At 37.7% G+C, this 574,733-nt stretch overlaps 4 protein-coding genes and 3 pseudogenes across 11 annotated transcripts; 4 read left to right on the top strand and 3 right to left on the bottom strand.

The window, feature by feature from the left end:
- The first annotated feature begins 159,539 nt into the window (after window positions 1–159,539).
- On the top strand, window positions 159,540–251,524 carry KIF2A (kinesin family member 2A). 4 transcript variants are annotated; one of them, XM_043978709.1, is made up of 21 exons: window positions 159,540–159,705; window positions 198,149–198,243; window positions 199,010–199,129; window positions 202,644–202,698; window positions 204,867–204,932; window positions 205,668–205,768; window positions 221,014–221,109; window positions 224,091–224,145; window positions 225,779–225,941; window positions 228,104–228,194; window positions 228,345–228,408; window positions 229,145–229,236; window positions 229,461–229,603; window positions 233,590–233,794; window positions 237,570–237,680; window positions 239,605–239,672; window positions 242,195–242,308; window positions 243,585–243,735; window positions 245,237–245,338; window positions 249,082–249,217; window positions 250,440–251,523. In XM_043978709.1, the coding sequence occupies exons 1-21, from the start codon at window positions 159,642–159,644 to the stop codon at window positions 250,523–250,525; spliced, it is 2,178 nt and encodes a 725-aa protein (XP_043834644.1). In that variant the 5' UTR covers window positions 159,540–159,641; the 3' UTR covers window positions 250,526–251,523. The 4 variants fall into 4 exon arrangements, with proteins under 4 accessions (XP_043834644.1, XP_043834643.1, XP_043834646.1 ...); XM_043978708.1 differs by having other exon boundaries at window positions 204,867–204,989; XM_043978711.1 differs by lacking the exon at window positions 242,195–242,308 and having other exon boundaries at window positions 250,440–251,524.
- LOC122736468 lies at window positions 206,338–206,722 on the bottom strand (annotated as a pseudogene).
- A 2,130-nt stretch (window positions 251,525–253,654) lies between the features above and the next one.
- Window positions 253,655–289,613, bottom strand: DIMT1 (DIM1 rRNA methyltransferase and ribosome maturation factor). Of its 5 annotated transcripts, none has more exons than XM_043978716.1 (12): window positions 289,500–289,613; window positions 271,808–271,881; window positions 267,977–268,063; window positions 265,252–265,313; window positions 265,049–265,142; window positions 264,915–264,964; window positions 260,722–260,845; window positions 260,493–260,585; window positions 259,680–259,744; window positions 257,991–258,054; window positions 257,138–257,244; window positions 253,655–254,580 (listed from the first exon to the last, which is right to left on the bottom strand). In XM_043978716.1, the coding sequence occupies exons 2-12, from the start codon at window positions 271,874–271,876 to the stop codon at window positions 254,538–254,540; spliced, it is 858 nt and encodes a 285-aa protein (XP_043834651.1). In that variant the 5' UTR covers window positions 271,877–271,881; window positions 289,500–289,613; the 3' UTR covers window positions 253,655–254,537. The 5 variants fall into 5 exon arrangements, with proteins under 5 accessions (XP_043834651.1, XP_043834650.1, XP_043834647.1 ...); XM_043978715.1 differs by lacking the exon at window positions 289,500–289,613 and adding an exon at window positions 274,608–274,737; XM_043978712.1 differs by lacking the exon at window positions 289,500–289,613 and adding an exon at window positions 274,615–274,715.
- Window positions 289,614–290,181: 568 nt separating this feature from the next.
- On the top strand, window positions 290,182–496,032 carry IPO11 (importin 11). The gene is given in 31 exon segments (XM_043978159.1): window positions 290,182–290,319; window positions 303,216–303,359; window positions 306,666–306,766; window positions 310,493–310,565; window positions 311,922–312,125; window positions 322,688–322,820; window positions 325,751–325,809; window positions 329,882–329,930; window positions 332,624–332,694; window positions 339,713–339,905; window positions 341,641–341,793; window positions 344,314–344,357; window positions 346,813–346,903; window positions 351,214–351,261; window positions 351,733–351,838; window positions 353,227–353,353; window positions 357,559–357,592; window positions 358,082–358,122; window positions 360,061–360,177; window positions 361,371–361,484; window positions 378,215–378,330; window positions 386,019–386,095; window positions 392,989–393,068; window positions 393,999–394,079; window positions 402,320–402,415; window positions 405,671–405,784; window positions 427,301–427,422; window positions 458,517–458,612; window positions 465,836–465,920; window positions 494,557–494,637; window positions 494,639–496,032. Coding segments are annotated over 30 exon segments (2,928 nt in total). The 5' UTR covers window positions 290,182–290,319; window positions 303,216–303,221; the 3' UTR covers window positions 494,723–496,032.
- LOC122736128 lies at window positions 412,112–432,041 on the bottom strand (annotated as a pseudogene).
- On the top strand, window positions 445,323–448,076 carry LRRC70 (leucine rich repeat containing 70). The gene is given in 5 exon segments (XM_043979531.1): window positions 445,323–445,355; window positions 445,980–446,602; window positions 446,754–446,904; window positions 446,907–446,962; window positions 446,964–448,076. Coding segments are annotated over 5 exon segments (1,827 nt in total). The 3' UTR covers window positions 447,928–448,076.
- A 39,137-nt stretch (window positions 496,033–535,169) lies between the features above and the next one.
- Window positions 535,170–536,874, top strand: LOC122749651 (annotated as a pseudogene).
- The last annotated feature ends 37,859 nt before the right edge of the window (window positions 536,875–574,733 follow it).

Here is a 574,733-nt window from a genome sequence, read left to right as displayed (position 1 = left end):
AGAGATGCATTATGAACTCAATAGTGGGTTCAGTTGGAGACTGCCCCAAACCATCATTTCCACCAACTGGTCAAGCTGTGTGAAAGTCCCCTTCTAAAAATGTATTTCATCCCTTTGGGTTAAGACATTACCATTTCCAGAAGTTTTCTAATAATACTCACATGGCTTGGAAGTGGTAACACATTAATCCACTAACACCTTAGTTTGCATAAATCTTACATCCAAAGTCTGAATTCTGGGAAATGTAGTCTTGCTGTTGCCTAGAAGGCTCTGGTTCATGGGAAATAGGAATTAATGTAACCTGGGCTTCCAACCAAATCTGGGATGTTTATGTGTTGTGTGATATCTATGGAAGGAGAAGTCTTTGGAAATCAATCTCTCTCTCTCTCTCTCTCTCTCTCTCTCTCTCTCTCTCTCTCTCCCAAGAAAGGCTGCCACCAATACCACTCTTCACAAAGGTACACAATATCCCTCCATTTTCTCTCCACCAACTGGGAGTCAATTTTCCTTCTATATTCAGCATGCAGCACGCAAAACACCCCAAGTTTGGTTAAAAGCCCAGGTTACATTCATAATGTGAAATCATAGGCAGACATTCTCAAAAATGTCACCAAATTCTGCAATATGGTTCTTACTAGGAAAAATTTCAATTGGCCTTGGTGGACTGACCCCTAAACCCTCTAGCTTCCTGGAATAGGGCAAGGAATGATGAAAAGTAACTATTTACTAGACAGGATAGGCCTCTTCACTAGGAGCCTTCTATCTCTTATGCCTACCTAGAGCTAGCACCAAGCAATCATATGAGATCATAGGCATCGGCATTATGCAAAGACATGACTTTCGCCATAACCTAATAGTCTACAGTATCTAACTCCACTCACTTCCTTACTCCTCGCTCACTCCTCATTCACTTATAATCTGGCTTCTGCCCATACCACTCTACTGAAATTGGTTAGTCCAAGGTTACCAGTGACCGCCTAATGACCAAATTCATTGACTTATTCTCTTTTCTTTTTCTCTATTTTTTTTTGCAGGGCAATGACGGTTAAGTGACTTGCCCAAGGTCACACAGATAGTTAAGTGTCAAGTGTCTGAGGCTGGATTTGAGCTCAGTTCCTCCTGAATCCAAGGCCAGTGCTTTATCCACTGCACCACCTAGCTGCCCCCATTGACTTATTCTCAATCCTCATCCTTTTTGGCCTTTTTGAACTCTAAACATTGTTGACTCCCTCGCATTCTAAATACTCTCTAGTCGTAGGCTTCCATGATGCTGATTTCTGCTGGTTCTCCTCCTACTATTCTGACCAATTCTTTTCTGTCTCCTATGTGGCTTCCTCTTCATTGCTCAACTCTCTTAAATGTGGGTGTCCTCCCAAGAATCTATCCTTAGCCCTCTTTTCTCACTACTCCTTAGTGGTCTCATCTATTCCCACAGTTTTGACTAATATCTATATTCTGATAGAAATATCTCTAAACTCTAGTTGTCTGTTTCTAAATGGTCTCATATGTCCTGCTAACACCTCAAACTCAGCATATCTAAAAGTAAATTCATCATCATGCCTCCAGAACTTTATAGTCTCAATTTTCCTATTTATGTGGGCCCTGCCATTTCCCCAATGACCCAGAGTCCTCTGATACCTCCCAGTCATCCTTTCCCTTTCTCTTTCCTTCAACTCCATAGCCTGCTAGTTTCCAAGTCCTGTTGGTGTTATGCCCAAAATAAGTCTTGCCTCCATCCCTGATTATCCATTTCTATAGCCATCATCCCAGTTCAATTCTCATTTCTTTTCTCTTGGATGATTATGGTAGTCACCTAACTGGTTTCTCTGCATCCAACCTTTCCATCTTCCACTCCCTCTTCACACCACAGTCAGAGAAATCTTCCCAATACATAACTGTGATGTCACTTCCCTATTCAAAAACCTTCAGTGGTAGGGGCGGCTAGGTGGTGCAGTGGATAGAGCACTGGCCCTGGAGTCAGGAGTACCTGAGTTCAAATCCGGCCTCAGACACTTAACACTTACTACCTGTGTGACCGTGGGCAAGTCACTTAACCCCAATTGCCTCACTAAAAAAAAAAAAAAACCTTTAGTGGTTTCCCCATTGACTACAGAATAAAATGCAGACTCCTAGACTAGCATTCAAGGTTCTGCATAATCGAGATCCAATCCACTTTTCATGCACTCAGCTTTAGTGCTTGTAGCTCCAGCTAAACAGGACAATTGGCTATACTTTAATCTTCTTTGGCCCCTCCACCACTCTGCTTTTTTTTTTTTTAATATGACATTCCCTACATCTGAAAGGAATACTCAACCCCAGAGTGACACTCAGTCAGAGTGACTGTATCAGTATTGGGAAAAGGTCAGGCCCACTAAAGAAGAAGGTTTTCTTCACTATTTATGGGCCCAGACATGAGTCCTTTCACTACTTTTGTTATACACAGTGTAGTAAATTTGTCCTGTGTTCCATTCTGTGTTTGCCTGGTGCTTGCAAAGGCACTGAAGATACCTAGACAAGAAGTTCCTAGGGTTGGTTCCTAGGGTAGGTAGGGTAAGAAGCCTCCAAGATTGAAGTCTGGTCTGTGGCAGGAGGGCCCTGGGAAATATATACCAACAAGTTCTGGGGAAAAGGCACAACAAACTCTTAAGTTTATTCGCATTGCTTACATTTTCTCCATCACTTTGCTAAGTGTAGACAATCAACAAAGCAATGAATCAAGCCCTGACTTATAGTGTATGTGGATTCCCAAAATGTAAATTCCCAAAGTGAAAATTGAACACTCGGTTCCAATTCAAGCTGGCTATAGCACAATCCCTGTCAGGGTGACTAAATCTGCTTTAGGATACAAAGAGAACAATAGCTTTCTTATAGATATTGGAGGAAGGAATAAATTGTTCTTGGGATGGACATCAGACAGAGCCCAGGACTTAGCTTGTCATGTTCTAGGAGGAGGGAAGCTGGTGTCTCTGAAGAATCTGGGAAGTCATAGTATCATATATTTGGAGTGAGAAGAGACTTTTGAGGTCATCTGGTCCAGCCCTTTCATTTTACAAATAAGGAAAGTGAGGCCCAGGGTATAAGTGAGACCCAAGGACCCAGAAGTAATAAGTAGCAGAACTAGGATCAGAACCCAGGTCATCTGGCTCCAAAGCCAAGGCTTTCTTCATTGTATTATCCTGCCTCATGTATACCAATCTTGAGAGAACAGATAGGATTTCAGATGCTCTAAAATAACTTCCTAGTGTTTTCTGAACATTTTAATTATGGTGATGGTTTCTCCTCTCTCAATTCATATTAGGTCTTCCCCAAAACCCACAAAAGACTTTTATTAACCTTGTACCCAGAGAAGATGGCCCCTGAAAGTATTCTCTAGTGTTAAAGGAAGCCTGCCAGACTCCATCTGGGGAGGAGGTGGGAAGGAAGTGGCAAAGGGAGGCCCAGACACCCAGAGACAGAAGGAGCCCAGCAGGATTCTTGAATAGTAATATCCCATGCTGGAAGCTGCTTCTTTAAAAATAATGTATTCTGTTTCTAGAAAACATACTTATTTCCAGTCTAAAGGCCAGGCTGGCTGCCATTTTCCACACCCCACCCCCACCACCCCCAAGTATTTCTGACAGCTACTCATTAACTAACAATGCATGATGTAAAGACTTAAAAGTAAAACAGAAATGGGCAATCATCAGTGCTGTAGAGTTAAGAGTCGGTGTTGGATGTCAATAAGTATAAATTTCCTCCACTTCCTGCAAAGAATTTTCCTTTTCATAGGAGAACTTTGGAGTGAGGCACCTGGGTGCTGGCGGGGATGAGGATGCAATGTCTACTGGCTAAGGAATTAGCTGGAGATAGTTGGGCTGTCCAAGGTCCAAGCTGTGATTTTCCTCTTTTCTATTCAATTGCAGAAATGACATTCATGTACTCCAAGAACCATCACCATTGCTTATTACTGTTAATTTCTATATCTTGCTAAAAAGGCCTTTTTTGCTCTCTCTCAATGAACACACTGATATAGATAGTGCTTCCTTAGATTTGAGTAGCAGAAGATATTTTCAGGAGAGAACACAACAGCCCTGCTATTAAATGGTTTGTCAGTGAAATCAAGAAACCCTGGCACTGATTTCACTATGTTTTCTTCACCCTCATTTTCTCCACTCCTTCTAGTCTCCATTTATCTAAAAAAAATCTTCTTCCTGTTTGTCCTTCTTTCTCAAAGAGTACCATGACATCAAGAGGTGTCTTGATTTGCAGTGAATTGTATTTAAGAGAGGCAGAACTGTGTAGAACCATCAGACTCACTCTCTCCTCCAGTCATCTGAGTCCAGTGGCAAGACATAGGTGAGGGCGACTGGAGTTGGCCTCAGATGCAGTGGGAAGACCTTGGTCTTTTTCCTAATCTGAAAGAAGAGGGAAGATCTCTAATAACTGTCAAGTACTGCCATAACTCACCTGCCTACAAACTGTGCTAATGAGAGGGAAAGCCTCAGATTTACATGTTTCAGGTACACCCTGAATCAGCCAACACTAAGTCCACCACACACTCCCTAGAGGCTGATTCTTGTAATGTGAGCTAAGAAGACCAGGTCATACCTCTCTCTGTCTTACTTCTACTACCCTTACACCAAGGAGACAAACAAGGCTCCCACCAAGAAAGACTCCTCTTTCAGAATACAGACAAATGAACCCACTGAATTCCAGACTCTTCAGAAACAACCCCTCCAGTGAGTCCCTACAAATAAGAATAAGCAAGGGTAGAAGTTCAAGGTCACTATGAGTATAGGAGATCTGTTAGTTCCATCTTACTCAACTATATAGTTATCTATTTGTGCCCCACCTGTGATAGAGCCTTCTGAGCTCCTATTGGTCCAATCAGCCATAGTCAGACACACTGTACATCGCCCCCAATGTAGTGATGTCATTTTTGGTCCTCTTCAAGTAGGAATGACAACAACCAACTAGTTGTCACCTAAGTGGTGTTTACTCTACCTTCCTAAGAGCCAAAAATGCACGTTTCAATGTCAGCAGGAGCTCTGACAGTATCTTAAATAAATCTGCCTTTATTTCCTTGTGAAGGAAAAGCATCTCAGACTCTATACCTACACACTATCTTCCCAGCATCTCATTCTCTATCCTATGAAGTCAGTTTAGAGGTGTGAATATTCCAGCTTCTTGTGCCTGTGAAAAAGTTCAGAGACTTGGTTTCTGGGTAATTAATCATTTTATCAATTATGCTAGTAGATAATCAATAAAAGCAGTCAGTGGCACTCTCAAATACCAAAGACCCTTTATGGAACCTACTCAATGCTTGTATGCCCTTGGAAGAGTGGGTGTTCCTAAGAGTAACAATCAACAATGATTGGTTAACAAGTAATGAAAGAATGAATATTATAATGAGAGTGGACTTATTATAATGAGGGTCTGAGAGACTTGATTAATCGCTTAGTCTTGGACAGAGACTTGTCTTTTATCTAGACTCACCCACCCACACCCACACCCACCTAAGGGAATCTAGACAAAAGGGGGTCCATCTCTATTCAGACTTGACTGACTAAAACACAATGGACCAGATTTCACTAGACTAGAATCTTTTTGTAAGGTTTTTCTAGTTGGGTAGGACAATAACTCCACCTAGATAATAAGACCATCTAGGTGGGGTAAATGTTTGGGCAAGGTCAGAGATCTCCCCAATAATTTGTTATTTACTAATCATTTTTCTCATAGGAGGAGGTGAGGAGTTATGTTCCCCTCTACTTGAGCCTGACACTAAAAAATAGCTATCCTGCTCCTCTGGCCAGTTCACTCGGCTACAACCCCTCTCATTAAGGAGGTAAATGTGGTTTAAAGAGAGCATCACAGGTCCTTCACTCTATTTCTATGGCACCACTGTCTAACACTCCCTGCCATGCTGTGCCTCAAACAAGATTCTCCCTACCATTAACAATCAGATGAACATCTGGCACTTCTCCTACCTCTCCAGTCACAGATAGTAACAAAGTCCTGTCCTAAACATTTGCATAGCCCATCTTGTCAATTAAAGTTGACTGAACCCCTAGTGTGTATATAACTTCATACCAGGCAATAATAATCAATCAAAAAGCATTTATTAAGTACTTGCCATGTGCTAGAATCTGGGGATAAAAATACTAAAGTGAGATTGTTCCTTACCTCAAGGATTTTACTTGGAGATTGGGAAAGGGAATAGGGAAGGGGGCAAATCAAGATAAAAATAAAGATATATTCTATAGGGGCAGCTAGGTGGTGCAGTGGATAGAGCACCGGCCCTGGAGTCAGGAGTACCTGAGTTCAAATCCCGCCTCAGACACTTAACACTTACTAGCTGTGTGACCCTGGGCAAGTCACTTAACCCCAATTGCCTATCTAAAAAAAAAAAAAGATATATTCTATAGATATAGGTATATGGATATAATAGATATGTGCAATTATGTATGTATTACATAAATCAAGACATATACAAAATAAAATATGCAGTGATTGGGAGGGAAACTAAATAATTGAAAGAGTCTGGAAAAGCCTCTTTAAGAAGATAGTATCAGGGCAGCTCAGTGGCGCAGTGGATAAAGCACTGGCCCTGGAGTCAGGAGTACCTGAGTTCAAATCCAGCCTCAGACACAACACTTACTAGCTGTGTGACCCTGGGCAAGTCACTTAACCCCAATTGCCGAAGAAGAAGAAGAAGAAGAAGAAGAAGAAGAAGAAGAAGAAGAAGAAGAAGAAGGAGAAGGAGAAGGAGAAGGAGAAGGAGAAGGAGGAGAAGGAGAAGAAGGAGAAGAAGAATATTGAAGGGAACTAGTCATTCCAGAAGTCAGAGATGAAGAGGAAGAGCAGACCAGGTACAGAGGACAGCTTATGCTAAGGCAAGGAGATGGATGAGAGAATGTTGTATACTAGAAACCAAAAATAGGCAAGCTTGGCTAAAGTATGGAGTACATGAAGAGGAATGATTTATAATTAGCCCAGAAACATAGACTTGAGCCAGATTGTGATGGGCTTTAAACGGGGCACAAAGGAGTTTGTATTTTTTTTCCCTAAAGGCAATGTGGAGCCACCTTACAAGCTTTTCGAGCAGAGGGTTAACCTGGTCAGATGTATATTTTAGAAATACCATTTTGGAAGCTCTGTGGAAGACAGATTACAGAGAAGAGAGACTGGGTACTAGGACTGGGTACTAGTACAAGGATACTAATTGAAGTTTATTGCAATTGTCCAGTAAAAGGTAGGGAAGGCCTGAACTAGGATAGTCATAGTATGAGTAAAGTAGAGGATGGATTCAAGAGATGTGGAAGATGTAGAACTGTTAAGATTTGATAACTAATTGGGACTGGGGTGAAGGAAGAATTGTGTGTGACTCCTAGGCTGTGAACATGAGTTCTACACAAACAGGAAAGTTAGGAAGAGGGGAAATATAATGAATCTGTTTCAGAGACATTGAGTTTGAAAAGCCTATGGGACATCCAGGTGAAAATGTCCAATGGGACATTGATTAGCAATGTAGAATTGGAGCTCAGGGGAGAAAGAAACATTGGATATATCACTCTTGGAGTCGTATGCATGAAGACAGTAGTAGGAGCTGATGAGGTCCCAAGACAGAGTGTAGAGAAAGAAGAGGAAAGGGCCCAGATCAGAGCCCTGGAGTACACCAATTGGGGGAGGGGAGGAAGGAAGGAAAATACAGTTGATGATGATTCAAAGGAATCCACAGTAACAGCCCTTCTCTATTCTTTTTTTTTTTTTAGCCCTTCTCTATTCTTGAATGCAGTGGAAGCTATTATAGACCCTTTGACCCTGGTGGGCATGGAGAATGGAGGCAAATTTCTGTCTGTCAGATACCACTAATCATGAGCTGAAGTTCCTGTAGGATGACCTGAAAAGACCAGATAATAGCTTTGTCTTACTCCTATTACCTTCATACTGAGCAAACAAACAAGACTCCCAATAGGGAGTCTTACAGAATGCATCATCCCCCCTATTCAATAAACTCCAATGGCTCCCCATTTCCTCTAGGATCAAATAGAAAACCTTCTGTTTGGCCCTTCATAATCCAGCCCCTTTCTACCTTTCCAGTCTTCTAACACCTTATTCCCCTACATGTATTCTGTGATCTGATGACACTAGCCTTCTTGCTGTTCCTTGTCCATGACACTCTATATCTCCATTTTCATTGGCTACACCCCCATTCCAAGAAAACTGTTTCCTCCTTACCACCTGCCTCCCTTCAAGTCTTAGCTAAAATCATACTTTCTACAAGAAATCTTTCCCAGTCCTTCATGCTTTCTCACTGAGACTACCCCAAGTTTACCTTGTATATATCTTGTTCCTATGTTGTTATTTACATGTTGTCTCCCCCAGTAGACTGTGAGGTCCTTGAGAGCAGGCCTTGGTCATCCCTGGGTAGAGAGAAGGGTTGACTTTCTTTGTATACCCAGTGCTTACTATAGTACTTAGCACATAGTAGGCACTTAATAAATGCTAGTTGACTGACTAGGGCAGCTAGGTGGATGGAGAGACAGAGACAGAGAGACAGAGGACAGAGACAAAGAGACAGAGGAGAGTGACAGAGACAGAGAGCCACTGAAGGGTTTTTTTGTTTGTTTTTGGTGAGGCTGTTGGGGTTAAGTGACTTGCCCAGGGTCACACAGCTAGTAAGTGTTAAGTGTCTGAGGCCAAATTTGAACTCAGGTCCTCCTGAATCCAGGTCCAGTGCTCTATCCACTGCGCCACCTAGCTGCCCCCCACTGAAGGGTTTTGAACAGAGGAATAACATCATCAGATTCATGCATGGAAACCTGACCATTGTGTATACCAGTATATTTTAACATCCTGAACTCCAAACAACCAACTTTCAAAGGAACTTTTGGAATACAACCCAATTGCAAAATTAAGCATCATCTATATTTGAAGTAACTAAGTAATTGATATATATCCTCTCTTAGAATCAGGTTAACTTGGGTTCAAGCCCTGGATAAGAAGTCATCTAACTTCACAGTGTTCCAGGCAAGTTGGAGAACATTTGCCCAGTTGACTGGAACTATCTATACTTATGAAATTACAGGTACAGACCTTTGCAAAAAAAAAGAAAAAGAAAGTTTATTTACAAAACTTTTTTTTCTGAAGATAAAAGATACTAGGAATAGCTAGGTAGTACAGTGGATCGAATTCTCTTCAGTCACAGCTACCATACTCAGTTAAAAAAAGATGGGCAGAGGGCTCCCAGATGAAGACTAAGTCTTTCATTTTTGACCCCTATGTCTTAGAAGAAGGGGGCAGATCAGTCTTCACTTACAGATAATGCCTAGGATTCTGAAAATCTTACACTTTCTGAAGATCCTCTCTAGTTCAGATGCAAATTACTTTGAGCCAGAATAAAAGGTAGTCTGAGGAGGCAAAGTCTTTGTTCTCTAACCACCTAGCCTGAATTTTGTCTTTATTATGTATATCTGTCAGCAGCAAACCCTACTTTGGTGCCCTATTTTGCTCAGTGAAAATTTCAGTCTCTTTACATAAATGTGTGTTACTATATCTTCAAGAAGCCATGATTTTGTCACCCTGGGTATGTAGCTCACAACCCATCCACACCATAACCAACAATAGTCTTGAATTGCCACTGTGAACAGTCTGACAATGTCAGATAGAGAATTGGCCCTGGAGCCAGAAAAACCTGAGTTCAAATCTGGCCTCAGATATTAACTAGCTGTGTGGCCCTAGACAAATTATTTTTAGGGCAGCTGGATGGAGTAGTGGATATAACATCAGGCCTGGAGTCAGGAAGACTCATCTTCATCAGTTCAAATCTGGCCTCAGATACTTACTAGTTGTTTGACCCTGGGCAAGTCACTCAACCTTATTTGCCTCGGTTTCCCCATCTGTCAAATGAATTGTATGTACAAGGAAATGGCAAACCACTCCAGTATGATCTCTGCCAAGAAAATCCCGAAAAGTAGGATACAATTGAACAATAACAATTATATTTCAATACCATTACCAAAACAGATATGAAACTACTAAACAACAACAAAGTACTTAGTGAGGCTAGTGCTTGAATGACAAATAGGCAGTCTGTCACAAGGCTTATACTTAAAACCTTTCTGAGTTGGTAGAACCTGCCAGAGTTTTCATTCTTTCATTCATTTCATGAGGCCCTAGGGAGATTGACACACTATGATAAGTCACCAGATTAGAACTTTAATGGAATGAGTTATTTTTATATCATCATAGTATCCTTTCATTTGCAACTCTCATACACTTAGCTACTCCTTCTTCTCCCTTCAAATTTCAGACCTACTTTTATTTTTTTATTCACAGACCAAAAGCATGCTGAATTAAAACAAAGTAAATACAATCAAAAAATGGAAGCAAATACAATTTAATACTGACTCTCAATGGTCTTGATCTGCCAATTGTAATAGTTATGTGAAAAAGGGAAAGTGTTGAGTAGATGTTAAAAATATACTTGAATGGTGCCTTTCTTGTGTCTGAAAATTGTATTTTAAGGCATTTGATTTCATTATTTCCAATCAAGTAGGATCACAAATTGGAATTATTAGAAAGTGGCATATTCCCAAGCTTCCAGGAATCAAGAAATCAAGCAGGGGTTAATAACAATTCAATCTATCTTCCCTGTCCTTCCTATTCCTTGGAATTATTGTTCTATGGGAATTTGTGCATTTGAATATAGAGTAGTGGGGTAATCAATTTCTTAGTCTCGTGTAGATGAGAGGAGGAGAGCAATTCAGGTTCAGCTACCAGGAATGAAGGACAGAGGTCAGCACTTGCACCCTTCCTTCCACTACTGAGCGTTCAGGAGCATGGTTGGACCTAGAATCACAGAATGACAAAACTACAAAATTGTAGAGTTGGAAAGGATGTCAGCTATCATCTAGTAAAACCTCGACCTTAACAGGAATCCCTACTAAAACCTATGCAACAAGTGGTCACCCAGTCTCACCTTGAAGTCTTCCAGTGTAGGCAACTAAAGCACTACATTCCACTTTGAGACAGCTCTGATTGTTAGGAAGTTTTTCCTGACATCAAGCCTAAACATGCTTTTGAATGTGCTTGCTCCAACCCAAGTATCCAGAAAGTTCAAGGAAGTTCTTGCCAAGGTAGAAGCAGTCAGGCAAAATTACAAACTTCTCTTGGGAGTTTTTTATTGTTGTTAGCACAGCAGCTAAAGTGTCAGGCCTGGAGTCAGAAGACTCATCTTCCTGAGTTCAAAATCTGGCTTCAGACATTTATTAGCTGTGTGACCCTGGGTAAATTGCTCAACCCTGTTTGCCTCAGTTTCCTCAACTATAAACTGAGCTCGAGAAGGAAATGAAAAACCACTCCACTATCTTTGCCATGAAAACCCCCAAAATGGGGTCACAAAGAGTCAGACACAACTGAAAATGATTAAACAACAACAAAGGGAGAGAAGCCAACCAGCAGCTGAAAATCAGTGGAGAAGTAGCAAATGCCTGTAACAAAGAGGCAGCAGATGGCAGCTCATTGGAAAAAGCAGCCCAGCAGATGACACCAGTAGTTCCATAAGGAAGTATCAAGTGGCAGTTTGGAGGCAGAGAGATATTCCAATGGAGACACAACTCTAGAAATGATAATCATCCAGACTATAAGTATTCCCTCTCCTACCGGTGGCATGGAAATCTGTGGGAAGATATGTCCTCATAGGTATAGGAGGGGATAGGATTTTTCTTTATTTACTTTGCATTCTAATTCAATGCACTTTACTTTTTTTTTCATGTCATATGTTTTATTCTTACTTGATGAGGGGGATTTGTTGGAAAAGGGGTTTGTAATAGTTGACATTATATAGAACTTTAAGATTTATAATGAGCTTTACATAGACTATCTCAGGATGGACAATTACCACTTGAGCACTATGGACTTGGAAATAACCAACATATTAGAGGAGCCCTGAGTGCTTCTTAAAATTTTTTCTGTTTGACTCCAATTTATTACTAAACAGGGAGGGGCTAAGTAGACAGATGTTTCAACCTTCTTCAGTTCACCTTTTCCCTTCACTAAGAAATACATACACTCACTACCAGCCCAGTTTTGAACAGATTCAAAATTTCAGCACTTGAGCCAAGTCAGAATCAGCTTCTGGTCTTGCCCTATAGATCTCTTTGTAGTCATGATGGAGGAAGGTTGGGGAGATGATATAGAAACTATTGTCTGCTGCTTCTTTACAAATAAAACAACAGAAATGATGGCTACCTGAAGGTTTGACAAGAATGCTTCTTCCTGACTGCCAGCTATGACTTGTGTACTACTATACAAAAGAGAGATTGAAGCATGAATAGTGTATTTTGGAAGCCCAAACTTCAACTATTGCTTCTTTTTGGTAGTGACTCCCACATCTGTGTCTCCAGTCATGATTTCTCTTCTGAGCTGGAGACTTATGTTTACAACTATCTACAGGACATTTCTATCTGGAGTCTCAAGATCACTTCAAACTCAATATTTTTCAAATTGAGTTTATTATCTTTCCTTCCAAAAGATGCTTCTTTATTCTGACTTTTCTGTTTCTATCAGTTAGCACCATTCTCTATCTTCCGTATCTGAAATCTCATTTTTATTTTTGATTCTTCCTCATATCTCATGTGGAATCAGTCACCATCTTGTTCCTTCTCCCTCTGCAATATTTCTCACATCTGTCCCCTCCTCTCTACTCCCATTGCCTTCATTTGCTGCCCATCTGGCCTATTGCAAAGGCCTCTTAATAAGCCTTTCCACCTCTTCATCTTCCTACTCCATTTCATCTTTCATTCTCCTGCCAGAATATTCTTAGATCTACCACTCTTCTGCTCAAAACCCTATAATGGCTTTCTGTTGGCATACTCCAAAAAGGAGTTTGCACTTGATTCAATGACAGCCATTCAAAGCTCACATTAAACACTCCCCATAATCTGGCACCATACTACTTTCCAGATTTATCTCACATTTCTCCCTTCTATTCCCCTCCCTTTCTCTATACTTGAGCCAAACAAATCATCATCCTCCATAAGTGTTCAGCACTTTCCTTCCCCTTGCCTTTGCTCATTCTGTTCACTCTGCCTGGAATATGCTTCCCTTTTCTGTCTTTTAAATTTTTACCCAGGGGCAGCTAGGTGGCACAGTGAATAGAGCACTGGCCCTGGATTCAAGAGAACCTGAATTCAAATCCATTCCCAGACACTTGACACTTACTAGCTGTATGACCCTGGGCAAGTCACTTAACCCCCATTGCCCCACAAAAAAAAAAAAATTACCCATCCTTTAAAGCCCTACTGAAATGCCACATAGTTCATGAAGTCTTTTCTGATCTCTTCAGTTAATACTGACCTTTCCTACTTCTGGCTTTTCATAGCACATCTCTCTCTTATACACTGATCACACATTATTTTGTATCATTGTTTTTTTGTTTTGTTTTGTTTTTTGTGCAGTAACCCTTTCTTAGAACTAAAATCCTTGAGGTTAGGAACCATGTTTTATCTAAACTTTGTGTCTCCCCTGGCCGCCTTGCGCAATGTTCTGCACACAAGAAGTGCTTAATAAATGTTGTTGTCTTTTTAATTAAATTTTTTGAACTCTTCATCTTCTGCAAAGGATGTTAACATACAGGCTATACTTATCTATCCACGCAGTGGTCTGTTTAATTAAGTTCATCATAAGCACTATAAGGGAGGGTGAATATGAGAGCATCCACAGATATTCCCTGACTGTTTCTGGTTAACCATAGGGGAGCTCAGAGGCCAGCTTCTTGCTATGTATGACATGGCTAAAGAACTGACAATTTGAGATAACAAAGAGTCCTCTAACTGCTAAGCCAGAGGACCTGATGACTCATGGTATATTCAAATGGAATCAACCTGCCCCTCTTCTCTCTTCCTTTCCAGCTGGCATAACCCCATTCAATCCAAAAAATAGTTCCTAGCTCTTTGAAGGCTGGGAAGACAGCTCTTTGGGACACTAAATTACATTTCTCAAGGTGACCATGCAGCTAATCCCTATAGACTTCTTGTGCCTGAAGATCTGTATCCAAAGGACAGTACAAATAGAAACCCCAGTGAAATGAAGTTCCTTATTGCCTTTGAGTACACAAAACAACTAACTCCACCAATTCAGTTATTTGCACCAAATATTCTCCCATTATAAGGAAGAGCAGTTTGTAAGAAAATGAAGAATTTGAAATGACCATAGTAATTTAGGGTTTGATGAACCCAAAGATCCAAACTTTGGGGAAAATAACTTACTATTTGACAAAAACTGCTGGGAAAACATCTTATACCATATACCAAGATAAGATCAAAATGGGTACATAAAGGGTCATACCATAAACAAATTAGGAGAGCAAGGAATAGTTTATTTGTCAGATCTATAGAAAATGGAAGAATTTATGACCAAACAAGAGATAGAAAGCATTACAAAATATAAAATGGATAATTTTGTTAATATTAAATCAAAATGGTTTTCCACAAACAAAACTAATGCAAGCAAGATTAAAAGGAAAGCAGAAAATTGGGAACTAATTTTTACAGCTAATATCTCTGATAAAGGCCTCATTTCTCAAATATACAAAGAACTGTGTAAAATTTATAGGAAAACTGGCCATTACCCAATTGATAAATAGTCAAAGGATATGAACAGGCAGTTTTCAAACGCACAAAAAAACAACCAAAGTTATATACAGTCATATGAAAAAAATGCTCTAAATCACTACTGATTAGAGAAATGCAAATTATAACAATTCTGAGAGACCACCTCACACCTATCAGATTGGATAATATGACAAAAAAGGAAAATTATAAATGTTGGAGGGGATCTATGAAAATGGGGACACTAATGCATTGTTGGTAGAGTTGTTGATTCAACCATTCTGAAAAGTAATTTGGAACTGTGCCCAAAGGACAAACAAATTGTGCATACCCTTTGATCCTGTAATACTACTACTAGGTCTGTATCCCAAAGAGATTTTTTTTTTAAAGGGAAAAAGGCATTTTTGTACAAAAATATATTTATAGAAGCTCTTTTTGTAGGAGCAAAGAACTGGAAATTATGGGGATACCCATCGATTGGAGAATGGCTAAACAAGTTCAGGTATATGATTATAATGTAATACTATTATGCTATAAGAAATGACAAGCAGGATGATTTCAGAAAAACCTGGAAAGACTTAAATGAACTGATGCAAAGTGAAGTGAGCAAAACCAGAACACTATACACAGTAACAGTAATATTGAATGGTGATCAACTGTGAATGACAGCTATTCTCAGATATACAATGATCCAAGACAATTCCAAAGGACTCATGATGAAAAATGCTGTCCACATCCAGAGAAAGAACTGATGGAACCTGAATGTAGATCAAAGCATCCTATTTTTCACTTTTTTGTTTGCGTGCGTGTTTTTTTCTTTTGATCTGTTTCTTTTTTCACAACATGACCAATATGGAAATATGTTTTACATAATTGTACATATATAACCTATCAAATTACTTACTGTCTCAGGGAGGAGGGGGGTGAGGGGAAAAGGGAAAAAAACAGAATTCAAAAACAATTTTTTGGGGGCAGCTAGGTGGCGCAGTGGATAAAGCACCAGCCCTGGATTCAGGAGTACCTGAGTTCAAATCTGGCCTCAGACACTTGACACTTACTAGCTGTGTGACCCTGGGCAAGTCACTTAACCCCCATTGCCCCACCAAAAAAAAAATTTTAATGATTTATCTTTACATGTGTGAGAAAATAAAGTGTTTAGGAATGCCCAAAGGCCCCAGCTCCAGAGGATTGATTTGGATTGATTGGATTGACTCACTCTGCTGATTAACTCACTTGAAGTTGACTTGATTGAAACCACACCTACCTGAGACGCTGGTTCTCAGAGGGTGTAAACTCAGAGGGTATAAACCTCAGCATGGGACCACCCTCAAGTCCAATGGATTTGGGTGATGCTAGCCAGTTAGCTTGAAGCAGTGTGGAAGGACTGCCTCTCCTGGGGATGCAGAGGGAGCTTCCACTCACAGTTGCTCTCATGAATAGACTCGTGGAAGAGGACTTGAGGAAGAACCTTGCCAGGCTGGAACTCTAGGCTAGATAGGCCTTTTCTTTTCTTTTCTTTTCTTTTCTTTTTTTTTTGGTGGGGCAATTGGGGTTAAGTGACTTGCCCAGGGTCACACAGCTAGTAAGTGTTAAGTGTCTGAGGCCGGATTTGAACTCAGGTACTCCTGACTCCAGGGCCGGTGCTCTATCCACTGCGCCATCTAGCTGCCCCAAGATAGGCCTTTTCTTAACTATCTGACCCAGGTGTTCTCTTTTTACTATACTTTAATAAATGCTTAATGCCCAAAACTGGTGCTAAAGCTTCTAATTTATAAGTAGCAAATGTATTAGAAATCCTAGCTAATTTTCCCTACATTTGGGACAGGAATAAGGCAAACACATTTAATTTTAAATGTCATGCATGTAATAGAGAAAAAATAAAATACTATAAAAAGGGGGGGACAGCTAGGTAGCACAGTGGATAAAGCACCAGCCCTGGATTCAGGAGGACCTGAATTCAAATATGACCTCAGACACTTGACACTTACTAGCTGTGTAACCCTGGGCAAGTCACTTAACCAAGAAAGAAATGAAAGAAAGAAAGAAAGCTAGATGGCATAACAGATAAAGTACCTGGCCTAGAATCAGGAAAACCTGAGTTCAAATCCAGCCTCAGATATTTTCTAGCTGTGTGATCCTGGGCAAGTCACTTAATCCTGTTTGCCTCAGTTTCCTCATCTGTAAAATGAGCTGAAAAAGGAAATGGCAAACTATTCCAGTAGCTTTGACAAGAAAACTCCAAAAAGGGGTCAGGTAGAGTTGGACACAACTGAAAATGTCTGAACAAATTCTCATCAGCAAGGAGAGTGGAACCAGCATGTTCAGACTCTGCTAGTCATTATGAAGTAGAGAAGAGCTTCTGGGCTTGACTAATATAGAAGACTGTACTAGAAATGATGTAATGTTATAAACACCTCAATTTTCAAAGTCTCTCAAAGTGGGGGTGATTGCAAATATAAAGGATCCCTTGTGAGCCAAAAGAACATAAAATACTATCACACACACAAAACAGTTGAATGAGAAAAACAGCAATCACCAACCCATATTCCTCCTTTCCTATCCTCATAAACTCTGCAAGAGTAGACATTTACATTACATAATTCATGATAGAAACATGAAAGGGAAACAAGTGGGCCTTTGAAAGCTATTTTTCTTATAGTGGACTATATCTTTGTAGTCACATAATTGACTGACGAATAAAGAAAATGTAAGATTCTAATATTTATTGTTTATCAATTTTAGAAAGCATTTCACTCAATAAAGCAAAATGTAGCATCAAAGGCTGTATTCATACAAGGTGCCTCTCACACATATATCAAAATCATACAAGACCACATGACAGATGTGACCCCAGCTAAAATATTGTTCAATAATACAAAAGGTTTTCCCATTAAGTGAGATATTAAACATGAAAATGGGCAGCTAGGTGACACAGTGGATAGAATGCCAGGATTGGAGTCAGGAAGGTTCTTCTTCCTGAGTTCAAATCCCACTTCATATACTTACTAGCTGTGGGATTCTGGGTAAGTTTCTTAACTGCCTCAGTTTTCTCATCCATAAAGTGATCTGGAGAAGGAAATGACAAACCACTCCAGGATCTTTGCCAAGAATACCCCAAATGAGCTCACTAAGAGTTGGAGATGACTGAAAAAAATGACTGAACAACAACATGAAAATATGTTCTTAGATAAGATTCAAGTAAGAGAAGGGTTTCCTTTTGATGGTGAGGTGCTCCAAATGTTCCTATTATTAGATAATAATATCCAAGATTTAGATCTAGAAGGAATCTAACTATCCCTGAGGCAAGATTTGAAACCAGACTTTTCTAAGTACAGCTCCAGCACTTTATCCAGTTTGCCTTTATACTAATTGCAGTGAGCTCCATAACACTACAAATCCTCTTCCTTGAAATCAATGATGCAAGAAATCTCCTCAACAATACCAGGCCAGCTAGGTGGCGCTATGGTGCACAGAGCATTGGCCCTGGAGTCAGACTCATTTTACTGAATTCAAATCTGGTCTCATTCACTTACTAGCTGTGTGACCCTGGGCAAGTCACTTCACCCTGCTTGCCTCAGTTTTCTCATCTGTAAAACAAGCTGGAGAAGGAAATGGCAAACTACTCCAGTATCTTTGCCAAGAAAACCCCAAATGGGGTCACAGAGGGTTGGAGACAACTAGCCCAGCTGTCCCACTTAACTATTGTGTTCAGCATTAGGCAATTTTCTTGATCTTCCTGGCATTCGGTTTTCTCATCTATAAAATGAGGGGCTCAGACCAAATAGCCCACGTTTCCTTCTAGTTCTAGATCTATGATTCTATGAATTCACATTAGAAAACCCAAGTTGATTTTTTTTAAATTGCCAAGATCATAACGTACACCTTGAAAAGTGGCCTATCCAACTACGCTTAGCCTGCAAATGGATACCAATTTAAGTTCAGAATTTAGCAAGAGAAGGAAATTGGATTGGATCACATTTGGGAAAGCGCACAGTGCACAGTTCTAAAGTTTCCACTTCTGAAAAAGCCCATTTCTTTTTAACACCAATATCATTCCCACTGATGCTTAGGGTTATAAATCAAGAACCATCAGAATCCCAAACATAAAAATGTACATAAATGAAAAGGCAATGGAAAGGCATACAACGGAGATAGGCATGCTCCAGCATGTTACCAGTGGCAATTTTCTCACAAGAAGCAGACTAAAAGAAAAGACATTATCTAAACTATGTATGATAGAAAAAGAAGTAGTCTTGTCATGTATCAAGATTAAGAGGGGATGATTCTTAGGGGGAGGTCAAAAGGAAGGGACATGGGGGAATTTAGGTGATGGAAAAGGAAAAGGCATCAATAAGTTGTTTTTTTAAGAAACAAAATGAAACAGATGGATGATCCATATGTCACAATGCTGCCTCCTGAGATATTAAAAGAACCAAAGGAAGACCTCCAGTACATTGGGCAGATACTTAATGAAGAACTAAGGGGCTGGGAAGGAGGTGGAGAGGAAGAGAGAGGAAGGAAATAAGAAACAAGCAGTGGAGGCATTGTAATCTTCATCAATATAGTACCTACACTGATGAAATCATAAATCCATCCAGGTATCTATGTGTAAGTATGTGTGTGTATGCTGTGTAATATTTTAATCTGTTCTAATCATAATCAGAACAGATTAGAATTATAACATGATGATTAGAATTTGTATATACTTTGTGTATACAAATACATGCATAGATTTTATATGCAATAATATGATATATTTTTTCCTTCACTAAAATCCTACTCCAATGTCACATCATGACCTAGAGGTGACTCTGGGTTCTCAGCGGCTATGCCAGCAGGGCACAAGCTCTGGAAAGTCCTATCAAACTGGAAAGGCTTTGAGTAGGAGCCCAACAACAGACTCCATCTGCCCTCCAAGAACTAACCTAGTTAAGCTGAGGCTGGCATCATTAATTAAGGGTTGGCTAATGGAGGCTGAATTTTTCTGACCATAGCAACTCATCTACTCAAGTGTGGAAGAACCTGTGATCTGCCTCAGGTGAGGCTCAGGCAAGGAGAGGAGATGGTGTGCACATAAATTATATACATTACGCATGCATTATGGAACTATCTCTTCCAAATACTTGGAAATATGTGAGTCTTCTATAAATAATGGAGCAGTACAGAAAAATATTGAAGCTTATGGAAAGGTAATAGTCTATATGCAATAGAAACTAGAAGATAAATATTAATCGACCAATAAGCATTTATTAAGCACTATATTCCAGGTACTGTGCTAAGGGCTGAGAATACAAAATAGTCCCTGCCCTCAAGGAGCTTATATTCTAATAGAAAACATGTAAATGGTTATATACAGCATATAAATAACAAAGATTTTTTTAAAAACAACCTTAGAGGAGAAAGTCTTAGCAGCTGGAGGAACTGGGAGTTTTCCTGAAGAAGGAAAACTGCTGAGTCCTGAAGGAAGCCAGAGGTAGAGATGAAGAGGAAGAACTGACCAAGAACAGGGGTGGAGGGAGGTGGAGAAAGAAACAGCCAAGGCAAAGCATTTGCTTCCATGTCTGACTCATTCTTAAAACTTAGTCATCCTCATGGACTTGAGATGTGCCTGAAGAGATGACAGGACTCATCTCTTGCACTCTGAAGGAAACCAAGGAGTATAAGAATACAAGTAGGAGAGCAATACAAAGTTGTTTTGTTGTTGTTTGCTTTAAGGTCCCTGTCTGCCCTGGAAGAACTTACATTCTGCTGGGCAAGATATGACATATACACTGTTAGGCACAATACAAAGTAGAGAGTAAAAAAGCAAAAGCAAGATATAGACAAAGGGTTCTAGAAATATTTAAATAGGAAAAATTCCTCCACAATCACCCCACCCGACCCTGGCTGATGAGATCAAGAAAGGTTAAACAAAAGAGCTACCACCTGAACTGAATCTTTGATAAGTGTTCCTTGCATACTAGTCAATCCCCTCCCTGGCTGCCCCCACCCACCCACACATACACACAAAAATTGCGAAAACAAAGGAAACAAAAAAAATGTATTGCAACATTTTCCTAATGAAATTTGTCCCAAGGCTTTCCACAATTCAGCAGGAACATTTTAATGGCTGCTTGCACATCCTTGGGACTGTTTATAAGAGGAAGGGGAGGGGGACATATTTCATATCAAGTAATGATTGTATTTCCTTGTGAGACCTGAAAGATTCCTTCAGAGCTGTTCTAGTCCCTCAGGCAAATATGTATCCTGGCACTCTGGTACTAAGGTATTTACCAATGAGGAGATTGGGGCTCAGGTACACACACTGTACTTATATTGCTGCAAATGTTTTCCCAGTAAACAGGAATGAAGCCACCAAAAGGAGGGGTGCAAGTTTTGAATAAATACCCCTCAAACAGCAAAGGGCCCTTTGGGTAAACTTGCATCTTGGCATGCATATTCATTTTGAGAATATGTATTATTTAGCTTCAAACTTTTGAAAGTATCTTGCCATTAGAAGTTGACGTCAGATGCCTATTAAATTTGAGCATGGAAAAAACCCTAGATATCATCTAATCCAATGGCTTCATTTTACAGTTGAAGAAACTCACTTAAATTCAGGCAATTCTCTAAAACTACAAGCTGCAGAGAAGGTGGTGACCTCCATTGGTAGATGGAGTTTCCTCATTTAGTATCTCCCCGTATCAATGAAATTCCAGGTCCAGGCCATGTGTCTATATGTATTGGATACACAAAACCACCCTGTGAGGCTGTTGGTATTATTATTCTCTTCATTTTCAAGTTGAGGAGACAGAATCTGAGAAGAGTCAATCAACCAATAAACATTTATTAATCACCTACTATGTGCCAGGCCCTAAGTTAAGTGCTAGGGATACAAAAAGAGATAAAAGACAGTCCCTGTCCACTAGGATCTTATAATCTAATGAGAAGTGACTTGCCTAAAGTCATACAGTTAATAAGTGGCAAAACTATACTATTAAATGAAAAACTTGATACTCTAAGGCCAGTGCTCCCTCTGGAAAATCATTCCCCTTTTCAGGATCTAAACAGGGATTTCCAGGTCTCTAGCTGAGCTAGATACATGAGCAGAATAGCCTTGAGATCAGGCATATAGCCCTCAATGAGGCCCCTAGAAATGAAGTATACTGTCCAAGGTAACTTGGACAAACTAGTTACCAAATGGCTAGTCAGTGGCAGAGAAAGAACTAGAATCCAAGTCTCTTGACTCCCAGGCCTATTCTCTTACCACAATGCTCCAATCTGTCAAATTGGTCTGCCCAATAGCTCTTTCTTAGCCCATGAATTATTCACTGAAGAGACTGAATGGACCTTTTAGTCCTTGCTTCAGTCAATGCAAATGCATAGTTTAACATGGTCAGGGAATAAAGTGTTCCCTAATTGAAATAAGATGGATGCACTGGAATAAGGCAGTCCTCGTTTGTTTTTGTTTTTGTTTTTGTTTAGTCTATGCTAGAGCGTCCTGCATGGCCTCATGGAACAAGTGCCGGTCTTAGAGTCAAAAGAACCAAGTTTGAGTCTCAGCTCTGACATTTACCAACTGTGTACCTCTGGGTAACTCCTTCACCCACTCTGTGCCACAACTGGGAAATGGGAGTCATAACATTTGCCTCACCTGCCTCACAAGGCTGTTGGAAGAACAAAGCTTTTTCATTCTTTTTTTTTTTTTTTGCGGGGCCATGGGGGTTAAGTGACTTGCCCAGGGTCACATAGCTAGTAAGTGTAAAGTGTCTGAGGCCGGATTTGAACTCAGGTACTCCTAAATCCAGGGCCTGTGCTTTATCCACTGTGCCACCTAGCTGCCCCCAAAGCTTTTTCATTCTTAAAGAAATACTATTGGGATAGCTAGGTGGCACAGTAGATAAAGCACTGGCCCTGGATTCAGGAGGACCTCAGTTCAAATCCAGCTTGGGCAAGTCACTTAACCCTCATTGCTCTGCAAAAAAAAGAAAAAGAAAAGAAAAGAAATACTATTATTACCAAGAAATTCTCCATCCTTGATTCTATCTCCTCCCTTCTTCAGGAATTTTTCTCATCAATCATTTCCTTACTCTTTCTCACTCATCTTATGCTGATACTTACTTTTCCCCTATCTGCACCCCCCCAAAAAATCTACCCAACTTTGTCACCTATATGCCTCTTCCATTTTACTTCTGAATCCCTAGAAAAATTACTGACAATCATTTTCTCCACTTCTGGGCAAGTTATTTAACCTCTCAGTTTTCTTATCTGCAAAGTGAGGGCCAAAGGAAATAACATATGTAAGGTGTTTTGCAAACCTTAAAACACTATATAAAAGTTAGCTATTAACATTAGGTCCTATCAACACGTCCATATCAAACTCAACATGTCCAAAACTAAATTTATCTTCACCTTGAAACTTTTTTTCCTAAATTCCCTCTCTCTCTCTCTCTCTCTCTCTCTCTCTCTCTCTCTCTCTCTCTCTCTCTCTCTCTCTCTCTCTCTCTCTCTCTCTCTTTCACTGCAGCATCCTCCCATTTAACTAGACTGGAAACGTATTAGTCTCCTTTAATTGTTTCTCTTCCTTTACTCCCTGCATATTTGCATAGTTGCAGGTTCTGTTTGTTCTGCTTCCACAAAATCTCTTCCGTCTCTCCTCCTCTCTTCACATTGCCATGACCTCATTCAGCCCCTCTGGATTATTGCAGTAGGACCCTTATTGGACACCCTGCTTCCAGATTCTCCAGATTTGTAATCTGTCCTCTGCACAGCTGTCAAAAAGAATCTTCCTAAAACAAGGGTTTGGCCATGTTGTTCCCCTTCAGTTATATCCTATTACCTCTGGGATTAAAATGCAAACTCCTTAGTCTGGACCTTAATGTTACCCCTACTCTGATTCTACTCTGACATTTCAGTCTTAATTCACATTGTTCCTCTTTATTTCACTTTATTTCCCTTTCAAACAAACTACTGGCTTTTGCTCAATATATTGAATTGCCTTTTCATTTCCAGGCATTCACAAAAACTAGCCCTCTTCATGACTAATGCACACTCTCCTCACCACAGCCTTCCAGGACCCTTCTCTTCCTTTAAGACAAGATGCCACTTCCTCCAAGAAGCTTCCTGTGCTCCCTAACATCCACCCTTACCCCAGAATGAAAAGTGCTTTCTAATCCTTCTATTTTCCCAGGGCTAGATTTGTTCTTCGTTCCTATAACATTCAACTTTGTGTTGTACATATTGTATATAGGTATAATTAGAAAGAAAGAGACAGAGACAGAGAGATGAGGAGAAGAAAAAGGGGAGAATAGTAAGAGAGAGGGAGAGGGAGAGAGAGGGGGGAGAGAGAGAGAGAGAGAGAGAGAGAGAGAGAGAGAGAGAGAGAGAGAGAGAGAGAGAGAGAGATCCTCCAGACCTCTTCCCCTCCCCCATAGCAGGAATTTACTGGTAAATGTTTAACAGTTGGGTTCTCCAAAATAAAAAAAAAGGTAAATGCAACACACTTTTAAATATTTAATCTGCATTATTGACACTTTATTGAATCTAAATAATCAACAAAACAATAAATCAAGTCCTGATTTGTAATGATTGCCAATTTCTGAGATGTAACTGCACACACTGAAATTTTAACATTTTGTTAGTGCTGGCTCCAGCATTCTCTTTGACTGTTAGCCCCTTTAGGACAAGGACTGTGTCATTTTTTTAATCTTTTTTATCTCCTTTAAAACTAACCTAGAGGGGCAGCTAGGTGGTGCAGTGGATAAGCACCGGCCCTGGATTCAGGAGTACCTGAGTTCAAATCCGGCCTCAGACACTTAACACTTACTAGCTGTGTGACCCTGGGCAAGTCACTTAACCCCAATTGCCTCACCAAAAAAAAAAAAAAAACTAACCTAGAAGGTGCAGGCAGCTAGAGTTCTGGGCCAGGGTAAACTGTGTTCAAATCCAACCTCAGACACTTATTAGCTATTAGGTGACTAGCCTAGGCAAGTCACTTAACCTCTGTTTGCCTCAGTTTCCTCATCTATAAAATGGGAATAATAATAACATCTACCTCCCAGCATTGTCAGGAGGATCAAATGAGATAATTGTTATGGGGGAAAATGGGGTATAGGGTTTGGGTTAGGGGTTGGGGTTCTTAGGGATTCCTCTTTAAAGAAGTATACCCTCTTGCACACAAAAGCAGTCAGAATAAGATGGTAGTTTATTTAGGGGCAAGGGAAGGGAAGTGGGGGAAAGGGAAACCTTGAAAGAAATCCTTGGACTTCTCATGGGGAGAGAGGTATGGAACAAAGCATGTGGCTCTGAGGTACCAATCTCCTGCTTGAGGAGATTGGCAGGTACTTTTATAGAGGACTGATGGGGGGGGGGCAGTGACCATTTGACTGTGGAAAGTTCCTTTAGTGAGGGAGGACCATCCCCCACTGGTGGTGGCTGGAGGAGTTGGGTGAGGGGTGGCTGTAGATCTCTCAAGCCATCTCCTCCAGACATAAAGAAAGCAGGCACACCCAAAGTTATCTCCTCAGGGGTAAGGGAGACTAGAATGAAGGGTGAAGCTAGCTCAGTCTGACCTGGTTCCGCTTATCTCTCTAGGCGTATCTGTCCTCTGGTTTAGTTTCTCAAGGATAAGATTCCTTGGTGTGCCCCAGAGAACTTCTGGGGTACTTTGGGCCCCATGATATAATCATTGTAAAGAAGCTTAGCACAGTGTCTGGCACATAGAAAGCACCACATTAGTTATTATGTTGACTTCATTTTAACTGAATAATAAAAGGACTGAAGGGCTTAGATTGCTCTGTGGGAAATTCAAGTCTGAGCAGATAGATGGCATCTGACCTACCCTTGAACCAGAGTTGAAAAAAATGTCAAAACAAGGAATTGTCACCCCCCTTAATAACAGTGGTTACAGTATTGGGTAACTGAATGAAAGTCTCTGACAAGACAGCTTAGTCAAAGGATGGGTAACAATGACAGCAGGCCCAAATGGATGGGAAACAACTGGATCACTGGCATTTGTAGTAGTCAGAGCACTGCTAAGGAAAGACAAGATTCCCCAGGAAGGGATCTTAAATAAACCAAAGTAAAGCAACAGGCCCTAGAAAAGAGAATAGTAGGTCTCCTCCAACAGCAATAAATCATTTTCCAGTCAAAGCATGAGGGATTCTTGCTACGGCCAATGCTATCACTGTGGCTTGAGGTGCTTTTGCCAGGGTTACTACCACTGATGCTTTTGGGGCTGCTACTGCTGCTGTTTCTGCTAGTATTATTGTTTTGGTTGCTACTGTTGCTACTGTTGCTGATGTTGATATGTTGCCATGACTGTTGCTTCTGTAGCTTCTTCTACTGAAGCTGCTGGTGCTCCAGCTATTGTTGTGCAGTTTGGGGAGTAAAACTGGTCAGAAAAGTTTCTAGCTGATGTAGATTTCTACAAAATAAAAAGGACTGATGCAAACCAGGAGTCTGGGGATGGGGAGTCTGGAGAGACCCAACTCAAAACAATAGGTGCTGCTGCTATGGGGAGTGAGAGTGATGGGCTTGTAAGAATGATCTTATTGTCTCTGTGGAGGAAAGGTATATGTAAAACACAAATTCACTGGGAGGGCTACACATGGTCCACCTTGCAGTGATTAGAGAAAGGATGCCCAGAGTCTGAAACAACTCCGCTGTCAGCTTTGGTGGAGGTTGCAATTTCATACAGTTGAGAAGACAAAGACGCAACATAATCTAGTGCATGAATAAGCAGAAAGGTGGTCACAGATTCTAATGTCTAGCTGAAGCTTGACTGCTGGCTTGCATGATCATGAGCATACTGTCCCAGTTTCCCTACCTGCATAATAGGATTAATGATAACTATGCCTATATTAGCTGAACTTTGGCAAGGCTATCATCAGTGAATGGTTTTTGTTGTTGTTGTTTTGTTTTGTTTTTAATAGCAAGATGGTAATGATAATAATAACAATAACTTACATTTACACTGTATAAACTTTGAGGTTTGCAAAGGACTTTGTATGCATCATCTCACTTGAGCCTTCCTATACATGCTCCTGGTAGGTAGGTTTTACTAGAATCATTTCCACAGATGAGGAAATTAAAGCTCAAAGAGGTTGTCACTTGCTGTGGTCACTGAGCTAGTAAGTCCTGAAGATGAGATTCTAACCCCAGGTTTTCCTGACTTGTCCAGAGCACTTGCCCACTGTCCACTATGACACACTATGATGTGTGTGAAGTTGTTTGAGCCATTATAAGGAAAGGAATTCTATGAAAACAAACCAAACAAAGAGCATCCCCAACTATATGACAAAAAAAACAAAAAAATAACAAAAAACCACATTAGCCCATACACATACTCAAGTAGAAAAGCTTGCTGGTTATAAACAATTACTTGAATTTATATAAGGCTTTCCATACATCATCTTATCTGAACCTCCCCCACAACCCTGTTAGCAATTGTAGATATTGCAAGTATTAATTATCCCAGTTATTGTAAGTATCATTGTCCCCATATATGAGATCACCAAGTCTCAAACTTGTATGTGGTCATGGATAGCTCATAAATAGTAAAGTTAGACCTAGAACCTGGGGACCCTGACTCCAAGTCTAATGTGCTTTTTTCCCCTGCATTACTTGTCTCCTCCAGATTATAATGATTGGAATGACGCCACCTGCTGGAGACTTACTATAGAAGAGTTCCGCCCATGAAATGAAGGTCTTTGAGGGCAAGACCAGGAGTCTTTTCTTTGGCGTCAGGAAGTGACGTGGGCTAGTGGGAGGAGGAAGGCAGAGACTGGCGCTCAGTCTCGCACTCTTTCCTGAGGACTCTGGGGCAGAGCGGAGCTAGAAATGTGCTCTCCCTTTAATAAATAGGAATCTAGGCCTTTCTCTCTCTTTACCAAATTCTTATTCTCCTTAATAAATGCTTAAAAGTCTAACTCTTGCTAAAGCTTATAATTTATTGGCGACCACTCATTAGATATTTTAGACGGTTTAGCTAGAATTTTAGCCCTTAACAGATGGCTGACCACGAAGAGGAAAGCTAAACCTCAGTCTTCTGATCTTCTGGTTGGGTAAGAAATTTCCCCTACCCTCTCCCTTTAACTGCTAAGTACTGGCGTACTGGCTGCGTTTTCCCTTTAAATTTTTTCAAATGTACCTTTTAAACTCCCTAATTACCCTATTTTTTATTTTAGTCTGTTTAACCAGACAAATGGGGGATAAGATCATGTTAATGCTTTGTTTTTGTGGATTTTCTATTTTTATTTTTATTTTTGTTAAAAGAGCCAGCAACTTACTCACACAAGGAAATATCTCTCCCTCTCCCAACCATGCTTTTTCAGAGAAACCTGAAGAGATTCCTGCAGCTTTTCCCAGTTCTAACACTAATTGTTGCTTTAATTTTGCATGCCTGGAGGCAATGACCCACCCTCTAGAAGCTTTTAATCCCCTAGCACCTGGAGGCAAAGTGGGGGAAGAGGAATCCAGGCCTGAGTTCAAAATCAAGTCTGATTCAAATTGCTCTGGTCCCTCCCCTCCTCTCCAGACCCCACCCTCTACTCCTCCCATGGCCAAGCCCATTGCTTCCCCTGCCGGGGAAGTCCAGAGATCTGATGCACATGCTCAACTTTCTCTAACTACATTTGCTGCTTCAGGCTCAGCCCTTCCCCAGCCTGGCTGTGCTTCTGAGACAACCTTAGAAAACCCTTTAAATTCCACATATGCCCGTTTTGTTCATAATTTTGCTAACCTGCTTTTGTCTTTAATTAGTAATCTTATAAAGCATTTGTATGGTGAAAAGACTGACAGACAATATAGAGGGGTTAAAGAAGAAAAACTTAAGCTGAATAAGAATGACAATCATCAACATAGTTCAAGACTCCTCTTCTTTTGCCATGGAAGGGTATATATTTTACAGAAATGTAGAAGTAAGCAGCAAGGTATTGATATGAGTATTGGGGATTTTAGATATCGGAATCAAAAGTGTTCTGAATTCACTCAGAGTAATAGTATCAGTTCAGAGGTTACATAGGATTTCTATGCTATTACATATACATTTTGGAATTAATGGTATGGGTTTATTTTCATAGAGATTTTCATGCTTTTGAGATTGTGTTTTATACTTAGTTTTTAAAACAAGGAGAATATTTGTAAAAGCTTTTTATAGTCATGTGATCAAGTTTATATTTTGTAATACTCTTATTGATATTAAATTCATATTCATTTAGATTTCCTTAGTTTGAATTTCATTGTCTTTTATTGTTCCATGTGTATTTTCTTCTATTCATTTGTCTATCTAATTTTGAAACATTGCAAGATGGTTTTGATTTTATTATACAATGTTAATTCTAGGAGTATTGTGCTCCCATATTCTGAGTTGTTTTTGTTATTTTTTTTTTCTCTCAACTGATTATTTGATCAAACTCTTTAAAGCATTTCCCTGGCAAATTGGTTGCCATGGCAAGTGTAAAGAAGTATTACTTTTAATAAGCATATTCCAAAAAAAAAAAAGAGGGGAACATTTGTAAAAGTTTTCTTTTTTCAAAAAAAAGTTTTCTTTGAGATTCTGTTGTGCTTTAACTTGTATTTAAATATGTTCTGATTTTTCACAAAAGTAATTGTATACTAAGTAAAAAAAAGGGGTATTATTTGAAATTGTTGCATAATTATATATTGTGTTCTGAGTCAAGATGTATTCACATTTTTTGCAATCATTTATTATCCTCAATTTTTAAATCCATATGAGACTTGGATTATGGGAACTTATCATTTAAGACATTAATTGCCTTTATTCTGAGTTATCAGATGCCAGTTGGCCAAGATGCCATCCAATCACAAAATGAGGAATACATGTAAGAGCAGACACTGAACTGTCACATAAGGGTAGACATGCATGAAGTCAAGGTATGGCCGAGGGAACGGCTTTTGACAAATGTTGAGGTTGGATTCTCTTGGTTTAATATTTTATTTTATTTTTCCCTACAATATTGTACAGATGGCTGGAAGTATTCATCCCACCCATCTCACGTCTACACCTGGCTTCTATGCTCCCTCCTATATGCCTGATGCCATGGACCATCTCAATCCCATGCATCTGATTAAGTCTGACTCAGTTTCCTCCAATATGTTCGGTGGCATGGACATATATTCCATCCACCTATTTTAAGCCTGGCATACTGCATGGGCAGTATATATTGCTCAAGTGTGGGAATGCTCATATCCCATCATTTCTCTGTTCTTTTATGGTAACCCCCATAATTATCTCAGGTGTCATGATAAATAACAGTGTTGAATTTGGCCTTGACACCTGTTACCAATTATATTAGATTTTTTAATTTCTCATAGTGGCATGAGGATAATTAGGCAGATGATGCAAAAAATTGATGAAACAGATAAAAATTATTTTTAATAATTAATATTGCAGCAATTGTCTTCTCAATTACCCTCCATAGGGGGGACTATAGTAATATTATAATTTTAAAGAATGTTTCAATTTTTGTTTTATTATATGTTTCATGTGTAACAACCAAGATTCTGAATTCCCTTAGACATGTTTTTGAGAACTTTCATTGTTTGATTTGATTATTGACAAAGCTATTTTAAAGTTGTGTTAAGCTCAATTTTGTAGGAAATTTTCCTGGCTGATTACCAGCATCCACACATCAACCCCTGAAAAGATTTCCATTCCATGACTACACCTAGAGGACATCTAAGAAAAGACTTTCAGAGACTTTAAATGAACAGTTTTGTTTTGTTGTTTTTTTTTTTCTCTTTTCTCTTTCTGTTATAATATACACCATCTGTAACATATATTCTCTGCAGAGGCCCTCCCTTTGCAAGACCAATGTCAAAGCGTCGGTTCATGAGGACAAAAAAATCGCCCCTCTGGACAAAAATTTCCTCTCTTCCTTTTCTATATTGTTATTAACATATTGTTAGTTAGCATAGGTTATTATATTCTGTTATTTTTGACTGTTTCATCAAGGAAACGTACCGTTTCTTGAGGAAACAAAGCGGGGAACTGTAACGATTGGAATGACGCCACCTGCTGGAGACTTACTATAGAAGAGTTCCGCCCATGAAATGAAGGTCTTTGAGGGCAAGACCAGGAGTCTTTTCTTTGGCGTCAGGAAGTGACGTGGGCTAGTGGGAGGAGGAAGGCAGAGACTGGCGCTCAGTCTCGCGCTCTTTCCTGAGGACTCTGGGGGAAAGCGGAGCTAGAAATGTGCTCTCCCTTTAATAAATAGGAATCTAGGCCTTTCTCTCTCTTTACCAAATTCTTATTCTCCTTAATAAATGCTTAAAAGTCTAACTCTTGCTAAAGCTTATAATTTATTGGCGACCACTCATTAGATATTTTAGACAGTTTAGCTAGAATTTTAGCCCTTAACAAGATCAATCTTCTTAGCCACGAACACCACATGAGTCACCATCCCTTCCAGTTCAGTGCACAAGGAGGAGATAGGTGGGATTTTTGTTTTAGCCTTTATGTTTACCGTAATGATTGGAATGACGCCACCTGCTGGAGAGTTACTGTAGGAAAGCTCCATCATGAGGAGAAAGCGTCTGAGGGCAAGCCGTGGGGATTTTCCTTGGCGTCAGGAAGTGACGTTTGCTCGTGGGTACTGTCTATCAAAGCTACCAGCCAATTAGCTTGGAGCTGTGTGTGCGTGTGGACGGGATGTTCCCAGTTTCACAGGCGGCTTCTGAAAGGAAGGAGGAAACATTGGTCCTTTTTTGTTCCTGACCTCACCGTGGCAGGTCGGATGATGGGGTCTCTTAGAAAAAGTTAGATTTTTACCTTTCTCTCTGATCATTAGATCCTAATACGCTTTAATAAATACTTAAATACTCTTGCTAGAGCTTCTAATTTATTGGCTACTATTCATTAGATATTTTAGACAGACTAGCTAGAATTTTAGCCCCTTACATTACAAAGCTATTCTTGGCTTATTTTAATCACACCTGTAATTCGTGTGAAATATAACAAGTCATGGGATGATAACAATTACAATGCTTTATAATCTGTATCATGTTTTAAGGTTTATGGATTGTTTTTCTAACCTAGACTCTGGGACATGGGCAGGAAAGGTATTGTTATCCCCGCATTGTAAAGATGCGGAATCTATGTCACAGAGAGCTAGCATGACTTGCTCAGGGTTACATAGCCAATACTTGATGCCAAGATGCATATCCTCTTATTTCAAAACCTCTTCCCATAGCACCATATTACTTTTCCCAAATGGCAAGAACCCTAAACAAAAGCACCCCTTCCCCAAAAAAATTTAAGATAAATTTTCCCAAATATAATTTAATTAATATAATTCCCCAAATAGGAATGATTTTTAAATGCCTTCCTGCATCACAAGACTGGTAAGAATGACTAATTAAAGATCATAAAAGCACTCCAAACACCTAAAGTGCCTCATAAAACTTTATTATGAGCAGTGATACTAATAGTTAAACATATAATGCTGGCCATCAGGTAGGCATATTAAACAAGCCAGTGGGCTCTTTTCTTTCAGTCTCACTGCTGTTTAGCCATTCATGTGTTGAAAGCTCTTGATAAACATAAATTAGTAAATCCCTGAGACAAACTCTCTTGTAAGATAGGTCAGTATTATTTTCCATTGCTATGGCAACAGGTATTATGTAAATATTCATAATAGAATTCTGCAGATGAGAAATCACAAAGGTTAAGTGACTTGCCCAAAACCATAAGTCAAGTGGGTGGCAGAGGTAGCTAAGGTCCTGCTGCTTTTTAGCCTCTTGGTCCACTGGTTAAGACCACTAGAATCACTGGTATTTCTACAACTTGTGAAACTCAGGGAAATAGAAAATAGCAATGCAGTCCACATCTGGGATCAAAAATTATTATGATGGAGAGCCTTGATTTATATAACTATACTTTGCAAGCTAAAAGTAAAATTTAATTATTTAAATATGTATTGAGTGACTACTAGGCCCAAGCCACTGTGGGAAATACACAGATGAATAAAATAGGGTTCTTTGCTCTCAAGAGCTTATAATATTCCAGGGGCGATGAGACATACCCACAAATAACACTAATGCAAAGTCAAAGGTGATATACCAGAAAAGAGATAAAAGCATGGTTCTAAATTAGTTTAGAGAAGAGAGAGATAGCTTGTCTGGCTGGAATCACTATAAGGAAGGTGATGTTTAAAACTGGTCGGTAGAATGTTAACAAGATTGGGAGTAGAGATGGAGAATAGAAAAAAAACTTCCAGCAGTTCTTTCCAAAAGAAAAGAAGAGTATAATCAAAGAACATGGCAAGGAAGGCAAAAGGTACATTCAGGAAACATTGAGTAGTCCAGTTAGGCTAGAGGGTAGGACATATGCAATGTTCTCTTGATGGAATAAGGCCATGTTGGACTAGGAAGCAAAGACCAGGGGTGTGAGGGCCAAAATTAGATATACGGAGCATTATTTGGGTGACTCGCCTTAATATTGGGGTCCTGGAAATAATGAGGGATCTTTTAGGTTCACCCTCCCTTCTGAACTGCCCTTTTTAGATATTTCTCCCAGGCCAATAAGAAATTAGCCTTACAGTTTTAATTCACAGAAGGATCAGATTTTAATATTTGGGAATTAATTAAACAACAAAGGTGAAACTAATAAAAATCAAAGACAAGGAAATAGAAAAAAAAAGAAATACAGATAAATACTCTTAACTCTAAACTTAACCTATGCAATCCCCAGACCGTTTCCAATTCAGCTAGTTCAAAGGAATTTAGGATTTTCCATAATTAACTCACCAACACCTGGACAGTCTATAGCTGCCCGCACCACCGGGAAAAGCAGCTGCATGAGAAAGAGAATTCATGCCACCGGAAGGGAAGAAGTCCGAGAGACCAACCACTAGAGAGAGAGCGCGTTCTGGAAGAGACCTAGCATTCCAGAAGATCCTCCTCTTCCCTTCAGGGAGCATTCAATCTTTCCTCCCCCAAAAGGGGAGGTTCTTCAAAAACTGCCTATGGAGAGTTCTCCTTCTGACCTCAGTAGCATACGTAATTTCAGGGCGGGCCAGGTGTGGCCTCTCCCAAATGAGTCAGCTAAAAACTGCAATAATCATATTACCACAAATAATTTTTACCACAGGGATAAAGGCAAGATGGACAGCTAAGGCAAGACTCTATGTGGGAAAAGCTGGCTCATGTGAAAGTCCAGTAGAGGGACAGGATGGGAAAACCATTGGAATTTCAGGGAAGGAAACAGGATCAAGGAGTATGGGAAGAGCATATAAGGTCAAGTCCTGTTTCCCCACTTACTAGCAGCTCCTTCTAAATCTATAGAATGAGAAAGTTTATAGAAGTTTCCCAGCACTAAATCTCATGGTCTTATGACTAGTTCAATACCTTCATCATACAAAAGAGGGAAATGAGTGAAATGCAGTGGGGGTAAGTGATTTACCCAGGGTCACACAGTTACTAAGAAGCAAAGGTAGGGTTCAAACCCAGGTCCTCTGACTTGAAATCCAGTTCTCTTTCTACCATACTGCCTATATGGTGCCTTAAAATCTAATTTTAAATTCAACAGTGACATGGAGGGGAGGAACAAGGGTGGCATGGAATAAAGATCTAAGAGTTCTAGAAGCTACATGGCAGGTGGGCTCATGCAAATATCTCATGGATCTGAAAAAGGTAATATCTATATATTGTTCTTTGTCCCTGAGAGCCGGGTGCTAACAAAAGGACATGTGCAGGACTTTGGAGGAGTGAATCACTTCATCTCTGTTTGCCTCAGTTTCCTCACAAATAAAGGAATTGGACTCAAGGGTCTCAGAGATCTCTTCTAGTTGTAGATCTGTGATGCTATAGACAGGACCTCTGAGTTCATTGGCATTAAGAATATTTGTTATTTTGAATCATGTGTAACTTTTTGTGACCCCATTGGGATTTTCTTGGCAAAGATACTGGAGTGGTTTGCCATTTCCTTTTCCAGCTCATTTTAAAGATGAGGAAATTGAGGTAAACAGGGTTAAGTGACTTGGCCAGGGCCACACAGCTAGTAAGTGTCTAAGGTCAGATTTGAACTCAGGAAGAGTCTTCCTGATTCTAGGACCAGCACTCTGTGCACCATGGTGCCACCTAGCTGCCCCAGTAAAAAGAACTACAGACAAGGAAATTTCCTCTACTAAAGCAGATTGGCACCTGTCCAACGACTTACCTTCTTAGCCTCTAAGCAAGTTGCCTTGAGCCGTGAGAGGTAAGTTTACCCAAGGTCACACGGACAGCAAAGGACAGAAGCCAGTACTTGATTTCAGGTTTTCCTGATCCCCACGCCTGCTCTCTACCCATGACTCCATGCTCCCTCTCAGTAGGTAGGACTTGCCCCAGTCACTCTGATCATAATTCATGATAATACTAGTGGCTAAGCATTTATATAGGACCTACTATGTACTAGGCACTTTACAAATATCTCATTTGATCCTCCTAACAACTCTGGGAGGTAGGTACTTTTATTATGAGATGAGGAAACTGAGGAAGACAGAAGTTAAGTGACTTGCCTGAGGTCATACAACTAGTAAGTGTCCAAGGCCAGATTTGAGCTCAGGTCCTGCTCTAACTAGAGACCTGACCCTCTATCCAGTGCACCACCTACCTGTCTCCCTTACATCCAGCTCCCTGGTACCTGAGCATTTTAAGTTCTTGTAGATAGGGTGAACATTAGGTTTCCATTTTGGGGCAGATTTCTCCCAGGAGCAGATCCGGACCTAGTTCTTTAAGTTGACATAACACAATTTCTTCCCCTCCTCTGCCCCCATCATGGCAACCAGACACCCCACCTGTTTCCATCTGGAAAGCCCAGGGCAGCGGACATGCTGAAACAAGCTTAGCACCTACAACCAGAGTTTACAGAAGGCTGGAGTCTCTGGCAGGCCCTAGCAGCCCTGACAATGATGACAACAACAACAACCTTTCATTCCAAAAGGGTATTTATTTACCTATAAAAAATTATTCCCACAAAGAGTGTGTATATAAAAATCCAGACCCACACATGCTCCGGATTCGACTTGCCTTTGTCCCTGGTTGCTGAGAGGCCTCACAATGAGGACAGACACTCCTCCTGTCTCCAGTTGATACCAATTCCATTTTGTTTACTCCTTTTCTGACTTCAATCCCATTTGACAGTGAAACCAGAATCAAAGGGAACATTTACATAATGAAAAAGTGGAAGCCAGAGTCAAGTAGCAATGAATGAGGAAATCACACATTTCACCATTCTTTTTGTGTGGCTCAGCTTTTCCCTGGAGTGCCCTTGTAATTGTATCAAAGCACCGTTTATTATTTACAAATGCCTATTTTCTTCCTAGACCAGATTTTGCCTAAATGGGCTTTCAGAGCTGGTCTTACTGCACTGAAGGGTCAGTTGATGCTCCCATGTAATCTGCTACATGTCAAATTGCATTACATTATAAGCCCCAACTAACATGTGAGAAAACACTCACTTGGAAATTCAGAGCCCACAAAGCCTCTTAACCGAGCCTTCATCTTTTCAAGGACACATCAAAGAGAAAAAAAATCCAACACAATTGCTTCTGCCTTTACAGGTATGGTGGATCTCTTCTCTGAGACTCGAATATTTATATACATTGCACCTTGTGCTGTCTCACTAATTATAATTATGATTGCTTACTATGGTTTCCACAGTAACCGTTGTCACTGAAGTGCTTCATTGCCAACCTGATTTCTATCCTCCCGCTGATATCACAAATATTATGTGACACTTTAACTGAAAATATCTATAAATGGGCGTCTGAATGTGATGTTTTTCTTTAAAAGGGAAAGAAAACAATTATTAGCTTTCATCTTGGTAGTACATTTGAATCGTTAATTGCTTCAAACTTTTATTCAGAAAGACATGAGTCCCGAACCCACGGGTTCTGTGTTCCAATTCTGGTGTTCTGATGGATTCAGATAACCTTCTTATCTTTTTGGAGTTACTTGTTACTGCTTAGAGTAAGTCATATAGACAGGAACAATCCAATAATTCATTTAAAGCAACATAGCATAGTGGGAAGAACACTAGATTTGGCATCAAAGACCTGTACTCAAATCCCAATTCAGCCATTCACTACCTTCCTCATATGGTACAAGTCAGTGCACCCCTCTGGGCCTCATATCACGGTTATGTAAAATGAGGGAGTTGGATTAGATGTGAGAGGTCCCTTCCAGCATTAAATCTGATGAACCTATCATTTAAATCCTTTAAGTCTTAATTTCCTCATCTATGAAATGGGGATAGGAACCTACCTTACAAAGTTGTTTCCAGGAAAGAACTTTGTAAACAGTTAAGTATACTATGTAAATATGAGCTGTTCTCACTCTTAGGCCATACCAGGTCAAGCGTCTTTCAGCCACTTGAAGTTTCTCTTCCTACTGCAGACACTTGCTTCTTCTTTTACTCTCTGATAAACGTCAGCTGATATGCAATGAGTTGGGGGCCTTAGAGAAGATGGTGGAGATTTGGAAGGATAGCAGAGGATGGAAGGACCTAGTGTGCTGTGATCCATGGGGTCACAAAGAGTTGGATCCAAGTGAATGACTGAACAATAACACAAAGTAGCTTAAGCTATTGTGTTGCTCCCACCTTCCCATAGTCATTGATTAGAGTTACCTTGAACTTTTCATTCCTCACTAACAATAGGAAACATGTCATCCCTTTACCAGCACAACAGGACCTGGTGAGTAAGAGGAGTCACTCAGTTCTTTTCTGCCAGACCAGGATATGTATCAGGAGCACCTGGCCTTCTGCCCTCACTCTCCACTCCAACCAGGTCAGCCTCCTTGAAGTCAGAAACATGAGGGCTCAGGTTGGACAATACTCTGAGATCTGCCCTCAGCAGGAAGTATCTGCTACATCCAATACATGTCCCAGATTTTGCAAGGCCGTCCTAATTTCAAGAAAAAGATGAATGCATTTTATTAAGATTCTGCAAAAGTAATATCCTTTAACAATATACTGACAACAATGTAAATTCATATTAGCCCTATATTGCCAAAGGACACATTTCTCCTTTTCTGTTAACAATCAACAAACTTTGGGGTTTTTAATTGGGGGTTAGAGCAAATGTACTTTAGACTGTTAGTTTCCTAAAGGAAGGAATTATATTTGCCTTTCTTTGTGTCCCCAGTGCTTAACATAGTGCTTGGTATATATCAAGTGCTTATTGACTGTTAATTGTATTAGGAAATTTCTGTTGCATCAAAACCAAAATTTCAATATTTTTTAATTTAAAAATTTAAAGCATGGGGGCAGCTAGGTGGTGCAGTGGATAGAGCACTGGCCCTGGATTCAGGAGGACCTGAGTTCAAATCCAGCCTCAGACACTTAACACATACTAGCTGTGTGACCCTGGGCAAGTTGCTTAACCCCAACTGCCTCACCAAAAAAACAAAAAAATTTAAAACACCCAAAAAAAGACATACCCTTTATCAGTCCATGTGTCCAGTTTTTGGTTCAGAAAATATAACCATCACATATTTATGCATGTGTGTGTGTATATGTAGGCCGCTAAGTGACGCAGTAGATAGAGTACTGGGCCTAGAGTCATCTTCTCGAGTTCAAATCTGACCTTGACGCTTAGTAGCTGTATGACTCTAGGCAAATCACTTAACTCTGCTTCGATTTCCTCATCTGTAAAATGAGCTGAAGAAAGAAATGGCAAACCACTCCAGTATCTCTGACAAGAAAATGGGGTCACAGGTAGTCAGACACAACTGAACAATATGTGTGTGTATATGTATGCATGTGTGTATGCATGTGTATATGTACGCATGCCCATCTACAAGTATGTGTATGTATATGCACAAACCTGTACACACATATATATACACATCTGGATCAGAGTACCTTTGCTTTTAGCTACTGGCACCTTATGCCTGTTGTTCAGAATGATTTCCTAGATTCTCAGCCCTTATTGTCCCAATTGCTTTATCTTGGTCCCCTGAGCCTTTTTGCTTTCATCCCTTCTACCATCCCTTCTGACAAACTACCCAGATTTATAAGCACTACCCATCAGGCATTCTATGCATGGACCTACCTGGTCCTTCAGACTTTGCCTTCCTACTTTGAGGGGTAGAGCAATGTACTGAAAAATCACTGGACTTTGAGTCAGGAGACACCTACATTTAATTCCTTCCTCTGATGCTTGTTATTGTTTGTTCAGTGATTTTAGTCATGTCCATCTCTTCATGATCCCATTTGGGGATTTGCCATTTCCTTCTCCAGCTCATTTTACAGATGAGGAAACTGAGGCAAACATGGTTAATTGACTTGCCCAGAGTCACACAGTATGTGTCTGAGGTCAGATTTGAACTCAGGAAGATGAGTTTTCCAGACTCCAGTGGCACTCTATCTACTTTACCATCTAGCTGCTTCCTCTGAAGCTTACTAGTAGTGATTTTTTTTTTTGGCTGGGGGAAAATAGGGCAAAGATCACCAGTGGGGACCCAGTGATTTCATTGATACATGAAGGGCATAATGGTAGGGGGGTCAGGGGAATAGTGGAGTGTCCTCACTTCAAGTTCACCTGACTTCTTTGCAGTTTTGCTCAGGAGAGTTCATGAGCATACGCTAGAACAGTATGATAGAATTCAAAGTAATTTTCTTCCTCTAACTCAGATAAGAGAGGCTTCATGACATAGTGATTAATCAAGATTTGAGAAGTTTAGATCATGGTCCAATAAATATTTATTGGTTGATGATTCTCATGGCAATTGATTACATGCAATTTAACTAAAATATTTTGCTAATTTGAGCTACAATAAAATTTCATTCATTTACACTCTGATACCCCATTAATTCAGAATTTGTGATCATTTCAGGCAGAATATCGGCTACCGTTTCTTTTCTGAGTAACCTCTCTCTTCTAGACTCAACCAAATTTAAAATATTGAAATTATCTTAGCCTCATCCCTCACTTTTCTACTTTATATTCAATTACTCACCACATCCTATAGATTTTCTCTTAGAAATATCTCTTGTATCTATTCCTCTCCTCCCATTCCTATTCTCACTACCACCACACTAACAGGTTCCTATCATCTCACAACTGGATTGTTACAGCCAATTCCTACCTAACCTCCCTGACTTAAGATCCCACACACACACTGCAATCCACATTTCCTAATCCACGGAGTTATTGGGTGGACATCATTATCATCATAGCTAACATTTACATTGTACTTATTAAAATGCTGGACCCTATCCTAAGCACTTTACAATTTTTATCTCATTTATCCTCACAACAATCCTAGGAGGTAGGTGCTGTTATTATCCCCATTTTACAGATGAGGAAACTGAGTTAAACAGGTTAAATGACTTGCCCATGGTCACTCAGCTACTAAGTGCCTAAGGACAGGTTTGAACTCAGGTCTTCCTGACTCCAGGCCTAAGATTCTATCCACTATGCCATATAGCTCTAAGGTTCATTCCAGGTCTAGATCACAAAGTCAGAGACTCAAAGAATCAACCCATTGGAAGAAATATCAGAAACTATCTATTCCAAACCATACCTGATCAAGCATGTCCTCTGCAGAGTCACTGATGTGCAAATATCTAACTCCTCTTGAATAGCTTCAGCGAAGAGAAAAATTTCAACTCCAGAAGTAGCTCTTTCTACTCTTAGATAGCTCTAATTGTTAGAACATTTTTCCTTACATTAACCCTAAATCTTCCTCTCCATAATTTCTACCCATCATTCCTGGTTCTGCCATCTGGGGCCAAGCAGAGTAAGGCTAAACCCTCCTTTACATGACAGCCTTGAAATGCTTGAAGACAGTTATTAAACCTACCTCCACTCCTCTCCCAAGTCAGTCAATTAACAATCATTCTAGGGGTGCAGTGGATAGAGTGTCAGGAAGACCTGAGCTCAAATCCAGCCTCAGATACTAGCTGTATGACCCTGGGCAAGTCACTTAACCCTGTTTGCCTCAATTTCCTCATCTGTGAAATTAGCTGGAGAAGGAAATGGCAAACCACTCTAGTATCTATGCCAAGAAAACCCCAAATAGGGTCATGAAGAGTCAGACATGACTGAAACGACTGAACAACAACAAATATGTCAGGCACTGTGCTAAGCATTAGGAATCGTAACACAAATAAAGGCAAAAACAATCCCTGTCCTCAAAGAATTCACATTCTAATGGAGGAGGTGTGTAAATAGATACAGGTACTGGCTAGGTGGCGCAGTGGATAAAGCACCGGCCCTGGATTCAGGAGTTCCTGAGTTCAAATCCGGCCTCAAACACTTAACACTTACTAGCTGTGTGACCCTGGGCAAGTCACTTAACCCCATTGCCCCATAAAAAAAAAAATAGATACAGGTACATTCAAGACACATAGAGAATAAATGAAAGGTTGGCCTAAAAGAGAAGGTGCTAGCAGAAGCAAGAGGGACCAGAAAAGGTCTCCAGCAGAAGGTAAGATTCAAAAATGAGGAAGGAAGGGGCAGCTAGGTGGCCCAGTGGATAAAGCACTGGCCCTGGATTCAGGAGGTTCTGAGTTCAAATCTAGCCTCAGACACTTGATACTTACTAGCTCTGTGACCCTGTGCAAGTCACTTAACCTTCACTGAGAAAGAAAGAAAGAGAAAGGAAGGAAGGAAGAGAGAGAAAGAGAGAAAGAAATGAAAGTGAGGAAGGAGGGCCTTCTAGGCCTGGGAGATACCAGTGCAGAGGCATTGATATGAGTGCTAGAGTGTCCTGTTCAAGGAACAACAAATGGGTTAATGAAGCTAGATCATTGAGTTCATGTAGGAGAGTAAAGTGTAAGAAAATTGGAAGGGTAAAAAATACCAGGCTAAGCATTTCTCATGTCATTAGCTAATTTTCCTATTAGCCTGATTTTGAAGCCCTACACCTTCCCAGCTGCCCTTTCTTGGATTCTCTATTTGTCTGTGTCCTTTTTAAAATGTGACAGCAGAAACTGAACACAGAACACCATATGTGGTCTAACCACAGCAGAGTTCAGAGGAACTATCACATCTTATTATGGACACTATACTCAATGTAGCATAGGAAATTGGTGACTTTTTTATCTACCTTGTGATTTTGCTAATGCATCTTGATTCTACAGCCCAGTAAGATTCCCATAAACTATTGTCTAGTCATATCTACCTCATTTTTGTTGATTTTCTAAACAAAAACATAGACCTTTGCGTTTCTCCCCATTAAATTTGATCTTATTAAATTTGGCGCATTGTTTGAGCCTACTGAGATGCTTTTGGATCACAATATTGCCATACAATATGTTTGCTATCTCTACCAGATTCTTCATGTGCAAATTTTATAAACATATCTTCTATGGTTTTATCCAAGTCATTGTTAAAAATGAACTAAGGACAGATCTCTAGGGCACACCATTGTGGGATACAAAATTATCCAATCTGCAAGAAAAACCACCTAGGCAGAACTCTTAGCCAATAACCATTTATTAAAGGGACTGGACCTCTTCAATGAATGGGACCTCAGATCTTCCTAATGATCTGAGATGCCCTCTTTCCCCAGGACTTTACTTTTATATAACCAGACATTCAGAAGAGGCGAAGTAAAATACAGAGTCTCATTGGTTGATAGACCTTGCTTTTGGTCCTCCAGGAGGGCTAGAAAAGATACATTAACATGAATGGTCACAGGATTGGCCAGGCAAAGGTCATCTCCACTGACTAAGTGGTCATAAAATGGGCCTTCTCATGCTGGGCAAAAGGATGATCCAGAGATACAAAAAGTTGGGGGACTTTCCATATCATATCAAGATATCCACCCATGCTGGTGGATTATGTACTCATCCCCCAAAAGGATAGAGTTCCTCTAGTCAGCATTCTTGTGAACCTTGTAACAAGCAGTGAGCTTTATGACAGGTTAATAAACAGTAGCCCACATTTCTTTATCATATCCACATTAAATAAAAACTTTTTCAAATACTTGGCTGAAGTCTAAATATGTTATACCTACAGCCTTTCCCCTTATCTAAAAGTCTGCAATGGAAAGAAAGAAGGAGGAAGGAAGGAAGGAAGGAAGGAAGGAAGGAAGGAAGGAAGGAAGGAAGGAAGGAAGGAAGGAAGGAAGGAAGGAAGGAAGGAAGGAAGGGAGGAAGGGAACATGACATGACTTAATTCTACTTAAGCCATATAGGTCACTGACCTAAAGTTTGCAAGTTTCATTCTCTTTCCTATTTTGAAAATTGGAACAATATCTTCCCAGGTCCCATCTGGTATCACCTTTCCTTTTCTCTTTGACTGTTCAAAGATGAGTGACAGTGACTCGGCAATCACATCTACCAGTTCTTTCATCACCCTGAGTTGTAATTCATCCAAGCCTAGAGACTTGAATTCATTGAAGACAGCTGAGTGTTTTCTTACTATCTCCTGATTTATTTTGAATTTCCACTCCCTCTTAACTATTTTTGGTCCATCATCCCTTACTGGTCAAAACATTTTCTCTCCTTGTAGAGAAAACAGAATGTAAGATGGGAGCAGATAATGCCATTTGTTATCATTATTGCATCCAGCCTGGGTAACAGTCCTTTGCCTTATTGAACCTCCTCTTTCCCCAACAAAGATTTTTTTAAATATTTTTGTTGTCCTCAGCATTTATCACCAGCCTCAGCTTATCCTGAGCAGACCATACAACTTTTTGTATTCATCTTCAGCCCTCATTTCCATCATCTATATATGTCCTTCAAAAACATCATTTGGTTACTACACAGCCACAAAGGAATCACCATCATCATCACACAGTTATAACTGGACAAGATCAGAGTTAGTCCAACCTAATCACTCCACAAAAGAGGGAACTGAAGTGCAGAGAGGTAAGTGACAAGCCCAAGGCCACACAGGTAGCATATGGCAGAACCAGGATTCAGATCATTTAACTCCAAGCTCTCTCCACTGTATATTTAGCAGAATCATTTCTGCATGTGTCTTTAGAATTCCTATCCCTATTGAGACAACTTCCCTTAGAGAATGGGAAGCCATTAGATCCTACCTATCCTTTTTCTTGAATTTTTTTAAGTCTGCTCAACCCAAATGCACATACATCTCTGACCAACTTCCCTCTTCCCACATACCCATCATCACATCTTATCATTTTTGCCTTTGCAACAATCACTTATAGAAGTCTCCTCACTGCTCACACAATCACCTCCCTGGTGAAGACCCTCATCACTTAGAGACCCTTGATCATTGCCTCTTTTTATTTTTTTTTTTCTGGGTCAATGGGGGTTAAGTGACTTGCCCAGGATCACACAGCTAGTAAGTGTCAAGTGTCTGAGGCCAGATTTGAAATCAGGTCCTCCTGAATCCAGGGCCAGTGCTTTATCCACTGTGCCACCTAGCCTCCTGTGGAAATTTATTTTGATTCGGGGACCCTACCTTTGGGCTGAGATTGGAAAGCCTTAGGCTCTCAGGGTCTCTTTTGTGTGGGAGGGGCTGGTGCCCCTCCCCCTAGCTTCAGCTGAGCCAAAAAGCCCCATGGGCTGAAGGGGGGGGGGAAGCCCCCAGCTCCCTCCAACCTGAGCGGAGGTATCTGAGAGATGCTGGGCTCTGGTGTAGCCTGTGCTGAGGCAGGTGAAGCTGGAGCGCCGCCCCCCTCACCAGCCACAGCGCTGGCTGGCGGATTAGCTTGGTGTATGGGTGCAGGAAGCCCCGAGATTTGAGTGGAGAGAAGAAAAGGTATATATAGACCGGGGAGTTAGACAGCAAGGAGTTTGGTTCAGAAAAGGAGAGATGGGGCTGAGAAGGAACGGGGGCTGCTGATGGAGGGCGGAGAAGAGGTCAAGAGGCGGCTGGCGAGATTAGAAAGGTTGTAGCACAGGGCTACAAGGACGCAGGAGAAGACGAGAAGGACTAGGAGCAGGGAAAAGAGAGGCCGAAGGGCAGACTGACAGAGCAGATAGACAGTAGGTCAGTGAGAGAGAAACACAGGGGTTCAGCGGTGGCAGTAAGGAGAAGAGAAAAGTTAGAATCAGGGGATTTACAAAGTGAAAGGGGCTTGGAGTTAGAATAAAGGACCTGTGTGCCCTGAGGCGGGCGCGGCTAAGGCCCTTATTGTATTAAAAAGGTTACAGGCCTTATTACAAACCAGGGAAAGTGTAACGTGCCCTGAGGCTGGAGGCGGCTAAGGCCCTTATTGTATTAAAAAAAGTTCGAAGAGACGCAGTGGAAAGAGACTGCAGGAAAGCAGTCAGGTTGTGCATTTTATTTCCCTGTATTCTTAATTCGAAATAGTATCTCATAAATAAACTCTGTTTTGATTATTTAGTTAAGAGGCTTATTAATATTTTGCTTATCAATTTGGGAGTGGAGCAGTGTGGTAGAACTTTATAAACGGCCCATATTAAATTAAACACAGTCAGTTAGTCAACAGTCCCCAGATTAGTCCTCCAGTCAGCTTTAGCCCCCCAAATTAAGCCAGTCAGCAAAAATATTTTCACATTTTAATGGCAACCGCGGCAGGACTTACAGCCCAATTATAATTTTTCTAAACCTATAATTTTTCATATAAACTTATAATTTTCATAAATCCAATTATAAATAATTTTTCAGATTAATTTTTCTAGCTAATGATTATTATTTTTTTTACAATCCCCAATCATTGCCTCTTAACTGGTGAACCTGTCTCAAGTCTCTCCCACTCCAGTCCATCCTCCACTCAGCTGTCATCTTCCCAAAATGCAGGTCAGACCATGGCACCCTCTCCCTACTTATCAACTCCAGTGGTTCTCCTATTACCCCCAGGATGAAATGTAAAACCCCTGTTTAACATTTAAGCCATTTATAACCTGTACCCCCAACCTTCCCAGTCTTTTTACACCATATACCCTACTTGCTACATACTTTTCAATCCAGTGACATTGATCTCTTTGATATTCCTTGAACAAAACATCCCATCTACTTATTCCGGACTTTACTGACTATCCCTCATGCCTGAAATGCTCTTCCCTCCTCATCTTTACTTCCTAGCTTTCCTCAAATACCATTCCTTCTACAGGAAACTTTTCCTGATAGCCCTTAATACTACTGTCTTCCTTTTGAGACTACCCCCAATTTATCCTGTATAGACCTTGTTTGTTCCTAGTTGTTTGCATGTTTGTCTCTTCCGTGAGACTGTGAGCTCTTTGAGAGCAGGGATTGTCTTTTGTCTTTCTTTGCATCCCTGGTGCTTAGCACAGTGCCTGCCACATAATCTTTGCTTAATAAATATTTATTGACTAATTGACCTCCAGAATCCACCTTTCTCTTCTGAATTTCCTATGATTATTATTCGTGTTGAACAGACCAATCTGGTCGATTTTTTGTTGTTGTTTGTATGTTTGCTTTGTTGTTAGTTCCCCCACTCCATGACTTCCTTACCCTTTTAGCAACAAATTCTAAGTTCCTTCTTAGTGGTATCATTTGTCCCTATATAAATTACCAGAAGTGAATAGTAGTTACTAGGTCTAACAAGTCTTAGGAAAGAATTTGTTAGATCCCAGGTATCTACTAATGAGACAACAGTCCTGTCTTTGCTATTTATGTGAAGTAAACAATAGTTCCTGCAGTATCGGACAATAGGGAGTTACCAACTCTCTCTACTCATCTCTTCCTACTCTCCCCATTGTTGCAAGACTTAATGCTATCTACACATCTATCTCATCATCAATCCTTGAAGGGCAAGAAGCATCTTCAGTCAGTTCCCTCTCTACAGAAGAAGCCTGCTCCCTATCATTTCATTCCAAGAGTTAAGAGGTCTTTCTTTTTCATCCTCTTATCTTCCATCATATTCTTTCACCATCTATCTCTTTACATCATTTTAATTCTTTGTTGCCGCCTTGAAATTTGTCTTCCTTTTTTTTTTAAATGTTCAAGAAACATTTCATTTTTCCTGATAAAATGAAAAGTAGAAATGCATTCCTCCAGCCCTTTCACCTTCTCCTCTAAGACCAAATGGTTCTTAGTGCATGTGTACATGTCACTAGAACTTTTCCTTTAGAGACCCATTTACTTTTAAATAAACTAAAGGTAAACCACAAACATAACAGTCTCTCAGTAATTGCAAAATTCTTCTTAGCGTTTATATTTCTTGACACAAGATCTTCAGTCTTTTATCTTCCTTTAGGTAGTTCTCTTGGCTAAACCTTGTGGCAAACTGCCCATCTACCCAGGGCCTGTATTAAGGGCTCAGCCTGATTAAGAAGTATCAATCTAGGGAATGCAGGGAACTGAGAGGGTTGAGAGCAGGGAAAACGTGTGCTGGGGGTTTTGATATCAACCTGCTTTGATTTATTTCTACTATCCTGATTAAAGTTTGATACAGTATGTCCTGTAGGTAACCTTGAATGAAATGCAGTGAGTATGAGATGAAGGGGAGTTTTCCTAAGTAGGATGAAGACTAAGCTATTTATCTGATTGGTAGAAAAACCAACCCACATCCCTAGGCAGACACCTTTCCTCCAGATAGAACTATTAATCCACTCGGCTGAAATCAGCACATTTCTGCCTTTGGGAAACAGGCACAGGGAAATTAGTTGTTATCCCAGTGTAGCCGACTGGTATTGGGGGATATTACATGAGAGGTGGGGCTAAGCACTTGACCCAAGACCAGAGTATGGTCCCAGGTAACTTTCTAGCTCTCAGAACTTCTGGCTGTCACTCTCCCCTCTGCTCACCCCTTTTGTAGTTGATATAAGTTTCTCCTTTGTTGTAAGGGTATGGGTTAATGTTTATGCCAATCAGATAAATGACTGTCTCCATCCTACTAAGGAAAACTCCCCTTCATGCCATGCCCACTGCATTTCATTCAATGTCACCTATAGGACATACTGTATAAAACTTTAATCAAGATAGGAGAAATAAATCAACACAGTTTAATAGCAATATACCCAGCACCCCCCTTTCTGTTTCCTACAGCATTACACAACACTAAAACCCAGAAGTTCAATTTTCTTTTGCTGAGGAGGGAAAGGGGAAGAGTGGGAAAGACTTCTACCCAGAATTTTTCCACTTAAAAATCCACAGAATTGTATCAGCTTCTATTAATTCGGGGCAGGAACTTGAATGTTCTATTGGTCTCTCTCCCAAAGGCAGCAGAAATGATTCAAGAAGAGCCATACTAGGTGTGATTTAGCTTCCAGGTGCCTATCTATAGACTTCCCAATATCTAGCCCTATTAGGTGTATACATTTAACTATGTCTCTGTCCTTTTAATAGAAAGTAGTTCTGAGGTGGTTCCTCTCCCTCCTCCCTTTTCACCAAGGTACAGGATCTATCATAAGCCTTTCAAAGTACCTAGAAAGAGAAAAATATACTGCCTCAAACAGTATTCTATTTCCCCAATCATTTTCTTCACTTAAACTCAGTCCTTTTAAAAATCTTTTCACCTCAGCTTCTGTCCTCACTCTCATGCATGAAGCTTTGTACAGGCAAGCATGGCATTTAAAAAGGTTCAAGACATCATTTCTTGATAATTTAATAATTTTATTAATAATGCCAGCATTTTAATAAAAGGATGGTCATTTGGCCATATCAAAGAAAATCATGGAGGCTGGGCTCATAGCTTACATGTCCTTTTGGAAGAGCAGTGTTCAAAAGGATGGCAATCAACTCTGAGTGTCTAACAATTAATGAGAGGTAGACTTTACAAAGAAAAGTGGGCTTATTCCAATGACAGGCTGAAAGTGACATTGTGTCACCCTTGGACAGAGAGACTATCCCTATACCCAGACCATCCCAGACCTTGGGCTATTTAGACAAAAGGGTCTGTCTCCACCCAAGCTTGATTCAATGGAATTCACCTTGGATTAGAGATTCCTTGTAAAGTTGGGTGGCACCAGATAGAAGAGAAGGTTAGCTCAACGTTCAGAGATGGAGGTCTTGAAATGAGGATAGAGAAATGAAAGAACTCTGAATCTTCCCAAATTATTAGTTATTAATAATCATTTCTCTCTCAAGCTTGGTTACTCGACATGTAATCCTTGTTCCACTTACCATGGATAATTGAGAATTGGATAGATGTTAATGCTTTTGATTCCTATATTCAAGTTAGAACACCAAAGATTTAGTGAACACCTGCTATGTGTTAGGCAAAAGAGATATGGGGAGGGGGGTGGGATTCCTGACCTCAAAGTTACTAGAGAAGGAAAACACACAGAGAACTTTTAAAAACACACAACAGTTAATTATTAAAAATTGAATCATATGATACAGATTAAAGTGGTATTGTTGCTGGACCTTGCAGCTGTCTCTCAGGAAAAGAGAGGCTAACAGCAGAGGTAAATTCTGCTTACAAGGGATGTCAGCCCTGGATCCAGGATTGACCATCTGTTCTATTGTGAAGCAGTGTCTATATCAGATGAACTCCAAGAGGGCAAGAGAGGCATGGGAGAGAAATTGACACAGGTCTGCTTTAGACTATCCTATAGGCTAACAGTCCAAAGTCAGAAACTTTTCCTTCTGTGATAGATAGAGGCCACATCTTGGAGAGCTGAGCTCATCCTTTTAGCTGTACTTCAGTCTTGTGCTGTTTTATCATTGTTCTGCCTGTATTAAATATTGCCTCCCCAATACCAATTAATTCCTCACTCTATTTCCTTTTCATTATTCATCTCACTTGTGTGGTATCAACTCATCCCACCTCACCAGCAGACTTCTGGTTATTCAGAGGTCTGGTATTTCAGAGAAATAGACAAATGTGGGCTGAATTACTCAGGTATTTCATTGTGGAGACCTAGACCTGAACTGGGTTTGTTTTGTTGTTGTTGTTGTTGTTTGATTATTTATTTTGTTGTGGGGCAATGAGGGTTAAGTGATTTGCCCAGGGTCACACAACTAGTAAGTGTCAAATGTCCTCCTGAATCCAGGGCCAGTGCTTTATCCACCTGAACTGGGTTTTAAAAGATGAATTGGCATTTTTTTTAGGCAGAGATGAAAAGGGAAAGCATTCTGGACTAGAGGAAATATTAGAAAGAGGGAAATTCCCCACCTCTTAAGCTTGTTCTTGAACCAGTATGTGGTGGGATGCAAGACCCCAAAAAACTTAGAAACCTTAAACTTTAGCAGAAGTGAAAAACAATCCTTCAACTTTAGACACTGAAACCAAAGATTTCAGAAATAAAAAAAACAATCCCTGTTTGCCACCTCAGGAATGTGATGTTGCCAAGACCAGAGGTCATGCAGACCCCAGGATATTTAAAGACATTTCTATCTATGATGTAAACACCAATAAGCATATCAAGGGATACATGATATGCGAGGTCCGTACTTGCATATCAGCAAGATGTGTACATCACTTGGCCCCCGAAAAAAAGGTCAACTCTCTTTCCATTCAGAGAGATAGTCTCCATCATAACTTTCCTGGCCATGTATTCCTCTCTCCTAATAAATCTCTCTATTTCACAAGATTTGCTGTGAGCCTGCTAATTCTTTGGATGGTCCAGCCCTCCCTTGCCCTCCCCCTCCCCCCCAACCAGCTCCCATGTCAAATATATCTTAACTATATGAGATGTTCGAAATAAAAATACTTTAAGAGATTGTTGAAGAAGATCTGGTCTAATTTTTTTTCTTTTTTTTTTTTTTGGAGACTTGGTCTCTCTTTGTTGCTCAATCTGGAAATGAAGTGGTTCCTCACACATCCAATCCCAATGCTGATTAGCACAAGAGTTTTGACGGGTTCTCTTTCTAATCTGGGCCAGTTCACTGCTTGACAGCTTTATGCCAGCCCCTTTTTCCTCTGGGGGCTCATCATATTAATGCTAGACTTAATGTAGACAGCCGATTGACTTAGCCTACTCAGCTCTGAACTCCACAGCTGGAGTGATACGCCAGCTTCTGCTATCCTTAGGGCCAGAATTACTGGCATGTACTACAACCCCTGGCTCCTGGTCTACCTCTTAAAGGATATATCATTCCCCAAACTTAACTGGTACCATTTCGATTCTCTAAGATCAGCCTGAGCTGTTACAAGATAATGTGTTACAATTCGTTAGTTAAAGTTGTATTAACCACAAAAGAAGAAATGAGTAGGACCAAAACCCTCTCCTGAAAGTAAAGTTGCCTAAAACTTTAGAATGAGAGCCAAAAAGTTACTCGGTATTTCAATGATCTTGGACTTTAGATATGACTGAAATCAGCATATAACATAGTCATAAGAATAAATCTTTCCTTCAAAAGGCTTTTTTGGCATAAACAGAGCTGCTGTTTCATGAACAATTGGGCACCCAAATAATTGGAAAGATTTCTGAAGAGCAAATGAAGCAAATGAGATCATAGAAAGTGGGAAATATATGGAGGCAATTTTGAAGCTAAATGAACGTGTAAGATAATTAGTGAGAAATGAAAACTGATGAGTGTCCATTTGATTTGGATCAACAAGATTTGAAGGATTCTGGTTGTTACAGTCAATACTGGAGGCTTGCTCCTGTTTCTCTTCTACCAAAGCATATATCCCACCTAAATACACTTATTCAATGGAGATCCATGCACCATAGCACACCTATACTGTCCATGAGGTTTTCTTGGCAAGGATACTGGAGTTGTTTGCCAATTCCTTCTCCAGTAGATTAAGGCAAACATGATTAAGTGACTTGTCCAGGGACACACTACTAATATGTGCCTGAAGACAAATTTGAACTCAAGTCTTCCAGACTACAGGTCTAGTGCTCTATCCACTGAGCTACCTAGCTGCATCCAAGGCAAAGAGAGGGTAAGTGACATGCCTAGGGTCACATAGCTAAACATATGTCTGAGACTGTATTTGAACTCAGGTCTTCCTGACTCCAGGTCAATTGCTCTATCCACTTTCCCACTCTGAATATTCCTTCACAGAGGTGATAACACTCCCTAAAGAAAAAATAATCTTGACTTGTGATATGGAATTAGACTAATACTTCCAAATTCCTAGCAAGCAGTCTTGTGCTACTTTATAGTTAACATAACTATACTCTGTATATTTTTCAGATTATGAAAATAAAGTTACATTGAAAAATTTTTAAATTCTGTCTCTCTATTTATACATACACACAGATATGAATCAGTTGTTAAATATTTACCAATATACCCCAACCTAATAGTGTGATGTAGCAGCTAAAAAAACATACAAACCTCAGAGAAGTGTGTTATCTAGAACTACAGCCACACCACCCCGAACAGCTCTGTGATATATACACGATAACTATAATGCAAGGCAAAATGTGGTGAGAAATCCAGTCGGGGTACTATGAGAAATGAGGTAGAAAATATTTTTCGGTTGAGGGGATCATGGGAAGCATCATGTTGGGTGATGGCAGCTGATCTGGAGGAAGAAAGAGGTTGAGGAAAAAGGTTGAAGAAATAAAGGGGTCTTAAAAGGCTAAGTAAGATAGATGGGGAAGGGACTGAGGCAGCGGGGATGCCATTCCTCACAGTTTCAATGATTTGAACCCTCCCAGATTTTCTCTAGACACCATCTCTCCCTCCCGGTACCCACTTCAGTATTTACCTCTCCTGGTAGGAGCATTTTCATCTTCCTGTATCTCAATTTAAAATTTAAAAATAATAATAACATGAGGGAAATTATTTTTGAAATGAAATGAAAACTTCAGTAATTTGATTTGCAGGAAATGAAGAACAAAGTGTCACCAGCAGAGTGCTTTTAAATAAGTCATAATTAATTACGCATGCATCTATGTTTGGATGCTCAATTTATGACTAATTATGCAGAAAATGTAATTGCATGCTGAAGTATTCAATCATGCCTCCTCTTTTGCTCTCTCCCTTCCACACAACACTGTTTCTTGGATGGTAAGCGCCACCTGTTGAAACTGTCAAGAGGTTTGTCAAGCCCACATTCAAAAAGCTGTACAAGCCCCCAAAAGGAGCTATTCCTATTTGGAAATAAGCAGTTAAACTCTAAATTATTCTCTAATTTCTCCCACCACATTTCAATCAACATAGTTGGAATTCTTTGTTCCTTCGACTCCTCTTGGAATTCTTTTAATAAGAAATTATTCTAATTAATTCTCAGAACAGCCTAATATGTTAGATAACCCAGAGTATATCATATCATTTCATTCACCTATGGATTGTCAGCATATTTTTTTTTCTTTTTGGAAGTAACCTGGAGGGTTCATTTAATCCATTCCTCTGGCCTTGAAAGAGAACTACATTTGTTCTCCCAGACTTTCTAATCTCTCACCCCATCTTAAAATTCAATAAAGGGAATAGTAAGGAAGCAAAGAAAAGAAAACCAATTTTAAAACCTGCTGAATCCCCAGAATGAATCATGGGAATAAAAGCACCATGGGAGCATTTCCCTAGATGAGGAATTTTAGGAGGCAGGCAAGCAAAAAAAAAATGTTAATAGACCTTATAGTATTTGATTGGATAAGAATTACTCTGCTGCCTTTGCTAGTTCATAAAGAAAGTGGAATGACCACACAGCTTCTCCTTCTTCTTGGTGATCAGAGTTAGGAGGGTGAGTTAGATTGCAGATATGAATGATTGCTTCTCCCCCACCAAGCCTGGCAGAGGTATTGTAGCCATTGAGCACTGGTTATTTTCTACTCCACCCCTTCCAAGCCATATATATATATATATATATATATATATATATATGTATGTATCTATATATGTATGTATATGTGTATATATATGTATATATATGTATATGTGTATATATATATATAATCACTATGACAATGGTGAAACAGGGTTATGAAGATAATGCAGAGAGAAGTGCAAATTTTCCATGACAAGCTCATATTCAGTTTGCTATCAGGGCTACTAATTAATGGTACAGTGGAAAGATTGCTGGATTTGGAGTCAGAGGATCTTAGTTTAATATATTAATAATAGCTAGTATTTATGTAATACCTACTATGTGTCAAGCACTGTGCTAAGTACTTTAAAAACATTTCTGTTAATCCCTGGGAAGTAAGTACTACTATTATCCATTTTACTGATGAGGAAACTGAAGCAGAAGTTAAGTGACTTGCCCAAGGTCACCCAGCTAGTAAGTGTCTGAAGCCAGATTTGACCTCAGGTGTTTGTGATGCCAGGTCCTGTGCTCTACCCACTGCTACCACCTAACTACCTAATTTGAAATACACCCCATCTCCCTCCCCTCTGTATAATCTCAAGCAATTTACTGAATTCAAGTTACTCCTTTAATAATCATTTATAAAGCACCTACTACTTGCTGGTCACTATCCTAGGTGCCACTATACAGTGACAAAAGTTACATCATCAAAAAGCTTACATTCTATTGGGCGAAACAATATGGATGTTGAAAATTAAATTAAAATAAATATACAAGGTGTCCCAAAAATCTTAGTGAAGTTTTAAGCTTAAAGGGAGAGCAAAAGTAACTGGGTGAATCAGGCTAAGCTTCCCTTGAACTTAATTTAAAGGAAGCCAAGGATTGAGGGGGGGAGCAAAAGCTATACAAGAGAGTCTCTGTCTTCATGAACATCCAGTCTAGATCAAAAGATAGACTATATGTGTGACCTGAGCAGCAATACAAAGCAACATATGATATGTGCCAAATGAATGAAATAGAAGACAAGTTCTGATCGTTATGGGCTGAAATGGTTAAGGAGAGTAGATAGCAAAGGTGGACTTGAAAAAGGCCTTGAAGAATGGGTGTCATTCAGATCAGCAGAGAGAATTGAAGAGGAAACTTCTCGTGTGCTTTTCCTTATGGATTTCGGGAATATGGGCTGTAGTATTTGTTAATGTTATATATAAAAAGCAAATGCATCACTGGGTATGACTAACATCTTGGAACACATCTGGACAAACCTAAGATCACAATCATATTTTACAGAAATGCCTTGCAATTACCAGCCCTACATTTAGCCAGTTTCATATCAGAAAAAAATCACCTCATAACTCATCATTACCAGCAGTATTATTAAGCATCCATCTGTGAGAAGGGCTATTTTTTCAATGGAATTAGATAGACAAGGTCCCTGCCCAGTAGGGGGTTACAATCTGGAATAGATTTGTTTCCTTGAGATAAGCACATATAAATCAACATAGATAAGGATAAATATTTTTTTACTAATAAGCCTCGCTACCATAGAATCAGTCAACACACAGTTACTAAGAGCCTGCTATGTGCCAGGCACTGAAGGAAAAAAAGGAAATATTTATAATTAACACTGAACTGGACTGAATTAGTGGCCCAGAGCTCCAGTGGCTAAATGTTATTTCCATTCTTCTTCACCATCCCCTCTCCTAAACTTTCATTTTTCATTCTCACTTTGCAGTCATCATCAGTTTCCAGAGAGGAAGGCTGCAATCCAGACACACTAAAAATAGAATTCTTGCCTTGTGAAAGCCAGACTCAGATTTATGATAGTTTTAAAATGTGGTCCTTTATCTGTGAGTTTGAAATTCTACAAGAACTAGGCAAAGTCATACTTACCTGCTCTTCAGAACATGACACACCATAACCTATGGTGGGAAAATCTAAACTCTTCATCCTTAGCCTTACATTAGGCATAGCTATCATTTTCTTTTGTCCTGACAAGCATCCCTTTTCATAGGTTTTGAACTCAGTGAACAGAATCATTAAAGTCCTGGGAGTATTGCTAACCTTGCTAAGAAAAAAATCTATTTCTGTAAAAATTATCACTATAAATAATTGAATGAACTTGTATAAAAAGACTATTGAAATGGGGGATGAATTTTCCTCTCATGTTTGAATTCTAGAACGCAGTGTTATAACTAGCATGAAGAGAATAGGGCTTTGCCCCAAACTGTTGTTGTGGGGGAGAAAAGGTTACATAGTATTTCGTCCCCAGGGTAATCACTGTCTCCAATTTTATTGCAAGGTCCTCTGATGGTCTGTGCCAGGTGTAACCATCACCTCCAGGGTCCTGCTGTCATGGTGCCCTCACATAATCCAACCTCTAAAGTGCAAGGGCCAGACTACCCCTCTCCAGTATGCACCTCTATCCTCTGCACCACCATGGACATCCCCTATCCAACTGTTCTTGCCCCAAGTGAAAAGAAATTCCAGTAGCTACTCAAATACATTTGATCTGACCTGAGCTCAGACAGGTGAGAATGTCTGGCATGATGGATAAAGTATTCAGAAAGAAAGGGTTCGATTCTGAGTTACCCCAACCTCTCTGCTGCCTTTCAATCTCACATCTACAACCTCCTTTCATACATCTCAAACTGGATGTCCAGTAGACACCTTAAATTCAACATGTCCAAAACAGAACTCATTTCTCTTTTCCCCTAAGCCCTCACTTCCTCCCTTCCTGCCTTCCCTAATACTGTAGTGGATAATATCATCTTCCCAGTCCCTCAGGAAGCTAGGGGGCACAGTATAGATAGAGTGCTGGCCTTCAAGTCAGGAAGACCTGAGTTCAAATCCAACCTCAGATGCTTCCTAGCTATGTGACCCTAGGCAACTCACTTAATTCTGCCTCAGGTTCCTCATTTGTAAAATGGGGATGATAGTAGCATCTACCTCGAAGGGTTGTTTTAAGGATCAGATGAGATAATAATTGTAAAGTGCTTACCAAGGTGCCTGACACATCGTAAGTACTATATAAAAATGTTAATCATTATTATTATTATTATTATCCTAAACTCCTCACTATCTCTCACCCCTCATATCCAAAATATTGCCAAGGCCTGCCAGTTTCACCCTTACAGTATCTTTCTAATTTGCCGCCTTCTCTCCTCTGACACTACTATCACTCTAGTGCAAACTTTTGTCACTTCATGCCTGGGCTATTTTAATAGGTTGTTATTGGGTCTGCCTGCCTCAAGTCTCTCCCCACTGCAGTCATTCTCCATTCAGCCTCCAAAGTGATTTTCCTAAAGCATGAGTCCAACCCTGTCACTCAAGAAACTCCGTTGGCTCCAGGATCAAATACAAAATACTCTATTTGACATTCAAAGCTCTTCATAACCTAGCCCCCTCCCAATGTCAGCTGGAATTTGGGGTCAAATTGATTGTGAGTCGTCCCAAAAGAATTACAAGACTCGGTTTCCCAAGTTTTATTGCAATACTGTGGGTGTCCACAGGGAGATAACCAGAAGAGTGGAAAGGTATCTCTTGAATAGTGAAAGAAAAAACAGTTATATTTATAGTATGGATAAATTGATTATCAGTCTCATTATAATAATCTCCATCTTAGGGAGGTACAGGGGAGGACCTGTCCTCATTATAATATTCTCCACCTTTGAGAGGTACAGGGCGGGGCTTATCCTAATTTGGAGTTCCTAGGGGCTTAAGCCAATCCCCAAGGTGGGTACCTTTTTCCATGAAAGTGTGTTTTGGGGGATTTACACGTCATAAGGTGAATCTGGGGACAAATTTGGCCTTTTCTGCACATCTCTTTTTTTATTCCCACGCTTAGTTTTCAAAATATCTTCATTTATCAGTTTAAATTTCTATATCCTGTCAATTTTACATAGACCTGCCTCTTTACATTTTTGTTATGGATGGTGATTAATGTTAGTAAGAGAACCTAGGCCCTGACTTGTTTCCCAAATCTTAAGTTATCTATTAACTGGGGTCTGAATCCCTCTTAGAGCTCATATCTAAATTAGAGTTGGGTCCTAGATGTTTCTGCTAACCCCTTTTTTTGCCTCCTACATCAATCTCTCTTATTAGACTGTAAGCTTCTTGAAGGCAGCAAATATCTTTTTGCTTCCTTTTGTATCCCCAGGGCTTAGCATAGTGCCTGGCACATAGTAGTGTGGTAAAAAATTAGAGCACTCTCCACAGGCAGCCTTTGAAGGACCTCCCCTTTTGGGGAAGGAAAGATTGAACACTCCCTGAAGGAAGGGGGAGGGTTCTTCCGGAATGCTAGGCGTCTTCCAGGACTTGGCCTTTCATTCTTCTCTCCTTGTAGTGGTGGCTCCTGTTTGCTCTGTCTCTGATGGCTGCTGTTCTGGCGGCACAAGCAACTATAAACTTTCAGATTTGGTGAGTTAATTACAGAAAACCCTAAATTCCTTTGGACTAGCTTAATTGGAAACAGTCTGAGGTATCGAATAGGTTAAGTTTAGAGTTAAGAGCATTTCTCTGTATTTCTATTTTCCTATTTCTTTATCTTTGATTTTTATTAGTTTCACCTTTGTTGTCTAATTAATTCTCAAGTAATAAAATCTGATCCTTTTGTGAACTAAAGCTTAGAGGCTCCTTTCTTATTGGCCTGGGAGAAATATCTAAAAAGGGCAATTCAGAGGGGAGGGTAAATCTAAAAGGTCTCTCATATTTCTGGGACCCCAATATTAAGATGAGTCACCCAAATAACACTCCGTATATCAAATTTTGGCCCTCACACTAGGCACTTAAATATTGATTGATTGATTAGCTTCTGATCTACAATGACCTTATTTTTTTAATCTGTTGGACCAAATGGTCTCAAAGGTCTCTTTGAGTTCTAATCTTATGATTATATTTGAAAAAAGTTAAGAAAAGGTCTTTGCATTTAGTCTAAATTTTATGCTTATAGGACTCAATGGTCTTACCCTATTGGGGAATAAATCCCAACACTTTCTGTCCTCACTCAAGTTACTTTTCACATAAGGTAAGGTAAGGTAAAGTAAGGTAAGGTGAGGTGAGGTGAGGTGAGGTGAGGTAAGGTAAGGTAAGGACTTTTCTCATAAGGTAACAACTGAAACAGGTCAAGGTCCAAGTCTTAGTGTACATAGGTTGCTTATCAACTTACAGAATATACAGAATTACTAAGTCTTAGAAATACAAGGGGAGAGGAGTGGAAGTGGCAACCTATGCAGTCCCCAACATGGAAGAGGCTAGGGAGCCTGTTTCTAGAAAGGTGTAATGACATGTAATGGAAGTGCCTTGCTCCACAAATAGTAGCAGACATTCTGCAGTAAATTCTGGTCTGCTAACTATGTGATTGGTTATTAGCTGCATACCTGGAACTAGAGTATATTCAAAAGACACTGGTCAGTCAAGGACTTGCTCTTGGTCTGGCTTTTTCCTATGAGGGGTTGGGGGGAGGTTGGGGAGAAACAGGCAGAGACAAAAAAACAGAGACAAAGACAGGGACAGGGACAGAATATGATGTAAGGGGAGAGGCCTTGGGCCCTCCTCATTGAGGCTGACATGGGGTTCCTAAATAGAGGCCACTGTTCTTTACCCCTTTGCTTTTTATCTTCCCCACCATATTAGGTGAAGGAGATTAGATGTGTCTATGGCCCTGTACATTTCAAAAGGTCAGAAGACTAAGTCATCAGAATCTAGGAGCTAGAGTCCATGTTGTAATTTCCCAGAGACCAAATAGTGAAGAGAGATTCCAAATAACTTGTTTGACCTAGCACAGCAGCAGCAGCAGCCTCACAGATGCAGAGTATGACTTCTGGCAGCAGAGAAAAGAATCAGTTACAGCAGAACACAGCCTTGGAGAGGGAATCATTTCTTGCTTTTGGGGCGGAAAGAGAGAATTTCTCTCTTACTCCCCTACCACCTTCTGCCATGGATGCCCAACCTTGGATACTTACTAGCTGTATGACCCTGGGAAAGTCACTTAACCCTCTTTGCCTCAGTCTCCTCATCTGTCAAATGAGCTGGAGAAGAAAATAGCAAACCACTCCAGGATCTTTGCCAAAAGAACCCCAAATGGGGTCACAACAAGTTGGACATGGCTGAAATGACTCAACAACAACGAAAGACTTGTGACAGTGGCATAAAACATCCCCCCATAAATCTAGGACACATTATCCCATTAGCAAGTACATAGAGAGTCCAGGAAAACGTAGGCTCAAATTTAGAGAGCATATATAACAAAGGAGTAATTTACAGCTTCTGGGAGTTCTCTTCCTAAAGTCCTCAAAATATCCCCCTTAGCTAGGGCATAGCTTTTCTGCTGGTTCTTGGTAGAGACTTGAACTTGGTAGAGCCTTTCCTCATCTTCATGCTGCTATTACAGGCATTGCTGCTGGCTACTGTTGTCCCAGGAATGATGTTAGAATGCTATCGGGGAGGTGAGAAGTCCAAAATCTTCCGGAACCATTGAAGTTCTTCTAATCAAGGTGAGGAGGAAGGAGAGGAGGTTGGTGGTAGGGCAAGGTTGAAGCCAATGGTATATTTTTTCCCTCCAATAATTTCTCTTTCAAGGGGAAGCTTTCTGTCTTCTCAACCACTAGAAGTTCAAATGTCTAGGTTCCAGAGAACTACCTCTATATTTTATAGATAACTAATAGGACATGGACAGGTTTCACCAACCAATCAGAATAGACTTCCTTTCACACCATCACTCCAAGTCATCCAATGGTTTTCAAGGTATTTTCACACTTAATCTAAAGTCATTGATTGAGAAACGTTCTTGCTTTGTTAAGGTATTCAAGTGTAGCATTTCTTCACATACCTTAAATTGGGAGGGGTAATTAATCTGCTAATCCCATGACCATCCCTCCCTTACAAAAGAAAGAACAATAGAATTTTATTGTGGAAAGGAAGATCAGTAAGGGCAGGAGGAGAGAGAGGGCTAGGGGCAATGGGGAGGGACAAGAAGGTCTTGAGGGGGAAATATGACTTAAGTTTGATCCTTGAAGGGAGCTGAAGGTTCTGAGAGTGAGATGTAAAGAAGGAAATCATTCCAGGCAACACAAAGGCATGGAGGCAGAAGATGAACTGCTGTGTCCAGGGAATGGTAAATATTTCAGGCTGGAACAGAGAGTGCGTGAGCAAAGCAATGTGAAATTACACTGGAACGTTGGTTAAAGTGAGAGTGTGAAGAGCTTTTGAGGTCAAATAAGAGACTATTTTTTAAGAAACAAAGCATTTATTAAACATCTACTATATGACAGGCACTGTGCTAAACTCTTTACAATTTTCTCATTTGATTTTCAAAATAACCCTGAGAGGTAGGTGCCATTACTATCTCCATTTTCAGTTAAGGAAACTGATGCATTTAGAGGTTAAGTGACTTGTCCAGCGTCACTTAGCTAGTTAGTGTCTGAGGCCAGGTTTGAACTCCAGTCTTCCTAACTCCAGAACCAGCAATCTATCCACTGCACAACCTTGTTGTGTATGGAGACACTACATCTTCCTGAGTAGGGGAACAACATTTAACAAACCTATGTTTTCACTTTTAGGGAGTTTCCTGAGATACAGTGAGGTTAAAATACTTGCCTATGGTCACATAACTAGTATCAGAGGCAGGTTTTGAACCAAGATTTTTGTGACTTTAGCCATTAATTCAGGCTGCCTCGTCTCTCATTTGGTACCATAAGCAAATTAGTAAGCATCATCTTCTAAGGTATTAAATGATTGACTGGAAAAAACCTGCTTCATTATAGTGGCAAAAAAGCCAAATACTTTACAGAGCTAAACCTAATATTAAAAATTTTTATAAAGATCACTTTAAATTATTAAATACATATATTTTCTATGATCAAAGTTATTTACTAGAAAGATCCAAATTCAATTTGAAGGCAAAAAATTCTGCTTTTCTACATACCTATTTTCATGTCCTGATCAGAGGAATAAATTGGATTGTGTCTCGGGTAACTAAACTCTACTATCTGGTTCAGTTTTGATATGTTTTTAATTTGTCTTTGAACTTGTATTCTGTAGAGACTTCTGTAACTTCGTTAAAATATGGGCTTTATCAGACACAAGAAGAAACAAAATTTACAGTGATATTTCCTCTTTATTAACTCATCACACAACAGCACAGGGGGAGAAAATGGGTACCTCATGCTCCTAGATTTCCAAACTGGAAATGATCCAAGTAGTAGTGCCCATGGTCTTTTTATGACACTAAAAATAATTGAGATTCTCCAGAAAAGAACTTGGCTTCTTTATCTCCAAACCCCTTTGGTTTACGGGCTGAGTTATGTTCTGAGGAAAGTAATAATTCTCCCTCAAACTATACATTAGGAAAAACACAATTATCCTTTCCTTCTTTTTTTCTTTTGCTTCCTTGCTTACTCTACTCTTTTCTCTTCTTGTTCCAAACAGTATCTCTGGATATTGCTCATAAAGGAGTAGGACGAAGGGTACAGGGATGTGAAAAAGACCAAGATGTCAATTTCCCAGGAAAGTAGCAGGCCAATTAAATACAATCAGTGGTACCTGAGACAATTTCTGGCCATATATTACTTCGTTCTTGGGATTCTCAGAGAACATACCAATAGCACACATGCAAACCAAACAAGCCAATCCTTTTGTGCAAATGATTTGTAATGATAAAATATTTACATGTTTACACAAATCAATTGACCAAAATTGGACATTGCAACAATTTCTAAACATTATCTTATGAGTAATGGCTATTATCAGTGGACTTGCAGTCCACTGATAAGCCCAGATCCTTTTCAAACTGTTCTCTTAAATTTGTAAAGATTATTTGAGTCTAAGTGTAAATTTTCACATTTATACTCAACAAAAGGATCAAATCCACTGACAAGTTTTCAGTTCTCAATCCTGAGACTCACAAAATCTCAAAGTCATAAGGAACCTCAGAGTCCAAATCATTCCTGAGCAAGAATCCCCACTACAATATACAACATACCCAACATACCACATATCCCAGATTCTACTTGAGGACCTTCAACAAGGAACAAGCATTTCAGACCCTTTATTTGTTAGGTAGCACTACTTCACCTCAAATTTGCTGCCTTACAACTCTAACCCATTGTCCTATTTCTGCTTTCTGGGACCAAACAAAACAAGTCTAACCTCTCTTTAAATCAAAATGGACTGAGGGCAGCTAGGTAATGCAGTTGATAAAGCACCAGTCCTGGATTCAAGAGGACCTCAGTTCAAATCTGACCTCAGACACTTGACACTTACTAGCTGTGTGACCCTGGGCAAGTCAATTAACCCTCATTGCCCCACAATAAACAAAGAAACAGACAGACAGATAGATAGATAGATAGATAAAAAGATAAATGAACATATAAGTAAATAAATGAGTGAGTGAGCAGATAAATAAATAGACACATGAATAAATGAATGAAGGAAGGAATGAAGGAATGAATGAACAAATGAATAAAAATGGACTAACATTTTCCCCCTGAGTCTTCTCCCTCAATTCTCCCCATGTAACACAAACTTGAGGCCCTTCACCATCCTGATTGACCTCCTCTGGACACTTATCAATGACCTTTTTACAGTGTGGCACTGAGAATTGCATGAGATCCTCTCAATGTGGTCTGACCAAGGCAGAGCATAACTGGACTCTCAGCGGCCTGGTCCTAGTCACTATGTCTCTCTTAAAGCATCTTAAGATGGCATTAACCTTCTTGGCTGTCATGTAACACTTGCAGTCCACTGATAAGCCCAGATCCTTTTCAAACTGTTCTCTTAAATTTGTAAAGATTATTTGAGTCTAAGTGTAAATTTTCACATTTATACCTATTAAGCTTGGTACAGTAGAAAGCATACTGACTCTGGACTAAGAGGTTTGGGATTCATATTCCTTCTCTGACAACCATGGATGACTTAGTCAAATCCCTCAGTCTCCCTACATCTCAGCTTCCTTATATAAAAGTGAGTTTGAACTAGATGCCTCTGTGGTCCCCTTCAGTTCCAAATCTAGGAGATTTGGTCTTTGTCTTTTGGGGGAAGGGAAGGGAATAGGCATTTATATAGCACCTACTGTATGCCAAGAATTGTGCCAACTCTTTTTTTACAAATATTATCTCATTTGCTCCTCACAACTCTGTGAGATAGTTGTTATTAGACATCCATTTCACAGCTGAAGAAACTGAGGCAAACAGGGATTAAGTGACTTGCCCAGGATCACACTGCTAATAAGTGTCTAAGATCAGATTTTGATTCAGGTCTTCCCTACTCTGGGCCCAGCAATCTATCCATAGCACTACCAGCTGCCTTTTAATCCTTAACCTATCATCCAACAATTTAGTTATTTCTCCCAGCTTTATACCATCTACCAACTTAATAAACATGGAATCTATACCTTTATCCAAATCACTGCTAAAAAGGTTAAATAGCAGAAGACATCCCTGGGTCCTTGGGGAACTCTATAGAGACCCTCTTCCAAGATGACATTGACCCATTAATGATGCCTTGTTTCTGACTATTCAGCCAGCTCCAAAGTCACCCATGTGTATCAATGTCCAGCCCACATCTCTCCAGCTTTTCCACAAAAGTAGCATGAGAGACTTTTTTTTTCCCAAATGTTTTGCTAAAATCTAGGTAAACTATATTTACAGTTTATTGATCTGTCATAAAGTAACCCTGGTGGGAAGAGAGAAATAAAGCTAGTCTGGCACAATATTCTTATGTTCTCAATGAAGACACGATGACTCTTTTTGATCACTGCTTTCTTTTCTAGGTATTCACTTGAAGTCTAGAATTTTTCCAGGAATCTAGGGGAATTACTAGGTTATAATCTGGATACTCAACTCTCTTCCCTTTGTGGAAAACTGAACCAACATTTGCCCTTCTCCAATCCTAAAGTACCTCTCCTATTTTCTAAAATCTTTTAACAATACCTATTAGTGCTAAGCACTAATTAGTGCTAAGCACACATTGGTCACTTTGTCAGTGCCAGAATGAATGTGCAGCTATTAATCACTTACTAAGTATCAAACATTGTGATAAGTGCTAGATAATAATATTAATAACTGGTCATATTCATCATTGACTTATATAGAGTTAAAATGTTAAAGGCCACAACAAGGGGCCTTTTGTATTTTAAGTGCCAGGGTGACCTCAAAGTTAAGTCAAGACTCACTCCAGCCCAAGCTAAAAAGATCTATTTTGAAAGTGATACTACAACACAAGATGCAGGTGGCTCATTTGGTCATCAGAAGCAAATGGAGATATCATCAGAAGCCCTTACTTTTCAAAGTGATTGGTTTCTATACTAGGGCTAGCCAACACATCACAAGTGATCTCATCCCACCAGGGTGCCAGTGATGAAGTGCACTTTCAGATGTAGCTGAAGGCCTACACAAGATCAAGGGCCTTGAAGAAATATGTGTGTGCATATATACATATTCCCTCTAAAGTACTTCATTGACCTTAAAAATCAACATATTCAGCTCCTGTTCATTTGTTTACAGCCTAGGTCTGACAGTGGCTTTCTTTCTTGCCCCTCCCTTGAGAATTTTATTTATGCTGTGGTTTATTTTGGTGGCAACACCTTGTGATCAACTTTTATTGTTGTTGCTGAGTCATTTCAGTCATGTCCAACTCTTGGACTCATGTGACCCCATTTGGGGTTTTCTTGGTGAAGATAGGTCACCATTTCCTTGTCCAGCTCATTTTACAAATGAAGAGCTGAGGCAAACAGAGTTAACTGACTTCCCCAGGGTCTAGTAAGCTAGTAAGTGTCTGAGTTTGAATTTGAACTCAGGTCCTCTGGACTCTAGGCCCAGCATTAAATCCACTGCATCACCTAGATGTCCTGTATGAATCATTAGGATGCTTTAACCCTCCTGAAGTTTGATACCCCAACAATGGCAAATAACTGAAGATTCTGATAATCAAACAGATCTTATGCAATCCAACAAAAAAGAAGGAAATATTTGTATAATGGCAAGACCCCATGATTGAAGTATATTTATAAAATACAAACTACTTAAATATGTTTAAATAATTATTTCATAGAATTATAAATGTGCAACAACCACCACTAGGTGACAAATTGGATCAAGTGAACTATGACTTTATAAGTCCACAATAGCCTAATGAAGCAATTACTTTATCTACAACTGCAGCAAGTATGTCTGCAGTTCCATTTTATCTCTATGGGGACCTGAAGATCCTATAAGTACCCACAGAGGCAAACACAATTTGGGATACATTGGGAAGCTATAAGTTCCATGGAGTTAACATTCAACAGGAAGTCATGAACAATAATGAGGGAGGCGCATCATCTAGATGCAGTCTTCCTCTTCCTGTCTACCGCCTTGGAGTTTCTTACTATCAGATCATTGAGTAGGAAAGTGCAGAAGTCAATGGCTGCCGCTGGAAATAGGCTCACATACCACCAAACAAGCATCAGCTGACTTTGGGAATCATTGCCACATAGGGAGCAGGGAGTGGATGGAATTGGAACAAATTGGAAACCAGCTCTTGGGGTAAGACAGGGACCAGAGTTAAGAGAGAAAAGACCCCAAATCTGGAAACTAGAAACTGGAAAATACTGTCAATGATGCCATGAGGATTGCTTTTTTCTCATCATTCCTCCCCCACCCCCTTCCCTTGTTATAGTACCATAAAAAAAAGTTGCAATCCTAGATACACCTCCCTATTATTCCCCATTTGAAGGTCATTCTAGAATATCCTACTGTCATTCTCAAATAACTGGGAAGACAAGTAGAGACAGGCTTTTGTGGAGATGACTGAAAGCAGATGATTCCATTTCGGAATACTTAATCACTTTTTTTTTTTTTTGCGGAGCAATGGGGGTTAAGTGACTTGCCCAGGGTCACACAGCTAGTGTCAAGTGCCTGAGGCTGGATTTGAACTCAGGTACTCCTGAATCCAGGGCCAGTGCTTTATTCACTGCACCACCTAGCTGCCCCTACTTAATCACTTTTTGTCAATTTTTGCTCTGATCAATAAACTATGGAGCCATACTATATTGAGTATCTGAATCTTGTGAAATGGGGTAATCTCAGAGGTAATACAAAGCCACTGGAGTCACTTTTTTTGAGAGTAGACTTTAAGACAAATTTTTATTGGGGTCAGCTCAGGAGGACCTGAGTTCAAATCTGACCTCAGACACTTGATACTTACTAGCTGTGTGACCCTGGGCAAGTCACTTAACCCTCATTGCCACCCCCCAAAAAAATTAAATAAAATTTTATTGGACATGTTAAAGAATAGGACTGATGATATTCTCATTAAGAACTTTGGTGCAATAACTTTTAGAAGAGTCCATAAATGGGTAAAGGTCACAAAGGATCTGATGATATATAAGAGTATTCTGATAAATGTTTAACAACTGGCATTGGGGGGGGGGGAACCTGTATACATGATCCACTTTTATGTTTAATTTGCATTATTAATATTTATCCATCACTGTCTTAAGTCTACAAAAATAGTGAATCAAGTCTCAATTTGTAAGTTTGTCACTTTTCAAGGTATAAATGCACCCACTGAAAATGTAACAATTGGCTCTTAGGAACCAGTCTGAGTTCTGAGTATACCTTTGGTTATATACATAAAGAAATCAATAAGCTGTCCCAGCAAATCAGTCATCTAAATGATCTTAGACAAGCTCTAAGTAAACTTTAGCTAGCCATGGAATTTACTCTTCTAACTTTAGAAAAAATGGCACAAAATTAAGTTAGAAATAAACATTTTTATATTTATTATCTTCAGTTTCTCAAGTTGTCCTGGGAAAATTAAAAAATACAAACTTTATGTCTTACAGCCACTTATTCTTTTTATTTTTTTTTCACTTGGAGACCCACTTGCTTTATTCAGCTTATTTAATACACAACAACACAACCATGACCCCAAAGTGTGCAAAGTTAAAGCCTTCAGCCATGGCTGGGGATGGAGAAGGGGCTATGGGTTGGAGCAGCAAGGGAATGAGACTGAATGGGTTGTCTTCCCTCTCAGCAGTCTCTGCTCCCCATCGCCTCCAGGGAGGGCAGACTAAAGACCAAGTCCCTGTGGGCAGCTGGAGGGACCAGGGGAAGGGGGCAGAGACCTCCCTCTGGCTGGTGGGGTGAGGAGGGGGCATAGAGGAGCAAAGAAGTCTCTTTGGGATGGAGGCCCACCGTCTGAGGAAGTAGACTGCAGCTGGACAGAGGAGGGCCAAGGAGAGCACCATTCGCTGTGGTGCGAGGGGGATGGGAAGCATCCTACAGGACAAGAAGCTAGGAATGCTGGGGTAGGGGCCTTCCCTGGAGCCACCACCATCCCCACCTCAGAGACGGGGCCTCAGAACAGCCCACATTTAGAGAAAAGGAGCAGGGTGCAGCAAGAGAGACTAGATGTGTGACCCTGGGCAAGTCACTTAACCCCAATTGCCTCACACACACAAAAAATCTCCTAGAATCCTTGGGTGTTAACTTGATGTAGACTTTTGATTTTTAGCACAGGTCTCAATTATTCACAGCAATTGTTTAAAATCTTTTATTCTCACATCCAGGGAGCAGGTTAGGGATACCAAGGGCAAGGGAGGGCTCTAGACCCAACTGACCCTTGGATGCCCCTCAGTCCTAGACCTCAGGGAGGCCAAGTGCCTGACCAAGAAGTGTCTATTCAACTGTATGGACGTTATGCATTCTTCATCCATTTTTTTTCTTTGTAGATTGCTAGTCTACTTTCCCTTTGAATAACCATGAATCCTATGGAGAAGGTCCAGTAGTATTAGGTTTAACACAATCAATACAATGTCATCTACAAACAAAAGTATTGGGAGGATTTGATGACATATAAATCTCTTTTCCATTTGGACTCTTCACTAGGCATCCTTCATAACAGTAGCAAATATTTTTGGCTAGCATACATCTCCCTATTTTTTGCTTATTTTACATTAATGATCAGATGATATCAGAGCATAGTTATAACTATGGCTACATCTATCAAGGAATTTTGTTGGAAGGAAATATTTAAGGAATAATTTTGTTTTACGAGTTCATTTATTTTTTTTAATCAACATAATGCTACCTCATTTTCTACACTTTCCAATCAATTATGTGAATGTGAAGTTGTATTCTACTATAGGTAATTCTCTACAAAAATCTGCCTATTCTCTTCTCTCATTTTCATCAGATACTTTCAATATATTCACAGACAATTCTCATAAATACTGTATAAGCATAATAAAGTAGTTATCTAGATAGGTAGTGACTTTTTTTTTTTTGTGGGGCAATGGGGGTTAAATGACTTGCCCAGGGTCACACAGCTAGTAAGTGTCAACTGTCTGAGGCCGGATTTGAACTCAGGTACTCCTGAATCCAGGGCCGGTGTTTAATCCACTGCGCCACCTAGCCGCCCCTAGTGACCTTTTTTTTAAAGCAATAATTCCATTTATACTTTTTTGTCTGTTCTTTTCCATCTGTGATATCTGGAAAGTCAATCCCAAAATGCCTTCAAAATTATGCTGACTGAAGCATGGATTTCTTCTATGTAACTTAGTCTTTTAGTTCTATCTTTTAAGTGGCATTTCTACTTCCTTATATGAGATATTGGGTGGTAAAGTGTTAGAATCCATATTTGTTGGTTCCGTTGCCATTAATGAGGAGAATGTATTGCCATAGAAATGCTAGCAAATTTGTTCCATTTTGTATCTACCTATCCTCCTTCTACTATCATCTATAAATATTGTTCAGATGACCTAATTTAGTATTTTCTTATACCAGTCTCATTTTCCCCTTCACATCTATTGCTGTTTTGCAAAGTGATAGCTTCAGCTATCTGTATTTTATTATTTATTTATCTATTTATACATCTATTTATTTATTTATTCATTCATTCATTCATTTATTTGCAGGTGAGCTTCTACTCTAAATTGGTACTGCTCTTGGCTATTTGTTTCTCCATTTGCCAAGGAATTCAAACATTTCTGGGACATTTGGCCTTCTCATTGTGTCTGCTATTTTACATCCATTAAACTTATGGAAGAAATATTAATAGAGCTCTTCCCTTAAGACATCCTAAGTAAGCATTTTAAATGTTTAGGTTCTCACTTGATCCAAAGAATACCACAAAATTGTGCAACTAACAGGACTTAAGTACCTGAGTCCACTTCAAGAAAAAAACTAGGGTAAGGACTATCCCTTGTATTTTTATCCCCAGTACTTAGCACAGGCACATAATAAGTGCTTAACAGGGGCAGCCAGGTAGTGCAGTGGATAAAGCACAGGCCCTGGATTCAGGAATACCTGAGTTCAAATCCAGTTTCAGACACTTGACACTTACCAGCTGTGTGACTCTGGGCAAGTCACTTAACCCTCGTTGCCCTACAAAAAAAAAAGTGCTTAACAAAGACTTGGTGAATGATTAACAACTAACATTTCTTAAGCTCCTACTATGTGCCAGGCATTGTACCAAGAGCTGGGGATACAAAGAAAGTAAAGGGGGGAAAACAGTCCCTACTTTTACTTCAAGAAGCTCAAAATCTAAAGTATCTAAATAACTGGGTTTTTGTAGTATGGTAGAGAGAGACTGGTTTGGTGAGGTAAGACCTGGAATTGAAGTCTTGGCCCTAAAACTTAACCATATGTAGCACTGAATAACTTATTTACCTCTCTGAACCTGAGTTTGATTTTAGGGAAATTGTGGTATAGTAAAAAGAACACAAGATTAGCATCAGGAGATCTGGTTCTTTTCTATTCTTAACTGTACATAACCGGGTTTGGGATTAATTAAAATGTTTTTAAATTAATAACTACTTTAAAAAAAAACAATCTTGAAATCAGTGTGGAATAAGTGCAATAGAACTATGATAGGTATAATACATTCTGTTCTTCCCTTGCCATTCCCTTGCCTTTAACCAACTGCGGTATAATAGAATAAGAATTGAGTTTGGAAGGCTGCGTAGAGAAAATGAAATGATTAGTAATTATGTATATTTGCCACACAACACTTTATAAAGCATCCACTACTATTTCACTGTTTAAGAATACAGTTGTGAAACTTTCATTCTCTCATTGGGATTAAGTTGCAGTGTTAATCAAAGTTAAATCTATTAACTAATTAACACAAAGAGCTAAAGCACAGTAACATGTGAATCACTTCAATATCCAAGTTTTTTTCAAGAAAGGAAGGAAGGAGAGAAGGAAGGAAAAGAAGGAATGGAAGAAAGAAACAGAGAGAGAGAGAGACAGTTTTTATCCATTTCTCATTTTTCAGGATCAATGGGTCATTTAAATAGTTTGGGCTGGAACTGTTGTAATTAAATGTAATGTCCTTTCATTTTTATAAAAATAATGGGGTTTGTTCTGGTTTGGTTTGGTTTGTCTAAAGCAATGATTTCATCACCATGAGGAGCTCCTCAGTGAGGAAACTCCCCATATCAAAATAGAATGGCGGGGCAGCTAGTTGGCCCAGTGGATAGAGCACTGGCCCTGGATTCAGGAGGACCTGAGTTCAAATACGGCCTCAGACACTTTACACACTTACTAGCTGTGTGACCCTGGACAAGTCACTTAACCCCAATTGCCTTATAAAAAAAAAGACAAAAAAAAATAGAATGGCAACTGTTCTGCAATTTATAGTCAGAGAGTTGCCTAAGGAACTGAGAAGTTTACCCAGGGTCATACAGTGACACATAAGTATATGTCAGAAGTGGGATTAATACCCAGTTTGTCCTCAGTTCCAAAACTGGCTTTCTATCTGCTATGCTGCCCCTCCAAGAACAGTAGCAATAATGGCTAACATTCGTTGCCTTTATGTCTATGATAAAACCAACATTGTCAACTCCTTTATTCACCTCTTCAAGGAAAACCTGTGAGATACCCTTCCACTTAGTTGTAATTTCTCTATGTCTCCTGGCTCCATTCATAACAAGAATGTCAATATTTTAAATGCTTCAGCTCCCTATGAGTTTATCAGCTCATTAATCACTGGATTACCAGTTAAATTAATGTCTACAGATGATCTAAAACCTGTGTTTCTTTCTATTTTTCCTTGCTAGAAATATTTATTTTAACTCCTAAGACCAACATCTAGTGGGTAGGGGAGTTTGGAACAACTTTAAACACAGAACAAGGAAGTTCCAACATTAACATTCTTCTTGGATTTCTTTTAAGTAAGGTTTGCAATGAGGAAAATAAACTTTAAACAAGTCTAAAATAGAGCCAAAAATGAATTTCTGCACAGATACAATCAACAGTAGCATTTTTCTAATCCAAGTCAAACTTAAGAGATAAAGAGGATAGGGAGTGCCTATGAAGACAGCCTCCCTACCCCCCACCTCCTTACCAAAAGAAGTTAGAAAGTTGTTCTCCACCTCTAAGGAGTAAGTAGTCTATTTAAGATCAAGATACTCTTCATTCAAAGTGAAAATGAGATGAAAATGTCACTAGGAATGTTTTCCATTTACTATTTTACCAGTAGATGGACTGAGCCAGAGCCGGCAAAGGTCATGGCCCTTAGAAGTAACTTTGATGGTCATCTTCTTGAAGGTAAGACGTCCACATGGAGGGGAAAGTGAAAAGAAGAGGAAGCAGGATTTCTCCCCCTGGTTTCTTCTTTCTAGTTGTATGACCCTGGGTGGATAGGTCACAGCCTTTCAGTATACCCTTGTTACTATCTTCAGCCTAGAAACTTAAAAGCAGGTGTGGAAGCTAAAACCTTGTATTTAGCTACTTTGAATATTTATGGTGTTACAATTATATGTTATTCTCCTGATTCTGCCCATTTCATTCTTCATTGGCTTATAAAAGTCCTCAAAATTGTTCACTTTGGTGGAGGAAGTTACCTAACTGGGAGGTACTCACACCAATGAAATCACCGGTCTGGTCCAATAACATATGTGTATGGGTTTCTAAGAAATACATCAGATTTTCTCCATATAAACATCCAGCTCTCTTAGGTTGAGCTTAACCTTTCTTTTTTGCTATATTAATTCAGCATTTGTAGTCCATTCTATTCAAGTTTCATCAGAAATAAAAACCAAAATGCTATATGAGAAAAGAAATAGGAACAATAGTTAATCCCATTAAAGCAAAGTCAGAGAAAGATCAATTTGGAAATAAAGCACAATGCATACTAAAGCAGCAATGGATTACGCTCTTGAAAAATCCTAAGAGAATCCAAACTGCTATTTCTTTTGAGAATGAGTGATGTTGAAAGATTAATAACGTTTGGATAACATTAATTACAGTGATGTTATAAACTCTAGTATTCCAGTTGCCATAACAACCTGCTATATGTTGGTTCTCTAATGACATTTTGAACAAGTGTTGAAGTGAACTGCATCTTTTAGAACTTTGATTGCCATCACTCAGTGATTTTTAAATTGAATTGTTTTGCTCTTAAAGAGTCTGGATATGTCACCAAGTCTTCTGAAAAATTCACAAAATTATGGGGAGGGTAGTCAAACAAGCTCCTGTACAATTATAATGTGTTTATTCAGAGAAAGAAAATAGTTTTACATTTTTTTAAAAAGTGACAGGGTTGGTTTTTGTTTTTGTTGTGGGTTTTTTTTTTCTCCTGCATGGCAAAGAAACAAATGGTAGAAAAAAAATATTCATTGCTTCATATTCCTCATAAGTTTTGACTATCCCTCATTTTTGGACCAGCCTCCAACTCAGAAATTATTACTTAAAAATACAAAAACATTCTTCAATCAGTGGACTATCCTGTGGGTTTCCTTTTTCTCTCCACTCCCCTCTCATCTTCCACTTCTCTTTATGGTTGTGAGAAGGATGTGTGTGAGGGACATGGACTCCAGGCCATTTGACACATTGCTGCCAAATTACTTTTCCTTAAACCATAATTTCCCCTACTCAATTAATTCCAAGGCTCCCTATCACCTCTAGAATAAAATATAAATTTCTGTTTAGCTTTTAAAGCCCTCTCTTTCCACATTCATTGGACATGACTTCCCCTCCCTCCTGCAATTCAACCAAACCAGACAGACTTCTCTCTGTCCCTTACACACAAAACTCCCTCTCCTATCTCCACACCTTTGCACCGGCCATCCCACATGCCAAGAGTTTACTCCTTCTTTACCTCTATGTCATAGAGTCTCTCTCTTCCTTTAAAACTCAGCTCAAACACCATCTATTGTGTGAATTCTTTCCTTATCCCCCAACTGCTGGTGACTTCCCTCCCAAACTACCTTGTATTTAGCTACTTTGAATATTTATGGTGTTACAATTATATGTGATTCTCCTGATTCTGCCCATTTCATTCTTCGTTGGCTTATAAAAGTCCTCAAAATTGTTCACTTGGTATAATACTAATTTATAATAAATTATAATAATTCAAATTTTACAATATTACTTTAGCATGTCATTCTTCTGATTCTGCTTACTACACTCTGCATCAGTTCATACATCTTTCCATGTCTATGAAATCATCTAATTCATCATTTCTTACAACATAATAGTACTCCATTATGTTTATGCACCACAATTTCTTCAGCCATTCCCCAATTAAGCAACTTCTATTTATTGTTCCTAGAGCCAAATAGAACATGACTATTTTTTTTTCCACATGACAGCCCTTTATACGCTCAAAGACAGATCCCCCGTACACCCTGAGTCTCTTCTCTTAACTAAACTTCCCCACATTTTCTAACCAACCATCCTGTGACACAAACTCAATATTCTTTGCTGTTAGTTGCCCTCTTCTGAATATTCTCTTGTTCATCAAATTTGATGAGTATGCCATCTATGCCTATTTTTTGAGGTCCATAAGTTGACATTCAAGGACATCCATAATCTAACTTAATTTTTTCCTCCTATCTCCCACTATTTCCATATACAAACCTATGGTCCAAAAAACAGTACTCTTTGCTTTCTGATTATGACTTTCCCTTTTGTAACTCAGTGTCTTTACTTGTGCAATTACTTCTCCCTAGAATATCCTTCTCCTTTCCCATATGTACCTGTAGAAACCTTAACTATTCTTCAAGGTTCAACTTAAGAAGCCTTCAAGCTGCTTCAAGAAGCCTTTCCTGATCACCCCCATTTGAGATAATCTCTCCTCTGTACCTTTTGTTTTGTTTTGTTTTTTTGGTTTTTTAGTGAGGCAATTGGGGTTAAGTGACTTGCTCAGGGTCACACAACTAGTAAGTGTTAAGTGTCTGAGGCCAGATTTGACCTCAGGTACTCCTGACTCCAGGGCCGGTGCTCTATCCACTGTGCCACCTAGCTGCCCCCTCTGTACCTTTTGTATGGCACTTAATATTAGATGTATTGCAGGATTCAAATCCGGCCTCAGACACTTGACACTTACTAGCTGTGTGACCCTGGGCAAGTCACTTAACCCTCATTGCCCTGCCCTCCCCCCAAAATGTATTCCTGGATAATTTTGTTCTTGTATTCTTTGACTAGATTATAAGATCCTTGAGGGAGCTGTGGCATATTGGCAAGAACATTGGATTTGGATCTAAAAAAAAAAGAAAAAAATTTTTCATCTAAAAGACTCAGGTTTCAAACCCCAGCTCTTCTACCTGCTACGTCTTTTGGACCTGATTCTGGCCAATAAAAAGGAAATAATTGTCAAAGTAGAAGTGTCAGGAACTTTCAGAGTAAGAGCCCAAATGATGTCAGATACACACATGCGCGCGTGCACGCACACACACACACACACACACACATACACGTATACATAGATATCATCTGAGATGGCAAAATTTAGACACAAAGGAGTGAGATATATTTATATATGTGTATATACATACACATATAGAGAGAAATAGATCTATATTTATATGTGTGTATATATACATATATATCACTCAATTTTCACAGAGAAGATGATTAATCAGGTTGCAATCTGGTTTAAATGTATATAATAAGAGTGAGACAGGCATAGAGCATGAGCACTAGGCATGAGCAAAGGCACAGGAATGGGAAACCATCATTTGTTTAAGAGACAGAAAACACTCTTGTTTAACTGTAGCATCCATTTACATGAAGCAGCATGATGAGATAATCCTGGAAATAGGTTTGTGCAAGTGTGTATACACACACACACACACACACACACACACACTCCTTTCTTTGTGTCTAAATTTTGCCATCTCAGATGATCTCTCAAGTCTCTTTTGGCTCTAATCTCTACAGAGATCTGGTGCAATCTTTTCTTTTCTTTTCTTTTTTCATCTCACACAACACTTAGTTCATAGTAAGTGTTCAAAAAATGTTTGTTACATGACAGAATAAATAATCTGCATATTGGTTGATGTGGGTATATACCTTGTATGTTTAAACGGAAGAAAAAAATTTTTAAATAATATTAAGGAAGTCTTCACATTTTTCAAGAGTGAAATAACTAAGAAAATAAATCCTAGTCAAAGAACAAAACTGTGATGCATTGAAAGTAAGCTACAGAGGGACTTCATTAATTCTGCCTGGAACACCTTGCTGTTTTGTTCTACAAGGCATTTCCTATACCTCCTAGCTTCTAACCTAGATGGGTAAATGCTCCCTCTCTTTCTTCATGGAAACTCAAAGAATAAAATCTTGACTGTCTTCTGGCATTTTTCTATTTTACTAGTTTTTCAGTGTGTGTCTCCCTCTACTGTATTCACTTGTATATAGTCCAGATTTCACTTTTGCAACGATTTTTCAAGCATAAATCTTAAATATGCAGTGCTCAGCTTTGGAAACTACAGTGTGTTGCAACAGCCACCAGATGGCAGATTGCCTACTTTATTTGTACCTCTTAAGTGAGAAGTACCTCTTTCCCAAAACTCGTGTTTGTTTGTTTCTAAATGGAAAATTAGTATCTTCTGATACTTCCATATTTGCATTATATAGTCTACTAAAGGCAGTTTCCCAATTGTCCGTTTGTATTTTCTTTCTTTCCTGTATTATCCATTGCTTAATAAAAACAAACTTCATAGTAGCCTTGCTTAAAGGTCAGCACCTTTTCTTTGACTTAGTCTTGGAAAATTGCCTATAAAAGTACCTGCCAGTCTCCTGCTCGAAGAGACTGGTAACTTAGAGCCACGTGCTTTGTTCCATACCTTTCTCCCCATGAGAAGTCCAAAGATTTCTTTCATGGTTTCCCTCCCCTCTCCCCCTCCCTTCCCTTGCCCCTAAATAAACTACCATCTTATTCTAACTGCTTTTGTGTGCAAGAGGGTGTAATTCTTTAAAGAGGAATTCCTAAGAACCCCAGCCACTAACCCAAACCCTGTGCCCCATTTTCCACCATAACACCTCTCTGTTATTTTCTCTAGCACCAAATAAAAGACCATTTTAATATTAATTGGACTGTGTCCAAGAGTGTGATTCTTTACTGAGGAATACTTAAGGACCCTCACCACCTATTTCCTCCATGACAGTTCTGGGCCAAGTTGAATCTTCAAGGCAGCCTCTTGGAGATTTCATATTTGCTGCTTGAGGCATGTGCCCCTTAGAAGTACTTCTGGTTTAGCTGATAAATGAACCAGGGCTCCTTGGCAAAATTTGCCAAGTTTCCCTGAACAAAAGCTAGTTGAGGAAAAGTGTAGCTTCTGAATGAACAACAGTTTAATGTTTATCAGCATATATTTAATATATAATAAATTGATAGCCAATTTAGATAATAAGGAAATAAAAAACTTAGACCCAAATTGGGGCCTCTTATCTATACTAATTAAACCTCTGGTATACTGTAGGCCTTGTTAAAATCTTACAGCCTTCTCCCTTCTTCTTTCCTCTGGAGTCAAAGGTCAGAAGTTCCCTAATATACTCATTCCAGCATTCTGGGATTTAATCAGTCTCACAAGTCTAGACAAGCTTTGGTCTTACATGACCTCAACCTGAGCTATTTGGACTCCTAGACACTTGGAATAATAACTTACATTTGTGTAGCAGTTTTTTGGTTATCAAAGGCTTTTGAATACATTTTCCAATTTGATCTTCACAATACCCTAAGAGGCAGGCAGTGCAGAAAACATTATCTACATTTTACAGATGAAACTGAAAGTCAGAAAAGTTAAGGGATTTTCCTGAGGTCACACAAGTAGTCAGGAATAGATTCAGGGCTTGAACCCAGGGTTCTTCCATGACATAGACTTCAAGACTTCACAAAGCTCTGTTTAAAAACCCTATGTTTGCCCTCTAGGGATCAAAATCTTTAATTAAGTGTTTACCCTAACACCTTAGTTGACAAGGGAGCTGAAGCTTGTTTTCTGCTAGTCTTTGCAAAGTCCTGGAAAAATTACCTGAAGCTGGCTTCTCTGCCAGCTTCACCTTGCTCTTTTCTTTCAACTCAAAACAAAAAGAAAGGGAAGGGAATTTTGTAGCTTTTTCCCCCCAGTGTTCTTTGTGGTATAGTCTTCCCAATGAGAGAACAGTTACCTAAGTGACCAAGTGACCTTAGTGAGATTTTATTGTCTACTCTTCACCCTCAGGGGAAGGGTGTGAGTCCCTGCCTCTCTCATGAATACCTCCAACTCTTTTGAATTGGGTCACTTTCCTGAGGCTGACACTCCCACAATGGTTTGTTTTTTAAAAAAAAAAAATTTAATAAAATGTGAAAGTTTAGAGTTGCCTTATTTCTCACTACACATTGAAAAAGTCAAATATAGGGAAGCGAATAAATCATGGCACCGGTTATTAAATATGCAGAATCATATTTTCCCACGGTATTCCATTTTATTTGTTCTGAACACTCCCCGACCCCCCATCCCCCAATAAGTTACATTGCTTTAGGAAGGACTGGTTGGGTGAGCATTTAACCAGGAAACTAGGGAAATGGAAGGTCCATAAATAGTAGCATGAGGTCAAATAGGATGGATGACTCAGGGAATCCTGTGAGTCAGTCTGTGACTGAATGATCTTTTCTAATATACTAAAGCCATTGTTCAAGGTCACCTTCGAATTTAAATCCTATCAAATTGGAAGATACTCTATATTCAGAAGGACAGAAAGTCATTGCTAGGATGCACCTCAGAGGCCACATAATAGAGTCCTCGATCTGGAATCAGGAAGATGGGTTCAAATACTACCTTAGACACTTACTAGGTATATGACCCTGGGCACTTCTCTTAATCTCTCTGAGACCGAGTTTCCTTATGTGTTTTTTTTTATTTGTTTGTTTGTTTGTTTGGTGAGGCAGTTGGGGTGAAGTGACTCGACCAAGATCACACAGCTAATATCAAGTGTCTGAGGCCAGATTTGAACTCAGGTCTTCCTGAATCCAGGGCTGGTACCACTGTGCCACCTAGCTGCCCCTCCTTAAGTGTTTTATGAGGATGATAACATCCTTATTAACAACACTGGATTGTGATATGAGGATCAAATATTATTTAAGCTTGCTTTGCTAATGTTAAATATTATGTGTGTGTATATATGTATCAGTTGTGATGATAATGAAAACAGTGATGGTGATGATTGCTATAATGGGGAGAGTGGCCAGTAAGGGCTCCTTCCAGGTGAGTTATACAAAGCATGGGCAAATATTCCTTGCCCAGTTCCAATCCAACGAGTGGAACTTTGTTTCCAACCAATAGGATGAGGGATTGGGAAAGTGTGATGATGGAAAGTTTTCTAATTGGTTACTGAGGCAGAAGAACCAATGAATGATTCAGGAGGTATTGAGCAGGAATTGAGGCCAATTGACCTCTACACTATTTCTCACTCTCTCTTTTTTGGGTGGGATTACTGTATGTTGCAGAATAAAAAGGTCATCTGTGATGTGTTTGTAAATACATAGTACCTCTATTTTATTTGTTTTTATTGTTTCCTGATCTTAACTGAATGAGTCTCTCCAGAGGGGTGTGCCCATCTGACCATGTGAGTTCAGAGTTATCAGAGGTCCCACTACCAAATCAAATAAGAGTTGTAGCAGAATCCATCACAGGTGTTAGTAGCTACCAGAATGATAGTGACCAATGACATAGAAAAGTGCTTTCAGAGGTAATGTTGACTAGGGGATTGTGATGGAGAAAAGTGTCAGCTTTGGACTCTAGAAAGCACTAATCCTCATAGCCCAGTTGAGAATTACATCTAAAAGGAACTTCCTGAGGATTCTACAAAGGGAGAAAATTCTTTTCAGTAAGCAGGAACTATGAATGACCCTTTACCAACTATGAGTTATCCTTTGCCACATGTGTTTTCTCCACATGTACCTCACTACCCATGTTCTTTTCATTCAAGCCCACTATTCCAAGGGATCCTGTGTGTACAGGGGAAGAGTGTAGCCCCAGGTTGGGGAAAATGTTTCTGGAACTACTGCTTTTGCTACAACTTCTTGGTAAATCTCTTTTGGAAAAACTAATGGATAATTTTTTTAAATTTGAAAGTGGCTTAGCAGTCCTAAATCTTAAACTTTTTATAAATGATTACATAATTAATTGTTATTATTGAATATCATCAAAATAATCTGGTACTAGTCAATGGAATAGATTAGGTACACAATACACAGTAGTAAATTACTATAGTAATCTAGTGTTTGACAAATCCAAAGATTCAAGATGTTGGGACAAGAAATCACTATTTAACAAAAATTGCTGAGAAAACTGGAAAGCAATTTGGCAAAAACCAGGTATAGATAAACATCTCACATTGTAAACCAAGAAGAGTTCAAAATGGATACATAATTTAGACATAAAGGGTGATATAATAAGCAAATGAGGGGAACATGGAATATTGTATCTGTCAGATTTATGAACAAGGGAAGAATTTATGACCACATAAGATTTAGAGAGTATTATAGGATATAAAATTGATAATTTGGATTGCATCAAATTTAAAGGGTTTGCACAAATAGAAACAATGGAGCCAAGATTAGAAGTGAAGCAGGAAACTAAGGGAGGAAATTTATAACAAGCTTCTCTAATAAAGCCTTCATTTCTCAAACATATAGCAAAGTTGGGTAAAATTTATAAGAATGAGTTATTGGGCAGCTAGGTGACGCAGTGGATAAAGCATGGCCCTGGATTCAGGAGTACCTGAGTTCAAATCTGGCCTCAGACACTTGACACTTACTAGCTATGTGACCCTGGGCAAATCACTTAACCCTCATTGCCCTTCAAAAAAAAAATAAACAAACAAACAAAAAACAAACAAAAAGAATATGAATTATTCCCCAATTGATAAATGGTTAAAGGATATGAATAGATAGTTTTCAGAAGAAAAAAAATCAAAGCTATTTGTGGCCATATGAAAAAAAATTGCTCTAAATCTCTATTGATTAGAGAAAAACAAATTAACATAACTCTGAGTTATATCTCATATCTTTCAGATTAGCTAATATGACAGAAAAGAAAAATAAATTTAGGAGGGAATGTGGGGAAACTAGGACACTAATGCACCGTTGTGGAGTTGTCAATTAATATAACCATCCTGGAGAGCAATTTGGAACTATGCCCAAAGGGCTATAAAACTGTGCATATTGTTTGACCCAGAAATACCACTACTAGTCTATATCTCAAATTTATAGCAGCTCTTTTTGCGGTGGCAAAGGATTAGAAATTGAAGGGATGCTTATCAATTGGGGAATGGCTGAACAAGTTGGGGTATATGATTGTGATGGAATACTATTATGCTATAAGAAATGATGAGCATGATGCTTTCAGAAAAGCTGGGAAATTTTGCAGAAAATGATGCAAACCAGGAGAATATTGTACACAGTAACAGCAACATTTTATGATGATTAGCCATAAATGGCTTAGCTATTCTCAAAAATACAGCGATCCAAAATAATTCAGAAGGACATATGATGGAAAATGCTATCCACTTTCAGAGAAAGAACTGATGGAGTCTGAATGAAGAATGTTTTTGTTTTTACTTTATTGTTCTTGGGTTTTGGTTTGCATTTTCTTTTGCAATGTGGGTAACATGGAAATGTTTTGTATTGATGTATAGTCTGTTACAAATTGCTTGCCTTCTCAAGGAGGGGAGAGGGGAGAGTGGGAGAGAATTTGAAACTCAAAATTTTTAATAACAAATTCAAATTTTTTGTTTTCATCTAATTGAAAAAAATTAAAATTTTTAAAAACCTAATGGGATCCAACTGATTATATTTAATAATGAGGAACAGTTTGGTAAGAAAGCTAAAGTATTAGAAATTTCAGCCTTTCAGGATTACCTCTAGAAGGAAGGAGTAGTTAACTGTCCTCTATGAGTGCCAGAGTTAGAAGACTGAATACAAAGTAGATGTCACATTACTATTATTATCTAGTCTAACCCAAGGAACTTATATTCTACTAGAAAGATATCATGTACATGGATACCAAAACATTGAAATGAGGAAACACTAATGGCTGAAGGTTCAAGAAAGGCCTCTTGGTCATAGGCGTCACCTAAGCTGAGCCTTGAAAAAAAATGAGGAATTCTTAGAGGCATTGAAGAAGAGATCTCTATGATGGGATCATCACTATGGGTATCCAAAGGTGGGTAAAGATGTAAGTCATTGGAGTTGAGGAGGCTGATGAATGTGTTCAAGGGTTTATCAACAAGTATACTGAAATCCCTGAGGTGGGATTTGGGGATTCGAGTTAAGAAGAATTCTCACACATAGCTGTTGAGAGATAAAGCACACTCATAATACTCTCTTATTAGTGGAGCAAGCATTTAGTGCCCATTTTTGTTTTGAAAGTTGGTCGGAGTAGCTGCACTTTTGATGGTGGCAAAGAACTGGAAACAAAGTAGATGACCTGTGGAAGAGGGAAAAGTTAAACAGACTATGGCACATGAATATAATGGAATATTACTGTGCTATAAGAAATGATGAGGGTGGTAAATACAGAAAAGCATGAAAAGAGCTAAATGAACTGATGTAGTCAGTGAGTCAGTCAATAAGCATTTATAAAGTTCCTGCTAAGTGCCAGGACAGGTCCTAAGAGCAGAAGATTCCAATAAAATTAAAAAAAAAAAAACACAGTCTGGGGGCAGCTAGGAGGCCCAGTGGATAAAGCACTGGCCCTGGATTCAGGAGTATCTGAGTTCAAATCCGGCCTCAGATACTTGACACTTACTAGCTGTGTGACCCTGGGCAAGTCACTTAACCCTCATTGCCCCACCAAAACAAAACCAAAACAAAAAAAAACCACAGTACCACTCAGGTACTCCTGAATCCAGGGCCGGTGCTTTATCCGCTGCACCACCTAGCCACCCCTGGTTTCCACATTTTAACAAGATTTAAGGGGGTGGCTAGGTGGCACAGTGGATAAGCACCGGCCCTGGATTCAGGAGTACCTGAGTTCAAATCCGGCCTCAGACATTTGACACTTACTAGCTGTGTGACCCTGGGCAAGTCACTTAACCCCCATTGCCCTGCCAAAAACAAAACAAAACAAAACAAGATTTAAGGGACTAGATGATCTCTATGGTACTTTCCAGCTTTAAGTGTGGGAGAAATCATTCCAGTAACTTCTGGAGAAATCAGAGCATTAATAGCAGGAAAGGACCTATGCCCTTAGCTTCAGGGGACTAGATAAAGTAATTGAAAGTACTTGAAAGTGCTTCTCACTCCCAAATAGAAAAGTGACTAAATTATGAAAAGGGCTTCTCCTAATCTAGGCAGAGATCATTGTCCCATTCTATCAAGGGATAAGTGATTGACTAACTAATCAGATAACTATTTCAACCTAATTCATCAGTGGAAGAAATTCAATGATTAGCTGTTACATTTCCTACAAGATAACTAGCCCTTTTTGGCTTAGGCTTTTAATGCCTTAATTCTGGAATCATTCATATTTATCAAATTTGCTGAACATTTTGCCATAGCAAACTATGACCTAGGGGCCAAATCAGGACCACAGCCTGTTTTTTTGTTGTTGTTGTTGGTTTTTCTTCCTTCATTTTCCGAAGAGGACCAGTAACATAAAAGGTGATGTATTCATTTGTACAAATTGGATTTAAGTAACACAGAGTTGCACAAAGTCGTCAGCCTTACTCTCTCCTCCAGATTTATCAAAGTCCAGTGGAAAGACAAAAGTCAGGATGATTGGTGATTGCCCAGGATGCAGTGGATGACCTTGGAATCTTTGATGTCTGACCAAGCTCTAAGCACTCCACTTTGCCAGCTTGCAGCGACCTTCATGGCCATTGGAACAAATTGTTCTCATCCACCCATTCCCCTGGGAAAAAATCTTCATATGCTTGGAGTAGACATCCCCCTAATTCACCAATAGGTTTGAGACCTGTGGGTTACCCTCAACCTGGTTTAGCCTGTCTTCCAAGATAGTTTTACTGGGGTGTGGCCACTGCACATACTATACTGTCTTGGAGTCACAGGTGAGAGTTAGGTGAATCAGGTGGACACCAAAGGTTAATGAGCAGCCCTAAAAAGGAATTGGCAATCCCTCGCACCAGAGGTTCTAGTCCTCCCTGAACACCCCAAATGCCCCTGCTTTTGTACTGCCCAGTAAGATTGGTTTCACACACACACACACACACACACACACACCCTTTTCAGCTTCCTTTTGTGTGTTGTCTTCCCCCATCAGATTGTAAGATCCTTGAGGGCAGGGACTGTTGGGGTTTTTTTCATATTGTATCTCTAGCAGAACCTAGCACATGGTAAACACTCCATAAATAACAATTGACTGACTGATTTTACATTTTTAAATGTTTGAAAAACTCAAAAGAAGAATAAGATTTCATGATGTGAAAATTATATGAAATTCAAATTTCAGCATCCATAAAGTTTTATTGGAACATAGCTATGTTCATTCCTTTATGCTTTACATATGGCCGCTTTCCTGCTACAATGGCAGAGTTGAGTAATTGCTAGAGACTGTACGTGGTGCTCTCAGTATTTGCCCTGCTGCTGCTCAGAATCCTACAAAACACAGTGGTACTGTTAAAACTAGACAATGTTCTGAGTGCCAAGCATGTACGATGACATTTTATTTTTATTACCAGTGTATACACATAGTGTCAAAACAAGAAAAGATGAGGGAGAAAAACATTCTATTATGATTTTTTTTATCTCAGGGGTAAGATGAAAACTTTTCTCAAAAAGGAAAACCTTCCTTGACCACTATTATCATACACTAAATGACTTCAGAAATGGGCTTTTGCTGTAGTCTTCATAATGATTTGTTTGGTTTTTTGTGTTGGTTTTTTTGGTCGGGCAGTGGGGGTTAAGTGACTTGCCCAGGGTCACACGGCTAGTAAGTGTCAAGTGTCTGATGCTGGATTTGAACTCAGGTCCTCCTGAATCCAGGGCCAGTGCTTTAACCACTGCGCCATCTAGCTGCCCCTCTGACTTCATAATGATTTGTAATGAATTCAACCTAAAACTACAAGGCAAAGCAGCACTTAGAAAACTTATACTGTGATAAAGTCAATTTGATGACAACTAACATTTGAATCACCAGCAATGCCAAGCTGTTTTATACATTTCCTGTGCTAAGTAAGACTTCCATTCCCACACAAATTTGCAGATGATATCTTTTCCAAGCTCAGACTACAGTTCCAGCAACATTTCTTAGACCTCAATGCAAGTGCAAAAGAAATTTTCTTATTTCAAAATCTATTTAACTGTGCAATTTAAAAACTTTTCTCCTAACCTTCAACTGCAAAAGATTAATCTACAATATGACATGCTAAAAGGCAAATATCAGAAGAAGAATCTAATAAATAGAATTCTATAAATGCCTTCCAAGTGAAGAATATGCTCAATTAAAGTCATATAATTGTGTATTTGGTAGTACCTATCTTTGTGAAAAGACATTTTCAAAGATGAAATACATAAAATCTCACTATAGGTCAGCATTAACAAACAAACATTTATAATCAATTTTGATGATGAGGACCAGTAACTCTGAATTCCAATTAAACAAAATGATAACCCACCCAAAAAAAGATTTCCATTCTTCTCATTAGCATACCTGTATTAGAAGGGAAATGGCACTCAATTAATATTAATAATTTTGAATCTCACCAATAAAATAATTTGTAGACATTTGTCTTCTCCCTTATCATAAAAGCATCCACTTAATATCCTTAATTTTGTCTCTTGGCCAGTAAAGGCTAAAATATTTACTATCTGGCCCTTTACAGAAAAAGTTAACCAACCCCTGCCTTAACTAAAAAGTGTTGGGTTTTGGTTAGTGATAAGAGTTTGGGGCACTCTTCTAGGGAAATTTTGTTGTTGTTGTTGTTGTTTTATTCTTTTATATTTTTTTTTTTGCAGAGCAATAAGGGTTAAGTGACTTGCCCACGGTCACACAGCTAGTAAGTGTCAAGTGTCTGAGGCTGGATTTGAACTCAGGTCCTCCTGAATCCAGGGCCTGTGCTTTATTCACTGCACCACCTAGCTGTGTAGGGCAATTTTGGGAAGAAGAGAATGAGATGAGACAGAGCTTGTAGCATCACGGGTAGATAGCCATGAATGGATGGTTCTGCCTATCTCTTCTGTACTGTTTTGCCCATTATCCCATGGGACAATATCCAATGTTGTCACTTAAGTTACATAGCATAATCAAGTGCTGTTGTTAGTCAATATTGGTATCCACTATAAGAATCTGAATGAAATGATAGATATGGATGGAGTGAACCTCAAAGGAGAGGTTGCTGAGGAAGGATAGTCAAGAGAGTGGCAATCAGGAGCATGTAAAGCTAATAATGTAAGCCCTGAATTCCAGTCCTCCCAAAGCCCAAATCTGCTCTTGGGTTTAACTTCAGAACCTGAACTTTTCTCAATATTTTCCCCTGGAAACACGAATGTGAAGAGGCTACAAATAGAGAAATGAGACTGGCAATAAGGGAAGAAAGGAAGCTTGTTTTCTGCCTGCCTCCCACACATTATCTGAACATGTAGGCTGAAACAGCTTGTAATTAGAGCCCTGGTAGTAAATTATCCTTTAAATTAGAGTTGTTTTGCAAACCCATATGATATTTGCAAATGGAGAAAAAACTAACATATGCAAGAGAAGATTTCTTGGATATACATGAGCACAACTAGGTGTGAATATTTAGAAAAATATATAGAATTTAATAGCTGAGCTTACTTTTCAAAACCCTTTCCAATTTTAAGATGGCAAAGGCCTTTGTCCCATGCAGAGGTTTAGTTGAAGAGTATAACCAAAAATGTTTGAAAAAAGAAAGTATCCAGTGGATTTTTCATAGAGTTAGTACATGTCCATGATGAGAGAATGCACTCTATTTAGAGAACAATAGGGAGGGGTACACACTCCCTAAAAAGAGGAGCCAACACAGCTGCCCTTCCTGCAGTCCTAGTCAGGAAGCTAGTCTAGAAAGGGAGCCCAGACATGAGGGGAATGTGACTAGGCCCAGTTGTAATGAATGCCTCCCTCTGATGGTCTAAAAGAGGAATGGAGAGTTTCTGGAACTGAAAGTTAGAAAATATTCATCTCAAAATGGAAAAGGAGATGGTAGGGGAAGTTTTGAATTTCTATTTGTGGTCTTTAGCAATGATAAGATCTTTTGTCTTCTTAAATGAAAGAAAACATAAAAAAGCCCTTGGTTTAACTTTTATTTAATAAAAATGTGTCATTAATTTAAGAATCTTTTGGATTGGGGCACCTAGGTGGCACAGTGGATAGAGCACCGGCCCTGGAGTCAGGAGTACCTGAGTTCAAATCCGGCCTCAGACACTTAACACTTACTAGCTGTGTGACCCTGGGCAAGTCACTTAACCCCAATTGCCTCACTTTAAAAAAAAAGAAAAAGAATCTTTTGGATTAAAATAGGAAAGGACTTTTCTTTCTTTTACACTCTAGGCTGCAGCCTGGGCAGCTAGGTGGTACAGTGGACAGAGCACTGGGTCTGAAGTTGGGAGGACCCGAGTATAAATCTCACTTCATATACTTATTAGCTGTGTGACCCTGGGCAAGTCACTTAACCCCAATTGCCTAAACATCCAGGGCCATCTCCAGTTGTTCTGATATATATCTTGTCACTGGACCCAGATGTCTCTGGAGGAGAGAGTGAGGTTAGTGACCTTACACAGCCCTCCCTCACTTGAATCCAATTCACTTCAAGTCATGACATTACCTGGATGTCATGGTCCTCTTCAAGAATGCAGAACAAGCAACAAGGCTGCAGCCCATTTACACCTCCTGTTGACCTTTTTGTCATCTGTGGTTATTATTCTTCTAAGACTGTGGTGTTCCAGGATCAGCTGCTACAGAATATCAGCATTAAAAAGATATACTCCAGTTGAAGGTAATAGCTTGAAGGAATCATTGAAAATAAATGATGCTCAATTTCCCAAACAATGCAGTCCAATTCTTGGCCCAGATCATAGTCCATCTGCAGTATCTGGCTAATATACTCAAGGGGCTGCCTATCTAACTCCATGTCAAAAGCTGGACAATGTGCATTTGTCATCCACTTTCTGGAGGAAGGCATCCAGTTTATTAGGTGGGTCTTTTATGGGGGATTTATGGAAAGGCATGGATGAGAATCACATAGGATAAGAAGGGATAGATGGGTTATAATATGTACCAGTAGAGCGAGTACCCATACCAGTGACATTATAGGTCTGTGTAAGTATTGAAGTTTATAATAAATATTGAATGAATGTATGAATGACAAGTGTGAGGGCAGGTTGGGGGGGGGGGGGGAGAGGGAGGAAGAGAAGACCAGGATGCTTGCAACAAACATGAATCTGTAGAGCCAGAGAGATACCACAAGGACGTGACGTGGAGTCTCTATATAGTATACCCCCGTCATTGAACCTGCACACTCCACATGACTCCCAGTACTATCAAATGTACTAAAATTTCCAGGCTGAAGTTTCTGTTTTGCTGACAGAACTTAATATTGCCTTGGGAGTCCAGAAGGTGACGGGTCCAAGTGTGGGAAGGGAATGGAGATGACCAGAAAAAGAATGGACTTGCCCATCAGTGAACTGTTGTACGGACTGCTCCTGGGGGCAGCTAGATGGCGCAGTGGTTAAAGCACTGGCCCTGGATTCAGGACTACCTGAGTTCAAATCTGACCTCAGACGCTTGACACTTACTAGCTGTGTGACCCTGGGCAAGTCACTTAACCCCCATTGCCCTGCAAAAAACCAAAAACCAAAAAAAAAAAACCAGACTGCTCCTGAGGGTGACCAAAGAAATCAAGGCCCATAGTCTAGTGCAGGGCTTCTTAAACTTTTTCTACTCATGACACCTTTTCACCCAAGACATTTTTACATAACCCCAGGTATATACGTATATAAAATAGGTATATATAACCTTTAACTGTTGCCAAATTTTTCCCAACCCCCACATTCAGTTACACAACTCCATATGAGGTCAAGACCCACAGTTTAAGAAGCTTTGGTCTAGTGCTGTGATTTGGCCTAGTCATGTGTCCCAGATGGGATAATAGATAGAGTATTAGACTTAGAGTCAGGAAGATTTGAATACAAATCCTGCTTTGAACTTTTAATAATTGTGTGACCCTGGGCAACTCACTTCACATCTCTTAGGTTCAATTTATTCATATGTAAAATGAGGTTAATATAACATTTACTTCATGTGGTTATTGTGAGAACTGGATGAGATTATATATGGTTATATTATACACACACACACACATACACATACACATATATATATAAATATATATATATACACACACACATACATACATATATATGTATACACAACATGGGCAGCTAGGGGGTACAGTGGATAGAGTGCCAGTCATGGAATCAGAAAGACTCATCTTCCTAAGTTCAAATATGGCCTCAAACACTTACTAGCTGTATGAACCTGGGCAAGTCACTTAACCTTGTTTGTCTCAGTTTCCTCATCTGCAAAATGAGCTGGAGAAGGAAAATGGCAAACCATTCCACTATCTTTTCCAAGAAAATGCCAAATGGCTGAACAACAAAAACACACAGACATATATGTGTGTATGTATATATGCATGTATGTGTATATGTGTATAAAGAGTTCTTTGCAAACTTTAAAGTGTCACATAAATGTTAGGTATCATAATTACTCTTTGGTCTCCCTATAGGTTTGTATCCACTCTCTCCTATAGCCCTTGTGTACATTAATGAGAGAGTGTGTTCCAGGTTTATGTCTGGAATGTCAGGTTATATATAGTAATTATGTTTAAACAAATTTGTCATGTAAATTATTTATATAAATTGATATGTTTATGTTATTCATAAAACAGTTATTTAAGGATTTAAAATACTAAGTTATATGTATTAGAATATATCTAGGTATATCTAAATGTAATAATGTAGAAAATTTACATTATATATGTCATATATTTGTATATATTATACCTATGTTTGATATATGTACAAAATGTAATTATATATCACAAATGAAATGAAATTTTTTTTAGTGTCCAAGAATTTGATAGGTATTACTGCAAATTATACTTATCAATGCAGAGAGACATTTTAATGACTGATTTATTATATGCCCAGAGTACAGTCCTATGATACACAAAAACCAATGGACCCTGATCAACCATTTTCAGAAACCTCACATAGTCTTTAGTTACATCAGCAGGATGATACTATGAAGTTTTACAGAGGGTAGGAGAAGGTAAATATCTACACATCAAAGAACAGATAGCAGAAGGGGAGATCTACATCAGGTAAAATAATAAACTGATGAGCCAACATTAGGGGCTCTAACTGGAATTCATAGACTAACCATTAACACTAGAGCTATAACTAGTGACAGGAAATGTTCAGCATAAATAAAGAGGTAATAAAGATGAGCCAGAAATTCTTCTATCACTAATCAGTTAATCACTTGAGCTAAAATTTGATGTCTCAACTAAATTCTGCCAGCCCTAGCTAGTAATGTGGCTGGCTGTTTTAAGGAAATAGACTTCAAAAAAACAATATAGAAAAAAAATTTTTTCCACAGAACCAAATTAAGATGTTTCAAGGAAAACTGTGAGAGAGTCATTAGCCAAAGAGAGACCTCCAATATTATAGTCAGGACATATAAACCCAGTATCTAAGAGATTACTTACACAGTTATAAAGACTTAAACAGGAGCTCCCCTATAAGCTATCATTCTCTCCATTTTCCCTTATTTTAGATTTGATTATTTGCTCATTTGACTGTTTCATTTAGACCTCCCTTTCAGTTTTACCACCTATACTTACTCATCTCACATTTTGAACAGGCATCTAGAAGTGAAAGAGGGAAATTCCTGGAAATTTCTTGAAAAGGGCAGCTCTGAGGTCATGGAATGCTTGTAAAGGGCTCAGGGAAATTTGTAAATGCTACAGGGAAATTTATAAAGGAAAAGAAGTCATTAATAGAAACTTCCTCTTCATATGTCTGGGGGTTTTTTCGGGGGTTTTTTGTTTTTTGGGGGGTTTTTTTGGTGAGGTAATTGGGGTTAAGTGACTTGCCTAGGGTCACTTAGCCAGCAAGTGTCAAGTGTCTGAGGCTGGATTTGAACTCAGGTCCTCCTGACTCCAGGGCCAGTGCTCTATCCACTGTACCACCTAGCTGCCCCCTCTTCATATGTCTTTTTAAATTAATGATTTTGGGGGTAGAGGAAAGACATTAAACCCACAGGGCTCCTGATACAACCACCCCAAAAATAGCAATAAAAGAACCCTTGGGGCAGAAAAACACACAAAAATATGGGCTGATAGTTTTCTCCAGCTATAGATAGATTTCAGAGAGCCGTGCTGGGCCAAGAATAAAGTCTAACCCTGCAATCAGGCCAACACACCAGACACCTGCCAGAGGAATTTGCCCCAGTGCCTCTGAATCAGCCGCAGCACCAGCATCTTCTAGAACCTAGCATGCGGTCGGGCTGAATGGCTGGGGGGGGGGGGGGGTAAGTGTAGGGGCACCAGTGGACTGGGGGGAAGGATTTGACTATCCCACCCCAGCGGGCAACCAGGAAGAAATCCTGAGTGGCTGAAGGCCCAGGTGGGGGAGGGGAGCAGGGGAACAGTCTCATCAGAATCTGAGAACCACACCACAGAAAGCTTTGCTGGTTGGTTACTTAGTAAGTAGGCTTGAGGTTATCTCTGGACCTGAGAACAGGCCAGGTGAGATTAAAACCTGCCCTCCCTCAACCCAAAACACCTGGGACCCTCTGAAGCTGAGAACAGGAGTGGAGCAGAGAAGCAGCCCCACCCCACCCCACCCAGGGGAGAGTTTAAAATCATGAAAGCAAGAACAGGCAGGCTGAGAAGAAGCCCAACCATCCCGTGGGCCATGCTGTAGCTCGAACGGCGTGTCCTGGAAGCAGAGCCACACTTTAAGAAGGAGTTAAAAGCCAAGAAATAGTAAACCAGGATGAGTAGGCAGAGAAAGCAGAAGACCATCAAAAACTTCTCTGGGGGTAAGGTAGACCACAATACAACCTCAGAAGAAGAAGATAATAGGATCAAAGCTCCAACATCCAAAGCTTCCAAGTAAAATACGAACTGGTCTCAGGCCATGGAAGCTCTCAAAAGGGACTTTGAAGAGAAAGTAGGAAAAAATAGAAAGAAGATGTAGAGAAAAGGAGGAAAGAATGGAAAGGGAAATGAGAGTGATGCACAAGAGTCATGAGAAAAAAGTCAACAGTTTGAAAAGCCAAATGGAAAAGATTAAAAAACCGTCTGATGAAAATAATTGCCTAAAAATTAGAATTGAACAAATGGAAGCTAGTGACTTTATGAGAAACCAAGACACAGTAAAGCAAATCTAATTGAATGAAAAAATAGAGGGCAATGTGAAATATCTCCTTTGAAAAACAGCTGACCTAGAAAATAAATCTAGGAGAGATAATTTGAAAATCATTGAACTACCTGAAAACTATGACAAAAAAAAAAAAAGCTTAGACACCATCCTCCAAGAGATTGTGAGGGAAAATTGTCCTGATATTCTAGAAGCAGAAGCTAAAATAGAAATTGAAAGAATCCACTGATCACCTCCTGAAAGAGATCCCAAAAGGAAAACCTCTAGGAATATTATAGCCAAATTCCATAACTCCCAGGTGAAGGAGAAAATACTGCAAGCAACTAGAAAAAAGGAATTCAAATACTGTGGAGCTCCAATAAGGATAAAGCAATATCTAGCAGCTTCTATATTAAAGGACTGGAGGACATGGAATATGATATTCCACAGGGCAAAGGAACTGGGACTTCAGCCAAAAATCACGTACCCAGCAAAACTGAGTATAATCTTTCAGAGGCAAAAATGGGATTTCAATGAGAAAGAGGTCTTTCAAGCATTTGTGATGAAAAGACCTGAACTGAATAGAAAATTTGACTTTCAAATACAAGATCCTGGAGAAGCATAAAAAGGTAAACAGGAAAAAGACTTCATGAGGGATATTAAAAGATCATACTGTTTACATTCCTGCATGGGAAGATAATACTTTGAAATCATAAGAACTATCTCAGTAAGAAATTCACAGAAGACAGGTCTGAACTGAATATGAAGGGATGATATCTGTAAAGGATTTATGTTTTGTTCTTTGTGGGGCAACAGGGTGGGGTGTCTTATGTCTGGGGCTGGATTTGGGCTTGGGGCCTCTTGGGTCCAGGGCTGGTGCTTTGTCCACTATGCCACCTAACTAATACATGATAACATCATTAAAATAGGGTTGAGGTGTAGGAGGAATAAACTGGGGGAGGGAAAAGGGGAGAGATGGTCTGGGGAGAGGTAATTCACATGGAAGAAACAAGAAAAAACCTTATGGAGGGGAGGGGAAGAGGGGGGAAGGATTTGGGGAGTGATTGAACCTTAATATCATCAGAATTGGCTCAAAGAAGGACTAACATACATACTCAAGTAGGTATAGTAATATATTTTTGCCCTGGGGGGGGAGAGGGAAAAAGGGGGAGGGGGGAAGAAGGGAAAGAGGGAAAGGCAGATTGGGGGAGAGAGCAGTAAAAAGCAAAACACTTTCAAGGAAGGTGAAGATGTTCTGCATTACTGCACCAGTATGACATATTGAATTGCCTGATCTCATAGGGAGGGTTGAGGAGGGAGGGAGGAAGAAAAATTTAGAACACAGAATTAGCTCAGGGACCCTGATCTCATTGTAGTGGGCTTATGGAGGGAATAGCTTTCATACCCAATTGGGAGGAGCAATCTATTTAACCATGCAGGAAAATAGGAGGGGAAAAGGATAAGGAAGGAAGGGTGAAAAAAGGGAGTGCAGAGTGAGGGAGAGGATAGTCAGAAGTAAAACACCTCTGAGGAGGAATAGGTAAAAAGAAGATAGAGTAAATGTCATGGGAAGGGAGTGGGATGGAAGGAAATAGTTATGATGGTTGATTATAATGGCTGGGCTTTTGTGAAGAAAATTCTCTGTCAAGCTTAAGGTACTATATACAGGTTATGATGAACAGGATACTATCAGAAGAACCTGGAAAGATGTACATGAACTGAAGCAGAGTGAAATGTACTGTATACAAAATAACAGCAATAGTGGGAAAGCATGTGGTTATTTTCAGCAAGGCAATGATCCAATATAACCCTGAAAGACTTATGAAGATTGCAGCCCATCTGCAGAGAAAGAACTGATAGTATCTGAAAACAAATGGAAACACATTTTAAAATTTGTTTTCTTTTCATCTTTGACAATTCCTTAATCTGAAGTTTTGGGGTTTTTGACTGTTTTCTCTCACAACTAGCTAATATGGGAATTTTTCCATGACTACTCATGTATAACTTATTTTGAATTGCTTGAGTTCTTGTGGGTGGGGGGGTGTGAATGGAGGGGGGGGAAGAGAAGTTAAACATAAAGTTTTTTTTAAATTGATGTTAAAATTTTGTTTTTACATATATTTTGGAAAATAAAATTCTATTCAAAATAAAAAGGAACAAATAAACAAATTAATTAATTAATGATTTTTTTCTTGGATTGTTTAATTGGAAAACCATTTTATACCATGTTTATATATACATATACATATACATATACATATACATATACATACATCTATATATTGTAGTAGCAACCGGGTAGGCCTGAATCCAGTTAGGGATGCTTTGGCCCTGAGGGGGACACTATGACCATGGAGAAATATGGTTGATCAGCTTGTTGGGGTCAGTTAGACATTACTCTTTCCTTAGAGAAGCAAAGTAGTTAGTTAACCAGATAGTGGTTGGTCAAACAGATAATAAAGCAGCCACCCAGAAAGCTGGGCTTCTTGAATTTATAACATGAAGTTTGTTATTTGTGGGGGCTTTCTTCACAGCCAGCTCTGCCCCCACCATTTGACAATGATCAGTCCCTCTCATGTGACCCCACACCTTCTCAGACTCCTAGGCTACAACCTTCCTGAATCTATCTGCCTGCTTGGCTCTGTATAACTATTCAGACAGAAGGTTGGCCTGGCCATCCCACTCTGACTTATGGATCAGTACCCCTATGACAGGGATCCCTCATGTGTCATTACAGTGAACCTCCATGCCTTTGCCAGACCAAATGGTATTCCTGTAAAAGTTAGGTTCCAAACAGGGGTCATTGAAATTGACCCCTTGTCCAAAAGTGGGGAATGTTAAATGAATATATGGATCACCTGGATTTGATGAAAGTACCTTATAATCCAATAGTATTTTTTATGAAACCATGGGTTAATAGGAGCAAAATGTCCTTCAACTGAACTCCTAACCTGAACCCAGATAGCTAGCAGATAAAAGACCCTACCTAGTGACTGCTTTTCCCTCAGGATAGTAAGTTCCTATCTTATGGTAACATCTGGGCGTCCTCATCCTTGCCAACCCCTTTTTCGGAATCCTGTAGTCTTATCATGATATTTCTGTATTCCTTCCATACTTGTTATAACTGAAATTGTTAAACTGATTTTTGCTTCTGGGTTGATTTCTGTATTGTACTACTGAAATTGACAATGCCCTGTAATCAGTGGACTAAAACCATATATACCCTCAGAAATGGGGAGTCCCTCAAACTTCTCTCTTAGGAGGGAAGTCTCCACATGATCATGTTGTGTTATCTTTCTTCTTGGGACAAAATATTAAATTGATATCATGTTTTTTTCTGTCTGTCTCTGATCTGTTTTTTTTTTGTTAGGAGATATTATAAGATATTACACTTTCTCTGATCTGTTTATTAATTTTGTAGGAGAGATTAAAGATTATTTCTCTGATCTGTTTGTAGGAGACAGGCAGATACAAAAACTATATTTTAATATTCAACAATATAAACTTGCATAACTGCCCAGTTGAGAAACCTGCACATTTACATCCTATACCACCACTACACACACACACACACACACACACACACACACACACATTAAGACTGGCTATAAATGAATGGCTTCCACTACCCAGCTAGAGATTCAGACACTAAGTTAGCACCCTACAAATGGCAATGTTTGTTTTGCTTTTGATTTTCCCATGGAAGCAAAACCCTTTCAAAATCCAATTATTGGGGACAGCTAGGTGGTACAGTAGATAAAGCACCAGCCCTGGATTCAGGAGGGTCTGAGTTCAAATCCAGCCTCAGACACTTGATACTTATTAGCTGTGTGACCCTGGACAAGTCACTTAACCCTCACTGCCCTGCCAAAAAAAAAGTATAATTATTGCACTTTGAGTGATTATGGTATTATTGCTAGTATTTTAATAATCTAGTGGGCGCCAGTCTGCAGAAAATCAAGAAGATGACAAGAAGAATGGAAATTGGGGCCTCAATTGTATATTCAAGATGTTTAGCCACAAAAGGGTGGAGAAATTTGTAGCTATAACTAGTGGAGATGGGTGGATCAAGTGAGAGGATCTCCTTCAGTAGAAAAGGCAGTAGGGAAGTACTAGTAAATAAGGAAAGGCTGAAGATCAGTGAGAAAATAGAGGCACCCCTCAGTCACCCAAACATGTTGTCATTAGTGAAGGAAAATCTCAGTGAGAAAACTTCATTTAACAATATAGATCAGCAGCACCTACTGGCCTGGGGAATTCTCTGAGGCACTGAGAGATTAAATGATTTCCCCAGGGTTATATATGTACTGTGTGTCAAAGGCAGGACTTGAGCCCAAGTCCTCCAGCCTCCAGGTCTGGCTCTCTACTGACAAACAACCCTGCTTCTCATCTAATACAATTACATGGTAGAGAAGTCTGTGCATTTTGGAGCTCCAATTTACAGGTGAGGAAGCTGAGACTGAGGCATCAATTTCCCCAAGGTAAAAGAACTAGTAAGTATCAAAGTGTCAAAGGACTGAGTTCTAATCCAGATCTCTAATGAAGCACTTTTCACTATGTTGTTACATTGTCTCTCTGTGTATATTTCTATCCATCTTATAGACCTTGAAAAATCATGTTACTGTTTTACATGATAGAGATTCAGAGTTGTTGTGTCTTGGCTTTTGTAACCTATTGTTGTTCCCTGTTACTACTAATTTGGAAAACAACCCCCCAGTTACAATACTGTTCCCATGGGGGGGAAATGTAATCTTCTTGACAATAAATCTTATGATTTGAGTTTCTAGGACCACATCAAGGAGAAAACTTAGGACAATCTGTATAAGTTAGGAAGCCTGTAATTATAAAAAATAATTTCTTAAAATAGGAGGATAATAACATGTTTCCTTTCACAGGGCTTAGCCCCCAGCCATGGCAGCCTGGTGTCCCTAGATCTGTCTGTTTCCATGGGTCAGTGTCCACCTCCCATCTTAATTTCCTGCCATGTGCCAGATAGAGCATCAATGCTGCTTGACCCTAGTGAAAAATTTTTTTCCAGTTATGGCTCTGGAGAGAATAGGTGAATTTGGTCAAAGGATGGAACAGGTGGAAAGGGAATGCTATGTGATTAGGAGAAAAGACAGGAAAGGTAAATTTTAAATACCTTAGGGAGACCTTGAATGCTAGACAAAGCAAAATGAAGATTACCTGTTGAACTGGTAAAAAGAGAATCACTAAAGGTTTTTTCACTGAGTAATAACATGAACAAGTCTATGCAAAAGAATTATTATCAGTCAATAAGAATTTATTAGGGACAGTTAGGTAACATGGGGAATAGAGCACTAGCCCTGCAGTTGGAAGAACCTTATCTCATATACTTACTAGCTATGTAACCCTGGGCAAATCACTTAACCCTAATTGCCTTAAACATCCAGGGCCATCTCCAGTTGTCCTGAAATATCTCTTGCCACTGGACCCAGATGGCTCTGGGGGGGAGAGCAAGGTTGGTGACTTTGCACAGCCCTCCCTCACTTAAATCTGATTCACTGAAAGTCATGACATCACCTGAATGTCATGGTCCTCTTCAAGAATGAGGGACAAGCAGCAAGAACAAGAAGGATTTATTAAGTGACTACTGTGTGCCAGATATGCTAAGTGCAGATTTATATTCTCAAAATTGTACATCAATATATATGGTCTTTTCTTTTTCTTTTCTTTTCTTTTTTTTTGGGGGGGGGCAGGGCAATGAGGGTTAAGTGACTTGCCCAGGGTCACACAGCTAGTAAGTGTTAATTGTCTGAGGCCGGGTTTGAACTCAGGTCCTTCTGAATCCAGGGCCAGTGCTTTATCCACTGCACCACCTAGATGCCCCCTACATGATCTTTTCTTAAACACTTATTGTATACCAGGCACTTGGATAGACTATGAAGATACAAAGATAGAAATGAAACAACCTCTACCCTCCAGGAGCTTACATCCTACTAAGGATCATATATAAAACAAGGTCACCTTGATGGTGACCGAGGAAGGGGATTTCATTCTAGACAGTCACAAGGATTGAGAATAGAACATAAAGTGGTAGATCACCATGCCCTTTCCAATAATAACAGTAATATTGATTTCTTTTTCCCTGAAGAAAGATGAAAAGTGGTTAAGGGCAAAGAAGATGGCAAGATTCCCATGCTGATTAGGCCTTGGAGTTCTAGTGGATGACAGGATGAGATGAAACATGGCTTAAGCTTAGAATTTTGTCAAAGTCCCAAATAGCTCTAACCCCTTGCAAGTTCTCACCTCTATGCATAACTCCACTTGAACAATGTACTTTGGCCAAAACTAAAGACACAGGTTATATCTGATCACTAAATCACCTCAGCCACTTCTAAAATAGACCTTACTCCCAAGCCAACTGGTGTTCCAGTTATTTGGGAGATGATGAGACATTCATATGGCTTTTTAGTCTCAGGGGGCTCCCTCACAATCTGGTACAGGCTGGGCTTAATGGTATTCTGCAGTGGGCTCCAGAATACACTTTTCAGAGGTCAGAGGCTCTTTACATGAACAAGCTACCTGTAATGAGGCAGCAAAGTCCTGTAAAAGAATGAAGTAAAAGGCAGGGTAACTAGAAAAGGACCCTAATAAAGAGACACTGACTCAGAAAGAGAAGATAGTCACAAGGAAGGAGTAAAAGATTGTAAGAACCACAATTATACTGGAAGACTGAAGTTCTCTTATATCAATATGCAGTAGATAGGAAATGAATTGAAGATCATACTCCATTTACAGGCCTAGGGAGGGAAATGCTATTCATTTTTCCCCAGTTACTGCCATGAGTGACATTGGGTTAAATCTGTATAGGGCACAGGATATAATACTCTAAAACTTATATTCCTGAGAAAGTTCATGATATAACTTTGGGCCTTTCATGTGTGTGCATGCATGTATGCATGTATGAAGGTTTGCCTTATGTGTGTATGGTTGTATGTATGATCAATTTACCTTTTACTCAGTGAAGTGGAGTATAGAATGGAGAAGTATATGATTTTCCTGTTAATATTTGAATTAAAGATTAAGGCCGTTTCTCCTAAGTTGTTTTGTGACCATTAAAAAAAAAACTTTATTCTGTGTATAAATAATGCTTATTTCTTTTTTATTTCTGCATTAGTCATGTTGTGAAAGAAGAATCAGAACACAGGGGAAAAACCTTCAAAAAAGAAAAAAAAAACAACCAAAAAGTAGAAACAGTAAGGTTCAATCTGCATTCAGAATCCATAGTTCTTTTCTTTTTTTTCTTTTTTTTGGATGTGAAGAACATTTTCCATCTTGAGTTCTTTGGAATTGTCTTGGGTCATTGCACTCCTGAGAAGAGCCATGTCTATCACAGTTGATCATCACACAATGTTACTATCACTGTGTACAGTGTTCTCCTGGTTCTGCTCACTTCACTCAGCATCAGTCCACTTAAGTCTTTCCAGATTTTTCTGAAATTTTCTTGCTAGTCATTTCTTACAGCACAATAGTATTCCATTACATTCATATACCACAACTTGTTCAGATATTCCCCAATTGATGGGCATTCCCTTGATTTCCAATTCTTTGCCCTAATGCTGATATTAATGTAGTACTTTCAAGTTTATGAAACACTTTACAGATATTATCCCATTTGAGCCTCAAAATAACTCTATGGTAGCTGTTGTAGATATTTTTATCCCCATGTAATATTTTGGAAATTGAAGGTCATTGAGCCCATGGTTCTACAACTAGCAAGTTTCAGAGGTAACATTTAGCAGCCAGGTGGTATAGAGACTATAGTGCCAGGCCTGGAGTCAGGAAGACCTGAATTCAAATCAGGCCTCGGGTAATTCCGAGCTCTGTCACCCTGGGCAAATCACTTACTCCTGTCTGCCTCAGTTTCCTCATCTGTAAAATGAACTAGAAAAGGAAATGGCGAGCCACTACAGTATCTTTGCCAGAAAAACAAACAAAAAATGGGGACACAAAGAGTCAGACATGACTAAAACAACTGAACAATTTCCTGATTCGGTGTCGAGTTTTGAATAGTCTCTAGCAGAATATCTTCTATCTCAACATTAGTGAAAAGTAGGAAATGTTACAATTCATTCAAATTATAACATTCTCCTCTTTCATAAGGAAACATTCCTAATGAGCATTGTCATTAAAATGTATTAAAGCTAGGCAGCCCTTTCTCAAATCCAGCCACAGAGTTTCACACAGCATGGGCTCTATGGGTTTCTTAACCTGAGGTCTGTGGACTTGAGTTTTAAAAATATTTTGATTACTATATTGATTTCCTTTTTAATCCTATGTATTTTATTTTATCCACTTTAAGACATTCTTCTGTGAAGGTATCCATAGGTTTCGCCAGGTTGCCAAAGGGATTCCTGACACCAAAAAGGTTCAGTATTTCCACTCTCTTAGGTGGTACTAGCTATACACCTTCTGAGTTGGTGACAGGGCTGGATCTTGGAGTGACTGACTCCTGAATGCCAGATAATCTAGGTTTTACATAACTTCTCACGAACACATGTATTAAATAAAACTAGGTATACCTGTATTTGCAAATCCAGCTTTGCATTTTAATATCCATTTCAATGATATATTCAAGTTTATATTTCATCATCCTTATAAAGTATTTACAATGCATTTTTTGTGCATATCATTATAGTAGGTGTTCATGCGCAAGTCAAGACATAAACTTGTGATGTCTTTGTTCCTCTTCAAAAACAAAGAATGAATAACAACAATATAATACAAATTAAGCAAAAATAATCCTACCCTCTGGGAAGTTAAGGCAAACACAGATGCAGGTAGACCAAAGGAGATATATGTTTGTGTATTTGTACATACATATACACAAAGGAGCTAACACTGAGAGTTATAAAGTATTAATATTATGTACAAAAGAACAACTGAATTTTGTGGAATGGTGAAGTAATGCTGGAAATTACATAATTAAACAGAGTAGGATTCAAATGACTGATCTCACTAACTTTTTCATTTATCAGATAACTCTTCATAGAGGTAAAGTGACCTTAGGAGTTTCTTCCTTAAGTATCAGAAAAGAAACATCACAACATAGAGACAGAAGAAATAATCCTAACATAGAGTATAGACCCTAACTGAGCATAGACTCAGAGGATAAATGCAGGAAAAGGAAACACCGAATAAACTATTTGATTTTTCCCATAGTTTGTTTCTAACTTTGACTTGGCTTTGAGAATGAAGAGGAGAAAGGGAGAGGGAAAGGGAGGAGTGGAGGGAAGGAAGGGAGAAGGAGAGAGAGAAATAGGAAGAGAGATAGTGAGAAGGAGAGAGAGACAGAGACAGAGAGAGATAGGGAGATAGACAAATAGTGAGATAGAGATAGAAATAGATGAATGGAGGAATAGATTGATAGAGATAGGAATACAGTGTAGAAATAGAAATAAATGTATGTATAGAAATAAAGACTGGATCTGTGATTTCATTATTATAAGGAACTCTTGAATGAGGAAAATTCCTCTATCAGTACAAATTGGGGCCTTCTTAACAACCTGTAGTTTTAGAGCATTGTTTAGAACCCTGAGCAGCTAAATTATTTGTTGAGAGTCACAAAGTCAGTATATTTCAGAGGCTATACTTCACCTCTTCTGGTATTCACTATGACATGCTACTTCTGTGTATATAAGATTCATTTTGCTCTGTCATCAATAAGTTGTAATGTTTGTTGAATTTAGCTACAATTGCATTTTCAAGGAAACTGATCAATCAATAGACTCATTTTGAAAAGCTGATCACATTCTCTATGCCCCCTGGGGAGATGTTGAGAAATGTCACTAGAATACTGGAATTCCATTAGAAGATGTGGTGTGTGACCCTACTGAAAATAGAGAATGACTCACTATAAGAACAACAACAACAAAATTATCTTACTTCCTTTCTTGTAGTTCAGGCTGTTACCTTTAAAAGTATCTTCATCCAATATATATCTATAAGGGTCTATTATTATTGACTAATTTGGTGTCTTTCTATGTCACTACTAAACTAAGAATTTTTAAGAGGACATTCATTTTTTAATTTAGGAAAAGTACCTATAAAAAAGGTACATAATAAAAAAAAACAAAGCTTACTTAAACTTGACTTCATAGTTTTAATTGCATTTTAGAAAATTGATTGTTTAATTGCACAATTTAGGAATTGAACTACTGGTTATTTTTTATTTTTAAAAAAAGGAAATGAAAGAAAGGATATTATTTCCTTGCTATTAATGATGTTTTCTCTGAGGCTATATTAAACTGATGACGTAGACAGTTGGGACAAAAGGCTAAAAATCTGGGCACCTCCACTATTAGTTTTCAAAATATAACCTTTTGCTCCTGAATCTCAAATCCACCTTACTGCCTCCCACAGGTCTGGATCCTGAGGGGTAGAGCTGGGGTAGTCACACTGATAGCCTGTGGTCTGCTGGCACAAGTCTTCTATATGGATTATTAATGCCTGTACTGCTGAGAAGTTATGTAGAAGCTGAATTATCTGGAATCCAGGAGTCAGTCATTCTCAGATATCCAGTTCACTATTACAGCCCACAGCTGCTTTCTCCTTGGCTAGAGTCCTGTCTTCTTGGTCCAATAAGGTCTACAGGACAGCATATGGTATTTGCAAGACTCCACAGACAATTCTTGGTATTTATAAGGGGGAACTGTCTGCATTCAGCACTTTTGGCAAAGCTTTGTCCTTCACTCTTTTTTTTTTTTTTTGATGAGGCAATTGGGGTTAAGTGACTTGCCCAGGGTCACACAGCTAGTAAGTGTCAAGTGTCTGAGGCTAGATTTGAACTCAGTTCCTCCTGAATTCAGGGCCAGTGCTCTATCCACTGCACCACCTAGCTGCCCTGTCCTTCACTCTTAGCCACCAAAGCCTCCTCTTCAGGCTGGCTCCTTACACTGCAAATTTAATAATTTCTGAACATGCAGCCCACAGCCAGACATGAGGATAACTAGAAGGTTCTTTGTACATAATCATCCTCTCCTTTGGAAATGATTCCAATTTTTAAAAAATTACAACTGAAGTGTCATCTTTGACTCCTATTGACTCCCTATTACCAACTGCCTCTCCCTGTCCCCCATATTGAATCAGTTCCCAAGTCTTGTAATTTCTACCTGCATAATATCTCTCATATATGCCCGTTTCTTTCCTCTAACACTACCACCACCCTGGGGCAGGCTCTCATCACTTCACACCTGGACTATTAAAATAGCCTTCTGGTTTTCTGTTTGGTTTCCTTGCCTCAAGTTGATCTCCACTCCAGTCACCTGTCAAATTGACCCTCCTAAAGGGCAGGTTTGACCATGTCACTCCCTCTAGCCTCATTCAATAAACTCCAATGGCTCTGTACTACCTCCAGGATCAAATATAAATCTTCTGTTTTTTAAAGCCCTTCACAAAATGAGCCCTCCCACCTTTTCCAGTCTTCTTATACTTTACTCCTTGTCACATACCCTAGGATTCAGTGATCCTGGCCTCCTGGCTGTTCCTCCTTGCTGTTAAATTTTAATTCTTATTATTTGTTTTTATGTCACCTTTATTTCCAAACATATTCCTTTATATCCCTACCCAGAAGTCAATCCTTGTAACAAAAAATAAAAAAGAAAGACCAGGAAAAAAAAACCAGTTTAGCAAAAGTAAGCAACACTCAACTGAGTCTAACAGTAAATATGGTGTTTCCTACCCATAATCTTCTACCTCTTGTAAAGAATTAATTGTTATTTGAGGTTTTTATGCCTCGGGGCACACTGGCTTGGGGCTCCGCAAACCACACGGTGCTCCACTCACTCACAGGTTGTAGCCATTGCCAGGGCTCTAGCACCTCACATCTTCACCACTCGCCAACGCCTACATGGGCCTGGCAAAATTATAATGATTGGAAGCCTAGTGAGAGCAGTCATGTGACTGTCAGAGCGGCCATCCCATTGGCTGGGGCTGTGTAGGGTGTTTCTAGGTTTGGGGGAGGAGAATTGGGCATTCTAGGTGGAAGCTGGAAAACGACAGGCATTCTGCTGCGTTTTTTCATCTGCTTCCTGGGCGGTGGTATTTTTTCAGGTATTATAATTTGCCTTTTCCCATTTTATTTCCTTTTCCTTGGTCCTACTGATCCTGTTTGTGTGTGGTTTTTTTTAAGTTCATTCTTGTTAAAATAAATCTTGTTCTGTTTGAGGGAGGCTGCCAGTCTCCTTCCTTGCCCCAATATTGCAGTGAGCCACTTAGCTAGCACTCCCCAATTAAAAATTGGTCCCCACACTCTAAAACGAAGTTAGAAGGAAGTGCTTTCCCCCCATTTTTTCCTCAGAAGAGCCTGGAAGCCAGAAAGACCTGAGTTCAAGTCTTGCCCTGACACACATGGTTGTGTGACCATAGGCAAGTCACTTAACTTAGCCCTCTAGGGAACTCCCTACACCTTTAAGTTTCAAAGTGTAGAGGTGAGTGGTAGAAGCTATGCCCTCACCTGGTAGTTCCCTATACCAACAGAATCACAGCTCTAGTCCCCATCTCTCTCCCTGTCTTTGGGGCTAAGCTTGGTCATTAGAATTATACTGAGTTGGGGGCAGCTAGGTGGCACAGTGGATAAAGCACCGGCCCTGGATTCAGGAGTACTTGAGTTCAAATCCAGCCTCAGACACTTGATACTTACTAGCTGTGTGACCCTGGGCAAGTCACTTAACGCTAATTGCCTCACTAAAGCAATTATTTTAAAAAAAGGAATTACACTGAGTTATGCTTACTTCAGTTATATATCAGGAATTGACTCTTCTTTCCTGAATCTGATAGGTCATTGTCACTGACATTTGCCTCAAGCAAGACAGTCTTTTAGATGCTTCATATGACCCTAAAGTCTGTGCCCAAAATCAAAATGAGCATTGAGATTTCTTCACCAAAACCCACAATTCTGAGTCCTCCTTCTCTGGTTAGGAGGTTATTATAATAGCCTAGGCTAGGACTTCTTAAACTTTTTCTACTCACGACCCCTTTTCATCCAAGAAATTTTTGTCTAGGTCTTAGTTAATGATGGTCTAAATTTGAGTAATAGAGAGAAGGAAACAGATAAATGCTATGGAGCTAGAACTGCCCAGTTGTATTAAGTGATTAAATATAGGGGGGTGGAGCTTGGAGAGAAAACAGCCAAAGATGATTCCAAGTCTTCAAATCTAGATGCCTGGGAAGTTAGTGGTCCCAATCAGCATTTGACAAATTAGAAAAATGATTAAATTTGAGATATAATTTTTAAGGGGCTGCCTTGACAAAGGTACTGATTCAGGTTCTGATTCAATTTAACAAGCATCTATTAAGTCTCTGCTATATGTCGTGTGAGTTATAGTAGGCATTGGGGCTATACAGACCAAAAGAAAAAAATAATCGTTGTCCTTAGGAAGCTTATATTTCACCTGGGGATGGGGGGAGGAGAAACAACATGTATGCAGATAAATCAATGACAAAATATATAAAGAGAAAATATAATGTAATTTTGTCAAAGTAGAAACACTAATAACTTGAAACGTCAGGAAAAGTGTCATATATGTTAAAATTAATTATCTGAAATAAAAGGAAGCTGAGGACAAAGTTACTGAGCATCTATGATTTAATTTGCAAAGCTAGCATTTGCAAGTTATAATCAGGTTACTTGAATCCTCATATGTCTGAGACCAGGAGTGATTCACAGAGCTTATTTTTATAATAGCAAAGAGTTTTTAAAAACACAGAAAACTTGTTTGAACACAATTCAAATGGACAAGGCAGGTCACTTGACTAGTTAGCTTCTCTCAGGCTTTTTTTAATCCAACCCCAGAAGTCCTTGCCTTACAAGTGGTGCCTTTTGTAAGCAGGAGAATGTACTGGGAAAGAGGAACTCATGGTGGATAATAGCAGTCACAGCCAATCTTCCTTGGAAGATTTCCATTAGTCAATTTAGACTCTCATTCAAGAAAAAAGGGAGCTTATCCACTAAACTGGAAAGAAGAATTTAACCTCTGGCTAAACTCTCTCCATCTGCCACAAAGGGGAACTTAGCTTCTAGTCAACCCCCTTTTTGCTAGAAAGAGAAACAGCTTTTAAGAAGAGTAATCCCATGATTATTTTATTATGTCTTCTCAATCTATCTGTTCACTAAATCTATAGGTAACCTAGATTTAAGAGACTATCTATGGGGCAGCTAGGTGGTGCAGTGGATAAAGCACCGGCCCTGGAGTCAGGAGGACCTGAGTTCAAATATGACTTCAGACACTTAACACTTATTAGCTGTGTGACCCTGGGCAAGTCACTTAACCCCAATTGCCTCACCAAAGAAAAAAAAAAAAAGAGACTATCTATGTTAGTCTAACTTAGCTGTTAGAACTAGCTTTTCCTAAAGAAAGGAGTTTAATCCTAAAATCAAATTAATCATAAATCAAAGTAATCAATACTCATTGATTTTCTTTTCATATAGAAAGTGGCATTTGAGTTGGGCTTAAGAACCTTTGGATTATTTTTTTTTGTTTTTTTTTTTTAGTGAGGCAATTGGGTTAAGTGACTTGCCCAAGGTCACACAGCAGTAAGTGTTAAGTGTCTGAGGCTGGATTTGAACTCAGGTACTCCTGACTTCAGGGCTCGTGCTTTATCCACTGTGCCACCTAGCCACCCCAGAACCTTTGGATTCTAAGAGCTAGGAGGTAGAGAGGGGAATGCAGTCCAGCATGGGGAACAGTTTATACATATGAGCAGAGGCTGTAGATGGAAGGTCATATAGCATATAGATGTATAGCAAGTAGGCCAATTTGACTGAAATGGCAGTCAGTGAGGCCAATTCATATGAAATTAGTCTGAAAAGAGAGGTTGGGGCCAGAATGTGAAGGGTTTTAAAATGGCAAGCTGTAAGAGTTTATATTTTATCCTTGAAGCAACAAGGTGCCAAGTAAGCTTCTTGATCATAGGAGCAAGATGTAGTCAGTCACTAGGTTTTAAGAATATGGATTTGGTAGCTCTGTGGAATATAGATTTTAGAGAAGAGACTAGAAGGTTGAGATACCGATTCAGAGGCTACTGAAGTAGTCTAAGTGTTGTTCAGTCATTTCAGTAGTCATATCTGACTCTTTTGACCTCTTGGGGTTTTTTTTGGCAAAAATAGTAGAATAGTTTGCATTTCCTTCTCCAGCTTATTCTACAGATGAGGGAACTAAGGGAAACAGGATTAATTGACTTACCCAATGTCGCATAGCTAATGTGTGTCTGAGACCAGGTTTGAACTCAGGTCTTCCTGACTCCAGGCTAGCACTCTGTCTATCTACTGTTCCACCTAACTGTACTAGTAGTTCAAGTGACGTGGTCATCATAAGAACTAGTGTGGTTGCTCATGTGAATTTCTATTCACATGGATAGAAGGGGATGGATGTGAGAGATGATATAGAAGTAGAATCATCAGGCTGGAAACTGATTGGATATGGAAGGGAGGAAGACAAGTAAAACATACCTTCAAGGCTTTGATCACAGATAACTGAAAAGGTGGTGGTACCCTTAATGCAAAAAAAAAAAAAAAAGAATAGATTTAGGGGGAAATAGAAAGATTTCTGATTTGAAAATATTAGGTTTGAGATGCTCATGGGACATTCAGGTGAAAATGTCTATCAAGTAGTTGGAAAAATGTTTGTTGAATGAATGAATAAAATGGACGAGTTTAGGGGAAAGATGGGGATAGGTTGAATTACATTCAACAGATATTTTCCATCCAAAGCAGTCTGGTATTTGTGATTCCAGGGCACAACTACATTTTTACTATGATGGTGAGAAAATGTGTATGTATATGTTTGTGCGGAGGGAGGAGAGAGGAGTGTTACAAACTATATTTAGCTGAGACAAATCATAAGTGCAATCCATGTTATTTAGTTCTCCTAGAATAGGTTTAAAACACTAATTATCCCTTTCAGCTGTCATCATTCCCTTTTCTTCTCAGGCCCCAAACCTGCATTCTAGTCCATTTCAGCCTCTGGTCAAAGACTAAGCTACCCTTTTGGTCTCTAGAGAATTGGTAAACTTCATGTACTGAATGGAACATTAGAAATAACCCTGTTCCAACCCCCAGATTTTATAGCAAAAGGAATTGAGGCCTTGGGACTTGAAGTGACATGTTCAGCATTAAGTTCCAGGCACTGTACTAGACACTGGCAATACAAAGAAAAAATCAAGTAGTCCCGCCTTCAAACAGCTTACATTCTTTCAGAGAAATATATAAGTATATAAATATGTAATTTCAAGAAGGATACACTCCCAGAGTCATGAAAGGCCTTATTTGAACTGAGCTTTCAAAGAAGCTAGGTATTTCAAAAGGTGAGGATGAGGACATAGTCCATTTCAGAAATGGGAGACAGCCTGGGCAAAGGAAATATGTTTAATGTCATTGCACATATATAACCTATATCCAATTGCTTTCTGTCTTGGGGAGGAGGGAGGGAAGGCAGGGAGGTAGAAAAATTGGAACTCAAAATCTTATAAAACCAAATGTTGAGGGGCAGCTACTTGGCGCAGTGGATAGAGCACTGGCCCTGGAGTCAGGAGGACCTGAGTTCAAATCCGGCCTCAGACACTTAACACTTACTAGCTGTGTGACCATAGGCAAGTCACTTAACCCCAATTCCCTCACTTTAAAAAAAAATGTTGAAAACTATCTTTACATGTAACTGGAAAAAAATAAAATACTATTAAGATTGGGGGGAAAAGAGTTTCCTGGGGCATGCTGGAAAAGTCCAAGAAGGAGAATGGACAAGTTAATGGCATCTGGAAAGGCCCAGATATCCATTTGCAATGCAACAGTAAATTCAATTAGGATGGAGGAGGGAGGAGTGAACAGGTTACTGATAGTCATATATGACAGTAAGGCCTAATGAAGTAACTGACTCTCCAAAAATCTTTTCCAAGTCTTCTCTTCTCCTCAAGCTATTATCCTATATCTCACTTCCCTTTCTTAGCCAAACTCTGAGAAAAAGGTACCTATGTACATTTGCTGACTCCCCTTCCTCATCTCTTTTATTCATTCCCCCACCTTTTGCCATCTGACTTGATTTCACTTCTCAGTTGAAATTGTTCTCTCCAATGGTACTAATGATCTCTTAATTGCATAATCCAATGGCTTTCTCCCCCATATTCATCCTTCTTGATCTATCGACTTCATTTGAAACTGCTGACCGCCCTCTTCTCCTACATACTCTCCTGTCTAGGGTTTCATGACACTACTCTCTCCTGGTTCTCCCTTTCAGCCTCAGTTTGCTAGTTCATCATCCAGACCATGTCCTTTAAATGTGGATGATCTCCAATGGACTTCTCTATGCCTCTTGCTTAGCTTTAAAAGGCCAAGATCTCCCACTACATCAGTAACCATTTCAAATCATTCTGATCTATATCTTGCTGCCAGATGGCTCCAGAGGAGAGAGTAAGGCTGGTGACTTTGCATAGCCCTGACTCATTTAAATACAATTTTCTTTCTTTCTTTCTTCTTCTTTCCTTTCTTTCTTTCTTTTCTTTCTTTCTTTCTTTCTTTCTTTCTTTTTTTTGGCTGGGCAATGAGGGTTAAGTGACTTGCCCAAGGTCACATAGCTAGTAAGTGTCAATTGTCTGAAGCCAGATTTGAACTCAGGTATGCCTGAATCCAGGGCTGGTGCTTTATTCACTGTGCCACCTAGCTGCCCCCAATTTACTTTCAAGTCATGACATCACCTCCCAATGTCATGGTCCTTTTCAAGAATGAAGGACAAACAACAACAGTTCTATGCCTCTTACTCCTCTCTCTTGGTGACCTTATCAGCTTCCATGGGTTTAATTATCATCTCTAAGCAGATATCTCAGAGATCTATATTTTCAGCTCCAGTCTCTCAAACTTCAATATCACACTATTAATTGCCTATTGGACATTTCAAACTTGATGTCCCTGAAACATCTCAAATTCAGAATGTCCAAATTTTTTTAAAGTTTTATTGATGTCAAATATATCCACTCCCATTTCACCTCCACCAGCCTATAGAAATTTCCTTCCTCACAAAAAACCCTGTTAGTCAAAACCATTAATTTACTTAAAGTTTTGAGTTCCAAATTCTATCCCTCTCTCATTCCCTCCCTCCCTACCCTCCCCCTTCCCCAAGGTTGCAAGCAATCAGTATAGGTTATACATGGGCAATTATGTAAAACATTACCATATTAGTCATTTTTATATTTATTTATTTAAAGAGTCAAACCTAATCAACACAGTGATGGCCTGAGACAGTATATGAAATTTTTGTCAGTCAAAGTATCCACCTCTCAACATAGAAGAGGAAGGTGGAAACAGAAATTATTAGCAATAAACTTTTTCAAATGTTCCAACTCATTAAAAACAGAAGAAATACAAATAAAAATAACTTTGAGGTCTCTTCTCACATTGTTATAATATAATTGAAAGTAGTAAACTCAATTTTAGCAGGGTTGTAGAGAAATGGAACTACAAAACAGTGGAAGGTTTTGAAAACATCCTATCAATATGCAGCAAAAGTTGCAAAAGCAAGTACATCCTTTAAAAAATAATGGAAGATGGAGGAATTGTGAACTGATCCAACCATTCTGGAGAGCAATTGGGAACTATGCCTAAAGGGCTATCAAATTGTGTATACCCTTTGACCCAGAAATACTAATGATAGGTTTACATCCCAAAGAAATCCCCAAAAAGAGGGAAATATCTATTTGTACAAAAATATTTATAATAGCTCTTTTTTGTCGTGGCTAAGAATTGGAAATCAAAAGGAATGTACATCAACTGGGGAATGGCTAAACAAACTATGGTATATGATTGTAATGGAATATTATTGTGCTATAAGAAATAACTAGCAGGATGATTTCAGAAAGGCCTGGAAAGGTTTATATGAACTGAGCAGAACCAGGAGAATGTTGTGCACAGTTAAAGCAAATACTGTTCAAGGAAGAACAGTGAATGGCAACTATTCTCAGCAATACAATGATCCAAGACAATCCCAAAGGAATAATGATGAAGCGTAGTATCCACCTCCAAAGAAAGTACTGATATTGATTGAACACAGACTATAGCATACTATTTTTCACTTTCTTTCATTTTTTCTTTTATTCAAGTTTTCTTATGCAAAATTACTAATATGGCAATGTTTTACATAATTGCACATGTATAACCTATATCTGATTGCTTACCACCTCAGGGAGGGAGGAGGGAAGGGAAGGAGGGAGGGAAGGAAGGATAGAATATAGAACTCAAAACTTTAAATAAAAATGTTTATAAAAAAAGATAATGGAAGAATTATTCAATTAATCTTGGCATTAAATAAATACTAACATATTATATCATAGTACCCAATACCCTTTATGTGGCAAATGTGTTGATTTTTAAACTTGTTGAAGATAATTATCAGGAATGTGGAGATGTAAGACAGCTACAAAACAAAAAAATTATTCTAACATATTAATGATGGCATTAATTGTAATTAAAAAGCAAAAACAAAAGATTAGAAGCAGCTTAAAAGTCTAACAAAAGCAATTTTTAAAAATTGTGGTACCCAAGGATGTCGGAATACACCTGTAATCCTGACTAACTGGGAGGCTGAGACTGGCAGGTCTCTTAAACTGGGGAGTTTGAGCTGTAGCGAGTTAACCTAACTGGGTATCCTTACTATATTCAGCATTAATATGGTGAGCCCTCAGAAGTGGGAGGCCCCCAGATTACCTAAGGAGGGGCAAAGTAGCCCAGGTCAGAAACAGAGCAGGCCAAAGCTTTCATGACCATCAATATTGGTATCAGAATGGTGAGAGGCTGTTGCACTTCCAGCCTGGGCAGAAGAGGATTATTTTTTAAAATAATAATAATTTTCATTGCAGCACATTGATTTTATGGAATATAGTAACATAATTTAGGTTGACAAGCATACAGAAATCTGGAGTGACCTTTACAAAAGTATACAGACCAAAATAAAATGCGGAACCAGAAAAACAGACCACACATTGACTGAAACCAAATAAGAGGAAATGAGAATGAATAGACAATGAAACCTGAAAGTGGCTTAGAGGGAGTGACTGATAAGTTGTTATGACATTTTGCATGTTGAAATTAATTTATTTAAATGTACTAGCTGATGAAACTTTAATTGGTTGCATTGATGTTTAATGTGAAAATGATAATGAATTTTTTAATCAACGAAACAGCAATACAAGACAGCATAAAATAAAGATCAAATGCAGGGTAAAAACAGTCAGTGCTACAGGAGACACATATGTCCCGCCCCTAAAAGTTAAGTTTAGTGCACCGAATTCTTCCATCTGGAGGATGCTACACAAGGATTAAAAAAGAATGTAAATGCTCTCTGAAGAAGAGCCACCTCTGGCTTATTCATCTATGAATTTTTTGCAATAAATTCTTAACTAATCTATGCTTGGGGACAGTATTCTTATTTTCATATGATCCAGAGCAAAATAATCTCCTGGAGTGGGGATGGAGCTGGGGTTAGGGTAGAGAGCAAATAATGCATTCCAAAAGTACTTATAATAGATTTGGGGTTAGCTGATGTATGGGATTTCCAAGCCACTAATTAGTTCCATTTGCATGGATAGTTGAAAATTGATTATAATCTTATTTTGAAAACTAATGAAGCATTTTTTCTGACACCATCATTGCAGCTAATAAGTAACTAAAATGACAAGTAGTGAAAGACAAGGGCCTCTCGGTTTGCTTCTACCTTCAAAATCGATCAATCAATCAATCAATTAATTAATTAATTAATTAATTAATTAATTAGTGCTTTTGACCTCTTTAGGGCTCTGTCCTAGCTAGCTCAAACTGCAGTTATTACCTTATTCCTAGTCCAGACAATGATACTTCAATTAAAAGACTTTTTTAATCATCACACTGTTAGGACAGATCACTAATGAATCATAGTACTTGAATTGAGCTGTCTGTACTTTACTGCCAAACCATTTCATGATTTTTTTTTCTTTATGAATGAATTGCATCCAAATAAGAATAATTAACAAAATATTTCTCTACCCAGAGCTCAGGACACTGTACCTGGGAGGCTCTGTGGTATTGAGGAAAGCATCCTGGAGTTGGAGTCAGAAAGCCTGGGTTTAAATCACAATTCTGCTTCTTATTAACTGTCTGTCATTGGGCAAATCACTTGACCTCTGCTTGCCTCAGTTTTCACATCTGTAAAATGGGGGTGATAATAATAACACCCACCTTCAGGGTTATGAGAATAAAATAAAATTATATTTTTAAAGTGCTTTGCAAACTTTAAAGTACTATATAAATGATAGCTAGTATTAGGTTTTTGTGCCAGGAGCAGCTTGGGTTCAGTGAAAGAACTGTAGAAGTTCCCAAATTACTGTGTCATCCTTAAAGCATTCTATCACAGTTTTATGTCCATGGGCAAATCACTTAAGTTATACCAAACTTTGGTTTTCCAATCTGTAAAAATGGGCATGGGGTAGCTAAGTGGCACATTGGATAGAGCAAGAGTCCAGAGTCAGGAAGACTTGAGTTCAAATCCAACCTCATGCACTTACTAGCTATATAATCCTGGATAAGTCACTTATCTCTGCCTGCCTCAGTTGCTCATCTGTAAAATGAGCTGAAAAAGAAAATGGCAAAACACTGGAGGGTCTTTGCCAAGAAAACCCCAAACAGGGTCACAAAGAGTCAAACAGGACTGAAATGACTCAACCACAATAACAGCAACAACGAATATATGCATGTATACCCATATACATATAGATACATATATAATTAATATACCAATGTATAATTAATAGAAATTACATAATTTATTTAGTATAATATGTTAGTGTATAACTAGACATATTAATGTTATAATAATCTAACAACATATAAAATTGATTGTACTATTATATATTTATATATAATATATATATCTTAAATTCTATTATTCATTTATAAATATATATGTATATACTATTCACTTCACACAGAGGCATCGTGGGGCAATGGCAAGAAATAGCTTCACAGAAAAGAAGACCTGGGTTCAAATGCTGACCTTAGGCAAGTCACAGCTTCTCAGGGTCCAAAGCAATTCTTTAAGACTGTAAGACACAGAGAAATGCTTCCAGCGTGTTCCTTACCTGGCAGTTCCCTACACTATAAAAATTACACGTCAAGTCCCTGTCTACCTTATTACTGATCAAGGAGTTGTAGCTTTAAAGTTAAAAGGGGCTGCTGGGAGAGCCCATCTGGTCCAGCCCCTTCCTTTTCCAGATGAGGAAACTGGCACAGCTAGTCAGTGGCAGAGCTGGGATTTAAACATCATTCTTCAATTCCAAATCCAACCTTCTTTCCAATACAGCATGCTGCTAGAGTGAGTTAGTAGGGAAGTAAATCCTTTAAATCTTTTAAAGCCCTAAAGACTGAGTTATTATGTGGTAAAGCTGTGGGACCAATGCCACATGAGATAACACTTATACTACCTAGTACTTAATTGACAGGGTTACTGTAAGGAAAGCACTTTTTTTTTTGCAGGGCAATGAGGGTTTAAGTGACTTGCCCAAGTCACACAGCTATTCAGTGTCAAGTGTCTGAGGGTCGGATTTGAACTTGGGTCCTCCTGAATCCATGGGCCCGTGCTTTATCCACTGCGCCACCTAGCTGCCCCTGAAAGCACTTTTAAAGCTTAAAATTATTTTTAATTATGTAAATAATTCCTCACAACAAACCTCCTGGATCAGTAGTGTAAGATTCACCCCCATTTTTATAGGTGAAGAACCTGAAGCGTGAGGTGATAAAGTGACTTTCTCTGTATAGCACCCTCTCTAAGGGTTCTAGGGGTAAAATTGCAGGGCTATGTTTCTAATTCTTTTTTTTTTCTTTCAATTTTTTTTTATTTTTTTAATTGAATAGAATTTTATTTTCCAAAATAGATGTTAAAAACAAATTTTGACATCAATTTTTTAAAACTTTGTGTTCCCAACTTCTCTTCCTCCCTCCCTTCCCACCCCCCACCAGAAGAACTCAAGCAATTCAGAATAAGTTATACATGAGTAGTCATGGAAAACATTTCCCACATTAGCTAGTTGTGAGAGAAAAGAGTAAAAAAAATGTGTTTCCATCTGTTTTCAGATACTATCAGTTCTTTCTCTGTAGATGGGTTGCCATTTTGATAAGTCCTTCAGGGTTATATTGGATCATTGCCTTGCTGAAAATAACCACATGCTTCCCAGCAGATCATCTACACTATTGCTGTTATTTGTATACAGTACATTTCACTTTGCTTCAGTTCATGTACATCTTTCCAGGTTCTTCGATAGTATCCTGTTCCTCATAACCTGTATATAGTACCTTAAACTTGACAGAGAATTTTCTTCATAATAGCCCTGCAAAGTAGTACCATACTTTTTGCCATTATAGATCAATCACATAACTATTTCCCTCCATCCTATTCCCTTCCCATGATATTTACTCTATTTTCTATCTTCTTTTAACCTATTCCTCCTCAAAAGTGTTTTACTTCTGACTGTCCCTTCCCCCCTCTCTGCACTCCCTTTTTTCACCCTTCCCTCCTTATCCTCTTCCCCTCCTACTTTCTTTTAGTGTTAAATAGATTACTCCTCCCAATTGAGTGTGAATGGTATTCCCTTCTTGAGCCCACTCTGATGAGATTAAGGTCTTTGAGCTAATTCTGTGTTCTAAATTTTTCTTCTTCCCTCCCTCCTCAGCCCTTCCTATGAAATCAAGCAATTCAATATGTCATACTTGTGTAGTAATGCAGAGCATCTTCACCTTCCTTGAAAGTGTTTTGTTTTTTACTGCTCTCTCCTCCAATCTGCCCTTCCCTCCTTCCCCTCTTCCCCCCCCTCCCCCGCCCCATATCTCCCTCCCCTCCCTCAGGACAAAAATATATTACTATACCTACTTGAGTATGTATGTTATTCCCTCTTTGAGCCAATTCTGATGATAGTAAGATTCACTCACTCCCTCACTCCTTCCCCCTCTTCCCCTCCCCTCCATAAGCTTTTTTCTTGTTTCCTTCATGTAAACTACCTCTCCCTAGACCATCTCTCCCCTTCCCCCTCCCCCAGTCTATTCCTCCTACTCCTCAACCCTATTTTAAAGATGTCATCATGGGTTAGTTAGATGGCACAGTGGACAAAGCACCAGCCCTGGACCCAAGAGGCCCCAAACCGAAATCCGCCTCAGACATAAGGACACCCCACCCTGACTGCCCCACACAGAACAAAACATAAATGCTTTACAGATATCATCCCTTCATATTCAGTTCAGACCTGTGTCTTCTGTGAATTCTTTACTGAGATGGTTCTTATGAGTTCGAAGTACTATCTTCCTATGTAGGAATGTAAACAGTTTGATCTTTTAATATCCCTCATGAAGTCTCTTTCCTGTTTACCTTTTTATGCTTCTCCAGGGTCTTGTATTTGAAAGTCAAATTTTCTATTCAGTTCAGGTCTTTCATCACAAATGCTGAAAGTCTTCTTTTTCATTGAAGTTCCACTTTTTCCTCTGAAAGAGTATACACAGTTTTGCTGGGTACATGATTCTTGGCTATAGTCCCAGTTCCTTTGCCCTCTGGAATATCATATTCCATGCCCTCCAGTCCTTTAATGTAGATGCTGCTAGATCTTGTTTTAGCCTTACTGGGAGCTCCACAGTATTTGAATTCCTTTTTTCTAGCTGCTTGCAATATTTTTCTCCTTGACCTGGGAGCTCTGGAATTTGGCTATAATATTCCTGGAAGTTTTCCTTTTAGGATCTCTTTCAGGAGGTGATTGGTGCATTTCTTTCATTTCTATTTTGCCTTCTGCTTCTAGGAATATCAGGGGCAAGTTTCCCTGACAATCTCTTGGAGGATGGTTTCTAAGTTCTTATTTTGGTCATGGTTTTTAGGTAGTTCAATGATTTTCAAATTATCTCTCCTGGCTCTGTTTTCTAGGTCAGCTGTTTTTTCCAAGGAAATATTTCATATCACTTTCTATTTTTTTATTCAGTTGGATTTGCTTTACTGTGTCTTGATTTCTCATAAGGTCACTAGCTTCCATTTGTTCAATCCCAATTCTTCGGCAGATTATTTTCTTGAGAGAGCTTTTCTATTTCTTTTCCCATTGGCTTTTCAAACTGTTGACTGTTTCTCGGGACTTTCCTTCATTGCTCTCTTTTCCTCTTTCCATTCTTTCTTCCATCTCTCTAAATCTTCCTTCTATCTCTCCTACTTTCTCTTCAAAGTCCCTTTTGAGTGCTTCCATGGCCTGAGACCAATTCATATTTTTCTTGGAAGCTTTGAATGTTAGAGCTGACCCTGTTATTATCTTCTTCTTCTGAGGGTGTATTGTGGTCTACCTTTCCCCCAAAGAAGTTTTCAATGGTCTTCTGCTTTCTCTGCCTATTCATCCTGGCTTACCATTTCTTGGCTTTTAACTCCTTAAAGTGTAGCGCTGCTTCCAGGACATACTGTTTGAGCTACAGCATGGGCCAGGGGGTGATTGGGGTTCTTCTCAGCTTTCCTGGTCTGGGAATAACCATAGTTACTTTCTCTTTGACCCAGAAACAGAAGTCTGATTGAACTTTGATTCTCTATGGTCGGAAGCTTGGTGTGCCTGTGTGGCCCTCCCTGGCTGGGCCTCCACCACTTGATTCAGCCCACTGGTTCAGACCCAGGGTGCTTTGTCCCAACTCCAGCAGAGACTGCCTCCACTTCACCCCAGCCTACCGCCAAATCCCCTCACCAGTCTGTGATCGGAGCCTCAGAAGCTGCTGGTGCTGAAGACTCTGATGGGCGCTGGAAGCGCTGTCTCTGTCTGGGTCCAGATTGCACACTAAGCTGTTCAGCTGGTCAGTTGTGATCAGAATTGCCCTCTTTTGCTGAAAAATAGTCTCACTCTGTTCTTATGTGCATCAGGCTGCTCTGGGTTTTTTTCTTAAACCACATTATTTGGGCATGAGTGGACAGGTTTATCTGGAGCTTGTGGGAGTCACAGCCTCTCCTCCGACATCTTGGCTCTGCCCCCCTGCTATGTTTCTAATTCTATAGGTCCTAAGCCCTCATCAGGGTACTTCCCATTAACAATCAGCCAGTATACTTAGTTAGCTTTTAGCAAAGGTATTTACTAAGATGGCACAACAGTTGGTATAAAACATTCTTCCCAAAAGCCTGTGTACTCTCCCCAAAATACACACAGGTCCATAGGAAGAGTTGGCTCAAACTTAGGGCAAAATGGCACACATGTAGGGAACACATATGAAGAAGGGGTAATTCACAACTCCTGATACTTAAAAGTCTTCTCCCCTCATGGAATCCTCAAGCAGTTCTCCTTGGATAGAGATCTCTGCTGGATAGGCCACATTGCTTAACTCCCAGCAGCTGCCTTTTTCTTGAGTTCATATTTACACCTCTCTCTATCATAAGGGGTCATGTTCCCTGAAGCTGCCTCTTGAGTGAATGTCATCCCATAATCACTTTTGTATTCAATGCTTTTCTTCCACTACCAGTCTAGGGAAAACATCTGCCACTGCCTCTGCCACCATTTAGTGCTAACTACCAACAGGAGGACATCCTGATGGGGCTTCCAGACCTTCCAAATTCACACATCCCTAGGACACATCCCTCTCAGGTTATTCATTTGCCTAATATTCAGGGGAAAAAACAAACAAAAAGATTCAGAAGCAGTCATGTGCTCAGTTACACAGAGGCCAGGTAGGTGACAGGGAAGTCACTTACTTAGTCAGAAAGTAAGAAAATTCCAAGAATTTAATCCTTAATATAATCCTTAATTCATCCATCTTTTCTGGCTCAACAGTCAACTAGGTAACTCTTAATCGTCATACAGTGTATGCCCTTCTGCCACATGTGGCTCTCCCAGGCTACCACCAGATGACCCACTAGAACGAAGCAAGGAGTATCTGTGCATGATCCAAGGAATGGTTCCTACAAGCCAGTTTACCCACATTTCACCAGAATTACATAGCCACCAAAGATTTAGAGCCAGTACTCAAATGTGGGTCTCCAAGATACCACACTGCCTCTCTTTAATTAGTCTTGGCCAAGCACAAAAACAGTGGGAATTAGTGTAAAGATCTTAGCTGAGAATGTTGGAAAAGGTGTTGCAAAAAGAGAGGGGAGGGGCAGCTAGGTGGTGCAGTGGACAGAATACTGGCCCTGGATTCAGGAGGACCTGAGTTCAAATCCAACCTCAGACACTTAACACTTACTAGCTGTGTGACCCTGGGCAAGTCACTTAACCCCAATTGCTTCACTTTAAAAAAAGAGAGAGAGAGAGAGAGGGGAAATAGAGATAAAAGAGTGGAGCTGCAAGCCACAAAATATAACAGTGGAAGGAGTAGATAAAGGGTAAGGGGGAAAAGGGAGGAAATGATAGAAGAGATAGAAGAGGCAAGTTGGAGCAGAGTTGGTGAGGAAACAACATATAATGATACAGAAAAGCTCTTCGTATATGCCAACTCATTGAGGTCTGAGGGAAGCAACAAGAGTAGATCAGTTGCGTGATGGACTTGGCTCTTCTCAGCAATGCAATGATCCAAGACAATGCCAAAAGATTCATGGTGGAAAATGCTCTCCACATTCAGAAAAAGAACTATGGAGTCTGAATGCAGACCAAAGTATACTATTTTCACTTTTATTGTTGCTTTTTTGTTATTGTTCTTATTTACTTTTTTCTTGCATTTTTCTTTTGTTCTGATTAAAATGGAAATATGTTTAACATGATTGTAATGTATAACCTATATCAAATTGCTTGCTGGCTTCTGGAAGGGGGAAGGGAAGGGATAGTGAAAGAAAAATTTGGAACTCAAAAAATATCTTTACATGTAATTGAGAAAAATTAAAATAAATGTTTTTTTTAAGAGTAGATCAGTTGGGACCAAATCTCTGGTTTCGCTAGGTCAGAGAACTTCTCATGAGTAATTTCTCTCTACCATTGAAGATCACCTGTCACCACAACTTTTACCCTTTGAGAGTTTACTGGGGCAGTGAGAGGTTAAGTGATTTTTCAGAGTCCCATAGTAAGTATGTGTCAGAAGCACAATCAGAACTCCTTTTTGCTGATTCTCAGACTAGATTCCAGACACTCCATGATACTGTTTCAGTGATAGCAAAAGCATGGTAAGATATGAAGAAGAAAAAATGTCTGTACTCTTTTAATAGCAAAGAAATTAGAAGTGGTAGGGCAGCTAGATGGTGCAGTGGATAAAGCACTGGCCCTGGATTCAGGAGGACCCGAGTTCAAATCTGGCCTCAGACACTTGACACTTAGTAGCTGTGTGACCCTGGGCAAGTCACTTAACCCCAATTGCCTCACCAAAAAAAAAAAGAAAAGAAAAAGAAAAGAAAAAGAAAGAAAAAGAAATTAGAAATGGCCTAAGAGAATGATTCTGTTTTATCCAGATTTCTTATTCTACACTTTCAAGCATGAATTTTCCTTATTACTAGGAAAGATTTCCTCCTACTGTGTTGATTACGAGAGTAAATGTCTCCTCTGCTTATAGACATGCTCCAGGGAAGGAGAATACTGGAAGCTCCCTGATAACAATATTACTGAAGTAACACTCTATCAATCCTCTGTTGTTGTTTTTTAATGGCCTTAGGGTAAAAACTAATCCTTAATTGTGTACTTTCCCTTACTGTGCTTAACATGCAAATGTGAAATTGGTTAAAACTAATTTTTCAAAGTCAGCAGAATGTTACTTAAATATGTTAACAATCAATTTTGCAGAAGGTTGAAATTCAGCCTATACAAGGAAAACTCTATACTCAGTCAAAATATCTTCAAAAGGGTCTCCCCTACAATTCATTTTTGCTTCTTCAAGATGTCAGCTTTAAATACCACAATGTCCACAAAAAAATCTGGCTACATTAAAGAAGAAAAACTTGAACATTTTGATAAAATATCCACTCCATGAGAGACAGCATAATGTAGTAGATAGAGGGCTACCTTGGGGTCAGGGAAGATCTGGGTTCAAATTCTTCCTCTGATACTCATGGAGTGACTATGAACAAGTCACTTAACTCTTCATGCCCAGGACAACTTTCTTTTTAGACTTCAAGTTGCCCAATAAGTTGACAATTTACATGGGTGGAGGGAGTTTCCAACAGATGTTCCCACAACAATGAGAGCTGGTGTGACATAATGGACAGAACTGGCTTCATAATCAAGAAGACCAGGGTTCAAATTCTTCCTCAGACCTTACTACTGGCTGAACCATCCTAGACAAGTCACTTAACCCTCTCAAAAAAGCAGGCAATCAATCTCTAAGATGATAATCACAAAGAAAATAGGAGGCTTTCTTTGGAAAAGGAATTTCCTCACTGAGAACTCCAACATCCCAGTCCCTGTGCCTATTAAAAATAGTTTGCTACTCTGAAAAGTAATTGTTATCTTTTCACAACTATATTTTTCCCATTCACATGAAGGTATGTCCGGAAAATGGTAGGTGACTGCTTACAAATAATGTAAATTCCCCCTTTGGCAATAAGAATAAAGAATCACTGATTTTATTTACCTCTATAGTTTATTGTCCAATGTTGAACAGACAAAATGTAATTAGAACTATTTTTGTGTGGCATGTGGCTTGAAATATAATTCCATAATGAAGAGTCTCCATCCTGGAACCACTAATAAGGAAATGTGCTTTATTCTTTTACTATTAAAGATATAGACCTTAGAATGAGATTCAGGATATACTATACTATATAATCAGATGGAGCTGCTCTGTCAGTTAGCTCTGTTTGAAATTGTTGTTTCAAAATGTTTCAATTAGGTGGAGCCAGGAGAGTTAAGGGTGAATAACTGGTATAAGAACCAACCTCAATAATAAAATTTCCTTTAAAAAGGAAAAGAAATGCAATTAAATATAGTTGATTTGTTGAGTCATTTTTCAGTCTTGTGAAACTCTTCGCTACCACATTTGGGGTTTCTTGGCAAAGATGCTGGTGTGGTTTTGCCATTTCTTTTTCCAGGTAATTTACAGACGAAGAAGCTAAGGCAAAGAGTAACCCTCTACGTGGTTTGCCCAGGATCACACAGCTAGTGTCCAAAGCCAGATTTGAACTCAGAAGAAGAGTCTTTCTGACTATAAGGCCTGAAACTTTTATCCACTGCACTATTCAGATCAATAAATGACTAACAAACTATTTTGCTCTGGGTCCTTTCACCGACCCCCAGCATTGTATATTTAACTAAGATGTGGGATCACTGACTAATCAGTTTTACTTCTCTGGATCTCAGTTTCCTCCTTTGTAAAAAATAAAATAATTCGATCAGATAGTCTCTAAATTCCCCTGGCTTTAAATCTTACTATTTTCTAAAGTAAAGTTTCATTTTAATTTTAAGCAAGTCAGGTCAACTTTGAGACTTATGACTGGTGCATGGAAAGACTGATATAAACCTGACATTAAGCCTCAGGCTAAATTAAAACTAAGTGATAATGCTCTCAGAATCACCATGTGGGTGTAAGACCAGAACCTGCCTGCCATCAGTGTTGAAGTCTTATTTGCTATTGACATTAGGCACAGGAGATAAATAAATAAAAATGCAGCTCAAGAAAAATAAGCAAAACTTTCATTGAAAATAGTAAATCAGTGGAGCTGTTTCAGGGACACAAATCAAAATTTAATTCTCACTTATCATTTCCTGAGTATAAATAGATAGAGAATCCTTTTAACTCCCAGTAAGTACTTACTGTAGGGAGACTAGGAAAGCTGAGTTCAAATGAGGCAATCAGATTAGTATGTAAATCATGCTCATCCTTTCCTGAAGCATTCCCTCTAATACAGGGGTTCTTAACCTGGGATATATGGCTAGATTTCAGAGGGTCTGTGAACCTGGATGGAGGAGAAAATTACATCTGTATTTTCATTTAACTCCGACATTTGTCATGTCCTTCAATTATTTAAAAACATTCTGAGAAGGGGCCCACATACTTCACCAGACTGTCAAAGGGGTCTATGACAAAAAAACAGGTTAAGAATTGCTATATGAAAAGGGGATTAGATTTTCCCAGTTTGACCCCAGAGGGCAGGACTAGGAACAATGAGTGTAGTTACTGTTGTTGGTGGGGGCGGCTTACTTTCAGTTATGTAAATTACTGGGTCCCTCTTCACAATAGATGTCTTCAAAGGCAGGGAATTTGTTGGATATATTATAGTGGAGTCTTGATCATTTATGCCTTTGGATAGGTTCTAATGACCTTTTTAATTTGAGATTGTATAAAATTAATATCATGTTGAAAAAAAACAGGTTAGATACCCCTCCCTGCTTTAATACTCAACTAAATTAATAACAATCAACTGTTTACTAAGCGCTTATTATGTGACAGATACTGTGCTAAGTTCTGGGGACACAAAGAAAAAGTAAAAATTGTTCTTGTCCTTGAATATTCTAATAGGAGAACCAATACACACATATATAGTGTTGAAAATTAAATATCATTTTATCTGCCTTCTCCTATAAAAATATAATCCATTTATAATATCTTCTACAAAAATTAATAATAATAAACAGAGACACGTCTCCCACAGAACATAACCATTTCAGAAAACATAATGTCTCCTACAGGATAAGCCAGATCAGAGACAGACAGGAAAAACATAATACCAATTTATTTTGTTCCAAGAAGGGAGCTCAGGGACTCCCTCTTTCTGAGGGTATATAAGGTGTTTTTGTTGTTGTTGTTCATGGGTTACAGAATGTTATCAGTTTCAATAGTATGATAAATTCAAACCAGAAGGAAAAGCAGTTTAATAATTTCAGTTATAACAAGTATGGAGGAAATACAGAAGCATCATAAGATTATAAGATTCAAAAAAAAGGGTTTGGCAAGGATGAGGACGCCCAGCTTTCCCCATAAGATAGGGACTTACTATCCTGAGGAAAAAAGTCACCAGGTAGGACTTTATCAGCTAGCTACCTAGGTTCAGTTTGGAGTTCATTTGAAGGACATTTTGCTCTAGAATTAACCTAGAGTTTCATAAAAAATACTTGTGGATAATAAGGCATCTCCATCAAATCCAGGTGATCCATAATTCATATTAACAATAGACATATGTCAGACATTACAGAGTAGACTCAAGGTAGTCTTAGAAGGCTTAGAAGGGAAGGCTCTAGCAGTTGGGGGAGACCATCAAAGGCCTCCTATCAAGATCAGGTTTGATCTGGATCTTGAAAGAAGTCAGGATGAGAGTATTCCAGTTACTGGAATTAGCCAGTGTAAAGGCATGGATATGGGAGAGCGAGTATCAAGTGTAGAGCATTGCAAGTAGGCCAGTATGACTAGACTGCAAATGGGAAATAATGGGGAGTAAGGTATCAAAAGACTGAGGCAGGGAGGAGCCAGGTTGTAAGGAGCTTTAAATGCCAAACAGAGGAGTCTGAGAAATTCCCTGGGTGCCAACTTCAGATGGGTTTTTAGATAAGACATCTTTAATATTCTATATGTTTAATGAAGGCTGCCAGCAGCTGTCTGATTACTGGATATGATCTCACTTTGTAATAAAAACAAAGACATCTGTGACTTGCCTTAAAATTAGTGGCAGAGGCTAGCTTCTTTCATTTATTGTGTAACCATTTCTGCCCTAGTGTTTGCATAACTGGGAAGGGAGTTTCTTGAAGTTTTCACTGTGTTTGTAAAGGAAAATTCCACAATTGATACTTTGCAAAATGGCTAATACATTTCCTTCACTTACATGGTCCATAGGGCTAGAAAAGATCTAAATCAACCCCATCATTTTACAGATGGAAAAGCTGAGGCCCAACTTGTTTTCACTTTCCTTTCCCTGTGTATGTTGTCTCCTCCCAGGAAAAAAAAATAGAACCAATGACCATGATAGTTGAGAGAGAGAGAAAGAGAGAGAGAGAGCGAGAGAAGGTAACAAAGCATATGTTGTTCATAATTCTTTCTCCTTTTCACTCAGAACTATTTTTTTGCATATACTAAGCCTCTATCCTCACCCCCAGCTATCTAAGAAAATGACTCAGCAGTCCAACTTTTTTAAAAGAAGTCAGACTATTTTAAACAACCAAAATATATGAAATGTAGTTAGATCCGATAAAAAAGCAATTAAGTTAAATATACTGATTTTCACAAACAAAAACAAACAAAAAAGCATTAACAATTACAAAATCTCTTTTTCACACTTAGAACCACCAACTTGTAATATATGTAAGGGGCACTTCAAAGGGCCACTTCCCTAGTTTCAGACCAACTTCTTGGGCAGAGGCTATTGTTGGGAGAAGAATTTATTCCACTCTTAAGTAAATAAAATGCATGCTATATTTGAAGCTATGTGTGCCTGAGTAGTTGTAAGGGGAAACAACTGGGATGGTGCTATCCCTGGAGTAGTGGCAGGCACTGAAATTCTCAGGTTGCATATAAATAGGGGCAGCCAGACAGATAAGTGAGTGGTCCCTAAAGGTGTCTTGACCTTTAGTGTAAGGAAAAACCTCTAAAATAGGGATTAGATATACAGGGTTGGTCTTCAGGCAGGTCCTTGTTCTTAAAGAGCCTACCATCTGGTAGAGGAGATAAGGCATAACCACAAAACTAAGTAAAATTAAATAAATGAAAACAAGTTATAAGCCCATGGTGTTCTAGTTCTCTAGCTATAGAATACCATTTGTTTATTATCTATCTAGCATAGTTTATTTTGTTTTTACCAGTGTCTTTAGCTAATAAAAGAATTAAATCCAAATTGCATCTAGAATTGAACTATGCCATAGTTGGTGTTCCCTAGCCCCACTTTCTCTACACTAATAAATTCCCAAACTTCTCTATTTTAAAGATGATGCATCACCTAGTCAGATGACAACTGCTTCTCTGGGGTATCTGGCATTCCCAGACTTGTAGGCCCAATTCAACCAACCCATTTTCTACCTTTCAAAGATAGTTTGTGGCACAGTGGAGAGAGCACTGGCCCTGAAGTAAGGAAGAGCTGAGTTCAAATACAGCCTCAGATATTTGATAGCTGTGTGACCCCAGGGAAGTCAACCTCTGTCTGCCTCAGTTTTCTCCAATATAAAACAGAGATAATAATAACACCTATGCCGAGGGTTGTTGTGAGGATGAAATGATATAATATTTGTAGATAAAGTTTAGCATAGTACCTGGCACATAGTAGGCACTATATAAATACTTATTCCCCTTCCTCCTCCCATCTTTCCACCTGAACCTAATCATAGGAGACAAGCTATGATTGAGCAAAACTTTTCATTCAAAAATAAGGGGCAGAAGTAAACAGAAGAAAACAAAGGTGCATATACACAGCTTGGGTTCCAAAAACACAGATGCAGGCAGTGATTTTTTTCTCCTAATAAAATCAATTTGATTTCTTCCATGTTAGTCTTTTTTCTTTTACCCCAGGTTTTTTAACCTGTCATTGGGTGCCTCCTTCCTCCCTCGGTTCCCAAAAGAAGATGTTGGCTCTGATTTGGCCCACTTCTCAGTCTCAGTAATACAATGGCTTATTGTTAATTAAGTGCACTAATCTTCATCTGCAAATGATACCTCTAGTCCAAATCCTTTAGTTCAAACCACTAGGGAGAGGACAGAATCTGGTCCACACACCGGTCAGAATTCACTGCCTTTGATAATTTCGTCAGAGGGATGGAATAAATGACTCAATTTTCCTTCCAACCCAGTAATTCACCTGTAGAAGTTTCTTCACCACTGTTGTAAACTTGGCCATGAAATAATAGACTATGGTGTCATCCACCCTCTATTCTGTATCCACGCGGTCTCTTATCTTTTCCTCCCACTAAGGAGTAAGTTGTTCATTGCCCAATATTTTCAAAAAGGTTTTCAGAGAAACATGAGGAGAAATTTTTCTGTTGTGGATTGCCAATTCTAAAAACAGACTGACAAGGGAGATTACGGAATCTCTTTCCATCTAGATTTTTATGGATAGCAATATTTGGTAAGACATGATCCTATGGGGTGACAAAGAGCCAGAAATAATGAGGTGTTTTCTACTCCTCTGGCCCTATTAGCAAAGGAATGATAAAATTCACATAAGAGAGTTCAAAAAATTGAAGAGGTTTACGTGTAATTGGGGGAAAAGAAAGTACTAAATGAAAAGAAAAATGGAAGGGGGAAAATGTGACAGAGAAAGGAGACACAAGATTTAGAGCTATTGTTAATAGGCATGAAGCTCTTCCTTATTGGGGAAGTTGGTCCCTCTGAGAAATATATAGCTTCTTAAGTTCCAGGGAATGATGCTATGGATTCCCAAGTGCTACTAGGAGAAAAGCTGTCCATAAATGGTCATAAGAAGAAGGTATGACTAGTTACTGTTGAGGAATATCAAGGTAGCCAAGTGTCAATCTGACTTGAACAATAGAGAGCTCAGGTGTCTTCCCAGGGCATGTATCCAACACATTGACAGAGTCTCCAAAGCCTTGTCAAAACTTCAAACCACTACCCACTCCTGGTGATTCATGTAGGGATAAATGGTACTGCCAGAAAGAACCCAGAAAACATTTCTAGGGATTATGCAATTCTAGACAAGAAAACTTTATTAAAAGCAGGGATTTCAGATGAGAAAAGCAGATATAGGAGGCAAAGGCAAGTAAAGGGAGATAAAGGCAAAAGAGGGGCAAGATACTATATATAAAACATGTAAAAGTTGCTAAAGATCAGGTGATGTGGATTATAATGCTAAGTACAGCAAAAACGGGCCTTTTAAAAATCTCTGTTGGTGTAACTAATCAGAGAAGACTCAGACATCTCAATTGAACAAATCAGTTAAAGATAAACTAGGTATAAATAAGTTCTTGATGATAGAGACCTTGGGTCACTGGATGAAAGCAGATGATGTCACACAGGAAATACCTTGTAATTGGTTAAATAAAACTGCTCATGTTCCACAGAGATAATATATAAAAACAGCAAGCCAGTTCAGAGCCAGTCAATTGAGCGGTGGTCAAATCCAGTTAGAAAGGACTTCTGAAAAGAAATTGCTTTTACCAGGTAGGGGAAGAAAAAAGCATTCTCTTTCTCTACAATCTCTCCTGCCAGGTTTGTTGTGACAGTCTGGTGAGAGCAGGGTAATAAGTAGCTGTGTTAACTTGGTGAAAATAATAATAGAAAGGTAGAGACAGATATGAGAGAAAATACTAAGGTAGAATCACCACAACTTGGTAAAGTGTTAGGCTATAAGAGGTGAGAGAGAGTGAAGATTCAAAAATGACTCCAGGGTTTCAAACACAGGAGACAAGGGTAAATGGCAATATGCAAACACAAATAATGAAGTCAGAAGAACAGATTAAGAGGGAAAGATGAGCATCACAATTTAGAATGAGATGCCTAAAAAATATGTAGGGGTAGATGTCCTACAGACAGTTGAAGACATAGGTTTATAGATCAAAAAAGAGGTCACTACTAAAAAGACAGATTTGGGTGGCAGTTACTAACATAGAAGTGGAATTAAAGCTATGGGAATAGATTCGATGAACTAAGGAAAACATGAAAAGCTAGAAGGAAACTTATAGATAGGGATGTGCTAGAGCCAGCTCAGAGCAGCAAACCAATTCTTAAATGATCAATGTGAGAATATATGCCTTGAAAATCACAAATACTATAAATCAGGGCTTACTTTATGGTTTTGTTGATTTTCTACATTTAAAGTGATGGAGAAAATATTAATAGTATAGATTAAACTTTAAAGTGTATCACCCAAACTGTTTTTCCAAGAGTTGGTTTGTTAAACATTTACCAGCACACCCCTACTTACAGATCATCTAGAATAACCCTTCACTTTAAGGATGAGGAAATTGAAAGCCAAAGAGGTAATGACTTGTTCAGAGTGATCCAGCAAGTTTGTGGTCTCCTGAGTTCAGTCCAGGACTCTTTCTAAAATAACAATTCTGCCAAAAGAGAAGAAGGCTCAGGAAAAGATATTAAGAAATACCCACAAAGGAGGGAGAGGATGTGGTTAGGAAGATAGGAAGAGAGCCAAGAGATTATAGTGTCTTTGAGGTTACTAAAGTAGAGTACCCAGTAGGAAGACTTAGACAAGAGTGTTAAATATTGTTGAGAGATCAAATATCATGAGAACTTGTAAAAAAAAATTAGATTCCATGTTTAGGAAGTCATTTATGACATTTGACAGGGCAATTCTAGTACACTAGTGTATGTATAAACCAAATTACCAGGGGTTGACAGGAAAAAAGGAAATAGAATGTAAGAGAATATAAGCTCAATGAGGGCAAAGACTATGTATTATTTTATCTTTGAGCAACGGTTGCTTAATAAATGCTTATTGAACTAGACTGCATTGAAGTTGAGGCACTGTATGTAGACAAATGTTTAAAGAATTTTAGTAGTGAACATGGCTAATATGGAAATGTTCTTCATGATGTCACACGTATAATTGATATTATATTGCTTGCCTTCCCAATGAGTGGGGGAGGGTCAGAAGAAAAGGAAAGAATTTGGAACTCAAAAAATTTAAATGAACGTTAAAAATAAAGTTTAACATTATTTTATCAGTGAAATTGAAGAGAACATGAGATATCAGTCTCATGGAGCCTAAGGACAAATGAAGACTTTTTTTTAAACATTGAGGATAGCATGTAGGTAGGTGGGGAAACAGAAGATATATGAGAGAAAGTGACTGCTGAAATAAGGTCCTGGAGGAAATGGGTCAGCATGGCATCAAGGATGCAGGTAGAGAAATTAATCATAGGAAAAGAGTAGGAATACCTCTTCTGTGTTCAGAGAAAAGGAAAAGAGAGTGGATAATGATACTGAGAAGTTTTAAGAATGCAAGATGAGGACTGAAGGAGCTCATTTCAAATGGTTTTAGTCTTCTCAGTGAAGTAAGACTTATCTTCTATAAGAGTGGGAGCTGGAGATGTGGATGGATTGAGAGGAAAGAAGAAAAAGTTTGGTATAGTCAGTCAACAAGCATTCAATTAAGCATCAGATTAATGAATGTTAATAAGGATAGAGTATAAGGACTGTCAAACATTGGTGAAGACTCAGCTGAAGTATATACCATAAAAGATAATGTAGAAGTTGAATTGACAGGACTTGGCGATTGATTATATATGGAGAGGGCAATAGAGGGAAGAGTCCAGAATAACTGAAATCTTAAGCCTGGAGGCCTGGGAGGAAGATGGTACCTACTCTCAGCAGTAAGCCTATTTGTAGCTTCTAATTGCTTTTTCCCCCTTTTTAATAGCCCCCTAGGAGCACAGGGGGATTATTTTTGGGGGTGAGGCAATTGGGGTTAAGTGACTTGCCCAGGGTCACACAGCTAGCTAGTAAGTGTCAAGTGTCAGAGGCCAGATTTGAACTCAGGTTCTCCTGACTCCAGGGTTGTTGCTTTATCTACTGTGCCACCTAGCTGCCCCAGCTAATTGCTTCTTTTTTTGTTTTGTTTTGTTTTTTTTGTGAGGCAGTTGGGATTCAGTGACTTGCCCAGGGTCACACAGCTAGTAAGTGTTAAGTGTCTGAGGCTGGATTTGAACCCAGGTCCTTCTGAATCCAGGGCCAATACTCTATCCACTGTATCACCTAGCTGCCCCAGCTAATTGCTTCTTGATCTATTCCCTCACACCCCACAGTACTACCTGGTATTAGATGTACTCTGTCCTGAGAGATCTGAAGATGCATCCAGAGTTAACTGCTATTGGTCAGCCTCTGTTGCCATTTTTAATTACTGAATGCTTATTTTGGTGCCTAAGATAATGCATATGAAGATGTTCAGTTTTAGCAAGGAATACTTTCCAAATTCAAAATTTCTTAGTCTTTAAAATGAATGCATTTTCCCATTTTGAAACTGGAATGCAAAAAATAAGAGAGAATGATCTATGCAGACATTCAAAACAACCATCCTCATGAATCTCTCAAATAGAAGGGGCTATGAAATTGCACTAGAAAGTTGACATGAAATTTTATAAGATAATCAATTACTTTATTTTTTTTTTTACTAAACTGAGAAGGCTTCGCAGATTAATAAACATTTACTATGCTGAACTTCAACCAACACCTTTAGCAGATTCAATTTTATCATAAATTTGCATTGCTGATATCACAGCTTTTTAAAAAAGGAACTTTACAATAGGACATGTGCAATAAATACAGACAAGTATTATAAATATTTCTGGAAAGACCAATTAGCTTGATTTTTTCACATATAAAAAGAGTAGCATATACTTTATCCATACTGTAAACTTTTATTGGAGGTACTCTTCCTTAACATAAAATTTGGAAAATGATTTGTAATAAAACATCTCTAGTGCTTGAGTATTTATGCTACCTTTGAATAAATGCCATAAAAGAAAAACAAATACTCCAAATTTCATTTCATAAAAATGACAGCTTAAGAATGGAAAGTATATGACTTTTTTCTCTTTCTCTTTTTGAAGATTCTCCAGGTTCTGAGTTTCATGCATTTGGTGAGATGGTTTCAAACATGGCAGTCACATTATAAGAGAAAGTTTTAATCTCAAAGATGAATTCATAGGACAATAAAAGCAAAATAGTGAAAAACATGTGCTGAGTGTTTAAAGAGAACCTAAAACTCAGGAATATTCAGAGCACATTTCAATATCCAGCTGATGATATAATTTTCTTCTTACACAAGAAGAAAATTTCTTTTTCTGCATCGATGATGGTATCATAATGTTCAGCATTAAAATTTCATTTGTATCACTCAAACCAGAAGAACAATATTTTAACACAAGTCTTCAAAAACTTGTCTAGCAAGAAAGTAACTGTGTTAGTGTAAAATAAGAGAATTAAGTCTTTATGGATGGTATTTTGTATTACACTACTGAGAAATAGCTTTGCATTACTAAAAAGGAATAGAATATCATACATATGACCATTGCCACCAAGTAGTAAGTTTCACTAAGCACACTGTTTTTAATCATAGTATTAAAAATGTTAAGATCCAAAAATGTTTTAAAATGGAAAAATACTTAAAGTTAAACTAGCTGCTTCTATTCTGGTTTTGCCTTTTATAGTCTTTTAACTCAATTACTCTTTTTTTAAAAAGTGTTCACAGCGGGGCAGCTAGGTGGCGCAATGGATAAAGCACCGCCCTGGATTCAGGAGTACCTGAGTTCAAATCCGGCCTCAGACACTTGACACTTACTAGCTGTGTGACCCTGGGCAAGTCACTTAACCCCCACTGCCCCAAGCAAAAAAAAAAAAGTGTTCACTGCTAAAATAGGTGATGGTAGAATTATGTTCCAGGCTACTTATGAATGGGGTCAGTAGACAGAGATGATAGCCAATGAAGTCCAAAGCAAAATTCTCCCTTGACAGAACTTGTGAAGGATTAGTCCAAGCACTTACTCATGGTTTACATGGAAAAGACCCACATGAGATGACAAGACTAAATGAGTTGCAGTACTGGGCCATCTTGATGAAATCACAGGCTCATGTTGGAGTAATATTTCCCAAAGCACTCTCCCTTTTATTTCTAGCAAATAGTCATGCCACTTAAACTGCTGCAAGCAAATCTTCAAAAATGACTCTGCTAATGACCAAAGAAGCCCCTCGTAGGAAAATTGTGTGTGAAGAGAACAGGCCACATTTTCTTCTTGAATTGAATGTGGGAAACCTCATGGTACAATGCAAGAGTATTTGTTATGGACTAAAGTTAACTGGGTTAAAATCATGGATCAGGAAGACTGGAGAAGGTCCTGTATGTTTAAAGCAATTAGGGCTGTGACTTACCCAGGGTCACACAGCTAGTGTCTGAGGTGAGATTTGAACTCAGGTTCTTCCAACTTCAGGGCCAATGCTGCTTAACTGCTCCATGATCCTCATATATAAACATTTTAAAGCACTTTTTGTAGCAGCAAAGAACTGAAAACAAAATAAGTGTCCATTGATGGAGAATAGTTTAATAAAATATGTTGTTGTTGTTGTTGTTATATGAATGCAACAAAGTAGTATTGCGCCATAAGAAACAAGGAATATGAAGAATTCAAACAACCAGGGAAGACTTGTATGAATAATTAAGTAGAACCAGGACAGTCTACACAATGACCAAAATAATGTAAGGAAAACAACATTGAAAGAGATTAAAATTCCTGACTACAGGTAACTGACAGCAAATAATGCTTCCCTCTTCTTAACAGAGAAATAGTAGACTATAGCTACAAAATAAGGGATACATTTATCATTCATGGCCAAGATAATGGTTTCTTTTGTTTAGTTGTAGTCCTATGTAACAAAAGAGAATTCTATGGGGGGGGGTGCTATAGTGCATTGAGGAGGCAATGGGAAATGACAGTAATGAAAAAGAAAAAATGAATAGTAAACATTTGTTCAGGAATGGATGTAAGAAGATAACTCCCCCTACTCCACTGCAGAAGGGAAAGGTCTATGAGTGTGGAGCATGGAATATGTTTTCACATTTTTTTCAATGCATTGATTACTTTTACTGATTTTTTTCTTTTTCTAAAAAAATCTTTGTTATAAGGAATGGCTTTCTGGGAGAGGATCAGGAGTTATATAGGGTAAATTTATGCAGTGTAAAAACAAACAATACCAAAAACAATTTTTTAAATAAAATAAAACATTTGTTCACTTTTTACAAATAAGCATAATTCAACCATTAAAAATAGAAGCTGGGGACTATGTCTTTAAAAAGTAGAAGTTTCTGTTCTTCACATAGAATCATTTTAATTTATTCTTACTTCTGATTTGTACCTGCCTATATATAGGAAGCAGTTTATAAAAATAAGCACAAGGTAATATGGTACAATTAAGGAACAAAGATCACCTTAAAGAAAAGGGAGTATATGTTAACTGCAATCTGAGATTAGCTAATTATTACTGTCAGACACTGAACTTGACTCTGTTTCCTGTTATATGGGGCAATAAAGGGGGAAAAAAGTTGGTTCAAACACTTATTTAACCAACTTGGTTGTGACACGAGTTCTGATCTCTAAAGCTTGGGGACAGAGAGTGAAGGTCGCTAACACCCCACAGTACTAACTAACCCATTCAATAGTAAAAAAAAAAAACCAACTATCAGTGGGACCCTCCCTATGAAAAGTCCAGTCTTTATAAGAACTGCATACTAATGGAACTGGCAATATAAATTAAATGCAAAAAAGTGTAGAAGTTGCATAGAGTTTTTGGATGGATTTAAAGGTTGTCCATTTTAATACTAATGAATGCATAAGCATTTTAATTTTGTTTTCATTGATTATGGACTTCTCATCCAAGACAATCCCAAGGAACTAATGAGGAAGTTTACTATGCACTCCTATAGAAAGAACTGATAAAAAGAACACTTGTGGATTGTATATATATAACCTGATTATGGACTCCTCAAGACAGTAAGTAGCCGGTTTTCTTGGCAAAATACTGGAGTGGTTTGCCATTTCCATCTCCAGCTCGTTTTACACAAAACTTCCATCTCCATCCCCAACTCTGTATGTTTTCACCATCCCCCATGTCTGGAATACTTTCCCTTCCTTGTCTCCACCTCTTAACTTCTTTCATATCCTAACTAAAATGCCACCTCCTACTGATTCCTCTTAATGCCAATGCCTTTCCTCTGTTGATTATATCCTCCTTATCTTGTATATATCTTGTTTGTATGGAGTTGTTTTCACGTTTTCTCCAGAGGTACTGTCTCTTACCTTTCTTTGTATCCCCAGCACTTAGCACACTAAAGCACATAACAGGTACTTACTAAATGCTTATTGATTGGCTAACTGACTGAAGATAAGGATGGTGGAGTTGAGCAAGGAAGTCACTGCAGCCATCTGTGAATGTGCAAGGATGGAAGCTGAGTTGGAGAAGAGCTGGAATGTAGGATTAGAGTTTGACTAAAACATAGAGTGTGAAAAGGGAAGGGTGAGATAAGGTTGAAAAGGTCCATGGGAACCAGATCAGGTTCATGGAGGACCTTAATGCCAGATTGAGGAATTTGTATTTTATCCTAGAGGTAGTAATAGTCATTGATCCTGGATATGGTAGGTACCACTGACAGTTCTGGGGTAGGATAGCAACATGGTCAGATCTGGGTCTTCAGAAGAGTATTTTGGCAGCTCTGTGGAGGATAAATTGGAGAGAGGAGAGTAGAAATAAAGAAAACACTTAGGAGACTGTTGCAGTCATACAGGTGAGAAGTGACAAGTTCCATTCTAAAAAATAAAGGTAGCCATTTGAATAGAAAGAAGGATAATTCGTAAGATGTTATGGAAGTAGGCAGCTGGGAGATATAGTAAATAGAGCACTGAGCCTGTAGTCATAAGGACCTGAGTTAAAATCTAGCCCCACATTTAGTAGCTGTGTGACCACAGACAAATCACTTAACATCTATTTGCCTTAGTCTCTTCATCTATAAAATGGGGATAACAGCACCTACCTTCTAGGGTTGTAGTAATGAGATAATTGTAAAGCACTTACCATGGTGCCTCATGCATAGAAAGTGCTATATAAATGTTAACTATAATATGATTATGATTATAATGGACACAACTTTCCAACAGTCAAGTGATGAGAACAAAAGTTGCATTGCAAGAAATAAAGCTAGGAAGTGGAAATGGAGGTAGCAAGTAGAAATGATTCCTTGTAGGAGTTTGGCAGTGATTGGAAGGGAAGAGAGGAATGGGATGGTGAGATGGTAAAAATGAATAAAAGTTTTTTAGGGATATGGAAGATCCAAATATGTTTGTAGTTACAAGAAAGGAGCATATCAGGAGATATTGAAGATGAGAAAAAGAGAATAAATTGTATACAGGACAGGCTCAAACAAAGAAGATAGGATCAATGGCACAAGTAGAGGCCTTGTCTAGAAGGGTCACCTCTTCTTCAGAGATTAAAACAAAAGAGAAGATAATGGATAGAGATGTACCCAGGTATTTTGAGGTATGGCATTGGAGAGGTAAGTTAGGTCATGATAAGTGGCCTTAATTTTTTTTGTAAATTAGGAGGCAAGATCATTTATTGGGAAAGAAAGGAATTGGGAATAGCACAAGGACCTTAGGGAAAGAGGGTAAGATTTGAAATAGCTTTCTATGGAGTATGGTAAAAAGTCAACCATGGAAGAATAGAATAGCCAAGGAGCAATAAGGGTCCAGTTAAGAAGAGAGAGCATGAACTTCTAGTGGCCATTCTGTACAGTTGTGTAACTTCCTCTGAGTTGTTTAGCAGCTTTGGACTAGTCTTAAGACAAGGATGAAGTTTGGTAAAGCATGAACAATGGAAGGACAAGGGGGCAAAAGAATCAAAGGTAGAGAAACATTAATAATTAAACTGGTTCATTATAGAGTCAAGACTATGAAGGAGTGAAAGTGAGATTAGAATAAAGGTAATGTAGGGGCTGGGGAAACAGAAAGAATATACACAAGGAATTGGAAATTGTGATAAGGATAAAAAAAAAGTTTAGGAGGAATGAGATAGAGAGAGATGGAAGACAGGAGATCTTGATCAAAATTTCAGAGATCAAAATCATGGAAAGGTAATAATTTGAGGTGATGGTGAAGTTCAAGGTATGACCACCAACCACTAAAGTTAAATAAGGTAAAGTGTAGAGATGTTGATCATGAGAGCTGATTGACAAGTGATAAAGTGGAAGGCTAGGAAATTTGAAAAGATATCAGTGAGAATACTGAAGTCTCCAAGTATGATTAGATTTGGGAATAGAAAGGAATATTAAAATTCAAGTACTAAACTTCTTAAGAAAAACTGGATAGTGATTTAGTGAACAGTAAATAACAATAGAAATAACAATAATTTGTGTTTATATATAGTACTTTAAAGTTTGCAAAGTGCTTTAAAATATTATCTCATTTGATCATCACAACAGCCCTGAGAGTTTGATACTATTATTATCCCAATTTTTCCAGATGGAGAAACTGAGGCAAGCAGAGATTAAATTATTTATCTAGGATCAAATGGCTAGTGTCTGAGGAAGGGTTTGAACTCAGGACTTCCTGACTCAGCATCTAATGTTCTATCCTCTGCACCATAGCTGCCCCATAAATGAAAGCAACGAGGATCTGAGCAGGGTGATACAGAAAGATAGAGTGAATCTCAAAGAAAACAGAGCTTGATGGCAAGAATGGCAGGGGCTAGAAATAGCAGTAGGAAGCAAGGAGTTTGTTAACTCCTCTTCAACTGGTCCAATGGTTTCTTAAAATCATTGCAAACCAAAGACAAGAAGCCCATGTTAAAAGAATAAAGACTGATGCTTCTTTCCCTGTTGTCTTTATTAGAGGACATGCATCCAGGTCACCTTAATAGCTGAACTAGATTCAATTCAATAATCAATCGGTCAACAACCATTAAATACCTACCATGTATAAGTGCTTTGGCTAAAACCAAACATACAAAGATACAAAATAATGTAGCCTCTGCTATCAAGTAATTTATATTCTATTGCATACATATACTTTAATACCTCAATAGATCAATAATCTAAGTGATGAGTGTAGTCCCCCCACTTTTGCAGACATGCCATTTTATCTTGGGTAATTCTTGTCCATATTCTCTCTCAAGTCCTCTGAAGAGGATGTATTCAGTGGGCTAGAGGCCTTTCTCTAGAAGTATCATTGTAACACTTAGGCTGCTGATCTGTTATCCCTTACTCTTTTTTTTTTTTAAATAGTATTTTGGTTTTTTCCAATTACATGTAAAGACAGTTTTTAACATTAATTTAAAAAAATTTTTGAGTTCCAAATCTTCCTCTTCCCCCTCCCTCTCCATTCCCCCTCTCCATTCTCTAAAATGGTAAGCAATTGGATATAGTTTATATATGTGCAATCACATGAAACATATTTCCATATTAGTCATGTTGTAAAAGAAGAAACAGACCAAAAGAAAAAAACACACAAAAAAGTGAAAATAGCATGTTTCAACACACATTCAGAGTCCATCAGTTCTTTCTCTAGATGTGGATAGCATTTTCCATCATGAGTCCTTTGGAATTGTCTTGGATCATGGTATTGCTGAGAAGAGCTAAATCATTCATAGTTGATTATCACACAATGTTGCTATTACTATGTACAATGTTCTCCTGTTTCTGCTCTTTTCACTTTGCATCAGTTCATGTAAGTTTTTCCAGGTTTTTCTGAAATCTGCTTGATCATCATTTCTCATAACACAATAATATTCCATTATATTCCAATACTACAACTTGTTCAGCCATTCCCTAATTGATGGGCATCCCTTCAATTTCCAATTCTTTGCCAGTATAAAAAGAGCTGCTATAAATATTTTTGTACATGTAGATCCTTTCCCCTTTTTATGATCTCTTTGGGATACAGATCTAGTAATGGTACTGCTGGATCAAAGGGTATGCAGAGTTTGATTGTGCTTTGGGCATAGTTCCAAATTGCTCTCCAGAATGATTAGATCAGTTCACAACTCCACCAATAGCACATTGGTGTCCCTATTTTCCAACATCCTCTCCAACATTTATCATTTTCCTGTTCTGTCATATTAACCAATCTGATAGGTATAAAATGGTATCTCAGAGTTCTCTTAATTTGTATTTCTCTAATCAATAGTGACTTAGAGTATTTTTTTCAGATGATTATAGATAGCTTCAATTTCTTCATCTGAAAACTGCCAGTTTATATTCTTTGACACCTTATCAATTGGGGAATGACCTGTTTCCTTATAAATCTGATTCAGTTCTCTATATATTTGAGAAATGAGGCCTTTATATGAGATACTTGCTATAAAATTGCTTCCTAGCATTGTATGCAAAACCTTTTCAGTTCAATATAATAAAAATTATCCATTTTACATCTCATAATGCTCTCTATATCATTTGGTCAAAAATTCTTCCCTTCTCCATAGATCTGATAGATAAATTATTCCTTGCTCTCCTAATTTGCTTATGGTATCACCCTTTATGTGTAAATCATGTACCCATTTTGACCTTATCTTGTCATAGAGTGTAAAATGTTGGTCTACTTGTGGTTTCTGCCATATTATTTTCCAATTTTCCCAGCAGTTTTTGTCAAATAGTGAGTTCTCATCACCAAAACTGGGGACTTGGGGTCTATCAAATAACAGATAACTATAGTCCTTTACTGCTGTGTTTCATGTATCTAATCTATTTCAATTATCCACCACTCCATTTCTTAGCCAGTACCTGATAGCTTTTATTATTGCTGTTTTGTAATATAGTTTTAGGTCTGGTATGACTAGGCCATCTTCCTTAATTAAAAAAAAAATTCCCTTGATATTCTTGACCTTTTGTCATTCCAGATGAATTTTGTTATTTTTTTTTCTGGCTCTGTAAAACAGGGGTTTTTTTTCATAGTTTTATTGGTATGGTACTCAAAAAGGAAATTAATTTAAGTAAAATCATCATTTTTATTATATTGGCTCAATCTACCCATGACAATTGATATGTTTCCAAATTGTTAGATTTTATTTTATTTTTGTGAAAAGAGTTTTGTAATTGTGTCCATATAATTCCTGAGTTTGTCTTGGCAAGTAGATTCCAAAGTATTTTATATTGTCTATGGTTATTTAAAATGGAATTTATCTTTCTATCTCTTGCTTCTGGGCTCTGTTGGTCATATATAGAAATACTGATGATTTCTGTGCACTTATTTTATATCCTGCAACTTTGCTGAAGTTGGAATTATTTCAAGTAGTTTTTAGTTGATTCTCTAGAATTCTCTAAGTATACCATCATATCATCTGCAAAGTGATAATTTTGTTTCCTCATTGCTTATTCTAATTCCTTCCATTTATTTCTTCTCTTATTGCTATAACTAGTACACTGTTTTGATATAGTGATGATAATGGGCATCTTTGCTTCACCCCAATCTTATTGGGAAGGCTTCTAGCTTATCCCCATTACAGATAATGCTTGCAATGGTTTTAGATAGATCCTACTTATCATTTTAAGGAAAGTTCCATTTATTCCTATGCTCTCTAGTGTTTTTAATAGGAATGGGTGCTGTAGTTTGTCAAAAGCTTTTTCTTCATCTATAGAGATAATCATATGATTTCTGTTGGTTTTGTTATCAATATGAACAATTATGCTAATAGTTTCCCTAATATTGAACCATCCCTGCATTCCTGGTATAAATGTCACCTTGTTATAGTGTATTCTTGTGATATATTGCTATAATCTCCCTGCTAGTCTTTAAAAAAAAATTGCATAATATTTATTAGGGAAATTGGTCTGTAGTTTTCTTTCTCTGTTTCCATTTGTCCTGGTTTAGGTATAAATACCATGTTTGTTTCATAAAAGGAATTTGATAGGACTCTGCCTATTTTCTCAAATAGTTTATATAGTATTGGAGTTAATTGTTCTTTAAATGTTTAGTAGAATTCACATATGAATCCATCTGGTCCTGGGAATTTTTTCTTAGGGAGTTCATTGATGTCTTGTTCAATTTCTTTTTCTAAACTGGGATTAAGTATTCTGTTTCCTTGTCTGTTCATCTGGGCTATTTATATGTTTTGCAACTATTTATCTATTTTGCTTAGATTGTCAGATTTATTAGAATACAATTGGGAAAATAGCCTAATTATTACCTTAATTTCCTTTCATTGGTGGTGAATTCACCCTTTTCATTTTTGATACTGATAATTTTTCTTCTTTTTTAAAAAAATCAAATTAACCAATGGTTTATCTATTTTATTGGTCCCCCCCATAAACAAGCTATTGGCTCTATTTATTTCTTTATAATTTTTTTAATTATAATTTTTTTTCTTTTTTGTGGGGCAATGAGGGTTAAGTGACTTGCCTGGTAAGTGTCACATGTCTGAGTCTGGATTTGAACTCAGGTCCTCCTGAATCCTGGGCCAGTGCTTTATCCACTGCACCACCTACCTGCCCCCTCTCTATTTATTTCAATGGTTTTCTTACTTTCAATATTATTAATCTCTCATTTTATTTTCAGGATTTGTTTGGGTGTTTAATTGAAGATTTTTAACTAGTTCTTATTCTAGCTTTTTTTTTTAAGCTGCATGCCTAATTTATTGATCTGCTCTTTATTTTATTGATGTGAGCATTTAGAGATATAAATTTGCCCTTCAGTACTGCTTTGGCTACATCCCATAAATTTTGATATGTTGTCTCATTGTTGTCATTCTCTTTGATGAAATTATTGTTTCTTTGATTTGTTCTTTGCCCCACTCATTCTTTAGGGTTAGATTATTTCCTATTAATTTTTAGTCTATATTACTATGGCCCTTTATTAAATGTAATTTTTTTCGTTATGATCTGAAGGATGTATTTAATATTTCTTCCTTTTTGCATTTGAATGTGAGATATTCTACCTTAAAGCATGGTCAATTTTTGTGTAGGTGCCATGTACCACTGAGAAAAAAGTGTATTCCTTTCTATCCTCATTCAATTTTATCCAGATAGCTATCATATCTAACTTTTCTAAAATTCTATTCACTTCCTTAATTTCTTTCTTGTTTATTTTATGGTTAGATTTACCTAGTTCTGAGAGAGGAAAGTTGAGGTTCCCCACTAGTATAGTTTTACTGTCTGTTTCTTCTTATACCTCATTTAATTTCTACTTTAGAAATATGAATGTTATTATAATTTCTTGCATATATGTTTAGTACAGATATTACTTTATTGTCTATGGTACCTTTTAGCAAGATGTCGCTTCCTTCCTTATCTCTTTTTTTTTTTTCAGGGCAATGAGGGTTAAGTGACTTGCCCATGGTCACACAGCTGGTAAGTGTCAAGCATCTGAGGCCAGATTTAAACTCAGGTCCTCTTGAATCCAGGACTGGTGCTTTATCCACTGCACTACCTAGCTGCCCCCTAAATTGAAGATAATCAAAAAAGAGAAGGCACTAGTATTAAGGAAGACAAGGAAAGACTTCTTGCAAAGGGTGGGATTTTAGCTGAGACCTGAAGAAAATCATGAGACAGAGAGACAAAGAGAACATTCCAGGCATAGAGGATAGCTAGAGAAAATTCATGGGGTTAGTAGATAGAGTGTCTTGTTTGAGGAACAGCAAGGAAGCCAGTGTCACTGGAACATAGAGCACTTGGAGGGGAATAAGGTGCAATTAGATTGAAATGTCAGAGGTACCCAGCTTATAAAGAGCTCTGAATGCCAAATAGAAGACTGACCCAGAAGTCAATAGGGAGCTACTGGAATTTATTAAATAGGGGGATGACATGGTTGGACCTGACCTTGTGATAGAGTGGGGAAGAGATATGAGGCAGAGAGACCAAGAAAATAGTCTAGGCATGAGGTGATACGGGCAGATTCTGGGTTTATGGAAGTGTCAGAGGAGAGAAGGGGAGGTAGTGAAGAGTTTTGAAGTTAGACAAATTGGATATGGGAGGTGAGAGAGTAATGAGTCAAGGATCATACCTAGATTGTAACCTTGGGTGACTAGGAGAATGGTGGTGCCTTCTACAATAATAGGAAAATTAGGAAGAGGGAATGGTTTTGCAGGACATGTTGAATTAAAAATGAATATCATACACTGAATTCAAGATATCCCATAGACAATTAAAGATGTGAGACTGGAGGTCAGGAGAGATGTTAGGGCTGGAAAAAGAGATCTGAGAATTACTGGCATAGAGATGATTATTCAATCCATGGGAGCTGATGAGATGAACAAAAAAACAAAAACAACATAGTGGAAAAAGAGAAATGGGCCCAAGACAGAACACTGGGGAATACCCAGGTTCATGGCATGACCTGGATGAAGATTCAGAAAAGGAGATGGATTCCAACCATTGTTCAGCTGTAGTGCCTGGGAGCTAGGATACACCCCTGTTTGATACTATCTATGGCTGGGTTTGCATCTGTCAGAAGATAGTTGCTGCCAACTCTGATTTTGGCTGTACTGTTGTTATACAGGCTCTAAAGAAGAATTTGTAGCCTCGGCTATGTATTAGGGTCATATAATTTTCTCAATAAGTGGCTCTGCTCTGTGTAATACAAGGCTGATGGTAGCCTGACAAGTGCTGCAAATAACCTTAAGCTTCTTTTAACTGTTTCCTTAGTGAGAAAGATTAGGGTATAACAGTGATCATTAGCAAAATGATGTGTCTGGATCCTGCTTGCTTCTGATGCAAAGTATTGGTTTGGAAATTACTGCCTCATTTTAGTCCTGCTATGCTTTTGTCCAATGAAATTTAGGTTAGCTGCTTAATTTGTCGAGCTGCTGACAGTGGCTAGATGTCTCTAAAACATATGAACACAGTTCATGGAATCAATGAGTGTTAGATCTGGAAGGAATCATAGAGGTTACCTGGAACCTCTTTATTTTACATATTAGGAAAATGACTCCAAGGGGAGATAAAAAGAACCAGTCATGGTCACACAAAGAACTAGTGGCAGAGCTGGGACTAGAACCTGGGTCTCCTGACTTTCAACCTGGTTCTCTTCCTACTCCTCCTCATTGCCAACTGAAATGACATATAAGTGACAGTCAAGAAAATACACACATTTTCCCAAAGCATATCCCTTTTTGTGATTATAAAATGCCTAAAGTGGGAAAAATATGGAAAATAAACATCTGCCATAATTCCCATAGTCCATTCTTCTTTAGTGTACCCCTCAATTGGAAGAACTAAACATCATGAATAGTGCGTAATGGACAATGAATGCTAGAATGGCTGGTTAAAGTTGAACTTACACTTATGAATAAGGTAAATGAATGGATGACAAGATTTTGGATGGAAGATGGTGAGGGATCAGTAGAAGAGCCAATTACCAACATCCATAGAAATGTAAAAGAACCACCCCCCAAAAAAAACAATAAAAAACAAAACCAAAACAAAACAAAACAAAAAAGAACCCAAAGCAGACATCATGGCATCAAATCTATAGCCATGTTTGCCTGAAGATGCGTTGTGCACATCTTACCTTCTCATTATACACATCAAAGAAGAAGCAAGTAGACAGAATTGGCACTGGACCATTTTTTTCTCACATCTAAAATGTATTTCTGGCAGCTTGTTTGAAAGTCGTGGAGACGGAAGTTATTAGGATAGGTAGCATGTGGAGACATATGAGAAGGAACTCTACCTTTCTGATCATGCATTCATTTATACTGAAGGTTATATCATATTATTATGAATATCATAATTTCATTAAAAATCGAGGTAATAGGTATCTTGTTTCTGCTACATTCTTATTAAGTGTCTGTCTTATGTGTCCAATTTTACCATCTGTAAATGAATTCCTACTCTTTGGAGTAATTTTCTCTTTTTTTTTTCTCTCCATCTAATAGTATTTTATTTTTTTTTACCAATTATATGGTTTTCAACATTCATTTTTGTAAGATTTTGAGTTCCAAATTTTTCTCCCTCCCTCCTTGCCTTTCCCCTCCCCAAGACAGTACAGTGATTTTCTTTTTTCCACAGTGTTAAATGAGAGGGAAGAAAAAGGAGGTAACATAAAAGAACAATTGGGTTTGAAAACAGACATTAAATTCCCAGAAAAACTGTGAAATCAGTTATTAGTAAGTCTATAAGTCTATTACTATTGTCATCAAGATCTGAGGAAGTAGGTGTTGATGGAAAAATAGGAATACAATCAAGATCCTTTAGCAGATGTTTCACCACAGCAAAATAATAATGTTGAAACTATAATCTATACTTTTTCTTATCTGAACACTTTTACAGCATTTACCACTGAGGAAATGGGGACCTTAATTAAACCCTTTTCATTAGCTGTAATGGAGAAAGAATCATAGAACTTTAGACATAGAATATAGTGTTTAGTAAAGGCATAGAGATAGAATATGGGACAAGTTAGGTGAAAAATAGTCTATTCTTGGAAAATAGACCATATGAGAGATCTAAGATTGCAACGGTATATTGGAGATTGATGTTGAGAACCTTAAATGCCAGACTAAGTTCAAAAGTTTTTTAGTTTATTCCATAGGAAATAGAGAGCCATTAAAAGATTTTTGAGCATACTAGTAATGTTATTTTGGCTACTGAATGGGATGAATTAAAACAGCAAGAAATTGGGGAAGGAAAGCCAGTTAAGGCAATTACAATAGTGCAGTGCCTGAATTAACATAGAGGTGGCATAGTGCATGAGATAGGGAGCCTGGATAATCTGAGTTCACATGACCCTGGGCAAGTCATTTAACCTCCCAATATTCTAGGCAACTCTGTAAATTACTGCAAATTGTAGAAGGCACTGACCTGCCTTGGTAGAGAGAATTTCGTTACCCCAGAGATCCCTTTATTAATGAAATCACAGGTCCAGGCCCAACTAGTAAGGGAGGGAGGGGATAGATACAAGAGGTGTTGCAGAGATGCTGTTAATGATATACAGATGCTGTGACAGGGCCAGTAAAACATCCTTTGATATAACTGGGGTACATTTGGAAGCCCTGTCTTTCATACAAGAATGCTTCATTGAAGTACTTGTCAAAAGAAGATCACAGGAGCTCCAGAGAAATTCCACAGTCTCCACAATAAGAAAAACAGCAAGTGAGCTATGAAGTTGGGAATGCTACAAGTTTCCCAGTTTCAAGGCCAGAGTCCTTTCCTTCATACCATGTGACCTTGAGCAAGTCTTTAAACTTCTCTAGGCCTGAGTTTTGTCATTCTGCAATAATAGAAATAATACTTCCTGTACTTTCTACTTCATAGGTTTGTCATAAGAAAAGCACTTTTAGAGGGTCTATAGGATGTGTCCCAAAAGTCTTAGTGCACAGGAGGACCTGAGTTCAAATGTGGCCTCAGATACTTGACACTTACTAGCTGTGTGACCCTGGGCAAGTCACTTAACCATCATCCCCCCCTCCCCCCCAAAAGGAAAAAAGTCAGTGCAGTTTTAAGCTATTAAGCTTTACTATTATAGCTATTAAAGCTTTTAAACTGCACTAGGACTTTTTGGGCACCCTGTATGAATTTGATCACATTTAGTAGCTTAAAGCTGCACTGGGACTTTGGGAACACCCTGTAGAAATGTGTTATTAATGGGAAAGTCACTTCTCTCAGTGCTCTAGGCAACCTTATAAGACTATAAATTGCAGAAGCAGTGACCTGCATTGGTAGAGGGAGTTTCCTTCTCTATATCACTGAAATCACAAGTCTAGTCCTTTTCCCTATTACTGTTATTATTTCCTAGATCATAGTCCATAGATTTGAAGTTGGAAGAGACAATACAAGTTATTCAGTCCAACACCCTCATTTTAGAGATGAGGAAACTGAGGCCGTAAGAGGTTAAGTGACTTGTCCAGGGTCAGGAAACTAGTCGACTCTGAGACGGGACTTGAAGACCAGTCATCTTGCCTCAAAGTCTGGCACTCTACCCACTCACTATGCCATATGAGCTCCACATCACAGGTTTGGTGTGAAATCAAAGATTATCGATTAGATAGAATATATATGTGTGTGTATATAACTATATATGCACACACACATATATATATTACCCAATCACATTTGAGTCCAGGGAGCCATAACAAGTCTGTATGTTTTTAGGAGAAGGGAGATCCCTTAGAAAAAGAAGACTCCTTCTTCACTTGTGTCTCTGGTGAGATGGCGCTTCTCCATGTATCCTTGATTCCTCTCCTTAACAATCTTCTCCATCAGATTGTCCCCACTACCATCCCCTCTCTAATCTTCAGCCTCTCCCTATCTACTGATTACTTCCCTTCTTACCTACATGCCCATTTCATTCCCATTCTTAAAAAGCTCTCACTTGATCCAACTATCCCTATGAGTTATTATATATGTATATGTACATATATATATGCACATAAATAAATGTGTATATTTTTATATATATATATACATATATGTAGTTAAACAGAAACATACACATACTCCTCCCTTTCTTAGCTACACTTCTTGAGAAAGTCATCTTGCTAGGTACCACCCTCTTCTCTTATTTACTTTCTTTTCCTTTCTGAGGCAATCAGGATTAAGCGACTTGCCCAGAGTCACACAGCTAGCAAGTGTCTGAAGATGGATCTGACCTCAGGTCCTCCTGACTCCAGGGCCAGTGCTCTATCCACTGTGCCACCTAGCTGCCCCTCTCCTCTTACTTCTAAACCCTCTGCAATGTGATTCCCAACTTTACCATTTAACTGAAACCATCCACTCCAGAGTACCAATGATGTCTTCAATTCCAGTTTTAATGTCCTTTTCTCAATCCACATTCTTCTTGACCTTTCTGCAGTCTTTGACACTGCTGACTATCTCTTCCTGGATATTCTTTCCTCTCTAGGTTTTTGTGGCATTGTTTCTCAAAGTGTCGGTCTGACCATGTCAATCTCCTACTCAATAAACTCCAGTGGTTTCTTATTACCTCCAGGATCAATATAAAGTCATCTGTTTAGCATTTAAAGCCCTTCACTGTCTTTCTAGTCTTCTTACACCTTACTCCCCTCCATGCACTCTGAATTCAGCCACAGTGTGGTACAGATTAAAAGTACAAAAGGGGGGCAGCTAGATGGTGCAGTGGTTAAAGCACCGGCCCTGGATTCAGGAGTACCTGAGTTTAAATCCGGTCTCAGACACTTAACACTTACTAGCTGTGTGACCCTGGGCAAGTTACTTAACCCCCATTGCCCCGCAAAAAAAAACACAACAACAACAACAAAAAAAAAAAGTACAAAAGGAGGGGCAGCTAGGTGGTGCAGTGGATAGAACACCAACCCTGGATTCAGGAGGACCTGAGTTCAAATTTGACCTCAGACACTTAACAATTACTAGATGTGTGACCCTGGGCAAGTCACTTAACCCCAATTGCCTCACCAAAAAAAATTTGTTTTTTTTTAAAGTACAAAAGGAGAGAGGAATCAGCATATACTAATTGAAAAAAGATTCCTTGGTACTTACTGATGTCATGTAAGTGCTGAAGGTTAGTGATAGAGGGTAAAGGAAGACTTCTTGGAGCAAATAAGACTTGAACTGACCCTTGAAGGATAGGTAAGATTAAAATAGAATTCAGGAGAAAGGAGGGCAGATAGGTGGTGCAGTAGATAGAGCACTGACCCTGGGGTCAGGGAGACCTGATTTCAAATTCGCCCTCAGATGCTTGACACTTACTAGCTGTATGACTCTGGGCAAGTTACAACCCTGAATGCCTCAAACATCCAGGCCATCTCTAGTTGTCCTGTTATACATCTTGCCACTGGACCCAGATGACTCTGGAGGGAAGAGTGAGGCTGGTGACTTTGCACAGTCATCCCTCATTTAAATCTAATTTACTGCAAGTCATGACATTACCTCCTGATTTCGTGGTCTTCTTTGAAAATGAAGAACAAACAACAATAGGAGAAGGGAATTTTATATGAGAACAACATCATGAGTAAAAGAACTGAGGTGGGAATAAACACGTTTACATACAGTTTACAGAATCTTGAGCAGAAAACTCTAACTCTAACTCTAACAGAAAGTATCAGTCAGGGAGTACCAGGAAATTAGGTTGGCTAGAGAGGATTAGATTATGGAGGGCCTTGAATAATAGAGTTTAGATCTGGTATGAGTGACAATAAGGAACCATTGAAAGGTTTTGAACAAAGGAAACACATGATCAAAGTTTTTTTAAAGTATTTATTTTATTCTGAACTTAAATGAAACAAACAATAGTATTAGAGAATAATCCCTCTCCTGCCCCTTCCCCAAGGTGGCAAACAATCTGATATGGACTATACATGTATGATCATATAAAACATCACCATACTTGTCACTCTGTACAAGCAAACTAAAATCATAAAAAATGTAAGAATGTGAAAAATAACATGCTTCAGTCTGTTCCATCAATATCAGTTCTTTCCTTGGAGGTGGATAGTATATTTTATCAATAGTCCTTTGAGATTGTCTTGAATTATTGTATTGTTGAGAATAGTCAAGTCATTCACAGTTCTTCATCAAACAATATTGCTGTCTCTGTGTACAGTGTTCTCTTGGTTCTGCTCATTTCCTAATACATTATTTAATACATGTCTTTCCAAGCTTTTCTAAAGTCATCCTGCTTGTCATTTCTTATTGCACAATAATATTCCATCACCATCATATACCACAGTTTGTTTAGTCATTCCTCAATTGATGGGCATTCCTTTGATTTCCAATTCTTAACCACCACAAAAAGAGCTGCTATAAATATTTTTGTACAAATAGGTCTTTTTCTCTTTTGGGGTATGTCTTTGGGATATAAACCTGGTAATGTTATTGCTGGATCAAAGGGTATGCACAATTCTATAGCCCTTTGGGCATAGTTCCAAATTGCTCTCCAGAATGGTTGGATCTTTTCACAACTCCACCAACAGTGGATTAACTTTCCCAGCTTTCCCACATCCCCTCCAACAACCAATATTGTCCTTTTTTGTTATATTTGCAACTCTGATAGGTGTGAGGTGACACCTCAGAGTTGTTTTAATTTGCATTTCTCTGATCAATACTCACCTAGAGCATTTTTTCATGATTATTGATAGCCTTGATTTCTTTGTCTGAAAACTGCCTGTTCAAATCCTTTGACCATGTATCAATTGGGGAATGACTTGTATTTTTATAAATTTGATGCAGTTTTTTAAAATATATTTGAGATATGAGGCCTTTATCAGAGATATTTGTTTCAAAAATTCTTTCCCAGTTTTCTATTTCCCTCATAATCTTGGTTACATTAGTTTTGTTTTTGCAAAAGCCTTTTAATTTTATATAATCAAAATGACCTATTTAACATTTAATTTTATTCTCTATATCTTCTTTGGTCCTAAATTCTTCCCCTGTCCATAAATCTGATAGAGATGATTCCATACTCCCTTAATTTTCTTATGGCATCATCCTTTATGTATAAATCATGTACCCATTTTGACCTTATTTTAGTATATGGTATGAGATGTTGGTCTATACCTAGTTTCTGCCATAATGTTTTCCAGTTTTCTTAGCAGTTTTTCTTAAATAATGAGTTTTTGTTCCAAAAGCTTGTATCTTTGGGTTTATATTTTTAGATTACAATACTCATTAACTATAGTATAGTTTCTATCTATTCTGTTCCACTGATCTACCTCTCTATCTCTTAGCCAGTACAAGATTTTTTTGATAATTACCACTTTATAGTAAAGTTTGAAATCTAGTCCTGCTAGAACACCTTCTTTTGCATTTTTTCATTGATTCCCATGATATCCTTGAACTTTTGTTTTTCCAGATGAATTTTGTTGTAATTTTTTCTAGCTCCATAAATTCTTTTTGATATTTTGATTGGTATAGCGCTAAATAAATATATTAGCTTAGGCAGGATTGTCAATTTTATTATATTGGTTCTGCCTACCCATGAGCAATTAATATTTTTCCAATTGTTTAGATCTGACTTTATTTTCATGAAAAGTGTTTGGTAGTTTTGGCCATATAGTTGCTGTGTTTGTACTGGGAGGTAGACTCCCAAGTATTTTACATTGGCCACAGTTATTTTAAATGGAATTTCTCTTTCTATCTGTTGTTGCTGGACTTCATTGGTAATATATAGAAATGCTAATGATTTACATGGATTTATTTTGTGTCCTGCAACTCTGCTAAAGTTGTTAATAATTTCAAGTAGCTTTTTAGTTGATTCTTTAGGATTTTCTAAGTATAACATCATATCATCTGCAAAGAGTGATAGTTTTGATTCCTCATTACCTATTCTAATTCCTTTAATTTCTTTTTCTTCTCTTATTGGTATAGCTAACATTTGGGGGGGGGGGGCGGGACCATGGGAGTTAAGTGACTTGCCGAGGGTTACACAGCTAATAAGTGTCAAGTGTCTAAGGTCGGATTTGAACTCAGGTCCTCCTGAATCCAGGGCCGGTGCTTTATCCACTGTGCCACCTATCTGCCCCTAACATTTCTAATACAATATTAAATAATAGAGGTGATAAAGGGCATCCTTGCTTTACCCCTGATTGTAATTCCCTAATTGGAAAGACTTTTTAGGTTATCCCCATTATAGATAACACTTGCTGATGGTTTTAGATAAATAGTACCTATCATTTTAAGGTAAGCCCCTTTTATTCCTATGCTCTCTAGTGTTTTTTAATAGGAATGGGTACTGCATTTTTTCAAAGGCCTTTTCTGCATCTATTGAGATAATCATATGATTTCTATTGCTTTTGTTATTGATATGGTCAATTATGTCGATAATTCCTGGTATAAATCCCACCTTGTTATAGTATATGATCTTTGTAGTATATTTCTATAATCTATTTGCTAGTATTTTATTTAAAAGTTTTGTATCAATATTCATTAGCGAAATTGGTCTATAATTTTCTTTTTGTGTTTTGGCTTTTCCTGGTTTGGGTCTCAGCACTGTATTTGTCTCATAAAAGGAGTTTGGTAGGACTCCTTCATTTATTTTTTCATATAATTTATATAGTATTGGGATTAATTCTTTAAATGTTTGGTAGAATTCACTTGTGAATCCATATAGTCCTGGGGATTTTTTACTGGGAAGTTCATAGATGGCTTGTTCAATTTTTTTTCTAAAATTGGGTTATTTAAATATTTTATTTCTTCTGCTAATCTAGATAATTTATATTTCTATAGATATTCATCCATTTCATTTAGATTGTCAAATTTATTGGCATATAATTGGGCAAAATAATTCCTAATATGTCTTAATTTTCTCTTCATTGGTAGTGAGTTCACCCCTTTCATTTTTGATAGTAGTAATTTGGTTTTCTTCTTTTCTTTTTTTGATCAAATTAACCAATGGTTTATCTATTTTATTGGGTTTTTTTTAATAAAACCAGCTTCTAATTTTGTTAATTAAATGGTTTTCTTACTTTTAATTTTATTAATCTCTCCTTTGATTTTCAGGATTTCCAATTTGGTGTTTAGTTGGGGATTTTTAATTAGAGCAATTAGGAGTATATGTAAAGAGGCTGTGGTATGTAGAGAGAGAGTGTGGTCATAAGGTGACATGGATGTTATGATCAAAGTATTAAGATCAGCCTTCACCTTTCTCTTGAGATCTGGAACTGAATCTCCAAATGTCTAATCTTGACAAGGAAGTCCTACCAGCACCTCAAACTCAATCTCCAAAATTCAACTTTTTATTTTCTCTTACTCCTAAAAAGCAATATTTTTTTTGGACTTTCCCATTGCTGTTAACGGCACCCCCTCATTTCTGATAATGGCATCACCTGTCTGCCACAACTTATATGGAATTTTTTTTAAAAACCTAAAAATGTTGTTGATAAGTGAAATGAGGGTATATGAGTGAAAAAATGGAAAAGCAATGAGATTTATGGAAGATTTGGAAAAGGAGAACAAACTCCAGAATCATTAATGTACCTGAAAGTCATGAACAAAAAAAAAGAGACTAGACATCAGATTTCAGAAAATTATGAAACAAAACTGCCTAAATTGCTTGGAACCAGAGAGAAAAGTAGACATAGAATCTAATGGTCACTTCTTGAAAGAAATCCCCAAATGAATACTCCCAGGAACATTATAACCAAAATCCAGAGCCATTAGGTCAAAGAAAAGATACAACAACCATACAGAAGAAAGAATTCAAGTACCCAGGAGCCACAATAAGAATCAAACATGATTTAGCAGTCACAATTATAAAGGAGTGGAGACATTAGAATACAATATCCCAGAAGGCAAAGGCTATAAGTGTACAACTAAGAATAACTTATTTAGCAAAACTGAGTATACTTATACAAGGGAAAATGGATTTTTAGTAAGATAAAAGACATAACCATTTCTAACATAAAGATCTCTCCCCTCTCATTTTGATAGAAACATATGTCTCCCTTAGTTAGAATGTGAGCTCCATGAGATCAAGTACTATTCCTTTCCTATTTGAATGTCCAATACTTTACACAGTCCTTGGTATATACTAAGTGCTTAATAAGTGTTCTGTCAATCATTAATACATGCTTTTTGACTTATTCATTGATGGGTATGGAAATATAACAAATATAAATAATATTTTCTATAACCACAAAGATTTGAAATGCTTATCTTTGGTTTCATAACTATAAATGTAGTTTCGGAGGGATGTATGGTTTTCCTATTGAAGAGAATCTCCAGTGATGAAATTCCCTCTTCCTATACAGATCAGCACCTGCTTTGCACTTTATATTATTAATGAGTTGCCTGAGGGTACTGAGAGTTTAAATGACTTGCCCAAGGTCACACAACTACAGTATGTGTCAGAAGCAGAGGTCTTTCTGATTCTAAGTTAACTCTCTATCCACTATGCCACATTGACTCTCTGTAAGTACAATACTAGTATTATTTCTTTTAATATTTTTAATATTTACTTCTAGAATGTTTTGGGGGTAATGTTTTATACATTTCAAAGCATTTAATAGTACTACCTCATTTGGGTCTTATAACAACTCAGTGATATTAGTAATAATAGATGTTGCTACCTGTGATTCTACTCCTTAAAGTAGTGCCAGCATCAAGACTAGAATTCAAATCTCCTGTTCTTTGAGAACAGCTCATTAACCATTTTCAGGGTCTGTCAAAGATATATGAACTCATGGACCAACTTTGTGGATTGTCTACTCAAATGCATATCATAGTCTAGACAACGGGCATTCTTTATTTACTTGGTTTTTCCTTCATCGACAGTTAGGATGAATTTTCTTGTATAATAGAGGTCGTTTAACAGCTTCTGTAAATTTCTGGGACTTGATGTAATCAGCACAGTGCATTCCAAAAAAAGAAGTATACTGGAGTATATGTTCATTTAACTTGGCATGTCTTATCAACATCTTCACAAAATTTTTCTTTTGCATCATCCTTTTCTCTTTTTTAAATAAAAATATTTTATTATTTTCCAGTTACATGTAGAAATAGTTTTCAACATTTGTTTATATAAGATTTCCAATTTCAAATTTTCTCCCTCCCTCCCCTGAGGCCTCCCCACCTCCCCTGGACAGCAGGCAATCTGATATAGGTTATATATACATAATAACATTAAACATATTTCTTCATTAGTCATGTTATACAAGAAGGATCAGAGCACAAAGGAAAAACCTCAAATCAGAAAACCAACAGCACCAAAACCAAAAAAAATAGTATGATCCAATCAGCATCCATATTCCACAGTTCCTTTTTTTTTTTTCTGGATTTGGAGAGCCTTTTCTATCATGAGTCCTTTGGAACTTTCTTGTTCCGTTGGATTGGTGAGAAGAATCTAGTCTATCACTGTTGATCAACACATAATGTTGATGATACTATAATTTTCTTCTAGTTCTGCTCATCTCACTCATCATCAGTTCATGCAAGTCCTTCCAGGTTTCTCTGAACTCCACCTGCTCATCATTTCTTACAGCACAATAGAATTCCATTACATTCATATACCACAGCTTGTTCAGCCATTCCCCAATTGATGGACATCCCCTCAATTTCCAATTCCTTGCCACCACAAAAAGAGCAGCTATAAATATTTTTGTACGTGGGTCCTTTTCCCTTTTTTATGATCTCTTTGGGGAAAAGACCCCAAAGTGGTATTGCTGGGTCAAAGGGTATGCACACTTTTATAGCCCTTTGGGCATAATTCCAAATTGCTCTCCAGAATGGTTGGATCAGTTCACAGTGCCACCAACAATGCATTAGTGTTCCAATTTTTCCACAGCTTCTCCAACATTTATTATTTTCCTTTTTTGTCATATTAGCCAATCTGATAGGAGTAAGGTGGTACCTCAGAGTTGTTTTAATTTGCGTCTCTCTAATCAATAGTGATTTAGAGCATTTTTTCATATGGCAATAGATAGCTTTGATTTCTTCATCAAAACATCCTTTGACCATTTCTCAATTGGGGAATGACTTGGATTCATATAAATTTGATTTAGTTCCCTATATATTTTAGAAATGAGGCCTTTATCAGAAGTACTGGCCATAAAAATTGTTTCCCAGCTTTCTGCATCCCTTCTAATTTTGGACTGCACCATCCTTTTCAACAGCACATAAGCTATAAAAGATCTTCAAATGTTTATCCTAAGCACTTCAACATGAGATGACCAAATGTCCTATGAAATGATACCTCTTGTACACATATTAAAACTTTCATCTCTTGTATTTTTCTCTCCAAAGAGAACCTGTGAACCATACTTTGATTCTTCCAATATTTACTCTTTTCATCACTGGACAGGAGTCTAATGTATCGAGTACCAAAAGCTAAGTTAATATTAATACATGTCCTAAAAAATTGTGAATATTAGCATCTCAGTCAAGTGGCCACCTTCTGATGATAAACTTCTGAATCCTTAGCTAGGTGATCTTTGGAACACAAACATGTCTGGGACTATATTCAATGTCTCTTCAGCATATTAGAACCTTCTTGTACTATACTAGAATAGCCTCAAGAACCCAGAGTTGCTGCCACATCATGGTGAGGCATCACACTAGGACCTTCTGGTTCTGATATATAATTAAAAGTTTATTTAATATGTTCACAAGGATATGTGTCATATTTTAATGGGATAAGTATATGAAGATGCTTTTTAATGGTATATTTTTCAGATGGTACATGGATGAGAGGTCAAAACCTTGTAATTATACAATACAAAGGCTCCAAAGAACGTATCAACCTTTATAAATGGTACAGAAGACTTTAGGGAGGCAATTATAATAATAAGTTTGCCTTTATACAAAGTTTTATACACATTTCTTATTTGATTCTCAAAACATGCAGTGAAGCAGGGGTAAAAGTATCATTATTCCCATTTTATATATGAGAAAACTGAGGCTTAAAGAGGTTAAATGACAAGCTCAAAGTCACGCTGAAGATAAGTAGCAGAGCCAAATTCCAACCTAACTAAAGCACAGTTACCATGATAACACACTAATATTTATCAATAATTGGGGGGGGGGGTTTGCATATGTGAAAGATTTCCAGGTCAGTCTTACCATTCCTATTCTAATTGAAAATAAGATCAATGGATGATTTATGTAACAATTATAGAATGGTGGCTTTTTATCTAGTAGAATCTCACAGGATTTCAGGTGTTATTTTTCCTTTGAGCTTATAGGGGGAAAATGTTTATACTCTGACTGGGTCAAATACTATGGTGAAAATAAAGTTCTAGGAAGGCTCTAAGCATTTATTTGTTTGATTATTAAAACAAGTATTATCAATATTAAAACAATTTATTTTTGTATATTATTATGCAGTACAGTTTAAGTGAGATTGACAATCTTAACAGATAATTTTTAAAGCAGGAGCTATTTTGTATATTGTCTAAATAATATACATCATATATTAAATACCTTAGGTCATATAAATAATTTCTAGAAGACTGTCTACATTTTTATTTTAATTCAATATCTCTTATTATTTTCTAGTAATCATTTAGTAAAAACTAATCAAAAGTTTTGAGGTCAATTCACTCCCCAACAGATATAGTCAAAGAATATAAACAAACAGTTCTTAAAAGAAGTGCATACTATTAACCACAAAAAAGATCACTCCAAATCACTAATAAGAGAAATACAAGTCAAAATAATTTGTAGAAAAAAAATTCATAGGTTTCCCCTTACAGCCAGCACATTGGCAAAAACAACAAATGTAGAGAATAGTTAATGTTAGAAGGGTTGAGTAATAAAAGCATAATAATCTCCTTTGATGAAACTGTCAATCCAGCCATTTTGGAAAACGATTTGGAATTATACAAAGAAAATTAGTAAAATATCCCATACTCTCTGACCCAGAGATCCCACCAGTCATGTGCTTCAAGGAGATCAGTGATACAAAGTCCCTACATAGACAAATGTATTTATTTAGAGCTGCACTTTTTCTTAGTAGCAAAGGACTGGAAACAAAGTAGGTACTCATTGACTAGGGAATGGCTAAACAAGTTGTGGCATGTGAAATTAATGGAATATTACTGTGATATAAGATACAATGAATATAATAAATGCAAAGAAGCATGGGAAGATTGTGAATTGATATGAATTATATGGATTTATACAAAGTGAAGTAAGCTGAACTAGTAAAAACAAGATACCATATTGACTCCAACAATGAAAATGGAAAGAACAAGAATATAATTAAACCTGAAGGCTTTAAGATTATGCCTAAAGTTGGGGAAGACATCTCCCTCCCCTCTGCAGAAGTGAGAAACCACTAGTGTGGAACACTACAGATGTCAGACTTTTTCAGTGTTTTGGCTAGTTTTTCTTTCTTTTTTTAAAAATGAGGATAGTTCTATGAGAAGGGCAGAAGTAAGAATACATTGAAAAATGCAGATAATGTAAAAACAAGAGATAGTTTTAAAATTGACAGACCTCTGATTTTGTTGGTTTGGAGTTTTTTATACATGTGGGGAGCTTCTGGGGCAGACACTCTTTCCACCAAAGCATATCAGCAACCAATATGGAACTTATAGTATCAGAGAGTTGCCTGAGTCACTGAAAAAATAAGATACCTGCCTATGTATGTTAAAAACAGCACTTATACCCAGGTTTTTCTGACTCCAGGGACAGGTTATCTACAAAGCCAGGCTGTCTCTCTTTAATAGTTTAAAAATTCAGGTTTCTCTGTGTGCTTATAGGTATTTTTTCATACAGCTACTTTGTTAGAAAATTTTAAAATATGTATTTAAAGATTGTAGGCATTGTTAAAAGAATATTGGCTTTTAAACAAAGCACAAAAGTATAGCCTTTCTGCCTACACTGTATCCTGAAACAATTTTTAAAAAAATCTGTAATGGAGGTTTGGAGCACAAGCCCCATCAGCTTGCTCAGATGGTATATATCTACAGGAAGCAGCTTCCAGGAGAATTCCTATGACATATAAGGAAAATGCCTTTGAGAAACTGTTGAGTGTATGTAGACATTCTATACCTAGTGGGGAGGAGTCTTCCTCCAGTGATTGTGTAGCCAGAACTGTAAGGGTCTTCAAAAAGGCCTGAGTCAGCCCACGCTGTGTCTTTCACTATCATCTTGGGGTAGCCCAGTAACTCATCCTCTCAAGGAGATGGGTGAGAGACTATTGTTGTTTGTCCTTCATTCTTTTTTTTGTTTTTGTTTTTTTTGCAGGGCAATGAGGGTTAAGTGACTTGCCCAGGGTCACACAGCTAGTTAAGTGTCAAGTGTCTGAGGCTGGATTTGAACTCAGGTCCTCCTGAATCCAAGGTCAGTGCTTTATCCACTGTGCCACCTAGCTGCCCCTTGTCCTTCATTCTTGAAGAGGACCATGACATTGGGAAGTGATGTCATGACTTGCAATGAACTAGATTTAAGTGAGGCAGGGCTATGCAAAGTCACCTGCCTCACACTCTCCTTCAGAGCCATCTGGGTCTAGTGACAAGATATACATCAGGACAAGGGGAGATGGCTCCGGATGCAATGGGAGCCTTTTAAACTAAGGCCTTTCACTAGTCTCAATTTCATGAAAGACTATGCTGTAATGGGAAAGGTCTTGGGACCTTCCCCTCCTGAGGTTATATGTTCAAATCCCCTGAGAAACAAGCATAGGTTGTTGGCCTTTTTCTTCGTTGTTTTCTGTTCTAAGTATAGGCAGTGGAATCTTCAGCCTTGGGAGTTTAAAAGGCCAGAAGAATTGGCCCCTGGAATCTGAGTTAGAATCCAGGCTTTTACAGCTTGAACCATAGATATCCCAAAGATTGAGAAATAACGTTTGGGAGTGACCTTCCGAACACAAGTTTGGTGTAAGGATTTATCTAGCAGTCATGCCACATCTGCCTGGGGGTGGGGGCAGGGTCTGTATATGTTACCTATCGTAACATTTTCGTAAAACTCAAAGGATCATAGATTTAGAATTGGAGAGGATTTAAGAGTCTCATTTTACAGTTAAAGGGAGGTACAGAGAAAGTGACTTGACAAGGGTCGTAGCCCTACTCTTTAGTCCAGATTGCAACTCAGGTCTTCCTCATTCCATGCCTCCCTTCCCATGTACTCTATCCACTTGCCCAACTATTCCTGGATCGTCAGTAGTTACATTGCTCCCGCAGTACCACAAATCAAGTGACTGTCGGTAAAATCTAAGGTGTCTAAGGCTGCGTGTTTCTGCTCACGGCTGTTTGCATTAGGGACATGGACAAGCCTCGGCCCCAGTTAGCTCCGCAGAGCCGGCACTGGAGGAGAGCCATTGCGCTTTTTGCATCATCTTCCGAACAGGTCAGGAAAGATCTAACTGCAGAGTTTCTTCCACTGCAGGCAGGCATCAAGGTAGGAAAGCAGGCAGAACTGTGGGACCCACCGAGGCTCTTCACTCCCTGATTCATGATGAGAACCATTGAAGAGTAAGCTATTTGAACGAAAAGTACACCCTGGGGTGCCTAAGGGTAGGATTAGTTGGACTCGCGGAGAAGAGGAGCGTGATCCTCTCAGGGTCCAATCTAACCCCCGCCTAGCGACCAAGTTCACGTCCCCAGACTCCGAAGCCAGCCCCACCCCCTTCCCCAGGCGCCAAACGGGTGGGGGCCCTAAATAGTCTCTGCAGCTGCCTTGGCCTTGGCTCGTAGCGGTCGCTACAACAACCTAGGAGGGAAGACGTTCGGCCCAAGAAATCCGAGCCCCTCGCTCCCGGGTTCCGCTCCCGCCTCTCCCAGACCACGCCTGTCAACCAAAGTCGCGCGCGCGCGCGCGAGACCCCAGCTACCCCGGCGCACGCGCCTTCCTCCCCTCTCAGCCCGCCAGCCAGTCTCCTCAACTCCGCGGGGCGCAATGACGCTACTCTCCGCGGAGCTGGGCGGGGCTGGCCGAAGGCGAGAGGGGGAGGAGGGGAGAGAGGGCTATGGAAGAACCCTTCCGCGCAGGCGCAGTGCTAGTGGCCTTGCCCGCTTCGGCTTTATCCCAGACGAGGCTGGCAGCTCGGGCCCTCCCCCTCATCTCCCAGCCGCGGCTTCGGCCCCGGCCCTGCTCTGCCTCGGCCTACTGCCGCTGCAGTGGCCCCGGTGGGTGTAGCCCAGCCCCGCCTCCTTCACTCTCCCTCCACGCTCCCGCCGTCGCTCCTGCCGGTAACCGTCCCGGCGTCCCCCAGCCCCGCATCCTTCTCTCCTCCTCCTTCGCCCCCGCCCCTCCTGCGCCCCCTCCTCCCCCGCCCCTGCCCAGCCTCGCTCCCGCCGCCGCCGCCTAGTCCTCAGCCTCTTCTCCAGATGAGGTGATGGCAGCGGCCAACTTCGGCAAGATCCAGATCGGGATTTACGTGGAGATCAAGCGCAGCGATGGTGAGCGCGGAGCCCGGCCTCGGTCCCAAGGGGGAGAGGAGACAGCCGGGAGGGCCCACCCGCCGGGAGTCGCTGCTTCATTGATTCGTTGGGCCCGACTGGGGGGGGGGGGGCTGGGAGGTTGTGGGAGCTTTTGTGTGTTCGTGGGTGGCGGGGCTCGTGTGCGCGAGTGTGCGTGTGTGCGCGCGTGTGTATATCGAGCTGGGCCGAGGGGCCGGCGCTACTGCAGTGCTAGGGGCGGGGAGCCCTGCCTGGCTTTTGGGGGAGGGGGCGTAAGTGGGGGAGGGGGGGCGAGATCGCGAAGGGGAGAGAGAAGAGCGGGGGTTTGGGATGGGGGGCGCGCTTCGAGGCGTGGCGGAAGAGGAGCCCGGGTTGGGGGAGGTGGGGTCATGAGGAAGTGCAGGGAAACGAGAGAAAGAGGGACTGAGACAGATGCAGCTGGGGTGGGGTCCGGGCGGGAGTGGGGGGAGGAAATAGCCCGCTCTCCCCGTAATTAACCCCTCCTCTGGACTCCAAGCCTGAGGATGCCTGCGGTTCCTTGGGGGTGACCTAGGATGTCAAACAGGAGACCCACCTTCCTTTCTAGGGCCTCTCTGCCATCCTTATGGTCTCTGGCAATAGGGGAGGGGAGTGACTTGAGTATTTGGAGAAGTAGCTTCGAGCTTTGCTGTTGGAGTTTGTTTATTTTTAAAGGCGAGTCCGATAGATACTTAGGTGCTCTCTAGTTCACAGGCCTTCCTGCCTCTTTTCCTCTTTTCCGGACGTTTCCCCCCTTGGCTAGCCTTTTCTTGGGGGAAAGGATGTGGAGAATTTTATGATCTTGCTCACTAATAGGGGAAGGAGAGACTAGGGTGGAGGAATTTCATATGTGCTCCTCAAAGGTGAGACCTTTGGAGCAGGACAGGAGAAACGATGAATAATGACTAAAATATGAAGAGGTAGTCCTAGGAGGATGATGGTAAATGGGGTGATCTTAATGTTTTTAATCCCCATAAAGGATCTAGGGAGGGGAATTTAAGGGGAATTGAGGGTTATTATGATTAGACTTAGATATTTTTCTGTCTTTCTTTAGCTCTGCCCTGGAAAAATTAGAACATTTCATTATCTTTGTGAACAGGGGATCTAGGGAAGATATGGGGAGGGGGGAACCAGGTTAAGGCATGAGTCCCAGGTTAGGAAGCTCTATAGCTGGCTCCTTTCTTTTCACTATGACCAGGATTATGATACATACCACATACATAGTGATAGAGCCTCTAAATCTTCCTCTTTGTATGTAGAGTTTTTGTGTGATAGTATGTAGCTCGACCTTCCATAGCTGCTGACTTTTTTCGTTATTTCTGAGGTCATTTGTCTTAGCAACTGGAAGCTTTGTCATTCTGTGTGTGAAAAGCAAAAGCATATCACTAAGAGCTTTAGGCGCTTTTAACTGTGCTACTGGGGTAGGGATTGATGTATATTACTTGGGGCAAGGGCAGTATTTATTTACACTTTGAGGAGGCAATATCTATGTCATTCATTGCTTCTTTGAGATTAAATTTGTGTTTACTGGCAGCAAAAACAAAATTTTGAAAATGCTACGATACCACATTTTGGTGTACAGTAAACTAAAATAGTCACCTAACTTTTTAGCTGTTTTTTACTCAAATGACTTGAATAAAAATCTTTTAATGTGCTAAAATGAAATATAAAGAGTCATGAGTGAATTTCTTTGTATGGTTTTGTGTGGTGACATTTGAGGTGTTTGTAATTTTCATGGAATTATTTAGGCAGACTCTTTTCTATTTAATCAGAATGACAATACATTTATAAATCATTACTGCCCCTTAATGCTCCTCTTTGTGACTGAACCCCCCAGTCTTCACCCATCATCTTTCAAGATATAACTCAAAAAAAACTTTTCCATGAAGTTTTGCCATATCATCCAGCCAAACAACTATGACTCTTTGTACTACTCTTAAGGAATTTATGGTATATTATACTTGCCTTTTTTTGTAATTGTGTTCTTAGAGAAATTTTAAACTAGATTATAGCACCTTGAGGACAATTACACTGCCATTTTTATTTATATATATGCTATATATATCATTATTATTAACCCCCAAAATAGAATCCCTTAACAGCCTGAAGCATACATTTGTTGAATGAATGAATGAATCCCCCCATTCTTGGGGATTTTTAATCTTATGATTCAGCTTTGTATCCCTGGAGCTACTTTAAAGAGAATCCTAATAGCAATTCTAGGACTGAACGCACTTGGACACTCCAAGCTAGATATGCCTATGGCTGGTCTAACGTTAACTGTAATTCAATTTCACTTAGAGTAGACTTATCAGTAGAGATATGAGTTCAAGAATCAGACTCAGAACTGAACTAGAACTAGAGTATCTTGGTAGACAGAAGCATAATTAATTGCTACCCCCTCCCAAATTTTGCTTCCCAGCCACTTTAAAAATTCAACTCTACTAACAGTTATTTAAGCAACTAGATGGTGAAGTGGATATAGTGCTGGGCCTAGAGTCAAAAAGATTCTACTTCATGAGTTCATATTTGGCCTTAGATACTTACTATCTGTGTGACCCTGGGCAAGTCACTTAGCTTTTTTTTTTTTTTGCCTGTTTCCTCTAAAATGAGCTGGAGAAGGAAATGGCAAACCACTCACTGTCTTTGCCAAGAAAGCCCCAAATGGGGTCAGGAAGAGTTGGATATGACTGAAAAAAAAACATTTAGCACCCACTATGTGTAAGGCACAATGCTAGATGCTGAGGGAGATGCTAAATAAGTCACAGTAAAATGCTTAGAAAAATTATTTGTGAATTCAACAGTTTGACTGGTTTCCTTTTGTCACCTAAAGAATCACAGAATCTGACTTGGAAAAGACTTAAGAGATCATCTAACTAACTTGTAACTTGACCTTCTCTCTACAACATTTCTACATGTGGAGATCCATCGAAAACCTCCAGTTAAAAGGAGTACACTACCTACAGAAGTATTCTAGTTTTTGAAAACTCTTAAGTGTTAGGAAATGTTTCCTTATGTTAAGCTGAAATCTTACTCTGTAACTTTACCCATTGCTCCCAGTTCTCTTTTCTGTGGTCAAGATCAAGTGAAATCCATCATCCTCAAATACTTGAAGGCAGCTAGCTATTGTGTCTTTCTCTCCTCTCGAATTTTTAGTCCCTTAACAGAGATGGTATAACATTTTCAGATAACATAGCCTTAAGCTTCACCAATGTACCGATTGCCTTGCTTTGCTTACTACCCTGCTTATCAGTGCCTTTCCAAAACATGGTTCCCATAAAGGAACACAGATGTAGTCCAACCAGGGCAGACAGAGTTCAGTGACTCTCTCACCTTCCAGTTGTGATCACTGTTCCTCTTCAGGAAGACTTGTATTCCTTAGTTCAAATCTGACCTCTAACACTTACTAGCTGAGGGACCCTGGGCAAGTCACTTAATCCTATTTGCCTCAGTTTCCTCATCTGTAGAAAGAAATGGCAAACCACTCCAGCATCGTTGCCAAGAAAAGTCCAAATGGGATCAGAGTCAGATACTACTGAAAAACAACAAAATTCTTCTTCGTGCATTCTAAGATGGCAGTGGTTTTTTTGAGCTGCTATATCATATTTTTTTCTTTTTAATTTTAGAGTTTGCCAAAACCCCTCTTTTTTTAGTTGTAGAACTGTTGTTTAGTCACATCTCCCCCATCTTGCAAGGTAGGATTTTTTTTAATCCAAATGTAAGGGGAACACATATATTGATGTGCTTCTGTGTTTCTAACAGGATAACCATGCATTTGTTAAAACTTTTGGTTGTATATGAAAAGCTTCATTATTCAGAGCCATTGACTTCTTTTTGTGTGTTCCCCCTGAGAGGGAGAGAGGTCTAAGTATCTGTAGTCCCTGGATAAGAATTTTAATAAAAGGAATATCCAGAACCTTTGTGGAGGTAGGATTTCATTGTGGAAACTTCTGCTGTGATGCTGGCTTCTTTTAATTGCATAAAACCATGGTCTGTTGTGGCATGGGTACAGACTCCAGACCTGCCTTCCCCCCCCCCCCCTTCTCAGGAAAGCTACCAGAGTTACATTATAAAGGCCTGAAGTTAAATTAATTATTTAAGCCAGTCCTAAACTGGGAGGGAGAGGTTGCCTTTGGGCTCAATATAGCTTGTGGTGGGGAGGAGGGACTTAGAAGAATAAGTAGTAAAGTTGGGTTACATAAAATGAAATTAGAGTAACAAATGATTGTCTACTCAGGATGTCATGTGATGAGATGCTGAAAGGGACATTAGAGGTCATCTAGCCAAACCCTCTCATTTTACAGATGAAGAAACTAAGACCTGGAGAGGTTAGGTGACTTGCCCCAAATCACATAGGGATTTCAGGTCCAAGTTCACTGTACCACACCAGTCTGGCCTTGCTACTAGAAGGTCACAAAGGAAGCATTACAGGAAAAAAGTTAAACCATCTGTGTTAAGGATAAGTGAAAATAATGTTTTTGACTGCTACCAGGGATTCCAGCCCCAATGGACAATCCCAAAGGAGCCATCAGTTACTAATTTTAATGTCACGGGCAGAGAGTCTTCTTTGATTAGAAAGGTTAAAATTGCTTACACCACAGCTGATCTATCAATAATACTTTGACACATTCATCCCTTATATACCTTTTTGTATAGGCTAAACTAGATGGACTTTAGAAGAATGGAGGTAGTGTTTTAAGTTAAATGAAAATGAGAGCTAAGTATTATGTTAGTCCCACTTCAGATATAAATGTTTTTTGTTTGTTTTTTTAAAAATTTTTGGCCACTATTGAGAATGGAAAAGAAGAAAGGAAATAGCTTTGTAATGGTGTTAGTGGATTAACTTTTTTGTATGATTTCTACTTGTTGCCCAAAAAAGCCTTTTATTTGTATGGTGCTTTGTTAGTTTTCAAAGTGTTTTTTATTTAACATCTCTTTTGATCCTCACAATAGCCTTGTGAAGTATTGAATTTATCAGTAGTTATTGAATCCCTACTTAGAAGGTCCTTGAGGTTGGGGAACTTTTTTCCTTTGCTGCCCAGCACAGTGCCTTGCACAAAGCAGGCACTTAATAAATTTCTTTTGAGTTGAATGTAGGCAATATTAATCCTGTTTTACAGATAGAGAAATTGAGGATCTGAGAGGTTAGACTTACTCCACATTGTAGGACTAGTGAGTCAGATACTATATACATGCTTTTGCTGATGATACTTTGATTCATTTGAGAACTGTGTGATTTCTTCTACCACCAATCCAGCATGTACAATATATAATGGGACTAAATTGTATTTGCTCTCAGTGGTGAAATCTAGTTAAATCTTATTATCTCAGTTGTATATGTTGATTCAAAAGTTTCATTCTTAAAGAAGAAAAGCTTTCTGGTCCTTACACATTAAGAGCCTGCCAACCTAGAACTTACAATCTAACACTGATAGCATTAATATAATTATTTATATAGGATAGACTGATGCTGCTTGTATACCTGGCAATAAATGTTTTATTGCCCAAGGAGATTTCTAGGTTAAAGGCTGTGCCTCTGAATTCTGACCTCTCTAAAGTGCCTTCTTTTCTATAGCAGTATTTCTCTTCATCTTGTTCCAAGTGAAATCATTTGTAAAATACTTAACAGAGTGCCTGGCAAATAGTGGGTACCTAATAAAAACTTGTCCCCTTTGCCCTCTCCACTGCAGCCCAATATTTGATTTGAACACAGGACTAAATTTTATTCCAGTATGAGGTAATTTAAATGTATGAACTAAATGATAGCAACTCATCTTTATATAGTACTTTATAGCTTACAGAGTTTAAAGGTATTGCTCTGAAAGCTGCTCTTTCCAGAAGTTTGAGGGGAAACTCAAGGCCTGTCCTTATTACTGTTGGACCACTTTACTCTTATAATGCTAAAAATGTAGATTATTGAAGTTCAAGGAAAAGAATATATACCCACCCCTCCTTTGCCAGAATTAGCAATGTTAAATAAAGCTTGTAAGGATTGTAGTTCCATTACTGGAAAATCCAAAACAATTTCCTGAGGGTAATTTCTAGGTCTCTAGGGGGCGGGACAATGAGGGTTAAGTGACTTGCCCAGGGTCACACAGCTAGTAAGTATCAAGTGTCTGAGGCCAGGTTTGAACTCAGGTCCTCCTGAATCCAGAGCCAATGCTTTATTTACTACACCACCTAGCTGCCCCCAACTTCTAAGTCTCTTATTTGTCAACTCCAGATATTAGTGTCTTTAATACTTTTTTACTCATAATATAGCATTGCTTCACTCTAGGACTCTGCACCTTTCCTTCCTACTATCTCTGTTTCATAACCAGAGTTGACCCTTAGTGATGCTTATTGTTAACTGAATATCAATTCTTAGTTTAAATGTCAATTCAGCTTTCACCCTAATTTGCCCTGAGTTTTCTTTATCTTCCCTTAAATGTTTAAAGTCATTAAGATTCCAGATTTACATTTGGGGTGGGGGGTAGGCCAATGAGGGTTAAGTGACTCGCCCAGGGTCACACAGCTAGTAAGTGCCAGGTGTCTTCGTCCCGATTTGAACTCAGGTCCTCCTGAATCCAGGGCCAGTGCTTTATCCACTACCCTACCTAGCTGCCCCCCAGGCTTACATTTTAATACAGAAATGTCTATTGGCCAGTAAATTCATTTGGGAGAAGGAACATTTTATTACATGTGTATGAGTCAATGTCAACCATGCTATACTGATCAACAATGTATTGAAATATAGAACAGTCAGTTAATATAAACATGAAGGCTACTTATAGGCTTTTTGTGATTTCCTCTTCAGGGCTGCCCTGAGTCATGTTAAATTCTACTTGTGCTATATATCTCAAGGAAACCATTTTGTAAAGTACACAGCATTAAAGTATATTAGTCAAAGTAACTGCTAGGGGTCCAAGACAAAAGTCTAATTAATGTGTAAATTTAGAATTGTGTATAGATGGTAGGGTAGTCAGCTTTCTAATATCTGAGGTTTTCTGGAAGTGAGATTTAAATCATTTTTTAAATGGTGGGAGAAATCTTGGATTTATTGGGGGAAAGCAAGGAACTTTGTAAATTATGGAGTATTAGTGACTGAGGAAAGCACTTGATGCATATGTTACTGCATTGGGAGAGGCTCAGAGCCAGGAATGGGATAGTTAAGGAAAGGGGATTTATTAAAGACCTTGAGACAAAGAAGAAATGAAGGAAATGAGTTAGATTCACACATTCTGAAACAAAAGGTGAGAATTTTAGACCTCTCCTAAAGTGTACTGAAGAGTCCACTTAAGGATTGAAGGGGAAGGGTATGATATGGGTGGTGATGGGGAAGGAAGATAGGACTCATGTAGGGAGAGGAGCATGGTAGAAAATACAACTTTGGTAAAGGTGTTTAGGATAGACTGCAGGTAGGTATTGTGGAAGATAAGCATAGCAAGGATAAAGTTGCAATAGGCTGGTGAGAATAAAAGTAAAAGTAAGAATAATGTGTTTAATACTATATTATATGACAAGTCACAAGACAGAATAAAAGACCAGTGAGTTAAAGAGAAAGGCCCAAAAAAACCCCACTTGCTAATATAAGTGCAGTATAAAACTGTTTACTTAAGTTAATCCAGTTAAGGAAATGCTTACTAAAGGCAAATAACATGTAGCATTCAAGTAGAGAAACTCCTTATGGAGTTGACAGCTTCTGCTCTTGATGGTAAAACCCATGTAGCCTTGACTAAGGTGGCATTTATGGCACACACCCTTTTTTGTTGTTGTTGGTTTTGGCTGTGAATTATAAGCATCATAAACCATGCTTTGACTGTTCTAATGATTTGATCTTCATTTTTCAGCTCAAATCCCTTTGGAACCCTAAGATTAACTGCTAGACTCCTGAAATGTGATTGTTGTGTTCTTGTGCTTCTGTTCCTTAGGATTTTGATTTTTTTTTTCAGTAATTACAGAATGTATTTTGGGCTATAAAGAGTATTCATAATGTACCTTTTGTTTAAGTCATGACTACTATAGTGACCTCATTAATGTCTTTCTCCCCCTTCCCTTCCTCTCGGCCCCCCCCCCCCCCAATCTATCTACCATAATGGGGCAAATAAAACATTTAGTAGTTAGTTGATTTGAAAATGTTGTTGACATACTATAGGAAGGCATAGTTTCTGACAACTCCTCCTTCCCTTTACCTTATGAGCTTTTTAAGTGTCACATCCTATTGCAAAAAGGAAGCTGTGGCCAGAGGCTGCTGCTCCTCCCTAAGAGGGACTTGGTTTATAGTCTATTCTAATAGACCCCAGTAAGAAATAGAGATATCTGAGTATGATCCCTCAAAATATTGAGATAAGATACAAACGTAATAAAATTCTTCAGGCTTAAGCTTCTATGAAGACTGCTGAAAAATAGTTAGAATCTAATTTTTATTATTTTTTGGAAATGAAAACAAGGTCAGTGTCTCAGTCATGAATGAAGTTATGGATAGGATTGGTTTAGCCATAAAATAATTGGTGTGCAAGAACTACAAGGATCTTAATGCTGATGGTCATTGACTTGATTAATTAGAAAAATCCAGTGAAACCATTACTACCACCGCCGCTTGCCAACTACATTAGACAGATATTGAGCCTTCATTGTATATTGTATGCCTCACATAGTATTTGGCTAGCATTTAGAAAATTGTAATGTTTTATCAACGTGATTAAAAAAAACCCAACTTTGTGGTGGCTAGAGTTCTGTATTTGCAATGGAAAGACTGGTTTCTCTTCACAATCTTATTAGTAACTCATGACCTTGAGTATGTAAGTTAATCTCTTCCCTTTTATTCCCATCCATCTCCATCTGCAATATGAAATTTTTACTACTTTATAAGGTAGACTTGTGACTTTTCAGAATTTTTCATTCCATGGTAATGAATGGAATGGGGTGCTGCAGAATTAAAGATAATGTTTTTTCTGGTCCTCAGAAAGAGGAAGAATGTAGAGTCTTTTAATTATTACTGATTGGCGAACTTGTTGATTCTTTGGCAAAAATTCTGGTATGCATTATTAAAAGGGAAGTTTATGAGTACATAGAAAAGAAAGGAATGATCACTAGGTTATATCTTGGACTTTATATTAAGTTATGCCAGACTAATCTAATTTCATCATTTTTTTACAGGGTTACTAGATTGGTAAGGGAAATGCCATAGACATAGTATTCCAGGATTCCACCAAGGCATTTCAAAAGTCTCTCACAGTATCCTCGTGGACAAGATGGAGAGATGTGGACTAAATGATAGTACAGTTAGGTGGGTTTGAAACTGGCTGTCTGGATCTAGAGTGATGATTAATGGATCAGTGTTTACTTTTGAAGGTCTTTAATAGAATGTCACAAGGCTCTTTTCTTATACTTGTCTGTTCCATAATTTTTAATCATTGACTTAGTTAAAAGTATAAATTGTAATCTTTTCAAGTTTGTTGATGAAATGAAGTGGGGATAGAGAACTGATATAGATTTTGACAGGTTAGAACAATGAACTAAATCTTTCAAGATGGAGATGGGGGAGGGATGTAAAATTCTCAATTTGGATTTTAAAATTATCTGCATGAATTTAAAATTTAGAAGATGTGTCAAGACAACAGTTTGGTGAAAAAAAGACCTGGGACAGTTAGTGGACTACAAACTCAAAATGAGTCAACTGATTAATCAAGCATCCTCAAAAAGCTTTATATTAATAGATGTACAGTGTTTTGAATAAAGAAGGGTGTTATAGTTCCATTGTATTTTGTCCTAGTCAGTTCTCATCTGTAGTATTGTGTTTGGTTCCAGGCACCACATTTTAAGAATGATGTTGGCAGAAGGGAGAGAAGGGCATCGAAATAGTCAAGTGACTCAAAACCACATCCTGTGTTTAACTGAAGAAGAGAAGATTTAGGGAGAAGGCATGATTTCTGTTTTCAAATATTTGAAACACTGTTATGTTTGTTTGATTCCAGATGACACGTTAGTGTTTCAGATAGAAGTTAAACAGAGAAACAGATTTTGGTTCAATATAAGGAAAAACAAATACCTTTTAATGGCGTGTATGCAACTCACCCTGTAACTTTTTTTCAACTCTAGTTCTATAAGTAAAAAAGTGAATGGGACTAAACATCCTAAGTTGGACATATCATAGTTTTAGTTTTGGCAAAGCTTTCAGTACTTTCCATCAGAACTTATAGACTATATATAGCCGCATTTGCCACATTAATATCATGCTTTAATAACTGATCCAGACAGTTAAAAGTACCTAGATTCTAGCATCCCAAGGACATCAATGTTTCTATATGATCTCTATTATGTAATAGTAAACTATGTTGTGGTATAGTGTACTATAGCGAATGGAAAGAATACTTTTGAAAAAATGACATGGAGTGAACACCATGGTCTACCAAGTCATGGTGTTTTTGTAGACTGGTATATGTTACCCTGGTGTCTAAGAACCTGGTGTTTTTGTTTGTTTGAATATTATGATAACTATTTCAATATAATTGGTTTCTTTTGTAATCCTATGTATTTTATTTGGTTTTTTGTTTGTTTGTTTTTTTTAGTGAGGCAATTGGGGTTAAGTGACTTGCCCAGGGTCACACAGCTAGTGAGTGTTAAGTGTCTGAGGCCTGATTTGAACTCAGGTATTCCTGATTCCAGGGCCAGTGCTCTATCCACTGCGCCACCTAGCTGCCCCAATGCTATGTATTTTAAACATTTAAGAACATTATTTTGAGAAAGTCCATAGACTTTGCTGCCAAAGTAGTCAATAACACAAAAAAAGAACCCCTGGGTAGAGAAAATAAAATCTTGGAGCTTTTTTCCCAGCTTAAAGCTATGTATGTCATTGGCTCTTGAGGCAAATTATCGATTGATTGTTTGTTTTAGTTTTTTGCCATTGCTTAGGATTTTATTACTTTACTTTATGGCTGGTTATTTGGATTGAGCCCTGCGCATAATTAGTTAGATTTTCTTTTTTCCATAGCAACCCCTGTAGAAGCATATCACGGGTGCTTTTTCTTGGTTGCAAGGCCATCTAGATCTTGTGGATACATCCAGTACCAGAACACCAACTTCAGCATATATGCCCCCTGTCCATGGTATTTTCCACATAAAAAAAAAATCACATTATTTCCTCCCACTTACAGATTTCCATATATAAGAATATTTTTAAATGTTAAGTTATATAGTGACATGATAATTACCACAAGATACATAAAATACTGTATATAAAATGACTACTGATGGTGACTCCAGCATAAGCTCATTGAGGGTAGAGACTATATCTTATTTATATTTTGTGTCTCCCCCAAGCTTTTCACATATCACTTCATAAATGTTCAGATGATGTATAGGTGGGTTTTTTCCTTCTAAAACAGTGTGTTAGCTGTAGGTTGTTATGCTGAGTGTATGTATAATATAGAGAGTGTCTTGATGAGTTTACATATTCTCAAAATTTAACTGATTTAAATTTAACTATTTAATACTATTTTTCCTAGGAGCTCCTAATTTATTTAGAAAACACTTGGATTAATTTGAGGAAGTAATTTCTTTGAACAAGACCTTTTTATCGTAGATAACTGAAACTTGCTTTTTAATATTTACTTTCAGTTGTGCCCAGTGTTTTTGAGAAGAGTAATAGGAGACCAGAAGTTGCTAGTCACATGTGTGACTATCTTCTTGATTAGGCCTGTGAGAGGGACCAGAGAATCACAGAATGTTAGGGGTGGAAGGGCCCTTAAAGATCATCTAGGCCAATGCTTCTCCTTTTACAGGTGAGGAAATTTGAGGCTCCAAGAGAAGGGGCAGAGCTAGATCTTGACCTCAGCTCTTTTGATTCCAAGTCCAGGGCTCTTTCCACTTTACCATGTGCTACCTCTTTTTTTTTTTTTTTTTTAAGTCAGGCAATTGGGGTTAAGTGACTTGCCCAGGGTCACACAGCTAGTAAGTAAGTGTTAAGTGTCTGAGGCGAGATTTGAACTCAGGTACTCCTGGCTCCAGGGCCGGTGCTCTATCCACTGCGCCACCTAGCTGCCCCCCATGTGCTACCTCTTACTAGTTATTTTACTTTAACTGCCTCTCAACAAAATGTGTAACTGTTATGTAGGAAATGTCCTAAATTGTATTTCTTTATTTGTTGGGCAGTTTTAATTTACTGCTTTTTTTCTGATTATATTCAATTATACATGATTATGTGCTTGTGTGTCTTTTGTCTTTAAATATGAAATATTCTAATTGCAGATATAGATAAGAATTTCCTAAGTGTAGAGTTTGATTCATGGCTTAAGAAACAGTGTATTTCATTGAGGATAGAAGCAACACATCTCCAAATTACACAGCACCAATTATATGCTTTTATTCAGTTTTAAAACCATTTACTCTTAAAATGGACATTATGGGGGGCAGCTAGGTGGAGCAGTGGATAGAGCACCAGCCCTGGATTCAGGAGGACCTGAGTTCAGATCCCGCCTCAGACACTTGACACTTACTACTGTGTGACCCTTGGGCAAGTCACTTAAGGCCAAATGCCTCAACCCCCCCCCCAAAAAAAAATTAATAAATAAAATGGACATTATGGGCATTTTAAAGCTCTACAGTTGTAAATATCCTTATTTCAGATCTAGTAAAAGGTGTGTAACGATTGGAATGACGCCACCTGCTGGAGACTTACTGTAGAAGAGTTCCACCCATGAAGTGAAGGTCTTTGAGGGCAAGACCAGGAGTCTCTTCTTTGGCGTCAGGAAGTGACGTGGGCTAGTGGGAGGAGGAAGGAAGAGACTGGCGCTCGCTCTGGGTCTCACTCTCTTTCCTTTGGACTCTGGTGGAGAGCGGAGCTAGAAATGTGCTCTCCCTTTAATAGATAGGAATCTAGGCCTTTCTCTCTCTCTTTACCAAATTCTTGTTTTCCTTAATAAATGCTTAAAAGCCTAACTCTTGCTAAAGCTTATAATTTATTGGCGACCACTCATTAGATATTTTAGACAGACTAGCTAGAATTTTAGCCCTTAACAGGTGAAAAATTGCTTCTGAAAACAAGAGTAAAATGGCAAGCAGAATTGAAAAACTTTATCAGCTGTTACAAGGAAACTCAATTTACCTTTAAATTTTCTATCTAGATATTGGTTTTATGATATCCAGATCCTGTTATTAAATGTGAAAAGTTGAAGATTTGAAAGGATAAAAATTGCAAAACTATTTTAAGATCATATACCATTTTAAGTCCCCTACAGTGGACTTAAAATTATACATTATACATGATGAAACAAGCATTTGGGAAATATTCCATTTAACATTTGATACAGCAAATAAAGATTAATGAGGATGACAGTATTCAGAGTGTAGCATAGGGAGAGAATCTAGTCAAGGAGATTGATTAGACAGCTATTGCAATATATCAGGCATGGAATTTATAAGGGCCTAAATTAGTGTGATAGGAGTGGGAGTGGCAGGAAAAAGAAACAGATATGGATGACATTCAACAGGATAGGAATCAGATAACTGTAGCTTTTTAAATTACCTTATTTTTTTCTCTTTCTTTTGTTTTTTTTTTTTGTGAGGCAATTGGGGTTAAGTGACTTGCCCAGGGTCACACAGCTAGTAAGTGTCAAGGGTCTGAGGTCGGATTTGAACTCAGGTCCTCCTGAATCCAGGGCCGGTGCCTTATCCATTGTGCCACCTAGCTGCCCCTTTTTTTCTCTTTCTTGTATTTGTTCCTGGTATATACCGAGAGTATATATTCACATTCAATATTTCTTTCCTATTGTCTGTATTACTTTTTTTTTTTTTTTGGTGAGGCAATTGGGGTTAAGTGCCTTGCCCAGGGTCACACAGCTAGTAAGTGTCAAGTGTCTGAGGCCAGATTTGAACTCAGGTCCTCCTGAATCCAGGGCTGGTGCTCTATCCACTGAGCCACCTAGCTTCCCCCTGTCTGTATTACTTTAAAAAAAAAAATTCTCAGCTCTTTTTTTTCTTGACAGTTTATGAATTATTTCCAATGGGTTCCTCTAGGGATCTTTAGTACATACACATTTTTTTTCCTTTTATATGTTCTGCATATAAATGGTAGTGTAAATGGTGTGATTGAATAAAAAGAAAAGCATTTATTTGCTTTTTGCCAGGCACTGGTGCTAGACCCTGGGGATACAAATACAAAAGTAAGTCTCTGACCTCAGGGAGCTTACACATGGAGAGAAGTGGGTTGCCAAGTAAGGTTATTTTGGTTTGAGGAGACACAGGAGTGGTGAGTAGAACCATAGGGAAGCCAATTGCCAGGCCCTTTCTAGAAGCAGTGGTAGTACTGGGTCAGTTGCTGTCTCCAGCACAGGTGTTAGAAGAGAGGATATTTTAGGTAGATGGACTGGAGTCATGAAGATGTGAAGAGTTGGGTAAGTTGATTTGGTATGCTACTCAACAGCCTCAGCTCAGCTGAGTGATTTAACTCATCCCCAGGAAAAAAGGCAGAGTCTTTGGAAGTCTAGTATGAAAGGTGCTAGTGGGGAGAAGAGAGCAGTATCATGTCAAATGGCAGTGGGATAAGAATGGAGATGTGTGTGGGTATTGTGTTTGGGCATGTATGGCAACTACAGTTTGTAGTGTTTTGCTATAAAAACAAAAAAAGTGGGGTTTTTGGTGAGTTATTACAAAGTCACCAGGATAGGAAGTAGAAAGTCTGCATACTTTCTCTTTTCAGCTTTTTTTTTTCTTTAGCAGTTTTGGCTTTTCTTTTTCTTTTTTAACATGTGGTGCAATGAGGGTTAAGTGACTTGCCCAGGATCACACAGCTAGTAAGTGTCAGATGTCTGAGGTCAAATTTGAACTCAGGTCCTTCTTAATCCAGCCCCAGTGCTTTGTCCGCTGCACCACCTAGCTGTCCCTTTTCAGCTTCTTTTTACGTCCTTTATCCAATTCTGCAAATCCTGTCACTACATTTGAATTTACTGTAGTTCGTAATTCGTGTGTGAACTTTCAGGATGTCATAGTTCCTTATGGCTTTTCCCTTTTTTCTCTCACCAGCTGCTGGATAAAGGTCCCACTATTCCAACTCCAATTAATGTGGTTTAGTCTATGTGAAGGGTGAAGGATAAGTAGGTGGTTCAGGAGAACTTTACATTAACATTTGAGTTTTCATGTATATAACTTGAATGGTTTCTGTCTGGACTGAACAGTGGCTTTTTGCTGTGTGCAGGGACTTAGGGATAATTAATCAGATCCATAACAAAACACAGGTGCCACAGTTTTATGTAGTTTAGAACATATGTGTAATTTAAATTGGTGTTTTCTAATAATACTAGCTAACATTTATATGGTACCTACTATGTGCCAGGTCCTATACTAAGTATTTTACAAGTATTTCATTTGATTCTCCCAGCAAATTATCCCCATTTACAGATGAGGAAACTGAGCCAGATTAAGTGACTTACCTAGGGTTACATAGCTGCTGTGTATCTGAAGTCATATTGCAACTCAGGTCTTCATGATTCTAAACGAAGCACTCTATCCACTGTACCACCTAGCTGCTTCCAGTAGCACCTTTAATAGTGACTGATATAGAGATTTACAGATGGCATTTGACTTTACCTCAGTTTTAGAATTAGGGAGAAATTAGCATTTGTCCATTCAATTTGTTCTATTTCTGGTTTTGAAACTCATTTATAAACCAGTACTACTTTTTGTTATTTTCCATTTAAAAAAAATTATAATACCACACAACACATTGAAAAATATTCTTTAACAAAATTTTTGTAACCTTTTCTCATGACTTTTTCTGGGAAACTTCTGTCCATTATTCCAGGGGAATCCAGGGATAGGTGAGCAGTCCTGAGTTTTGAGCACCATAGTCATTTTTTTCCCTCTCAGTGCTATTTATTAGTAGTCACTTTCTTGTTGTTGCTGAAACAGTTTCCATCCATATGTCATAAGGTACAGCACCAGATTTGCCCCCCATAATAGAAGATTCAAGTTGCTTGACCTCCTTAGTAAGTAGAAAAGTCTTTTTGAAAGATTCCTGATTGTATCAGTATTCTGTCTACTTGGCATCCTCATGATTGCTCTTCAGACTTTTGCTAAAACACTTATTCATTGTACTTGTTGGCTTGAGTCCAGGCATAGAATTTCCTAGTGAAATTTGGGAAGGATGACTGAAAACTAGTCAGAATGACTGGAAAAGTTATTCTTTCAGGGCATCCTTCTTACATCTATTTAAAGTGGTTAATGATTTTTGTGACCATGTCTACATTGGTAATTATTGCTGAGTTCTAAAAGCTTTTTTTTTTTTGAGGGGCAATGGGGGCTAAGTGACTTGCCCAAGGTCACACAGCTAGTAAGCATCGTGTCTGAGGCCGGATTTGAACTCAGGTACTCCTGACTCCAGAGTCGGTGCTTTACCCACTGCGCCACCTAGCTGCCCCTTTGTTCTAAAAGCTTTTTGTTGAGTATATACCTATAAATTTCTATCTCATTTTCTATGAGGTACTTAAAGTAATTAAAAGATGATAGTATCTTGGCATGTAACTATAAAGAGTACTGAGTAGGCACATTTGTATTTGTGTGGAATTTAACTTTAAATAAGTGAGAATTTAAAACATTTAACTAACACTCTTCTATATTTAACTTATATGTAAAACCTTTTTTTTGGTGTTAAACTTATAATAAGTGGAATATTAGGACATTCCAGTCTTGAAGCCAGAATATTTAAAACAAGCCTTTTACATGTGGAGATAAATGAATAAAAGTGTGTGGCTTGGGAATCATTCGCCCAGGAAAATGTGGATATAAAAGAAAAGCCTTGGGAGATCATTTTCCAGAATCTCTTTAGAGTATTACTTTAGAACTCTTTAGAGTTAGAGGGATCAATAATAAATTTAAGCTGTTTTAAATAAATAGGATACTTCTGTGTCTCTGTAATTCATGTATACAATTATACTTATTGTTGGTGTACTAGATATTTTAGTAAGAATAAAAGCAATACACAAATCTGATTTTTTTTTGTTACTCCTAAAGGAACAGAGCATTATTAAATTTTCATGACTATTTTTGTAGTCATTTGAATCAAAACACTTTGAAAATTACTGAATTTATATGTGGAGCAAATCTTAATGAAATTACATATACCTATACATATACACATATGTATACAAATACATATATGGCTGTATGAATGTGTCAATTTTACCATTATATTTAAAGTTTGAGAAAAATAGTTTTGTTTCATGCTAAATGCTAACACCTTAAGTATGATTAGCTAAGAACAGGTATCTAGGTTTAGCATTTCTACACCCCCTAGAGATTTGCTAAACAGCAACAGTGCTGTTTAGTTAGCAGACCCATTATTTGTGTTCTTCCCTAGTGGTTCCATGTTCCATCATAGCTATTGAAAGTATAGGTCCCACATAGTGCCAAAAAGATTCTTTTCAACATTACTTAGTTGGTTGACATTTATAGTCAGATAGCCAGATCCTAGTAGGAGTACCAGAGTAGAGAGTTTTACTTCTAAATCTTACATTGATCTCCCCTTCTTAATTCAGTGTAGATCCTAAAGTTTTTTCTCAAGTTCATTGGTGATAGATACACAGGAATGATATTTTTCCACACAGCGCCCAAGAGGATTATGTGATGTTAATAAATTGTCAGTTAGATAGTGCAATGGACACAACAGCAGAACTGGAGTCAGAAGTCCTGAGGCAGAATCAGGCACTAGCTAGCTAGCTGTGTGATCCTGTCTACCTCAGTTTCTTCGTCTGTAAAATGGGGATAGTAATAACACCTACCTTCCAGGAAAGTTGTGAGGATAAAATGAAATATTTTTGTAAAGTGCTTTGCAAATCTTAAAGTGCTATATAAATGCTAGCTAGCTATCATCATCATCAAATTAGTACCTATAGTCTGCTTTTGCAGTCTTTGAAAAGGTCCAGTATATCCATGAGTATATACAAAGTCTTTCCAAAGCTTCATTTCACTTTTCCTTGCCCTCCAATCCCATCTTCATTTTATAATTGATTCTTTGGTCATTGGGCCTCTCCTCATCCTTTGTGGAGAATATATGGAAAGAATACAAACATGTGGTATGAGTTGCAGCCCACATTTTGTAGCAACATAGATGAGTTAATGGATCTGACAGAGTAAGATAGGAAGCCTGTCTTTTCAAAAGAGAGATTGAAATGAATGAACTTGAGTAGACACCTGGTAATATAATTCACCATGACAAATTATTCATAAATATCCTGATTTACTATGCATCTACCTGGAGATGTAGAGAACTTTTTGATAGAACATTGTACATTGGTAACTTATTTAAAATTTTTTGCTTTACTGAAACCAATGAACATTTTATAGATTTATAATTTAATATTTAGGAGGCAAGTCAAGGGGAGATCTATCTTAAGACAGATTCAAATCCTAGAATTATTTAGAAATTGTAGAAGATTTTGTAGAAGAAATTGTAGAATTATAGAAAAAATTGTTACAAGGTTATTCCATCAAGAATATTCTCTCAATAGTGTTTTATAGTTTCTAGTTGATAAAATACTTCAAAATATATAATTACATTTGATTCTCCACAGCAAATCTGTAATGTAGACAGACCAAAAAGGTAGTATCCTAATTTTACAAATGAGTAAACTGATGTTTAAATAGGTTATATGATGAACTTAGGTTATATGACTTAGCTAGGAAGTAGCAGGCCAGAAGGCAAACTCTTATGTCTTTTGATTCTTAATTTCTGTGTTATTTCTACTGTACCATGCAACTTTTTTCAAATATACACAACATTATATATCTATATCTATATCTATATCTATCTATATAGATATATACACATATATATTTAACTAAACACGTGTAACAGCATTGACCTTTCAGATATCTGTTATTCAGTGATGCCTTAATTTTAGTGAATTTTGCCATCTATCCTTATTCTGAGAGTGAGAATATCTTGCTGTGATTTCTCCCTGAATTCTTGTTTGAGGAGTGTGTCTATAGGAGAGAAAACTACATTGTATTTTTCTAATCAAATTCTTATACCTTTTTTCCTATAAAAGATACCTTTAAAATTTCTTATTCATATGTATAATGATTTTGTAATATTGAGAAATTTGTTATTTTGTATAAACTCGAATAGGCTTTTGATCTTTAAGCACAGATAGTTAATAGTGATTTATTAGAGAAATTATGAAGTATTGCTTAAATAATCTGAATTTTTGTATTGCTGTTTTTTATTTTGTAGCACCACTTATATACCCAGTTATTTTACGTTGTACCAGTGTTGTGAAAGTAAGAAGACACTATTAAGTTATACTGATTTCATTTTTAAAAGTTAGTACTTTTTCTGGTCATTTTTCAAGACTGTAAGTGTTGCATTCAAACGATAGAATATGTAATGATTTCGAAAGTGTTGGGCATTACTAGCAAAACATTTTGGTTTTGTAACATCAGGGACATTATTCTTGTATGTTTACTTTTAACACTTCATCTTTTTTAGAAATCTCTTGTTTTTATAGATAGACCAAGATGAAATTTCTTAAAACAAAATTGTGAACAAGAAAGAGCAATGACTTTTATGGAAGGCTGTCTGATTACTGAAGTGAATCCCAATCCTATGACATTGAAATTAGAAATAAGAGAACTATTAAATTTGTAGTCCTAATGTATAAAAAAGCAGCTGCCACCTATTTTCAAAGCTTGAATCTTTCAAAGACAAATTGCTTTTTCCTATCTTTCCTCTAATGTTCTGATTATATCCCTTTATTAGTGTATTTTCATTTGTTAAAATTTTAAGCATTCTGACTTTTTAAAATAGAGTCCTGAGATCTTGTTAGCATCCCCTGCTGTTTTATTTGGCTTTTGTGCTCCTGTATTTGAAACTGAATCTTACTTTATATGCTAGACAAGGTTTATGCCAGCCTAATTAGTTGCTGGCATTTCTTAGGCTCACAGCTGCTGGATTCAGCTGTGTACTAGAAAAATATAATGGAATACTGTTTTCAGGGAGCAAGAGGAGATTGTCAACATGTACAACTAGTTTTTGACAGTTCAATAATATATAAGCTTTGAATAGCGCCACCACCTATCTTAAATTTGCATTTTTAGTTCAGCTGAAATTATTTGAAGGCTGAAAAATAACTTTGGCATTTGCTGAATTAAAAAAAAAAAACTTACCAAAACAGCTTTATTTTTGAAACCTAATGTTTACAGTTTAACAAGGATCAGGAATTTAGGTCTTAAAAATGGATAAAACTTAAAATATTTTTAAAGTAGAAGAAATAACAATTCTTTAATTTCTATTTGAGGAATGTTTCAGGTAAATAAATATGTGAGATGTTCATATCACATAGGATTTACAAAAACAACAGTAAAATTCTGCTTTAAAATTTAAAACTAAGAGGGTTGGGTGGTTTTGTTTTTTTTTAATGTATTGAATTCCATTTGTATCACATTTTGGCTTAATTTTTCCTGTGTAATGTATGTAAACCTCCACAAAAATCTTATGCCAAAGCCTCATTGTTTCAAGGATCTTATCCAGGGTTCTGTAAGGCAAGGCCATGAGAACACAAGCTTTGGCAGGTTCTACCAAGATGGAAAGGCTTCCATTACAACCTCTGACAACTGTCTGAGGACCAGCATTGCAAAGTATGGAGGAACGAAACTTTTTTTTGGCCTTGTCGATTCATGAAATGTACAGAAATAAAAAATAACTTTGTCAGTGAGGCTTCCTTTCATTTCTATAGTGATGCTGATAGAAAACAAGATGGAGAATACTAAGAATCACCCAATTCTCAGACTGTCTAGAAGAATTAATTTAACTTTTAGAATTTGAAATACTTTTGAAGGAATTGAACGTATCTATATTGATATGCTCATTGTAAATTTAATGAGAAGACATAAAGAAATAGCAGCTTCTCTAAGAAGGTGATTAAAAAACCAAACTGTTGGTTTTATGTCCCCAAAGGCAACAAGAAACCTGATTACATGTGATACTTGGTCATATTGTTTTGAAGCATTCATGAGAGTAAGCACCCAGATCACAATTAAGATAATTGCAATTTTTTTCAACCTCCACAGTGGGGGGGGGGGTGTAAACCTCCAAACAATCACAATATAGTTTGCTGCCTGTTAGGTTTGACGTGAAGTCAACCAGAAGCATTTATTAAGTGCCTTATGTGTGGCACACACTAAGGATACTAAGACAAGAGCAAAGTAGTCCTTACCCTCAAGGATCTTAAATTTTATGGGAAGTGTAGGGAGAGATGGAAAGGGCTGCATATATAAAGATGTACAAACATGTAAGATATGCACGAAGTAAATAAAAGCAGTTGAAGGAGGCACCATACCAACAACTCGGGAATCGGGAAAAGCTTAGGAATTAGGAGGTATCATTTTGGCCGAGCCTTGAAGTGTGCTAGGCGTTCTGGGATGTAGAGAGGTGAGAACAGAGGTGAGAACAGAGAGCATTAATTACAATGATTGGGGACAGTCTTGGAAAAGCACAGGAGATGGGAGAGAGAATGTTGTGTATAAGAAATAGCATAGTCACTTTGACAGGAAAGGGGTATAATCAGCCTAGAAAAAAAGATAAACTGTAGCCAAATAGTGAGGGATTTTCAGTGGCAGTCAGGAGTTTGTATTTTAAACCAGAGACTGTGAAGAGCCAGTGTGAAGCTTATTGAGCAAGACAGTGACATGCATGGTTAGACCTGTGCTTTAGGATCAATTTGGCAGTTGTATAGAGACTAGATTTGAGAGAGGAGAGGCTGAATGCAGGAAGATTAATTAGAAAATTACTGAAAACTTCTTCTAGCAGAGAATTGGAAACTGATGTCAAGTAATTTAACTAAATAAATTATTTAAGCAAATGAGATTGTTATAACATTCATTTCTGAATTATCTGTGTGTACTGATTAGGTTAGAGCAAAGGTCAGAGCAAATTACCCATATTAAAATACAGAGTAAAAGAGAAGATGCTATGTACCAGTATATAAGTTGCAGCTTACCCTATTTAAATAAGGTGATGTATTTTTTTTTATGAGAACTTAGCAAAAATGACTCACTTATGGTAAATTGTTTAGTTAATTTTAACCAATATAGATTAGGAGCCACAAAGAGTAGGCTAAAAGATCCCAGAAATTGAAGCATTTTGACAAATAGACAAAGTAGCACTGGACAACATTGGTTTAGATTACAAGATCATTTGCAACATACTACAGAGGAAGATAATGGAAAATGAGAAATGTTACCTGGCCAAGGAGCCAGAAATACTTAAATTAAAATCTTATCTCTGATTTTTACCACCACAGTGCCTAGCACATGATAGGTACCTAAGAAACACTAGTTGATTGACTAGCTGTGTGACCACGGGCAGATAATTTAACCTTGCAGTGCTTCACTTTGCTCACCTTTAAAATAAAAGGGTTGGACACAGGACTTCTGAAACTTTTTCCACTCTTGATCCCTTTCCGGCAGAGAAATTTTTACCCAACTCTGTGTATATAGGTGTATAAAGTAGGTATAGATAACCTTTTACTGTTTCCAAATTTTTTGCGCTGCCCCCCCCATTCAGTTACCCATAGTTTAAGAAACTTTGAATGAGATAGCCTTAAAGGCCCCTTCCAGTTCTAAGTCTTCAAGTTGATGGGTCTTTATGTTTTTGTGTTCATTTCTATAGGTGATTTTATACAGCTGATCACATCTTTTGATCACATGAATGACTAAGAGGTACAGTAGATGATAGGTCAGAGTAAAATAGAACATGTAAAATATTTCTGTTGAAATCTTACATTTTCAATATTAGGGAAACTGCAGTGAGTCCTCCTAATCTCATAATTTCTCTAGGGCTTTAAAGAACAAAAATGCTAAGAACTTGAGAATTGATGCTAGGCTGGAGATGACACAGTGGCAGAAACAAATGATATGGAAGAATCATAACATCAGCTTCTAATCAGTCAAGTAGCATTTGTGAAACACCTGCTTATATTTTTGTTATTCAATTATGCCCAACTCATTCTGACCTCATTTGGGACTTTTTTTGGGTAGAGATACGGGAGTAGTTTTCCATTTCCTTCTCCAACTCATTTTATTGTTGAGGAAACTGAGGTAAACAGGGTTAAGTGACTTGCCTGAGATCACACAGTTACTCAGTGTGAGGCTGGATTTGAATTCAGGTCTTCCTGACTCCAGACCTGGTGCTCTATCCACTGAATACCTAACTGCTTACATTGTGATAAATAGATCTGAAAATCATCTAGAAAGCTTGCAGGATCATAGTTTAGGTTTAGCAATGCCTTTACATTTTTATGTTAGGTTAAGCAAGTAATAAGTTGTTTGTCAAGGGCACTTAGGACAGTGTTCATGCCTACAGCATTCTTCAGAACAAACATCTTTGTACAAGATAACATATCTTTCAGGGAAATAGTCCAACACATCCCTTCATGATTCTGGTGTTTCTCATTTCACTGTTAGGTAAATCAATTGTAAGTTCACTAGAATAAATGTATGATGTCATTACATGGCATATATCATATGCTGTTACCTAGCCACTTAATGCTTTGTCTCTTTTATTTGGGGTGGTATTAAACATACACTATTTGAATGCTTACTCAACCACATAAATAACATAAAATGAAACCTCCCTGAATTCAGCTGCCAGGATGGCTTCTGCAGAGCCAGAGGCTCTGGACAGTCAAAGAAAAAAAAAAGTACAGGCTTGGCAGACACACCATGATCCTTTAGAGAGTCAAGGTAGTGTATAGTAGAAAGAGTAGATTGGGGTTAAGAGACCTAGGTTCACATTTTTGCTCTGATAGTCTTAGCTATATAACTTTGGACAAGCTGATTTATATATCAGCCTCAGTTTTCCCATTTGTAAAGTGGAATTAATATGCACACTAAATCACTGGATTCTGAAAAAAAGGGCTTTATAAATGACTATATAAGTGGGAATTGCTATAACAATTGGGGTGGTTCCTACTCTAGGTCAGAATGAGTGGAATTTTCAGAATTAGTGCACCCCAAGTTTGTGTTGGAAAAAAAAACTGCTTGGAATGATGTTGAGAGTGGTTGTAAGGGCTTAAAGGTAATGAATGAATCTTAGGTTCTTCCAATTCTTTGTCCAGGCATTATGTATTAATCCTGGAGTGGCTGCTGTCATTTTTTCCTAGTAAAGTAGGGAGTATTTGCTTACTCAGAATTTGAAGAGTAGAATGCACAATGGTGTGAGTGAGATTTAGATATGAGTGATTTAACTATGGTAATAATCAGTATATAGACTAAAAACTGTGATTTAACATGTTTAGGTATTCTTTAATAGCATGGATGATAATAATGAAAGAAGGAAGACAAATACTAGTAGAGCAAATCCAAATGTTATATGGCCATCACGTCTCTAGAAATCATCTAACTGCACCCATTTGCACAGTGAATTTTAATTCCAACTTTGCTGATACATCCTAAGTTGATCTTTGAAATCCAAGGGGTTTGCAACTTGGATGATGAAAGACTGATGTTTCTTTCTCTCTATTTCATACTTATTATACATGTACCACTTGGATTATGTCTATTTTGTGGGAGGAGTTATTGTGTATTAATATCCGTGGATCCTGAGGTTTGGGGTCTTTGGGTCCTAGACCTGAGACCGACTTTATTGTGAGACAGGATCCCTCTCTCAATAAAACTATTTTCTTCAGCTTGGAGACTGGTTCTTCTTCGTCTGGCCCTGTGACTTAGAAATTTTTGCAACAATGGCATATCTATGGCATAATCTGTCCTCTGACCAACACCATCACCATTGTTTCCTTACTTTTCTTATCATGTCTAGATGACCAGGGGTTTTGCAAACCTTAAAGAAACATATATTTTAGCCATTACATTATATGTTGATCCTAGAAAAGAAACTGTTTGTGAGAAAGCAGCAACCTCTTGGAGGACAGAGAGAGGGGATATCATCTTATCACTTTGGGTATTCCTTTCTGCGTTATAGATTATAACTCACGCCCATCCTATGTAACTTGCATCCATATTTTTCGATAAGTTTTGCAGAAGGCAACCACCTTATGTGTTGGGAGCACCTTTAGTGCATTCTTTTGATATCACAAAGATGTCAGAGGAGCATGCAGGCTGTCCATCAGTTATCCCTATACTCACATATCCATTGTACCTTATTTGATCATACTTTTCTTTGATAACATCTTTTTTGCCATTTCTGCTTAATTCCTTGTGTTGCAGCTTCATTATTTGATCATTCATCTCTGTTTCATGTTAGGTGATCCTCAAATTCTGTGCTTCAGACACTGTATTGTTCTATGACTTGAAAACTATACAGTGTCACTGGAAAGATATTGATAAAACATGGGATTTTGTTTTTGCAAGAAGTTCAGGGTCACTGAAAAAAACGACAATTTCTCAGCCCATTCTCCCCTTTTTCATCTCAGGCTCATCTCATTCGTAGGATCTGTCGAAATAGATACACTGATACACAAGCTCTGTAGGTTACCTATTCACCTATCTGCATATCAAATAGGCAGTCCTTATCTACTTAGTTTTTCCTGTGTGGATAATGATTACAAATCTCATTTGGGAGGATCTGCCATGTATGTTCTACGTTTTGGAACAGTCAGCACAGTGTCATCTACAAACAGTAGCATCTGCAGCAACTCCTTTCTGCTCCTTCTAAATCGCGAGTCATTCTTCATTTTGAACTCTTGGATACTGTTCCGTGACCTTCGGCAATTATGCCTTTCCATATTTTAAACCTCACTTGATAAAGAATAGGAAGAGGGTTTTCAAGCATAGTTACTTTTTTATTGGAATCTTCTCATGTATGCATGGGATACAGGTTGGTGAAGGAATACCTTTAACTTAGGATTTTGCTCTAAAATGCTTATGGATTTTTTTAGTCACCTTATAGTCGCTACATTTTCACTTAATTGTATGGTGGTCAAGATGTGGTTTACCATGGCAAATGGATTGTGGCTTGTGAATTCCTACTTATCTACTTCTTTTTTTTTTTTTTTTAAGTGAGGCAATTGGGGTTAAGTGACTTGCCCAGGGTCACACAGGTAGTGTTAAGTGTCTGAGGCCGGATTTGAACCCAGGTACTCCTGGTTCCAGGACCGGTGCTCTATCCACCATGCCACCTAGCTGCCCCCTACTTATCCACTTCTAATAGCCCTATCAAGGATATCCTCTGTGTGTGTTTATTATAAAAATATTTATATAAATGGGGGAGTTTTCTTTTAGTCACTTTTCTTGATAATGATTTGGTCAGAGTTTTTCCATACCTTTTGGCATCTTCTTTAGAGAACTGAAAAATTGATTCCTCAGTGCCTACAAAACTGTGTTGCTTTCAGCATCTCAATCAGTCAACAAGATTTATTAAACACCCACTATGTGCTAGTCACTGTGCAAACCTCTGGGAACATGAGTATAAAGAATGAAACAATCCTTACTCATAGTGAGCAGATGTTTTAAAGAAGGATGTCATATATGCTTTGTCTAGTTCAGCCATTTTTTTTTTCTTCAGGGCCATTTTTGCTTCTTTAAGAAGCATTTTAGGGACTGTGTAGTAAGAGTGGTGGTGGTATCATTGAAGGAGTAAAGAGTTTGACAGAATTTTTACATATTTCATCCATCTGTTCTTCCAGCTTTGTCTATAAATAAGTTTCTTGTTAAACTTTCTATAAACTTCTTTTTCTTCCCACTACTTCTCACTGTTTTAGGAGGCAATATTATAATCTTCCATTCTCAACCTGTTGCTTGACAAGTTTGGAAAGGCTTATAACCAGTAGGCTGGGCATTCAGCAATGAATTTTTTGGCTATAGTAACCAGTGAAACAAAAATTTTAAATGGTCCTTAACCCTATGTAGTTTCCCCTCTCCTTTAGTGACGATGACAGAGTGGTGAGGAAAGGATCAGAGGTGTTCCAGTGACCAACAACTAAATGTACTGCTAGATAAGATGAATCATTGATCTTGACATTGTAGGTATAAATGAATGAAACCAGAAGGAAGTTGCAGATAAATGAAAAGTACTCCATATGCAAAGAAAAGATTCAGCAGGATTGGTTATATTAAATACCAAAGACAACAAGAAACGTTATTTTGTGAGATATTTGGTCATCTTGTGTTGCAGTATTGATGATAAATATTTGCAAAAACACCACCATGAAAATAATTTCAACTTATGTACTAACACTAATTGCTGAAGATGAAGTAGAAAAATTAATATAACTGATACTCAGTGTCTCAAATAGGAAAGTGGGAAAATATTGAGTATGAAGAGAAATAAAAAGAAAATAATGGAATAGAAAGAAGGAATAAGAGAAGCCAGAAACTTAATAGACTGTATGGAAGTTTCACATCTTTAATATCATGAGCACTTTTTTTTTTTTAAAGAAAAGAATTGGTAAGTGCTCTCTACAGGACAACAACAAAATTGCAGAAATCTCAACTTTTTGCAACTTTATACAAATATTATGCACAAGACACAATAGTTTATATTGTAATAGATGAAAAAAGACTTGTTAAAGAGTTCCTAAATCAACTATGTGTGTATAATCAGAGCAAAGGTCAGAATTTGTAACAAGAAGAAAGTATATTAATGGGAAAAACATATGGTGTATGATTAGTGTTTACAAATGTCCTACAGATAATATTAATCTTTAAGATTCAGGTATGAGAAGTCAGAATTCCTGGAATCATGTTAATTATTTTTCATAACATTTTATTCACATGTTTTTAAGTGAGTCATGCATATTAAAATAATAAATAGTAAATAGTATTTCCATGCTAAAGTTATACCAAAAGTTGCAGAGATTTTGCTTAATAAAAAGACTAAACAAATGTATCACTTATTTTTATGAATCAATTTATTGAGACAGTGATTTAAAACTACTTTTCCTTTATCTTTTATTAGAGATTTCTATTATTCTTCATACTCTTTGCTCAATGTGCATATCTTTAAAAATATGTTTAATAAATAAATATTACTTTCAATAGTATTTATGAAGAACTGTAGCCTGTAGTAAATAGTAAAATGGCACAGATTATTTTGAGGAGTAATTTAATAACATAACATTCAGAGCTCCCAGGAAGGTTAACAGTACTATGGAGAATCACATGTAGAAATTGCAAATTTAAGACTTTTTTTAATTCCAAAACTTGATACTTCTTAGAATCATAGGATTTGCTTTAAGTATTGTCGGCATATAAACTTATTGTTTTATTTGCAAGAATAACTTACCATTTTCAGCAGATAGAGCTTTGAACTTATAATAAGCAAGACTAATTAGATCATGACTCCTTCTTACTTGCTCTTGCTTTCAGGTTGACATCAATAACATTTTTCTATTGCTTGTTAACCTTGAATTCTTGCAGGAAAACCACAGTACTACTTCCTGATTTCTTAGCTGATTTGTTTCAGGAATTGGGGGAGGGGGAAAAAGTCATATTCATTTTCCCAGAAATGCTGGGAAGCAAATTTCCTAATGGAAATTTGCAGTAGAGACTCAATCTTGAATGTTATATCCAGGCAATTATGGGTAACAGTTGTATCTATAATATTTCTCCAGATCCAGTACTGCTTATTTAATTCTCAAGTATATTTTTATTTTAGTAATTATTGTATGGGAACATTTTATATGTTGTAGTTTGTGAAAGATGGCAAACCTTTATTGTATCTGGTGATAGCCAGGAGATTTTGTCTTAGGTATTTTGAAGGTGCTAAATTGTTATAGCCTGCAGTGACAGGTTTTTTCTCCCCTTTTTATCATTTCTTTATACAACCTGTGGTGATCAGTAAGTACAGGTTATTTAAGGATAATCCTTCTATAATTTCTGGTAGTGATGACTTGATCCGGAATTGTCATCATTAGCCCTTTGTCTTTGTAAATAAATTCACATGACTCAAACATTTGTCCAGTGATTGTTTGTTGACATTCTCTACATTGGGTTCCTACAGATGTAATTCATGAAGGGCTTTTTGATTCCACTTTTGGATCTTTGACCAGTTTCATAGTCACCATTTGGTGGTGGAGGGGAACTTTGGTTATTTTCAACAATCCAATGGCGTGTGTCTAATGTTAGTTTTCAGAAAGGACTTTGTATCAGTTATTTCATTTGAGCCTCACAAGAACCCTGTGAGGTAAGTTCTTGAGACAATTTTATGTCAGCTGTTTAGTAGTAATATCAAATTTAACAAGTCTGTTTTTGTTGTTCAGTCATTTTTTAGTTGTACCCTATTTGGGGTTTTCTTGGCAAAGATACTGGAGTGGTTTGACATTTCTGTCTCCTGATTTTACAAATGAGGAAACTGAGGCAAACAAAGTTAAGTGACATCCCCCTGGGTCACACAGCCAGTGTCTGAGGCCAGATTTACATTAGATCTTCTTGACTCCAGGCCCAGCACTCTATCCACTTCACTATCTAGCTGTCCTCAAACAAGTCTGTATTGCAGTATAATACCACTACTATGCCCAGTGATACCACTGTAATAGTATTAATATTCAACTTGATCTTCACACCTGGCTATTACAAGCTTTGCTATTCATGCCCCATATAAAAATAAAAAGATATATAACAGATCTAGCTGTTTTAAACTGAATCCCCACAAAATTCAAATAATCTGCCATGTAACCATTCACTAGCAAGGTAGGGAAAGAATACATTAGGGAGAATAGAGAATACTTGGAAGCAGACTCTAAAATCCAATTCAAATGCTTGTTCTGCGATGGTCAAAGAAGTAATGAATTTGGTGTCAGAAGTCCTGGGTTCCAACTCTCATATTCTGATCTTGGACAAATCACTTCACCATTCTGTGCCTAAGTTTTTCATCTGTGAAATGTGGAAGTTGAACTAGATGACTTCTGAGGTCATATCCAGTCATATCTCTTTGATTCTATTGACCCAAGACTATTAAAATAATTTACTTTTAATCCATTTATACCAGTGTAAATATCTTCAGTCCAACAGTACCTTTATATACCAATAAGAAATAATTTCTTCATATTGAGTTCTTGACCCAGAAATTTGTAATGTGCAATTTACAATATAATAATATATTCTTGGTCTAGGTTAATAGCCTGATAAAAATTGTCTTCCCAGCATAACCCCCTCACCCCCTGCCCCCAATATTGGTAAAATGCCTTTACATTCTTTTGTTTGTTTTTTTGGTTGGGGGGGGGGCATTGCTGGTTAATGAGGGTAAAGTGACTTGCCCAGGGTCACACAGCTAGTAACTGTCAAGTGTCTGAGGCTGGATTTGAACTCAGGTCCTCCTGAATCCAGGGCCAGTGCTTTATTCACTGCACCACCTAGCTGCCTGCATGCCATTACATTCTAATAAGGACCTTGCTAAAAATTGTATGCCTACTCTTGACAAATTCTGGATGAAACAGAATTCAGATCCAGCTTTCTGGAATAGAAAAATTGGTGGAATTTGGATTTTAGATTCACTTTTTTTTTTTCTCATGGTAGGTAAATATTACTGACTAGCCTGTTAAAATTACTGTTTCACTGTAATGATAGAGTAGTTCATGAATGTGAACATGTTGTACCTGATGAAGTGTTGTTTTCCAAATTAATGCTTCTGTCTTTGACCTCTCTTCTGGACCCCAGTATTGCTAAGATTAGAACCAGCGAAAAAAATCCCTGAATGTGTGTAGCCATTAAGAACCAGATGGCTAATTCTATTAAGTTGATTTTGAGCTTTATCACTTACTTCTTGCACACCTAGAATTTTCTTTCTTTCTTTCTATTTTGTAACTTCCCTTGCCTCTTTCTAGTCTCAGTTAAAATCCTACCTTCTGCAGGAAACCTTTCTCTGATCCCCCTTAAAGCTAGTGCCTTCCCTCTGTTATCTCCATGTTATCTTGTTTTCATATATTTGTATGTTTTCTCCCCCATTAGATTAGACTGTGAGTACCTTGAGAGCAGAGACTTTTACCTTTTCTTTCTTTCTTTCTTTCTTTCTTTCTTTCTTTCTTTCTTTCTTTCTTTCTTTCTTTCTTTCTTTCTTTCTTTCTTTCTTTCTTTCTTTCTTTTGGGGGGGGGTATCTTTATTGCTTAGCATGGTGCCCAGCACATAGTTGACACTTAATAATTGCTTGTTGACTGAGTCTGAGTTTTACCTAAAGGAAGAACCAGATTTAATGATCAGGAGAACTTTAGGAGTAAGAAGAATATCCATTAGATCCAGACAGTATTAAACTTCAGGAAGATAAGATCCCTGTGTCTCTATGATCACAATACTTCTGTGCTTTTTTGTGTCTTATTTTATTTTATGCCATTAAGTTTCCTAATAAGTTTACTTACCCTGAAACAATCATGAAAAATTAAAGGGAAAGACATATTTGAGTATATGGAGGTTTTCAATTTGTTAAAAATCCCTAACAAAATTAACCATACAAGAAATAAACCAAACAAACATTACAGACTCATAAAAATTAAGCAAAAGCAACATTAAAAAGTGCTTGTGAATGTGCCCATACCAGTATGGTAAAATTATTTCTTTCAAAGGACAGTATAAGACTAATATTTGCAGGAAAATAAGGTTTGAAGTGCTTTATCCATTGTACCACCTAGCTGCCTCCTCTTATCTTTTTTTTTTTTTTTTTGCGGGGCAATGGGGGTTAAGTGACTTGCCCAGGGTCACACAGCTAGTAAGTGTCAAGTGTCTGAGGCCGGATTTGAACTCAGGTACTCCTGAATCCAGGGCCGGTGCTCTATCCACTGCGCCACCTAGCCGCCCCCTCCTCTTATCTTTTTCAATGAAAATTAGATAGAAGTTGTCCTGGGGCAAGTTGCTATTCTCCTGTTGTTATTTTTGCTCATAATGTTCTGTCAGTTCTAGCACAGGTAGATGATGATAGTGAAGATTGTCCTTGCCTTTTTCCTTCTAATCTAATCATTTCACTGAGTCTTTCATAGTAGTGGTAAAGTACAGGAAAAAATTTGCCTCAAATATCAACCAAAATAAAGAGTCTTCATATCCAGGAGAGAGACAGACAGACAGTGTGTATGTATTTGTATTAAACTAAGAGCCATTCCACAATATATCTGTTGTCAAAGGAATGAATAGTTTTCAAAATAAGAATTAGAAATTTTAGGTGATCACATGAGAACATTCTCTGAATCACTAAGAGTAAGAAATACAAATTAAAACTACTCTAGGTTCATACAGGGGGCTGTGAAAAGACAGGCAACTTGACATTGTTGGTGGATCTCTGGTAGTTGAACAGTTCTTGTTTTCAATTGGGAATTATACCAAAAAAGCGACTATACTATCCATGTCCTTTCATCCAGCAACCCCACTAGGAGGCTTCCTCTAGTCGCAGACGACCATGGATCAGCGCCTTGAAAAGCCACAGGCCACAGTGTGGCTGTGCAGTCTGATACAGGAGCTGCAGCTCCTGCCGCAACAAGGACATCGGAAAACTGCGCTATCTGTTGCCCGTTGGTTCCTGCATCTCGTTCGTTTTTTTTTCCTCCAGAGCTTGGAGGTCCATCTCAGCTGCGCACAAGCTGCTCCTGAGTACTGAGCTCCATCGGGCGCGATCCTTGGCCATCTCCTTCCATCTGCCAGTGTCTATTCCCAGAGCCCTCAAGTCTCACTTGGATACATCTCTGTAGTGAAGCTGGGGGCATCCAGCAGGTCTTTGGCCTGGGACTAACTCGCCATAGAGTAGGTCTTTAGGAATGCGCCCATCTTGCACGCGGTGCACATGATCGAGCATCGCAGCCGTCTTTGTTTCAGTAGCATGTAGTTGCTCAGAAGTTGCATGCGTTGGAGCACTTATATGGTGGTGATCCTATCTGACCAAGATATGCCAGGGATGCGCCGAAGGCAGCACATGTGGAAGCTGTTAAGCTTCTTCTCTTGTCTAGTGTATGTAGTCCCTGTTTCACTGCCATACAGTGAGGTACTCAGGATGCATGCTCTATAGATGGCAAATTTGGTTCGTCTTGTCAGTTTACTGTTCGCCCAGACGTGCATGGCAAGCTTAGACATGTTTGAAGTAGCTTTCCTAATCCTCTGATTGATCTCAGAATCAAGTGACAAATTGTCACTGACAATAGAGCCAGGATACGAGAATTGGCTTAGGACATCCAACTGGTAGCTACCAATGTGTATCAATGGAGGCGACATAGCAACCCCACTACAGGGCTTATACTCCAGGGAAGTAAAAAATAAAAGTAAAGGTTCAATACATGATAAAATATAGCACTTTTTCTGGTGACAAAAAGCTGAAAACAATAGGTGACCATCATTTGGGGGTGATTCCAAAAAACATGGGAAGATTAGGATGAATTGATAGAGAGTGAAATAAGCAGAACCAACAGGACAATGTCTATAACAATATACATTAAGAGATATATAAAAGGAGGTTAACATCTCTCCTTCCTCTCAGGGAATGAACTGCCATAAAGAATTATGTGTAAATTTTCAGATATGATGTCCATTATATGCTTTTGCTTAATTGTAATTTTCACAAAGGAAGGTTCACTTAAGGGAATAAATGAGGAATGACTGGTATAAAGACCGGAAACATCAAAAAATTATCATAAATTTGTCTCTTTTAAAAATTAAATGTTTTATTGAAACAGCATTGGGCATCAGTATAGCCAACTACACTTGTTTACTGTTAATGAGTCAGTATCTTAATTTGAAGAAATAAATACTTAGGAAGGTATTAAACTAAAGATATTTACACTGGTATAAATGGATTAAATAAATTATTAAAATTTATTTCAGTATATAATGAATGTCTTTTTGTCATTCTAATTGGGATTCTTCATTTTGCCATTCTCATTCACTACTTTTATCAATTTTCGTTGTTTAATAAAGACTTAAGATTTCTTAGACTTTCTCTTCATTGTGTTATAGTGATACATTATAGTACTTCAGTTTATTTAACCATACCCCTATTTTTGGAAATGTAGGCTTTCATTTTTTTTAAATGTGCATATAATACTTTTATGAAAATCTTTTCAGATGACTTTTCTGTTTTTGATAACATTTTCAATATATTTGTCTCAACAATGGGACTATTGTATCAAAAGGTATGATTTTTTTCCCTTTGATAAAAGATTCTACAAATGTGTAATTCCACCAATAATAAATGAATTTTCCTGATTCTCAATAGCTTCAGCAACATTTTTTATTTCTTTTAATTATTTTTGCCAATTTGATGAGTATAAGGTGGTACCACATTGAGGGGGGGGCAGGGCAATGAGGGTTTTAAGTGACTTGCCCAGGGTCACACAGCTAGTAAGTGTCATGTGTCTGAGCCCAGATTTGAACTCAGGTACTCCTCAATCCAGGGCTGGTGCCTTATATACCATGCCACCTAGCTGCTCCCACATCTTTTTAAATAAACTGCCACCTTGTCTTTTTCCTGTCTCCCCCGACACCCCCAATTGTAAGAGAATGGGAGGGGGGGAAGCCTTGTAATATATGCATAGTTAAGCAAAACAAATTCCTGCAGTGGCCTTGTCCAAAAAGTATTTGTCTGAAGCAGTCCATCACCTCTCAGGAGGTGTGGTTAGCATGTTTAATCATGTGAATGAATCATGGTTGATTATTGCCTTAATCACAGTTCTTAAGTCTTTCAGAGTTGTTTGTCTTATAGTGTTGTTGTTACTCTATAAATTGCTCTCTTGGTTCTATTCATTTCACTACGCATCAGTTTATATAAGACTTCCTATCTATGTTTTTCTGAAACCATCCTTTTTGTTATTTCTTACAGCACAATAATATTCCATTAATTTATATACCATAGTTTATTCAGCCATTCCCCAATTGATTGGGACTTTGTTAATTTTCAGTTCTTTAACACCACAAAAATAGTCTTACAGAATATTTTTTATGCATATGGGTCCTTTTCCTCCTTTTTTTTTCTAACCACATGTTCCTGCTAGATTAATTTCTAAGAAAACATGGCTTTGCCTGCTTAACTCCTCTTTTAAAAATCTTTTTCAAGTTGACAGTTCAAATTTGGTTAAGGTCCTTAACCCAAAATTGACTTTTTTTTTTTTTTTTGGTGAGGCAATTGGGGTTAAGTGACTTGCCCAGGGTCACACAGCTAGTAAGTGTCAAGGGTCTGAGGCCAGATTTGAACTCAGGTCCTTCTGAATCCAGGGCCGGTGCTCTATCCACTGCGTCACCTAGCTGCCCCTCAAAATTGACTCTTAACAGACATGGTGAATTATGTCATAATTTAATAATGCAGCTAATTTGAATTGGTTTTAACTCAGTTTCTTGGGGGGTTTGCCTAAATAAGGGGCTACTACACATCATTCATCTCAGTGATATTATATAGTTATTTTAATTATTGTAGTCTTGGTTTTGAAGATTTGTTCTTTTGATCGCTTCCACTTGAGCCCTTCTCAAATGCAATAACGATGCTTGGAAGCTTTTCCACTTCTGTCCCTATGTGAGGCTGTCCTTTGTTGCCTGAAGTGAAAATAGCATGGCTCTTTACCAGAGACTTGGCCGCTAGGTGATAAGGTTTTTTTGGTTACAGTTATTCACAATCTCTATTGATAGAAGTAGTACCAACACTAATGAAATAACTGGTATTTTTAAATAGTAAAGTAGTCTTTCTGAGAATATAATTATTAATTGAGATATTAGATTAATTTTTAAGTAAGGAAAATGTATAAAGGCCATGACTAAGTTATCAAAAGAAAACATTAGATGAAATATCAGCTTTGTCTATACAACATGATAAAAATAAGGCATAAGTTGATTCTCTGATGAGAAAGAAGAAAATATTAGATATTATACAGAGGCATACTGACCTATTTAAAAATTCAATTCATTGTTTGGACCAAAAGAGAATGCATTATATAATTTCTGGAGATGTTTTGTCTAATAATAGTATGACATAAACAAGGTTTTTTCCACTTTTCAAGAAAAAATATTCTGAATTGAAAAATAAGCCAATATATTTTTCAAGTAAAAATCTCTTGAAATAAAATGCCAAAGAATTTCTTTTAAAGCATGTTTAATTAGCTGACAATAGTTTTGGAGATTTTATATATGATTTGTTTTTTGAGTTATTCTCAGAAAGGTGCCATTTTGACAGTATTAAAACCAAAGCAAAAAAAAAATCTTGCTATCAGATCTTTAAGGATAGAAAATTCATAAGAAAAATAAAGCAATCTACTGATTATTCTGTTTCTACAACTTTTCATTATATATAAATGTCCTTGTTATGCAAATTATCTTTTAAATTTCTTAATATGTATTTGTTTCATTTGAATGATAAAAGAAGTGAAAAAGATTTGGAGAAAGCATTTCTGTGTGTGTGTGTGTGTGTGAGAGAGAGAGAGAGAACGAACAAGAACAGTTTTCAGTAATTCTCCCTGTTCTGTGCCTCTTGTGATAATAGTTAACAAAAGTTTTTTGAACAAAATTATGTGTTATATCTTTCACTGAACCTTATATAATTTTGACATATGCATGGGAGGAAACCTATTAGAGGAAAACCTTTAAGTTTTGCATTTTCCACTATCAAACTACATTGTTATAGACACAAGTGAGTTTTTTATTATTTGTACCTTTCAGTCATTTGTATGACTATATGGTTGTAATTTCCTTTAATAATATAAATTGCAGATGCCTGCCAGTCAGTTCGTTCCCTTCTCATATCTTCATCAAGGGTGTTCTCAATGTGTATATTGGTTAGTCTTATAGAAATTTTCTAGAGGTGGGTTAAGTAGGTATATGAATCAGTTACTGATAATTCCTTATTTGCCAGGGCTGGTGGTAAGTGGTGGTAGATAATATGCAAGAATTTTTCCAAGTATTTGGTAACTTTTCCTCCTTCAGCTATCTTGAGAATTGATCCTACCACCATTACAATTCTCTAGATGAGATTCATGGATTAGATGAGAGGCTGAACTATGTCAGGGGTTCTTAACCTTCTTTTCTATTATGGATCCCTTTGGGAGTCTGGGTGAAACCATAAGCCCTTCTCAGACTGTTTAAATTTGCAAAATGCATAGGATTTCAAAGGAAATCAGTGATATTGAAATGCATTTATCAAAATATTTTTTAAAAACGGGTCATAGACGCTAGGTCAATGACCTGAACCCCTTGAACTAGGGAATCTTTTAAATCCCATTCAGCTCTTAAGATATATTTTGACTTTACTCATTATTTTTTGTGTGGCTTTGGGCAGTTAGTAATTTTATCTTCCTGAATCTCAGTTTTCTCCTATATTAAATAAGTGGGTTGGACTAGATTAGCTTTAAAAAGGAACCCTTTAAGTCTAAATCCTATGATCTACTGTAAAGAATTAATTGTTATTTGAGGGTTTTATGCCTCAGTTTTTGGCAAGCCAGCCAGGAGACAATTAACCTAGTGAATGTCTTTACATTAAAACTGTGGGGACCAATTTTTAATTGGGGAGTGCTAGCTAAGTGGCTCGCTGCAATATTGGGTCAAGGAAGGAAACTGGCAGCCTCCCTCAAAACAGAACAAGATTTATTTTAACAAGAACGAACTTAAAAAAAAACAAAACAAAACACAAACAGGATGAGTAGGATCAAGGGAAAGGAAATAAAAATGGGGAAAGGGAAATTATAATACCTGAAAAAATACCACCGCCCAGGAATCAGCTGAAAATACGCAGCAGAACATCTGTGGCTCTCCAGCTTCCACCTAGAATGCCCAATTCTCCTCCCCCAAACCTAGAAAAACACCCCACACAGTCCCAGCCAATGGGATGGCTGCTCTGACAGTCACATGACTGCCCTCACTAGGCTTCCAATCATTATAATTTTGCCAGGCCCATGTAGGCATCTGCGAGTGGTGATGATGTGAGGTGCCAGAGCCCTGGCAATGGCTACAACCAGTGGGTGGAGCACCCTGCGGTTTGCAGAGCCCCAGGCCAGTGTGCGCTGAGGCATAAAAACCTTAAATAACAATTAATTCTTTACATTACTTTATACTGTTTATGCAGTTGCCATATTCTATAGTTAGCATTTACTTATGTAGAAGTCATCTCCCTTATTAGATACTAATCCTTGACCGGGTTGGGGCTTTCTTTCTTTGTTTCTTTCTTTCTCCTTTGTTTCTTTCTTTCTTTTCCAACCTCCCAACCTCCCTCCCTCCCTCCCTTCCTTCCTTTTTTATTGGTCTTATTACAGAAATTGGTGCCTAATGGATGCTTATTGACTGATTATTAATCTTTATATTCCCCTAGTGTACCTAGCATAATACATTCAACATAATAGGTGCTTAGTATTTGTTAAAATGGGTGAATGGTGAAGCCATGTTTGTGACTATCATTATCTGGTTGTTACATCATAGGCAATTATTTTTCATTCCAAACCCATGCTAAACTAAAGATTGCCTCTTTGTTTTTTTCAAAACCCCTTTGTATCAGTATCACAAAAAGGTTATAACATGGCAATGATATTTTATCCCTTGTACCTTATTCCCATTTAGGTCGAATACATCAAGCTATGGTAACATCTTTAAATGAAGATAATGAAAGTGTAACTGTAGAATGGATAGAAAATGGAGATACAAAAGGCAAAGAGGTACATACCATTACATTAAACTTCATTTATAGTTCTGTGATAAAGATCCTTTTTAAAAGCTGTATTTTTAGTTTTAATTTAACCATAAGCTTTCTTATGATTCTTCCAACTCTATGTTCTAGATTTTATTTACTGTATGATGTGGGTTAAAAAAAAAAAGAATTTGCTGCTATGCTGATTTCATAAGTGTGAGTTCTCATAGAAAAACTGAAATAATAATGAGTTCTGTGAACTGATTTTTTAAACTTCTGTTTGGGTGTCTTATTTCAGTGGTATTATCTGTAAAAACAAATTAAAAAGCAAAACACTAATGTACTTTACAGTATATGTATTTTGAAATTTCTTATATAAAATTTTGGAGTTTTGAGTATTTTCACTCTGAGGGAAGTACATTCCTCCTCATATTTATGATTGGGTATATTATTAATCAAGTTTAGGTCAGATGGAAATGCCACTTTTTTCTAAGCTATCTCATAAAAGTGAACTAACTATAAAACTCACAAATCTTCTACATTAGTTATTATAAAATCCTATGTTCTCTATGCTATTAGCATATTCAAATAATCCAGGGAATTCAAAACCACAAATACTGTCAGGGGTAGCTTCTTGTATATATAAAGACCGCAATTTTAGGTGTGACTTTCCAAGTTAAAATAGTATCAATTTCAACTAAAATCACGGAGTTTATCTGTTCGTTTTTTAAAATCCATGTGAAAAGTGGCTTTAAATATAATTCTATCTAAGCTTCCCTTTTCCTTATAAACAGATTGACTTGGAGAGCATCTTTTCACTTAACCCTGACCTTGCACCTGATGAAGAAATTGAACCCAGCCCAGAAACACCTCCACCTCCTACCCCTTCAGCCAAAGTAAACAAAATTGTGAAGGTTTGTATTTATCATTGAATGTTTAAGGAATCACTTTTAGAATTTGTGATTCAGAAATAATGGTATATTAAGGCTATGTTTTGGAGAATAACCTATTTCCTCCCACCCCATAAATGATTAAAGATGTCTGGTGTTTAGTTTGAGGAATCTTTAGAAAGTGTGTTAGAACTTCCTCTCTGATAAAGTGTTATCTGCAAAGTTCAGGCCTTTTACAGAATATGTGACCTTAAATTTTTTCATTTTAAAGCACATAACTATCACCTGCAACAGTGTAGCAAGTGACTTGCTTAGGGTCATACAGTTAGTAAATGTTTTAAGGCTTCAAACTCAGACCTTCCTCATTCCAAAGACAACATTCTATTCATTATGCCACCTGACTGACATATTATGTTCTTTATATACTAATATGTTTATATCCTTCTGGTCAGGATCTCTTTCCTTTTGGTTTTTGTATATCCAATACTTTGTACATAGTAGGCATTTCGAAACTTTTTTGAGTTTTTAACTGTTTGCTTTCTTCTTGGGGAACTGGAAAATAATAAATCCTGGTTCTTGATTTCTTTGATGGCTTTTAGTAAATTGAATTCCCTATTTTGTCTTATTAATATATTATTATCTTACACATGTCTTTATTTATTATGATAGTATTTTATTTTTTTCCAATTACATGGAAAACATAGTTTTCAACATTAATTTTTATAAGATTTTGAGTTCCAAATTTTTCTCCCTCTCTCCCTTCTGTCACCCCCTCCCCTGAAGCCAGCAAGCAATCTGATAAGTTATATATTACACTATACATTACAGTCATGTTAAACATATTTTCACATTAGTCATACTGTGAGAGAAGAGTCAGAACAAAAGGACAAAAAACACAAGAAAGAAGAAACAACAACAGAAAAAAAACCAACAAAAGTGAAAATAGTATGCTTCAATCTGCATTCAGACTCCATAGTTCTTTTTCTGGATGTGAAGATCATTTTCCATCATGAGTCTTTTGGCTTTGTCTTGGATCAGTTGATCCAACATGTGTCTTTAAAAATAAAGACAAAAGGGGGCAGCTAGGTGGTGCAGCCCTGAATTCAGGAGGATCTGAGTTCAAATCTGGCCTCAGACACTTGACACTTACTAGCTGTGTGACCCTGGGCAAGTCACTTAGCCCTCATTGCCCTGAGCAAAAAAAAAAAAAAAAAAAGTCAGGAAAAGAGCAATTTTTTTCATTCCAGTGTTATCTTCAAATGATACCAGTTTTACAACAGTAATCTTCCTAAGAGTAAAAAAAAACCCCAAACCATAGGTGACAGTTATAGCCCTTTGTAAACCCTATGTGCTTATCTATTTTGTAACTTGATTCTCATTGTGGTAAGGTAGAAAGAGGACAGAACTTACAGTCAGAGGTCCAGGTTGAATCTTATCTTTGTCCTCTATTACCTATTACTTCATATCTCTGGGCCTATTATTCCCATCTGGAAAATAAAGAGTTGAATAAGTTGACCTCTGTGGTACCTTCCCATTCTGAAGGTATGAGTGAACTCTATGAGGTAAGAAATACAAATCTTATTAGTCTCATTGCAGATGAGGAGCCTGTTGCTGACCAAGGTAAAGTAATTTATTTAACCCAAGTCATAGAACTAAGATATGGCAGAGTAACTGAAACCAGACCTAGGCTCCTTCTGTTGCACTCAAAATACCCCCTGGATACTCTTGAATGTTACGATTCATCTCTCATCTACATCTCCTATTGTTTCTCCTATGTTAAATCAGTTACCTGATGTAGGAGCAAATTATCCCTAGTTCCCACCCTCTGGTCTTTACATGGCTTAGTTTTTCACCTATGTCCATATCCCTTCCCTTTTCAAGAGAAGCACCCATTAAAGGAGAAAAAGAAAAAAGAGGAAGGAAAAAATTAACAAAACCAATCACTACATCAAAAAAGTTGACACTGGGGACAGCTAGGTGGCGAGTGAATAAATCACCAGCCCTAGATTCGGGAGGACCTGAGTAAATCTGGCCTCAGACATTTGACAGGTGCTAACTGTGTGACCCTGGGCAAATCACTTAACCCTCATTGCCCCCCCCCCCCCATAAAGTTGACATTATATGCACTTTTCCACAGCTATGGGATATGGGACAAAAACTGTCCCTCTCCCCACTCCCTTCACACACATATCTCTACAAAGGAGTCAGATGTTTTCTCATCTCTTTTTTGGAGTCAGGCTTAACTGTTCAGTAATTTTGTGGTTGTTGGTTTTTCTTTTTATATTGATGTCCTTAGCTATACTTCAGCATCAGGATCTTCATCCCGAAATGAAGACTTTCCCCCCGCTTTTTATTTATTGATCTATTTTTTAATCTCAATAGTGTTTTATTTTTTCCAGTTATATATAAAGATAGTTTTCAACATTTGTTTTTATGAGATTTTGAGTTCCATATTTTTCTCCCTCCCTCCTTCCTTCCCCTCTCCCCAAGGCAGAAAGCAATCTGATATAGGTTATATATGTACAATCACATTAAACATATTTCCACATTAGTCATGTTGTAAAAGAAGAATCAGAACAAAAGGGAAAAACCTCAAAAAAGAAAACAAAAAAGTAGAAATAATATGGTTCAATCTGCATTCAGATTCCACAGTTCTTTTTTCTGGATGTGGAGAGCATTTTCCATCATGAGTCCTTTGGAATTGTCTTGGATCATTGTATTGCTGAGAACATCTAAGTCTATCCCACTTGATTATCACACAATGTTGCTGTTACTGTGTAAATGTTCTCCTGGTTCTGCTCACTTGACTCACCATCAGTCCACTTAACTCTGAAATGAAGACTTTTAAGGAACTTTTGACAGTTTAGTAACTGAATAATGTGATCAATGTAGACTTAAATTAATTATTGAACTACTTGGAAATTTCTACTCTAGTTGAGACTGTCTTTGAGCTATTCATAAATAATTAGCTTCAAGGGAAAGTAAAGACATTTAAGTGGATAATGTAAAAGTAAGCCAGTTTATTATTTGAAACAAATTTTTAATTTTATATGTGATTTCATTTTCATCTGAGTCTCTAAATGGTTCCCAAATTTCAAGAATCACTGCAAATATAAAAATAAAAGCATCATGACTTAGTGGATAGGACACCACTAGGCTTGAAGTCAGGAAGACCTGAGTTCATTTTCAGCCTCAGAAACTTAATAATTGTGTGACCATAAGGAAATAATTTAAACTCTCTGGGCCTTGTGGCTTCTTAATCTGTAAAATGAGGCATTTGAACTCTGTCTTCCAAGAACCTTTTCAGCTCCAAATCTAACCCTATAATGTGTTGTTCTCCAACCCTGAAATATGTATTATTTTCAGATCTTTAAGTGTTTAATAGATTTATAGATACTATTAATTAGAAAATCAGATTACATGTGATTTTAACATGTCTTACAATTTTTATGACTGCTTTTTTAAATGTAAAAAGATGCCAGGATTGTGTTTTATATAGTGAGTGAATATAGAGAAAAAATAATGATTTCTTTTCTAGAATCGCCGGACTGTGGCCCCTATTAAGAATGACCCCCCTGCAAGAGACAATAGGGGTAAAGTATACATTAGTCTACTACTAACACTGATTTCATTTATGGATATGGGAAATAATAAATAGGAGAGATTTCTTTGTTTGGGATTGAGATTGGTTTTGTTTTGATTATTTTGGGGGGTCTAGAACTGTGGTTGCATTTGTGTTGGAAACTCTCTTCACTAATACAGATTAGCCATTTATCTGTAATTTAGTCTAAGACAGTGGCCTGGGGCAGTGAGGGGCTAGATGATTTGCCCATGGTCATTCATTGTAAATTTCAGCATATCTTGCCAAGGCAATAAAGGTTTTTGTACATGTGTATCACAGAGGACTTCCAATACCAATTTTTCCTGACTTTGAGCCCAGCCTTCTCCACCATTGCAAGAAACTTTGAACTTAATTTTTTTCAGTAAGTTTGGAATCCACTTAAGTTTTGAGTAAAATGCTTTAAGTCAAAGAATAATATGCTTCAGGTAAAACTACCTAAGTATATAATTTTTCCTTTTAAAAGCTAATGTTCAATGCAGTAATTACATATTTGGCCATTAGTTTTGCAAAGTTTAGGGAGTTTGAGAAAGAGGGTATCTAGATAATTTCTCATAGAGTTGTAGTCCCTAGCATTTCCCCCTCAAGCCTTGAAAATAATAACTGAAAGAACAGGTAAGCACTATATCATTTATTTTTAGAAATAAAGTTTTAACCTACAATTCAAATCTTTTTTTTCAGCTGCTTTTATCAAACTTCCAAAATTTAAAATTAATAACTGCTCCAGTTTTACATATACACATATATGTGTATGTTATATATATTAATTTTAACAACTAAAAATAAGTGCCTCAGAATTGACATTTAAAGTTTGTGGTGCATTTTATATTCCTTATGAGTCTCTTAACAACCCTGTAGTTAGATGCTATAACCCAAATTTCATTGCTGAGCAAGCTGGGCTTTGCAAGGTTTCATGGTGACTTCCCCCAGTTCACTAAGTAAAGGTCTGAGGTAGTGTTCACACCTTTCTCTTTCTGACTCAGCTCAGCACAGTACTCAGTAGATCACACTGTCTTTCCGTAACAACTGCTGCTGCAGCCAACAACATTCCTGTTGAAGGAGGAGAAGATTAAAAAAAGTATTTTCTATAATTGGATTGAACATTGCAGGGAGGAAGGAGGTTGTCTTCATATAATAAACTATCTTCAATACAATTACTGAAAATTATAATTTCCATACTGTTATATTTTGATGTTATTCATGGAACTTTATACACTTTTGGTCTCTTTTGTGTGAAATAGCCCCTGTAGAAAAATAAAACTAAATTGGTTTCAATATATTCATTATTAAGTATCGGCTCAAAGATGTAATTACTTTAGTGGAAATTTTATTACAGAATCTGCATATACCACTTTGAAAATATTTATGAGCTCTTCAATAATTAAATGCTTATGTCATTTCTTATTGAATAAAACTGGCATTTCTATATGCATATTTCTAAGATTTTTAATATACATGTAGTTGCTTTAGATTGATGATAGCAAAAATGTGCTGTAATTTACAGCCTCATTAACCTATGTCCTACCAGTTCATTTGTTATACTCCAGTATATGAAGAACCACATGAATGACTTATCTAATTCTTGGAGGGTTGTCGAGGCTCAAAGGGGTTAAGTGATTTGCCTGTGGTCTCGAAGATAGTAAGTGTCAGAGGCCTACTCGCTTATTCTGTGCATATTGCGCGCCCCCCCCCCCCACCTCTCTTAACCTAAAATTCTACTTCAGTAGTTATCTTTAGTAAGCCATTGGACCTTGGTGACCCAAAGTTCTCAAAGGACAGTGCCTAGCACCTACTGAGCACTTAGTAAATGCTTTTTGACTCATTTAAAGGTTTGTTTCTATAATTTAAGCTTTGGTATATCCAGCTAACCTGAAAAGGTTTTGAATATGGGCCCAGTAATGGACTGTCAACCAGGGACCAGCACAGCCAAATTTGAAAAATGTTGTTTCCAGAAAGTTGGCCACTTTTTCTGTAGCAGTCAATGAAAAACTTAGTAATGTGTGGATAGGGTTGCAGTCTGGGTCAGTTAAAGGAGCCACACCGATGAATTATAGATCTTTTGAAGTTACAATACTATGTAATACTATGTAAGTTGTTTTTATTAATGCCATGAATTATTAATAATTCCTGTTTCATTTGCAGTGGTTGGTTCTGCGCGTTCGCGGCCTAGTCAGCTTCCTGAACAGTCTTCCGCTACACAACAGAATGGTAGTGTTTCAGATATATCTCCAGTTCAAGCTGCAAAAAAGGAATTTGGACCCCCTTGTATGTAAACCACGTATCAAGGATTCATTGATTTCAGGCATACATGTATTCTCTCTTGGTCTAACTTATAAGTCCTCAAAGGAAAGGGTCAGTTTTCAAACCCGATTGATTATTGTCTGTGTCCATTGTGTTGAGATTCTTACTCTGAAGAATTAAATTTTATGTTCTCACATCCTTGGTCTACCAATTGGGGCTTAAATTTCTTTTTCCCTATATGATAATTTAATTTGGTTTTTATAAACAGCAAATTTTATTGATATCTCAGCACCTTTAGTTTAAAGTTCTACATGAACAAAGGCTGGGGTAACATCTGTCCAGGAGGTTGTAGAAGGAATTTCTGAGTTCTGTGGAATCAGAGGATCTCTAAGTTCCCTTCCAACTCTAAGACTCTATGATTCTAAACCAAGAGATGACATGTATCAGTATGTTGTGGAGTCTCTTTTTTTTGGCATATTTATTGTCCTGTTCCTAGTTTTTGTAAAGCAGCTTGTAAATACAGATCAAATAGTTTTAGCTGGCATGTTTTGTCATATGAGCCTATTTTTTAATGGCATGAAAATGAAAAATAGAAAATATTTTAAGCAGTAAAATACTTGTAAATATTACTGTGAATGCTATAGGTCATTATTAAAAGGGGGAAAGATACCTGTAATTCTTATCCTTTTTTTTTTCTTTTAGCACGTAGAAAATCCAATTGTGTGAAGGAAGTAGAAAAATTACAAGAAAAACGTGAGAAAAGGAGGCTACAACAACAAGAACTTAGAGAAAAAAGGGCCCAGGTTTGTATTCTAAATATAAAGTTATAGGATTTATTTCATGTATAATCTAGAAATCAGACGGCCTTATTGATGAAAGTGACTGTTGGTTTTTATCAATAAAATTATATACCACTCATTTACATTACACTACTCCAAACTCACTGATTCCTTTTTCTTTTCTTTTTTCATAACTGTTGAGAAAACTTTCATGGTTTCATTACGTAATAAGGCATTGGGATATCAGAACAAACCAGTATTTGCACCCACAGCTGCCGCTTTCTGCTTCATTTCTTTAGGTTACTGGAGCAGCTTGTCTGTACGTTTTTTAAAAAGACAGCCTTTTGCATTTCTTAGTCTTTCTAAGCCATGAGCTGGTACAACACAAATTTCTCCTGGCAGAAGCAGCTAGTTTAATTTTCAAACATCTTGCACAACATACATAGTGCATCACCGTGGTGTCCACCCACAATTGCCTTTGTAGGCTTATATGTGATATTTGGAGTATTTTGAGGAAGTTGGGGGAAGAAAATGTGAATAGTATCAGGAAGAAGAGAGAGAAGGAAACAGCTTGGGTGTCTTGAAGAGAGGACTCAGCCGAAGTTGTGTAGCACTAGCCTGAACATGTTGTTGGTGCAGACCTGAGCAGTCTTCATTGATGTTCTTTAATAGAAATATCTCTTAGAATCATATGATAAGGTCTTTATTAGTTTTTAGCTGTTCCCCAACCATACTGATTATATAGCTGTCAGAGGTGGGCTGATGAGCCAGTGTTGTAATACCTCATTGCCTTCTAAAACAGAAGGTTAGACAGTTTCTCCTTGATGGTTGCTTTACCTTGAAAATTGCTATCCTCATGTAAGGCAAGACACATCAATGTATATTGCCCCTAATTGGGTCCTTTCCATTATCAAATAACTAATATTAATATCACATGAAGCTGGATCCAGTCAGCTCCTAAATCAGCTTATCCCCCATTCTCTTAGATCCTCACCCAGCAACAGAAGTTGTAAAATGAGGGAATTGAATTAGAAGATGTTGAAGGCCCCCTTCCAGGTCTTTAACTCTGTAAAAATGGAATCCTAGGGTGATGATAGGGTCCAAAGTCTGATGGGCTGTTATTATGGTGGTGGTAATGACAATTGCCTCCCTTCCCCCAGTAATTCTTTAAGGGATATATTGAAGATAGAGAAATAGAAATATGCATTTTAGTTTTATTTATATATATATATATATATATATATTTATTTATTTATTTAAGATTTGATGGGATGTGATTTGACACATAGTTTAATTTTGCATGACACTCTTATCTAACAAGATTCTATTTTTTATTTATGTATTAACAGTGATAAGGCAGCATAGCATAGTAAAGAGTTCGTCTTAGAGTTAGGAAAGCCTGGTTTCAAGTCCCTACACACAGGCAAGCTCTGTGACCCCTGAGCAACTTACTTAAACTTTTAGTGCCCCATGTGACTTTCTAAGATTCTTAAGTTACAAAGCAAGTGCTATGGAGATGCATTTCTGATTTCACTGTATTTTTCATGATTCACTTATTATTTGCTTGCATTTGATAGGAGATGTTTTCTTATTTTTAAATTTGTTAAAAATTGATATATCTGTATAACTTACTTTTATACATTGGTCTTTAATTATTTCTTAGTTCATGCATTTTACATATATATAGTCTGGAAAGGACTTCAAAAAATCTTAAACAACCCCCTCACTTTATAGATGAAGATACAAGCTCAGGCAGGTTAAATGACTTACACAGAGCCACATGGGCAGAGTGAGAGGCTGAACTAGAAATCTAGATTTGTGCAGGCTATTAAATTTTTAAGAAGGTTTTTTATGTACATTTTTTGCAACTTAAAAGAAATATGGCTAATGTGGAGGGAAAGTTGCATGTTTAAGCTTAAGTAAAATTAATAATGATTTAATACATTTATTGACAAATTTTATCCTTTAATAAAATTTATTTGTAAAGTTGATATTTTCCACTTAGATAAGTCAAAATTGTTGCTTTTTAAAAAATCAGCTATTGATTATTTACAAATGGTAAATATACATACATACATACACACACACACACATATATATATATATATACATATACATATACATATACATATACATATATACCATATACATGGTCTTTTCTGATTTTTAGCTGGTAATGTCTTTCAACAGGCAATGTGAGTCTTGGAGACTTAGAGTCTGGAAGACCAAGGTTCCAGTCTCACCTCTAACACATGTACTTACTTCTCTGTGCCTCAGATACTTCTCAAAGACTATAAGATGGCAGAGCAGTTACTGGTCAGATTTGGAAAAGGAGTTTTCCTCACCAGAGGTTAAGTGTCTCTTCTAATAGAAACACAAAATTAGATTTTTCCTTCTCCCCTCCAAAAAAAGATCTTGAAAGTAGAATTATTACTTATTTTATGAATGACATAACTATATTTTAATCACACTGATGAATACTTTTTTCTAATCTTAAGTATACTGCTGCTTCCTTTTCTTTGCCCTATATACTATAGGAACAGGCCACAGTGTAGGAAGAAGACAAGGGGAAGGACAGTGTGATTCATTGCTTCAGGGGTGTTCATAAGCTACTTACAAACTGGACATCTTGGCCTTTGAGACAAAATGTGCCTATTCTGTCCATAACTAGTCAACTTAGTTAAAGTTATCAGATTATTTAGCTATGTAAATACGACATTTGTAATTTCTAATTTGAGGATTGTTTTGGCTTGTTTATTTGGAATTCAGCAAATTCCGATTTCTAAGAACAACAAATATACTTTTTTCCAAAGAGAGAGTGAACTCGCTCCTTTGGGGCCAAGTCAAGTTGCTACAACTTTGTACTGTCACTATAGCTTTTGCCTTTGGATAAGGAGAAGCCTTTGTGATTCAGGCCCTTCCATCTGCCCTTTGGGTGGTAGCTCTGTAAGGCTAGTGTTCTTTTGGATCTTGGCCTAGAGATGTTGATTCAAGGTGGGCTGGTGCTGCTCTGGGCTGGACCTTGGCTGGAGCTGGAGGCTATATAAGGTCTCTGGGATGTGCTGTTGTGACTAGAGCCGCTTATTGGTGGCTGCTGCTTTGACTAGTCCTGGGCTTACCCAACTTGCCTGTGCATTTTGGGAGACAAAGAAGCCCCTAGAGCAGTGGTGCAGACATATACATGCATGTGGAGATGTTATGTGCAGCAAGAACCTCAATGTGATGGAGAGCCTTGCCCTCCCTCCCCAGTAAGAAAAAGCTGTCTGTCTGGAGTACATAACTTTGTATGGACAGTATTCATAATGTTTCTGTTTTTATTACTACCTCTGCATACAACAAGGAGAAAAAAACCCGGTATCTCCACAATGGTCTGCTGGGGGATGCTGGATATCATATGAAGTTCAAGACAGAATCCTTAACTCACTATTGTACTATGGAAAATTGGCCACTGAGCCACTTTCCGGCTGTAATACCTTTAAGAAGGGAGATGGCCTGGATTCTGATGGAAATTATACTTTCCAACAACAAGCTATTGTTAAATAACTCAACATCAAGGAACTTGGGGACAAGTTTGGCAACTGGATCATTGCTCATGTTCAGCTGTATACAGTTTTATTGCTACGTAGAGCCTAAGCAGTTTTAAATACTATAAAGAAAATTTTAACACCTTTCATAAAACTAAGAAATTGCCTATCTTTTGCTAAACATTTGTCATACTTTGAAGAAAATAAGTTAATAAAGAGGGCAAACATGACATAGAATCCATTTTTCAAAGTAAGAGACTTTACCACGTGACTCTTGTGGTTTGGTGGAGCAGTGTTCTATACTAGGTCAGCACCTCTATGAGGTCCCCTTAATCAATAGGAAGTCCACAGTACATATTGAACTTACCATACATTTTTCAGTAAAGCTATTGTCCCACATTCAGTAGGGATATTCACACTTAAAAGTCATGTTAAGTTACTCTCCCCCTACCACCACCATTCACAATATCCATGAAACTTCCTAAATATTTAGGAATATTTCCTACTGAGTATTAGCCCTTATATTTAGAAACCATCATATCTCCAAAACTTTTCTTACAGGTTAAGTTCTTAAATCTTTAATAAAAACTTTCCAACAATATTTTTTTGCTCTGCTAATACCTTTGAGAGGAAGTAAAGGAAAGTAATGTCTTTGCTTGGTAGACATCTAAGATCAATTAAATATTCATTTGGAGGGTTAATATTTACTTTTAATATTGAGTCTTATGAAGGAAACTTTCAAGTGTGGAATAATTGTGTCATTTCTAGAATTTGAGCCCTATTAGCATTCAAGAAACATTTTAATTGTAACAATTGAAGTGCCTTGAAAATATTTCAGAACTAACACAAGGAAAAGTTTTAAACCAAAGAACCCTGCTTAAACTTTTTATTGCTTTAATTTATCTTTCAGAAATTATAAGTGGGAAAATAAATTGGCTTTAGGAACTTGTGACATTCCTTTAATGACTCCACATTTCCCATGGAAGCAAAGACGACCCAACATTCCACTGGCATTTCTGTATGGCAACAAGAAATAGACTTGAATGATCTCTTACTTAAAAATGAATATTACACAGTCATCAGGGACAAGTTCATGGTTGGGTGGGTGCAGACTGCAATATGTAGCCAATGTTTTTTAACTTCAAAGAATTGAGTAAAGATGTTATCAAGTAGATGGATGTTAGGAAAGATGATAGGCTGGTCACATAGTGAGGACACAGAATGCCAGGTGGACAGCCAAACTGTTCTTTTGGTACCCTTGCAATGTCAAAAGAAACTGAGGAAATCTTCCATCACATCAGGTAGATCTCTGTGATAAACTTATGGAAGGGCATAGACAAGAGTCTCACAAGAAAGGCAGGCATGAAAGGGTTGCAGTTTGCATTACTGTAGAGCACAGGTCCATTTGAGTATTGAGAGAGCAGATCTTTCTGCCTTTAGAACACCAATGATCAGCATTTAAACATACAGGAGAATTGGAGGAGGACGGCAAGAACACAAATATCTAGGAGGACCTGAAAAGGAAGTGGTTCGTGGACTGAGCCTTGAATGAAGCTAGGGATTCAGAGGTGGAGGTGAGAAAGGTATATATTCCAGGGGATGAAAATAGCCTGTGTCAAAAAGGCACAAAGGTGGTAGATAGAATCTTAAGTTTGGGGAAGAGTAGGGAAGCTGTTTTGGTATTGGTGTTAGAGCATGGGAAAGGTAATTGTGTGAAATCAGCTTGAAAAGTTAAGCTGGAGCACCCTATAAAAAGATGTAAATAGCAAGCTGAAGAATTGGTATTTTATCCCCAAAGGAATAAGGAGGTATTGGAGGTTTTTAAATAAGGGAGCAGCATGGTCATACTTCTGTTTTTTTTTTTAAGTAATAAACATTTTTATTTATAGTTTTGGGTTCCAGTTTTTATCCCTCCTTTTCTCCCTCCCCTCCCTGAAGCGTAAGCAGTCAGATATAGGTTATACATATAGGATTATGTAAACCATTACCATATTAGTCATTTTGTATATGAAAACTTGAATAAGAGAAAAAAACGAAAGTGAAAAATAGCATGCTTCAGTCTTTAAGTCTTTCACAGTTCTTCATCAAACAATATTGCTGTCTCCTTGCACAATGTTCTCTTGGTTCTGCTCTCTTCTTCGCTATATATCAGTTCATACAAGTTTTTCCAGGCCTTTCTGAAATCATCCTGCTTGTCATTTCTTGTAGCACAATAATATTCCATCACCATCATATACCACAGCTTGTTTAGCCATTCCCCAATTGATTGGGAGATATCTTTGGGATATAAATCTAGCAGTGGTATTGCCGGATCAAAGGGTGTGCACAGTTCTATAGTCCTTTGGACATAGTTCCAAATTTCTCTCCAGAATGGTTGGATCTTTTCACAATTCCACCAAGCTTTCCCACATCCCCTCCCACAGAGATAGAATGTAAGAACCTGTAGGGGAGGAATTATTTTTCTTGTAGCTTTGTATCTCCAGTGCATAACCCAGAGTAGGTACTTAGGAAATGTTTTAAAATCGATTAATCATTCTTCCTTGTGATGTCCCTTGATATACTTGAAGGTAATGGCCATGTTCACCCTAAGTCATCAGGTTAAACGTCCCCAGTTCCTCCAACCCATCCAAATATGAGAGCATTTCCAGGTCCTTCACAGTACTAGTGGTCAACATTTGAATGCTCTCAGGTTTTATCAGTTACCTCCTTAAAATGTGGCACCTAGACCTAAACATGCCATTTTAGCAGTGGTCTGACGAGGTTAGACTACAGAAGAATGATCATGTCTCTCATCCTGGATATCTACTGTGAGATTTAAAATTGGATATAAGAGCATTAAACTCTCCTTTAATCTTTCCCTTATATGTCTCCCAGACCAGTAAGAGAAAGAAGCCTCTGAGCTTTAATTAGAGAGGGATTAATTCGCTTTTATTGTTTGCAAATTAATTAGCCAACAAACAGGTGATACTGATTAGGGAAATAGGAAAGTAGAAATACAAATGAATAGTCTTAGATCTAAGCTTAGTCTATATTCTTTTATAAAACTCACCGAATCCCCAAACTACCTCTCAGGCTGAGAACCAGAGTCGAACGTGTGCTGCCACCAAGGACCAGAGCCGATCATCCGAACGCGCAGTCAAACCTGAGCCAGCGTGTGTGTGCTGAGAGAGAGAACTTCCGTTCTCTACTCAGCTTTTTAAGCTCGCGTCCCGGAAGTCTCGCGTGCTTGGCCATGCTCTCCCGGGCAGCAGCATGCGCATGGCTGTTTGTCACGGTCTCCTCCCCGAAAGGGCAGTCCCTCAAAAACTGGCAGTCCTTCAAAAACTGTTTCAGTAGTATGTGTTCAACTCTATATTTTACCACATTCCCCCCTTTGCTTTCATTTGAAAAACGAATAAGTTTGCTCAGTGAAACAGCCAAAAATAATATCCTATGCTATCTGATAATATGATAATATCAATATAGAAAAGGAGAGAGAAAAGTTTTGTCCAGAGAGGCAGTCCCTCATGAACACGACACTTTGACATTGGTCTTGCAGAGGGAGGGCCTCTGCAGAGAGTACATGTTACAGATGGTATATAATAACAGAAGGAGATAGTAAAAATTAACGAAACAAAACTGTTCATATAAAGTCTCTGAGTTCTCGTCTTCTTGAAGTGGTAAGATGTCATCAGGAGGAAGCTGGATTCTGGTCTGGAAAACTGGATTCTGGACTGTGGTCTGGAAAGCTGGATTCTCTTCAGCTGTTTGAATTGCTGGATTTTTACTAAACCTTAGCATAGCATTGTCAATGATCAAATTAATAAATTCCATTACACTACTCTATGTCTACAAAAATCTGAGCTGTTTGTTGAATTCTATTCTCAGGGCAGCTAGGTGGCGCAGTGGATAAAGCGTTGGCCCTGGAATCAGGAGGGCCTGAGTTAAAATACAGCCTCAGACACTTGACACTTACTAGCTGTGTGAACCTAGGCAAGTCACTTAACCCTCATTGCCCCACCCAAAAATGTGCATACACAGAATTCTATTCTCTTTGAGCCTTCAGTTACTTTCACTCTTTCAGGTTTGACTTTCCCTATAAAACTGGACTGTCTTCACTGTGAAAATGAATCCTTGGAAATTTATTCTCAGACTATGTCTAGCTTCTCTTCCGTTAAAAATTCCCCACTCCATTCTCTCCTTGACCCCAAATGAGATTCTTACAACTTCTGCCCCGGATATGAGCTCCTACTTCCTTGGTGATGAGAATCAAATCAAGAACAGAAGTTTCCCTCCAGTACTTTGTCCACTGTTTGAAGAATGAAAATATTTACACAAATAAGTTTCAAAAGTTCTCCTTGACGGCAGAGAGCTCTAGCAGATGTCCAGATAATTGAGGTCCACAACCACTATCCCAGACTTATGTTCTGTTTCCTGAATTCCTCAATTATTTCCCATTTCTGTTTCCATCATTGCCTAAATACTCTCCTTGTTTATCACCTTTAGTTCCTTGATATTCTTTGAACATATATTAAAACTTTAAATAGCACTAAGATAATTAGAGGAGCAGCTAGGTTTCTTAGTGGTTAGAGCACTGGGGTTAGAGTCAGGAAGACCTAAGTTCAAATCTGACCTCAGACACTTGCCAGCTATATTACCCTGGACAAGTCACTTAACCTCTGCTTGTCTTAGTCCATTAGAGAACGAAATGGCAAATTACTCCAGTATTTTTTCTAAAAAAGAAAAAACCCAAACCATGGATAGTATGGTCCATGGAGTTATGAAGAGTAAAACACAACTGAATGACTTAACAACAATGGACAACCTGTGTATCTTAATATATAGTGCTATTATTCCCTGTGGGTCTTCCTTCCCTCCCATACCTTTTATTTCCTTTCCTGTCCTTTGGAATGTTTACATTTCCAAAATAGGTCACATCACAATAACAAGTGTTATTGACAACTCTGAAGCCAAATTTGTCCCATTTCTTTAGGATCTCTTGGTTACCTTACTGGACAGTCATGTTTGGTTATTTGTGTGGAGGTATTGGGAGACCATGGGTTTATTGCTGACTTTTTTCTCCTGTCAGTTTCTGAATGTTTTTATTTCTATTCTATGTTGTACTTGCTTTTACATAGGTACCTTACTTCCTGCTTTAAAGTAGTTTGGGGGTGGGTGGGGAGTGTAGTGCACAGAAGGATAGAATTAGAATTGCATTTTGTTTTAACACAACATATACTTTACAATAAACAAGCAAATAAATCCTCTAAGTACATTCCCTAGGAAAACAATTCGATTATTAATTACAGAAAAATCTGTTTTTAACTTTGTCAATACAGGAATGATACTAACATTAACCATGAATATATCTAAAATTTGTTAACTTTTTTGATTTACATTATTACAGTAATTGTGGGTATAGTTTCCTTCGTCCCACTTTCTTTACTCTGTGTCATTCCTAGAATCTCTCTGGAATTTGTCCAGACATTCTTCAGTCAGTGTGTCCACATTTTGTTTCCAGAACTTTATTATCACAAAAAAGACTGCTATGTACTTTTATGTACCTTTGTGTCTTTCTTGATATCATTCCCTTGTATATAATCCTTGGATGGAAATCACTAGATCAAAGGGTAGGAATACTTTAGTAACTCTTCGTGCATAATTCCAAATTGTTTTCCAAACCAATTGAATCTATTCACAGCTCCAGCAGTGAATCAGCATGCTTCCATCTTTTTTTATTTGTTTTTGTTTTTTTTGGTGGGGCAGTAGGGGTTAAGTGACTTGCCCAGGGTCACACAGCTAGTAAGTGTCAAGTGTCTGAGATCAAATTTGAACTCAGGTCCTCTTGAATCAAGGGCCGGTGTTTATCTTTGTTATCTTGTGGGGTTGTTTTACTTTGTATTTCTGAATTTTTAGTAATTTAGAACATGTTTTTCATGTGGTTGATGCTTTTGTCTTTTGAAAACCATTTTCTTTTACCTGTTTGTTTATGGATTGACTTGGGGTGGGGTGCGGGGCAGTGAGGGTTAAGTGACTTGCCTAGGGTCACACATCTAGTAAGTGTCAAGTATCTGAGGTCGGATTTGAACTCAGGTCTTCCTGAATCCAGGGCCAGTGCTCTATCCACTGTGCCACCTAGCCGTCCCTTGATTGACTCGTTTTATAGTTGTGCTGATACCATAGAATTTTGCATGCCAGGCACATTAAAAATACTTAATGCAAAGGCTTTTTTTTTTCCTCTCTCAATCCGAATATTTTCTTCTGATTACAGCAGCATTTATTTCATTTGTAAAAAGGTTTTTACTTTTACAAGATAAAACCTATTTTTGTCTCATGACAGAATCACCCATTTTACATATATTTTTAAATGTACATATTTATCAGGGGCAGCTAGGTGGCACAGTGGATAGAGCACTGGCCCTGGATTCAGGAGGACCTGAGTTCAAATCCGGCCTCAGACCCTTGACACTTACTAGCTGTGTGACCCTGGGCAAGTCACTTAACCCCAATTGCCTCACCAAAAAAAAAAAAAGAAAAGAAAAAAATGTACATATTTATCTCTTCTGATAGAATGTAATCTTGAGCATGAGCTGTTTGGTTTTTTTCTTTCATTCTTTTTTTTTTTGTTTTTAAACATACAACTTAGTAAGTGTCTGAAGAGTGATTCAAATCTGGATCTTTTTGATTCCAAGTCCATTAATCTATCCACCTTGACCAACTACTTAGATTCCACTGGAAGATATAACATATGAAGATTTAAATATATAGACTGGGGTTGGAGAAGAATTAGAAAGGTCTTACATAAAATCATTTGAGCTAATCTTTCAGGGAAACCAGAGATTCTAAGAGATAGTGGGGAGGAGTGCATTCTAATTGTAACAGTATGAAGTAGGAAAAAAAGAATACTGAAATTGGGAGTCAGTGGGCCTAGATTCAAATCTTGGCTTTAATGATTTAAATGATTTACCAAATTCCCTGTCTTATAGAATGAACTCTGTTTTCCTCAGAAATGTAATGAATAGATTTAATTGGTTCAGGGGGGCAGAGAAAGCAGCCAGACCAGAATCAGTGCTTCTTATACTTGGTGTATGTCTGACTGCTATGTGAGTCACCGTACCCTGCTGACCATAAGTGTTTTCCTAGGAGGGAAAGATGTACCCTCATAAGAATCCTTTTTCCATGCTATTCTTTTCTTAAACCTGAACAACCAAACTGGCCCGAATCAGGTAGCTATAGGACCTGGGCTGAATCACCCAATCTCTGCTTTTCAGTTCTCTCATCTGTAAAACCCAGTAATGGGATTAGATTATGTGTAAAGTCGCTTCTTACTCAAAAATCCTATGATAAATTTAATCTAATACCCATGGTGTTTAAGTGCTTATGTAAAAGGCACTATTGTTAGGTTCTGTGGATACAAAGAAAAAGTAAAGAAAGAGTCTTGCCCTCAAAGATTCTATAAGAGGTACATAGCATGTAAACAGAAGAAGATAAACATGATACACTGAAGAGGAATGATAGAGTCTTCCTATACAATTAGGCATATGAGCTGAGTCTTGAAGAAAGACAGGGATTCTTAGTGGGAGAAATGTGGAGAAAGAACCTGAACCATCCAAAGACATAGAACAAGAGATGGAATGGCAAAATCAGGGAACAGCGGGTAGGCCTGATTTAGTTGGCATGTAGAATACATGAAGGTAAGTCATTTCCAATACACCCAGAAAGGTCAGACTTTAAAACTCTTTCATTGTCAAACAGAGGAGTCTGTATTTTACTTTGGAGGCAGTAGGGAACCAGCAAAGCTTCTTGAGCAGGGAAGTTTCAAAACAAATTAGGAATATCATTTTAGCAGCTTGTTCAGAAGAATTAGATTGGTGAGGGTGTAAAAACTAGAGGGCAGGGATCCAACTGGGAAACTACTGCAGTGATCTAGCTGAGAAGTGATAGGGGTCTGATTTGGGGTGGCAGCTATTGAAATGGAGAGGCGATAAATGAAAAGTGTTGTGGAATTAGAATCAACTAGACTGGGCAGTTCATTCAGTATAGGGGAGGTAAGGAGGAGTATAGAATCAAGAGTCAAATCAAGTTGAAGAACCTGGATTGTTGGAAGAATGATCTTACCCTTCTATGGATATAGGAATGTTTGAAGGAGGGGATGGGTTAGGGGAGCAGATGATAAGTTCCATTTTAGACATACTGAGTTTGAGATGCCTTTGGGACTTCAAGGTAGAGATATCCATACAGCAAGGGATCAAGTAGGACTGGAGCACAAAAGATAGATATGGGGTAGATAGTTCTGGGAATTACCTTTGTAGAGATGAGATGTTGCTAATTAGGTAAGAAGAATGACAATTCTAGAGTTAAAGAGACCCACAGGCAATTTGCTGAAGGAGCTCTCTTGGGTAGCTGCAAGTAAAAATGGCAGAGACCAAGGACATTTATTGAGAATAGGAAACATTTTGCATTGATTTAAACAAATATGTTGATGTATATGTTTTGGCCAAGGCCAGATGACTATTACGTATGATAAAAGTGTGTACTTGGGCCACCATTTTAAAAGAAAAGGTAAAAGGGTTTGAGGAATACCTAGACATTCTCTAGAATGTCAGAGAGAATGCAGTGTTCTTTTGAAAAGTGGAAGTAGGGTAAACCAGACCTTTGTCAGGAGAATGGAGGATGGAAGAATGAGATATAGATGACAAGAGACAAGTGAAAATACCTGAAGCTACTTAACTGATATGAAGACCTTTTATTTTTCTGTATACACACACTCACACACACTCTTCTCCCAGTTGCATATAAGAACAATTTTTAACATTCATTTAAAAAAAATTTTGAGTTCTAAATTCTCTCCCTCCCTGAGATGGTAAGCCATTTAGTATAACTTATAAATATGCAGTCATGCAAAACATTTCCATATTTGTCATGTTGCAAAAGAAAACAAACAAAAAAAATAAAGTGAAAAATAGTGTGCTTCAATATGCATTCAAATGCCATCATTTCTTTTTCTGGAGATGGATAGCATAAATCATCATGATTCCTTTGGAATTGCCTTGTATCATTGTATTGCTGAGAATATCTAAGTCATTCCCAGTTGATTGTTGTCCAGTATTGCAGTTACTGTGTACAATGTTCTCCTGGTTCTGTTATGAGGACCTTCTTAAAGAGGACAGACTTGAGCCTTTGAAGATGAAACAATGCCGTGGCTTCAAAGTTGTTTTTAGGTGAAGTTAACACTGAGTACAGTCAGAGGTGGGAGATGAGCCTCTGCTGAATGATACTAAGGTATCTGTTTGTTAACCTAAAAACATCTGGAAAGTCTCTTGTCTTTTTCAAAGCCGCATATCCAATTTGTTCCAGACCTTCAAGATTTTGAAAATAGGATTCCCATTACCCATATCAGTGATTTCATATGGGTACAAATGATACCTAGATTTTATTGCTAAAGATTACGAAATATTGGACAAAAACCCAAAGACTTTGGAGACACAAGTGGCTTTTTCATCATTTCTGCCAGAGGCTTCAGAAAGGATATGGGAGGTGAACAACTAGTTAAGAAGATTGTGTTTGAGAACCAAAAACAGTGAGGAATAGATTGAGGAGTGAAACACCCAACAAGAGCTGGTTATATTTGCCTAGATCACTGTAAATCTAGTCAAAAGAGGGGGAAAAAGAATTCCTGGGAAACTATGTAGATTTAGATCTTATACTTTAATACTATAATATATTCTGAATGTACTCCAAATCGAGAGGTGTTCTAAATATAAAAAGGTTACGGTATTAATAAAAAGAGAATGGAAGGTTGTATCTTTGACAATGATGAATTAGGGGAGGGGGAAATTCATAATCACAGAATAGGGAAAAAAAAGATCTATCAGGAAGCATTTATTAAATGTATGCTATATGCCAGACATTGATCTAGGTGCTTTGTGGTTTACAAAGCACTTTTCTCACAACAGACATATAGGGAAGGTAGTAGAAGTAGTAGTATCCCGGTCTCACACATGAGGAAACTCAAGATGGAAGAGGTTAAACATAGTCATCCAGTGAATACATTCTAGAGCTAGTTAAGAATTGAACCCAAATCATCTCCATGTCCAGTGCTCACTTTTTAAGTTTTTTGTTTTTTATTTTTTAGCATTAATTTTTTGTTTTTGTTTTTGTTTTGCGGGGCAATGGGGGTTAAGTGACCTGCCCAGGGTCACACAGCTAGTAAGTGTCAAGTGTCTGAGGCCGGATTTGAACTCAGGTACTCCTGAATCCAGGGCCGGTGCTTTATCCACTGTGCCACCTAGCTGCCCCCAGCATTCATTTTTATAAGATTTTTGAGTTTCAAATTTTTTACCCTCCCCACCCACCCTAAGAAGACAGCAGGTAATCTAATATATGTTATACATATGCACACGTTAAACATTTCCACAGTAGTTATGTTGTAAAAGAAGAATCAGAACAAAAGGGAAAACCACGAGAAAGGAAAAAACAAAAACAGAAGAAAAGTAAAAATAGTATGCTTTGATCTATATTCAGACTCAGTAGTTCATTCTCTGGATGTGGATAGCATTTTCCATCATGAACCTTTTGGAATTGTCTTTGATCATTGTATTGCTGAGAAGAGCTAAGTCTATCATAGTTGATCATTGTACAGTGTTGCTGTTACTATGTAGAGTGTTCTCCTGGTTCTGCTTACTTCATTCAGTATCAGTTCATGTAAATCCTTCCAGGTTTTTCTGAAATCTACCAGCTCACTGTTTTTTGTTGTTGTTTGTTTTGTGGGGCAGTGAGGGTTAAGTGACTTGCCTAGGGTCACACAACTAGTAAGTGTCAAGTGTCTGAGGTCAGATTTGAACTCAGGTCCTCCTGAATCCAGGGTTGGTGCTTTTATCCACTGCACCACCTAGCTGCCCCTCTGCTCACTATTTCTTATAGCACAATAGTATTCCATTACATTCATATACTACAACTTGTTTAGCCATTCCCCAATTGATGGGCATCCCCCTCAATTTCCAGTTCTTTGCCACTGCAAAACGAGCTGCTGTAAATATCTTTGTTTTTCCCCTCTTTTATGATCTCTTTTGGGTACAGATCTAGTAGTGGTATTGTTGGATCAAAGGCTTTGCATCGTTTTATAGCCTTTTGGGCATAGTTCCAAATTGCTCTCCAGAATGGTTGGATCAGTTCACAGTTCCACCAACATTACGTTATTGTTCCAGTTTTCCCACATCTCCTCCAACATTTATCATTTTCCTTTTCTTTCATATTAGTCAATCTGATAGGTGCGAGGTAGTACCTAAGAGTTATTTTGATTTTCATTTCTCTAATCAGTAGTGATTTAGAGCACTTTTTTCACATGACTATAGATGGTTTTAATTTTTTACTTGTCCAATGTTCTTTCTACTACTTGAAGGATTTCTTTGAAATGAGACATAGGTGACTCCAGGGAGTTCTGGGAAAGATAAGAGGAACTGAGGAAAATTTTTACCTTAAGATCAATATATACATAATATACATATGCACATGAGAATGTTTAGACATATGTAGAGAAACAGAGATAACAGTAGTAGTATAATAGTAGAAACACTCCACCTACTGGTTATATATGGAGATTTTTCTTGATCACAATCCAGCCTAAACTAGAATTGATTAAATTTTTGCTCACATTTGCCTGTAACTAAATTCCCAGAACCACTAATTTGATTTCCTTCTTCAGATTATAGACATAAAAGCAATAAATATAACATAGTTAATGAACTTTTTTTTTTCAATTTATAGGATGTTGATGCTACAAACCCAAATTATGAAATCATGTGTATGATCAGAGACTTTAGAGGAAGCTTGGATTATAGACCACTTACAACAGCAGATCCTGTAAGTTTACTTGAGTGTAATTACTAATGGGCTTATTTAATTATGTACATATGTAGCTTGTATTTGCCATTCATTTTTTAACAAGTCCATGAACTCAGTACTCATTAAATTAATGCTAAATATGTTAATGTTTTCTTTCATGTTTTCTTTTCTCTTACCTGTTTAAAAGAAGACCAAGAAAACTATTTCCTCACATAATTTTTGCTTTTCTTCCGACCTGAAATAATAACAACCACAGTGCCAGTGGACTTTAAAAAATGCCCTTTGTCCTTGCTAGGGCAGATAAACAATTAAATTATAGTGCATGTAGGGGGAAGGAATGGAGTGACAGTAGTGGGTGGGATGTATAAGGAAGAAGTAATTAGAATTTAGTCCTCTGTGTATCAGTGTCAGATCTCTACCTCCTGCCTACTCTTCCCCTACCAGCCACCCTTATCTTTATACTTGTTCTGTGCTTGATGTTGTAAGCCTTTTATGCCTGTTTATATATATCCATTTGACTCTGGCACTTAAGAACATTTTGTTTTAGTAAATGGAGGTGAAAATCAAATTATTAATAAAGGATACAGAGAGTGGCAGGAGATATGGACCTGGATGATCAAACAATTCTTTTTAGTCTCTAGGAGTCTCAGTGTTTTATAGTGAAAATATCAGGCAAAAAGGGAGATAATTATGTGACAAACAATTTATTCAAAAGAATCCAGCTGAACACCTAGTTTGGATGTAGGTGTTTGTGGGATCATGAGCTGTATATTTTGTATTGGACTAACTTACAAAAAGAAAAAATAAGTATGCTAAGTTTAATCACACAAATGGAGCTTTCTAAAGGATTCTGATACTTTAAAAAATTAAAAACGAAGAAGTTTAGATTCTATAAGCAGGTTAGGCATGTCAACCTGAATCTAAGAGAAAATAGCCAATATAGCAAAATTGAGGTCTAAAATCAGGGCAAGTGAACTGCAGGTTGGGTTGCCACACAGCATGTGCTGGAGTACCTAAGGAGGGGGCTGAGAACATGGTTTATATAGGGTACTAAGGCAGGGGAAATGGCTAGCTGTAGGTGGGAAAGGTTGAGGTTGAGGTAGAGGTAGAGGGAATGGCCAGGCTGTAGGTGGGAAGGATTTGGGTCATCTCACTGTTTCATAAGGTAAGTTGTTTTGCATAACAAGCAAAAAGTCCATAGAGAACGCTTGGGAATCTATAGAGGGAAGCATTTGGAATATATATGAAAATAGTCAGAGGCTGCGAGTGATAATGTCTGGTCAGACTCTGGCAATTTGTGAGTCTAAGAATGGGGACCTGGTCAGATTCAGTCAACTGAGTTTGACAGGCAGTTTTGAATAAGAGGCATGATAAAACTTAAGTTTGAGAAACATAAATCTGGCAGTGATATTACAGTATGCATTGGCATTTTAAGACCAATATATCAGGAGGCTCTTGTAGCAATCCAAAGAAGTTTTTTAAAAATTGGAAATGTTTTGTCATTGAAAGGTAACTGTTCTCTCTATAAAAAACGAGGTAAGAAGATATGGGGATTCTTTTAGATAAGGAGGCTTAACTCCAGGTCCATTTTTCTGAATTAATTATAGAAAGATTGGTAACATTTGCCATGGAGAGTAGTAGTTAAGAGTGGTAGAGACAAAACCAAACTATTGGTCACTGTGTTGTAGTGGAAAGCTTTTGGAGTCCAGGAAAACCAAGTTACTAACTAGCCATAACTTGAGCAAGCCACTTCATATTTCTGAGTTGCCATTTCCTTGCAGACATAGTGCAAAGATTTGGATTCCATGTTCTGTAACCATCTCTTAAAGCTGTCAAAATCCAACAACTCACATTTATACATAGTACTTTGCAGTCCACAGAGCTTTCTCCTTATTGCCCTCTAAGGCAATAATTTACATTTTACAAATATTACAAATATGGGAATACAAATATTCCCATTTTACAGAAGAGTAACCTGAGATGAATGTTAGGTTGACTTCCACTGGATTATACAGCTACTAAGTAACAAAACTGGGATTTGAATCCAGGTTTTCTGATTCTAAGTCCAGTGTTCTTTTCATTATAACATGTTGCCCCTTGAAAGAGGGAATTAATGGTGATGAAATGGAGGCAGCAGGTGTAAATAACTTTTTTAAGTAGTTTAGAATTCAAAAATAAGAATTATAATTTCAAGGGATTAGCATGTTAAAAGGAAGGGTTTCTCTCTCCCCCCTACTTCTCCCCTTTACTTTATTATATCAGAGGAATATTTCATGTGAACTCCTGTGAGTCCCTGTGGAGTCAGGAAAGTTTAGAATCTAGGAAACTGGTGGAGTAGTTTGCTTCAGATTTAAAAAAAAAAAGTGGTCTGAATTCCTCTTTGAGTAGAAAAAAAGTGAAATGGATGGTTATAGAGACCAAATACATAAGAATAAAACATGAGCGATTTCACAATAGATAGCTTCTGTCATCTCATTAAATAGGAGGCAGGGTCATCTGCTGAGTTAGCGGGGGTAGAAAGGGGGATTAGAATTGGGGGTCTGAAGAGAATGGGAAAAGTTTAGAACAGTCACTAATCATGAAATTAAGTGTCCTATTCAATTAACTGCAACTACCTTCCCCCAATAAAATTTTGCAAACATCTTTTCTACTTCAAAAAGTTTCCATTTTCACTTAGATTTAGGATATCATATATATCTTTCCAAATATCAGATATGACACAGACCTTTAAGTGAATCAGATGCTAAAATGTGCAGTGCTATTTTCCACAGAGCTATTTTTCAAGTTTGTACTTTAAGATGAGCTAGTTTCTGTTGTACACATTCATAGAGCCATTTGTGTGCTCTAATATATAAACATCATGTACTTTATTTTTAAGTTTACAGCTCATTTTTTTATGCCTAGTACAAATTTCCAAAAATCGACAGTTTTAGATTGCTTTAAAATGTTCCACCCACCACATCATAAAATAGTCATTATTGAAATTATTTTTCTCACAGATTGATGAACACAGGATATGTGTTTGTGTAAGGAAACGACCACTCAATAAAAAAGGTAATGCAGTCTTACAGAAGGTGAATTTTGTCTTGTTTTACTATCGTTGCTACTCATTCATTTGGTAGACTGAAACTTCTGAATGGCTTCCTTTTGTAGGTTCTTAACCTTAGAATGTAAATATATAGGAATTTTTAAAAGTTTAAATGGTAAAGGCATGATACTACAAAGGTGGTTTATTGCCCTCCCATCAGAGATCACCATTCTGAGTTCTTCCATCTTTAACATCAGCATTTTAAAATCATAGACTTGTAAGAGCCTTGGAGTTGGATGATGTTTGAGGTCATCTAGACTAGCCTCCCACCAAATACTTTACATCTGGGCCTTTTAAAACTCCCTTATGGTTATGGGGCAGCGATAGAACAAATCTTAAGTGTACCTGGGGCTGTCTCTGAATTGCCTCACCTCCCTGCTGTTTGGAAGGCTCTGCTTCATAGAAGGTAGATACCTGGGAAAGAGGCTTTCTCCCCCCAGCTGCCTCCCTCCTTGTCATTGGGCATTGAAAATCCAAACTCTGCTGGGCTGTGTGCTCCTCCCAAGCTCCAGCAGATAATTTGGATTTTATTGTTGCTCCATAATCTAAATTCTTGAAAGGCTCAAAAATAAGCCAAATTAGCCTGTATCCAGTAACTGCACTTCTTCTCTTGAATGTATTAAATATTGTTCCTTCTGAAATAGAGAAGTTGATAATTGTATCCATTAGTTGAATCTCCACAATTAGGATGAAGCATTTGTTTTTGTCTAGTCCTGTGATTTCATTGGTGTAGGAAAACTTCTAAAAACTCTCACTCTGCCCAATGAGGATCCACACACCTGCTGGATAATTTGTGGTGTTAAACAGTTCCTGGGGGGATTGAGAGGTTAAGTGACTCCAAGGCTGGCTCTGTTCATAACAGTATTCTGCCTCCCTAGAACTTCTCTGCTTTGATCCTGCAAGTCAGACTGCTGAGGCGACACAATGAGTCAGAGAACTTTGAGTTGGAATGAACTATCATCTCCTTTGCCTTTTTCAACAAACAACCCTTCAGACAGTTGAAGCTATCTGCTATATCCCTTCTAAATCTTCTCTTTTCCAGGCTAAACCCTTGAAATTAACATAGAACTATTAAACAATACTCTTATCATTCAACTTTTTCAGTCACTCCTTATTTCTCCATCTTTACCACAAAAAGATCATGAGTGTCAAATGCCTTACAGAAATTGATTCTTTTTTTTTGTTTGTTTGTTTTTTTATTTTTTTATTTTTTATTTTTTTTAAGTGAGGCAATTGGGGTTAAGTGACTTGCCCAGGGTCACACAGCTAATAAGTGTTAAGTGTCTGAGGCCGGATTTGAACTCAGGTACTCCTGACTCCAGGGCCGGTGCTCTATCCACTGTGCCACCTAGCTGCCCCAGAAATTGATTCTTAATGTTTCACATAAACCCTTAACTTGACCTTTATTGTTGTGTGTGTGTTACTATAATTTATTATGACTACTTTCAGTTTTCTGTTTAATTTATTTTTGAAGATTTTAGTGATATTTTTCCCTCTAAATCCTTAGGGCTTAAAATACTTTAAAAAAAAATTTTATGGTTAGTTGAACATGTCCAATAAAAATGACTGAATGCTGATTTGTTTCATTTACTCTTTTAGAAACGGTAATGAAAGACCTTGATGTGATCACAATCCCTAGTAAAGATGTTGTGATGGTACATGAACCAAAACAAAAAGTGGACTTAACGAGGTACCTAGAAAACCAAACATTTCGTTTTGATTACGCCTTTGATGACTCAGCTCCTAATGAAATGGTTTATAGGTATGTAAATGCTTTTTTTAATGAATTGTTTTTCTATTATTACTTGTGCTCATCTTTACATTAATAGGTACATTTCTTCTTGCAGATTTCTTAATTGGTCTATTAAGTTATCTAATTATCTCTTGAGTTTCTTAAGTATAAAATGGAAGAAATGCCACATTAGTGCAGACAAAACTTTTTTTTGATGATGAAACCTCTGAATCCATTGTCTACCTAAGTTAGTGTACAGTCAGGTTTTAAAGCAGGTCCTGTTACCCTTCATGATGTAACCTCAAAAAAGTTAAGGATATATATATCAGGTATTCTTTCTTCTATGAATAATCTATCCATCACTCATTATTTTATCAAATAACCTGAATTTAATAATAATAATAATAGATAGACATAATACTTTAAGGTTTGCAGGCATTCTATTTGTGAATATAAAAATAAGCATGTATACATTTGTGTATGTATGCATATGTTATATTATATAGGTAACATACTATAATATAATGTAGGTACATGCATATATGTGTACACAAACATACATACTCATTTGATCCTCAGAAAAACCCCCTATAGGTAGGTGCTATCATTATCCCCATTTTGCCGAGGAGGAAACTGAGACTTAGTCAAGCTACTTCCCATAGATCATAAAACTGGTAAGTGTTTGAGCCAGGATATATACTCAGATATTCCTGACTCCAGGTCTAGCACTATCCACTGTTTTACCTAGATGTTTTAAAATGCTTTGTGTATTCCTTTAAAATTTATAGGGTGCGTTACATAAATTGTCATTGTTAAAATACCCACAAGATGAGGAAATGGAGACAGCCTTTGCACAGACTGTCTTTTATCATTTCTGCTTCTAAAACTCCTTAGCTGTCAGTTTTGCTTCAGATGCCACAACTTACAGGAAGCATTTTCTGACATATCTCTCCCTTGTTAGTATCCTCAAATTTTCTTGTGTTTATCTCTGAACATATATCTTCTTCACAAACAGGTAAGCTCCATTAGGGCCAGGACTGATTTTTCTTTTTTCTCCTTATATCTCTAGCTTCTAGCATGGTACTCCACATATAGATGTGTGGGTGGGTGGGTGGGTGGGTGGGTAGGTAGGTAGGTAGGTAGGTAGGTAGGTAGATAGATAGATAGATAGATAGATAGATAGATAGATAGATAGACAGACAGACAGACAGACAGACAGACAGACAGACAGACAGACAGACAGATATCCTGTATATAGCTTGTTTGCACACATTTTTTTTGCCTTTCTAAGTCAAAACCAGTAACTCAGAATTTATCATCTTAGACATATAGTTTGTATTTTTTAATGTAAAGCATTTTATCTACTTGCCCAGATTGAAGCTCATAACCTACTTTTCTGTTTACTCAACCTAGCCTCGTGAGAGTCTTTCTTCACTCTACCTTGCCATTTATAGTGATTCAGTCCTTCTTCTATTGAAACCTTTCCCTCTTTTATCTTTTTTTAAAACTTATTCACATTGTCTTTTGATCTCTTCCAAAAGTACAAGCTACAAGCCTTCTGTGTTGTTGTAATGTTGCTGTGCTTTTTATTTTTTTAAATTTTAGTTTGGATTCCTGGTGTAGAAACTCTTGCCACCATTGCAGATAAGCAAAATTATAGATAACATTGTCTTAGAGTTGCTTGAGATACTAATAGGTTAAGTAATTTGCCCATGGTCACCTAGGTTACATGTTTCAGAGGCAGGACTTGTACCCATGTCTTCCTGACTCTGAGATCTGCCCTTAATCCACTGTAGTATGCACTGTTGGGGGGGGGGGGGAAGAGGCCACACTCTACTTTAAGAATCCAGTTTAAAATTAACCTTATAATAAATCCATTAGACCACCATAGCTTTGATTTGTGTGTGTGTGTGTGTGTTTTCTCCCTGCTCTTTTTATTTGTCCCTGATCTTCTTTTCATTTCCTTGTTTCTATCATTTTTGGTAGAATTTAGTAAAACTTGCTGAAAAATGACTCTGGGACTCTCATATTTCAGTATTTTCTAATTATTCTGGAATATAATTCATAAGGAAAAATTTTAATAAACTAACTTGGATCAGTTTTCTTTATAAATGTGACTTTTTCCAAATAAATTCAGTAATGAGAATACAGTGATGAAAGATTATTCTTTTTGGTTTCTTTTCTTTTTTTAGGTTTACAGCTAGACCTTTAGTAGAAACTATATTTGAAAGGGGAATGGCCACATGTTTTGCTTATGGTCAAACAGGCAGTGGAAAGACTCATGTAAGTGATTCCCAGAAGTTTTGTAGTAACAAAGTCATGATTCATTTTTAAAAAATGATTGCATTTAGAAAACCACAACACAGATAAGAACACTTAAAATAGACTTTATTGTTTTTGTGTAATATTTACTCTTTGTTTTTAAACTTACAGACCATGGGTGGTGACTTTTCAGGCAAGAACCAAGACTGTTCTAAAGGGATATATGCACTAGCAGGTAAATTGGCCTTTTTGTATTTCATTTACAAATACTTTAACGTTGCTTTTTTGTGCTTGATTTTGTCTGTTTTAAAGACTGGAAAACCTTCTGTTCGGTTACATTGTAAACTAGTATAAAAAATGACATAATAAGGAAATAAGTAGCATAATAAATAATTGTTGATCTGAATATAAGGTATAATTATGTAAAGTGAAGATTTAGATTATAGATTTTTGTGTCTACTTTTTGGCCACTACAACATTATTCTAAAAAAGGTTGACCTCTTTTTTAAAAGAAAAATATAAAATAAGACTTATTGGTTAGAAGGATTATTTTTCCCTTTTTATTGGGGGGGGGTCATCATGGGAGAGGGGGGAGCTAGCAACAGTCTTGCCCTCCACCCTGCCCAAACCCCTCAAAAAAGAAGAAAAGAAATTAAAAAGGATCATTGAAGCATCTTTAAAAATGCACAGAAGAGAACAGAAGGAAGTTTAAAAGGAAACCCAATTGGGACAGCTTTGCAAATAAAATGTTGAATTTATTTTAACAGTACATGGTATATTATTACATATGTATTTTTTAAAGAAAATTTTATATGATAGAGATTTGTGATTCCACATTGTTCTATTTTGTATAAGGAAATTTGTTCATTAAATTCAAAATTTTTTAAAAATTGATCAATAAGAAATTTGTATTACATTTTGGTAGTATTAATTGAAACTTAACTTTTTTCTGTTTATATGAAATTCAACAGCTCGAGATGTCTTTTTAATGCTAAAGAAACCAAACTATAAGAAGTTAGAACTTCAAGTATATGCAACCTTTTTTGAAATTTATAGTGGAAAGGTAAGTATAAACTTTTAATATTTATCATGAAGCATTTATATAGTATTTACTGCTAATTTTGTTTGAATAAAAATTGACTCATTTTAAAAATTTGGCTCTTGAAATAGTTTAACATTCATCATTTCTATTTAAATTGTTCAGAACATACTTAACTAGCTTCCTCTGAGATCCTCAATTCTCTTAACATTTCGTTATCTCACATAAATGTATTTTTTTTCCTACAGGTATTTGACTTGCTTAATAGGAAGACAAAACTGAGAGTGTTAGAGGATGGTAAACAGCAAGTTCAAGTTGTGGGATTGCAGGAACGGGAGGTTAAATGTGTTGAAGATGTCCTGAAACTCATTGAAATAGGCAACAGTTGCAGGTATTGCTAATTCTTTTCATAGGTGCATCCAAAATATCAAATATTTTCTTAATTATCTTTTATATGTAGATATATTTTATGTATGCATATATAGTGTGCTTAGCATAAAACAGATCATGGCAACTGGTCCCATCACTTCCTGGCAAATAGAGGGAGAAGAAATGGAAACAATGTCTGGTTTTATATTCTTGGACTCAAAAATGACTGCAGACAGCAGCTGCAGCCATGAAATTAAAAGACTTTTGCTCCTTGGAAGGAAAGCTATGGCCAATCTATATAGCATACTTTAAAAAAAAAAAAAGGCAGACATCTTTGTTGTTTGTCCTTCGTTCTCGAAGAGGACCATGACATAGAGGACATGATGTCATGATTTACAGTGAATTGGATTTAAGTGAGGAAGGGCTGTGCCAAGTCACCAGTCTCAATCCTCTCAAGCCATCTGGGTCCGGTGGCAAGATAGAGATCAGGACAGCTGGAGATGGCCCTAGATGCAGTGGAAGACCTTGGCGTTTTAAGCTAAGGCCCTTCACAGGTCTCAGTTCTTCTGAGGCAACACCCATTCGTTAATTAAGGCTAGGTAAGAAAGGGGGCAGAGAAGGAGCTCTTTTACCTAGTCCCCAAAAAAATAGATATATAAAGAGGGGGGAGGAGGAGGATCCTCAGGGTTTCTGTCCAAAAGAAATACAATTGCTATTTAGGCCCACTCTGAGCCATTAAGAGGCCTAACAATAGCAAAATGAGTCCTGGACCTTGCTGACAACTATCCCTAGGGTCAAAGCTATGGTTTTTCCAGAAGCAATGTATGGCTGCGAGAGTTGGCCTACAAGGAAAACAGCATGACAGAATTAATGCTTTTGAATTGTAGTGCTGGAGAAGACTTTTGAGAGTCCTGGACAGCAAGAAGATTAAATCAGTCAATACTTAAATTAATTCAGATTATCACTGAAAGGTCAGAAACTGAAGCTGAGGCTTAAATACTTTGGGTACATAAAGAAAAGATAGGACTCATTGGAAAGCACCTTGGTGTTGGGAAAGAATGAAATCAAAAGAAGGGAACAGCAGAGGATGAGATGGATAGTGTCATGGAAACAATGAACAGACTTCAAGAGATTGTGGAGCGTAGAAGGGCCTAGAGTGCTGTATGGTCCACAGGGCCACAAAGAATTGGACACAACTGAATAATTGAACATGTGTGCTTAATTGTATCTAAAGTCCTTAAAATAAGGCTTTACTTCACTTTATATAAGATACTTTAATAGTCTTATGATCTCTTTTATGTCAGTAAGTCATATGTTACAGCTCAGTGTCTTCTCAGTCTGTGCCACTTTGGTATACGTTCTCCCATAAATTCTTTACAAGGGGTCCACCCAACAACCCTGCTTTTTGATCTCTTGAATTTTTTTTAGATAATAAGTAGAGCTCAAGGCAATATACATTAGCTATTCTTCACTTTCTATATATAACTAGTCCACTTCATTTTCTTTTTTTGGTAGGGCAATGGGGGTTAAGTGACTTGCCCAAGGTCACACAGCTAGTAAGTGTCAAGTGTCTGAGGCAGGATTTGAACTCAGGAACTCCTGAATCCAGGGCCGGTGCTTTATCCACTGTGCCACCTAGCTGCCCCTGCAATATACTTTTTTTTTTTTTTTTTTAGTGAGGCAATTGGGGTCAAGTGACTTGCCCAGGGTCACACAGCTAGTAAGTGTTAAGTGTCTGAGGCAGAACTTGAACTCAGGTACTCCTGAATTCAAGGCCGGTGCTCTATCCATTGCGCCACCTAGCTGCCCCTGCAATATACTTTCTTTTTTTTTTTTTTTTAATTTTTTTTTTTTTTTTTAGTGAGGCAATGGGGCTTAAGTGACTTGCCCAGGGTCACACAGCTAGTAAGTGTGAAATGTCTGAGGTCAGATTTGAACTCAGGTACTCCTGACTCCAGGGCCGGTGCTCTATCCACTGCACCACCTAGCTGCCCCCTGCAATATACTTTCAATGAAGAATCTTATCTGGAAAGCAATTTCGATCAGAGATAAGCATGATTAGAAAATTAAGTGGGGCGGCTTGGTGGCGCAGTGGATAAAGCACCTGCCCTGGATTCAGGAGTTCCTGAGTTCAAATCTGGCCTCAGACACTTGACACTTACTAGCTGTGTGACCCTGGGAAGTCACTTAACCCTCATTGCCCTGCCGCCCCCCCTCCCCAAAAAAAAAAGTTTTGCAGTATTTAGGTGGCCTGGCAGCATGATGCCATTTGAAAATAGGGGCCTCTGGAAGATGCTCACCATATCTAAGGAATTGCTGTTCATTTGGCCTCTGCTCTTAATGCTTTCCATGAGAGGCAAGCATTTATCTTCTTGTGTTATGCCTCTCGTCAGATGAATAATCAGTTTATTGAAGAACAAAATTTATTATATTTTTTAAGGAATCTCATATGATTTTGAGAAATGCTTGTTAACTACTTATAAGGAATATATATTACTGGAGGAGAACCTTTAAGGCAGCATTTTGCTGTACCAAATAAAATCTTTTTTTTTATAGTAAACAAACAGTAGGATCTTGTACTCTCTAGACCTCTAAGTAAAGATGTGATCTCCATTAGAATACAATTTGTAAAGCCTGCACATACTCTTATCATAAACTTCATTGAGAGTACATTTGATTCATCTGTAGGTTATTCTTTTAAAGATTTTATAAAGGAGTAGAAAAAATGGGCAATATGGTTAGTAGTTATTGGTGTTTTCCCAGTTGCCTTATTTCAATAGTTTTGGTTGTTTTTCCCCCCCATGTGTTGCTATGTCTTCTCTTCCCTTCCCTCCTCACTTCAGAAATCTTGAGAATCAATCCTTGAAGGCCCTCAAGCTATGTAGCCTCCAGCACAAACCTTTTTGGGTATATTTGATCTGATTAAGTTACTTTTCCCATCTTGGTTTTCTTTGCTACTTTCTTGTGCAACACATTTGGGATTGTGATGTTAGAGTCTGAATGTGGTAGTTCCATTGTCATTGAAGAAATAGTTTGTTGAGAATCTTTACTTTTTTCATCTGTTGACTTTCTTCTGATTTCAGCTCTAAATGCTCTCAGAGGATCTTAGAGGTGGAGTGGTTATAGGACCAGACAAGGGTATGACCATCCTAGTGAGTGGCTGAAGTAGAGTGAAAATGGGAGTAACTGAGGAGGTTGATGAGTTAATTTAAAAGGGGTCAGGTTATTCAAAGGGACTTAGACTTGTATGTTCAAGTCACTAAGAGTAGAAGGATTTGGGCAGAGATATAGACTATGAGCAAAGTACTGAACTCCTTGTAAGAATGTCTTGGGGGTCAGTATATACCTGTGATAAGGAGTTGAACTGAGTGATAAAGGTTGGTGAAATGAACCTCAAAGGAAGAGAAATTATAGAGTCATGGTAGCAAAGGGATAATCTGCAAATGGAAGTGAAGACCAAGGAGTATGTCTACTCCTTATCTTGGCCCATTGCTTCAGAGGAGGAACACTTAGGAATGAAGAGGGTGGCTAGAGATGCATTGTCTTTTGGGGAAAGCCACTTAATATATGGACAGGCACAGATGAATTGCAGTCTGTATCATTTGAGAAAACGCATTGATGAGATCACGGATTTATGGATGTATACATTTACATTCAATGACTTTTATGGTCTTAATATGCCACTGAAAGGATGACATTAATTTTATAAGTTTGAGTGTTTTGTTTGATCAGTTATTAATTTGGAATGTTCCATTTTTCAGAATTCAGTTCTGTTTTTCTTCAGCTTATTCTTAGATATAAAATACCATCATACTAATTCCAGTTTACTTGAATGCTTGTTTCTAAGAGAGTAGATAAGCTTGATTAGTGCTTAAATGTTTCTTTCCTACTTAAATAATGAAAGTAGTTTCGATTTTACTTCCATTGAGTTTTCATAATTAAAGCATTGTCATTAATACATTATCATGTAATATAAGGCTGACAGTTTCCTACCTCATTTAATTTTAGAACGTCTGGTCAGACATCTGCAAATGCACATTCATCTCGGAGCCATGCAGTCTTTCAAATTATCCTCAGAAGGAAAGGAAAATTACATGGTAAATTTTCTCTCATTGATTTGGCTGGAAATGAAAGAGGAGCAGATACTTCTAGTGCAGATAGGCAAACTCGGCTTGAAGGTGCTGAAATTAATAAAAGCCTTTTAGCACTCAAGGTAAGTAAAATGTATTCTATCAACAAAGTGGACATCTGTTTTATTTTTGTTTCCTCTATTTCAGATCATGGGGTTTTTTCCCTCAAAATATGACAAAACTGGGGCAGCTAGGTGGCGCAGTGGATAGAGCACCGGCCCTGGAGTCAGGAGGACCTGAGTTCAAATCCGGCCTCAGACACTTAACACTTACTAGCTGTGTGACCCTGGGCAAGTCACTTAAACCCAACTGCCTCACTAAAAAAAAAAAAAAAGTAAAAAATATGACAAAACTTTTAAAAAATATTAATTTATATTTGCATTTGTACTCTACCTGGTACTCTCTTTATAGGCATTACCAGTTTTAGGGGGATGACTCTGAGAGTGGATAAGATAGTTTTGACGTTCTTTCATATTGTGTTGTCGCTCCAAATTTTGTTTCATCCCCAAATATGATAGTTCAAATATGTTTGCATCTCAGTCACTCATGAAAATGTTAAGACAGGGCCCTTTGGGAGTATATTAATGAATTTACAGGTTAACATCATTCCATTAATCATTTCTCTTTTGATTTACTTTTTAATACTATATTATCCAGTTTGTAGCTTTCATATTATCATAAGAGATAGTGCTAAATGTCATTCCTGAAATTCAGGTACACTATGTGTGTAGCAATATATACCCTTTAAAAATTTATCAGATTCCCCTTTCTGCCCTAAAAAAGGAAATGAGGTTAGTCTGGGTGATTTATTCTTAATGAATCCATGTTGGCTCTCTTAATGATCAACACTTTCTTTTTAGCACAAGGAAGATATTCTAGGATTTTTAAAGAGTTAAAAAGTCAAGTTCTTTCATCTATAGTTTGGGGAATTCCTCTTTTTTTTTTTTTCTTAAATTGGGACTTGCCCATCTCCAATTCCATACAGTTTCTCTTTTTACCAAGATTTCTCAAAGATCATCAGTAATAGCAACTTCTTTTAGTAACCTGGCATATCATTTATCCAAGTATGATGACTTCAACTCCCTGGGGTAATTAACTAGAAGTACTCTGAGTATACTACGACCAGCTTGCTACTATTTATCATGGGTTTCAATTTTCTATTAACCATTTTCATTCTTTGCTTCTGGCACTGAAACTTAATGCTGTTGCAGATAAAACAGAAGCAGCCTTTATAGGAATTCACTCTTGTATAATTTCTTAAAGTAAGAAATAGAATAATTGAAGGCACTTATTAAAGCCAGATGTCCTCTTAAAGATTTGTTTTTTATGGATCTATTATCTGATTACTTATGAATATTTCTTCTACTAGTGCATATTACATATAACCTGTCCATACCTCATCTTATGTGATTCTTATCCATGTCTTCTGCCAAAATTTCAAAACTACCAAACACATCTAAGAATGCCTTCTGGTTCTTTTAATATTTTATGGCTGCAAATGCAGTATTCCTGTTGTATAATTGGATTGTTCTGTAATAATTACATCTAGCCCCATGTTTTCGTATGATGTGTGTTCTTGATTCTTTTTCAGTCTTGCATGCAAATTTTTGTTTATAATACACCATAATCAGTTTATGCCAGTCATGCATCTTTGCATTGACCTTCAAGTCATATTCAATTTTGATTCTTCTGAGAACAGTCTTCTGTAGTTCATAGCATTATATCATCACTGGGGGATTAAAATTATTTTAAAATAATTTAACATTTATTTTATATTGTTTATATTATTGACTGTATTTATTTAAAATTTTTAAATGTTACAAAACAAGGGCTTACGTGGCAAGGAGTAGTTTGGGGTTAATGAAAATGCTATTTAGTATCCCAAATGCTTTCCACTTGTGGGGTTGTTTTTTTTTTTACTATGTAGATAACTAACCAAATCTCTTCAATGATCTTGGATATCATTGATGAGGTTTCGTAGTGTTCCAGAGGTAGATACAATCAGAAAAATGTCATCAGTTAGCTACAGTCAGAACAATATCATCTGCAAAAGGAAACATCTGGAGAAACTCTACTGGCATAGGTTTGGAATATGAAGTATTAGAACAGGTTTTTGTGGACTTTTATTTTAAATTGAAGAGAAAGACTTCATACTTTGAGTCTAACAGAGACCTAAGATCTATTCTCTTATTAAAGCCTAAGCTTTCATGTTTCTGTGATAATTCTTTCCATTTTAACCCTTTAGTCATAGAACTTTAGCATTTAAAGAAACCATAAGAGGTCATCTAATCAAACCTCTCTCATACTCAATAGAAAAAGTCATTCTACAATAACTCCTCCCCACCTGATAAGCCTATTAAAAAAGTATCACTCTGAAAATGTGCTTAACAAATAGTAGTTTGCACTTATTTCCTTCAATTCAATATTATTTACCTTGTATGAGATAAATTCTGGTATTTTATAAGAAGCAAGAAGAAAGTAAATTAAATCTCCTAAATCTACTACAACAAGTAATTCCTCCACTAAGTAGTGATTAGACAATAGAAAATATTTTGTGACAGGACAGATTTTTCTGCTAAATAAATTCCTTCTTGGTCATAACGTATTTTATTTTTTATCCTTTTTTTTCTCTCCCTACATTTCCCCAGCATTGAAAAAGAAAGAAAAACACATGTAGTATAGCAAAACAGATTCCCACATTGGCCATGTCCAAAAAATTGTCTCATTCTGCATCATGAGTGTTATAATCTCTGTTGAGGAGTAGCATGCTTCATGATCATTTCTTTGATCAGAGTTTTTATGGCTTTCAAAATTGTTTTTATGTTGTAATAATTATATACATTGTTCTCCTAGTTCTGCTAACTTCATTCTGTATCACTTCATACAAACTCTTTTAGTTTTCACTGAAGCTATCCCTTTCATAATATCTTATGTAATGCACTATTATTTATTATATTCACATACCATAATTCGTTCAGGCATTCCATAATTGATGGGCACCCTATTGGTTTCCATTTTTGTCACCACGAAAAGCTGCTATAAATATTTTTGCATATATGAGTGCTTTTCTTTTCTGTTTGATCTCTTTGAGGCATAGACCTAATAGTGGTGTCACTGGGTCTGTGATTATACCCAGTTTATCAGTGTTTTTGTTCATACTTCCAAATTACTTTCCAGAGTTCTAAGAAATTCTTAGAACCTCCTTTTTTATTGTTTTTGTCAGCTCTGCCAAGTTGATGGGTTTGATGTGGAACCTCAGAATTACTTTAATTTTTGTTTTTTTCTAATTATTAATGAGTTTAAGCATTTTTTTTCACATAGCTTTTGATTGTTCAGATTTCTTCCTTAGAAAACTGCCAGTTCATGTACCATTTATCAGTTTGGAGAATGGCTCTTTTTCCTATAGATTTTAATCCTTTCTTTATGTTTTTTAGCAATGTGATCCTTGTCTGTATAACTTGCTTTAAAGATTGTTTTTTTCAATATATTCAGATTTACTGGACCTATAAAGTATATTGGGTGGGTTTCAACAACTTAATTTATTTGTTGAGTGTTCAAGTCTTTTAACACTTCTACTTCATTTTTACACTGTGTGATTTCTTTTTATTACTATTTCTAAGATTCTAAACACCAGTTTTTAAGTATCATTTCAATAAAAATATTTTGAAACAATTTCCCTTAAGATATTGTTTTTCTTAGAATTGAAGTGCCTTTGAGAATTTTCAGAATATAGATATCAGTAAAACTTGTAGTAATTAAGTGCTATGCAAGAGTAGTTTTTTACTGTGTCAGTTTGGTTTTTGAGGAGGGGAATCTCATAGAAAACTGAAATATAAACCTTGATTTCTTAATTTCCAGGAGTGCATCAGAGCCTTAGGTAGAAATAAACCTCATACTCCCTTCAGAGCAAGTAAACTCACTCAGGTGCTAAGAGATTCATTCATAGGAGAAAACTCCCGCACATGCATGGTAAGTTTTGTTTGGGGTGGGGAGGCAAGGAGGAGGAGGAAATGATTAACCAATCTTAGAACAAATTACGCTTGAGTACATTTTGTTCATCAAATAGTACATGGAACACTTCCGTGTACCAAAAAATATCATTTCCCTACTCATAGGGTCATAGATTTAGAGACGGAAGAGACTTTATAAGAAGCCATCTAATCCAACCCCTTATTAGTAAACTGGGTTCTAGAGGGCTGAATTGATTTGCCCAAAGTCCCATAAGTGGAATAGCTGGAATTAGAACCCAGAACTCCAAATACAGTTTTCTTTCCATTGTATACTGGTTTTCATTTACCCTTAGAGTAGTAGGCAGCTCTCCAAGACTATAGATTGTACAGAATGCCTTATTTGGATTACATCGATGAAATGAATGGTTCAACCAAAAAGAACTAAGCCTCCTCCCATCTTCCTAGTAATAGGCATATCTCTCAGAAAAATACATTGTCTATTAACTGCAAGTTCATTCTAGGAGAATTTTTTTATGCCTTAGTTGCTTCTCTTCATATGTTTTAGAGGGGATGGGTAGAGTGGTGTGTAACCAAAGTTTTTATTCTCTCTGCCACTCATAACCTTTCTGGCTTCAACAATGTTCAAAGTCATTGGAGGCCCTGGGGGCCAACTTGTCTTCTAGTTTGCTTTCACCTTATAATGTGAAATTTCACTCTCTTTGCATCAAGAATGATGAAGTTTAAAAAAAAAAGAGTGACGAAGTAAATAATTCAAAACTCAAAACTATCAAAATTGAAACTTTAAAAATAAAGTTGGTTTTGAAATATTAGCCATTTATAAAGATGAAATACTTACATTTTCTTGCAAAGGAAAGCTGCTTTTTGGGGTGTGGTATAGGTTAATGTTAGTTATAGAAATGCAAAAAAGAACAAGACACTTTTGAAAATACACAGAAGAAAATAAGTTAGTTACAATTAGAGCAATTTTGTAAATAGTTTATTTTAATATATGTTTTTTTAAAAACATAGCAAATGTTCAGTTTTCTTTTAGTCTTTTTCTTTGCATATTGAAATGTTTGTGTCTGTTGATAAGTTCACAGTAAAAAATAAAAGCTTTCAAAATTTAATGTGCTAAAATATTATATCCTGGGAAATATAGATTTTATCAGTTCGGTTTGAAATGAACAAATTTAAAGTAAAATATGTTGTGATACATCAGATCTGTGTTTTTTTGTAGCATTTGGGTAGTGTGAGTCCTTTGCCCCTCCATCTATAATTTGGTAGCTAAGTTTTAGGAAACTGCTTTCGGGCATATTAAAGGAATTGTTTGTGGGGACGGGGATAGTGGGTAGCATGTCATTATATAAGCTAGTGTCAGTCAAGCAGGATTTGAACCCATTTCTCCTGACTCCAAACCTAACACTTTACATACTTTGGCACATTGCCACTAATATGATATATGTTTATATGTATGTATATGTCATTATGCCTTTGAAGCAGTGCAGCAAATCAGATAGGTCAGATTCTGAAGTCAAGAATTCCTAGGGTCACAATCCTACTTCCTAACATACACTGTCTGACTACTAGCAAATCCTTTAATTTTTCGTTTCCTAACAGCTCTCTAAAACTCTAGGGAAGCATTCAAACAGGAAGAGGGTGAAGAATAGTGAGAGAGTAGAGGGATAAAAGAGGGCAATGCTCTGGAGGAGACAGGGTAAGAGAAAAGTAAGTGGAGGTACCCATTGTAGGCAACCTTCTCAAAGAAACTTAGCTACAAATGAGAGGAAACATATTAGGCACTTTGTAGCATGAGCTTAATTCATTTCTTTATGTCTCATTAGCAAAATCATCACCTTCATCAGTGTGAGACCTACTATTCCGTTTCTATTGTCTTGATCATTTACCGCAGACTTCCTTGACTTTTGCATTCTGTTTTCCCCTAGATTGCTACCATCTCTCCAGGGATGGCATCTTGTGAAAATACTCTTAATACATTAAGATACGCAAATAGGTATGGCAAGTAGTTTTCCATTTGGGAATTTGAGGGGGGTTAGGAAAGATCTGACTACATTGAAAGCACAGTTATGAACATTCTACCTAATTATATTAAGACTCCTTCATTCTTTGCAAGTAGATATTTCACAAACCCTCATTATGCATGGTTTTTTTTTTCAGTTTCTGAACATTATATAATTTAAAGTATTCTAATGTCAAAATCAATTGTGAAAGGATCGAGTGATAGCAGTAGAAATTTTATTGTACTGTTTTTTTTTAAATGAGTCTTTTGTTTCTGTTTGTTTAAATCAGTTAACAGTCATTTACAGTGTAAATGGCACTGGGGATACAAAGAAAAGGCACAAAGACCCATTAAAGCTAGCACAGCAATATTAACACTTCTTCACATATGACAATGATTGGACTGTATAAATCATTAGCATCGACAAAGATTTCTACATGAACAGTCAGTGCTTAAATTTGGAAGCTAGTATAGCTATGGATGTGTCTAATAGAATCTGAATTGGAGCCCATTTATTTGCTTTGGTTTCCAGAGAACATTTAGTCACTACTGATAGATAGCTCTTTGTGATACATTATCTTTGTATAGGTCCTTTTTTCATATTTCCTAACTTACATAAATGTATTTAAAGTGACTTGCAGTGCAAATTTTGTTTTTGTTTTTGTTTTTAAATGCTAATGGAAGTTGAAACAGGAATAGCTTTAATTTCATTTCTTACGTAGTGGAATATAAACTCTCCTCAGGGCAGAATTGTGTTCCATATTTGTATCCCTAGTGCCTTGTACTTATTTGTTTACTAAATACTTGTTAGACATCAAGGTTTTATTAAAATACATAAGCTTACTATTACCAGTACATTGTATTTATATTGTAAAAACAGTAGATCCATTTCTAAATTTAACCCTCATATCATTTCAATCTTAAATAGACCTAAAACCATAATACCTTAAAATTGATTTTTAAGGTATTTGGGATTTTATCATTAAGAAGGAAACTCTTAATATCCACATAGGGATCATATATATGCAGGGATAAGGCATATATACAAGTTGTCATAATACCTTGCCTTTTGGGATGGCTCCAATGTTTTTAAAAAATCTTTGCAAATGTTATGCAAACTCTCCTGACAAAGAGGGTCTTGAGAGATTGAATTATTTTCTGAAAGGTGAAGATTAAAAAGTTTACAAAACTCCAGGTCGTGTAGTTTCTTCCTTTTAGACCAAGACATAGGAAAGTTATGTTGTACTTAAAGATTGGAGACTTCTCATTGACTTGTAACATTTGACTGTCAATTTTTTTAAAAAACAGTTAAAAAAATTTAGTGATTCATAGAGTCAGAAAGGATCTTAAGATAAGATAATACCTAATTGTGACATGTTTGTGTCCATTCCCTACATCCCTGCTGATTTTTCAAGACAGCTCAAAATTGTCTTTGGTAACCCATTTCAATAATCTTACAGTTTAAAAAAGCTTATCGTTCAAGCCATTCAGATTTTCTTTTACTTTCATTAAAAAGCCCATTTTTTACTTTAGTTCTCCCAAGACACAGAAAATCACTGGTCAGTATTTTATGTGCCATAATAATGGTCTGAATAACAGACTGAATTTTACTTAAGATCTAGTTATGTTTCTTTTTTTGTCTGAAATAATGATAAAATTTTAATAATCATTTTATTTGTAGCATAATTTTTAAAATATCATTTATAGCTTTAGATATGCTAATATTTTGGCATGCTTTCATTTTACAATGAGAAGACTGAAGAGTTGGAGGTAGAGATTTTGTAGTAAATTGTACATACTACTGTAATTTAAGTAAATGAATTTCTCAAGAATGTAAATATTAGAAAGGTCAGAGGGCCAAAAAACCTGGGTATTTGTACCATTGACTAGGTATAAATTCTCTGAATGTGAATAACCATGATGAAGCAAAAGAGGATTAATCAGAGATAATGGTACAGTCTGAAACCTTCAAGGCAAGGAGTATTTAGGAAAATAAAGGTTGGACATTGGATCAAATAAATGTGAATCGAAGAGAGACTTAAAGATAAAGCTAGAAAGGGCATTGGCAACTTTAACAGAAGCCTTTTTAAAATACAACTTTGAGGATTGTGATGCTGAAATATTGGATATGTTGATGGGCTAAAAAACATGTTGGATGAATTAGTAATGGAAAGGAAAGAAAAAAGAATTGAGAATGTAGCTGTAAAGGAACAGGGTCTTCAGATTAAGGCATGCTTCTGGGAAAGGGGCATGAGAAGAAGAAAAGTTTGCCATAGAAGAAGATGGAACATAAGAAATATGAGGAGCAAGATCTATCATTAGGTAGGAAGGGATTAGTACCTGAGCACAACAGAGGAACATCATCTTACTGTTTAATATGTTAGGTAACAAAAAATGATTGATTTTACTTTTAAAACTATTTCAGTAAGTGATAAGTGAGAATTTGAAATATACATTTACTTAACTGTCTTTACAAGAGCATTTTCTTTTAATTTGCTGCTGTTCTGGTGCTGCAGAGTAAAGGAGTTTGGAATTAGTCCATCAGACATTCCCTTCTCACAGGGTAGTGGCAGTCGCTCTGATCTCTCTCCTTCCTATGAGTATGACGACTTTTCTCCTTCGATCACCAGGTCTACATCATTCTATGCATAAGATCTTTATTGTTTTAAGTTTTTCTTTTGAGTTAAATTTAAAAACAAAACATTTTACTCCCTTGCCTTAAGCCATCATATTTTTTGTCATTCTCATTTCGTTTGGCAGGTGGTGATGGTGGTCCTGCATGATGTTATCTTTTTTGTTCTTCTCATTCATTTATGTGTCTAAACTATTTCCATAGAATTCAAGCTTGCTTAATTCCCTTCATATTTATTTGGTTTTCTAAATGATGATGTCACCTTTGTATATATTAAGTAGAATTGTTCTGGCTTATATAATTTTATAGTAAATAAAGTGTTCTTTTAGTCATTTTAATTAAAATAGCAATGGCATGCTAAGTTACTTTATGCCATTTGTTTTAAAATATTATGACCTGTCCTTTTTTCTTTCCATCAAACAGTATAATACCCCTAACTTAAAGCTTACCACCCCAAATTTGTAAATGTCTATGTGATTGATGAACTTGCTCATTTTTTAATAGTAACAATCCAAAATATTCTTTTTTTTTAAATAAAAGAAAAATGAGTAATTACTTGCATGTATTTTCTCCTTTATGGTAGAAATATAATCTTTTTTTGACTACCAAAAAATTTAAAATATGCCATATGTTCCATGCCAAAGTATTTTGTAAAAATGACATTAACCAGTTTGATGTTTAAAATCTTGCCTAATTATAAAATGATGATGATGATGATGATAACACCAAAAAACCTTATTTATATAGAACTCATAAATTATCTCCTAGAAGCCTCACAATGACCTGTAAAGTAGGATGAGACAGCTATTATCCCCATTTTACAAATGAGAAAGTTGAGTCTTTGATTAAATAATCTGCTTTAAATCACATTAGAAGTAGTAGAGCTAGAACTAAAATTCATTTCATAACTCTTAAGTTCAGCGTTCTTTCCATTATACCATACTGCCTTTTTCCTGTTATTCTATTTCAGTAGTCATTGAAATGTTTCCCACTTCGATCCCTCTAATACCTTATTTATCTGTAGTTCATGTTTGTTTTAATAATGACTATATGACATAGGAATATTAAAGTGATTGTGAAGTAGTCTAAATTAAACCAGAAAAGTAAATAACCATTATATTAGTATTCTTCCAGACTTGAGAAAAATAATAACTTATGAAGTTGCCATCATCATTCTTACTAAGTGAATTAAAGTGCTTTCAAATCATAAAAGTTTGGTATTGAATTACTGAATGAAACTTTGCTCATTTAGAGTATCCTCTGTATATTTTTAGGGTAAAAGAACTGACTGTAGATCCAGCTGCTGCTGGTGATGTCCGTCCAATTATGCATCATCCTCCAAATCAAATTGATGATTTAGAGACACAGTGGGGTGTAGGCAGTTCACCTCAAAGAGATGACCTAAAACTCCTTTGTGAACAAAATGTAAGTAGCTTAACAGAACTGTCTTAATTTAACAATATTATGACCTAATAGACTGAAGACTAATTTCTTGTATTGTTCTTATAATTTGGAGGGTGAGGGCATTGAGGGTTAAGTGACTTGCCCAGGGTCACACAGCTAGTAAGTGTCAAATGTCTGAGGTCCGATTTGAACTCAGGTCCTCTTGAATCCAGGGCCAGTGCTTTATCCACCGTATCACCTAGCTGCCCTGTTTTTAACTAATTTTACATCAGTACTAAAATTACAAGTCTTGACATAGGCCACTTTTATGCCTTAACATTCATTATTTCATTTTAAGCAATTGAAAGAATTCTACTGAGTTCAGGTAGATTTTAATTAATGCAAATATTGGAACCCCTGCAGTGGATTGCATTATTTGAATTTGCACCTTCCATTTCTATTGGGCTGAAACCTATGACCATATTTTATATAATTATAACGTCAAATGGTACAGATTGGAACAAATGCTACCACTTCTAGAGATTCATTATTTTCACTACTCAGAACCTGTCTTTATTTACCTTGTATGCTTTTCCCCAGGAGATTTTTTTAAGCTTGTTTTTTTATTTTGTTTTCCTTTTATATAGCTAACTTTTATTAATTCTCTTAAATTTCTTGTTCTACATAATTCCTGCTGATTTTGGTTTGTAATTTTAAGTAGTATGTTGTTATATATTTTCATTTATCATTAATGTAAAATAATATATTAATTAGGACCAATTTAAATAAGGTATATCTAGCAATTTTATTATTTAATGCAGTTTGCCTGCATTCATTTTTTGTTTTTCCTGGCAGATTTTTAATTCATACCATATTGGAGGCAATAACTTAGTTTAAAGGAATCATAAGGGTATCTTATAGGTACTATCTTCCCAAAGTACTTTTATCTTATTATAAAGGTCAAATGACATAATGTATGATGTGTCGGCTACTGTGATGCTGATGCACATGCTGATGTCACTGATGGACAAATAAAAGGTTTTATAGTCTGATGTAGTTTTAAACTCTGTGAAAAGATGGTCTGAAATATCTTTTAAAGAGGGGATCCATTAAACTTTGAAACAGAAAATATCAGATTATGATCAGAAAGTGGTGATAACCCTAACCCCTTTTGTTTTAAGAATGTCATTTAGCAAGTGAATACTTCCTTCTATAGGCCTCTTCATATTGCTGGTATGTTTCTATAAAGTTGTCTGCTTTTTGAGGTTTGGGTCTTGAAGAGATGTTGTTTAGAGGGACCCTGCAGTGAAACTTTTTTTAAGTGTGGATGGTGTTATTGGCTTCTATGTCTGTAAATCTGATAGGTTAAATGAATTTAATCTTTTGGTCTTTCATAAGCCAATGTGATTTTTCTATGAAAGTTTCTGTATTGACATTGTAAATGTCAGCTATAATAGTATGGCAATATTAACCTTTTCTACTGGACAGCTACCTTTGGGGGAAAAAAACACCAATATTATCTTATGTTTATTTTTATTTTTAGGAAGAGGAGGTTTCTCCACAATTATTCACTTTTCATGAAGCTGTCTCTCAGATGGTAGAAATGGAAGAGCAAGTTGTAGAAGATCATCGAGCAGTCTTCCAGGTAAAAGAAAACACTGTCCTCTTATGTGACTTTAAGACTTTTGAAGATACATTTTTTGGTCCTCTGACAGTGGTACAACAGCTTGATTTTAAAATTGGAGAAGTTTTTCCATGTACCCTTAGACCCCCCAAAATGTACACGTGATATATATTAGGAAGGGATAAGACTACTGTTTAAAAGGGTAACATGATGTTAATAAGTGACAAAAAGTAGAATTACTCAGTTTTTGTCAGTAATAATACTAGACTACGTAATGTCCAGCAATTACCTTTTTCTGTATCAGAGAGTAAAAACTACTTTTGTCACCTCCTTAACTGCTGTGCATTTCTCCTATTCCAAGAGGTTTTCTCAACTTCTTTCTCACCTGCCTCACACACACATATTTATTGGCAGATTTGGGTTGGCATTAATAACCAGAGCTGTTTAAAAGAGCAGTTGATATAGCAAAAATGAGACTGACTCCCAAGTCCAGTGCTCTCTTTAGTATATCACAACTACAAAAAAGATCCTCTTCTTTTCCCTACTCTGCCTATCATTGTAAGTCATTGAAGAAAGCTGTAGCAACTGACATGCCTAGAGCCACAGATGGATTCCAGTGATTATGGCCTTAGATGATGACCCCAGATAGGGAGTCATTAAGAAAAGAGGTGTTGGAGGGAAGTGGCTTTAAAGTTTTTGCTTTTTAGGGCTAACAAGAAAAGAAATGGCAGCTCCCAGGGTCTCTCATGATAGTAGTAAAATTTCCTCCTCCTCTGTCCCCAAATCTTGTAGAGAGTAGATCACTGTGCTAGAAAGATCATTGGGTTTAGAGTCATATGAAATGGAGTTTGAGGGCTGACAACATAAAAGAACCTGAAAGGGGGAGAAGGGAGTACTTGTTACAGGGATATGATGAAGTCCTTCAGTCCTGAAGGACAAAAAACTATACAATGATTGTCAAGAGGGAACAAATTGGGGGGAGGGGGTAGATGTTGAAACATAGAGTTTGAGCTACAAGTCCCTTTGAGATTGGCACTTACTTATCATTGAATGGGTACCCTAGACCCTATTCTGACCAACAGGAAAGATTTTTGATAAGTGCTATTAGATATAAAAACAAACTTGGGGAAAAGTGACTGCCATCTTAGAATTCACAAGTGAGTTTATAGATAGGAACCCTGATCATAATCATATATATAGAATGTTAGAACAGCAGGTCCCAACTAATTTGGCTACAGGCATTTGGGGCCTTTTTGATGGAACCCATAACTCTACTTCTTCTAGAGAATCTGGATATAGATTGTTGTTCTTTTGTTTCAGTCATATTCGACTCTTTGTGACTCCATTTGGAGTATTCTTGGCAGAGATACTGAAGTGATTTGCCATTTCCTTCTACAGATGAGGAAACTGAGGCCAACAGGATTAAGTGACTTGACCAGAGTCACAGCTACCAAGTGTCTGAGCTCAGATTTGAACTCAGGAACATGAGTCTTTCTGACTCTAGGCTTGGCATTCTATCCACCAAGCCACCTAGCTGCCTCTGGAGATAGAGATGACTTCAGGCATGAAGAAAAGCTATTGGAATATATTTTAATACTAATAGCAGAGTTTTGTGAACTGGTTTAGAAAACACTGTCCTAGAGTTTAGGACAGTGTGTGATGGTATGATCCCTCAAGACTTGACTCCAAAAGAGAAAATGGCTCAAGAAGAACAGAAATCTTTCCAAACAAATTCTGAAGGCAGAAATCTCAAATGATTCTATGAGAAGAAACTAGGGATATGAGGGAGGAAGCTGCAAAAATCAATATTTCTGTGTTTGGGGGATTTCACAGAACAAAAATTTTAAAGGCTCATACAAACTTGTTCTCATTTTGCGTCTTATTAATAGTATGCAAACCAGTTATGGGTACAATATTGGCCATTCCCTGGTCCCCATTTTGGCTTGGTGTGTAGGAAAGTGAAATAGCTGGACCTCAGCTAGGTCCAGACAGATGACTGGTACTTTCCAGGTGGCCCAAAGATGTTGGACCAGCTGTTAGGAATTTTATACTAAAGTAGGAAGACAAAGGGTTTGGTTGTTTGGGGGGCTTTGGCTTTTTTTTAAAAAAATGCAATAGTCTTAAGCTGTTAAGGCTTCTAGCATGGGTTTTCAGAATTTTGTTGGAATACAGGGCTGTCTCTCTCTAGCTCTTCTCCCTCTTCTGACTGTAGGGATTCATCAACAAGCCTACATCAGCTTTCCTTGAGAGCCTTTTAATTAGATCAAATTTATAAAAGAATATATTGTAGAAAACATGGAAGCAGGAGCATGCTTGTGTGGGACCTCTTAAGAAGTTGTCATAAATGCCGAAGTCCAAAGTTAACTGAGACCTTTCCCCCCCAGAAATGCTAAGTATGACTTAAGAGCTTTTTTTTCCTCCCATTTAACCACATTCAGGACAAAAAGAATTAGGATAAAGTTAGAATCCAATGGGTCTTTGTCTTGGGCAGATGACATAACATTAAACATGTCAGAGAGAAAATGAAACTAACTCCTGTGCTTTTATTTTGCTTCTGTCTTCCTCAGTTAAGCAGAGCAATAAAATGACTTGACCAGAGTCACATTGCTAGTTAATTGCAGAGCCAACACAAGAACTTAGGGTTTTTGACTCCCTGTTATGATGTTTTTTTCTGTTGTCTTATGTCCTTTTGTTATCATAATGCCATTTTGTCACGTAGGGGATTTCTTTAAGGCATAAAACCCTATGAACAACATTTAAAATGTATTTGTAGCACAGTGCTTGACACATAGTAGGCTCTTAATAAATTGCTTATTTCCTTCCAGAATATGAAGGAGACTATATGGCAGATGATCCTTTTAATGAATTTACCCTGGGAATATGAGATGTACCCTAGACGGTGCCCAATTTAAATCTATTTGTAGTGCAGGAATTTTCATAATTACAAGTTGTAAATGAGAGGCCTAGCTGTGTTCAGTTCAGGTGAAACTTAGGGCTACCTATGTGTTTTAGCTATGTAAAATTACTCTCAGGCAGCTAATTGGACCAGTAGGTAAGGGTCTCATTGTAGTTGCAATAAACATTTCTGAGCCCATTAGAATTGTTTTAGCCTCTAGGAAAATGGTAGTTATTGAATAGATTGATTTTTTTCCCTCTAAAATTGATATAGATACTTGTTGGTCCTAGCATTTATGGTGACTTTGATGTGCACCTTTACTGAGGTTGTAGCTGTTTGGGAACTGACCTTCACCTTCCTCCTCCTCCTCCCAGCCACCCACAATGTGATTGAAGTTTGTCAAGTAAACAGGGTGAGATGACTTGGAAGCTTCAAAATTGTTACAGCTCCCAGGACCAGGCAAGGAAACTGAGCAATTTTAAACTCATTCTTCCCTACTCTTGAGGATCTTAGAAATGAAGCAGTATTGTGAAACTTTATCTATAATTGTGATACATCTGAAGAGGAAACTTAGAATGCATCCTATGGTTTTTGCAAGGACTGACCACTCTAACCTGTGACCCAAACATTCTAATGTTAGTCCTTAAGGTGGAGCTTGGGGAATTTATGAGGAATGACAAAATTCAATTCGACATTTAGAGGGCAGATAGTATTCTTTCTCCTTATCCACATTCCCCTAAATTGGAGAAATAATAGGCTTTTCTGGGGGTTTCCAAGGAAATGCTAAACGTTTGTTTCTGGTTGTGGGCATGTGTTAAATGTTTATAATAAGGAAGCTGGAAGTATTTTAATTTCTCATCCTTAACAGGAATCTATTCGATGGTTAGAAGATGAAAAAGCCCTCCTAGAAATGACTGAAGAAGTAGACTATGATGTAGATTCATATGCTACACAGCTTGAAGCGATCCTTGAGCAGAAAATAGACATTCTTACTGAACTTCGAGGTAGAGTTTTCTTTTTATCCTTTAGAAGGTGTCGTTATTTGTATATATACTGGTTAATAGTTATTTCATGCTGCAGTGGGGATCAAAGGAACTTAAAACTTAAAATTGTTTTTAATACTAATCTCCATGGGTCCTTATCAGAGATTTGTCTTTCAAAGCCTTCTGAAGACAATTTTTTTTTCTTGAGGAAAGGAAGGGTCTGAAAAGTATGGACTGTCAGCTCCTTTTGGCATATACTTCTCCCCAGCCCTGTTGCCTTTGAAAGTGAGATCTTAAGGATTAAAAAGAAATGCAGTGAAAAATTCTATTAATAGTAGAGTAGCAGAAAATGTAAACTGTTGCTCACTCTAATTTTGGAAATCTTAATTTTTCTTTTCTTTTTTTTTTTGTGTGAGGCAATTGGGGTTAAGTGACTGCCCAAGGTCACACAGCTAGTGTCAAGTATCTGAGGCTAGATTTGAACTAAGGTCCTCCCGACTCCAAGGCTGGTGCTCTGCTATATCACCTAACTGCCCCTCTCTCAGTTTTTCTTAAAAACATTTTAAATTCTTAAATCACTGATTTATTATTTGGTTAGTATATCATTATTAAACCACAAAATAACATTTTATGGTTTGTCAGTGCTGTTTTTCACTGTAGCTCATCAACTTGAGGGTAGGAAATGGGATGGGAAAGATTGGGTAAGAGAAGCCTATTGGTTAAAAATAAGGGTTTGGAATATTATACCAGTGCTGTCAAACTCATATTGAAACAGCAGCCACTTATCAGTACATAAGGAATCCTGCAGGCCATATAGTGACTTAATCTCTAAATAATGTTATCAGGGCAGCTAGGTGGTGTGGTGGATAAAGCACCAGCCCTGGATTCAGGAGGACCTGACTTAAAATCTAGCCTCAGACACTTGACACTTACTAGCTGTGTGACCCTGGGCAAGTCATTTAACTCTCATTGCCCCACTAAATAAATAAATAGAAAAATGATGTTATCTATGTTTTATTGTATTTTCATTTATTTTGTTAAATATATTCCACTTACTACATTTTACTCTCATTCAAGTTGCATTGGGCGTGCAGGAAGCACGTATCCCTGTCACTTCTGTGTTAAGCCTCTTACTATTTGCCTTTATTACTTACTACTCAGCTGCCTATGTAGAACATTTCAATGTGTTCTCTATATGTGGGATGAAATAATATTTATTCCTTTGTTCTCTTCTTTTTCCAAGACAAAGTGAAATCTTTCCGTGCAGCTCTACAAGAAGAAGAACTGGCCAGCAAGCAGATCAATCCGAAGAGACCCCGAGCCCTTTAAAATGGGTACTTGCTGCTAACGAATCCCTGGAGCCTTCCATACTCTAACATTTATTGCTTTGGCTTACAAGGGCCATTTGAACATTTAAAAACTTTTTTAAAGTGTCTGTGGAAATGTCCTGAGTTCTTCACCAGAATGACATTTCAATTTGTGTGAAACACTCCTTTGTCTACAAAATGCTTTCTAGTCCAGGAGGCACAACCAAACAAGATTGGGATTTGTGAAGCATTTTGTTTAATGTTTCATTTGCTCAAATTGTGAAGCCAATTTTTCTTTTTGATAATGAAGTAAGACTGTGGACTTTTCTTTAAAAAAAGCCACAGCATTTCATTTTAACTGTTCACTTTTCCTACAAAGACCAACTGAGCAGTTTGAAATTGTGTTTGCGTGCATGCATACCTCATCAGTGATTGTACATATCTTGTCCTCTCCTAGAGACAGCTGTGCTAACTTCTTCCAGCTCTGTGCCTTGAGTAAGGCAGCCCCTAAATTTCCTCTTTATTGAAGCACAGCCTTAATAAATGACATTCCTTATTTGTCAGTGTAAATTACCTTTATCGTGTGTATATTTTTAATGTGTATGAAACTTTTGTGTGTGTGTGTGTGTGTGTGTGTGTGTGTATATGATTAGTTCACTTTGCAGGATGTGCCATATAAATGAATGGAACTAAAATCTGTGACAGTGGACAAAGCCACTGGATCATTCCATCTTAAATGTGTGAAAAGGAAAAAATCTGGAATTATGACTTTAAATAACTTAAATTGTGGTTTCAATTTTCTTAGCATTTTATTTGTAAAGGACAAATATATAAATTAGTTGATGTAAAATAAAAGGTAACGAAATACTGAGAAGAGTTGTATCTTAGGATAATACAGATAAGCAATGTGTGTGCCAGTGTGATATTAATGAGAATAATAGTGCAATTCTGATCCTTACAAATGGGGTGCCATTACTTAAATGGTACAATTAACAATCTAGGCAAGTACCCTTTTCAATAATATTCTGTTAAATGAAAGTGGCTTCTGATGCATGTGTGTTAACTATAGTCTGCAGGTACTTTTGTGGCGTTGTATGGTTGCTTTAAGGAAAAGTAGCCAATGCATATTTTCTTTGTACAGTGAAATCAGCTAAAAAGTGGGGCAGCTGTGCCATAAAGAACACATACACATTTAGCTCCTTCAGACACCTATTTTGTGATCAGTGTCACCAAGAAATGTCATTCTCACCAAAAGTATGGTGGGGGTATCCTGCACTTTTTAGACAGCAGCACCTTTTTTTTTTTTTAAAGCTTTTAATCTTCAAAGGAGGGTTTGCCATTTCATGTAACTATTTTGTTAGGTGAAGAATTATAGCTCTCTAGGAGTTCTCTCTCTGTTCCGCAGACGGAGTCCAAAAAGTAGATTGACAAACTCTCCTTCAGAAGTCCCATTTTAGTTTACTTCAGGAAACTGCTAGCTCATTTCATGCTAAGCAGGAAAAAGGGAAAGCAATGAGTAGAGAGCTAAATGAGCCAGATTTGCCATTTCAGTATTTGCAACCCCCATAGGAAGGAAGGCTGAGGGAAGCCCTTTATTGCACCATGATGGGAAAACTCCTAGACTCTAAACATAAAAGCTGAAATACAAATGTAGATTTTCATAATGTATTTAATAAATTAAGCTATGGAATAACTTTTAGAGAATTAATTTATAATGAAATTCCTTGTGAATTAATTTCTCCATCCATTTTTGAATCAGGTGTGCCTAAGGAGGAGCTTGTACCTGAGAAATGCTTTGGAATAAAGTTATCACTCTGTTCTGGAAAAACTTAAGTAGAGGCTATTAGTATTAATAAGTCATTTTTGCCAATTACATTATCAAGATAGTTATCTAAAGGACAAAAAGAAAAATGGGAACTGCTTCAAAACTGAGAATTTAATTAATTAATGCATTACAGCTGTGCATTAAGTGGGGATAAGAATTTTGTGAGAGAAAAGTTTATGGCTATCTAACATAGAAATTGTTGATATGGCAAACCTAGGCCATCTGTACCTAATTTAACCCTAGTTAATAACTCATGGATTCATCGAGCCCTTCATAGAATTTTATACAGGGAATGAGATGAGACCAAGGAAGGTCAGGTAGGAAATACAGTTTGAGGTGGCTTATCTACTATTGGACAATTTGAAACTTCAGCAATGCTAATAAAGGACCTTAAGTTTTACAAGAGTATGACATGGCAGAAGGGAGAGGGTAGTAACCAGACTCAAGTATCCACACATTGTGCTCAGACCTGAAGTGGGGAGAGTAGGAGCTTGCCCATGTTTACATAGCTGATGACAAAGCTAGGATCAAAACTCAGATCTGACTCCCCATCCATTATTCTTTCACACTATTCAGATATACCCAAACCCAATCATTTATATGACTTATAGTGATAGGGTTAGATTACCTAACTAGCAAACTTTGCTTGAAGCAAATTTGAGTTTACAAGAACATTTACAAGAGTTCACTATGATTCTAAGGTATGTTTCTCCTGACACGTTTAAATAATAAGTTTTAAAACCAGTCTTATGGCTCTTTTATAATTATTGATATACTACTTACTATTCATATGAACATCAAGTTTCTGAGAACAGGTCCTTATTTTCATACAATTTATAATTCAGAACACTAAAATTATGTATGTGGACAACATTAGCTTTATCAGGCAGTTAATATCTCTTGGCTAATACAAATTAGGCAAGAGACATTAACGGCTTGATAAAGCAAATTTAATCTGGACGCCATAAATGTTGACTACTCAAGACAATTGGAAGTAAGGGGACACTTCCTATAAAGTAGAAAAAACAATCTGGGATTCCATAAACCTGGATATACAAAAAGTCTATAAAATTTAGGTTTAGCTTTTTTCTGTGCTGTCACATAAACAATGATTCACTACAGCAGTTTTACATTAAGGCCACTAAATTAATGGTCCTAGCTGCTGCCAGTTTCCTATACTAATGAAAATCATGAGTTCAGTCCTAACCCTATGAACTTGGGTATTTAAAGAATTCTTTTCTTAAATCAAAGTAGTTAATTCTTTCCTAGGTGTCTTCTAAGATATTTTTTACAGTACTTTTCCATGAAAAAAAAAAAGACAAGAAAAAATTTGTAGAAATTTTATTTTCTTCGTTGTTTATGTGTATATAAAACACATAAACATATCACTGGAGAGTATAATTTTTGTGAGGTGACTCATAATCCTACCACTTTGACTTCTGGTAAGTCACCAAATTTCATAGCTGGGAAGGATCTTACAGATCATCTAATCTTAACTCCCTCATTTGAGGAAATTTGAGGTCCAGAGGTGAAGTGTCTTGCCTGAAGTCACAAAGCTATTGTGACATCAGAGATAAATTGAGAATAAATCTCAGGTTCCATCTTTCTTTCAGTATACCACTCTACCCACTGTAATGGAAAAGGGAACTAAGTTCAAAGAAAGGTTAGAGGAATGCAAATGAATAAATGAAAATGAAAAGTTCATGAGGAGAATGAGGGAAATGAATATTAGATAAATAGGAGACTGGGAAAGAGAATAATAATGAAGCATATTTTCTATATAAAAGGCATACCTTTCATCTATCCCAATAAGCAAGCAAAAGAAAAGGGCCCTAAAAATAGAATTAACACAATAAATAAAATGTTAGTTTTAGAAGATGAACAGGTAGAACTGAAAAGATTCATGTGTTATGTTTGTGCGTGTATTGCGGCTATTAACTTTTGGAAAGAACTCGATTTGATCTGGAGGGTCAATGAGTTGGCCATCCCACACCCAAAGTTACGTAAAGTTTGAAAATGTATAGTACAGAACAAATACGCCCTTAAAAACAATAAAAAGACATTTCAGGATGACTTTTAGTCATAAAACCTGCAAGGTGTTTGGTGGTTATCCTTGTAAAAAATAGAGGTCCGCCTTCATTATATCAGCAGTCTAAGAAAGTAAAATTACAGCTTCTTGTTCTTTTTGGAGTATCCTCTTTTAGTCTGCCTAAGAAAAATGGATGCCTTCTGCATTGAATCCATGTAGCAATCTGGAAAACAAGCAAATGTGAAAAAATAGGGCAAAGGATAAACCAAAGTGAGGCCTGTACTGCTTAAAATTTTGCTTGTGGATGGACAAAGTAAGCTCCTAACAGTCCACTTTGTTTAAGTAATGTTTGATTTAAAAAAAAATTTTAGTATAACTTTTAAAAACTTGACAATACATTATAGTAGATTTGATATATACAAATATATTTGAGATCAAGGAGACCCAGGTTCAAATACTCCCTTTCAACATATTTGCCAGCTATGTGGCCATGGGCAAGCCACAAATTTTCAGTGCCCCAGTCAATTAAAACTTAAGAAGTTATAAGTGAATTGCTGATCTGCACAGAGGAAGGAATTCCCATACTAGGACTTAATTCCCAGGTGAAATCACATCAGGACAAAAAACCCAAAACAATCACAAAAAAAGGTCACAAAATAACTGCTTTCTATATACAACTGTGACTGACTAGAAAACCTATTAGGCTGCCTTTCATTACTGAGCACTGAGTTTGGTCTATGCAGGTTTAGAGTTTGTGTTTAGATGGGAGAGCTCTTTCATCTTAGTCCATAAAAAGTTTAAACACAGCAAGAGACACCACAGTATCACGTATTTAGAGCTAAAAGGAGTATCAGAGGCTATTGTACCTCTCTATTTTACAGGTGAGGAAACAGGCCTGGAGAGGTTCAATGAATTATTTGCCCAAGGCCACCCAGGGAGAAGGTAGCATTGCAACAACAATCTAATTTCAAATTCTGTGCTCTACACTATATCATGATACCTCCCAGGACAATAACCCAATGTGATCTGGAAGGCCATCCTGTGGAAAGGAAATTTTTGTTCCCCTCAATGGAATTAAATGGAGGAGAAAAGTCCATATATACAGATGCTAGGAAAACTAGGGATTTCTCAGGGTTTCACAAGGGTTTCAGTCATGTCCATCCATTTGTGACCCCATTTGAGATTTTCTTGGCAAAGATACTGGAGTGGTTTTGCCCACTGCCTTCTCCAGCTCATTTTACAGATAAGGAAACTGAGGTAAACATAGTTAAAGTGACTTGCCCAGGATCACTGAGCTAATAAGGGTCTGAGGCCAGATTTGCGCTCAGGTCTTCCCGACTCTAGGTCCAGTGCTCCATCTGCTGTATCACCTAGTTGCTTAGGCTTCAGTGTGATTTTTTTTTAAAGTTCCCTGAGGTCATTCAGCAAACATTTATGAAATGCCTATTATGTGCCAGGCACTTTACTGAGTGATGGGAATACAAAGAGGCCAAATTCGGTCCCTGCCATCAGTCTAATGGGGCAGACAATAAGCTTAAACAGTTATGTAAAGTCTCCATTTTCATGCAGCACATCCAAGTGGCTATGAAGAATAGGAAGTTGTTCTTGGCAACTATAAAAACAAGGATGGCAAGATGGAAAGAACCACTGGAATTAGGAGAGCCATAGGTTTAACTTGAATTTGCCATTTTGTAGATATGAGCAAGGCACTTCATCCCTGTAAGCCTACTTCATGTGTACCATAGGGATAATGAACACCTGTAGTCCTTAACTCATAGGATTATTATGAGAATCCAATAGGAACACACAGTGCTTTGAAAGCCTTGAAAGTATGATGTTAATGCCAGTTCTTATTAGGGTATGTAGAATGTGGATCTCTACTTGCCCATAAGGTTGTTTTGGTCTTTTTTTTATACTTGCGGTGTGGAGAATGAAATGAGTACTCTGCTAAAAGATGCTAAAGTTTGCTAAAACTACCTTGTTACGTAGTTTCTAGAATTAACATCTAATTCCACAGTATCACTCAAATCAACAATGTACCATTTGACTATTATAACTCTATCAAATCATTTTATCAAGCAGAGAATTAAGACAATTACTAGTTTGCTTAAGGGGAAAATTCTCCCCAAAACACTTCTGGCCATTCATAAAAACCATATGGCTGACTTGGGCAAAAGTTATTTCTGTGATACCTAAATAATTAGCTCACCTGTGCTTCACTCTGGTTGTTGTGAGATGGCCTCAAGTGACTAAGTGAGCAGCCACAGTGATCAGCTGTATCTAGACTCTACAGTGACTACCACTGCTTCCTGCTTGGTTTCCTGAACAGTCAGCACCAGGACAGAAAGAAAAGACAACAGTCTATTCCTTGGGATCAAATTCCTATACCTCAGATGAGGAAATATTATAAATAAATAGCTACTACTTTAGCACTCCTCCAACTGATAAGTGTTTTAAGCAGATGGGCTCCTAAAAGAATACTGAAAAGACTATGAATGAAAGTCAATTAAAATTCCCCCATAACCCAGAGGTTATCTACTGGCTCTGACTGTTCCTTATTTCTGGTTCTTGAATAAAATCTTAATGTGCTGTGGCTAGCCAGCCTTTATCCAATACACCAAATACTACTCCATGCAACACAAGTCCTATGCAACAAGTTTTCCAGGTAGTCCCCCTGTGTTGCTCTTCTCCAATGGCCTTTAAATACAGCATTTAAAGGTGTCAAGAGTACAGAAATGTAAATGTGTCTAAGTCATTTAGAAAAATTAAAATGTAATTACCTAATGAAGTCATCTATATCCATGGAACGGGCCCGTTTGTCACTAAAACCTGTGTCCATTAGGATTTTCTGTATTTTATCTGCAATGCTGAAATCTTCTGGTATTGCCTATCAACACAGGATGCAGAATAAAGGAACACAATATCTTGCAATGCAGCCACTTTGACTCTTTTTTGGGGGTTCATGAAATCACAAAATAATTTCTAGTTTATTTATGCTAAGATGTAAAGAGGTTAATTATATAGACAAAATTAATGTTTGAGTATAGGTTGTATTAGAAGGCCAGTGAGGTCCCTCCCAACTCAAATTCTCTGAATCTGTGACTCTAATTGGGTGACTTTCTCCCATACCAAGAAACCCAGTAATATCTTTGAATAAGATTATTTTCATTGTCCTAACATTCTTATCTTTAAAATGGAAATATACTGTAAATTCTAAATTGAAACATTACTACACTTCTAAAGTATAATTTTATATCAAAAAAAGAATACTAATGGAATTTAAAAAAAAATACAAGTTTAACATGTACAAGCTCATTACATTCACAAGCAAAGTTCTAACCTCAAACTTTTGAATGTTTACTTGGAATTGGACTTTGAAGCCATTTACAAGCATACTGTAATCAGAAGATGAAAAAGACAAGGAAAATGCAACAGTAATCGTTCACAATTAAGCATAAGTTATTATATAGTTACAGTTGCATTAATCTATCAGAACTAGAATTAAAGTGTTTACAGTGGGTTATGATAAAAACTGTAATGTTTTGTTACATTTGATACAGAATTTGCCTGAAGACAGAGGTGCTTCATAGAAAAGGGTAGTCTATGACCATTAAAGAAATATTTTCTACTTACAATATTATGGACTGAACAGTGAATTCGGTAATTTTTTTCCAAAAGCTGTTGCACTGCACTCGACCTATGGCAATGCAAAATGATGTTAACAAAATTGCCAAGTTTGAGTTTCAATAGATTCCTTCCTATATGTTTATGTTTTAGTACAAAGTATATGTTATGCTTTCATGGAATTTCATATTTAAATTAATGAAAGTTACCAAACTGGTCATACTTTTAGACTGCTGTAATTATAAAGCTCATACATATAATGACTATCATTTTTATAGCACTTTATGATTTACAAAGTATTCACAAATGATCAAAGGGTTGAGAGTTGGAAGGCATCTTAGAGATCATTTAATCCAACACCCTAATTTTACAGAGATTAAAAGTAGTGACTTGCCCAAGGTCATTAAATGAGCAGCAGAGTTAGGATTTGTACCCAGGTCTTTTAAGACCAAATCCTGCATGCTTTCTGCTGCCCCATACTGCCACACACTACAAACTATTTGATTTGTTCCTCACAACATCCTAACAAGGTAGCTCATGAAATTGTTATCCCCATTTTATAGGTGATAAAACTGAGCCTCAAAGAAATTGTGACTGCCACTTACTAGCTGTGTGACAAGACCTACAATTCAAGCGTGGGCTCTAACTCCAAATGCACTGACTGATCTCTGCATTACCTGGCAGCTGCCTCCATGATAACAAAGAGGCTAAAGAAAACAAAAGAGGAAACATGGCTTAAATGTAGCTTTGTTTTGTGGTTTCGGTGAAACGGGTAAACTTGTACGAACTGATGAAGGGTGAATTCAGCAGAACCAGGAGAACCATTTATACACTAACAACACTGAAAACAACTCTGAAAGACTTAATACTGATCAATGCAATGACCAGCCATGTTTCCAGGAGACCAGTGGAAAACCATGGTCCCCACCTCCTGACATAAAGGGATGGACTTACAATTTAGAAATATACACACAATACATGTGTATGTGTATGTATATATTATAATTGTATCATGTTACAGATATGTATATTTGTATACACACACAAATTTATTCATGGGGCATGGCCAATATGGGAATTTGTTTTGCTTCACTGAGTTTGTTAAAAGGATTTTCTTTTTTTTCCCTCCCAATGGAAGAGGTGGGGTGAGAAAAATTGATTCATTAAAAAAAATACATGGGGGCAGCTAGGTGGCGGCACAGTGGATAGAGCACCGGCCCTGGAGTCAGGAGTACCTGAGTTCAAATCCGGCCTCAGACACTTAACACTTACTAGCTGTGTGACCCTGGGCAAGTTACTTAACCCAAACTGCCTCACTAAAAAAAAACAAAAACAAAAACAAAATACATGGAACTAAGCTATTAAAATTACTCCTATTTTGGATAAATGCAACCTGACATACTTCAAGAAACTCCAGTTACCTCCTCCAACTAATCTACAGAAACACGGTGGTACTATATTAACCACTATACGATGGGGAGCTGTGGTTGAGGTGGAGAGTTCCAATAAACAGTAGAACAGGGCTAAGAACCAAATCTTCTGACTCCCAAACTAAGTCCCTTTTTATTAATCCCCTGCCTGCTCCCCCACAATTATAAAATGATTAAAAAAGCTTAATAGTGTCTGGAAATGGATGAACTGTATGCTGTAAAGCAGCTGTCTATACCCCATAATTAGAAACAAAAAGAGGGAACTTACTTAAATGCTGCAGACAAAGTCTTGTTTTTCCTCACAAATGTTATCCTCACTAGACCATCCCACTCCTGAAACAGATTAATACTGGTCTTACACACCAAAAAATCTGTAGTTTGCTATACTCTCACCATGAAAAAACCCATGTTATGTTCCCTAGCTGATTATGATTGAAAGGCAAATGTATAACAACAGGAGGCTGAACCAAAATCCAAAGGAGCAGTCAGTTGTTGAGAAGTGTTAAGGTTAAAATTCTAGCTAGTCTGTCTAAAATATCTAATGAGTGGTCACCAATAAATTATAAGCTTTAGCAAGAGTTAGGCTTTTAAGCATTTATTAAGGAGAATAAGAATTTGGTAAAGAGAGAGAGAAAGGCCTACATTCATCTATCTATTAAAGGGAGAGCGCATTTCTAGCTCCCTTCTCCACCAGAGTCCTCAGGAAAGACAGCGAGTCAGAGAGCCAGGCTTCCCCTTCTTCCTCCCACCAGCAAACGTCACTTCTTGATGCCAAAGAAAAGACGCATGGTCTTGCCCTCAGAGACCTTCACCTCATGGCAGAGCTTTTCTACAGCAAGTCTCCAGCAGGTGGCATCATTCCAGTCGTTACAGAAGTGAATAATCTTCAAAATGAATGTGTTTCTAATACAAAGATTTCACAATGTAGCTGGTACAAATCACCTGAATGTCTTAGTGAGCACTAGCGGCACCCAATTTCTAATGTTATGGGCCTGGCCCCTGCTTACAGCTTCTTTCTTCTTCTGAATGATGGCCCTACCTTCTTGTGCAGCCACATGACCTTGCTTTGTTTTCACCTTACCTGGAAATTGATAGGTGGTGGTGGGTTCTTAGGTTCTATCCGTACAACACTTGACTCAACTTTTGGTGGAGGTCTGAAGTTATTCTTCCCAACCTGTTCATCACAAAATAAGTGTTTGGGTTTATTTTATTTATTTTTGCGATTTAGTGACCAAAATCACTGTACTCAGAAACTCGAACTGGGACAAAGGGATCAAGCTCATTTGCTCCACGGGTTAAATTTCACTTACTTTCATCAGATGATCCACTCGTGCTAGTAATTGAGTATTGATGGAAAGTCTGCAGTATAGCTTGTCTCCTGGTTTTGCAACCAAACGGAGAGCAAATTCTCTCTGGAACATAAGTATAGCACACCTAAAAAAAATTAAAATTAAAAAAATAAGCATAGCACACCTGAAAAAATAAAATGGGAAGGAAAATGCCCACTTTTAAATAAGCACAAAAATAGCATTGACTAAAATGTTCATTTATAATATACAAGGTATTGTGCTAGGTACTAGGGATTTAAAGACAAAAAAAAGAAAGGGTTAGCATAGAAATCAGGCAAGGCCTTATGGAGAAGTTGACACCTGTGCTTTAAAGAAAGAAATGGATCCTCAGAGGCAGAGGTAAGGGAGTCCATTCTAGACATGTGCTAAGGTCCTGAGGTGGGCAAAGTCCAGATGGCAGAATAGCAGGAATCAGTACAGCCTAACCCTCCTCCACAAAATACCTCCAAAGAGACCTAGGAAATGCAACAGACAAAATCCTCATGGGTAAATCCAAGGAAAGTCACAGTGACTTTACTATAGTAATTAGTCAAACCCCAGTCAGCATAGGGACAGAGAGGGCTGCAGACCCCAAGGATGAGGTCAGGCCAGGAGTGCATTACCCTATGAAGCACTCCAGGGGCAAGGGAAAGGTTAAGAGGGGGTCCCAGATCCATCCTGAGGTACGACCAGGCCCATAACATGGCACCTCAATGAGGACAGGTGCCAACCAGCATCTTTGTCACCCGCTACCCAGTTCTGGACCATAGGTTCAGGGTACACTAAGGAGGAGACCTGTGCCAAAAGTAGTGTTCCCAGGTACGGAGGCCCTGGGCCTTATAATAAGAGAAGAAATTCAGAAGAAAGAGGCAGCAGTATGGTTCAGACCCCCCCAGGATGAAAGGGGGGGTGTGTGTCTCAGTTCCATCATTTAGCCCAACCTGCAAAGGAATAATAGGGCAAAAATTCTGAACTTAACAGAACTTTCCAGTTGCCTGATAGGGAATAGTCCAGTAGCATTTTACTCTTGCTCAGACCCAATCCCAATTCAGTGATTTACAGAGCTCAACTGGCAGGGGCAACAACCAGATTTTGACCTGCATCAGACCACTTTGGAAGTATCAAAGGCTTGAAAGTCCCCAGCTTGTGCCTCAGATCCTGAAATAACCTAACACATACTCCAAGAAAGCTGCAAACCAGCCCACAATTCCTTCCAGAAGTGCACAGAGCCATCAAGTCCAAAGTAAAAAAAACAGGCTAGAAGAACAAGCAAACAAAAGAAAAATTCCACCAATAAAAAGCTACTATGGTGGTAAGGAAGCTCAAGAAACAAACCCAGAAGAAGAGAATGATTCCAAATAATCTGCATGCAAAGCCTTAGAGAAAAAGTATTAGTTTAGGCACAAACCCAATTATAATTCCTGAAAATAGTGGAGCAAGAGTTTTGTTGTTGTTTTTAAAGAGTTAAAATGTTTTTATAAATGAAATAAGAGTGCTTGAGGAAAATAACAAATAGAAAAGAAATTATAACATTGGAAAGGGAATTAACAATTTGGCCCAAGGAGTACAAAATCTTGCCAAAGCATCAAACTTTTTGAAAATTAGAATGGACCAAATAGAAGCCAATGACTTTATGGGAGAAGATTTTTTTTTAAGTTAAAAGACTGAAAAAATGGAAGAAAATTTAAGTTATCTTATAGTAGAAATGACTGACCTCGAAAATAGATTGAAAAGAAAATGGAAAAAAAAATTGGGCAGCTAGGTGGCACAATGGATAGAGCCTTGGAGTTGGGAGGACCCAAGTCCAATCCAGCCTCAAACACTTGACACTTACTAGCTCTGTGACCCTGGGCAAGTCACTTAACCCTCATTGCCCCACCAAAAGGAAAAACAAAAAAAGGAATTATGCTAAGAAAATGGCTAAAACGTCCATGCCCTTTTACCAAGAGATCTCAATGCTAAGCTTAAGCCCTAATGAGTTCCATGATTAAAAATAATAATAATAAAGTCCCATATACATCAAATTATTTCTAACAGCATTTCTGAAGTAGAAAAAAAAAACACCCTAAAAATAAAGTAGATGCCCAGTGAAAACAGAATGACTAAACAAGGAATGGAATATTACTATGCTGTAAGAAAGTAATATTCTTTCCATAACAACTGGAATAAGGACTGAGTTAAAATTCAGGCTCAGACACTGACAAGCTGTGTGACCTTGGGCAATTCATTTATTCTGTTTGCCTCAGTTTCCTCAACTGTAAAATGGGGATCATAATAGCACCTGACTCCCAGGGTCATTATTAGGATTAAATGCATATTTGTAAAAAGCACTGTGCACATTGCCTGGCACACAGTGGGTGCTATATAATTCCCTTCTCCCCCCAAATGGAAACAAACAGAAGAACACTACCACCACCAATAACCACAAAAGAAACTGAATGCCATGACATTATAATCACCAAATTTGACTCCAAAAAATGTAAGTGAGAAAGCAGCTCACTCCCTTCTTCAAAGACGTGGGGAGTTTATGGGTTCAGAACACTACATATATCAGACTTTTTAATTTGTTAGTTTTGCTCATTTATTCCTCTTTTTTTATTCTTTGTTATAAGAAAGGATACTCTGTGAGGAGGAAAGATGAGGTAGAGTGAAAAATGTAAGTGATGTAAAAAGATATCCAAAAAACTATTTTTTTAAAAAAGAAAAAAAAAGGTCCAGGCAATTTTGATTTTGCTAAATGTCTGAGAGACAAAATGGAATGAAGTGAGGCATTCAGAAGGGAATTTAAAAGCAAGAACAACCTCCTTTTCTTCCCCCACTCCCCCAAAGGTGGAAAAGGAAGTAAAAATACCTAAAATAATTCTCATTAAAAGCAAAGCTATTAGGGGCAGCTAGGTGGTGCAGTGGATAAAGCACTGGCCCTGGATTCAGGAGGACCTGAGTTCAAATCTGACCTCAGACACTTGACACTTACTAGCTGTGTGACCCTGGCAAGTCACTTAACCCCCATTGCCCCGCAAAAAAAAAAAAAAAAAGCTATTGTCTATAATTTTTGATTATTGGAATGAGTGAATGGTAACAGATGTGTTTGTTTAAATATACATGATCAACGCTTAACTAAGAAAACAGAAACAGTTTCTAAATATACTTAAGATTCAGTTTTAAAAGGAATGAGGGATTCTAAAATATCTTTTTGTCTGAGCCCAATTGGCAAAGTTCATAGTACCACAGGTGTAGAACAGAAAGGGTCCAAAGATGCCAGGTAGCACAGCCCTCTCATTTTACAGAGGAAATTAAGGTTAAGTGGATTGCCCAAAGTTATAGCTAATGTCAGAAGAGGGACTGGTACCCAGGTCTTCCTCAATTCCAGTTTGGTACACTATCCATGGTGCCTCTCAGTTATCTTGGACAATCAAGAAGAAAAAGATAAGAAAAAGACTCTTGCTCCTGAATTTTGTTATAAGAATAACATTTAAGACTACAGAAAAACATATACATAACTCAAAAATCAGACCAATTATAATGGGAACAAAATTTGGTTTACATATTGAATTTCTTAGTAAAATCTCTGGCTCCGGATTGGGTGTTCAGAAAAGGAAGCATCTGAGTTGGACCTTTATAGATAATCTAGTACAGCTAAAATGTAGGGTATATATAAGGAGCCAATGGTAAAGAAGAATGAGAAGATAAGTTTTGCATCATATGCTGAAAACCAATCATGCCTACTATGTGAGAAGTACAATGTAAGATGCTGGGGATACAGACACAAAAAAAGCAAACGACTCATTTTGAGGAGCTCACATACTAAAGAGTACCTACTTTATCAAGAGGCAGTAGAGAGGCCTAAAAGAATTTTGAACTGAAGAATGATTCTCTCCAAGCTGTTCCTTATGTAATTAGTTTGGCCACCCTAATTTAAGCCAAATTATAGGGAAGAATTGAGAAAATCAGTAAGAAGATTACTGTAATAGCCTATGTATGAGGAAATATGGTCCTGAGCTAAGGTTGTAGGAATGGAATGGAAAGGATGGAAAACAGAAGGACATTTATCTACTTTATCTCTCTGACTTTACCAGCATTTACCTGACATTTTAGGAAGGGATATGTTGAAAATAAATCAAGCAGAAGCAACCAGTCTTTGTGAAATGCTCTAGAAACTCAGTTTTGTTACATACCTAAAAAAAGGTCTATGCAGCAACAGCTTGAAGACAAATGGAGAAGAGATCTGCAAAAGAAGAACAGTTATGTGATTCTAGGAAATGCTCACAAAACAATCCTTAATTATGATTTGCAACCACGCCGAGCATACCTGATAAGGCAAATTTGCCACACATGCATCAAAGAATGGCAAGTCAGTTTTTAAAACATCACCAACCATCACTTGAAGTTTGCTTGCCTGTGGCCTGCCAATTAGAGAAAAAAAAGGGGGGGGGAGGGGTTTGGATTTTTTTTTTAAATTACACAAACATGAAGTTGGAAGACAAAACTACTAATGATATTATTTATACTCACGTTCCCTGAACTCTTTTGTGAAGTTCAGCTACTAGCCTTGGGTCAAGTTCACAAGCAACTACCTAGAGTAAACAGAGAAGTAATGAGAAAATATATTTAGTTAAACATGGTTTGGTCATTGGCAATTATCGTTTCAATGGTAAAAACCTCAAACATGCTTTCTAAAACACTTTTCAATTCATATACAACATTGTACTCCACCCCCAACCTCACTCCCCCTAAAAAGTACATTAAAAGCATCCTGAAAAATAAAGGTTTTACACAGGCAGTTTTCAGAACAAGAAATCAAAGCTACAAAAAAACAAAAAAATGCTCTAAATCACTAATGAATAAAGACATGAAAATTAAAACAACTCTAAGGTACTACCTCACATCCATCAGACTGGATACCATGTCAGAAAAGGAAATTATAAATGCTGGAGGAGATGTGGAAAAATAGGGACACTAATGAACTCTTGGTGGAGTTGTGAACACCAACCATTTTGAGGAATAATTTGCAACTATGCCCAAAGGGCTATACAATTGTGCATACTCTTAGACCCAGAAATACCACTACTAGGTCTACATGGCAAGAGATCAAAGAAAAGGGACCTAAATGCAAAAAAAAATTTAGTTGTTTATTTATTAATGTAGTGGCAGAGAATTGGAAACTGAGGGGACGTTCATCAAATGGGGAATGGCTAAACAAGTTTTAGTATGCAATTGTGACAGAATAATATTGTGCAGTAAGAAATGAGGAAGATGGTTTCAGAGAAAACTGGGAAGACTTATACAAATTACTGCAAAGTAAAGAAAGCAGAACCAGGCAAACATCATACACAGTAACAGCAATATTGTAACAATCATCAACTATTTAAGACTTAGCTACTCTGAGCAATACAATGATTCAAAGTTCCAAAGGACTCCTGATGAAAAATGCCATCCACATTAAGAGAGAAAACTGATGAACTCTAAGTTGCAGAACACAGTATATTTTTTTCCTTTTTTTTTTCTCAATATGCTTAATATGGAAATGTTTTACATAACAACATGTATAATGGGTATCATACTGCTTGCCTTCTCAGTGGGTGAGGGAGGGGCTTCTGGAAGGGAAAGAATTTGGAACTTACAATATTTTTTTAAAATTAATAAGAAATAACCTATCATTTCTACTTATAATAAATAACTTCTGGGGCATCTAGGTAGCGCAGTGGATAAAGCACTGGCCCTGGATTCAGGAGTACCTGAGTTCAAATCCGGCTTCAGACACTTGACACTTACTAGCTGTGTGACCCTGGGCAAATCACTTAACCCCCATTGCCCCATCAAAAAAATATATATTTTTTTTTCCAATTATATGTAAAGATAATTTTCATTCATTTTTATAGGATTTTGAGTTCCAAATTTTTCTCCCTCCTTCTCCACCCTCCCCCTTAACAAAAATAGTAAGCAATCTTATAGAGGTTATACAAGTACAATCACGTTTAACAAATTTCCACATTAGTCATGTTGTGAAAGAAGAATCAAAACAAAAGAAAAAATCATGAGAAAAAAAAAACCTAAAAAACCCCCACCAAAATACAATAAACCAAAGTGAAAATAGTATGCTTCAGTATGTAATCAGAATCCATAGTTCTTTCTCTGGATGTGGATAACAGTTTTCCACTATGAGACTTTTGGGATTGTCTTTGATCATTGTATTGCTGAGAAGGGCTAAGTCATCGAACAATGTTGCTGTTACTGTGTATGATACGTTCTCCTGGTTCTGCTCACTTCACTCAGCATCAGTTCATATAAGTCCGTGTTTTTCTAAAATCCATGTACTTATCGTTTCTTACAGCATAATAGTATTCTACTACATTTATATATCACAGTTTGTTCAGCCATTCCCCAACTGAGAAGCATCTCCTCAATTTCCAATTCTTTACCACCACAAAAAGAGCTGCTATAAATATTTTTGTACATGTGGGTCCTTTCCCCTTTTTTATGATCTCTTTGGGATACAGGCCTAGTCATGGTATTGCTGGCTCAAAGGGTATGCAGTTTTATAACCCTTTGAGAATGGAACTCACAATTTTAAAAGGAATTTTTTTTTAATAATAATAAAAAAATGGAGCTGCAGTTTATTTTCTTGTGAAATTCTACCAAAAACCTCACAAAAGTATTATACTGTTTAATCTAACTCAAAACTGTGTGTATAAGCATTGGTCCTCATTGACATTGCATCATTTTACGACATTTCTGTTCTGCTAATATTCTCGATAGTGACAATACTAATAACTAATATTTATATAGCACCATAAGGTTTATAAAGCACTTTATTTACACCAATAACACAAGTATAACATATTATACTTGCTCATTTTCAGAACCAAGACCTTGGGATGATCTTTTAAAGGTAAAGATAGTTAATAGAAAAGCACCATTGGATAAAATAGTACAAGTCACACATGAGGCTGAATGTGTGACTTTCAAACTGCAACCTCAACTGGGAATCAATTTCCTGTTCAGGAAAATACTTTGCACATGAAACTTAGTGGTCTGATCATGAAATCAACTGGCAATAGTTTTTATTGAATAAGGCTATTTTCCCTAACTTGTTCATTACATTTTCTAGACTTTTTTAAAGCTGAAAAATATGATCAAGTTTCTAAAATAGTCCTTATTCATACCAAAATGTTTAAATTTAGATAAAATTTAAAAATAAATGTTTATAATTTAAATGTTTAAATTCCAAAACACAGACCTTTTTAGCTTTTTCTAGTAGTTTCACAGTCATGTTTCCAGTTCCAGGACCAACTTCTAGCACCACATCTGTTGGTCTTAAGGCAGCCTAAATACAAACAAACATAAAAATCTTAGGGCTTTATTTCAGATATAGATATGAATATAATCATATGACATCATGCACAAAGCAAAATTATCAAGTGACTTAATAACCTCACTGTAATGGAGGGAATTTTACCTTGGTTATCAAGCTCAGCATCGAATATACCATGGCATTGCTACTGGGTTCAAATCACAAATTGATATCAAATCCACTTCCTACTACTTCAAAGACCTATGACTGTGATGATGTGAAATCACTCTTCCCACCAATACAGATCACAAGTCTTCTACAATTTAATAGACAGCCTATGAATTGACAAGGCCAGAAATGTTTATTAAATTCAGCCAACTTGGTAATAAGACTCTCCAAACTTAGATAGGCTGACCCTTGGGCAACAAGAACTGTCTGCAACCAGACCCAAGCATGAAGTTTTTCCAGGTTGGTAAGGACATACTAGGATGTCAGTTTTTGAGAAGCCATGGTTATATATCCTGCCATGGTGAGGCATTAGAGTAGGACAGGATGAAATGAACACCCCTCCAAATGAAGGAAAATAAGGATTGTGACTTGAAAAACAGCTGGAAAGACTCTGAAGAGTCATTGTGAGGTTGCCATACTCTGTATAATCTTAATGATTGCCACTAGTATTTTATTTACATTTGTTATTACCACACACTGGCCCAAGTTAGAAGTAAAAGGGGTGGAACAAGCTGCTTCCAAAAAGCTAAACGATAAGGGAAATATTCAGAAACATATCTTCTTCAGGAAAGACAACCAATTCTACTTGTCTGAGTGATCCCATGCCATCCTATCTCCTCCAACACATCCTCATTCTTTCACTTATTTTCAATATTTCCCTCTCTACTGGCTCATTTCCTACTGCTTACTACAAACATGCCCACATCTCCCCATCCTGAAAAAAAAAACCCTCACTTAATCTTTCCTAGGTAACTATTGTCCTATATCTCTTCTGCCCCTTGTACCGAATCTTCTTAAAAAGGTCATCTACATTAAGTGTCCCCATTTTTCTCTCCTCTCACTCTCTTAACCCCTTACAATCTGGCTTCAGATCTTATCATTCTACCCAAACTGTTCTCTCTGAGGGTTATAAATGATCTCTTAGTTGCTAAATCCATTAGCTTTTTCTCTATTCTCATTCTCCTTGACCTCTCTGCAGCTTTTGACAGTGTTGATCATTCTCTCCTCTGGGATACTCTCATCTCTTTAGGTTTGGGGGATATTACTCTCTCCTGTTTTTCCTCCTATCTGATAACTCCTTTGTTTCCTTTCTGGATCTTCCTCCAGATCAGGTCATGCCCTCTATCTGTAGGTGTCCCAAAGGGTTCTATCCTGGGCTTTCTTCTCATCCCCCTCTACAGTCCTTCACTTGGTGATCTCATCAGCTCCTATGGATTTATTCCCATTTCTACGTCGATTATTCTCAAATTTACCTTTCCTGCCTCAGTCTCTCTGCTGACCTCCAATCTTGCATCTCCAACTGACTATCAGAAATCTTGAACTGGATGTCCAGGTTTTAAACTCAGTATGTCCAAAACCAGAATGAATGATCTTTTCCTCTAAACCCTACCGCCCCTCCTTCTTTCCCTATTAATGTACAGGGCAACAATCATCCTCCCAATCCCTTAGACACACAACCTAGAAGTCATACTGGAGTCTTCACTATCTCTAACCCCCCTATCCAAGCTGTTGCCAAGGCCTGTTGATTTCACCTTTCTAATCCCCTACTCTCCTCTGACGCTGCTTCCAGTCTACGGCAGACCCTCATCACCTCACCCCTCCATCACTACAAGAGCCTGCTGAAAGGTCTACCTGCGTAAATTCTCTCCCCACTCCCAATCCATCTTCCATTCGGCCATTAAAGTGATTTTCCTAAAACACAGGTAGATCATATCATCTTTCTACTCAATAAACCCTAGGGGCTTCCTGTTGCCTGCAGGAACAAATACAAAATGTTTGGTTTGGCATTCAAAGCCCTTCATACCTACCTAGCTCCTACCTTTCCAGTCTTCTTACACCTATATTCCCTATACATACTCTTCAATCCAATGACACTGACCTCTTGGCTGTTCCAGGAATAAGACCCTCCATTTCTCAACCCCAAGCATTTTTTTGGGCTGTCTCCCATGTCTGAAGTGCTCACCCTCCTTCCCTCCAACAAATGACCTCTCTGGCTTCCTTTAAGTCCTAACTAAAATCCTAGATTCTACAGGAAGCCACCCCCAACCCCTCTTATTTCTAGTGCCTTCCTTCTGTTAATTATTTCTGATTTTTTCTGTGTATATATATATATAGCTTCCTTCACATATACATATATACATATATACATATATACATACACACACACACACACACACACATATATATATACACACACACACACATATATATATATATATATAAATATATTTGTTTGCATATTGTCTTCCTAATTAGACAGTAAGATCTTTGTGGGAAGGGACCTTCTTTTTCCCCTTTTTGTATCCCTAGTGTAAACGCTAGGGTCCTTAGTATCTGGTACTAGCTGGTACATAGTAGGCACTTAATGAATATTATTTATTGACTGATTATTGGAACATCAGTATATAGTGATGCAGAGTAAAGAAAGCAGAGCCAAAAAAAACGACGTGCACAATGATTACAACCATGTAAATGAAGATAACATTAAAAAGCCACAAAACACAGGGATGCTATGATGGGTCATGTTGGTACATACCCTTTTCTTTTAAGAACTTACATAAATAAAGCAGGTAACAAATAAAACACAATCTTCTTTCATGCTGTTGTGCTGGGTGAACTGTGAATTTGTTTGGGTTTATCTGCTGTACCATCTATACAAATGACTACTAAATCTATATATTCACTATTCACTTCCTGAAATCTGATCCCACATAGCCTATTGTCCACTGAACATTTTCACCTGACCATCCCACAAGCATTTAAACTCAATATTTTCAAAAGAGAATTCATTATCCCACATCCACACCCCGCTCCCCCTCTCCCCCCAACCCCTAATACTTTCCTGTTTCTGTTAAGGGCAATTCTACCTTATCAGTCACTCAGGTTACAATTGTAGAATCATCCTTGCCTCCTTCTTCTCCTGTACTTTTACTCCTTCCCCCAAACTAATTCTTGCCAAATCTCATCCATTCTATCTCCACAACATCACTTACATAATTCTCTATGCTCTATTCACATTTTGCCAGGCCCATGTAGGCATCAGAGAGTGGTGGTGACGAGAGGTTCCAGCGCCATGGCAATGGCTACAACCAGTGGGTAGATCACTGTGTGGTTTGCAGAGCCCCAGGCCAGTGCCCGCCAAGGTTTATTTTTAAAATTCTAGCCAAAAGATGGGGTCATAAAAACCTCAAATAACAATTAATTCTTTACCATAGCTCCTGATTCAAAGATAAAACCACAGCTCCTTATCCAGGTACTAAAAGTCCTCCATGATCTGGTTCAATCTACCTTACAAATTACTCACTCCACCTCATGAACTCTACATTCCAGCAAAATGATTCTAACCGTTCCCTAAACTCAACATTCCATCTCCTGTTTCTGTGTGGTTACACAAATGTCCCACATCTGGGTGCATTTCCTCTGTCCCACTTCATCTCAAAATCTTCTCTTTCCTTCAAAAGTCAGCTCAGATACTAAAAAAGTTTTTCCTGATTCTTACTAGTTGTTAGTGCTGTCCCCTTCTTTCAACAAAACCCAATTTATACAAACCTTATCAATGATGCTATTAACAATGAGGGGATTTTTCAAAATATGCTGTCCAAGTCCAGTATTAAACATGACACCTATAGGAAACCAGAAAACAAATTTGTTATACAACAAATCATGTCACTACATCATTTGTAAAATGAAGGCTGCAAAGCCTGAAGAATGGTTAAACAAAAGTAGAAGATTCTTTTAGTAGAAGATGAAATCTACACCACCCCAAATGTAGGAAATAAGGATTATGACTTGAAAAACACTTGGAAAAACCCTGGACAGTTTGTGAGGCTGCTATATTCTGTATAGTCTTATTAATGGTTGCCACTGGGATTGTGTTTATATTTGTTATTGCCAAACACTGGCCCAAATCAGAAATGAAAGGGACGGAACAAGCTGCTTCCAAAAAGCTAAATAATATGGGAAATATTTAGAAGCATTTTTTCTTGAGGAAAGATGACCAATTCTACTTGTCTTTTGGAGAACAGATGAAAAAAAAAAGTGAATGTGATAGAATAATCCTGCTCCATAAGAAACAAGTAATATGAAAAATTATAAGAGGAATGGGAAGACATATAAAATGAGGAAAACTGAAATAGGTATAATCCAGAAAGTTATATATCTAACCACATTAATAATCTAAGTGGAAAGAACAAAAAAGTAAATTGAGCATTGAGTATTATAACTAAACTTCACTCCCAAAATACTCCTCCCTTCCTTATAGAGAATGGGAACTTTGGGTATGAAATACTATATATACTATCAGGCATGGTTGTTTTATTTCTTGGTTTTGCTCAACTTTTTTCTGTTTACTTTTTAAATTCTTTGTAACAAGGGAAGGAAGGAAGAAATATGAATGAAGTTGATACAAAAACAAAATATATCACTATTTTAAAAATTTTAGGTTTTTATAGATGTCCTTTTAAAAAAAAAATAGCATTCCTTCCCCTCCCTGTCCGAGAGTCATCCAACATGTCACTATATATATATATTTTTTTTTTTGCAGGGCAATGAGGGTTAAGTGACTTGCCCAGGGTCAAGCTAGTAACTGTCAAGTGTCTGAGGCTGGATTTGAACTCAGGTCCTCTTGAATCCAGGTTTGATGCTTTATCCACTGTGCCACCTAACTGCCCCCTATTTTTCTCCCCTATTTTTTTTTAATTAAATGAAGGTGTTGGATTAAATGACCTATAAGATTTCTTTTTCAGCCCTAACACCATATGAGAATGTGATAAAGAATTATGAAATCACAAGATTTGGAACTGGAAGGAATCTTACCTTAGTCCAATCATTTCTTTTGTTGTTGTTGTTGTTTTGGGGGTTTTGTTGTTTTGTTTTGTTTTGGTTTTTTGGTGAGGCAATGAAGGTTAAGTGGCTTGTCCAGGGTCACACAGCTAGTAAGTATCAAGTATCTGAGGCAGCATTTGAACTCAGGTCCTCCTGACTTTAGGGCCAGTGCTCTATCCACTGCTGCCACCTAGCTGCCCCAGTCCAATCATTTAACAGAAGTCCAACAAGAAAGATGACATGACAGATAATAAACAGCAAGCAAAGCCCAGATCCTCTATGTCCAATTCTAGTGCATACTTTTGTCTACTATATGTCATGTTGCCTCTTATATAGGAGAACTCCGTTCTTACTTTTCATATATAAAATCACTAATCTTGGGCCGAAGGGCCCTTAGAGGTTATATCGAGACCAACCCCCTCATTTTACTGATGAAGAAACTGAGGTCCAGAGAGGCTGAGAAATTAATTTAGAGATAAGTGGTAGAGGTGGGATCCAAACCCATGTCCTCGAACTCTAAATCCCTTGATTTTTGCACTTCACCATAAGCACGGTAACCTCTAACTCCCCTCTCTCTTTCACAGAAATATGAAACAAGAGGATGACCTCTGAACTCATGTCCCCCAACTCCAAATCCACTGATTAGAGGCAGGTAGGTGGCGCAGTGAATCGAGCGCTGGGCCTGGAGTCAGGAAGACCTGAGTTCAAACCCAGACTCAGACTCTTGCTAGCTTGTGCAACCCTTGGCAACTCACTTCACCACTGCCTGCCTCATTTTCCTCATTAATAAAATGGGGATAATAAACAGTACCTCCCTCCCACGGGGGTGCTGTTAAGGATCAAACGAGATAATAGCGGCTGGTACACACAAGGTTCTATCTCCTCGTTTATTCCCTCTTCGCTCTCTACTATACAAGACTCCCCAACCTCCTACCGTACAGACATCCCCGTAATCCCCAACGCCCGGGTTACTCTGTAATATTTTTAAAGACACCCGCATATCTGTCTCCTTTGTATGCACGCCCAGAGACTAGGGACAGTGCGGGGCACACTACAAGTGTTTAAGAAACGTCCGCAGACTTGCTGGTTGAAAGTGAGCCAGCACTCACGGGGAAGGGGCGGGGTAAGGGAGTAGGGGAGCAATTAGAAACTATGGACAAAATTCAGGAAACTTGACTGAGCTGGAGATTTAAACCAATCCCACCTGACGGCCGGGCAGTAAGGGGGCCTGCTAGGCTGAACAAGGCGTCCAGCCACGCCGAGCCGCTCACTCGCGGGGAACCGAACCTCAAAGCCGAGGAAAGCCCGGCAGGCTTCCCGGGCACGGGTACCAACTTCCGCACAACCCATCCTCCGGGGCGTCCTGGGGCGCCCGCATTTAGCACAAATCCCGCTGAAAGGAGGCGGGCGGCAGCTCCACTCCAGGAGTTCCGGGCCGGGACAGGGACGAGAAGAGGGTCGGGCCCCGGTACCTCCGTCGGTCCCTTCCTTCCCCCGGGCTCTTCTGCTCTCCCCTCCTCGCTACCTCTTACCGCCAGCACTCTTCTGCTCCCGCCGCTCCCGGCGCCGGTCGCTGGTCACCGACTTTGCTTTCGGCATCTTGCCTCCAGAGCCGAGCTCAGCGTGAGGAGACCCAGCCAAGTCACAGCAGTTCCTAGCCACGTGGGGGAGGGGACTCGGGAAGAGCCCGAGGCTCCTCCCCTTCTCTCCACCCCCGATCTTTTCTCCGCCCACTTCCCCATTCCTCAAAACTAGAGGGGGTGCCGGGAAGTGTAGTTTTACTCCTGAGATGGACAAGAGAAACTCGAGGGACGAAACCTACAATCCCCATGAAGCTTCGCGTTGCCGCATTCGGGCCCTTCGGATTGGGCGATACAAGGAGGAAGATGCGCTCGGCTAGACTGCGACTGCGCTGCGATTTGGGCGGGCTCTGTCCAGCTTCTAAAATGTCATTGGAAGCACCCTGTAAAGGGAGTGTTCTAGGCTCAGCATTACTTTCTTCCTTCCTCAGCATTCTCTGCCCGTGTTGGGACCGGAGCGCCCAGGATTCATTACCCTTTTCATTTTCTGGGGACCGAGAACGGGGTTGAACTTAAAAAAAGAGCCCTAGGCAGGCAGAGAAACCAACCCCAACCTATGAAATGGTCCAATAGAGAAATGCATTCTGTACCATTCTTATTGATATTAGCATACTTTGGATATACGTAATATATGTATATTTTTGTCTCCCTTGGTACGTTATGTTTCTGGGAGACAAGGACTTTTTCTTTTTGGGCGTTGTATTTTTGGGAGGTGGGGTTGTCGTATTCTCAAAGTCTTGTTGATTGAGGGATTAGAGTTATTCTTACACATTATGTATAAAAGTAAAGGAGAGGAGGGGCAGCTAGGTGGCGCAGTGGATAAGGCACCAGCCCTGGATTCAGGAGGACGTGAGTTCAAATCCGACCTCAGACACTTGACACTTAGTAGCTGTGTGACCCTGGGCAAGTCACTTAATCCTCACTGCTCCACAAAACCAAAAAAAGTAAAGGAGAGGAAATGGAATTGTGACAAAGAACTAGAAAATAAGGAGGTGCACATCAATTGAGGAAAGCTGAACAAATTATGGTATATGGATGAGTTGGAAAATCATTACACCTGTATGATATGATTATGGATTTGAGTCAGATTAAACTCTGAGGATGGGGTCTGGAAGTACCCAGCCCTGACCCAATATAGTTAGTTTAGAAGTTTATTGCTTGTCAAATTCTCACTGTCTCCTTTAAGTTTAATTGCCAATTATTTCTTTGACTTCCCAACATAGCCGAAGATAAATTTTAACCCTGTCATCCTTATCTTTAGAGACAGGGGCCTGGAGAGGGGAGTCAGTGGGAACTGTGAGATTTGAAACATCTGACTCTCACTCCCCTGTTTCCTTTTCCTTTGGTTTGACCTTGTTCCCCCTCCCCTTTTCCCCCTTGCTCCTGGAACACGTATGCATGTCTCCATACATTGATCACGAGCTGAACACGCACCTTGGATGAGACAGGATTGGATGTTAGATTGTGAGCTCATCCACCCTAGGTGTACGTGGGGACAGTCCTCTTCAAGATTACTATAAAAATCTAGAGGATTGGGCATATCTTTGCAAGACTTCAATGTGTAATTGGGTTTTGCCCGTCCTCATGAGGATGTAATAAATCTGTCTCTGCTTGACTTTGTGGTCTCCTTGAGTTATTTGGGTAAACTGAGGCAGTTTGCTCCATACAGATGGGGGCTCGTCCGGGATCTCTTTGGGGATCTTTGGAGACTCCCAGGAGCCTGTCCTTCTGAACAAGGACGTCCCTGCTGAGTTCAGCAGGTTCAGGGGTCTGGCTCTTGGTGAGGCTTCTCAGCATCCATGCCCGGAAAGAGAGAGAGAGACTTAAAAGCCAACCAGACACAGGGATGCCGGCTAAAGTAATGAGGAGTATCCGGATTGGTTCGGTCACAACGTGTGCACAGACCCAGACTGGTGAGTAACTGGGTGACCATTCAGGGGGATTTCTAGGAAGAAATCGGGGAACCCCTAGTTATCATCCTAAGGTCTGTTGAAGTTTTGCAGGGTTGAACAGGTCACTAGGACTGAATAGACACCCTGATACGAGATACAGAATTAACCTTAGGGTGCCCTCTAGGTCCTATTGAGTTTGCGGGGTTGAAAAGGTCTGGGGACGCCCAACCAACAATAGACACCCCGAACAAAATATAGGAACGCCCCTAGGGGGGGTTTAGTACCTGTTGTTTGCGGGATTGAAAAACTGGCTAGATGGTAGAGACCTTTTAAAGGTGGAGGTCCATGCTGAGCCAGGGTTGAATAGACATCCCGAGCAAAAACAGGAGCCCGGTGAGTTCAGGGTTAAAAAGTCCAGACCAGGCTAGGATCTTGAACAAAATACGGGTAGAACATCTAGAGTAGGGCAAGTTTAAAGAGCCAGAGGAGGCTGGAAAAAATCCTGGATTAGATAATTGGAAGGAGACCTTTTCAATTGAAATTAAAAGTAGAGGTCCAGGAGTAAAAATTCCATCAAAATAACTGTATTGACAAAAGAAGAAGAAAGGGAAATTGATCCCTGCAGTCTGGGTTAGAGAAGGGACTGAGAAGAGGATTGTAGAATTGTAAATTACTCAGAATTTGAATTGAGCCATTGGAATGTGACCTGTCTGCAGCCTTAGGTAAAAGGCTGCTGACCACAAAGGAGAAAGAGTGAGTGTGAAGTTTGTTCTTAGGGAACACCTAAAGTTTGTAATAGGAGATTAAAGAAGAGAATCCCCTGGGTCTATCTTAAAATAGATAAATGGGGTTATTTGGTGAGATATTGGCTAAGCTGCCACTTTGCTAGTTTCAGATGGTTTAAGTATGTTGAGAAGGTACGAGGAAGTTTGATTAAGTGAGAAGGAGGAATGAATGGTTAGGAAGTTGTTTGCTAGCCTACATGGTCTGCCCTGTCTGCATTGACTGTGACCAGGGGTATGAGAGTGAATAGTTGGGATTTTTGAGAGAGAGAAAGAAGGAAAGTAGAAGGAAAGAGAGAGAGAGAGAGAAAGAAGAAAGAAAAGAAAGCCCCCCCCCTTTTTTTTTCTCTTTTTCTGCTGTGGGGGAGGAGAGAGCATAAGTCTGTGCTTGGAATTTAGAAGGAAAAGTTTTGTTTAATAGAAGAAGCTACCCTTAGGAAAAAAAAAAAAAACAACTGGCTAGGTTAAGGAAGTGGGGGAGGAGCAGGGGGAATATTGCTGCTCTGGCATTGTCTTTCAGACTAATTTGGAGGACTAAATGTGGCATTAAAATATTCCTTTAAACTAGCAAAAGAAAAGTTTGTGTTATTAGGGAATCAAGAAGGGTAATTGAATTTGATTGGGCTATCTATTTAAGAAACTTTGGGAATCATACAAACTATATACTGCCACTTTAAAAATTTTCTTTTGTAATGGAACTGTTTAAGGAGAAACAAAAACAGGAAAATAGGAAGTGTTTAGATTAAGTGATTATGGGATGAATTAATACTAATATGAAATTATCAATGAGGTTCTATATGATACCATTCAGAAAACAAATTGAGGTTTAATTGAATTAATTCTGATTTAATTCTAAGTGAAATATATACTGTTCTATTTGTGTAACTTTAAGCTGACTACATCAAGGTGATTCGTAATATGTAAAGGAAAAGTGCCCAATAGTTTAATAGTTTATTGTATTAGAGATATGGTCAGATTTGGATTCTCTAAATTACTTTGGGTTATGAATTTAATTGAATGTGATAATGGTTTTTTGTGAAGTGGGCATAGTAAGAATATTCTTAGCTGTATATTAAGGCTTTAAGATCTAACAGATCCTCAGTAAAGTAGAGTCATTTGCTTTTTTCTAAAAGTTAGAAGCTTGATGGGATCTCTTTGTGAAATGTAATTTGGTATTACAGGGGGATGGGACTTGAAATCCTTAGTGCAGTCTCTTACCTTGAAGGACAGAAAGAAATGAAATCTAGAGATAAAAAAAAAAACTGGCAAAAGAAACTGCTGGATTACTTTAAGTTGTATTGTGATCTGGTATACTGTAGTTTGAAAGAACAACTACAACTACAACAAGAGATAATGAGAGGATTTAAAAAGGGGCCTAGTAAAATTTGTTATTATGATTGGAATGAGTTATTTGAATATTTCCTCTTTGGTTTGGAAGAAGCTGAAATTCCTCCCCACTGCAAACACTTTAGATGAGAGAGAAGGGGAGCAGAGATAAAGTTAAGCTAATTTGTTGTGATGGTGATTTGATATTGATAACAATCATGTTCAAACTTACTGTGATTTGTGAAATTGTGTTAATTAATGGAAAAAGCTTTTCTGGAATCCTGAATATCTGAATATTTGAGTTTCATTCTTAAGGTTTGGTGTATATTTCTATTATGAGAATGGACAAAGTGGAAGTTTGTTATTGTAACATTGAATTAATACTAGAACATCTAAATAATTAGTAAGCTATGAGAAAGATCTTGCTGTTTTGATCTGGATTTATTGGTGCTAAGTAATAGTTAAATTGGTGCCTGAACTTGTCATGTATGACATGTTAGTGAACAATAAGTAACTTATGAGCTATCTTGTATCATCTTAATAGGGAATCTGAAGTTTACTTATGTTTTTAATTAATTGGAATTAGAACATGTGTAGAAACACATGCAAACTAGTTGTCACTTTAAAGATGTTCCCATTGTTTAGAGGAATTCTGAGGACAGTATCTTATGTTTAACATCTAAACCCATTTTACCATGTGCTACTGTGCGGGGCATTTTCTAGTTTGTTCCCAGTATGCAATTTGGGATTGCTTACACTTATTTCAACCATTGCTTGTTATTGAGCATCTCAAAGCAGATTCATTTGTGTAGTGCTAACCTATGGATGAAAAGAGAAACCTATTTAAGTACAAGTATAGTTAATACTTGCTGTCTAGGATATGCGATCCTTGAGAAATGAATTCGCTTTTAGTGCTGATTATTGAGACTTGCTATCTAAGATGTTATGGGACTATTAATCATTATTGCTCTGAGTCTGACTCCAGTTATTACTATTAAGGAATGGTGAGCCATATGATTCATGATACCAGCAACCCTATAGGGGTTTTACATGTGTGCACTGCAGGTGGAGTTCTCTTGGGAAAAGATGGGAGACCGACTGTTTGGCAAAGGCTGAGGTAGGTGTCTCCTGACTCGGTTTCCCCAAATATTACATATTGAATGCAAACTTTCCCACCTGGCTGATGTTAAGTCTGGCATATTGCACTGGCTGTCTATAAAACTTCTACTGGGAGTTGGGAAGTACCTTTCCTCGGAGCTTTGTTCTTTTTCTTTTATGGCAAGTTCCTATAATCATGTCACTTGATAAGCATGAACACAATATTGTCTCTTCATCCCTAGATTAATACTGTAATATCTGGGTGAGATGCAGGTTTAAGATTCAAGCTATTTGGCTTAGAAATTCCAGTCCCTTTCAGAATCTAAACAACTAGAATGTATAAGCATTTAGCCTTGTCATCTGTCTGTTATTAGTTATGTATGTTAAAACTGAACCAGAGACATCTCAAGCCTGTTTCAAGAAAACAGAGAAGAGTAAAATATAGAATGTTTTGTTATATAAGTTTATTGTGTAATGTAGAAATAATATCTGTCTATAGAGCATGTCCTGTAATACAAACATGGTTTATTATGGACAACTTATTTGACATGCACTGTTTTGAAATTAATTGGTTAAATGTCATCCTAAGTCTTTTATTAGAATTGAAGTTAACTTGGTAACTCTTATGTAAGTTCATTTGTGGTCATCTTCTTACAATGGATATATATGTAATTTGGAAAGATTTAAGGGTTCTGCCTTTAGTGGCATTTTGAAACATTTAGATTGTATGGCTTGCATGTAGCAAGATAGTGGTAACCCTTTGATTTGTTGTAAATAATGTCTGTCAGATACAGAACTAGGTAAAGCTTTGAACAGCATGGGGCATTCATGATACCTTTCACTGGATGAAGGACATTTGTGAACAGCTTTTTGCTCCTGATGCAGGATCTGGGGGTTCCTGGATTCACTCTTTTGGTTTGCCCCTTTTCCCTATTGTTGTCTTTTAAAATTTTTTGTCTTTGTCTCTTTAACCTCTTGAGAGTTTGTTTTATCTAGGCTCAAGGCTTTCAGTTTTATGTTAGCAATTCCAGACTATATACCCCCTTCATCATCTGGACCAGGCCTGCAAGGATTTCTGCACCTTCCACGGTCAGCTCTACACACATATTCAGCTGAAGCAGTTACAAAAGAAGAGATCTTCGCCCTCTTTTCCCTTAGCTATTGGAAGGAGGGGTGGGGAAATGTAGTGGTAGCCTAGTGGGCATGAGTCTAGTTGGGGATACTCAGGCCTAGAAGAGGTCAATTAGAGATTACCCTTTCCTTGGATAAAGTTGGGAAACAGTTGTATTTGCTATTTAAATTTGCTTTGTAAAAGGTTCTAATAGGGGTATCTGAGGTCAAAGATGAAAATTGCTAAGTGAATGGACACTGGGAGCACATCACTGAAATTATAAAGAGGTTTTAAATCACATTTGTTGTTATAATATTGGTAGTTATTGACATGTATATGGTATATTGGGATAATTAATTAGACCCCAATTTACCTCCTGAAAGATACCTGTGGAACAGGATTAGGTATTCATTTGTAATTTTGGAGTTCTCCTTATACTTGTCCCTGTTTAGTCCCTTGCTTTATAGGTTTGATACAACGTGCAGTTCAACAGATGCAGCTGACAGGAGTAAAGGCCATGATCCTGAAACTTCACAAAGGAAAGACTGGTGATGAGTTGGACTTGGACTGATGGGCTGAAATCCTGCATGGCTGAAGAGCTCAATGACAGTGACTCAAATCCAGAATATGCTCTCTGAGCATAAAAGAAAAACGGAGGATTGTATGATATGATTATGGATTTGAGTCAGATTAAACTCTGAGGATGGGGTCTGGAAGTACCCAGCCCTGACCCAATATAGTTAGTTTAGAAGTTTATTGCTTGTCAAATTCTCACTGTCTCCTTTAAGTTTAATTGCCAATTATTTCTTTGACTTCCCAACATAGCCGAAGATAAATTTTAACCCTGTCATCCTTATCTTTAGAGACAGGGGCCTGGAGAGGGGAGTCAGTGGGAACTGTGAGATTTGAAACATCTGACTCTCACTCCCCTGTTTCCTTTTCCTTTGGTTTGACCTTGTTCCCCCTCCCCTTTTCCCCCTTGCTCCTGGAACACGTATGCATGTCTCCATACATTGATCACGAGCTGAACACGCACCTTGGATGAGACAGGATTGGATGTTAGATTGTGAGCTCATCCACCCTAGGTGTACGTGGGGACAGTCCTTTTCAAGATTACTATAAAAACCTAGAGGATTGGGCATATCTTTGCAAGACTTCAATGTGTAATTGGGTTTTGCCCGTCCTCATGAGGATGTAATAAATCTGTCTCTGCTTGACTTTGTGGTCTCCTTGAGTTATTTGGGTAAACTGAGGCAGTTTGCTCCATACACACCCTAAGAAATGATGAAAGGGACAGTTTCATAGAAGCCTGAGAAGTTACAATATGAACTGATGCAGAGTGAAAAAAACAGAACCAGGAGAAAATTTATATAACAACAACAGTGTAAGGAAAAATAAGGTTGAAAGACTTGAGAACTCCAATCAATGAAATAATCATCCAAGATTCCAGCGTACTGATGACAATGCACCTTGCTACCTATCTCCTCAAACAGAAGGGATAAACTAAAAATGCAGAATGATACATATATTTTTGGACAAGGCCAATGAGGAAATTTTATTTTTGTTTTTAAATTTTTTTCCAGGAGTGGGGAATGCTAAAGATGAGAGGAAAAGGGAGACCACCAATAGGGTTTCACGTGGACTTCAGCTCTCCAAAAAAAGAAAATAGATCAGATCAGAAGGAATCACAAATAATCAGGACAGCTTTGAGGATTACACAAATTTATAATATCCATTTTTTAAAAGCAGGCTCTACATAACAGAGATTTTTCAGTTTCATATAAAATCCTCTCTTGTTCTACAATTAATATGGAAATGCTCGTTTTAATTTTATGTTTGTTAAAATCAGAATTTTTTTTAATTAAAGAAAGGGGAGAGGGACTTCCTGTGCCAAGATAGCAGAATGAGGAAGCAACCCACACTGAAGCTCTCCCAGATTTCCCCTCCAAACCAACATAAAACTGCCTCTGAAACTGCCTACCAGTCCAGCAAGAAAGGTCTCTTTTACCTGGGTGGGAGGGAAGTGAGGTCCAGAAGCAGCAGCAGCAAAAGCTTCTGGGTTCACAGCAGGGGGCCTCAAGCAGGCCTCAGCCTGGGGCATTCCACCAGTGAGGCTCCACCCACCTGCAAACCAGCAGCTCCCTGGGCAGGTGATCAGTGTGGGCAGCATAGCAGGGACCCTCACCAGGCACCCCAAAGCTAGCAGAGACCACCAGGGAGGCTTTGACCCCCACTGTTGACCAGTCGTGAAGCCCAAGTTTTCACCCCTGGGACATCCCAGCAAAGAGACTGTTTCCAGGGCAAACCAGCACCAGGGACTCAGCCAATCAACAAAATTGCCCTTCTAGGGCCTGCTAGCCGTGACTGGTTACCATAGCAACCCAGCAGTAGGAACCCTGCCCCCCCCACACACACACATACACACTTGGTCAGATTGGAAACAAAATTACTCCTCTAGAGCCTGCTAATAGAGAGGCCCAGCTAATAGAGTAACCTATTAGCAAGGCACCACCCCTGGGGCAGACGAACAACAAGATCACTTCTCCAGGGCCAGACACCAGAAAAATGTTTGTAACTTTAGCAACCCAACAGCAAGTGGCTAAACCCTGAAGCCCAGTGAAAACCACCAATAAGAACCAGAGCCTCAGCACAAATCCTGGAACAGTTTAGGAAGAGAGCCCAACTGGAATAAAAATATCAAGGCACAAAAATGAGAAAAAAAATAACAAAAAAAAGCTTGACTATTGACAGTTATTATGGTGACAGGGAAAATCAAGGCACAACCATAGAGGAGGACAAAAGTAACAAAATGGCTATAGGTGAAACTCCAAAGAAAAATGCAAATTGGTCTCAGGCCCAAAAAGAATTCCTGGAAGAGCTTAAAAAGGACTTGAAAAATCAAATTAGAGAAGTAGAAGAAAAATTGGGGAAAGAAATAAAAACAATGCAAGAGAACCATGAAAAAGAAATGCAAAAATTTACTGAGGAAAATAACTCCCTAAAAAACAGATTTGGGGGGGCAGCTAGGCGGCGCAGTGGATAAAGCACCGGCCCTGGATTCAGGAGGACCTGAGTTCAAACCCAGCCTCAGACACTTGACACTTATTAGCTGTGTGATCTTGGGTACGTCACTTAACCCTCATTGCCCCACCAAAAAAAAACCCCAAAACCAAAAAACAGATTTAGCCAAATGAAAAAGGAAGTACAAAGGGTCACTGAAGAAAATAATTCTTTAAAAATTAAAATTAAACAAATGGAAAATAATGACTTCATGAGACAACAAGATACAATGAAACAAAATCAAAAAGGTAAAATTAAGAAGAAAATGTGAAATTTCTCATTGGAAAAATAACTCATCTAGAAAATAGATCCAGGAGAGAATTATTATATAATTATATAAGAATTATTGGACTACCTGAAAGCCATAACCAAAAAAAAAAACAACCTGGACAATCTTTCAAGAAATTATCAAAGAAAACTGCCCTGAAATATTAGAACCAGAGGGCAAAATAGAAATTGAAAGAATCCACCAATCACTGCCTGAAAGAGATCCCAAAATGAAAACTCCCTGGACCACCACAGCCAAATTTCAAAGCTCACAGATCAAAGAAAAAGTATTACAAGCAGCCAAAAAGAAACAATTCAAATACCATGGAGCTACAGTCAGAATTACACAGGATTTGACAGCTTCCACATTAAAGAATCAAAGGGCTTGGAATATAATATGCCAGAAGGCAAAGGAGTTAGGTTTACAACCAAAAGTCACCTACCCAACAAAGGAGTTAGGTTTACAACCAAAAGTCATCTACCCAACAAAATTGAATATATCCTGTTTTGTTTTTTTTTTTTTTGTGTGTGTGGGGCAATGAGGGTTAAGTGACTTGCCCAGGGTCACACAGCTACATCACAGCACTGTGGTGCAGTGAATAAAGCACCAGCCCTGGATTCAGGAGGGCCTGAGTTCAAATCTGGCCTCAGACACTTGATACTTAACTAGCTGTTTCTCTTGAGTTTTGTATTTGAAAAATGTGACCTTCAAATACAAAACTCAAGAGAAACATAAAAAGGTAAAAAAAAGAAACAAGAAAGAAAAGGTGTAAGAAATTTAATAAGGTTAAACTGTTTCTAGTTGTATATGATAAGAATATTTGTAGGTCTTAATAACTTTATTTTAAGAGCAATTATTTGAGCAATTAGGAGTATATGTAAAGAGAATGTGGTCATAAGATAATATTGAAGGGATGATAATATTTGTAAGTCTTAACAACTTTACTACATACTATATATATGACACATAGATAGGAAAATCACTTTAGAGGCTGAAAGGAAGATGGACTGGAATAGGAAGAGATTTGAGGCAGAAAGACCCACCAGTAGGTGGGTCTAAATATGCAATAGTCTGTAGCACATTAAACATAAGAGAAAAATATCAGGATAGTTATTTGTTCCAGGGACATTTCTTCCAGAGTTCCATTAGACAAGATTAGACTGAGATAATAATAAGAAATATAATGTAATATTTAAAAACCAAGTGTTGTTATTGTTATTATTATTATACAAGCAACCATGAACCTATGTATAGGGATTGCAGGGCCAAGTTGGTGATGAGACAAACAGAGGAAGGCTTCCTAGTTATAATTTACGTTTTCCCCTCCCTTCAATGGAAAACATGGTAATCTTTCCACACTCAAATACTTTCTTACTCTATAAAACATTCCCATCCTTTTCACTTTGTTGACCTTTCAGAGGAAGTCCCAAATTAAACTGAGTTGTTGCTGCTTAGTAGTCTGAATATTATTAGGGACAAGATAGGTGTCTTTGACTAAGTGAAAAAATTTCTGTACAACATAATTACAAGACAAAAATTATAGAGTAGGAAAAATACTATGGCCAATATGAAAGATAAAAAACTATATTTTAAAAATATAAGGAACTATTAAAAGATCATATTAGTAATGTACAGTCTCCAATGGATATTTTTCCATAAGTAAAATGATCTAAGATATGTATGGTTTTCCAGAAAAGGAAACATTGATTGTAATGATCACTTGAGAAATATTTAGCTTTACTAATGTCAAGGGTAGCTAAGTGGTGAAATGGCTAGAACTTAGTTAGAGTCAGGAACATCTCACTTCAAATCTGACCTTAGACACTTATAAGCTATGTTACCCTGGGCAAATCACTTAACCTTGTTTGCTTCAGTTTCCTCATCTGTAAAATGGACTGGAGAAGGAAATAGCAAACCATCCAGTATCTTTCCTAAGAAAACCTTAAACAGGGTCATGAAGATTCGGATGACTAAAGTGACTGAACAACAACTAATAGCAAAGAATTGCAAATTAAGACAACATTGAGGATGTAGCTCACACCCATGAAATGGACAAAGAATAAAACTAAAAGCAAGGAAACAATTCTGGTGAGATTGTGGAGGAACAGTAGAGCTGTAAATTTTTCTCTAAAAATTCTATTAAAAATTTTTTGGGGGGAGAGTCATCAGACAGCAAAGTTACAAAGGTAACCATACTTCCATTTTTGGAAGTTCTATGATCTTATGATAAATAGATTCTGAAAATACTATGAAAACAGATATTTTCATGGGAGGGGAGAGAAAGGAGAAAGGGAAAAAACCCCTAACACATTTATATAGCACCTATCATGTGGCAGAGACTATGCTATAGATTTTTTAATGTTATTTATGTTTTATTGTATTTTTGTTTTGTTAAATATTTCCCTATTACATTTTTTTTTTGGCGGGGCAATGGGGGTTAAGTGACTTGCCCAGGGTCATACAGCTAGTACATGTCAAGTGTCTGAGGCTGGATTTGAACTCAGGTACTCCTGAATCCAGGGCTGGTGCTTTATCCACTGCACCACCTACCTGCCCCCTATGCTATGGATTTTTACAGATATGATCTCATTTGATCCTCACAATAACCCTGCAAGGTAGATGATTATTGTTATCTCCCATTTTACATTTTGGAAAACTGAGGCTGACATAGGTTAAGTAAATTGCCTACAGTCTCCTAGCTAATAAGTGTCTGAGGCTAGATTTGAACTTAGATCTTCCTGACTCCAGGCTGGCTCTGTAGTCACTGTGCCTCCAACTGGCAGTGAAAAAACCCTAAAATGTTTAACAATAGAAGAATGGTAAAATAGGATCATAGATCTACAGTTGGAAGGGACTGAAGAGGCCATCTAGTCCATTTGCTTCATTTTAGGATGATGAAACTGAAGCCCAGTAGGAAGGTGACTTGCTCCAGGTCACATAGGCAATAAGTAGTGGTAAGCTAGCATTCAACTATAAAAGAACTAGATCAGAATTCTTTCCACTATACTGTGCTTACTGACTCCCAACAAATTGTGGTACATGAATGTAATGGAATATTATTATGAAATTAAGACCCACAGATATGAAACATAAAATATTTTGGAAAATTCTATATCAAATAATACAATGTGAAAAGAACAGAATCAGAAAAAATGGAACATATCACTTCACACTCAAACTTATAAAAGGAAAAGAAGATGAGAATGAATGGACACAGAATCCTGAAAAGGATTTAGGGTGAGTGATAAATGTTATGCTTTTAAATGAGCTAACTTAAATGTTAATAGTTACTAAATAAACTTAAGTATATTAATGTTCAATGTTAATATTTTAATAAAATATAAGAAAAAATAAATAAGATAGAATTAGTTAACTTCTAATGTCCATTCCAACTCCCTCCTTTGTCTCCTGGAGCATCAAGGTCTTTTGAGATATAAAGGGTGGCAAAACCACTGACACTTCAGTGACTACCTCCCCCTAGTCCCAGGTGGGGCAGCTAGGTGGCACAGTGGAAAGAGCACTGACTCTGGAGTCAGGAGGACCTGAATTAAAATCTCACCTCAGACATTTACTAGCTGTGTGACCCTGGGCAAGTCATTAAACCCCAAATTACCTTAGATATCCAAGACCATCAGCAATTGTCCTGATCTATATTTTACCACTGAACCCAGATGGCTCTGGAGGAGAGAGTGAGGTTGGTGACCCTGCACAGGCCTCCCTCACTTAAATCCAATTCAGTGCAAGTCATGCTATCACCATGAAGTCATAGTCCTCTTCGAGAATGAAGGACAAACAACAACATTAGTCTCGAGTGGAGTTAGCCCAGGAGCCTGAGTCTAAGAACCCTGAGAATAGTAATACTTTTCATCTTGTCAGCTCTGCTTCTAGCTGTTTGACTCCTGTAGTTATCATCAAAGAGGACAACCCTTGGGGAGTTCACTATCTTCAAAAACAGCTGCAGACCAACTACCACCATCAGGATAGGCAAGCCAACCTTGCTGCAGCAGCAAGAAATCTTCAGACTGGGGGAAGCATAAGTTTACTGGGTCAAATCACCACTACCAAGTTGACCACCACTTCCTCTCAGACCCAGGTAGAAACAGCCCAAGACTCAATGCTCCAGTAACCCATGAATCAGTGGGTCTGATTCCACCCCAGCTCCCACAGCCATTTTCCAGGGGAGCAAACTTTGTTGAGATGCAACCTGGCCAATGATGCTGAAGGTACTGCAACTTCTACTTCCTCACTAGCCACAACCACTGAAGACCTAGAAAAGAAAGTTCTCACTACCAAAGTCTATGGAACTATCAAATGGCTCAACATTAGAAATTGACATGGTATGATCAATGGAATTGACACTAAAATGCATTATCATCTGTTTGGCTGTTGTAACCTCATTAAGTTGTTTTTCAGCCCTGTCTGACTCTTTGTGATTCCAGTTGGGAGTGGTTTGCCATTTTCTTCTCCAGTTCTTTTACCAGATGAGGAAACTGAGCTAAGTGATTTGCTTAGAGTCACACAGCTAGTAAGTGTCTGAAGTGAGATTTGAACTCAGGAAGATGAGTCCAAATAGGTCAAGAGACTTGCCCAAGGTCAGAGGGAGGTAGTGATAAGGCTGGAGTTAGCTGCTTCCCTGGGCTCCTAATTCCAGTCCAAAACTCATTCCACTACATGATTTCTGAGGTAAGAAAAGAAATCTTTTCATATGAAAAGGAACACACAGGAATACAGACAGACAGACAGACATACCCCACAACCATTTTGCAATACAGTTCTTGGCATATCAATTAATCTGTTGATCAACAGTATTTATTAAGAACCTACTATGTGGGGCAGCTAGGTGGCACAGTGGATAGAGCACCGGCCCTGGAGTCAGAAGGACCTGAGTTCAAATCCGGCCTCAGACACTTAACACTACTAGCTATGTGACCTTGGGCAAGTCACTTAACCCCAATTGCCTCAACAACAACAAGAACGTACTATGTGCAGGCACCTATGGTAGGTTCTGGAGATACAGAGATAAAAATCGAACAGTTCCTGCTCTAAAGAAGTTTTTGTTCTATTGAGGGAGACAGCATGTTCATATATAACTATGCAAGGGCATACTTCATACACACACACACACACACGTGTGTATGTATATATATATGTATATGTGTGTGTGTGTGTGTGTGTGTGTGTGTGTGTGTGTGTGTGTGTGTATCGGACCTTAGAGGATCAGTGTCTAAAAGCCTTTCTATATAGATAAAGCTACCCAACCCCAGAAAGATGAAGTGAACGACTCGCTCAAGGTTACATACATAGTTAAGTAGCAGCAGAACCAGACATTCAAATAAGGGTCCTCGTTCTCCAAAGCCACCTGCCTTGCCTTCCACGATGCCTCCAACAGCCCAGGCTTTACCCTTTTTGGCTGTACTCCCCGTTCCCTCAGCTTCTTTGCCATTGCCACTCTGCAAGTCTATCCCTCCCCAAACTGGTGATTGCCTAATCCAAGTCAGGTTGAAGTTTCTCCTCCCTGCAGTAGAGCAAAAGGATAAAACCTTTCTGCACTTCTTGAGAAGGGGAATTTTTGCCTGCAATTCTCTTTCAGCCAGGAGATGGCAGCCTTTCCTTTTGCAAAACATCTGGACCACTGTTTTTGCTACCGGTTGCTATGGGTGACACGTTCCAACGTAGATCCTCCCTCTATTCTCCCTCCACCCCCACCCCCACCCCCCACCCCCCAGCCCAGCCAGACTTTACTGCTCAGGAGCAGAAAGGTTGCGTCATTTCGAGTCAAAGAAAAGAAAAGTGATCCGGCTTCACGGGCACGTGCTGTGGGGTTCACGATTTATTGGATTTCTTTCCCTTTCCCAGCTTTCTTCGCCCCTCGCACCCCCGGATCCCATGACGCAAAATTTATGCGCCGGGCGCTGAGCGGTGAGCGGTGAGGAGGCGGGGTGTTGAAAGTGACGTCACAGAATATGGCGCACTCCTAGAAGCGGTTTTCGGCCACAGGGGGAGGCGGCAGGGACCTCGGCGCGTGGAAGCTGTGCACTGCACGAGTCCAACTGACATCGCGCGGCGTGGAGGGAGCTGGCGAGCCGGGCCAGAGAGGGCGGGACCGAACCGAGTCTAACGGTGAGCGACGAGCGGACATTTTGCAGGCCTGTCTCAGCCCTCGGCTGGGTGTGCCGCGGGGAGCAGGGCGTGCGAGGGCGGCCGGGCCGGGCAGGGCCGGGGGTAGAGGGAAGCTCCTGTGGAGGGAAGCCCGGGAGGCACCTGGGCAGCGGAGCCCTCGGCGAGGGTCGGCTTTGCAGCCGGGGCATACCCCATCCAGGATGCCCGGGGCCCTTCGGAGACTGTACGAGTTTGAAGAGGAGGTGTTGGTACCTGGCGCGGTGATCGAGCGTCTGTTGGTTGCAAATAGAGCCTGCAGGCACCCCTCACACCTTAGTAACACAGCTTTACCGGGTAACGAAATGGAGCAAATTAGAAGACTGGGAGAGGATGATTTCACGAGGAGGTGTGAGCCCTGCTGGTGGCACGGCCTAGAGATCCGTGCACCATTTGCTCTTGGGGGACTTTATGATTGAGCAAAAAAATAGATCCGGCATCCCTTGCAATTCATTCTCCGTCCGAATGGTGCATTAGCGAGATATTTTTATCTCCAAATTAATTAACGTGCCTTTTTTTTACTATGATTTTTAAAGAATGAAAGCTTCTTTGACCTCATATCTTGAGTGGAACTGGTTAGAATGCCATGAATGGGACAGAGACATGTGCAGGTTTCAGTGTATTGATTCTCTTGCCCTGCCATGAATATGAAATTTTAGAATGACTTGTCCCTAAATAGAAATGGAAAATCATGCCACTGCTGTCATGATCATCACAGTTCATAGGATCTAGAGGTCAGTAGATGCACAACAGAAACAGACCTCTAATTATCTGCATTAGGTTACTAACATAAATAATAAGTTAGAGAACCTTGCTCTGTTATTGACAGGTTCGTGGTAGTGTTGTGAGTTCTTTGATGTAAAGGGTCCCTGAATCTAGGGTCTGTAATTATTCCTATAGCACAGAGATTGTATTTTGTATCAGAAAATCTATAATTTATAAGTAAGTGTACTTTAGCCTTTTTCTTTTAAACCTTTAGAAAATGGGCGTCGTGGAAGGGGGTTTTAAGCAGGAGAAAGAAGGAATAAAGAGAGGAAAAGTGGAAAAGCTTATTAATGCTTTATGTGTTTAAGCTTTCCATACCAATTAAGGAGCTTAATACTGCACAGTCCTTCTGAATACTCAGTTTTTAGGTACAAGGTGAATAGAGAAATGAATTGGTAGTAAATATTGTGTTATTGTTAGGGAGAAAATGATAGTAGAAAAAGCCTGTAGGAAGAGGTGGGGAATAGGGTGGGAAGGATTATCTACAGTAGTTCAGTTGCAAACAAAGGAACTGAAATTTGGAAAGGTTTTCTCTGAAGCTGTGTTCAATTCCCACTTGCCATATACATTGATGACATTATTTGGAATTTTATGGGTTATTTTGGGAATATAAATTACTAGTAGATGAGGATTTTTATTTGGAGCAGTAATCTGAAGACATATGGCTGTGATATAGTGGTTAAGAGAAGCTAGATGGTAGAGTGAATAGAATGCCAGGGCCAGAAATTAGGAAGACTCATCTTTCTTAGTTCAAATGTGGCCTCAGACATGGGAGACACTGGCACAGGAACATCCAGCATAGCATACTCTTCATCAGAGAAGGTGTTGTGCTCTATGAACAAAGCAGAATTGAAGCAGCTTAAAAGAAAGGTGAGATGTACAAATTTAGAGAATCTACCCTAAATGTTTACATGGATTATTTGTTCCTGATCTGTGATAGAGCATGCCAAGCTTGTATTGGTGTGATCATCCACAGACACACTGTAACTTGACTGTAACATAGTGATGTCATTTTAGTCTTCTTTGAGAACTAAGGACAACCACCAACCAACTGACCCTTGGCAAGTCACTCAACCCTGTTTTCCTCAGTTTACTCATCTATAAAGTGAGCTGGAGAAGGAAATGGCAGACCTCTAGTATCTTTGGCAAGAAAACTCCAAATGGGACCTGAAGAGTCAAACACTACTGAACAATAAATAACATAAGTAGTTAAATGGGAAATCTCTACTACTTCCATAGTTTTTTATTTTGCTTCCTTGATATTTAATCCAAAAATTGAAGGGGGAAATTTTAATGATTTGCTAAAGACACCATCACTTGTGATAATAATTATCTTCCTAAAGCAAGATAACAACTCCATTATTTTCCTTCTTAACTCTGAGGGCTTTTGGGATAAAATAATAAAATTGTCATTTAAACTGAAACCCACTTTGGCCCATGCCAACCTTTGCAAGCTCATTGCAGACATTTTTCCCCTTTTCCACTCTAGCCATTCTGGTCTGCTTGCTCCTCTTTGCTCTTAGCATTCCAATAAATGCACTCCTTCCTAGAACTCCCAACTTCATGGTTTGACTCTTTGCTGTTTGCCATGTCAAACCTTTCCTAATCCCCTCAGTTGTTAATGTTTCTTTCAAACCAAAAGGAAGGAATTGGGGGTGTGTGGGAGGGGAGAGAGGGAGGGGGGGGGGGAGAGAGAGAGAGAGAGAGAGAGAGAGAGAGAGAGAGAGAGAGAGAGAGAGAGGGAGAGAGGGAGAGAGAGGGAGGAATGAGAATTAGTTTTACTCGCTGAATGGGATGTTGAACTAGATGTTGAAAAGACCAAGTTTGTTGTGCAGAAGCATAGAACACTAGATGTTACCCGGAAGGCACCTTTAGGGATCATGTGGTCCATTTTCTTCACTTGGCTAATGATAGTTCACATTTTATAGCAGCTTTGTGGTTTGGTTCATAAAGCACTTGCCTTGGGCATTCTGTGGAGGAAGATAATATAAGTATTGTTTCCATTTTGCAGCTGAAGAAACAGGTTCACAGCCCCATGACTTTTAAGTGGTCAAGCTGAGATGGGAGCATAGTTACACAGTTCATCTCTAGTATCCCTCAGCTTGTCCTCTGCCATTTCTAGAAGACAGCATGAGACAGTGGGGAGCGCTGAATCTTGAGTTAGAAGGTTGGGACTTTGGGCAACTTCCTCAGCTTCTTTGCAACATCTGTATATCTATATTGATACATACATCCATATACACATATATGTTTTTGCGCTTATCTGTTTCCTTATATTCCTTTTTCAGTAAATTGCAAGTTCCTTGAGTATTGGAACTATTTTTCATTTTGTCTCCATATCCCCAGCACCTATCACAGCATTCATAATAGGCACTTAATAAATGTTTGTCGAATAGTTCTATCCACCTTACAAAGATCAAGTTATAATAACAAGCTTTAAGCTTTTTTTTTTTTTTTTTTTTGCGAGGCGATTGGGGTTAAGTGATTTGCCCAGGGTCACAAGCTAGTAAGTGTTAAGTAAGTCTGAGGCTGGATTTGAACTCAGGTCCTCCTGAATCCAGGGCTGGTGCTTTATCCACTGCGCCATCTAGCTGCCCCAGCTTTAAGCTTTTAAAAAACCCTTTGATACTTTAATAGATCTGTTATGATCTCTTCATTGTGGGCAATCTCAGTGATACAGATTGCAACCTATCTATGCCCTTTCATTTTGTGTGACTGGTCTATGTTCTATTAATTTTTCATATGGATTTATTATAGCATGTTGGGGTTCTTCAATTCAGTAAACACCTCTTCTGTGCCACACACTATGCTAAGCTCGGGTGATACAGTTAATAAAAAGAAAGCCAGTCTGTGTCCTCAAGCAGCTGAAAATTTAATGGGGAAGGCAATGCACAAAAGGCTGGAAAGAGAAGTTGGGGAGACATCATGGGGTATCTGGGGAAACAAAACAGAGCTGCAGATATAGAGTAGAGTAGGTTGTAAGTGCACTTTTTTTACCCTCCCGTCTTCCAATCAGAAGGGAGTAGAGGCTGAGGGAGGTGGGAAGGTGTCTCAGTTTCAAGACAGGGTTAGCAGTATGGTGATGAGATTTGAACTCAGGTCCTCCTGAATCCAGGGCCAGTGCTTTATCCACTGCGTCATATTCACATTCACAGTTATGATTACTAACTATATTTCCCTATATCCTATTTTTCCCCTTGTTTGTACTTTTCTCTTTCCTTTTCCCTGTCCCTTTTCTTTCTGGCCACCTCAGTCTACCCTCCCTTCTATCAGCCCTACCTTCCTTTTGTCTTTTCTCCTTTCAGTGCCTAGTTTTGCCCTCCCTTCTATCAGTGCCACCTCCTTTTTGTCTTTTCCCCTTTCCCCTCCTAGTTTCACCCTCTGTTCTATCAACACTCCACCCATTTCTTTTCCCTTTCCCCTTTTACTTCCCTATAGGGTAAACAACTGAGTGTGTATGTTATTTCCTCTTTGAGTCAATTCAGATGAGAGTAAGGTCAAAACAATGCTCACCCCTCCCTTCTTTCCCTCTATTGTAATAGGTATTTTGTGCCTCTTCATGGGATGTGATTTACCCCTTTCTGCCTTCCCTTCCCTTTTCTCCCAGTATAATCCCTATTTTTTACCCCTTAAAAGTTTTTTTTTTAAATATCGTCACATCAGAATCAACTTCTATCTGCCTTAATAAAGATACTGCAGGGGCAGCTAGGTGGCGCAGTGGATAGAGCACTGGCGCTGGAGTCAGGAGGACCTGAGTTCAAAGCCAGCCTCAGACACTTAACACTTACTAGCTGTGTGACCTTGGACAAGTCACTTAACCCCACTTAACCCACACAAAAAAAAACAAACAAAAAAAATAAAGATACTGCAGCTAGGTAGTGCAGTGGATAGAGCACTGGTTCTGGATTCAGGAAGACGTGAGTTCAAATCCGGTCTCAGACATTTGACACTTACTAGCTGTGTGACCCTGGGCAAGTCACTTCACCCCAATTGCCTCACCAAAAAAACAAAAACTAAAACTAAAAATATATTGGTTCTCAAGAGTTATAAGTATTTTCTTCCTGTGTAGGGATGCAAACATTTTAACCTTATTGAGTAACATGTTTTTTTTTTCTCCTTTTTACCTTTTCATTTGTCTCTTGAGTCTTGTGTTTGTAGATTGAATATTCTGTTCAGTTTAGCACTTTTCATTAGGAAAGTTGTAAAGTCTTCTTTCATTAAATGCCCATCGTTTCCCCTGAAAGATTATGCTTAATTTTGCTGGGTAATAGATTCTTTGTTGTAATTCCAGTTCCTTTGTCCTCTAGAATATCATATTCCAAGCCCTCTGATCCTTTATGTTGAAGCTGCCAGGTCCTGTGTAATTCTGATTGTTGTTCCTTGATATTTAAATTGTTTCTCTCTGGCTGCTTGCACTATTTTCTCCTTTAATGGATAATTCTGGAATGTAGTTATGATATATTTAGGAGTTTTCCTTTTGGGGTCTCTTTCAGGATGTATTTGGTGTATTCTTTCAGTGATGACTTTTGGAGCAGCTAGATGGCACAGTGGATAGAGCACTGGTCCTGGATTCAGGAGGACCTGAGTTCAAATCCAGCCTCAGACACTTAACACTTACTAGCTGTGTGACCCTGGGCAAGTCACTTAACCCCAATTGCCTCACACAAAAAAAAAGAAAAAAAAAAGAGACTTACTGTCTCAATGATGACTTTTTCCTCTGTAAGACATTGGGGCAGTTCTCCTTGATAATGTCATATAATATGCTGTCTAGGTTCTTTCTTTGATCATAGTCTTCAGGTAGTCCAATTATACATAGGTTGTCCCTCCTGGATCTATTTTCTAGGTCTCTTGTTTTTCTGAAGAGGTATTTTACATTTTCTTGTACTTTTACATTCTTTTAATTCTACTTGACTTTATCCTGTTGTCACATTGAGTCATTAGCTTCCATCTGACCAATTCTGATTCTTAAGGAATTATTTTCCTCTGTCAGCTTTTGTACCTCCTTTTCCATTTGACCAATTGCATTTTTTTTTATGAGTTGTTTTCCTCAGTCAATTTTTGTCCTTTTTCCAAGCTGTTGACTCTTTTTTGCATAACTCTAATTTCTTTTCCCAATTTTTCTTCTACTTCTCTTATTTGGTTTATAAAATCCTGTTTGAGCTCTTCAAAGAGGGATTTTTGGTCTCGAGAGCAGTTCTTTGTCCCCTTTAAGGCATCACATGTAAGCATTTTATCATTGTTGTCCTCTGAGTTTATGTTTTAATCCTCCCTGTCACCATAGCAGTTGTCAATGGTAAGGGTTCTTTTTTGTTACTTATTCATATTTTAGCCTCTTTTGTGCCTTCTAAGGTTGAGTTCTGCTCCTGGGGTACAGTGTGCACTGTCCCAAGCTTCTTGCACTGGGGCCGGGTCAGCAGCTTTCTGCTCTGAGGTGTTAGCAGCTTGCTGCCACTGGAGTGGCCCAGCCTACTTGGCCTGTGGTGTAGCCAATACCTGAGCTGGCAGATTGCCTTCTGCTTTGGGGCTGGAAGTCTCACAACTGGCCTGCTGTGCCACTAGCTTGCTGAGCTAGGACCATGGGTCCTCAGCTGCTGATGTGTGCTGTGCCTAAGAGCCTTTTGCTGGCTTGCCCAGAAACCCTCTGCATTGAGCTATGCTCCCCTTTTACCCAGATGAAACAGACCTTTCCTGAAGATCTTCTAGGTTATCTTAAGTGGGAATATTGTTTCACTTTGTTTTTTTTTTGCAGGTCTCACAGCTCCAGAATGTGTTGAAAGGCTTAATTTAATGTTTCTGAGGGAAATTTGGGAGAGCTCAGGCAGCTTCTTGGTTTCACTCTGCCATCTTGGCTTTGCTTCCGAACTCCCTTGAGCTATTTAAAGTGAAGGACTCCTGAGGTGGAGGGAAAGAGTAAGTGTATTCTAGGCATGAGGAATGTTCTGTGTTGAAAGCCAAGAGGAGTTTATGTTCTGTGTTAGAGGTAACAGGTGGCTGCTTGGGTTGATTGAGTAGAGAGGAATGAATGACATGGTTTTAGATCTGTACTTGAGGAAAATCACTTGGGTAGTTGTGTAAAGGATAGAACTTGACTGGTGGGGGTAAGATTTGGGCTAGGAAAACCAATTAGAAGGCTGTTGGAATCATCTATAAGAGGTGATAGGGTCCATGGCTATGTGAATAAGGAGAAGGCATTAACTATGAAAGCTCTTTTTGAAGGTGAGATGACAAGATTTGGCTAATAAATGAACTTTTGCATCAGGTCACACAGGTGGGGCAGAGTTGGGATTTGAACTCTGATCTGACTCCACATCTAGTGCTCTTTCCACTGTACCATTTGAGCTGAGCCTTGAGGGAAGTTAGTGATTCTAAGAGGCAGAGATGACAAAAGTATATTTCAGGTGTGTAGGACAGCCTGGGCAAAGGCATGGAGCCCGGAGATAGAATATTGTGGATGGGAAACAGCAAGTAATCCAGTTTGGCTGGAATGTGGAGTTCATGAAGGAGAGTAATGTGAAGTCTAGAAAGAGAAATTGGAGCCAGGTTGTGAAGGTCTTTAAAAGCCAAGCAGTAGAACTTTGTACTTTATCCTGTTTCAGGGAGTCTTAACCTTTTTTATATCATGAACTCCTCTGGTCGTCTGGTGAAACCTATGGACCCCTTCTCAGAATAATATTTTTAAGTGCATAAAATAAAATAAATGGGGTCAAAAGGGAAGCCACTTATATTGAAATAGTTATCAGTATGGCTATTTTAAAAATCCACAGACCCTACATTAAGATCCTCTGTCCTAGAAGCTGGAGGATCTACTGGAGCTTTTGAACACACATTTACAATATTCTTACCATCCACCAGACCCCTCCTCCATCTTTCTATTCTTTGCATGGTATTTAGAAAGGCATTTATTTTCATCTTTGTTCATTGGCATAACATGAAAGTTTCCATGTTATTAGAAATATTGTTCTACTCCAATGGTTCCAAAAGCTTAAGATCTCTACCCTGAAGGGGCCCTGAAAGGCCAATTAGGCCTACCCTCTAATCTGACAGACAGGGATGCTTACCTGTCCTGATACTGACAGGGATTAACATGGGAGGTAGAATTTGAACCCTGATCTCTGACTCCAGAGCTAGTGCTCTCATTTTGTAATTTATTTTAGTCTTTAAATTTAATTGTACTATATCAGCATAGTGACAATTTAAAGAATTGTACTGGGGGTGCTAATTTACAGAATTTTAGTTTTGTTATCTCTGAATAGCTTTTTTATTAAATATGTCATTCAGGTTTTTTTGTTAAATATTTGTAGTCTGCCAGTTTCAGTGGGTTTTAGCAAAACTCCACTTCATCAAAAGTTTCCAAGATCCACATCTACTTGACTTTTGTATAAGCAAGAATTTTGTTGCTAATGGTGAGTAAGTAGTAGAAATCTTGTGCAGGTCAAAACTTGTTCTAAGAAATACTAATTTTTATAAAAAGTGCTAAATACTAAGCCACATACAATGTGTCACGTATTTCAAGCAACATGTCCAATTTCGAGTACCAACAAAGAATTCATATAGTTTCTTGAAGTTTGATTTCTGTACTAAGATTTGAACCAACACTGTTAACATAGTATAAAATGAAACTAAAGGGAACTGGCTTTCCAGTTTCTAACCTTTTTTCCTTTCACATATCATAGACTGTTTAACTTTTCCCTTTGTTAATTTTGAACTTATGTTTTCCTGTAATGATTAGATACAAAAATCTAAAAGAGGGTTTGATCATTCCAGAGAGCAGAGTGGTAGATAGGGAAGAGAAAAATCTGAACCCATACCTATACTTAGAACTTGCTGGATAGGAGATGTAGTACTATAGCGTTGAGAAAGTAGTTGGGGAGCCCTAAGCATGCCTTTCTTTCTTTCTTTCTTCTTCTTCTTTTTTTTTTAATTACCCCCCTCCCTTTTTGTGTGTGTGTGTGTGGGGGGGCAGTGAGGGTTAAGTGACTTGCCCAAGATCACACAGCTAGTGTAAAGTATCTGAGGTCATATTTGAACTCAGGTCCTCCTGAATCCAGGGCTGGTGCTTTATCTACTGCACCACCTAGCTGCCCCAATATACAGTCTTTTAAAGAAAAGATCATTTTCTTTAATACTTTCAGGAGGACATCTATCCTAAAAGTGTGCTCAGAGGACTTCTGGTAGTTCATGAGATGCTTTCAAGGTGTCCACAAGGTCAAAACTATTTTTATTATAATGCAAGATGTTATTTGCCTATTAAAATATATTTCTCCTTTCAACTACGTATCAGTGTGAGGCAGTTTTTTTTCCATATACTTCATTCAAAACAACATAACACCACCTATTAAAGCAGATATGATAATCCAACGGTCTTCTGTTAAGCCAGGCATTAAAGAGATTTATGAAATTATGGAAAGAAATTTCACACTTTCCACTAAATTTTATTTGTCTTGGAAAATATAGTTATTCATAAAAACATGTTATTTATATTAACATATGTAATGGGTTTATTATTTTTAAATGGGTAAATATTTTAAAGATAGTCAATATAATCAATATCAAATTAAATATAGTCAATATTGTCAATCTATATAAAAATCTTTTTTGGGGTCCTCAGTAATTTTAAAGATAATATATAATAAGAAGAGCCATTCCCAATTGGATAGCTGTCAATATGATGCCTGCCCATTTTTCAGAAGAAGAATTCAGACCATCAATAGTCTTATAAAAATGGTCTAAATCACTAATAAGAAGAGAAATGTAAATTAAACTTAGCAGTGATATTGCTGGATCAAAGGCTATGCACAATTCTGTAGCCCTTTGGGAATAATTCTAAATTGATCTCCAGAATGGTTGGATCCATTCATAACCCCACCAAAAGTGGATTAGTGTAAAGAGCAATATTGTAAAGATAATCAACTATGAAGGACTTGGTAACTGATCAACACAATGACCCACCATAATTCCAGAGGACTCATGATGAAAAACGCTAGCCATCTTCAGTTAGAGAATTGATAGACTCAATGCAAATGAAAGGATATTTTTTATCTTTCTTTATTATTAATTGCCTTTGTTTTTTGAAAGTGGCAGAAAATTGTTTTGTATTGCTTTATATTCGTCATGGGTGAGGGAGGGAGAGAATATGGAACTGAAAATAAAAGTTATAAAATATATCAAAAACCAAAAATATAAGGGGGGGATTGAGGCCAGAAAGTTTCAAAACCTCTTCAGTGGGGAATTGAGGGTATGCCCTTTTAATTTTTTAAAAATCAAGCATTGCATGATACAAATTATTTTTAGGACATAATTGTATTTTCACTTGCTAGTCCACTGGGAAGGGAAAATCATTATTAAAATCATTCTAAACTGCTGGAATTTTCCCATCACAACCACTGCCCCTTTTAAGCAGCACTATTCACTCAAACAGAAATTGCTTTGTTATTATACATTTTGGTGGTCTACATTTTTCATTTTTTAGACTTAAAAAAACTTTCAGAGAAAAATCTATCATTCATACATTTTAAAACTCAGTGTGTGTCCTCATAACTCATTTGGGAATTATATTTAAAGTTGTGTTATAACTGATTGGTTTGATGGCATTCATATTTTCCCCAAGGTAATTTTTTTTTTTTTTGGTGAGGCAATTGGGGTTAAGTAACTTGCTCAGGGTTACACAGCTAGTAAATGTTAAGTCTGAGGCCGGATTTGAACTCAGGTCCTCCTGAATCCAGGGCTGGTGCTCTATCCACTGCGCCACCTAGCTGTCCCTCCCCAAGATAAATTTTATGTAAGCTTTGTCTTGGGTAGTCAAGATAATTTATTAAATGCCAAGGGTATTATGTGAAAATAAAAACAAATAAGATGATTCTTACATTCAAGAAATGTTATAATCTAGTTCATAATTCTAGTTATTCATAGTTGTAGTTATTATCTAGTTTTTGGTAAGGCCCATGAGCCCTAGCTCATTCCTAAATGGATTTTAATATTTTTAAGTACAATAAAACCTTATTTAATACCATATAAAACAGCACACAGGCCATTTGTGCAAATGACTGGATTTGGCTTGAGGGTCATAGTTTGCTAAACCCCTATCTAATTGATTACATTTAATACTTAGTAACTGGACCTTTATTTCACTCGCATAGGAAGCTCCCTGTGAGGAGCTCCTTCTGCCAATTCAGGTTGGCCTTACTCTGAAACTTAGAACCAGTTCTCTATTCACCATGTTATGCTGCATCACACATTTCTCTCTCACACACACACACACAGAGATATGTCTATCTAAATACATATCTATATCCATATTCTAAACACTTGTAGAATATATTTACCAGGAAAGATAAATGTAAGCTATTATGATCATAAATATTAAGTGTGATATAAGTAAACAGGTGAACTGGTTGGTTCATCCTAGAAAGTGTCATAAATTGTTGCAGTAGTCGAATGTTTGGGAATGAATGAAATTGCAAAAGAGAGGAGTATATATCATATATATTATATTTTATATTTTTATAACTTATTTTTATTTCTTTCTATTTTCTTTTCATCCTTCGAAAATTTGGCCCTATCTTGTAACAACGTAAAATAGTTAAGCAAAACCAGCAGACTTAAGTGACCATTTCTGACACTTTAGGCAGCCTTGAATTGAAGCACCTGAATTTCTTCATCTACCAAGATTTCAAATATCATTCAAATATTTTATCATTTGTTTTCTGAGTCATTAACATTACTGAGTTTGGCTTCCTTTTAGAGTTTTATTTGTTGTATTTGTTATCAAATATTATTTTACATTCTTGTTGAATTTGAGCTGATGGTGTCTTTCTTATTTTTTTTTAGCAGCTTTATGAAGGTTGCCAGTTATTATTTTATACAGCTAGAAAAAATAATAACAAAATTCATCTGGAAAAACAAAAAATCAATATCCAGGGAAATAATGAAAAAAAATTCACAGGAAGGTGGGTTAACGGTACCAAACCTGGAGCTTTACTATAAAGCGGCAGTCATCAAAACTATCTGGTACTGGCTAAAAAATAGAGTGGTAGATCAATGGAATAGGCTAGGCTTAGGAAATGCAGTAGTAAATGACACTAGTAATGTAGTGTTTGATAAACCCAAAGACTCCAGCTTCTGGGATAGGAACTCAGTATTTGACAAAAACTGCTGGGAAAACTGGAAGATAGTATGGCAGAAATTAGGCATAGACCAACATCTTACACCTTATACTAAAATAAGGTCAAAATGGATACATGATTTAGACATAAGAGGTGATACCATAGGTAAATTAGGAGAGAAAGGAATAGTCTACCTATCAGATCTTTGTAAAGGAAAACAGTTTTTGACCAAACAAGAGATAGAGTATATTATAAAATGAAGGTTGCCAGTTGTTGGAGAAGAGGTACCTATGTTATGTAGATTGGGCTGGTTTCCCCTGAAGGAGACAGAGAAGTTATCTTTGGGACTTGGTTGGAAAGGATGGGAGAAGGGTTTGAGTTTGAATTATTAGTTTGACTTCCTTGCTCCTTGATTTATAAAAGGCCTAGTCTATGAGGAATTAATGCTCTGGAAGATTTTAGTGGAATTCCTCTTGCCTTGATGGGGATGGGCATATTAAGTGAGATATAAGCAAACAGATAAACTGATTCAACTCTTTTCATCTTGATAATTGTTGCTGATGACTGTGGTACACATTTGAATGGATGGGAGTAGCAGTTTATTTGAATAAAAAGTGTAAAAGTTCTATTTATTGTGTTTTATGATCCCTGAGTACCTTGTTACATTGTGTTCCCAGGCCTGAGCCACTGCTTTGGCCTGAACTGGGACTGGACCAGCATACCAACTTTTGATCTGTATCTTAAAATTTGACTGATTAGTTTACTACCTTCTGTGTGATTGCTATTAGGTTTTGAATTGCAGTAGTATCTTTTTTTTTTTAAACAGAGGTAAATGCATAGAATTGTATCATTTACATTTTCTTAAAATTAATTGTTCTTGGGCCTTTAAAGTGATTGATTTTTGAAGCTTTAAAAAAAAATTGAAATTTTTATAAATTCTTTTTACGTGTATAATGTTCTCTGAAATAATAACTTTAGACATATCATCATCAGGTTTCCATGGATCTCAATAGTGCCAGCACTGTTGTTCTTCACGTCTTAACTCAGGCTACCAGCCAAGACACTTCAGTATTGAAACCAGCTGAAGAACAACTAAAACAGTGGGAGACACAGCCAGGCTTCTACTCAGTGTTGTTGGTAAGTTGAAATTTGTATTTTTCACATTGAACAAAATGCCTAGAACATTATGAACTGGCCATAGGAAAATTTAACCCAGCACCTCCATGGTAGAGAAATCTGGTGTCTAGGGAGGGTTTAGTGACTTGCCCGAGAAAATAAATGTAGCATGTGGCAGAATGGGGATCAGATGCTATTATTATTTATATATTGGTGTTCCCATGTTTGTTATAAAGTATATTTCTATATTTTATGATGTCTTTCCAATTCTTTATAATCCTTGAGAATAAAAATGAGCAGAATGGATAAATGAAATCTTTATATAAAATAGTCTGAGAATCTTAGAATTAAAGTTGTAAGGTACCTTAGAGATTTCATTTAACTTCTCACCAAAGGCCCAGATCTCTTCCCCTTTTGCCTTTTTACATGCATGGTTAGCCTTTCTTTCTTGAACATTTCTGGTAGCAAAGTACTTATTATTTTGTGAAACAGTCTGTTTTGTTGTTTGTTTTTATGCTAAGAAAGTTTTTTAGTCAGTAAATGGATTCCATGTAACTTCTACATATTTGTCCTTATTCTGCCTCCTAGAATTGTGTAGATTAAGTCATTTCCTGTCATTTGTAAATTTTCTATACTTGAGGATATGTACTTTTAGTTCTTTCTTGTGTACTCCATGCGGCCTCTGAGGCTGAGATGCAACAAAGTATGGATTGATCGTCTGATATTTCTGCTAATTTTAGCCTAACAACACCAAGAAAACACAGGTTCTCCCTCAGCCAGCACCATACCATCCATTTGTGGAACCACTGGTTATAGCAAATGAAGAAATTTTGAATGGTGTGGATGAGTTCACTTACCTTGGTGCAGTATACTTTCCAGAGATTGTACACATAGATGATGAGGTTGACACACACATTGCCAGAGCTAGCTCGGTATTTGGGAGGCTCTGAAGGAAAGGTGTGTGACAGCCTACCAAACTTAAGGTCTACAGGGCTGTTGTATCTCATTGCTTTATGCCTGTGAAACCTGGCCAGTCTACCAGTGCCATGCTAGGAAACTGAATCATTTCCATTTGAATTGTCTTAGGAAGATCACCTGGCAAGATAAGCAATGGTCCCTTTCTCTAGCTGAACTGCCAAGTATTCAAACTCTACTGCAGAGAGTGCAACTTCAGTGGGCTAGCCACATTGTTTGAATGCTAAATGTAGGCTTGCTTATAAGACTCTTTGATGAGAACTCACACAAGGCAAGCAGTCCTATGGAGGTTGAGAAGAAGCTATACAAAGGACATTCTCACAATCTCTCTGAAGAATTTTGGACTTAATTGGGAGACATGGGAAACACTGGCAAAGGACCACCCATCATCATGTGCCCTCATTAAGGAAGGCACTGTGCTCTATGAGCAGAACAGAATTGCAGTAGCCCAGAAGAAAAGTGCACACATTTAGAGATATCTCTACCCCAAATGTTCAAATGAACTATTTGTGCCTGACCTGTGTAGCAGAGCCTTCCTAGCTTATATTGGTATGTTTAGCCACAATTGGACACACTGTACCTTGACCCCAACATAGTGATGTCATTTTGGTCCCTTTCAAGACTGAAGTAAAAAAAAAACAACAACTTAGTTCTTTTAGTAGTTTTCATATGGCATGTTTTCCTGACTCCTTAGCATTTCACTGATCTTGCAGATTCTTACTTTTTTTTCAGTGGTTCTTCCTTTTTTTTTTCCCAGCCTCATCCACCAATTCCTTTTGTTCTTATATGTGCCAGAGTGCATACTTGCATTCCTCCATGTCATTGTAAGTTTGGTTATAGTCAGATACCAAGAGTATTGATCTGGACTGAAATAAACCAGAAGTTTGAATACAGCTGACTTTTGGACAATTCCTAGAAAGTAGTTTCAACTCCAAATTTGGCTTTTGGGTTGGCTGTGATCCAGGGATGCTCTAGACTATTTGAACCCACAATACAGATTGTTAGAAGTGTCAGAGACCTGTACCAAGAGCCTTCACTTAATTCAGTTTAAAATATATTTATTAAGCACCTACTGATCTTCAATTGGAATTACCTTCTAGCGATGAAGTGCTATGGTTGGATGTAACTGCTTCAAGGTGTTCTATGGCATTGTCATCTGAAAATACTTAGACTCTAGAATATTTCTTAGATATTGTGGTGTTTGTGGGGATACTCACTATTTGGTCTTCCTGTGAAAATTTTGTTCTGTAGCCCATCCTTTGGAGGAGGTACTGACAAATAACAGGTTATTATACTGTAAAGCAGTAGAAATGCTGTATATGCCAGGTAGAATAAGAAATTGTCTAATAATACCAATCAGATGGACAGGTATCTGGTAAAATAATAAACTCAGTAAATTTACTCTGACTTTTTTAAATAGGTGATTTAAAAAGTTTTCAGTATTGAACTTAATGTAATGTTAATGAGAAATTAAACTTAAAAAGAATACCACATAATTCATGTATCTTCAGAAGCCAGACACTTTATTTTTGATTTCTGCCCAAAAAACTATTAAAATATGCATACCCTTAGTTGATAACACTACTAAATGGACATCAAAGAGGTCAAAGAGATAAAAGAAGAGGAAGAGGATCCATATGTACAAAAATATTTATAAACAGCTTTTTGTGGTAGCAAAGACCTGGAAACGAAAAGGGTACTTGTCAGTTGGTAAATGCTGAACAAGTTATGCTATATGAATGTGATGGGCTTCAATTGTGCTCTAAGAAATGATGAAGGGGATGGTTTTTGAGAAACTTGAGAAGATTTGTATGAACTGAAGAATGAAGTGAGCCAAACCAGAACAGTTTATGTAACAACAACAATGTTGTAAAGATGAAGAACTTTGAAAGACATAGAAAACTCAACACATTGACCAACCATCATTCTATAGTTAGAGAAGTGATATATTCAACATACAGATTTCAGACTTTTTTTGGGATATGGTTATTGTAGGAATTTATTTTGCTTGACTTTACATATTTGTAAGGACGAGGGAGGGTAAGAGGGAGAGAAGATGAACTTTCCCTGACTGAAAAAACAATGAACAAAAGACTCTGAAGAACCCAATTACTGTGATCCTCTAGAATACTAAATTTTACTTTTAAAATCATTGTTTGAATATCTTAATTTTGGGCTTTCTTTTCTGTCTCATTTGAGGAATGGAGATGCAGTATTTAAAAATAAAAAGGTGATAGTTGTTTTGTAGAAAATAATATATTTATGTAATTTTTATTTCCTCTTTCATTATGAGTATTAATTGTATAACTTTTAAAAAATCTATCTTAATGTTCTGCCCATTGTTACTTACAGAATATTTTTACAAACCATACTTTGGATATAAATGTAAGGTGGCTAGCTGTGCTGTATTTTAAAAATGGAATTGATCGCTATTGGAGACGTGTAGCACCTCAGTAAGTTTCTTTCTTTTTTTTTTTTTTTGAGGTGGGTGGAGTTTAATGTTGACTATTATGTATCATAACATTAAAAGTTTTATCTATTTAGGATGTTCAGAATAGGTAGAAAATTCTGTGCTTTTAATTTTTTTATATGCAAAATCCTAATAAAATACCTTATGAAACAGAAAACATCGTTTTGTTTTGCCACTGAAATATTGCTTAGATACAAAATAAGTAATTAGTGTATAAAGCACTTTTATTAGGTCACTTTGTCAAGTAGTATGAGGTTTCAGAAACTTGGAAAAATCATAGAAGCAATATCTTCAAGTGTTTTTGGAATAATTTCTGTAGTGGTTGAGTTTTTAAGATAAATTTTTATTGGTGTCTTTTTTTTTTAACATCACTATCATTTCTAAATATTTCATTACCCCTCTCCCACCTAGGGAACCATTTCTTATAACAAAGAATAAAAAAAAAAAGTAGTTCAGCAAGACTTACCAACAAATCAGTGAAGTTTAAACATGATGCTATATTTCATCTCCATAGGGAAGTGCATCTTTATATTTCTTCTTTATGATTAAGCTTGACTTCATAAGTACACAGTATTTGGTTTTCCTTTTGTAATTCTTAAAATCTACTTTGTTATAGTCACTTATAATGACATATATTCACTTGTTTTCTTGTTTCTACTTACTTCATTTTGAATCAGTTCATATCATTCTTCCCATGCCTTTCTTTAATCTTCATATTAATTGTTTCTTACAACTGATGTGTTGGTTGAATCTTTTAAAAAAAATTAAAAAAAATTTTTTTTTTGGCTGGGCAATGAGGGTTAAGTGACTTGCCCAGGGTTACACAGCTAGTTAAGTGTCAAGTGTCTGAGGCCGGATTTGAACTCAGGTACTCCTGAATCCAGGGCTGGTGCTTTATCCACTGTGCCACCTAGCTGCCCCTGAATCTTAATGAAATCTGCAAAAATTATTCCAATCATTTGTAGTATTATTGTAAAATATTTGGAATCTTGTGTTAAATTTTAGTCAAAAGACTGAAAAATTAGAAACACATAAGGTATCTATCTATCTTTGAAAATAGTGAAAAACAGTTTTGCAAATAAGTTAGAAAACAGGTTGAAGAGAATTTAAATCAAACAAAAACCCTTGATTCCATATTTAAAGAAATAATAAAAGTGCCCAGATCTACTAGAACCAGAGGACAGAGTGAAAATAGAAAGAATCCATCAATCTTTCCTGGAAGAAATCTCAAATTGAAAACTTCTAGAAATGACATAGTCAAAATCAAGACCTTCCAGGTCAAAGAAAACATGCCACAATAGAACAGAAAGAAAGGGTTTAAATATTAAGGAAACACAATCAGGATCATATAAAACTATGTTGATACTTCTATAAAAGAGAGGAGATATTGTAATATGATAATTCTCAAAGGCAAAACAAAAAGTCTTGCAACTAAAACAGACTTGAGTTTGAAATATATACAATAGGAAATGTGGGGAACTTTGCATAGTAAGCTAACATTTCTTTATTTCTCCAGTAGATGTCATTGTGACCACATAATTGTTACATTATTTATAAAATGTTTTGCTCATGCAAGGAATTATATTTAGATGTGTGTATTTAAAATAAATGGTTTAAATATTTATAAATCTTTATAAAACATGTCCTTGGTAAGTTATTGGGGAAGCAAAAATTAAAAACAAATAATCATTAAAATCCAAGATGATTACATTCTATGTAACAATTATTTTATTGTCAGATTGTGTTAGTTTTAGAAGGATTTGGTAATTTTAAGAACTTATGATTATATGTTATTGGGCCACATGTAGCTGAATTTTTCTCTAAAATAGTTTTTCTTCCACTTTGTCCAATTCACTTTTAAATGTTTCTTGACCCATTCTGTTTGGATTGTGGGTGGATAGGTAAGAGAGTTGCTCAGTTCCTTATGAATGACTTTCTTAAGACACAAAGTATATTTTAAGTTTCTGGTTTATTTCAAATTGTTCTCAGAAGGGAAAACTGTATAGTAGACCAAATTTTTAAACTTTAAAAATCTTAGATAAACCATATAACCGTTACGTGGAAAAGTTTTTTATCCTGAAAACTGTAGCACATTGAGTATATATTAAATATATTAAAGATGGAAGTTGGTATAATCTTCCATAAAGGAGAGAATATTGGCAAAAGCGTTAGTCTCATATTTAGACTTCCTTTGTCAATTAGAAACCGTTATTCAAATTAAGTTTTAAAATTGAGTTGCATAAATATTTGTAAATTTTACATATTTTACATTTCCTAGTAAGATATTAACTTAGTGAGAATCTCACCTTAAAAGCATAGGGGTCATTCACTGCAAGCTTTATTCTCTTTAACAATTTGCTGGACTTCAGTGAATTAGTTAAATGATGCTAATTTCTTGTTTAATGAGTTCAGTTTCTATTTTTAGCTATAATGCATTTTTGTGAGACAAGTACACTTGACCAAAAGTGTAACACTGACTAATAATAAATTGTGGTTAGACTTCTATTAACAGTGTTGTGAGAAAAATTTTTTTCCCTTTAAAATTGTGAATATTTTTCAAAAGCTGGTATTATGGTATAATTTGCAGTTCAAATGAAGTCACATCAATCCAGAGGGTAAAGCATATATTGATAGAAGGAAAAAGTTGCAAAGTAATGCAAAGTTTACAATGAACTTTAAAAAGCACTTTTAATATTAGAATACTTAGCATTGGCCTTCACTCTTATTACTTAATGTTTCAACTCTTTTTTTAAAATATACATTTTTATTTAAAGCTTTGAGTTCCAAATTCTATCCCTTCCTCCCCTCTATCTATTATGCTGTTTCGCAAAGCAAACTATATTAAGAATGGTAGCATATGTACTTTTCTATCTTGTAGCTCCCTCTGTAGCTGTCCTGTTGAGGAATGGGATTTGAAGGGAATCAGAACATGGGATGAATGAAGAATCAAGTTTTTAAAGTTTATAGGTTTTTAAGCAGAAAGGATCTTTTGTGTGAAAGTAGTAAACATTTGCTGTGGATCGACAGTTGCAAAATAGTCTATTTTTCCAGTTAGTAGGAACATAACTGATTTTATAGACATCTGGAATGTTAAACTGATTTTGGACCTTGGATATCTTGTCTAACATTCATTTACAAATGAGGAAACTGATGTCCAGAAAGAGGAAGGAGTTACTGAGATTTATACACAGTGCTTTGTTAGTAAGGCCAGTGCTCTTTGTACAATATCACTTATCAGAAGTTATTGGGGAATACAGAATTTACTTTTCATAAATTCCCCTTGTGGTTAGCTTTAGGAAATAGATGTGCTCTAATGAAATTAGAAAAATTTTTGTTCGTTGTACTGTCAACAAAAATTAATATCAGAAAGTGTCCACCCTTAGTGTGGTGTTTGTCACATAGTAGGAACCTAATAAATGATTGTTGTTGATTATAAGTGACCTTTGATTTGCTTTCTTTTTATCATTTTTCTTCTACAGTAACCTGTTTAAATATAAACAATGTTTACTCAGCTAAAAAATGTTTTCAGCTTCTATTAATTTATCAAACCTATGTAAACAAATAGAAGTGTTCATTTTACTTAGCAGGCGTATGAGCCTCTGGAAAGCTTATTTTTAAATTTAGCTGTTAAATGCTAAAAGCTACAAATATAGATTTATACATTTTGTTAATATTGTTGAATAATAAACATCTCTTTTTTAAAAAATAGTGCTCTTTCGGAGGAGGAAAAAGCTACATTGCGAGCTGGGCTCATCACCAATTTCAATGAGCCAGTAAATCAGGTCAGTCAAGAAATGGTTGCTGGGTTAATCATTCTCTTGCTTGGGTAGTTGCTTTTATTGGGAAGTAACTGGTTATTTTGTCATTTAAAGAAGCATTTAAAAGAAAGAGCTTTTCTTGAAAGTAGAAATTGAAAGTTATGTATAACATCAAGTTGAACTGAATTTTTGTCATAGAAATAGTTTTAAAAGTCATGGTTCATTTAGTTTATTTTAAAATTATCAGTCATACTGAATACTTATGATTTAAATCTCAGGAAAATATGCTGGGGGAGTTCAGTTTATTATGGTGTGGCTATGACTTATGTTGTTGGTTAACTTTTAAGTTTTTTTTTTAAAGGAATACCTCAGTGAGTAATTAAATTCCTCTAATCATATTTTTTACTTCATAAGTTGCTTGCATGTAATTTTATTTTGATGATTTGGTAATTTGGAAATTAAGGTCTCAACATCATCTAGCCATGTGAATTCCTACTGGGCACCTCTTTATTGAAGTTTTACTTTTAGGGTAGAGCTTTTTTCTTTCCCCTGGGTTCAGCTATTAATATAAAAATCAGTAAGTCACATCCTAAATGACATTGTAGTAATAGCATTACTTTTAAAAAATTGTATTCTGGGGGCAGCTAGGTGGTGCAGTGGATAGAGCACCGGCCCTGGAGTCAGGAGTACCTGAGTTCAAATCTGGCCTTAGACACTTAACACTTACTAGCTGTGTGACCCTGGGCAAGTCACTTAACTCCAATTGCCTCACTAAAAAAAAAAAATTGTATTCTGAACTCAATGAACAATAAAAAAAAGAATATTTCTATATACAATTAGAATAGGGAAAAAATTATATGTGAAACCAGAATTCTCTAAATAATATAGGAATACTGATCAGTTGTTTTCTAGTCATGTGTCATTCTTTGTGACGCCATTTTTGTTTTTTGTTTTTGTTTTTGTTTGGCAAAGATACTGGAGTGGTTTGGCTTTTCCTTCTCCAGTTTATTTAACACATGAGGAACTGGAGCAAACAGGGTTAAGTTACTTGCCCAGGGTGACACATCTTGTATATTTCTGAGGACTGATTTGAACTCATGAAGATATTTTCCTGATTCTAAGAGCAGTGCTCTATCCACTGTGCCATGTAGGTGCCCCAACATTACTGATACCCAATATTAAATGTCCTTTAAATGAAGTTGGTAAATGATAAACTTAGTATTTTAGTGAAAGCAGATCCCATTTTGTTGAATTTACAGCCAGTGGAAAAAGTGATATTATAAATCTGGATAATATGCTTTCTTTGTTCTTAATGAAAAATGCAATTTTCAATATTCAGTTGACCTCAACTATTTTTTCTGGTAATTTTTTTTTTAATAGATTGCAACTCAGATTGCAGTGTTGATTGCAAAAGTTGCTAGATTGGATTGTCCCAGACATTGGCCAGAACTGATTCCCACCCTTATAGAATCTGTGAAAGTCCAAGATGATCTTCGTCAGCACAGAGCATTGCTTACTTTCTATCATGTCACTAAGACTTTGGCATCCAAAAGACTGGCTGCGGACCGGAAGCTCTTTTATGATGTAAGTGAATGAAATGTCTAGATATGAACATTTTTTTTTTGGCCTAAAAAAGCTTATTAGATAATGTTTAATTAGGTTGTTTGCAAAATATTATATTGTAGTTTAATATTTCTTTAGTCATCTGATGGTAGGTGATCTAATTCTTTGCAACATGTCTCCAAGACCCTCTTAAAGAAGAAAATCAAGGAAACCAAATTCTTTGGGCCTCAGAAACAGTGTTTTTTAACAACTATGTCCATTTCTCTTTTCTCTCTTTCTTCATTATAAGATTATTTATATCTAGGATTTGAATTATATTGTTGCTTGTGTTTATAAGAACTGGCCTAGCAACCATCTTTGGTAAAACAAAAGCTGTTAAGTCATCAAATCTTAGTTTTGAAACCTGAGTGTCCATTTGCATTTTTTGAAACAGCATAACTAGCTTGCTAATTTTTGTGTTAATTAGTTATGCATTAATCAAATACTTAAAACTTATCCTGTGCATAAGATGGAATAGAACACTCCCTTAAATGTTAATTTTCTTCAAATTCAGTAAACTTAAAGTAATATGGCATTACTTTAAGTGGAATTAGAGTAAGACATACAGTTTTGGACATGGCCAGTGTACAAAATTTGTTTTGCTTGACTATTCATATTTGTCTTAAGGATTTTGTTTTTTTCCTTTATTTCAGTGGATGTGGGTTAGGGCAAGATTGAGATAGGGTAGCCAAAAAAGAAAGGAAAAAGAAATAAAAAAAAGATGGTGAATGAAACATTTAAAAGTGAATGGAGGCAGCTAGGTGGTGCAGTCGATAAAGCACTGGCCCTGGATTCAGGAGGACGACCTGAGTTCAAATTTGACCTCAGATACTTGACACTTACTAGCTGGGTGACCCTGGGGAAGTCACTTAACCCAATTCCTCACCCCCCCAAAAAAAAAAGTGAATGAAAGTCCAGAAAGAATCACAAGCAGGATAGCTTTAAGTTACATGTTGAATTTATTATATGTTGAAAAAGAAAATCAAGCTATATGTAATAGATATTCACAATTTCATATTCAGTTTTCTTTGAGGGGGGCTACTATCTATAAAGAAATGGTTGTTTTAGTGTTTTAAGTTCATAATAAAGACAAATTAAAGAAAAAAGTCATCAGCAATTAAATAAGTTATTAAGTGTCTGCTATGTGCAAGGCCCTGTATGTCTCAAGGAGGCTTACATTATATATGTATATATGTACATGTGTGTGTGTTTGTATATACACCCATTTATACATTATATATTTTTTGGGCTTCAATTGGTAGAGGCATGATGCCATCATAGGTTAATATTTTTAAAGACAACAATAGTTGCCATATAGTACTCTGAGGTTTGCAAACCACTCTGCACATTATCTTATTTGAACCATATAATATTATTGTGAAGTGTGTAGGTATTACAGTTATTATTATATCCATTTTGCTGTGGAGAAAACTAGACTGAGAGAGGCCTCCTCATAGCAGCTTCTGCGAACCAAGGAGGTGGAGAACCTACTCAAGCTCTGCCCATACATGGCACTGCAGAGGGCTCCTCGACAACTGCAGAGCTGAACTTGTATTCTTAACTCTGCCTCCAATTGAATGACTACCCATTGTCGCACAGTGTAGGTAGGATTGCTGTCAGGATTTGAAATAGGCCTCTTAGTTCTTCTAGGTCCAAAGCTCTTATATAAGGTGTCTGAGAGTATTAACAAAACTTTCTTTCTTTCTTTTTTTTTTTAACAAAACTTTCTTAACTTTATGATTGTCATTATGTTGATGTATTTTGTTCATTCTTTGGAAAGCAGAAGAATTAATTGAGAGTGTAATTAGTGTCAATTTTTGTTGTATTAGTGAAAGCTACTGTTTATAAGTTAGAGAATAAGAGGCAGTGTGGTAGAATGAAAATAACTGGCTTAGGAATCAGAGGGCTACACTTGTACTCTTTGTAAAAAAATATATATTACACATATATATGTATATATATATATGAATAACACTTTATTGTTTGCAAGGTACTTCATATGCATTATATTATTTGATCTTTATAATAATGCTTTGAGGTAGGTGCTATTATCATCCCTATTTTACAGAAGAGGAAATTGAGATTCAGAGATGTTGACTGATTTTGACAAGGTCACACATCCCCATAAATATCAGAGGCCATCTTTGAACTTAGGTCTCTTTGTTATAAATGACTTGCTGATTTGCATTAGTCGTGGTTTTTTCCACACTGGGAATTATAATGAAATAATAGATGGCCAAGTTATATATTCTGTTCATAATCACCATTTCACTTCACTTCACACATGTCATAGATAGCATATACATACACATGTGTGATTTTTTTTTCAGTTTGGAGAATTTCTGGTTATAGGAAATTCATCCATAAATGCAAATAAGCAATTATTCTATAACTATTTAAAATAATAATAATAATAATAAACATTTTAATTTAAAGTTTTCTGTTCTAAATTTTATCCTTCCTTCCCTCCCTCTCCTTCCGCTTCCCTGAGGCTGTGAGCAATCAGATATAGGTTATACATGTGCAATTATGTAAACATTTCCATATTTGCACTTGTATTCTTTTTTTTTCATTTGATAGGTTTATAATAGCTTGCTTACTCCTTTCTTCAGAACTCCTTTTATAGGTGGTGGTTGTTCTTTAATTCTGATTCCTGTAAAGGAGAATCTTATTTCTTAAGTATCTGATGTCTTACTATAAAGAAAGGTGCAGCAAATCCACATCCAGAGTACACAGTTATCATTGCCAGCATTTGTTTTCTATTAAAAAGGGAAGGTTCAGGGGCAGCTAGGTGGCGCAGTAGATAGAGCACTGGCCCTGGATTCAGGAGGACCTGAGTTCAAATCCGGCCTCAGACACTTGACACTTACTAGCTGTGTGACCCAGGGCAAGTCACTTAACCCCAATTGCCTCACCAAAAAAAAAAAAAGGGAAGGTTCTAGAATACTTTCATTAAGTCTGAGTTTTAGTTTGGGATGGGAGAACAAATCAAGAAAACAGAGCTGTATATTGTGTCCTCCCCAATCTCATGGAAGAATTATCTTCCCTGGACCCTCCTCATAGTGGCTTCTGTGAACCAAGGAGGCAGAGAACCTGCTCAAGCTCTGCCCAAACATGGCACTGCCGAGGGCTCCGTGATGACTACAGAGCTTAACTTGTATTCTTAACTCTGCCAGTAATTACCTGAATGATGACCAAGTTTCTGAATCTTCTTTTTTTGATCCAGTGTTGGACTTGATGGTATGTAAGGTGTCTTCTAGCTATTCAGCTCCATGATAAACAAATAACAAAAAAAGTATGTTTTATATGCAAATTAACAATTTTTCCCCAAAAAATACTCAGTTTTGTTGTTCTGCCTACATAGATCACTTCTTTAAATAGAATCATAAAATTCCAGAACTAATAGGAACCTTAGAGATTATCTTGATTTAACTATTCATTTGGCAGGTGAGAAAACTCAGAGACTACATGACTTGTTCAAAACCACACAGTTAATAATAGCAGAGATTTTCCCAGAACCTTAGTTTCCTGACTACTGTTTTAGTATTCTTTCCAATATAACACATTTCTATGATAATAGCTAGCGTTTATATATTGCTTTAATGTTTTAAAGCATTTTATAGATTTTTCATTTGATCATTACCACAAGCCTGGGAGGTAGATACTCTTTTTATTCTCATTTTACACATGACAAAACTGAGTCAGACAGGAGTTAAGTGACTAGTCCAGGGTCACAGAGCTAGCGGTTGAGGATGGATTTGAACATTTAACTTGGTTGAAGGACTTTAATGTATTATCCTAGGACAGCTGTTTAATTTTTTTAAACTTGTAAAAATATTAGGGATATTACCATGGAATTTAATTTTTCATAAACATTTTGCAAATGTTATTCAGATTTAAAAAGAATTAACTCCTTGGGGGTTACCCATTGTGTTTTTTTTTTTAAGTTTTATTTGTGCCTTGTTTTAAGGACCACAAACTGATGTACTACCTTAAGGTGCACAAATGGGAAATGACTTGCTCAAGGGAGTGAGCAGCAGAGGTGGGGTTTGAATTCATGTCTTCTGATTCTAAATCTAGCCTTGCCTGTATTATGCCATGCTACCTCCAAAGCAAATTTTTATTACCATAATTCATAAACTTTCTGAATGAAATATACTTCTTCATGTTTAATAGCTGCTTTGCTTTGCTCTTACAGTGAAAAATCATTCCTATCATAAAGGCAGCAAAATTTTCCTTTACTGTTGTTAGGTATTTGAGGATTATAGTTTTAGTGATCTTGTGCATTTTGCAAAAGAAAGCAGTATCTTTGGCTTCTGGAATTTTTACCATTTTAGACCAAATAATGAATAAAAACTCCCACTTATATGCTGCTGTAGGTTTATAAACTATCTTCCTCAGAGCATCCCTCTGGGGTAGATTGACTCTCCCATTTTAGTGATGAGAGAAGTGAGGATCAGAGAGGTTAGGCCACTGCCGGTAAGTTTAGGATCTAGAACTTGAACTTCTAATTGTAAACCATGAGATCATAATCTTTAAACTGGGAGGATCTTAGAAGCCATCAAACCAAACTCCTATTTACAGAAGAGGAAAATGAGGCCTAGGAAAGTTAAGTGACTCACTCAAAATGACATAGATTGTAAGACCTAGTAGTGGTATATTGCTAGATCAAAGAGCATATATGGTCTTATACCTCTTTGGGCATAGTTCCAAATTAGTCTGCGGAATGGTTGAATCAGTTCACAACTCCACCAACAGTGCATTAACGCCTTATTTTTCACACATCCCCTCCAGTATTTGTTATTTTCCTTTTCTGTCCTGTTAGTCGGGTATGAAGTAGAACCTCAGAAATGTTTTATTTTGCATTTCTCCAGTAAAAAGTGATTTAGAGCATTTTTTTCATATGACTAGAGATAGCTTTGATTACTTCATCTGAAAACTGTTCATATCTTTTTTTTTTTTATTAGTGAGGCAATTGGGGTTAAGTGACTTGCCCAGGGTCACACAGCTAGTAAGTCTTAAGTGTCTGAAGCCGGATTTGAACCCAGGTACTCCCAACTCCAGGGCCGGTGCTCTATCCACTGCGTCACCTAGCTGCCCCCTGCCACCTAGCTGCCCCCTCATATCTTTTGACCATTTATCAATTGGGGAATGATTCTTGTTTCTATAAATTTGACTCACTTCTCTATATGTTTGAGAAATTAGGTCTTTTTTGGAGCTAAGAAGTTTTTAAATTTTGGGGTGGGGTGAGGCAATTGGGGTTAAGTGACTTGCCCAGGGTCACACAGCTTGTAAGTGTCAAATGTCTGAGTCTGGATTTGAACTCAGGTCCTCCTGAATCCAAGGCCAGTGCTCTATCCACTGCGCTACCTAGCTGTCCCCTAAAGTTTTAAATTTTTAAGTAGGTAATCATATATCCAGATACTCTGTTGTATTGCAGGTATGAATGTGACTGATATATTCATAGAACCTTAGAGTTGGTAGGAACCTTAGAGATTATTCCTATCCCCTGTGGGAATACTCACAATAAGTCTCTTACAGGTGATCATCTAGCCTCTACTTTCCAGTGATGGATAACTCACTTCTTCATCTTTTTTTTTTTTTTTTTTTGGTGAGGCAATTAGGGTTAAGTGACTTGCCCAGGGTCACACAGCTAGTAACTGTCAAGTGTCTGAGGCTAGATTTGAACTCAGGTCCTCTTGACTCCAGGGCTGGTTCTCTATCCACTGCGCCACCTAGCTGCCCAATAACTCACTTCTTAACAAGGCTACCATTCTATTTTTAGGCATTTTTAAGTCTTAAACAGTTTTTACATATATTTTGCTGGAATCTCTCTCCCCTGACTTAATCTAATATTTTCTTGTTGATGCTATATATTTACTGGAGCACCAGAATCTCAGAAGAATTCAAGTTGCTGTTAACCCAAAATGTCTTTGACAAGGTGCATTTGGGGAGGGAGTATAAAGTTACTTCAGCATGTTGCCAAAGCTGATGTACACTTTTAAGATTGCATAAATTATATCATTAACTACTAAGCAAAGAGATGGGCCTATGATGTAGCTAGACTGAAGGATAACAGGTACGCAGTCAGAGAGCTTTTCTGGAGGGAAGGTTTCATTGCATTGGTTAGGAATTATAGATAGACATGACTAAGTTTGGTACAGGATAAGAATGTGTGGGTGGGTTATGATTTGCAGCCAACAGAGATCTATCTGTACCACACATGAGGTCACAGATTCATCTAGTTATTCAGAAGGAACCTTGAGAAAGTGGTCATTTTTTTTTTCATATCCTCAGAAACTTGAAATGTGAAATTAGCTTGAAAAGCAAATTTTAAACAAAGCAGTCTGTTATAAAACAGATTAAATATTGAGGTTTTTTTTCTTTTTAAATAAGACTTTAATTTTAGGTTTAAAATTCACAATGATTCTAGAATCTTAATTGTTAGTCTGAAAAATCTTATTACCTTTTTCTAAAAATAAACAACTAATTTTCCAGAAAATATAAAAAAGCTAGGTAATTCTAGCCAGCATTATCAAAGTTATTTTAATGGATAATTAAAACATTTCCTTCATAAAAATATCATTGTTTTAAACTCAAATACATATACTTTTTGGTTGTTTTTTTTTTTTTGGTTTTTGGTTTTTTTTTTAGGCAACGGGGGTTAAGTGACTTGCCCACGGTCACACAGCTAGTAAATGTCAAGTGTCTGAGGCCGGATTTGAACTCAGGTACTCCTGAGTCCAGGGCCGGTGCTTTAACCACTGCGCCATCTAGCTGCCCCATACATATACCTTTTATTCCAGAGATGATGGATGCATGCCATTAAAAGAAAATAACATTTTTGAGACTCAAAACACTGAGCTTGAGCCTTCCCTGCCAGGTTGGAAATTTCCTTGGGAATGCAAATCCCTTAAATATCTGGCCCTCTCCTATAATATAATATTATGATATTTGTATGTACTTTATTAACAAAAGTGGATTGGAATTTGTTAATGTGTTTTTTTTAAAAGAAAAAGTAAATAATTTGTTGGATGTTGTTGAGCAGGATCAATTGTCCCTTCCTATTAGAAATATTTTTTATTTTAAATTTGACTATGCAGATATTTCCTAAGGAGAAAGTATGAGAATGAATTTGAGCCAGTAAAAATGAAATACCTGAAACATTCAGTGAAATAAAGTTTAGTATATTCGTCTAATTTCTCGCATTCTAATAGAATAATTCTTAAATTTTGTCACTAAGAAAATATTCATTTGAAGTCAGATGGTGACAGTGTTTCATTCACAATGAAAATGCTGATACTTTAGATTTTTAATTCAACAAAATTCTAAATGTTTATTTCAGATTATATTTATTTGCATTATTTCCCCCTAAAAGAAATTTTATTCCCCATGCTTTGAGAAGAAAATTGGAGAAATTAGCTTCCCCATATACTTTTATCTCTCTCTCCCTACCCCCTACCCCACCCCCCAATTTAAAACAGCAGTTTTCTTACCATTACAGCCTTCTTTAAGCAGAACTCTTGTTTTATGTTGTCAGGACAGTCAAAACATTAAATCTGACTTCCCCTTTGCCCTGTCAAAGATACTTAAAGGCTCAGTGGGTGGAGTCCTGGACCTGGAGTCAGGAAGACCTGATTTTAAATATGTCCTTGGAAACTTACTAGCTTTGTGATGTTGGACAAGTTATTTAACCTTTTTCTTCCTCAGTTTCCTCGGTTGTAAAATGGGCATCTACCTCTCAGAGGTGTTTTGAAGATCAAATGAGTAATTTTGTAAAGTACCAAGCACAGTGTCTATACTTCTATCCTTGTGGAGTTAAAGATTCATTTAATTCTGAGTATAATTAGAAAAATTATTATTTTTTCCTTATCCTTAAGAAAAGTTCATCAATCCATTAAGCTGATTAGTGATGGAGCCAGGAGTAGAATCCAAATCTCTTGATTCATTGAGACAAATCTTCTATACCATATCTTTTCTTAAAGTTACTCTATTAAGTAATGTTTTTACATTAGGCATCAATGAGTTTCTTGTGTTTATTTACAAGTAGCCCAGAGTATTTCATAGGTTCCTCTATAGCTACTTCAGAGCTTTCTTTCAAAGTGCATGGATTCTGAGAGTGGTGGTACAGGCCTTTAACCTTAGCTGCTAGGGAGCCTAAGGCTGGCACATCTCTTGAGTTTGGGAGTTCTCATTTGCAGTGAGCTTGCCAATCTGGTGTCTACCCTAAGCATTAAAACATTGAGCTTTAGGGAGTAGGGAACTATCATCCACATTGCCTAAAGAAGGATGAACCTACATAGGAAATGGGAGCTTTGAGCAGGTCAAAAATCCTGTGTTGGTTAACAGTGGTATTTGGTGGTGAGGAGCTCCTGCATGAAGCTTACAGCATGGGTGAGATATGGAAACCAGTCTTTTTTTTTTTTTTAAATATATAAGAACTCTTGGACTATGGTTATATTTTTTGCCCTTCACTGCCCAGTAAAAATTCATCAAATCCTGCATCCAATATGTATAGGCATCACGACATACAAAAGTTTTCTCCCCAAACCCCACTTAATATGCACACCTAAAATAATAATGAGAATTCAAGGAGCCCCATAAAAACATTTTGAAAAGCATATCAAATTTTAGTAAAAATATCTTCCACAGGTACCATATGCAAATGCTATACAGTATCTTAAGTGGAGAAAGACTTAGAAAAGCACTCATTACATAACACTTTTTGTTTAAACAGTCCTTTGTAAACTTATCAATAAAGTTGGGTGGTGGTGTGGTTAAGATTTAGGAAAAGCCTCCTTATAATGAAACTTCTTAAAATGGAAGTCTTCTGACATTAAGATATTACAGAATCTTCTATATAATTTTTGTAAGTAAAATCAAGTGAAACTGAACAAAAGTGAAGTTGAAAAAAAAGATTTCCAAGCTGATCATTTGTGTTTTGATAACTCTTTTGGCATAGTAAGATTCCAGTATAAAAGACGAATTTCTCAGGGAAATAAATGAGATATTTTGGAAAACTTTTGCTTTTGGAGAATTGTCAGTTTAAAATTATTTGTTAAAAGTTATACCTCAAATCACCTGTCTTAAGAGAATTTGAATGTAGGGTTTCCCTCTTGACACATATGCTTTAGTCTGTGGAGTCCAAAATGCCTTGCCTTAATCAGACATCCAAGCTGATTTTGAAATTCCATGAATTCTCAGATTGCTAGAACATTAATAGCATATTTTTGCCTGGAGGTGAACCAGTTTCACTCTCTTTTTTGCCATTTCAAATGGTAATTTCATCTTTAGATTTATTTTTTGTGCCTGAAACATAGTCATTCTTTATTGATTCATGTAATGAGTACCATTGTATGCTTGCTATAACTAGAATTTGAACTTTGAGGGTTTATTTTTGTATTTTGTATAGATGGATTTTTGTATTTTTCTTGTAAGTAGTACATGTAGTCTTGGGACTTAAAGTATATTACTTTTCTGGAAAAGGTATTGTAAGTGGAAAGTAATTTTTTAATAGGACTGTGTTATATTAAGCATTTATGTTCCTGATGAAGGGACTGGTTCCAAACTTTTAATGAAATGACCATAAACATTAAATGAGCAATGCAAGCTACCATAAATGATTTATAGTAGATAATAAAACATAGAGCTTCCTATATACATATAAATATACATACATACACATATATATACATACATACACACATATACACACACACACACACACATATATAAAATCAGTTACACAGGGGCAGTAACCAGATATAGAATACTAATTGAGATTCCGAGGATACAGGCTTCTTTAAGGCTGAAATTGAATTATGGGGTTACGAATGTCCTATAGGACTCCAGAAGAGTTACTGATATCAGGAGTTGGTTAGACTTCTGGGAGCAGAGTTGTGTAGCAGCATCAGGGAGAGGATGATGAAGAGAGAATTTGAGGACAGGAGGAAACAACTAGAGAGTTATCAGAGAAGAAATACTTCTTATTTGGGGAGTCAGAATCCTGGGAGAGAAATTTTATTGGGAGGAAAGCTTCTTTCACATGTGCTTGAGGATGTTAGCAGATTGACTAACCCAATAGTGTGTTTTGTGCTAGACAGACCTTCAGTTATACCATATAGGTATTTGGCAGGACACTGGAATTATTTTATTTTGTTTTGTTTTGTTTTTGTAGGGCAATGGGGGTTAAATGACTTGCCCAGGGTCACACAGCTAGTAAGTGTCAAGTGTCTGAGGCCGGATTTGAACTCAGGTCCTCCTGAATCCAGGGCCGGTGCTTTATCACTGTGCCACCTAGCTGCCCCCGACACTGGAATTCTAAGAAGGTTGTTTAATTATAGTTGATTATAGTGTAATGCTGACTGATTTATAGGAGCTTTTGTTCATGAATGATACATTAACCATTCCCCATGTAGTCTCGCCAAAAGTTTATTCTCAGGTTTTTGGAATTAAAAAAAAAACCCAAAACATTTTGTAGATCTCTGTCAATGACTTAATGAAATTCCTAATGAATTGTGAACAAACATGTTGTTTCTTTGCAGTTAGCATCTGGAATTTATAGTTTTGCCTGTTCGCTGTGGAATCACCATACGGATACATTCCTACAACATATTTCTACTGGAGATGAAGCTGCTATTTTAAATTCATTGGAAAGAACTCTACTGTCATTGAAAGGTACAATTAAACATAATTCATATATATTATTTATTTTAAAATGGCACAGCCTTTAGCTATAGCTACCAAACAGAATGGAGGAAAATCTCAGGTAAAGATGAAGTAGCTAATATATATGAATGCTTAAAAGCTAATTCTTAATAAAAGAACTAGGAGAAATAGCCAGTTTAAAAAAGGACAGGAAGAAATTGCAAAAATAAAACTGGAAAAAGGTATGTACTAATGGAAAACAGGAAACTCATTTAAAGACCTTGAATATAGGAATGAGTATCCATAAGCAGGAGAAAGGCTAGTGAGTAATTCCTAAAGGCACAAGAACATAAGAAATCAAGGTGGTTTCTAGACAACAACTGGCCTTTTTGTTAATCTTGAGGATGAAGGGGTGAATTTCTCTTTCAGAGATTCTGGGTTCATTCTATTTATTTATTTTTTCTTTTCTCCCCACCTCTTTTTTGTAGTCTAGCACATATGGTATATTCAAGTGTATGGCTAAAGCTTTTTTTTTAAGTAATAGAGTTGTTGGTGCTTTTTGTTTCTATATTGTCACTTTCTGAAAGCTTCTGAAAGCTTCTGGACTTTACTCCCTCTCTCTCACATCCCTTATTATATTCAGCATTTAACCCCAGGCCTGTGTTAAATTTTCATTCTTTGAGCATATAATTCTCTGGAAAAGTAGGGCTGTTCTTTTTTTGGACTCTGTCTAGCTTTGGTTTCAGACATTTTGGTCTAGAAATCAGTATGATTTCTTATGCTTTTCTGCCTTTCAGAGTCCCTTATTAGTCTTTCTTCTGCTTTTGGATACTCATTCCTGTATTCAAGGTCTTTAAATGAGTGTCCTGTTTTCTGTTAGTATATACTTTTTTCCAGTTTTATTCTTCCACATTCTTTCTGTCCTTGTTCTTTTTTTTATTTTTATTTTTTTTTTTGCAGGGCAATGAGGGTTAAGTGACTTGCCCAGGGTCACCCAGCTAGTAAGTGTCAAGTGTCTGTGGCCAGACTTGGACTCAGGTCCTCCTGAATCCAGGGTTGGTGCTTTATTTACTGCGCCACTTAGCTGCTCCTCTGTCCTTGTTCTTAGCCAGCTATTTCCCCTAGTTCTTTTATTTAGAACTAGCTTTTAGGCATTCACACATATTAGCTACTACATCTTTATCTGAGAAGTCCCTCAGTTTCTTTAATGTATTGGTTCCTCCTACACACACACACACATCTATATATATCTATACCTGTGCCTATACCTATATGCTATAATTCTATTATTTAAAAATACTTAAGATTATACATTAGCATTTTTCATAGTTACCTTTATCCCTATTATGGTCATGTTTCGATTCATCCTGATATTGGGGCAAGAGCAACATTCCCCCAAATTATATAACTTGTGCAGGTAGGAGATATTCTTTTGGGCAAAAATGGGGATTGAGACAAACACTTTTGTTTGTGGAGCAAGTGAGAGTAGTTGTGTTTTCAAGTTGTCACTTGAGGGTTACTCTTTCCATAATGCTCTAGAACTGGCTCTCGGAGTCCATCTGTGATTGGTAATGCCCCAAATTGAGATGTTGTTTAACTGTTTTGGAAACTGTTTTCCTAAGTTTTGAACATTTACCATTTTGAATGTTCCCATTTTATAGATAGTTTTAACATTATACATGCTGCTCTTCTGGAACAGGGACAAGTTTAACATTTTTTATAGTGTTATAAAAATTATTAATTGTGTTTGGTTTAATCTCTAAAAGAGGGGCATCATTTTAAAATACTTTCATATCTTAATTGTTCTTTAGATATTTAGTGATTGATGAATTTTAAATGTAAGTTTCTCTTTTCCTTGTTCTAAGTCATGCTTACATATTTTGCTAAGATAATATGAAATATTAGTGGTAATTATCATGTTTTAAAAATGAACCTAGTGAGTTCTTTACTGATAATGTAACCTATAAATGGTTACCTTAATGCATTTAAGAACTAGATATTTAAAGATTACGATAGGTTGTACTTAACAAAGGAAGTAAGATTTTCTTTTTTTTTTTTTCTTTCCTTTGAGTTTCCTAGCCTTAATCTAAGTTTAGTTAGAGGGGGTTCATTTTGGTAATGAGCATAGCTTGTTATTTCCACTGAAAATTTATCTCGTTTTTTAATTGTAACTGCATGGTAACCTTTTGAAAATCAAGGAATTACTCATGATAGAATTATCATATAACTGAATATAATGACACACACGTATATATAAAACCTTATTCGTTGACTTCCCTCTTATCTGTTAAAATTTTGTTATATTTGGCAGTTGACTTTTATTACAGATCTATTTTAAGGAAATACTGTAGCACATAGTATATTAAGCTTAATGCATATCACTTGAAATGTCATTGATTCCTGCCTCCACCAGTGTGGATTGCTGTGTATACCTTCATGTTCTTTCTTAGGGCTTTATCTACTTTTGTTAATGGATAATTTTGTCACTGTAAAAACATTACTTAATTTGCTGAATTTTGTACCCAGAGGTGATTTTAGATCTTGTATAAACCTAAGTGAGTTTGTTCCTTTAAATGTTTTTATTCTGTGAAGTATTGATGGAATGGAAATGAACCTAGGTTTTGTTTTTCTTTTTAAATTTTAGTGAGGATAATATGGATAAACATTATTTCATTAAAAAAAACTAAACTAAATTTAGAGTAATTCTTTTTTGAAAAGAAATATAGTGTAATATTCTGAAGACTGTTCTGGGGTAAGATGATCTGGGTTGTCATCCTGGCTCTCTTACTAAGCGAGTGTTACCCTGTGCAAGTCATTTAACCTGCTTGTGCCTGAGTTTCCTCATCTTTCTTATGATGTGATTTCTAGGGTGTCCTGTGGTTATCATTGTAAACATTAATTTATTGCAATCACAGTTATCTTGATAGTACTTAGGACAAAAATTTGATTGTATTTTTCAGTGCTTCGTAAACTAACTGTTCATGGATTTGTGGAACCTCACAAGAATATGGAAGTGATGGTGAGTAATATCAATAGTTTATTCTTTGACTTTGGGAAAATGTTTGATTTTATTTAGTTTTTTAGTTGATTTTATGACTGGCTTTATATGATCTCTTAATTCTAAGATAATCTTTTATTAAATGAGGCATTCATGTCTTTATCATCCTATATATGTTATAGTGCAATTAAAATGTTGTATGCCATTTTGTGGGCATATTTTGTACGTAATAAATTCTGTTCAGAACAGAAGAAGCAGGCTTGGTATCGCATTTCTTGTGATTCGTTGTTACCACAGAAGTTGTTGCTGTGGCAGCCCCTTGAATTTGGTTGCTATTGTAATGTTACCAGATATATCTCTGATGTTTCTTCTGTCTGACAGTTTAAAAATGTTATTTAAGAAAGAAAAAAAATTATAAAAGTCATGCATATCTAAGTGGGATTATTTGTTCAAACACAATGTTTTTTTTAGCTTTTGAAGAACTGGTTAAAATTGGCCTAAAATTAAAGAGCAAATTTACCATCTGTATCCTTTTCTTGGTTATGTGTCTATAAAAGATTAAATTAGTAAAATGGGAAAAGTTTTGTTCACTTTTGCTAGGACTGCTGCTGTTAAATCATTATATAGTGATGTTCTACCTGTTAGTTGGTCATAACTAATATAACCCCTATCCATTGCTGTGAACCTGGAGAGTAAGCAGTTGTGCTTGTAAAGAAATAATTCAATAAAATTAACATACCCTACTCTACTAAGGAGTTCATCTACTTTTATATTTTTGCTTTAGAGGCTCTTGATTCCTGATTATGTGTGAAAATTAGTTATTTAAGAAGCATGGTTTTGTTGTTTCTTTAGGCATTCTTCCAATCTTCTTAGGTTATTGACTTGGTTTTGTATAGGCTACATCTCTATGGATATAGAGTTCGACATTCCTAAACATATACTAAGAACTGAGAGACTCAAAAGTGATGGTGCAGGGAGAACTACCAACTGCTAGAAAAAACTCCTATAGATGGAGAAAATTAAGTGAAAGTGAATGTGTTAAGTGACTCCTGAGGGCACCCTATATAACACTACTGAACAACACAGAATCATGGAATGGGAGAGGTGGAAGAGGTCTTAGCAGTTCTTTAGCCCAACTACTTCACTAAAGAAATCCCCAGGATAACATTTGGTTGTATACATAATTTGTTGTTAATCTTCTGCTTGAAGACTCCCAGGAAAGGGTCCCTCATAACCTCCTGATGCAGCCTATATGCTACTCTTGCTCAGGTCTGATTAGGAGGAAGTTTTTCCTAGCATGAAGTTTAAGTTTACCTTTTTTTGGGGGGGGGGGGGAATGAAGGTTAAGTGACTTGCCCAGGGTCACACAGCTAGTAAGTGCCAAATGTCTGAGGTCGGATTTGAACTCAGGTCCTCCTGAATCCAGGGCCGGTGCTTTATCACTGCGCCACCTAGCTGCCCCTAAATTTACCTTTTTACAGCTTGTACCCATTGCTCCTGGATTTGCCCTCTAGACCCAACAACTAGTCTTTTACCTCACATGATACACTTTAATCGATATTTGTGGTTATTATTTTGAGTAGTAATTTAAATTATATTTATTTGATTCAGTCAGGGGGCAGCTAGGTGGTGTAGTGGATATAGTTCCAGCAGTGGATTCAGGAGGGCCTGAGTTCAAATCCGGTCTCAGACACTTGACACTTACTAGGTGTGTGACCCTGGGAAAGTCACTTAACCCTCATTGCCCAGTAAAAAAAAGGGGGGGGGCAGCTAGCTCAAGCAGTGGATAGAGTACTGGCCCTGGATTTTTTTGGCTTCACCCCCCCCAAAAAATAAGTGATTGTCAGCCAATGTAGTTTGTAACACATTATAGAAAAATTTCTATGAAAAATCATTAACATAAAATTTTTGTCCTTCAACTGTTTTGTTTAGAACACTCATTTATGTAGTAAAAATTATGTGCAGTAGGTCATTCTGTTGTGATCCAAGATAAAAGAATTATTCCCATATATTCAGTATTCATTTAAATTATCTTCTCAGTATGCCAAATTATAATGTATTAGTCATTTGTAAAGATTATCTATGAAACCACTGAGAAGAAATTGGTTAGAATGGGATACTATTTTTGCTGATAGTTTGAGTTTACATCTTTACTAGACTTAGATCTGTGTTTTTATAAGCCATGTTATTCTTGTAACTTAAAGAAGATTCAGCGCGGGGCAGCTAGATGGCGCAGTGGATAGAGCACTGGCCTTGGAGTCAGGAGTACCTGAATTCAGGTCCGGCCTCAAACACTTAACACTTACTAGCTGTGTGACCTTGGGCAAGTCACTTAACCCCCATTGCCTCACTTTAAAAAAAAAAAAAGATTCAGCACTGTGAGACTGCTTCTACTCTCAGCTGCCAATTGGAGTTTTTTCATTAGACAATTTAATTTTTCCTTGTTATATAGCATGTCTCTGGGTTGATGTCCCTTATCTCCCTTTATGTTCTTTTAGGGAATTTTAAAAATATTTTAATATGATCTCCCATGAAACAGAATTAAAACTTTTCCCCTGACAAACTCATAAATGACACAAACTTGCTTTTCAAAGCCCTCTTCTTTCAAAATAGTTTTTGTTGAGACTATGTGTGTGCCAAGATTGCTTCCAGTAAAGTAGAATTCTTTGTATTTAAACCATGTATAGCAGCTTTTGGTTGACTACTGTTCCATTTTGATCATTTTTTTTCTTTAATTTTGGGGGGCATTGTATTCCTTTGATTCTCATTTTTTCTCTCTCCTTTGGAGACTCTTTTTATCTTCTACTAGTGAGAGTATTCCCTGAGATTTAAAAATATCTGTGGTCTCCATTTGTTACTTGCTCTTGATTGAGTTTATGCAGGTTTAGAGAGATAGAGTATTTCCTTTTGAAAGTGACTTGACTTGTCAAATCTCCATTCCTTTTGCCTTGAGAACTATTTTGGGGTTGTTTTTCTTTTCCCCCCTTTTTTCCTTTTCCTTTTCAAAATGAATATTTTATTAGTGCTTTTTTTCTACATTATAATGAAGTCCTTAAGAGTATATGTAGATTAAACACACATGCATAAATATGCATATGCCCACGTGTGCATGTGTGTGTGTGCACGTGCGTGTACGTGTGCGTGCTTGTATATTCCTTTGTACTTGAAGAGGACCATGACATTGAGGTGATATCATGACTTGCACTGAATTGGATTTAAGTGAGGGAGGGCTTTGCAAGGTCACCAACCTCATTCTGTCCTCCAGAGCCATCTGGGTACAGTGGCAATATACATATCAAGATTACTGGAGAGGGGGGAGGAGTCAAGATGGCTGAGGAAAGACATTAAACGCACAGAGCTCCTGATAAAGTCACCCCCAAAAAACAGCAATAAAAGAACCCCTGGAGCAGAAAAACACAAAAATATTGGCTGAGATTATTCTCCAGCTATATATAGATTTCAGTGCTGGACCACGAGTAAAGTCTAACCCCTTGATCAAGCTGACAGACACACCAGACAAGCAGCTGGAGGAATTTACCCTGGAGCCTCTGAATGGGCTACAGCACTGGCATCTTCTAGAGCTGAGCATGTGGTTGGGTAAGAGGGCTGATAAGCTGGACGGGGCCGGATTTGAACTCAGGCCCTCCTGACTCCAGGGCCGGTGCTCTATCCACTGTGCCACCTAGCTGCCCTGACAGTATATGTTTAAATAATTTTTTTTGAGTAATGTACATGATAGAATATTGTGCTTAATGCTTACTTAATAAACTTTCCACTTGATCTATATTTTACATAGCTTCTGTAATTTCATTTATTAAACTGATATATTTTTATTTGGCTTTTCTTGGCAGGAAGAAAGCTATAGAATTCTATAATTCTATAATTTATCTTTATTTCATTTTTTCTTGGTTTTACTATTTAATATTATATATCTGGATCTTTATAATTAGTAATTCTTTATTCCCTTGAAGACATGGATGCCCTCTAATTGAGAAAAGACAGCATGAAATTACTGGATAAAATTTTCAGTGATGATATATATGTGTGTGTGTGTGTATATATATATTAAATACAAGTTCTTATTTTACCCTAGGGCTTTCTTCATGGGATTTTTGAACGTCTAAAACAATTTTTGGAATGCAGTAAGTATTCTTGATATTCCTTATTGAAAAGCTATCTCTAGTTGGGTCTTTTCCTGAGGAATTTAGGTACCTGGGCATAATGAGTTTGCCATGTTTCTCATTAACTAAAGAGTACTAAAATATATAGATATATAGATAAAGCTATGCTTATAGCTATATCTATGTCTATATATCTATATTTATATGTATGCATATATATGTATGTATATATAGTTCTTGCTATTTTAAGTGTACTGTTCTGCAGATCTCTTCCTCCCTTCGGGAGCCTGGTGTGATCCTGTACTCTCTGAGGCTCTATACTCCAAAGCATGAGCAACTTCAATGCCTGGAGCAGGGGGCCCCTGGCTGGGGCCTTGCTGCTGCTGCTGCTGCTATTGCTATAGTGTCTAGTGCTGTCACAGCCCTACCAGGACCAGAGCTGTGCTGCCTATCTTCTGGGGAGTCGAATTTACCTAATGCCAACTTAAAGGAATGTGAGAATTGTCTGTATACACATCCATGTTATATGCATTTATGTCCACACAGATAGTTATACATATACAAACATAAATAGAAGTAAAATTTGCAGTGCTCCTCTCTCTGGACCCCATATGTGTATACAAACACATATTTTCATATTTCAAAAGAACTGAATAACTATAAATTACCTCCCACATGCCTTCCTAGGATTCAGATACAGGGAAACCTTTCCTAAGGAATATCTTTTATATTCATCCCTTCTCTATTTCTGCTGTCACCTCCATAGTCTAGTCTCATCCCTGGATTACTATAGCATTTATACCTCCCAGGTTTTACTCTTTTTTCTTCTAATATGCCCAACATAGCATTTTCTATACTACTATTTACTTATTCCCTACTTAGCCTTGAGTGGATACTTAAACGCATATCATGTCCACTCTAAACTCTTTTTTTTTTTGACTCTGTGGATCTAAGCTACCTATTTATTCCGATTTCCTAGTACTTGTCAATATGAGATCTCTGTTATAGATAGTGTAGACTCTGAGAAAAATGGCTCTGTATATTCATTTTTCTTATTCCTGTCATAGAACTCATTGAATGCCTGCTTGTTTGTTTATCCAATCCTACTTGTGCTTCAAGGACCAATTTATTTCCTCCTTTATAACTTCTTTGAGTAATTTTCTTCCTTTTCTCTGATGAGTTCTAGCTTATAGCCCCTTGAATGCCGTTTCATACAATTTAGCATTACAATTTTATGGTTCTTATTTTTGACTATTATGTATGGTTTTATCTTCTTTTTTGGATTAGAAGCTCTTTTATGGCAGGACCATGTCTTAACCTTTTTTTTTTTAACTATCATAGTGCCCAGCATTGGCCTGAGTAGGTATTGAGCTCTCCTTAATAAACACTTTATTTAATTGCTTGAGAATATAACAGACTTCCTTGGATTTATTGAGGCTAGGAACCTGAGAGCCTTGCTGCTCCTTTAGTTAAGAAGTTGAATTTCCTTGTCATCCTGCCATAGCACAGATTTTTGCCTGCATAAGTATACCCAGTGATACATCCAGTCGTAAGCTATCTTTTCATATCATTAAGCCCCAGAGTTTTTAATCTTTTTTTCTCTCATGGATCCCTTTGACAGTCTAATGAAGCCTACTCACTATAATCTTTTCAGAATGTTTTATAAATGAATGAAATTTTATTTATCTATACATATATAATGTTTATAAAGAAAACCAATTAGTTTGAAATACAGTTATCAATATATCTTAAAATATGGGGGCAGCTAGGTGGCGCAGTGGATAGAACACCGGCCCTGGATTCAGGAGTACCTGAGTTCAAATCTGGCCTCAGACACTTAACCCTTACTAGCTGTGTGACCCTGGGCAAGTCACTTAACCCCAATTGCCTCACCAAAAAAAAAAAAAGAAAGAAAAAAGAAAAAAATATATATATTAAAATAAAAACAATATGCTCTCATCTAGCCTAAGGTATGTCAGATATGTGGGACAGCTACATTTTCATTTATATACCCATTCATGGTATACAACTATTTTTATACATTTATGCAAGGCAATCTCAATCTGCTCTTTTGTACTACATCTGTTTTTAGGGATGATTTGGGTACCTGATGCTCAAGCAGTTATGACTGATTCATGTCTAGGTGAAACTGTTCTTAACCTGTTGTAAAAATCAGTTCAATTGAGCAAACATTTACTAGAAGTGTTCTGCTTTGTGCTGATTTTTGGTAGCCCATTTCAGTTTAGCTTTTTTAAATGATGATTTTTCTGTGGTTATTACTCAGGAATGGTTGTTACTTATAATCTTGAATTGAAAAAGTTATCTAGAAGGTAATTTTCATAAAATGGGCAAGAAATACAATCTGGTCTTTCTCTTCTTCAACTTTGGCTAACTTGGAGATCTTTAGGAAATGATGTGATTTGTGTTTAGTGTCTAAGTTGAAAGTTTTTCTCTAAAGTGGATTTAGTTTCCATATATTTTCTAATAAAATTTTGTTATATATTTATTGTTTGGAAATATATAAGATGATTTAATATTACTGTTTTTCCTATAATTCATGTGGTTCATCTATTTGGCCACTAAAGAGTTCATTCTTGTTTAAACCCTAAATAAATATGCATAGCAGTGTTACTCTTGAAGTAAATATTCTGTGAAAAAAATCGTTTTTAGAGAATATAGTACTACATACTGAATTTTTGATTATCTTTTAATAGGTAGAAGTGTAGGTACGGATAATGTATGTAGAGACAGACTGGAAAAGACCATCATTCTTTTTACTAAAGTGGTAAGTTGACTTCTGGAAGGGAAAAGTTATCTAATGGCATTTGATTCTGAAAAACATAATATGCTTAAAGTAAATCTATACATAGTATTTATATTTAAATAATATAGATAAAAAATTAATGTTTTGATAATAAAATATTTCCTTTTTTATAAGGAAATTTAACACGTTTAGATTATTAATAGGAAAGTCTAAAAGGAATAGACTTTTGTGGGTTATATCAATAAGAGGAGTATTGAAACAGGATTATTTGCCTTTATCTTATGTTCCACTTGTCTCCAGCTTTATCTGTAGCCTTCTTTGGGAACAGGAGTGGTACCTTCTGCTCAGTGATTAATATTCTCACACCTGGTGATACTCTATACATCCCAGTGACATCAGAGGCTTGTAGCTCATTATCTAAACCCCATTCCCCATCTCCTACCACCCAGTCCCTCATTTCCATCCCCCTCAACCTCCTACCCCAAATTTCCAACCAAACTCCACCTACCCCTTTTTACTGTGCCTTCTGAAATGCCTGGGCAATAAACTTTTCATTCATCTTAAATCTTTTCCCATTCCCTCCATCTACTAACTGTTATGAAATGTGGCTCTCCCCCTGAAAACATAGCTTCTTTGGACATCCTTTCCCACACTGGCTGCACCCTCACTCCTTCTTTCCCCTTGGCGCACTGAGGCAGAAGAGTTGGAATTCTTCTTGCTCCTAATTGCCACTTCTGAGTTCTCTTATCTCTGTCACTTGGCAACATCTCCTTCTTTGAGGTTCATACTCTTCCTATATACCACCAAATCAAAATCCTGGTAACTGTTGTCAACAGACCTTCAGGTCACCTCCCCCCTGCCTTCCTTTCTCAGTAAGTTCAGTCTATGGCTCTAGTTTTTCTGTCTTCCCCAACTCCTGTCCTAGTACTTGGGGAATTCAACATATATACTGTTTCTACATCAAACTCCTTCACCACTCAGTTCCTCAGCCTACTTCCCATGAGCTACTTCTTCTTTTTTTTTTTTGGTGAGGCAATTGGGGTTAAGTGACTTGCCCAGGGTCACACAGCTAGTAAGTGTCAAGTGTTTGAGGCCGGATTTGAACTCAGATCCTTCTGACTCCAGGGCTGGTGCTCTATCCACTGCGCCACCTAGCTGCCCCTCCATGAGCTACTTCTCCACTCTACCTCAGCCACATAGAAAGATGGTCATACCTCGATCTTGCTGTCACCCACAAATGTACTACCTTTATGTTCAGGAATTTTGAAATCCCCTTATCCAATCATAATCTCTTGACTTTACACCTTTCTCTGCCTTCTGTAACTCTACTCTTCATCCTGATTATGACCTCTAATCCCTTGACCCCTTAATTCTCTCCTAGACAATCTCTCCCTTATACTACTCTCCTCTTTTTCACATCTTGATCCCTTGTTGAACCTACACTGTCCTCTCTTACATCCCTAGTCCTTTTATTATTCTCCTGATTATACTTAGCCAAACTTCAGCTTTAGATCACTCCCATCATTTAACACCTTTGCTCCTATATGTGTGCTGTTGAATAAATGTGGAGAAAATCATGTATCCATTCTGACTGGATCCACTACAAATACTTAACTTTGCCCTCATTGCTCCTAGGCAGTTCTTTTCCACCTTTCCAATCAACTCACTCCTCGACTCTCCAAAGCGACTCTTTCAAACCTTTTTATCCCTCTTCAAATTTCCCATGAGTCCTTCTTTGCTGACCCTTTCAGCTGAGAACCTTGCTTCATATTTTACTAAAAAAAAAAAAATTGAGACAGCTCCCTCTTTTCCCCCTATTCCTCATTTCCTGTTGCTCAGATTCCTTCTGCCACTATTTCTTCCACCCATGTCTCACCTGACGAGGCAGCCAGATTCCTTACCAAGGCTAATGCCTCTACTTGCTTCAGTGACCCATTTCTGTTCCTTCTCCTCCAACAGATTGCCCCATCTTTTCTGCTCTATCACTTATATTCCATCTTTCTCTGTCGTCTATTTTCCCACTGCCTACAAACATGTACATTGTCAAAAAAACCACAGAACTCTCTTGATCCTTTCATCCCTGCTGTCATCTCATCTGTCTTTTGTCACTGAACTCCTTGAAAAGGACATCTACAATAGGTGCCCCCATTTTCTCTTCTCTGACCATCTTCTTAACCCCTTATAATCCAGCTTCCAACTTCATCAGTCCACTGAAACTGTTCTCTCTAATGTTAATAATCTCTCTCTCTCTCTCTCTCTCTCTCTCTCTCTCTCTCTTTCTTTTTTTGCTGGGCAATGGGGATTAATTGACTTGTCCAGGGTCACACAGCTAGTAAGTGTTAAGTGTCTGAGGCCAGACTTGAACTCAGGTCCTCTTGAATCCAGGGTCAGTGCTTTATCCACTGCACCACCTAGCTGCCCCAAATAATTTCTTAAATACCAAGTCCAGTGGTTTTTTCTTAATCCTTATTCTCCTTGACCTCTCTTCAGCTTTTGACATTATTGATCAACTATTTCTCTTTGATACTCTCTTCTTTCTAGGTTTTCAGGACATTACTTTCTCCTGGTTCTCCTGCTGCCTATATCTGTGACTACTTTTCAGTCTCCTTTGCTGGATCCTTTTCCAGATTTTGTCTTCTATTTGTAGGTGTCCTATAGGGTTCTGTCCTTGGCTCTCTTCTCTTCTCCCCTATACTCCTTCACTTGTTGATCTCATCAGCTTCCATGAATTTAATTACTCTCTCGATGCTGATGACTCTCAGATCTACCTATCTTCTCCCAGTCTCTGCTGCCCTCCAGTCTTGCATCTCCAACTACTTTATCTTTTTGGACATTTCAAACCAGTTGTCTATAACGATTGGAATGACTTTATTTTATTTTTTCCAGTTACATGTAAAGGTAGTTTTCAATATTTATTTTCATAAGATTTAGAGTTCCAAATTTTTCTCCCTCCCTCTTTTTGCTCCCCCCTCCACAAGACAGCAACCAATCTGATATAGGTTATATTTGTACAATCCACAAGTACTCTTTTTTTTTTTTTAAAGTTTGTGTTCAATCAATATTAGTTCTTTCTCTGGGAGTGGATAGTATGCTTCATCATTAGCCCTTTGGGATTGTCTTGGATCATGGCATTGCTGAGAGTAGTTAAGTCATTCACAATTGCTCATAGAACAATACTGCTGTCACTGTGCACAATGTCCTCCTGGTTCTGCTCACTTTACTATACATCAGTTCATATGAGTCTTTCCAGGTTTTTCTGAAATCATCCTGCTTGTCATTTCTTATAGCACAATAATATTCCCTTACAATCATATACCACAGTGTCTTCAGTCATTCCCCAATTGATGGACATTCTTTTGATTTCCAATTCTTAGCCATCACAAAGAGTTGCTATAAATATTTTTTGTACAATTTTTTCCCTTTTCTCTTTTTCACAATTACTATGGTTAACTATTTCCCTCCATCCTATTCCTTTCCCCATGATATTTACTCTATTATCTATCTTCTTTCACCCTATCCCTCCTCAAAAGGGATTTGCTTCTGACTGCCACCTCCCCCAATCTGTCCTCCCTTCTTTTGCCCCTCCCTCTTTATCCCCTTCCCCTCCTATTTTCCTATAGGCTTAGATAGATTACCCAATTGGGTGTGTATGTTAATCTCTTCTTGAACCAACTCTGATAAGATTAAGGTCTTTGAGCCTATTCTGATGAGTGTAAAGTTCATTTACTGCCCTGCTCCTCCCTCATCTCTCCCCCATTCCATATGCCCTTTCCTGTTTCTTTCATGTGGGATTTCACCCCATGCTAACACTTCCTTTCCCCCTCCCTGAGTGAATTCCTCTCACCCCTCAATTTTACCTTAAAGATGTCATCATGGGGCAGCTAAGTGACACAGTGGACAAAACAGCTACCCTGGACCCAGGAGGACCCCAACCCACTGCACGAACCCAGGCATGTCAACCAACTCCAACCACCCCACAAAGAGAGATAAACAAAAAATAAATATTTTGCAGATATCATCCCTTCATAATCAATTACCACCTGTGCCCTCTGTCTAAATTTATTTCTATCATCTACCCTAATACTGAGAAAGTTTTTATGAGCTAGATGTATCATCTTCCCATGTAGGAATGTAAAAAGTTTAATCTTTTAACATCCCTCTTAATTTCTTTTTCCTGTTTACCTTTTTATGGTTCTCTAGGGTCTTGTATTTGAAAGTCATATTTGCCATTCAGTTCTGGCCTTTTCATCAGGAATACTTGAAAGTCCTCTTTTTCATTAAAGTCCCATTTTTTCCTCTGAAAGATTATTATCGGTTTTGCTGGATAGGTGATTCTTGGTTGTAATCCCAATTCCTTTGACCTCTGGAATATCATATTCCATGCCCTCTGATCCTTTAATGTAGAAGCTGCTAGATCTTGTGCTATCCTGACTGGGGCTCCACAGTACTTGAATTCTTTCTTTTTGGCAGTTGGTAATATTTTCTTATTGATCTGGGAGCTCTGGAATTTGACTATAATATTCCTGGGAGTTTTCCTTTTGGGATCTCTTTCAGGAGGTGATCAGTGGATTCTTTCAATTTCTACTTTACCTTCTGCTTCTATCGGGGCAATTTTCCCTGAGGATATCTTGGAAGATGATGTCTAAGCTCTTTCCTTGATCATGGTTTTCAGGTATTTCAATAATTTTCATATTATCTCTCCTGGGTCTATTTTCCAGGTCAGCAGTTTTTCCAAGAAGATATTTCACATTGCCCTCTATTTTTGTTTTATTCATTTGGATTTGCTTTATTGTGTCTTGGTTTTTCATAAAGTTACCAGCTTCCATTTCTTCAATCCTAATTCTTAGGCAATTATTTTCATCAGAGAGCTTTTCCATTTGGCTTTTCAAGCTGTTGACTTTTTTCTTATGTCTTTCCTGCATTATCCTCATTTTTCTTTCCATTTTTTCTTCTACCTCTCTGACTTTATCTTCAAAGTCCTTCTTGAGCACCTCTGTGGCCTGAAACCAATTCATATTTTTCTTTTTCTTTTTTTTTTTTTTTTAGTGAGGCAATTGGGGTTAAGTGATTTGCCCAGGGTCACACAGCTAGTAAATGTTAAGTGTCTCAGGCCGGATTTGAACTCAGGTACTCCTGACTCCAGGGCCAGTGCTCTATCTACTGCACCACCTAGCTGCCCCCATTATTTTTCTTGAAAGCTTTGGATGTAGGAGCCCTGACATTGTAGTGTAAAAATTTCTTGCAATTTTGCAAGTGGGATAGGAGTGGGGCTTCTGGAAGGTCAGGGCTTTGGAGTCAGTCCATTAAGAAAACAGCTAGGTGGTGCAGTGGATAGAGCACCGGCCCTGGAGTCAGGAGGACCTGAGTTCAAATTCGTCCTCAGGTACTTAACACTTAACTAGCTGTGTGACCCTGGACAAGTCACTTAGCCCCAATTGCCTCACCGAAAAAGAAAAAGAAAATATTAAATGCCTGCTCTGTGCTATTGTAGGTGCTGGGGATACAATGAAACAAAAGTGAAATAGTCCCTACTCTCAAAGGGTTTGTATTCCATTGGGGGAGACAACATATAACAGTATATAGAGTAAATATAAAATAAATAAAAGGTCCAATCAGAGTAGTTAAGGAGGAAGAGCATTAGCAATGTGTGCTAGAAGGGGAGGAATCAGAAAAGTCTTCATGGAGAAACTTGTGTTTGAGCTGTGTCTTGAAGGAAGAGAGGGCTAGGAAGAGATAAAGGTAAGGAAAAAGTGTGTTCCAGGCATGAGGGATGGCCTGGGCAAAGGCACAGAGATAGGAGATTAAGAAAGGTTGGAAAATGATCTGGTAGTCTCTACATAACAGCCATCATATAAGTTGTATAGTGTGAACACTTTTAATCTTGTGAGCTTCAGAAAAGGAAAGGTTGCTTGAGTGATGGTGTTGCTGCAGGGAGGGTGCCTGTGGAACACAAGAACTTTGTGGAGGTGTTCACAGTAAGTCCCTAAGATCCAGGGAAATCCTCTTTTGAGTATACAGCTCTCTTGGAAGAGTCCCTGAGTTAAGGTTACAAATCTTGAAGTTGCTTGGAGCTTTTTCTCCATCTTTGTTTTAAAGTTCAGTAATAGCTGGTATTGGTATAATTGGGAAGAGAGAACAGCTGATAAAACTACACTTATCAACATTAAATTGTAATTACATCCATTTAGCCTCATTTATCTCTATCTTAAACATTTCATGGATTCATGAATGTCAGCATTGGAAAGGATCTTAGAGTCTGGTTGGTAATACAAGAAAGAGGCTTTTAAATGTCTCAAATTGCAAAATTAAATATTATCCTGTAGGATGTAGGGGTAGCTTATGACATATATCTCATTATGGACTTGCTGCTTTTTAGGAAAGGAGAATTTCTTGTTTGAGTGGAAATTAAAAAATAGGGTTTTTTTAAGAGCACTTAAGAAACCCTTTTACTTAAATTCTGCCTTTTCCTTGTACAGACTACACATATTCATTAGTATAGAAACAGAAGTGTACAAGACTGAAAGTGGATTCACTTGTGGTAGATGTAATGCCTTTAAAGTAAGACAATAAGACTGTTTATCTAGAATGTTCTTTTTGGTTTTGCTGGGATGATTAGAGCCAGGATTTGAGTAACTACAATTTCGTTGTACTCTATTGTTTTGTCTTTTTATTTGTTGGTTTTGCTAAGGTGAAATCCAAAATTGTCACCATTATGAATTTTTAGTTTCTTTTTCATACTGGAGCTGGATTAACCATTAAGCATTTTTGCAGAATTCATTATAAAGATTCTTTATGGAGTACTTAAAATGCTAGGTCTTTGTTGTGATATTGTGTGTGTCCCTTAATACACGATCCTGTAGCATGACCAATAAGGGAGACCTAGCAAGAACCAATGCGTTAAGCAAAAACTGATGTTATTCATTTTAACAGCTACACGTATTTTAAAATCAAGGTTTACTCTCTAGCATATAATATTGGAATCATTATTTATTTTTGAATTTTGAAACACTATTAATCATGTTTTAATTTGTTTTGAAAGCTTTTAGACTTCTTGGACCAACATCCGTTTTCTTTCACTCCTCTCATTCAACGATCACTGGAGTTTGCAGTAAGCTATGTTTTTACAGAAGTGGGTGAAGGAATCACATTTGAGCGATTCATTGTGCAATGCATGAATCTTATTAAGATGATTGTCAAAAACTATGCTTATAAGCCATCAAAAAATGCTGAAGGTAAAACTCCATTAGTATCTCTATTTAGTCTGTTATTTGTTTTTATTTCATCATGAAACTGGAGGAAGATGCGTCTAAATTGCATTTTAAACTTATCCCTTTAACAATCTTAAAATTCAGTAGGAACTTAAGAATTGTGCTTTAGAACATACATAAATGCAGTTTTTTAAAGTAATATAAATTGTTCAATAAGCCATTTTTCTTTTAAGGTTATTTGTTCGTCTTAAGGCATTATGTTAAAGGATCCTTGAGTGCCTAGAATTTTTTTATAAGGATTCAGTACCACAAAAATGATTTAAAAATGTGTTCTCTAGTGCCCCAGTAAAATAGAAATCTATTTTCTCTTTGCAGTTTAACATTTTTCCTTTCATATGGCTAGATCAGAGTTTTTAAAAAAATAAAAATAATAAACATTTTTATTTAAAGTTTTGAATTCCATCTTCTATTCCTCCTTCCCTTCCTCCTCTCCCCCTCCCTGTGGCAGTAAGTAATCAGATATAGGCTATACATGTGCAATTATGTAAAACATTGCCATATTAGTAATTTTGTATAAAAAAACTTGAATAAAAGAAAGAATGTAAGAAAATGGACAATAGCATGCTTCAGTCTGTGTTCAGTCAATATCAATTCTTTCTTTGGAGGTAGATAGTATGCTTCATTATTATTCCTTTAGGATTGTCTTGGATTATTGTATTGCTGAGAATAATTAAGTCATTTATAGTTCTTCATCAAACAGGATTGCTGTCACTGTGTGTACAATGTTCTCCTGGTTCTGCTCACTTCAGTGTACATCAGTTCATACAAGTATTTCAGGCCTTCTGAAATCATCCTACTTGTTATTTCTTATAGCACAATAATATTGCATCACCATCATATACCACAGCTTGTTTAGCTGTTCCCCTATTCATGAGCATTCTTTTGATTTCCAGTTCTTAGCCATCATAAAAAGAGCTGCTATAAATATTTGTGTACAAATAAGTCTTTTTCTCTTTTTTGGGATGTCTTTTGGATATAAACCTAGCAGTGGTATTGCTGAATCAAAGAAAGGGTATGCACAATTTTATAACCCTTTGGGCATAGTGCCAAATTGCTCGGTTAGATCCATTCACATCTCTGCCAACAGTGGATTAGCATCCCATTTTTCCCATATGCCCTCCAACATCCAACATTTTCCTTTTTTGTTATATTTGACACTCTGATAGGTGTGAGGTGATATTTGAGTTGTTTTAATTTGCCTTTTTTTAGATCAGAGTTTAAATATGATGAAATTAAAATTTTTTAGTTTCTAAAAAGGCAGACTAGGTTTGTTAATACAATCAAACTGTTGTTATATTAATGTTTATAAGTTTTTGATAATTTCTTTTGAATTTTAAAAAATGTACGATAAATATTCCCCCTCATCATTATTATGTAATTTACAAAACATCTAAAGCATTTCAATATTTTTTGAAAAATAAATTTTTATCATCTTTTTTTAATATCACTTTCATTTCCCCAAAAATTTCTTCCCTCTCTCCTTCCCTGAGAAGCTTTTCCTTATAATAAAGAAAAAAAAATAGATGGAAAGTGTCAATAGGCAATCACAATGTCATGAAACATGTGAAAATCAAACAAAAATAGGCCCAACTAACCAACAAATTGAAAAAGTCTTACATTATATGTTGTGTTCCACACCTGAATCTTGCTTTATTAGAATGTCTGATGGTGTTTTAAATTCAGTTTTATTTCTTTTTAGATAGCAGTCCTGAAACTCTTGAAGCACATAAGATTAAGATGTCTTTCTTCACATACCCAACCTTGACAGAGATATGTAGAAGATTAGTTACTCATTATTTTCTACTAACAGAGGAAGAGCTGACAATGTGGGAAGAAGATCCAGAAGGCTTTAGTAAGATTTAATACTGATATTTTCCCTTCAATGACATACTTATGTTTTTTGTCAGAGGATTGGGATATGTTGTCTTTTTATAGCATCTTTCTTCAGATAATTGTTTTGAAGATTATTAATTCTTATCACTTGCTTATACCAGTTTTAGAATAGAAAAACTAAGAGACATATTTTTTGATCACAAATATGTTATCCGACTGATGAATTTATTTACATTATTTATAAAACAAAAGCCAGAGTGGATTGACTAGGAGGATTCTTTTTACTAGAATTATAGTTTTGTCAGATTAATGCTTCATGATTCACTCAGTTTTTTCTTTCATTTGAGAAATTTTTTTACTCTGTTGTTTACTTGTTATGGAAGCAAACTGCATTTATAAGGAGAATGTTTAAACTGTTGTACAAAATATCACATGTCAAAATGATCAAATAGTTTGTTAGTTTGTTTTGTTTTTGTTTTTTTGGTGAGGCAATTGAAGTTAAGTGATTTGCCCAGGGTCACACAGCTAGTAAGTGTTAAGTCCCTGAGGCCGGATTTGAACTCTGGTCCTTCTGAGTCCAGGGCCAGTGCTCTATCCACTGCGCCACCTAGCTGCCCCGATCCAATAGTTTTAAGAATTAATAAGTACCACACCTAGTGTTGTGATATTCTAATTACATAGGGCATAATGTTTTTCATGTATTTTAGGTTTACATTGAAATAACTGGATTGGAGATTGAAGATTTTTAAAGGTTCTTTTTACATTTGTTTCAGAGTTCATAATCAAGGGGCTTCTTATTTTATAGGGAGAGTAGATAAGTTGTTTTCCTAAGGTTTAAAAATGTATTACAGGGGGGCAGCTAGATGGTGCAGTGGTTAAAGCACTGGCCCTGGATTCAGGAGTACCTGAGTTCAAAGCCGGCCTCAGACACTTGACACTTACTAACTGTGTGACCCTGGGCAAGTCACTTAACTCCCATTGCCCCGCAAAAAAAAAACAAAAACAAAAAAAATGTATTACAGGACAGTATCATCAACATTGAGTGTTGATCTACTGTGATGGACTATATTCTTCTCACCAATGCAATGGTTCAGAAGAGTTCCAGGGAACTCATGATAGAAGAGGATCTCCAAATCCAGGGGGAAAAAAAAAAGAACTGTGGAGTAGATGCTGAATGAACCATACTAATTCTTTTGTTTTTGGTGCTGATGTTTTTCTATTTTGAGGTTTTTCGTCAATGCTCTGATTTTTCTCTTATAACATGACAAATGCTGAAATATGTTTTATGCCATTATGTGTGTGTGTGTGTATATATATATATACATATATATATATATATAATATAACCTAAAAAAAATGTATTACAAGGGCAGCTAAATGGTTTAGTGGATAAAGCACTGGCCCTGGATTCAGAAGGACTTGGGTTCAAATTTGGTCCCAGACACTTGACACTGACTAGCGTTGTGACCCTGGGCAAGTCACTTAACCCTCATTGCCCTGCAAAAAACAAACAAACAAAACAAAACAAAGCAAAAAAATTCGTTGCAAAGGCGGTGTGAGATGATGGATAGAATAATGTCCTTGGAGTATAAGTTGTGTTTTGGACACTTCAAAGTCTGTAATGTTGATCAAGTCACTTGACCTTTATATCCTATAGGGTGCTTCCTAGCTTCTCCTACCTCTCTGTCTTTGTAGGGGAAGAATATTCCCTGAGTTGATCAAATCATAGGTTCTTTGTGTATTCATGTACAAATATGCACCATAATTTCTGAGGTAATATATCTTCTCTTGTCATATAAAAGCATTTCATAAGACATATTTTGCCCTTTGTATTAAATAAATAAACCTCTTTTTGATGAAAAAGATTTCACCTGTTACAGGGGGAATATCTTAATATTAGAAAGTAAGCTTATGAATTCTTGAAACCACTGAATCATTTTGAGTAGTGAATATAAATTTAGTAAATTGGAAATGTAGGAAAGTAGGAACTAAATCTTTTTGTGCTTCAAGGTATCCTAAGTATATTAATAAAAAATTGGCGGGGCAGCTAGGTGGCGCAATGGATAAGGCGCTAGCCTTGGATTCAGGAAGACCTGAGTTCAAACCCAGCCTCAGACACTTACTAGCTGTGTGACCCTGGGCAAGTTACTTAAACCCCATTGCCCTGCAAAAAAAATAATTAAATAAAAAAAATAAAAAATTGGTGTTTCTTAGCATTTTAGAGCTGAAGTTGATTCAACCCTTTCTGGGTATGACAAACACTTTTAGAATTGACATATTTTATGAATTTTTATGTAACTAACGACAAGTTGCTATTAAAAGTGTGAATAACATGAGTCTTGTGTTTATCTTTGAAAGAACCATGGCTAACATTAACTATTGTAATATGTAGATCTAATATTCAACATATTAGAAATGAATTTTAGTATTTGTATATTTAAGGAAATTACTACAAGGTACTTACTTTTGTAATATATCACTAATAGAATTTTTGCCTATAACTGGACAAATTCATGTGCAATATCTTATTTTATTACAGCTGTGGAAGAGACAGGAGGAGATTCTTGGAAATATAGTTTAAGGGTAAGTGATGAAATAAGTAATAGAAAAATGCTATTGATTATTTAGGTTTTGATAGGAAATAATGACGTTGAAATCCAGGAACACTTTGTGTTATAGTTATTTGTGTTCATGTCTTGTTAACAGCTTTGTTTTAATAGCACAAATGCAATTTTGGATTGGTCTTTATTCCAAGTTATAAATGATTTTGCTAGCTAGCACATATCCAAAGTTTTCTAGTTTGTTTTTTAAAAAAAATAATTGTATAATTTCGTTCATTAGAATGCCCGTTGTGCAAATAGGCACACATAATAACTTGTTTTTACCTATTAGATTAAAATATAAGAAGTTGCCCATGATTAATTCATTCTTGTAACCATGCATCAGTGTGTGTTTCAGCAGAAATCTATTCAGTGATTGAGAAGGAATAATGTAGAACATGCAGTTTCTGGGGTGGAAATAGTACTGTTGACAGTAGTATAGTCATGTGAACTTTTCTTTTTAAAATTTTTTTTTTTTTTAGTGAGGCAATTGGGGTTATGTGACTTGCCCAGGGTTACACAGCTAGTAAGTGTTAAGTGTCTGAGGTCGGATTTGAACTCAGGTACTCCTGACTCCAGGGCCAGTGCTCTATCCACTGCGCCACCTAGCTGCCCCGAACATTTCTTTTTATAAGTTTTCCATTTCTTTCTATAACTAGTCATTTTACTTTAAAATGTTGTATTAATGAAGTGCTTTTGGATTTATATGTATAGAGATCTCAATGTTTTAAGTGAAACAAAATATATGAGGAAAATTTACTGGAATTTAATATTCAACTTTTTAAAAAATTATGGTGGTTTAGTTTTTTCATACTTCTCATATTTGCAGATGTGACAAAGGTATAAGGATTATTGTACACGTTAGGTGACAGAATCCTAATAAACAAAGATCTCAATGGGCTAGATTTAAAAAGATGCAATTTAATAGGACTAAATTTTTAAAGTTCTACATTTGGGTTTCAAAAATCAACTTCCCTAGAACAGAAATAAGGAAGCTGGTGCAGGACAATAGCCTTGACCTGGGTCAAGCTCTAATTTGATTGCCCCATGTTGTTTTCACATCTGAAGAAGGTACCCACAAGGTGACTAGAAGACTGGAGAACATGCTTCATAAGGACTGGTTTAAAATAACTGGGGAAACTTTGCTTGGAGAAGAGAAGATTAAAGCAAAGTAAACCAATTAAACTAGTAATTATCTTTTAATGTTTAAAAGTCTCTCATATGCAAGAGGGCTTAGTTTCTTCTGGATCTGGGAAAGTAGAACTAGGAGATAGAATGGGAGATTTGCAGAGTAGCAAATAGAGATTCGACATAGGGAAAATCTTCACAAAAACAAAACAAAGCAAAACAAAAAACAGTTAGAATTGTTGAAAAATGAAATGTACTACTCCAGATTCAAGTAGAAGTTGTATGCAGAAGGTATCTGAAATCCATATCCAGATCTTGGATTCTATAATTCTTTAAATCAAATTGTCTCATAGGTTTTATACAAATCTTTTAAGTAATTAGAAGATTTCTTTTACTTACTCATGTCACAATGTCATGTGTAAGAGAAATGCTCAAAACCACTTTCAGTACTTCCTGAGAACTGTTTAGGTTAATATCGAATATCAATCTTGGACTCAGTAGAGAATTGGGATTTGTATGCTTACTCTGTTACTTACTAGGAGTCTGACCTGGACAAATAAATCACTTCAGTTTTTTTTTTTTTGTTTTTTTTTTTGGTGGGGTAATGAGGTTTAAGTGACTTGCCCAGGGTTACACAGCTAGTAAATGTCAAGTGTCTGAGGCCGGATTTGAACTCAGGTCCTCCTGAATCCAGGGCCGGTGCTTTATCCACTGTGCCATCTAGCTGCCCCATCACTTCAGTTTTTGAGCCTCAGTTTTTTCATCTGTCAAATTGTGTATGATAATACTGGCACTAACTATGTAACAAAATTGTTGCGAGGAAAGTGCTTTCATAAATCTTGTAACAACATAATATGATGAATCATTGGTATTTCTATTATCTCTGCTTTTAAGTTTTAAAATGTGCTTAATCTTTGCTCTGTATTAGTAATCTATGATATTGAGGCTTCAAGTTAAAATGACTTGAGTCATATCCTTGAAATCTATGATTTTTCAAGAATAGTTTGGCAAAATTTCAAAATAACTTTTTGTGGTTTGATTTATGCTAATCATATTTTGTAGCAATCTATAGTGAAATGCTATTTATATGCCATATGACTTATTGCTATAATTCTCTCATATTTCAAAGTTTTTCTTTGCAAAAATAATTTCATTTTACCAAGCATGTATTAAATAAATTTTAGGCATTTACTTTAAAAAATATAAATGTCAGTTTCTTTAGGTAATGTATTTATCAATATGGTTTTATGATTATTGACTTTCAGAGGATTGTTTTTATTACAAATTATCTGTCTTTTTTCCTCTTTCAGCCTTGTACTGAAGTGTTGTTTATAGACATATTCCATGAATATAATCAGACTCTTACACCTATACTTTTAGAAATGGTACAGTCACTGCAAGGTAAGATTTTTTAAACATTTTTTTACATTTTCAGTTCACATTAAGTCCATTGCATTAGGGCTGTTCTGATTTCTGTGTTGAAAGCATATTTATTGATTTACATTTACTTTTTTTTAAGACTTACTGATATAAAATGAAATTTAATATTTGTTGGTTCTTTTTTTTTCACATGATCCTAATGTAGAGGCTACTTTTTATTTTAAGTGGGTGGTAGGAATTATTCATCTTACTGTGGTTTCTCAGGGGCAGGTACAAAAACGTGGGTGTTAATAGGTTCAGGAGGTTGTTGAGGGAGGGCAGCTGCGTGTTTATGGAGCATAGAAACGTAAATACTTTGCCTGTGTGCTCCTTTCCCTGCTAGTGTATGTTCCTCCCTGAGTTGTTAGCATCATGTCAACCCATAGAGACTTTAATGGATTGTTATATCATGGCTGGTTGTCTGTAAAGGTGCCTCTTAGCTAAAATACTTTATAACACTACAATGCAAAATTATATTTCCATATAGAATATGGTATGTTTAAATATTATAATTGAACAACTGATTTTTTTTTCCTGCAAGGAGTTGTTGGACAGTAGAAAAGCTGGTCCCCTTGTTCATTATAGCTTTTTTTAGTAAGTAGCCGGGATACTGTAGAGACTTTGCCTTTTCTCATGTTATTCATTCTGCTTTGGTATTTACTTCTTTTCTCTTCTCTTCCCATTCTCTTCCCATTCCCATTTTCCTTTTTGTCTTTCTCTTATTTTCCTGTGGTTTTCCCATTTTCTTTTCCCAAGAACTGTTTATTTCATTTTTTTAGCTTATTCTTTTCTTCCATCAGTACCAGAACTTTGAAATTACATTTTTAACCATATTTTGCTTAATTACTGTTTTAATTATTTCATTTTCCTTCACATCACACACTGTTTCAGTTTATCCTTTATGTAGAGCTTACAGTTCATTGGGGAATCTCTTGGAAACTTGTTCACGATTTCATTTGTGTTATTGATTATTCTATATTGATAGGCTTATAACATTTTCAGATGTTAAGTTTTCAGGTTTTATAGTCCAGGCTTATTGATGGTCAACATGATCAGGACCTAGGACAACTGGCTTTTGATACTCAACAGCAGAATACACTTTGAAAGTAATATTTAGAGCTGAAGATTGTTTGAATAATATGAATCAGTATGGAGGGAATTGCATAAATTGTAGGGTTAATTTTATATTGGGCTTTCTTAGCCTGATTTTTTTAATCCATTTCTACCAAATAAAATATGTTCACAGATTAGTGATGTAATTGGGTTGTCAAATCTCTACTGAAGAAAGTACCACCTTCTTGTTTTCCTTTTTCTAAGTTTATGTGACCATATCCCTTCTACGTGTTCTTTTTTTTTTTTTTTAGTGAGGCAATTGGGGTTAAGTGACTTGCCCAGGGTCACACAGCTAGTAAGTGTCAAGTGTCTGAGGCTGGATTTGAACTCAGGTACTCCTGACTCCAGGGCCCATGCTCTATCCACTGCACCACCTAGCTGCCCCTTGGTTTTTTTTTGTTGTTTTTTTTTTTAGGAGAAATAAGGTCTTTAATTGGGGCAGAGGAACTATAGCTCATGGTATCACAAAGCTCGGAAGCTAGGAATACCCCTGTTGTTTTTTAACGTTGAATTTTAGAAATTTTCAGTTATTTTATATTCTATTGTAGGTGGACTTTTTTTCTAATAGACTTACCAAGGACTAATGTATGTCACAATAAGCATTTTTTCAAAGCATCCTTCAATGTGAGTTGTTTCTGGAAAGATTTCTTTAAATAGATGACTATTTTTGTGCCTGTATACTGAAGTATAGTTTATCTACTTTCCAAACATTTTCCAATTCTATCTTCCTTTTCTGATGCCTGTTTTATTTTGGAACTAGTAGTCCATTCTCTATAGATTGCAGAAATAACCCTATTTATCTGTTTTACACCATATCTAAACAAGCATTCCATATGATTTTCTATATCTTGCATACTGTTTCCAAGTCTTTTGATTTCTACTTCACAATATCTCTCGTATAAGTCCCCATCTTTCTACTCATGATGATGAAAACCCATGTCACCTCATGCCTGGACTAGTGTAATAACCTTCTATTTTATTTTATTTTATTTTTTTGCGGGACAGTGAGGGTTAAGTGACTTGCCCAGGGTCACACAGCTAGTACGTGTCAACTGTCTGAGGCCGGATTTGAACTCAGGTCGTCCTGAATCCATGGATGGTGCTTTATCCACTGTGCCACCTAGCTGCCCTCATAATAACCTTCCAACTGGCTTCTCTGACTCAAGGCTTTTCCCATTCAAATCCATCCCCCATTCAGCTGCCAAATTTTCCTAAAGTATCCTAATGATTTAACCATGTCATTCTCGTCTCTTCTCCATCCCCCCACAGTAATTTTCTGTGACTCCTTATATCCTTCAGGATTGAATTGAAAATCCTATCTGACATTTAAAGCCCTTTACAACCTGTCCTCTTCCTACATTTATAGTCTTACAATTTACTCTCCTCTACATAAATGTATGATCCAGTAGCACTGGCCTTGCTATCTCTCTAATTCTATACTCTATCTCCCAACTCCATTCTTTTTCCTTGGCTGTCTCCCATGTCTGGAATGCTTTCCCTCTTTGCCACCCCCTAGTTTCTCTGGCTTTCTTAAAAATTTGGTTCAAATCTCACCTTATCCAGGAGGACTTTTCCTGGTATATCTTTGTGACTCTTCTCCTTTTCTCTCATTTCTACTTCTCTTCCCTGTCCTGCTAGTTTTTCCACTGTGATATTACTTTCTATTTATGCTGTATTTTTCTTGAGTATAGTTTTTGTTCACTAGAATATGAGCTCCTTGAGGGAAGGGGCTGCCTTTTTCTTTCTTTTTTTGGGGGGGGGTAATGGGGGTTAAGTGACTTGCCCAGGGTCACACAGCTAGTAAATATCAAGTATCTGAGGCTGGATTTGAACTCAGGTACTCCTGAATCCAGGGCCAGTGCTTTATCCACTGTGCCACCTAGCTGCCCCCAAAAGACTGTTTTGTTTTTGTTTTTTGGGGGGACAATGAGGGTTAAGTGACTTGCACAGGGTCACACAGCTAGTAAGTGTCAAGTGTCTGAGGCTGGATTTGAACTCAGGTCCTCCTGAATCAAGGGCCAGTGCTTTATCCACTGCACCATCTAGCTGCCCCGGCTGCTTTTTTTTTTTAACCTTTCTTTGTGTCCCCAGTCCTTAGCACAGTACCTGTCATATAATAAGTGCTTCATAAATAGTTATTGATTGGATCACTGTGATGCTGTTTCAACTTGCATAGATTAACTTGTAATAATTAATGCAGGTAGCAGAACAGAAGCAATGCAAAACTCAGCCCCTTAAGTTCTTCATAGTATGACATTATTTGGTTTCAAATGAAGTCCTAGAATGTCATGTTCCTATATTCAATCATAACTTTGAAAATACCCTATAAAACTTATATTTTTTGAAATTTTGCATATTTGTTCATACCTGTACTGCATTAGTTATTATACATTATATTTAACAAAAAGTTAAACTGGGGCAGTTTTGTGAGCAAGATAACATTTTTTACAGGGGCATGCTTCCTGACAATAAAAGGATCAGTAGATTGCCTCCATTGATGCCAAAGACTGAGCAGATGGACAACTCCCCCTTTTCTAGGTTTTGGGATTACAAAACAAAGAACACAACAGGGTAGATGATATCACAGTGTTGCAGGCTACATGATTGATTACAGAGCTGAGGAGCAGTGACCAACATAATCAGTTGGAAGTTTGGTAATGTGGGCTAGCAACGACCCCATCTCTCCTGAGACTAAGAAGTGCTCGTTGTTTGAATCCAGGTACAAGATAGTGGCCTAGATGTTTTGGACAGCAAACCAGACATCCTTGAAGGATAGCTTGGTGTTGTAGATATTAGACCCTATTCCTGTGTGTTCACATGTATCCCTTAAGGCTAACTAAATTCCCTGAAGCAAGAATAGAACAGTGATTAGTAGGAGAGCTGGATTTTTAAACTTAAACCATTACAGGCCAGCTGAATTCTGAACCAAGTTCAGAGACAGAAAATTATTTCCTAAGTAGTTAGAAGACAAAAGCAAGTTCTTTTCCCTTCCCTCCCCTCCCCTCCATTCTTCCATCCTTCCATCCTTCCATCCATCCATCTCTATATTTCTCTCTATATAGTGTCAAACTCTGAGCTGTATTTGTATGTATGAGATGCCCAGTATTGTAAAATTTAATTCAAATTGAAATTATTTTGTTAAAGTAGCTAATTTATTTGCCTTTACTTATTTATTTTAGGACCAACCAATGTGGAAGATACCAGTGCAATACTGATCAAAGATGCTGGTATGTTACCCTTGATGTATTTAGTAACATTTGCTGCTGTTTATTCTTTCAGTAAAGTAACTGAAATGTTGATATGAGAAAAAGGTGTTCTATATTTTCCCTCCTCCAAGGAATTAAAGAAACTTGAATAACTTTTACCCCACAAAAGTGACTAATGAAATAATTTGTCTGCTTTTTAATTTTTTAAAATAGTTTTCTATTTTTTGAGAGTGATTATTCATTAGTAATATTTAATTTTCACTCTTTAAAAATTAGAGACAATTTTATACACATATTCTATTGTGTGAGAGAAATAGTTGGTAATTAGTAGGTTATAAGGTATCTTCTAAAATCTTATTTCCCCTCTACTTACAGTCTATTGGTTATTCTTTACAAGAAAGTTTTCCAGTGGGAATCTTATTTGATAATTGTATTAGTAAATTAAGCTTTGCTAAAGTACAGGATTGAAATCTTTGATTTTCTTCTTCACAGTCTATAATGCAATTGGATTGGCTGCTTATGAGTTATTTGACAGTGTGGATTTTGATCAGTGGTTTAAAAACCAATTGCTTCCAGAATTAAAAGTTACTCATGATAGGTAAGTGTCTTTTTCAAAAAGATTTCCTATATAGTTGTACACGTGCATAAATGTCATGTCAATTAGTGTGTGGAACTTTAGAATGAGACATAAAATCATCATGTATTGATAAGAAATCACTATACTTTAAGACAACAGTAATAATAATTCACATTTATATATAGCTTTGATTTTTATCAGCCATTTTCCTCTTAGCAATTCTTTTAGTTAGGTTTTCTTGTTCTATTTTTGCATATGAAGAAAACGGAAGAGGTGTTAGGTGAGTTACTCAAGATCACATAGCTAGGAAGGGACATCGCCAGCACCTGAATTCAGATTCTGCGTTTCCAAATTTGTGACTCTTTTGGTTAAACACAGCATATAGTGTAATTGTAGTATAACAAATAATTTCTAAAAATCTGAATTTTATAAATTAATTGACTTTGTGCAAGAATCAATAAAACATTCATTATTAGAATTGAAACAAACCTCTAAGGAGTCTAGCCTAATTTCCTCATTTCACTAAGACCCAGACTGATAAAATTTTTTGCCTATGGTCATACAACTAATAAGTGATTGGAAAAAAGAATCGATCCCAGGCCTCCGAACTCAGTCTAGTTTTAATGTTACTGGAATATACTGTCCTACTTTAAAAACAGGAATAGCAATATCTCCTTCAGTAGTATGTCTGATAGGTCCTGTTAATGAACTGTGGTTGTTTGTTTTTTAAGTGAGGCAATTGGGGTTAGGTGACTTGCCCAGGGTCACACAGCTAGTAAGTGTTAAGTGTCTGAGGCCAGATTTGAACTCAGGTACTCTTGACTCTAGGGCTGGTGCTTTATCCACTGCGCCACCTTGCTGCCCCAACTGTGTGGTTTTTTTTATACAGCCATTGATGGAATTTGTTTTGCTTGACTATGCCTGTTTGTTATAAGAATTTTTTTTTTTTAAATAAAATTGGGAGGGAGAGGAAGGCAAAATAGATTTCTTTTAAAAATAAGTGGTTGTGGGGGGGCAGCTAGGTGGCGCAGTGGATAAAGCACCATCCCTGGATTCAGGAGGGCCTGAGTTCAGATCCGGCCTCAGGCACTTGACACTAGCTGTGTGACCCTGGGCAAGTCACTTAATCCCGATTGACACCCCCCCCCAAAAAAAAAAAAAAAAAAAGGTGGTTGCGGTAGTGGGAGTGTGTGGTACCACAGAAATGAAATGTTAGTTTTGCATTCACTTTCAGATGAGGTCACTGTATTGTAAGTTTTACGTAATTGTTTTTTGTTTTTGTTATGAGACCTCTCACAAACTGATAGTAATCCATAAATGTTAATAATATAAAAATAAAACATATTGATAAAACTTCTAAAATCCCATGATAATTTCACTGAAGTAAAACTGTTGGCCTCATCTTTTAGGTACAAACCATTGCGACGTAGGATAATTTGGCTAATTGGACAGTGGGTTTCTGTGAAATTCAAGTCTGACTTGAGACCCATGTTATATGAGGCAATTTGTAGTTTGCTTCAGGACCAAGATTTAGTGGTAAGTATGCATAGATATCTTTGTTTTTATTAATATTTCTTCACCATTCTATTCACTTTATGTTTGAGAAAAAAGTTTTAAACTAATTTAATATATTTATTTTCTGCAATTCTCCTTTGACATAGGTATAAATCCCATTATAAATTTATTCTTGTCTAATTGATGAGTAGTGACATGGGTTATTTGGTGAAAATATTATTTTAAAATTTCTTTCACACTAACCTAATTTTCAGAATACTTGAATATTAGAATTTAGTATTGACTTTCAGTAAAGATAAAAATATCAAATTAAAAGAAAGACTTGCTTGACTATACAAGACAGCTGTTTTGGAAATGATTTGTCTATAGGCAACCAGTCATTTTCCCAGACACTTAAAACATAATTATTTTTCTTTTTTGGGAGTGGTATTTTGGGCTTTTCATATCTGTTGCCTCCTAATTTTCCTAATTCTCTCTCTTTCTCTCTCTCTTTTTTGGGTGAGGCAGTTGAGGTTAAGTGACTTGTACAGCTAGTAAGTGTTAAGTGTCTGAGACTGGATTTGAACTCAGGTCCTCCTGACTCCAGGACCAGTGAGTGCTCTATCCACTGCACCACCTAGCTGCCCCTCCTAATTCTCTCTTGATGGAAGTATTCATGCTACCTAGGGTTGAGATACACATATGCATATACGTATATGTGTATGTGTATATATGCGTGTGTTTTTTTTTCTGCAAGCCTTTGGCTTTTTTTTACTTCCTATTCATGAGCCATACTTATAACCTTTCTTTTTTGCTGCCTACCTCATGCCCATTTTTGCATTGAAGTAGCTGAGTGCTAAAGTATACTCAGAGAATCTTGCCAAACACTAAGATTTTCTTTCTTCCTCATCTGCACCAGCTGGTGTTACATAAATTGCATTTATGTTCAGAGTGGTTTTTTTATACAGGATAACAGAATATGATACATTAGGAAATGATCAAATGGCCAAAAAATGCTGCTTCATGCTGCCTTTGGATATATGCTAACATCAGCTCCTCCAGCTAACTTCTTTGACTGTCTAAGGGAGAAGTTCTGAAAGATTTATCCATTATGGGGCACTTAATAAATGTCTATTGACCAACTTTTGAATAATAAAAAAATTAGCAGATAGTCTATGATTTTTCCAGTCTCATGCAGCAGTTCATACATTTTTGCAATTATTCTTTACAGTTCATACAGGCTTATTATTTACATTTTACTTTTGATTTGTACAGTTTTATGTGTGTGTGTGTGTGTGTGTGTATGTGTATATATATATATATATATATATATATATATATATTTCTGCATGGTCATAGTGGTAGTTTTCTTGACTTACTTTAAGACAACTCAAATCTAACTTGTAGGAGGCCTTTCAAGATACCTCCAATTGTTACAGGCTTCTCTCCTTTAAAGTTACTACCTATCCCATATGTACCTGGCTATTTAAATGTTGTTTCCCATTAGAATATGAATACCTTTTGGTCAGATACAGTTTTTACCTTTGTATTTCCAAGCATCTGGTGCATTAAGTGCTTAATAAATACTTTTTGACTGACTAAACAATGGGTAAAAGTTGCAGAGAAATAGATTCATAAGGAAAAACTTACTAACAATTAAGTGTGCTTGAAAAGTGGAATAGATTCCATTGATTCCTCATTAGATGTGTTCTAGCAATCTTGTTGAGGATTTATTAGAAGAGTTTTTATTGGTCAAAGTATAGGTGGGACCCGGTGGCCTCTGTGGCTCTTTGTGGCTCTTAGGTTTGGACTGAGAAAATTTCATGAAGGTTGTTTTTAGTTAAACACCTCTTAAAATATCTTTTTCTGTATGCATGTGGCAAATTCTTAATGTTACCAATAACATTCCTGTTTTATGCTAATACATTTATAGGGTAGTGGTGTTTTAAAATAAATTTTCTTTTAGAAATTAAAAAAAATTAAAAGCTAGGTTTATGTGAAATGTGAGATAATTAAGCTAGTCTGGGTGAAATAATTTTAAAAATTTAACAAATTGTACAGATTATTTAATCAGCCAAAGAATTGATACGGATAGAAAGCTGGCCTTAGTGTTAGAAAGACCTGTGTTGATATCCTATTTCTGACACATTTTACCTGTGAATCACTTAACTCTCTAAGACTATAATTTGCACCAGTATGAATTGACATAGGGATTTCCCTCCTCTGGAGGAGGTTGCCACACTGATAAACTCACAGGACCAGAAAAAAGAAAAAAATAGAAGATGTTACATTGATATTTTAAATATAACATCTCTCCCAGTGTAACTGATTTTCTAAGATAATTTGAGAAGGAAGGAAAGTATGATGAATTCTTTTTTTGTAATTTGTATTTACTAAGAAGCACAGTGCCTGGTACAATATAAGGTGCTTAATAAATGTTTATTGATTGAGTGACTGAAGAAATAAGATATAAAGTTGTGTTTTGTAATTTGAAATTTTATGATACTTCATTCCATTTTTCTTAACCCATCTATACTCATTCTCATTAGTGATAATAATAATAATAATAATACATTATCTGTCATTCAAGGTTGATGTGAAGAAAGCAATTTGAAGCCTTAAAGCACTCAGCAATAGTCTATTATAGTGGTTAAAGGGCTAACCTTAGAACAGATCCTGTCTCTCTCACCTGGTTGTGTGACCCTAAGCAAGTACTTAACCTCTCAGTACTCTAGGCCAGTGGTTCTCAAAGTGTGGTCTGTAGATAGTAGGGAGTTCCCTAGATTAAAACTATTTTCAGAATAATGCTAAAATGTTATTTGTCTATTCAAATACTCCTCCTCTTTCAAACTATGTATCTGTGTGAAGCCAGATTTTCTTCATATAATTCTTCCAAAGTAACATGATACAACAAATTGAGTGCAGGAGCAGACATGAGAATCCAGCTTTGTTTAATTAAGCTAAATATTAAAGTGATTTGTAAAAATACGTTACTCTTCTAATTTTTTTGTTTTGAAAAATAATAGTTATTTTTCTTAAAAAAGGCATTGCTGGGGCAGCTAGGTGGTGCAGTGGATAAAGCACCGGCTCTGGATTCAGGAGGACCTGAGTTCAAATCCGGCCTCAGACACTTGACACTTACTAGCTGTGTGACCCTGGGCAAGTCACTTAACCCCAATTCCCTGCCCCTCCCCAAAAGGCATTGTTAACATGCAGCAGATCTATTATTGTTTTAAAATGAATTAATATATATAAAAATTTTTATTTTATTTTAGTGAGGCAGTTGGGGTTAAGTGACTTGCCCAGGGTCACACAGCTAGTAAGTGTTAAGTGTCTGAGGCCGGATTTGAATTCAGGTACTCCTGACTCCAGGGCCAGTGCTCTATCCACTGCGCCACCTAGCTGCTGCCCCACCCCCCCCAGTATATATATTCTTAAAATGATCTATTTTAAGTTCTAATATGGTAAATATAATGGGAGTATACTACTAAATATTTAACAGCTGGCCCTTTGGGGGTAGCAGTTTTATGCAGGGACACAATTTTAAGGTTAATTTACATTAACATTTTCTCCATCACTTTCTTAAGACTGAATAATAAACAAAATAACTTGAACCTTCATTTGTACCATTTGCCAGTTCCTGGGGTATAAGTGCTCCCACTGCAAATTTAACAATCGGCTCTAAGAATATCTACAGAACACTACTAAATATAACCCAAATAAACCAAAGCTCTCTGGAATCTTCAGTAATTTTTAAGAATGTAAAGAGTTCCTATGACTAAAAGGTTTGAGAAACACTGTTCTAGGCAACTGTAAGACTATTGGTTGCAGAGAAGGTGCTGCTCTGCATTCCTAGGAATTTTCTCCATCTGTAATGTAATTCCCTCTACCAGTGTAATTCCAGGTCTTGTCTCTGTCCCTTAAAGCCCTATGTAAATGTGAGTTCTTACAACTTTTATACTTTATTATTGCTTTAGTCTTAAAAATGTAAGTAAAGTAATCAAATTTTCTTTAATTCTTATCACTGCTTATTTAGAGCAAATATGGTAATACTTTAGCTTTAAAATTTTATTTTCAATGCATATGCTTTGCTGTTTTAATATTAACATTCGTAAGTAACTAGGATTTCATCTGCGATTAATTTCGAAATGATTTTTTCCTTTGCTTTTACATATATATACGTACACACACATGTACATGCACGCATTCTATAGCTGTCTGAATTTTACAATGTATTTTTTTTTCAGGTCCGTATCGAAACAGCTACAACTCTAAAGTTAAATATCCTTTATTGTGATAATCTACAAGAATTTAATAAGTGCACTGTTCCAGGCACTATGGTAATTGCAGGCAATATAAATACAGTATTTCAAAAACCTTAGTTCAGTGTTAAACTTTAATAGTTCTGGACCCTTTTCCCTTCCCCTGCAAAGCTTACAGAAGGGACATAGAACATATATACTATGCAGGGAATAGTAAGTAGGCTCATTTAACTGTAATGTAGGTTGTATGAAAGGAGTAGAATGTGATTAGTCTAGAAAGGTAGGCTTGGGACTACCTTGTGAAGAGATTAAAACTCCTTTGAAATGCTAGTTTTCCTTACCACCTTTGTATATTTCACAATAAATTATTGTTCAAATACTTTTTACCACAGAACTTTATTTGTATAGAAAGTTTTTGTAATATTATTGAATGTTGATTGTGTTTATTTTATAGATAATTTTGATAATCCTAGTACATTGGTTTCAGTCTTCCTTAACTCCTGTTCAGCTGTTGATGATTTTGAGTTTAGAACAGAACAGTTTTTGCCGGTAAGATTATTCATTTATCTACTGTGGCACATCCAACCTACAGCTGTTTTTGGGCAGAGCCAAAAAACATTAAAAAGTATAATCTGTTTTCAAATGTCATGTGTTTTCTCAAAGGTTAGGGTATTCCTTTGTATAGTTTTTTTTTTTTGTCATTGATTTAATTTATTTTCTGGCCACTGCTTTTTTTTTAATCTTGCAGTTTATTTTTAGCTGTCTAATTAGGTACCGTTAATGATTAATATGGATAATTGTAAAATTTCTTCTTTTTCACTCCTACCAGAACATTTTGTTTTTATATTTCTACTTAAGGTAATGGAACATTTGCTGTTTCATCCTAAGGTGGCTAGATGATGAAAAAAAGTGTTTATACAATTAAAAAAAATACAGCAAAATATTCTAATATGGGTGTGCAGGGGTAGAATTTATGGAACAGTATTGGCTCTTTTAGTATTTTTTTAAGTTTGCAGTTCTCTTTAAGTTATCTTTTGTAGTGCTAGATTTTTGCGATCTTGGGTAAATAATTTCTTCCTTCTGGCTCTTGGTTTTCTCATCTATTAAGTAAGAGTTTGGGCTGGTTGTTCCCCTTAAGGTAGCTAGATATCTTTCCAACGTAATTTGGACCAGGTAATTACTGAATTCTATTTTTTATTTGTTTTTATATGGTACTAAAATGCAGTTGCTTTGATCATAAAGGTAATAAATACATAATAGAGGCCTGCTGGCATTTTCGAACTTGGCTCTGTGTGTATAGAATTTATTTTACAAATGTACTTATACCAATCTTGTGTTGTCAATGTAAGTATGCCATTCTTTAAAGCACTATGTTGAGTGCCTGTTGTGGGCAGTAATTAAAGAAATAAATGCAAGTGCAAAAAATTGCCATAACATATTCATATGTGAACATGTTTCATATTGGTAAGTTAAAGAGATACTGAGATATTAAGCTATCTCTTTCTTTAAAAATGTAATACTTAATGTTCTAACACATAGTTAGGATTGAATTGTGATTACATTATTATTTTAGACATGAATTTTAAGTAATTTTAGGGAAAATTAAAATGTCATCTATTTCAGTATTTCAAAGTTTTTAATGATATATTTATAAGATTCAGTTATCTTCCTCTCAACAATAAAGTTATAGGGATGATGCATGGCATCACTTTTTAGTTATTAGGTTAAAAATTAGTAATTTTGGAGTATGGTTAAAACATTGAAAATTATTTAATGAAACAATATTTGTAAATATTTGTTCTGATCCATCATCTATTCAGGAACAATGATACTTTTTATCTTAACAATTGTGTTTAATTCTTAATGAGAGATTCTTAATCACTTTAGACCCTTTGTAAGAAAGTTTATAAAATTCCTGCAAAATATTAAAACATTCTGAAAAATATGTGCCATTCCTCATAAATGCTTTAAAATGTCAGTGCCAGATTTATAAACTAGATGTTGGATGTATAATTTAAATTTGAATAAATTTATCTCAGCATTCAATAAGTATTGACCATTTTCCCATCTGTAAAGTGAGAATAACTTCCCCTAGTTCACAGGTTTTTTTCTGAGGACTAAATTGACATATCTAAGGTAAAGGGTACTTCTTAGCTATTATTACATATTTTGGACCATATTAGATACCTGATGCTCATTTATAGTTGTTAGGCTATTCCTTAGTGAACCCTAGAAATAAAGATTTTGTGGTTGGCAGTGTGTGCTTTCATGCACACACGTTTGTGTGAGAACACATCAGTATGAGATCTCAATATCTTATTTATCCTTCTTAAATTAGGAATGCATGCCCCTTTTCTCCCATTGAAATTCTTTTCTTTTAGGAGTAACAGAATCCTCCATAAAGACCATTTTAAGTGATGTGTGTGTGTATTTTAAAGTTTATATCTAGTTCTTAACACGTTTTTCCTTTTCTTTTTCTACCTATAGTATTTGGAAACCATGTTCACACTACTTTTTCAGCTACTTCAGCAAGTTACAGAATGTGACACAAAGATGCATGTTTTACATGTCCTGTCTTGTGTAATTGAAAGAGTTAGCATGCAGGTAATTACTATAGTACATAATTTAACAGTATTATGGAATGGAGAAGAGACAGGTTTAGATGCTCTGAATAATATTGTCATTCCAACATCTTTTAAAGTAAAATCTCATATATTTAGGCCTTCTTAATTTGGAAATTAGATAGTTGCATTGGGGCTTTTGAACTTTGTATATTTATTACCAACTGTGAAGAGCACATTAATTCAGAAAATAATACCCAGTACTTCTGTTGAATTTTATTATCTTATGACTACTAAATAAGAAGTGGAATGCCCTTAGCATTTTTAGTCTTTTGTTATTTGTTTAAATGCTGTATCTTTCCCCTAGGATTCTAGGATCAGGCACAATAGGGATTGTGCCAATTTTTAACATTGTTTCTCTGATACCAAGCACAGTGCCTTTTATATAGTAGGCATATAATAAATGCTTGTTTAACTGATGTGAAATACATTATCCTTGGCCTTTCTGGGTGACAGTATGTTGGAATCCTGTAGATTACAGAAGGAAGCCCATATTCAATGGAGAGCCAATACACCTAACATGTATGTAGATTTTCCTATTGGATATGAACCACAGGAGTCTTAAATAATGCTCTCTGTGGAGGCAGGGAGTTGCTCAGACCCAGTGTCTTCAGGTAGTTTGGTCAAGAAATCAAAATACACTTTAAGCTATATGCATGCATGCATGCATATATACATATATACAAAATATATAAAAATAACTGATTTATTCATTATTATTTATCGATTCATAACATAAATATATTATTTGTATGTGGTTATATATAATTTTTTTAAAGTGGGTTTTAATATATGGCATGAATAAGATTTTTTTCCATCAAAATTACTTAATAAGAAAAAAACCCTTTTTCTTTAATGTAGAGTATATTCCACTTATGAAACTTAATTTAAGATAGCAAAAAAAAAAATGAATATAGGCTTTTTGCCAATTTGGGTTTAATCAGACAAAGTTGGTAATTCTTTTCAACTGTTTTGTATGTTTGCAGTGATGTCTTTTAGTCCTTTATAATATATGAGTAACTTTATTCTAAACTTTTTTCTATTCTTTTACAGAAGATATCTATAGTACGATAGGAATTCAGAATAACTCAAATGATACCAATTTGTGAATCTTATTCTTTATTTTAAAAGTTGGCCCCTTTAACTATCCATTCACCATTTTTTTTTTAAACGTAGATACGCCCCTACGCAGGATGTTTGGTTCAGTATTTGCCCCTACTTTGGAAGCAGAGTGAAGAACATAATATGCTCAGATGTGCCATTTTGACTACTCTTATTCATCTTGTTCAGGTAATGATTCATATATCTGTTTTCTTTTTTTCTTGATAGAATTTCATGTTATTTGTGATGATTGAAAAATAATTTGACATCTTAGTTTTATTAGTGGATTCTTTTGTTAAGTGAAACACATGGCTTTTCCTAGATAACTCCAGTTCACATATTCATTTTACAGAATTTTTATGGGAACATTGGAAGCTTTTTCTCCTTTCACTTATCATTTTGCCATTGCAGTTTCACAGGGCTTATAAATTTACCTCATCAGATGCTTCTGACTTTAGGTATGAAGACACTAAGTAATAGGAATCTATGGTCACAGGAAATGAATTTCATTGTTTTTTTTACTTTTATTCAGATTCATCATAGTAGCTATCTGTCCAAGTTTATTCTTTTCCTTCTCCTATCCAATATGTAATTATGAATCTTTTATGTACATTTAAAAATATTAGCTAACCTCACTGATTGTATTTGGGAAAAGGAGACAATGATGACTAAGGTGTCTGTCACTCCTGTATGCCAAGACAATCGTAGAAATTGGCAGTTCAGAATTGTGATTTTGGAGACTGGAAGGGAAGATAATGAATTTGGATTTAGACTTCTTGTATTTGAGGTGATCCCTAATTGTAGAAACATGGACTGGGAAAAATATCAGAAATAGACAAGTGTTTTTGTAATGGTAAGTGCTGAAACTGTGGAATAGATAGCATTTATGATGAGAATCACTGAATTAATGGAAAAAGAATCAATAGAAACACTATTAGAAGGCTATAGATATAACCTAAGCTCTGTGTGTGTGTGTGCGCGCGCGCGCGTATGTACATACGTGGAGAGAGAGAGCGGGAAAGAGAGTGCTATTATATTTAGTAGCTAGGAAAATAAAGAAGTAAAAGGAGGCGAAAGGAATGATCATAGAGGGAGGAGGACCAGAATCACAGAAGGTAGCATTATCCAGTTTCATTTCATTCTAGATATCCCTAGGTTGCTACTTATATAGTAAGACAAACACCTTTCTCTTTGAGTATCCCTCAGTACTTTCATCTGGTCTGAAGAACAGGTAGGAAAGTGGTCATTCTGAGGGACTCAAACCTAGGTCTTGCTCTCTGGGAGGAGAGGAAGCTTATAACACTTGCCAGAGTTTATACATATTTAAAGATAAAATCTTAAGGTAAGTAATTGGCATTTTCTCAAAAGTGGAAGGAAGAGGATGACAAGGAAGAAGAATGGTATTAAGTTGGGAAAAATTCTTATTCTACCTTTAATCCTTTTGATGTATTTTTTACACTTTTTGTATTTGTTGAATAAACAGATTATAGTCTTCACCTGAAACCTTTTGAGATAGATGGCACAAACATTATCCCCATGACACTGTGCAGGGTCATAAAAACTTATGTAGCTTGCTCATGGTTACACAGCTAGAATGTGTCAGAACAATGGGATGTGAGCCCGAGTAAATGAGGGAGTTGAACTAGATACCTCTGTAGTCATTTCTACCTCTGGATCTAGGATACTGTGATTTTGTGATCTTTTGAACTGCTTCTCATAAAAAAAAAAATAGGGCAGACACTTTTATAACATTTCAATATTTTCAAAGTACTTCTTTTTATTATTTTTTAATAGAATTTTATTTTCCAAAATATATGTAAAAACAAAATTTTAACATCAATTTTTAAAAAACTTTGTGTTCCAACTTCTCTTCCCCATCTCCATTCCCACCCCCTACCCACAAGAACTCAAGCAATTCAAAATAAGCTATACATGAGTAGTCATGGAAAAATTCCCATATTAGCTAGTTGTGAGAGAAAACAGTCAAAAAACCCCAAACTTCAGATTAAGGAATTGTCAAAGAGGAAATGAAAAAAAATTTTTTTAAATGTGTTTCCATCTGTTTTCAGATACTATCAGTTCTTTCTCTGCAGATGGGCTGCAATCTTCATAAGTGTTTCAGGGTTATATTGGATCATTGCCTTGCTGAAAATAACCACATGCTTCCCAGCAGATCATCCCCCACTATTGCTGTTATTTTGTGTACAGTACATTTCACTCTGCTTCAGTTCATGTAGGTCTTTCCAGGTTTTTCTGATAGTATCCTGTTCATCATAACCTTTATACAGTACCTTAAGCTTGACAGAGAATTTTCTTCATAAAAGCCCAGCAAAGTAGGTACCATATGTTTTGCCATTATAATCAATCAACATAACTATTTCCCTCCATCCCACTCCCTTCCCATGACATTTACTCTATCTTCTTTTTACCTATTCCTCCTCAGAGGTGTTTTACTTCTGACTGTGTACTCCTTCACTCTGCACTCCCTTTTTTTACCCTTCTTTCCTTATCCTCTTCCCCTCCTATTTTCCTGCAGGGTTAAATAGATTGCTCCTCCCAATTGGGTATGAAAGCTATTCCCTCCATGAACCCACTCCAATGAGATCAGGGTCCCTGAGCTAATTCTGTGTTCTAAATTTTTCTTCCTCCCTCCCTCCTTCCTCAACCCTCCCTATGAGATCAAGCAATTCAATATGGCATACTGGTGCAGTAATGCAGAACATCTTCATCTTCCTTGAAAGTGTTTTGCTTTTTACTGTGCTCTCCCCCAATCTGCTCTTTCCTCCTTCCCTTCTCCTTTTCTCCCTCCCCTCCCCTCCCCCCCCAGGGCAAAAATAGGGGCAGCTAGGTGGCGCAGTGGATAGAGCACCGGCCCTGGAGTCAGGAGTACCTGGGTTCAAATCCGGCCTCAGACAGTTAACACTTACTAGCTGTGTGATCCTGGGCAAGTCACTTAACCCCAATTGCCTCACTAAAAAAAAAAAAAAAAAAAAGAATTACTATACCTACTTGAGTATGTAGGTTAGTCCTTCTTTGAGCCAATTCTGATGAGATTAAGGTTCACTCACTCCCCAACTCCTTCCCCCTCTTCTCCTCCCCCCTCTTCTCCTCCCCTCCATAAGCTTTCTTCTTGTTTCCTTCTTGTGAACTACCTCTCCCCAGACCATCTCTCCTCTTCCCCCTCCCCCAGTCTATTCCTTCTACATCTTAACCCTATTTTAATGATGTCATCATGGATTAGTTAGGTGGCACAGTGGATAAAGCACCAGCCCTGGACCCAGGAGTTCCCAAGCCCAAATCCAGCCCCAGACATAAGACATCCCACCCTGTCTGCCCTTCAAAGAACAAAACATAAATGCTTTACAGATATCATCCCTTCACATTCAGTTCAGCCCTGTCTTCTTTGAATTTCTTATTGAGATATTTCTTATGATTTCAAAGTATTATCTTTCCATGTAGGAATGTAAACAGTTTGATCTTTTAATATCCCTCATGAAGTCTTTTTCCTGTTTACCTTTTTATGCTTCTCCAGGATCTTGTATTTGAAAGTCAGATTTTCTATTCAGTTCAGGTCTTTTCATCACAAATGCTTGAAAGACCTCTTTCTCATTGAAATCCCACTTTTGCCTCTGAAAAATTATACCCAGTTTTGCTGGGTACGTGATTTTTGGCTGAAGTCCCAGTTCCTTTGCCCTCTGGAATATCATATTCCATGCCCTTCGGTCCTTTAATGTAGAAGCTGCTAGATCTTGCTTTATCCTTATTGGAGCTCCACAGTATTTGAATTCCTTTTTTCTAGCTGCTTGCAGTATTTTCTCCTTGACCTGGGAGTTCTGGAATTTGGCTATAATATTCCTGGAGGTTTTCCTTTTGGGATCTCTTTCAAGAGGTGATCAGTGGATTCTTTCAATTTCTATTTTAGCTTCTGCTTCTAGAATATCAGGGCAATTTTCCCTCACAGTCTCTTGGAGAATGGTGTCTAAGCTTTTGTTTTGGTCATGGTTTTCAGGTAGTCCAATGATTTTCAAATTATCTCTCCTAGATTTATTTTCTAGGTCAGCTCTTTTTCCAAGGAGATATTTCACATTGCCCTCTATTTTTTCATTCAGTTGGATTTGCTTTACTGTGTCTTGGTTTCTCATAAGGTCACTAGCTTCCATTTGTTCAATCCTAATTCTTAGGCAGTTATTTTCATCAGTTTTTTAATCTCCTTTTCCATTTGTCTTTTCACTGTTGACTTTTTTCTCGTGACTCTCCTGCATCGTTCTCATTTCCCTTTCCATTCTTTCCTCCTTTTCTCTACATCTTCTTTCTATTTCTCCTACTTTCTCTTCAAAGTCCCTTTTGAGAGCTTCCATGGCCTGAGACCAGTTCATATTTTTCTTGGAAGCTTTGGATGTTGGAGCTTTGACCCTATTATCTTCTTCTTTTGAGGTTGTATTGTGGTCTACCTTACCCTCAAAGAAGTTTTTGATGGTCTTCTGCTTTCTCTGCCTACTCATCCTGGCTTACTATTTCTTGGCTTTTAACTCCTTCTTAAAGTGTGGCTCTGCTTCCAGGACACACCGTTCGAGCTACAGCATGGCCCAGAGGATGGTTGGGCTTCTTCTCAGCCTGCCTGGCCTTGCTTTCATGATTTTAAACTCTGGGGGGGGGGGCTGCTTCTCTGCTCCACTCCTGTTCTCAGCTTCAGAGGGTCTCAGGTGTTTTGGGTTGAGGGAGGGCAGGTTTTAATCTCACCTGACCTGTGATCAGGTCTGGAGATAACCTCAGGCCTATTTACTAAGTAACCAACCAGCCAAGCTTTCTGTGGTGTGGTTCTCAGCTTCTGATGAGATTGCTCCCCTGCTCCCCTCCCCTACCTGGGTCTCCCGCCACTCAGGATTTCTTCCTGGTTGCCCGCTGGGGTGGGACAGTGGAATCCTTCCCCCCAGTCCATTGGTAGACCTGTACTTATGTGTCGTTCTTCTCCCCCCCCCCCCACCCCCCCCAGCCATTCAGTCCGACCGAATGCTCAGTTACCGAAGATGCCAGTGCTGCAGCTGATTCAGAGGCACTGGGGCAAATTCCTCAGGCGGGTGTCTGGTGTGTCGGCCCAATTGCGGGGTTAGGCTTTATTCTTGGCCCAGCATGGTCCCCTGAAATCTATCTAGAGCTGGAGAAAACTCTCAGCCTGTATTTTTGTGTGTTTTTCTGCACCAAGGGTTCTTTTATTGCTATTTTTGGGGTGCTTGTATCCGGAGCCCTGTGGGTTTAATGTCTATCCTCTGCCATCTTGCCTCTGCCCCCACTTCTTTTTATTTTTGTAAGAATCAAGAGGTAGATTTTAGTCTGTTTTTTACAGATAAAGAAATTGAGATCAAGAGAAATAATGTTATTTATCTTTGGTTACATGCCTAGGAAATAATTAAGTTGAGAGTGAAACTGATGTATTATTACTACAAGTCCACTGAACTTTACACTTATATTGCCTAGATCCCTATTTCTTTTACTTGTACAGCATGAGCAAAAAGAGGTGATTGTTATAACCATTCCTGACCTCCATTTATTAAATCCTTCTCCCCCATTTTCTTTTGAGTAATTAAAAACAGTTTTTCAATCTGTAAAGACTTACAATGAAAAACATTCGACAATGATCAACTATGATAGACTTAGCTCTTCTCAGCAATACAATGATCAAAGACAATTCCAAAAGACTCATGATGGAAAATGCTATCCACATCCAGAGAAAGAACTATGGAGTCTGAATGCACGTCAAAGCATACTATTTTCACTTTTGTTGTTTTTTTTCTTTCTTGTGGATTTTCCTTTTTGTTCTGATTCTTCCTATACAACAAGACTAATGTGGAAATCTGTTTAACATGATTGTACATGTATAACCTGTATCAGATTGATTGCTCTCTTAGGAGGGGTAGGGGAGAGACGGAGAAAAATTTGGTACTCAAAATCTTATAAAAATGAGTGTTGAAAACCATCTTTATATGTGATTGGAAAAAATATTAAGTTTTTAAAAAATTAAATGAAAATAAAAAATATAAGATTCTGATTCCTGGGACTCTTCCACTCAAAAAAAAAAAAAGTTTTCTCAGCAAACTGTAATCGTTTCTCCCTGTAGACCTTTACTTTTTTTTCCTGTTGAGCTGTCATCTTTCCCAATTTATATGAAATAGGACTATTGCTACCCTACTTACTGAGCTATAGATGAAAAACTGTTCCTGATATGACACTTCCTTTTATAAAGAAATTATATTCTCATTCTGGTCAGTAATCTAAATTTACAGAGGTACAAATAAGAGACATTGAGTGAAGTGTGTGAAACAGTAAGACAATTTGGCTGGATTATAGACAACAGTAAGGAGAATACTATGTGAAAAGATTAGAAAGGTAAATGAACTGATATTGATTAAACGCAGACTGAAGCATGCCATTTTTCAGTTTCTTTGATTTTTTTCTTTTATTTGATTTTTTAAATACAAAATTAATAATGAGCTAATGTTTTAAATAATTGCACATGTATATCCAATATTTGAATGCTTGCCTCCTTCAGGAGGGGCAGGAAAAGAGGGATAGATTTGTAACTCAAAACTTTAAATACAAATGTTTATTTAAAAAAAAAGAAAGGTAAATGGATCCAGGTTGTGGAGGAATTTAAATGCCAAATAAAGGTGTTTATATTTGATATTAGAGCCACTGGAGTTTTTGTTTGTTTGTTTGTTTGTTTCTTTTTGGTGAGGCAGTTGGGGTTAAATGACTTGCCCAGGGTGACACAATTTTTAAGTGTCAAGTGTCTGAAGCCAAATTTGAACTCAGGTCCTCCTGACTCCAGGGCCGGTGTTCTATCCACTGCACCACCTAGCTGCCTCAGCCACTGGAGTTTTTAATGAAGGGAGTAACATGGGCAGATCTGAGTTTTAGGAAAAATTACTTTTGGCAACTGTATGAAATTGAAATGGACAGAAGAGTGGATCCAGGAAGATCAGTTAGAAAGCTCTTACAGGTGAAGAATAATGAAGGCCTAAACTAATATGGTAGTTGTGTAAGTGATGAGAAGGGGATAGATGCAAGAGATGTGAAGGTGTAAATGATAAGATTTCGCAGCCAAAATTAGTTAGGTAGTGTGGAAGGTAAAGAGATAATAACATTGATGCAGAAGTTTTGAACCCAAAAGCATGGTTGTGTCCTTGACATTAATAGGGAAGTTTTATTTTTTTTAGCGAGGCAATTGGGGTTAAGTGACTTGCCCAGGGTCACACAGCTAGTAAGTATTAAGTGTCTGAGGCCGGATTTGAACTCAGGTCCTCCTGAATTCAGGGCAGGTGCTTTATCCACTGCGCTATCTAGCTGCCCCAATAGGGAAGTTTTAAAGAGGAGTAGATTTGGCAGAAAGATTTGAGTTGTGTTTTGGATGTGTTGACTTTGTAATATCTATGAAATAGTCAACATTTATAATATGGGCTTATTTAAGGATTTTATTTCCTCTTCAGTTAACCTGGGCAGTTTGTATTTTTGTAAATATTTATCCATTTCATTTAGATTGTCAAATTTATTGACATATAGTTGGACAAAATCATTCCTAATTATTGCATTAATTTCCACTTCATTGCTGGTAAAATCACCCCTTTTCATTTTTGATACTGGTAATTTGGTTTTCTTCTTTCTTTTTTTTAAAAATCAAATTAACCAATGGTTTATCTATTTTATTGGTTTTTTCATAAAACCAGCTCTTAGTTTTATTCATTAATTCTATATTTTGCTTGCTTTAAATTTTATTAATTTGTCCTTTAATTTTCAGGATTTCTAATTTAGTATTTGATTGGGGATTTTTAATTTGTTCTTTTTCTAGCTTTTTAAGTTGCATTCCCAATTCATTGATCTCCTCTTTTTTATTGATGTAAGCAGTTAGAGACATAAAATTTCCCCTAAGACCTACTTTGCCTGCATCCCATAGATTTTGGTATGTTGTCTCATTATTGTCATTCTCTTGGATGAAGTTATTGATTTGTTTCTATGATTTGTTGTTTGACCCACTCATTCTTTAGAATGAAATTATTTAGTTTCCAATTAATTTTCATGTGTGCCAATTTAGCACTATGCCAATTAGCATGAACTCCTATGGTGGAGTCACATTAAGGTTGTCATCTGTGCTACTGAAAAGAGGAACCATAAAAAATTGGACATAACTGTTAACAAAATACTTAAAATGCCTAGATTAACAGAATAAGTAAAGAATCTAAATAAACCAATTCAACAAGCCTTAAATGAGCTCACAAAGAAACCACAGGGCCAAATGGATTCACAAGCAAATTCTATCAAGCATTAAAAGTAATTGAAGTCAGTTAATTTTAATTTCCAGCCCCTTCTCCTTTTGAAAAGTGACATTTTAAAATTTTCTCTCAGTGGATAGAGCGCTAGGCTTGGAGTCAGGAAGACCTGAGTTTGAATTTGACTAAGATATTTATTAGTTATGTGACTCCAGGCAAGACACTTAACTTTTGTCTGGCTTAATTTCCTTAACTGCAAAATGGAGATAATAATAGCACTTACTTCCCTGGGTTGTTGTGAGGATCAAATGGGATAATAATTGTGATGTGTTTAGCATAGTGTCTGGCTCATAATAGGTGCTATTTAAATGTTAGTTATAATAATAATTTTTATTATTAATATTAATGTTATTCTCCATTCTTGGAGACATGTATCTCATATTCTCTATAATCTTTCAGAAATCACTGATAATGGCTTAACAGTCAAACAGTCCTCAAGCATGTAATTAATCTGTTTATGATAACTTGGATTTCTCAAGAATATCTTTTTGCTATCTTACTACCATCTCAAATATCAGCTCCTTGTTAACCATTTCTGCTCTCTCATTTCAAGTATACCAAAGTAATAGGTAAAGAAAACTGGCTTTTTTCTTGGGATTTTGCCTCCTGAGAACCTCTGGGTGTTTTCTTATTAGGGCATTATTAGTATTACATGGGGATATTTTTCTTCCTTCATTGTATCATCGTATCTTGGTTGGTAGATATACTAGATATACATAATAAATTTTCTCTCTTCTTTTTATTTGAAAGCCCTTTTGATTTGAATTGAAAGACTTCAAACAAGTACATCTTTACCATACTTGGTTATATGAACTCTATCCCTTATCTAGAAATTTCTATCTCTATCCTTGGTCTAGAAGTGCAAATTCTATTTGCCAACACCATCTTTTTAGTTAGCTGCTCATGTCTCAGATCAGTTTTTCCCTTTTTCATCCCTTGATTTCAGTGAGCAACAGGGAAACAAACAACCTCTGTCCCTGTGGTTCTTTTTGTCATATTCACCATTACTTTTAGTTTCCTTCTGGCAATGTCATTAGTACTTATGTAAGAAGTCAGTTGTAATCTTTCATGTTAATAAGTTGTGGGAGATTCTCTATTAGGCCTTGGATACATGTCTCATGAAGGTAACAAGCCTTATTTATTGTTATCAGACTGACAAATAGCACCTTAGTAACTCTGAGAAGGTAGTTACCAGTTCCTACTCCATTTCCCATGAGTGGCTCTGCTTGATTTTGCCTTCTGGGAAAATGATGTCTCTTTCTTCCTTGCCCTCTTTTTCCCCCTTACTTTTCAGCTTCCTTGGTATGTTCTCTTTCCCCATTAGATTGTAAGCTTTCTGAGGGTAGAGACTTTTTCATTTGTAACCCCCATACTGAGCACAGGGTGGGGCATACAGAAGGCACTTAAAATATTTATTCAATTGAATTACTATCAGCCTAAAAGTTTATTTTTCTCTAATATACTATCCTTGGAGGCCAAATCATAGTTTCTTCTTCAGAGCTTCCTGTTTCCTCTTCTTGAGAAAGAGCCTCATTTCTTTCTTTCTTTTTTTTTTTTCAGCAACAAACATTTTATTTTCCAGTTACATGTAAGGGTAGATTTCAACATTAATTTTCTCCCTCACTCCCTTTCTTCCCCCCTCCACAAGATTGTAACCAGATTATATATGTACAATCCACAAGTGTTCTTTTTATCAGTTCTTTCTATAGGGGTGCATAGTAAGCTTCCTCATTAGTTCCTTGGGATTATCTTGGATCATTGCACTGCTGAGAGTTAAGTCATTCACAATTGCTCATTGAACAATACTGCTGTCACTAATGCACAATGTCCTCCCAGCTCTGCTCACTTCACTATACATTGATATTCATTAGTCTTTCCAGGTTTTGGGGGGGGGGGAATGTCATCCTGTTTGTCATTTCCTGTAGCACAAGACCATTCTACTACAATCATATAGCACAGCTTTTTCCATCATTCCTCAATTGATGGACAGTCCCTTGATTCTCAATTCTTAGCCTCCACCAAGAGTTGCTATAAATATTTTTTGTACAATTTTTCCCCCTTTTCTCTTTTTCATGATTACTATTGTTAACTGTTTCCCTTCCATCCTATTCCCTTCCCCATGATACTTATTCTATTATCCATCTTCTTTCATCCTATCCCTCTTCAAAGGGATTTGCTTCTGTCTGTCCCCTCCCCCACTCTGCCCTTCTTTTTTTGCCCCTCTCTCTTTATCCCCTTCCCCTCCTATTTTTCTGCAGGGTTAGAGAGATTACTCCACCCAATTGAGTATGTACATTATTCTCTCCTTGAGCCAGTTCTAATGAGATTGAGGTCTTTGAGCCAATTCTGATGAGTGTTAGGCTCATTTACTGCCCAGATTAAACAGATTACTCCACCCAGTTGGGTGTGACTGTTAGTCCCTCTTTGAGGCAGCTCTGATGAGATTAAGTTCTTTGAGCCTTTTGTGATGAGTGTAAAATTCCTTTACTGCCCTGCTCCTCTCCCATCTTTTCCCTCACTCTATAAGCCTTTTCCTGTTACTTTCATGTAGGATTTCACCTCTACCCTTCCCCCTCCCCCAGTGAATTCCCTTCACCCCTCAATTTAACCCTAAATATGTCATCACCTAGCTAAGTGACACAGTGGACAAAACATCACCCCTGGACCCAGGGGCATCCCAGCCAAAACCCGGATTCAGACACAAGACAGTCACCTACTATATGACCCCAGATATGTCCCCTAGCTCCAATTTTTTATGGTTCTCTAAGGTCTTGTATTTGAAAGTCAAATTTGCCATTCAGTTCAGGTCTTTTCATCACAAATATCTGAAAGTCTTCTTTTTCATTAAAGTCCCATTTTTTCCACTGAAAGATTATGCTGAGCTTTTCTGGGTAGGTGATTGTTGGTTGTAATCCCTTTTCCTTTGCCCTTCAGAATATCATATTCCATGTCCTCCAGTCCTTTAATGTAGAAGCTGCTAGATCTTGTGCTATCCTGACTGGGGCTCCACAGTACTTGAATTCTTTCTTTTTGGCAGCTTGCAATATTTTCTCCTTGACCTGAGAGCTCTGGAATTTGGCTATAATATTCCTAGGAGTTTTCCTTTTTGGATCTCTTTCTGGAGGTGATCGGTGGATTCTTTCAATTTCTATTTTAGCTTCTTTTTCTAGAATTTCAGGGCAATTTTCCCTGAGAATATCTTGGAAGATGGTGTCTAAGCTCTTTCCTTGATCATGGTTTTCAGGTAGACCAATAATTTTCAAATTATCTCTCCTGGACCTATTTTCCAGGTCAGCAGTTTTTCCTAGAAGATATTTCACATTGCCCTCTATTTTTTTATTCATTTGGATTTGCTTTATTGTGTCTTGGTTTCTCATAAAGTCACTGGCTTCCATTTGTTCAGTCCTCATTCTTGGGCAATTATTTTCATCAGAGAGCTTTTGTACCACCTCTTCCATTTGGCCAATTTGACTCTTCAAGCTGTTAACTTTTTTCTCATGTCTTTCCTGCATCTCCCTCATTTCTCTTTCCATTTTTTCCTCTACCTCTCTAACTTTATCTTCAAAGTCCTTTTTGAGCACCTCTATGGCCTGAGACCAATTCATATTTTTCTTGGAAGCTTTAGCTATAGGGGCCCTGATGTTGACATCTTCCTTGTTACTGAAGAAACTTTCTATGGCCCTCACCTTTCTCTGTCGGCTCATCTTGCCTTTCTTTTACTTGACTTTTAGCCCCTTAAAGTGGGGCACTGTTTCTAGGCTGCAGTATCCCAAGCTTAAGAAGTCCCAGGTGGTATGATTTAAGGGGGATCAGGTTCTTCACTTGCCTGGCCTGTTACCTGATCCTTAGATGACCCCAGACCAACTCGCTAATCAACCAGCTTTGTGTGTTGTGGTTGTTAGCTCTGATGAGCCTGTGCCCCTCCCCCACCTGGGCCACTGCTACTCGAGCCTACCTCCTGGTTCTGAGCAGGGGTGTAAAATCCAAGTTCTGCCTCAGCACCAGCATAGACCCCTGTAGTCTCCCCCCTGCCCAGGGCTCAGCCCTCTCACCAGACTGTGAGCTTAGTTCCAGATGACACTTGTGCTTCAGCTGATTCAGAGACTCTGGGGGTCTCCTCTGGTGAGGTCTTCCTGGGATTGGATCTGTGTCAGGTTGACTGGTTGGGCTCTACTCCTGTCTCAGCACAGCAGCTTCCTCCTTCTCACCTTCCAAGTTGTTCTTGTTTAGAAGATGATTTCAGCACATTCTTCTGTGAGTTTTGCTGCTCGGGCATTTTCCTATGGCTTTATTTGGATGTTTTTTGGAGTGATTGTGTCATGAGTTTGGGAGCTCCCCTTATTTCTTTTTTAGCTCAAAGTGAGTGATTGTATATTACTTTCCCTTATCTCTCTGTGTGGCATTCTTCCTAACAGAGGTCAAGTTTGTCTTCCATTTCAGATTGCATTCCCCACCCTCCTCCTTGAGGCCCCCCACCTCTGCTCCCCTACCCCCTTATCCCTAAACCCCATTAAGCTCCTCTTCAAATTTTTTTTTAAAGACCCTCTTTTTTTTTTAGTTTTTTTTTTTTCGGGGCAATGGCGGTTAAGTGACTTGCCTAGGGTCACACAGCTAGTAAGTGTCAAGTGTCTGAGACCGGATTTGAACTCAGGTACTCCTGAATCCAGGGCTGGTGCTTTATCCACTGTGCCACCTAGCCGCCCCTAAGACCCTCTTAATAGTAATGGAAATCTTGGGTCTTAGAGAGCTTTTCTTCAAGTCCCTTCACCTTCTCTCCTCAGAGGGAGACCATCTTATATTTGGAACATAGATAGTAGTCAGTTGGTTGTGCCAGAAATACAAACCCCACACACTCAATTCAACTTCCTGTAGACCTTAAGACCTTCAGTAGCAAGTGAGCTGCTCAGTAGGGCCTTTACAGGCTTTAATAATTTCTTATCAGATTGAGAGCTATTCCCACCTTCCTTTCATTTGTCTAAAAAACTTTATAGCCAGCCCTACTTCCCTTTCCTTTTCTCACAAATCTCTTATTTGTTTTTACCAGTTTTATTTAGCAAATTACTTTCTTCATTTGTTTTGCTTTTAAAAATTTACCTTGCCCTACCAATTTCCTTTTCATTTGTATCCTTGAATCCTTCTCTTTAGGTTCTTATTTTCTATTTGTTCAGATTGAATCCTTGTGCTCTTTTTTCTTCCTCACCTGGGGGAAAAAACTAGAACAGAAAAGTAAAGATACCAGGACCCACTGGGTCCCAAACTCATGGAGACTAAGAGTTTGAATTGTAATACCTCCGCATAGTGGAGAAATTGTGTCCAAGTTCTCCAACCAAGAGTTGCCACCCATGGCCAGCCTGAAAATTATCCCTCACAGTATAAAGATAGTCATGAAAGGCAGGTGGAAATTGAGGGGAAAGACTATCTGGAAGAGCGAAATGGAGTGAAAACAAGTAAAATTAATCTTATTTCTCCATTTTTTTTTCTTCTGTTTTGCCTATGGGCAGGGATGTAGTTAGTGCTCTTTGTTCTTCTGATATTCATGTGCTTTTTCCTGGTCTTGCTTATATGCTTGTATCCTTAATTACAAATCAAAATAATCACATTTTTCTTGAATGTTATATTTTAGGGTCTTTATTTTGTTTCCTTTTTACATTAGTAAGCTAAATATTTATGCAGTAGATTATTATAGACTAGCTTTGTGTCAGTTCGAAGACCCAGGCTTCTCTAGAAAGGAGAAGACACCTAATATAGTGTATCTGGACATACCACTATTTAACATACTTTCAAAAATGAATATTTAGCTAGTTTCAGCCACAAATCTGTAAAGATTGAATAACATCTGGTTAGTCTTAGAGCTGGAATGGACCTTTGAAGCCATCAGGTCTAATTCCCTATGGCTGCCGTCTCCTCTTCCCCCCCCCCCCCCCTTCAATTTACAGTTGAAGGTAGAATGACAGAAAGCTTTTATGATTTTCCCAGGGTCACACAGCTACTACATTTCAAAGGTAGGTTTTAAATTCAGGTCAAATAAATATTGCCTTATTCACCATATCATACTGCCTGTTTTCCTCATTTAATCATCTAGATTTGATATCTCTTTATTTTAGTGAAATATCTGGAAAAAGTCTCAATATATTTTTTTAAAATAATATTGAGTCTTAGAAATTGAGTTTTCTTAAAATGAGACTTGCTTTTTTGGGGGAATTTTATCGTTTTACTTCTATACATATGGTAAGAAGTATCTTGCACTGATCTTGCATGTTAAAAAGAAAACCACATGTCAATAAATGTCTCTTACTAGTTCCTAGCACTAATCATCTTTTGTTAGCATAACATCAAAGTATTTTCTATAAAACTCTAATAGTTTACATTAAGTAGCACTTTAAATTTTATCCACAACCTTTAAGATAGATATGCTAACCATTATCAGATGAGAAACAGAGGTTTAGAAAGAGGAAGGGACTTCAAATTATTTCATTTTTTAAACTATATCAAAGTTCAAGGAATTGTGGTTATTATCTTCATTGTGGCATATTGCATGCTTATGATTCAGGATGTGATCCTGGAGAAACTAGGCCCAACTTCTTGGAAGACTCTAAGCTTAGCTCACCAGATCATCTGAACCACAGGTATGTGTCTGCCACCGTGTAGTTCTTAGCATGCATTCAGTTTGGCTTTTGACTTTATGAGGAGAGGTTTCATTCTGGTGCCATCATCTTGAGAATGTGGAATCACTTTCATCCATGATGAAGGAAAGGTTGGTATAGCTGAGTATAGCAGAGTCAGAGAACCTGAGTTCAAATCCTGCCTTGGCCATTGATTACATGGGCAAAGTGTGTAAGCTCTTTACATCTCAGTTTTCTCATTATTAAAGAGAGGAGTTGGACTTTACAGTGTTTAAGGCCCTTTTTGGCTCTAAATTTATGATCTCATGATTTTAAGGGCAAGAAAATATAGTTTATTTGGAACTATGCCCAAAGGGCTATGGGATTGTGCATACATACCCTTTGACCCAGCAATACCACTACTAGTTCTGTATCCCAAAGAGGTCATAAAAAATTCACATGTACAAAAATATTTATAGTTGCTCTCTTTATGGTGGCAAAGAATTGGAAATCAAGAGAAAGCTCATCAATTGGGGAGTGGCTGAACAAGTTGTGGTATATGAATGTAATGGAATACTATTGTGCTGTAAGAAATGGTGAGCAGGCAGATTTCAGAAAAACCTGGAGAGATTTAAGTGGATAGATGCCGAGTAAAGTGAGCAGAACCAGAACATTGTATGCAGTAAGAGCAGCATTGTGTGATGATCAACTGATAGACTTGGCTCTTCTCAGCAGTGCAGTGATCCAAGACAATTCCAAAGAACTCATAATGTTTTCTTTTTCTCTTTGTAGTTTTTTTAGTTGCACGCCCAATTCATTGTTCTCTTTTTTCTCTTTTTTATTCATGTAAGCATTTAGAGATATAAAATTTCCCCTAAGCACTGCTTTGGCTGCATCCTATAGGTTTTGGTATGTTGTCTCATTATTGTCATTCTCTTGGATGAAGCTATTGATTGTTTCTATGATTTGTTGTTTGACCTACTCATTCTTGAACAACAACAACAACAACAACAACAAAATATTTGTTACAAAGATCTTATTTAAACCTTAATTTTCATAAAATATCAGTTCTTTATAGTTTGAGGAGTCATTGTTCATTTATGCTACCACATTAACTTTGTATTTTGTAGTATAGCTATAATTTAGACAGATCTAAAAGCTACTATGTTAATTCTTTAACATGGAACCCATTCGTTTTTGTGCATTTAATATAACAGTAGTTTAATTTTCATCCCTTCAACCTTCTTTTGCAGAAATTATGATTGAAAGTAAGGATTTCAGACTTTACCCTTTTTTTCCTTCAGCTTTTTTTGGTAAATTACAGTATTATAAATCATGATGCATAGTTGACTTCATTCAGTTCAATTAGACAAGCAGAATTTTTGTTGAAGGTTTCTTATTGTTACAGTGGTTAGTGTGCCAGACTTGGGAGTTAGGAACACCTGAGTTTAAATCTTACACCTGATTATTACTAGTCATGTGACCATGGACAAATGATGTAAATTCTCTGAAAAATAGGCACCTACTACTTCATCTTGAATCCAAATGCAATCTGTACTTCTTAAAGACATTCCACATTGTCTCCTTTACATTTTAGGCAATTTTAAACTTTTATTTAGAGGTGTAGGTTACAGAGACAGGCTTCCAAAAACCAAATTGAGTACTTAACCAGTAAGAAAAAATGCTGTTTTAAAAAAATTATCTATTTTGAAGCTCCTAACACCTAAGTATATCCAAGTTTGGGTTGCATTATTTTAGTTGCCATTAGATTATGCAAATAATTTCAGCATACTTATTTGTCAATTGTAAAAAAAAAAAACTGACTTGTTGACTTGTAATAGGACTAACTTTAATAATAGTCTATTCAATATGTATTGACTTTTAGGATAATGATTATTCTTGATTTGTGTAGGATTTTTTTCTGTTTTTTTATTTTTTTATTTTAGAGTGTCTTATGTGAAGTTTTATTTATACTTCCTTTATTTATATTCCTTAGGGATTAGGAGCAGACAGCAAGAATCTGTATCCTTTCCTGCTCCCAGTTATTCAACTGAGTACAGATGTTTCCCAGCCACCACATGTTTATCTTCTAGAAGATGGTTTAGAGTTATGGTAAGAGGAAGAATGTTGGGTTTCCATTTGGGTTTCCATTTTACTTTTTTGCCTGCCTTCCTCCTTTAACTGTTCTATAGAATTTGCCATTCTGGGATCATATTGGGATTATGGTAAATTCCTCTATGAAAAGTTTGTCTTTCATGGGAGGTTTAACAAAGTTGGAATGTAATTTTGTCAGATATACAGAAATTATTTTTCAACTTTACCTCTTTAATCCAGTGAGTATTGAGATATCTCTGAAACGCACAGTTTCCTACAGTTAGTGATATGGCATAGTAACATTTAATTTTCATTGTTGACATATATTGCTTTCCTGAGAGTTAACAAATATCCATTCCACAATGACAGCTTCTCTTTAAAATGAATTTCTTAGTGTATGGAAGCCACATATAAACTTAAGTATATAAAAATGGTTCTTTGAATAAAAGTATCTTTCCACAGGCTTTATTTTTGCATCATAGCCATTACTTCAGAGACAGTTAACCAAAGATAAACCAAAAAGTGACCCTGTTTGACAATAGAGAGAACATTTTTTTCTATAAAGGAGGTTCCCGAACTTTTTGGTTCATTGTGCCCCATAGTATCTCGATAAATTTTTCAAAAGACCCTAGACCAAAAGAAATGCCATTTATTAAGTAATTGAGTCCAATTTAATGAGTATTTATATCCTTACAACTTTGGAAATTTATTTTGATTTGGGGACCCTACCTTTGGGCTAAGATTAGAAAGCCTTAGGCCCTCAAGGTTTTTTCTTTGTGAAGGGCTGGTGCCCCTCCACCTCAGCTTTAGGTGAGCCAAAAAGCCCTGTGGGCTGAGAAGCCAGGTCAGACAGCTGGGGGAGGGAGCCCCAGCTCCCTCCACCCTGAGAGGATCTATCCAAGAGATCCTGCACTCGTCCAGGCTGGCCTCTGGCATAGCCCGTGCAGAGGTCCCTGAGTGCACAGCAGGGGCACAGGCCCTTGGAGCCCTGGGTATGGTACGCACAAGACACTCATATTCACCCCCAGCCACAGCCCTGGTGTGGCTGGGGGATTATCTTGGAGGTTTGAGTGGAGAGAAGGAAGATATATAAAACCGGAGAGTTAGACAGTAGCGGTGCTGACAAAACTAAGGGAATGGAGAAGGACGCAGAGGGCAGACTGACGGAGCAGACAGAACAGGAGGTAGCGGAGAGCACAGAAGCGGTCAGCACAGGGTACAGGTTGGAGAAAGCGAAGATTGAGGGGTAACGATAGAAGGAGGTCCGTTGGTACACAGGAGGAGGCTAAAAAAGTTCCAGGCGCAGCAGGTGGAAAGAGATATGCTGTGATGCAGTCAGGTTGTACATTTTATTTCCCTGTATTCTTAATTTTAAATTGTATCTCATAAATAAACCCTCTGCTGTTAAAATGGAAGAAGCTTCTTAATCTTTTGCTCATCAATTTTGGGAGTGGAGCAGTGTGGTGGAACTTTATAAATGGCCCATATTAAGTTAATAGTAGTCAGATGACCAAACAGTCAAAAGTCCCAGATTAAGTATCCCAATAGATTAGGCCCCCCCAAATTAGGCAAGTCAGTCAAAATATTTCAACACAACTTAGAAGCCTTTGAAAAAAATTATACACATCAATTAAAAGAAAACATTTATTACATTCTTAAATAAACATAGTTACTTATTGATTGGATGTGTGTACCTCTCAAACACTGCACAACTTCTCAAACCTTGGAATAAGGCTGGACAGTTCCTTGCTCCAGCCCCTCTCCCCTCCCCATTACCTGTCCCACATTGACTTTCACACTGTCCTTGCTTTTTATCAGAGTAACTGTGGAAAGATATGTTGCAAATGAGGTTTAAGAAGTTATGGTGTAGGGGCAGCTAGATGGCGCAGTGGATAGAGCACCGGCCCTGGATTCAGGAGTACCTGAGTTCAAATCTGGCCTCAGACACTTAACACTTACTAGCTGTGTGACCCTGGGCAAGTCACTTAACCCCAATTGCCTCACTAAAAAAAAAAAAAAAAAAAAACCAAAAAAACAAAAAGAAGTTATGGTGTAGCTGAAAATAGAATTAAGCAAAAATCATGGAATAGAACGATATAATGCTGAAACCATGAGCTACCTTGAATTATTGTCTAATGAATATTGTGTGATAATTGTCCCTTGAAATTAAAAATGACTCGCTTGGTGCCCCTTTGTGTTAACTGTGGGCTCCTGGCCACCATATGGATATTTGGGATTGCTTAGAACAGGGCTTCTTAAACTTTTTCCACTCTTAAACCCTTTTAATCATATGTCTTTCCATTGCCCTTTTATCTATTTGTAATTTATTTATTTTAAATTCTTGGTGTTCCCTGATTTGCAGATGTGTAGCTTCACCACTAGTTAGAAATAAGCTTTTGGTGAAGTGAGTGGTTTAGGAACATTCAAAGCACACATTATATTTGCCATATGAATTTGACAGCTATCTTTTCTTTTGACCCTCAGATTCAGGGCATACCTCATTGGTTAAGTGGAGTCCCTGTTTGGGATAGACATATTGAGAGACTAGTTTGAGGCCTAGCTGTGTGTTATAGTCTTAACTGTATACTATTTTCATCTGCTTTGTTTTCCCAGTGTGTTTTGTTGGAACATTCTCTTTTGCATTGGTATAGATTCACTAAAGAGGATTTCTAATGCAATTGCTATGCTGTTTTCTTTGAATCAGAACATTACACAATAGAAAATCCTTTAGATTGGTCCATACATGTTATGTCCAAGTGGATCATCGGAGAAAATTAGCTCTGGTCTCATTGATCATTCATATACATGTCCAGCAATTTGTGAAGCAGACTTTTATGCCAAGTTAGACAGTGATGGGATAACATGTTAATGAGGAATTATTTCTAGCTGAAACTATTAAGTGAGGACTTAATAGTATATATTCTTCATAGTATTCATTTGTAGGCAGTTCTATGTGTACATTTAGTGCTTTCTATAAGGTACACACTAAAAAGGTATGATATTCTTAATGCTATAATTGATGACTTTCATGCAAGTGTAGGGACTGGAAATTCCCTTCTTTTCATCTTTCCTTATTTGGCATCATCTACATTTTTACATTTGATCATACTAGTCTAACATAGGGGTTATGCAGAAAGAGAGATGACAAGGGTCTACTTAAAATATAGTATTAAAATCTTGTAATTTGGTAGCTGCTTTGTTAAAAGATGATGTAGACGTACAAGAATATTGCTTATAATTAGTCTCTTCCTGTTACCATCTCTTTAGAAGGAGCTGACTACATGGTAGAACAGATCAGGTTAAAATGAGTAAACTTTTCCATCCTCTTTTCATTTGATTTTTTTGTGTGCTGATGAGAACTAAACCACATTTTAGTTTCTGTGATAATATATAGAGCTAAATCAAAAGCTTTAATTAAATAAAATAATTTTTATTACATATTGCAATATTTCCTTTTTATTACTGCCTGAATAACTCAACTTGTCACACTTGTCATAGGTTCTAATTAGATTAATTCTTCCTACAGAAAGTTTTGTTGATTTTGAGCGAGTATTATACTTGCACGACAATACATTTTTGTGTATTAGTTTTTTAAGCAGTATGTACAAGTTTATTTTTAAATTTTTTTAGTGAAGTAATTGGGGTTAAGTGACTTGCCCAGGGTCACACAGCTAGGAAGTGTTAAATGTCTGAGGCCGGATTTGAACTCAGGTACTCCTGACTCCAGGGCCGGTGCTCTATCCACTGCGCCATCTAGCTGCCCCACAAGTTTAATTTTAAAAAAGGATGTTAAATATTTTCTGCTTTAGAGTTTCTAAGTTGGTTTCACTTGTTTCCAAATAAATGGCCAGTAATTATTTTAATCAGTTACATTAGTCTTGTTAGAGATTTGGACATATTTTAAGTAGTAATACTGAATTCAATTGTCATCTGTTTTATCATTCAAATTTCTGCTTTTCCAAGGAGTCATGTAACAAGCTTTTGTTTGTTTCTTTGACAAAAGATTAAATAAAAATAAAAGCTTTGAAAACAAAGAATTAGAAGCCTCTGTATTTTCCAATACCTGAAATATGTAGAGTTAGTAGAACTATGTGAATTGAAGCGAAGCAGTAACACAAAGAAGAATGTAAAATATTAATGTATTTGAATTTCTCATAACATTAGCAACTGACAAAAGCATGAGGTCACATTTCTACATCCTCTGATGTATTTTTAACATCAGGTCTATTTGAAAAAAAGAAAGATGTGGAAATAAGAGATCTCAAATATGACCTTGTATTCTCATAATTCTAAGTTTAGAAAAATATAATATTTGTTTTGCATTAAAACTCCTCCAAATGTCTAATTATTCTAATTGTGTTTATTCAGTGCCAAGATAATGAGTCTAGTACTAAGTATATTCAGAGCAAAAACTTAGATTGTTGGGTAATTTGCTGTTAAAAGAAATTGCAAACTGACTGGATTTTTTTTCTTCTAAATGGTTTGTTTCATCAAGAAATGAGAAATGACTCCATTGTCTTTTCCACCAAACATGCTAGTTAAGAATTATATTTAGTGTAGTTATGCTTAGAAGCATTAAATTCATATTTATTAAGATAAATTGTTTAACATTATTAGCTCATTAATGATTTTGATTTTTGAAAACCTATCCCAGAGATGAACCTACTTCTTTTCTCTAACCCTAAAATAATTTTTGTTGCACTCTCGTTCAACAGAAAAATTCTGTGTATGATTCCTCTAATTTTTCCATTTTATCCTGATTTGTGTTAAATATTATGGTGGGATTATCATTACAAAATTTTTATGTAGATAAAATTTTTTTGGTATTTTATTTATTTATTTTTTCCATTACATGTAAAGATAGTTCTCAACTTTTGTTTATACAAGCTTTCCAATTTCAGATTTTTCTCCCCCCCTCCTCTCCTTCCCCCCTCCCTTAGACAGCAGGTAATCTGATATAGGTTATATGTGTGTGTGTGTATTTATATATATATATATATATATATATATATATAATAACATTAAACATATTTCTGCATTAGTCATGTTATAAGAGAAAAATCAGAGCAATGAGTAAAAACCTCAAAATAGAAAAACAACAGCACCCAAAACAAAAGAAATAGTATGGTTCATTCAGCAACAGATACACTTTTAAGGAACCTTTCCTAAAACTTTTTAAAAATTACATTTCACAGATTAATTTTTTCTTTTAATTTTATTTTTCTTAAATCTTTAATTTTCAGTGGAACATAAAGCTTACATATTAATTTATGGAGATGTACATTATTTTACCTGAGTTATACTTTTATGTATTTGATGTCTTCTTAATACAATAAAAATATTTACATTTAGCAGATGTATACACTTAATATCTCATTAATTGATTTTGTACATACTTTATATATGTATGTATAGGTTGTCTACTATGGTAGAATATAAGCTCCTTCAGAATAGGGAATTGAATTTTATTTGACTTTGTGTCCCCAGGCCCCATCACTGAGGCTGGCATGTAGGAAAAAAAGTGATTGTTGATTTTTTGATTTAACATAAAATATTTAGAAATTATTTTAGTGTCTGAATGTCTTCATATTAAATCGCAGTGAAAAAAATAATTTTTGAAAAGCTGATTTGATTTAGAATCAGATGTCCCCAGGATCAGAATAGTGCCCATATTTTGCCCATTCAGTTTTGTTTGTTTTTGTTTTTGTTTTGTTTTTTGTTTTTTGTTTTTAAATTTGTGGTGCAATGACTTGCCCAGGGTCACATAGCTAGTAAGTGTCAAGTGTCTGAGGCCAGTTTTGAACTCGGGTCCTCCTGAATCCAGGGCCATTGCTTTATCCACTGCACCACCTAGCTGCCCCCAAGTTATTCTGAAATGAAGATTCCATGTTGGTTTTTTTTTAACCATAGTTTTTTTTTCCCTTTTCAGTTTTTTGTTTTTGTTTTTGTTTTTGTTTTTGTTTTTTTTTTAGTGAGGCAATTGGGGTTAAGTGACTTGCCCAGGATCACATAGCTAGTAAGTGTTAAGTGTCTGAGACTGGATTTGAACTCAGGTCCTCCTGAATCCAGGGCCAGTGCTCTATCCACTGTGCCACCTAGCCGCCCCCCCTTTTAAGTTTTAAAAAATTATTCTGAAGTTGAAAAATACTCCCCCCACAATAAGAGTATTTCCATATACAAAGAACAAAAAGAGGATTGCACATGAAACTTCAAATTTCTACGATATATAGCTTGTTGTTTTTTAAAGCATATCATCAATTCAGTATGTTTGCTTCCAAGCTTCTCTACTTTCTGTTTCCCTTTGAATCCTTTTTTTTTCTGTGCATTTAATGCCACTTTTTCTTTCATTGTTTTTAGTATCATTATTTTTAGTCCCACATTTCACTCTCTTATCTACTCTCCCCATCCCCTTTCAGCCAGTAAACCTAGTCAGAGAATCCATAGACATACATTGGCCATGTCTACAAATTTGTCTTATTTTGCGGTTTTATTCCATCATCTCTTTGCCAAGAGATGGGAAGCATGTTTTATCATAGGTACTCTGGAATAATGTTTTTTTCCTTTCTCATTACAATCTTGAAGGCTTTGTATACTTAGTATATTGTTCCTATTCAGCTTTTGATTAAAATAAAAAGGTTTTGTATGTATAATCCAGATCTTTGTGGTTTTTGGCGGTGGTTCTTAATATCTGAATTATTGTAAGGTAGAGTGCTACTCAGCTAGTATCTCCCTATTAATTATTAGTATAGCACTGTTTTTTTCTGTAGCCATCTTTTTAATATTGTCCTGCAAGATATTTATTTTTAATAAACAGAAATAGTGCAGCATAGTGAATAAAGAGTAAATTTTAGTGTAAGGAATCCTTAGGATCAGGTCTTAACTCTGACACATACTAGCTTTGTGATCAAAGACAATTTCCTTTTCAGAGCTGTAGGCAACTCTTTATGTGCATAATTTGCAAGTAATGTGCTGAGAAAAGTTTTGGAATTATTGAAATGTTTGTGTATTTCCCCAGCAGGGAATTAATAAATAACAGTTGGAATTTTAAAAAAAAGAAACACCACCACTAAAAATCCATAAAATCAAAATACAGATGATAAAGGTAGTTTTGTTAATTAGTACGTTCTCCTTAAAAGTGTTCTATTTCATTGGTTTGGAAATAATTTGGATATCACAGGCTTAGCCAGTTTACAGGTCAGATATTTTTACAACAATCAAAGTTTTACAACAAAAATAATGACTATAATTAAAGTGCTTATCCCTTTTGATTGACCTAAAGCAAGAATTACTTTGCTTCTATCAGTACAGCTTCATTATTGATAGATATTTGAATTCAATGAATCTTTTCTTACAGAAGATACGGTATAATCCTCAAAGTTAGGAAGTATCTTGTGCTGGAAAAAAAAATCACTGTTTTGATGGGGGTGTGGAGCATCTTTTTTGCCATTTTACTGTTTGTGCATGTATGTATGTATGTGCATGCATACACAAATGCAGGTTAAATAAGTTGTATAATGACTTTCTCAGATTTTGAATTTTTTTTTAGGGGGTTTATTTCTCTCCTTATAATTATGTGCTGTCTTTCAGCTATGGATCATATTGAGTACTCCTGTGATAAGAATTTATGTTATATCTGTCATCAGTTTTAAAAAATATGTTTGATAGAAAAGAAAATGAATTTTGCATTTTATTTTATCTTTTTCTAGGTTAGTGACATTGGAGAACAGTCCATGTCTTATACCAGAGCTGCTTAGAATCTTTCAGAATATGTCCCCACTTCTTGGTATGTGTTCAAATGTAAAATTTTTGAATTTTATATTTATAATAAAAAGTTTAGGCATTGTTGACTTAAAATTTTTCATTAATATAAACTTGCTGTTATTTAAAAATACATGGTTACATTTGAATAATTTTCAAAAATTTTTCTTGGTCTTATTATTTCTGCTTATAAAACTGTAACTACTTCAGCATGTAAAATTGTACTTTAAGTTGCCTAATATTGAAGAGAACATATTTTCAGCTGTTAAATTCTTAATGAATGTCTTCTATATTTGTTCATGTTATTAATTTGTGTGTTTCTGTTATTAGTGAGTTACTGTTTAGAATCTTGGAAAACAGAAAATTGAAAAAAACATGCCCTGTTTTTACAGAAAAATTCAGAATTTCAAATTCAGCTAGAGGATTTTAAGATATAAAGTAATTATTTAGTATACAGCCCCTTATTTTTCTAGAGAGGAAGATTTTGCTCATAAATATGAGGAATATGCCCATAAGTCATATAGTAGGCAAGAAAGCCAGGATTAAGACTCAGGCTCTGTGATTCCTCATTGAGTGTTCTTTCCACCACATCATTCATGTTTCAAAGCACAGTGCTATGTGCTGAGTATACAGAGTTGAAAATTACTGTAGTAGCTGCTCTCAGGTCTGATGAAGTGATAATTCAATAACTATATTGGAAGGTGGAATGTACTAATTCATTAGGAGTGCTGGAACAGTTAGGCATGACATATTTGTGGAAGAAAAAATCATTTCAGTATGATCAGTCTGATTCATGGAAGAAATGTTGCCTAAGGACCTTAAAATAAGTGAATTTTGTCTGTGGTAATTTTGGCTAGAGTTTGTTCAATGTATGTGAATTATAAATTCATTATTGTGGATGAAGATAAGAAGAGTCAAGGAAAATGGGTCCTGGTTAAGTCTGACTTAGAAAATAGAGAAAATCATTGGTAAGAAGGGAGTCAAATAAGACTGGAAAGATAGATGGGAGTTTGATTATTTATTCAGAGTACTTTTATAAATTTAGAACCCCAGGGTTTCCTTCAGAGCACAGTTCAGATTATTCTCTCTTCCTCTTGAATATTTTTAGTGTCATGTTTTTTATCTTTCATGTATACTTATCAGTGAACATATTATCTTCTCCTTAAAATACGTAATCTTGAGGGCAGGAACTATTTAATTTCTGTCTTTTTGTCCCCAGTGTCTTTAAACATGGTACGTTTGTTTTAAAAGTTACTGAATTTTAGGGGCAGCTAGGTGATGCAGTGGATAAAGCACTGGCCCTGGATTCAGGAGGACCTGAGTTCAAATCCGGCCTTAGACACTTAAGTCTTACTAGCTGTGTGACCCTGGGCAAGTCACTTAACCTTCATTGCCCCACCAAAAAAAAAGTTACTGAATTTTTGAATGGTAAAAGACAAACATCAACTATATATATTCTGAAGACTCTTGTGTTTTCTAGATTATTCAGTATGATGTCAATGTTGCTATTGATATGATACTTTAAAACCAGTGAAAGTTTACAAAATTATTTCAGGATCAGAAGACATCTTTATTAGCTTGTGAGTGTTGCAAAAATGCACCTTGTCTATATTCAGAATATCTATTAGTCACTTACAGGTTGAAATTAGTATTTAGTGAACAATGAGCAAGAAAATGGGTACAGTTGTCTGTGAGAAAAATGACCAGGACCTAAAAGGAGAATCATGGACAACTTCAGAGAACAGAGCCATGGTAGGATAATTTTGTAGAAATAAGAACTTATGAATCCTGATTAATTTTTTATTTTCGTTTTAGTATTTTAGTGTTGCTAATATGTATATGTACACATTGGGCATTAGTTTCTTAAGTTAGCCCATTGGAAGAATTAGATGGTTGTATTATAAATATTTTGATCCTGTGTTTAGGGGAATCTCAATCCCCCTTACACAGATTGAGATTTCTATGGTTTGTTTTTTGTCCCTCTGCTCAAAGGAACACTTTGCTAGTATTATACTTGAGGTTATTTCCTAATGAGCCTATTTTGTAAAAATGAAAGACAAGTTTTGCATTTCTTGTCTCATTTTCAATTATTCAGCTTCTCATATCCTCCCCTTTAGCCAAATTGGCTTATTATTCCCTCTTAACTAACATACCACATCCTTTCTTCCACATCTCTTTCACCTTTGTCCTCTCTCTGTCCAAATTCTGTTCAGATTACAAGACCCAGCCAAATTAGATCTCTTCAGAAATTAGTGGTAGTCAGAAAAGGGATATTTAGGAAAAATTTGAGAACATTTTCTGAAAACCATGGATTTTTCCTTTCAGTTTCTTTAGCAAATTTTCTGTATACTTATTTTAATACTGCTATATGGTATTTGTTTTGTTGTATTGAACTGTTACTTCTCATATTCAGCTATATTTGTATTTAGCGGTGGAATGAGAAGTCATAGAAAGGTAGAATCACTTTGCCAGATATTTGGAGGGTGGTTGTAGGTGGTTTTGTAGAATTATTATTCTTGTCTCCAGAAGGCAGAACCACAGACAGTAGGGAAGAGATAGAGATATATAGTTCTGCTCAGTATATTAAAAAAAAAAAAGAATTAGAGCTGTTCAGAAATAGGGTGATATGGGGCAGCTCGGTGGTGCAGTGGATAAAACACCAGCCCTGGATTCAGGAGGACCTGAATTCAAATCCGGTCTCAGACACTTAACACTTACTAGCTATGTGACCCTGGGCAAGTCACTTAACCCTCACTGCCCCTCAAAAAAAAAAAATAGGGTGATGTGCCTTATAACTAATGAGTTTTCTGTCATTGGAAATGAGCAAGCAGAAGCTAGACTTCTTTGGGATGTGGTAAAAGTATTTCAATTGGGGTTGTACTAGATAAAGCCCCTTAAAAAGTTCTTAATCTGGTGTTTGTGAACTTAAATTTTTTTTGATAACTTTCTTTGAGGGTTTCTTTGTATCATTTAAATGTTTTTAATTAAAAAAAATTTTTAAACACATTTAAAAAATTCTGAAAAAATGGTCCACAGGCTTCCCTTGATGGTCAGAAGTATTGTTGACCCAAAGTTAAGAATTTCAGTTATATGATCTCTTTAAACCCTAATGGTGGTTTTTGTTTTGTTTTGTTTTGGTTTGGTTACGTGATTACGTCTTGTTTCTCTAAGTAGGTAATAGATCCTTTGAAAGCCAAGTCTATGTTCTATCCTTATTTGTATCCCCACAGTAGCTAGTGCATATTTTTATTATTCAATCCTGCTGTGTGTAATCTGTGTGAAATTTTGTGGAACAGAAGTAGGAATGAGCATAAATGAGAGACTATGAAGGCAGGATCAGAGTGTTTTTTGTAAGTGTTGGATTATAGTTGTCATCTGCTACTTTGAGGCTTCTCATCTATAAAATGTGAGTGAGCTGCTTCTCTTTTACAGAACTTAAAAGAAAGGTCATCTGCAGAACAAATTCAAAGACCCAGAAGTCCTAAGGACTAGCAACATCCTGGCTGATGTCAAGGTTTAGTGACTGTTAGATTGCATTAATAGGTCAGATGACAGTGCCTGTGGGTTTGGAAGCTTTGGAAGCAAGACTGATGGTTAGGCTTAGCGTTAAAGTACAACTATGACTTTTACTTGCCTATTCAGCAAACTCCAGTGACTCTCCCTTTGAAAATAAAAAGGAGGGGCAGCTAGGTGGCGCAGTGGATAGAGCACTGGCTCTGGATTCGGGAGGACCTGAGTTCAAATCTGGCCTCAGACACTTAACACTTACTAGCTGTGTGACCCTAGGCAAGTCACTTAATCCCAATTGCCTCACAAAAAAAATAAAAATAAAAAGGAAACCCAGGCCAAAGATGTCTCTATCCCTCTGTAGGCTGCACTGCTAACTCTTCGCTACAGGACTTTCTCTCCCTAGTTTCTCCCCCCCCCCTCCTTTTTTTTTTTTTTTTTGTTGTCTTCCATAAGAATGTAGACTTCTTGCAGGCAGGGATGTATTACCACAATGCCTGGTACATGGTAAGTGCTTAATAAATGCTTGTTGACTAACTGACTACACAATCTAGCCCCTTTCTATCTTCCTAGTTTTCTTTATTTTGCTCTTATGATTCAAAAGCACTGACCTCCTTGTTGTTATTTGCCCAGGACACCCGTTATACGTTCCTGGAATGTTCTCCTTCCTCATATCAGCTTCCCAGTCTTCCTTTGAGATTGTTTAAATCCTACCATCTCCAGAAACCTTTCCAAATTTTCCCACTGCTAGTGTCTTCCTTCTGAGATTATATCTCATCTACTCTCTCTATATATATTTTACCGCTAGATAATGGTTTGTATGTTTTCTCCCCCATTAAATCATGGTTTTTGTCCCCTCCTCTATTTGAAAAAAAGACAAATACAAAACTCTTTAAACAGATATTCATAGCCAAGTAAAACCAATTTCTCTGTTGTTCATTTCCAAAAACTGATATTGCATTCTGTACCTTGAATCTATTACTACTCTGTTAGAAGATAGATAGTATAGTTCATCTTAGCCTTTTAAAATACTGGATGTAATTAAAAGATTTTAAAAGTATATTGTCTTACTGCATCTATGAGTGAATGTAATATTCTGTGTTGTAATTCTGGCTCAAATTTATAATAGTGTTTTAAGGTTATAGACAGTATAAAGCATTGTTGTAGGTGGTGGGAAAGTAAATACAAATGTGTGGTCTCTACCCTCAAGGAGCTCACTTTTTAACCCTTTTTACCATGTTAGTGGATTTAAAGTATATGTGTGGTAAATTAAAAAAAAATTCATTGGGGCACTACATGGAGAATAAAGGCCTACTACTAGAGGTAGAAGAAACTGAATTTTGAAGGGAGCTAGGGATTCTGAAATGTAGAGGTCAGATTCAAGTTTATTCTATGCATATGAGATAACCTGTATAAAAGAGAGGAAACAGATGATGAAGTGCTATGTTTTGGCAGTATCAAATAGCTGGAACTTCTGGCCACGAAGGCTTTCTGAATGGAAGGAAGCAGTTTAGCTCCCATTCATCTACTCTAGCAAAAACCTAAAAATCTTTCCAGATCAAATAATGATCAGGAAATCCATTGAGAAACTGTAGTGAGTGGCTTCTTTGACTCCAGAACTACACAAGAATGCAGGCACCAATAAAGCCATCATTGGTATAGTAAACAAGCTGGCAGTCTCATAGGATGACCAGAGTTATGTCTTAGACACTTGTAGTTTGTAAAGTTCTGTATTAGGAGAAACAGCAAGAGTCAAGGGCTCCCCCTTGAAAAGTCTAATGAGTTCAGAAACCCACACTGAGGACCTTTAAAGTAACTGGTGGCAACACAGACTGTGATGCCCCAGACTCAGGGTTCTGAGGTCTGTGGTTCTCTGTCTTGAGATGCCATAGAAGGCCTAGAGATCTAGTGCTCAGAATCTCAGAGATCCAAATGGATCTAACCATAGGTAGGTAGAGTTCAGTGCAGGGAACCTGTGTGATACAGGTTTGTTCAAGCATCCAAAAGGCCAGCAGGAGGCAAAGCACAGCCCTAGCACAAAGCACAGGTTCAGCTACTAAGGCTAGAGAGATAAGTAAAATGAAGAACATGCAGACAGAGCACTCTATAGCATCATAATGGATTTAGACATAAGCAGCAATCCAACCTGCAAAGAGAATGTAATTGTTTAAGAACTGAAGAGACTCAAAGGAAGAAATAAGATTTTCCACAAGTACTATCCATCTGAATATCTAGAAGTAAGGAAGCAAAAGATGAAAAAAAATTTTTTTCTAGAGTTATGAATTGGAAGGTGATCAAAAAGCTTAATACAGAAAATTGTAGATCTTAAAGTAAATATAATCCCTAGTTGAGTATTTTTATAATTGTTGTAACTATTATAAATGATCATATAAAGTAGATTTGGGAATATTTTCTTGCATAGATAGCATACTTTTGATTTTATAGAAACTAAAAGCAATAAAGTCTGTTTAATTACTTTGTTTTTTTAGGCTCATCAGAAGTACCAGTTTTGATTGAAATGGAGGAGTTAGATCAAGTGCAGGCTATGCTATGGGGTTAGGAGGAAAAAGGGCAGCTCAAACATGTGACTGGCTCTAAGTGACTTTAAATCTCAAGACATGTAAATGGGAGCCTGTCAAGGTTTATTTTCATGCCAAGTTAACCAATTAAAATGAACATTAAGAAAATTTTATATGAAGAGCATTATGCTAGAGAGAATTACAGAGTTTGAGAAAATGTTGGGCCTGGGCTCATGGAATTTGCAGTCTAGTCAGTAGATATAAAAATGATAATACCAAGTCAGATGTGGTAAGTATATGGCTACAGTGCAAACAAGTTTAGGCAAGTCCAGTCTGGGAAAGAACATTTTACATTTCAGGTGATCATGTAAAGTTTCCTAGGTTTTAAAGGACGAGTAGGATTTCTGTGATGTGGGTGGGCCAAAGGAATTCCAGAAAAGGAAAAGCAGGAAAATCATAAAGGCACAGAAAATGGACAGATAAGTATGTGGGGTACACAGTGCTCTGTGGGGAATAGTGCTAAAAGCTAAGGCTGTAAATATTAATAGTAGTGCTAGAGAATGGAGGGACCCTCAATGCTTAAAGGATTTGAACTTTATTTAGTGGGTAGTAGGGATTTATTTAAAGATTTGGACATGACCAGACCAGTACATAAAGAAGACTGATATAGCATGGCATGAAGAAGTGATTCTTGCAGGAAAGAGTCTTGAGCCAGAACACTGGTATTGGAAAGCAAGTTTTAAAATATTTAACTCCATGCTACTTAGTAGAATTCAGAAAAGACTTTTGAACACAGAATCATTTATTTTTCATTGAATTTCTTTAAATTATTTATCTATTGTGGGTCAGTTTGACATTTTATTGAACTATTTGAAATTCCTTGTTTTGGCAGAACTAAGTTCAGAAAATCTCAGAACCTGCTTTAAGATCATCAATGGTTATATTTTTTTGTCGTCAGCTGAATTTTTACAGGTACGTTGCAGTAATAGTTGTATAGTAATAAATAATTGTATCTTCCCCTTGAAATCAATGAATGACTTTGCAGAATTTAATTGTAAGAACAATTCACTTTTAGGTATAATTCATTATATATTTCTTAACCATCCCTTTTTTATTTTTTAATAAAAGGAACTTATTTCTCTTAGTTATTCTCTGGTAGGACTATGGAGGAATTAATAAACCTAGACAAATGAGAATTCATGCAGTTCCCTAAATTCCTGACATATCCAGAATGAATTACTGGATAAAAATATCTTTTTATATTATGATTATTAAAGTAGCATAACTTATTAACAATTTAAAGTAGTATTTTCTGCTTCTACATTTAATCCTTTTATTTGAAAGAAATCTCTACCAGTCTGCAGAAGAAGAATTTACATGCCTATTAAAACCTGTTAGAGCAAACTCAAAAAGGCTGCCCAAATTCTTAGCATAGTAGTACATTTGGTTCATTTATTGCTTTAAATAAATAGGATATGAGCAAAGGATTGGGACTCTTTTTTTAAAATGGGATTTGACATAAGCACTAAATTTGTATCACTTGAATGCAAGAGAAAGTTCTGAAAATATTATTATGACCATATAATAGATCTTTTATAATGGTACAGGCATGAATTGTATACAGGAATAAAATCCTAATCTTTTTGTGGGAAAAAAATATTTCTGTAAGCTATTTTATGAATATAATAGGTTTAGTCATTTCATACTTACTGGGAACAGTTGCAGGAACTTTATAGAAATTATATAAATTCATATAAAACAAATTTATAGGAAACATAAATTAGCATTTCAGTATTTATTTGTTTTGTCAAATAAAGATCTTCCTAATTGAATTTTAGTAATTTTCAAGATTACTCATTTATTTTTAATATGCCTATACATTGGCTTCTGATTGAATTTCAGACATATGCAGTAGGTCTGTGTCAGTCATTCTGTGAGCTGTTAAAGGAAATTACCACCGAAGGACAAGTTCAAGTGCTTAAGGTATTGTCCTATCACCTTTTTCACATGAGATTTCTTTTTGGTTTTTTAATTTCTGCCTTGTAAACCTGAATTTTCATAGTGAGTTGGGATGAGTGTCTGAGAGAGCACAACACTGTTCTCAATAAGATAATCTGGTACAGCATAATATTGCGAAAGAAGTACAGGAGTGTCCTTTTATAATATCTACTTCATGCACCATCCAAATGTCAAGCACAATAAGGGAGATAAAATTGAGGAACGCACATCACCAAATAAAATGCTATGGAATATGAAGCTGAAGTTGAATACAAAAGTTGTCTAAAACAATTTTTTTTTGAAGATTCAAACAATTTTTGAATACAGTGGAACTTGGACTATTGAGAACTCTCAAGGAATTATTATTTTGGCTGACTTCCATTTAGCTTAAGAGTTTTTCTTTGTTAACAATTAAGTGTTTATTACTTTAATCACATTGTAAGGAAATTTAAATGAAAAATATCACATTTCCCTTATTTAAAAAAAACAAACTAGGAAGCAGATTGTTTTCATGCTATTAGTATGGCTTGGTTATAATGATATGATCATAACTCAGTATTTTCACCATGAATAACAGTTAACACAGTGGTTCCCTCGGTCTATTTAGAATTAGATGGATTTGGAGTCTTGGGTTTTCTTATTCTTATGTCTTTTTTCATCCTTATTCTCTTTCCTCTTTTGCTGTCAACTGTTACCTCTAAATGTCAGTGTGCCTATCTTCAAAGAGTTTTTTTTTGTTGTTTTTTTGGGTTGTTTTTTTTTTTTCAGTGCAGTTGGGGTTAAGTGATTTGCTAAGGGTCACACAGCTAGTAAGTGTTAAGTGCCTGAGGCTGGATTTGAACTCAGGTCCTCCTGAATCCAGGGCTAGTGCTCCATCCACTGGACCACCTAGCTGCCCCTCAAAGAGCTTTTAAATGATATTTCCACGAAAAGACAATCAGATGTTAAAGATGACATTGTAAATTCAGTTCCTATTTATGATTGTCATCTCTATAAGGGAGAATAATCTTAAAATAAGGAAAGCTTCCTTGAAGATGTATCTTCATGTACGTAGGGATTAGTGACAGTTATAGTCTCTGCTTTGGCATTTAGGGTTGCTTTGAAAGACAATGGAGGCACATATTTGTCTTTTTCTACTGTCTTCTGTAGAAGTCATAGGTTCCCATAACTAATTAAACAACTTTACCTTATTCCCTTGACAATTTGCATTAAATAAAATATCTAATGTTTACACAAAAACATGCATCCATATTAGGTTTGTTTTCATTGAGGTAAAATTGAAATGACTGTATTTGACCACTTCTAACTTAATAATCAGTCATTGTTAAGTATCTACTATATGCCAGGCACAGCTAGATGGCTCAATGGATAGAGTGCTGGGAATAGAGTCAGATGACTCATCTTCCTGAGTTCAAATCTTGCCTCAGACACTAGGTTTGTGACCCTGGGCAAGTCACTTAACCCTGTTCATCTCAGTTTTCTCATCTGTAAAATGAGCTGGAGAAGGAAATGGCAAATCACTGCAGTATCTTTGCCAAGAAAATCCCAAATGGGGTCACAGCATCAGACATGACTAAAAATGATTGAAGAACAGTAGCAAGAATATGCCAAGCACTGTACTCAGTGTTGGGGATATAAAGAAAGGCAGTCCCTGCCCTCAAAAAACTTAGTTTAATGCAGGAAGACAACATACAAAGAAGCAGAAGGCAGAGGGTGAGGAGGTGGTGGTGGTGCTAGTGCCTCGAAGAGGGGCATGAACTCCAAAGGAATGCAGTTGCATGGGAAATAAAGAAATGGCCAACCTGCAATCTCTCCTTAAAAGGAGGTTCTGACTAGAGGGGTCTGTGTCCACCTGCCAATCAGAGAGAAAGAGGGACCCTAAGTGCAGAAGGTATAGAGGAGATATGAGTTTCAGGGCTGATTAGATCTTGCAGGGAAGTGTCAGTGAAGTGTGTATTCAAGGGCTGAAGTAATTCTGAAGGAAGAAGAGGTTTCTGAGACATGATAGAGAAATTCAGGTGTGTTGCTGCATAGGAAGTATTAAAAGCATTGAAAAGAACGTACAATTCTATAAATCAATAGATTTATAAAAAATAAAATGCAGTGGCATTTATTCAGAATATAAAACTTCCTCTTGGCATTCTTCACTAATAATAATGATAAATCACATTTTTATAGACTGTAATGTTTATAAGGCATTTTTTGCATGCCAACCCTCTGGACATGTGGCCAGCAAGTCATTGGGTGTTATAGAAATTGAAAACTTTTAACTCATTTCTTTGACTCTTTTCTAACACCACACTCCCCTGACTCTTTACCAAGAAGTAGTAGTATATAGGAGGCATGAAGAAGTGAAAGCAATTCTGGCTGGGGTATTTATGAAGGAGGGGATATTGGCATTGTAAATAGCCTTTATTTTTTGGAAAATGGACTGGCCATTAGTTGTCTATTCTTAGAATTCGTATGTCCCAAATTGAAAACCTACTCATATAGAAATGGAAGCAAAGCCTCTACTGAATGCAAGAGTCAGAAAAATGAAGAGGACAAAATAGAACAAGGTGCAGTATCCTACAAGCCTTTCAGCAAGAAAGGAGAAAGTAAATAGTGTTCAGGGCCATTGAGAAACCAAGGAAGATCAGAATTGAAAAAAAAGTTATTCTGTCCCTTGGTCATTGACCAAGAAAGATTTAGAAAAACTATTTCAGTGATAAACTGGAGACTTCAAGGGTTGCATGGACAGTGAGGAAGTATATAAACAGAGGAGAGATTGAGAAGCATAGCCTTAAAGTCTAGTGGTTAAAAGGAAAAAAATTTTGAAGATAAGATGTGCTTAAGCATATTTCTATAAGTAGAAAGGGAGATTTAAAATGCAAGAGGATAATTGATTGAAAGGAGACAAGAGTCAATCATGTTAGGGATCAAGGGAATAGATGAAGGGAGTAAGCCTTAGAATGGAAAAAAAGGGACACTTCTTCCTGTAAAAGATGAGGTAAGAAAGGAAGGATGAAGATAAAGAAAATTTGAGGTGAAAGCAGAGAAGAAATAGTTTAATTGTCTAAATACACCATTATACTTTATGAGTTTTCGGTAAAGGTATTTATCCCTAATAGCAAAACATAGATAATTTAAATTTATTAAAAAAAACAACACACCTCTACTCAGATGGTGACAGCAAATTAAAAAAAAAAAAGATCGTCTTTAGAAATATGGTGGATGAGTAGGCTGAAAAATATTATAAGTGAAGAATTTGACAAAACAAATACAGAAAAGAGAAATCATCAGGAACAAAAAGATGGACATAAAACTAGAGCAAAACATCACTGCTAGGGACAGCTAGGTGGTGCAGTGGATAGAGCACCGGCCCTGGAGTCAGGAGGACCTGAGTTCAAATCCGGCCTCAGACACTTGACAACTTACTAGCTGTGTGACCCTGGGCAAGTCACTTAACCCCAACTGCCTCACCAAAACCTCCCCAAAAAACATCACAGCTAGTTTATTTATTTATTTATTCAGAATATAAAACTTCCTCTTGGCATTCTTCACTAATAATAATGATAAATCACATTTTTATAGACTGTAATGTTTATAAGGCATTTTTCACATGCCAACCCTCTGGACATGTGGCCAGCACATCTAAGGCTAGTGGTATTGTGCATGGAGCTTTGGACCTGGAGTTAGGAAGGCCTGAATTAAAATCCAGCCACAGATACTAGCTGTATGATGTCACTTAACCTCTGTTAGATTCAGTTTCCTTAACTGTGAAGGGCAGGGTGATATTAAGAGCACCTACCTTGCAGGGTTATTGTGAAGATCAAATGAGTTAATATTTGTAAAAAATGCTTAGTATAGTGCCTGGTACAAAGTAGGTACTATATAAATGTTTATTCCCTTTCTGTCCCCCTGCCACCCATTGTTCTATTGATTTACATGCTTGTCAAAGGAATGAATGTCCTCTGATTTATTGAGTATCCCCATTTTAGATGGAAGAGTTGTTTGGGGTGGGCAGTCATGAATGCTTTGTGAGTTGCATTGTATTAGGGAATACCCTTTTTTTTTTGGTAACCATTGTTAACATTCCCATTGGTATTATATTATGTGATTTTTAAGGTAATAACTATTAGATTATTTCTACCAATTGGGTTAACACTACTCCTATTGTATAGGGTTTTTCACATACAGATTTCTACTTCTTTCAGTTAATTGTTAGGTCTCATCTAATGTTCACATAGTTTTTCAAATATCATTTAAGAAGAAATGTAATTTCTGACAGATTTTTGAAATTCATTGAATTTGGTCTTTTATGGTCACTTCAGGGTTATTTTTTTCTATACCTTCTCTGTCTTTATTATTGAAAGTTTGTGTTCTCTCCTCAGGTGTGTCCATGTCACTCACCTGCTCAAAAGCTCAAGGGGCACCTCTTGGCTCAGAAAAAAAATCATTCTTCTCTTTGGTATTTAAAGCCTTTCATAATCTGGTGTTAGCTTGTTTCCAGACGGAATTATTGTCCATCTTGTACTTTTTCTTCCAGCTGTCTCCCATCCCTTTTGCTCAGGTGGCCCCCCTGCCTAGAATCTAGCACCCCTCCCACCTGCAGCTCTTACCAACTCAGTGCAAGAGCTGCCTCCTGCTTGGAGTCTCCCCTCTTGAAGTGGTTAATACCTCCCTCCCCAAAATTACTTTGTATCTATTATTTTGTTTACTTTGTATATATTTTGTATCTACTCAAAGGTACATGTGGTATTTACCAATAGAATATAAAATCCTTCAGAAGAAGGGCTATTTAATTTTTTAACTTTGTATTCTCAATGTCTTATAAGCTTCCTGAGACAGAGTAGGCCCTTAATAAAATGCTTGATGATTTATTGACTGATGTGCCTATGTGATCCAGATGTTTCTGATTACCAAGATTTCAAATTTTCCCACTTAAGTGCTTACTGTACTTTAGTTGCTGGGAAGACAGTTAATAAGAATGATACAATCTCCACTTGAAAGAAGCTTAGATTCTGATGGGGGGCGGGTCTGTACATTACACTCAATATACATTAAAGTGTTACATGCTATGCTATGAGCATTATTATAAGTTAAACATTTTACATTCATATTCACAGTGCATAATTTAAAAAATATATTTACATGTGTACATCAAGAGATTTCATTCTAGGGTGATATCCTTTATTTTAAACAGGCCTTAAAACACTTGTACTTGAAAAATACTTTTAAAATTTTATTCCTTAATAAATGGAATTGGGGGTGGGGGTGGGGGTTAAGTGGCTTGCTCAAGGTCACACAACTAGTAAGTGCCTGAGGCCGGATTTGAAGTTGGGTCCTTCTAAATCCAGGGGCGGTGCTTTATCCACTGTGCCATCTAGCTGCCCTCAATAAATGGAGTTTAAATACCAAGGTCATAATGTGATGAGATTTAAAAAAAATAAATAAAATGGAAGGTTCTTTCCCCCAAATCTTGACTTTTTTATACAAATACTTGAGGGAAGGTAGAAAATAATTCTTGAGGGAAGGAAAAGCCTCTTAGAGTTTCTTTGAAGAAGTAAATGTAGGTTATAGAATTATCTTTTTGTTTTTTTCATGCATGTATTTCATAAAAAAAACTAACCTCTTTTTTGTGAATACCTCATTGTTGAATAACTGTTAGTTATCACTCTGGGAATTCCTCACAATAATGAAATCCCCCAAACCCTGCCCCCACCCTAAAATATTTCTGATATGTAAAATAGCTGAGGGAAAGTGAAAAGCATTTCTGAAAGAAACAGCGAAACATACATAAGAACTCATGTATAAGCAGAGTGCTGATATGCTCAGACTTTTTGTAGTTTCATTTTTATTGAGTAAAGTTATGAAAACTCTGTAAAGGTATCTGAAGGTAATTGTTAGAAGAATATTTGAATATATATTAAAATTATTTGTGTAAGTCTTATACTTCATTGCTCGAGACCTTTGTATCCTTAAGGTTCATTTTGTAATATGATTAAATAAATGCTTATTGATTGGATTGAATTAAATATTGTCAAAGGAGCTTAATTAATTTGGAAAATTTATTCATGCTTAAGATAAAATGAGATGCTTTTATTCATTTGGAAGACTGATATATTGTTGAATGAGTCTTATCTCTAGGTCTGGTTCTTCAATGTTTCATGATAATCCCTCCTTCCCTCTTTTCCCTTTGAGTCTCTGATTATATATTTATTTAATGTTTCTATTAAAGTAAACTCTACCTAGGTTTGGTATGGTAATATAATTATCAGTAGCAGTTAAAATGCATCTTTTCTTAGTTCGTCCTAGTAAATAAACATTCATTAATGAAAACCAGCAACATTTGGATCACATTAATCACCTATAAAGCTAGTTTTTAAAAGACCAAGAAAATATTATTTTCAATGTGTAATATGCTTTTCTAAACCTTTCAGAGTTTAAAAAAAAAACCTCATTCTCTCTAACAAGCATCTATTGGTTGTCATACCTTCATCTATCCTTTTTTTTCTTGACCTCAATTTGAATATTATAATTGTGTGTGTGTGTGTGTGTGTGTGTGTGTTTGAGTCTATAGAGAGTCTATTTTGCTTTATGGTTGTAGGTTTGTTTCTCAAAACTTTCATATAAATCAAATGATACTTTATATTTTAGACCTAGTATTTTACATTTTTAATTCATTAATGAAATTTGATATTCACACTGACCCAATAGTACTTGATACCTTTTTTAAATGAATAATTTATGCTAAATTTGTCATTTCACAACTTTGGATTTTTATATGTGATTTTTATAGAATCTTAAGAGTTGGAAGGGATTTTAGTGATCTTTTCCTATTCCTTCTTATCCCCATAATCTTTTACAGTGTGTTGGGGGAAGCTGGTTCATCGTTTTTGAAATACTCTTTTAGATCTGGGTTATGGGCTATACCACAAGTCACAATCTTCCATTAATTAGAGACATAAGGATTTTGACCAGTAAGAAGAGAACAATCATGTTATGATTAGTGATGGTTTTAATGTTTATGCAATGGAAAAAAAGGATGAATAGAAGTTAATGGTTTTTTATTCGTTAAATTTGTATATTTAATATTTTTGCACTGTATATTTCCATTCAGCTATAATCACTTTCCATATTTTATGTTATAACTTTTAATAGTGTGAATTTAAATATATGCAACCACTTCATAAAATTTGTTAATCACGCTAATTGTGGCCTAGCTGTATTGAAGAAATTAAAGTCAGCAATTACATTATTTAAAATATCTTTATTAGATACTTTTCCTATTTGTCAGAGTAGTTACAGTTTAGCTAAAGTCATATTATGCTTCTATTTAAAGATTATATTTGAATTTCTGTTTTGAGTGTGGCCATAAAAGTACATAGCCCTTTAGTCAGTTTATGGAGAATCAGGATATGTATATGGCATGTGTATAGCAGATATGCATCTTCAATCTCTGAGAATGTTGGTTTCAGCATGCCATAGACTAAAGATAGGAGTTCTTATAATACTGTGTCAAGTGATTTAATCAATATCTGATAATGAGGGACAAATACAAAAAAAAATAGCTTAGTCTTCTTAGCTTTGGGCCCTCCATTTTCAGAAAGTGTTGTAACATTACTATGTTTCCAGGGATAGATGAGCAAAGTTCTGAACTAGAAAAAAGTGGATAGGGGGCAGCTAGGTGGCGCAGTGGATAAAACACCGGCCCTGGATTCAGGAGTACCTGAGTTCAAATCCTGCCTCAGACACTTGACACTTACTAGCTGTGTGACCCTGGGCAAGTCACTTAACCCCCTTTGCCCTGCAAAAAAAAAAAAAAAAAAAAAAAGAGAAAAGTGGATAGATTCAAAAGCATATGGAGTTTAAAGTGATCATTTGTTATTCAGGTGGACATAATCTAGTTGATGGTTTGAAATGTCTAGAAAGGCTTGATGATGGCTTTTCTCATATATAGTTGCTTATTAGATATTTTGAGGTTTTAATTATTGGAAATAGTGTTATCTTATATTTCTGATTATTTTAAATGACAGATGTAATAGAAATATCAGGTTCATATAAACCTTTGTTCACACAACTTTGTGATATATTTTATTGTGTTCAGTCATATTTAAAATAATGCAATAAAATGTTACTTATGTCTTGAATATTATTTCATTTATTATATGATGTTATATGATAATCTCTTGAGAACACTGAGTTTTTTCATTGACTCTTCAATCTACATTCTTATTTTTCAGGTAGTGGAAAATATTCTTAAAGTGAATCCAACGTTAGGCCCTGAAATGTTTCAGCCAATTTTACCATGTGTGTTCAAGGGCATTATAGATGGAGAGGTAAGACTTTCTTTAAGCTTAGGTTTTAGAATCTCATATTTATCTTTAAAAGAAAAGTTTTGGGGGGAAAATGGGAAGGGGGAAGGTTCAAGAAGATAAGGAGAGACATAGTTGCCCAGAGCTGTGGTGTCAAGCTTAAATAGAAACAGGGGCCATTCAGTTGTACATAAGAATCCTTGAGGGTTTCATGTGACTTAGAAAACCGCATATTAATATTGTCTATGTTTAATTATTTTTTTTGTTAGATAGTTTCCCGTTACATTTTAATCTGGCTTAGACCACCCTCTGTAGTCTTGTGGGCAGCCTGTTTGACATCTCTGTCCTAGACAATTTCATCACCAATATTCCCTCTCTTTGTTCACTTTTAAGTAAAAGAAAAATTCATGTAGATTAATATATATTACTGAATTAGCATGGGAGCTAATGAGAGGGTACTGTGCTTCTCCGCAGTTTTGTTTTGTTTTTTTTTTGGGAGACAAAAGAGGGGAAGATAGCCTCATAGTCATGCTCTCATATAAGTGCCTAATTAGCACTTCTGTCAGTAGTCCTTGGCTCAGGTCATTCCCTAAATCTTTGTTGCCATCCATGGATTAACGTAGACTCCTGTTCTTCAGGGAATGCTAGGATAAGACATGTTTCCTTTTTACTGGTGTCTGATAAATAGCCTTACAGAAAGACTTTATCGAGCACTAGTTCCCATTTAATTCTACATCCAACCCCTCTGGATACACATTTCTATATCAATGCTCTACTTTCATAATGATATAAAGAATTCTCCCTCTGCAATATAATTTTGATAGCATGAGAGGAAAGGAAGAAGACCTGATATTGTACATATCCTAAGGTACTGACAGATGGGAACAGATGATTTATTTTATATTTTATTTCCCCAGCATTCCAGTCAATCAATAGAAACAGTTCTTGGTCTTTAAAGTATAGCCATATAACAGATCATAAAAATAGAAATTCAGTATTCTCTGCTCTTTGCAAAGCATGCACATTAAATTAGGCCTTCCACATTTTTCACATTCTAAGAATTGTTGCATTAATAGAACACATAGTATAGTTAGATTTTCATTGGTATTAAATATAGAATCCTGGATTTGGAGTCAGGAAAATCTGGATTCAGATCCTGCCTCAGACGCTTGTTGAGTTCTTTGCCCCTGGTCAAGTCATGTAATTTCATACCTCAGTTTCCTCGTCTGTAAAATAAGTGTCTTGGTGTCAGTGGTCCCTGAAGCTTTCTTCTAGCTCTAAATCATTGCTCCTGCATTCCTGTGAAAGAGTTTTCTTGTTGCCTTGAGCATTGGAAATCTGCATCCAAAGTCTTGGCAACTCGTGTTTTTTTAAAATATTTTTAAAAAGTATTGATCCATTAAAAACCAAAACCAAAACAACAACTTCTCATCTTGTTATACTTCCTCAGAGAACTTATCACTGATTTCTCCCTCATAATGAAAGAAAACAGTAAAGCAAATCTGACCATGAACAAAAGTTTATACCATATTCATCATCTTGTGGTTGTGTCTTCTTTACACCCTTGCCTCTCCCAGAAGATGGAAATTTAGTTCTCTTCAAGGTCTTTTCAATTAATGAGAGTTCAGCTGCCTTTTTAATTTTGTTTTCATTTACATTATCATATTTGTTATATATATATTATTCTTTCAGATCTCCTTATTTCGTTATTCACCAATTAGTGCTTTTAACAGAAGATAAAGCAACAGATCATGTTTGTTGTCTGAGCCACCAACCTCTCTGTGAACAGTTAGTCTTTAGGAATTTGGACAATAAGTAATGATGATTTTTAATCATTGGAATTTGTATAACAGATAGGGATACTTATAGGTACTGAACCAGGGATTTCATTGGTATAGGAAACTCTCTCTACCAGCACAGGTAGCCACCTTCTCTTTAACTGTAACATGTCTTAGAGAATTGCCTAGAGCATACTCAGGGTCAAACATCCTGTATATATCAGAGGTAGGACTTGGACCTAGGTCTTTCTGGCTTTGAAGCCAGCTCTAGTCTATTTTGACTCTCTACAATAGTAATCTGTTGACAAGACAAAGACAAAATAATGTTTGTGGAGCAGTTGAAATGTATTGAGGATGCTCATAACCAATGAGAAAACATTAATTTAATTGTTGGTACTCCCATTGTGTGGTGTTTGTCTAGTGACTAATGATGTGGCACATAACTAGGAGAACTTAATCACCTGCATATTGATATGTTTGCTGTATGTGAAACAACAAGATGAATAGAAATTTCAATTTAAAAGGAATGCTTGCATACATACAGGCCAATAAAGGAGTTGGCAAAGCTGATTTTTCTAATACGACCAAAGGAATCAAGAAATGTTATTGCATTGAGTGCTTAGTCATGTTACCTTTCATTGTTTATGATGACTGTAAATAAGACCATCATAAATGTAATTTCAGTATATACACCAAAACTTATTTTAAATGAAGTGGAGAATTTCCATGAAGAACTTGACGATATCTTCCAGACAACATTTTAATAGTTTGCGACATCATTGTAAAAATAGACACAAGAGAAGATGTTGGAAACTATTTTGGAAAATGTGATTTAGAATAAAAAAATGAAATTCAAAAGACTTTTATAGACTGAGTTAGACATATTCTACTTACTTTGAATTCTTTATTCAAAAGTAAGTCAAAAGATAATTGGCTTTGACAGGCATCAAAAAACAGCATAAAAAGTGAAATTGACTGTATCCTAATAGGTAGAAAGCAATTGGTTAATCATTAGTTATTTATAAATCTGCTGCCTTTGTCCAATCTCACAGATCCTTCTGGTTAGAATAGTATGGTGTAGTGGAAAAGGACTGGACTCGGAACCAGAAGAAACCCTCATCTGAAACTTTCTTATGAAACCCATTAGCAGGGCACTTAACCTGAGTCTGTTTCCTTATTTGTAAAATGGGCATAATACCTATATTATTTACTTTTGAGGGATGTTGGGAGAATTAAATATGTTAGTGTCTATAAAGAACTTTCCAAACCTTAAAATTGCCATTTGAAAATCAGTTATTATGATTAATATTCATTCTTTGTTATAATCTTATGTGTGATAGTAATGATAAGTTGATGCTCGGAAAAATAGACATATACATGCAGATTTTAAAATATTGGGCAATTCTGAGTCCTTATGGATTCTTTAGACAGCAAACAAACAAATATATATACATGAATCCTTTAAAACAGCATTTATTAACACTTTATTTTAATTGAACAGAGGTATCCTGTAGTGATGTCTACTTATCTTGGAATCATGGGCCGTGTTCTGTTGCAAAATACTAGCTTCTTTTCTACACTTCTAAATCAGATGGCGCATAAATATAACCAGGAGGTAAGGATCAGTGCTTTTATTTTATTTTTTTTATATTTTTATTTTTTGGTGGGGCAATGAGGGTTAAGTGACCATTAAATAGCAATGAAATTTTCATAAAGTTCTTTTGTAGTTCTAAAACTTTTCACTTTTTAATAAATAAGAGTAAGATTGTTGGTAAGAAAACAATATGTAAACCTTTGGAGGTTAATTGAATTCTTCTGTCCACTGCTGTTATGGAATTGAATCTTAGCCATAGAACAACAGGATACATTTATGTGTACCTGGAGTAAGAAAGACTTGTATTCACCTCTCTTCAAAGCTATGTGATTCTGAGCAAATAATCCTCTATGTGACTCAGTTCTCTCTTTGTAAAATATTGAGTTTGAACTTGACCTCTAAAGTCTGTATCTTCCAGTTATAAATCTATGGTTCTATGATATTTTCTGCATGGTAATTATTTTGAATTTATCACTTTGATATGAAAGCTAAAATTTGAAATGATTGTGTATTTGATACGATAATGGCATGTGTTCAAATTTTTGTAAGATCACTCACCTTTATATTCTATTTGCGTGCTTTTTTTCCTGTCATATGTAAAACTTGAATCATTAAAGGACTTATGAAGTCCTCCCAGATTGTCCCAGTTCCTCTCTTTATTGTTTTCTTTCTTTCCTTCTTTTTTTTTTTTTTTTTGGTGAGACAGTTGGGGTTAAGTGACTTGCCCAGGGTCACACAGCTAGTGTAACGATTGGAATGAAGCCCCCTGCTGGAGACTTACTGTAGAAAAGCTCCGCCATGAAGTGAAGGTCTTTGAGGGCAAGAACATGCGTCTTTTCTTTGGCGTCAGGAAGTGACGTTTGTGAGTGGGAGGAAGAAGGGGAAGCCTGCTGCTCTGACTTGCTCTCTTTCCTGGGGACTCTGGCGGAGAGGGGAGCTAGAAATGTGCTCTCCCTTTAATAGACAGATGAATGTAGGCTTTTCTCTCTCTCTCTTTACCAAATTCTTATTCTCCTTAATAAATTATTAAAAGCCTAACTCTTGCTAATGCTTCTAATTTATTGGTGACCACTCATTAGATATTTTAGACAGACTAGCTAGAATTTTAGCTTTAACACGAGTAAGTCTTAAGTGTCTGAGGCTGGATTTGAACTCAGGTCCTCCTGACTCCAGGGCCAGTGCTCTATCCACTGCACCACCTAGCTGCCCTATTATTTTCTTATTTTTCAATTGAACTCAACATTGATTAGCAACAATAATAACTAGCATTTACATATAAAATTCATTAATTAAAATGTAAATGATAAAATGTGATATAGTATACTAATTTAATGAATTCTTAAACTATGATCATATTATATGATGTCTAAGAATAAATACAATGGATGACTTTGCCTTTAAAGATTTGGTATACATAATTTTGAGTTATTTCTAGGGTAGATAGCATGTTCATTTAATATTCCATTTTTTGAGATTCTGAATTCAATAAAAGGTAAAAGACCAAAACCCTCATATTTCTTTCCTTTTTATTCTTTTTTACATACTCTCTGCTTTGCAACCCTCTCCCCATGCATGTAAACGTGTATGTATAGATTTATACAGATACACAGTTCTCTTTTTCTTTCAACAACAATATGTTCAGTAATCTCCAGTGAAAAAGATATTGAGGGGTAATGAGGGTTGGAACAGCTGCAGGGAGGGTGGGAAGATGTTACATACTAAAAAGTAGTGGATTCCTGCCTTACTTGCCCCATAGGGGTCACACAGCTAGTAAGTGTCTGAAACTGGATTTTAACTCATGAAGATGAGTCTTCCTAACTCCAGGCCCAGTATTCTAGCTGCTCCTAATAATGATGATGATGATAATAACTAGCATTTATGTAGTACTTTTAAGGTTTGTAAAGTGTTTCACATGTGTTATCTCATTTCATCCTAACAACAAAGCTGTGAGTTAGATGTTATTATTATTCCCATTTTATAGATGAGGAAACTAAGAATGAGGTAGGTTTAGTGACTTGCCCAGAGTCACATAGCTAGTAAAATGTCTGAGGCAGGATTTGAACTTAAGTCTGTCTAATGCCATCAATTTGAATCAATTTGCCTGTATACATCAGGGGTTTATGGTATATTATGGTACTGACACTGGGGGGAAAAAAATCACATTTATATGCGTACACCACTATATCATAATAGTGAAGAAGATGATCATATTTATAGAGTCTTTTAAATTTGCAAAATACTTTACATATATCACCATTTTTAAACCTCACAGCAACATGGTGAGATAGGTGCATCCTTACCTTCATTTTATAGTTGAGGAAACCTGGTCAGGCCAAGTGACCTGTGTAATAGATTATAAGTGTCAAAGGCAGGATTTGAATACAATTCTTTTTGACACCAAGGCCAGTATACTGTCCATTACACAGTACTTCCTTTCCTCCTTCACATAAATATGTTCTACTAAAATTTATATTGTGTTTTATCTAGTGACTGCTGATTGACAATTTTGCTTTATAGAAGTCAGTGAACCTTCAACAAGATACAGTCAGATTTGTGTGTGAATGAGCAGTGAACTGAAATGAAGCACGTTTTTGGCTATGTTGTTTTTTTGTGTTTTGGGTTGAATCACTTTATTGCAGATGAAATACTTATTTGATGATGGTCTTCCATTTTGGCAGTTTTCTTCTTCTAAATATCATCAACTTTGATTTTAATTTCATGATAGCTTCTGTTGACATAATCCTCACAAGCTTTCTTTTTGTTTGTGTGTTTATTAAGAAGACTGTCCCTCATGCCTAGAATATTCACTCTCTCTTCTGCTTTGTTTCCAGATTCTTTTTTTTTTTTCTGGCAGGCCAATGGGGGTTAAGTGACTTGGCCAGGGTCACACAGCTAGTAAGTGTCAAGTGTCTGAGGCCAGATTTGAACTCAGGTACTCCTGAATCCAGGGCCGGTGCTTTATCCACTGCGCCACCTAGCTGCCCCTCCAGGTTCTCTTTTAACCTCAGGTCAAATCCCACTTTCTGTATGAACCCTTTTCTGGTCTTCTCCTATCCCCAACCCCCCTTTGCTCCCTAAACCTCTATATGATAGTGCCCTCTCTCTATGATTATCTTTCTTTAGCACTGTATATATCTTTTATGTACAGTTTGTTGCATGTTGTCTCCCTGATTAGCATCCCTGAAGACAGGGACCTCTTATCTTAGCATAGTGCCTGGCATGTAATGAGCACTTATACTCATATATAGATTTGTACTTGTAGTCTACAAATACTTGTAGATCGACTGTTGACATGTTTATGGGACTTTAAGTCCTTAAATATATTATCTCATTTGATCTTCAGTGTAGCCTTATTCCTTTTTCTTTCTTTTTTTTTTCTTTTGCTACAGAGACTTTATTTCCAACTCACCCAGCCTAGTAGCAACATTTATTCTTCCCTTTAATCTAGCAACTTCTCTCAGAGCCAAACATCCCAGAATCCTTACTTCTCTTAGAGTCAACATCCTGACTCCCTTGGAGCCAACATCTTTGGTCTTTAGCTTCTTTCTTTCTTTTTCTTTCTTTCATTCTTTCATTCTTTCTTCCTTCCTTCCTTGGAAGCTATGCTTCTTTTTTTAAATTTTATTTTATTTTTCTGCAACATACATTTATTTTATTTTTTCCAGTTACATGTAAGAGTAGTTTTCAACATTCATTTTCATAAGATTTAGAGTTCCAAATTTTTTTCCCTCCCTCTCTCCCTTTCTTCCCCCCTCCACAAGATTGCAACCGGGTTATATATGTACAATCCACAAGTGTTCTTTTTATCAGTTCTTTCTATAGGGGTGCACAGTAAGCTTCCTCATTAGTTTCTTGGGATTGTCTTGGATCATTGCACTGCTGAGAATAGTTAAGTCATTCACAATTGCTCATTGAACAATACTGCTGTCACTATGCACAATGTCCTCCCAGCTCTGCTCACTTCACTATACATTGATATTCATTAGTCTTTCCAGGTTTTTCAGGGATCATCTTGTTTGTCATTTCCTGTAGCACAAGACCATTCCACTACAATCATATAGCACAGCTTTTTCCATCATTCCTCAAGTGATGGACATTCCCTTGATTCTCAATTCTCAGCCTCCACCAAGAGTTGCTATAAATATTTTTTGTACAATTTTCCCCCCTTTTCTCGTTTACATGGTTACTATCCTTAACTGTTTCCCTTCCATCCTATTCCCTTTCCCATGATATTTATTCTATTATCCATCATCCTTCATCCTATCACTCTTCAAAAGGGATTTGCTTCTGTCTGTCCCCTCCCCCACTCTGCCCTTCCTTCTTTTGTCCCTCTCTCTTTATCCCCTTCCCCTCCTATTTTCCTGCAGGGTTAGAGAGATTACTCCACCCAATTGAGTGTGTACCTTATTCCCTCCTTGAGCCAATTCTAATGAGATTGAGGTCTTTGAGCCAATTCTGATGAGTGTTAGGCTCATTTACTGCCCAGATTAAACAGATTACTCCACCCAATTGGGTGTGGGTGTGTGTTAGTCCCTCCTTGAGGCAACTCTGATGAGTTTAAGGTCTTTGAGCCTTTTCTGATGAGTGTAAAATTCCTTTACTGCCCTGCTCCTCTCCCATCTCTTCCCCCACTCCATAAGCCTTTTCCTGTTTCTTTCATGTAGGATTTCACCTCTGCCCTTCCCCCTCCCCCAGCGCATTCCCCTGACCCCTCAATTTAACCCTAAAGATGTCATCATGGGGCAGCTAGGTGACACAGTGGACAAAGCATCACCCTTGGACCCAGGGGCATCCCAGCCAAAACCCAGCCTCAGACACAAGACAGTCACCCACTATATGACCCCAGCCATGTCCCCCAACTCCAATTTTTTATAGTTCTCTAGGGTCTTGTATTTGAAAGTCAAATTTGCCATTCAGTTCAGGTCTTTTCATCACAAATATCTGAAAGTCTTCTTTTTCATTAAAGTCCCATTTTTTTCCTCTGAAAGATTACACTGAGTTTTGCTGGGTAGGTGATTGTTGGTTGTAATCCCAGTTCCTTTGCCCTCTGGAATATCATATTCCATGCCTTCTGGTCCTTTAATGTAGAAGCTTCTAGATCTTTTGCTATCCTGACTGGGCCTCCACAGTACTTGAATTCTTTCTTTTTGGCAGCTTGCAATATTTTCTCCTTGACCTGAGAACTCTGGAATTTGGCTTATAATATTCCTAGGAGTTTTCCTTTTTGGATCTCTTTCTGGAGGTGATCGGTGGATTCTTTCAATTTCTATTTTAGCTGCTTCTTCTAGAATTTCAGGGCAATTTTCTCTGAGGACATCTTGGAAGATGATGTCTAAGCTCTTTCCTTGATCATGGTTTTCAGGTAGACCAATAATTTTCAAATTATCTCTCCTGGACCTATTTTCCAGGTCAGCAGTTTTTCCTAGAAGATATTTCACATTGCCCTCTATTTTTTTTATTCATTTGGATTTGCTTTATTGTGTCTTGGTTTCTCATAAAGTTACTGGCTTCCATTTGTTCAGTCCTCATTCTTAGGCAATTATTTTCATCAGAGAGCTTTTGTACCTCCTTTTCCATTTGGCCAATTTGACTTTTCAAGCTGTTGAATTTTTTCTCATGTCTTTCCTGCATCACTCTCATTTCTCTTTCCATTTTTTCCTCTATCTCTCTAACTTTATCTTCAAAGTCCTTTTTGAGTACCTCTATGGCTTGAGACCAATTCATATTTTTCTTGGAAGCTTTAGATTTAGGGGCCCTGATGTTGACATCTTCCTCTGGGGGTGCCCCTTGGTCTTCCTTGTTACTGAAGAAACTTTCTATGGTCCTCACCTTTCTCTGTCTACTCATCTTGCCTTTCTTTTACTTGACTTTTAGCTCCTTAAAGTGGGGCACTGTTTCTAGGCTGCAGTATCCCAAGCTTAAGAAGTCCCAGGTAGTATGATATAAGGAGGATCAGGCTCTTCACTCGCCTAGCCTGTTCCCTGGTCCTTAGATGACCCCAGACCAACTCGCTAATCAACCAGCTTTGTGTGTTGTGCTTTTTAGCTCTGAGCCTGTGCCCCTCCCCCACCTGGGCCACTGCTACTCAAGCCTACCTCCTGGTTCTCAGCAGGAGTGTAAAATCCAAGTTCTGCCTTAGCACCAGCATAGACCCCTGTAGTCTCCCCCCTGCCCAGGGCTCAGCCCTCTCACCAGACTGTGAGCTTAGTTCCAGATGACACTGGTGCTTCAGCTGATTCAGAGGCTCTGGGGTTCCCCTTCTCTGGTGAGGCCTTCCTGGGACTGGATCTGTGTCCAGGTGACTATGGGGTTGGGCTCCACTCCTGTCTCAGCACAGCAGCTCCCTCCTTCTGACCTTCCAAGCTATTCTTGTTTAGAAGATGATTTCAGCACATTCTTCTGTGAGTTTTGCTGCTCAGGCATTTTCCTATGGCTTTATTTGGATGTTTTTTGGAGCGATCATTAGCCTTATTCCTTAGGTACTGTAAGAAGTCTTATCCGTATCAAGTAAGTAGTGCAAGTAGGATCCACATTCAAATATCTGTTAGCTTCAAGTCTGACACTGAGAGAAATTTAAATCTAGGTCTTCTGTTCTAAGCAGGAAGGAAAAAAAAGGTCCAATTTGGTTAGTATCAGGATTTCTTCAGAGTAACAAAATTCAAGAGTTTGAGAAACTAGTTTCAGAAGCAGAAATTCAGGCCAGGAGGTTAATTCTGGATCAAGAGAATAGTTACAAGGCATATTAGGGAACTGGCCTTTTTAATAATCTGTTTTCCTTTAACTTTGTCCTTCTTAAAGTGGCTGCTATGCTGATATATTCTGAGAGTGGGAAGGGGCTGCTAAGCTTCTTTGTAGCTCAGAAAGACCAATAAAGTCCATGAGTTCAGGCACTTTTCAGTGAGCTTTGGGCTGTATTGGGGGATCTCTGTGTAGATGTTTTTATGACTATTCCTCTTTAATTCTTCACTAATGACTCCATTTTCCACCAGTCATCCAGGAACTTTGCATTCATTTTATCATTGCCTAACTCTCCTAGGACTCTTTCCTGTTACAGAACTCTGAAATACTTAAGGTTTAAACTCACCATGTTAGAACTGACTAACAAAACTCTTCCACAAGCTTGCTGATGCATCACAGTTATAATTCCACTTTCCTTATCCTGAATAGACCTTCCTGCTTAATTGATGGAGATCCCCATAATCTCCCTGACTTCAGCACCTCTTTCCCCCCTCCATGGATGTGCCAACTGCCCTGGCACACCCTCTCTGAGAGTCCTATATGTGCTCATGCCCCAAGTGGTTCAGGGTCTTCCATTGGAGAGCATGTCCTCTTGCTTATCCGGCAACTCTCTGGTAGATTGCTTCCTGGGACAGTGTGTGCAGAGGAGGTCTCAGGAGACTATTGCCTGTACCTTTGTAGATTGTGTTTTACTGTGAGGATCTGCAAATCATTCAGACCTACCCTAGTGTTGCTGAGTGCTGTTCACTGGATCTCTACCATAAATTTATATGGCATTTTCTTTGTTCCCACATCCAAATATTGCTGCCAAATGTCTTAAGTTTTTTCCTTCACAATGCCTTTATATTTTAGCTGCCACCACTTAAAGTCCTCCTTATCACATAGACTATTGCTGTGGACTCCTAACTGGCTCCTCTTCTCCCTTTCTCTCCCCATGCTATGCATCAGTGCAAGCAATATCAAAAATACTGAACTGGGTGTGGATTTTGTGATCAAACCTTACTCCATCACTGGGTGACAGCCCAGGTGACTGTGGACTGGTTACTTTCCTTCTGTGGACCTTAATTTCCTTGTAAAATAAGGAACTTGATCAGATCAGGGATTTTTAACCTAGAGTCTCTGAACTTGCTTTTTTTTTTTTAACATTTGGATAACTGTTTCAGTATAATTTGTTTCCTTGGTGATCTGTGTGTTTTATTTTACTCATTTAAAATAAAACAAGAGGGGGCAGCTGGGTGCTGTAGTGGATAGAGCACCGGCCCTGGATTCAGGAGGACCTGAGTTCAAGTCCTTTGACACTTACTAGCTGTGTGACCCTGGGCAAGTCACTTAACCCTCATTGCCCCCACCAAAAAAAAAAAAAATTTTTAAATAAAAAATAAAAATAAAACAAGAGTATTCTGAGAAGTAGTCTGTAAGTCTCACCAGACTGTCAAATGGGGTCTAAGGCATACACAAGTTATGAACATATACAAGTTATGAACCTTTGGACGAAATAATCTCTGAGATTCCCTATATCTTCATTATTTTGTGATTTCTTTTATTTGCCCTGCCATAAAACCTTGAGTGGACTGCCTTTTTAAAATGTCCAGACCCTTAAAACCAGAATTCAGTGTATCCTACAATTCACACCAATTTACTTTACATCTTTATCACATACTACCATGTGGTGTAGCAGAAAGGACAGTGACTGGAAGGTTAGAGCTCCATGGTTCTCAATTCAGTTCAATACTAAAGATTTATTTTTTTTGTTTCTGTTTTTTCTTTTTTTTTTTTGTTTTTTTGTGAGGCAATTGGGGTTAAGTGACTTGCCTAGGGTCACACAGCTAGTAAGTGTCAAGTGTCTGGAGCAATATTTGAACTCAGGTTCTCTTGAATCCAGGGCCGGTGTTCTATCCACTGCGCCCCCTAGCTGCCCCTTAAAGATTTATTAAGTACCTACTATATGTCAGACACTGTCCTAAGTACTGGCAATATTAATAACAGAAAGAAAGATCCTCCCTACCCTTAAGGAGCTTACAGTCTCTTGAGGGAAGACAGCACACCAAGGGAAGCTAAAAAATTGCTGTGGGAGGGTTCCCCAGTGCAGAGGCATGGCTCCCTGTGATTGAAATCAGGCAGAGCTGTTGATGGAAAAGCAAAGTTCTGAATCACCCTTTATAAAAGAAGGCCCTGGGAGGAATTTACAGCTCTACCTATCCTCTGTCTTGGAATCAGAGGGGATAGGCAACTGAAGGTGATGAGTATCAAAAACTTGTGTCATTCATTATGTTGATGAGATTTCTGATGAGAGCCTGCTGATGGAGAGTTACCCTGGTTTCTTCCTAGTTCTGACTTGACTTCTTCTGGCTTCCATCTCTTGGTTCATAAACTAAAGCCATTGACTTAGATGACTTGGAAAGCTCCTTTTAGATGACTTATAAAATTCCTTCTACCACAAATATTTCTTTGATTATAGTTATAAAATATACCCTACTCACTCTACAAACTTGACTCCTTCATTTCTCCTTCCAGCTAGATGTGTTCTCTGAAACCCCACTTTTTTATGGTACATTGTCATCATCCTTGTCTTAAGAGTTATAGTTATTTCTGTACTTGTCTTATTCCTCCCCCACCCTACCTTCTTAAACTCCAAGAACTATTATTTATTGTTCCTAGAATATTGCCTTGCTCAGCCTTTTTTTTTTTTTTTTTTTTAGTGAGGCAATTGGGGTTAAGTGACTTGCCTAGGGTCACACAGCTAGTAAGTGTTAAGGTCTGAGGCCGGATTTGAACTCAGGTACTCCTGACTCCAGGGAAGGTGCTCTATCCACTGCGCCTCCTAGCTGCCCCCTTGCTCAGCATTTTAAAAATATATGCTTTAAAAAACTTTTTTAGTTGGTGAGAGAAAGACAACTTTGCGGTTTAAAGCTATTCTAGAAAACTAAGGATGAGTTCTGTATATTTGCAAAAAGAAGTGTTTTTTTTCTCACGAGTTTTAAATTACCCTTAAATGCTCCTAAATTTGTGTTCTAGCTAATTTTTACATTTATTTTTAACATTTCAAAGCATAAGACTTTGTTATTGGAAAGAATACTGGTCTTGGTTTCAGTATATCATACTTTAAATCCTGACTTCATCAATTATTAGTGCCATGACAATGGGCATGTCACTGAACCTCTCTAGTTTTTGTTTTGTTTGTTTGCTTTTATGGGGCAGTGGGAGTTAAGTGACTTGCCCCCAGGGTCACACAGCTAGTAAGTGTCAAGTATCTGAGGCCAGATTTGAACTCAGGTCCTCCTGACTCCAGGGCTGGTGCTTTATCCACTATGCCACCTAGCTGCCCCCTCACTGAATCTCTCTGGGCCTCAGTTTGTTCATCTCTAAAATGGGGATGATAATAACACTTGCATCACTTGCCTACCGGAATAAAATCAAATAAATTTACCAGTAATGAGTCCAGTGGATAATACAGAGGATTGAAATTTATTGTAATGTTTCCTTAGGTGTATCTGGTTAGTAGATTTTTTTTTGTCTGATTGTTGTCTGTGTAGCCTAATTCCTTTTAAAAATTTGAGTGTTGGATAAATCCTTCATAAAGATGTTTTGTTGAAAGGAATAATGTACTGATTGTTGGATTTTATTGGCATTAATTAAGAAATACACAGTGAAGAATGTTCAACACTAACTGTTCTTAAAAGCATATGTCAGGGGTGGCTAGGTGGCACAGTAGATAAAGCACTGGCCCTGGATTCAGGAGTACCTGAGTTCAAATCTGGCCTCAGACACTTAATACTTAATAATAATAATAATAGCTGTGTGACCCTGGGCAAGTCACTTAACCCCAATTGCCTCACTTAAAAAAAAAAAAGCATATGTCATAGGAGAGCGCTAGATTTTTAAATTCACTGAATTGAGGAGTTGTGAAGTTTCTTAGAAGGAATCCGTGGTCTAATTAATAGATGTCTTAGGGTGACAATTTTTTTTTGTTTGTTTGTTTTTGGTTTTTTTTTTTGTTTTTAGGCAATGGGGGTTAAGTGACTTGCCCACGGTCACACAGCTAGTAAGTGTCAAGTGTCTGAGGCCGGATTTGAACTCAGGTACTCCTGAATCCAGGGCCGGTGCTTTAACCACTGCGCCATATAGCTGCCCCTGACAATTTTGTTTAAATGAATTTTTCATAGGTTTTGTGACAAAATAATTATTAATAATGGATTTCTTGGGCCACCCAGAGATCACTTTCTCAGTCCTTTTTCCCTCCCACTCCAGAAAGTCTAGTCTTCTTCATCAAATCTCATCTGGGACTAACCCAAGGGAACAAAAGGACTGGATTGATAAAATTAAACCATATTTAGAGAATGGACTTTTCCTTGAGCAAGTTGAGTGAAGGGTTTTTTGCATTCTTTTCTTTGGTGTCATCAGTAAGAGTTCATTTTAATGTAGAACACAGTTCAAGTCATGTCAACCAATAGAGTTCAATGATGTAACCAATTGGATTTGTTTGATATATAATGATCCAATTAGATTTGGTCAATGTGTAATGACCCCTTCTATCAAAATAGGATAAACACCCTTGGAAAACTCCAAGGGAGGGTTTCTGGGGGGTCTTTGGAACTTCTCTTTTGGTTCTCTGAGACCACATTGTTTCTGTCTCTCTCACTGTCTCTCTTGGGACTCCTTGAGCACAAGCTGTTTCTTTAGGAGACAGCATGGGTCTTTTTGGGCTTTTCTCCTGCTCCAGCTAACTGGCATGATGATGCTCTCTCTCTGCTTTCTCTTCTATGTGGCCTGGGAGCATGAGAAGTTAGGGAGACACATGGTCAATCCTTTACTGGTATAATATTGATAAATTATTATGCTTACCCCAAACTGGTATCAATAGCAGTTAATTTAAAACAAACCACACAGTTTAAACCATTTATCACATTCATACTATACCCATACTAGACCTAGGAGAAAAACAAAAGTAAACTCTTATTGAATAATGGTGGGGAAAATGCCTCCTAATTTCTCATTCCTTCTATTTGTTTTATTTCTTTTTTGTAATTTTTATTATATGTAATTATATAAGAATATTATATAATATTATTTGAGTATTTCCTAAAATTTCCTAAAATATCTGCTAAGACTATATGACAAAATTAGATATTACATCTGTCCCTTAATTTTAATTGGTTCTTAGAATAACATTATAAAAGTAGTTCAGATCATCATTGATTATGCATTTTGCATCCTGGGCAATTGATTCAATTTCTTTTGTGGTCGGCTTTCATTAATTATAATATTACAAAATAGTATTGTTTGGGGGCGGTGCTTTTAATCATACCTGTATTTTGGTATCAAGTCATCTATGAATATTAGTAGACATCCCTTAGAAGGGGAGAGAGATGCTCCATTATATTCTCTTAAACTTTATTTCACAGACCATGTCATGGGCAGGTGTTTCTGAAAGCTGTAGCAACCATTTTTTGTTGTTGTTCTTTTGTGAAAATGATCACCATTATAAAACTGTTTCAAAATTTATTGCCTTTGATGAATTACCATATTTAGTTTCAAATTGTTTTTTAAATAAAATTTTTATAATTTCCCCAATAATATATGTATAAGTTAATTTACTTAAATTATTGTTACCTTACAGACTAATTTCCTGATTTTCTAGGATCAATAAGAATATCGATAAAAGGTTAATCTTAAGTGATTAACAGTATGAGGTCATTTGCATTTCTTAAGGGAAATTAAAAAATGAGAGTTCATTGTACTTCATACCTCATTCAGGAGAGTAAAATCATCAGGGAAATTTTTGTGGAGTGCTAATGGGTTTTGGTTTTTTTAGGATCACAGATATAAATTCAGCTGAAAGTGACCTAAAAGGCCATCTAGTCCAACTTGCTAATTTTATAGATGAGGATACTGAAGACCAAGGATAAGAAAGGTGACCATAGCTCTCACTTGTAGTAAGCATCAGAGAGTAGATTTGAACCAGGGTTCTCTCACTGCAGAACCAAGTCCCCATAAAGTTTCCCTAAAGGAAGGAAATGTTTCCAATTTCTTAGGGTTTTTCCCCCCACCTCTCACTAGAGCAGTGATTGTGATTTCCTTTTATCCATCTTCCAAATAATTTAATATTTTATTTTTTGTATCATAGCTTTAGAGTCAGAAAGAGCTTTAGAGGTCACTTCAACCCTCACTTAACAGAAGAGAGTCCAGAGAGATTAATTGTTTCCTTTGTCACAGACGAGTGAGTAATAAACTGGGATGGTGTGTGTGTGTGTGTGTGTGTGTGTGTGTGTTAGAGAGAGAGAGAGAGAGAGAGAGAGAGAGAGAGAGAGAGAGAGAGAGAGAGAGAATTGGGTTTAAGTGACTTGCCCAGGGTCATACAGATAGCAAGTATCAAGTGTCTGAGGCTGGATTTGAACTCAGATCCTCCTGACTCCAGGGCTGGTACTCTATCCACTGTGCCACCTAGTGCCACCCCCCCCCCTTTTCTATTTTTTTTTTTGACTAGGATGCTTTTAAAAATTAAACTTAAAAAAAAAGACATTGACTTGTGCTTCCTCCTTCCTCTCATTCCATTGGGGTGCTGGGATGAAAAAAAAATTACCTCATTGGCCCTGTTCAAAGAGTAATGAATCTCATTCTGTACCCTGAAGCCATCACTTCTGTGCTAGGGTGTGGCTAGCATATGTTGTCATCAGATCTCTTGAATTATGGATGGTCATTGTATTGATCAGACTCTTAACAGTTTTCAAAGTCTTTACAATGTGGCTGTTAATGCACCTGTTTCTTTTTTCTTTGTTTTGCTCATTTTATTCTTTGTCAATTTATAATTTATCATAATTTCAAAGTATCTCATCATGCCAGCCCAAATTTATTTCTGGGTTAAAGAGGAAAAAAATGGTTAAATCAGTACTTCATATGGTTTCTTCATTCAAGAGAATAACAATTTTTCTATAGTACAGAATTCACATGTCATTTATTTTCCCAGCTATGGAACTCATGTTTGATGGCATAACTTGTAATGGTTTGTAGATTGATAAATACTTTTCAATATTATTATTATTATTATTAATTTTTTTTTTTTTAGTGAGGCAGTGGGGGTTAAGTGATTTGCCCAGGGTCACACAGCTAGTAAGTGTTAAGTGTCTGAGGCTGGATTTGAAATCCGGTACTCCTGACTCCAGGGCCAGTGCTTTATCCACTGTACCACCTAGCTGCCCCAATACTTTTCAGTATTAACAAGGCTTCCATCTAGATTTTAAAATAGGGGGGGAAAAAACCCAGCATGTACTTTAGGAGAATGGATTTTTGTCTCAAAAGTAAAGATTCTTATTCTTCTTTGCTCCTCTCCCCTTTCTTTCCCATTTTTACATGTTATGTCATTGACATCCTAGTGTGAGAAACAGGCTTATGTCCAAAACTAAACTCATTATCTTTCCCTGAAATCCTCCTTTCTTACAATTCCCTTTTTCTTTTGAAGGTTCTGTAGTGTTTCAGTCATCTAAAAATCTTCATCCTCTCTCAACCAAGCCAACTGACAGATCTTGCTGTTCTTCTTTTTGCAACAATCACACCTGACTCCTCTTCTTATGCATCTACTACCTTAGTCTAATTTCTCATCACCTCTTGCCTAGATGATTGCAACAGCCTCCTGATTAGTCTTTCTTCTTCAAGTTTCTCATCACTTCCATCCATTTCGCATATTCCTGCCACAGTAAATTTTCTTAAGTTCAGATCTAACTATGTGACTCTCTTAGCCAACTCCAGTGACTTCCTATTGCCTATAAAGTAAAATATATATCCCTCTAACTTTTAAAGCCTTATAAACTTACCCTCAACCCACCTTTGCAGCCTCATTAAACCACCCAACTACTGTTTCCTTCTGAACTTGTTCCTCACTCAGCCTAGGGCCTTGACTGTTCTTTACCCTGGAATGTTAAACCTATGTGCAGATTCCTTCCTTAGGCCCACTAGCTTTGTGACTTGGAACTGGGTAGTGAAGGACAGAGCTATAGTTTGGCTCCTGTTCTTGCAGCCTGCACAAGGTCTTCCATATGGGTGAGGGGTGGGACAAGCAAGTTCTTCCTCTTATGGTACAATGGGGTTCTTGTTTCAGTTCCTGCTTTTATTGCTTTGTGCACTCCTGGCCAGATCCCCTTTCCAGTGCCCACAGACCTCTTAATAATTGCCTCAGTTTCTTCTCCCTTGTTCTCCTTTTTCCTACCTTCCTCTTCTCCTTCCCTTCACTTCCTTTCAATTCCTCTCTCTCTCTCTCTCTCTTTTTTGTTTTTGGTGAGGCACTTGGGCCTCTCATCTGTTGCTATTTTCTAGTATGCCACTTACAAAATCTTTTCAATTTTATCAAATTTTTGTGTACAGTATATGGTATTGGTAGTACTGGTTGATAGATAAGAAAATGAAATTAGTATTCTCATGGGTCTCACAGTGAGTGGTGGGTTGTCCCACATAACAGCATCACCTATAATAAAAAAAATTGATGATAACTTAATAAGAGAAATGAGGGTGCAGTAGGATAGATCATTACGGTGGTTTGGATCAGGGCTGGTTTTGTGAAGGTCAAACATAGGCTTTAATGGATGGAGAGGATTTCAGAGTGGTGTTTGAGTGGGGATATCATTCTATGCATACTGAACAGCATGAACAGTTTTGGGGCAGTGAGAGACATGTATGGATATGGGGAGAGTAAGTAGTGTAACATGGGTAGAATAGTGCATGTTGAGGGAAATAGAAGTAAAGCTAGAAAACCAGGGAGGTCTCAGATTCTGAAGGGCTTGGAATACTAGGCTAAGGAACCTGAAAAAAGAGCATTTTTTTTTCCTCAGTGGGCTACAGGGAACTCTTGGAGAGTTTGGAGTAAAGGGGCAATTAAGTGGTGCAGTGGATAGAGCCCTGGGGCCTGAAGTAAGGGAGACCTGAGTTCACATCTGGCCACAGACCCTGGGCAAGTCATTTAACCTCTGTTTGCTTCAGTTTCCTCATCTATAAAATGGGGATAATAGCACCAACCTCCCAGGCTTGTGATGAGGGTCAAATAAAATAATAATTGTAAAGGACTTAGTATATTAAGTGCTGTGTAAAGGTTATTTATCATCATCATCAGATTGCTTTATATAAGGAGCATTAATCTGGTCACTGTATAAAGAAATTCTTGGAGGAGGCAGAAAACAGAGACAGGATGACCGGCTAGTGGGCTATTGCAGGGGACTAGGTGAGGGGGGCATATAATAGGGTATTGGAAATAGAGGGGAAGTGGGTGGATTAAACAGATATTGCTTAGCTAGAATCCCTAGAACTTGGTAAATGGTTGGCTCTTGGGGAGCAGGTAGAAGAAAAAGTCGGTGAATGAACAAATGAATGGCATTACAGACATAAACTGGAAAGTCAAAAGAAAAAGCAGAAATATAATTTTTCTTGGTATACACTGAATTTGAAGTTCTGGTAGAACATTGAGATGGAGATGACTCAGATATTTGGAAATATTCAATAGGCATTTGCAAACTTAGGTTTGTAGTACAGGAGAAATAGTTGAAGCTGTGGCAGTGAATTGCAGTGGTAGGTGAAATAGAATAAAGAGAGAAAAGCTGAAGACAGTCTCAGGCACCCGAAATGTTTATAAAGAAGTAGAGCCAGGAAAGGAAATAGAGCCTTTAATGAAGAAAGAAGAATCAAATGTTGGATATTTTTTGCTTCACTAAAATGTAAGTTCTTGTAGGCAGAGACTTTTTGCTTTTTTGTCTTTGTCTCTGTAGTGTTTAACATAGTGTCTGCTACGTGATAGGTATTTGATTTAAATTATTTTTATTGGAAACCTAAGGAGAAGAGTGAATCCGGAAATGCTAGTATTAGGAGGTAGGTGACAGAATTAGAAGCAGCAATTTGCATTCAGAGTTTATTACTTCTCAAATCTACATAAATCATCAGCATTTCTATATGTGACCCACAAAGGCCAACAGCAAGAGATAGGGGAAATTCCATTTAAAATAACTATAGTCAGCGTAAAATATTTTGGAATCTACCTGCCAAGGCAAACTCAGGAACTATATGAACACAATTACAAAATACTTTTCACACAAATAAAAGCAGATCTAAATAATTGAAAAATATCAATTGCTCATAGATAGGCCTAGATAATATAATAAAAATGAGAGTTCTACCTAACTTAATTTACTTATTCAGTGCCATGCCAGTCAAACTACCAAAGATTATTTTATAGAAGCTAGAAAAAATAACAAAATTCATCAGGAAGAACAAAAGGTCAAGGAATATCAAGGGAATTAATGAAAAAAAAAATGCACAGGAAGGTAGGCTAGCTGTACCAAATCTAAAACTGTATTATAAAGGGGCAGTCATCAGAACTATTTGGTACTGGCTAAGAAATCGAGTGGTGGATCAGTGGAATAGGTTAGACACACAAGACACAGTAGTAAATGACTATAGTAATCTCCTGTTTGATAGACTCCAGCTTCTGAGATAAGAACTCACTATTTGATAAAAACTGCTGGGAAAACTGGAAAGTAGTACGGCAGAAACCAGGGATAGACCAACATCTTACATTGTATGCCAAAATAAGGTCAAAATGGGTGCATGATTTAGACATAAAGGGTGATACCACAGGCAAATTAGGAGAAGAAGAAATAGCTTACTTCTCAGATCTATGGAGAGGATAAGAATTTCTGACCAAACAAGAGATAGAGAATATTATGAAATGCAAAATGGTTCATTTTGATTACATTAAATTAAAAAGGGTTTGTACAGATAAAACCAATTCAGCCAAGAAGCAAAGCAGAAAGCTGGGGAACAATTTTTACAACCAATCTTTCTCATAAAGGCCTCATTTTAAAAATGTATAGAGAACTGAATCAAATATATAAGAATATAAGTCATTCCTCAATTGGGAAATGGTCAAAGGATATGAACAGGGAGTTTTCAGATGATGAAATTAAAGCTATCTATTGCCATATGAATAAATGCTCTAAATCACTATTGATTAGAAAAATGCAAATTAAAACAACTTTGAGGTGTACTACCTCACACCTATTAGAGTGGCTAATATGACAAAAAAGGAAAACGAGAAGATGTGGGAAAATTGGAGCACTAATGCATCGTTGGTGGAGTTGTGAACTGATCCAACCGTTCTGGAGAGCAATTTAGAACTATGCCCAAAAGGCTATAAAACTATGCATACCCTTTGACCCAGTAATACCATTACTAGGTCTGTATCCCAAAGAGATCATAAAAAAGGGATAAGGACCCCCATGTACAAAAATATTTATAGCAGCTATCTTTGTGGTGGCAAAGAATTGGAAATTGAGGGGATGCTCATCAATTGGGGAATGGCTGAACAAATTGTAATATATGGATGTAATGGAATATTATTGTGCTATAAGAAATGATGAGCAGGCAGATTTCAGAAAAACCATAAAAGACTTAAATGGATTGATGCAGAGTGAAGTGAGCAGAACCAGAAAAATGTTGTAAACACTCAACAGCAACACTGTGTGATGATCAACTGTGAAAGACTTAGTCTTCTTAGCAATACAACGATCCAAAACAATTCCAAAGGATTCATGATGGAAAATGCTCTCCACATCCAGAAAAAAAGACCTGTGGAATCTGAGTGCAGATTGAACCATACTATTTTCACTTTTTTTGTTTTGTTTTGTTTTTCTTTCTTGTGGTTTTTCCCTTTTGTTCTGATTCTTTCACAACATGACTAAATGTCAAAATATGTTTAACTTGATTGTACATATATATAGCCTATATCAGATTGTTTGCTGTCTTGGGAAGGGGAAGGGAAGGGAGGGTGGGAGAAAAATTTGGAACTCAAAATCTTATGAAAATGTTGAAAACTATCTTTACATGTAACTGGAAAAAAATAAAATACTATTAACATTAAAAAAAATTTTAAATGGCATACTTCTATGGGAGAGGCAGAGAGGCAGGAAGATGGTAAAAGGTGACATTCCACGGGGAGGAATGAATTCTTTATAAAAACCAAAGATTAAAAAACAATATATTAGTTTATTTAGGGGAAAAAAACCCAAAAAACCAGTGTTCATCATTTCTCTCTCTGGAGATGGATAAAATTTTTCCTCATGGGTCCTGATGAATTGTCTTGGATCATTGTCTTGATCAGAGTGGCTAAGTTTTTCCACAGTTGATCATTGTTATATGGAATGACTGTTTCAATTGAGTGCTGAGAATGGAAGGTCAGATAAGTCAGTATTGAGGATTGAGTGTGTGGTAAGAACATTTTAAGTACATTGGGTATAGACTACTTTTTCAAGAAGCTTGATGGTAAAAGTGGGAAGAAAGATGTAGCATTTATTCTTTTTATACCTTTTGTGATGATCTTATACATCATAAGTTCATGTTGTTCAATTTCAGCTAGGCCCTCACTACAGCAAAGCAGTCCTTTCATTCCAAAATAATTTATGCCCTTTCTTGTTCTCCACTGAAGCTATTCCAAACCTTTTTTCTCTCTTTAAGCTTCTTATGTTTTCCTTTTAGTCCTCTTACTTCTTAAAGGACTGAGTAAATTGAAGCCAATTTGATGTGATTTCTCTTCATCTCAAAACCCCTTGATAGCTTCCACAACTCTTTCTTTCCCCCATCACTGATAATAAGGTGGCTTTTACCTATTCTCTCTACATGTGTTCTTTTCCCCGTCCCCCTTCTCTATTCACAAGATTGCATACTGTCCTCTCCCTGAATCTCCGTTTACTTTCCTATTACCTTCAGACTTGCTCCTATCTCTCCTCCATTCTTTTGGGGGGGGGGGCAATATGGGTTAAGTGACTTACCCAAGGTCACACAGCTAGTTAGTGTCAAGTGTCTGAGCCTAGATTTGAACTCGGGTCCTCCTGAATCCAAGGCCAATATTTTATCCACTGTGCCACCTAGCTGCCCTTCTCCTCCATTCTTAAAAGATGTTTTACCATTCTCTTAATTTATTATCTTCTGTCTTCCCTCCCTTTCTCAGCTAGACTTCCCAGAAAAAGCTATCAGCCCTTGTTGCCTCTACTTCTCTCCCTCCCCAACCTTTTGCATTCTGGCTTTTGATTATTCAAAACAGATCAATGATTTCTTTTTTTTTTTTTTTTAGTGAGGCAATTGGGGTTAAGTGACTTGCCTAGGGTCACACAGCTAGTAAGTGTTAAGTGTCTGAGGCCGGATTTGAACTCAGGTACTCCTGACTCCAGGGCCGGTGCTCTATCCACTGTGCCATCTAGCTGCCCCAATGATTTCTTAATGAACAATTTGTATGGTCTTTTCCCTGCCCTAAACCCTTTTTTACTTAGCCACTGCACTTGACGCTGTTAAATACTCTCTTCTCCTGTATACCTCTCTTCTTGGGTTTTCCTCCTACCTATCTGAGCAACCGTTCCTTCACAACTCCTTTATAGGTTCTTTATTTATATGATGCTCCCTAACTCTTTTAATAGTTTCCAAAGCTCTGTCCTGGGTTCCTTTTCTCACTGTATACTTCTGTCAGTAAGCTCATCAACTCCCCAGGAGCTGGTATCTATATGTCAATGATATTACTTATTATCTATTTGTCTGTCTGTCTGTCTATATCTATCTATCTATCTATCTATCTATCTATCTATCTATCTATCTATCTATCTATCTATCTATCTATCTATCTATCTATCTATCTATCTATCTATCCTGTCTTTCCTCTGAACTTCAGGCTTGCATCACTAGCTTCTGTTGGATCGCATGTCCTGGAGACATCTCAAACTCAGTATGTCTAGAGCAGAAATCATTATCTTCCTTGAGTTGCACTCCCACCACATGCTCTACTCCATCCTTTTGCCAAGTTGGCCTGTATCTTAGAGGGATTTTCCATTATCTTACTTTTGTAACTTTGTCATTTTCCTAGACTCCTCATTCTTCCTCATACCATGAGTCCATTCATTTGCCAAATATTGCCATGTCTCCCTTCACAAAATTGTTTGTTGTTTCTACCTCTACAACATCCTTTAACATATAGCACCCTAGTTCAGGCCCTCATCACCTCTCCCTTAGATTATTGCAATAGCTTCTTAATTGGTCTCTCTGCCTCAAGTTTATTGCTATTCCAATCCATCCTCCTTGCTGTTACCAAAGTGATTTTCCTTAAATGTGAATCTGACCATGTCACCTCCTCCAACCCAACCAATTGCTAATGTCTCCCTGTTGCTTCTAGGATAAAACTTAACTCCTCTGCTAGCTTTTAAAGATTTTCACAGCTTGATGCCAACCTATCTTTTTAGCCCATCCACACTGACCATCTCTTCATTCCTCATATACATCTCTCTCTTCCTGTCTCCTCTCCCTTTCCCTCTTCCACTCTCCCTCTCTTCCTCCCTCTGCATATTTCCCTTTGTATGTACTGCCACATCTCCCGTGTCTAGAGTACACATTGTCCTCACTTCCACATCTTGGCATCTTCTTGTCTTCCTTTAAAACAAAGCTCTAGCCCCATGTTTTCCGTGAAGCCTCTCCTGATTGTCCCAACTACTAGTGCCCTTCATTCCAAATGACCTTTATTGTTAAATGTTTTTCATGTACATATATATGAATATATTCTCTTTTCAGTTGGAATGTAAGCTTTTGTTATCTAGGGATAAAAAGGATTAATTGATAATTAATCAATACAAATTGGTATTAATTAATACAAATATGCCCAGCAATTAGCATAGTTTCTGGCACATAGGAGGTATTCAATGGATGTTAGTTAATTGATTTTAGACTTAAATAATATCCAGTCTCAATTGATTTTAAATATCTTGAGTTTCCTCTTTTTTCATTTTGCAGATGGACCAGCTTCTGGGTAACATGATTGAAATGTGGGTTGATCGCATGGACAGCATTACCCAACCAGAAAGAAGAAAACTTTCTGCTCTGGCATTACTTTCATTGTTACCATCTGATAATGGGTGAGTGGTTAATATTCTTCCTTGAAAAGAAAATTTGTTATACTGGTTTCCCTGTCAGTCTGTCAATATAGTGAGAATGCCAGATTTTTAAAATATATATGCGTATAGGTATGTGTATTCTCTCAATCAGGTAATTAAAAAAAAAACAAACTACCTCAGATTGTATATGTCAACAGGTCATTTTTTCCTAGAGTCACAACTTTTACTTCTTGGAGCTATCTAGCTATTTGGAACAAATTTCATCATTGCATAACAAAATTTCAGTTGAAAAATGTGTGAATGTTTCGGAAAAATCGTTCTTTTGGTTATATTAATACATTTTGTTTTTATTCCTGTATACATTCTCAGATTGTTCATCATTGTATCTGGCTTCATTGTAGAATATTGATGCATTTAATATCTAATTCTTCATACTCGTGGTAGATATTTAAAATGTCTTATTTTCTATTAAGTAAGCCAAAAGTGTGAATACTTTATTTATATTTATCTTGTCTTTTAGGATTATATTTAGAGAAACTTAGAAGTTGCCTTTCTGATTCCTAAGCCCTTGAAGTTAATGCATATCTTTTTTTTTTTTTTTTGCATAGCAATTTAGTTTAGCATCTTTGATAAGTTTTGAATTTTAGCATTTGCAACAACGGAATGTATTGACCAGGAGAATGGCATCTATTATCCTTTTTTTTCTTTTAGTTCTTTTTTTTTTAAATTTTTTTGAAGTGTGACAATTTTCTTACTGCTTAGGATATTAATTTAGTATTATAGAAAATAAAACGTAAAGTTACATCTTGGAAAGAGAAGAATCATGCTATGACAGATTTGGTCTTTCTGCTGTGAGGTACCTTGCAGAGCTGTCTAAATCTAATGCAGTGAGAAAAACCTATTACAATCATTCTGATATGTGTGTTATGAATGGAAACATTTCTTCATGGTATTAAAAATTAATAAGTGCCTCTGTTTACTAAATGTTAATTTATTAACTACAGGTTCACATATTCAAAGGTCAAAATACTCAACATTACAGTTACTGTCCTTTTTATTTCTTTTAGAAATGAAGTATCAGAGCTGTATCATTCATATACATATTTATATTTTATGTAAATAAAGAATATCTTGTACTCTGGTGGAAAAATAATGACTTGGGGATTATTAAGACTCTTATAAACATAAACATTTATTTTGTTTGAGTATCAGACTTTGATTATAGCAACATGATCTCTACAACTACATATTGATGTCATAACTGATTGCAATGTCAGTACAAGACCTGGATTACTGTTTACTAGAACGACCAGCCTTCTGTTTAGTTTAGATAGAGAGATCTATTTGTCCATCATTGTCTCTGAGAATAATTGAAATAAAACTTAATTTATATAAGTGATTTAAAAAATAAATAGACCATAAACATCTCAGACTTAGCTTCATAATTTTTTACCATAGTAAAAATATAGATAGAGATCCATGAATTTAATTTTAAAAGATGCACGTGAATGTATAGGATGTGATGATCTTGGATTCTTAGTGATTTGACCAATTTCTAGCTTTTGTTGTAAAACCTTATATCTCCCATAACTTCCGTAGAGCATCTTTTCTTCCTATTATCCCATGCCATCATATTTGTTCTCCTGTTCAATTTGATTTCTTACAAATATGCGTAAGGCTTTTGTGTCCCATCCCACTGCACAATTTTAAAAACATAATGAAGATGGGGCGGCTAGGTGGCGCACCGGCCCTGGATTCAGGAGTACCTGAGTTCAAATCTGACCTCAGATACTTGACACTTATTAGCTGTGTGACCCTGGGCAAGTCACTTAACCCCCATTGCCCCACCCCCAAAAAAACATAAACACAAAAAAACCCCATAATGAAGATTACAGTCAAATGTATTTCAGACTTTCCTAATGCTACATAAACAACAAGGGAAGTATAAAGAAATTTATCATTATTACTGAAATAGCACTTTAGATAATCTCTTTCCAAGGGGGTATATATTTAAAGGTGTTAATAGATGCAGCATTATCTAAGTAATTCAGGTCATTCACTGAATCAATAAGAATTGATTAAGTACCTACCATATATTAGTCACTATCACATACTATTTATTAATCACTATGTTAAGCACAGGTGATACAAACATAATAGTGAGACCATTTCCTGGAACTTCTATTATATGAGGGCAATTTAACATGTTCATGAATAAATTCAGGGGATACACACACACACACACAAATACCACAAATATGTTTTATGATACAAATGTTTCATGTAATAAATATTGCTATAGTTGGGCGACATGATACTACCAACTGAGTGAACTGATCTCTTGAAGTAGGTGATACCTAAGCAGAGCCACAAAGGGAGGTATCCTTGGTTGCAAGAGATGGAAAGATGAAAAACATTCTAAGCATGGAAGGACATCCTGTGCAGGAGCACAGAGGAGAGAAATCTTGTATCTTCTTTCTTTTATAGATCTGTGGCTTGCTTGCCCTTCTGTGCACTCACACAACCACCACCTCTGTTTAGGCCCTCACTACTTCTTACCAAGACTGTCTCAAGTGTTTACTCACTTCAGCTCATCTTCTACTCGGCAGTCAAAGTGATTTTCTAAAAGTGTGGTTCTGGCCTTATCCTCTGCTTAATAACCTCAATTCGTTTTCTGTTACCTTTAGGATCAGATAATAAGTTCTTTGTTTTTCACATTTAATGCTTTTTGTAGCCTGGCCAGCCTTACTGACCTACATGTTATTCTTTACAAGAGGCACTCTATCTCCCTTGCATTGGCTGTTCCACACAACTTGAATGCTCTTCCTCCTAACTTGTAATTCTTAGACTCTCTGACTTTAATGCTAATGTCAAGTATCACCTCCAGGAACCCTTTCCTAGTCTCCCTGCTTGTTAATGTCATTTACTCTAAGGTTGCCTTGCATCTTTTCTCTCTATCATGTATGTTATGATTTACATATGTTATCTCTCCAGATAGAATGTCAGGGCAAAGACTGTTTTTCTTTTTATGCTCACACTTAGCACAGTATCTGACATGTAGTCCATATTTAATAAATATTTGTTGTATTGATTGTATATAAGAATAGAAAGTAGGTCATATTGGCTAGAATGGATATGCATGTATGATAGAGTAATGTGTAATCAGCCTGGAAGGTAGGCTGCTATCAGATCATAATGTACTTTAAATGTATTAAGTCAGTTTATATGCATTTTAAAGTTCTTGTTCTGAAAACCAATTATTCCTTTGTTATTTATTTACTTTGGTAAATTTTGCTGTTTTTAATTGTTAAAATGAAAAAAATTGTGGCAAGTGTATATTCTAGTTCTTTGAGCAGACAGCTTGCATCGAGAGAGTTATACCAACTGCTTGGAAGTCTGAGAAGTATTGGATTATTATCTCCTGCTAGAGGCATACATGAAGAGGAAGAAGTTACTAATTACCTTAACTAGTGAAAGTATAAAACCAAGAGACTCAAGCAGATAGCTTTGTGAGAATTTTTTGCTTATCCTCCATTCTTTTTTAGGGGGGTGGTGAGGGTTAAGTGACTTGCCCAGGGTCACACAGCTAGTTAAATATCAAGTGTCTGAGGCTGGATTTGAACTCAGGTCCTCCTGAGTCCAGGGCTGGTGCTTTATCAGCTGTGCCCCTGTCCTTAATTCTTTTTTTTGCGGGGGGAGGGGGGAGTCCCTACTGGAACCGTTTATTTAGTAACACATTTCCCTCCTTAGCTCCCACTGTCCCCGCCCCCCTCCTCAGCGCCCACTGTCCCCGCCCCCCTCCTCAGCACCCACTGTCCCCGCCCCCCCTCCTCAGCGCCCACTGTCCCCGCCCCCTCCTCAGCGCCCACTGTCCCCGCCCCCCTCCTCAGCGCCCATTGTCCCCGCCCCCCCTCCTCAGCGCCCACTGTCCCCGCCCCCTCCTCAGCGCCCACTGTCCCCGCCCCCCTCCTCAGCGCCCACTGTCCCCGCCCCCCCAACTCAGCGCCCACCACCCCCACCCCCGCCCCCTCCCTGGCCGCCAATGTCAGGGGCTCCAGACCTCATGATGGGCGTGATGTACGTCTAGTATTTGGCAAAGAAGGTCTTCTGCTCCTAGGGGTTCTTGGCCTCCTGGGCTTGTTCCAGCTCCAGATGCTCAATGAACGCAGCAGTCTCCAGCCAGGCGCAGAGTGGAGGCTGTAGCTGGACTGTGGTTTTGAACAGCTCCAAGTCCCCGTCCTCCATTTCATGGCCCCGGTAGGCTCCGTCACCACAGAGAGGTGGGACTCGACCAGGGAGCACGCGCGGAAGGGGGGTGGGGGGGAAGAAGGAAGGAGGAGGAGTGGCCTGCGGCTACCACGCCCTCAGTGGCCCCTGGCTTCCAGGGTACGAGCCATTCAGAGCCGCCATGTCCGGAAGCTGGCCCTTGCTGATCCTCCATCAGCTGTGGTGAGGGTGATGGTCCGGTCCTGCATTCCATGTTAGGAAGCCCCGTTTCCGGAAGTGGACGCTATTGTCTGCTTTAAAGGAATGTTCCAGCAGCAGCCCCGTGGTGGGCCCACAGCCTTCAGCCGCAGCTGCTCCCCCGGAACCGTGCCGGGCGCCACCAGCAGCAGGAGCGGGAGCCAGGGGGCCGCCATCTCTGCCTGCTGGTGGTGCTCACGTGACCGCGCGGCTCCCTCTGGGAGAGGGCGAAAACAACCTCTGCGCCTGCGCCCCTCTCCTGTAGTTCATTTTTGTTTGGTTGGTTTTTGGTTTTTTTGGTGAGGCAATTGGGGTTAAGTGACTTGCCCAGGGTCACACAGCTAGTAAGTGTCTGAGTGACATTTGAATTTAGGTCCTCCCAACTTGAGGGCCAGTGCTTTATTCATCGTGCCACCTACCTGCCTCCATTTTGAGAACTAGATAAAGAGCTCATTTTTACATCTCACTTTATTCAGTATTTAGTATGCCAGTATAAATCTTCTGGATTTCTATCTTCCATAGAACTCAACTCTTCTCGTCTCCCTCTCCGTCTCCGTCTCCCTCTCCCCTCTCCGTCTCCTTCTCCCTCTCTCTCTCCGTCTCCTCCCTCTCCCTCTCTCTCTCCGTCTCCTCCCTCTCTCTCTCCATCTCCTTCTCCCTCTCCCTCTCCCTCTCTCCTCTCCGTTTCCCTCTCCCTCTCCGTCTCCGTCTCCCTCTCCCTCTCCCTCTCCTTCTCCCTCTCCGTCTCCGTCTCCCTCCCTCTCCGTCTCCGTCTCCGTCTCCCTCTCCGTCTCCGTCTCCGTCTCCCTCTCTCTCCGTCTCCGTCTCCGTCTCTCTCTCCGTCTCCCTCTCCGTCTCCCTCTCCGTCTCCGTCTCCGTCTCCCTCTCCCTCTCCCTCTCCCTCTCCCTCTCCCTCTCCCTCTCCGTCTCCGTCTCCGTCTCCCTCTCCTTCTCCCTCTCCGTCTCCCTCTCCCTCTCCGTCTCCCTCTCCTTCTCCCTCTCCTTCTCCCTCTCCTTCTCCCTCTCCCTCTCCCTCTCCCTCTCCCTCTCTCTCTCCCTCTCTCTCTCCCTCTCTCTCTCTCCGTCTCCGTCTCCCTCTCCGTCTCCCTCTCCCTCTCCCTCTTCCTCTCCCTCTCCCTCTCCCTCTCCCTCTCCCTCTCCCTCTCCCTCTCCGTCTCCCTCTCCCTCTCCCTCTCCCTCTCCCTCTCCCTCTCCCTCTCCCTCTCCCTCTCCGTCTCCCTCTCCCTCTCCCTCTCCCTCTCCTTCTTTCCTCCCCTCCCCTCCTGGCCCGTCTCTTTTCTTTAAGCCTGATCTCTTCAGATCTAGCCATAGGACTTGCCCAGTCACACAGCTAGTATCGAGTGTTTGAGGCTGGATTTGAATCCAGGTCCTCCTGACTCCAGGGCTGATGCCCTATCCACATTATTGAATCTTTAGGCACTTTTGAAAGGTATTTAAAGAGTTTTGATTACAGGATACAAGGTTGAGTCATTGTCTCTCTGTTATAATGTCCTTAATTTTGTAGTATCCTAAGAAAGATTTAATATTAGAATTCTGGAAACTGTTAAAAAATAGCCATTTTAAAGATAAAACTAAACAGATTCTCAAGTGATTCTTTTATTTTTCTCATATCTTGTTGAACAGAGTAGCAGCTTGCTTAGGAAAGTAATTAGAAGTCTTTACATGATCATCATATTTTAGACTGTTGAAAATGGAGTCTAAGTGTAATTTTCATAATCATATCAGGTTTTTTATATGGTGCTTCTCTAACTGTTTAACCCAGCTTCCTGTTTATCTTGTTCAGTACAGCCCTGTAGTAGGTGAGGGTTTTTTCCCCAATGCTTTCCTGGTTAATGTGCTATACCAGTTAAATGGAAATTTAACAGCAATTTCCTGTTCCAGAATTCCTGCTCAAACTTTGAAGTATGCTTATTCTTATTATTGGAGTCTAGCTGATAAAGTAGACTACGTATCTTGAGTAGGAATAAACTGAGGAATTTCATTTTTGCATCGTTTTTTATTACCTTTAACCTGTACTTCATAAGTGAATTGCTGATGCTGTCAGTTTAAAAAACTGTCTCGTATTCCTTTTTATTTTCCACACAAGAAAGGATTACTGACCCTGTGGGATGAACAGTTCTCCTTTTTTATGCCATTCAATACATTCTCAAAATTGTGTCTAACATTAATGTATGAGTTCACAGGGATATAGGTATGCTTGTGTTTTCAAATAAAACAAATTGTTCTTATTTCCATTTAAAAGAACTATAACATTTTTACATTTTTTTAATGACCAGGAACTATACCTTTCCAAATAGCAATGACTCTTTTCCATTATGTTTTTCCAAGAGGATTTGAATAGTTGTGGTGATGGTTTTGCCTTTAATGGAAATTTTTTTAAAAGGCTTACCAAAAGAATTGCTGAGAGAGGACAGTAGAAAGTTAGGTTAGGGAAATAGGAGAGATGAGAAAAGGACAGTATAATTGGTAAAGGAAGATAATCAGGTAGAAGAAGAATGCCTGGGTTGATTTCATTTCTCTGTACTAACTCTTTTTAAATCCTTTATTCCTGATGCTGATTTTCTAGCCTTACAGTATGTCCCATGTTTCCTATCTTTTTGATTGCTCTGAAATAGGAATTTGTAGCAATTACAAAAATGCTAGGAGAATCCTGGTGAATATGAAATGTTACACAATTTAGTTCTAAAGCATCATCATATCTTTCTGACCAATGTTGTTTGTTTTTGGTTTTTTTACTTTATTAAACTAGACCAACCCTCAGTTCACTAATGTGTGAAATGGCGACATCTTTCTTACATTGTCTACCTATTTGTGATATTTATTTTACATTGTCTTTGTAAGGAAGGCACTATATAAAGTTGAGCTGTTAGTAGCTATGTTTAACCTTCAACAAGTTAAGTCCATGTGTGCCAGGCTCTGTGATAATTGCTAAGAAAATAAATAAAAGCAAAAAGAAAGCTAGCCAGTGCCGTGAAGGAACTTACATCCTAATGTGGGAATAAAAGGAAGCTGAAGGAAGAGGAAAGGAACGCATATACATGGGAGCATGGTGGAGAAAGAAGTCCCAAGAGTCAGGAGTACAGCCCAGAGAGGAATGAGGGAGTGAAATTAATTGACTAGAGCCTTAAAATGGAGGCTTTGTGAGAAACTGACCAATCAGAGGAAAGGGCCTCAGGGGCAGAGTGATCTTCTAGGGTGAGAAGTCCAGTCTGTTCTATATTGTAAACTATGTAAATAGCCCAAGTCTAGGAACCAGGTGACTAGCATACTGGTTCCATCTTGCCACTTAATGGCAGCATTACTTTGCCCAAGACCCTGAACTTCTCTGGGCTTATTCCTCACCTATTGTCAAGTCTGGAAGGATAGTTGGTTTATTGCAATTAAGCAAAATTCAGCAATAAACTTGCAGTTCATTCTTTGGCTTGTATTTGAAGTCTATCCTGTTTGGGATGGCCCCTTGCAGAGGTTTTATTCTCCTGATTTAGCTTTTGACTACACGATGGTCATTTCTATACCATGGTGAAGCAGTGGAGGATCCTCACAGTGAAAACCCCCAACATATTATAGCCAGCTTTTATTAGTTTTGGTGCTTTTCCTGACACAAAAGATTTTTAATGTAATTGGATAACATTTGAGCTTTTTGATACACTGTGTGTTCACTTAGCATTTATCAAGTTTCTCCTATGCAAAAATATCATATTGATGATTAGGTAGGTGTCATAAATGTTATTATTCCTATTTTACAGATTTATACATTAAGAAGCTGAGGTTCATACAGATTAAGAGACTTGTGAAAACCAACAAATGGCAGAAACAGGATTTCCCCACATCTTTCTTGACGTTGGCATCTTCCTCAGAGGGTGCACCTTGATCTTCCTTGTCACTGAAGAAACTTTCTATGGTCCTCACCTTTCTCTGTCTGTTCATCTTGCCTTTCTTTTACTTGACTTAGCTTCTTAAAGTGGGGCACTATTTCCAGGCTGCAGTATCCCAAGCTTCAGAAGTTCCAGGTGGTATGATTTAAGGGGGATCAGGTTTTTCACTTGCCTGGCCTGTTCCCTGGTCCGCCTGGCCTGTTCCCTGGTCCTTAGATGACCCCAGACCAACTTACTAATCAACCAGCTTTGTGTGTTGTGGTTGTCAGCTCTGAGGAGCCTGTGCCCCTCCCCAACCTGGGCCACTGCTACTCAAGCCTACCTCCTGGTTCTCAGCAAGAGTGAAAAACCCAAGTTCTCCCTCAGCACCAGCATAGACCCCTATAGTCTCTCCCCTGCTCAGGGCTCAGCCCTCTCACCAGACTGTGAGCTTAGTTCCAGATGACATTGGTGCTTCAGCTGATTCAGGGACTCTATGGGTCTCCTCCTCTGGTGAAGCCTTCCTGGGACTAGATCTGTGTCAGGTTGACTGGTTGGGCTCCACTCCTGTCTCAGCACAGCATCTCCCTCCTTCTGACCTTCCAAGCTATTCTTGGTTAGAAAATGATTTCAGCACATTCTTCTGAGGGTTTTGCTGCTCCAGGCACTGTCCTATGGCATTATTTGGATGTTTTTTGGAGCAATTGTGTCGTGAGTTCAAAAGCTCACTGCCTTTCCTCCTCCATCTTGGCTCCACTGAAAAAGAGCTTGTTCCCCACATCTTTCTTAACTCCTCATCTAATGTTCACAGGATTCCTACCTTCAAGGACCTTAATTCTAATTGAGAAGAATATGACCTGTTGTTTTTGTTATTGTTTTTCAGTCATTCCTGTCATGTCTGACTGATTCTTCATGACTCTATTTAGGATTTTCTTGGCAAAGATACTGGAGGGCTATTTCAGTTCATTTTACAGATGAGGAATTGAGACACACAGGGCGTGGCATTTTAAAAGTTTGAGGGACAGTTTTTTGGATAACTAATCATTTTATTAGTAATGCTAGCCTATTATTGATAAAAGGGATGGTCCTTTTGACTGTCTCTCCTGGGCCAAAGACACCAACTGGTGATGGGCTCACAGTTATATATGCCCTTGGAAGAGTGGGTGTTCCTGAAGATGGCAGTCAATTCTGATTGGTTAATAATTAATAAGAGAATGAATATTATAATGAGAGGTGGATTTATTCTAATGAAGGGCCAAGGAATGTGACTTTGATTTACTTCCAAATCACTTCTAGCCTTGGAGAATCTAGACAAAAGATCTATACTCCCACCCAAGCCTGAATAGAACACTGTGGGCCAGGAGTTTCACTTTAGATTAAATTCTTTGTAAGGTTGGGTGGGGTAGGAATACTTAGATTGAGGAGAGTGTTAATCTTACTTACTATGATCAGGCTGTTACTTCAGAGGCTGAACCTTGACATGAGGTTACTTATAATCATTTCTCTCACGGATTAAGTGACTTCTCTAGGATCACCTATCTAGTAAATCTGAGGTTAGATTTGAACTTGGAAATATGAGTTTTCCTGAGTGTAGGTTGGTTCTCTATCCACGGTGCTACTTAGCTGCCCTGGTATGACCTGTATATAAGTGTAATAGAAGTTAGAAAATTATTAAATGCAAAGGAAGAAAGTCTAGCTGAATGATACAAAAGGTCTGAAGAGAAATAGAATCATTTCAATTGGAATAATCAGGGTAGATTTCATGAAGGAAGTGGTACCCGAGATGTACCTATGTAATGATTGGAATGACGCCACCTGCTGGAGACTTACTGTAGGAAAGCTCCAACTTGAGGAGAGGATCTCTGAAGGCAGGACCATGTGGCTTTTCTTGGGCATCAGGAAGTGATGTTGGCTTGTGGGAGGAAGAAGGGGAAGGCTGGCGCGCTGCCTCACTCTCTTTCATGTGGACTCTGGTGAAGAGCGGAGTGAGAAAATCTATGCCTTTCTCTTTCTCTTCATCAAATCCTTATTCTCCTTAATAAATGCTTAAAAGTCTTACTCCTGCTAAAGCTTATAATTTATTGGCGACCACTCATTAGATATTTTAGACAGTATAGCTAGAATTTTAGCCCCTTAAACTTAGAAAGATAGAAAAGATTTCTCTGGGGCAGCTAGGTGGCACAGTAGATAAAGCACTGGTTCTGTATTCAGGAGGACCTGAGTTCAAATCCAGCTTCAGACACTTAACACTTACTAGCTGTGTGACCCTGGGCAAGTCACTTAACCCCAATTGCCTCACCAAAAAAAAAAAAAGAAAGAAAGAAAGAAAAGATTTCTCCAGGAAAAGATAAAGAATAAGACTGTTGTTGGGTGGGTGGGGCAACACATATAAATGCGCAAAAGGCCAAAGAGGACCACATGAGTTCAGGTGCTACTGTGTGGTAGTTCGGTTAGGGAAAGAAATTATAGAAGAAAGGAAAGTGGAATGAAAGGGAAAAAAAAAGAAAGGAAGAAAGGAAACAAGCACGTATAAATTGCTTACTATATGTAAGCCATTATGCTAAGTGCTTTACAAATACCATGCCATTTGATAAGAAATAATAATAATAATAATACATACATACATACAACTGGAAAATTAGGATGGAACCAAGTTGTTGAGGACATTGAATACCAGACAAAGAAGTTTGTTTTTCATTTAGTAGGCATGGAGAAACCACTGAAGATTTTTTTTGAAGGATGTTGAGATGATTTCACCTAAGATACTTTGGAATTGTTAGGAAGGATTAATTGAATCATAGATTGAATTGGAAGGAAATATTAGTGACCATCTAGTCTGATTTTATAGATGAAACAGACCCAGAGAAGTCACTTGAATTCTATGAGGTTGTCCAGGTAGGAAGACACAGCGAGGATTTGAGTCCACTTCCTCTGATTCCAAATTCAGTGAGTACCCTTTCCCCTATCTCATACTTCCCTTGGAATAGGAAAGAAACTGGAGATAGGAAGACCAGTTGAGAAGCTGTTACAGTAGTCCAGTTAAGAGGTAGTGGGACCAAAATTAGGTGAATGGCAGTGGGAGAGGGAAAAAAGAATATGATTGAATGGATGATGAAATAGAAATAGGGAAGTGAAGAGGTAGTGATGGAGGAACATGAGTTTTAGAAAAGTTGTGTTTGATGTTGGTGAGGTGTTCTTGAGTATATTTTCAGTGGTCAGTGAGAAATATAGGACAGGAATCTAAGTGGAGCCCAGGTTCATATTGAAGTTCTAGATTTGTGACTTATTTGAAGAGAGGTTGTAATTGTAGTCATGGGAATAAATGAGATTGCCTTATATATATAAAGATATAAAGAGAGAAATGAAAGAAGATCAATACTGTCTTGGGGAATGCACACAAGAAGAAAGAAGTAACTTACAGAAAGAGAATGATTAATGAAGTAGGAGGAGAACCAGAAGAATAATGCCCTTTGAAACTAAGTCAGTGTGTATAGAGTAAGGTTAGGTTAACCATCTTAAGTGTGATTGGAATGATCCTGAAGATAGAGAGGAGGCCCACTTGATCAGGCATTATCTGGTTATGGGTGGCCCTGAAGACAGCAGTTTCACTGGATTGGAATGGAATATGTCTTGTAAGTAGAGTCATCAGTAGTTGATAAAGGACCTGGAGGAAGCAAGTATAGGCTATTTATTCTTCACATAAATTGAGAAGTTCAGGGAAGATAGATTAGGATCATATCTTCACAGGAATAGCCAGAATATTTAAAATATTAACTAGAAAAAAGAATTACACTTCTGCCCCTTCAACATTTGAACATTTACCCCTCCCTTTCCATGCCTGCTTCAGCCACAATAGTTCAGGCCGTCATTACAACTTAACTGAACTACTTAAATACTCTTCTAAATGTCTCTCTGCCTCTAGCTTATCCACTCTCCATCATATTTAGAGATATTTGGAATCATATTGAATACAATTTAAAAATTTTTGCTATGGGAAATTGACTAATAAGTAGAAAATGGTTCAAGGCATAGTTTTTAAAAATTTATCAGTTTGCATATAATTTCAAGGTTTTTTAGTATGTTCAGATAGAGTCATATATTATAATTTTGGTAAAAGACCAAATCACTAGGTAATTAGGTCATCATTGTAGATTTAAGATGCTGGTGGATTAGGAAAATAGTTTTAGTCCCAGGTGTGGTGTGTGACATACACACTTTGAAGTTTTGGGAAGGCTACATGATTATGTGGAAAACTTGAACTTTGAGCCTCAAGACCCAAGTTTATATATCAGCTTTATTACTTATCTGCGAGGTTTGGAGCAAATAATCTATTTGGGCCTCAGTTTCTTCAACTAAAAAATGAAGATGTTAGATCAAATACCCTTTCTCATTCCTTCAAACTCTATGAACCTATGATCTTTTAGTGGACACTTGTATAATATAAGGCAGACTCAACATACGTTTTGTAAGTTTACTGTGATGAATCCATGAAATTTTATTGCTATAGGTACTTTTTGTAGCAGTATAGATGACTGACAGTTTGTATATAGTTTCCCATCCTATAAAATTATTTTCCTCCCAATGCACTGGGGACTATCTGGTGGTTCTTTCATATTTCTTATATGATCCCCTTTTCTGATTATATCTGTGGTTGCTAATATCTTTTGTGTCACTTCTTGAACACAATCATTGTTAGTAATATTCTGCACTTAATATCAGCAATGCATCTTTCCATTGCCTTTTGTGTTATTTGTAATTTGACTTTTTCCAGTATTACAACTTTCTTTGATTTATAGCTATAAAAACAATATTTTGGAATAGCCTTGTGTTACCTTGTGTTAAAGAGATGGACTTTTATGGTAGCAAGAAGTTTGGGCCCATTGAGAAAAAGATCCTGAGAGTCAAGGCAGTTTAATTTGTCTGTTTATGTGCCTAAACCAATTACTGATTGACCCTGAACTGACCCAAAGTCAGCATATTCATCTGGAAATGAGGAGTAAAAAACATAAGCTATTTGCAGCCCTGCTGTTTTATCAGTGACACAGGATATATTTCTCTGAGATACACAAATCCACCTTCCAGGTGATTTAATTATGTATATGTTTGTCAAAATGAAGGTATCGTTTGGTAAACTGCTTCATTTTGTATTACTGGATATTACAGTAACAAAAGTATCTTTTCCTTTCCTTTATCCATAAATGATCACTGATGAAAAGCTTTCAGATATTACTCAGATGGGTAGATGTAGAAGACCTACTGAACACTATTTGTGGTATCAAAGATATTTTCTGAGAGTAATATAAACTGAAAAGAAGTTGGGCAAATCACATGATGAAAGTGAGGGAAAGGGAAACCTGATAAATAGACTGTGTCTTCCATTTGTATCTCTGCACTGTCAAGCATTCAAGAAGGAGGCCCCTGCCTCATTGAGAGGATGTAAGCAAGAGTCACACAGGATAGGTAGGTGTAGATAGATTGTCATTGAGATCACATGGGATTCAGAGCAGATATATCTATTTATTTCATTTATCTATTTATTTCATTAGTTCATCATTCCATCTATATTGTAGTCATTAAACAGAGACAGTGAGCTGGACCCAGAATAGAATCAATCAGTTGGTCAAGTAATAAGTATTTATTAAATATCACAATACCTTCTGTGTTCCAGGCAGAATGGCACTAGGGATATAAATGCAAAGAAGAAACTTTGAGCTCTATCCTAGGCTTTTTTCTCTTTTCCCTCTATACTACTTCACTGGGTGATCTCATCAGTTCTTATAGATTCAATTATCACCTTTGTGAGGATCTATTTATCTAGCCCACACCTCTCCAAGACCCCTTGGTCTCACATCTGCCTATTGGACATCTGACTGGATATTTCAGACATATTAACCTCAGCATGTCTAAAAGACAGAAATAGCTTTTCTCCAAAACCCTCCTTTCTTCCTGACTTCCCAGTTATTTTCAAGGGTATCACCATCCTTCCAGTCTCCTAGGCTCATTACTTAGGTGTCATCTCAACTCCTCACTCTCTTTAACTTCCTCTATCCAATTTGTTGCCACGTTCTGCCATTTCTGCCTTAATAACATTTCTCATATATTCTCTTTTCTCTGCATTGTTACAGGCATTATCCCCCTGTTATGGATACTTATCACTTCATTCCTAGATAGTTGCAGTATCCCCCTGGTTGATCTCCCTGCTGCATGTCCTCCTCTAGGCCATCGGCCGATAAAGTGATCTTCCTAAAGCACATGTCTACTCAGTAACTTTCAGTGGCTTCTTCCCACATTCGTGATCAGATATAAAGTGATATATAGGCCACTTCTCCCCACCTTTTCAGTCTTCATATACTTTACCTATCCCCATGTACTCTGTGATCCAGTGACACTGGCCTCCTTGCTATTCCTCAGACTCCAATCCAGTCCAATCCACTAAACATTTATTAAGGGCCTACTATGTACTATATGCACTATGGTAAATGCTAATTGTTCTTCAGTTGTTCAGTTGTGTTTGATTCTTCATGATTCCATGGACCATAGTATGATGTCCATGGGGTTTTCTTGGATACTGGAGTAGTTTGCCATTTCCTTCTCCAGTGGATTTAGGTAGACAGAGGTTAAATGACTTGCCCAGGGTCATACAGCTAGTAACTGTGTGAGGCCTCATTTGAACTCATTTGAAGTCTTCCCAACTCAAGGTCCAGCATTCTATCAAGTGAGCCACCTACCTGTCTCTTGCTAAGTGCTGGAGATACAGTTAATAAAAAGAAAGACAGTCCCTGCCCTCAAGGAGCTTACAGTCTAATGAGGGGAGACAACATAAAAAGGAGACAGGAAAGCAGAGGTGAGGAGTGGGAATGGGGAACAAAGTGGTGCCTGGTGTCGGGGCATCTTATTCCATGGAATTGAAACCAGAAAAAGCAGCAGATGCAGCATAAAATAAGCCCCCAAAGTCTATTTTCTGCCCTCTATAAAGGAAGGCATTTGGAGGAGTTTGGTACTCCACCTTCTAGCCCTCTAGTCAGAGGAGAGAGGAAGCTGAGAGAGGTGATATCAGTAGAAGCTTGAATTAGCAGTTTGGTGATGAGATTAGCTTATCCTTGTGTGGCATTCTATTCCCTGGAGTTGAAACCCCACAAAGCAGCAGGTGAAGAGTGGACTTTGTCTTTTAAATCTAGACATTTTCACTTTCTGTCCATCCCCCATGTCTAGAATTCTCTCCCTCCATATCTCCTTTAATACTAGTACCTTTCCTCTGTTGATTATTTCCAATTTGTCCTATTGTTTGTACAAAATTGTGTGTTGCCTTCCACATTATCATTTAAGTTCTTTAAGAACAGAGACAGTTGATCCTCTTTATATCCCAGTGTTTAGCTGGCACATAGTAGGCACTTAATAAATGTTTACTGACTGACAAATACATTTGTGTGTGTGTGTGTGTGTGTGTATTTATACCTCTATATGGAATCATTTAGCTTCTATCAGGTTGTTTTCTCATCTGTAAAATGAGAGAGTTGTACTGCATGGCTTTCTATCATCCCATGATCCTTTATATGAAATATTTCAAGTTTGTCTCTAGACAGGAAAATAACAACTTCAAGATTCTCTCTCTTTGAAACTAATTAAGGTTTCCTCAATTTTGAGCTGCACATAGTAACGGATCTGGCTGAGCCAGGAGTCCCAGAGTATAGTGTTTTTCAGTTTTGTGTTGTTTTGTTAATAGTTTTACTCCTATATTTAAGTATGCTCTTAAGGAACTCCGCCTCTCCCTATCTCCCCCTTTGGCATTTGCCTGAGACCATTTCAGAGAGTCACAAGTCAAAACTCTCTTCAGAATAATATATGACATTATTAACTATGTCTCCCTAAATACTTCAGCTGGAAGGCATGATGCAGACATCCAACTTTCAGCAGCTTTCTTTGGTTCTTCTCTGGTTTTTATATGTAATCTATGTGTCTTCAGAGATACTTCTAGGGACCTCTAAGTTTTCAGTTCTTTGAAGATGGTATGATCTAAGGGGAGGTGTGTTTACTACTCTTTTGGCCTGTGCTCTGGTCTGTGAGCAACCATAAGCCCTCTTTTCTGCTTAGGAACTGTGATGAGGGTCCCTATTCCACTGTGACCACACGCTCCTCCTTGCTCAGGGACTGCCACCCAGGACTGTGACCTGGATCTGAGTATAAGCAAAGCAAAACAACAGTCCTGTTTCAGTATTAGCAAAGGGACCCCTTTGGTTCTTCTAACCAGTTGTTCAACCCCTTTACTGTCTGGGAGCTAAGAGTTCCAGAAGCAGCTGCTGCTATTGCAGATTCTGTGGCTCCCAAGGCCTGCTCCTAGTTTACTGGGGTCTGGTCTGTGCTGGTATGGCCTGCGCTGAACTGTGCTTCTCTATCACCCAGGTGCAACAGAACATTTCTGCCAATCATCTAAGTTGTTTTTGACTGGAAAATTATTTCATCCCATCCTTTTCTGGGTTCTGCTGCTCCAAGAATTGTTTTATGGCATTATTTATAGGTGTTTGGAGGGGTTTGGGGGAGAGCTCAAGGAGTCCTTGCCTTTTCTCTGCCATCTTGGCTCCACCCTTCTTGACTTGTATTTTGGTCCTTTAGCTATCTCACTGTTAATTAATTTGCTCAAAAACAATCTAGTGAGGGGCAGCTAGATGGCACAGTGGATAGAGCACCGGCCCTGGAGTCAGGAGTACCTGAGTTCAAATCCGGCCTCAGACACTTAACACTTACTAGCTGTGTGACCCTAGGCAAGTCACTTAACCCCAATTGCCTCACTAAAAAAAAAAAACAAAAAAAAAACAATCTAGTGATATTATCTTTGTACAGTATAGTTGGAAAAATGTGAAGTACATCATAGTTTATAGTTTACTGAACTTTGTACACTATAATTGTAAAATGACCACCTTTTAAAAATATAAATTATGCTCCTAATGAGTAGCTGTCTAAAATTTAGGATTGAATTTTTTGTTAGAAGGGCAGTGCTACATAGTAGAATTCTCTTGAAAGAATTAAAATTATGTAATTGATGGGTTCCTAAGTGGGACAGCCAGTTAAGCCTACTATTGAAATTAAAAGCCTTATTAAAATCAAGGATTTATATGAAATCCTTATCACAGAATCTCACAAGGTCAGAACTGAAGGGACATGTTATAATCATGCTATATGGTATATGTGACATTTCTTAATAAACATATTCACATAATAAGTCATAGTTGTCTATATTTTTATGCTATAAATTTTTGAAGTTTAATTTTTTTTAAAAAATCACAATTAAGTAGGAAACAGGTTCTAAAGGAAGGTTTATATATTAAGAGAACAAAAATTAACTCTGTGTTCTCAAGAAATAAGTTTTTGAGATTTCCTTTCCAACAATACTTCAGAAACACAGATAAAATTACTTCCTGTCTCTCAATTTCCTGTATCCATAGTAACCTCTGTATTACACATTCACTATAGAGGAACCAGTGGGAAGAACACTGTTTCCTGACTGAACCAGGGCAAAAAATGTGGTAAAAGAAAGGAGTTTAACAATGTTTTACAACTCATTTTAAAAGTATATTCACTGGTCATATGAACAACAATAAGATGAACGTCTGTTTCTTGGTAAGATACTTTTTTATTTAAATATAGGCAGTATATTTAAGACTTTAATGAATGCAAAAAGAAATTAAAATGTAATAAAAGCGTGTACTTGTGTGATTATATAATGAATTAATATTTTCATATGATTATAATGTTCTAATTAGACTTTAATTAGATTATGATCAGAATTGTTAAGTGATATGAAAATATGTTGAAATATTTTAAACTACAGTAACAGTCTCTATATTAATATTTGTTCATTTTTTATGTATTCTAATAATAAATCATTACCCAAAGAAGTAATAATGCTCCTAATGAAACATTCTTTAACTTTTCATGCTATTAATTTGAATATTCATGTAGTTGAAAAAATCCATTAGGTGGAATGTTTTTCATTATAACTTTTAATAATAACTAGTGCCTGACCAAGGAAAATGATGAATAAACTGAATGCAGAATTTGGGGACATGATTTACTTTTAGAACTTTTGATGAGCATTATTTAGAGTTTTGCTTTCTCTTTTTATAGCCAAGTCTCATGAACAGAAAAGCAAAGCACAGGGTTATGTGTGGATTACAAATTTCTCTGCCTTGCCTATGACCGACTGGCTTTATTTGGTAGCTTTTTTTCTTTTTTTTTTCCTAGATTCAGAAAGAGATCCTGGTATGTCTGTCTGTTTGCTTTGGGAGACAAATTAACTGTTGTAGCTTAGGCCTTTCGTGTATTCCCAAGAATTTTCCTAAAAGTACAATACTTTTATATCTGAGTGGAACTAATATAATCCTTGTAAATCCAAAAGAATTGACAAATCTTCAGGCTCTTGTAGCACTATATTTGGATAATTCTGGTATTTTTAAAGTATATCCAAAAGCTTTTGTTAATTTGAAGCAACAGTATTATCCATACCTAAATCATAATTTTATAAAATGTTTAGATCTAGGAATATTTGAGGGACTTTCAACTCTTCCTAATTTATGTTTATGCTCTAATCAGATAGCTTTTGTTTCCAGAGGATTATTTAGTGAGCTAGTGTCAGTTCATTATCTTACTCTGCAAAGGAATCACCTCTCTGTTTTTGGAGTTGGTACCTTCTTTAGAATGATTAGTCTCCAGACACTTAATCTGGCAGATAGTAAAATTTCAAGGATATCAGGCCCAGCATTTCTTCATCTTGGAAACCTTAAGTGTTTGGACCTTGAAGGTAACAATTTAAGAAAGGTCCCATCAAATGCTTTTGGTATAATTAAAAACTTTAAAAGGACAGCTAGGTGGCACAGTGGATAAAGCACCAGCCCTGGATTAAGGAGAACCTGAGTTCAAATCCAGCCTTAGACACTTGACACTTACTAGCTGTGTGACCTTGGGCAAATCACTTAACCCTCATTGTACCATCCAAAAAAACCCCCAAAACTTTAAAAGATTTTCTTTGTCCCATAACCATATTGACTCTATACAGCCTTTTGCATTTGAAGAACTATTCAATCTGGAATATCTACTTCTGGAAAATGCAAGCATCAAAAATGTTTATAAGGACAGATTTAGTGGAATTAATAATCTTAAACATTTGGTTTTTTAAACCATTAGGATTTGGAAAATTCAAATTATAACTTGCTTAGATTGTTAGAAAATGTACCTGCAGTTAGATAGAAATAGAATAATCAACATTGATGGTAATACATTTGAAATGGTGGGAGCTTCCTTAAAGATTCTTAATCTGTCATTTAATAATCTTACAGACCTGCATCCTACAGTTCTTAAACCCTTATCTTCATTGATACATCTTCAAGCCAATTATAATCCTTGGAACCGTAGCTGCAAATTGTTGAGTCTACGTGACTGGCTAACATCTTTAGCCATTACTCTGAACATCTATTGTCAGAATCCTCTATCAATGCATGGCAGAGTTTTGCATTATATTAAGTCGACTGAATTTGCAGATTGTCATACTTCTTCAATTAATGGATCACCAGCCTGGGCAATAGAATCTCTTCAGAGTCATCACAGGACTATGACATTACTGATGGCCTGGCATAAATTAGCTACATTTGGAAAACTATTTGAAAAATCTGAAACTGACAGTCTTGTCTTCAGAGGAAGAGTTCTGACTTCAACTCCTAATAGATTTTTTCAAGAACATGCTGTTGAGAATCCATCAGAGACTACAACAGTGTTACCAGTACAAATACAGCTTAACCCTGTTAACTTGAGTATGGAAAACAGTAATGCCCTACCAACTGATGCTGTCTCTTTAACACAAGAGACAGCTTTGATATGTACACAGGAGGTTGAGAAGTTGAATCAGGCTTTTGACATTTTGTTAGTTTTTTTCATTTTAGCTTGTGTTGTGATTATTTTTCTGATCTATAAGATTATTCAGTTTAAGCAGAAACTGAAGACACAAGAAAACTCGGGCGAACATAAACTAGAATACTACAGTTTTTATCAGTCAGCTAGGTATAGTGTTTCAGAACCACTTTGTGCCAGGGCTCAGAATCCATTAGGAAGAGCAGTTATGGAACAAGTTGGACTTCCTAAACAAATAATCCCTGAAAGTCAGGCACAGGTCATCCTGTTTGAACACTCTGCCTTGTAATCATATTCATCTTAACTCTTTGTGTGGACTATAAGATTTGATTTGCTTTTAAAACACATATAATCTAATAGCAGAAATACACATTTACATTGAGTTATTTCAGTGTAGCATTGCAATGCATAATGGCTTTTTCTGGTGTTACTGTGAAATGATACATTGGGTTTCTGATTATTAATGATGTTTTATATTTTAGTAATAGTGCAGTATGTAGCAAAATAATGAGCAAGTACTGAGTAATTTCTGAGTACTTAATGATCAATTATCAAAATATCAAACCTATATTATAAATGCATTGCTTATATCCTTTAGTCCATCATTCAAATATATTAATATTTCCCCCTAAAACTTTTGTTTTTCATTATGTCAGAAGTTCATACTCTCTTTGTAAATGCTTTCTGGTTTCTCATTTTGGGGTAACTCATTATAAAATTGATATAAAATAATTTGGAATTGAGTAAGAATTATTACTGACAGTATCCTGAGACTGAAGAATTTGTGGAATAAAATATCTTTGCAAAGTCATCACTGCCAGTATTTTTGTTGATTTAAGAGTGGAGAGAAGAGCAGGAAGGGTATTCATTGAGAAGTGGTAAAAATTAGTTAGATGCACACATCCACAAAATATGAACCCTATTTTTACTCCATGTCATCGCAAGCCTTACTTTTGGGTATAGTAATATTCAGAAACATTTGACTGCTTGTTTTAAGAATTGCTATCTTTATTTTAACTGCCTGTTATGTGTTGACAGCAATGATCTTTGAACTTTTCTCCCTCTACTCTTTGCAAAGAATAAGAAAGGAAATTGTCTTAAGAAAGGAAACTATCTCTGTTGTTAGAGGACTTGTATTCAAATCCCAACTCTGTTTGTGTTACCTTGGATTAGTCACTTAGCCTCTCTAGGTCTCATTTTCCTCATCTTTAAAATGAGGGAGTTGGACAATATAGACTCTGAGGTCCCTTCTGTTGTCTAGAGCTGGCAGCCTAGAGTTCTGTGGCCCTTACAAATCTCATCAAATTTGTGAGATATGCTACTTTTTATAATTCCTTTCCATTTTGAGCTATCTGAAATATAGAATTTAATGAATTTAGAGATGAAGTCAGATTAGCAGACCATGTTTTTATAAAACAAAGCTATTTATAATTGTTTTAGTTAAAAAAAAAATGGCCTGTGAGAATGGATTGTAGAAAAAAAAATTCAAATGTATTATGTATGGGTATTTTATATGTACTCATTTTATACTTGAGTTTTTGTTAACTAGGAAAGTTTAATCTTGTACGTTTAAAAACTAGGACCTGGGGCAGCTAGGTGGCGCAGTGGATACAGCACTGGCCTTGGATTCAGGAGGACCTGAGTTCAAATCTGGCCTCAGACACTTGACACTTACTAGCTGTGTGACCCTGGGCAAGTCACTTAACCCCCATTGCCCTACCAAAAAAGACCCCCCAAAACAAAACAAAAACCAGGACCTGTCGTTAATATACAATTGCTCATCAACTGTCTCATTTAAAGTGCCCTAATGGTTTCTCAGTTTAAAAGCTCTAACTTAATGTTAATTTCTCCTCCTTTTTTGTATGTGTGTAGTTTCTATCTTTTGATTATTATTCCCTCATTATTTATATAAGTCCAATAGCCAAACTATAAACAAAAATTGTATGATTCTGAATTAAGTTGCCTGAAAAGTCTCCTCCTCATAGATTCTCTCACTTATTAAAGCTCTGATGGGGTACATGAAGGATAAATAGAGCTCTAGTTTTTTTAATAGCTTGTGTTCTGGAAGTTTATGTGTAAGGTAGCTAATTTGTAATTCATTTCCCCACAGAAATAGTCTTTAAAATATTAGCTTATAGACTTCTTAATTCAATAGGAATTATTTCTTTCATTGTATTTCTATTCCCAGGGCCGAACATAGTTCTTGGAACATAGTAAGCACTTAATAAATCCTTACTGATCGATAGATTACAAAGGTTTCCATGATAACCTTTAAAAGCTTAATATACTTGAATGAACTGCCATTTATAATATTTTTTAAATGGGAAAATGCATTCAAAATTCTATTGGGGATACAAGAAACATTTCTTCCTTCTGCATTCCTGGCCTTGGGGACAGGATGCCCTCTTCCTCCCATCCTTATCTTTCCCCTTCACTTTTCCTCTTTCCCCTTTTCACTGCAAGGGGACTAGAAAGGTCAGAGAGGTATAGGCTAGATTATAGAGGAATCTCAAAGGCTCTAGGGAGTGTTTGGGGGTGGGAGTAAGGAGAGGAAAAGTTGGATAGACGGATCATCAGAAGTGTTTTGGATAAAATGAATTTATAGAAGAGAAAGGAGACGGAAAGGGCATTTTAATTTCCACAACTGGTAGATTGCTTCTCTTTTTACTTAACTAAATCTCTGGGTCCAGAATCATACTTGGAGTATTAAACTGGTATTTGTGCATCTCATTTAAAGGTTTTGTGTACCATTTACTAGTATGGTGGTTTTTTTCCCTCCTAGAATGTTTATGGAGAAAGATTAAATCTGTACATCAAATCTTGTTATTTGTTAATATGCACAAAAAGCATGTTCCAATAAGACTGCACATAAAATTCTTTTTTGGGGGAGGTAGGGTTGTTAGTTTTTTCTGTTTGGGATTTTATGTGAGGCGTCTTCATGCTGTAGTATAAGGAATGCTGGACTTGGAGTAAGGATAGGTGAGTTTAGATCTTCCCTCTTAAACTTTTCTTTTGGGGGGGGGGGCAATGAGGGTTAAGTGACTTGTCCAGGGTCACACAGCTAGTAAGTGTCAAGTATCTGAGGCCACATTTGAACTCAGTTACTCCTGACTCCAGTGCTGGTGTTTTATCCACTGCTCCACTTAGCTGCCCCTTTCCCTTCTATACTTTTACCAGCTATGTGACTGACCGTGTAAAGTCATTTAATCTCTGAAAGTCTCAGATTTTCTGATCTGTAAAAAGGGGGAAGTAATATTGGTTACTAATCTTATATCTTGAGATTGTGAGGATATTACTTTACAGACCATAGAGCATTGTGTGCATGTGAGTTGTTATTCTATAAATGCTCCAGTTTGAACCCCCTAGCCTAGCCGACTTACCCTCATGCTTGTTTAATGGTGGTCCTATCAGACAGTGTTATTGCAGGAGGCTGAAAGCAGAGCACTGTGTCCCTGTTCCACACACACATATGTGAAAAATAATCAGAAAAGCATTCTTCCTCACTCTACCTCACCTCAGGACTTATTTTTAAGGACAGTGATGCTCTAGAGAAAAGTCGAGGGCATAGAATTTAATATCAGCTACCTGATATAGCACATTAGACTCCAAACCTTTTCCTGACAAAAGCCCCTTTCACACCTTATTAAATTTTATGAGATATCAATCTTTTTTTTTTTTTAAGACCTTTTAACCTCTCTTTGGAACCTCATACATAAGATGTAGGTTCTGTTGCCACCATTATCTCAGATTGTTTTTGTTATTAGCTCTCCTGTATTTTTTTAATGGTTACATACATTTTCTCCCCTGTGCCAGCATTGTGTTTTACTAACCATGGAGGAAAAAAAGTTCACTTTGCTTCTTTCTTTTGGAAGCCATCTGATAGGCTCTCATGGTGATAGAAATTTTTTTATCCTCAGCTGCAAATAATAATAATAATAATAATAATAACAATAATAATAATAATCTTCCTCTTTCTAGATTGTAAAGTTTTTGAGGAAAGGAACCATATCTTATCCATCTTTATAATCCACATCCAACATCAAACCCTGGTCATCTAACATAAGTTTTTGAAGACTCAAGTTCTTCACATATAAAATGGGGATAAGACCTATAAGGACATAACTTCACTTGCTTGACATATGGATCAACTTTTATAAATCCTTTAAGTTAACACTATAGATGATACAATGGACAGAACACTGGGCCTAGCATATGGAAAACTTGAGTTCAAATTCAGCTTCTGACACTTATTAGCTGTGTGACTCTGAACAAATCACTTAACCTCTAACTGTCTCAGCTTTTTAACCTATAAAATGGGGCTAACTGAACCTACCTCCCCATGTTGTTGTGAGGAGAAACCGAGATTATCATTCTAAGTTGTTTAGCATGGTACCTGGCACATAGTAGGTAATGAATAAATGCCTCCTCCCTCTGTTGCTCCCTCCCTCCTTGAAGAAAAAGAACCCAGGAGACTTTGCCATATTGCTTTGTTTTGCAGTTCACAAATGTGCTTATGTGTTGTTGTAAATTACAGTTACCTCTGTTTGTGGCATATCCCTCTTCTAGACTGAGCTCCACAAGGGTTGAGTCATGGCTTACTTAAAGTCCTATATCTCTCCTGTGCCAACCACAATGGTCTATTCAGCATAGGCACTTTGAAATCATTGTTCTTGAATGAGTGAACAAATAAGTGAATTGGCTGGCAGTGGTTTGACTAGGATCATTGTATGCCATGTGTGCTAGACTTTGCCATTTACTGTTGGTGTGACTGAGGGCAAGCTGTTTTACTTCTCTGAAACTAAGTTTCTTTCCAAGGTGGTTGGACTAGGGGATATCTCAGGACCATTCTAGCTTGAAGTTTATATGTCATTTAATCAAAGATGCCTCATTTTGTTACCTTGCTTGTTTCTCTGACATAGATCATATTTTAGACACACTAAATTGAAGTACATAGTGTTTCTGCACAGACTTATGCCTTCTAGGTGGTATGAAAAATGGATATGATGTTCTGCTCTCACCCCAATATCTTTTTCTCCCTTTTTTCTTTCTCTATGTCTGTGTATGTTCTTTGACTGCTTTTTTGGGTGATTACTAGTATTCCATTCCCTTCAACCTATCCCTGTGCTGTACAATGCGTTTTCGATAGTTAACAAACTAGTTTTCATCTTAAAGCTTTTTTCTTTTTCACTTCTTCCATTTTCTGGCACACATTGAGACCCAAATCCATCCTGATGACATAGCATCCCTAGCCATACTTTTTTAGTACCAGCTGAACTTTCACTCATACATCCACAACAACTCCCTCTCCCCCCCATCCTTGTCCTTGTCCTTGGTCTTACCTCTTCACTGTGGGGGAGTGGAAGTACTCCTTGTTCCTTTAGACTCACTCTTTCCTATCTTCACTCACTAACTTCTCCTTTGAAATGCATTCAATCCATATTTACAACCCATTCAAGATTCTGGTAGCTGTTATCTGTCAACCCCCAGGACAATTTCCTTCCTTCCTCCATGCATTTAGTGCCTGCCTCAAGGTTTTTCTCTCTACCCTAACTTTTGCCCTCCTGCCAGCATATTTCACTGTACATATTGATACTCTCTAATACCATGGCTTTGCAGTTCTTCAACCTGTTCTACTCTATTTCAGCTACATACTGAGATAGTCATAACCATTATCTTTTCATCACTCACAAATGTTTCATTTCCATTTTTATTAACTGTGAAATTCTTTTATCTGTTCATTATATTGTGTCATTCTTTCTTTTCTTCTGCTTTAGTGCCTCTAACCTTATTCTTGGTCTTCACCGTCATCTCTAATCCCTCTATCTCAGTTCTTTTCTGGACCATGATCCTTGTACTGGCTACTCTCTCCTCACTTCCCCAATCTCATTCCATTGTTGAGTCATTCCAACTCTACAGTATCCTTGACACCCAAGTCCCTTGCCACCTTATTGGATCTCTGATTATGCCTTGTTGAGCCACCTTACTTCCACCTTCTGTTCCTTTGCTCCTATTCACCCAGTACTGAATATAGTTAGAGAAAACCATGAAACTGTGTTGACTCGGATCACTTCAAATTTGTTAAATAATCTCAATTTATCCCTCACTGAAGCAAGGCAGTACTTTTACAATTTCTAATTGATTAACTATCTCACTCAACCTAGCACCTTTTCCAAACCTTTTCCTTCCATATCACACTTTCCCTAGAACCTCTTCCCTCCACTTTTTCAACTGAGAACCTTGCATATTTCACTGAAAAATTGAGTCTATTTGCTGAGAGCTCATTCTTCCTCATCTTACATCTCTCAGATGCCTTCCCCCCAGTATCTCCTCCTTCCTCCCATCTCACAGGAAATTGTTGCCTTTTTCCTTACCAAGGCAAACCCCTTCTACATTGACAAGTGATCCTATTCTATCCCATTTTCTCAGACAAATGGCCTTCATCTGTACCCTGTCACCAGGTCAATCTCTCCCTGTCTAGTGGCTCCTTCCCTATTGCGAACCCACTTGTGGCAGCATCAGAAAATAAATAAAACCACTGTATACTTTTATACATATCTTTATCCATATATGTATGCTTACAGCTAATCAGTATAATGTTCTCCCAACCACAAATTTTCATAGTTTTTACTTTGGTTTCATTGTATTAGGAGTGAAGAGGAAAACAGTTTTCAATGGGAAATTTTCCTGATTTTATGATCTGGATGGTAATAGTTGTTATTGTTGTTTTAAGCTGGCAATAAGCAATAAAGTACACAGCTTGGTAGTTGGTGAATAAACCAATACAACTTAAGTAAAAAACTTTAATCTCTCTATGAAAAGTTAAAACCTAGGTCCAAGACATTGCTGGAAGAAGTTTGTTTCACAGAAATAAACATACATATCAACATCCAGTGCTTTCATAACTCATAGGAGCCCTTAATATTAGAATTGTAGAAATATACCTTTGTATTCCTTTTTAGTAAGGCATTTAGATGGCACAGTGGATAGTGTGCTGTGACTGGAATCAGGAAGATCTGACTTCAAATGCAGCACCAGACACTTACTAGCTGTGTGACCCCAGTCAAGTCACTTAACTTATGTTTGCCAAAATCCCCTAGAGAAGGAAATGGCAAACCACTCCAGTGGCACAGTATCTTTGCCAAGAAAACCCCATGGACAGTATGGCCCATGGGGGTCACAAAGAGTCAGGCACAATTAAATGACTGAACAACAACATCAAATTCCTGTTTAACAATGATATGACTAATTTTTGTTAGTTTCAAATTATGTTTTTTGCCTTCCATAACAGTATGTGTATGTATCATGCCTGTAACAGTAATAGCTTAGTTATCTAACACAAGGGTAAAGCCCACAGAATCGACAGACTACAGATAAATGTTTTTGGGGAAGATCTCTGAAATATGGGAGGTGCTGAACAGAGGGCAGAGGGACACAATTAAATGGAACACCCTAAGGAGTTGGAGTTGGAGTGGGAGGCTAAAAGTCCAAGTGAAGGACTTTGTCAAGTTGAAAGTAGACTTGACATTGACTTACCTTAAGTGTTTGAAAAAACTTAACATAAGCAAAATTCTGACATTTCCTTAATATTAATAATTCTAGAAAAAGTGGGTTTCTTTTTCTTATTTAGCAGGAATAATGCATCAGCTACTATTGATTGTTTACAGAAATAAATCTCATATGATTGAACATTTTCTCATTTTATGTAAAATTAGTACTTTTCTGTGTCTAATAAAGGTATTTTCAGCTCTCTGATCCTTTTTCATCCTATGATACTTGAATGAAATCCCCTTAAAATTTCTAGTCTCATTTCCTTCCCAGTAAGTGTCTATTAATGAGATTATTAGTGTAGTTTTCCACAAGTGTTCAGAGAAATATTGGTAAAAAGGTGTGTTCCCATTTTAAGACAAAAATATTTTCAGAGTTTGACCTGGAAAGTACCAGGAAAAGACATTAATTTTAGTTTAAATGTAGAATTTCTATCTCTGTCACGAGTTGGGTCAGTAGCTTGAAAATATTGTTTGTTTTTAATAAATTACTGTTCCACCATTACATTTAATTTTATCTTCTACCAATTTATTTAGGTATTCTAGGGACCACAGGAATTAAAACCTTTTTTTTCCCCAAAATACAAAACTTTGTTTTATAAACACAGACTGGCTTTTTACCCTGTACAATGATTTCAAAAATAGATCCCAACTCCTTTAGTTTCCTAAAACTAGGAGGGGAAGAGTGAAAAAGAGGCTTGGATGGAAATTAAATAAATATATATCTGTCATGCCTAGAAGAATCATTCAAAGAACTTGAACTCCTTTTGTGGGTTCAGATGAAGGACTACTGATGACCACATAAATTGTGCAACATTTTAGTTTAACAGGTTTTAAGTGCATCATGGATGCAGAGCACTGTGCTGGGATCTGGGAATGCATTAATACTATGTCGCAGACCTTGCTCTCAAAAGCTTATAATTTAATACATGGAAACATATATACATAGATAACAATGACATAAGATAGTTCTAATGGAGAGTTCTGGGCAAAGTACCTTGAAACCTTTTAGGAGGAAGAGAAGAAAAGCTTCATGGAGGAGAGACCACGTTAATTCACTCAAAGGAATAGGAAACTTGAACAGATAGAAATGAAAAAAGGGAGAGAAGACCATTTCTGGCATGTTTGGAGAAAAGAGCATGAACAAATGATATGTGATGGAATGAGTGGCCCAGTTTGTTTGGAGTGTTGAGTACAGGAAGGATGATAGTATGGATAAAGCTGAAAGGAAGGATGGAGAACATCATGAAAGCTCATATCAGGATTTTATTCCTGTTTTCAGTAAGCAGTGGGATGCCACTGGAGTATTTTTGAGGAGAGGAGTGACATTCAATTCAGCAATTCAAAAAAGCTTTTAAAAATGGCAGAGGCAGCTAGGTGGCACAGTGGATAGAGTCCCGGCCCCTGGAGTCAGGAGTACTGACTTCAAATCCAGCCTCAGACACTTAACATGTAAAGCTGTGTGACCCTGGGCAAGTCACCCCAACTGCCTCACTAATAAAAATTAAAATGGCAAATATGTGCCACTCCTTGTCCTATATGGTAGAGCTACAAAGAGAAAATGAAGCTGTACTAGCCATGAGGAAGCTATATTCTATTTATTTTTATTTTATTTTTTTGCCAGGGCAATGAGGGTTAAGTGACTTGCCCAGGATCACACAGCTAGTGTCAAGAGTCCAGATTTGAACCCAGGGCCTCCTGAATCCAGGGCCGGTGCTTCATCCACTGCACCACCTAGCTGCCCCCAACATTCTATTTGAAGGAAACAACATGTACATAGAAAATTGAAAACAAAATCTATAGAAAGTAGTTTCTGAGGTCAGTGTAGTATTCTGGGCAGCTTTTCATCCATTAAAAATGGGAATTTGAGAGAGCACAAGGGGAAAGTTAAGGTAGGGTGGGATAGGCACCTGGAGGGAATAGGGCAGGTGTGACTGATTGGATATTAGCAAGTGGCAGCCAGGGAAAGGAATTTTATTCTAGGCAGCTAATACTTCAGAGTTTTTTGTAATAAAATCATGGAATAAGAGATAGTAATGATAATGTTGATTTGATTCCAGTCTCTGAGTAGGAGACAAAAAAAGGGTATGGGAGATATAGGTAGCTACTGCTAGATGGTAATGTCAGGGATCTTTGAAATCCTAGGCCTCACTGGTTACAATGGGTGAGCATTTTGAGGTGGTATTCCTCAAATCCTCAGCCTTTCCCAGGGGCTCACAGTATTGGGTAGATTTTCTCTCTGGGTAATGATGAGAGTTTGCATTTGAGATCCAGGAGAAGAAGGGCATTTGGTTCTGAATTAATGGTGATTATGGAAAGGATGGGTGGGTGGGCAGAGCAAATGAAGAGTCCCCTTCTTGGGTCTTGCCTGGTCCTGTTTGATGACGTGATGGCATCTTGAGGTAGAATGGGTCAGTTGATGAAGTGCTGGAATAGAGTCAGAAAGGTTTGGGTTTGAACCTTTACATCATTACTAGCTCTATTACCCTAAACAAATTACTTAAGTATGGATCAGCCTCAGTTTCCATAGCCATAAACTGGAGATAATAACACTGACCTCATGAGGATAATACATGTAAAAGGCTTACAAACTATAAAACAAATAGAAAGATGAGTATGATTGCCAATAGGATGATCACCTGAGGTCATGAGAATAGATTGAATAGAGGGAGTAGATGGGAGGTGAAAATTGTAATTAGGAAATATTTTAGTTGGGAAAACATTTCTGAGATCCTAAACCAGGGTGATAGTGGTGAGGAGGGGAATAGATGCAAAAAGTAGAGGGAGAATTAATACTATTTGGACATGTGGAGAAAGGAAGAGATGGCTAAGAGTTTAGGATTAGGAAAGTGTTAAAGAATTTAAAGATCTTGTATTAAATCCTATCAATTCTATTTAAGTCTATCAGATTAAGTACTAGAACATTTTGATAATTTTTCAGATTTAAAACAAATGTTTTGTCTTTGTTTTCTTAAATTAGCCATTGTTTCTGAATTGTATGATTCAGAACATGAAATTTTAAACCTGAAGAAACTCTATTTAAGAAGTTTTGTCTTTGTTTTGTTTTTGCGGGGCAATGAGGGTTAAGTGACTTGCCCAGGGTCACACACCTTGTGTCAAGTGTCTGAGGCCAGATTTGAACTCAGGTACTCCTGAATTCAGGGCTGGTGCTTTATCCACTGCGCCACCTAGCTGCTCCCTAAGAAGTTTTTGTTTTTTTTTTAACATGAACATGTTTAGGAGCTCAAGTTTCTGTTTTTAAAACATGATTTTTCTCAAGAATGCCTGTTTAGTTTCTCGTCTTATTTTCCTTTTCCTTTTTTTTTTCTTTCAGAGTCATCCAGGATAAATTCTGTGGCATCATTAACATTTCAGTAGAAGGCCTACATGATGTCATGACAGAAGATCCTGAAACAGCAACTTACAGAGAGTAAGTAGAGTAACTTCACTGGGTTCTGATTAATAGTTAAATCTATGCTGCATTATTCTTTTGGTAAGAGGATAGGTTTATAAGATAGTACAGTAATTTTGTTTTTGATAAATTTCATGTCTATCTTTAAATTTTGTCCTGAAATATGGTATAATATTTTAAGCAGTCATTCTCCATATTTCTTTCTTTCTTTTTTTGTTTGTTCGTTTGTTTTTTTGGTGGAACAGTAGGTGTTAAGTGACTTGTCCTGGGGTCACACCGCTAGTAAGTGTCAAGTGTCTGAGGCTGGATTTGAACTCAGGTACTCCTGAATCCAGGGCCCATGCTTTATCCACTGTGCCACCTAGCTGCTCCCATATTTCTTAACAAATAGATATTTTTAATTTGGACACCTCATAGACATGGCTTTAAGCCCAGTTATACAATATTTCGCATCATATTTTTATATTCTTCAACATGTAATGTATTATAACATGTAAATATATTTATTTTAAATTATGTGTATATGCATTATGTGCAGGATGAGTTCTGATTTGTAGTTTTCCTCATGAGTGAGCCAAAAGAAGCCTAATCTTCCCTTTCCAGTCTAGCATATCTATGATCTTGTGAGGAGTCTGCATTAGATCTGGGACAGATTGCCCCATTTTTTGGGTAGGATGGCCTAGAAGACTCTGAACCTCACTTCACAGAAAAATTCTACTGGAACAATTCACTTTTTTGGGAAGAGATCCCTCCTATATGTGACTTCAACTTCAGCTCTAGTTTTACCATCATCATAGCTTCTCCATTCTTTTCTTTTTCAGGCTAGTGAGGGTTAAGTGACTTGCCCAGGGTCACACAGCTAGTAAGTGTCAAGTGTCTGAAGTTGGTTTTGAACTCAGGTCCTCCTGAATCCAGAGCTGGTGCTTTATCCACTGCACCACCTAGCTGCCCCCACTTCTCCACTTTTAACCTCTCAGCCCTTGGTTTCATTATTTTCCAGCTTCATGGTATATCTTGTTCCAGTCCCTAACCTGGTTTTGCCCAGCTCCCAAACTTGGACCCTGGCATTGCTTTTCACTTTATCCAACAAGCCTAGAATGACTATTTGTTTTTTGTTTTGTTTTTAGTGAGGCAATTGGGGTAAGTGACTTGCCCAGGATCACACAGTGTTTAAGTGATCTGAGCTGATTTGAACTCAGGTCCTCCTGAATCCAGGGCCGATGCTCTATCCACTGCGCCACCTAGCTGCCCCTAGAATGACTATTAATCCACACATTCTCTTCTGTGACCCTATACCTATCATGTCATATTTCTAAATAATAATTATCCCCATCCCTTTTCAGGCCCAGGAGACCCTAACCCATCCAACAACACTTCCTATGGACAGAGTTAGTTCAAGAAGTATTAGGGTTAGTGTAAATTTTTGTTTTGAAGGGAAATGTGTATTTTCTAAATTATTTGTTCTAAACTGTACTTTCTAAAATTATTGCTACTATAAAATTAATGGCTATTGCACCCATTTTGGCAGTAAGTATTTATCATTAATTAATATTACACTATTAGTAAAATATTGACCATGTGTCTCTCCAGCTTCTTCTTTAGTTTCAGGCTACAGGCCTAATTACCCGTACCTCCTAAGAGACAGCATTCCAAACCAAGAGTTGAATTGAGCAGAGAGCAAGAAAGGAGAGTAGAAGAGAGACCCTGGTCTGCCCAGGGATTTTATCCTCCTTTAAATAGAGGTGTGTCACCATACATTGATCTAAGCTGATTGGTTATATAGCCTAATGACTTGAGAGTGGTCTAGAGAGGGCAAATTCAATGTCTTAGGTGTGCTTTTTCCCCTTGCTAAACAAAAAATCAATCTGCAATCCTTTTGTTCACCTGGGCTCATCCCCAGGGAAGATTTAAAACTTCCTCCTAAGATTGAATGTTCTGGGTGAAGGGGAGAGAGCAACTAATAACTGGGTGTCTGGGTGCCCAAGAAATTCATTATTTAAAATTATTTTCTCACAAATGAAAGGAAGAGAGAGAAAATTAGAGAAGGGAAAGTGACCCAGTAAGGAGGATATTGTTAGGGGCCAGGCTGAGAAAGAGGGTCTTGGACTTGGATAATTTCAATAAGAGTGAAGAAGTGATAAAAATCAAGATAGCAAGAAATTTTTTTCCAGGTAGTATGAAGAGCCTTGAAGTCAGGACATCTGTGTCCTGTTATATGTCGAAAGCTTGTTCTTTCTCCTGTCTTTTCTCATTCAGTTCCTTAGGCCTTGAATACCCTTCTCCCTCTTGTTGAATTCATATATGTCCTTTAATGCCACCTTATTCACAAAGTCTTGCTTGATTCCCCACTTCAGATAATGGTCTTTTCCTCTGAACCTCCATTATTTGTTGTTTTGTACCCCTCTACTGCACTTATATTTTGTATATGGCAGTTTTCTGTGCATGTATCTTATTTTCTTCCTAGACTGAGTTCCATGAGGGCAGGAACTATGTCTTATTATTTAGCACAGTATTCTGTACATTGTAGGCATTTAATTGAATAGACCCACCTTTACTAATTAGTTTGGGTTGGTTAATCACTAAATTTTTCTGTGCCTTAGTTCCCTCATCTATGAAAATGAATGAGGCTGGAGTCAAAAGTCCTTCCAGCTCTGAACTTCTTTCTGTGAACAAACAGTATGTGGTAGCTTGCTAGATTTGGAATTTGAAAGACTGTTAGGCAGGTCAAAATTAAAAAAAACACCCAAAATACTGAGTTACTTAGAGAACTTCCTCTTCCTGTTTATTCATAGATTTTAAAGGGACAGTCTTTTCTGTTTCTTTTTTTTATTCTCAATTGTTTTCCCAATTTAGAATGAATTAATGCTAAGAAAGAAATATTTTATTTTATTTCATTTTTTGCACCTCTAGAAGAAGCTTTTGCTGTTGAAAGGAATCATCCCTTTTGTAGTCTCTGATGAACAATTTCCTTAAGTGATTATTCCTAGTTCTGAGTTTTTTTTTAAAAACCTCTTTAACAAAGCACCTGTTCACACCCTTAACATGAAATGTATGGAAGCTGAAAAGCTGTTGTTAGGGCAGATTGATTTCTGGATGCTCATGTGAGAGCTAAAACTCAACACTTAAGGACTCATTCTAGTTCTAAGTAATTAGAATATTGGAAAGGAAATTTTCTGCCTATACTGAGTGACCAGTTTATAAGACCCTTCTTACAAGATTATATGCTGATATTCTCATACTGAAATTTATATTTTAAAGTTGTAGTTTTGTGATTATGTTTTTACAAGCTTTCTTAGAGGCATTTTTCTATTTAAAAATTTAAATTTAGATTTTTCTTTTTAAGCAGATCATTAAAGATTTTATGTTATTTTCATGAATGTTCTACAATCCTTCTATAATCATGTATGATAAATACTTAGCATTATATAAGTCAATAAGATTTGATGTGGTTCTTTATATAGGAAGATTAAGAAGCTTGAAATTGTATAGATTTAAAAATTACTGTTGAGTCTCCTTTTGAGTATTTAAGAATACTGGCAACTAGTTATTCTTCATTTAATTAATACCTATAAGAATAAGCCTTTTCATTATTAAATAACTAAAGAGAATCATCTTCTGTATAGCTTTTTTGCCTGCAGTGTATTTATCTTGTCTTTAAACAATATTAAGTAAGAAAAAATGCCAATGTGGTACTGTTGTGGTATTTGTTTGTTTTTAAATTGGACTGGTTTTAGGATGCTAGAAGAAATTTAAATTGATTTGAGGTACAGAACTCATAAAATCTGCATCATTATAGTGAGAGATCAAAATATGTGATAAAGAAATTGTTTTATAAAAATCCAGTGACAAGAAAGCTGAATTGGAACAGGGAGGGTACTTGAATTTAAATGCCTGCTCTATAACTCATCCCCTTAGTCTTATTGGGTGTAAATATCCTTTTTTCTTTTTTTTTTTTTGTGTGTGTGTGTGTGTACATACACATATACATACATATGTACATACACCAAATACAAACGAATAATTAAGTTCTTTAGATAAGAAGCAAATGAGTGGTCAGTTAGATACAAAAAGAAACAGGAACTATACTTGTCTGGTGGGAAGTAGTCCAATTTAATTTAACTGGAGCAAAAATTATTTCATGGGAATAGTATAACATTGAAAACTAGAAAGATAGGGTGTCATAAATTGTAAAAGACCTTAAGTTTCAGGCCCAGCAAATGTTTGACCCAAGAAAAAAACACATGACCAAATCACGTAAAGAATTTTTTTTCAGTGTGAAGAAGAGGAGGGAGAGAATGGAGGCAGGTATGGTTGATAGAAGACTTGATAATGGTAATGATGTCCACACTGTAGTAGTCCAGAGAAGACCCATATGAGCGACTTTACACAGGTAGAACCAACAGGATTTGGTAACTGATTGGGTTCGACAAGTGAGGGTGAAGTGGATTCTTTGATAGCACTAAGATACAGAGCATGAGAAGTTGGGCGATATTGTTACAGAGAAAAGACAGAATGGAATAGGTTTTGTGAAAAAAAAAAAAGAGCTTTGGCTTTTCTTGTTTTGTTTTTGTAAATCGAGTTTGAGTTGCCAGATGACACATTGAGATAGTGATGTCTATCTATAAACAGTGGAAATTTAGGTCTGGAGATTAAGGGAAGAGATCAGGGTTGAAGATGTACAGAATGTCCCTAAAGCCTTTAACTTTTAACTGCTTAAAGGTACACTAAGACTTTTTGGGTACCTTGTTGGTCATCATCATGCTGCAAGTGAGGCCATGGGGGTGAAAAAATTTTTTTTCAATAAGCATTTATTAAACACCTATATTATTTCAAGCACTGTGCAGGATCTGGAGATGTAAAGACAAGTGAAACAGCCCTGTCCTCAAGGAGCATTCTATTAAGGGAAAATAATGTACATAGGAAATTAAATATAAAATATATTTAGAGTAATTGCTAGAGGTCCAAGTCTACAACTAGGGAAGTCAAGACTGATTTCCTGTGGGCAATGACACTTGAATTGAGCTTTGATTGAAGTTAGAAATTATGTGAGGTGGAACTGACATTAAAATAGGAGAATGTAGGCTCACAGACTTAAAGGTCTCAGGGGTGACTTTGAGGTCATCAAATCCATCCTCTGATATGAGGTAGCTGAGATCTAGAGAGTAGAATGGATTTCCCTCAGGTCATTCTGACAGTGAGTAGCAGATCTGGGATTCTAATTCAATGTATCTGATTCCAAATCTGAATCCTGTTCTTTTATGCAGAGGGATAGTAGGTCATGCCCTGGGAATGGCCAACTAGACAATTTGGCTAAGAAGTGGGATGCATGAAGGAAAGGAATGTGAAAAAGCCTCTGAAAGAGGGTTAACCAAAACATATTGTGTTTTATCCTAGGGGCAGTAGGGAGCCACTAGAATTCTTGACTTAAGGGGATGATATATTCAGTCCTATATTTTAGGAATATCCCTTTGACATCCTTATGGAGAGAATGAATTAGAGAGGGTAGAGATTTATAGAGAGTAGGGGAAGAGTTCAGGTAAGAGATGATGAGGACTTCAATTAGAGTGTTATTGTGTGAGCAGAGAGACCAGAAAGTTTCAGTACTGCCAAATTTCTGCTGGCTTTGCTGGCTATAATCATCTCACATCTTTATAAGAAAGGAAGTCAGGAAATGGTATTCTTTCTCTGTGATCTGTGTGTTGTATGGAAACTTCTGACTTCCTAGAATCTTCATAAAGCACTTTAAATTTCCTAGCAGTGAGTTTTAAAGCATAAATCTCATTAATAAATACCAGACGTCACTTAATGATGTCTCATATTTGGGTAAACATTTTACATTATGATGATCATAGGTATGGTGTTTTCTAGATGTAGTAAAGTTATATGACTGCTGCACCTGCAAACTTCATACAAAAACCAGGTATTTTTTTTTTCCCTCCTTCCTCCCTGAGGCCATAAGCAATCAGATATAGGTTATAGGGCTACATTTATATAAAACATTGACATATTACTAATTTTGTATAAGAAAACTCGAATAAAAGAAAAAAAGAAAGAAAGTGAAAAGTAGCATGCTTCACTCTGTGTTCAATCAATATCAGTTCTTTGGAGGTAGATGGCATACTTCCACTCTGCACAGCTTTCTCTTGGTTCTGCTCACTTCACTATATATCAGTTCAACCAAGTCTTTCCAGTTTTTACTGAAATCATTTTGCTTGTCATTTCTTTTCTTTTTTTTTTCCTTTTTTTTTTTTTTTTGCGGGGCAATGGGGGTTAAAAGTGACTTGCCCAGGGTCACACAGCTAGTAAGTGTCAAGTGTCTGAGGCCGGATTTGAACCCAGGTACTCCTGAATCCAGGGCCTATGCTTTATCCACTGCACCACCTAGCTGCCCCCGCTTGTCATTTCTTAATAACACAATAATATTCTATCACAATCATATACCACAGCTTGTTCAGCCATTCCCCAACTAATGGGCATTCCTTTGATTTCCAATTCTTAGCCACCACAAAAAGAGCTGCTATAAATATTTTTCTACAAATAGGTCTTTTTTCTTTTTAGGGCTGTCTTTAAAAACCAGGTATTTTACTCTTGGACTTGTCCTGATCAGAATTCTAAATGATCTCTATGCTGTATTATTTTAAATCAAATATAAGCATTCTAAAGTCTGTTGGGACAATAGGATGATTTTTCCAGAGAAGAATTAGTGGAACTCTTATGAGTAATATTTTCTGCTGCTTTACAGTTAGAGGTCATGGAGTTTCTTTGGTGTTGGTGAAACCTGTTCCCCAAGGAAATTCTGCAACTCTTCCTAAATTCAGTTATATTTAAAATGGTATAGAAATTTAATTTTTTATTATTATGTAATTACAAAATGAAAAATCTTAATGTAGCATGAAAAACACTTCCTAATTTATCTGTTTAGTTCCATCAGACTTTGGAGTTTTGCATATTTTTCTTTTGCTTTTACAATAGAGTTCATAGAGGTTTTCTAGGGGCAGTAGGGGGTGGGGTGGGGCTTATTCCTGCACAGGAAATTTATATGACTCTCATTAAATCAATACACTCAAAATAGTATACTATAGGATTTATTATTATATTATTATTGTGAAATGAAAAGCCACTTCCTAATTTATGTTTTGGTTTCATCAATCTTTTGTAAGTTATACTTTTTAATTAGCTATTTAAAACTCTTAATTTGATTTATTGCCATTATCTCTAATTTTTGTTTACTACATTCTTAGCTGCATGTTGATGTCTCATTTTGAAGAGCCCAAAGTAACAGAGGATGAGGAACCTCCTTCAGAGCAGGACAAGAGAAAGAAAATGGTGAGTTTGACAAGTTCTTTCCAACTGTGAGATTTAAAATTGGATATTAGATCATAAATCTCCCCTCTTTAACCTTTCCCTTAATTTATCTCCCAGACTAGTAAATGGAAGAAGCTTCTGGTTTTCTAGTTAGAGCTTTTATTGTATGGTAGTCACAAGGTGATGTTGATTAGAAGGATAGGAAAGTAGAAACACAATACAAATCGTCTTAAGTCTAAGCTTAGTCTATATTTCGTATAAAACTCACCAAAAACCGAAGGCCACCTTTGGGGAGAGAGAGACCGTGTCAAGCGCGTGCTGCTGACCGCAAGCCGGGCCCAGTTGAACTCTCATCAGCATCAGCCTGTGCAATGCAGTCAGGAGACCAGCAGAGCAGGAAAAAACCCCCACTTCTGTTCTCTCCTTGCCTTTTAAGCTCGCACCCCGGAAGTGGAATGCATAGCAGGCAGTCTGACATGCGCAGCAGGCGGACTGTCATGCGTAGCTCATGTAGTTGGTCTCCTCCCCGAAAGGGTGGTCCTTAAAAAAAAAACCTGGCGTCTTTCAGTCATCCTAACCGACTGTTAAAAAACTTTCATATTTTTTTACCACACAAATATTATACATTAATAAATATTCTAATACAATTTCTCTTTTTGGGGGTGGGTGAAAATTGGTGTTTATCCACAGGACTAAAATGCTGCTGGTATTAAAAGCAAGAAATTGTTTTTCCAAATATTATTGTAATGATCACTTCTTAATACAGTAGTACCTCATGAGAACTCAGAGCTTTCTAAAACCTAGAACTATTCAAGAGTAGGATGAATGCTTTGGGAGATTTTCCCTCAAGCAAAAGCTGAATTTGCTCAGTGTTACAGGGAAAACTCTTCATCAAGTATGACTTAGACCAGGGCTTCTTAAACTTTTTTCTACTTGCGACTCCTTTTCGCCCAGAAATTTTAACACAACCCTGGCATATAGATATACAAATCAAAGTTATACTAAAGAGTATACCAGTCAAATATGTTACTACAAATTTTTGCATTCTCCCACAGTTAAGAAGCTTGACAGACTAAATGATCTCGTAAAGTTGCCTTCCAATCTGAATTTTCCATTTTGACCCTTTTATACTGAATACTATGAATGTGATTCATAAATTTACTGAAATTCTTGGTTTTCTCTATTCTCACAGTTCCCCCTAAGCCATTTTTATGACTACATCATAAATATTCTTCAAATTTCCTGAAATGTGTGTACCTACTAATAAGTTGTTTCGTATTTTATTATGAAATTTGATGAAAAACAGGAAAAAAAGCCATTATATTAGTCATGACTTGTAAAAAGCTATGATCGAAACATATCTTTCATTCCTTTGACAGAACCTAGACCTTTTCATATATGGCCAATATATTAACTTGTTTTGTTTGACCATACATATCTGTTATAAAGCCAAGCTTCCACTTAGCATTTGGTGGGTTGGTGCAAAAAGAGCCTCTATAATAAATTTTCAAAAATACATAGAAAAGGGCAGCTAGGTGGTACAGTGGATTGTGGGGACCAATTTTTAATTGGGGAGTGCTAGCTAAGTGGCTCGCCGCAATATTGGGACAAGGAAGGAAACCGGCAGCCTCCCTCAAAACAGAACAAGATTTATTTTAACAAGAACAAACTTAAAAAAAACAACACAAACAGGATCAGTAGGATCAAGGGAAAGGAAATAAAAATGGGGAAAGGGAAATTATAATACCTGAAAAAATACCACCACCCAGGAATCAGTTGAAAATACGCTGCAGAAAGCCTGTCGCTTTCCAGCTTCCACCTCAAATGCCCAATTCTCCTCCCCCAAACCTAGAAACACCCCACATAGTCCCAGCCAATGGGATGGCCGCTCTGACAGTCACATGACTGCCCTCACTAGGATTCCAATCATCATAATTTTGCCAGGCCCATGTAGGCATCGCCGAGTAGTAATGACGTGAGGTGCCAGAGCCCTGGCAACGGCTACAACCAGTGGGTGGAGCACCGTGTGGCCTGCGGAGCCCCAGACCAGCACACAAAACCCTCAACTAACAATCAATTCCTTACATTCCCTCCTTTGTTTTGTCAAGAAACATGGGGTGTTTCCTTGATGGAACAATAAACAATAAATAAATTTTAAAAAATAACAGAATATCATAACCAATGCTAACAAACAATATACTAATAACAATATAGGAAAGGGAAAAAAATATTTACAGATGATGTATATAGTAATAGAAAGAAAAACAAAAATGTCCATTTAAAGTCCTTAAATCTTGTCTTCAAAGGAGGGTTTGAGATGTCATCAGGGGAACTGGATTTCTGGCTGTCTATGGATTCTGGTTGTCTCTGGAACTGCTGGATTTTCATTAATCTTTAGCATAGCAATGTCCAAAAATGTTCAAATTAAACAATGAAAGTTCTTCAAAATATACAAAACAAGTTTAAACTTGATATATATACCGCATATTGGAGTCCCCCTTTAACTTTAATAGTAACAGGAATAGCAGATTTAAGGAGCCCCACTTCAGTAGAGGATGAGGCCATAGGGACTCAGAAATGTCAGAGAGATTTTGGATGTATCCCCCTACTGCTCCTTGAGCATCTGCAATCAAATTGGTAATAAATGAACAGTATCCTCTGGCAACCACAGAGAGAGACAGCCCCATCTGGAGCACAAGATATGGTTGCTCTAAGTTTACAAAGGAGATCACGACACTAATAAATTGACAGGGGCATTGGGCATAAGTAAAAATGAATGTTCTACAGTTAAAGGCCCCCATAGATACCATGCAGGGGTTAATTCTGCCACTCTTTGGGCCTTACCTGAGACTCCTACCACATTAAAGATCCAATAGCATTGCATCCAGGGTCTAGTTTATGCACTAAGACTTATTTAGAGGCTCCTGTATCTAACAGACAATCATAATACGTATCCCCAACTTTGAGGTCACATGGGGTCATTACTCTGGGGAGGTGAATTGGATTGATACAAGAGGGTTCAAAAATTCAGATCTGGAAAGTAAAGCTTTCTGTATTTTCCACTTCTCCCCTGGACACCGTCAGTCCTGTGTCTCCCTCTGAGGGATTCTAGAGTTACCCCGATTCTGATTCTGTCCTTCTGTACCTCCCTGATAGGGTCTACGAGTATACTGATTCTAATTGTAATAAGGTCTGTAATTATCTTGGTTGTTTCCTTTCTGGTAAAAATTTCCATAATTATTCTGGTTTCTTCTGAAAAAATATTCCAGACCCTCAGTTACTGCCCACCTGAGTTCTTGCTTTCTAATTCTTCATTCTCTCAATGAGTGTCCTTGCTTTTCACAGTACTGACACACCTTAGGGGTTTTGTCCTGACCTTTAAACGCCTGACCTGAAAGTGCTGGTGCCAGAACGCTTTGCTTAGCCGTATTGTTTTCGTTCGCCTCAAAGATATAGGTGGCAATTTCTTTAAGCCTTTCTACAGCCATATCTTTCCAGCCTGGACACTGTGCCATAAAAAATTTACGTATCTCTGGCAATGATTGATATACAATATAGTAATCTTTTGAGTCTAGTGGGTCCAGTCTTGTAAATTGCCTAGCAGCTTCACAAAGTCTTTCATAAAATCTATTAGGTTGTTCATTAGGCTCCTGAGCAAGTTTTAAAAACTTTTGCCAGTTGTCAGATTTCTTAGAACAGGATTCCATTCCTTTCAGTAGCGTTTCCCTAGCATTTTTTAATTCTTGGAATTGCTGTGGATCATTATAATCCCAGTTTGGCTCCTGGAGAGGCCACTCTGTTAACGCTTCCCCAGAGGCCACCAAGGAATTTCCTGCTGTGACAATATCTGCAATTTCACTTGGGGATAGTATAATTTCCATAAGACAAGTGACATTGGCCCAAGTGGGTTGATATGTATTAAATATAGACATTAACTGCGAAATTACTGACTTTGGATTCTGATCAAACCTAGGTATAAGTTTCTTCCATGCACACAGATCATTTGGACTGAACAGGCTATATATTTTACTCTGTGCTCCTCTGGGGGCTGTAACATTCTGTTAGGGGGAGCAGTTTTTTCTGTTGATCTCATTCTAAAGACTGGTCTAAATCTGTTTCTGAACTCAGGTCATCTCCAGTAGAGGGACCTGTACTGGTATCCCTCTGAACATGTGGTCTACTATGATCACATCCCTTCCTCTCTTTACAGCTTTTTTGGAAAAAATACCACATTGCAATAATGACAATAACGAGAATAAAATTTATAGCCATTTGAGATATGATAGTGGTATAGTAAAGTTCTAATTTAGTTGTAATGCTTCCAGTAATATTGTATATATCTCAGTGGGAAAGATAAACTCTCCAGACCATTGTTCCAAAGATTTTTACTGTGTTTGTGAGGAGGAAACCAGCAATGCATGAATAAGTATTGAGCAAGCCAACAGTTTAAATCGGGACAATATGCTGTCCCAAAATATGCCAATTAGAATATACAAGGGGGAGCCAAAATTCAATCATGGTGCAGTTCAAAATGAACAGGCTTTTCTCTGACAGCAAGATAAACGCTAAGGTTTTTTAAGAGCAAGGAGATTGCCTAAGGGGGCAGTGGGGTAGGGGCAATAAGGGTCCCCCAGGTTAGTTGGCTCCTGGCCAAATAAGGGGGAGGGGGGGGTGGGTTAAAGAAATTCACTAGGTTAATCAACTCCTGTTGACTCGCCAAAAACTGTGGGGATCAATTTTTAATTGGGGAGCTGCTAGCAAGTGACTAGCTGCAATATTGGGCAAGGAAGGAAACCGGCAGCCTCCTCAAAACAGAACAAGATTTATTTAACAAGAACAAACTTAAAAAAAACCAACACAAACAGGATCAGTAGGATCAAGGAAAAGGAAATAAAATGAGAAAGGGAAATTATAATACCTGAAAAAATACCACCACTCAGGAATCAGCTGAAAATACGCAGCAGAATGCCTGTCACTTTCCAGCTTCCACTTCGAATGCCCAATTCTCCTCCCCCAAACCTAGAAACACCCCACACAGTCCCAGCCAATGGGATGGCCGCTCTGACAGTCACATGACTGCCCTCACTAGGATTCCAATCATTGTAATTTTGCCAGGCCCATGTAGGCGTAGGCAAGTAGTAATGATGTGAGGTGCCAGAGCCCTGGCAAGGGCTACAGCCAGTGGGTGGAGCACTGTGTGGCCTTCGGAGCCCCAGGCCAGCGCTCTACAGGATAAAGCACCAGCCCTGGAATTCAGGAGGACCTGAATTCAAATCCAGCCTCAGACACTTGACACTTACTAGTTGTGTGACCCTGGCAAGTCACTTAACCCTCATTGCCCAGAAAAAAAAATGCATAGGAAAAAAAGTAGAAGGGAAATATAGGAAAGGAAATGCATAAGGGACACAGAAATTCACTACTACCTTGTTAAGCATATATCCATATTTCTTTATTAAAAATCTTTATGGCAAAAATTCAGAATTTTTTGTACAGTCAGTCCTCTTCCATTTGTATTTTGAAATGTTTGTGATTGTTGAAGATCATTGTGTTTACAATGAAAAAGAAACAAAGGAAAAATTTAAGAATTACTAAGATTATCTTAACAGTTAAGCCGTAATCAAATTGAATAAAAAAATAGAGGGCAATGTGAAATATCTTCTGGGAAAAACTGCCAACCTGGAAAATAGGTCCAGGAGAGATCATTTGAAAATTATTGGTCTACCTGAAAACTATGATCAAGGAAAGAGCTTAGACACCATTTTCCAAGACATTCTCAGGGAAAATTGCCCTGAAATTCTAGAAGAAGAAGCTAAAATAGAGATTGAAAGAATCCACCTATCACCTCCAGAAAGAGATCCCAAAAGAAAACTCCTAGGAATATTATAGCCAAATTCCAGAGCTCTCAGGTCAAGGAGAAAATATTGCAAGCTGCCAAAAAGAAAGAAATTCAAGTACTGTGGAGCCCCAGTCAGGATAGCACAAGATCTAGCAGCTTCTACATTAAAGGACCAGAGGGCATGGAATATGATATTCCAGAGGGCAAAGAAATTGGGATTAAAACCAAGAATCACATATCCAGCAAAACTTGTATAATTTTTCAGTGGAAAAAATGGGACTTTAATGAAAAAGAAGACTTTCAGATATTGTGATGGAAAAGACCTGAACTGAATGGCAAATTTGACTTTCAAATACAAGACCCCAGAGAACCATTAAAAAAAAAAATGGGAGCTGGGGGACATACCTGGGGTCGTACAGTGGACGACTGTCTTGCGTCTGAGGCCAGGTTTTGGCGGGGATCCCCCTGGGTTCAGGGGGTGATGATTTGTCCCACTGTGTCACCTAGCTAGACAATAACTCTTTAGAGTTAATTGAGGGGTGAAGGGAATTCACTGGGGGAGGGGGAAGGGCAGAAGTGAAATCCTACATGAAAGTAACAGGAAAAGGCTTATGGAGTGGGGGAAGAGATGGGAGAGGAGCAGGGCAGTAAATGAATTTTACACTCATCACAAAAGGCTCAAAGATCTTAAACTCATCAGAGCTGCCTCAAGGAGGGACTAATAGACACTCCCAAGTGGGTGGAGTAATCTATTTTATCTGGGCAGTAAATGAGCCTAACACTCATCAGAATTGGCTCAAAGACCTCAATCTCATTAGAATTGGCTCAAGGAGGGAATACTGTACACACTGAATTGGGTAGAGTAATCTCTCTAACCCTGCAGGGAAAATAGGAGGGGAAGGGAATAAAGAGAGAGGGGCAAAAGAAGGAAGGGCAGAGTAGGGGAGGGGGACAGAAGCAAATCCCTTTTGAAGAGGGATAGGATGAAAGAAGATGGATAATGGAATAAATTATCATTGGGAAGGGAATTAGAATGGAAGGGAAACAGTTAACAATAGTAATCATTGGGGCAGCTAGATGGCGCGGGGCAGCTAGATGGCGCAGTGGATGGAGTGCGGCCCCTGGAGTCAGGAGTGCCTGAGTTCAGGTCCGGCCTCCAGACACTTAACACTTGCTGGCTGTGTGACCTTGGGCAAGTCACTTAACCCCAACTGCCTCACTAAAAAAAGAAAAAAGAAAAAGAAAAAAAACAATAGTAATCATGAAAAGAGAAAAGGGGGAAAAATTGTACAAAAAATATTTATAGCAACTCTTGGTGGAGGCTAAGAATTGAGAATTAAGGGAATGTCCATCAATTGAGGAATGATGGAAAAATCTGTGTTATATGATTGTAGTGGAATGGTCTTTTGCTACAGGAATGAAAAACAGGATGATCCCCGAAAAACCTTGAAAGGACTAATGAACATCGATGTATGGTGAAGTGAGCAGAGCTGAGAGGACATTGTGTAGTGACAGCAGTATTGTTCAATGAGTAATTGTAAATGACTTAGCTACTCTCAGCAGTAAAATGATCCAGGACAATCCCAAGGAACTAATGAGGAAGCATACTATGTACTGCTATAGAAAGAACTAATAAAAAGAACACTTGTGGATTGTACATATATAACCTGGTTGTGATCTTGTGGAGGGGAGAAGGAAAGGGAGGGAGAGAGAGAGAAAAATTTGGAACTCTAAATCTTATGGAAATGAATGTTGAAAACTACCCTTACATGTAAATGGAAAATAAAATAAATGTTTGTTGTAAAAAAACCCCAAAATCCAAAACAAAACAAAACAAACAAACAAACAAAAAAATCAGTTATGCCCTTTGTAGTCTGGAGTCTTCAAGTACTTACTTTGAAATACAAATGTACATATAATAGGGACACAAAATACTGTGTATTTAGTTTGGATTTTTATGATCTTCTTAGTTATGCTATTCAGATCATGATCTTTGTTCATTTGAATCTGTACACATGCATTCTGAAGGACTCTATCCTCTACCTGTGGCTTATATTATTATGCTTTTCCCCCCTTCTTATATCCTGGCATTTATCTTAATATATTCTGCTCTACTGCCTTTTCGTTTAGGATTTTATCGTTCACATATGTCCTTTTTCTTATTTTTTCCTCAAAATACCATACTCTTATGAACTATTCAGTTGTTAATATACCTGTGGAAATATGTACACATTGATAATAACAATACCTGCCCTGCCTTAAAATGAGACCATCATATTGAAACCAGATAGACGTTTACCTGAATCATATTGCCTCCTTCACTTAGAATGAAACCCCTTGGAGCACTTTGTTCTTCTCCTTTCTCTGTGTAGCACTAAAGCATACCTATAGTGTCCTAGAAAGACATGAAGATGCATAACATTTACCTAGACAGGAATAGAAACCTGTAAGTGAATACTTGATATTCTGTTCATTATACAATCAGCAGCTTCCTTATTTGGTTCTCAGGGTTGTTTTTTGTTTTGTTTTGTTTTTTTAAGTGAGGCAATTGTGGTTAAATGACTTGCCCAGGGTCATACAGCTAGTAAGTGTAGTGTCTGAGGCTGGATTTGAACTCAGGTCCTCCTGACTCCAGGGCTGGTGCTCTATCCACAGCGCCACCTAGCTGCCCCTCAGGATTTTTTTGAACTAATGTGTATACAAGTAGAGTTCATTAGAATTAGAGGTCAACTCTTTAAACTAAGATATTTAATCTGCTTTTCACATTACCTCTATTATTTACTCCAGTAATACCATCTAGTGGTTTCTATTTAGTTATTTGAGTTCTAACCTTATCTTAAATTTTGCCTTAATCAAAATATTTTCATGGAAAAAAAAGTAGTATAATACATTTTGAAAAATATTAATTGAATTATATGTTCCATCCATTTTTTTCTCAACATTGATTTATGGCTTATACTCTAAAGTTGTTTTTTTTTAATTACAACTATGGTTAATAAGCATTCTATAGAGCAACTCTTTTTTATGTACTAATTTTAAAATCCATTTCTTCTTGTTAGCTCTTTGATACATATTTTTCTTGTTAATGCAAGTAAATCATATATCCAGAGCCTAAAGGCTATGTAACATACTAAGGCTAACATAGCAAATTATTTGAGTAAATTTAGTTAGGAATATATTGTTTATAATCTTCATAGCTTTAAACACACAAAATTAGTTTCATTGTTCATTTCTCCAGAGTTTACTGTATAAATTACGTATGATTCTTCAATAAGAACTTTATAATTGTATACCAATTTGCTTTGTTTTAATTTGCATTGTCACTCTTACACTGTGACATGTTTAATATAGAAGGTTTTTTGAAGATAATCTAAAGGTGCCTTATGCTGTCATTTCAAATGAAAATAAAAATATAAATATATGTTTGCTGGTAGGTGGGAATGAGTTATTTAAAACAAAAAGTCAAGTATTAAAACTTTTTCATTTAAAAAACAAAATTTCCTGCCAGTCATTAAGTATGCCCCAAATACATGTTGTATTGTGGAAAAATCTGAACTCTAAAAAAGTGCCCTTGTCCATACAGTCTTGACCTCTTGACCATCCCTTCCATTGAAGGGGAGCATTGTCGCTAAAAATCCAGAATCATGGGAAATTGACTTAGTCACTTAGAAAATGTATTATATACTTACATTTGACTTGTATGTGTAACAATCTGAGAATACATAGAATTTTAAACATTAAAAGTAAAGTTACCATCAAAAAGAGCTATAAACATACAGATTTCTTACCTATAACTTTAAACTATCTCTTCCATTAGAATGAACATACACTTTGAAGGCCTATTAACTTTCCTTATACTTATCATACTTTAGCACTAGAGATAAGCAATATGAGAATATAATTAATATTTGTGGAATGACTGAGAGAAAAATATAGTTGACATCTGTACAAAATTTTTGTAGTGGCTAAGAATTCGAAATTAAATGCCCATCAAGTGGGGAATGACTAAACAAGTTGTGGTATATGATGGTGATGGAATAATATTGTGCTATAAGAAATGACAAGCAGGATGATTTCAGAAAGACTGGAAGACTTGTATGAACTGATGTATAGTGAAGTGAGCAGAACCAAGAGAAAGTTGTGCACAGTAACAGCAATATTGTTTGATAAAGAACTGTGAATGACAACTTTTCTCAGCTATACAATGATCTAAGACAATCCCAAAGGGACTAATGAAGAAGCATGCTCTCCAACTCCAGAGAAAGAATTGATATTGATTGAAACACAGAGTGAAGCATGCTATTTTTCACTTTCTTTTATTTTTTTTTCTTTTATTCAAGTTTTCTTGTACAAAATGACTAAATTGGTAATGTTTTACATAATTGCACATGTATAACATGTCTGCTTACCACCTCAGGAAAGGGTGAGGGGAGGAAGAAAAGGAGGATAAAATTTGGAATTCAAAACTTTAAATAAAGGAATATTTTTATTGGGGGAAAAATAAATTTTATAATATACAAAAAAAGAAAAATACAGATGGACTATATCTTTGTACCAACTGATCTCTTCCAACAAGCTAGGTAAGAATTATGTGGGTTGCTTCCTCATGCTACTACTTTATATGCTTTCTACCTGTGCTTTATGTGAATGTCAACATATGAAAATATTGTTGATGGCCAAGCCTTAGCATCAGGAAAAACTCTATTCAACTCCATCCTCTGATACATACTTGGCTACTTGATCCCAGTGATCCAGGAAAACCTCTTGGTCTACAAGTTGAAGAACAGTGGCTAAATTCCCATACTAAAGAAGCCTATTTGGGGTTGTTAAGGGCTAAAATTCTAGCTAAACTGTCTAAAATATTGAGTGGTCGCCAATAAATTGTAAGCTTTAGCAAAAGTTAGACTTTTAAGCATTTATTAAGGAGAATAAGAATTTGGTAAAGAGAGAGAGAGAAAGGCCTAGATTCCTATCTATTAAAGGGAGAGCACATTTCTAGCTCTGCTCTCCACCAGAGTCCAAGGAAAGAGAGTGAGACTGAGTGCCAGTCTCTTCCTTCCTCCTCCCACTAGCTTGCGTCACTTCCTGACGCCAAAAAAAAAAGAACTCCTGGTCTTGCCCTCAAAGACCTTCGCTTCATGGGCGGAACTCTTGTACAGTAAGTCTCCAGCAGGTGGCGTCATTCCAGTCGGTACAGGGTTAAGTAGATAGTTATTTATACATATAAATTTGAATATATATATATATATTTGAATGGATTCACAAAACTCAGCATAGTAAGTGTATGTGTAATTACACTTCTAACCTTTTAAGACCTTTTTAAGATTACTCATTAAAATTGAAAATATGTGGAAGTGATCATCATCATTTTATAGATTTTTGATTAAATTTTTTAAAAAATTAAGATATAAGCTAGAACTCTCTGAAAAGATAATGAACTGGATTCATTTGAATAGTGGGATAATGGAGGTGGTATAAGTATGATAGTAAAAACTAAATTTTTAGTCAGAAGACAGTGATAATGCAAGTCATTTAACTGGAAACTTGACCAGGAAACTTGAGTCTGATTAATTGAATAGTATGGAGAGTATAATGATATGGTGGAGCAGTAGTGTGGTATAATAAGTAGTGATTTTGACCTTAGAGTTGGGAAAATATGAGTTCGGGTCCTGCCTTTTGATACATGCTGTCTTTATGACTTTGGGCCAAGTTACTTAACCTCCCAGGTTCCAAGATGATAGTTTAAGATTACAAAGTTGTTGTACTGTTGCTGATCATATTTATTCACTTGAATATCCTTATTCCCATGAAATAATAGATCTAGATGAAAAAAAAATCAAGCAACAAGCATTTATTAAGTGCTTATTGTGTGTCATGTCCTATATTAGGTGTGAGGATACAAAACAAAGCTTTTTCCTTATAATTTCTGAAAAATAATTAGTCCCTGTTCTCAGGGAATTTTTATTTTTCAGGGACAACAGTTTGCATTAGGTAGTGAATATAGAATAAGGAATTGAGGATGTGGAGAAAAAACATTATCTATTGATTAACCAATGTGTATGCAGGCTGGCAAAGTTACGCTTTCCTCTGGATAGTGAGTTTGATAGTATAGTAAAATTCCCTGGGAGTATTGTAGAATCAAGGCAAGGTTAAAAGCATCTAGCCGATAATTTCTTTCTTGCTTAGCCCCTAAAGGAATGGGATGTAATGGAGAGGTGAATATAAAAGCAAATCTGTTTGGACTACCTCAATACTGTGTACTTTCCCGTTTTTTTGTCCTTAATTTCCTACAGAAACCAAAGAATATGGAATTAGGTATTAAACTGTACTTAAAAAAAAGTTTTCAGATGCCCAGTTTGATAAGAAAGCTTTGGGGGGGGTAATATTTTTACTTGGTTATTAAAAAAAATAGCAAATGCTTTTCTCTAATTTGCAGTCATAAGTGGATTTTGAGTTTTTAAAATACATAAATTAACATTTGAATCACTATAATATACCCCAGAGAAAGTAATGAGTTACTTTCTTCTTTTAGTTTTAATTAGAATTATAACAAACTTTAAAACAACCAAATTAAAATTCAACTTTTTTTTTTTAATTAAAAGCACCTAATGATGAACATTTATTTAAATTTCAGTAAGTGGAATTATTTGGTTAAATCCCATTCCCTCATACATTTGTTATTTTTCATAGTTGTTGATTTACTTAAGTAACACTTTTTATGGAACATGCAATTATATGGACTGTCAATACAGCTTGGGGGTATACTTCCCAGTGGTCCCAGGACATGGTAATGGGAATGTTATCTTGGGGTATCCAGGCATGCCCATCTATTTTCTTTTTCCTCTTGTGTTCCTGCTTAGTTGTTGTTGTTTTGTTTTGTTTTGTTTTGTTTTTTTGTTTTTTTGGTGGGCAATGGGGGTTAAGTGGCTTGCCCAGGGTCACACAGCTAGTAAGTGTCAAGTGTCTGAGGCTGGATTTGAACTCAGGTACTCCTGAATCCAGGAACCAGTGCTTTATCCACTGTGCCACCTAGCTGCCCCAGTTGTTGTTGTTTAATAGATCTTTTATTGCTTTTTTTTTTTTTTTTGTATTCCTCTCTTTCCAGAGAGACATCCTTGAAAGCATTTTTTTTTTTAAGAAAGTAAACAGAGAACAGGGAAGAGAAAAAAAAAATCAGTTAAAGCTGATCAATACATCACCAAAGGTCCAATTCCAGTACAGTGTTCCATACTTCTGGGGCTAGTCAGAAGTATCTTCTCATCTCTTGTTTGAGGCCAGCTTGCTCTTTATAATTTCTCAATATTCATCTTCCACTGTTTTGGGGTAGTTAGTCTCAATCCACACTATTTTAGACATTGTTTATGTTGTTTCTTGGCTCTCCTTACTTTAGTTTGCATCAATTCCATGTTAGTCCTTTTTATGCTTCTCTGTATTCATCATATTCTAATTCTCTACTGCATAATAATATTTTAATTTATCCATGAACCACAACTTGTTTTTTTATTTCTCAATCTCTGGGCATCTATTAAGTTTACAATTCTTTGTAACTACAAAAGTGCTACTATAAGTTGTACTTTTTTATTGAGGGACTAACCATTGGCATTTTAAGTTTAGCAGGGGATCTTGGATCAAAGAGTATGAACATTTTTCATAGCATAATTTTAAGATGTTTTACAGGCTGATTAAATATTTAATTCAGGCATCATCAACAGTACTTTGTCATGTCTTATCTTTCTACAGCCCTTTCAAAATAGATTTCTTTGCATTTTTGTTCATATTTATCAATTTTTTGTTTAAGGTAAAACCATAAAGTTCTTTTATTATCATTGCTTTGGAACATTCTTAGTAGTTTTCGCTTATTTTTAGAACTATTTGCTCATGTTCTTTGACCACTTATCTTTTGAGGAACAGTCTTGTGGACTTAAATATTTTTGGATATCAGAATTTTATCTTCAGTCTCTGTTGGGCTTTTTCCTGCTCTGCCTAAAAACTCAGTCAAGTCTACCCATTCTTTTTTTTTTTTAGTGAGGCAATTGGGGTTAAGTGACTTGGCCCAGGGTCACACAGCTAGTAAGTGTCAAGTATCTGAGGCCAGATTTGAACTCAGGTCCTCCTGAATCCAGGGCCGGTGCTCTAACCACTGCACCACCTAGCTGCCCAAGTCTACCCATTCTTTAAAATTCCTCATTTGCTCTGACCATGGATTTCTTTCAATTTCTATTTTACCTTCTGCTTCTTGAATATCAGGGCAATTTTCCCTGACAATTTCTTGGAAGGTGATGTCTAAGTTCCTTTTTTGATCATGGTTTTAGGTAGTCCAATAATTTTCAGATAATCTCTCCTGGATCTATTTTCCAGGTCAGCCATTTTTCCAACAAGATAGTCACATTACCCTCTATTTTTTCATTCATTTGGATTTGCTTTATTGTGTCTTGATTTCTCATAAAGTCATTAACTTCCATTTGCTCAATCCTAATTCTTTTTTTTTTTTTTTTTGTATTTTTATGTATTGCGCGGGGCAGTGAGGGTTAAGTGACTTGCCTAGGGTCATACAGCTAGTAAGTGGCAAGTGTCTGAGGCCGGATTTGAACTCAGGTCTTCCTGAATCCAGGGCCAGTGCTTTATCCACTGTTCCACCTAGCTGCCCCCTCAATTCTAATTCTTTTTTTTTTTTTTTTTGGTGGGGCAATGAGGGTTAAGTGACTTGCCCAGGGTCACACAGCTAGCAAGTGTCAAGCGTCTGAGGCTGAATTTGAACTCAGGTACTCCTGAATCCAGGGCTGGTGCTTTATCCACTGCGCCACCTAGGTGCCCTCCTCAATCCTAATTCTTAAGCAATTATTTTCTTCAGAGAGTTTTTGTATCTTTTTTTCCATTTGGCCTTTCAAGCTGTTGACTTTTTTTTTTCCATGACTTTCCTGCATCACTCTCATTTCTCTGTTTTTTCCTCTACCTCTCTTATTTTATCTTAAAAGTCCTTTTTGAGCACGTCTGTTGCCTGAGACCAATTCATATTTTTCTTGGAAGTTTTGGACGTAGGAACTTTGACTTTGTTATCTTCTTCTGAGGGTGTATTTTGATCTTTATCACCAAAGGAACTTTCTATGGTCTGCAATTTTTTCTGTCCATATTCCTAGCCTATTTCTTAACTTTTAAGTCCTTCTTAAAGTGGAGCACTGCTTCCAGGATGCACTGTCCCTAGCTTCAGGTGGTCCAGGGTGGTACAATTTGAGGAGAGGCACGTTCTGTACTTCCCTGGCCTGTGCTCGGGTCTGTAAGTTACCTCAGGCCTGCTTGCTCTTTAACCCAGGAACAGAAATCCGGTTCACTGTGGTTTCAAGCTCTGGCATGCCTATGCCCCTTCCTGACCTGGGCTGCTGCCATTCAAGACTGCTTCCTGGTTCCAAACAAGGAGAACACAATAGAGTTCTGCCTCAGCACTGGCAGAGACCCCTGCTATCTTACTTCTCCGCTGCCGCCCCCCCCCCACCCCGGCCAATTGCTCAACCCTCTCACCAGTCCGTGAACTGAGTTCCAGAAGTAACTGCTGTGGCCTCTAGCATGGTCTGCCCAGAGCTGGATCATGGGGCTGGGTGCCACTCTCACCCCAGTACAAGAGACTTTTCCCGTCAACTTTCTAATCCATCTTTGGCTGGAAAATGATCTCACCCCATTCTTTTGTGGCTTCTGCTGCTCCAGAAATTGTGGCTTTATTTGGAGGGATTGTGTGGGGAGCTCCATGAAGTTATTGCTTTTCCTCTGCCATCTTGGCTCCTCCCCTTAAAATCTCCACTTATTATCTAAACTCCTTCAGAAAGCTGACTAAACTGAGTGCCTTCCCTTCCTCTCTGTCTTTTCACCAGTCTCATTTCAGACCTCACTATTCCACTAAAACTGTTTTCTCCCAAGTTAGCAACGATTCCTTAATTGCCAAACACAGTGTCCTTGTCTCAGTCCTTATCTTCTTTGACCTAGCGGCAGCTTTTGAGACTTAATCTTCTCCCAAATCCTCTCTTTTCTAGGTTTTTGTGACACTGCTCTCTCCAAATTATAACTTTCTCTTTGTAATTAAAAACAGATGACATTTGCTTATATTTTATAAGTGGAATTATTTTGAAAAGTTGAAATTCCTTTCCTTCCTTGTCCGCTTAGTAATGCAATAATGCATAAATAGAACCTAGAAAAAGTTGGTTTTGAGGTAATGATGTTTTCTTGATTACTGTAGAAAATTATCAGTTTGTAGAATTATATGTATATGTGTGTGTGTGTGTATATATATATATATATATATATATATATATATATATATATATATATATATATATATATATATATATAAAACATTTGTTTTAAAGGGCCCTTAAATGCTCTATGTGCTCTTTGGTTTGTAAGTTGAATACTTATTCATTTTATTCCTATTTGCTCCTGGAAGGTAATACTATACTTATAAGAACCCATAGTAAATGAAACTTACAAAAATCCCAATCTGCTTCACTTATTCATTTAATTTATGTTTCAGAGTAATTTAATTAATTTACCTTTACATAGTTAGGTATATGACACAAGTCTGAAAATCCTCCCCTTTCTGGTTACCACCTGCTTTCCAGCATTGTTTCATATTATTACTTTTAATGCACTCAAAGTTCCAGCAAAATTGGCCTAATAGTTTTTCCCTTGACATATTACTGTTATCTGGCTCATTGCCTTTGTCCCATGCTTCTTTGGTATAATATTTCATCACTTTGATTTCTTAGATTCCCTACCATCCTTCAAGTCTCAGTCTTTCCTGAGCCTGCCCTGAGAGAAAAGTTATTGAAATTATCCCTGATATTATTTTTCATTTTGTTATGTGAGGATATGTTATATCTCTATCTTACATGCCTTAGTAAAATATAACGTCCTATATGTCAGGGATGTTAGATTTTTTTTCCCCCTGCATCTAGCATAGTAGCTTGTACTTATTTTGCACATATGAGCATTTTTACTCTCAAATAAAATGTTTTCCACCCTCCTTAAAATAACTTAGATGTCTGTGTTCAATCAGTTTTTCTGTCCAGATTTTTTGAGTGGTTCTTTGTTATCTACAAAGGCACTCTATAGAATATTCATTTACTGAGTACTGTGTATATATCTGTGTGTGTGTGTGTGTGCGCGCGCGCGCGCGCATGTTTACACTTATACATTTTCTCAATTGTACCGCAGTAAAAAGTAGTAAATTTGTATTTGTTTGAGTTAGGGTATATTATTCTGGGACCAGCAATTGCCTGCTGGTCTATTTTTTAGAAATAAGACACTTCCATTGTATGAAGTACTAGACAGAATCAAGGAGTGAATATTTATTAATTATGTGACTGATACTATGCTGATTACTAGGGATATAAAAGACAAAATCAGTCCCTGTCCTCAAGGATCTTTCATGGGGGTAATTAGGTGTATAAAGGAGATATAGAGTGTAGTTGGGACAAAACTTTACTCATTGGGCTGGGGGTGCAAGCAGGAGTAGGAAGGGCTTCCTGCAAGAAGGTGACATTTGTGTTGAATTTTGAAGGAAGCCAGGGTTTCTAGGAAGCATAGCATTATAGGTTTGGGAGTTAGGGAGTGTAAAGGCACAGAGATCATAAATAAAGTGTACCCCCCCAAAATTAAAATCAAAATAAATAAAGTATAGCAGTATCATAATGTTTGTAGAACACTATTCAGCCTAAGGAAAGGTAGGGAGGAGCCAGGTATTAAAGAGTTTTAAGTTCCAACAGAGGACTTTGTCTTGGATCTTAGAGGTAGTAGGGAACCACTGGAGTTTATTGAGTAGGATTATGTGGTCAAATCTATGTGATAGGAAAAACACTTTAGCAACTATATAATTATATGAAGGATGGAGTGAAGTTGGAAAAACTTGAGACAGGAAGATGAATTAGAAGGCAATTGTAGTAGTCAAGGTGTTGCAGGGCATTGGGGACCTGAACTTGGGTAGCAGCTTTGTGAGAGAAGGGATCATATGTGAAAGATTTTGTGAAGGTAGAAATGAAAAGATTTGGCAACTGATTGGTATATGGGGTGAGTTTGGAGTTGAGGATGATACTGAGATTGCAGACAGACAACTGGTACCTGAGTGACTCAGGGCAAGTCAGTAACTTTTATGGGCCCCAGTTTCCTCATCTATAAATTGAGGGGATTGGATTGAATTTTCTGTAAGGTTCCTTCCAATTCCAGACCTGTGATTAGGAAAATGATGACCACCTCAAAAATAATAATTGTTTTTTTGGTTTTTTTTAGATAGGCAATTGGGGTTAAGTGACTTGCCCAGGGTCACACAGCTAGTAAGTGTTAAGTGTCTGAGGCCAGATTTGAACTCAGGTCCTCCTGACTCCAGGGCCAGTGCTCTATCCACTGCACCACCTAGCTGCCCCAAAAATAATAATTGAGTTCAAATAAGGGGAGGATTTGGTTGAGACTGTGTTCTCTTTTGGACTTATTGGGAGTTTGAGATGCCAACAGGACATCCACTTTCCATTCAGTGATAGAGGCCCCGAAATAGGTATATAGATTTGGGAATCACCTGCATTGAAAGGATAATTAAACCTATTGAAGTTAACAGTCTCACTAAGTACAGTGAGAAAATGAGGAAGGGCCCAGGACAGAGCCATGGGGGACACTTAATGGGTATGATTTGGATGACACTCTTTTTTTCTAGGTTTTCCTTCTCTTTTTAGCTCATTTCCTACCCTATCACTCTTCAGTTTTCGTTGCTGAATCTTCCTCATCCAAGTCACACTGCTGAACATGGGTTTCTGACAGAGCTCTGTCTCGGTTCCTTTTCTTTATACATATGATTTTACTTGATGACCTCAGTCAACTGGTCTGCTTTTGTCAACCCCCAGCCCTTCATTCAGTAAACTCCAACATCGTCCTATCACCTCAAGGAACAAATGTAAAATTCTCTGACATTTAAAGCCCTTCATAACCATCCCAGACTTCTTACACTTTACCATTCCTTGTACTCTGCAATCCTTTGACACTGACTTTCTTGCTGTTCCTCACACAGAATACTCCTTCTCTTGAATCTCTACATTTTCACCAATTGTCACCCAGGCCCAAGATTCTTTTTCCTTCATCTTGTTCTGGTTTCTTTCAAGAACCAGATACAATCCCACAAGGCTTCTACAAAATGCCTTTCCTGATGCTCCTTAATGCTAATGCCTTACCTCTGTTGATTACTTCTAATTTATCCTGTATATAATTTGTTTATACATAGTTATTTATATGTTGTTCACAGAAACCTGGGAGTTGAGAGGGAAGAAGCCGGGGGGGGGGGGGGGACAGAGACCGAGAGAGAGAGACAGAGAGGGAGGGAGGGGCAGTTTTTGCCTTTCTTTGCATCATCAGTGCCCACAGTGTCTGGCACACTTCTTGTTTTTCTTCAGTTGATCAAATGTGTTTGACTCATTTTGACTCTGTGAACCAACTATCCATGGGGTTTTCTTAGCAAAGATACTGGAATGGTTTGCCATTTCCTTATCCAGCAAATCCAGTGAATCCTTTTGTTGGACAGTCATAAGTTAAGTGACTTGCCCAGGGTCAAACAGCTAGGAAATTATCTGAGGCTAGATTTGAACTTGGGTCCTCTGATTCTAGACCCAGTGCTCTATCCACTGAGCCACCAGCTGCCTCAGTCTGATGATATGCAGAAAACATTTAATAAATGTTTGTTGACTAACCATTATCATAGATTTTACCTCATTAACATTTACATTCTTTCCTCTTCTTTCACTTTTGTTTTATATTCCCTCCCTCCTCTCTCTCCTCCAAGACAGCTAGTAGAACAGTACAGTATGTAGAACTCAGAGGCTTGGAGCAGGAAGACCTGACTTCAGTTTGACCCCAGACACTTACTAACTATGTGATCCTGATGAAGCCACTTAACCTTTATTTGCCTCAGTTTCCTCAACTGTAAAATGGGGATGTTAATAGTACCTACCTCTCAGGATTGTTATTAAGATCAAATAAAATAATATTGTAAGAAGCTCTTAGCATAGTTCCTGGCACATAAAAGGTGCTATATAAATGTATATTGTCTTTTCCCTCTCTTCTCATCCCTGTGTTCCTCTTAATGTAATATTATGATTGCAAAACTGAAACTCCACCAGTTATTTTTCTCATTGAGATGACTTCTCTGTCAGATTTTTCTTTTAATGATTAGTAGGAGTTTCTGAAGGAAGCTCTGCAGAGAGAGAGGTGAAAGTCAATAGATTAGGGTTGGATAAGGAGATTTCTGAATTTTGAACTTATAGGTGGTACATCAGTAGGTGGTGGCAAGATCAAGAGTATTACATCTGTTCCTCTAGCCATGATAAGTGGATGAGTAGCTCATGGGAAGTGAGTTGAGGGTTGTTAAGTCCCCTCATACGAGGGCAGGAGTTGGTAAGGAGAGAAAAATTGTTAGGTATCAAACAGGTGTTTTTTTTACATCTTGTTTTAAGTTCTGTCACCTTTAAATTTTTTTTTTTATTCTCAACATGTTTATTTGTAATTCACTGCCAGAAGTACGCAAATATTTTCTGACCCAATGTCCAGATTGGAGGAGCTTAACAGCTGATAGACTTAAGGAACTTGCAAATTATGTCTTTGACTCACGTGAGACAGGTCCAGATCACCCCAAACAGAGCATTCTGGCCCCGGTGATTCCTAGTCAGCCATGTGAACACCAGAACAAGGGCACTAAGGTGTGTTGTTCCTGTCAGCCATGTGAACACCAGAACAAGGACACTAAGGTGTGTTGTTACTGTCATAAGGAGGGGCATGAATTGAGAGAATGTAGGACTTGGAGAAGAAATTCTAATTCTAATTACAGGCGAAATCAAAATAGAAATAGATCTTCTTGGAGGAATACAGAAAGGCAGTACCAGAATAATGGTAACCAAGGTCCCTCTCAGAGGAGGGCACAGGATTGATGGGGTCTTGGGGAGGAACGGAACATAGATAATGAAAGCCATATATTCCTAGATCCAGATTTTTTGAATGCCTTGTACCAGTCCATTCACCTCCCCAGAGTAAAGAACCATATGTTACCCTAAAAGTGGGGGGAGACTTATTATGATTGTCTGCTAGACACAGGAGCTCTAAATCAGTATTAGTAAGCAAACCAGATGCTGGGTAGGATTTTTTAATGTAGTAGGAGTCTCAGGAAAGAGCCAGAGACTGGCAAAATTGGCAAAATTGAATCCTCGCATGGTATCTATGGGGACCTTATCAAGGACCTCTTAGATGCCCTGAAACTGCCTTCTTCCCTAGCCGTTATACATTGCCCTGCCCACATAGGGAATAGTGATCCTGTTTTCAAAGGGAAATGCACGAGCCGATTCTGCAGTCAAGCTTGCTGCATTAGAAGCTCCTGAACATATATTTAACCTTTCACCTTCTGAGGATATTCCTTTCAACCTAACCTATGATGATTCTGAAGTAGAAAAGTAGAAAATAAATTTAAGGCGAAACAGATCAGCGGCGTCTGGGTGTCTCCGGAGGTAAGCCACTTCTTCCCCGTAAATTCTACCACCAGGCATGCCTCTCTGTTCACAGAAAAGGCCATTTTGGTACACAAGGCATTGTAGACTCTATTAAGAGAACCTGGATAGCACCAGGTGTGACTAACACAGCATCTCGAATCTGCTCGGGCTGCTCCACATGTCTTATAATCAGTATGCTTTTAAGGCCAAAGCTTATGGAGAGCGTCCTCTAGCATATACACCTTTGAGCACTTACAAATTGAATATATTACTATGCCAAAAGCAGGACATTATAAATTTTGCCTTGTTATAGTTGATCAGCTCACTCGGTGGGTGGAGTCATTTCCCAGCCCCCCAGCCACAGCTGCCTTTGTTGCCAAAATTCTTCTTAAAGAGATAGTACCTCGTTTTGTCTCCCACCAGCCCCCATTGATTCTGACAAAGGCACACATTGTCACCTTTAAATTTAATCATTAGAGATTAATTCAGTGTACACACATCAGGTGAACAACAGTGCCTTGCTTAAGAATAAGGAGACATATTTCAGCCAGTTCTTTTTTCCCTCAGGTCTAGATAACCAAACAAAAATAACATTCATTCAATGATTTATACATTTTTCTATCTACTTATAACCTTTTACTTAATATGAATGCAATTTATTAGCATTGCCATTGATTTTAAGTAAAGTTGCCATATAGAATATGAATAAGAATGTGTAATTTACCATGGTGCGAGAGTCAAAATTGGATATATGGAGCATTGATCTCCCCCTTTTATGTGTGTGTGTGTAATATCTCCCAGGCCAATAAGAAAAGGAGCCTCTGAGCTTTAGTTCATAAAGGATCAGGTTTATTGCTTTGGAATTAATTAGACCACAAAGATGAAACCAATTAGGGAAATAAGGAAAGTAGCAATACTGATGAATAGTCTTAGATCTAAACTTAGTATATGTGATCGCAGAGATTAAGCTAGTTCAAAGGAATTTAGGGTTTTCCTTTATAAAACTCACCAAATGCCAAACTGCCCACTAGGCCGAGAACCAGTGCACCCAAAGACCGAACACCAAGCACATGCTTCCAAACTCCTCTCACCAGGGCACTGCCAGAGATTCTTCTCTAGGCCAAAGTGCGCCACAACTAAGTCAACTGCCAGAGAGAGTGAACTTCTGTTCCCACATCAATTTTGAGTTGGCGTTCCAGAAGTTCCTTGTATTTTCCTCGCCAATAGGAAGGTCCTTCAAAAGCCACTCAGTAGCATGAGCAAACTTTTGATATTAATCTTTACCACATTCCCACCTTTGTTTCATTTGAAAAACAAATGAGTTTGCTCAATGAAACAGCCAAAAATAATATCCTATGATAACTAACAATATGTTAATGTCAATACAGAAAAGGGAGAGAGAAAAGTTTTTGTCCAGAGGGGCAGTCCCTCATGAATGAGATGCTTTGACATTGGTCTTGCAGAGGGATGGCCTCTGCAAAGAGTACCTGTTACAGATGGTGTATATAATAACAGAAGGAGAAAACAAAACCAACAAGACAAATTCTATTCATATAAAGTCTCTGAGTTCTCTTGTCTTCTTGGAGTGGTAAAATGGTCATCAGGAGGAAACTGGACTCTGCTGGAAAACTGGGCTCTGGACTCTGGACTCTGGTCTGGAAAGCTGGATTCTCTTCTTTAACTGTTTGAATTGCTGGTTTTTTTACTAAACCTTAGCATAGCATTGGTCAATGATCAAATTAATACATTCCATTACACATGGAATCTCAAACTATCTGGATTGCAAAATCAGAATCCTTTTTTTTTGGGGGGGGGGAGGCATTTTGTCTTAAATTCCCTTCAAGTATGAACCCTGGTTAATTTAAAATTAGTTTCTAGAATAATTTCATTTTATCAGCATATAGTCAAGATGAGAGTGTTTGACTCCCATTTCTTCCTATCATTCTAGGCGTTTTTATAAATTCTTGACAGTTGATAAATTGAAAATGATTGTGACTTTTTTGAAGTCCTTTTTTTGGCTCCTTTCTCTTTCTTAACTTTGGCATTTTCTACTTATAGTAAACACTTGTACTTTTTAGTCATTCATCCAATAACTTGACCTTGTGAAGCAATTTTACCAAGAGAGTTGAGATTATAAGGTTTGCTAAGTTATCTCGGCTCCTTGAATCACAGAGATGATTGGCATAGTGGATGAAGATTGAAGGGAGCAGGTGCTATTACAGAAGTTTTATACTTGTAACATTCAAATCACTCAGCCCCTTCAGTAGGGTAATATACAGAAATAAATGGATATCCTGGGAACTTTGGTAATACTACCAAAGATGAAATTTAGATTGTAAAAGGAAAATCCATTATAGCTTTCTTTTTTTTTTTTTTTAAGTGAGGCAATCTGGGGTTAAGTGACTTGCCCAGAGTCACACAGCTAGTAAGTGTTAAGTGTTTGAGGCCGGGTTTGAACTGAGGTACTCCTGACCCCAGGGCGGTGCTCTATCCACTGTGCCATCTAGCTGCCCCCATTATAGCTTGATTGTACTCTTCCTTTTTTTCCTCCTTGCTTCCTTCCCACCTGCCTCCAAGTATTGTTCCCCCCACCCCCCAGGTTACACAATCACTTTCTTAGTTGGACTGTTCTGTATTGGAGCCATGTGGAATCCTGATGACAAGCATGACCTTGTATTAGTCATTGAACTCATGTTAGTCATTGAACCTCTTCAGGCTTCCATTGTCACCTCTATAAAGTATGGGAAGTGGGTAGGGAGAACTAGACAAGTTCTGATTTCTTTTCATCTCTAGATTTGTCATCATGTGTTTCACAGAAGCAGAAAAGTTTGTATTGGTGGAAATGTTTTTGTTGACATTTGTGTTGGTTGCATAGGAGCTGAAGGGAAGGTCGTTTATTAATGGTAAATAATATTGCTTTGATGTACACTAAGGAAGATACTAAAGTTAAACTGAACATTGAACGTAACTGCATTTTCTAAATAATATGTAGGTGAAGCCTCAAAAATATTGAAAGTATGTATATTCCTTTTCAAATAGATCATTTTATCTGATTTATGAAGTTTTTTAAGATTCTTCATAGTATTTCATTGGTGCCATAGCTCTTCTACTCTTCTACACATTTTCAGTTGGGATACTAGTTCTTGCCATTGTCCCATGAATAATCATCCAATAAGAATATGTTTCTTATATATGTATATTTTTGTTTGTTTTTTGGTGAGGCAGTTTGGGGTTAAGTGACTTGCCCAGGGTCATACAGCTAGAAAGTGTCAAGTATCTAAGGCTGGATTTGAACTCAGGTCCTCTGAATCCAGGGCTGGCGCTTTATCCACTGCACCACCCAGCTGCCCCATGTAGGTTTTCTTAATGGACAGTTTTATAAATAATCCACTCTGTTGTCAGAAAAGTGCTATTTCATAGAATTAAAAAAAATAATTTTATCCATTTTTGCCAATGTGGAAACTGTCTCCCCCCAATTTCAGTATAAATAACTTCCCAGCAATACCTTTCTTGACAAACCTTAAGGAAAACATCTTTATGGAGATACTAGGTAATATAATCTGGTATGAGATTTCAGGTAAGAAGTTTGGTTGACTGACTCCCACTGGGTAAAATTGCTGAGTTAAATTAATGTAGTTAAAAATAAATGAAATATTCTGGATAGTATTTCTGGTTCAAATAATGAAAACCTTAAAAGAACAAGAAAAATATATCTGACAAACTTATTCCAGAGCTTGTAACATCATCAAAGTCCAAAGGTCATGCAGCTAGCTGTGTAAGTATTGCTGACATGTTGTCAGCTATCATTAGCTTACATCAGATACTTGCCAGAGGCTATAAATTTTTAACATGTGGGAACTTGCTAAGAATCTGACAGGAACTGGGTTTATTTTGTTTGTTTTGTTGTTTGCCTTGGGGCAGCTAGGTGATGTAGTAGATAGAGTACACGTCCTGGAGCCAGGAGGACCCGAGTTCAAATCCAACCTTAGACACTTAACACTTACCAGTTGTGTGACCTGGGCAAGTCACTTAACCCCAATTGCCTCAACAAAACAAAACAAAACAAAAAATAAACCTTACAGGGGCAAGCTAGGTGGCGCAGTGGATAAAGCACCAGCCCTGGATTCAGGAGGACCTGAGTTCAAATCCAGATTCAGACACTTGACACTTACTAGCTGTGTGACCCTGGCAAGTCACTTAACCCTCATTCCTCTCCCACCCCTGCCCTCCCCGCAAAATATCTTGTTTAGATGCTGAAGGCTTCTTATTATAAAATATGCATTATTATACTGTGAGGCACCTAGGTGACATTGTTGTGAATAGAGTACCATAGAGTCGGGAAGACCTCAGTTTGAATCCTGCCTCAGATGCTTTATCTATGGAACTGTCTTTCAGCCACAAGTTACTCATCTGTAATAAGGGAATAATAATAATAATAATACTTACCCCCACAGGGTTGTTTTGAGGATTAGATAAAGTAACATAGGTAAAGCAATTTATAGAACTTACAGTACTCTCTCTCTCTTCATATATATATATATATATATATATATATATATATATATGCTATTATTGATTTTTGGGGGGATGGGGTGAGGCAATTGGAGTTAAGTTACTTGCCCAGGGTCACACAGTTAGTAAGTGTCAAGTGTCTGATACTATTGAAGTATATTCTTTCCCTCCCTCCCTCCCTCCCTCCCTCCCTCCCTTCCTTCCTTCCTCCCTTCCTCCCTTCTCTTTCTCCATACCTTCCTCTCTCCTTCATGGTTGAGGTTCCAAGATAAATGCTCTCCAAGATAACTGAAATATTGATATATTTATGAAATGTGCTAGAACAATTTAGTTCCGCTAAAGTAATTGCTAGGTCCTGTATAGCATTAGTAAGTTCCAAGACTAGCTTGCTGGCAATCATCCTGACTTCAGGTATAGAAATAATACCTCAGTTATTGAGACAAGCCAGAGAGTTATAAAAGTATAGGCTTTCTTACCTTATAAGGATATAGTTGTCAAACATTGGGGCAAAGATATGTATTAATCCTGTTTCTAGTTCATTTTATTGCTAGTATCTTCCCTATCTTCCTCTTTTGTCCATGGAAATGACAGTTGGATGGTGACAAATGTGGCACCCAGAATAGAGAATATGCAGGTCTGCGAAAAGTGGGAATTTGACTTTGGTACTTTTTATAGCATCAGAAGGATATCAGGTTCATGTCTCCTAGCCTTCTCCTCTTACCTTTGAAACAAAGAAACCTTTATACTCTAGCTGCCTAGTGACCAGAGGTTCTGTCCCAACTGTATGTCCTGTCTCCCAGCTCTAAGAGGGAGTCTATGTATAAAGTCTATGTACTCCAAAGCCCTATAGCCAAGAAGCTTCCACCTGAAATTGTATTGGCTTCTTAAGACCTATAACCTTTCATTGTAAGGTATATGATACTGAGTATTACCTAACAGCATGAGAATAAGAAAATAAGCCGAATTGTTAAAAAAAAAAAGTAGTAGAACTATGTAGAAAATTGGAAAGCTCATTTTTGGTTCAAATGTTTTCTTGCTTCCTTCTCTCTCTTTTGCACCTGGCTGTGCTTACTTCTGTGAGTGATTGATTTGACAATGTGTCATGAGGTAGGAGGAGTTGGTACAGACAAACTGTTGGATGTAATGTGCCAGATTTTCAGAATTATGTTTTCAATTTAGTTCCGTGGTGAAAGGGGAAAGTGAAAAGCATAATTGTGAAAGAAGGTGAAAAGGTTAAAAATGTTGGAGAGTTTTATTATATTATAATAATGTTTATTTTGGTAGTGATATTTTCTTGTTTTCTGAACCAGAATCAAAAATAAGAAAAAGAAGTGATAGTATTCCCATTTAAAATTGCATGAAGACATTTGGGACACTTGCATTAAGACTTTTAGGACATCCCGTACATATGATCTATACTCAGATTTTATCAGAGGAGAATCCATTACATTGCCTTTGGATGATCATTGTCTCTGAACAAAGACTCATTTTTTTCAACATTGCTTAGCACAGTATCTTGCATATGAAGAGCACTTAATAGAGACAGCTTTAAGCTCCCTTTTCTGTTATTGAGAAAACAGGGCTCTGAAGCACATGGTCTTCAATGGCACCAAGAACTAATAGAATCTAGGCATTCATGGAGAAGCAGCAGGTCTGAAAGTCTCATGGTAGAGGTGGAAGTCACATGAACCTGGCCACATGATGATGAACACAGGGGGGCTGATGGTGGAGTTGATAGAATATCTTTTTTGGCTTGAGATGTTTCAGTAGAGAGGCTTAAAATTTCCCTGTCTTCCTGCTCCCTCTCCTCCCCACAGAAATTCCAGCTTGTCCCCACAAAATTTATATGCTCATGAAACCATTGTAATAAATGTTTGTAATTCCATCCCATGCAACAAAATTTTAATGTTTGAAAATGACCCTGAGGGACTCTATTCTTGTCCTCTCCTGAGCTCCCTACTCCCTTTGATATCTGATAAGGAACAGCTTATTTTCTTGGGATAATATTTGACTTGAGTTTGGGAGATGGGACTTTATATCAGCAAATGAGTTAATTAGATGGTGAAACTCAAATCAACTGTGTATAAATCTAGCAAAATATTTTGACATATCACTCCTACTTATTGATAATTGACATTATGTGCTTTCTTTACTTACAATATTTACGAATTCAGGTTTTGCTTCTTTAATAATGATGTGGCATTGGTCACAAGTGTAAAATGAGGGGGGTGTACTAAATGACCTCTCAAGGCCTTTCCCACTCTAAATTCTCTGAAACTGTGAATTCCTAGAAAGCTGCTGTCCCAACACAAAGATATTTGTACTCCCTCATTTTTCTGTACATGTTGTTTAATGTTGCTAGTTCTTTTAAAGGGGAATGAAACGTTTACATGCTAGTACTTTGGTTTGGAAAATAAAGTACACATGTTACCCAGGATTTCTAGAGGTTTATGATTGCATGAATGAAACAAATGAATGTTAGGTTGGGTAAATCTTCAGCAATTTTACATGAATTCATCCTTTAAATTTAAGACTCAACAAATGGGAGATTGATCATTGATCCTTAAGCAGGCCCAGACCAATAAAAGCCTAATTTGAGTAAAGTCTTGTGTTTATTGGGAAGGCATGGTAGTTGAACATAGGGTTTCCTTTGAGAAAATTTCCCCAGTGGACCTATGTTCCTGAATCTCCATTTTCAGGAAGGTAGAGCAGTACTGTGATTCAAGGAAGGGTTATAGAGAAATGAATAGGTACAGTGGACTTGTTGCATTTTTTCTATTACTTTCTGGCTCCTCTGTGTTTTCCACAGCTTGCCCTTAAGGATCCTGTACACACGGTGTCACTGCAGCAATTTGTCTACGAGAAGCTCAAAGCACAGCAAGAATTGATGGGGAGAGCAAAGCTTTCAGGCTCTCATGGAGACAGTGGATACAGAAATTGTCAACCAACTACAAGAATTTTTACAGGGCTTCTGAAAGCCCAGGTGGAGCACTGGGTGCTCTTTCCAAAATAAGATGAATACTAAGCTTACTGAGATAGGGCTGCCATGCTAAAGAAATCAGTTGTGAAAGAAAGTAAAGAAGGCAGAGACCACAAAGCCAATTTTTTTTGTTTTAAAATCAGAAGGAAAAAAAAAAAGTGGAAAAGGCCTCATAACGAGGAGTTTACAAACCTGTTCCTCAAGAGCGTAGTTTTGTACTGGGGGGTGGGATGGGGGGGACCTGGCGTTTGCAAAAGGAAGTGTTGTTCATTGAAAATAGCTGCTTAGTTATGGTTAAGAGAAGAAAATGGTTTCACTTATCATTTAATCATGTACTCTTAACACTTAAGAAGAAATGAAGTTTGGTGGTTAATGTCTGAAATGTTTTCTTGCAGCAAAAATAGTTCATGTTGGTGACTGCCTTACCCATTTTTTAAGTGAATGAAACTACAGGTTTTAAAAAAAAAATGGCAAAAGCCATTTTTTGGTATAATTGGAGACTAAGAAATTTGGTCATAGGTATAACTATATATAGAGAGAGATATATATTCCTAAGATTATCTTGAAAGAGAAATCTTTTCATCTAAAAAAAAAGAAAGCCAGTTTATCAGCCAAATGCTTTTATTTTCATTGTACTAATCTGATATTAGTAAAGGATATTTTCTCATTTTATTTTCAGGAAACCTCACTTAGTCTTTAAATATGTATTGTAAGGCTTGCACAATGAACTTGGGGATACTGCAGTGTCAGGTAGGAGACCTGAGTTCACTGTTTACTCTCATTGCTTTTTATCAGTCTGTAGGGCTAGCAGCCCTAATATGAGCCCCAGGGAAAACTGAGGGGCCAACTATAGACCATCCTCAAGAAAAGCAATGAGTTGTTGTCCAGGGACTACTTGCCTCACCTTCCTAAATTGGAAAGGGAACAGGATGTGAGTCAGGGGCCTTAAAAGATGCTGGTGAGGATCGGAGGTCAGTATTAGAGATCGTACATAATGTGCTGCAAAGATCTGTCTTCCTATTCCTCAGAGAATAATATGTAGTACCAAAAAAGAAAAAAAAAAATTAAAGCCTTACTTTGTTTTCTTCCCCTGTTGTAAGAAACCTTTAAGACATTTTTTAGGAAACGTTTCTAATTAAGGTTAGGAAATTTTGATCTTTCTATAGAAGGTCGGGTACAGTATGTAACTGTAGGGAACCCACTGCCCCTTTGTAAGTGTGGAACCCAAAAATGTATTCGAATATTTGATGTTTTCAGCAAGACAAAGAAAGAATATGGTCTCATTAAAGTTCCAAAGATACTTCATCTCTGTCTGATTTAGTCTGATTGGTTTGCTTTCTCTACCTCCAAAAAAAATGCAGTTTCATAACAAATATTCACAAGGAATTTCAAACAGATGCCTCATTTCACAACTCTGTAGGAAGATAAAAGGTAGTGTGGCAGATGTCAATGGTAATACTGCACTGGCAAATCATAGTGACACCTGGAGTTTGCTATTTCATTTAATCACAAAAGGCTTCTTAACTGGACTGCATTCCTATCTTTTATGCCTCTGTCACCCAGTCTAAGATTGATCCAAATGAAATCTGTTAATTGACGTGACATTATTCTGTTGGATAACCTTCTTCTAATCTTAACAGAAATGACCTAATAAGCACTTTGAAAATAATCCTTAGATGGTAGATTTATTTAAATTTTCATTTAAGCCAAAGTACAAGGTGTCCCCAAGTCTTAAGCCTTAATAACTTGAAATGTGTACTAAGACTTTTGGGACACAATGTATTTAAAAATATTTTGCTTATAGGGGCTTTTGACTGTTCACATAATATCAGATAAAATGGCAAATTGTACCAGAAGCTGTGTCAGCAAGTCCTATAACATGCCAAGTTTGTTGTTTTTTTAATTCCACAAAATTGTCTTGCTCCCTATTTTATATAACACTCAATTGAAGGCTTGCACAATGAACTTGGGATACTGCAGTGTCAGGTAGGAGACCTGAGTTCACTGTTCACTCTCATGTTTTCTTTTGAGGAAATTTTTCTCAAAATATTGAAAGATCAACATTTTCCTAATCTGAATTCCTTCTACTGACCCCTTGACAGATCTCCAAGAAGCCACATTTAAAAAAAAAAAACCTCTTAGGTTTATAAGGCGATCCCTAGTCCATCCTGTCACCACAGAAACAGCCCTGTGACACTTAGAAAAACACAGATTTTAAAATTTCAGTTTTCACTGAAGTCTTTGCCCATCTTTTCATGCTGTGCCCACTCCCTGCAATCTAGGTAATCTTTCAGGGGTCTAATTCTGTTTTCCCATTTAAACACACGATTCTTTACCTCAATTGTAAAAATCTGTGGAGGTAAATACTAATTATTTTACAAAGGTCCTTACCATTCATTGTTTTTTTTCCTAATCATCACTTCACTTGATTTTTTTTGATTGATTTTTTTTTTAAGTCCCTGCTTTGAGCCCCAGTTAGTGCTTCTTTCCATTGTGAGCTGCTAGCAAACACAGAGAAGAGGTAGTTCAAGCGTGATAGCTTTCTTTTTTCTCTGTTCATCCCCTATGGGACGACGACCCACAGGTGCCTTGTTTCACTCTTCAACGTGTGGTCAGTGGCCAGAATACCTAAAGCAAAGAATACCAAATGTGAATTGATTTTGTAATTCTCATCCCTTCAACTCTATGGAATCAAAGGTTATATGCTGGATGATCTGTGATGGCTCTTTATATGCCTATGATTAACTAATTGAATTCAAGTATTTTAAAAATGCCACCTTTGAATTGTGCGGAGTGCTAGAGGAACAAAGACAAAAGTAAACAGGCACCACCCTCCACAAACTTGTGGTTTGATGAGCTGTTTCCATTACATGATAGTACCTTGGTTTGATTTTTGTTCTTCTTTAAGCCCCAGCATAGAGCCAGATCTTATGGAAAGCCTTTTAAAATATAAAGCATACAAGAATGGTAACATGTCCAGTCATTAATGACTTGAAAGTAGTTTAGAAGAGGGTGAAATTAATAGACAAATCCTAAATGATAAGCAAGTTTTTATTACAAGATTTCACCATCAATATTTTGCAGTAGTATAAGACATACTTTCCCTGATACGATAAGGATATATCCCTGATCTTATCCTTAGCCTTCGTGAGTTTAAACTTCATGCAGTTTTAGAGAGCCCCTTTCAAGAATTCAATTCTATTTTTAGATGTTGCTAATGAAATGCTCATTTACAGCATACTTGTCAAGATTAAAATAATGGAGTCACTTTGTTTTTGGCTAATCTGAAAGTCAGCATTAGATCAAATACTGAATATTTGACCTAGTATGTGTGAAATTTACCCTCAGTTGTCAAAGCATCAGGAATAATGCAAGCCTAAAACTCAAATACTTGGAAGTGCCCCCCCCACCCCACCCCCCCGAAAAAAAAAGAAAACAAAAGAAAGTAGAAATACTCAACTTGTTACCTAATTGTAAAGAGACACACCTCTACTACCTTGCTTGTCTTTTCAAGTCATATTTAGCATAATATATGAGGTAAGCCTCATGAGAGAATAGCAGAAAATTAAACTAAGAAGTTTCCTAAGCCCTGCAGCTAGATCTATGAAACATGGTTCGCAAACCCACTGTAATCATTTGACCAAAAGCCACGAGTCAGACCACTAGGTGTCATAATTGAGCTAAGAACTATTAATACAACACTTAGGCACCTAACCTGTTATTGGGCAAAAGGATAAAGGAATATATGCCACATTGCTGGCAAAGTCTCACAGCCTCTGACCTGTGAGATAGGTGGTGGAATAGCCGTCACTGGAGGATTTCATTAAGTAGGCCCCCATTTGGAACTAGTGTGGAAAATTCAAGATAAAACAGGACATTCAGAATCAGCCTCCCTATAAAACATAGACATCAATATCCACTAGAACTTCTTGTGAGCTCCCATGTATACTACTTTTCATTAGTTATCATGTATCATTACTCATTTTCAGGACATAAATAGTGCTTCCTTAACCATTAGGGAATTGGTTTTTTTGATCAAATAATCAGATATATTAAGTCTCCACCCCATCCCCACCCCCAAGCATGTGGGTTGGGTACAAACTTTTCAGTATCTTAATGGTAGATCTCAGAGATGTAGAAATAAAGAATGTCATTCATCCATAAAACATAGTCTTTAGTTTCCAGCAATTTTCATCCTGTTTCTCTTGAATTTCCTTTCTTCAGCTGTCTTTCCACACCATGAAGTTCATAGAATCAGAGATCTCCAAGTCAATCAGGAATGACACCTCACCATACATAACCAACAACATCATGTCTGGGGTGGGGGTGGGGAGAGAATAGTTATACAGTTATAACCAGAAATGATATATCTTTACACATAGAATAAGAAAGCCCAAAACAGCCTACCAAATTATTGCAGTAGAAAGAATACTGATTTTAGAATCAGAAGACCTTGATTTGGGTCCTTTATGACCTTATTTTCTCTCTCTGATACTCAGTTACAGCGTTTCATCACCTCTGAGTCCATAGCATTTGCTCTAATAAAGTAAGAGTTTCTTTGGGTAGCTTGGTGACATACTATTCAGTTCTGTTGATTGATGTAGTTAAAAATGATACTAGCCAAAGGAATCTAAAAGATATTTCTAGGGACCAAGTCCTGAACAAAAAAACTGAAGGCCTCCGAGGCACAAGCAATATTTTCATCACTATTCAATTGAGGACTGAGAAGAAAAAGGGCAGATTTGGGGAGTGGCTAACTGGCTAAGATAATGTCTGAAAATGGGATTTGATTTTTTTTTTTTCTCCATTACACATCATAATGATGGGCTCTTGGCTAAGGAGAGAGTGCACCCCCCACAAAATTGATTAAAAATATATCTGGGATTACCTCCTGTTAGAGAGGTGATAGACTCAGGTTGAATATTGAGATAAGTATTTTCTTTTACATAACTAATGAGGGAATTAGTTTTGTTTGACGATGCAAATTTGTTACAAGGCTTTTTTCTTTCTTTGTTTTAACAATAGTGACAAGAATGTATTTTGTTATTTGAAAAAATTAATTTATCTTAAAAAATAAATGTTAAACTCCTTTAAATATATCTGGGGATCAGTTTAGCAAGGCACACTCAAGACATATAAATTCAATTACAAAACACTTTTTAAATTTTAAAATGACAGTAATTGGGTTGTACCAACATAAAGATGACAATCCTACTTAGATTAATTTTAGACCCAGTATTATACAAATCAAGTTATCAAGGGGCAGTGTTATAGAGCTTAGACAATTCATTTGAAGGAATAAAAAGTCTTAGAAAATCAAGGGAAATCATCATGAGAAGGACTGAAGGGAGAGTAGTTCTTGGTCATTTGCATCCAACTCCATAGTTTTATCTCTGATATGAATCTGATGTCCCAAGACACATAGAAATTACTGCAAATATAATAGACCAAGAGCCATTTCTCACTGAATGACCCCAGTGAATGAAAACAGTGTTGGCTACATTCCCAAATGAATATGGTTTCATTTATATCTCTTGGCTCACTTGCTCCCCACATGGTTAAGGGCTATGAATAGCCAGTTCTCAAAAGAAAAAGTTGCAAGCTATTAATAATCATATAAAAGGTTGCTTCAAATGACTAATAAAAGAAAAGTTACTTAAGACAACTCTTAGCCTTAATGTCACACCTAGCTAATTGACAAAAATGGCAAAATATGGAAATAGTCTATTGTCAGAAGAGCTGCAAAAAGACAAAGCACAGCAACACATTGTTGGAGCTGTGAATTTGTCCAACTATTCTAGAAAGTAATTTAGAGTTATGCTGAGAAATTGGCTAAAATGCCCATATCCAGGGGCAGCTTGGGGGTGCAGTGGATAAAGCACCGGCCCTGGATTTAGGAGTACCTGAGTTCAAATCCGGCCTCAGACACTTAACACTTACTAGCTGTGTGACCCTGGGCAAGTCACTTAACCCTAATTGCCTCACCAAAAAAAAAAAAAAAATGCCTATATCCTTGGATCTAGAGATCTCATTACTAAGCAAATACCCCCAAGGAGGTCAAAGGTAAAAAGTAATGTCTCCTATGCATGTCTGTGCATGCATATGTGCATATGTATATGATATATATGTGTGTGTGAAAACTGGAAAACAAAGTAGATACCCATGGATTGGGTAATTGCTAAACAAATTCATTGCTTATTATTGGACTGCACCAATATAAATAAATATATTACCTAGATTAATTTTATAGATTGAATGTTTTGCTAATCTATACACATCTACATGACTGTAATGAAATATCACTGTGCTATATAAAACAATGCCTGAAGAATTCGGAGGCAGCATAGGAAAACTTGTATGAACTGTTGCAAAATGAAGTAAGCAGAAACAACAAAAAATAATATGCACAATGGCTACAACAATGTGATTTTTAAAAATAAAGGTGAACACTGTGTGATTATAATGACCAAGAAGCTTAAATTTGTCAAAAAAAGAGAGAAGAAAAAAATGTACCTCTTCTTTGTGAAGCAAGGGACTACTAGTATAAAGTACTGCATATACTGTCAGACTCATTTGTCAGGCTGGTTTTTCTAAACTGTTTTTTCTCCTTTTTTTCTTTCATTACAAGGGGTGCCTACCTGAATAAGGGAAAGGAGGGGAGGGAATATATTTGGAAGTGAAGGTAATAAGTAAAAAATAAAAGACTGGCCATGGAAAAAAGGAAATCACACTGACCTCATTTTACAAATAGCATCAGAAGAACTTTTAAACTGAAAAGGGAAGGAGGCAAACTGCCTACATAGAACTGCCCCAGTATGCTAGCATGGAAGATAGCAAGTGCAACCTCTATTTGGAGATAATATTCAAGGGTACCACCCAATTGTCAATGAACAGGTATGAAGAGTGCCATATAGATCCTAACACAAGGATGACATTATAGATGCCATTAGGACTCACCGGCAAGGGGGTGGGGGGGTGGGGGATGGAATTAACACCTGGATTATGGCCATAGAATGGCTGACTATTGAAAAGGAACAGAACAAATGAAAGGAACAGGGAGGTTATGTCCGTAGATACAATAATGCATCTGACTAGGTTCCACTATCTTTGGGCCTTCGTTAACAGAGGCTCCAATTTTGGAGACTTACTTTACCTCTCTAGCTCACTTGCTCCCACCCTATTTGAAAAGTGGAAATTTTTGAGGTTAATTCAGGTTTCCCTATTCAGTTGCTCCCCATGATCGCAGACAAGGAATAACACTGAAACATTTAATCAGGGAAGAAATTAAGAACAACTAAACAGAAAACAAATAGGCTATATTACCAAATAGTACAGTCTTATTCCCATTCTTATAGAATAATTTGGGACTCAAATTCCTCTAAAACTTACACTCTTCCAATTGTCTGCAGTTTAGAGTAATTTTTCCCTTTCCCCCCATATCAAATGAGAGAATTGGTACATAGAAATTGCTATAAATGTTAGCTATCATGTACTTGTCTGTAACCCATCTCCATGCAGCCCCCAAATTGGTGTGCCCTCACATGCTCCTTGCTACTTGATAATCTTTCTTCATTTCTCCCAGTTGACTAGGAAAAAAAAAACCTGTTTTCAAGTATCTCTAATAAGGATCTGCTACTCAAGGAGTATAGACTACTAACTGAAATGTAAGCCCAAAAGTCACTCTCCAAAAGGTAAAGGGTCACAGGATATGAACCAGCGGTTATCAATAGGTATGGGGAAAAATTATTGTAGCATTTACATGGTACATTAAGGTTTGCAAAGTACTTTACAAATATCTCATAGGATTTGAACTCAGGTTCAACTGTTTCCAATTCCAGTTTTCTATCCACTGCATCGCCAACTGAAATTAAAGCAGAACAACCCTCAGATTTCATCCCACGCCCAGAAAATGATTTTGGTGGGATTGTGGTAAAATGGGCATGCTGATCCCCTGTTGTGTTGACTGAATTGGTCCAATTTGGAGTTATTCAAAGTGACAGAAATATCCATGCCCTTTGACCAAGTGTCTCACTGCTAAGCATATACCCTGAAGAGGTCAAACAAAAGGTCAAGTGTTCACCACAAATAGTCATATATGCATTTCTGGGCAGAAAACACTTGAAACAAAGCAGATAGCCATCAATTGGAGATTCACTAAACACACTGTACAGATTGTTACTGTGATATAAGAAACATTGATTTAGGTTGAATAGATGTGAAGCATGGAAAGATATGTGAACTGATAAAAAGTAAAATAAGCAGAACCATGAACTGGATGACACAATCAGACTTTTCTCCCAGCCAGCTGCCTAAACCCTACTTACCATTCTGTCCCCTGGCTTCCCTAGGCTATAATTCTATCCCTGCCCTACCAACAACACTTGCCCCATCCTCTCCGCCTCCCCCCCCCCTTTTTCCTTATAAGATTACAGCTACGTCAGTGCCTTTAAATTTCCCTGCTTTAGGGACAATTCTCACTTGGGAAAGATGGTACATTTAGGTGAATTTGGAAATTTTTCTGATTGTTGGAATGACTAGATTCAGATGACTAGACTAGAATAATGTTAACAGTCTTCCCAACCTCAAATCTTTAACCTTGACTCACATACTGGTCCTTCTCTGCTGCCTTCAAACACCTGTTTCCCCAATCCTGAAAAAATCTTCATAGACTCTCTAGTAGTCTTGTCTCCAACATCATCTTGTATCTGTCCTCCCTTTCTCAGCAAAACTCTTAGAAAAATGCTGTCTGTACTCACGATTTCCACATCCTCTTGTTCACTCACTTCTCAATACTTTACAGTCTGGTTTCCAATCTCATAAGACACTGCTCTTTCCAAACCATTGATCTCTTAATGGCCGTCTATTGGGTTGGTTTGCTTTGCTTTTGCTTTGTTTTTTGGTCCCTCATTCTCAACTTCTATGCTGTATTTGATGCATGTAATCTCACTGCCTCAAGTCTGCCCCAACCAGTCCATCCTTCACTTAGTGATGTCAAATTTACTTTCTAAATCCAGGTCTAGCCATGTCACCTCCTACATCCATTCACTAAACTTCAGGTGACTCCCTGTCACTACCAGAATCAACTATATAATCTCTTTTGCACTCTAAGCCTTTCATAACCTGGCTCCTTCCTATTTTACTGTCTTCATATACCTAACTCCCCTCCACGTACTCTGTATTGCAGTATTAGCGGCTTCCTTGCTATCCTTGCAAACATTCCATCTCCCAAGTCCAGGATTTTCACTTGCGGGGGCAGCATGGAGGTACAGTGGATAGAGTATTGGGTCTGGAGTAAGGAAGAGTTGAGTTCAAATCTAGTCTCAGCTACTAGCAGTGTGACCCTGGGTAAGGTCATTTAAACCTCCGTCTCAGGAGATAACAATAGCATAATAACTTTGTTGTGAGAATCAAATAAGATAAAATTATGAAGTGCTTAGCAAAGTCCCTGGAACATAGTAGGGGCCAAATAACTACTTATTCCCTTCCCCAGCTGCAATCCTCTCCCTCCTTATCTCCATCTCCTGACTTCCTTCAAATCCTACTTTCTGCAAGGGGCCTGTCCTAATGCTTTTTTTTTTCACATTAATTCCTTCCTCTGAGATTATTTTTAATCTATTCTACATATATCTGTTTCTACATAGTTGTTTGCATGTAGTCTCCCCCCATTAGACTGTGAGCGACTTGAGAGCAAAGACTCTTTTTGCCTTTTTATTCCCATTGCCTGACATAAAGTAGTCACTTAATAAATTCTTATTGATTTGACTTGAGTTCAGGTGGCAAAAGGCCTAAAGGCCATACCATGAAAACATTGTTAAAAAAAGAGCTAGATACCATTAGCCAGAGAAGAAAAGATGTAGGGGCTTTATGCTAGCTTGCTATCTTCAAGTATTCAGACAGCTATTATGCAGAAAAGGGTAAAATTAGACATGTACAGTTTGGCCCCAGAGTACTAAACAAGGAATAATGTGGAAATTGCAGAGAGGCTTAGGATAGAGCTGTCCAGAAGTGGGATGGGCTGCCTCAAGAGGCCCTGGGCTCCCCCTCATTATAGGTCTTCAGACAGAGACTGGGTAACCACTTGTTGGGAATATTTTAGAGGAGACTCTTCATCAGGTAAGGATGGACCCCTGGTATCCTCCAGAATAGTTGATTCTGGAGATGATAGGGAGTCACTGGAGTTTAGTGAATGGATTGGGAGCGTGGCACATAAGATGGGCAGACTTGGGATTTAGAAAGATAAATTTGGGCTAAGTGGAGGATGGATTGGTGTGTGTGGAGAGACTTGAGGCAAAATGGGGTTCTTTGTGGAGAAGCCCTTTCATTTTTAGAGCTGTCCCAATAAATATACTTGAGAGGGCCAGTGCCAGTGGTTGGTAGATGCTCTCTTTTATTTTATGTTAGTTGTAGGATCTTATAGGATCTAATGTTCACAGATCATTCACAACATTGACAATGAATTAGCAGCATTGAGAACATTGTTGTATGTTACACGCTAGCCCAATTCTAGAAAAAGAGAAACAATGAAAGGGGGAAAAAGGAAAACAAAACAAAACCTTCAAACTGCTTACTCGGCAAGTTGTAGAAGTCCCATCAGTTCTCTGCAGTATAAAGAACATATTTTCCCCACTTTCTTGACAACTAATGACATAAGAGACAGCGTGGGGACAGCTGGATGATAGTCTGCCAAGTCTGGAGTCAGGAGGACCTAAGTTCAAATCCAGCCTCAGATACTAGTGTGACCCTGGGAAAGTCACCTAATCCTGATAGCCTCCCTTCCCCACCCACCCCACCCCACCCCCCAAAAAAAAGAAAAAAGAAAAAAAAGAGAGACAGCATTGCCAAACATATAGAGGCCTGGACTTGGAGTCAGGAAGGTTCACATCCTACCTCTGGCACATGCTAACCATGTGATATGGGTAAGTCATTTAATTTCTCTGAGCCTCAGTTTCCTGTCTGTAAAATGGGGATGTTAATACCACTTCCCCCTTTATAAGTATGAGACTCAAATGAGATAATGAATATAAAGGATTTTGCAAATTTTAATATGATATATAAATGTCACTTGGTTATTTTTGTTATCATGGCCAAGCTTAGGAATTCATTGGTGTAAGGGATTCTACATGATGAAGCTCCCTCTATTAATGCAAATGAGTTAATATTTTACAACTTATGGTCTTAGAGAATTACCTGGGGAGATTGAGTGGTTAAGTGACTTACTCAAGGTCATTCAGCCAGTTTATATCAAAGAAGACTAGAACCCAGGCCATTCTGATTCATAGTCCAGTTCTCTCACCATAATACCATGCCATCTCCCTATCATTATTGTTAAAACAACAACTACTACTACTACTATGACTATAATTACCACCACCAACAACCACGACTACTGCTATTATTATTACTAGTACTACTATTACTACTACTACAATACCTGCTGCTGTTGCTACAACTACTACTACTACTACTACTACTACTACTACTACTACTACTACTACCACCACCACCATCACCACTATTACTGTTACTACCACTACTTGCCCAGGGTCACACAGCTAGGTCACACAGTTGTCTGAGGCCAGATTTGAATTTAGGAAGATGAGTCTTCCTGATTCCAGTCCTGGCACTCGATCCACTGTGCCAACTAGTCCCAGTGAGGGTCCTAATCTGTATGTAGCTTATATATACCTATAAATGTATATATTGCCTCTCAAATTAGAATGTAACCTTTTTGAGTGCAGGAACTATATTGGCATTTTCTTTGTATTTTCACCAGCCCTTAGTATAGTGCTGGCCATATAAATAAGCACCTACTTGATAGTCAAGTCATTAAACACAAAGGCTTGTTGGTTGATTGATTAATGATAATAATAATAACAACAATAATAATAATAGTTCATGTTTGTGACATATTGTGGGTGGTGGATGGTAAAGGTACAATTAGTGTTACTAGATCTCTCCACATCTGGCTGATTCCCCTGTTTTCTGCTATTACAGAGCAGGGAAAGCAGTCACATGTCTAATTAATTAAATAGGTAGTTAAGGGGAGCAGTATATTATTTGACTGCCAGTTCAATAACCTACCTCCTCTTTCCCTTGGCTCACTCACAAGTCTACAACCCCCCAGGTTCAACAGAGGGTTAGCGATAGCATCCTGATTATTCCTTCTGCCTACTCTACTACTATGAAAATTAACAAAAAAAGAGGAAATCCTTCTCCTCTCTACTTTTTCACCCCAGGTCTTTTGACTTACTGAAACAATCAGGTAGCCTGGAAGCCCAAACAAAGTGCAAAAGGTTTTCAGGCTGCAAGATTTTAGCTTTGGCTTCCACTTCTGCTCTCCTAATACCTCTTCTTAACCAAGAAAAGGGATGAGAAAAAGAGAAAAGGATTGAGCAGGTTTTAGAAATCATGAAGATTTCCATAGCAAATGTGCCGAGGAACAAGCGGGGAAGGAAGTGCTGAAGATGAAGTTGGTTCTGCTTGATCTCACCCCAGCCATGTTTCATGACATGCTTGTCTCACCTAGTCAGTCCCCAAATTCACTCTCATCTGCTCTTCATCAGCCGATTTTCTGCTTTAGGTTTGCAGCTCCCCAGTTCTTTGTATAAACCACAACTTCCCCTTTTTTTTCCGGGAATAATCTCAGTTTTGGTCTTTCTAGTCCTCCAAGTAGCACACAGGCATGCCTCTGCTTTTGTGTTCAGAAGGAAAACTGAAAAAGGAATTCAGATAAGGAGATCTCTTCGGTTCTTTTTTTTCCCCTTCTTTTTCTTCTTTTTAAAATTTGTGATATATAATTATATTTTATACATATATCAAACATAGATATAATATATACAGACACATGTGACATATATAACATAAATTTTCTACACTATTATTTAGATATATCTAGATATATTCTAATACATATAACTTAGTATTTAAATTCCTTAAATAACTGTTTTATAAATAACATATATCAATTTATATAAATAATTTACTTGACAAATTTGTTTAAATATTAGTATATAGATAATACCTAAATTAGTATATAAATAATACCTAAATAACTCAAAATGCACATATATATGTGTGTGTGTATATAAATACATATATGCCTCCTGTACCCTTCCCAGCACACTCCTCCCCCACCTTTCCAGATTAAACATTTTTATCTATTAAAATGTTTAATCTCTTCAGTTCTAAAAATAAGTTCACAAAAATAAAGCAAGGAGGCCTGTCAAGGGCTAAGTCTTAGCCTTGGATTTTTTCTATCATCCAGTGCCTTTGTTCGTGCTCACATATTGCTGAAAAAGGCTGGGGAAAAAAATCACAAAACCTTACTGACTGGGTTCACAACAAATTTATTTTATGTAATCTCAACTGGATCCTCGCCATGGCAAGGCAATCCTTTTATACTTACCTAATAGACTCATAATACCACTCCCCACAGTAGCTTTTACAAACCTTTTCACCCCTCCTCAAACCTCATATATATCACTGAAAATATTGAGGTCATTTTTTTCTGAGATCTCCCTCTTGTCCCTTCCTCCTCATTTTACATCATTCAGGTACCTTCTACCACTATCTCCTTTTTCCTCCTTAACCTATATCTTGCCACTGGAATCCTGCTGACTCTGGGGGAGAGAGTGAGACTGATAACTTTACACAGCTCTGCCTCACTTAAATTCAATTCATTTGCAAGTCAAGATATCACCCTCCTGATGTCATTGGACCTCTTCAAGAGCAAAGGATGAACAACAATCTATAAGTAGTAGCTGCCCCCGGGGACCCACCTGGCCAGTTCCAGTTTGACAATGCTGCCATCTCCTCTTCCTCCTCTCCCTCCCTCCCCCCACCCCCTTTTCTTTCCCCTCCTCCTCTTCCCCTTCCTGCTTCTCCCCTCCTCCCTTTTGTATCTAAGCTCCTTGAGAAGGCTTTCCACGATCACCACTAAATTTTGTCTCAACTATCTTCTTAACCCTCTGCTATCTGCCTTGCAACCTCATTACTCAACCCAATCTGCTCTCTTCAGAGTTACTGTGAGAATTGGAATGATACTCCCTGCTTGGAGAGATATTGCAGGGAAGCTCCACCATGAGGAGAAAGCATGTGATTTAGAAACCATGTGACTTTAGCATCCGGAAGTTGCCTGGCGTCTGGTAGTTACATCCATAGAACCACTTGCGGGACCTGTCAATCAGAGCTACTAGCCAATTAGCTTGGAGCTGTGTGTGTGTGTGTGTGTGTGTGTGTATAGCCCTGTTTCCAGTTTCTTAGGAGACTTCTGGGAGAAGCACCGGGGGAAGAGGCCTTTTGGTTGGAGACTTCAGCAGGGGAGCAAGAGACAGGCAGGATAGGGAGAGCAAGCAAATTTCATACTTGATCCATGTGTTTCTCTTTACTTACCCCTAATATACTTTAATAAATACTTAATGCCCAAAGATTGGTGCTATATGTTTTCTAATTTACAGAGACCATTCATTAGATTTTAGACATCATAGCTAGAATTTTAGCCCCTTACATGACCAATAACCTCTCAGTTGCCTTTCCTTAATCCTCATCCTCCTTCTTCACAACCATTTCCACTGTTGATCATCCTCTTTTCTTTGATACTGGGTTTTCCCTGGGTTTTCATGATACCATGCTTTCCTGGTTCTCTTCTGATCTATCTGACTGGTACCTTCTCAGTCTCTTTTGCTGCATCTTCATACAAGTGGTGACTGTGGCTTCTTCCTTTTACTGTTCTGCTTGATGATCTCATTAGCTCCCATGATTCAGTTCTCTCTATGCTAATGATTCTCAGATGGACTTATCTAGCCCTAACCTTCCTTCTAACCTCCAGGCTCAGAGGTCTTCATAAGCTAGTGCCCTGCTGCCTTTCCAGTCTGGCTCATGCCCCTTGACATACTCTGCATTACTGGATTCCTGGCTGTTCCTCTAACAAAGTCCTCCACCTCCCAGCTCTGGGCATTATTACTGTCCATCCCCCATATTGGAATGCTCTCTCTCAGTGTCTCTGCCTCTGTGCATCCCCAGCTTCCTTCAAGTCCCAGCTGAAATCCCACCTTCTACAGGAAGCTTTTCCTGACCCTCTTTAATGTTTCTCTGTTGATTGTTTCCAGTTTATTCTGTTTATGTCTTGTTCATATGGTTATTTATTGTTGTTTCCCCTTTAGTCTGTGAACTCCTTGACAGCAGGGACTAGTTTTGCCTTTCTTTGTATTCCCAGTGCTTAGCACAGTGCCTGGCACATAGTAAGCACTTAATAAATGCTGACTGACAAAAATGGAGATCTCAGAACTCTGTGAAATGAATTTCCTCATATGTTTCCTTATCTTTCCTGAGCATCTTGATTCATTTTTTGTTTGTTTGTTTTTTGGTGGGGCAATGAGGGTTAAGTGACTTGCTCAGAGTCACACAGCTAGTTAAGTGTCAAGTGTCTGAGGCCAGATTTGAACTCAGGTCCTCCTGAATCCAGGGCTAGTGCTTATCTACTGCACCACCTAGCTGCTCCCCCTCTTGATTCTTTATCCCAGTTAATTTCAGGTTTGGAGAAGGCCCTGATACACATTTATATGGTACTCCATGGTTTATAAAGTACTTTATAACAACTCACAGTGGGGTTGGATGGGGGGGAGGGGGCGGCGTATTTCATGCTTGAGTTGGAAGGGACCTATCCTTTACCAAGAAACCCCTCCACAACACAGGTGATATGGGGCCATGAAACCTCTACCTTGCACAGACATTTAACAGATGAGGAAACTGAGACTCTTAGAGGTCAAATGACCTATCTCCATCATACACTTAGTGGGCTGCATGACCAAGACTTGAATGTAGATCCTCAGAATGAGATATTATATTCTTTTCAACTGTACCAAGATCTTTGGTGTTGACTAGGCTAGGAATCACATTTGAGTCTTTGTCCCAATCCTGCCTTTGACTAATTGTGTGATGTTGGGGGGGAAAATCACCTCACCTCTCTGGGTCTTGGTTTCCTTCTTTGTAAAGTGAAGGACTTTGACTGGATACCCTGTAAGGAGCCATAAGCTTCTGACTTAAGAACAGTTCAAACTCTGCCTCTGACATTTACTAGTTGTATGACTCTGGGCAAGTCAGTTTACTTCTCTTGAATCTCAATTTTTCAATGTAATCTCAATATCAATATCAAGGTTGTTAAGGGCTAAAATTCTAGCTAAACTGTCTAAAATATCTAATGAGTGGTCACCAATAAATTATAAGCTTTAGCAAGAGTTAGACTTTTAAGCATTTATTAAGGAGAATAAGAATTTGATAAAGAGAGAGAGAAAGGCCTAGATTCCTATCTATTAGAGGGAGAGCGCATTTCTACCTCCCTTCTCCGCCGGAGTCCTCAGGAAAGAGTGCGAGTCAGAGCACCCAGCTCTTCCTTCTTCCTCCCGCTAGCAAATGTCACTTTCTGACGCCAAAGAAAAGACTCCTGGTCTTGCCCTCAAAGACCTTCACTTCATGGGCAGAACTCTTCTACAGTAAGTCTCCAGCAGGTGGCGTCATTCCAATCCTTACAAGGTGATAATAATAGCACCTACCTCAGAGGTTTGTTGTGAGACCCTAATGAGATTATATTTATGTGTGTGTATATATATGTAAATATTACTTCAAAGACCTTAAAGAATTAGATCAATGTCAATTATTATTATGAGGTATGATTGTTCAGTTCCTTTGTTATTATTTTGCCTGACTCTGAAATGTATAGTGAAATTATTGAAGATAGTATTTCAGAACTGATGACTCCTCACAGGGTATGTGGTCAAAGCCCTTCATTTTACAAACCCAAAGTCATTACTGGTTTCTGCAGAAATGGTGTTATGTGAAACAACATTATGGAGAGTTACTATTTTTATAGGAACAACTTGTAAATGTTACAAAAGGCAGGGACTGGGTGAACACCATTGTATCATGGGTTTTTGATATTACCGTGCAGTTTGGTTATAATATATGAATGATATTATTGACAAACACTAGTTAGGACAAGGTAATGTGGGGCATATCTGTGTGATATATTCAGAAGATCTATGAAGGAAGGAAACAAGCATTTATTTAGAAACAATAAAATGAAGAGAGGTCAGGAATGCCCTTGTCTTTCAGTAACTTAGGATTTAAGGCCCCATGATGAATACCCTGGTACCCATGGAAAATATAAATGGCTTTCAGTTTAAAGTTTACATTTTCTATTTTATTCTAATGCCTGGAACCCTTCTGGACCAATACTAACCACATGCCCTAGTGCCCAGGTGCTCAGGTCTAACTAGATCATGAGTTGTGATGCTCCCTTGTATTTCACTGGCTTCTCTGCTCTGTTTTCTCCATCTCAGCAGGAGGCAGGGCCCCTGTGTAACTGCTGAGATCAAACCAGCAGGAAGATTAGCTTCCTGCTTCAACAAACATCTGCAGCGCCAAGCAACAAGGCCCGCTGGACTGTATTTAGGCAAGCATGCTTTTCTCAGGGAGTTGCAGGGTTCCATTTGGTTAGCTGGAGCCTCTCTGAAACAGCTAGGGGAATGGATTCATTTCTGATCGTCCACAGCCTTTTCCCTCAGTGCCCCTCCTTGAGCTAGCCTATAATATTTGGCGCCATTTAAAATACATACATGCACACACACACATATACATGTAGAAACAGAGAGAAACAGAGAGTTAGTTTAATACCCCCCCCCCACCACCACCACCAGTGGACTATTAGCTCGATGGGTATAAATAGAACTAGCCAGCAGTACAGAACAGAACAGCTCGTGACCCTTCACCCTTACCATCAGCACCTGCTATTTGTCAACCCTTTGTTTCTAGACACCTTCTCATGTAACCCTTTGATGAGGGAGTGTACCCATGGCTAGATGCATCTTGTAGGCAAGGTAAGTGAGGTACAGAAAGGGTAAGTGACTCACTATTGACTGCACAGCTGGTCATTGGATCATAGAGCTAGAGCTGGAAGCACCACAGAAGCCATTTGGGCTGATCCCTTCATTTTATAGATGAAGGGAATGGAGGACCCAGGAAGCTAAGTGGAGTCAGACCCCAAATCCAATGTTCTTTCCAATTTGCTGGTAGTTTTAAAGGCAGTTAGCTAGGGGGCATAGTGTTTAGAGTGAGTAAGACCTGAGTTCAAATCCTGCCTCAGATATTATTAGCTATGTGATGTTGGATAAGTTGCTTATTAACCTCTTCATTTCCGGCCCTCCTTTGGATTCTCCATCACGAGGCCCCCCCCCCCCCAACCTCATCATCCTGCAAGATATTAATCCTATTTGGTATTCCTACCTCATCAGTACCTTCTACCCTATACTCCTCTGAATATGGAATGGGGAGATCCTCCCAGTATCTCCATTTAAAGAGGGTTCTCAGGCCAGCCATCTCTTTATTTACCATGTAGCTGCCCTCCTTTGAACTTCTCCATCATGTACCCAGGAAACCCAACATCCTGCAAGATCTCATCAGCCTTGGTACTCAAACTCCATCAGTACTCTCTGCCTGCTCTTGGGATCCTCCTGATTGGAGAGCAGAGCAGAGAGCTCCTCTGCAAATCTCCATTTAAAGTAGGTCTCCAGGTCAGCCATGATCTCTTCATTTCCCACCCAGTTGGACCTTTGAATTTCTCTATCATGTCCCCAAGATGGGTACCTTCCTTTCCTTCCCCTCTTTCCACCACTTTTCAGTTTCCTTTTCAATTGTAAGCTCCTTAAAGGCAAGGCCTCTTTCTTTTTCATATTTGTATCCCTAGCATGTACCACAGTCCCAGAGACATAGTAGGTGATTAATAAAAAATATTTCTTGACTGAAGGACTTTGCCTCTGTTTCCTTGTCTATAAAGTGGGAATGATAATAGGACCTACCTCCCAGGGTTGTTTTGATTATCAAATGAAATAACACAATGTAAAACACTAATATAAATGCTAGCTATTAGTAATTATTCTTTTTTTGGGGGGGTGGGGCAATGGGGGTTAAGTGACTTGCCCAGGATCACACAGCTAGTAAGTGTCAAGTGTCTGAGGCCGGATTTGAACTCAGGTACTCCTGACTCCAGGGCCGGTGCTTTATCCACTGCGCCACCTAGCCGCCCCCAGTAATTATTCTTAAACTAGGACTCATCCACTTAGCTGGAATTTTGCTTGTTTATCAGAATTTTCAGTGAAATGGACCAAAGCAAAGAAATTCATATATATATATATATATATATATATATATATATATATATTTTTCCCTTTAAGTGATATCTTTAACTCAAAGCCATGCCAGCATTTCAAATTCAAAAGGGCAGGTCATTCAAACAGTGTCAGCCAGGTAGCTTTAAAGGGGAGTTTGGGGGGGGGGAACAAAAAACCAAAAATGAATGCTGCAACTTAAGCAGTAACCTGGAATAGCACAATCTCCTGAGTGGCAGGAAAGTTCTGTCTCCTAAACACTCTCCCCAAATCCCAGAGTTGTTAATGACAGCTGAGTAGGGCAGGAAAGTCTATTGACTGATCTGGAGGTAATCATAAACTCATTATAGGCTCTATTTAGAGAGAGAAGGCAGCTGGGTTTGTGCCTCTTTTTGACTGGAAAGCACATGTTTTGGGCTGTCCCTGGCAGGGAAATCAATACTGTGAAATGGGCCTCCTGCTTTCATCCTGTGTGTTCTTTGCTCATAGGTAGAGATTTCTAGCCAATTGAAGGATGCTGAGCCACGTGAGCCCAGGCAGGACACAGTGATATTTCCTGGACACTATCCCTGCTTAAAGGCCAATGCTCACAGTGCATCAATTTGGGTGAACAGAAGTCACAGGCTAGAGAACTGACTTTTTAAATCCCCTTCAAAATATGACTGCTGCAGGCCTGAGATATTGCTTTGAATGGAGGGGACAAGCTAGAGAATTTAGAACTTATTAATTTTATCAAGAAAATCAATAGAGCAATCATACCTTAAAGGACTAGCTAGAGTCTTTTATATCCTTATAGATATATAAGACCAGACCTGGGATTTCATTGCTATAGAGAACTTCTGCTCTACAATCTCTAGTCAGAGAATTGCATGGGTTATGGAAAGTTATGGGATTTGCCTGGGTTCACGCAGTCAATGTTTATCAGAGAAAGGGCTTGAACCCAAGTCCCTGGATCCCTCAGACACATCTTGAGCAAGCCACTTAACCTCGTTTTGCCTCAGTTTCTTCAATTATAAAATGAGGATAATGATAGAATTTTTCTCCAGGGTTGTTGTGAGGATTAGATGAGATAATATTTGTAAAGCTCTTAACACAGTGCCTGGAACATAGTAGGTAATGTTGTATACAGTAACAACAATATTGGGTTTTTTTGTTTTGTTTTTGGTGGGGCAGTGAGGGTTAAGTGACTTGCCCAGGGTCACACAGCTAGTAAGTGTCAAGTGTCTGAGGCTGGATTCGAACTCAGGTCCTCCTGAATCCAGGGCCGGTGCTTTATCCACTGCACCACCTAGCTGCCCCAGCAATATTGTTTGAAAAACAATATTTATATTATTTTATATATAATTTATATTATTATATATTATGTATATTATCTTCAAATATATTTGTATAATATGTGTTTGTGTGATATATGTTTGTTATATATTATTATATAATATATATTTTAACATACACACATTTGTGTCTAATGGTAGTCATCTTTAGGGTAAAGGAAGAAAAAAAGGAAAAAAGATACATGATAACTTTATTATATATTTAAAAGGAATAGTAAGTTGAGCATAATAGATTTGCAGTTTCAAGTGTAATCATCTTTTTTATTCTACTATGTTATAGAAATGCTTGTTTTATTTCATCAAATAAAAATAAAATAAATTTTAAAATGCTATTATTTTGTAAACATTTCTATATACATACACACATTCATACAGATGGACATACATACATACATATGTACATGTGTGAGAATTAATTTAATAATTGAGAGTCCAGAAAAACACATAGGCACAAAACCAGCCCCTTCAGAACAAACTGTGTAGATTTTGGGGTATTTACTTGTGGTCAGAATCAAAGACTCAGACAATCTCAGGATTGGAAGGGACCTAAAAGGCATCTAGTTCAATCAGTACCTGGATGGGAAATCCCTCTACAATATGCCTAATAAGCGGCCTCTCCTCAGATTTCCAATTAGAGGGAACTCACTTCTCTCATTCCAATTTTGGATAGCTCTAATCATTACGAAGTATTTCATGACATCAAACCCAAATATCCCTCTGTCATTTCTATCCATGACTCCTTATTCTGTGGTATGGGGCTGAGGAAGGAGGCTAATCCCTCTTCTACTAAATTATCTTTTAAATACTTGGATACTGCTCTAAATTGGAGGACTACTACTGGGCCCAGAAAGGCCATACCCTGTGTGATTTGGACCAGGTTCAGTCCTGGAGAATCTAGTGAGAAGGGAGCTAGACTCCTTGTTCTCATACTCATCAGCTTGTTACACCCCTGCCCTGGGGAAAACTTATAGCATAGGCTATGGTTTATATCTGGGGCTTCCTTGAAAGGAGGAAATAGAAAAGTACTCAACATAAAATATGAATTAGGTATGGAACAGGTAACTTATTCTTATATACAAAAGAAATGTTAACTATAAAAAACCCACAGCATTCATTAAAGAAACAAAATAGGATTCAGTGATTTACAACTACTGCTATAATCTACTGAGAGACTAATCTTTAAACTTCATCAGAACATATTTTGCAGTACTACTAAATAGGCAATCTGCATTTCAGTTTAACTCTGTGATGTCCAAGTAACTCCTGGTTCACAGCTGCTGCTAACTGAGCCAGGCTTGGACCAGTCCTCTTGTTAGTGGATGAGATCACTAGGGTAGTTGCCAGAGACTTCTCCCTTGCCACCATTCAGTTCCAACTCAATTGGGATCAAGGATCTCCAGATATTCCATAGTCTCAAAATCACTTCCAGGCCTACATACATCCATTGCAAGACATACTAATTTACCTAAGATCAGGAAGAACAAATACAAAAAGTGAAAAGGCAGCCAGGGGCCAAGGAGCAAGCTTGCTTACTTGATTCTTCCTGTACACAGGCAAGATTTCTATGATGTGGATGAGTTACAAGATGCTACTGGAAGAGTCAAAAGAAGAGAGCTTGAGCCAAAAGAGGTCTCTTAACTGATGCTCCCTCCTTCTCTTTACACCTATGAAGAAACCACTTTGGTTTGCCAAGTCATAGCAAAATACAAAGTTCTTTCAGCGCTAGATCACTACATAGTCAGTAGCAAGCCCCAGATCCCTCAGAAATAGGGGGCAGCTAAGTGGCACAGGGGAAAAAGCACTGGGCCTGGATTCAAGAGGACCTGAGTTCAGATCCGGCCTCAGATACTTGACACTTTCTAGCTGTGTGACCCTGGGCAAGTCACTTAACCCTCACTGCCCCACAAAAAACCAAAAAAACAAACACAGTATTCCAGATGTGATCTAACCAGAGCAGAACACGGCAGGATTATTTCCTTCCTTTTCAGGAAACTTCTAATAATGTAACTCATGATTGCATGTATTTTTGATCAAAACAGCATCACAATTTCTACTTTTTATATAATCTACTAAAATTTCCAGGCCTTGTTTTACATGAACTGTTGTCTAGCCATACCTTTACCATTGATGAACTCTGTGTTTATTGTTGTTGTTGTTTTAATGAGACATCCTTCCATTCCCTCAAAAGTATTTAAATGTCATTGGTTCTAGCCCCAAGGAAACATTAGGGGTCTAGGCAAAGACTCCATTACAGGAACTCTGGCTCAGAGGACAGATGAGACAGAGTTGAATATGGAATACACATTTAGCCATTATTAGAAGTGCTCCACCATTCATCTCTGAACACATAGCACTACAGAGACACACTTGAAGGACTCCCACAAGATGAAGTTTCAGCAGACTATGACTCTTTGCCATCAGTAGACCAGCCTCTGAAGACCATAAGTTCTTGGTCCAAAGGGAGTGGAGAGTCAAGAGGGGACATTGTGGATCTATCAAATAGATGAGAAATGGAGCATCTCTTCCATAGTTTCTATGGTAACCTATTTTCATCAGCAGCAACTATGGATAATAGCATTGCATTTGGACCTGAATGTTTCCGTTTCCTGATATTTAATATGAGAAAGTAGAAATTGCACTTAAAAATGAAGCTGAAAGAGCAGCTAGACTAGCCTAAATATTTAGAAAAGGTGTGGAGGAAGCCTGATTTAGAGGTAACAGAACTTTCAAAGCATGGAGGGATTGATTTTCTTTTTCTTTTTTCTTTTTTGCGGGGCAATTGGGGTTAAGTGACTTGCCCAAGGTCACATAGCTAGTAAGTGTTAAATGTCTGAGGCTAGATTTGAACTCAGGTCTTCCTGAATCCAGAGCTGGTGCTCTATCCACTGCGCCACCTAGATGCCCCTTTCTTTTTCTTTTTTTATTTTGGGATTGATTTTCAAAATGCTGAATGATTGGGACAATATTAAAGATATCGTTTTAAGCAAAACTATGACTAAGAAGGCATCTGTGACTACTGGCCTACATATCCACTCTCTCATCTCCATAAAAGCTTCATAAGAATGAAGGTATCCTTGACTAAAATATGAAAAAAAAAAAAGAATAGGTGGCTTTAACCTCTAATTCATCCCAGCAAAACACATCTTTGCATCACAAAGCTGACTGAAAGGGTTAGTGAATACAGGCTTCTGCTATTTTTATTACTTCTTGATGACCAAAAAAAAAAAGACTTAGTAAAGCTGAACTCTACCTTAAAGGCTCTCCTCAAACAAAGCATTACATGTGTGTATAAACACACACACATATATATATACACATTCACATTACAAGAGTCTCTGATAGACTCAATCATAGTAATAATTTTGTTCAACAGTCCTTGGATTTATCAGTATCAAGCCAGACAAGAAAAATGTTCTCCCCAAAGATGTTCACCATCACTACAGAAAATGTCTTGTGCTGAGTACAAATGGAAAAGATTCTTTCAATATTCTTTAGATGTTCCTGTTTGTGTTTGGCATTGTCCTGACTGTTTCCTGCCCTGAAATGCTACAGGGGCCTCCAGAATCAGACCCACTAATTACTCCAAAAAAGAAAAAAAGATTGGTCCTGCAATCTACACTGGAAAAATGAAATGAATAAAGAATGCATATTTCTAAGATTATGCATTTGGAGGGATAGCTCTTTGAGTTCATGAAACATCTTGGAGAGGAAATAAATTGTAGTGAAAAGAGGGATGGATTGAAGTCTGAGGACCTGCATTTGAATCTTTACTCTGCTACTTACTATCTATGTGTCCTTGGGCAAGATGCTTAAACTCTCTGGGGCTCAATTTCCTTATTAGTAAAAATGAAAGAATTAGATTTGTTAATATTTAAAGTTCCTCCCAACCTTCAATGAAGATCCTATTATCTTAGATAGCTACTATGGATGCATCCTGAACTATACTGAGAATTGAATAGGAAGAAAAGAGTAGTTTGGATTGCTTTTTTTCTTTTTGCGGGGCAATGGGGGTTAAGTGACTTGCCCAGGGTCACATAGCTAGTAAGTGTCAAGTGTCTGAGGCCAAATTTGAATTTAGGTACTCCTGAATCCAGGGCCGGTGCTTTATCCACTGTGCCACCTAGTCACCCCTTGGATTGCTTTTTTGTTGTTGTTGTTTTTTGTTTTTTCAACAAACATTTATTTTATTTTCCATTTACATGTAAGGGTAGTTTTCAACATTCATTTTCATAAGATTTAGAGTTCTAAATTTTTCTCCCTCCCTCCCTCCCTTTCCTCCCCCCTCCACAAGATCGCAATCAGGTTATATATGTACAATCCACAAGTGTTCTTTTTATCAATTCTTTCTATAGGGGTGCATAGTAAGCTTCCTCATTAGTTCCTTGTGGATTGTCTTGGATCATTTTTCCTGCGTGAGAGTAGTTAAGTCATTCACAATCACTCATTGAACAATACTGCTGTCACTACTCACAATGTCCTCTCAGCTCTGCTCACTTCACCATACATCGATGTTCATTAGTCTTTCAAGGATTTTCTGGGATCATCCTGTTTGTCATTTCCTGTAGCACAAGTCCATTCCACTACAATCATATAACACAGTTTTTTCCATCATTCCTCAATTGATGGACATTCCCTTGATTCTCTATTCTTAGCCTCCACCAAGAGTTGCTATAAATATTTTTTGTACAATTTTTCCCCCTTTTCTCTTTTTCATGATTACTATTGTTAACTGTTTCCCTTCCATCCTCTTCCCTTCCCCATGATATTTATTCTATTATCCATCTTCTTTCATCCTATCCCTCTTCAAAAGGAATTTGCTTCTGTCTGTCCCCTCCCCAACTCTGCCCTTCCTTCTTTTGCCCCTCTCTCTTTATCCCCTTCCCCTCCTATTTTCCTGCAGGGTTAGAGAGATAACTCCACCCAATTGAGTGTGTACATTATTCCCTCCTTGAGCCGATTCTAATGATATTGAGGTCTTTGAGCCAATTCTGATGAGTGTTAGGCTCATTTACTGCCCAGATTAAATAGATTACTCCACCCACTTGGGAGTGTCTATTAGTCCCTCCTTGAGGTAGCTCTGATGAATTTAATATCTTTGAGCCTTTTCTGATGAGTGTAAAGTTCATTTACCGCCCTACTCCTCTCCCATCTCTTCCCCCACTCCATAAGCCTTTTCCTGTTTCTTTCATGTAGGATTTCACTTCTGCTCTTCTACCCTCCCCCAATGAATTCCCTTCACCCCCTCAATTTAACCCTAAAGATGTTATCATCTAGCTAAGTGACACAGTGGACAAATCATCACCCCTGAACCCAGGGGGATCCCAGCCAAAACCTGGCCCTCAGGACACAAGACAGTCACCTCCACTGTATGACCCCAGGTATGTCCCCCAGTTCCAATTTTTTTTTTTTATGGTTCTCTAGGGTCTTGTATTTGAAAGTCAAATTTGCCATTCAGTTCAGGTTCTTTTCATCACAATTATCTGAAAGTCTTCTTTTTCATTAAAGTCCCATTTTTTCCACTGAAAGATTATGCTGAGTTTTGCTGGGTAGGTGATTCTGGTTGTAATCCCATTTCCTTTGCCCTTTGGAATATCATATTCCATGCCCTCCAGTTCTTTAATGTAGAAGCTGCTAGATCTTGTGCTATCCTGACTGGGGCTCCATAGTACTTGAATTCTTTCTTTTGACAGCTTGCAATCTTTTCTCCTTGACCTGAGAGCTCTGGAATTTGGCTATAATATTCCTAGGAGTTTTCCTTTTGGGATCTCTTTCTGGAGGTGTTTGGTGGATTCTTTCAACTTCTATTTTAGCTGCTTCTTCTAGAATTTCAGGGCAATTTTCCCTTAGAATATCTTGGAAGATGGTGTCTAAGCTCTTTCCTTGATCATGGTTTTCAGGTAGACCAATAATTTTCAAATGATCTCTCCTGGACGTATTTTCCAGGTCAGCAGTTTTTCCCAGAAGATATTTCACATTGCCCTCTATTTTTTTTATTCATTTGGATTTGCTTTATTGTGTCTTGGTTTCTCATAAAGTCACTGGCTTCCATTTGTTCAATCCTAATTCTTAGGCAATTATTTTCATCAGAGAGCTTTTGTACCTCCTTTTCCATTTGGCCCATTTGACTTTGCAAGCTGTTGACTTTTTTCTCATGTTGTTCCTGCATCACCTTCATTTCTCTTTCCATTTTTTCCTCTACCTCTCTATCTTCAAAGTCCTTTTTGAGCACCTCTGTGGCCTGAGACCAATTCATATTTTTCTTGGAAGCTTTAGATATAGGGACCCTGATGTTGACATCTTCCTCTGGGGGTGCCCCTTGGTCTTCCTTGTTACTGAAGAAACTTTCTATGGTCCTCACCTTTCTCTGTCTACTCATCTTGCCTTTCTTTTACTTGACTTTTAGCTCCTTAAAGTGGGGCACTGTTTCCAGGCTGTAGTATCCCAAGCTTAAGAAGTCCCAGGTGGTATGATTTAAGGAGAATCAGGTTCTTCCCTCGCCCGACCTGTTTCCTGATCCTAGATGACCCCAGACCAACTTGCCAATCAACCAGCTTTGTGTGTTGTGCTTTTTAGCTCTGATGAGCCTGTGCCCCTCCCCCACCTGGGCCACTGCTACTTGAGCCTACCTCCTGGTTCTTAGCAGGGGTGTAAAATCCAAATTCTGCCTTAGCACCAGCATAGACCCCTATAGTCTCTCCCCTGCTCAGGGCTCAGCCCACTCATCAGACTGTGAGCTCAGTTCCAGACGACCCTGGTGCTTCAGCTGATTCAGAGGCTCTGGGGGTCTCCTTCTCTGGTGAGGACTTCCTGAGACTGGATCTGTGTCAGGGTGACTGTGGGGTTGGGCGTGACTCCTGTATCAGCATAGCAGCTCCCTCCTTCTGACCTTCCAAGCCGTTCTTGGTTAGAAGATGATTTCAGCACATTCTTCTGTGAGTTTTGCTGCTCCAGGCATTTCCCTATGACCTTATTTGGATGTTTTTTGGAGCCCCTTGGATTGCTTTTTAAACATTTTTCTTTTCTTTTTTTGTGGGGCAATGGAGGTTAAGTGACTTGCCCAGGGTCACACAGCTAGTAAGTGTCAAGTGTCTGAGGCTGGATTTGAATTCAGGTCTTCTTGAATCCAGGGCCGGTGCTCTATCGACTGCACCACCTAGCTGCCCCTGTTTGGATTGCTTTTGAAAATGGGCCTTCATTGGAATTATGCCCATAGGGCGATAAAGCTGTGCATACCCTTTGACCCAGCAATCCCACTTTTAGGTCTTTTGCCCAAAGAAATCATGGAAGGGGGAAAGGGACCCACATGTACAAAAATATTTATAGCTGCTCTTTACGTGGTAGCAAGGAATTGGAAGTTGAGGGGGTGCCCATCAATTGGGGGAATGGCTGGACAAGTTGTGGTATATTGAATACAATGGGAATACTATTGTGCTGTAAGAAATGATGAGCAGGAAGAGTTCAGAGAAACCTGGAGGGTCTTACGTGAGCTGATGATGAGTGAGATGAGCAGAACCAGAAGAACATGGTACACAGTATCATCAACATTGAGTGTTGACCTACTGTGATGGACTATATTCTTCTCACCAATGCAATGGTACAGAAGAGTTCCAGGGAACTCATGATAGAAGAGGATCTCCAAATCCAAGAAAAAAAAGAAAGAAACTGTGGAGTATAGATGCTGATTGAACCATATTATTTCTTTGTTTTGGGTGCTGTTTTTTTTTTCTATTTTGAGGTTTTGCATCACTGCTCTGATTCTTTCTCTTGTAACAGGATTAATGCAGAAATAGGATTAATGTTATTATGTGTATATATATATCTATATGTATATGTATAGAGATATATAATATAACCTATATCAGATTACCTGGCTGTCTAGGGGAGGGGGGAGGGAGGGGGAAGGGAGGGAGAAAATCTGAAATTGTAAAGCATGTATAAACAAAAGTTGAGAACTATCTTTACATGTAACGGAAAAAATAAAATATCTCATAAAAAAAAAGAAAGAAAATGGGCCTTCAGTGTTTGCAAGGTGATCCCTGGAACAAAGGCCTTCTTTTAAAAAATGAATGTTTTTTTCTAGTGATATTACATGGTTGTGAATCATGAAACACCATGATTTCCAAAGAACCACCAATTCAAGTGCCCTAAGGGCCTATGGAAAGGTATACAGTGGGTATAAGTATACCTAGGCAATAGCATATTATCACTGATGATGTTTTATTTCCTAGAAGTGGAGTAATTCTGGAATCTTTGGGAAAAAAGGAACCTTTAACCCTGCACAAGACATCCTCCATAGCAGTGGAGAACATCTTTTTTTTTTTTTGCAGGACAATGGGGGTTAAGTGACTTGCCTAGGGTCACACAGCTAGTAAGTGTCAAATCTCTGAGGCTGGATTTGAACTCAGGTACTCCTGCATCCAGGGCTGGTGCTTTATCCACTGTGCCACCTAGCCGTCCCCAGTAGAGAACATCTTTAGGAAGCACATCTTTCTTGCCTTACTTGATATTATAATCAGAGGGTCATTGAACAAAGTTATCACTATGATTGGATCTATTGAAAACTCTAGTAAAATCTTAATGTGTGTATGGGAGATGCCTTGTCTGAGGATAGTCCTTAAGGATGTACTCTGCTTTACAAGTTCCCAATAAATTTGTAGCAGATTTATGAGGCTGGTGCTGATGTGTACGGTTGTTCAGTGGTAACTCAGTGTACCCTGGTGGAGACAAGGAGAAGGTGTGGTCAAAACTTTATAATAACTAGCACTTACATAGTACTTTCAGGTTTGTCAAGTGCTTCCATTTTTATCCTTATAACAACCCTAAGATGTAGGCGCTATTATCCCCCATTTACAGCTTAGGAAACTAAGGCAGACAGAGGCTAAGTGATTTGCCCAAGTTCACACAGCTGGTAAATGTCTGAGGCTGGGTTTGAACTTGTTTTTTTATATCATAAAAGTATTTTATGATTTTTCTAGTTACATGTAAAGATAGTTTTCAACATTTGTTTTAATAAGTTTTTGTTTTGTTTTGCGGGGCAATGAGGGTTAAGTGACTTGCCCAGGGTCCTGGATTCAGGTCCTCCTGAATCCAGGGCCGGTGCTTTATCCACTGTGCCACCTAGCCATCCCATAAGATTTTTAGTTCCAAATTTTTTCTCCTTCCCTCCCTTCCCTCCTCCATCCCCAAGACAGAAAGCAATCTGATATAGGTTATATATGTACAATTACATTAAACATATTTCTGCATGAGTCATCTTGTGAAAGAAGAATCAGAACACAAGAGAAAAACCTCCAAAAAAGAAAAATAATAACCAAAAAGTAGAAACCGTATAGTTTAATCTGCATTTAGAATCCACAGTTCTTTTTTTCTGGGCGTGGAGAACAATTTATATCATGAGTTCTTTGGGATTGTCTTGGATCATTGCATTGCTGAGAAGAGCCAAGTCTGTCACAGTTGATCATCATACAATGTTGCTGTTACTGTGTACAATGTTCTCCTGGTTCTGCTCACTTCACTCAGCATCAGTTCACTTAAGTATTTCTAGGTTTTTCTGAAATCTGCCTGCTCCTCATTTCTTACAACACAATAGTATTCCATTACATTCATATATGACAACTTGTTAAACCATTCCACAACTGAGGGGCATTCCCCCAATTTCAAATTCTTTGCCAACACAAAAGAGAAGCTGCTAGGGGCAGCTAGGTAGTGCAGTGGATAGATACCTGGCCCTGGAGTCAGGAGGACCTGAGTTCAAATTTGACCTCAGTCACTTGACACTTACTAGCTGTGTGAGTCTGGGCAAGTCACTTAACCCCTATTGCCTCACCAAAAAAAAAAAAAAAAAAAAGAGAGAGAGAGAGAGAGAGCTGCTAGAAATATTTTTGTACATTGTGGTCCTTTTCCCTTTTCCTATGGTCTCTTTGGGATACAGACCTAGCAGTGATATCACTGGATCAAAAGATATGGGGGCAGCTAGGTGGCGCAGTGGATAGAGCGCTGGCCCTGGAGGTCAGGAGTACCAGAGTTCGAATCTGGCCCTCAGACACTTAACACTAGCTGTGTGACCCTGGGCAAGTCACTTAACCCCCCAATTGCCCCACTAAATAAATAAATAAATAGTTAATTAAAAAAAAAAAAGATATTGCACAGCCCCAGTAGCCCTTTGGGCATAGTTTCCAAATTGCTCTCCAGAATGGCTGGTTCATACACTCAGGTTTTACTGACTTCACTGGCTATTCCCCATTTTTTAAATGCTCTTCCTCTACCCCCTGCCTCCTACTTTCCTTGGCTTCTTCCTTCAAGACCCAGCTAAAATTGCACATTCTGCAGAAAGCCTTTGCTGGTGCCTCCCACTGCTAATCCCTTCCTTCTGATATTAACTTCCATTTACCTTGCATATAAATTGTACATACACATTTATTTTCATGTTGTCTCCCCCATTGGAAAGTTAACAGGGACCCTGTTTTAGCCTTCCTTTGTATTCCTAACACAGTACCTGTTAACATAGTAAGTTCTTATTAAATGCTCAGTAACTAACTGACAGTAAAATCTCATTAAATTATTGCTTTGAACAGAGCCCCAAGGAGGAACTGCTTGTCTCAGTGTAAAGTTTCTGCCTGTGACATTGTCCTCTGCTCTCTCCTCACTCAGTTGCATTGGTGACTCTGTCTCCTGGACAATGGACCTGGACATTTATCTTACCTGATGAGGGATATAAACTAGAAGAGCCACAGGGTTCTTGCAGAGAGAAACAGGGTCCCCTCTCTTGTAGCTGCTGATTAAGATGCTTCTGACATAGTCTCTACATCAGCTGGTGAGAGGGGTTCATTTCTCCAGTTCCTACTTATTGAGTCCTTGATTGAGGGCATTCAACTGGAAACTGTTTACAAACCCACTAGGAAGCGACCTAGCTCTCCAGAAGGCTGGCACTGATTATGTCCCTATGTGCCAGCTCTTGCCCAAGCACGCCTGGCATCCCAGAAGTTTGTCAATGTCTGTTCTGGTGCCCTCAAGGTTGCTAGCGACTCCCAACACATAGACAGAATTAGGCTGACTGAATCCCTCAAACAATCAAATGCTCCCCTATTGCCTCCATAATATATAGGTGCATATATGTTATACACACATGTGTATATATGTATATATACACATGTGTATATATGTGCACACATATGTGTGTATATGCACACACACATATATAAAAAATTAGCAGTTCCACTCAAACAGACAAAAAGATGCTCTTTAGGAAACCCAGCAGTTGCTGCTGTGTTTTCACATTTCTGTGATTTATGTCAATAAGTAGGGTGACAGTTGTTATAAGCAGATGTTCCTATATAAAGAGAAAACCAGAAATGAAGAAGTGTAGGAAATGAGGCAGAGAAAGGCTGTTAGAAGGAGACCCTGAGGATCCCTGGGCCTTGGAGGCAGAACTCTGCTCACCATCCCTGAAATGATGGTTGTGAAGCCCCAAATCAGACACCCTTTCCTAGCCGTGAAATGTTGATGGATGCTGAGCCTTATGCTTTTGCGGGGCACCATAGAATCACAGATTAGCTCCACTATAGCTGATGTGAAGGTCAACTTTGAGAACCCACCATATGGTGAGAATGACAGTTTGAGGCCATGTACTACAGATTGGGGAACCCAGAGACTCAGATAGCTCCCAGTTTTCATTCAGTTCACTAATTACTACTTCTATCAGAATCCTCCTCTGATGCTTTATGGCCCAGAGGTGGGTCCTGGAAGGCCATGCCAGGGGAGTATATGCTCTGACAGGTCCTAATAAGCCAAAAAACCTTCATGTTTGGGCCCAGTGACAGACTCCATGTCTGGTGTCAAAAGCTCCTCATCTGGCTAAGTCCTGAGAGGCTCAGCACCAGCTTGGCTTTGGGGTGATGAGGTTTTTTTTTTTAATTTGGGGGGGGGTTGTGTTTTTTTTCCCTTTGTTGACACTTTTATAGATGGTGGAAGGAGTTCCCAACAATATAGATCCTTACTTACATTTACCAAGTGCAATGTACCATTGTTGTTTAGGGCAGCTAGGTGGCTCAGTGGATAGGGAGCACTGGGCCTGAGTTCAGATAATGGCCTCAGACATTTACTAGCTGTGTGACCCTGGACAAGTCATTTAACTCTTTGCCTCAGTTCCCTCATCTCTAAAATAATCTAGAGAAGGAAATGACAAACCATTCCAGTATCTTTGTCAAGAAAACTCCAAATGGAGTCATAAAGAGTCAGGCATGACTGAAAATAACTGAACAACAAACAAGAACTTTTGTATTCCTTACTTATATTAATCAAGTACAATGTGTTAGGGAAAATACAAAAGTACAACTGAGCATCCCTGACCTGTATCATATAGTTGTATTTTTTTGTTGTTGTTTTTTTGTGGGGCAATGGGGGTTAAGTGACTTGCCCAGGGTCACACAGCTAGTGAATGTCAAGTGTTTAAGGCCGGATTTGAACTCAGGTCCTCCTGAATCCTGGGCCAGTGCTTTATCTACTAAACCACTTAGCTTCCCCCTATTTTTTTTAAAAAAACATAATGATTGGTTTTACTGATTTCTCCACCACCCCCACCCCCCACCTTCTTCCACAAGGTCCAGGCATCCTCTTTTTTCTCTTTTCTTTATATAGATCAGAGCAGAGAAGGAAAGAAAGAAAGGGATGGGGGGGGCAGGGATTTAAGTGATGAAAACCCAAAAGATATCAATAAATTTTTACTTTATAATAAACATTATACACATATATGTATGTATTTAAAAGTTATGTATGATTAGGTGTCAAATTAGTGGGTACAGGTGGGTGGTGTTCTATGAGTTCACAGAAGGGAAGAAGATGAGCTCATTCTCTTTCATCAAGCTGCTGAAAAACACAGTACCTCTCAGGTCATCTTAGGGGAGGTGGTAGGGTAGAATGCACAGAACTTGGAGTCATGGGGCCTGATGGCTCAGTTGTTTATTGCCTGCATTACCTTGGATAATTTCTCCTCTCTGTACCTTTGTATTTTCATCTGTAATATGAAGATATCTCCTGAGGTACTTTCTGGCTCTAAGTCCTATGATTCTATGTTCCTATGATCTCTACAGCTGAAATCGTAGGTTTTTCATGTCCTAAATAAATAGATTCTAAATTTGAGCCATAAATTCTACAAAGACTTTTGAGGAGTACTCATTTACACTAGTGTTGGGCAGCTAGGTGGCACAGTTGATAGAGTGTCAGGCTTGGAGTCAGGAAGACTCACCTTCCTGTGTTCAAAGCTTACCTCAGAAACTTCCTAGCTATGTGACCTTTGGCAAGTCACTTAGCCCTGCTTGCCTCTTCATCTGTAAAATGAGCTGGAGAAAGAAATGGCAAACCACTCCAGAATCTTTGTCAAGAAAACCCCAAATGGGGTCAACAGGAGTCGGACATGACTAAAACAAGTGAAAAACAATATTTACATTTCTGCAACCACTTACCAGAGCTTCTATAATTATTGACAGGATTGGTCTTACCCAGAATTCTGGAGGTGAAATTTGTCATTGCAAAGATGTCAGTTAATTAGTCAACAAGCATTTATTAAGCACTAATTATGTGTCAGGAACTGTGCTAAAGCTCCAGGGATACAAAAACAAGGAGGGAGTCAAAAACATGGGAAACCAAGAGGCATAGGTCAAAAGGGAGAGAATTCCAGGGATGGAATGTAGCCAATGAGTATATGGGGCAGCTAGGTGGTGCAGTGGATAGAGCACCGGCCCTGGAGTCAGGAGTACCTGAGTTCAAATCCGGCCTCAGACACTTGACACTTACTAGCTGTGTGACCCTGGGCAAGTCACTTAACCCCCACTGCCCCACCAAAAAGAAAGAAAGAAAGAGTATATGAATTTGAGAGGAATTTAGATTTTATCCTGTAGGTAATAAGAAGCCATGACAGTTTTTGAGTGTGTGTGTGACCATCTCCAAGTAGCATTTCAAAAAGATTAATCTGGAAATCTGGAAGGGATGTGATTGACCACCCAACAAAACTGGTGGACCATTGGAGAAGCTGTTACAATCATTATGCTGAGTAAGTCAGTGGAAAGGTGTGGTAGAATCTAGCAATGGCCAAGAAGGAAGAAATATGAAAGACATTATTGGAAAAAGGTTAGTCAACGCTAGCCCATCAGTGGTCCATTGGGTCAGAGTAGGACACAACTGAACAATAAAAACAGTAGTATCTCAAGAGCATGTCATCAAAAAAACAAGAGTCAGTGAGTCAATCAATAAATATCTATTAAGTACCTCCAACTACATGCAAAACACTGTGCTAATACTTGGGATACAAAGGAAGGCAAGAGATAGTCCCTACTCTCAAAAAGCTCATACTCTAATGGGGGAGGTAACATGCAAAAAAATATGTGCAAAGAAGAAATTCAGATTTTTTTCAATCTTGTTTAACTCTTCATGACCCCATTTGGGGTTTTCTTGGCAAAGATACTAAAGTAGTTTGCCATTTCCTTCTCCAGCTCATTTTACAGATGAGGAAACTGAGGCAAACAGAAATAAATAACTTGCCCAAGGTCACACAGCTAGTAAGTCTATGAAGCCATATTTGAACTCAGGAAGATGAGTTTTCATGACTCCAAGCCTGACACCCTATCCACTGCACCACCCAGTTGCCCCTGGCAGGGGGTATAGCCAGTAAAAATGCCCAGAATAAGGAGGAGTATTTTGTTTGAAGAACGATCAGGAGGTCAGTGTCACTGGATGACAGAGAATGTGGAGGGGAGTAGGATTTAGAAAACTGAAAAGTCAAGAGGAGTCAGGTTATGAAGAACTTTGAATGCCCAACAGAAGTTTTTATATTTAATCCAGGAAGGGATGGATAACTATGAGTTTATTGAGTAGGTGGATGAAATGGTTAGACCTGAGCTTTAGGGAGAGCACTTTGATAACAGAGCGGAGAATGATCTGGAGTGGGGAGAGACTTGTAGTGAGCAAATCTAAGGAATGATACAATTCTGCAAAATACACCTTTTCCTTTCTTATATACTCCTTTCCTCCACTCAAAACAATGACTCTAGAATCCTGCCTCTGATGTTGGACAAATCATTTAACTTTCTTTGGCCTCAGTTTCCTCATATGTAAAATGAGGGGATTGAATTAGGTGCCCCTTCCATTTGTAGATCTATAATCTGGTGATAATATAGTCCTTATAAGGTGAAGATGAACCTAAGCTTTTAAAATAAAAGCTATGCCACGCTCTGTTTGGTCCTACTAAGTGAAAAAGCTTCCCACTATGGGCCTACAGATGAACTATGTGCTTGTTATCCAAGGACCAGCCAAACTAAATATGGAGAGCTTTATCGATAGAAAGTTGGCTGCCAGGTGATGTACTATGACATGGATAATTCACAAAGACTTTCACTCAGATGCAAAAGAGTGATAATTTCCATCAGTTCAGAGAGAGCATAAAGGAATCCATATATTTCATGAAAAATTGACATAGTTCCCTCTGTCTTTCCAGAGTAGAAATTGCTTCAGTTCAGTGTTTCCATTCTTTCTGATATCTTGACATCTACACATCTTTGCTATGCATTCTTCCCTGACTTCATCCCTATCCTTTTTGTCCTGACATCACATTTACTTGGTCTCTTCCCCTTATTAATCTTTATTTCTGTGGATTTAGATCTTGAATATTCTTGGATTCCCCCCCCCGCCCCAATATTGTCCTTGTCATTTGACCTACTATTTCTCTTTCACTGCTTGAATTGATGGGTTTTGTTTGGCTTCAGCCCTGAGTTTTTCCATCTCTTTTTCTATCTTTTTTGGTTTATCCAATTTCCTTCTTACAGTGTTTCATTTCCACTGCTGTTATTCAAGTGTTCTATTTAAGTGTTCTTGGCCAACTTTCATCCCAGTTGAAGACAATAGGCGTTTGTAACTGAGTTTATGTTTTTCATATAGTTTCATTTCCCCCCTTATTTCCTCTATCATTTTGTTAACTTGGCTTTGATTAGAAAGGTTCCTTAGCAATAGAAACGATAGTCCCTATGGCCCAGGGTCCTAGGTCTGGGCTCTTTAAAACTGATCAAAGGTTCCATCTCTTGGGGATAGCCTGCAAAAATTTATATTTCTTCACAGATCATTTTATCCTCCACACAGAATTTTCCTCTGGCAAATTTACAATATTGTTCACATCTAGGCCTTCATAGATGTGGGTAAAAGGGTCCCCAGTCCTATAAAAGCCCTCAGTGTGATAATGCATATTAGGCACAATACAACCTTCATATCATTCCATGAAAACACATCAGGGACTACAATCGCACTGAAACAATCACTACACTTTTCATCTTTAGACACTCTCTGTCTTCTCCTGTACCTCTATATAGGCTTCCAGACTCAGAGCACTACTGTATGGATTCGACTCCCTGAGAAAGGAAATGAGCTTGAGGCTTCTAGTGAGGCAATCCCCCATCATTTTGCTGAGTTCCATTTTTAGCCATAGATCCATAAAGGCTTCCAGTCAATAATACCCTAAGAACTTAAACTCTACCCACGAGGAAAAGTGCTAAAGAAGCAATTCCTTTTCCACCAGACCTATACCATCTAAATAACTCATGGTAATAATGGAGGGGACAGTTTTGTTTCTTTTGCTCCCCCATATACTGATCTTTAATCCTTGCTGCTTCTCCCACTTTGTGGCCCACATGTGTAATACTCTTCCCCCCTGATACATTTGATGCCACTCAGTAACTCTTTATCTCTCTAAAATCTGGATTTGGGGAACTTTTCTCCCACAGACTTGTTACTAACAGGGGATTCCTTTCTCCAGAAGTCAGGGTCCTGGAACTCCATGACTTTGAGGTACAGTAACTCTTCTTTCAGATCATGAGGGTATGAACAATGAAATGTCCATGTACTTATTGCCTACGGCAACCATTAATGGCTCTGGGGTGAAGGGAAGGAGATTTCCTTATTCTCCACGCCTACTGCCCGATTCTCTTGCTCTCTAAGGGAAAAGGAAGGGAAAGCGAATAAATATTTATATAAGCACTAGCTAAGCACTTTACAAATCTCTCATTTGAACTCATAACACTCTGTGAGGTAAGTGCTATATTACCCACCATTTTACACTTGAGGAAAACTGAGCAGAGAGAGGTTAAATGATTAGCTCAGGGTCATACAGCATGTGAACATGTCTGATTTGACTTGTCTTCCTGACTATAGGGCCAGCACTCTATCTGCTGTGCCACCTATCTGTCTAGTCTCTCTAGCCTGTTATCTACAGAGGAAAAATGGTGAAAAGACAAAAGGGGGCTGCCTCTGCCAACCAGGTCTCTCTTTTATAGGGGCCCAACGAGAGGAATTAGCAACAACCCCTCAGTAATAGAAACCCAGTCAAGACTGTTACTGAGTATACACCAATAGATATACTCCAATCACTGTCAGTGAGCATGAAAAGTTCCAAAGAAAGACTCACCATCACGTAAGCTCATCAGATAGATCAAGAAACTCCCCTAATTATAACCCCTTACATAGAAGGACTCAATTGTGAGTTCAGAAGGGAAGAAACTGGCATGAAAACAAAGGGGGATAAGAGGTAGCTACCCACCCATCCTCTTGCCCCAGGCTTCTCTGTCATGGTTCAGTCATTATAAGCCTGGAGCAAAAATCTCCTATTTTAAAAGGAATGCATAGGTCTCGGTTGAAAGAAGATGGGCAAAGAGTTACCTGGGTTCAAGTGGGCTTTGCTGAAAATTATTTTAGACAAACAGTAGAGCTAAGATAAGGAACAATCGGGGCATTTCCCTCACGTTCTTCATCATCAAGATTACTAAATGACATTAGGATTTTAAGAACATCTGGACTCGGTCAACCTAGTGCATTTCAGAAGTGATCATGCCATCTCATTTTATCATAGACCTTTCCTCTGTGCTTATACACATATTATGTATCTCAGCCACGAACATGCTGCTTGCTTGGCTACAATCCTTGGAAGAACTGGACTACTCTCACATTAGCAGTGATTCTTGGACTTTTGATTTTTCCAGACAGTGCTTTCCTGTGCAAATGTTAATTTTCTCTCAATTTATCATTAATTATTTATTCCAAGCTAGGTTTAAATCTTAGTCAAGGTCAAAAGTATACTGAAAACTATACTAGATTTGGAGTAAAAAAAAAACAAATCTAGGTTAGAATTTCATGTCTATTACTTCTTACTTGTGTGAACTCAAATTAAGTCCATTTGACTTTGGTAAAAAAGAAAAAATTTGGGCTGAGAATCTCTAACATCCATTTAGGTTCTAAACATAATGATCCCACAAGTGAATATAGATTTCTGATTTAGAATTCGTTTATGATTTAGGAACCCATCAAAGGTTAGATGGAATTGTTATTCTTCCCAGAATTAACTTTTTAAAAACCCCAAACAACTGTGAGATAACAGCTCGTGCGAATTGTGACTTCTATAAAATGTTTCTGCCCACTATCCATTTCATCTATCCTGCCTGCAATTATTATTGTATCATAGATTTACAGATGAGTATTTCAACTAAGATAGCCAAGGCTCAATAGAAACCACACATCCTCACAAGGAGATCATAGAAAGGTTCGGCCAAAACACATTTCTCGCTTTACTCCATGGCTATTGTTTGTCTGGTTCTGCATCATCAATTAGTTAAGCTGCAAACATTTATTGATTATCTACTGTGTACTTGGCACTGACAGGGAGAGAGTCGCTTCTCTTAAGGAGCAGGGTCTGTGTTTTTTCTCAGCTTTGAATGTCACCCAATGACAAGGACATTGTTCTGCACACAGTAAATGCTTAATAAGTGTTGAGTAAAATAGAACTGAATTTTTCCTTTGTACTCAAAGATGCTTTCTAAAGTAGTGGACCACCCCTAACTATTACATGGAACCAGTCTGCATATTTGTCCTGTTTCCTTTCACATGCTAGTTAGCAGAACCATCCTGAACCAGAGCTATCATTTTAAGCTGTGGCTCGTACACAGCAGGCTGTCAGCAGACATTTGCTGATTTAACATTTGACAAATTGCTGACTCTGGGCATCCTGCCTAGGGAAGAGGAGAGCTGACAGAATACATTTGTGAGAAGAGTAAGGACCAGGCCTCCATTAAAGGTGACACAGAGAGACTAGTGGCTGATGCTCTCCTAGAGGCTATTTAGCTATGGGTACAGAGAAAATTTACTAGTTGATTCCATTTATTAATTTTCCTTTCCCATCCTTGCTACTTTACCTGCGTGACCTTGGGCAAGTTACATAGCTTCTATAGACCCTGTTCCTCATCTGTAAAACGAGAGGGTTGGATTAGATGGTTTCCAACATTCCCTTTGAGCTCTAATTCTGTTTTAGTTAAATGCATTTTGCATTTTAATTCATATGCTATTTGGTAGGATCTCACATGAACATGTATTGGTGGGGGGGCTCAAGTCATGATGACCTGAAACTGTATTCTGAATATGGGCAGAGCTAATAGGAGTGCTGCTGGTAGAGAATTATAAATATTTTATGCTATATATTTAGGACTACTCATCATTCTTTGTGTTTGAGGGTGTAGTCTAGTTTATTAGGAGCTCAGGTTTCCTAGAGGATTATGTATGTACTCAAGAGACAATTATGCATGTCTGATCTACCCTGTTGTTTTTAGTTCTCCCTTTGAAACAAGCTTGAAAGTGGTGAGGAAACCTAGTTTCTTTATCAGAACTGTTTGGGGGCAGACAGAGGGCTTGAACTACCATGAGAAGTTCATCAAGGACTTGAAAGAACTGTGTGAACTACTACTTGCTCTAATATTGGGGCCTATTCCCTAACTTCTATCTCAATGAATTGTTTAATGAAATAACATGTTACTTTTCCCTGAGTGCCATAGAAAAATAATTGATTATCACTTGCTTGGATGCCAGCAGGAAAGAAAACTGTTTGTGCTGTCATCCTGGGAGAATGAATGAAGCTGCTGAATAGACAATGCTGGATATGCACCCAAATTCAAGAAACAAAGCTGCAGCTGAGAAGCTGCAGAAGATGATAAACCTGATCTTTGAGTTTAAGTAAGGGGAAACAAGTAAATTTATTTATTTATTTAGTCTGGACCTATGATTTTTATTGGAAAAGGCATTTTCAGGTGAGCAAATTCCCTTTTCCAGAGCAGATCAAAACTACTCTGTAACTTACATTGTCAGAGGCCCCTATAGTTTACAGTGTTAGAGGCCCCTAGTGTCCTCTAAATGAACTGGTCAAGTTGCACAATCAGCATGTGTTAGAGGTGGGCCCGCTCCATGTATGTCTTAGAAGTTGCCCTAGACAGCTTTTCCCCGGTCTTTCTTTGACTCTTTCCAGTGGGCCTGTTAGGATCTTCCTGGAACCGGTGATTTTAGTTGAGATCTAATGTCATACCCATATTGCCTTCTTTTTTTTTTTTTTTTTGCATTGAAAGTAGAAAACAAGAATCTGTTTTCTAAAGCAAGGGACCACGTCCTCAAAAGACCATAGAACACATAACATAGAAAAAGCATTGACTATTAAAGAAAATAATAAATTTGAAACCTTTATCAAATAATTATAATCCTCACCAAATGTCCTCAGATTGAATTAGCTTGGGTGGATGGGGAAGTGAGAAAAGGAAAGTACAGAATTGGGTTGGTAGATGTCTTTAAACATATGCTTAATTTCAGTGTGTTGCTATAAGTGAATTGCTATAAAACAGTGACAACATATTATGCCTAGACATATCAGTCTGCTTTTCCTGATTTTGATGGTCATGGTAATGAAGCTGATACTCCCTAAAAAGATAAGAATGTATGTCATAAGGAACACAATGCAGTGAGACAAATTAAATGTTCAAATTATTGTTTTCTGTAGGCCAGTCTAGTTTTGCCCAAACTTCCTCAGAGGCCTGGTCTAATCTAGGGCTCCCTCATAGATTATTCCTCTCAGCAAAACCCAGGAGGTTCTAGGCCTAAGGGCTGTGGATCTTCTGGAGAAGCCAGTGTGGGCTTAAATGGATTCAGTTTCCTCATACATTGAGGAATTGGGACTATCCAGAGCTAGACCAGCCTCCCTCATCTCTTCCTGCTATTTATTGCCAACAAAGGCAGCTCTCCCTGGATTAGTACTAGTCCGGGCTGATCTCAATAGGAATCTGAAGGAATGTTGACTTTAAGAATGCAGCGCTTTTCCTGACAGCAGACAAGATGGCAGAAGAAGAAGCAAACCTTCCGTAAGTTCACGTAGCGTGGCGTGGACATGGATCAGCTCCTGGACATGTGTTATGAACGAGCTCATGCAGTTGTACAAGCTCTCGGCAGCGGCGGAGACTCAACCGGGGTCTTCGGCACAAGCAGCATTCCCTCTTTAAGTGCCTGAGGAAAGGCCAAGAAGGAGGCACCCCCCATGGCAAAGCCCGAGGTCGTGAAGACACACCTTCGAGACATGATCATCTTGCCAGAGATGATGGGCAGTATGGTGGGCGTCTACAATGGCAAGACCTTCAATCAGGTTGAAATTAAGCCTGAGATGATTGGACACTACCTGGGCGAATTCTCTATCACCTACAAGCCTGTGAAACATGGCCGGCTGGGTATTGGAGCCACTCACTCCTCTCGTTTCATCCCTCTCAAGTAACCCAGATCCTAACAATAAAAACAAGAAGGTTCTTGTGAAAAAAAAAAAAGAATGCAGCGACCCATCATTCCACTGATTACTTTCCTGGGGCTCAGGCTTTGTGAATTCTGGAAGAGAGCTTCTGCTCTACTAGTTCTACTCTAGCTAGTTCCTTTCTGGGCACATAAAACCTGCAGCCAGTTTTGCATCCTTGAGTATTTTTGTTTGAGAGATACCCAGGATGGAGATTCAATACAATCCCAGTTCTCACATAGAGGTTCTCCCCCATAAAGCACATTGCCTCCCTTCAGAATATTCTGCCTACATACCTTCTGATTCTGTCTTTCCCAAAGTTTATTTTTCTGTATAATATGTGACCTGGAACACTCAAAAATGGGTTCAATTTAAATGGAAAGATTATCATGCTTAATGTTCTAAGTTTCTTTTTTTTTTACTTTACTCAAGTTATCTTTGAAGGTGTTTTGTTTTCCTCCCTCTCAATTTAGAGGGGAAGGATATGAGACCAGCCTAGCCTGGTGGAAATAAGAATGGATCTGGAATCAGTGGACTTGAATTTTAATTATGGCTCCACCACTGCCTTCCTGTGTGACCTTGGGCAAGTTACTTAACCAATACGGGACTCATTTAATTCATCTATAAAATGAAGGGCTTAGACCAGAAGACTTTTGAAGCACCCAGTATGCTACCTTTAAGTGAGATGTATGCCTATGCCTATTATATTTATATATACACATTACATATGTAATTTGTGTATATATGTGCACAAGCATATATACATAAATTATATACACATATGTGTACATACATGACATGGAATGGGAGGACCGTGCATCCATCTACTGTCTCTGGTCAGTTATACATGGCAGTCAGTTGGCCAAGTCCTGTGCTAAGTTTAAAGACAAAAAGACTTTAAAAAAAGACAGTTGCCGGACGCAGCTAGGTGGCCAGTGGATTAAAGCACAGGCTCTGGATTCAGGAGAACCTGATTTCAAGTCCTGCCTCAGACACTTGACACTTACTAGCTGGACCCTGGGCAAGTCACTTAACCCTCACTGCCCCTCAAAAAAAAAAAACACAAACAACAACAACAACAACAACAAAAAGACAGTGCCTTCCCTTAAGGAATTTAGAGTCTAAAGGGGGAAGGCATCATACAAAAAAGGCTGAAAAGGATGGGGGAAGGGCAGCTGGAGAAAGTACGGAAGGAAAGTCTCAAAGTAATGCAGCCAGGTAAAAGATGAGGAAATGTTCTGAGCTGAGCTCCTTCCTTAAATGGAGGTGTTGGAGTCCATGGCTCCACCCTTCAATCCAAATTCAGAGGATGATGATGAAGTGGAATCCTAAGGCTGATGGGATCTTGCAGGATTATGAGGTTTTCCCAATAATGAATTTCCTAGAGCATGGTGAAGTCAGAGGAGCATGGACGATATTCTCCAGCTACTACTGAATGAAATGTTCCATGTTGGGAAGCCAGTTTCTGGCCATAAATAAATGACATGGGCTGGTGCTGTGATGACAGGAAGTTTTCTAATTGACTTCAGAGACAGAAGGACTAATGATGCAACCAGAACCTAGTTCATACATGGAAGGATCCATTCATACTTCCCTTTCCACACCTTTCTCTGCTCCCCCCACCCCCCACCCCCGCCACTTCCCCCACTTTTTCCTTCCTGGCTATGAGCAGAGCAGTTGTTGCTTTGAGCCCCCACAAAGGAAAGGGGCAACAGTGACAGCTGCATCTGTCTTATTTTCCCAGTCATCTGCAATGGGTCTGTGAATACTCAGCCCCTTTGTTTCATCTCCTGTTCATTCTTTCTTTTTTTTTTCTTTTTTTCTTTTTTTTTTTTTGCGGGGCAATGGGGGTTAAGTGACTTGCCCAGGGTCACACAGCTAGTAAGTCAAGTGTCTGAGGCCGGATTTGAACTCAGGTACTCCTGAATCCAAGGCCGGTGCTTTATCCACTGCGCCACCTAGCTGCCCCCTGTTCATTCTTTCTTGATCTTAAGCAAATGAGTATTCAGAAATGGAATGGAGAAGGTTAAGAACTTGAGAACTTTAGGAAGAGCCATCAGAGGTCTAGCAACTGGAGTTGGTAGTACAGTCAGCTAATAGTCAGAGAAGATGAATCCAGTGAGGGACCAGTAATGAGGAGTGACTTGCTTGACTATGCTAGGCTAGTCCCTGAGATATTGAGCCCCTGTGAAAAAGGAAGTGACTTGTTTATGGCTGTGCCTTGCCAGAAATGAATTGGGCCGGGGCTGGAACTTTATGAAGAGAGAAAAGGATCCCCAGGGCCAGAAGTAAGTACCTTGGCCACAAGTTTCACTTATATTTTTTCAGTCATGTCCCAACTCTTCTTGACCCAATTTATGGTTTTCTTGGCAGAGATCTTGGAGGGTTTTCCATTTCCTTCTCCAGCTTATTTTACAGATGAGGCAACTCAGACAAACAGGGTTAAGCTGACTTGCTCAGGGTCATTCAGCTAGTCAGTACTATGAGGTCAGGATTGAATTCAGGATGAAGAATATCCACTGTACCACCTAGGTTCCCTAATTTCTACAATCTACGTTTTAGTATCTTTGGGCATCAAATTTGAGTACATTCTCCTCAGAGACCTTGTCTTGTGTATGGGAAGGAGAACACCACTCTTACTAGGGAGAAATGTCTTCATACCTACCACTTAAACTTTTGAACTCACTCTTCTCAGGGACTTCTGTCTATATTTTACATTTACCTCTCTGTTACACGTCCCCTCCTCTTCCCCCTTCCCCTCTTACCTTTAATAGTAGAATGTAAGCTCTGTGAGAACAGGGTCAACTTCATTTCTGTCTTTGTATCCCCAGCATCTAGCACTGTCTCCCTGGCACATAGTAGGGACTTAATGTTTATTGAATAAATGAGAATGATATTTAAAAATGAAAACAAAAATGTACAAGACAGTAGACACCTCAGATTTTCCCCAGTTTTCTACTGGAGGTTTTTAGGAACTTGTCTTGAAAGTGATAATGCTGAAGATGTCAAATGGATATTCCACAGGATATTACAAGCATTCATTTTGTAACCTTGCAATGTTAGTGAGATCTAGTTTTCTTTGTGTGACTTTGCTGATAAATGCTAGACGTCTGCTCAGTCCCAGTCGGGTGTCGCTGATTTGGGAGATAGTTCTTATTAAATGAAGGAATAGAGAGAAACATGTAAGCTATGGAGCATGAAACCTTAAATTTGAAACTGCTGCATTATTTCCCCAAAGAGCCCAGGTTTGGATTGTGGGGTAGAAAGGCTGTGCAGGAAGAAGGGTGTGGTGTAGGTTAGCATTTCAGTATCATTCACCCCAGAAAAGTCGAAGTGTCCCCTAAGGACCAGAGCATGATGGGGACAAAGGGATCCCCTGCTCATATTGTCCAGTACCGCTAGTATAGCTTAAAAAAAGCACATTGGGAGAGGCAATTTACTTAATGGCACCATGGTCATCTGGAACAGTTAATGAACCTCTCCTGAAAACACACCATTTCCTTATCTCCCACAGCATTCAGAGCGTGGCTTTGGTTTGCTTTTTCAGGCTATCCTTTTTACATGGGCTGCTTGGCCAACTCCGCCTCCAGTAGGAAGGGATTGATTTCCCATAGTGCTGCCCCAGCAGTGTCCTCCTTTCCCAGATTCACTGCTGAGACCCTACTGGAGCAGTTGCAGTTGCCTGGCTTCAAGCTTGAGGCCCATTTGGAATAAGAAACTCCAGAATTTTCAAGGGGACCTGCAACCTCAAGGACTAGATTTTTCTTCTTCCAGACCCCAGTGGGAAGCCCCGTGTCATATTCAACCAATTCCTCCATCTGTGCACCTAGGACAAGACACTTCATTTCCCTGAACTTCAGTTTCTTCACCTCTATTTCACCACAGAGGTAAAATGCTGACCACTTTCCTAATCCAGTTTAGCCACAAGAATCAAGCTCTGGCAATGATAAGTTCATCCTGGAAGTTTTGCACTCCTCCCAGTGCCAAAGGGCTTTTCAGAAAAGCTTCATATGCCACTTGGTTTTAAAATTGGTTAATGCACTTATTATATAATGTCTTATCTCACTAACAGATTGTAAGCTCCATAAAGGCAGGATCAGTGCCTTATTTAAACTTTGTATCTCTCCCATCACCTTACAATGTACTGCACACAGTAGGTATTTCATAAATGTTTATTGAATTGAACTGACTTTAAAGATCTGATTTTTGGATTTAATTTGAAGATCCATAAACTCAGCCTTATTCATTTAGGGTCTTCTCCCTTTCCCTACTTTTTATCAATTGTTTCAAAGAGGTGGAAAAAAGGAATAGGGGGTTAGGTGGCGATAGGTACACATGTAACAGCAAGACAAATGGCAGGGTGTCCCCAGATGGGCAGTTGAATGGGATATGAAGCATAGTCTGGTCTGAGACCAGTTAGAGATAGTAAATTTGTACTCACTTTCTTACCAATCAAGATAATTCATTCCCTGGGTGGGAGTTCCAAAACTGAGTGGATTAACTGCCCCCAGTGGATGAATCAACTAATCAACAGAAGAAACAAATGAGAATTTGACTCTGAAAGAGGAGTTCAAACAAATGTGGAAGGTGAGGAACATGAGAGGAAAGCTAGTTTTCCTACGTAGGTTTTTCTTTAGGTTACATAGAACTGGAGATTTGCCATAATTTGGTATTAAGACAGAGATACTGCTTCCAAATACTGATTCGTGTGATTTTAAGTCTTCCACTCTCTTTTTTTGCTTATTGAGCCTTGAAATTTCTTTAACAGAGGAAAGAAACTAGAATTAAAGATCTTCTATAATTAAAGATCCGTCTTAAAGTGCAAGTCTCTTGATAAAGAGCTAACTTGGATTTAAATTCACATTAAAGAATGATCTCAGATTCTTTTCAGAGAACAGGATTAGATGGGAGTGGGTGGAGATTAAGAAGCTATTTCACATCTCAAAGAAAGAGCAGGGGGAATGACATGGAATATGGAGGTGAAGGCCCTGAAGATAAACTTTGCCTTCATCATTTTGTATTCTTCTTGCTGTATCACCAAAGATTTCCATCCCAACAACAGACTGCAGTAATGAGGCTGGCTGGGACAGCCTGTACTCTTCTGTGGCTATGCTGGATTTGTAGATTTGTCTGTTTCCCAAACGAAATGAACCTGATTATTACTTTTCAGAAAAAATAAAAAGTCTTGTAGATGATTGGTTTGGAAGGGGGAGGCAGAGAAGGAAAGGGAAAAGAGTATAGGTAGGAAACAGGGAGTTATGGAAAGGCAGTTCAAAGATCTGGGTTGAGGTTTTATTTATTCTCTTTGCCAGCTGTGCAAACTTGGGCAAGACCCTTATCCTCTCTGAGTTTCAGCTTCCCCAACTGTAAAATAGATATAATAGTACTCTTGCTACCTCCTTCACAGGCTTCTTGGGAAGATTACGTGAGATAATATATGTTGAGTGCTTTGTTAGACATGAAGCAGGTTATTATTTTAAATAGATATAATCGGGCAGATAGGTGGCACAGTGGATAAAGCACCAGCCCTGGGTTCAGGAGGACCTGAGTTCAAATCTGGCCTCAGACACCTGACACTTACTAGCTCTGTGACCTTGGGCAAGTAACTTAACCCTCATTGCCCCACCAAAAAACAAAACAAACAAACAAAAAAGATATAATTATATATGTGTGTGTTATATGTCTGTGTGTGTGTATGTATGCATGCATATATTTGCTTGTGCTCTCTCTTTAAAGTATGAGGACTTCAAATCCAAAAAGAAAAGTTTATCTTTTATCCTAGAAGCCAATAAAAGCCACTGAAGCCTTATTGAGCCAGGGAGATAGCATGCCCAGACCTGTGCTTTAAAAATATCCATTTGGTACTTGATAGTGGTTGAGGTGTAGAGGCTTGAGGCAGGGAGGCTAGTGGGAGGCTATTACAACAGTCCAGGCAAGAGATGATGATGATCTGAACTAGGGTGGTAGCCATGTGACTGGAGAGAAGGGGATGGATTCAAGAGAAATTCAACTTAAATACTTGAAGTTATAATATGATGAAGCCAGGAATTAAAATAAACTATTAGGAAGAAATTAGAAGACTCAAATATTGAAGAAGCATTAATTACTCATGAGTAATTAAATATACAAAAAAGTGACAACACTAAATTAATTTATTCAGTACTGTACTGATCAAAACTTATCAAAAGAATATTTAATAAAGCTAGAAAAAAATTAATGAAAACACATTCAGGAACAAAAGACACAAAATTTCAAGGGTAATAATGAAAAAAAGTGGAAAGGAAGGGGATCTAACAGTACTAGATCTCACTTTATATTACAAATCAGAGAAGATTTTGCAGAACATAGAGATAATGAAAACAAGAAGTACTTTTGGAGCATGCATGGGGGGTGAATTCCATTTTATTAGAATCCACAGAGTTGGCTTATTTCCCCCTCCCCTCCCAAACAAATACTTGCCTAGGTAAGGATGAAAGTCAGGCCTTGAATATGTTGTTGATTCTGGGCTGGAATAACATATGACCTTCCCCTCCATGCTCCCTCCCTGCAAAAGACTTGACATTATTTGCGAGACACTGAAGCAAAGATCCCAGAGAGAAGGATTGGTTACCTGGAAAAATATAGGAAGTAGGAATATACAGAAATGGAAAAAGGGAGGAACTTTCAAGTTCTCAGGAGAAACACAGGATATCTTTTACTCAAGAAGCTAATTAGCTGACGAGCATTTTGAGAGAGCCCAATTCCCCTTCAACAATCTCTGCACTCTTAAGACTCCAGGGGAGAAGCATGGATCATCTGCAGAGGGCTAATTATGCCAACTTCACCTTGGAAATGACACTGAGGGGGTGGCAGAGGTGGCAGTACCCTTATAGTATCCTATTTTAAGGTCTAACAAATATTGGGGGAAAACCATTTTTAACGTTTAGCGTGTTGACAGCCACTAATTTAAAAATGAGCTATGGAGAGCAAAGCCCATCAGTCTCACAATGGATGAGTCAAGAAGTTTCCCTGAGTAAGCAAATCTGTCTTTGGATTATTTACAGGGCTTATTCTGGGCAAAATTGGGATGTTCTTTCCCCTTTTTATTCTGCTATATAGTCTTTTCCACTTCTATTTTCCGTATCTTAGATATGCCATCTTCAGACACCTAGTTCCTTCATCCTTTCCTCAGGGTGTTCAGGAATCACATGAAGAGCTTTCCCTTCCCATTGGTGGGAATTCTGTGTAATTATGAGTGTCTGACTATAAAAAGCACCGTGATGGGATGGATATAGATCCTGTCTTGCAGCCAAGAAAACCTGAGCCCCTCACACATACTGTCTGTGTGATCCTAGGAAAGTCATTCAGTTTCCTAGTGCTCTGGGTAGTTCTCTAAGACGACATGTTGCAGAGACAGCACTGGCCTTTCTTGGTAGGATTTTCACCTTTACTAATGAAATTGCAGCTCCAATACCTTTAAACCTGTGAGGAGTGCTGAGTGAGAACTTTTCTGATGAAGGATGATGGAAGCTGTGACTCATCAGTTTGGTTGGAGTCTTGTTAATATGGTGGAGTGATTGATTGATAGGTTCAGGCATAAATTTCTGGAGACATAATACCTTGAGAAACAGTGGGGTGCAATGGGAAGAGAGTTGATTGAACTTAGAGACAGGAGTTTGAGTTTGAATCTCAACTCTGACACTGGGTGATTATGGGCAAATCAATCAACTTAACTGGTCCTCAATTTCTTTTTTTTTTTTTTGGTAGGGCAATGAGGGTTAAGTGACTTGCCCAAGGTCACACAGCTAGTGTCAAGTGTCTGAGGCTGGATTTGAACTCAGGTCCTCCTGAATACAAGGCCAGTGCTTTATCCACTGCACCACCTAGCCTCCCCCCCTCAATTTCTTTTTAAGAGGTGATAATAATCTTGTATTACTTTTTATATTTCACAGGATAATGTATAAAAGACACTTTGTCTCTTTTAAAAATAGAATTTTTTTATCAGGCTTTTGTTTTTACATTGCTTAGATTCCCCTTGTATCTTTTCCTTTCTCCCAGAGAGCTTCTCCATGTTACTCTTAGCTCAAAGGACAGTTTATATTGGACTTTCCTCATTAGTAGAGATTAATTACTTAATGTTCTTCACCTATATGAGGGGTAGAGTTGGTGAAAGCTAGAGAGAAGAGAGATCTTGGTCTTCTGGTATCAGCTTGGAGAGAGAAGTCACATCATTCTGAACTGTCTTCAGGTCCCTGAAGGGAGAAAGACTCTGTGAAGAACCCCTCATGTAGAAGACATGGCCCTTCCATCATGTCCCCGTTCCCAGCTTACTACAGTAGAAATTTGGGAGACTTCTCCTTGGGTGAGATTTGAGACTCTCTCAGTTGAGATGACTTTCCTTGCTCCCAGTAAGAGAGGTCCTTCACGGGGCAGCTAGGTGGTGCCGTGGATAGAGCACCGGCCCTGGATTAAGGAGGACCTTAGGTCAAATCCGGCCTCAGACACTTAACACTTACTAGCTGTGTGACCCTGGGCAAGTCACTTAACCCCAATTGCCTCACCAAAACAAACAAAAAATTATTAAAAAAAAAAAAAAGAGGCGAGCTCCTGAACTCATGACACAATTGCTCCAAAAAACATCCAAATAATGCCATAGGAAAATGCCTGGAGCAGCAAAACTCACAGAAGAATGTGCTGAAATCATCTAGTGAATGTGGTAAAAAGTTTTAACAGTCGGTTAGATAATGGAGAGACGCCAGTTTTTTTAGGATCACCCTTTTGGGGAGGAGACCAACAGCATGAGCTACGCACACCAGTCTGCCTGCGACACACGCCAGATTGCCTGCTGAGCACTCGACTTCCGGGGTGTGAGCTTAAAAGGCAAGGAGAGAACGGAAGTGGGGCTTTTTACCTGCTCCGCTGGTCTCCTGGCTGCACTGAACAGACGCTGACTGGAGTTCGACTCGGCCCAGCTCTCGGTTAACAGCACGCGCTTGACTCGGTCTCTCTCCCCAAAGGTGGCCTTGGGTTTTGGTGAGTTTTATATGGAATATAGACTAAGCCTAGACTTAAGACGATTTGTATTGTATTTCTACTTTCCTATCCTTCTAATCAACATCACCTTGTGACTACCATACAATAAAAGCTCTATCTAGAAAACCAGAAGCTGCTTCCATTTACTAGTCTGGGAGATAAATTAAGGGAAAGGTTAAGTAGGGGAGATTTATGATCTAATATCCAATTTTAATCTCACACCAAGAACGGCTTGGAAGGTCAGAAGGAGGAAGCTGCTGTGCTGATACAGGAGTCGGGCCCAACCCCAAAGTCACCCTGACACAGATCCAGTCTCAGGAAGTCCTCACCAGAGAAGGAGACCCCCAGAGCCTCTGAATCAGCTGAAGCACCAGTGTTGTCTGGAACTAAGCTCACAGTCTGGTGAGTGGGCTGAGCCCTGGGCAGGGGGGAGACTACAGGGGTCTATGCTGGTGCTAAGACAGAACTTGGATTTTACACCCCTGCTAAGAACCAGGAGGTAGGCTCAAGTAGCAGTGGCCCAGGTGGGGGAGGGGCACAGGCTCATCAGAGCTAACAACCACAACACACAAAGCTGGTTGATTAGCAAGTTGGTCGGGGTCATCTGAAGACCAGGAAACAGGTCAGGTGAGTGAAGAACCTGATTCTCCTTAAATCATACCACCTGGGACTTCTTAAGCTTGGGATACTGCAGCCTGGAAACAGTGCCCCACTTTAAGGAGCTAAAAGTCAAGTAAAAGAAAGGCAAGATGAGCAGACAGAGAAAGGTGAGGACCATAGAAAGTTTCTTCAGTAACAAGGAAGACCAAGGGGCACCCTCAGAGGAAGATGTGAACATCAGGGTCCCTATATCTAAAGCTTCCAAGAAAAATATGAATTGGTCTCAGGCCACAGAGGTGCTCAAAAAGTATTTTGAAGATAAAGTTAGAGAGGTAGAGGAAAAAATGGAAAGAGAAATGAGGGTGATGCAGGAATGACATGAGAAAAAAGTCAACAGCTTGCAAAGTCAAATGGGCCAAATGGAAAAGGAGGTACAAAAGCTCTCTGATGAAAATAATTGCCTAAGAATTAGGATTGAACAAATGGAAGCTAGTGACTTTATGAGAAACCAAGACACAATAAAGCAAATCCAAATGAATAAAAAAATAGAGGGCAATGTGAAATATCTTCTGGGAAAAACTGCTGACCTGGAAAATACATCCAGGAGAGATAATTTGAAAATTATTGGTCTACCTGAAAACCATGATCAAGGAAAGAGCTTAGACACCATCTTCCAAGATATTCTCAGGGGAAATTGCCCTGAAATTCTAGAAGAAGAAGCTAAAATAGAAATTGAAAGAATCTACCGATCACCTCCAGAAAGAGATCCCAAAAGGAAAACTCCTAGGAATATTATAGCCAAATTCCAGAGCTCTCAGGTCAAGGAGACAATATTGCAAGCTGCCAAAGAGAAAGAATTCAAGTACTGTGGAGCCCCAGTCAGGATAGCACAAGATCTAGCAGCTTCTACATTAAAGGACTGGAGGGCATGGAATATGATATTCCAAAGGGCAAAGGAAATGGGATTACAACCAAGAATCACCTACCCAGCAAAACTCAGTGGAAAAAATGGGACTTTAATGAAAAAGAAGACTTTCAGATATTTGTGATGAAAAGACCTGAACTGAATGGGAAATTTGACTTTCAAATACAAGACCCTAGAGAACCATAAAAAAAAAAAATTGGAGCTGGGGGACATACCTGGGGTCGTACAGTGGGTGACTGTCTTGTGTCTGAATCCGGGTTTTGGCTGGGATCCCCCTGGGTCCAGTGGTGGTTCTTTGTCCACTCTGTCACTTTAGATAGGTGATGACATCTTTAGGGTTAAATTGAGGGGTGAAGGGAATTCACTGGGGGAGGGGGAAGGGCAGAAGTGAAATCCTACATGAAAGTAACAGGAAAAGGCTTATGGAGTAGGGGAAGAGATGGGAGAGGAGCAGGGCAGTAAAGGAATTTGACACTCATCAGAAAAGGCTCAAAGACCTTAAACTCATCAGAGCTGCCTCAAGGAGGCACTAACAGACACACCCAACTGGGTGGAGTAATCTATTTAATCTGGGCAGTAAATGATCCTAACACTCATCAGAATTGGCTCAAAGACCTCAATCTCATTAGAATTGGCTCAAGGAGGGAATAATGTACACACTCAATTGGGTGGAGTAATCTCTCTAACCCTGCAGGAAAATAGGAGGGGAAGGGGATAAAGAGAGAGGGGCAAAAGAAGGAAGGGCAGAGTGGGGGAGGGGACAGACAGAAGCAAATCCCTTTTGAAGAGGGATAGGATGAAAGAAGATGGATAATAGAATAAGTATCATGGGGAAGGGAATAGGATGGAAGGGAAACAGTTAACAATAGTAATCATGAAAAAGAGAAAAGGGGGAAAATTATACAAAAGATATCTATAGCAACTCTTGGTGGAGGCTAAGAATTGAGAATCAAGGGAATGTCCATCAATTGAGGAATGATGGAAAAAGCTGTGTTATATGATTGTAGTGGAATGGACTTGTGCTACAGGAAATGACAAACAGGATGATCCCAGAAAATCCTTGAAAGACTAATGAACATCGATGTATGGTGAAGTGAGCAGAGCTGGGAGGACATTGTGCATAGTGACAGCAGTATTGTTCAATGAGTAATTGTGAATGACTTAACTACTCTCAGCTGTGCAATGATCCAAGACAATCCCAAGGAACTAATGAGGAAGATTACTATCCACCTCCATAGAAAGAACTGATAAAAAGAACACTTGTGGATTGTACATATATAACCTGGTTGTGATCTTGTGGAGGGGAGAAGGAAAGGGAGGGAGGGAGGGAGAAAAAAAAATCTGGAACTCTAAATCTTATGCAAATGAATGTTGAAAACTACCCTTACATGTAACTGGAAAATAAAATAAATGTTTGTTGCTAAAAAAAAAAGAGGTCCTTCACTCGCTGTTGTCTGTTATATATGTTCTCTGATTTCTATTTTGCTATTTGTTTGAATGCTATTTGCTATTTATATTCAATGTGGAACTGGCATCTGGTGGGAAGTGAGTCAAGTCTTGGATATATAGCTTGGGGCTCTCCTTTCTCATTTAGGGATAAAGGGCAGGAGGACAGCTTGAACTTAAAATTTACTTCCCCTAGATTAACAATATTTAAGGGAGCATATAGATATGATTCTCTCTCAGTATCCCTTTCTTGGAGGAAAAGAGATTGGCCAGCTTTTGGCCCCAACTTTCTGCTTCCTTTCTTGGTAGCAATCAAAGTCTCCTTGGGAAATATGGGAGGAAGAGATTCTGGAGATTTATTTTTGCCTTCCTTAGAGTCATAACTAGACAGACCCATGTGTGCAGACATAACCCACATGAATAAAATGGCAAACACCATTTTTATACTTAAAATAGTTTTTTTAAAGAAAGAAAAAGAGGAAGAAGATAAAAATAAGCAAATCAAATAATTACACTGAGCAAATCTGCTTTTATATGCAATGTTTCATATCCATGGACCCTGACCTCTGAACAAAAGTTGTAGGAGGTATTTCCTCATATCTTGTTTTTTGTAATTTTGCAACTTTCAATTCCAATTGTTTTGTGAGGGGTTGTTCTTTCCTTTTATGTTGGCTGTGATCATTGTCTATAGAGTTTTCCTGACTCTGCTTATTTTACTTTGTGCCCATTCATGCCAGACTTTCTATGACCCTGTACTTATCATACATGTCATTTCTTAGGCCTCAGTAACGTTCTATTGTATTTCTGTATCATAATTTGTTTAGCTATCTCCCAACCCATGGGCATCCACTTTGTTTCTGGCCCTTTGCTACTACAAAAAATGCTACTGCAAATATTTTGGTTCTGTTGATGACTGCAATGGGAGTCTCTAGGTCAAAGGGTATGGACATTTTAGTTACTTCCTGTGCATAATTCCAAATTGCTTTCGGGAATGGTTGAATCAAGTCACTGCCCCACTAACAATGCATTAGTGTGCCTATGGCTTCACTGTCCTTCCAACTCTTTTCCTGTCTTTTGACATCTTTGCCAATTTGCTGGATACGAAAGTACCTTAGAGTAATTTTGATGTACATGTCCCTATAAGACATTTTGTAAATCTTAGAGTGCTACAGATATAAATATCTGCTCTTATTTTTATTACTTTCTTCAGAAGATTATTACTAGGAAAATTCTCTTTTAAAATTCTTAAAGAATTATTATAATTATTAACTCCAAACAGTAATGATAATGGTGAACATTGCAGGCAATATAATAGGATAGCTATTTTTCAGGGTGAAAACGTGTGTTCAACAAGGTACCCTAAGGGAGAGATGGGAGACAGTATGTGCCAGACAGTCACATAACTATAACTATTTTTATCACTCCCTTCTCTCAGACCCACTGGATACAGCCAAAGATCATGAACCCAAGAGCATGAGGGAAAAGCTGTGCTCTCCAGGTCACCAGCCTTTTCTGCTTCCTGGCTGGCCCTTAGGCCATTACCCAGACCTAGACTCAAATAATCACTAATTTAGGGCTAAAAATAACCCTACCTAATAGTCCTGTATTATAATGTAAGTTCTGTGAAATCTGGAACTATCTAGCTTTCGTTTTATTATTTCCAGCACTTGGCTTGTACTAAGTGCTTCCTTCATTTATTCAATTGTTCACTGATTCACTTATTCACTAAAGCCTGCTTTGGTTACCTCACTATGGCAAGGAGATGACTGACTTCTGAAAGCCCAGACCAGTAAAGGATAAGCTCTGGAAACTCTAATCAAGCTGAAAAGGCTTCAAGTACACTCTGACTGAAAGACTATCTGTTACAGACTAAATGCTGAGCTAAATGCATAGAGACTCAACGAACAGAATGTTAGTTGAAAAGTAAAGATTATGATTATTTTTAGTTACAGCAACTTCTGAAAAGCACTGCTAAGTCACTGAGGAGGTGTGATCCTCATCAATAGAGAGATTACCTGATTATCCACGATGAAATCATGGGTACTTTAAATACATTGTTTTGTGGGTGATTTCCTTGATGTCAAGAACTCCCAGCATTGAGCCTCCCTTCACCAGTGCAGATGGCAACTCCCCTGCAACATATAGTCCTAGAGAGCTTTCTGGGGCACTCACTGCAGGGCTTGAATCCAAGTTCTCCTGACTTTTTGGTCATATTGCTTCTTCTATTGACGTACTTGGTGCTACTTAGATTACTTCATATAGCCTGCCTATAATTCCACCTACTTTTCCCAGTTCTTTGCCACCTAAAACCTCACCACTACCAAGGCACATACCTCTTACTTTATTGAATAGAAAAAATTGATAAATTCCCCCTGACAACTATCCTCTTTTCTTATTCTGGTAAGAAATAAATTGTTGCTATCCCAAACTCTATGATCATGTGTCATGGGCTGAGTCTGACTTAGGCTCATCCTATGATAGTTTAAATTTGAAATTGGAATGAAATTGAGAGAAATTATTATGATGCTATTATATTAATAGCTATTAATTTGTGATCCAGGCTTTTCTCCTTTTATTTCCTCTTTAAGGTCCAACTCTTGTTAAAGTCATTCTCTGAAGGACATGACTGATTGATGAGGTTACTCCTAGCCCTCAAGGAATATGCTCTTCAATCTTGAGTGGGACCCCACCTAACTAGGAGATCTAACTTCTTTTTAGAGTAGAAACAGAATCCAGTCTGAGTGAGTCCTTCCCCTGGGGAAAGGAATGCCTGTCCTTATACTTCTCCAATAGAATTTAGAGTGAGTCAGCTCATGAAGGAAAAAAAAAACAGCCAGAGATATCTGGATGGAGATGGATTCCCCAGCTCACATTACAGGAGGCAGCTGAGTCTCATAATCAAGTCATGTTCTCAGCAGGAGGAGCTGAAGACTTTTAGCCCCTCATTAAATGTCCACCAGTCAAGGTTGGTTTTTGCCTGTCAAGGGCATTCACTTTCAGAAAGGTATTGAAGGCTCTCAGGGTTTTTATAAGGGGTCTTTTGCTACTGAGAGAAACCACTGACCATCAATTTGTTGATTGTCACTAACCTAATTAATAAATTGATTATTAATTACCTAGAAACTCTGTTTCTTGAGGTTTTCATTCATTTCAAAATAATATACTTCCAAGTCATTCAATAGTTAACAAAAGGAGGCTTGCTTAGCCCTAGCAGAAGAATAAATTCAACAAGTATATTCTGTGAGGGTACCATACTGATTCATCTGCACAATAGTGTTAGTCATGATATTGGTTTATAGTCAGAAGCCTCAAAGAGGTATCTTGTGACATTTTATACTCAGATGACTGGAAAGCTATGAGTCAGGCCCCTTAGCTAATTAAGTTTCTTTCTTTCTTTCTTTCTTTCTTTCTTTCTTTCTTTCTTTCTTTCTTTCTTTCTTTCTTTCTTTCTTTCTTTCTTTCTTTCTTTCTTTCTTTCTTTCTTTCTTTCTTTTTTGGTTGAGGCAATTGGGGTTAAGTGACTTGCCCAGGGTCACACAGCTAGTAAGCGTCAAGTGTCTGAGGCTGGATTTGAACTCAGGTCCTCCTGAATCCAGGGCCAGTGCTCTATCTACTGTGCCACCTAGCTGCCCCTCTAATCAAGTTTCAAGGGAGAATTTCAGTATCTCTTAACAAAAAAGAACTAGTCTAACAAATGTGTTTAGGGCCTTAGGAAAAGCTTGCCCAGCCTATATGTCAGGTCCCTAGGAATTATCACTCTGATCACACCATGTATCCCAGAATCAGAGTTTCAAGGGATTTGAGAGATCATATAATTCAACCCATACTCAACAGGAATCTCCTCAAAATGTCCTGAACAAGTGGTCATGAGGGCCCTCTCTCCTTCAAGACCTCCAGTCAGGAGGAACCTACTACCATTCTTTCCCAGCAGGCATTTGCATTTTTGGAAAACTTCAGCTGAGAAAGTTTTCATTTAAATTTGCCTATTTTCAACTTTTACTCACAGATACTAAGAATAATGATATTTCTTGTGCCAACTTTGCCACTGAATTTTAGGGCATGTATCCTTTTAATACCTTTGAGAGAATTCTTCTCTCCCAAAATTAGAGTATATGTCATGTCAGATTACAGACCTGGAACTAGGGTAGAGTACCTGGAGCTTTGCTCCAAAGGGCAAAAAATTTATAAAGAGCCACTAAAAACAATTGTACTCCTCTGAGGTAGCGAGCAACCAATTAGAAGAGGGGAAGGTGTACTATAGTATATATTATATATATTGTACTATAGTAGCCAGTTGTGAGGTTTGTCTTTTTACTCTTATCCCTCAATATTCCCCATCTTTTGCCCCTTCTTCTACTGTGCAAGTTTCAAATTCCCCTATTTCCAGGTGTTAGGGCAGTTGTAACCTATCTACTACCCAGCCATCCACAGTAGCAGCTCAGAAGGTACAAATTCTCTCTCCCCTCACCCAACTTCCTCCCTTCAACATCATCTTGTGTCTGCTGCAAGTGTCCCCCAGAGGGCAGGCTCCAGGGTAGTGATTGGTAAGTAAGAGCCCTGCCTCACTGCTTTTTATTTTGAGAGGAAAAGAATTAGTCTTATACGATGAGTGATATTGATGGGGGCAGCTAGGTGGTGCAGTGGATAGAGCACCAGCCCTGGATTCAGGAAGACCTGAGTTCAAATCTGGCCTCAGACACAACACTTACTAGCTGTGTGACCCTGGGCAAGTCACTTAAACCTCATTGCCCCACAAAAAAAACAAACAACAAAAAAACAGATATTGATGGATTGTGCTCACATCTCAATATGTTATCTGCAAGCCACCTTTTCCTAAACTTCCCTCTTATTGTCAAGGGCACTGCCATCCTTCCCATTGTCCTGGTTGACAACCTTGGTGCTATTTTTCATTCTCTGGTCTCTTTCATTTTACTTATATGCAATCATTTGCTAAACCTTGTCATTTCTTTCACCTCTCTTGAATCCATTCTCTTCTCTCCATCTACAATCTTCCTCTTGCTTTAGGCTTTCATCACCTCTTGCTTAGATTTTTGCAATATCCTAGTAACTGGTCTCCCTGCTATAAGTCTCTGCCATCTCTATTCCATCCTCCACACAGTTGCCAAAGTGATTTTTATTAAAGTCCAGATCTGATCATGTCATTCCCCTAGTCAGTAAATTCCAGTAGCTCCCTATTGACTTGAGGATCAAATGTAATTTCATTTTCATCTTGCTCTTTTATGTTTTTTCTTGCAAGGCAATTGGGGTTAAGAGACTTGCCCAGGGTCACCCAGCTAGTAAGAGTCAAGTTGCTGAGTCCAGATTTGAACTCAGGTTCTCCTGACTCCAGGGCTGGTGCTCCATTCACTGTGCCACCCAGCTGTCCCCCATCTTGCTCTTTTAAAATGATTATTTTTTGTTTTTTAAAAACATTGTATATAATAATTAGTACAGTACTATATAATTTTTAAATAAATAAATATACACATATTGGTGGTGCAGATTAAATGTTTTTTTATTAATGGGTACCTGAGATAAAAACATTTGAAGATAATTGCTCCAAGGAAGAAGACAAGGTTCACAATGTGGTGGTGTGGGATTAGGGGTAGACAGGCCTTATCTTTATTTGTCCTTCAGGTGAATGGGGAGAGAAAGCATAGAGAAGGTCAGTGTGGGATAGTGGAAAGTGCAATGGCCTTGAGACTTCAGTTCTAGTTCTAGCTTTGTTATTAGCTAGTTGTATGAGTGACCTAGGGAAATTCATTTTTCCTTTCTGGTCTTCAGTTTCTTCTTCACCTGTGAAATGAAGGGATTGAATTAGTTGATCACACAGATTTTTTTTTTTTTTTTGGTGAGGCAGTTGGGGTTAGGTGACTTGCCCAGGGTCACACAGCTAATAAGTGTCAAGGGTCTGAGGCCAGATTTGAACTCAGGTCCTCCTGAATCCAGGGCCGGTGCTCTATCTACTGTGCCACCTAGCTGCCTCGATCACACAGATTTCTACCTGTCAGGGCCCTTAGAGGCCATATAGTCTAACTCTCTTATAGAAGAGGAAACTGGGGACTGCCCCCCAAGAGGAAACATGGGACCTAATGTCCCATGGGCTGAGAGGTCTTCCAGTTTCAACACTCTGTGTTGTCTAATTTTGTTCATCAGTGGAATTTTGACATATCAAACACTTTAATATATTAAAATTCAATTAAAAACATTTTGAAGATTCTATTGTCTGTATCTTCATGCTTAACTGGGTAGATTGAGGACAAGTTGATCATTGAGCTAAATGGTCTATTTGGTTCAGTGGTAAAGGTACCTGAATATGACCACATATGGCCTGTCTGGTTACCTTGGTTAATGTTCAAACCAGACAGACCTTTCAATGATTTGTTCCATTCCTTCTTGTTCCTATCCTTAGAAAAAACAGTTTTATGTGTCCTGGACACTGTTACTGTCTTTCATCTCTGTTTCTCTTCAGGCTACACTCCTGACTCTCCCAGATTTTTCTACAACACCCCAGAAACCTGTTTACCCTGGATGTTTACTCTACTCTTGAACTTCACACATCCCCTGTGGCCTCTCTTATTATCTGGTTAGTACCAGAATCTTTATTTTTAGGGGGATATGCAGACCAACCACTTCTTCATTTCTTTTAGGGATTTTTCCTCACTCTTCCAGACTTTTTCTACATTCTCCCCCTTCAACCCTTCCCCCATTAGAATGTTTTTGTTTTGTTTTGTTTTGTTTTTTGGTGAGGCAATAAGGGTTAAGTGACTTGCCCAGGGTTACACAGCTAGTAAGTGTCAAGTGTCTGAGGCTGGATTTGAACTCAGGTCCTCCTGAATCCAGGGCCCGTGCTTTATCCACTGAGCCACTTAGCTGCCTTCCCCCCCCCCCATTAGAATGTAATCTCTTTGAGGATAAGGGCTGTCTTTCTCCTTGCATTTGTGTTGCCAGGACTCAGTATAGTGCCTGTAGTGCTTAATAAATACTTGTTGCTATGACTTGTGAAGATAGCTCTTTTAGAGAAATGAACTTTTCATCTGTTGGGGACTTGATTTTCATTTCTTCTTTTTTAAATTTTGACAGACTTTTTTTTGGGTGGGGCAATGAGGGCTAAGTGACTTGCCCAGGATCACACAGATAGTAAGTGTCAAGTGTCTGAGGCCAGACCTGAACTCAAGTCCTCCTGAATCCAGGGCCAATGCTTTATCCACTTTGCCACTTAGCTGCCCCCATATTTTGTTTTGAAACAACAGATACAAACAATCATTAAATTTCCTGAGAAAAACAAAACCCCAATCAATTATTATTGATTGTTAACATCAAAGAGGAATGTGCCCTTTTACTTTGACAATGTGATACTAACATTAACCATTGTATTTGACCAAAGTTTTTTGCTTTTCCATTTCTATGTTATTTGCATTGTTGTGGTCATTGTATGACTTGTCCTCTTGGTTCTGCTTTCTTCACCTCAAATCACTTCCTACAAGCCTTTCATTTTTCTGTAAAACTTTCACATTCATCATCCCTTATACTGCAGTAATATTCCATTGCGTCCATAGATCATTGTTTGCCCAGCTGTTCTTCAATCATTAGGGCACATCTTTTGTTTCCAGCTTTCTGCTATTGCAAAAAAAAAAAAAAAAGTGCTATTATGAACTTTTTTGCACATATGGCTCTGTTCATACTGTCAATAGCCACCTTGGGATCTAGTTTTCACTTTGAAAAACAACTAGAGGAAGAGAAACTGCTACCTGGCTTAAATTGAGTTTTTCTGACCTTACAGAAGCTAGGCCATCACTCCTTTTCTGTTGCGCTTCCTACGCCAGAAACGCAAGCACAGAATACAACAGTTCTTTGTAGTGACATAGTTACCTCTATGGCACTTGGAAAATTTTAGAATCAATAATTCTGGCATGTTTAGCATCTGGCCTAGAAGCTGACATTTCCTGTTTGCCTTTCTGTCCCTGAAACTTTCCCTTTTCTTCACAGAACTGACCTCCTATGGATTAGTGCTGGCTTCAGTTAGGTTTGGGGGTACTTATGGCTGAGTTCTCCATTATCCATCTGCTGCTATATATAAATACTAGCAGATTAAATGACTTATTTTCACAATTTACTTTCATCTGTTTCACCATTATTTTCACCATTTATACTTTATAGAGAGCTAAGAGGAAGAATCACCACCAGCTTAATTTTAAAGTTGGGGAGAAGGAAAGTGAGATGAATTTTATTTTAACAGATGAGAAAATGAGAATTTATGGAAATAAGATGACTTACTGTTACACATTTTTTTTTTTTGGTTTGGTTTGGTTTTTGGCAGGGCAATGAGGGTTAAGTGACTTGCCCAGGGTCACATAGCTAGTAAGTGTCAAGTGTCTGAGGCCAGATTTGAACTCAGGACCTCCTGAATCCAGGGCCAGTGCTCTATCCACTCTCCACCTAGCTGCCCCCTGAACCTGGGACTTCCGATGCCATCCTTTCCTTGTTACACCACACTGTTTCTTAAGGGTAGAATAAATTAGTACTCCACCTTTTAGTCATATGAGACTGATATTCTGGTTAAATGACTTTCCCAAGACTCCAATCTCTAGATTCCCCAGATATTATCCCTTAGTTTGAGTAAACTTCCAACTGTACTCCATTACATAATTGTCTGAGGAAAACAGTTCTTATCACATATCTGGTCTCAGTGGAAATAAGATCCTTCAATTCTCTTAGATTAACTTTTCTCAAGGAAAAGACTCAGGTTTCATTTTTTTTCTTCTTCCAGTGGTTAAGCTGAAAGGCCAGATGCATAAGTAAGGAATCTTATTTCTCATCACAGTGGTGGAGTGCTAGCACTGACAAGTCCTGACATCAGGGCCAACTTGTCTAAATAATGATTAAATAAGATAACATATGTAAAGCATTGTACAAATCTTTAAAAAGCACTACATGAATGCTATTATTATTAATATTAATGGAGACTGGGCACCAGGTAATGATTTTTTTAAAGTGACAACTCATTAAACTGCCCAGTAAAAATATAGGTTGTGATCTTTGTCAGTGGAGGGAGCTCAAACTGAAGATATCACAGGTTCTTTAAATGTTAAAGAACAAGGATTCATTTCCAGTAGAAACCCATATGTTCCAAAATGCCTTCAGAGAAAGTGACAACCTTCCAGGAGTCAGAGGAAATGACAGGTTTATTCAGTCATCCTGTCCACCCATCTCTTCCCCTCAAGGAGTAAGGACTCCATGGCTGCATTAACACAAAAGAAGAGACTAGGCAGTATCTTTAACTTTCCTGAAAAAGACATTTTTTTGAACAGTTTTAAACATTCTATTTCAGAATTAATTTTGCATCCTCTTTGCAACTCAGCTAAAGCCTGTAAAATCAGACATGGGCAGCTTGGCTTGAGCTAAGGAGGCAGAGCCAGAAGGGACCTAAGAGGTCATTTGTTTTGACTCTTCTTATTTTACAGATGAGAAGCTGATTCCGATAGAGATGACGTGTTTGGCCAAGTTCACACAGATAGTGAGTAACTGAGATAGGTTTTGTGTTCAGGTTTTCTGACTTCAAACTGGTGCACTTTAGAACCCTGGCCTGGGAATCAAGAGATATACCCGGGTCCTAGTCCTGGCTCTGCCACTCACTGAGTAATTCTATAACCTCAGGCAGTTCCCTCAACTTTTCTGAGTCTCAGTTTTCTAATCTGCAAAATGAGTATTGGAGGACTGGGTCACATATTGACTTAGAAAACAGCATATTTTTGTTTTGGTTTTTTGGTGGTTTTTTTTGGTGGGACAATGAGGGTTAAGTGACTTGCCCAGGGTCACACAGCTAGTAAGTTTCAAGTGTCTGAAGTCAAATTTTAACTCAGGTCCTCCTGAATCCAGGGCCCATGCTTTATCCACTGCGCCACCTAGCTGCCCCTAGAAAACAGCATATTAAAGTTATCGCTGTTCTAGTGTATTTTTACTTACTTTGCCAAATATTTCCCAGTTATATTTTAATCTGATTTCACAGCACTCAGGAATGTTGGAGGCTCATATTTGAAAGTTCTGGACTATAGGATCACATGGTTCTTCCAGCTCTAGCTTTCTATGGTTCTATTTATTGAGTCATTATTGAAGCACAAGCCTCAGACTACAAAAGAAGCATCAAGTGTAGTCCCTTGCTCTTATGGAAAGTCAATAGAAAGAAAAGGCCAAGACAGCATATAACACAATGGGCTAAATGATGCAGTAACATCTGTAAATGCAGTAAATATCAGGCAAGCATTCACTAAGTTTTGTGGAATAATTCCTAGGCTGGAATTCAGGAAGCTTAAATTTGAGGGCTGGCTCTCCTATTGACTGAAAAGGGTGGGGTGAGACAGCTGACTTAATTTCAGGGGACTTGTTTCCTACTGTGTAAAATGAGAATAAGTGGAATAAGATGGTTTCTAAGTCCCTTCCAGATTGAATATTTTACATATAATTCTTTGAATAAATACTGGTGGACTGATCCATACGTGGAGGAATGAGGATTTTAAAAAAAGTGATAAAATGCTATATTCTCTCCCCAAACCTCCCTACCCCACTCCATTCTCATGCATGTGAAGGCTCTAAAAGATTAATTACCACTTCAGATCAACCATTAAAGCCATCTCTATCATCATGAAGGAAAATAAGATATCTATTACATGTGAAGTGGCTTAAGCACCTCGGAAAGCTCCAGACATAGCAGAGAATTACTTCTACACTATTTTCAATTTCTTATATCTGAAATTCATCTTTCAGTTTTCTGCAGATGTTATTTTATTTTTTTGTGGGGGCAATGAGGGTTAAGTGACTTGCCTAGGGTCACACAGCTAGTAAGTGTCAAGTATCTGAGGCCAGATTTGAACTAAGGTCCTCCTGAATCCAGGGCCCACGCTTTAACCACTGCACCACCTAGCTGCCCCCCTGCAGATGTTATTTTTTAATGGTACCTTTTCTCTGAAGAGCTAAAGGCACTGTTCTTTTTTTTTTTTGGGTGGGTCAATGAGGGTTAAGTGACTTGCCCAGGGTCACACAGCTAGTAAGTGTCAAGTGTCTGAGGCTGAATTTGAACTCAGGTCCTCCTGTATCTAAAGGCACTATTCTAAGGATCTGAGAATGCTGTTTCTTTTTTAAAGTTCTTTCCACTCTCCACAAATACAGAGCAAAGAGCGACCATTACTGTAAAAGCTCTGGGCTAAAAATAAGTCTGTATATTTCCCAAGAGGGGTTTATTAATATCTGTTGTGGTACTTAGCAGAGACAGAGATCAGTTCAGTTCATAATTAAAGGGTTAGAAAACAGGACCTGGGAGGAAAAGGTAAAAGGTTGGTATTAGAGCAACTAGGGAGGGTCTCCATAACTTATCTTCTACTATGAAGGGCTGTTATTGTTCAAGTACTGTATATGAAATGTGGGTGGGGGAGATGTCAGGCAGGGAGCAAATGTAGAATACAGGGCCATAGGAAGAAGTGCAAAACTGAGTGGGGAGGGGCAGCTAGGTGGCGCAGTAGATAGAGCACCAGCCCTGGATTCAGAAGGACCTGAGTTCAAATTTGGCCCCAGACATTTGATACTTAACTAGGTGAGTGACCTTGGGCAAGTCACTTAACCCCAATTGCCTTACCCCCCAAAACCCCCCAAAAAACTGAGTGGGGAGGCACAACAGTGAGAAGTTTTTGTCAGCATGAAGATTCTGGATATTGAAGAGCAAGATAGAGAGCAATGAAGTTAAGCTTCTGCTATATGCCAGGTGAAAATATGATTTCATTTGAGACGCACAAGAATTCTGGGATGGAGGTGCTGTTATTATCCCCATTTTATAGATGAGGAAAATAAAACGGACAGGGGTTCAGTAACTTGCCCAGGGTCATATAACTAGTAAGTGACTGAAGCCAATTTTGAGTTCAGGTCTTCTTGACTCCAGGTCCAGTGCTCTGTCCACTGTTCTGCCTACCAACTTCTAAAAGGGTACCAGAAATGTAAGGTAACAAAAAAAGGAGAGGTAGGAGGTCGAGAATGAACGAGAATCGTGTCCCTTGTTTTGAAATTTTGCCTTAGGTTCTAGTGATGCCAGTTGTTCTGCCACAGTTGGCAATAAAAATCTTTGCGTGTACCAAGATTAGGTTGAGTACAATATGCTTTCTCCAAGATGGTAAAATACTGGTTAACAGTTATTTGAAAAAATTTTTTTTTTTAGTGAGGCAATTGGGGTTAAGTGACTTGCCCAGGGTCACACAGCTAGTAAGTGTTAAGTGTCTGAGGCCGGATTTGAACTCAGGTACTCCTGACTCCAGGGCTGGTGCTCTATCCACTGTACCACCTAGCTGCCCCTATTAGCATTAACTCTTAATCATGAAACACTATCTAAGCAGAATGCAAAGCAAGAATAATTGTAACATAATAGCATACCAACAAACCATTTATATATACTTAGCCGAGAAGCCCATGAGTAAGGAAATCCAAGTGCCCATGGTAATTTACAACTCTGAACTGCAGGCCTTGATGTCTTTGCTCTTTAGGAAACAGTCTGTAACACCAGTTCCATGCTGGGTGGAGTTGCTTCTCTACTGACTCCTCCACTTGAACTACTCCTTTGTAAGACTCTAATACAGTTTTACACTCTTTTAGCAAAAGAGTCTGGATTCTACAGAGCTACTCTAGTGGGTTCCCTTGGCTAAAGCCCTAGGTAGTAGCAAAGAACAAGGCAGACAGGTCTCTCCTTTTCCCCAACCAACTCTGGATTCTTCCATCTCTAATCAGCTCCCAGAAGCATCACTTTTCCTCCAATCAGCTCAATTCCTCAGAGCAGATGAAAAATCTGTCTTCCTCTCATCAGTTCAGCAGGAGTGAAAGAAATACCCCAAGGTCTTCTCTCAGCTCTTACTTCAATTCTATCTTTTTAAAAAATGAACCATCTGCTCACGTGGCCTTGACTGAGCTTGGCTCTCTTCAGACAGCAGGAGGCAATCTTAGTTGCTTCTCCTCTGCTCCACTTTACTGTGCTTACATCTTCACTCTGTTTTCTCTGATGGCCTTTTCTGTCCTTTCTGTTTCTGTCTTTGTTTTGTTATTTTAGCTGCTGACTAACCCCTGTCTTAAATTTTCTGATCAACTCTTACCTCAAAGCAGGTTCTTCTTGTGTGAAATGTCACCTCTATCTTAGGGTGAGAAACTAAAATTTACATTTCTCTTTTATACCATAAATAGGCAATATACAATTAAACCAATTTTACTTATCAGGATTTCCTGGCTATCAACTTCAAAGTCCTCATAGTGCTCTTTCTCTCTCTTCTCCTTCTCCTCCTCCTCTTCTCTCTCCCCATCCTTCTCTCCCCAGGCTACCCTCCTGCCCTCTGTGCTTCCGTAAGAGGTGAAAAGATGGAAAGGGTCTTAACATTGCTGTGTCCTGGTTGATCAGGCACTTGGTTAAGGACAGCTGAATCTAATCACAAGAGGGCAGCGACTGGGAGGGATCTATATAAAAAGTAGGACTGTGAGAGCTTGGTTGTAAACAATTGGAATTTTACTTCAGTAGGAAGCCATCACATTATGGCTCAGATGGGCTAAACCAAGCTGTCAACTACTTCTCAGAACCCAGTCTGATCTCAGAAGATGGTCAAGGACATCAAGGTCTGTTGTGGCTGCTGAGCAACTATCTTAATCAACTTACTTTTGAAAAATTTTATCTTGTTGGATATGTTAGATAATATGTTACTTATGACAATGAGAGCTCATGTCTGAGTTTTGTATGTTTCCTTAAGTCTTCTGAAGCACCTTCCATACATTCTATCATTTGATCCTCACAACAAGCCAGTGAGGTAGCTATTATTTTATAGCTGATCTGTTTAGGTTTTTTTTGTTGTTGTTTTGTTTTGTTTTTTGGTGAAGCAATTGGGGTTAAGTGACTTGCCCAGGGTCACACAGCTAGTAATTGTCAAGTGTCTGTGTCTGAGGCCGGATTTGAATTCGGGTCCTCCTGAATCCAGGGGCGGTTTCTCATCCACTGCGCCACCTAGCTGCCCTGTTTAGTTTTGATATTACCTTAATTCACTTTCTGCTGAGTCCCCTGACACTGAGATTTATGAGAGCACCTCCTCTTCCTCTTCCTTCTCTCACTCATCCTTCCTCATCTCCCCATCCCCAGCACAGTTTGAAGCATATTCTCCTAGTATTTAAATGGAGATATTGTTGTAAATGAAGAATTAGGTACAGAAGTAGCTTCATTATTTGGCTCTTTCAGGTCATAAAGATACTGCTTTGCATGCTGAAGCAAGTGACTTACAGCATGGTACCCCTATAGCTTGAAATCAATCAATCAATCAACAAGCATTTATTAAGCATCTACTATGTGCCAGGCACTGTGTTAAGCACTGAATGAGTTAATTCAACATCTAGTGGTAGCTACTTTATTCTCAAAGAGAAATTCAGGCACTGGAATACTGAGTCATCCTGCCTAATTCATCTGTTTTTGAAAGATTGAGTCCTGGGAATGGGGAAAACTCTAGACATCTCAAGTCAGCTGCTTTTCTTTCTTTGCTTGTCCCCACAGAGGTAATGTGCCCTGCTTTTTCCACTTAGTCATGCATATTCCTTAAACAGGTGGCTGCTGTCTCTCACTCATCAGCCCACGAGCCAGTAGAACCACAACTTTCAAGGAATCTCAGGCCCCCTTTAGAGATAGTGAAAAGTCATGAGATATTCTGGCCACAGCATTACTTTGGTGTAGGCAAGGTGGAACCTTCCGTGACTGAGAGTCTCCTACCACACTCCTACTTCCTTGGCTAGAAATTCAGGTTCCCTCTATCTCACCCCCCAGTTCTTTGTACAAAAGCCTAGGAAACTAAAAGGGAATTTTTCTTCCTCATGTAAGTGGTTTCACGTGAGGAAAGTTACAAAACAAACTTTTCCCCTTTTGGTTTCTTTCCTTTTATCAAACATGCTTGTTGAAATGTCTGTGTTCATAGTGATAGGTGCCACTGGAATATATGACAGATAGAGAGGCAAGATTTCAAATGAGAATCACAAATGCAAGAGAAATAAGGAAGAAAAATAAGAAATAGGAATGACTCATAGTATTCCTACTAAACCACTAGCTGAACCTTGGAAAGCAGGAGTGGGGATGGGAGGGTGGGAATGGAAATCCATTTGGTAGCAGAGCATATATTTGTAGGGGGGAGGCAGGGTGGGAGGCAATTTTAAAAAACAAAATTTTACAAGTGAATCAGTAAAAATTATTTTTCCTTAGTAAGTTTTTTTTTCCTTTTTTCAAAATGAGGCTTATCAGCCTTGAGGAAACAAGCATATTAATGTAATAAATCAATTTCTGTCAGGAATACATGGGAATGATGAGAATTGTGGTATTATAACTTTGACTTTTGGACTGAGCTCATTCATGATTTGAAGTTTTTAATGGTTCCTGCCTCTTGGACTGTGTCACCCCTTCTCTCATATCTCTAAGACGTTATTTCTATTCCTAGGATCCTGTGGGTCAATAGCTAGTGACCATTTATCACAGTGTGTTGGTTTCATGTAGGCCCAGCAATGGCATAGATGATTATAGAGAGTGTTGAGAGCTTCTTTTTTTTTTTTTTTTTTTTTGGTGGGGCAATGAGGGCCAAGTGACCTGCCCAGGGTCACACAGCTAGTGTCAAGTATCTGAGGCTGGATTCAAACCCAGGTCCTCCCGAATCCAGGGCCAGTGCTTTATCCACTGTGCCACCTAGCTGCCCCAGAGAGTTTCTTGTAAGCAAATTGATTTTGTAAATGCCTTGTAAGTATGATTATATCCTTTGCTGTCTTGACTCTTAGAGCTTGTCATGTGATTCACAGGCATACAGTTGGCTGGCTTTATAAGTGAAACCGTAAGGTGGTGCAGTGCACAGTGCCTTGGTCTGGGAGTCAGGAAAACCTAGTTCAAATCTGGTCTTAGACACATTAGCTGTGTGGCCCCAGGCAAGTCACTTCACCTATCTTTTCCTCAGTTTCCTCATATGTGAAATGGGGCATAATCATAGAACCCACCTGACAAGGTTGTTGTGAGGATTAAATGAGATAATTATAAAAACACTTAGCATACTGTCTGGCATACAGTAGGTACTTAATAAATGCTTCTTGCTTTAAAAAGGTACTTAATTTATAGGTACTTAATTTTAAAAAGGCACTTAAAGGTACTCTTTCCGATGCTACAAAACCCAGATTATGTATGAACAAGACATGGAGTCATCAACTTTTGGTTTTAGGGCTGGACATATCTTTTTTAAATTGTTGAAGAAACTGTGGAAGGGGAAAATATATCATTATGGATTGTGTGGATGCTGTGAAAAAAGTAGACGTTTGAGAAATATATGAATAATGTAAACATTTGTCATCTCTAAGTCAGTATAATGAATGAATTTTAAAATTTAATGAATTGAAAATTAAATGAAATTTTTAAAAAGTAAGCATCATTGCTAGTTTTTTTTTTATGACAACTGTGAATTCTGTCTTTTATCTTTGTCTGGGGAGCCCATCCAGGCTAGTTAGGGCCTGGAACTGGCTGACTATTTTGAAGGCCAATTATTTTCCATCTTCTCCACATTAAGCAGTGTTTTAATGGTTCATAATTGATGTCCTGCTCTTAATCTGTAAGTGTGCTTCAAGGCTCTGTCCTTGGTGCCTTTCTCTCTACTTTCTATCAGTGATCTCATCAGCTCCCATGGGTTTAATTATCATCTCTATGCAAATGATGTGAGATTTATATATGCAACCCAAATCTCTTTCCTGAACTTCAGTCCTGAATTGCTAATTGTCTATTGAACATTTTGAACTAGATGTCCCACAGGCTTTTTATATTGAACATTTCCAATGTAGAACTCATTACCTCAAAACCCACTGCTCTTCTGAACCGCCTTATTTCTCTCGGGGGCACCACAATCTTTCTAGACACCCATGTTTGTAACCTTGGAATTACCTTTGACTCATTGCTTTCCTTTACCCCACATATTCCATTATGTGCTCAGTCTTATCAATTCTACCTTCCCTTGCATCCATCCCCTTCTCCCTACTCACCTAATTCAGCCTCCCTTTTTTGTAATCTTTTTTTAGAGATTTATTCTTAATTAAGTTTTGTTATATTTTCAGTTATAAATTCTCTCCTGCCCACCTGCCTCTCCCTCATCTATTGAAAAAGCAAGAAAAACAAAACCTGCTACAAATACATATAATTAAATAAAACAAATTCCTGCACTAGTCAGGTCACAAAATATATGCTACAATCTGCTCTTTGAATCCATCACCTCTCTATATGGAGAAAAATAGCATGTTTCATCATTAGTACTCAGTTCATTCCTTTTTTGAGGTTATTACAGTAGTCTCCTAATGAATTTCCCTGGCTTGAGTTTCTTTCCCTTCTTCAATCCATTCTCCATATAGCTGCCAAAATGATTTTTCTAAACACATCTGACCACATCTCTTCCCTGCTCAGTAAACCCCATTGGCTTTCTATTGTCTCTAGAATCAAGTACAAAGTCTGTTGGGCTTTTAAAGCCCTTTGTGACCTAGCTTCAATATTGTTTTCTGGCCTTATACACTTTATGGTCCATTCAAACTAGCCTCACGGCTGCTCCTCATGCACAGTGTTCTATTGCCTGTCTCAGGATTTTTGAACTAATTGTGCCTTATGCTTGCAACTCCACTGTCACTTATTAGAATACTCAGTTTCTTTCAAAGCTCAGTTCAGATACCTTCTCCTTCATGATACCTTTCCTCATGCTATTAGGACTTCCCATTTATTTTGTATAGATTTTGTTTTGTTTTGTTTTGTTTTTGGACACCTCTAATTGTTTTTTTAATCATAAAAGTATTTTATTATTTCCAGTTACATGTAAAGATAGTTTTCAACATTTGTTTCCATAAGATTTTTAGTTCTAAATTTTTTCTCCCTCTCTCCCTTCCCTCCCCCTCCCCTGGACAGAAAGCAATCTGATATAGGTTATATATGTACAATCACATTAAACATATTTCTGCATTAGGCATATTGTAAAAGAAGAATCAGAACAAAAGAGAAAAACCTCAATAAAGAAAAAAAACCACCAGAAAGTAGAAACAGTATGGTTCAATCTACATTCAGAATTCATAGTTCTTTTTTCTGGATGTGGAGAACTGTATAGATTTTATATACAATTATATGTGTTCATGTTGTCTCCTCTAATAGAATACAAGCTCTTTGAGTTCAGGGACTGTTTTCTGATTATCTTTGTAGTTCTGTTGCCTGGTACACAGTAAATATTTAATAAACACTTGATGATAGATTCAGTTTTTAACATAGTCACCTCAAAATTCAACTGACTCACTAGTTTATGGTCTAACAATATAGCATGGACTTTGCCTTCTAGAACATTGTTTGGAAATGCTGGTTATGTTAGCTAAAAGTTGGCATATGAAGTCAGCCTTCCTGGAATGTGGTTGTCACCCTGGGAATACCATATATTTGCTTTCACTTTTATTTCTCTTAGCCCCTATTACTAATGCTCCTTGACAAGTCTCATCTGTCCTTGATAGAGATTCAATCTGGTGGGCATTTCTCAGATGAGATTTCTAATTTTGTTGGGGGCTTGAGAGAAATAGAGGGAAAATACACCATTGGGATAATGAGAGGTGGAATTTAGAATCTTTCTTATTTAATTTACTTTTTTAATCCTTTGTCCTGCTTGAAAAAAAAATAATAGTGTTGGTTTTCCCTTCCATCTCCCATGCCATATGGATCCACTGACCTTCTGTTCACCTCTGCCTAAATTGTACTCTTTCTCTTTTAAAGAGGAAGCAGATAGAAACGGAATTCAGGAAAGGAAAGAATACTAGAATTGACCGGATTCTTCCCCATGGTCATTATTTAACTTCCCTGGACCTCATTTTCCCCATCTATAAACTAAGGTTGGGTTAGTATGACTCTCAAGAAACAAGAGCACAACCTCATCCATCTCTCACCTAACTACAGAATTTAGTAATGGAATATAGAATACCTTTGGAACACATTTACAAGAAAAGAACACAAGAACAAGTATTTTTGCTTGGTCACCACCCTTGAGTCCCAGTCTGTTCTGGTTCTGGGAATTTAAGCTACAGATGTAACCATGATTCAGCAAATTGGCTCCATCTAGAGCAATAGAATGATTTGGAGCAGCATGAAGCCTTAGCCTGTGCATCTTATACTGAGGTCGATAGAGTCATTTAAAAATGCATCAATTCCAGGTGAGCAGACTCTAGACATCTTTGAATCTATCCATCTTGAGTAGGCTAGATAAGGATAAACATAGGGGTTCGTAGATTTCTCTACTTATGGACTTTCTCTATTGCCTGACATCTTTTGAACAGCCTGGCCCCTGGCCAATGAGACCAGAGAGGATGCCCTGGAGAGGTGAGGCATTTTTTTTTGTTTTGTTTGTTTGTTTGTTTTTTTGCGGAGCAATGAGGGTTAAGTGACTTGCCTAGGGTCACACAGCTAGTAGGTATCAAGTGTCTGAGGTCAGATTTGAACTCAGGTCCTCCTGAATCCAGGGCTGGTGCTTTATCCACTGTACCACTTAGCTGTTCCCAAGAGGTGAGTTTTAACCCTTTCACCTGCAAAATTCTACTCTGGTGCTCCAATGACCTGTTTGGTGACAGTTACCTTGTTCACTATTTCAATCAGTACTGAGCCATGCTTCAAATCTCTCCCTATTCTCTGACCATCTTCTCTACAACCTGAATCATTTTCCTCTCCATCATTCCTCTCTCTAGTTTGGGAACCATGATCAAATGGACTCTGTCATAGTTCCTTCAACAGATGTGTCAATGTACTTCCCCATACCCCCAGTTATTATACCAGAAATTTTCCTCATAGTGTACCTACCCAGTCACCACTCCCTTATTCGGGTCACCTCTCTATTAGGATGTAAGCAAATTCCTTGAAAACAGGGACTATACTTGTTTTTGTTTTGTTTTGTTTTTTGTAACCCCAGGACTTAGTGCAATATTTGGCAAATAGTAAATACTAAATGGATGTATTTCCATTCATTCATTTGTACATTTGTTCATTTGTTCATCCATCCATCCATCCATCTATCCATCCATCCATCCATTCATCAGTCACTCTAGCTGCTTCTGTTTCATCTCTTCCATGGGGGGAGGAGGAGAATGAGCCCAGATATAACTAAACTACATCAAGGGAAGCAGTGTGAGGAAGTGGAAAGAGCACTGAATTTGGAGTTACAAGACCTCCATTTTCATCCATTTGCTACTTAACACCTGCATGAACTTAACTGGGTCTCACTTTCCTTCATCTGTAAAATGAGGAGTTGGACTAGCTGATCTCTAAAGTCCCTTCCAGTTTTAGCTCTGTGATCCTGAGGGATAGTAATAGTTGAACTACTTAACTACCAGGGATGTTGTGAGGAAAGTACAAAATAAACATGTTACTGCATGGTCCAGGTCTACAAGTTTTGATGAATAATATGGGCATTTGTAATTTCTAGTACAAAGGTGTATGTTGCTTATGGAAAATGAATATATTCTCATGGGTTATCTAAACATGTAGACAGGTGACTTGAAGGGAGAGAGACATGGACAGATATCTTTGGAATCTTGCTCACACCTCTCCAAAGGGGACTATGGAGTTGACCACTCTTGGAGAGAGGGAGAAAGAGAAAAAGTGAGAGAGAGATAAAATTCAAATTATATTTATCTGATCACCTAAATACTGTTGGTCAAGTGGCATAATTTTTAGGTTCAAAATGCTGCTTTCCTGGTTACTATCATTTTGAAGGGGAAAGTAACCCAAGTTAATAGCTGCCATCTTGGTTGGTCCATTCTCACCAAATGCTAGGTACACAATAAGGCAGCACAACTATTGAGTAGCAAATAAATATATTTTTCAAGCAGAAAGAACTCTTTCCTCCCTGGAGCTGAATGGGGACTCTTTCTAGCTTAGATTGAACTCATTGTTCCCCTTTCCTCTTTAATCCCTATTGATTCCTCTTCATCTTTTTCCAGATTCAGTCTTTACTTGATTGGATTTTAAATCAGGCAAAAAAGAAAAACAACAATTATGCTATAACCTTAGCTTGTCCCACTACCTTGTCAGCAATCTCTTAGGCTCTTTGTATTGACAGTGTGCCTAAACAATGTGTTTGGGTACTATTGGTAGCCTGTAGGCACGGGCCAGAGTGAAGGCATATAGGGCTCTGGAGAAGTGAGGGAAAAGGGAAAAAGAGTATATAGGCTTAACTTGGAGATATTGTCGGCTGGGTTCCAGAACACTGAAATAAAGTGGATTTTGCAATGAAGTGAGTTATATAATATTTTTTTTTTGTTTCCCAGTGCATAGAAAAGTTATGTTTATACTCTATAGTAGTCTACTAAGTGTTCAATAGTATATCTTTTAAAAATATACATACCTTAATTAAAAATACTTAATTCTTAAAAAATGTTAGGGGGGCAGCTAGATGGCGTAGTGGTAAAGCACCAGCCCTGGATTCAGGAGTACCTGGGTTCAAATCCGGCTTTAGACACTTGACACTTACTAGCTGTGTGACCCTGGGCATGTCACTTAACCCTCATTGCCCTGCAAAAAAAAAAAAAATGCTAGTCATCAGGGGCAGCTAGGTGGCGCAGTGGATAAAGCACTAGTCCTGAATTCAGGAGAACCTGAGTTCAAAGCCAGCCTCAGACACTTGACACTTACTAGCTGTGTGACCCTGGGCAAGTCATTTAACCCCTTATTGCCCTGCAAAATAAAAAAGGCCAAAACCAAAAAAAAAAAGTTAGCCATCATTTGACGCCTTTTAGCAAGTCATAATCTTTTTGCTAGTGGAAGGTCTTGTCTCGATGTTGATGGCTGCTGACCTGATAAGGTGGTGGTTGTTGAAGGTTGGGGGTGACTATGGCAATTTCCTTAAAATAAGAACAACAATGAAGTTTGCCACTTCTATTGTCTCTTCCTTTCACCTTGAACACTAGAGGCCATTGTAAGATTATTAATTGGCCTAATTTCATATTGTTGTGTCTCAGGAATAGGAAGGCCAGAGGAGGACAGGGGAACTGCTGTTTGGCAGATCAGTTAGAAACACATATTTATTAATTAGGTCCTCTGTTTTATATAAGCACAGTTTGTGCTTCCCCAAAAACAATTACAAAAGTAACATCAAGATCACTGATCACAGATCACCATAACTGATGTAATCATGATGAAAAGTTTGAAATATTGCAAGAATACCAAAATGTGACAGAGAGATATGAGATGAGCACATGCTGGTAAGAAAAAATGGCATTGATAGACTTCCTTAACAAAAGGTTCCCACAACCCTGCAATTTGTAAAAATACAATATCTGTTGAAGTAGATAAAGTGCAATACAAAGAGGTATGACTCATTTGAATATTGGAGTTTTCCTATTTATCTATTGCCCTGTGTGTAATTTAAGATTAAACTGTGGATTCTAATGTGTTCCCCCAGTTTGGGGGAGAAACCTGACTAAAAATCACTGATAAAACGAGTTTAGGTTTTTAAGGGTTTATTGGAAAATAGAAAGAAAAAGATTGAGAAACAGAATTCTAACTGCCCTGGCATTCCTATCTTTCCTCAAATTTCCTGTGAAGTCCTCCTGCCGCCACCACCATCAAGTCCGGAAGCCCCAAAGGCCAGCGCTCTCTGCAAGGCTCCCTTTCTCCTTCTCTCTCCTCCAGACCATAGGGGCTCCTCAAGTTGATTGGCTGGGTAGCCCTTGATAGACAGCACCCATGAGCAAACGTCATTTCACTGACGCCAAGGAAAAAGCCACAATGCCTCCTGAGGCATTTTCCTCAGGTGGAGCCTCTCCACAGCAAGTCTCCAGTAGGTGGCATCATTCCAACTCATTAACACTGCCTCCAAAGTTCTTAACTTTTATGTGTCATGGACCCCTTTGGAAGTCTGGTGTCATGGACCCCTTCTCAGACTTGTGTTTTTAAATGTATAAAGTAAAATATGTAGGATTACAAAGGAACCAATTACATTGAAAGAGAGTTGTTGATATATATATATATCACATATATACACATATAAATATATATACACATGGAATTGTGTGTGTGTGGAGTGTGTGTGTGTGTGTGTGTGTGTGTATGCAAGCTCACAAACCTAGGAAAGAATCCCTCTGGCTTGCATCAACTACATTCTCTTTGAGCTTATGGAAAAAAGGCTTGAAATCCTCCCCTGCCTCAAAGTTAACTTTACATATCTTATCTTCTCCAGGTGTCAAAGCCTGCTAAAAGGAAGCCCTTAAAGGGACTGTACTTTTGAGATTGAAGACAAGGCTCCTCTGGTCCTATGTTTTAGGTCTGACTGTGCCAAGTGTCATTGTCTTTCTGGGCAAAGATGTGTAAAATTTGACATTTGGAAGACAAGGTTTGGATGAGGTAGAAAAAATAAAGGGAGAGCTGTTGTGAAAGACAGGAACAACAATACAAATATTTTTTTTCCTTTTTGAGAAGATAGCCTGCCTTTACCCTGTGTCCTAGAACTTTCTGTTAAAATCCACATAGAGTCCTTTAGAAGGACTTAGGGTCAACAACAACAAAAAAGACAGTGTATAATATTCATGCTTTATACTGGGACCCTCAGATCATTCTTTCCCAATCCCCCTTCACCCTACTCCCTTAAAACATGCTACTTGTGTTAGACATAAGATCGTGCCAAGGAGTCAGAAGTCCTGAAACAAACATGATCCAAGCTATGGAAACACCTGACTCTGTGTGTTGTCTGCTAATGCTCCTATTTATTCTATCAACAAAATATTCTTGGAAAGTGCTCTCTAGATTTGGTGCATATCTAATTATCTGGGAAATATGTGGAAGAGGAATGTCAGAATGTGTTTACGCATCTTGCTATAGGATAAGCTTTTTGTCATATATAGTGAGGTAAAAGGGAGGAAAGGGGAGAGATTTTTGTCAGAAGATTGTTCATTCATTCATGCATTCATGCATTGTTTGTCCTTCATTCTTTTTTGTGTGTGTGTGTGCGCGCGCGAGGCAGTTGGGGTTAAGTGACTTGTCCAAGGTCACACAGCTAGTAAGCATCAAATGTCTGAGGCCGGATTTGAACTCAGGTCCTCCTGACTTCAGGGCCAGTGCTCTATCCACTGCACCACCTAGCTGCCCCTGTTTGTCCTTCATTCTTGAAGAGGACCATAATATCAGGAAAGTGAAGTCATGACTTGCAATGAATTGGATTTCAGCGAGGCAAGACTGTGCAAAGTCATGAGCCTCACTCTCTTCTCTGGAGTCATCTGGGCCCAGTGGCAAGATATAGATCAAGATGACTGGAGGTGGCCCAGATGCAGTGGGAGACCTTGACCTTTTTAAGCTAAGGCTTTTCACAGGTCTCAGGCTGATTGAGGCAATGCCCATTCAGTGATTAAGGCTAGCAAGAAATGAGTCAAAGAACGGCATTTTACTTAGCAAAAAACAAAACCAACACCCAAATCCCAATATCAGTCTGGGAGGGGAAGACCCTGAGGATTTCTAGTCAAAATAGATTAGAGATGGAAGATAGCACTAAGTCATCTAGTTCATCCCCTGATTTCACAGGTAAACATCTGAGGCCTAGAGCAGTAAAATAATTGCCCAAGATCACACAGGTAATAAGTAAATGTCAGGATTTGAACTCAGGTTCTTTGATTCTGAATTCAGTTTGACTTTATTTAATCAGAGACGCAGGTTTGCTTGTACTTTTGGATCACCTATGTATGTAGGAAGTTCATAGACTGTTGGAGCTGAAAGAGACTTTATTCCAATTCCCTCATTTTACAAAGGAGGCTACAGAGAGATCATACCACTAGTTCAAAGCTGAGCTAGCACTAGAACCCAGGACCCTTGACTTGGGTCCTGTTCTAGGATGCTTTGACTTGCACCATGTTTTGTAATATGTAGAGTACAAAAAAAGAGAGAGTGGAATCTAGTGGGAAAAACAGACTTATTCTTAAACATGAATAATAGAAGGGGTGTCCTTTAAAAAGCCAACATCAAAAATGACTGTTTCTGAATCGCAGCAAGAGGTATATAGTGAGTTGGCAAGTGTGGTGTAGAAAAAATGAGAATTAGAACTCAATGGCAGAACTGGGGCTAGAACCGGGGTCTCCTAAGTGGCTGTCTAATTTGGGGTCAGTCAGACCACTCTTCTGGGATTCATATTCCTCTTTTCCACCTTGTAACCTTTTCTGGAGGATTGAATAAGATTGTAGCTGTAGGGACCTTTCAGAAAACCACCAAATGGTGAATTATCAAACCCAGCTATTCCTGTTTGCTGTGAGACTGGGAACTTGGCTAACTAAATTGTAGGTAGAAAAGTTTTTTTCCCAATTAAGACAAATAAACCAGGAAATGACTGTGGAGTGCCTACCTTGTTCTGGAATTTTTTTAAAAAGCATAAACCACGTTGTCTGCCTTCAAAGAGCTTGCAGTTTAGTGGGGAAGATTGGTGGTCTCATTTGCTGCCTTACATTGCTATGTGTCTTTGCATATGTGTATTTGCAAAGTGAGTTACACAATAATATAGTGCTTAGTATAATCAGGCACTATGTTAATTATTATTATTTTTTTTGTGAGGCAATTGGGGTTAAGTGACTTGCCCAGGGTCACACAGCTAGTAAGTGTCAAATGTTTGAGGGTCACATTTGAACTCAGGTCCTCCTGACCTCAGGGCTGGTGCTCTATCCACTGCAACCACCTATCTGCCCCCATACTAATTATTTTACAATTATTTTATTTGATACTCAGAAACAATACTGGAGTACAAGGTGCTATTATATTCCAGTTGACAGATGAAGAAACTGAGGCAAACAGAAGTTAAGTGACTTGCCAGCATCACCTGAACTCAGTTTCTCTTGATTCAGGGCTGGCTCCTATCCAGTGAAACCAC

This window comes from Dromiciops gliroides, chromosome 1, assembly GCF_019393635.1.
Source record: "Dromiciops gliroides isolate mDroGli1 chromosome 1, mDroGli1.pri, whole genome shotgun sequence".
NCBI lineage: Eukaryota > Metazoa > Chordata > Mammalia > Microbiotheria > Microbiotheriidae > Dromiciops > Dromiciops gliroides.
The sequence above is the reverse complement of the archived record's forward strand: the minus strand, read 5'-3'. Positions and strand labels throughout refer to the sequence as shown.

Bases quoted from the DNA above. Each gene is read 5' to 3' on its own strand.
- KIF2A (XM_043978708.1), top strand. From the start codon at position 159,642: ATGGCAGCGGCCAACTTCGGCAAGATCCAGATCGGGATTTACGTGGAG. The intron at 225,942-228,103 runs GTATGTAAATGC...TTCTTTTTTTAG, and splicing joins CCTAATGAAATGGTTTATAG to GTTTACAGCTAGACCTTTAG. The intron at 229,237-229,460 runs GTAAGTATAAAC...TTTTTCCTACAG, and splicing joins TTGAAATTTATAGTGGAAAG to GTATTTGACTTGCTTAATAG.
- DIMT1 (XM_043978712.1), bottom strand. From the start codon at position 274,681: ATGCCGAAAGCAAAGTCGGTGACCAGCGACCGGCGCCGGGAGCGGCGG. The intron at 268,064-271,807 runs GTTTGTATAAAT...GTTTGTATTTAG, and splicing joins TTAATAGCATCATTGATAAG to GCTGCCTTAAGACCAACAGA. The intron at 257,245-257,990 runs GTAAGTAGAAAA...CTGTGTTGATAG, and splicing joins ACTGTTCAGTCCATAATATT to GCAATACCAGAAGATTTCAG.